This window comes from Callionymus lyra, chromosome 17 (genome assembly GCF_982586985.1).
Source record: "Callionymus lyra chromosome 17, fCalLyr1.hap1.1, whole genome shotgun sequence".
In the NCBI taxonomy this organism is placed as follows: domain Eukaryota; kingdom Metazoa; phylum Chordata; class Actinopteri; order Syngnathiformes; family Callionymidae; genus Callionymus; species Callionymus lyra.
In genome coordinates this window covers 20,357,536-20,842,535 of record NC_141834.1, presented here as the reverse complement: position 1 = coordinate 20,842,535, position 485,000 = coordinate 20,357,536, and the positions used below count along the sequence as shown (strand labels likewise).

Genomic DNA, 485,000 nt, shown 5'->3' with positions numbered 1-485,000 from the left:
ATATATATATATATATATATATATGTTTTTAAATTAAGAAAAGCTAATACTAAGCTAGATGTATGATTTATGTCATATTGTTTCATTATTACTAAAACATCTACGTAATAATGATTTATAAGATATTAAGTCACTTAAATTCAATTACCGATAACAATGCAGAAAATAAACAACTTTGCCATCTGTCAGAAACTTTTCTACGCTGGTGTAAATGTAAATATATCTCAGACACACAACAGATCGAATTTGCTGCTCAATTCACGGAGACCTGCTTCGGATCTTTGACGTGAAGATGTCAAAATAACATTTGAAACTGAGCGTCGACACCTGCTCGTCCATCGATCCACATCGTGAGCTGTAACCTTGTTACGGAGCGTCAGCGGCTTTTGTTTCATCTGGGATCTGTTACGGGTGAAAAGCACATCGGACTCACCTTCCCTGGAGAGCTGGGACAGCACATCTGGAACAGCGCTGTAGAAGATCCTGACAGTAACTCGTGCTGCTCAAAATTTCATCTCATCTTTTCTTATCTGAAGATTAGAGCGAGAGCTTCGATGGTCCTGCAAGAAAAATATATGTCAAGATGCATGTTTTACTTCACCTGGTTTCTGTTATTGAAGTTTAGCTGACATTTCTGCTCAGAAAACGTACGGATTTAATGAATTTAAAATAGATATTTGCATCAATTGCTTTATTCTTTACATACAAATAAATACAAGCAGCCCTTTAGCGAACTAGCTTGAATCTTATGTAGCATTTTGGAGGAAAAAACGAGTCCTGGGTCTGGTATAGTTTTGTGAGACCAAAAAAAAAAATTCACATAAAATTTCTGTTCTGTTGATAATTACTGTCTGAAAGGTGTTTTGTTTTTGTAAAAATATATTCTCATGAACCTAGCATTCTATAAAAGACTCTCTTGAGTATCTTTAATTAGTTTTGGACAAAGAATTCCAGCTGAAGAAGCTGCAAGATAATAATAATAATAATAGTAAATATTAGTCAGGAATTAAGTCAATTCACCAGAGAACAGATGCATCTCCACCAACCTCACAGTCCATCAGTCCAACAGTTTAGGCCTTAAAACCAGCTGTGATATTAACTCACAAGTCAACAGCAATAACCAGGTTGGACCTCATCATACTTCAGATCTTCAAAGTGTCTTCAGATGTATCTTGAAGGAGTCAGTAGATGATCAAACACAGATGTTTCTTGAAGGAGTCAGTAGATCATCAAACACAGATGTTTGTTGAAGGAGTCAGTAGATCATCAAACACAGATGTTTCTTGAAGGAGTCAGTAGATCATCAAACACAGATGTTTCTTGAAGGAGTCAGTAGATCATCAAACACAGATGTTTCTTGAAGGAGTCAGTAGATCATCAAACACAGATGTTTCTTGAAGGAGTCAGTAGATCATCAAACACAGGTGTTTCTTGAAGGAGTCAGTAGATCATCAAACACAGATGTTTCTTGAAGGAGTCAGTAGATCATCAAACACAGATGTTTCTTGAAGGAGTCAGTAGATCATCAAACACAGATGTTTCTTGAAGGAGTCAGTAGATCATCAAACACAGATGTTTCTTGAAGGAGTCAGTAGATCATCAAACACAGATGTTTCTTGAAGGAGTCAGTAGATCATCAAACACAGATGTTTCTTGAAGGAGTCAGTAGATCATCAAACACAGATGTTTCTTGAAGGAGTCAGTAGATCATCAAACACAGATGTTTCTTGAAGGAGTCAGTAGATCATCAAACACACATGTTTCTTGAAGGAGTCAGTAGATCATCAAACACACATGTTTCTTGAAGGAGTCAGTAGATCATCAAACACAGATGTTTCTTGAAGGAGTCAGTAGATCATCAAACACAGATGTTTCTTGAAGGAGTCAGTAGATCATCAAACACAGATGTTTCTTGAAGGAGTCAGTAGATCATCAAACACAGATGTTTCTTGAAGGAGTCTGTAGATCATCAAACACAGATGTTTCTTGAAGGAGTCAGTAGATCATCAAACACAGAGATGGTTCCAAAGCTTAGGAGCAACAGTCTGGAAGGATTTCTCTCCTCTGGTCCGGAAGTTCAGGAACCATCAGTAGATTCTGATCCACAGACCTCAGAGCATGAGCTGGGGTGTAAGTCTGGATCAGATCACTGATGGAAGGTCTGACCATGAATAGATCTGAAAGTAAGAACCAGAATTTTAAAATGATCCTGAAAGAAACTGGCAGCCAGTGAAGAGTTTGAAGGAGAAATGTGAGTTCTTCTACTAGAGCGGCTCAGAGTATGAACTGCAGGCGAGACACATCCTTCTTGTTTACACACAAAATAAACTGTTACAATAGTGTAAACAACACAAACACATGGATTATAAGATCCAGATCATGTTGTGACACCATTTTCTTCAGTTGAGAGAATAGAATATAGAATATTTTTACTTTATAGATCAAGAACAGCGACTCGAAGTGTGTTATAACTACTAAAGAATGGGTTACATCCCTGAATGAAGTGTGGTATGATAGGTGATGGGGTGTGGTGTGTGTTTGCTGTGACAACCCTTGATGGGAAATGACCGACGTGGAAGAAGGTTGCATGTCCAGGATACCTGGACATGAGTGATGAGAGCCAAACAACATCACGGGAATGTGTGGTTCTTATCGTGATCCTGCCTCCAGCTCAGCCTCGGCTGTAGCATATTCATGAAGCTCGACATATGCTGCCGCGCCAGAGCCAATATTTACAGATACCAGACACAAGAAAAGCAGCAAAAGAAACTCATTTATAGCCCTCGCCGCGCTCAAAAGCAGGACTTAAACCCCTCCCCCCGCGGAAATATGTCAAGAAGCTGAATACGCTTATCTAATTCTCCTCCATCTCTCATCCTTTATCCTCTTGTCATTTACTCCTGATCCCTTATTTCTCCTGTAAGCCGACTCAAGTTGGATAACCCCGAGTCGTTGCAGCTTAAATAAGGTCATTGTCCCGGCTTCATTACCAGCCGCCGTGTTTACATTGAATTAAGGAGAACAGAAGGATGATGGTGATGATGATGGTGTTGTTATGGCACACTTCGCCGGGAAATCCCTGGCGATAAACACCAAAACATCGCTCACGAGAAGATATTGTTTGGCGTCGAGCGAAACGTGAGAAGTATTGCAGTTTAACGGCTTTGAGATGAAATTCAAGGCCTTTAGGAAAGTATAGTCTGAAGAGACGGCGACTGTGAGACGATGTAATAACGGCACGAATAAAGAATTCTGATGTTGCGAGCGACGTCGAAGGGTTAGATTCGCAATTATTCACATCGAAGCTTCGTATACGATCCAGAGTTGAAACACTTCACACACTCAAGGGCAACAAAACACACATGAATGCCTTGATGAGGTGGAAACGAGAACGAAAACTATAGAAACTTCCCTTCGCGATGATGAAATATTACTAAAAATTACTCAAATTCTAATTTGTATCTTCTTTAATGGATTTTAATCTGTTTATTTCTGATGATTGTAAACAGTTTAAACACACATTAATGCCGTGATGAGGTGGAGAATGAAACCTTCAGAAACTTCTCTTTACGCTGATGATATTTTACTAAAATTACTAAAATTCTTATTTGTATTTCTTTAATAGATTTTAATCGGTTTATTTTTTATAAATCTAAACCGTTTAAACACACATTAATTCCTTGATGAGGTGGAAACGAGAACAAAACCTATGGAAACTTCTCTTTAGGCTGATATTATATTACTAAAATTACTTAAATTCTAATTTGTATCTTCTTTGATGGATTTCAATCTGTTCATTTATGATGATTGTAAACAGTTTAAACACAACTAAACATCAACAACATCTTCTTATTTGAATGTATATACTTAAATACGTATATACTTAAATAATCAAAATGATATGTTATTATATGTGCATTATATGTAGCAAAATAGTTTTTTTAGTTTGAAATACATACATATCAAAATCTCTATATACAGTAATCATGTTTTTTTTGGAAAAACATTTATTTAAAACTCATTAAATGCATTTATTTATTTCATTTATTATTTATTTAAGTATAAACGCTGAAACGCTAAAACACTTTGACTGTTAACAAAGCACTAAATTTATAATTTTCTCTTCATAATATTTTTAATGGTAATTATGGATTTATACGTTTAATTTGTCTATTGTATCATAGCTTGTGTTTATTGATTATTTGATGTTAAAAAAGGTAAAATGTGGCAAAACTCTGATTTTTCTTTGTACGACCAGCTTGTTGTTAATGATGATGTCATAGTTTTGCTCCTTCAAACGTTGGTATTTTACTCTGAAAGTCGTCTTTTCACAACAAAGTTCGACACAAATTGAAATATTTACATGAACAGTGTTGGATCAGTAAAATAACAAATGGCTCTTCTTTGTAGTTTCTTCCTCCTCGGAAATACTTCCTTCTTTCACAACTTTTACTATGACTACTGCGTTGTGTTCATTTTTATGATTATTTTTTGGGGAAAAAAGTGAACTTTAAGGCCAAAAAGTATAATTAATCGTTGAACAAACTCCATCAATGATGTGTTACTTGAGGTTGAAAAACATATTTTTGCTTTATAATCGTTTTTAAATTCAATAAAATCAAGTTCACTAAACTTTTATTCATTAAAAAAATGTAATTTAATAAAGCCAAACATTTTTTAATCGTAACACCAGACAGAAAAAAAATGTCCCTTCATCTCCGGAGAATTTCATTTTCCGCACAGAAACTCTGACATATGGACCAAGAGACAACTAACCTGATAATCTGCGTCTTAATCCCTGCAAATCATCCCCCCTTCTTTTTTTTTTTTTAATAAACTAGGTCACAACAGGCAGAGCCAACGCAGAGGAAAAAATCTCCAGCAGCCAAAGAAGAAAACTGTGTTACAAACGAGAGAAAGAAATAAAAAACAAGAATATTAAAAAATCGAAATCAATCTCTCGTGTCTTTCATCTGATCTGGATCGTTTACAACTTTTCTTTCCTCGCTCGTTGCTAACAGATGGAAACGACTCGTGGGCCAAGAACACCATTGTCTTTCGAGTGAGGGATGAAAGAAGTCATGCCTAACACAGAATGTGAACCAACAAGCTTCTGTAATCCACCAAGACATGAGCTGCAGGATGCGACGGAAGCGCCAAAGACAAACGTGGAAACGCTTGAAAAACGGGGTGAAAGCGGCGGCAGATGGCGCTTCCTTCGCTCCGTGTGATGCTGCGAAGGATATTGTGATTTCTTTTCTTGAAGTCATTTGTTCTTTTCATCACGCGACGGATTCCGACTCGTTCTCTAATGACTCGCCGGGAACGCGGGTGTCTGTCAAACTGCCGGCCACCTTTTCTTCTGCGCTGTTCTCCCGGGGGCTGGTTTCCTGCACTTTGTCGCTGCAGGCCTGCAGGCTCGCCGCCTTCTCCTCCGGAGCTCAAAGCTTCGGCAGCACCTCGAGTGCGACTCTCCAGGGACAGGAAAGACAAAGAAAGAGCCTCGTGGAGGCAAAAAGAAGTCGTCGCGGAGAGCACAAGATGGGATGGGTGAGCTGGAAGTGAGTTGTGTTTTCGTGTTCTCTGCCTCTCCGTTTGATGTGCAGACCAAAACAACCGGCGGCCCACGGCAGCCCATCCCAGCGGCCGACATGACAGTCGGCTTGGCAGTCGCTCGGCACCGGCGGGACCCGACTCCACCTCTAACGTCCGCCCTGTCCTGCTGCGCTCGACTCCATCCTCGCCATCCTCCTCTGTCTTTACGTCGGCCCCCCAGATCTTCTCCCAGCACGGCCCACCGAAACCTGGTGCCAAAACACACTTGGCAACCCGAGCCGGCCCCCTTCATATCTGCCAACCGGTCTTGATGTGGTGCCAATGGTTTTTTGGAAGCAACGAGCACACCGTGGGTTTGGCGCGTCACAGGAGATGGAGGGACGGCTCACTTACGCTCACCTTTCTAATTAAAAATAACAGGCGAGGAAAATCCTCACGTGTGAAAATTCTTCATCGTATACGGCGAAGACATGACAACACGCTGTCGACCGCCCGATCGAGAGGTTCCTTAAAGTGATGTCACGCGTGTGCTACTCACCCTCATGTCGACCAATTATTTTCAGAGTAGTCTGTTCGTTATTGACAAAAATGTTTGTTCATTTTAATGTAGCGACTGGAGCTCAGTTGTTTTCGTCTTCATCCAAAAAAACTCAAAATACCTTCATACACCTTCTTGTGTTGAATCCTCAATGTGAGCAGAATTTTTCCTAAAAACTTTAATAAATCTATATTTTAAGCTTAAGTTTTGAACCCTTGTGTTATCTATGGGTCAAGGTGACCCGGAGGCTCGTGTTTCCAGAAATGCAGCAGTGGAGGTTGATCCCAGAGACCCTGAGACAACACATTAAACACTTATGTTTGTTTCAGACTCCGGGTCACCTTGACCCTGAGATACTAAATGGGTTAAGTGTCATTTTGGACGAAGAAAACTGAGCTCCAGTCGCTACATTAAAATTAACAAACGTTTTAGTCTATAACTCTAAAAAGAACAAATAAAATAATCCCAACCGTCGACATGAGGGTGAGTAGAAAATGAGTGAAGTTTGAATGTAAACAACACTAACCATGTAACAACCTCCACCAATAACACAACCTCTGCTACTACATGCTTGAAATAATAATCAAAAACATTATTAAAGCAGATTTATCAGTTAAATACAAGCTAAATTACTTTAAAATCAAAAGCACGTGGTTATGGTGGCGAGCCGCCTCTGGCAAAATATCACACCCTTGATGCACGTCCACCTCTGCACACAGACTCAAGTCCGGTATCTTTGTGATCATATCTTGAGCAGAACAGACTCTGATCTGGGCTTGAGTCCACACAATTAAACTCTCAGTCACACTTAATGAGCTGGTTTTCCATTACATTTATTCACGTATTCTTCTAAAGTAAATATCTTTAAATCTAAGATAGTACATTTTCACTTGTTATGACGATGCAGTCACTGACATGACACGGGAAAAGTAGTTCCACGGCACCTTTGGGATGTATTTCGAAATCAAAACACATGAAATGCACATCAAGAACATCACAAAACAAACTTTCGAGTAAAACGATTGCCTCGATGGAAACCCAGCGGGAGGTACTGACCACTGCGGAGCACTTGACAAGAGCATCGATTTCATCACTGTTCAGCTTATCTGTGTAAAACATCGTTCCACGAGCAAACAAACGGGAGTTTTCTCTTGTCGGGGAATTCAAAAAAATAAGAGCAATGCCAAATGAAAATAATTAGGACAAAGAAAAGAATACTAATTGGGCTATGGCTAATCAGGATATGCAAACATGGCCAACAGTGCTGTGATCATCCCTGTTATTGTTTCTCATTGTCTTTCATCTCTGTTAAGAGCCCATGAAAATCAATGGCGGGCGCTCCCCGCCGCTTGGCAACCGACGGAGCCGGTGATGGTTATAATGTTCCCTCAGAACCTACAGACTCCTGCACATGTGCTGCACGGACGCAGAAGTCTGTTGGCCGCGGACCGAGATCGCTATCAGCGTCGAGGCAGGCTTTTAATTGATCTTGGTCACAGTTTAATGTGAGGCGAGGATTAGCCGTTATCAGCTGAAGGGAAGAAGGCAAGGAGAGGGTTTTTTGGAGAGGCGATATCATAGTCCCTTATGCTAAAACCCCGCTGCCCTTGATGACAGGAATCCTGTGATGTGACCCACAAAGATGTGAGAGCTGCTGGGAAAGTGCTCGTGGAAATCTGGCCAGGAAAAGTCGGGCGACATCAAACTGAACTTAATCCCGATTTCCCTGTGATGCTTTGGTCCAAATCATTGCTATTTCCAGCCGTATGTAAAGCAAGTGTCACGGGTTTTGCTTTATTTTTAAAAATGCACGACTGGTTATTAGCATTAAACGCAGCATTCCGGACATCAGCGCTGGAAGAGTTAAGGGACTGATTTGCATGCTACTGATGTCCGGAGAAGGAAAATGTGCCGTCGATTCCATTCCCAGAGGTGCTATGAAGAGCCGATATACAGGTGAAACACGGAGGCGTGTCCTGGAGGATCCACACAACAGATTTAACTTCTAGTCGAGCAGCTCAGAGCGAGAGCCTGACTGGAGCCCGAATGCAACATGAAGACTGCGCAGTTGGTCAAGCTTCAAAGTGGATGAGGAAAACATCAGATGAATATTCATGCCGGCTTTGTTGTTTATCTCCTAAACATTGCACTTTCTGAGGGGAACACTGCGAAACAGCACAACAAGGCTTTCGGGCGCTGAGACACGAATCAGTAACGCCGTTTCAAATCCAGCAGAGAGGGGGGCTCGGATTCCTAAATTCCACAACTATATGACGTGAAGCTGAACTAGTTATTCTCTCCATTCTTGAAGAGCGTTTGCAACACAGTGGAGCCCTGAGCTCGGTGGAGGATAAACAAGCAGAGCCGCTGATTCCGGCCATGAATCTGCCGCTTCTTTCTCCTCCATTCTCTCCTCTTGGACACTTTTCTTTCTGAGCACTCTCCTCTGACAGTGGACTATAGTTCAAGAGCCTCTTAACAGTCTCCTGTACCCCACTCCACACCCATCTGCCTGCCTTCTCACAGCTCCCAAGACAACACTTAACCCAAAGGATGGATGAAAAATCAGAGGCAGCAGAATGTTCAATTTCTCCACAGAGGAGTCGGTAGACGAGGCGAGGGTTGAGGTGCATGAAATGCATCTTTAAGTTTATTGTGAAACCAGATGATCTGCTGCCAAAATACGAAACTGTTTTGTTCTTTTGTAATGTTTGCTTAAGGAAAGTGGGTTAATCTGGGAGAAGAAGGGAAAAGTACCGTATTTTCCGCACTATAAGGTGCACTTTAAAGGCTTTTATTTTCTCAAAAACTACTTATAAACTGGAGAACCTTATATATGAACATTACCTGGTGGGTGACTTGTTTACAAACACTTTCATGACTCTGCGCCGACTGAGCCGACACGCCATCACGGGGTGGGATTTATGACGCACGTCACATCATGGTGGATAGCTATGGAGTGACATTACTGCCACCGGTTTGAGCGAGTGTGTCTTGGTTGTTGTCTTGACTTCACTGCTGCTCACTCAACATTTGTCTTCTCACAACACCAGTCGCTGCTGGAAGCCTTTTAAACATCATTTGAACATCGTTACCATGGGAGTGAACGGAGTTGTCACAACGCTTAATTATTAAAGTTTGACTTTATCTGACTGTTTTGTTGACGTTCCCTTTAGCACAGCTTTATCTAGTGGATGCATAACACAACCCCAGCCAATTGTTTGACTGTATCTTTTATTCTATGTCCCTTATTATGCTTGCAAACTATTTATGAAAACAGTTCTAAAAAAGGCCATTCATTGAAGGTGCGCCTTATAGGTAAGTCAATTTAAAGGTTATAAGTCCGACCCCCGTCTTCAACTTCATAATTTATCCATATAATGAATCCCTGGATCAGACAAATAGACAAATTAAAATAGCTTAGTTAGAAGGATTGGACTGTATCTTGCACATGTGACTCATTTTTTATTAATTAATGAATTAAGATACATTTGCAATGGTCTTGGAAAACATGTTTTTTCCCAGAAGCCATTATTTCCTTTAAACCTAAAGAGTGTTTGAATAGTGCAATAATCTTTTCTAAAACTGTGTCGCAGAACTGTTGGGAGAGTGTTTTGTCCTCGCATGAATGGACATGAGTTGAACTTCAAATCAGCACCTTGCATAATCGAGAAAACCAGTGGTGTGGAAGGATGGCGTCGGAAAATTACCCAGCGATTGTTGCACTTTCATGCTTTTTTTGTTGTTGTTGCAAAGGCCAGTTCTGGAACCAGGAAGCTCAACAGAACTTTTGGCAGTAGTGGAGTACCGGTTGAAATTTGAGTCCAAGCAGAGAAATGTATTTAGTTGAGGCGCCTCGGACAAGGTCTAGTCCACCTGAACATGAATCTTTTTTTTCAGTCTGATATTTTTACCCAGCGTTTCTAATAAAGTTCTCGGGAAAGAGCCCTTCAGCATTAAAATGGGGAGCCATTATCACGCATTACTAAGACAGAAAACGGCGTTTTCCGATCCATCAACTCCCGTTTTCAAAAGTGTGCGCTACACAATTGTGGGCTAATGCTAATCTCAGCTCCATCAGTGATAGAAAGCTTGAGAACGAAGGGACAAATGGAGAAACACTTTCGTAGCTCACACTTACAAGCCAGATCTCCTTGTGTAAAGGACCCAAATGGACGGTGAAGAATGAGCTCGAGGGCCCGGTGATGGTTCGGCACAATGGAACGATGACTCACCGAGAGCATGCGAGTGCTAACTATGACCAAGAGACCTTGCTTGGACTCAAGGTCTTTGCCATTGAGTCCATGTTTTGTCCTGACAGATGAGGAATGTGACGAGCGAGTGACGTTATTGCAGTTATACTATGACCCGATGATGTCGGTGTAGCTGGGAGGAGAGGAATCTTTATTCCAGCGTGGCAAGGATGCGCGAGGAAACATGATAGTGTGAGCGATCAAGGCATTGTGCAGCACTCAACCCCTGATTTATGATTGAGAGCACTCTGGAGCTGCAGCGACGGACGTGGTATTGATTAGTATAGGATAATTCAATTACAAGTGTTTCACTCGCTGGCAGTGAGCATTAGTCTGTAGCGTGGAACACAAACACACACCTTTATGACCACCAAACATCTCTTGCCCTCCTCATTGGAAGCTATAAAAACATATTTATGAGAATCAGGCTATTGAGTCACAGCAATGTTTGCCATTTTCTCTTCCGCTGTGCGATTCCATCCGAGCGTCCAGATTGATTCCGAGCTCCCGCTGTGTCAACCTCCAGCCGGAATATGATTAATTCAATGACTTGTTTTTTTAAGAGAAAACCCTAAAAAAAGAGGACAGACACATGACGAGTGCTGCTTCTTATTCCCCTCGCCGGCCAGGGAACCTGCAAACACATGTCCCGAGATATTTGTCGTGTGAAGACAGTAACAGATTGTATTAGAGCACTGCCAGTTGAACGATCTCCAACACCAATCCTGTCTGGCTATTGTCAACCTGTCATAGCTAATGGCCTCACCGGGCCCGAGACACCGACCGGTCCAGTCTTGCTGAAAATACCACCACGTTGTGGTCGTTTGAGTGTGAAAGTGGGACTGAATTTAAAGATATATATATATATACACGTGATACAGATAGAGTGTTTCTATATTCCCAGTCCTGTCAAGCCTCTGAGCCACAATGGGCTCACTGGACTGCAGTCGCTACATCCACACTCTTGCACAACCAGATGGCAAAACAGATGATCCTCGCTCATCTCACTCATGACCGTCCATATTTATTTCATGGTTTTGGGCCCACAGACTCCCGCCTGCCCATCACTTTTCCATGAGTGCCTCGGCAGGGCGAGGTGCTGCCAACGCACACAAATGTTTTGGAAACAAAATGAACTTGAAAAAAAAAGGGAAGCGAGTGCGGAAAGACAACAAGTGAGAATGAAGGCATGAAGACGTGAAATTCAGAAAAACAGCGGGTCACGTCTGCGACCGGCTATCAAAGCTGTTAAATAAGTCCACATTGATCAGGGACAGCAGCAAATCCATGTGTTGTTGTGAGCAACTGTTCATGACGAGGACTGGTCGATGTCTGTTGACATGATTTATGCCACTTCTGAGAGGGCCGATAACTGAGAGGACTGATTGGCTCCTCGCTCAGCTCTTACTTATTGGGCAGAAAAACTGTAATGTACTAGTCTTTCCGGTTTATCTCAGAGTCAGGACGGAGCTGGACTCTTAGGGACCAGATTTCTCGTCTTTGTAGGGAAAAACTACCGCAAAATATCTTTACTACTGCAAATCAAAGACGATCTGCCCCATGACTTCCTGATGGTGGGAAAACATTAATGACAGATATCTGAACAAAATATTTTTAAAGATGCCAACCCACATGGCTTTTCTGTCTGTGAAGGTTCTCATTCATCCAGGTCATGGTTATCCATGAGCTCACAAAGAAAGAAAACACACTTTGAACTAAAAAGCCAGGGGCACAAACTGGCCTGCCAAGTAACTTGCAAGAGCCCGAAATATAGTTTGTCTATAGTAATTGAAGGGAACAAATATCTAGCAGTTGATATCATGGACCTAAAATTGATTGTAGACATCAATAATACAGCTTTATACTTTCATAGGATGTTTTTTTTCGTACCCTAAAGGGTGTTTTCTTAAAACTAGATGGTGTTGAAGGTGGTGCCACCAGAGGCTCGGACCACACTAACGCATAGTGATCGATATAAAACTGTCTGTCAAACTGTCTTCCATTAATCTTATAGATCTCTTGACCTTCACTCGTGTTCTCAAGGGCTCGTTCTCCACGATAAAGACTTATCAGCAGGTTTGAAAAATTATTTTTTTAAAAGATGCCAACCTACATGGCTTTTCAGTCCGTGAAGGATCTTATTAATCCAGGACATGGTATTCCAAGAGGTTCAAAAGCGAGTCAACGCGACTCTGTAGAGTTCTAGGAAGACGTTTCAGTCCTAATCCGAGAAGCTTCTTTTTTAATATTACCGTATTTTCCGCACTATTAGGCGCACCGGATTATAAGGCGCACCTTCAATGAAGGGCCTATTTCAGAAGGGTTTTCGTAAATAGTTTGCACCGGATTGTGAGAAGACAGTGAAGTTGAGCGTGTGTATGACAGCTAGAGTGCACACTGATTTTGAGTGTACAACTACCAAGACACACTCGCTCAACCGGTGGCAGTAATATCACTCCATAGTCAACTGCCATGATGTGACGTGCATCGTAAATCCCACCCCGTGATGACGCAATGACGTAATCCCACCCACTGTGTGTTGGCTCAGTCGGCACAGAGTCATGAAAGTGTTTGTAAACAAGTCACCCACCAGGTAATGTTCATATATAAGGCGCTCCGGATTATAAGGCGCACTGTCGTGTTTTGAGAAAATTAAAGGCTTTTAAGTTCGCCTTATCGTGCGGAACATACGGTACCTTCTTATCTTATTACCTTATTACCTTTCACCGGTTCCTGTTGACGTATTTACATGTTCTTCACGGTGTTACCAGAGCTGGCATCAGTCCCATACTATGGTTGATATCGGGGATAATCATAAGAAGTGACATAGACGTGTCCCCCCTGGGCGAGTGGCTGAGTGAGCAACTCAATTAAAAGGAAGCGCGTCAGACAGGGCCACCCATGTGGGGCTTGATCTCCTCGGGCCAGAGCGGGGTGGGCAGAAAAGATCTTAGCAAAGTCCTTCTTCGTGTTTCTTTACTCTCCTTAGGCAGAAGATGGATTCAGCACTGGCACTGACATGCCAGAGGGCAGAGTGACCGTGTGCTCCAGTTACTCTGTTGTAGATGATTCACCATAACTGAGGGGGAGACGGCGGGCGGGGGGTGTTTGAGCAGGACATGTGACACAGATGAGAGGACGGCAGCTTTGTTCCATTAGAAGTCAGCTATAGGAATCAGGGGACAGCGGGGGATGAACAGAATGAGCTCCAACCGTGAATCCAAACCCACCATTTCTCGAGGATTCCTTCTGCCTGAAGTTACCGTGGCTGGTCAGACTGTGGCGGGGAATATTGAAAAAGCCAAGAGGCCTTGACAGAATAAACTAGCTCTATCAAGGTTAGCATCGGGCCCTTGAGGAGAAGACTCATCGTCTCCTATGGCAACAGGGAGATAAGGCCGTTGGTGCCTATGGCGGAACTTTTCTACCGATTTGTTAACACCCAAGGACGGATGACAGGTGACAGAGACAGCTGCTTCCCAAGAAAGTACCAACTAGAAACATTATTTGCTTGACTCCAGCGCTAGAAAGAGTGAAATCATTCGTTTGTTTAGCCTCAGAAATGTAGCTTAGTTAAGCTGACTAGGGATTTCATACATTTATTTGCTTGTTTTAATCAAGACACTGTGTTTGTGTGTGCTCTCTTAACCGTATCTAAGTAAGTAATTTATATTTGTGCTTTTCTAGACCAGGGTCACAAAGCGCTTAAACAATCAAAACAATACCCAATAAAATATATACTTAAAAGGTCAAGATAACACTGAGACAAACACAGGAGTCTCAGAGAAGTAAAGAAAAAAACAATAAAAGTGTCTTAAGATCTAGTTAAAATCACAGCTGATGTTTGTTCCATGTTTACCTGCAATCGTCGCTATATTACCCTCAGAACATGGATTTAGATTATAAAACTACACAAAGTATCTTGCGATAGTTTTCGTCACGGGCGGAAGCAATTATCTATTAACCAAACTTTCTGTGACAGGAAGTGTGAGTCTGAGTGTGATATTGTCATTCTTGCAGACTTGATCTATTTTAAAATGTATCTGTGTTTGTTTTCCCATCAAATATATTTCCTTCACTGTCAGTTTTACTCTTATTGGTAGTGTCTCTACAATTGTTGACCTAAAAAACATACAGAATGATGCTTATCTTATCTTAAAGAGCAACTAATGCAAAGTTTATTTAAGTGACACAGTCAATTAAATAGATCTAAATAAATATATTGTAACATCAGTGTGTGTGTGTTGTTGTGATGTGTGACTCTATTGTATCATCAGTGTGTGTGTTGTTGTGATGTGTGACTCTATTATATCATCAGTGTGTGTGTGTGTTGTTGTGATGTGTGACTCTATTGTATCATCAGTGTGTGTGTTGTTGTGATGTGTAACTCTATTATATCATCAGTGCGTGTGTGTGTTGTTGTGATGTGTGACTCTATTGTATCATCAGTGTGTGTGTTGTTGTGATGTGTGACTCTATTATATCATCAGTGTGTGTGTGTGTGTGTTGTTGTGATGTGTGACTCTATTGTATCATCAGTGTGTATGTTGTTGTGATGTGTGACTCTATTGTATCATCAGTGTGTTTGTGTTGTTTTTGTGATGTGTGACTCTATTATATCATCAGTGTGTGTGTGTGTTGTTGTGATGTGTGACTCTATTGTATCATCAGTGTGTTTGTGTAGTTTTTGTGATGTGTGACTCTATTATATCATCAGTGTGTGTGTGTGTTGTTGTGATGTGTGACTCTATTGTATCATCAGTGTGTTTGTGTTGTTGTTGTGATGTGTGACTCTATTGTATCATCAGTGTGTGTTTATAAAAAACTCTTTTCATTGAAATATCGACGTTAGAAAATTATCTTAAGCTCCGCCCACTGAAAACACTGTTTTTCTGGAGATTAAATCTTGTTGACCATAAACACATCCACTCTGCTGTGATTGGTCAAGCATTTGTCAGCGTTCGTCATTAATCACTGGGGACTCGTTGTATAAACAAAGCGGGGCGTGATCACAGCTGAAGGAGGAGTGAAGCCATTATTACGTCATAATGGACTCTCGTAACCTCTCGTTCGTCCGTATTTAAACATTACAGGAGAGTTGGGGTTTCACATAAGTTGCTCTATAAACATCTCTGTAGCCCATATGAACATGACCATTGGATTTAAAGCAACCATCAAGCGTTTAACATACGATGACTCCAGATTTGACCATGAATGTAACTCACTGGTTCTATGAAGATCATGATCATCTATTGAACTTGTTTATTCGTGGTTATCGGGTGGTTTTAATCCTTGATTTGTTTATTCAGAATGTGTTTTTCCTTCTTGAGCTAAAAGTTTACCAGTAATCTCTTGTGTTTTCATCACGGAAGAATTAGAGGCCCTAACAAATAGGCGTAAAATAAGAAAACAATAAATAAAGCTGGTTAATAAGCTGTCAGTTTCTAATCAAATAATTGCGCAGTAGTCCAGTAACATCCACACCACCAGTTTTCAAAACAGTTCGGTTGCACAAGGCGAGATCCTCTGACCTGTAGTCTTTTTTAAAAGGGATAATGAGTCTTTTGGCTCCTGAAATGAATGGTGTGGGTGGGCCAAAGTTCAGCCTCTTCTCCATAATAACCTCTGTTGCCTTCCTCGAGAAGACAAGGTTTCCATTATTAATCCGAACTGTAAGCGATAAATATGGACATAAATCCCAGTTCAAATATGCAAAAGGCCCCGAAGCATAATCGTGCAACAACCCCTGCACTGAATAGTAAGAGTAAACAATAAGAAATGCAACACCAGCTGACATTTTGAGGTCAGCATCACTCTGCTCTTCATCTCTGACTCCTCAACGTTGCCCGATTAGCCGCGGTAGCTTTGAAGAGGCGAATTAAAGCTCCTCGTCCGCGCCGCTAATTGAGAGCGACGTCCGGAGAAACATATCAGCGACGTTGAATCTCCTTCCGAGACACTGAGCAGTGGAAACATGTCATTCCTTGGTCCTCGCGCTCGCCACCTCTGTAGCCCTGGGTGGTGGCGAGGAGGAGGAGGACGCAGGAGGTAGACAGCCCTGTGATTTCGGCCATCAAACACATGTCATATTCTTTGAGTGGGCAGGGAACAGAGGTGACCGAGGGGGGGTTGTCGCAGCAGACTATTGTGACAGGTGTGTGTGGCAGAGACCGAGGCAGGAAATAGAAAAAAGACTTGTGTTCCGTAGGGACTTACCGAGGGTGGAACTGTCAAACTGTGACAGACATACTGGACTCCTGGCTGCTATGACCCAATTCATGGACGATATTATCAATGAAGGCCACACACGCTTGTTTATGGAGCTAAAATGCCAGGGGCCAAACTGGCACCGCCAAGTAACTTGTGAGAGCCCGAAATATAGTTTGTCTATAGTAACTGAAAGGGAAACAAAATCTAGCAGTTGATATCATTCATTCATTTTCTACCGCTTTAGCCCTTACCAGGGTCGCGGGGAGACTGGAGCCTATCCCAGTATCATAGGCAGGGGACACCCTGGACAGGACGCCAGTCCTTCTCAGGGGACACAAAGACAGACAACCATTCACACACACACTCATACCTACGGACATTTTCCCCAAGTTCTCAATTAACCTCTGTATGTTTTTGGACTGTGGGAGGAAACCGGAGTACCGGGAATAAACCCACGCAACACAGGGAGAACATACAAACTCCACACATGAACAGGTTGGCTCGGCCTGGAATGGAACCAGCAACCTTCTTGCTGTGAGGCAAGTTGATATAGTGGATCTAAAATTGATTGTAAACATCGATAATAAATCTTTATACTTTCATAGGATGTTTTTTTGCCCTAAAGGGTGTTTCCTTAAAACTATATGGTGTTGAAGGTGGTGCCACCAGAGGCTCGGACCACACTGACCCATCGTGGTCGATATAAAAGTGTCTGTCAAACTGTCTTCCATTAATCTTATGGATCTCTTGACCTTCACTCGTGTTCTCAAGGGCTCGATCTCCGCGATAAAGACTTATCGGCGGGTTTCGAACCAAAGGTATTCATTGTTTGCACTTCTAACCTCCTAAAGGTCATGTCAGGCCAGCTGACCCCAGAGTCAGTACTGGCCATAAGACTGTGTGACTTTACAGGAAATACACATTTAAATCCTGCATTAAAACTCCGGGCAGGTTCCTGCGAAGACGAGGCAATATAAGAGCTAATACCAGTTTCATTACAGAGATAAGAACACCTGTGGAGCCGCCATTTCTATAACCTCCAGGATGCCCTCATGAATTCAAAACGTCTTCTTTTGTCAACCTTTTGTTGGCTAATTAGAAGCAGAAATGAATGTTACCGTGACCCAGTGAATACAGAACGGCGGCGGCGGCGGCGGACGCTTCCGTCCCCAGAGCAGCGAGGGATTGAGCGAGATCTCAGACGCTGCAGATTCTATAACGCTGTGATGGCTCTTGGCAAGATTGTATTAAGCCTGCGATGTGTTGCTAATAGTTGTTGACGGGTACGATGATAGCTCATACTGTGCCGCTTCACGAGACCAGAACCGAGACGATACAGCGACAGATCGAAACCAAACCTTCACCAGTTGTTGTTGTTTTTTTTTAACCAAGCACACTCCACGTCAGGTGCGCGGGCCGGATCCGGCCCATGAAGCCATCTAGAGCGGTCCATTCTCCGGTCAGTACACAATCCAGCATATCTCGACAATCCTGGAACGCACTGGCCCGTCTTTTGTCGCCGTGTTTTTATGGCAAACCGATTCCAACAGAAAGCTATGTTCTGAACTTTAGTTTCCGGTCACGATCTGGAAAACTAGCGAACCAGGTTGAGCATGTGCTGCACAGGATGTGATGCATTCAATGACATTATCTTTAGCCAGGATCGTATTCTCTTCAATTCTTAAAGCATCAATTGGATGAAAGATGAAGAGGCGACAGTTATAAGGTTTGTGAACATTTACTCTACCGTATTTTCCACACTATAGGGTGCACTTAAAATCCTTTAATTTTCTCAAAAACGACAGCGTGCCTTATATATGTGAACATTACCTGGTGGCTGACTGTTTTACAATAACTTTCATGACTCTGCACCGACTGAGCGGAAGACGCCGTGGGCGGGATTAAGTGAGATTAACAACGCACGTCACGTCATGGCGGACGGCTATGGAGTAAGATTACTGCCACCGTTTTGAGCGAATGTATCTTGGTTGTTGGGAGGGAAGTTGTCAGAACGCTTAATAAAGTTTGACTTTATCTGACTGTTTTGTTGACATTACCTTTAACACAGCTTTATCTAGTGGATGCATAACACAACCCCAGTCCAACGTTTGACTGTATCTTTTATTCTATGCGCCTTATAATCCGTTGTGCCTAATAGTGTGGAAAATACGGTTATACAAACAATGTTTTGTCATTTACTATGAAGAGTTAGTTAAAATATAAATGTAAATAAAGTAATATACCGTTGTAGAGGGAGGGTTGGCCAAAGAGACGAGGAGATCACAGAGTAAAGCAGGATAGCTTGGCTTTTATTGAAGAAGTCATAATTCTCCAGATCGTCAGGTTGTTAAGCAAGAACGAACGACATTTACTGTGTTGTCTTCCTGGCAAGCAAGTTCGTCACGCCTTTATTTTGAAAAGTATTTTATTTTGAAACGGCCCATCTTGTTTCGTGACGCTGAGCTTTACATCCGGTTTAATCGTTTTGACGCAGGTGTTGCATCTTCATTGAATTTCTTGCTCAACTTGTGAAAACCACAGAGGCAGAGTCGTGAGTGAATTATTTCATTGTTTGATGAATTAGTTCATGTTTAAAATAATGATTTGTGTCAAAATTATTTTGATGCTGTATGGAAACATTTTTATTTACATATGTTGAAGTATTTTGTTAGTTTGCAGTTTTCTCTCCGTCTATGTAAATGCAGGAGCTACAGTCAAGAGCCAAGAAACCTCAGTACGACTCACTCATCATCAGCACTGAAGACTTGAGCTCGTTGTGTATCTGCAGCGACGACATGTTTACACTTGGATCACATCTCTAAGAGGTCTCACATGATTGATGCTTAAAAAGCTTTTTATGTTGTTGTTGTTTGTTTTTACCAATGCCTGACACTAACTCTTAACTAACATGATGGACAACAAAAATCTTTCCCTTGAACGTCTCAATGGTTTTACTGGTTTTAAACACTAGATTTGATTTGATTCTTCATTTTTCTCTTCAAATCAATGCTTTGAGACTCAAAGAGCAATAATGTGAGTTTTTAAGTGCAACGTCGCAAACCGATAGCTGATCTCCCAGATCGTGTAACTTTACTCTCTTTGACCCCAAAATAATGTGTTATAAAAGCCGTTAAAACTGTAGTTTCACTGATCTGATGCACTTTGTCCGGTCGGCCGAGGAGCAGGTTTAGATAATGTAACGAAGCTTCTTAAAGCGACTTAAAGCAAAGACAAGGAACTCAAAGATTTAAAGGTGAATTGACTGAAAAACATCTGCACAAAGCAAATGCTCAAAGTGACAAGTAATTGTTTGTATTTTTGTGTATTTATTGTTAATCTGTTTGCATCCAACAGGAAAAAGTGGTTATAGGTTCAACGTGCTTAACTCTGACCTGCTCTAGTAGAAGAACTCACATTTCTCCTTCAAACTCTTCACTGGCTGCCAGTTTCTTTCAGGATCAATTTAAAATTCTGATTCTTACCTTCAGATCTATTCATGGTCAGACCTTCCATCAGTGATCTGATCCAGACTTACACCCCAGCTCGGGCTCTGAGGTCTGTGGATCAGAATCTACTGATGGTTCCTGAACTTCAGGACCAGAGGAGAGAAATCCTTCCAGACTGTTGCTCCTAAGCTTTGGAACCATCTCTGTGTTTGATGATCAACTGACTCCTTCAAGAAACATCTGTGTTTGATGATCTACTGACTCCTTCAAGAAACATCTGTGTTTGATGATCTACTGACTCCTTCAAGAAACATCTGTGTTTGATGATCTACTGACTCCTTCAAGAAACATCTGTGTTTGATGATCTACTGACTCCTTCAAGAAACATCTGTGTTTGATGATCTTCTGACTCCTTCAAGAAACATCTGTGTTTGATGATCTACTGACTCCTTCAAGAAACATCTCTGTGTTTGATGATCTACTGACTCCTTCAAGAAACATCTCTGTGTTTGATGATCTACTGACTCCTTCAAGAAACATCTCTGTGTTTGATGATCTACTGACTCCTTCAAGAAACATCTTTGTTTGATGATCTACTGACTCCTTCAAGAAACATCTCTGTGTTTGATGATCTACTGACTCCTTCAAGGAACATCTCTGTGTTTGATGATCTACTGACTCCTTCAAGAAACATCTGTGTTTGATGATCTACTGACTCCTTCAAGAAACATCTGTGTTTGATGATCTTCTGACTCCTTCAAGAAACATCTGTGTTTGATGATCTACTGACTCCTTCAAGAAACATCTCTGTGTTTGATGATCTACTGACTCCTTCAAGAAACATCTCTGTGTTTGATGATCTACTGACTCCTTCAAGAAACATCTTTGTTTGATGATCTACTGACTCCTTCAAGAAACATCTCTGTGTTTGATGATCTACTGACTCCTTCAAGAAACATCTCTGTGTTTGATGATCTACTGACTCCTTCAAGAAACATCTGTGTTTGATGATCTACTGACTCCTTCAAGAAACATCTGTGTTTGATGATCTTCTGACTCCTTCAAGAAACATCTGTGTTTAATGATCTACTGACTCCTTCAAGAAACATCTGTGTTTGATGATCTTCTGACTCCTTCAAGAAACATCTGTGTTTGATGATCTTCTGACTCCTTCAAGAAACATCTGTGTTTGATGATCTACTGACTCCTTCAAGAAACATCTGTGTTTGATGATCTTCTGACTCCTTCAAGAAACATCTGTGTTTGATGATCTACTGACTCCTTCAAGAAACATCTGTGTTTGATGATCTACTGACTCCTTCAACAAACATATGTGTTTGATGATCTACTGACTCCTTCAAGAAACATCTGTGTTTGATGATCTACTGACTCCTTCAAGAAACATCTGTGTTTGATGATCTTCTGACTCCTTCAAGAAACATCTGTTTGATGATCTACTGACTCCTTCAAGAAACATCTCTGTGTTTGATGATCTACTGACTCCTTCAAGAAACATCTCTGTGTTTGATGATCTACTGACTCCTTCAAGAAACATCTTTGTTTGATGATCTACTGACTCCTTCAAGAAACATCTCTGTGTTTGATGATCTACTGACTCCTTCAAGAAACATCTCTGTGTTTGATGATCTACTGACTCCTTCAAGAAACATCTGTGTTTGATGATCTACTGACTCCTTCAAGAAACATCTGTGTTTGATGATCTACTGACTCCTTCAAGAAACATCTGTGTTTGATGATCTTCTGACTCCTTCAAGAAACATCTGTGTTTGATGATCTACTGACTCCTTCAAGAAACATCTCTGTGTTTGATGATCTACTGACTCCTTCAAGAAACATCTCTGTGTTTGATGATCTACTGACTCCTTCAAGAAACATCTTTGTTTGATGATCTACTGACTCCTTCAAGAAACATCTCTGTGTTTGATGATCTACTGACTCCTTCAAGAAACATCTCTGTGTTTGATGATCTACTGACTCCTTCAAGAAACATCTGTGTTTGATGATCTACTGACTCCTTCAAGAAACATCTGTGTTTGATGATCTTCTGACTCCTTCAAGAAACATCTGTGTTTGATGATCTACTGACTCCTTCAAGAAACATCTGTGTTTGATGATCTTCTGACTCCTTCAAGAAACATCTGTGTTTGATGATCTTCTGACTCCTTCAAGAAACATCTGTGTTTGATGATCTACTGACTCCTTCAAGAAACATCTGTGTTTGATGATCTACTGACTCCTTCAACAAACATATGTGTTTGATGATCTACTGACTCCTTCAAGAAACATCTGTGTTTGATGATCTACTGACTCCTTCAAGAAACATCTGTGTTTGATGATCTACTGACTCCTTCAAGAAACATCTGTGTTTGATGATCTTCTGACTCCTTCAAGAAACATCTGTGTTTGATGATCTACTGACTCCTTCAAGAAACATCTGTGTTTGATGATCTACTGACTCCTTCAAGAAACATCTGTGTTTGATGATCTACTGACTCCTTCAAGAAACATCTGTGTTTGATGATCTACTGACTCCTTCAAGAAACATCTGTGTTTGATGATCTACTGACTCCTTCAAGAAACATCTGTGTTTGATGATCTTCTGACTCCTTCAAGAAACATCTGTGTTTGATGATCTACTGACTCCTTCAAGAAACATCTGTGTTTGATGATCTACTGACTCCTTCAAGAAACATCTGTGTTTGATGATCTTCTGACTCCTTCAAGAAACATCTGTGTTTGATGATCTACTGACTCCTTCAAGAAACATCTGTGTTTGATGATCTTCTGACTCCTTCAAGAAACATCTGTGTTTGATGATCTACTGACTCCTTCAAGAAACATCTGTGTTTGATGATCTTCTGACTCCTTCAAGAAACATCTGTGTTTGATGATCTACTGACTCCTTCAAGAAACATCTGTGTTTGATGATCTACTGACTCCTTCAAGAAACATCTGTGTTTGATGATCTACTGACTCCTTCAAGAAACATCTGTGTTTGATGATCTACTGACTCCTTCAAGAAACATCTGTGTTTGATGATCTACTGACTCCTTCAAGAAACATCTGTGTTTGATGATCTACTGACTCCTTCAAGAAACATCTGCGTTTGATGATCTACTGACTCCTTCAAGAAACATCTGTGTTTGATGATCTTCTGACTCCTTCAAGAAACATCTGTGTTTGATGATCTACTGACTCCTTCAAGAAACATCTGTGTTTGATGATCTACTGACTCCTTCAAGAAACATCTGCGTTTGATGATCTACTGACTCCTTCAAGAAACATCTGTGTTTGATGATCTACTGACTCCTTCAAGAAACATCTGTGTTTGATGATCTACTGACTCCTTCAAGAAACATCTGTGTTTGATGATCTACTGACTCCTTCAAGAAACATCTGTGTTTGATGATCTTCTGACTCCTTCAAGAAACATCCGGGTTCTCATGGAGCTCCGTGTCCTCTTGGCCAGATCTCGCACTCAAGCCATGTTTGCTTCGCGGCGCGTGAAGTGACGATAAAGAAGCCTCAGCATCCGTCAGCTCGCGTTAGCGAAGCCTGACATCGCGGCGCACGCATCCATACATCGCGACACGACTGCAATATGCGCGGCTTGTCAACGCAGCACTTTCTCACACGTCTTTCCATACCGTAGAAACAATCTTTGTTTATCCGCGGCTTCCTCGCGCCGGAGCCGCGGCCCCCAGGTTCAGCCAACCATAATATTTGCCATGTGGCCGTCACAACAGATCCGACTCCTCGTTCACCCAGGTCTGTGCACATCCAGTTAACAGGTCTCAGCTGCAGCGAGGGCACGTCAGCCCAGGAATGCGCTAATCAATCATATTTCACTTCAAGCACGCTCAGCTACACCACAGCCTACCATTATACGGCCTCTTCCTCCCACACTTCCCTTCTCTCGCCGGCCGATCCGTGGATCGGAGCGGCTGGAAACGCTTAATGAATGAAAGGAGACGCACACATGGAGGGTAATGAGCAGGTCCTGGTCGAGGGCGACCGCGACTCCGTGCTCAGTGCTGGAGCTCCTGTTACAGCGATAATGAAGCGGACCGCGGGGACGTCTGGCGAACGTAGCCGTAAACGTTCCCAAATGTGGAGGCGACGCTGGATTGCCGGGGATTATATTAGAACTTTTTGGTGGATTTGCGTGAGCTGGTTAGTGGTGTGGGGTTTGTTTGAATTGGGATCCTGATTGTCGTAAATCATTCGCAGGGCTCGGTCTGAGTAAACTGTCGACCACATTTGTACTTAGTCTGGAGTTCTGGCCAATTTTTGATATTCAGGCCTATGAGCTCGAACTAAATCATTTTGTGTGGTTTACAGGTTTTTAACTCTTTGTGTTGAAACATAAATATGCAGTAGTTTAAAGCATATATTTAAAGAGTGACGAATATATGTGTGTGTGTGTTGTTGTGATGTGTGACTCTATTGTATCATCAGTGTGTGTGTGTGTTGTTGTGATGTGTGACTCTATTGTATCATCAGTGTGTGTGTGTGTTGTTGTGATGTGTGACTCTATTGTATCTTCAGTGTGTGTGTTGTTGTGATGTGTGACTCTATTGTATCATCTGTGTGTGTGTGTGTTGTTGTGATGTGTGACTCTATTGTATCATCAGTGTGTGTGTGTGTTGTTGTGATGTGTGACTCTATTGTATCATCAGTGTGTGTGTGTGTTGTTGTGATGTGTGACTCTATTGTATCATCAGTGTGTGTGTGTTGTTGTGATGTGTGACTCTATTGTATCTTCAGTGTGTGTTGTTGTGATGTGTGACTCTATTGTATCATCAGTGTGTGTGTGTGTGTTGTTGTGATGTGTGACTCTATTGTATCATCAGTGTGTGTGTGTGTTGTTGTGATGTGTGACTCTATTGTATCATCAGTGTGTGTGTGTGTTGTTGTGATGTGTGACTCTATTGTATCATCAGTGTGTGTGTGTGTTGTTGTGATGTGTGACTCTATTGTATCATCAGTGTGTGTGTGTGTGTTGTGATGTGTGACTCTATTGTATCATCAGTGTGTGTTGTTGTGATGTGTGACTCTATTGTATAATCATTGTGTTGTTGTGATGTTTGACTCTATTGTATCATCATTGTTTTGTTGTGATGTTGGACTCTATTGTATCATCATTGTGTTGTTTTGATCTTGGACTCTATTATATAATTTCATTGAAACATTGACATTAGAAAATTATCTTAAGCTCCGCCCATTGAAAACACCGTTTTTCTGGAGATTAAATCTTGACCATACATTGTGATGTGTGACTCTATTGTATCATCAGTGTGTGTGTGTTGTTGTGATGTGTGACTCTATTGTATCATCAGTGTGTGTGTTGTTGTTGTGATGTGTGACTCTATTGTATCATCAGTGTGTGTGTTGTTGTTGTGATGTGTGACTCTATTGTATCATCAGTGTGTGTGTGTTGTTGTGATGTGTGACTATATTGTATCATCAGTGTGTGTGTGTGTGTTGTTGTGATGTGTGACTCTATTGTATCATCAGTGTGTGTGTGTGTTGTTGTGATGTGTGACTCTATTGTATCATCAGTGTGTGTGTGTTGTTGTGATGTGATGTGTGACTCTATTGTATCATCAGTGTGTGTGTGTTGTTGTGATGTGTGACTCTATTGTATCATCATTGTGTGTGTGTGTTGTGATGTGTGACTCTATTGTATCATCAGTGTGTGTTGTTGTGATGTGTGACTCTATTGTATCATCAGTGTGTGTGTGTGTGTTGTTGTGATGTGTGACTCTATTGTATCATCAGTGTGTGTGTGTGTGTTGTTGTGATGTGTGACTCTATTGTATCATCATCGTGTTGTTGTGATGTTGGACTCTATTGTATCATCATTGTGTTGTTGTGATCTTGAACTCTATTATATCATTTCATTGAAACATTGACATTAGAAAATGATCTTAAGCTCCGCCCACTGAAAACACTGTTTTTCTGGAGATTAAATCTTGATCATACCCACACCCACTCTGCTCTGATTGGTCAAGCATGAATGTTTGTCAGTGTGTCATCAATCGTTTCCACCTCCAAGGGACTTCTTGGATAAAGAAAGCTGGGCGTGATTACAGCTGGAGGAGGAGTGAAGCCATTATTACGTCACAATAGACTCTCGTAACCTCTTGTTCGTCCAGATTTCAGAGCAACTTTATAAAGTAATAAGTGGAAAACATGGTCATGAGGAGAAGTTACTGCGTCTTGAGAGAAGAACATTTAGAACATGTGAGTCAGGAGAGTTTTCACATTTATTGACCTTTAATATCCTAAAATAACGTGTTATAAACTTAACAACCTTTTTTAAAAGTGACTCTTGTTCATCTTTATTTGATTCCGAAGAGACATTTTGACAAGATTTCACAAAAAACAATGTTATAATATTTCCATGAAGAGAATTCCAGATGCTTCTGATCTGCATCCCGTGTTTCTCCCTGAACTCTAAACCCATGGTTTCCATCGAGGTAAACGTAAACACTGATAAGGAATGTGAAGCAGGAGTGTTCCAGGAGACGTATATCCACGGATAAGTAAATCCACTCCAGGGGCCCCGAGGACAACATCTCCACTGATAGGAATCAGCTTTCCTTCCACCGGTCACTTGTTCACGTCCCGGAGCTTTCAAGTGATCATGTATCAGCGAAACGGATCCATTTTCCTTTCAAAGGGCTTCGGTTTTTGCTTTTAATTCTCGGATCCACTTCATTCCAGCGCAGCCTGTTTTAATAGGAGGCGGATTATGTGGAACGTGGTCCCCTTCAGCTGTGTACTCTACCTGCCTCGCTCCTGCCTCCTCCTGCCTCCTCCTGCCTCGGCAAATGGGTTTCGCGATTTCACTGGGGATAAAAATCTGTGCCACGCTTAAAAAATCCAAACACTAATATTGAAGTAGCTTTTCTTTTTAACTGCGTGTCCTTCAGCGCTCACCGGGAGTAATGGATGCCGGGTTCGTTTGTAAAGTCAAACTGCTGGAGAAATCTCAGACGAAAAGACGACTCCACTAAAAGTGACTTTGCTCACATCAAGCGCCGCAGACTCGGATCTATTTGCCAAATGTCATCTCATCACTAGCAAATCATCAGGAGCCACGAGGACATGAGAAAACATTTGTGAGACGTTTGTCACCAAAAAAAAACTATAATAATTCAGTTGTGTTACATATTTTACTTGACTGTCTTATTTCTACATTACAAAGTAGAAAAATAGCTGCTGTGTGTGTGTTTGTGTGTGTTTTGTTGTGATGTGTGACTCTATTGTATCATCAGTGTGTGTGTTGTTGTGATGTGTGACTCTATTGTATCATCAGTGTGTGTGTGTGTGTTGTTGTGATGTGTGACTCTATTGTATCACATGTGCGTGTGTTGTTGTGATGTGTGACTCTATTGTATCATCAGTGTGTGTGTGTTGCTGTGATGTGTGACTCTATTGTATCATCAGTGTGTGTGTTGTTGTGATGTGTGACTCTATTGTATCATCAGTGTGTGTGTGTGTGTTGTTGTGATGTGTGACTCTTTTGTATCACATGTGCGTGTGTTGTTGTGATGTGTGACTCTATTGTATCATCAGTGTGTGTGTTGTTGTGATGTGTGACTCTATTGTATCACATGTGCGTGTGTTGTTGTGATGTGTGACTCTATTGTATCACATGTGTGTGTTGTTGTGATGTGTGACTCTATTGTATCACATGTGTGTGTTGTCGTTGTGATGTGTGACTCTATTGTATCATCAGTGTGTGTGTTGTTGTGATGTGTGACTCTATTGTATCATCAGTGTGTGTGTGTGTGTTGTTGTGATGTGTGACTCTATTGTATCACATGTGCGTGTGTTGTTGTGATGTGTGACTCTATTGTATCATCAGTGTGTGTGTTGTTGTTATGATGTGTGACTCTATTGTATCACCTGTGTGTGTGTGTTGTTGTGATGTGTGACTCTATTGTATCACCTGTGTGTGTGTGTTGTTGTGATGTGTGACTCTATTGTATCGTCAGTGTGTGTGTGTTGTTGTGATGTGTGACTCTATTGTGTCATCAGTGTGTGTGTGTTGTTTGTTATGTGTGACTCTATTGTATCACATGTGCGTGTGTTGTTGTGATGTGTGACTCTATTGTATCATCAGTGTGTGTTTGTACAAAACTCTTTTCATTGAAATATTGACATTAGAAAATGATCTTAAGCTCCGCCCACTGAATACCCTTTGTTTTTCTGGAGATGAAATCTTGTTGACCATAACCACACACACTCTGCTGTAATTGGTCATGCATGGAGGTCTGTCACCACGTGTCATTATTTCAGAAAGTCTTCACCTCCAAGGGACTCATTGTTTAAACAAAGCGGGCGTGATCACAGCTGGAGGAGGAGTGAAGCCATTATTACGTCATAATGGACTCTCGTAACCTCTCGTTCGCCCAGATTTCAGAGCAACTTTATAAAGTAATAACGTGTAGTAGGTGTTGCCAAAGTATTTGTCCAGAAAATGTTTAGTTTTTCAAACGTAGACGAGGTCTGAGAGACGCCACAACGACCGTTCGGCCGTACAAGAATACAAACCACTCTCGGATGCGGTTTGTAAAAAGCTGCAGTTTCAGGAACTACAAAAAGAAAAGTGGGGAATAAATGGCCTTCACTGGCAGATCCTAGCAGCATGTCTTTGTGCGGACAGGCCTTTAAATCAAAGTGACAAGTTGGCAACAGATGCCGGGCTCTGGCACGGCGTGTACCCCGATACTATAGTTCATTTTGGGAAGAAAATAAATGGACGTACTGATAAGGACGAAAAATGCAACCCTGGGAAATCTAACCAATGAGTGTTTTCTTTAAGAAATAAAGCTGATACAAAGCCAGTGGAAATCAAACAACACAACTTAAACACAGACATCTGTGACAACACAGTTGCTATTACACAATCTTTATGCCTGTTTGGAGACTGAGATTTTCCTATAAATATTTTTGGAGTCAGAAAAAAAAAAGGAAAAAAAGCAATCATATCCGGGCTGCCCATCCTCAAACACAATCTCCTCTGGAAATCATACTTTGTTATCTCCTCCACTCAGTGAGGTCGGGAGACTAACAGGAAGTCTATGCGGTGAATCACACCTCCCTCTTTTTTTTTTTTTTTGAATCAAAACAACCTTTCCCTCATCCTCAAACACAATCTGTTATGCTGCCCTGCCTCCCCTGATATTCCTGCGAGCAGATGTTTATCCCGAGCCTGTTGAGGGACGCGGGGATGAGATGGTTTCCAGCTCCATGTTAGTGCATCTTAAACACCCTGTTCGCTGAGAGATTGACTGGCAGATTCATCGAACGTCGACACAACGGGAGGCAATTTTTTTTTTTTTAGCTTAGATTGGAAAAGGATCTATTGACCCCCTCGGACAGCTGAGGTACACTAGCCATCTTTTCTCTCTTGGCCCGGTCTTTAGCCGCGAACACAAGGGACCTTTGTGTCGGTCGGCGCTGCTCCTGGCAGCTGTGGTGGAAGCACTCACCCACGGAGCTGCACATTTGTGATTTCAAGATAAAACAAGTCCATTATTTATCCTGCTGTTGCCTTTTTTACCGGACCGGTAGGAGGTCCATTAACCCGGCTCTATGTCTTTTGTTTTTGTTTGTGTATTTTTTTTGAGTTGGTTCTCTAGGAATCCTGTTTAATCCGCCAGCATTACTCGTCGGCGTCGTAATCGACCGGGATCTGATGGATTCACTTGACGTCACGCCGGTCTTACGCTAGCAGGCATGAGATTAACTGCAAAGTGCGAGTAATTATTATAATCACGGGAGAAGTCGGATACATATTTACGCTCGCGCTGACAGGACCGTGGTATCGATCTAGAGCAGGGGTGTCAAACTGGTCCAGAAAGGGGCCGAGACGGTGCAGGTTTTTGTTCCAACCACTCAAGCACACATGAGTTAACCAATCAGGTGTCGGCTTAAACAAGCAACACCTGACTGACAATCAATTGATTACTGTATCCAGACGCCTGATTGGTTCAACTCTATGTGCCTGAATGGTTGGATCCAAAACCTGCACCGTCTCGGCCCTTTTCTGGACCAGTTTGACACCTGTGATCTAGAGCATATGGGTATTAACTTACATTTTAGACTTAAGTAAAGGATATATATCTGCTGTGTTTACATCATGAAGGAGAATGTATAGGAGACGCCCGAGCTGTTCCAGATGTCGCGTCTGAAAATCACGTCGCATCCACTCAGCGTTACCCTCCAGGAACTCCATTTGGATTAAATGCCCTTTAAACACGGCGGTTTTGCCGGGTATTCGGTGGGATCAGCAGTCTTTGATCCACTCTCCTCCGTCGCCGAGCGCCGCCTCCCCTGACCTTCCGCAAACCCGATGTGACGTGCACCTCTTGAGCGCAGACAATTTGACAAATAAGTGATGACCGCTCACATTTTTAATTTAGAGGAGCGATGAAAAATTAAGCATGGCCAACTCCAGACCTTGATTTTTAAGCAGTCCCCCCCCCCCCACCCTCGCTGTAGTACCATCTATGGGGTTTACTTGCCAGCAGGGCCAACACTCGACTCCCCCGCCGTCCCTTCTGCCACTGATCTTCACCTCCATCCCCTCTCGCCTCTCCTCTCTGCCGGCCCTAGAACTAATCCTTAATATGCCTCTCACACAGACCCTGGCACTGGGCAGGTCCACGAGCTGATACGAGGGGGGGGGGGGAGGTTGTGAATTGTATCAGCCGGCGCTCCACAGATCTTGTTTTAATTCCTCATTTGGGACTTTTTCCATTATTGGACGCCGTCATCCCTCGCTCAGCATAATAACTTCTGAAAGGTAGATAACTATTAATAGCGTTCGTATGCGGTCGTATGGATCGCCTGCAGTGCTATGACTGGGTAATACTGATGCCTCCCGTGACACGTCGCCCTCAGCCGGACGTACAGGAATATAGCAGAGTTTGCCGTCTTTCTCCGGACATCTTGTCTATTGTATCATTAGTGTGTGTTGTTGTGATGTGTGACTCTATTGTTTCATCAGTGTGTGTGTTGTTGTGATGTGTGACTCTATTGTATCATCAGTGTGTGTGTTGTTGTGATGTGTGACTCTATTGTATCATCAGTGTGTGTGTTGTTGTGATGTGTGACTATTGTATCATCAGTGTGTGTGTTGTTGTGATGTGTGACTCTATTGTATCATCAGTGTGTGTTTTTTTTATGTGCGACTCTATTGTATCATCAGTGTGTGTGTTGTTGTGATGTGTGACTCTATTGTATCACCAGTGTGTGTGTGTGTTGTTGTGATGTGTTACTCTATTATATCATCAGTGTGTGTGTGTTGTTGTGATGTGCGACTATATTGTATCATCAGTGTGTGTTGTTGTGATGTGTGCCTCTATTGTATCATCAGTGTGTGTGTGTTGTTGTGATGTGTTACTCTTTTATATCATCAGTGTGTGTGTGTTGTTGTTATGTGTGACTCTATTGTATCATCAGTGTGTGTTTTTTTATGTGCGACTCTATTGTATCATCAGTGTGTGTGTTGTTGTGATGTGTGACTCTATTGTATCATCAGTGTGTGTTTTTTTATGTGCGACTCTATTGTATCATCAGTGTGTGTGTTGTTGTGATGTGTGACTCTATTATATCACCAGTGTGTGTGTGTGTTGTTGTGATGTGTTACTCTATTATATCATCAGTGTGTGTGTGTTGTTGTGATGTGCGACTCTATTGTATCATCAGTGTGTGTTGTTGTGATGTGTGCCTCTATTGTATCATCAGTGTGTGTGTGTTGTTGTGATGTGTGACTCTATTGTATCATCAGTGTGTGTGTTTTTTTATGTGCGACTCTATTGTATCATCAGTGTGTGTTGTTGTGATGTGTGCCTCTATTGTATCATCAGTGTATGTGTGTTGTTGTGATGTGTGACTCTATTGTATCGTCAGTGTGTGTGTTTTTTTATGTGCGACTCTATTGTTTCATCAGTGTGTGTGTGTGTTGTTGTGATGTGTGACTCTATTGTATCATCAGTGTGTGTTTTTTTTATGTGCGACTCTATTGTATCATCAGTGTTCGTTGTCGTGATATGTGACTCTATTGTATCATCAGTGTGTGTTTTTTTATGTGCGACTCTATTGTATCATCAGTGTGTGTTGTTGTGATGTGTGACTCTATTGTATCATCAGTGTGTGTTTGTACAAAACTCTCGTTTCATTGAAATATTGACATTAGAAAATGATCTTAAGCTCCGCCCACTGAAAACACTTTGGTTTTCTGGAGATGAATTTTGTTGACCATAACCACACCCACTCTCCTGTGATTGGTCAAACATGGAGGACTGTCACAGCCTGTCATCAATGGTCTTCACCTCCAAGGGACTCGTTGTATAAACAAAAGCTGAGCGTGATTGAAGCTGGAGGAGGAGGGAAGCCATTATTACGTCATAATGGACTCTCGTAACCTCTCGTTCGTCCAGATTTCACAGCAACTTGAAATACTTGTTTTCCGCGAGCGTCGATGCTATTACTCCATAGATGGGGAAAAGCTGCTGGATGTGTGGAAGATGACACACTGCTGGACGAGGCGGCCCGAGGCCTCGTGGCACATCGTTTACCAACAGGGAGCTTGGATCAATAAGGAAGTAAAAGCCTGTTTTATTCCTCGTCCTGGAAGTCGTAGCATTATTGCTCGACCCCGAAACTTGTGTTCGTCTATCACGCCTGAATCTCATCTCTCCCGTCCCTCCACCAGCCAGATGTTCTTCATTCATTTTTCCCAGACGCAGCTGCCGATGTAAATAATCCATGATTTCTTCTGCTGGATGCTGGATGGAGGCATATTGTGTATCTCCCCGTTGAACTCTCGGGTCTCGTCTGATGCAGGAAGATCTGCTTTCTTTTCCAAAACAAACTTGTGTCGATTGCGTCCACTGGCGACAGAATGTCTGCCTCAGTACGGTTGTAAGCTTTAAGCTTTTACAGAATAATATATGCCGTTACAACTTTCAACAATTAGGTGTGTCCCATAAAGGGAACTACACTCACACTCCTTCCTGTTTCCTGATCGACCTGCGCCTACCAGAACTAGCCATGGTTTTCACAGACTGTATAAGAGCATTTTGGGCTTGCAATCATACTGGGTTTTAGTAAGTAAGTAAGTAAGTAAGTCATTTATATTTGTAGAGAGCTTTTCTAGACCAGGGTCACAAAGCGCTTAAACAATCAAAACAATATTAAATAAAATATATACTTAAAAGATCAAGATAAAACTGATAACACAACAGGAGTTCCAGAAAATCAAGGAAAAGCCTGAACAAATAGAAACGTCTTAAGATGTTTCTTGAAGGAGTCAGTAGATCATCAAACACAGAGATGTTTCTTGAAGGAGTCAGTAGATCATCAAACACAGATGTTTCTTGAAGGAGTCAGTAGATCATCAAACACAGATGTTTCTTGAAGGAGTCAGTAGATCATCAAACACAGATGTTTCTTGAAGGAGTCAGTAGATCATCAAACACAGATGTTTCTTGAAGGAGTCAGTAGATCATCAAACACAGATGTTTCTTGAAGGAGTCAGTAGATCATCAAACACAGATGTTTCTTGAAGGAGTCAGTAGATCATCAAACACAGATGTTTCTTGAAGGAGTCAGTAGATCATCAAACACAGATGTTTCTTGAAGGAGTCAGTAGATCATCAAACACAGATGTTTCTTGAAGGAGTTAGTAGATCATCATACACACATGTTTCTTGAAGGAGTCAGTAGATCATCAAACACAGATGTTTCTTGAAGGAGTCAGTAGATCATCAAACACTGATGTTTCTTGAAGGAGTCAGTAGATCATCAAACACAGATGTTTCTTGAAGGAGTCAGTAGATCATCAGACACAGATGTTTCTTGAAGGAGTCAGTAGATCATCAAACACAGATGTTTCTTGAAGGAGTCAGTAGATCATCAAACACAGATGTTTCTTGAAGGAGTCAGTAGATCATCAAACACAGACAGAGAAGATGGTTCCAAAGCTTAGGAGCAACAGTCTGGAAGGATTTTTCTCCTCTGGTCCTGAACCGTGTGCGAGGAACCATCAGTAGATTCTGATCCACAGACCTCAGAGCCTGAGCTGGGGTGTAAGTCTGGATCAGATCACTGATGGAAGGTCTGACCATGAATAGATCTGAAAGTAAGAACCAGAATTTTTAAAATGATCCTGAAAGAAACTGGCAGCCAGTGAAGAGTTTTAAGGAGAAATGTGAGTTCTTCTACTAGAGCGGCTCAGAATTCCCTGCGGTGTGAATGCATGAGCCACTGATGACGCCAAAGAAAGCTAAGCTAATATGTCTTAATGCAACACCAGAATTACCTGCAGTTGTCAATGTTCATATCTTATTCTGTACAACATCCATTGACCAAAATAGATATTTGATATTCAAGTGATGCTGGATCATAAAGAGGATTGTGTTGCCTAAAATTCAACTAGTCGTTCCTGCTTTTGTGGCCAAAATCAAGAGTCGTTTACTGGAAAAACCTCTCTGACCTTCCCTGACAGCAGCTCGGTCCGTTCCGATGAGAGATTCAAAACACATTCACTTCACATTTCAACATTTTTCACTTTCATCTCCTCGCCTAAAACGCTTCAGTTATAAATATCTAGTTGTGTTTCTCCATATCTCTTGTAAACAAAACCAAAGCATTTTGAGTTCTGGACGACAAAACTCCCTTCGCTGAGTCAGCGTCACGTCTATTGTAGAATTGATTTGAAGATTTTCCTGATAACTTTTTAAACCTCGACTCCAGTAGTTGATTGACATACTGACCGTTAACAACTCTCTGACAGGACCTCATAGTGCCTTTAGAACTTTGACACAATTCTTTTAAAGAATGAAAAAAGGATAGTTTTTTAATTCACTACAGTCAAGAAAACACATTTTAATGATTTCAACTGAACATATAAATGCCTTAAATCAAAAGTATCAGTGGCTGAGCTTACGAATACTAGTTTAACTGGTTAAAGGTTGATCTAAAACTATTGATTCGACTATTAGTAACGTGACCCCAACTATTTTTCAAAGAGGGCCAATTGAAAAATGTATAAAAGTTCGGCACTTTTTTACTTTTTACCTTCAACAACAAACATTTTGTGCGAAAAGTTTCATTTAAATAACATTTTGTTTTCAAAAGAGAGTAACGAAACTTAAATTAAACACTCAAAGTATCATTAATAGTCATAAAGTGTAGTATTCTGGTCTAAAATAGAACTTCCATCAATATAAATGAGTATTTTTAATTTTAAAAAGAGGTTATTTACCAGTTTGCCCAACAATAACTCTTGGTTATTTACTGGCTACACAATAAAAAGGTTGTGTTCACAGGCTTCATCACCGTGGATTGCAACATGTGACTGAGGCCGCAAACCTTAAGTCCGTCTCTGTGCGAGCATGCATTGAAACTCTGGTCTGTGTCTCAGCTGAGGATCCACACATGAAAGCGTGGATCCTCAGCTCCTGCTTCAGCATCTCGTGCCCCTGAGCGAGCGTCGCTTCCTGCCCTCCCTCCGCAGCGACCGTCAACCACAGCGAGCCGCGGAAGGCTGACAGTGGAATGGCCGAGTAGGTGTCCAGGCAAGTCGAGCAGAACAATAACAAAACTGGAGTCAGAGGCAGCGAGGAGAAGAGGAGCGACCCTAATAATGGCCGGGCCACGACTTGACATGCTATGAAAAGTGACATTGGGCAAGTCATCCATTATTTATTGCCGAGCAGAGCTGGGCTATTTATTTTTTTCCCAGCAGCGCGAGCGGCGAAGGATCATGGCACAAAACAAGCAGCCAGTCGCAGCCTATCGCGCTGACTGTCAGCAGACGCTGGGACCGCGAGGAGGTGCGGAGAACACGGTATGCAGTGGTCGTACGGAAGAAAAATGCAACGTGGACGGGATTCACCTCGACTGACGCTGACGCGCCGTCCGACCGCTTGTCGTCTTCTTCGACTGTCACGGACAAGCAGGGTCAGTGTCAGTCTTCAGGTCCGGTCTCTGGGGCCCCCTCGCTCTTTGTGTCCCCGTTCAGTGATATGATGGGACTGGGATGGAAGGGAAGGTCCTCGTCGCATACTTGATAAACTGTACTGTCGCTGAATCAGGTTTTAAACCAGAACCTTTTTTACCTTTTGAAATATACTCAATGTATTTCCTCTGATTTGATAACAATATTAGTGGTTAGTGCTATAAAAGAAGATCTCAGGTACGATTCCTGGGGCGCCCGGTGTCCCCCACGCTGTCCAAAAATAGAAAGATTAATAGAATTATTTACGAGTCTTTACATGACCTGGTTTTCCATCTGGGTGTCCAGCCACTACCTGTCCGTGGGGTCCCCCCTGGCTATCTGAACCCATGTGCGACCCCACTGGAGGTTTAGATGAAACTATATTGGAAGGTGATTTTTAATATACAGTGGCGGCGCTGGGATAGCATCCATCCAGATTTGTTTAATATATATACGTATTTTTATCGTTATATTTTGATGTTTTCATGTTTGAATAGTATGTTTCATGTCATTCAAAAGTTTGAATTAAATAATTTTAAAAAAACTGACGTCCAAACAGGTGATCTTCAGTGCAGGATGAACCCATGACCTCAACGTATGTTAGCTTGTTTTTGACAATAGGTTTGGAAATATGGGCGTGTCTATAGCGTATATACCGATGCGACCACAATAAAATGCCCCCAAAATTCAAATTGAACTTTTGATCACCACAATTGTACCTGCAAAACAGAAAACCTCTGAACACTTTATTTTAAATATATATGAATCTTAAATATCTCATGGCAAATATGTTGCGAATTTTGTTTTATTTATTAAGGTTAAAGCTAGTAAAGCATCTTGAGGATTGTTCACGAGTGAAGGTAGCAAGAACACTGACTATTATGAACTGTTAATAATACATACCAAACTAGCAGGTTTACAATGTTTTGTCTTTAGACACATAAAGTTAAACATAAGACACATAAGGTGGTGGTATAAAGGTGAAGACCTAGAGACAAATCCTTTTTAAAGTAAGTAAATAACTCTACTTATAATGAGTTATTAGCTGAAAGTTTGCTCATTATATCTACGTACGAAGTGGCAATCATACGAAGTCATTAGCGAGAAATGTAACTTCTTATTTACCAATGGCCACAAATTGTTTCTAAATAAGGCACTTATTAATGAGCTGGCAGTCGTCGGACTCGGCTCACTTTGTATTTTACAGCGTTCACGCTAAATTATATAAGAAGCCGGAGCTGAATATTCATCAAACCCTTGCGAGGAGTCGCGCGAGCCAACAGCCGACTGACACATTCATCAGCCAGAGGCAGAAGTGCTGATCTAAGTGTGAGGTGGCAGCGGCTAATCTATACCTATGGATTAGCAGAAGTGTTCAATAGTTTTGTCCAGTCGACTGGATCAGTACGACTGCCCGGGATATTTATCTCCGCCATGAGCGGAGTCTGGACTGTGAGCGGCGGTGATCGGCACCGACGCCACCGGGGCATTTTTGGCAGTCGGAAATATGCATGACATCGGGAACAGATGTTGCACATGGCGAGAGCCATCAAGAGACAACAACTCTGCATCCGTGCATGAATATTTTAGACAGCTTACTGCTGTACTTATCAGCAAAGACACAGCCGGGCTGGCCAAGGACCTAGTCAATCTGCTTTTCAATTTGAGGGCACGCTATAATCAACACCAAAAGGAGAGTTCGGGAGGAAATAACAAAAATATGGACGTTTGAGTTACACACATTTCCTTGGAAATATCGATTTTGTTTGGAAATAAATGCAGCTTGTGTTTCAAATCTGTGATTGTAGCAACAGATTCACACAGTCCTGAGTCAACCCCAAACGCATTTAATATCTGTGTTTATCAGATTGTTATTTTCTGAAGAGGTAGAAACTGAACAAAGCTCGACTATCAACACAAACAACTTCCACCTTATCACAGGTCGTTTTGTAGAGTAACAAGTCCAAGTCTCGCTTTTGTGTCCAGTCGTGTCCAGTTTGTCTCCGATAGTTTCGAGTCAGGTTTGGTTAAAAATGTTTTCATCACTTAAATATATATATATTTAAACACTTAAATAAATAAGGTTCTTGTCAAAACTTTTATTTCACCACTTGGAATTAAAACACAGTGTATGGGGCTATTACTGTTGCTAAAGCTTTGTAAATGCATGAAAGGATAAGCAAATATATATGAGTATCTGAACAGAGATCAACTAATGCGTAACTCGATTTAAGAATGTGTTACTCAATTTGTAAATGTGTAATTCAGAATAAGTAAATGCTCAAATCTATGTCATGCATCACAAACGTCGCAGAAGTTCCTAAAAACGGACAAACCTGCTCTTTTTCAAATGTGACTTTTGAAACAGTCCTACTGCGGTTCATGATCGATTTGTAAATGTGTTATTCAGAATGCTTTTGTTTACAAATTCACATTTGGTTAGACATTCATGGATCCTGAACGGCGGCAGGACTGTTGCAAAAGTCTTGACTTGACTTGTCAGTTTTTATAGATTTGATCATTTACTTATTCTGAATTACACATTTACAAATTGAGTTACACATTCTTAAATAAAGGTACGCATTGCTGGATCTCTGTACAGATACAAGTATACATTTGCAAATCATCTTACAAAGCTTTGGTTACAGAAATAGCCCCATACATTTGAGACACTGGAAGACAAACGTTTTGTAGCAAAAACCTTTTACTTTCTCAAACCGAAATTTCACAGCTTAAGCTCCGTCAGTACCTCGGCCGATTTCTATTACACGGGTCACCAACCTTTGCAAGCGACTCCCGGGCCGCTGACCCGAAGGCCTGCCCACTTCAGGAGTGACGAACGTTGCATATTTTCAGAACGGACCCTCAGGCTAGTCCGATGGTCCCTGTGGTCACCGGGTCCACGTCGAGTCCTCTGCTCTTATGTCTTCGTCGATTTCGTTTCCTGTTCTAGGGTGACGGGGAATAGTGTCACGTCATCGCTCAACACATACTCGTGTCGTTCCAAATCTCGTGCACCCTGACGCCTTCTCCGGATGACGAGCGTATGGCGGCGTACGAGTGGCTACAAGAGCGGCTCTTACAAAACCACATGGAGAAAAATCCTTGAAAAAGAAGTTTATCTATGGACAAAGACTCAAGTGTTGTGTCCTGTTTCAAGGCTGGCAGAAGGAGGACAATAACCAGAAGATCTGCTCGTCAATGGTGTCAATCATGCGACTCGAAGATAAAAAGTTGTTTACCATCCAAGCGAGAGAGGAAAGGAAGACGGTAATAAATGCCCTTTGAGAAAGAAGCTCATTCCCTCTGGTCCCCTTTCCTGAATCCATTATCAGCCTCTGGAGCGACTCGTGTACAGTAAAGTCATGCAGATCGTCTGGACGTCTCTCACAGAAGAGTTCAATGGCTAACATTCCAGTAATCCACACCCTTTTTTTTTCAAACACAGCTTGAACTCCCGGAGCCTCAACCTCTCCTTGACCCCCTCAGGAAAATAATCCCACAACTCCATCCCCAGAGAGACTTTTATTACCGACAAAAACAGAACCCGCGGGTGGCCGGAGTCATATTCTCATATTAGGGCAGAGGACACAGATCTGATCCCGGTGTGGAAATATGTCTGTGCTCCACAGAGCGAGCCCTCGGGTCCGTGTCGGGCTTTAATGGCCGTCCTCCTGCTCATCAATCACATGGAAAGAAAAAATGCTTAATTGCAGATTTCTGGCCGGCGCAGCGGACTTACGTCATGCTATCGGAAAGGTGGGGGGGGGATCTGAGACAGGTTGGGAAATGCTGGCAGGTCTGGCAGATATACCACTGGCCACTAAAGGTTTACTTCCTGTTGAATTATGAGCTCATAGAGACACGAGAGTTATGGTTGACACAGATCAGCTCAACATTCAATATCACAATTACAGTAAAAGCCGGTGTAATGTTGCAGCAGCGTAAACTGTGGATCCCCCCGGACGAGCCCGGACTTCGCCGGATTGGACTCGTGCACGTCGGGCGATGAGCGTCGTCAATCTGGCCGCTAACGTAATTGTTGCGCGCGTGCAACAACGCAATCAAGGCGGTTCGTGGCGTCGTAAATGAAATTTACGGAAAAAACACTCCATGAAATATCATCCAGGCGTCGGCGCGATTTCCGAGATGAGATTGATAAGTGGTCCACGATCAGAACCGTTGTCAGAACCACGGCTCGGACTATTTCATCTCAGGCTTAGATAAAGGAAAATGTCACATTTCAAAATGCTACAAAATGCTAATTTGTACCGCTAACAACATCTCCAGACAGATATTGAGTTTCTTGAATCAGAGATTTTGGAGGCCATCCCAGCTACCCGGGGGGAGGCTTTGGGACACCCTGGACAGTTTGGTCAGCTTGAATACACCATGTTATCACGGGTCACTTTCGTAGAACTATTTAATCTCAGGCTCAAATAAAGGAAAATGTCCCAATTCAAAATGCTACAACGCTAATTTGTACCGCTAACAACATCTCCAGACAGATATTGAGTTTCTTGTATCAGAGATTTTGGAGGCAGTCCCAGCTACCCGGGGGGAGGCTTGGGGACACCCTGGACAGTTTGGTCAGCTTGAATACACCATGTTATCACGGGTGACTTTCGTAGGACTATTTCATCTCAGGCTTAGATAAAGGAAAATGTCACATTTCAAAATGCTTCAAAATGCTAATTTGTACTGCTAACAACATCTCCAGACAGATATTGAGTTTCTTGAATCAGAGATTTTGGAGGCCATCCCAGCTACCCGGGGGGAGGCTTGGGGACACCCTGGACAGTTTGATCAGCTTGAATACACCATGTTATCACCGGTCACTTTCGTAGGACTATTTAATCTCAGGCTCAAATAAAGGAAAATGTCCCAATTCAAAATGCTACAACGCTAATTTGTACCGCTAACAACATCTCCAGACATATATTGAGTTTCTTGTATCAGAGATTTTGGAGGCAGTCCCAGCTACCCGGGGGGAGGCTTGGGGACACCCTGGACAGTTTGGTCAGCTTGAATACACCATGTTATCACGGGTCACTTTCGTAGGATGATGGATGGTCCTTTTTTTTCCACTGGTTATATTGAGAGAGTCGTGTAGCGCCAGTAACTTTTTACTGCTGAAGGAACCGCGGTAACATGGCAGCTGTGGATGTCATTAACGTGTTCAAATCGACCGTTGGAGACGCAGCATGTTGTGCCAAGAGACCCAAGAGTGTTGCCTCCCTGGGATTCAAACCCTGAACCGCCAGCGTCTGACAACTACCTTTGTCCTTATATTACGAAATAAAAACTAGACTTTCCAAAACTAACCACCTTTATTCTGTTTTTAATAACAACCATAATATGACCAGAGTGACTAAAAGGGTATTTTGTTTTGGAAATAGAAGCAGGTGACGAACGGAACTATTACATTCATGTTTGTGATTTGTTTCAAGTGCACACTAGTTAGCACTTGATGCTATCAACTTGCGACATTATCCAAACTCAAGTCATTTTTGGTGGCTTTAAACACATTTCTAACGCTAGATTTAATCTAGAAGTCACGATACTATGTTGCTCTCATGGGAAAAGTCATTCAGTCGCCTCCTTTTTAAGGAAGTGAAAAAGTGTCTTGTCATGAAAAAGAGAATTATAGTAACTTATTTTCTCACTTTGAGCCTCAGACAGAACATGTTTCTTATTGTGACTCGATATATATTTGCCTCACAAAAACTTTTGAGAGTGAGTTGAGATTACAAAACGTAGGAAGCAAATGTATTCCAATAAATATAATGTTTTGAGCCTCTTCTCTGTTTGCATACTCTACTTTTGTGTCTTTGGGCATTTCACTGCAAATTTCATGGTAAAGTTTTTCGATATAAATATCTATAAAATTGATACAACTTGGTTCTCTCGCGGTCTTACATATGGTTCTCTCGGGCTCAGAAAGATGTCATGAACTTCTGTGTCTGATGATTTTTTTGAAATAGAAAAGAAAATAAAGAAAACGGTCAAGAAACATCAACTTCTTCCTTACTATTAGTGAATTATTTTCATAAGGATGGTTTTTAATTAAAATAAAGATCTGTAGCTTAATAAAAATAAAAAAAAGTTTCAGTCTTTTAATAGTTGAAAGTCCTGCCAAATTATTGTCCTTATTTTATCTCTTAGAAACTTCATAATTTCTTTCTTAACTGTCGTGTTCTGCCAAAAATGATTCTAGCACTCTTTTAAGTGAGTAGTAACTCTGTGAACGTTAGTTTCACTCACATTTTTTACGTAAAATATCGGTCACGGTTTTGTATCTAGTAAATATCCACAGGAAACTCCAGGCATTTGAGCTGGTAATTTAGTTTTTTTTAAGTTTTTTCACTGTATCCTTTTTCTTTGCGTTATATCCTTTGATCCTCGTTCTTTATACTTTGCACTTTGTTCTTGTTTTCATGAAACTTGCTGTACTGAACTGGAAACCCAATTTTCCAAAAGAGATCTCCAGAGGGATTAATAAAGTCCATCCATCCATCCATCCATCCATCCATCCATCCATCCATCCATCCATCCATCCATCCATCCATCCATCCATCTATACATCAATCCGTCAACCATCCATCCATCCATCCATCCATCCATCCATCCATCCATCCATCCATCCATCCATCCATCCATCCATGCATCCATCTATACATCAATCCGTCAACCATCCATCCATCCATCCATCCATCCATCCATCCATCCATCCATCCATCCATCCATCCATCCATCCATCCATCCATCCATCCATCCATCCATCCATCCATCCATCTATACATCAATCCGTCAACCATCCATCCATCCATCCATCCATCCATCCATCCATCCATCCATCCATCCATCCATCCATCCATGCATCCATCTATACATCAATCCGTCAACCATCCATCCATCCATCCATTTATCCATCCATCCATCCATCCATCCATCCATCCATCCATCCATCCATCCATCCATCCATCCATCCATCCATCCATCCAACCATCCATCCATCCATCCATCCATCCACTCGTCTACTGTTTTCTTTAGAAGACGGAAATTTTGGACCATCAAACCAAACACGATCCTTCTTCCGCGTCACTTCTAGATCTTCTCCGGTCGAGCTCCAATAGTCTCCACGAGCCGAGTCTCTCCATTTTTAATTGACCCCGGGTCAAATTGGGACTGGGATAATATTTAGTTAAATTATTCTCACTTCCTTCTGAATCGCATTTCCATTAATCTCCGATTCATGCTTTATTTATAAAGCGCGGAACAATTACCATGCAAAGCATGTCTTAACTGTCACCTCTTCCTCCCTGTGAACAGTTTAGTAAATATCAAACTATATTTATTATTAATAAAGCGCCGGCTGAAATGGGCCGCTTTCGTTCATCCATTATTGAGGAGCGAGCGCTAGGGTTGCCCCTCCGTGCGATGGATTCCAACATAATTAAGACCACTGGCTCAGGTCTGCGTCGGCGTTCATCTCAACTCCTGCTCTCCATCTGTGGGAGCTCCAGGAGATCCTCGGCTTCAATCACGGCGTCACGCCTGGTGACAGACTTAGCACAATGGTTGTTGATTTTATTATCACAGCACAACTGGTGGAGACCCCCCGCCGCTTTACTGCTGCACCCGAGCCCCCGCCGCCACTCATTGATAGTCGCACCCCCCCCCCATACACACACACACACACACTCCAAACACACAAATAAACATCTTTTGATTACGCTCAGGTTGCGGCGCTCGCTGATATCCTGGATGAGGCGGCGGCGGCGGCGGCGGCGGCGGCGCGTGTAGAAGTGAGCGCGTGCGTGCGACTGCAGACGTTTAGTAATTCGCCCGTGTGCTCGCTCACAGTAACCTGGTTTGGCTTCCCAGCTGTGCAAGCTGTTTCTCTCATCAACATGTGTTTACTGGCAGGGGACCCTTATGTTTGCATTAGAGGGAGGCAATAAAGAGGAAGGAGCGGCCCCAGGGTCTCGGAAAAAACTACCGTTCGGAATCCTCACCATCGTGTGGTCCGACCTTTTCGTTTGATTCCGCGGGAAACATCTGAGGCGACCACCGCAAACCAAACATCGCTTCAATTTCCGACTTCTGAGCCAATTAACACCAGATCCAGAGACACACACTTGCGTTACACCGAGGTGCGAAAAGAAAGATTAACCAGATGTCTACAAGGCCTGTTATTTTGGTTAATCAATAGAACCTTGAATGGCTAATGAACGACATCAAAGGAGGACGAGCGTTCGCTTCTAAACAGCCACAGGCGAGTGATGGACTGTTTTCATCTCTTAATAATAGCCGTAGCTTTTTGTTTAAATATGATAATGACGCTTCGCTCTTTGATTCACTTTAGCGCCGGCTGCCGTATGACAGCGAACAATAGACTCGTTTCAGATCAAACCGCGGCTCAAACAGTATATTTTAGGTCTTACTTCAAAGAGTGGAAATGCTAGAAAATGATCAATACTTCACCGGATCTGGACGAGCGCCGCATACTTCACTTTTAAGTCCCGCTTTATGAGTTTGATCTGGCACGAGGTACGGAGTTAAAAGGTTGGTTGGAACTTTATATCTTCCATGAAATATTGTCCACAAGGAATAGAAATGATGGATATCCAAGATATTCAATTAATTTATAGATTGTGAGGACAGTATGTTTTTGGTTGATCACGTTTTGTCTTTCGATGATGGGAAGAAACCCATGAAGAAGTAGGAAAAAGGCACAAAAAGGATAATGTACAAACTTTTATATGATTTCAAAAGTTGTCACGTAAACAATAAACTCCATAAGAACAACTTGATCTGTAAAACTTTGATTGATGTAGCTTCAAATTCATCTTGGATCCAGATGGAGACCAGGAAAACCACAAAAAATAATTTATTTTTTACCATATCCCACCTGCATTTTTTATAAAAACATTCCAGTTATTTTGCCAACAGAGTAGTTGGAGTCTAAACTTATTGGTAATGATGGTTAACCTTTTTTTATCAATATAAGACATTATAAAAAAGGTCAAAACCGTATCCTTAAATTGTTGTTTTTTTTAGCGCTTTTTGTTTGCTTTTTATTTATATCAAGTTAACTCAACAATTTGAGGAACACTTTCTGTAGAAGATTTTTTCATCAATAAAAACGGTATTTATTGAGCACTTTACCACTAAATTGACTTAACAACGCCATCTTTCAGAGACTAGGAGTAGAACATTGGCTGGTGAACAGGCTCAACATCTCAACTCTGACTCAAGCTCCGGCAAAATCTGTCGTCAAATTCAGTTCCCAGATCTTATTCCCAGTATGCCAGGGCTGCACCCTCCATGTCAGCCACTCGCCTACAACAACTATATCAAGGTAACGAAAATAGAAAGAAACTGGCAGCCAGTGAAGAGTTTTAAGGATCGTAGAAATGTGAGTTCTTCTACCAGAGCGGCTCAGAATTCTCGCTGCTAGAAAAGCGCTCTATAAATATAAATGACTTACTTCGTTACACCTGTTGAGGGTTACGAACGAACACTTATTAAATCTACGGTGAAAAAAACAAAACGACTTGTAAATAAAGTATTGTGGAAACACCAGACACGAGTTGGACTTTGATAGTGAATTATTCAACATGAGATTTGAGTTGAGTTTTAAGTGAATGTTTGTCGAAGAGCCAAAGGAAGTGAAGACTCACGTTCCATAGGGTTCCTTCACTTGAACCGTCATATCATCCTCTCGAGTCAGAAGCAGCTTTTCATCCAACTCAAGGTGAAAATATGAGGTTTCCCGACACAATGGCAAGAATCCTGCCTTTCATGCTTGTACGTCACGTTTTTTCACTTTATGTGTTTTTTAAACTCCATCACTCGCCGTCAACCTTGGCAGCGCCGTGGACCAGCGATTTCAGCGGGTTTGCCAGGAACCGCCAGTGAGCCGCTAATCGCTCAGAAGAACTTAAGAGTAGGTCAGAAAAAAAAAGTAACACTTTGTTAGCTAAAAACTTTCTTGGCTCGCCGCTCTCTGGGATCTTTGCCTTCTCCCTTCATCTTCGCCAAAGATGTGTTGAGCACAATAGATGCAACATGAAATGAAAAAACCCTTATTTGTTTTGTAAATGCGTGTCGCTCGGTGTAACGCTCTCCAAAGGCTTTTCTAATCACGTCTCTTCTCTGATGGATGTGAGAGCCAATCAGATGGCTGGAAAGGAGCCAGACGCTTCATAATTAATGGTCCGCTGATCCCCCCATTAGGGCCACCTTTGCATCTACGATCCCACTTTTGAAATACACGTCGCTCCATTACAAACGGCGGCGTGTCAACAGGAAGTCCCTCGCCGACGCCGCGGTCGCTCTCGTTAGCACGAGACCGTTTGACAGAAAGTGAAACTCTGAGGCGTCGTGACACGATTTTCAACCTACAATACGATTGAAAGGAAAAACACACCCGTGAAGACATCAAAGGAGTGTTTCAAGAGAAACGTCAACCTGATGACGACGGCGGGAAGAAGACGGCGACTCGTGACAGCGAAGAGCAACGTGGCTGGAAATAAATAGTGCGTTTAAATATCCGTGTTGAAAGTTTGTTTACTCGCGCAGTCGGAGGAGGGGAATCTGGGTTGAATCCCTGTAGAGCCCGTTGACTGAGGAAGAAAAGATGTCGTGACTTTCAACCACGTTCGGTCTCGACGTTCAACCTTTTGAATCCGTACATGGTCGCCACGATATAGTGATGTTATTATTTAAAAAGGTGAATATAATCAATAGCTGGTTAGCGCGGTCGCGTCATAACAAGAAGGTTGATGGTTCGCTTCCAGGCCGAGCCAACTTGTGACCTTTTCTGTGTGTAGTTAGTATGTTCTCCCCGTGTTACATGGGTTTACTCCGGACACTCCGGTTTCCTCCCACAGTCCAAAAACATACAGAGGTTGATTGAGAACTTTGGGGAAATTATCCATAGGTATGAGTGTGTGTGTGAATAGTTGTCTGTCTTTGTGTGTCCTGAGACAAACTGGCGTCCTGTCCAGGGTGTCCCCTGCCTCTCGCCCTGTGATACTGGGATAGACTCCAGTCTCCCCACGACCCCGGTAAGGGATAAAGCGAAAGTAAATGGATATAATCAATAGAAAATGTGAATTTTAGAAAAGTGGTCGTTTTAAACTTGACAAAATAAGTAAATAAGAAACACATAATAAACTGAAAGAATAATGAGTAACAATTTATTGACATATACTTGTTTGTTGTTTTTGTGTGTTTCAAGTCTTAAGTAAACTTTTATTGTGTGTGTGTGTGTGTGTGTTGTATAACAACAGACTATTAAATCTTAAAAATGTGTTAATGTTAAAAGCCAGAAAATGATTTCATAACTTTTTACAAACTGAAATATATGTCATTTATCACTTTATAAATGAGTTAGAAAGTTAGTAAAGAGATGGAAAAATACTGCAAGGTTCGTCCATCAATTGAAGTTGATCTCATAAAAAAGATAAAGACTTTTTTTTAATGCATTTTTTATGTTTGAATTGTTTAAATTGTTAGTTAAAATGACGTTGAATATTCATTTTGCAAAACCACATGACATGTTTTTATCTTTCTTTAAAAAACAATGTAACATTCTCCAGAGCTCATAAAAAACCCCGACACTGGTTCTATTGAACGACCCAAATAAAAAAAAAACCAACAGCCCCAGCTCTAAATGTCTTGAATTGAAAAGCTGTTTAGTGGACCCTCCCACTGATGCCCCTCCAGCCAATGGTGCGCACCCCGAGGCAGGGTGGAGGGGGTGGAGAGAGAGAGGGATGGAGGGATAGATGGAGGGGGTGATGCACTGCCCCCCTGAAGCAGAAGAGTTCTCTCCACTCAGCTCCTGCCAAATTCGGTGAACCCCTGCTACCAGTGTGACTGTCAATGCGCATTTCCCATTGGACCGAACGAGAGGACCATCCGGGGAAGACCGAGAGAGAGAGAGAGAGAGGGAGGGAGAAAGAGAGGGAGAGTGAGAGAGAGAGAGAGTGGACTGAGAGGAAACTTCATCACTGACGAGAAGGAGGAGAGAGCGCATCCGTGCGCAGCACGAACCCGAGGACTGGACTGTGGAACCCCCTCTGATCTTCACGCGTGGACTACCAGACGCAGAGGAAAGTTGCCAGAGATGGAGTGCTGACTTTTCCAGCCCTTTTTTTTTTTTTCTTTCTTCTTCTTCTTCCCCCTTTTTAAAGTGGATGCTATTGCGGAGGAGTCCCGGTGATATTCCTGCGGATCAACATGACTGCGATATACCTCATCTTCTGCCTTATGGTCACAGGTATGTTGGAAGTGGTGCTGGTTCTGGGGGGGTGAGGGGGGTGAGGATGGAGGGGTGAGGATGGATAGAGGGGTGAGGATGGAGGGGTGAGGATGGATGGAGGGTGAGGATGGAGGCGCTGCGGCAACAACCGAGTGTTGATGCTGCAGTGCAACAATCCGCGAGCGTGTGAAGGAAGTTTCTCAGAACCGATGCTCGAGAGGAGACGCGAGGCATCTCCGTGGAAAGAGTCTCTCGTGGGAGGAGAGGATGTTTCTCGAGGATGCCGCGCGCACGCGAACGGAAAGTTTCACTCGAACCCACCGGGAATATCCACGCGTGTGTAACGGCGTCAGGAGGAAACGTGTCTCGGTGTGAAACGGTCTTAGTTCACACCAGAGTTCCGTGGATTGGGTCACGTTGTTAAAACGGGTGTAAATCTGGGATCAAAACTTGCAATTTTGAGCGATTTTTATGGTGTTTCCATGAAGTCCGGGACGCATGTGGGACCAGAGCGCGCCGCGCGTAAGAGGATCCTGTGAAACCAAGACCGTGTTTGTTTGTTTATTAACAGGATAGATTTACGCAGGAAGCCTCACAATCTCATGGTTTAATTTTTTTTAAATCATCAAATATGACGCTTTATATACTGAACTTTATTTTATTAAGAACAAATATGTCTCTATATCTTTGCCTTAATCTTGATTTAAGCGAATTTTAACTGCAATTATTTGACGATAAATCTCTATATTCATCAGCAGCACGTGTTTTATTCTGTGGCAAAGCATCGCCTTCATAATGTGTTGCCTATAAATACATTAAACACTCTTTATAAACACCTGTGTCAAGCAGCAAAAGTTACCTTAATGTGCTGCCAACACCTTTGCAAGATCAACTAATGAATTGTTCAGCAAAAGAAGAAAAGCGTGAGTGTGGAACACTAACTGTCTGCAGCACATCTGCTACATTAACTCTCATTTGGCTCTCGCAACATTCACGCTCACAAACTGTTGGCTTCTCAGCACTTTCAGGGGTGTAACTAAAGCACCTTTAAAGATAGACCGGGATCTACAAACCCTTCAGGCGCTTCTGAAAAACCACCGTTTTGTTTCCTGACGATCACATGATCACATGATGCTGTTGAACTGATGCACAAGTCGGAGTGTTTTTTTTTTTATTACTTTCCACCACATTCTCGGGGTGAAGGGAGGAGGGGGGGGTGACCTGAACACCCTTTTTTTTGACTGACTGGCAACAGCTGGATGAGGAAGGGCGGTAGCCAGACAGTGGCATTACACCCCCCCCCCCCCCCCCCCCTCACACACACACACACACACACACACCAGTATAAACACACAAGCCGTCCTCACACACCATGAGAAACGGTAACAGCTGCACCAACCAGAACGTAACAGATCCCGGATCAGACTTATTGTACCCATCTCCCCCCCCCGACTCGCTCGCACACACTCGGATGTGCTTAAACGTATTTCCACGGAGCGTCGCCGCACTTTGATATTCCCCTGCATTTGCATGTATGCAGTCCTGCGCCACACTGACAATTTACTCTCCGCTCGGCTCCCGGAGGAATTGGATTCCACAGCGCATCAGTATTCCGAGTAATCTTCGCTGAGCTCTTCTTTGGAACCTTTGGCTCCGGGTCGCCCCGGCGTCTCATTGGGGCCCCGAGTTCAAAGGCTGCGAGCCCGAGATTACAAGTTTCTGCACCGCCGTCCTCTTAAGTTGTGTCGCCCGTATATATATATATATACGCAGGAATGTTGTGGAGGATTCCACCTCTTTTTCTTCCTTTCTGTGAGCGGGTCGTAGAGACCCTGGAGGGTCTCCGGCAGCTGGGCTGGTGTCGCTCAGGTGAACATGTGCTCGGAGCTAACAATGCGCCGCGTGCTCTGGAAATTGATCCGAATGTGAAGCTCTTAGTTCCGTAGGTGTGTCGCGACAAAGATGGAGGCGGAAGTGAAATGGATAGAATTTAACAGCAACAAATATTTTATATATCAGTAACAGGAAGTAAGATTGTGATTTTCTTTCAAAAAAGTAACCAGATAGCAGCTGAACCGTTAGCTATAGCAATAAAACTGAACCCTCAGGGAAATTCTTTGGTTTAGTCAGGCATATCCAACCTGGCCTGGGGGCCCCTTTACCGGCCCCTCATCAGATTTCATGCCACCCTTAAACAATACATGTTTTATTGGTTGTCAACAGAAAAGTGGATCAAAAGTATTTAAAGCTCTAATGAAAATTCCATGTTTGTTTAAGATAAGTTCTACTTCATCTGTAGATATAAGGTCAGAAAGGGCCACAAATTTGCACCTCATCCGTCCCCGCCGGCGCCGAGGAGCCCTCCGGGCTAATGAGGTTGTATTGGCTGAGAAAGAAAGTCTTGTACTTCAAGAACGAGCTTTTTTTCCTCTCATGATCGTCTCGGGCCTATTAGCAGACATTTTTCCTCGCGCCGCGCTGATATGTTTCCGGACACCGGGGCCCCAGAGGTTCTGAGAATCAGTGCATATTTCATGAGACGCCGTTTCTGAGGCGCTTGGAAATATTGTTTCAGCGATGGGGTCACGGATGAGATCCGGGGGACCGAGGACTCGGGGAATACTGTCTTCACAAGGACATGTGATGTTGAAAGGCTGGAAGCTGGATCCTGGTCTCTCTCCTCTGTCGCTCTCTCATCCCTTCTTCTCTTCCTCCTTTGGCTTCATCGCCTGATATTAGCAGATATTGAGGGAAGAAAGTGCCAGAAAACTTTTGTGGCCAAGAATCTTTTTTTTCTCGGCCCGAGAGCAGAGTTGTACGTATAGTGCCGACGCAGCAAAAAGTGAACAGCGCTGAGTCTCGAACAGAAGTGTCTTGAATTATTTAGAAGAGCAGTCATGGCGAAGATATAGATGATTCTTGGCCTACTTTGATTTCCTGTCCATGTGACCTCCGTTTAATGCTCGTGTTCCTGTCGTGTCGCCTGATGTGATTTGTTTTGTTTGTTGTTTCTCCACAAAAATGTAGGTAAACCAGCATAAAGAGTCATATTGTTTTTATCAAAACTGTTCCTCAGCTAGAATCATGACTTCTTATTCATCACAACAATAATAAACGTGTGAAACCAAACTAAAATCTATACTTCAGTTCTAAATACTAATTTATATCAACTTAAAACCAGATATTTTCTACTTGTGGGCAGCAAACAAACAATAGAAACACCATAAACACACACCACTCTTTTATAAAGTTGTGTTTTCTAGATGATAAAAAGTGAATTGATCATTAACTTAAGAGTTTGTCTACTCACAAGAAGACAGGTCTGAAGGTGCCTCTGGAGGGCAGGAGGAGAACTACAGGTAACAAAAAGAATATAAAACATAAAACAAAATGTTTATTTATTAGAGGTTTTATTTGCCTTTATATCTTCCATAAAGAGTAGAAAAAAACAAAAAACAACTTGTATTAATTGTGCTTTCAGTTAAATTAGCGAGGACTATGTAAAGAGAAATAAAATAGAAACAGCAATGAAAAAAGGTGCTCTGGTGCCCCTGGAGGACAGAAAGAGAACTACAGTATGAATAAAAAAATAAAACAACAACATAAAACAAATAGAAGCCACTGTGTATGTTTTATTTATTAGTTTTTATTTGCCTATATATCTGAAATAAAGGTAAAAAACAAAAACAACTTGTAGTCATTTTGCTTTTAGTTAAATAAGCGAAGATTTTGTCAAAAGAAAAAGCAGCAAAAACAAGAAAAGAAGCGGCAAAAAAGGTGCTCTGGTGCCTCTGGAGGACAGAAAGAGAACTACAGTATAAATAAAAAAAACAATAATAACATAAAACAAATAGAAGCCATTGTGTATGTTTTATTTATTAGTTTTTATTTGCCTATACATCTAGCACAAAGGTAAAAACAACTTGTAGTCATTTTGCTTTTAGTTGAATAAGCGAAGAATTTGTCAAAAGAAAAAGCAGCAAAAACAAAAAAAGAAGCGGCAAAAAAGGGGCTCTGGTGCCTCTGGAGGGCAGGAGTAGACACAAAACTCATAAAAAACAACTTTGTATGTTTTTATTTACCTCCTATATATCTTTAACAGGTTACAAACTAAGACAACTTGTTGTAATTTTGCTTTTATATTATGTCAAGCGAACTAGAAAGGGAAAAAAAGTTAAAAGAAAATGGTGCTTTGGTGCCTCTAGAGGGCATGAGGAGAACTACAGTAAAAAATAAAATCAAACAAAAACTTTGTATTTATGATACTGTATCTTTCAGTGGTTATTTCACTATCACTAGGTAACAAACAACTTGTTGAAATCATGCTTTTAGTAAAACTAGCAAAGATTATGACAAGTGAAGGAAAAAGCAGCAAAACTAAAGTTCAAAATGACGGTTAAGTATGAGCTGGAATCCTGGTGTAAATATATGAAAAGTCGAGGTGATTCTTTTTTTCCACTAATGTAAATGAACGCATCCGTAGTTGACTCAAAGCGCTAAAAGCCTGGAGTGTTTTATTGGTGGGCAGGAAGAGGCTGATGGATGTTCAAACAGTCGCCTGCTGTTCCTTCTCATCCTGAAGACCTCATGCACACATGCCACCGTCGTGATAAACAAAGATTCGCCGCCCGCCGCCCTCCCTCGTGGTCGCTTCGAGTCTGGAAGGAGAAGCTGGAATGAGACGGGGAACAATGGGATTCATAATGTTGCCTGTCTCTAATCAGCTCGCGGCGAGAAAAAAAAGCAGATAAAGGACTTGGCAGTGTGTCCGGGGGCATTGTTATCATCTGCCGGCAAATTAGCAGCAAACGCACTCTGCCACGGAAGGAAGTCAAAGTCGACAGGTAACAAACCGTCGCTGACACTTGACCTCTTTCGGCATTATTTTTAGTGCGAGACGCCTATCCTGGTTTTGTCTTTGCTTTCTCCTTGAGTCTGTCTCCTCACATCCTCACCTTGTCTTCCTCTGGGGCAGCGTCCGGGGAGGAAGTGACAAAGAGAAGGACAATGGAGCGCTCGTGTCAGCTTCCTGTCTTCGCCTGCGGTCTTTCTTCCTCCGCCCCTTCACCTCGGGGTGTATCATCAGCATCCAGTCTGCTGGAGACAAACTTGTTTACTCACTTGTTCTTCACGGCAAACACACTAACGGCGGCGAAAGCTTCGAGTGAGAAACTGAAATTAATTTCGTGCATGTCATTAAAACGTCACCTCGGGGGAAACAGTCATGTTCGTACAGTAGTGCCTTTTTTTTTTTTTGGAAAAGACTTGACTTGCAGTTTATCATCCGGTAACATAAAATTGTCTCTTCCTTCTTTGAAACCACTTCAAAGACCGACCCCCGACCAAGACTGGAGATTCTAAATTGAGTTTATCTTCAATAATTATGGATCTTGACCCTCTCCGGATCCTTTCAGATCTTAAATAACTCATGTACGTTATTGAAGTTAGACTTGGGTGGGTTAATTTTTTTTTGGGGGGGGGGGGCGTCGAGTGACTCACGGTGAGCCAACAAAAGCCGCACAAAAACACACACTAATGGAGGTCAAGGGTACACACTGGGGCGGACGATAAGTTGAGATGAGTGTTTGGCATCTTCGGGGCAATGTGCCCTTTCTGGAGTGATTAGTCAAAGTCCAACTGTCTAATTAATGATCCTCCCGCTCAGTCATCCCGTTCACTAGCAGTGGAATAACATTCAAAGAAACATGAAATCTTCCCAGACTGCTTCACTCTTTATCAGGAAAAAAAAAACCAGCGACATTGGATGCATCTCAGTTCTTGTGCATAGAAACGACTCAATGGTTTGAAAACCGAAAAGACCTTCTGAAGTTGAACAAAATGGAAAGATAAATAGAGTTGAAGCAGAAGTCTTTACACTTCGACAATATTGCGGTAATTCTCTTCATAGCAAAGCTTTTGAAAAATAATCAGCGGTATGTCAAGTTTATACAGGAAGCAGAATTATTCAGCTATAAGAGTGTCCTTCTACATGGAGGATAGTTTAAAAAAAACATGTGTTTCTCAAAGGTTTGTAGCTTTTCAATGGCCATCAGACCTTCTCCCACCTCTATAGCGTCTTCTTGAAGTTCACTTTACACGCTATTGTGTTCCCTCCTGTTCCTTAAACAGCCAGAACCGACATTGTATTAGTGACTCAAGCACAAATGGAAATAGCCGTGTGTGGATGCGGTTCACTCTCAACCTCCAGAGTACAGAAAAAGACTGCTGAAGGTGACAGGGTGAGCAGAAGAAAAATGTTTTTCCTCAGCAGAGATTTTTTCAAATAGAGCCGAGAAAGTATTATCAGGAGGTTACCGAGAGGTGTCGGCCAATTTGCCATCAGCTGAAGGCTGTCAATCAATCAAACCCAGGCAAAAAAATGTTAATGTTACGGAGTGTTTTTAAAGGCTCCACATTGTGGGTGGCCGTTGGATGTCAAGGAGGGGAAGGTGTCTATCCATCCTGCCGTTTATTTGGACAAAGAAGGCTGGTGTGGAAAAAAAAAAAAGTAGGTGCTCCGCCTGGGAATAAAATGAGAAGGCAGCAGGGTCAAAGGGATTTAGCTGCCAGGAGCCTCACGTTTCAGGTAATGGATACGCTTGTATTGGCGTAAACCAAACCTGCTGTTTTTCTTCCACTGAGGCTGAAGAGAAGGAAAAACAAAGGTGTAACTGACTGCAAGTCTTGGGGGGATTCATGGAAAGATGATATTTTAACACTCCGGGCTAAACATTTGATGTCAGGCGAGTGTGTAGCTGTGGAAAGTGTCCAGATCCTTAGAAAATAGGGCTATTTCGCCGCCGCCACATTCCAGTAAAGCTGCAACAAAAGCGTCCAAGAACACACAGATAAGTGCTTCCCAAGCTGGATGAGGTGAACACCCCTCCAGGAGGAAGCAGCCCAATCATTGTTCCAGCACATTGCACCCGTCTGACTGAGGCATCCTAGTGCTTGCGTGGATCCCAGGGGGTGGAAAGGAGGAGGAGGGTGAGGAGGAGGGCGAGGAGGAAGGAGAAGAGGTACTGATTGTTCCTCGTGCAGACAATCCACAGATGGGGCTGTGGCACGGGATGCTGGATGTTTGCTTTTGAAAGTCCCAGGCGTTTGCTTTGCAGCCGTGGTGTGTGGAACCCACCGGGGGATACAGAAGGAGAGAGTGCGAGCAGAGGAAACAGCAGGAAAAAAAAAAAAGAAAAAAGGGAAAGGGGAGAGGAGCAGAAGGAAGTAGGCATGGGTGTGAATATAGTGTCAGTGCCAGGGAGGGAAGACGGATGACACGAGCGCACAATGATAGGATAGTTGGGCAAGAGAGCGCTTAAGTCCTCCCCTGCACCCAAACACAGACGTATAAAGCTGTAGATAATGAAGAAGGGAGGAGAGCCCAAGGAAGAGCGAGGGAAACATAAAGGATGAGATTCAGGGAGCACCGTCTGCATCCATCATTCGCTTTGCTGCAGAAGCCATTTGTACCTATTGTTCTCTATAATTTGTTTTCTCAGAGCCAGGTGGAGTGGAGGGGATGACAAAGCTCACGGAGGCTTTTTGTTTGTTTTAAACAAGACAACATAATTAGACGTAGAGCCGACAAGAAAGGGAGATGAAAAACGTAGCAGGTAAAACGTATGAATTCTACGCCTTCTGGTTCAGATTCAGAGACAGGAAGGAACACATTAAAAGAAGTAAAGGGGATGGAAAGGGATAAAGGGAGAGGGAGAGGGTGTGAAGGTGGGGATAAAAGATGAGAGGGAAGGAGAGAAAAGCCCTCTTCACAGACTCTCTTTTGAGGTGCAGCCCAATGCTTTTCGGAGTCGTCGCCTCATTTAATACACCTGCCCAGCAGGAGAGGAGGAGAGAGGCGCGGAAGTGTTGTAGGGAGAAGGTGAAAACAGGGCAGCGAGATCCTCCTATCGCTGTCATATCTGTGATCAAAGGGAGAACCCGGCTTCAGAAGCTGTTTGTTGGGGAGGCGTCGTGTCTGCGTGAGGTCGGCAGTTGTTGCTCTGGCGAAAAGCATGTGTGGACAAACAATGAATTTAATGTCTCGTGTACTTAAAAAAACATTGTGTTGAAACAGCGACACACAGTTGAGCTTCTAGTTAAAAGTGCGACGGTCCGACCAGACGCAGTGGGAGAACCTATAGAACCATCTTTACCAAACTGTCTTCAAAAGGATCTCATTCCACTCAAATCAAAGTGTTCAAAATCTTCTGTTCTTAACCACTGCCATATCCACAGCTCACCATATCGACATTTATCCACTTGGTTTTTTTGAGCCAAGCATCCGACAGGCCACACAGTTTGAGAAACGTTCTTTTGATGAACCCTTCATTGAGCCCGAACACCCTCGACTCTCTTAACTGACACCACACAATGAGCAGAGAGTTCCTTAAAAGCCAATTCATACCCAGGCTATTGTTTAACTCCCCAAGAGCTCACATGGGGGGGCTTTAGTAGCGCCTCACTGTGTGTGTGAGTGTGTGTGTGTGGGGGGGGGGGGGCTCTATCTCTTTCAAGTTTTTGTGGGAGCAGCCACTGGGCATGTGACGCTTTGTTAAAAAAAAAACTGCCTGGCACAGACCAGTTATTTGATGAAAGAGGGTCCATGAGAGAAATCAATGCCCCCAATTCAAGCCATTACAGCCATGACTGCAGTGGTAATAGTGTGGAAATGGACAGTGGTCATGAGGATCCCTTTTGTACCTCCAGGCTTGGATTACAAGTGAAGCTCTCATTCATGTCCTTCCCGCTTGATTTCTGAAAAATTCGTTTGCCGATTTCAAAGACTCACATGATGATGACTAAGGGGTTCTGTCCATTTTTTCTTTCTGTTGGAAAAAAAAAGTGCTTTCTATCGGGAGGCACAAGGATGAGGCTGTATTATTCCTGGATCAATAGAGACCCTTCTTGTCCTCACTCCTTCCACCCTTCTCCTCTCTGATCTCAGGTAATGTGCTAACAAGCGGCGAGTTCAAGCACCGGCGCTAACAGAAAGCATGTGTGTGTTCACGGTGAGGTGTGAGAAAATGTGTTTGTTCAAGTGTGGATTTCAAGTGTGTCTTTTCACACCAATTAATTAATTGCTTTATATGTGTGCTTAGGTGACGATGGCTAGTCCGCGGAGCAGCTTTTTCTTTCTTATCTGTGTCGGCTTTAAGCCATTGTGGCCCCGGCCTCAGCAACCAAACCAACACATTAATGCAGGCGAACTAATTAGCTCTTGTGGTTCTGTATAGAAGACTTCACACCAGCGTGGATGCTAATCAGGTGCGGCTCAAAAGCGAGATTTGCACCAAGACATGGAGGAAAGCCAATTTGTGTGTATCCTGTAGATGTTATAGAGGGCCACATTTTTGTTTACCAGCCAAACCACGAAAAAATAAACTTTTCGCTGCTTCTTTTGTTGCACGAAATACTTTCGTACTTTAGTTAGCAAACAAGCTTTCAACGGTAAAATATATATTTTCTTTAAATGTTATACTTCAGTACAATGTTAGATGATAAAACATTACCTCCCTATAGGCGTATTGCGACCTAGTTGACGGAAGTGATAATGAGGGAAAATAGTTTTCGTACGAGCGGAAGTTTCCGTCTGTAACTTTCTCAGAACACTTAACATGCGCCTCTCTATCACTCCCGGCTGGTAATTAGAATCCAATAAGGTTGCCGCCTGTTGGTCATTGTTCCTGCCTTGTGTTTATCCTTTCCAGGGGCTCCTTTAGCTGCTTAATCTGCCGAGAAGCCGGATGTCAATAGGTCAGGACTCTGGAGTGTAGACGGAGGGAGATGCCCAGACAGTGTTTGTGGGAAGGAGACGGGATCAGGGGGATTGAGTCGGGAGGGTCACCTATCTCCTTAATATTTGTCTCTGCCGTCGCATGCTTCTTGTTGTTTCCCCTTTCCACTCTCTCCTCCTCTGCTCTTCTCTTCTTTTCTTCTCACTTCTAATCCGTCCTCTTGATTGTTCTAAGCTGCTTTCAAGCAGCCCCTGGGATGGAGGGGAAGGGGGCGGCGGAGGGTGGGCTGGAGACTGTTTTAATTAAGATTTAAAAGACGACTCTCAGGAAGAGAGATTTCACAGCCGAACAAAGTAAACTAGAAAAAGGTAAGAGAGTGAGCGGAAAGTTAAAAAGGTGTTTTCAACCTGCAGAGAAGTGCACGTCGCTCGCCCCCGCGTTCACATGAACACAGGCAAGACTCCGAGGCATCGGCGTGGCTAATCCTAATGGGATTTTTTTTCTTCTTCTTCCATTCGTAATCAAGCGATTCAATCTATATAGATTGATCTGGATCTTCCCGTGATTCATACCATATCCTGCGAGGTTGATACGGGATCAGTCGTTGCCAGCGGGCAAAGCTGAGGGAGTTATCTCCACGCTCGTCTCATGATCGATCATCTCGCCAGATGGGCTTTGGAGCCAGTAATGCACCACTTGTTTATCGAAGCTCCCAACTTCCAGCTCTGTGTGCGAATGTGACGGGCGAAGAAAGTCTCACACATGAGACGGATGTAATACACAGTGGACTCTGTCAATTGTGTTTATAAAGTTGGCTCCGTGTTTAAGTGTGGGCAGGCGTGGAGGTAGGAAAGAAAGCGCCTTGTCGAAGGGAAGGAATGTCACCAATGTAAGCATTCTGCTCGACGGATAATTAAAAAAGCTTTTCGCAGAAGGAGATTTCTGCGCTCAGTCTGGCAATGAAGATATAGACAGTGTTATCATGCAGTGGCCCTTCAGTGGCTCCGCACAAACATCTCTTTTGTGGAGTGTGAGTCACAGTGCAGCCCAGAAAAAAACGGCGGTGCCTGGAAGTTTGTTAACAGTCACGTCGCACACATCTGCCATGGCTGAGAACTATAGATTATTCATCCAAAGCCTGCAAACAAGCCCGTCACCCAGAAATAGACTGTGTAATTGTGTTTAAGCTCATGAAAACACAGACTTTTTTAACCACAGGAGCCAAGGTGTTAAAGGGCAAGCCAGGGTCAAGGAACCAACCCCTGGCACACATACATCCCAGCACACAGGGACCATATGTCCAAGGCTTCTTAGTCAATGAGCCAACACACCCAGCGTGACAAAGACCCATTCACAGCCGCTTAGACCAGTTGAATCCTGCGATGCCACGGTGAAAATCGGACTGAATGCAGCACTAGCTCACGCTAGTGGCCGTGTGAGGAAGAGAAAGAAGAACAATAGGTGAGAAGTTAACAGGGAATGAGGAGGGTTATCTTCCTCGGACTGGTGGACAAATAACTTCATAAAGCACTTTTAAGAGGATAAACGCCGGCATAATCTTGGCCTCGGCTTGCAGCAGCTCCAGCGCTTCCCTCCATCAAAGCCCCCGGAGACTCCACCAGCACACTCCGTCACTCACAGCCCCGTTAATAAGGCCAGCAGTAAACACCAGGAACAAGATGCTGGGATGAAAGATCCGTCTCTCATGTGCTGGCTTTGAGGATGCTTCTCTGCATCTGGGGGGACGTTGGTAGGAATGCATCTCACCGAAGTAATGCTGCCGCACTGCAAGAGAAACAATAAAGCCACCCTCTCGAAAATATATTTTGCGTCCCATATCTGTTATAATTCAGCTCTGGGGAATTTCAGCAGACAAAAACATATCTTCCATCTTAACTGGAGGTGTCGAGAAGGTCTGAGGAGCTCCTTAGGGAGGAATAAATTGCACATACTGTACTTTCCCACATAACGGCAATTAATATTGAGGGGAAAGGTCGAAGTAGACTTGTAAGAGTCAAGCTCATCACACCTACAATTGGTTTCTACATTTAGCAGATCAATCACAGAGGCACTGTCTCATCAGTAGGAAAGAAAGACATGAGCTGTTATCAGAGTCCACCTCGTAGAGGGGAAATGATATAATGATAATAATGAGGTGTTTACAGCTTACAGTTTTATTCTCATGCTTTTAACTATGGACATAACGTTGTTTCTTTCATCTTGTGAATCTTAATTTCTGAGCTCCCTGATGGGTTTCTATGACACTTACCAGGCCTCGAACCTTGATGGGTTTCTACGGATCCTCACCAGGCCTAGAACCCTGATGGGTTCATACCGATCCTCACCAGGCCTAGAACCCTGATGGGTTTCTACGGATCCTCAACATGCCTAGAACCCTGATGGGTTTCTACGGATCCTCAACATGCCTAGAACCCTGATGGGTTTCTACGGATCCTCAACATGCCTAGAACCCTGATGGGTTTCTACGGATCCTCACCAGGCCTAGATCCCTGATGGGTTTCTACAGATCCTTACCAGGTCTAGATCCCTGATGGGTTTCTACGGATCCTCACCAGGCCTAGATCCCTGATGGGTTTCTACGGATCCTTACCAGGTCTAGATCCCTGATGGGTTTCTACGGATCCTTACCAGGCCTAGAACCCTGATGGGTTTCTACGGATCCTCACCAGGCCTAGAACCCTGATGGGTTTCTACGGATCCTCGACATGCCTAGAACCCTGATGGGTTTCTACGGATCCTCAACATGCCTAGAACCCTGATGGGTATCTACGAACCTCACCAGGCCTAGAACCCTGATGGGTTTCTACGAATCCTCAACATGCCTAGAACCCTGATGGGTTTCTAAGGATCCTCACCAGGCCTATATCCCTGATGGGTTCCTTCAGATCCTTAACAGGTCTAGAATCCTGATGGGTTTCTAAGATGCTCACCAGACCTAGAAGCCTGATGGGTTCCTATGGATCCTCACCAGGCCTTGCTGATGGGTTTCAACCCACACACAGATCCTATCTCCTCCCTCCCTATAATTGTCTTCCCTGCATAAGCAGTATATATACTGGCTCCTCACGCTAGCTCACTTGGAACTGAAGAAACTTCTGGGGCATTAGGTGGCATTGCTGTAGAACCACTTGGATAACCATGACCTGGATGAATGAGAACCTACCTGGACAGATTTATCTATGACAATAAAAAATGAACCCAGACAGAACTTATACGTAGGAAAATTCAAATCCAGGTAGTTCGTACGGTTTCCATCATTCCTGCCCAAAACAGGCCGAACCCCGATCTACAGTTCCACCGTCATCACTCTAATTTCTTGCACAGAGCGCTTTCTTAATAATTAATCAATTAATTAGTTCACTCATTAATCATTTATTCATTAATCATGGCCTGATTTTCCAAGAGGAAGCGGTGCAATTTGAAAAAGCCTGACTTCACATTTCACTCTAATTATTCTAGTTTCACTAATCAACACTTAAGAAACGGAGATTCAGGAAATTAGTTTTCCCACATCCTTTTTTTTTTGTTCCCGACACAAAGCACGCGTATTGAGGTCGGCGAGTAGCCTTCTTCGCACCCGTCTGTACTCGGGAAGCTCTTACTCATCAGTAAATTGAAAAGACCGTAGAAAGTTCATTTTAATAGTTAAAGAATGTAACATTACTTTTTAAAGGCTTTAGTAAAAGGAACAGTAAAAGTGCGGCGGCAATAAAAGCGATGATTAATAAACGGCCATTTGAAAGTGGTTTGTAAGAACATAGCCGTGTTGGCATTGTAAATCATATACTTATTGTTTTCGCAAAGATCCATAGCTCCCCGGAGAGAGGAGGTAATTTGTTTAATCGCTAAGAGTTATGTTCTTGGACAGGAAGATCGGGCGGTTGAGAAATATCTTCTTTAATATAAAGTGAGTGTGAAAACATCTTCGGAGGTTTAATTAGAAGTGTTTTTGGATGCAAAATTCAATACACAGCTCAGTGGCTTCCTCTGAAGAGTCTCTTGTCAAGCGCTGACAAAAAAAAATTATGCATTAAATTAAAGCCAGCTCCAGCGAGATGGAGGCAAGTCAGGCATTAACCTCTAAGCTTTAAAAAGCACAAGTATTAAGAAACGCTAATGAGACACTCATTGAGCGTGGCATTGTGCTTTTCAAACACACAAATATAGCACGCCATCGCTGCCTCCGATTCCCTTCATCCCGGGCTCATAAACAAGGGTATAGATGGTCTGGATAATGAGATGCACACATTTAGAACATGACCAGCCTCATTATGGAAAAATAATATTAAAGGAAAAATATTAATTATGAAGCGTACTTCTTTCTTTCGTGGAGAGCCAAGGGGGTCTCCAATGGGCTCAATTAGGAAGAGTAGGCTGCAAATCCCTTGACTAAATTAATTGACACCCCAGGGCATTAGACCCTGAGTCCCGGCTCAGAATCAATGAGGATTCCTTTGTTTTTACTGTACTTGCCTTTTAGAAAAAGCAAGAAACCAGCGTACTAATGACAATATTTTATCATTGTATTAAACACAGTGTTACTTTTTTCTTAGCAGAATAACATTTTTAGCTTTCAAGGCTACTGCTAACAACATGTAATCTTATAGCTAACGTTAGCTTGTGTAGGCTTAGCCGTAGACAATACTAAAGTAAATACATTTCCAATGCTGCGATGTAGCTTTCATTATAAGCTGGATCTGGATCTGACGATAACATTTCCTTACACAATACGTGCCGAGACCCAGGGGCCGTCAACCCAAATAAAAGAAGAAAAACAACCATAACATAGCTCATATTATATAAATGAGATTGTAATTTTATGTTCACATTTATTTAAATATCCTTAATATTAATTAAAGACATTTAATTTCTAAATATATTTCAGTTTTAAACAAAATTATCAATACAATTTAACAGGTTATGTTTTGGTTTGAACTAGTACATACTATAATGTACTCAACTAAGTTGTAAGCTATTAGAAGAGATTAGTTTTATAGTGTAACACGTCCAGGCTGGATAGATATTTGTACTTCAGTATAGTAGCTTCATACAAATGCTCACCAAAAGTGAAATACTTAATTCACTGGAGATGCTTTCACAGCGAGCAGCTTTCGCAAACACAACTTCTGAGGGGGCCTCAGATGACTTACTGGAATGGTAGAGATTAAGAACACACAATTGAATTGTCATCAGTGGCAGAATTAAAAGAGTTTCTTATCATGAGCAACACATGTTGGCTCACAGTGTGAGGTGGGCTCAAGTTGCTTCATACATATGTATCCATCTCTTATTCAAGGAGTGTGTGAGGATGTTTCTCTTTGATTTGTTTTTACAACTCACTGCAGAGAAAAACATTTCCAAAACCGTCTGATGGCAAATCTCGCATATTAATCATCCATACATAAAGTTCTGCACTCCCATGTCAAATGTTATTTTCTTCTACTAAAGGCTGTCAAGCTGAAGCCGGAGCTTTTTCAAACGGCCCGACATTAATGATTTAAAAGCACAGTAAATTGCACTGAAAGGGTTTTCATCTAAACAGAAGCGGAGATTCGCATTTGAGAGGAAAAAAATATTGAAATTCAGAACGAGTAAATACGAGGGTGGGTGATCCGGGGGGGGGAACATTTGGGACGTAAGAAGAAACCGTGACACAGATCCAGACTCACTCAAACCACATCCAGTCGCCACTGCTGGCTGACGTGTGCAGACATCTTCATACCATGTCCACAGTTCCCACCCAGTTGTCTCGCTTCTGTCCATGGCTTCTTCCTCGCTGTCCTCCTGCCAGCCCAGCCAGTCACTTGCTATCTGTCGACATGGAGTCTTTGGCTCTTGGCTCTTTGGCTCTTGACTTGAGAGTGTGTGTGTGTGGGGGGGGGGGCTATTTAGAAGCTAGAATTATATGCAGAGAGAGATGCTTCTTCCCCAGCAGAGACCCTAAAGATATGGGACTGTGACAGCGAGAGTGTGTACAAAAATGAGTGTATTTATGGCACATTGTCAGGCACTGCGGTATGGTGACTGCGCAAACCATTCAAATGTGCTCACATACTGTCATATCAGCACTCTTGGTCTCTTCCCCCGGCCTCACCCCTTTTTTTCCCCCCGCACTTCTTCCCGTCCTTGTGTGCACACCACTCTATTACTCCAGCCATTGCATCTGTTGTGGAAGGTGCCCTGGGAGAGAGCGCTCCCGCATCTGCCTGCCCATGCGATCCCTCTCGCTGCCGCCCTGTTGTGTTCAGTGGCCTATTCCAGCAGAGTAATACCCCATGGTGACAGCCTCGGAGGCACTGATTACAGCTTTCCATCAATCCCCCCTCAGTCTCACTCCATTTCAATTGCAACCTGACAGCAGCCCACTTTTTCCATTTTTACCTCACCTTAGTTATTCCAGGCTTTATAACACGTAGTGACTTTTTTTTTTTTCTTCTTCCTCCTCTTCCTGCTTTCTTGGGAGTTGTGATGATAAACCGACACGTACTCCTTGTGATTTTCACACCAGGGATGCCGGGAGCGGGAGAAAAAAGTGAGGATGAGGGGAAGAGGAGAGGAAGCTAAAGTTCAAGATGGATGCTGGCAAGAGATGACAGTTGACATGGCGCACGAGAAAAACAGCGTGACTGTGGAAGGAGGAAATCCGCCACTAGTAACACGCAGTGAAAATAGTGGAAAAATATCCGACTGGAGAACTTCAAGGTGATCCTAAGATCATGGTCTTCACTTCTGAACTTACTAAATCTAACACGGGCGGAAAATGGAATCGATGCATTTCTGTTCTATTGATTATTACTTTCTGAAAGTTGCTATATTTTGAAAAAAGATGCCGTTTTCTTTGGAGTAACATTAGACTATTGACGCTGGTTTCCGTCAAGTGAACTAAACCCTTGAACAAGTACATATGAAAGAATCTTAATATGACTTATTTCTACTGTTTCTATCTGAAGGTCGGCCATGAATACCAACATTAAACTGGTCTGCGGTGCAAAAAAAAAAAGGTTGGGAACCGCTGCCCTGAGGACGTCCCATCACAGAGAATTTCACCCCAGAGTAATGCTGATGGAACCAAACACTAACCAAGTCTTTTACAATGTCGACAATACTGATATATTTTAGCCAAAAGCTATTTTTCTAAGAAAGTTGTCGGGCAAAGTGCACAAGTTTTAAAAAAAAATACTGGTCCGTGTCCCTGTTCACCAATAGACTCTTTTGGGTTTTGCATTCCAGAGTAACCAAGCAACTCAATAACAATAATAATAAGTAACACAAAAACACATTTTGTCACTAATAGTTGTATCAGTTTTCTTTGCTTGTTTACACTGAGAACATGAGCAGTTGTGGTCGGTAGCCGCACAAGTAAACCAAAAAAATCCAAACACGACAGTAAAATCACTCCTGTGAGCACAAACCAATATTGAAAACTTATTTTAGGGTTTCGCGCCAGCATACCGTCTCTTGGAGGTAACTAGAAGAAAAATAAACCATCAAGACATTTTTCGTGATGGAATAATGAATATAATAAAAAGGAAAGTGAGGGAAGACGGTGGAGATTTTCTTTGGGGGGGTGAAATACCCTTGGCTCAGGGGGTGGGGGGGCAGTGCACGGAGGGTAAGCCAGTCCACCCTTTAAAAAGGGGTCTAGTCCTGAGCCAAGATTTCCCACAATAGAATAAAAGCTGAAAGAGGTTGCTAGGAGGATTAAACTCCAGCGAAACTGCTCTTAAAAAGCGGTTAGACTGCAATTTGGGCAGAAAAAATGCAGAATAGGAAAAAAGGGAGTGGGTGAGAGGGCAGCTGGAATGCAACGTGGGAGAGAGCAGATTTAAGAGAGGTCAGTCAGTATTAAGGTATGAGAGAGAAGGCCATCTGGGAAAACATAAGCTAAAGCTGTTTGAAACGGCTCGTGTCAAAGGAAAACAGAGATGCTCACACATGCGGAGCGAGGAGTGGGTGCCGCGCTGCCAAGGGTTGGTGGGTGGTATGTGTTGTCGGTTCCCCTTCGAGCCTTCACAAGTTTGGGTAGGACTCCTAGTAATGAGCTTAGCAGCCAGATCAAACATGCGATGGGTGCTCGGGGTCCCCCTCCGGGACCCACTCTTCGGTCCGACTACTTCCACGCCACTTTCCGTCCGTACACAACGCACATGAGTACACACACATGCATGGGGAGACAAAAGAGGCTGACTGGAAACAAAGGGATAATAATTCCATACAGAGAGAAACGGAGCTCGTATTCCGCTGCCCGATTTAGAAGTCTTATCGAGACACGGCACAATAGATGGCATTTGGGGAGAGGGCTTGTTTATTCCAAGCATGACACTTTTTTTTGCCAATTGCCTTGTTTTTGTGCTGTGGTTTTTGTCTGTTTTTCTGTTCATTTTCTCCAATCATTCACGGAGGAAACTCACCAGCTGGGTGAAGCACTTGGCCACCGACATCGCTGGAAGAATGGCAAGAAGATATGAAGCTGTATTTTTTTTTTTAAGGTTTTGAATTATTACTGCACGGAGCAAATCGTCCCGTCAAAGTCGAGAGCGCTTGTATTTATAGAGCTTACGGGACTGAATAGTGAATCGGGAATGAGTGTTGGCCTCTTTGAGATACTCTACTTCCACATTGAAGCGTCAATCGCCAAAACCAGACCTGGCGTGGGCAAGGTGTTGTCTCGGGGGCCACATGTGGAGTCAAAGATAACATGTTCTTAACTTATCTAGTAATACGTTCCTTTTAGAGAAACAAGGATTTTTACCTGAAAAACGTCTGTATACAAGTCTGTATTTAAAGCTTGTTTTTAGCGGATGCTGCTAGGCTATTTGCTAAGCTAGCTGCTAGGGCATCAGCCTACACTGACAGGAAGTACTCTGGGTCTGTATATTAATGTGTATTTATCAGGAATGTTGGCCTAGCAGCTAGCCTAGCAAATAGCCTAGCATCATCTCCTAAAAACAAGCTTAAAAGACAGACTTGTTTAAGATTTTCCTGAACAATTCTTCTCGTCGAGGCATCAATACAAGATGGACGTTATGGACGATAAGTACTGTGGTATTTGGATGTTTTTAAGTGCGACATTGAGCTAGATTAACCCGAGCTGCTTTCGCTACATTAAAATGAATAAACATTTTTGCCTGTTGCTCAAAAACGGAACAGATTAATCTAAAAAATAATCGCTACCCTTGTCAGGCGAGTAGAAAATAAATGAAGTTTGAATTTTGAGTAAATTAACCCTTAAATATGATTTATTTGTTTTTATTTTATCTTGTTATTGTTTTAGTTTCCCCTTCCTATAGAGGTAATCTTCCATCGCCCTTTCTTTTAACCCTGAACGGAAAGATTATGGTAGATTATCTTTGCAGCGGCCGTGACTTGCGAGACTTTAGCTTCATGGCACACAAACACAAACGCAGAGAGTGACCGGCTCAATCTACTCCTATCAAGGCAGATGTCGAGCGGTGGATGGATCATTCCTGACATCTGTCCGTCTCCTGATCCCTTCCCGATGTGAGTGTATCTCTATCAGGCGAAGGAGGGAGAGCGCGGGCGACGCCGGGGTCACGGCAAAGCTCTTTAACCGGCCGCGGCCGAGCCTGAGAGGCTGCTTTGCATTAAACTGTGACGATGTGACAGAAACAGCAAAGTCACTGTGTCAAAAGGAACGGCTAAATGTGCCTCCCGGTGCCTATTAACGCTTCCCCACCCTCTTCACACGTTTACTCCCGTGCACAAGTATGACATAAACACACTGCGTCTGACAGCAAACACGTTTAAAGGAACACACGCAGACCAACTCAGCCTCGTGCACATCCCTGGGCGTGAAATCATATTCCACTTTGAGAAATCCGGATTAGAACGTTTCAGGCCAAATGTGTTCTGACCTTGTTACGGAGGGTTGAGACTTCACGCCGGGGAAGGTAAAGCAGAAATGTTGTTCTCTAAAGCCCTGTGTACACGCAAGAGTGCGACACTTTCACCGGTAAATATGAAAGTATTTCACGAATGAAAGAACTGCTTTTGCAGTTACTGCACATTTGCACATGTTTATCTAAGATATGTGTAGAAATAATGAACGAAAATGCCTGGAATACGATGGAAAAACTTAAAAACCAAATGTATGAAAGGGTCGTAATGACTTGAAATTACCAGAAATACAGTAATACACGATTTAAAGAATCAAATTGTGTATTACTTGTATGATGGACAAAACAGGAAGTAAATGCTAGAAAAAAAAACTACTAAAAAGGACAAATGTTATTAATATTATTGTGTTTTAGAGAAAAGTACATGACCTAGTTTTATTTTTTCACTAAATGTTGCCTAAATACAAATTGTAAACAAGGAAGGAGGTGAAAATACTAGTTGTTTTATTTAGAGAAAATCTTTTGACATATGTGACAGTGAACGATGAGTTAATTCTTGCCAAGAAAACTTTGCTCAAATCAAGACATTTTTCTCTTTCTCTGGAAATGAATCACTTCTCTCCTCCGCCGTTCTGCCTCCTCTTCCACCCTTTTGTCTCGCCCTCCTGCTCCCCCCTCATCAGAAATATATTCATGTAATTAAACTGCTAATACACCGTCAACGAATTGTCTAATTCAGCAAGGAGGAATTAAAGGAATCTGGCATGAGTCATTAGCCAGTTGAGATGTTCTGTTGAGCGTTTTCAAACAGGGATCCGGAGAGCAATGAATCACTGGTACGGCGCTAAGACGTTCGCTACGGCACATGCACTCTATATTTGTATCGCCGCATATGAATGTGTGTGAAGTTAATTGCAAATTGCCGGCATAAGAAATGGTGTGTGGGTGAGCGAGGGAAGAAATTCAATGTTGGTAATCCATCTAAACAATCAGGCAATGCTGTGAATTATTATGCATTGTAAACATTTAGATACTCGGGGCAAGATACTTAATTGCAATCAATGTTTGTTTTGTTGCGATTACGAGTGAAAAAATCTCTAACTGGCGCCGGATGCCGTCGACGGCCTATAAAAGAGACGGTTTGGAGGGGAGATAGACAGACGGCGCGATGGATTCTTTTGTGGCCGTCACTGCGAGTTGTCAGCCGCTGCTAAACGCTTAACAGCCGATCCCCGACTCAACTTGTGTATTTACGGCTTGTTTGGCGAGGGACGGGGTAACGGGACGGAGGACTCACGTTTATGACGAGCTCACTGTTTGGCAGCTTTAATTGTGCCGGTGGGTGTTAGCAGGGACTGGGGTACAGGGGGGGGTGTTCACCCTGAAATGAAGTAGATAATTGACTACGGAATAAACACTCAACTTTGTGAGCCTCTTTCAAACCGGAATGAAGTGCTGGGAAGAATGGAGGGGTTGAGGGGCTGAAAAGGGTGAGAGGGAGGAATCCCAGCGACCCTCCAGGGGTGAGGGCGGGGGGGTGGGGGGGGGGGGCTCCTATTGAAAAGCTATTAAACTTGCATTTAGCAGGATTGATTGGAAATGAAGAGGCCTATTAAAAAAGAGGGACAAGAGGACAATAGCGCGTCTCTGGTCGCCGTATGTTGCCCTCCTTTCAGCAGCTTTCTTTGCAAGAAGGGGGTGCGTGGGGGGGGGCAACCCAGTCTGTTTAAGCGCTCCCACCACGAGAAGCAGTTCAGGGGGGCTTAACACTGCCTGAATAGAACACTCTTTATCTTCCTCTGTCCCCCTTCCCTTCCATTCTCCACTCAGCAACAAAGAAAGAGAGACAGAGACTGAAAGAAGGTTTTTTTTTTTTTTCCTCTTTTTAAGTCCCGACTCACTCTGACACCCCACTTAGATAACCAACCAACTGCCTCTCTTCCCAAGGATTAGTTACCTCTGGAGTGTTGCCATCTTCGCTGCCAGTTGGGTGTGTAACGCCTAATCTTTACTATCCTCGCACACAAACACTGCAGATGTGTCGCGAGCCGAGCGTGAGCTCAGCGACGCCACGACACGGGATAGTGGCAGGTGTCCCGCGGGAACTTTAATGGAGTTGGGATTGTTTAACATCCTTTTTTCTTTTTTTTAAAAGGAGGGGAATAGTGTGCGGAGGGGGGGAAGTGGAAGATTCCTGTCCACAGATCGCTCCGTGCCAGCGAGCGTATAAGCATATGGTCTCGGGAAGGAGTTAAATAAGTGATGAAGTACAGCTTCCTCTTAGGAGCCACATTTATAGGGATGAAATAATGGCTGGCATGTCAGCCCCGTTCCATCCTCACTCAGCAAACGTCATCAAAAGAGTGAGAAGACCTGCTCCTGTAGCTCTGCCCTCTTTTACTTTCCCAAATCCCTGACAGTGCAATTTTCACTTTTTCCACTCCGCGCTGCCAGAGCTGCGGAACTTTAGTGCCAATTTCAGAAAATGCCATTAGCAATATTCTGCACACCTTCTTATTTTATGGCTTTTAATGAATTCTGTGTGAAATACTCCTTTGCAGAAGATTTCATTTTTTTTCCTTCTCTTGTCGTCTGTGTTGCAGCCGCCACCCAAGCCGCCTACTTCTCCCAGCAGCCCCAGGACCAGGTGGTCGTGTCGGGGCAGTCGGTGACTCTCCCCTGCGTCATCGTGGGCTACAGGGGGATGGTTCAGTGGACCAAAGATGGACTCGCGCTGGGAGGGGAGAGAGATCTACCAGGTACGACCCCTCTCTCGACCGCTGGGCGTGTCAGGAATCTTCAGTTGGTTCAGTTAAAATGGTAGAAAACAACATTTAATTCAACTTACTTTACAAAATCAAATACCAAATTTGGAAAAACTCTCCTAGAAAGTTGGTTATTTGAACCTAGTTTCTGAATAATCTATATTGTCTCAATCCATTATTTTTATTTTGACACATCCACACACATGAACCTCAACAGTCTTAGTAGCGACTGTGTTTTTGTTTCATAGTATATTTTGTTGTATTCAATATGGCACATTTACATTTTTAACACTTAATATAACTTCTGAAAAAGTTATATTTATGGGTCACTTGACTACACAGGTGCCATTTCCACTTTTAATAATACATTTCGGCATTTTAATGTTAAACAAAAATAATCTACAATAAGAATTTCTTTTTTAGGATTTTCCATAAAAATTTATAAAAAGAAAAGGGTTTTTTTTTAGCCATATTTTAACAGACAACATTAACTCAATTCGAGACATAAGTCATTCATTTTTTTCCACAATATTCATCGTTTCAAATCAAAATTCCTGTTAGTTCTATAAATATATATATATTTTTCTAATTGGCGATTATGGACTGAATGAATGGACAAAATGTTGATTCTAATCCTCCAAATATACGTTGGATACGAAGCGTAATATACCAGCTAGCTCTGTTTTTCGTTAGCAAATCAAAAGCTTTGGAACTTACTTGCCATGTCACCCAAAGAAACAGTGTCTTTGCAATAGACTAAAAGTGTTACAGGGTGGTTGTAAAACGAAATATTACTTCTAGGTAAAAACAATACATTGATAGTATCTGTAGTATTTGCTTCATGAACCTGAAGCGCTCACTCAAGTGTTGATGCAACTTTTGCTCTGGCTGTGTTTATTACTTTCTCGATCGATGCTCTTATTAGAAACCAAACGTCTTCCTGTCAGCGTTCAGTGTCTCTCCTCAGATGAAGGTTGAGTCGATGCACCGCGCAGAGACGCCGCCGCGCAAACGCCGGACTTTCATTCGGTCGCTCGGTATTTTAAATCCCGTCGGAACGGAAGCTAATCAATTGGCTTTTGTCCCCGTGACATTTAGGCGGGTGGCGGACGTGCGAGGAGGTGGTGGTTCTTGACCTTCCATCTTTGTATTGTGTCCGGCGTTCTCTCACGTGTTGAGCGCTGGAAAGAATCCTGGGCTAGCTCGACGGCTCAGCGACACGCCGGTCGCTTTCATTCCTCGTCTTAAAGAGCTTTGCCACGTTTTTGTGCTTTTGTTCGCGTCCGTTCGTTCTCACACGCCTTTCATTTTTCAGCCGAGGTTTTTGTTTGTGTCTCACTCTGTTCTCTCACACAGGCTGGACACGCTACTCCTTAATGGGCGACCCACTATCAGGCGAGCACAGCTTGCTGATCGACTCGGCCGACCTGGTGGACGACGCCGTGTACGAGTGTCAAGCCACGCAGGCGGGTCTGCGCTCGCACCGGGCCAAGCTCACCGTGCTAGGTAAGACCCCCCGACCCCACCCGACCCCCCCAGGAGTCCACCGGCCTCGGGGACAACGTCTCAATCACCCCCCCCCGACTGTGATCTTTTAACTAGTAGAATAGAAACATCCTCCTCGCGCTAGACTCTGCACAGTTCAGCACATTCCACAGTGAGCCACGACATTTGTCAACCGCGAGGCAGATTTTACATTAACGTGATGTGAGTGATCTACTTCCTCACGCAGAGGTGGAGGGAGAGGACGGCGGGGTCTCGTGGGAATGGGAATCAGAGAAGCACTGCTGGCATCTGGTGGCGCTCGAGAGAACGTCACTCTTTTAACGAGAGCTGTCAGTCATGCTTCCCCATCGGACGTGAATCTTTAACCGCAAAACTATTTTCTTCTAAATCCGTGCGATGCCACATATTTATTATGGGTGTTTTTGGGCTTTGGAATCCAATTTTATTTTTTTACAATAATTATTTTATGGTTAACAGTTCAATAAAGTGTTTGTAAAATTTTTTTTTTTTTTTTATTGACAATTTACATGCAAAATATTCACGGGGTTTGTTCATTTTGGTGCCGCAATTAAACTTATGGCCTCTAGATGGCAGCAATCATTACGTCCTCCGCAGCAAAAGGATTAATGAAATTTCTGTGAAATCCTGGCGATGACTGAGGACGAGAGGATACAGTGGACTCCAGCAGTTTTTAAAGCCAATGTCTGGACATATATTCGTTTTAAAACAGAGTTACAACTATTCCGTGTTCCTAGAGTGTCTAAATCGAATGTATTTTATCTTCGGGTTCGAAATCCTTCTGAATTCACAAAGTTTGCTGAGGAAGATCAGGAGAGAATTAGTTTAATGCGAGTCATTAGCCGAACAATGAGGGTGGCTCTCGTCCGCGGCCCTGTGTTTGTGGGCGCAGGGGCGACCGAAGCAATCCCGGCGCAGTCAAAGAAGTCAACAGCGTGAGTGCAGTCGGGGGAATCGGCGTGGAAATTAAAATCACCTAGCTCTCGGATTCCATTAGTGTCCGCGCCGCGGCGACGGAAGGACCTCTGACAATTCACATACACACAGTGAAATTGGTTGGCGGAGGAAGCGAGAAAAAAAAAAGGCCAAACACAACACCCCGTGTTTACGCCTTCCCTTATTGGTCGGGGAGATGGACGCCTTCATCAGGGGCGGCGGCACGCTCCACTTGCCACTGTCGCGTGCGAAACCATGCAAATAAATGAACAAATAAAGCAATTCCGTTCGAAAACACAGCGGCGACGGCGAGAGCAAATAGAACAATATTAATGCAAGGAAACCAACAAGAGTGTTTTCTATCACTTGTGTGTCTTGTTAAGAAGACGAGCGGCTGAAATACTCCGGTCTGTGCTCCAGCGCTGGTCGTTTTCTTGCCCCGAAGCTGAAGTTTGTTGTTTGGTCTGAATGGTTGTGTTTGTTCCGCAGTTCCTCCGTCCGACCCGGTGGTGGAGGGCGGTCCGGTGGTCCGTCTGAAGGCGCACGCTCTGCACAACCTCACCTGCAGAGCCTCGGGAGCCAAACCCGCCGCTGAGATCACTTGGTACCGAGACGGAGAAGTGATGGAGACGGCCATCTACGCCAAGGTACGCCGTAACCGTAGGGGTGCACGGTTCATCAGTCGGACTTTCACACGGAGACCCGGTCACTCAAAAAAAGTATCAAAATATATTGACATTTCACTTTTCAATGTCAACGTTATGAATAATTGAGACTTTCTGGTTCTTTTTTTTAAACGAAAACTGAAAATATCTCCTCGCTTCGAAGGTCTTAAAAAAAAAAAAGTACCTGATATAGTCATTCAAAACTCTTATCAAACTTTTCATGATCTTGAATAAAAAAGATATGCCTTTAATACTTTATTTTGTTAAAAAATAAAAGAATCGTTTCCCATATATAACACTTATAAGTTCTGGCTATTACAAAGACACAGTTTCTTTCAGGGGCGTCACTCAGGAGCCAAGGTCTCAAGCAAACAAACACCCACACGATTAAATGTATTGGCTGTTTTGAGTAGTTAGATATGGTTATTAAGATGAATCTTAACCACCCCACGACACGCTGGTCGACAGCAGTGATAGTTGTACTAGTTCCGTGTGTGACATTAACTAATGTTTCTTATATTCTTGAAGATTTAAGTCTGTGATCTCCTAAAAATACCAAAAACCTTTCATCTCCAACATCAAACTGAGGACATTTAAAGAAGTAAATCAAAGCGTTAACCCTCAAAATGAAGGGCTGCCTCGTCTGTCACGGGGTGGTACAAGTGATAACACAACATTTACGAGTTTGTGAAGATGGTGTAATTTGAAACAGACGATTTCCTCACGAGGTTTATCTCCTCTTTTATATTTTCTTCCCCCTCGGGTTTTCTTCCATCCATCACCGCCTTTTTCCCCTCCGAAAGATTTGTCACCCCCTCACTGCAGCACCGTCTCCCCCTCGCCGCCCCCCATTCTCACTCAAGCCTGACCCACACACACCTCCTCCCATGCAACCCCCCCACCCCGCCCGCCCCAATGCAGCGACACCACAGCATAACTGGAGCATGCCAAAGCTCAGACAGGCATGAGCGTTTCATACAGTAGAGTTTGTGCCGAGGAGAAATCTTCCACAACAATGCAGAAACACAATAAGGATGCGTCGGAGCGTGAGCCGAGCCACGGCTGGGAAAGTGTCACATCTTTCATGCTCCCTGACCACGCTAAACGACGCTAAACACCACATTTAAGGAGGCGAGAGCCAGCAGGGAGCGACGGAGGGGGTGGGCGAGGAGATAGCGGAGGAGAGGGAAAAAAAAAAAAAACACTCTTTGCTCCGGAAACAGGACTGGAAGTTGTCGGAGGTAGTGATTTGATGGAAGCGCGAGGATGATGTTCACGTCTTGTGACACCACCTCCTCCGTCAGGCGGCAGCCAAAATAAATGCATATTTTTCTTCTAAAAACAAGAGGCAGCATCTTCGCTCACTCAGGCGTATTGATTTCCTCGGCGCAGCGAAAACATTTCATAGATCAGAGCAAACAAGACGCGGCGATGTTGAGACAGCACAACGTCCTGTGCCAAGAAGTAAAAACATCAACTCTGGAATATGATACATGATTACATCAGCTTTACCACGATGACTCTCTGGTTTTGTGTCCAAAAGACTTTGATGTTATTTTACTTTTTATGTTCAAAATCAATCCTGTATGAAGTCACGGCGTGGACATCAGAGATGAAACAAACCTTTTATTGAGTATTTCGGTTGCAATTAATTAATTATTATTTATCTATCAGTTTTATTTGTTTTTTAACTCATTAACTCATTTATTTAATTTTTATATATTTGTTTTATTCACATTTCATTATTTTACTTTAATTGTTTTTATTGTTTTTACTTGTTTTTTTAAATTCTAAATGTATTTATTTCAGTATATTTATTTTATTTACATTTCTTTACTTTACTTAAATCATTTTTAATTTTTGTTTTTAAATGTAATTATTTTATTCCCTTTTTTATTTGACTTAAAGCGTTTTATTGTTTTTACTTATTTTTTATTTGTAATTGTAATTATTTTCTATATTTATTTAATTTTTATTTTATTATTTTTACTTGCATAGTTTTTATTGTATTCACTTATTTTTAATTCTAAATGTATTTATTTTATTCACCTTTTTTTTTTACTTAATTTGTTTTTATTGAATTTACTTTTTTATTTTATTTAAAATGTATTTATTTTTATATAATTATTCTATTCAAATTTGTTAGTTTACATAGTATTTACATATTTTTTTTAATACTTATTAAAATGATTTTTTCCTTGTATATTTATTTTATTCGCATTATTTGTGTTTTACTTTTCTTGTTTAATTGTATTTACTTATTTTTTTAATTCTAAATGTATTTCTTTTGTATAGTTGTTTTATTCACGTTTTTCATTTTACTTAAATCGTTTTGATTGTTTTTCCTTTTTTAAAATTTCTAAATGTATTTATTTTCTATATTTATTTTATGTCCGACACTGATTTCTGTTGACACTCACAGACTCCGATGGAGGACGGGAAGAGGGAGACGGCGGTCAGTATGCTCCCCATCGTCCCTGAAGACAGCGACTCGGGTCGCACCTACACCTGCAGGGTCCTCAACCCGGCGGCCCCTGCTGGGAGACAAACCTCCATCACCATCAACGTTCAGCGTGAGTAGAAAACACACATCGTCATGAAGATCTCAGATCTAACAACATGATACACGTTGAAACCACAAGATTAATCATGTAAAGCAACGAAGAATAGTCTGTTTATATTGATCATTTATTACTAGTTCTAAAATTATAGTTTTTTTTTCATTCTTTTTATTTGTTCTTTTATGAGTATTATTGTCTATAGTCTGTCATAAATTAATTGAATGATATAGGTTTTGTCCACAGTTATTTAACACAATAAATAAAACTAAAAATAATTTAATTAAATAAACAATAAAATCATTTTAACAAAGGCATTGGTTTATTGTTATCACATATTTATTATCGGTGTTTTTGGGAATTGAAATCCAATTAATTTTTTTAAATAGTTATTTTATGGTTTACAGTTCAATGAAGTGTTTTTAAAATATTTATTTTTTATTAACAATTAACATGCAAAAATATTCACGGCGTTTGTTAATTGTTGTGCTGCAATTAAACAATTAAGCCTCTAGATGGCAGCAGTCATTACGTCCTCCGCAGCAAAAAGGATAAATAAAATTTCTGTGAGATCCCGGCGATGACTGAGAGCGAGAGGATACAATGGACTCCAGCAGCTTTTAAATCCGATGCGACATATATCCGTTTTAAAACAAAAAGTTACAACTTCTTCCGTCTTCCTAGAGTGTCTAAATATAATATAGACAGATATATACATATAATACATTATTATTCCCTACTATTAACATAGGTTTTATCATATTATGGCCCTTTTTTTTTATTAAATTTGTCTTCTCAAACAAATCCTGTAAATAATGAGGCCCCTTCAGGAAATGATCAACAACAACATTTTGTTGTTTTCTCTCTAGACCCTCCGACCGTGACTCTGTCGGTCCAGCCTCAGACTGTAGCCGAAGGAGCCAAAGTCCTCTTCATCTGCGCCGCCTCGGCCAACCCAGAGATCACCGGATACAGGTATTTACCCACTAAAAACTTTTCCGTCCGATATTTACGGGAAAACGACGCTGGATCCGAAAAACTTCCTGATAATGTTGCGAGCATGAATAATTGAGGTTAATGGACACGTCGATGCTCTGGGCGTGAATCCTCTAATAGCCACTCGAGGAGAGAACGCTCACCCTGATGTCATGATCCGTCTCGCCCAGGTGGGCCAAGGGTGGCGTCCCCGTCTCCGAGGCCAACGGGGACAGTCTGGAGGTGACGGTGGACCACTCCTACTTCACCGACCCGGTCTCCTGCGAGGTCTCCAACTCTGTGGGCAGCACCAACGTCAGCACCCTGGTGGACGTGCAATGTAAGTTCATTGTTTACTGTACAAATATGCAAGAGATAGAAAACTAAACTGAAAAAATACAAGGAAAACAGAAGCAAATTTCCACCATTTTGCTAACGAGCTACGCTATCAACATGCTAACTGGTTAAACATTAACTAATAAATAATAGAGTGCTATATATCATCTATTTTAATTGTTTTATTGCTATATTAAAGTATTAAACTCAAAAGATGTTACCTAAGTAACTTGCATTGCTGGGATAAAAACCCAAAAGTGTATAATAGTGCTAATATAGTGAGGCTAGCCTGCTATGCTAGTTCCATATAAATAGTGTTGCTAAAGTAGAAAATTAGCTAACAGATAGTTAGCATTAAAAGTAAAGTAAAATCAATTAAACATGCTTGTTTAGTTAGTAATATCCATACATATCTGATCATTGTGACTGCTAGTAAACCATTTAGCATCACAACAGCTAGCTAGCTAAATTTAATTTAATTCAACATATTTTTCTAATATGTATTATTTAACTGTATTATTATTATTATTGTTAATAATATAATTATATTAGCTTTATTTTTACAAACACAAATACCTTGAACCAACTAAATTAACAAAATATAGTCCTGGGTTTTTATGTGTAATTTAATTCCATAGGGTATAAGTAAAGACTCTTAATAAATAACTAATAAATAATAAATAAATAATAATCAAAAATGACAAAAGTCCTAAAAATAAAATCCTATCCTCATGTTTAGAGACTAGTATTGATTATTTTGTTTCGACTAGATATTAACCAAAATACCTTTAACTAAATTAACAGAATACATCTGTGTTTTTTACATGTTTAATTGAATGAAATATGTTACAAGTAAAGATGTGTATTCAATTTTATCAATATTTATTATTTAACTGTATTATTGTTATTATTATTATTAATATTATTATATTAGCTTTATTTTTACAAACAAAAACCCTTTGAACCAACTAAATTAACAAAATATATTCCTGGGTTTTATGTTTAATTTAATTCAATAGGGTATAATTAAAGACTCAGATGTGGTTTAATTTTCTTTAAATCTGATATAAAGCACTTAAAGCACACATTTCTTATGTTCACTCCTTTTTTATGAGGCAATAAATACTGACAAAAATGACAAAAGTCCTAGAAATAAAATCCTATCCTCATATTTAGAGACTTGTATTGATTATTAACCAAGATATTTACCAAAATATATTAACCAAAATACATTTGTCGTTTTTACATGTTTAATTGAATGAAATATGTTACAAGTAAAGATGTGTTTCATGTAAAAGTGTTTCATCTTCTTGCAGTCGGTCCTCGGTTGCTGTCGGAGCCCAAACCCATGACGGTGGACACAGGGATGGACGCCGCCTTCACCTGTGCCTGGACCGGAAACCCTCCTCTCACCCTGGCCTGGACCAAACAAGGCTCGACTGTGGTGAGGAAACAAACAGTGGCAGCGAAGCTCGGTGATGGAGCCTCAGTACCCACACTCCACATCAGACCTCGGGGGAGAAACACTTGTTCGCAGCCTTGAGGCATGAATCCATCACACGTTCGCCTCACACATTCTCAGACTGATTCCTCGACACCTGCGCTCGCCATGTTCCCCCAGGGCTGAGTCGGCCTCTGGCAGAGAACTGTCTGTCCGCTGACAGATTCATCGCAGCATCATCGCAGCACATGACGGTCTGTCACAGCACTTAGGCAATCAATCAATCTCGGGGCGCAGGTGCGGGTCAGGGCGGTCGAGCGAGAACACACATCGCTAACTTCACACCCGCCGTCACGGGCGTCAAAAAAAAAAGGCTTTTTTGGGTTTCATCAATTTCTTCAAAGTACAATTTTTCCAGACGGAGAAGAAGTAGTTGTGAATTTAATTTCCTCAGGTGCCACATGTTAAACAGTGGCTGTTGTCAAGGCAACAATAAAGAATCAAATTGTATAAAATCAAGTCGTAAAGTCACGATTGTTTTTATTCTGATATAAAAGCACTTTTTTTAAGGGCAATAAATGACAAAAGTCCGTAAACAAAAACTCATATTTAGAGACAATTAATAATAAAACATATTAATAATATCCAAAATAACATTGTTAGTTTCTACTAGGGGTGCGAAAAAATATAGATTTACTTAAATCAAGAGACATGTTTTTCATAATACTTTATCCAATTATAAAACATACTGTATATATTTTATATAAAGTATGTGTAAGATAAAATTGTTATATTTTTTTTTAGCAATTAACATTCAATATTTTTGGCATTATTCATTTTTGTGTTGCAATTCAACTCCCAGCCGCCAGAGTCAAGTACTGGACAATACTACACATATATACTTGTTACTACACTATCACAACACCAGAGTCAAGTACTGGACAATACTACACATATATACTTGTTACTACACTATCACAACACCAGAGTCAAGTACTGGATAATACTACACATATATACTTGTTACTATACTATCACAACACCAGAGTCAAGTACTGGACAATACTACACATATATACTTGTTACTACACTATCACAACACCAGAGACAAGTACTGGACAATACTACACATATATCCTTGTTACTTAACTATCACAACACCAGAATCAAGTACTGGACAATACTACACATATATACTTGTTACTACACTATCACAACACCAGAATCAAGTACTGGACAATACTACACATATATACTTGTTACTACACTATCGTAACACCAGAGTCAAATACTGGACAATACTACACATATATACTTGTTACTACACTATCACAACACCAGAGTCAAATACTGGACAATACTACACATATATACTTGTTACTACACTATCGTAACACCAGAGTCAAATACTGGACAATACTACACATATATACTTGTTACTACACTATCACAACACCAGAGTCAAGTACTGGACAATACTACACATATATACTTGTTACTACACTATCACAACACCAGAGTCAAATACTGGACAATACTACACATATATATTTGTTACTACACTATCACAACACCAGAGTCAAATACTGGACAATACTACACATATATACTTGTTACTACACTATCGTAACACCAGAGTCAAGTACTGGACAATACTACACATATATCCTTGTTACTACAGTATCATGATATGTGGTATCGTTGACACTGTATCGTGATACGTATCGTATCTCCAAATTATTTCTAATACACACCCCTAGTTTATAATTGATCTTTGACCTCATTAGGGGCCACACAAACGCGGTGTGTAGTTCCTCAGGTACAGACCAGCGGAGACGGCATTAGCGACGGCGTCACCTCGACCCCCCCGCCCGCCCGCCCGCCGCCGTCGCTCACACATCCATGAGTAATGGACTAATTGGGTTTCTCTGTAAGTGCGGCGAAATAAAAAATTGAAGAGAACAAGCGGGGGAGTGTGGAGTGAGAGGGAGCAAGAAAGGAGGATGGAGTCGGGGTAAATGGATTAATCACAGCGTGATAGAACGACAGGATCAATGAGCTCAGGAGTGAGTGAGTGGAGCGGCTCCAAAGGCTAAGGCCCGCTCACACCACAGTCCCTACTGTTTAATTACAAGCGTCTCTCCGGCAGCACGCTCGCTCAGCGGTGGTTAGGGCATCTAATGCCGTGATTAAAGCTTCACGACCATTTCTAAGAACCCTTCTCTCGCTCTCTCTCTCCGACACCAGGTCCTCAGCAACGGCAACACTCTGCAGCTGAAGGCGGTGACGCAGGAGGACGCCGGCACCTACACCTGCAAGGCCATCGTGCCCCGGATCGGAGTCGCCGAGAGAGACGTGACTCTGACCGTCAACGGTGAGCGCCGCCCTCGCCGCCCCTCGCCGCCCCTCGCCAGGCTATTAGGACACAAATGAGGGCTGGAGTAAAACTTTCCTTTTTTTTCTCCCCGAACTCCAGGTCCTCCCATCATCACAGCGGACGCCACACAGCACGCCGTCAAGCACTCCAAGGGCAAGCTGGAGTGCCGGGTGGGCAGCAACCCTCCTCCTGACAAGATAGTGAGTCTGGCTCTAGAAACACATGAACCTCCTGGTGGTCATGTATGCGTGACCATGTTCTGAACCTTAAAATAAACCTTTGCGCTCATATAACTGCCATTATGGTAACTAACTGAGTTACATTCGCATCTTAGTACAGTTAAAATATATCAGTGCCAGAGAGTAGGTTATTAAATAGTTGGATTTATTTAACATTTTAAAGAATTTAATTATTTATTTCATTTTTAGATCAATTTGATTAAAACATATATATATATTTAAAATAATCAGTTTTGATTGAATAATTGAAATGAACAACTTGTTTATTGAAAGGTTGAATTAGTTGCTTGTTTGTTTTTTGATCATTTAATTAAAAAATGGGAATATTTTGAAAAAAAGGGATTGTTTCTTTATATAATTCCAATATTTAAGTATTTAAGTATAATATATAAGGTTTTCTAATCCGTAGTCTTTTAAAATTCAATATAAAATGTAGGTATTTTATTGCCACTAGACAATGCCGGTGCTTTGGAATCTGTTATGAAAAATTAACTTTACCTCGTCACCTGATCGTCCGTCACATGATTGGCTGAAAGTATTCCAACCATGTTACATGCTGATGGTACTGATATACCTTCATAAATAATATACTAAATAAAAAATCAGTGATCAAGTTCGTACGCATGATGATAAAAACACGTACAACTTCAATGATGAGTTCACTGAGAGGGAGTGAGATGAATAAGTTTTTGGAAAACCAATCCAGAGGGAGTTGGAGAGCATTTATTAAATCAAAAAGGGATTTTGACAAAAAGGACATTTTTTTGCTTCATATTTTGGTCACGACGCCCCTCACAACATCATGCATAAGAAATCTGTAGTGTAACTTTAAAAAAAAAATCTTTTAAACCAGCTAAAACAGCTGGAAAGTGACTTGTTAACAGGTAAAAACATTGAATAATAAACGGAAAAATTAGTAAAATGTGTTATTGCGATTAATAAATCAGGGTTCTTATGTCGGGAAGCTCAAAATCAAGCCTAGTCCTTTTCCCCCCATGTTCAAAAACTTAATTTAATGATGAAAAAATGTAGGTTATCTTGTAAAAAAGTGACAAAAGCAACACATTTAAAACAGTTCCATACAGCTGTAAAAGTCAGAATAAAAAGGCGACCGGATATAATGGAAGCAGCGTAAAAAAGGAAATATTAAAAGCTTTAATAAGATATTCTTTTGTTCGTCCTACATTGGGAACACTTGTGTTGCCATAGCAGCAAGTTCACAGTAGGACGATATTAAACATACAGTGCACTTGTAAATATTAATACAATGCTATGGTAATAAAACGGTATATATTGTGAATCGTGAAGTTTGTTGCGCGCGTAGACGTCGGACTTCCTGCAACACATCGACCCAGACGGCGCGGCCGAGGACGGTCAATGTGGTCACGCTCCGCTCTCGACACTTCCTCGCACACGGCGCACAACAACCGCACAGCTTAGCTTCAACCCCGACCTCACCTTCACACCTCCGGAGCGCGGCGCGGCTAATGCTAACAAATAATTATGGGCGAAGGGAGAGAGCGAGGCGAGCTGTGGGAGACGGACTTCCTGCGGGTTTCAGCCAAACTGCATTCAATTAGAGGCCCCGGAGGCATCGCTGGACTGACCCCCGTGAACCCAGCGAGCGAGCGCCGGGCCGAGGCAGGATAATTAGGGCGTGAGGAGGAGTGAGAGACAGGTGCCCTGCTGGCTTGACTTTATGCTACACTTCCCAAACCTCCTCCAGGCCTCACCTGCCGGGCGAACGTGGGAGGTCGCTTAGACGTGAGCCGGGGCGCCGGGCTCCTAAAGGTCGTCGCCCGACAGAAGGAGGAACTAGACTCAGAGATCTGGGGTTTAAACCGAGCTTCGCTTCGTCAAATAACCACCTTTTTTCTTTTTATTTCTCCCTCTCCTTAAGGTCTGGTCGTTCGGAGAGTTGACCCTCTCCTCCGGCACGTCCGGACGGTACTCGGTGCAGACGGTGACCAGCAACCACGGGGTGGTGTCCTCCCTGGTTCTGTCCGAGACGCAGGCCCAGGACTTCCAGCTGCGCTACAACTGCACCGCCTGGAACCGCTTCGGTTCCGGCACCGCCCTGGTCACGCTGAAGGAACAAGGTTAGCTACTTTTCTACTCTTTTATTTCAGTTTGCTTGAAAAGGTTTTTCATAAAAGTTCATAAACACAAGGACTTACTTAGCACTAACATGTCTTCAATTCAAAGTATTTAAAATATTTGACGCTCGTTTAAAGTCTACATCTATAATATTTATTCATTTATTTACAAGATTACAAGGCAACAGGGTTTGGTTTTTTTAATTTTTGGTTGATTTAGTTTTAAATGAAATTCCAAATGGTTTTAAAAAAGTCTTGAATTTAACTTGGCTTAAGCTGTAGCAAACATTCCACTGTCACCCGTTCACATTGATCCATCAGGCGCAATCAGGGGTTAACCCCCAAAAATAACAAGCAAGAAAAAGTCAGTGTTGAGTTACACGAGCTCTTTAAAGTTCTCTGCTCGTCGTGATTCTAATATTTTTCTTTGAAAACCCGACTTTTCCTTAAGCTGCGTGACCTTCATGTATGAAAGGGAGTTATTTTTTATTCAGAACTCTAGTTCTTCGAGAAGTTTTTTTTTCAAGTTTGACCCCTTTCTTTAAAAGTTTAGTCACCCCCGCTGAAGATGTGCTCAATTATTATTGTTACGAAAGTTCTGATCACCTTTGAAACCTGAGTTTCTGATTGAATCATGTTTTAAACCCTCTTGACATGGAATAAAAACACTTGTGTTTGTGCACATCCCAAGGTTTTTATCTGAAGATATAATAATAAAATATAAACAATATATGGATACGTTTGGACTAAACAAGAAGATGTACCAATAACAAATATAGAGGGTTTTGTCTTTGAACTGTATTCACCGGTGAAGAAGGAACTTTAAACAAAGTTTGATAAAGTCCATTTCAGGACAGAAACATCCAGAACCAGTGGCGCCCTTTCCCCGCCGCTTATCTTAATTATAGCCTCGCTAATCGATATCATTTAATCAGCCGATGGAACCTTTTAATGAATACGTTTGCCCTGTAACATGGATATCGATCGGGGGGCGGGGGGGGGGACAAAAGTCAATGGAGGGGAGTCGCGCATGTTTTCTGGGGTTCCGCTCACACTCTCCCTCTTTCATGTGCCGTTAAAAATTAGTTTGACGCCGGCTGTTGAAACCAAAAATAAGATCCTCGCCATTCATTTACATCAATGTAGCAGCGGGGTCTCCGGGGAACAAACGGGCCGTGGTATCTCTGTGAATCTCTAATTAGATTACTGTCTATTGCTTCATTGCATGTCAGGCCTTGTTACCCTTCCTCGCCGGAGATTACAGACAATAGCCCAGCAGTGGGATGTCGGATCGCCGGCGCCAACATACGTTAGCCGTGATCAATGCGCCGACGTTTAGAAGGATTAGCAAGAGAAGGAAAAAAAACTTTTTTTTTTATTCAAGTGGTTCTTAAATGCTTCTTCTTGTTCCAGAAGCCATGCCCGTCCTCATCATCGTGGGCGGCGCCGTCGGCGGCGGCTGTGTCTTGCTCATCTGCGTCATCGCCCTGGTCTCGTTCTGCTGCAGACACACTGGCAAAGGTGAGCTCAACGGTTAGTATGAGCCACCTGGACGTCGTCGGCTTTCAAAACAACCATCACCTCCTCGAGTCCGTCGTGTCTTTAACTTCCTGTTTTTTGTTTTTTTTTTGCAATGGCAGGTAAAAGATGCACTCGCCTCTCCAAGAGTGACATCAGAGTTCAGATCGTTCACAGCGACCACAACGCCTCGCGAGGCAACGACGACGAGGAAGACGTGAAAGAGCCCATGGTAAGTGACTTCATCCAGAACTTCCCCAGAGAGATGACGCTGAAAATCAGGATTTATCAGAACATTTCTACACTTGAAATGATCGTGTCGAATGCAAATCTAGACTCAAGTAGATGATGATCTACTGACTCCTTCAAGAAACATCTGTGTTTGATGATCTACTGACTCCTTCAAGAAACATCTGTGTTTGATGATCTACTGACTCCTTCAAGAAACATCTGTGTTTGATGATCTACTGACTCCTTCAAGAAACATCTGTGTTTGATGATCTACTGACTCCTTCAAGAAACATCTGTGTTTGATGATCTACTGACTCCTTCAAGAAACATGTGTGTTTGATGATCTACTGACTCCTTCAACAAACATCTGTGTTTGATGATCTACTGACTCCTTCAAGAAACATGTGTGTTTGATGATCTACTGACTCCTTCAAGAAACATCTGTGTTTGATGATCTACTGACTCCTTCAAGAAACATCTGTGTTTGATGATCTACTGACTCCTTCAAGAAAAATCTGTGTTTGATGATCTACTGACTCCTTCAAGAAACATGTGTGTTTGATGATCTACTGACTCCTTCAAGAAACATGTGTGTTTGATGATCTACTGACTCCTTCAAGAAACATCTGTGTTTGATGATCTACTGACTCCTTCAAGAAACATGTGTGTTTGATGATCTACTGACTCCTTCAAGAAACATCTGTGTTTGATGATCTACTGACTCCTTCAACAAACATCTGTGTTTGATGATCTACTGACTCCTTCAACAAACATCTGTGTTTGATGATCTACTGACTCCTTCAACAAACATCTGTGTTTGATGATCTACTGACTCCTTCAACAAACATCTGTGTTTGATGATCTACTGACTCCTTCAAGAAACATCTGTGTTTGATGATCTACTGACTCCTTCAAGAAACATCTGTGTTTGATGATCTACTGACTCCTTCAAGAAACATCTGTGTTTGATGATCTACTGACTCCTTCAAGAAACATCTGTGTTTGATGATCTACTGACTCCTTCAACAAACATCTGTGTTTGATGATCTACTGACTCCTTCAAGAAACATCTGTGTTTGATGATCTACTGACTCCTTCAAGAAACATCTGTGTTTGATGATCTACTGACTCCTTCAAGAAACATCTGTGTTTGATGATCTACTGACTCCTTCAAGAAACATCTGTGTTTGATGATCTACTGACTCCTTCAACAAACATGTGTGTTTGATGATCTACTGACTCCTTCAAGAAACATCTGTGTTTGATGATCTACTGACTCCTTCAAGAAACATCTGTGTTTGATGATCTACTGACTCCTTCAAGAAACATCTTAAGACGTTTCTATTTGTTCAGGCTTTTCCTTGATTTTCTGGAACTCCTGTTGTGTTCTCAGTTTTATCTTGATCTTTAAAGTATATACTTTATTGAATATTGTTTTGATTGTTTAAGCGCTTTGTGACCCTGGTCTGGAAAAGCTCTCTACAAATACAAATTACTTACTTACTTACTTTCATGAAATGTGCATTTGTTGTGAGTGTTTCAAGGGGATTTTAGGGAGTAAAGAGAAAAAAGAGTAACCCTAAAACAATGGTCTCGTCTTACCTTCAGGCTCCGAATAGCAGCGAGTCTCCCGGGACCTCCCGAACAGAACACAGTGACCTTCTGGAGGAGGAGGAGGACGAGCGATCGGACATCAAGGTAAAAAACTCGCCTCCACTTTCTCACAATAGAAACGTTTCGAAGGGATCGTTTTAAACTTCTCGTCCGTCGCAGGATCCCACGAACGGATATTACAACGTCCGCGGCCACGACGACCGCCACATCCGGGGCAGCGGCTTCTCGGAGTACGTGCCCAACGCCCGGCCGGTCTACACGCCGTCGCAGCTGCCCTCGCCGAGCCCCATGTACGGCCAGCACGGCACGCAGCCGCGCATCTACGACTTCTCGCACCGCTACGCCACCACCACGGCCACGCCCTCCTCCTACGAGCAGCAGCAGCAGCAGCAGCAGGGGGCGCAGCAGCAGGGGGCGGCGCAGCAGCAGCCCGCCACCCAGCCCGCCACCGTCTACCCCGCCGACCCGCTCTACAACAGCAACTCCGCCTACCTGCCCGCCACTTACGGGCGCGCGTTCACCAGCTACGTCAAGCCGGCGTCCTACGAGAAAGTGGACGCTTACGACCAGTCGGACCAGGCCAGCAAGGTGTCCGGATCCTCCCGCTTCTCTTACGCCTCCTCACAAGTGTCCTCGCAGCAGTCCGACTACGGCCGGCCGTCACAGCGCATGCAGACGCACGTCTGACCTGAAGACCGAAGACTCTTTTTTTTTCGTGGAGCTGTGATTCCAGCCGAAAGCCGCAGCCTCTGCCGCAGCGTGGCCCGGACTAACATTCTTAAACCTGGATGGACCTACTAGGACAGATTTGAGGGATTCATGTAATTACGGTCGTGGGATACTTTCAGATCCAGGACGATCAGAACTGCCGGTCAAGCGAGCAGGTTCTCCAGCCGACTCCAGGGGTTTCGACGGAGAACCTCAGGGGCCACATCGAGGTCCATCAAAAAGAGCAGAGACACTCAAACTTGGATTATGAAAAACATGTCGTCGTCTGTCATTCGGTGTTTTGTTGGCATGCAAAAGGAATTCTAAGCACATTTGTGTCTCTACCGTCGTCCGAGGACTGAGCTTTCCACAGAGAGACTATTCTGCACAACACGCTAGCTCCGCCCAACCAGACATGCTAGCACTGCACTATGTGAAGAGTTGAATCCGCTTTGGAAAACTTCAGTTTGTCGCCCGCGAAAAAAAGGAAGAGAATGTGTATCGTTGCCTCTTCGAGGACGACTCTTGGGGGGGAAAACGCCCCCGAAAAAACCCAAAGACGGTGATCGAAAAATCAAGAGGTCAAAGTTCGATATCTTTCCACCCCCCCTTTTTTTTTTTTTGATTGTGCAAGAGGTTTTTACAAGAACAATCAAGTCCGAAGAAGAGGCAATCTTAACTTTAGAGAAACTTGAATGCAGTGTCAACTCCGGTCGTAAAAGACGTGCCAGGCGGTCCCGGTCCCGGACCGCAACCACCATCCAGTTTTACAAGCCAATCAAACTGTCTCAATGTTTACAAGAGTTACAAGAGCTCCCCCCCCCCCCCGGAACATGAACTGTAAAGATGGCCGAGCCCATACTTCTCTCTCTCTGTTGCATGCAAACGATGTCTCGTGAAAAAAATCTTCCGCGTTTCTATTCATTTCCATTTCACGTGGGCCTGGTGGCGTTCCACGGATGCCTGGACCGCCATTGGTCCAAAACGACCCGGAGAGGAGAAGCAAACATCGTCGCTTTGTCTTTATTTTTATATTTTATACAAGCCTTAATGTACAGTGTGTGAGCTGCTCTCCTGTACAGTCTCTTTATAAACATAATCCTTTTTGTTTTTTAAGTTCTTACCAATCACTGCTTTTCCTTCTTTTTTCTTTGGACTAATTTTCATCCGTTTGTTCCTTATTTTAATAATGTATTCAGAATTTATTTGCTAAAAAAAAATGAGCTATTGTTGCTTGTACGTTTGTACACATATTTATATTTAATAAAACCATTTCAGATAAAAAAAAAAGTGAATTTTGGCGTGAGTTTGTCAATCGCTGGCGACAAAAGAATTTTGTTTGGAAGGTTTTTGCTTCAAAAAGTCATAATTACACATAAAAATATTCAATTTTTAAGACATTTTTAACACTTTAAAGTATTACACTTAAAGTAAAGTAGACTAATTCATATCCATCTGGCCTTAATTAAAAAATATATATATTTTGTTTTCTCAGTGGTAGGCGCTCGTAAACTCCTTACTAATGGTTCCCAGTGAACTCCCATGATGCCTTTCTACACACTGCTCCATTAAGTGATGCTGTTTTTCCAATTCTACGTCTATGTTGCCATGTTATTGGTTGGCTGGGCGGCAAAGCATTACGGGAGCTGCTCAGGTCGCCGTCACTAAGAGTGTCATTGAGATGTCGAGTTTAAAAGTTCAAAGGTCATTAAATGAATCTCATTCATTCACAAGTGAAACATTTAAAAGTTAAGCATTTAAAGGATGTTAATGGTTTCCAGAACGTAACCCCGTAATAGATGAGGAACCACAAGTTTTTCAAAATCACCATCATATTTGTTTTTAATCATAGCTTTTTTCATTTTTGTTTCATTTTTCGATAAAAAATAAAATAGTTAATATCTAATAGTTAATTTTAATATCAATTTAAAATTAAAATGTAAATATTCAGTGTTTGTTTATTTTTCTGTCGCAAGTAAACTTCCAGCCTCTAGATGGCAGCAGTCAATACATCCGCAGCTAAAGGAACAATAAAATCCTGTCAGATGACTGAGGACGAGAGGATACAGTGAGTCCAGCAGCCTTTAAAGCTGATATTTGGACATATTTTGGTTTGAAAACGAATGAAAGTAGTTACGACTTCGTCAAGAGTCATGTGGTCTGTAAATACTACAACACCAGAGTCAAGTACTGGACAATACTACACTACCAGAGTCAAGTACTGGACAATACTACACTACCAGAGTCAAGTACTGGACAATACTACACATATATACTTGTTACTACACTATCACAACACCACAGTTAAGTACTGGACAATACTACACATATATACTTGTTACTACACTATCACAACACCAGAGTCAAGTACTGGCCAATACTACACATATATACTTGTTACTACACTATCACAACACCAGAGTCAAGTACTGGCCAATACTACACATATATACTTGTTACTACACTATCACAACACCAGAGTCAAGTACTGGCCAATACTACACATATATACTTGTTACTACACTATCTCAACACCAGAGTCAAGTACTGGACAATACTACACATATATACTTGTTACTGCACTATCACAACACCACAGTTAAGTATTGGACAATACTACACATATATACTTGTTACTACACTATCACAACACCAGAGTCAAGTACTGGCCAATACTACACATATATACTTGTTACTACAGTATCACAACACCAGAGTCAAGTACTGGCCAATACTACACATATATACTTGTTACTACACTATCTCAACACCAGAGTCAAGTACTGGACAATACAACACATATATACTTGTTACTGCACTATCACAACACCAGAGTTAAGTATTGGACAATACTACACATATATACTTGTTACTACACTATCACAACACCAGAGTCAAGTACTGGCCAATACTACACATATATACTTGTTACTACAGTATCACAACACCAGAGTCAAGTACTGGACAATACTACACATATATACTTGTTACTACACTATCACAACACCAGAGTCAAGTACTCGACAATACTACACATATATCCTTGTTACTACACTATCACAACACCAGAGTCAAGTACTGGACAATACTACACATATATACTTGTTACTACACTATCACAACACCACAGTTAAGTATTGGACAATACTACACATATATACTTGTTACTACACTATCACAACACCAGAGTCAAGTACTGGCCAATACTACACATATATACTTGTTACTACAGTATCACAACACCAGAGTCAAGTACTGGCCAATACTACACATATATACTTGTTACTACACTATCACAACACCAGAGTCAAGTACTGGACAATACTACACATATATCCTTGTTACTACACTATCTCAACACCAGAGTCAAGTACTGGACAATACTACACATATATACTTGTTACTACACTATCACAACACCAGAGTCAAGTACTGGACAATACTACACATATATACTTGTTACTACACTATCACAACACCAGAGTCAAGTACTGGACAATACTACACATATATACTTGTTACTACACTATCACAACACCAGAGTCAAGTACTGGACAATACTACACATATATACTTGTTACTACACTATCACAACACCAGAGTCAAGTACTGGACAATACTAAACATATATATTTGTTACTACACTATCACAACACCAGAGTCAAGTACTGGACAATACCACACATATATACTTGTTACTACAGTATCACAACACCAGAGTCAAGTACTGGAAAATACTACACATACAGTACATACGTGTTCCTACACTATCACTGTATTCAGATCAAATAATTCTCAGTCATCACAGTCGAGTCGTCGCCGTGGTAATAATGAATCAATAAATGATCATCATGTTGACTGTGTTCTCCCAGTCGAAGCTGCTTTTAATGAAGACAGACGAGATGGTTGCCCCCCCACTGGATGAGCGCCCCCCACTGGATGAGCGCCCCCCCCCCCCCCCCCAGGAAGCCGGCGAGCGCGTCTGGATCCGTGACAAAGGCGGGTATTACTTGACAATACGAGTTTGTCTTGTCACCTCGGTTCCCCAGGTGGCGCCGGCGTCAGACGGGGCGGCGAAGAACACGCTTATTACAATATCACAGCAGATGAAACAAGCTCGGCGTGAGTGTGCGTCGCGACGACAACACGACACCAAACGCAATAAAAGTTCAGGGCGAGGACGACCAGAGATAAAAGCTTTTAATTACCACAAGTATTTCATATAAAACACATAAAAAAACACGTCACCACAATCTCTTCACACAGTTAAAATGAGCTTTTTGTTCGTGTCCGTTGAGGCTTCGTGGCGGGATTTGAACCCACATCCTTCTGGTTTAGACGCAATGTTAGGAAATAAGCGGCCATCTTTGGTTTGTCGTTGGATGGAGATTAAAAATGAGTTAAAATAAAGAATAATTTAAAGCTTCACTCACACGATGGACACACACAGGTCGAGATAGATTCAATACAACGTCGGCTTTTTGGTCAAAATCAGCGTCAAACTTTTGAGCGCGAGACGCCGAAGAAGGATTTTTTTGGCGCCGTCGTGACCCACGAGAGCGTCGTCAGGTCCGGTTGAAACGATCACGTCGATCCGTCGAGGACTCGAAGGCACTTACGCGTGAAAAATAAACGTTTTTTCTGTGTTATGACCTCATTCATGTTCCCCGGCACTTAAGACATTACGTTATTTTCGACAACACTCTTGGCCTCTCGCCAGAGCAGACAAGCTCTTAGATTGATGAGTTAACTTTCTTAATTACTCTGAGTGTGATGCAGAAGATTGTTGGAAGAAGTTTGGATTCCAGAGAAATTTAAAGGTGGATTCAGCAACAAATATATGTATTTTTTACTGTTTTTAAGATGATAAAAAACTAACTTTCCCTCTTTACGATGGTTTAAATTCAAATATTTTTCGTGGGTTATTTAAAATGGTTTCTTCACTGAACAACACAAAAGGTTTCATGTGCAGTTAGTGCAAGTGTGGAGAGGGTTTTTAAAAAAAAGGGGGTGTTCCAGTCCAGAAACCACCTTTCGGCGAGGCCCCGCCCCTCCCGGCGGATCAGATCCCCGTCGTGTCTTTGATCCACTTGTGCATCTTGGTGACCCGGGTGTAGATGCCGGGCTTGTTCCGGCGAGCGCAGCCCTCGCCCCAGCTCACGATCCCGGCCTGGAACCACTTGCCGCTCTCCTCGAAACACGACAGGGGACCCCCCGAGTCGCCCTGGAGACCAGGAGGTTAGTGGCAGTTATAGCAACACTAAAACGATGACGACACACTCATGGATGGCGCGGGAGTAGTATATAATATATATATATATACATTATATACTTATATATTATATACAAGCCCAGTATATAATATATATATATATATATATATTATATACACATAATATATAAATATAATATTTGAAACCAAAATATGTCCAAACAACAGCTGCTGGACTCACTGTATCCTCTCGTCCTCAGTCGTCACTGGGACCACAGGATTTTATTGTTGCTTTAGCTGGAGGTTGCAATTACTGCTGCCATCTAGTGGCCGCAAATTTAATTGAAACACAAAAATAAATAAATGCTGTGAATATTCGGATGTTATTGGTAAATAATAATACAAATAAATAAATAAAAAATATACATATATATATATTTTATTTGTGAATAAAGATCAAATTGTATAATCATAAATTGTAAATTGTAACACATGGATAAAAATGTTGAAATAAAGTAAATTAAAGTAATGAGTAAAAATGAATAAATAAATACATTTAAAAATAAACAGCAAAGTTCTTAAACAATAATAAAATCTGAAGTATTTTATTTTAACGTTTTTGTATTAATTCACACATTTGTTTTTTTCATTAACGTGTCATGAGTTGAAAACAGATTCAAATAGAATCAGGAAGTTGTTTATTTTAGGCTCCGATAGTCGCAGCAGTGCATTATGGGACATTTTAACTACCAGTCTTAAGAATTTAATTAAACGGTGAAAAATACTAAGAGACGCATGTTTGGCGCTCGACGGGACGTTTGTTTTCCTCACCTGACAAGCGTCGACTCCTCCCGCCAAGAACCCGCTGCAGAGCATCCTGGACGTGACCTGACCCTCGGTGACCACGTTACACACCGAGTCGTTGATGACCTTGACCATGGCCTTCTGCAGCACCTGAGCCTTCCGACCTGAAGGGGAGCAGCACAGGCGGGTCAGCACAGGCGGGTCAGCACAGGCGGGTCAGCACAGGCGGGTCAGCACAGGCGGGTCAGCACAGGCGGGTCAGCACAGGCGGGTCAGCACAGGCGGGTCAGCACAGGCGGGTCAGCACAGGCGGGTCAGCACAGGCGGGTCAGCACAGGCGGGTCAGCACAGGCGGGTGCAAGACCTCGGATCAGAAGGCGCTAATGTGCACGGATTAGCTTCGGCTAATGAAGGTTTAAGGCATCGTCCCGGGAGACGCCGCCGCCACGATGCGTGGATACGAGCGAAGATAATGGAAGGCAGCAGAAGATGAGAGAGAGGGAAAGAAAGAGTGTCATGATGGAGGATAAGGAAGAGACGTAGAAAACTGACCAGAAACTGTTTCCTTCAACTGAGAAAAATCTCTAAACTTAGGAAAATGTTGTCGGAACATGATCTGGATCTTGTAATCCATGCGTTTATGTCTTCTCGCCTGGACTATTGTAACAGTTTGTTTTCATGTCTAAACCAGAAGGATGTGTCTCGCCTGCAGTTCATACTAAACTCTGCTGCGAGAATTCTGAGCTGCTCTAGTAGAAGAACTCACATTTCTCCGATCCTTAAAACTCTTCACTGGCTTCCAGTTTCTTTCAGGATCATTTTAAAATTCTGGTTCTTACTTTCAGATCTATTCATGGTCAGACCTTCCATCAGTGATCTGATCCAGACTTACACCCCAGCTCGGGCTCTGAGGTCTGTGGATCAGAATCTACTGATGGTTCCTGAACTTCTGGACCAGAGGAGAGAAATCCTTCCAGACTGTTGCTCCTAAGCTTTGGAACCATCTCTGTGTTTGATGATCTACTGACTCCTTCAAGAAACATCTGTGTTTGATGATCTACTGACTCCTTCAAGAAACATCTGTGTTTGATGATCTACTGACTCCTTCATGAAACATCTGTGTTTGATGATCTACTGACTCCTTCATGAAACATCTGTGTTTGATGATCTACTGACTCCTTCAAGAAACATCTGTGTTTGATGATCTACTGACTCCTTCAAGAAACATCTGTGTTTGATGATCTACTGACTCCTTCAAGAAACATCTGTGTTTGATGATCTACTGACTCCTTCAAGAAACATCTGTGTTTGATGATCTACTGACTCCTTCAAGAAACATGTGTGTTTGATGATCTACTGACTCCTTCAAGAAACATCTGTGTTTGATGATCTACTGACTCCTTCAAGAAACATCTGTGTTTGATGATCTACTGACTCCTTCAAGAAACATCTGTGTTTGATGATCTACTGACTCCTTCAAGAAACATCTGTGTTTGATGATCTACTGACTCCTTCAAGAAACATCTGTGTTTGATGATCTACTGACTCCTTCAAGAAACATCTGTGTTTGATGATCTACTGACTCCTTCAAGAAACATCTGTGTTTGATGATCTACTGACTCCTTCAAGAAACATCTGTGTTTGATGATCTACTGACTCCTTCAAGAATCATCTGTGTTTGATGATCTACTGACTCCTCCAAGAAACGTCTGTGTTTGATGATCTACTGACTCCTTCAAGAAACATGTGTGTTTGATGATCTACTGACTCCTTCAAGAAACATCTGTGTTTGATGATCTACTGACTCCTTCAAGTAACATCTTTGTTTGATGATCTACTGACTCCTTCAAGAAACATCTTAAGACGTTTTTATTTGTTCAGGCTTTTCCTTGATTTTCTGGAACTCCTGTTGTGTTATCAGTGTTATCTTGATCTTTAAAGTATATACTTTATTGAATATTGTTTTGATTGTTTAAGCGCTTTGTGACCCTGGTCTAGAAAAGCGCTCTACAAATAAAAATTACTTACTTACTTACTTACATTAAAGGAAAGGAAGATGAAATCAGGAAAGACTTGAGGACGACGTCCTTTTTTAAGTTTTGAATAAAAAGATAGACCAGCACCTGCTTCCCGGAGCGCCCCCCAGCCCGTGACCCAGCAGGACATGCCGGGCGGGAAGACGTGGGAGGCGGACGGCAGGCAGATGGGCTGGATGGTGCTGGAGAACTGCAGCGGCTCGCTGAGCTCCAGCAGCGCGATGTCGTAGTCGTAGGTCATGGTGTTGTAGTTAGGATGGCTGACGATCCTCTTGAGCGAGCGCCGCTGCACGCCGTCCTGCTTGTACTGGTCCTGCATGCCGCTGTACGTCTGCCAGTTGGACGGCACGTGGTTCCTGCGCCGGAGCGTTCCACAGGGTTAGCGATAGCAACGCGCCGCACAGATCGTCGACCACTTTGATTAACGATTACTTTATTAACCCCTTATTGACCGACTCGCTGAGTTCAATGAGAGGGAGTGAGACGAGTTGGACTTTAGACAATCGTTCGACGGGCCACGTAAAAGTACTTTGGTTGGTTGGTCAGACCCTCGGCCCTCTAAGGTCATGGCGATGAGTTCAATGAGAGGGAGTGAGAATGTAATATAATAGAAACACAATTATCTTTTACATCTAAAAATGATGGGACGAACTATTTTCTTAAAAAAAGAAAAGAGCATTTCTTGTTAAAACTTGCTCGATTTAATTTGAACTCTATATTTTGAACGATGAGTTTAATGAGAGGGAGTGAGACAATGTAACAATGTAATATTATAGAAACACAATTATCTTTTACATCTAAAAATAATGGGACAAACAATTTTCTTAAAAATAATTCATTCATTTTTAAAAAGGAAAAAAGCATTTCTCATTAAAACTTACTCGATTTAATTTGAACTCGATATTTTGCACGATGAGTTCAATGAGAGGGAGTGAGACAATGTAACAATGTAATCCTAGAGATTATTTTTTACATCTAAAAATGATGGGACGAACAACTTTCTTATAAAAAAAGAAAAAAGCATTTCTTGATAAAACTTATTCGATTTAATTTGAACGATGAGTTCAATGAGAGGGAGTGAGACGTTAGAGGTTAGAGTCGTCAATAGATTTTCGTTTCATTTCAATCTACATTTGAGTCGACAATGTGGGGGGGGCATAAAATGGGAATTAAGTACAAGTACAATTGACTGGGGAGACAAAATTGATTTAATTCAAAGCAAATACTTTGAATCATGAGTTTAATGAGAGGGAGTGAGAGGAGTTGAACACGATTTATCGGATTCTAATTGATTCAGTTAGCACGCTAATTGGACGGTCAATAAAGGGTTAATAATGTGGGTAATAAAGTAATACAGTACTGAAAAAAAAAAACAATGGCTCGGCGTCTCTGCCCAATTTCAGTGACTCATCCGCAGCGATGAGTTCAATGAGAGGGAGTGAGACGATTTTGATTTAATTTAGTTATCATGCTGATTAGAAGGTGCTGTTTCAGAACAATGTCCATAAACCAATATAATTTCTAAGTTCTACTAAACCAGCAAAAAACTTCAGTAAGCACAGGGCAATCGTAAAAAAAAAGTTGATGAATTAATTATTTTATTATTATTATTTTATTATTATTTTTCAACCTTTTGTTTTGAGTCGCCGTTAATTTGAAAAAAGTCAAACAAGGATTAAAAATACATTACAATATGTTGAACGTGGAGAAAGGAACCATCTGGATCCAGGAACTTTGTAGAGTCGGTCTTTAACTCTAGAGAGCGTAGCTAGATTCTGGACGGTTAACATATGTTGCCATAATAAAACAATAAAACAATAATACATCCGCATGACCATTCACTACAGATTGTTTTAGGGTTACAACTTTGCCGGAAAAGAGCTGCTTGCCAGAGGTCTGCACTCGCTGGGTGAATTTCTAAATATAATTATTAATAAATTTGTATCTGCAAATCAATATTATTCTGATAATTCAAATGTGATCTGAAAATGTGACTTTATGTTTGTGTTTTCTATTTGATAAAAGTACATTTTATTTTATGTAAAAAATCTGTGCCTTAAGTAAACAACTAAGATGTTTTTTGTTTTTTAAATCATCTGAAATCTGGATTTTAAACGTTATTTTTCAAAATAAACAAGAAGCTCTTGTTCAAGACAAGTCAGCCATTATTACGCCGAGATTAAATAATCTCTTCTTTCAGAATCAGCTGCAACTGAGAACAATTTCCTCTCAATCACAATAGAAGACGCGACTAGTGCTCCCCCTACAGGCGAGCGGCGTCACTGCGCCAGAGAAATGTACACGCGGGGCCCCTTAAGGTTCCCCGGAATTAAAGACATTATCAAGAGAATCTCTTGAGAAAAAACTGTATCAAAGCTTCTGCATAACGAGGCCCGGATTAAAAGTAACGGACGTGACGAAGGAGTGAAAAAAGGTTCGACTCACTCCTGGCTGGGCGTCACGAAGCAGTGCGCCGCCGACAGCAGCCATCTTTCGGAGATGATGGAGGCGCCGCACACGTGCCCGTTGGTCAGCAAGTGGAGGCTGACCTGCCACGGCCACTCGCCCACGTCGGCGTTCTGACCGCCGACGATCCGGTTCAGCTTGTAGGGTCTGGTCCCGCAATCTTTGAGAATTTAAAAACAAAAAAACTTCATCAAGACTTCAAAAAGCGAGAGCGACGACTCGGAATCTTAATCAGGCGTGTTGACATTTTAAAGGTGATCAAAAAGGAGGGGAAAAAAAATACACACCCCGAGGCGTGATGAAGGGAGGATGAAAAAGAAGGGAAAAGTTGAGAGATGACAGCTCTCAATGCAGAATGAAATAAATAAGCGAGCGCAGCCTCGGGCTCCGTCTCCACCATCAAGCGGCGAACATCGGCTCAGGCAGGCTTCGCTGTAATCTCGCTGAGTGACGTGAGGCCGCCGAGACGCTCCAGACGAGAAGAGAAGAAGAAGAAGAAGAAGAAAGTATCTTTACCGCACGACTCTTCGTCCGACAGGTCGCCGCAGTCGTCCACGCGGTCGCACTCGGCGTTGACCTTGTTGACGCAGACGCCGCTCCGGCACTTGAAGCTGAAGTCGGAGCAGATCCCTGGTGCTGGACGGAGACAGACGACCATCAATGGGTTGAAGGTGTGACGGTCGGTGGAGGCGTCGACGCAGCAGACGCGGGTTTGATTCCAGAATAATCAACAATTACGACCAAAAGTATTTGGATGTTGGAGGAAAAACTTTGTCGGTTCATAGTCTTGCAAATGTTGTTTTTTTTAACTCCTATGCTGTGTCTCAAATCGCATACTAGCGTACTAAAAGTTAGTATTTTTAGTGCGTTAGTGCGTCTCAATTCTTAGTATGCGAAATTTAGTGCGCCATGCATACTAAATTGGCGTACTAACACGCCCACAAAACTAGCATGGTTCGATGGACACTAACCACACTAAACAACCGCCATTTTAGTGACGTTTTAAACGGAAGTTACGTCATATATAAATGCATATATATGCATATACTTAAATGTGTATTTTCAGCAGCAGTAGGAGGATAAACACGTCTTCGCTGCTGATACCAGCTTAAATATCTCGCGATTATTTAGATTCTCATATTTTTTCTTTATTTCTTTTTCCAAACTTGCAATACGTGCTGCCAGCAGGTGGCGATAGCGTTCAAACAGCTGCTTGAAACATCGTTAAATAGAAGTAGAAGAAGAAGCTGTCATGTGATTTCCGGTTAGTGTGTAGCAGCAGTGTTTGATTTGAGACACGCTATCTGCGGAGAATTTGCGTACTAGTTAGTATGCATACTAAACTGATGCATACTAACTTCTAGCATACTAAGATAAGTATGCGATTTGAGACACAGCACTATTGTATCTGGGTCAAGGTGACCAGAAGGCCCAAAAAACAAATGTGTTTGTCGTATCCCTTTTGTTTTATCTGGATCAAGGTAAACCGAACGCCCAAAAAATGAACGTGTTTGTGGTATCCCTTGTGTTGTCTTAGGGTCAAGGTAATCCGAAGGGCCTGAAAGCAAACTTTTTTGTGGTATCCCTTTTGTTTTATCTGGGTCAAAGTGACCTGAACGCCAAATACAAATGTGTTTGCGGTATCCCTTTTGTTTTATCTGGGTCAAAGTGACCTGAACGCCAAATACAAATGTGTTTGCGGTATCCCTTTTGTTTGATCTGGGTCAAAGTGACCTGAACGCCAAATACAAATGTGTTTGCGGTATCCCTTTTGTTTTATCTGGGTCAAAGTGACCTGAACGCCAAATACAAATGTGTTTGCGGTATCCCTTTTGTTTTATCTGGGTCAAAGTGACCTGAACGCCCAAATACAAATGTGTTAGGCGTATCCCTTGTGTTGTATCTGGGTCAAGGTGACCCGAAGGACCGAAAACAAACGTATTTGTAGTATCCCTTGTGTTGTCTCTGGGTCTTGAAAAAATCCTGTGTTGATGGAACCAGAGTTCGAAATCTGTCACGTAGGATAAAAAAAACAAAAAACAATCCTCTTGACCCAGAGACGACACAAGGAATACCACAAACACATTTGTTTCCGGGCCTTTCGGTCACACAATGTGTTCCGATGATGCAAAGTAGGGGGGTGTCCCAAAATACGTCACTGACGACGCGTCTTCGGAGCAGATACCGACGTAAATGTTTCGAGAAAACACTCATTTTAACACAAAACAACAATAGTAACACAACTTGATAACTTGTTTCAATGACTCGTTTCCCGACGTGTGTCGTTGACGTTCATCACGAGTCACACTCACATGTCTCGCACGAGGCTTCGTCGCTTCCGTCCTCGCAGTCGGTCTTGGCGTCGCACACGACCTCCTGAGGCAAACACTCGCCGTCGCCGCAGCGCCACTCGTTCTCCTCGCAGCCTGAGAGCGACACACCATGCAGTCAACGTTCCATCGGCTCTGAGTCCTGAACTCCATGATCCTCGACATTCTTTTATTCGATATCCTCACTTCTCACTTCCATGTCAGACATTCATGGAACGAGTCACTTCCTCTAAAAGCAGAAATCGATCAACTTACTTTTAGCCATTAACCGAAGTTTATTAGTCGTTTATTAGTCTTTACTTTACTTTATTGTACTTCTACTAAAATAAAAGTTGTTCCATGAAAAAAAAATGTGATAGTAAAAGTACATTGAAAAAATATAGACTTAAGCAATTTTATGCTAATTTTTATATGTGTTTCTATTGTGTTTTTGGATCGGATTATTTTGCTCCGGAATAAGAATTTTTAGCCTTAATTGTATTTTCAGAATCTGGCTGAAAAACCGCTGAAACGGTTGACGCAGTAAAAAAAAAATTATATATATATATAGGTGGATTTGACCCTTGTGTCTTGAGTTGGGAAAAAAAAACTTTTTGTATCAAGTTAAATAAAATACTTAATGCCAAAAGTTACCAAATTATAATGTTAATTTTATGTAGTAATTTAATGTAACAAAATATGGAGGTGGAGGCGTGTGACCTATTAAAGCAACATTTTATTTGACGATATTATTATTATTTTTTTATTTAAAAATACATCGTTCGAGCGGACGTAGTGAAAAGGGAAAATTATGTGACAAAAGCCGTTTTCTAACCAAATGTACACACGAGAAATTGGCAATGATTAAAAAAAAAGATTGAAATGACATGTAGTTACACCGTTTCGTCACCAGGGGTAGCCAGAAACAATATTTTTAATGTTATGTATTGGGGCTTTTCTGCTTAGCTGTAGTGAATTTTTTACACGGTTATCTAGTTTGATCTGCTATGGTAGGACTCAGTATTCAACGTTGTATTTCTACACGTATTCAACAGAATTTTGAACGAGTGTTTCAAAAAAATGTTAAAAAAATTATAATAATAATAATAGGAAAAAACACTTTCCTAAAAAAATAAAAATAATTTTCCGACTTGATAAATAAATATTGTGTTCCGAACACTGTTCATGTCACTCCCTCTCAGAGAACTCATCACTGCAGTCGAGTGCATTCAGCAGATTTTAAATTCTCACGGAAATATATTTTTAAGTAACGATCAGAGGTTCAAACTTCCATAAGAAAAAACAAAGTTTCAAACACGACAAAGGAAGTACGAGCCGAGATGTCGCCGTGACGACGACGACAAAAACGCTCACTTACTGCACTGTTTCTCGTCGCTGCTGTCGCCGCAGTCGTTCACGCGATCGCAAACCCACATGCGGGGTTTACAGAGTCCGTTGGAGCAAGAGAACTGTTCCTGGTCGCACTCTGGAGGGAAAGCAGTCGGAAAATGTATCAATAAAATGCAGCAAACCATATTTTTAAGCTTTAAAAAACAGAAAACTGCATCAATCAGCAAAACTTATTTAAGCTACTTAGGCCCAGATGTGTCTTCTTAGTTACTCAGTTAAATGTATCTACTTGTACGAACTATACTTTATCGAACTACAATGAGTTTAAATACTTTTATTGCGAATGGAAATATTGTTATCGCCCAAATACAAATGTGTTTGCGGTATCCCTTGTGCTGTATCTGGGTCAAAGTGACCCGAACGCCCGAATATAAATGTGTTTGTGGTATCCCTTGTATTTTATCTGGGTCAAAGAGACCCGAACGGCCAAAAAACGAATGTGTTTGCGGTATCCCTTGTGCTGTATCTGGGTCAAAGTGACCCGAACGCCCGAATATAAATGTGTTTGTGGTATCCCTTGTATTTTATCTGGGTCAAGGTGACCCGAAGGCCTGAAAACACAGAAAACTTATTTAAGCTACTTAGGCCCAGATGTGTCTTCTTAGTTACTCAGTTAAATGTATCTACTTGTACAAACTATACTTTATCAAACTACAATGAGTTTAAATACTTTTATTGCTAATGGAAATATTCTTATCGCCCAAATACAAATGTGTTTGCGGTATCCCTTTTGTTTTATCTGGGTCACAGAGACCCGAACGGCCAAAAAACGAATGTGTTTGCGGTATCCCTTGTGCTGTATCTGGGTCAAAGTGACCCGAACGCCCGAATATAAATGTGTTTGTGGTATCCCTTGTATTTTATCTGGGTCAAGGTGACCCGAAGGCCTGAAAACACAGAAAACGTATTTAAGCTACTTAGGCCCAGATGTGTCTTCTTAGTTACTCAGTTAAATGTATCTACTTGTACAAACTATACTTTATCAAACTACAATGAGTTTAAATACTTTTATTGCGAATGGAAATATTCTTATCGCCCAAATACAAATGTGTTTGCGGTATCCCTTTTGTTTTATCTGGGTCAAAGAGACCCGAACGGCCAAAAAACGAATGTGTTTGCGGTATCCCTTGTGCTGTATCTGGGTCAAAGTGACCCGAACGCCCGAATATAAATGTGTTTGTGGTATCCCTTGTATTTTATCTGGGTCAAGGTGATCCGAAGGCCTGAAAACACGGAAAACTTATTTAAGGTACTTAGGCCCAGATGTGTCTTCTTAGTTACTCAGTTAAATGTATCTACTTGTACGAACTATACTTTATCGAACTACAATGAGTTTAAATACTTTTATTGCGAATGGAAATATTTTTATCGCCCAAATACAAATGTGTTTGCGGTATCCCTTTTGTTTTATCTGGGTCAAAGAGACCCGAACGGCCAAAAAACGAATGTGTTTGCTGTATCCCTTGTGCTGTATATGGGTCAAAGTGACCCGAACGCCCGAATATAAATGTGTTTGTGGTATCCCTTGTATTTTATCTGGGTCAAGGTGACCCGAAGGCCTGAAAACACAGAAAACTTATTTAAGCTACTTAGGCCCAGATGTGTCTTCTTAGTTACTCAGTTAAATGTATCTACTTGTACAAACTATACTTTATCGAACTACAATGAGTTTAAATACTTTTATTGCGAATGGAAATATTCTTATCGCCCAAATACAAATGTGTTTGCGGTATCCCTTTTGTTTTATCTGGGTCAAAGAGACCCGAACGGCCAAAAAACGAATGTGTTTGCGGTATCCCTTGTGCTGTATCTGGGTCAAAGTGACCCGAACGCCCGAATATAAATGTGTTTGTGGTATCCCTTGTATTTTATCTGGGTCAAGGTGATCCGAAGGCCTGAAAACACGGAAAACTTATTTAAGGTACTTAGGCCCAGATGTGTCTTCTTAGTTACTCAGTTAAATGTATCTACTTGTACAAACTATACTTTATCGAACTACAATGAGTTTAAATACTTTTATTGCGAATGGAAATATTCTTATCGCCCAAATACAAATGTGTTTGCGGTATCCCTTTTGTTTTATCTGGGTCACAGAGACCCGAACGGCCAAAAAACGAATGTGTTTGCGGTATCCCTTGTGCTGTATCTGGGTCAAAGTGACCCGAACGCCCGAATATAAATGTTTTTGTGGTATCCCTTGTATCTTATCTGGGTCAAGGTGATCCGAAGGCCTGAAAACACGGAAAACTTATTTAAGGTACTTAGGCCCAGATGTGTCTTCTTAGTTACTCAGTTACAGTAAATGTATCTACTTGTACGAACTATACTTTATCGAACTACAATGAGTTTAAATACTTTTTTTGCGAATGGAAATATTCTTATCGCCCAAATACAAATGTGTTTGCGGTATCCCTTTTGTTTTATCTGGGTCAAAGAGACCCGAACGGCCAAAAAACGAATGTGTTTGCGGTATCCCTTGTGCTGTATCTGGGTCAAAGTGACCCGAACGCCCGAATATAAATGTGTTTGTGGTATCCCTTGTATTTTATCTGGGTCAAGGTGATCCGAAGGCCTGAAAACACGGAAAACTTATTTAAGGTACTTAGGCCCAGATGTGTCTTCTTAGTTACTCAGTTAAATGTATCTACTTGTACGAACTATACTTTATCGAACTACAATGAGTTTAAATACTTTTATTGTGATGTTATCTGTGACGAATTATTATTATCGTTTTTAATAATGCTGCCGAGGTGGTTTCGTGATCGAACACTTCGTAACAGAAAATCAGGTTTAAAAGATAATTTCATGGAAATATTGATCATTAAAAAGTAATGGATGATTTAAAAAATGAAATAAGATCAAAATAAATCAACGTGTATGATGTATGCAAAATAAAAATGTATAAGATTGTTTATAATCTTGAATATTTACTGAAAATAATGCAAATAAAAAAGTTGTTTTCTTGCTCTCGCCACTGTGCAGGTTGTAAAAGGGAGTTCAGGCTCACTACTGCCATCTGTTGACCATCAACGACATTATGATATATGGATCAAACACTCATTTTAAACCAGCACTTCTTGAGTGGAAATGAGGAGTTTTTTTCTGGTCTAAAGTGACGGGCGGGTTGGTGGTGGTGTCAAGACTGCAGACTGTGTGGGTTCTTATGTTTATTGGGAGACGTGGAAAACTCACTGCACTTCATCTCGTCGCTCATGTCTCCGCAGTCGTTCCAGCCGTCGCACTTCAGGTCTTTGGCGATGCAGATTCCCGACATGCAGGCGAACATGTCCGGACACGCTGCGAGAGAAAAGGTGGTGACAATCCTGCGACAGCCTCGTCTCTGCTGATCGCAGCAATTACGGATCCACTCCGACGGAGTCCGGGTGACAACATAACGAGCGCCGGGGCCTCCGGAGCGAGGCGCTCCCGAGTGACGGCGCTAAATAAAACGGACACAATAAACAAGCCGACGACGATCCTCACTTCCCGTCACTTAACGGCTCCATTTGACCGTCACTCAGACACCTCGCCGGCGCCGGCGAAATTGCCGGCTACGAGAGTCTGCGCTCTCGCCGTGAAGAGCAAAGCCATCATGTCGAGTGCTCTCGCTATTGAGACTCACGGTTCTTGGGGTCGTAGGTGCTGTACTCGGCGCTGAAGCCCTTGTCCGTGAACGACTCGTCCGAGTGGAACATCACGTTGAGGACGTTGGTGTCGCTGGTGAAAGCCAGAGACGTCAACTCGCCGCAGTACCTGCGTCCAAGGAAAGCTTTTAGTGGGGAAAAAATGTCAACAAATATAATCAAGTCGTCTGCGTACAACACCGAGTCATCTTCGTAAAACACTAAGTCATCCGCGTACAACACTAAGTCATCCACATACAACACCGAGTCATCTGCGTGCAACACTAACTCATCTTCATACAACACCAAGTCATCTGTGTACAACACTAAGTTATCTTCGTACAACACTGAGTCATCTGCGTACAACACCGAGTCATCTGCGTACAACACCGAGTCATCTGCGTACAACACCGAGTCATCTGCGTACAACACCGAGTCATCTGCGTACAAAACTAAGTAATCTGCATACAAAACTAACTTATCCGCATAAAAAACGAAGTCATCTTTGTACAACACTAAGTCATCCGCGTACAACACCAAGTGATCTGCGTACAACACCAAGTGATCTGCGTACAACATTAAGTCATCTGCGTACAACACTAAGTCATCTGCGTACAACACTAAGTCATCTGCGTACAACACTAAGTCATCTGCGTACAACACTAAGTCATCTGCGTACAACACTAAGTCATCTGCGTACAACACTAAGTCATCTTCGTACAACACTAAGTCATCTTCGTACAACACTAAGTCATCTGCGTACAACACTAAGTCATCTGCGTACAACACTAACTCATCTTCGTACAACACCAAGTCATCTTCGTACAACACCAAGTCATCTTCGTACAACACCAAGTCATCTTCGTACAACACCAAGTCATCTTCGTACAACACCAAGTCATCTTCGTACAACACCAAGTCATCTTCGTACAACACCAAGTCATCTTCGTACAACACCAAGTCATCTGCGTACAACATCAAGTGATCTGCGTACAACTTTAAGTCATCTTCGTACAACACCAAGTCATCTTCGTACAACACCAAGTCATCTTCGTACAACACCAAGTCATCTGCGTACAACACCAAGTCATCTTCGTACAACACCAAGTCATCTGCGTACAACACCAAGTCATCTTCGTACAACACCAAGTCATCTTCGTACAACACCAAGTCATCTTCGTACAACACCAAGTCATCTGCGTACAACATCAAGTCATCTTCGTACAACATCAACTCATCTTCGTACAACACCAAGTCATCTTCGTACAACACCAAGTCATCTTCGTACAACACCAAGTCATCTGCGTACAACATCAAGTCATCTGCGTACAACACCAAGTCATCTTCATACAACACCAAGTCATCTTCGTACAACACCAAGTCATCTGCGTACAACACCAAGTCATCTTCGTACAACACCAAGTCATCTTCGTACAACACCAAGTCATCTGCGTACAACACCAAGTCATCTGCGTACAACACCAAGTCATCTGCGTACAACACCAAGTCATCTGCGTACAACACCGAGTCATACTCGTACAACACCAAGTGATCTGCATAAAAAACACCAAGTCATCTTCGTACAACACCAAGTCATCTTCGTACAACACCAAGTCATCTTCGTACAACACCAAGTCATCTTCGTACAACACCAAGTCATCTTCGTACAACACCGAGTCATACTCGTACAACACCAAGTGATCTGCATAAAAAACACCAAGTCATCTGCGTACAACACCAAGTCATCTGCGTACAACATCAAGTCATCTGCGTACAACACCAAGTCATCTGCGTACAACACCAAGTCATCTGCGTACAACACCGAGTCATACTCGTACAACACCAAGTGATCTGCATAAAAAACACCAAGTCATCTTCGTACAACACCAAGTCATCTTCGTACAACACCAAGTCATCTTCGTACAACACCAAGTCATCTTCGTACAACACCGAGTCATACTCGTACAACACCAAGTCATCTGCATAAAAAACACCAAGTCATCTTTGTACAACACTAAGTCATCCGCGTACAACACCAAGTGATCTGCGTACAACACCAAGTGATCTGCGTACAACATTAAGTCATCTTCGTACAACACCAAGTCATCTTCGTACAACACCAAGTCATCTGCGTACAACACCAAGTCATCTGCGTACAACACCAAGTCATCTGCGTACAACACCAAGTGATCTGCGTACAACACCAAGTGATCTGCGTACAACACCAAGTGATCTGCGTACAACATTAAGTCATCTTCGTACAACACCAAGTCATCTTCGTACAACACCAAGTCATCTTCGTACAACACCAAGTCATCTGCGTACAACATCAAGTGATCTGCGTACAACTTTAAGTCATCTTCGTACAACACCAAGTCATCTTCGTACAACACCAAGTCATCTGCGTACAACACCAAGTCATCTTCGTACAACACCAAGTCATCTGCGTACAACACCAAGTCATCTTCGTACAACACCAAGTCATCTTCGTACAACACCAAGTCATCTTCGTACAACACCAAGTCATCTGCGTACAACATCAAGTCATCTTCGTACAACATCAAGTCATCTTCGTACAACATCAAGTCATCTTCGTACAACACCAAGTCATCTTCGTACAACACCAAGTCATCTTCGTACAACACCAAGTCATCTGCGTACAACATCAAGTCATCTGCGTACAACACCAAGTCATCTTCATACAACACCAAGTCATCTTCGTACAACACCAAGTCATCTGCGTACAACACCAAGTCATCTTCGTACAACACCAAGTCATCTTCGTACAACACCAAGTCATCTGCGTACAACACCAAGTCATCTGCGTACAACACCAAGTCATCTGCGTACAACACCAAGTCATCTGCGTACAACACCGAGTCATACTCGTACAACACCAAGTGATCTGCATAAAAAACACCAAGTCATCTTCGTACAACACCAAGTCATCTTCGTACAACACCAAGTCATCTTCGTACAACACCAAGTCATCTTCGTACAACACCAAGTCATCTTCGTACAACACCGAGTCATACTCGTACAACACCAAGTGATCTGCATAAAAAACACCAAGTCATCTGCGTACAACACCAAGTCATCTGCGTACAACATCAAGTCATCTGCGTACAACACCAAGTCATCTGCGTACAACACCAAGTCATCTGCGTACAACACCAAGTCATCTTCGTACAACACCAAGTCATCTTCGTACAAAACCAAGTCATCTTCGTACAACACCGAGTCATACTCGTACAACACCAAGTCATCTGCATAAAAAACACCAAGTCATCTTTGTACAACACTAAGTCATCCGCGTACAACACCAAGTGATCTGCGTACAACACCAAGTGATCTGCGTACAACATTAAGTCATCTTCGTACAACACCAAGTCATCTTCGTACAACACCAAGTCATCTGCGTACAACACCAAGTCATCTGAGTACAACACCAAGTCATCTGCGTACAACACCAAGTCATCTGCGTACAACACCAAGTGATCTGCGTACAACACCAAGTGATCTGCGTACAACATTAAGTCATCTTCGTACAACACCAAGTCATCTTCGTACAACACCAAGTCATCTTCGTACAACACCAAGTCATCTGCGTACAACACCAAGTCATCTTTGTACAACATCAAGTCATCTGCGTACAACATCAAGTCATCTGCGTACAACACCAAGTCATCTGCGTACAACATCAAGTCATCTGCGTACAACACCAAGTCATCTTCGTACAACACCAAGTCATCTTCGTACAACACCAAGTCATCTGCGTACAACACCAAGTCATCTTCGTACAACACCAAGTCATCTTCGTACAACACCAAGTCATCTGCGTACAACACCAAGTCATCTGCGTACAACACCAAGTCATCTGCGTACAACACCAAGTCATCTGCGTACAACACCGAGTCATACTCGTACAACACCAAGTGATCTGCATAAAAAACACCAAGTCATCTTCGTACAACACCAAGTCATCTTCGTACAACACCAAGTCATCTTCGTACAACACCAAGTCATCTTCGTACAACACCAAGTCATCTTCGTACAACACCGAGTCATACTCGTACAACACCAAGTGATCTGCATAAAAAACACCAAGTCATCTGCGTACAACACCAAGTCATCTGCGTACAACATCAAGTCATCTGCGTACAACACCAAGTCATCTGCGTACAACACCAAGTCATCTGCGTACAACACCGAGTCATACTCGTACAACACCAAGTGATCTGCATAAAAAACACCAAGTCATCTTCGTACAACACCAAGTCATCTTCGTACAACACCAAGTCATCTTCGTACAACACCAAGTCATCTTCGTACAACACCGAGTCATACTCGTACAACACCAAGTCATCTGCATAAAAAACACCAAGTCATCTTTGTACAACACTAAGTCATCCGCGTACAACACCAAGTGATCTGCGTACAACACCAAGTGATCTGCGTACAACATTAAGTCATCTTCGTACAACACCAAGTCATCTTCGTACAACACCAAGTCATCTGCATACAACACCAAGTCATCTGCGTACAACACCAAGTCATCTGCGTACAACACCAAGTGATCTGCGTACAACACCAAGTGATCTGCGTACAACACCAAGTGATCTGCGTACAACATTAAGTCATCTTCGTACAACACCAAGTCATCTTCGTACAACACCAAGTCATCTTCGTACAACACCAAGTCATCTGCATACAACACCAAGTCATCTGCGTACAACACCAAGTCATCTGCGTACAACACCAAGTGATCTGCGTACAACACCAAGTGATCTGCGTACAACACCAAGTGATCTGCGTACAACATTAAGTCATCTTCGTACAACACCAAGTCATCTTCGTACAACACCAAGTCATCTTCGTACAACACCAAGTCATCTGCGTACAACACCAAGTCATCTTCGTACAACATCAAGTCATCTGCGTACAACATCAAGTCATCTGCGTACAACATCAAGTCATCTGCGTACAACATCAAGTCATCTGCGTACAACACCAAGTCATCTGCGTACAACACCAAGTCATCTGCGTACAACACCAAGTGATCTGCGTACAACATTAAGTCATCTTCGTACAACACCAAGTCATCTTCGTACAACACCAAGTCATCTTCGTACAACACCAAGTCATCTGCGTACAACATCAAGTCATCTGCATACAACATCAAGTCATCTGCGTACAACATCAAGTCATCTGCGTACAACATCAAGTCATCTGCGTACAACATCAAGTCATCTGCGTACAACATCAAGTCATCTGCATACAACACCTAATTATCTGCGTTTTCAGAAGACAAAACTTCTGGCAGTTTGTGGCTCTAGACTAATTACACACTGTACACAATACTGACATTTTGATATATACATGTATTTGGCATGTATCATCTTAGGTTTATTACAGTTTTAGGATATATATTGTTTTCTTTTTGCTAATTTTTTCCTCCGTTTTGTTCATTCACGACTAAGTTGTACAAAAATGTTGTCATTTTTGGAGGAAAAATGTAAATCAAGTATTTATACTTCTAGGTCTACTATTTTTAGAAGTATTACATTTGCTCTTGACTTTGAATATACTCTCTTCTGAATATATATATATTTTTATTTTGTACACAATGATGTGTGTAGGTTATTGCCTTCCGTTTCCATTTTCGTTTCACAGGAAAATAATGGTTGTTGTACAAGGTTGTGTATTTGTACCTACACTTGAAAAGCTACACATCTTTAAATGTCGTTCACGTGTCTTTGAAAAGTCACTGGACCTGAAAGTAAAGTCGTGACGAACCGAGCAGCGTTTTCTACGTTAAAGCTGGTTTTGCTCTGATTACCTCCCAGTGTGTGCGTCTGCGTGTGCGTCTGCGTGTGCGTCTGTGTGTGCGTCCGTGTGTGGAAGTGCGACTGTTACAAAGGCCATTAGCCGAAGACAAATATGTGGAAATAGAAGCCATTACTTCCAAGAGCGTTTACAGTTTAACCTGCAGAGACGCCAGCTCTCGTAAATAACTAGCGAAGAGCTCCCATGATGCCTTGCGTCTTACTTGTTGCCCATAACCTCCAGGTAGTCTTTGTGGCAGGCGCGGGTGTCCACGCCGGGCTCCTTCATCCGGAACATGCTGAACTTCACCTGCACTTTTTTCCCATCAGGCACCTGCGGCAGAGACGGTCAACCACGTGAGACGCCGACACGAAGGAAGCGGCGAAAAAAAAACACTGCGGCGCCGACTGACAGATGAAGACGGAGGAGCTGCTCGTAGAAACGCCGCCTCAGCGTTTCTCCGGCGGTGAGTTAAGGGGGGGGGGGGGGGCCGTAACAAACCTTAATGGTCCACTTGCAGTCGGTGGCGGGGGGGTAGAAGACGGGGTACAGCGGGGACGTGAAGACTCCCTTCTTGTCGGACAGGACGCCGCCGCACTTGATCACTGAGAGAGAAGCGTTACGAGGGTGAATCGGACGCGTGGGTCACGAGCGCCCCTACCTTGACTCTTGGGCAGCGCCTTGTACTCGGCCGTGAACCCGGGGTGCTGGTCCTGGCCGTCCGAGATCATGTTGACCAGCATGATGTTGCCGGACGAGACCACCTGGAGGGGGTTGGAGGGCGGGCGCTGACCACACTTCCTGTTAGCGTGACACATGGTTTAGTATGTTTAGAGGCTCGAAGTTCACTGACCTCATACATGCTCGTCCCTCTACTCCCATTTAAATATTGCAACTTTTGACTGAAATTATTTTTTTTATAACTGATTTTTAAAATATATCTTTAATGTTAAACATATTGTTTTTTGAATACATAATTAAAAAGATTTATAATTCATAAAGATTCCATTTCTCAAGTTTGGCACGTGAGCAGCAGCGGTGAGCAGCCATACAAGTGAAACAACCCAAGCATGACTTCTTAGTTGACTGAGGGTTAGTCAGGAAAAACATTTAGAAGAAATGAAAGGAATACAATAAGAAGTGAAGAAACTAACAAAATAAACCTTTTTTTTTTTTTTTTAAAGAAAAAATATATAAATATGATTGAAAGAATAAAAAAATGTATATATATTTTTTTTCTTTTTTGTGGTTTAACGTTAGGGTAAGTAAATGTAATCACTTTTTTTTTTATTAATTCATAAAAAAAAATGTTTTAAATAAAATCAATGTTTAAATAAAAATGAATGTAATGTTTAAATGATTTATTTTTCTATCTACTATTGTTAGGATGTAATAACAAATCTATTTAAGGAAATTTAATTAATTATCAAAAATAAACATATTTTTTTAAATATTAAAAGTAATTAAATATGTTTAAAGAGTATTTTTTTTTTAATTTGCCATTTATAATAAATAAAAAAATGTTTTTTTTTAATAATTTAACATTTTTTTATAAATGTTTTTTTTATACAAAGTTATCAAATATTTTTAAAGATTGTTTTCCTTTTTTGTGGTTCATGGTTAGAATGTAACAACAAATATCAAAAATAAACAGAATTATTTTTATATAAAAAGTCATAAAATATGTTTAAAGATTTATTTTAGTTTTTGCCGTTAATATTTGATAAAAAAAAGTTTTTTTTAATAATTTAACATTTTTTTATAAATGTTTTTTTTATACAAAGTTATCAAATATTTGTAAAGATTGTTTTTCTTTTTTTGTGGTTCATGGTTAGGAAGAGAAAATGTATATAAATGTTTTTCATTTAAAATAATAGAAGTTTTTCAAATAAAACATTTTTAATTATGTTTCCATGCATTTTTATCCTTTTTAAAAAGCTCACATCTCAATAAAGCTCACGTCACCTCGGATGAAGCAGAAGCTCAAAAGCCCTAAAATGTTTTTTCCTTCGGTCTCGCATCCCTCGGTAAAGCATATTTGTTTGGCAAGGCTCGGCGAGATTGAATTGCCTGCAGCTACAAGTGATGTTGCTTTTAAGAGCCGCTCGCTCCGTAATCACACTCTGGCTTCCCTGCGCAGACAGAGTGCAATTACACAGTAATGGCAGCATCCAGGTTGGCACTCAGCGCAGATTTAAAACGGAAGGTCTTTCCGAGCCAATTCAATCTCGCTGAGGTCGCGGGAGTTAAGCGTAAAAAAAAGGGGCGTGAGCGGCGACGGGTTCAACCGGCACAGGAATGTCTTGTTGTTGTTATTGTTGTGGATGCATCCATAGAGTTTAAAAGCCTCGTGCTGTTAAATTGTACAATTCTGAGGGCAGGAGTGGAGTAAAAGTATCTGGATGTTCTGTTCTATGTTAGTCTTTGTATCCTTTTGTCTTTGTTTTTTTTCTTCTTTATCTTTAGATTGGATTGTATCATCTTGTTCTTTCTCTTTACTTTTCTTTGTTCTTATTTTATATTTATTTATTTTTTATGAGAAATTGCTGTATTGCTGTGGCTAATTGGAAAAAAAAAACAATTTCCCGAAAGAGGGATCAATAAAGTTCTACTTAAACTAACATGTGATCAGTTCAAATATGTCGTAAGAAAACCCTTTGTGTCCAGAATGTTTCACGTTTAAATAAGTCAAAAATGTTCATGGAAATGTTAAAAAAAATAAAAAATAGAAAAAACTGATGTTCACGAAAAATAATATACATTTATTTGGTTTCATTAGAACATCTTTTTATATAAAAAGTTATCAAATATGTTTAAGGATTTATTTTCGTAGATTGTTTTTCTTTTTTTGCGGTTCATGGTTAGGAAGAGAAAATGCAATAAAAGTGTATAAATGTTATTAATTAAAAGAAAATTAACAGATGTTTTTCAAATAAAAGTTATTTATAATGTTTGAATTTTTTTTCCCCCTTTTAAAAACTTTGGTTGTTGTTGTTGTTGTTGTTGTTGCATCCATAGAGTTTAAAAGCCTCGTGCTGTAAAATTGTACAATTCTGAGGGCAGGAGTGGAGTAAAAGTATCTGGATGTTCTGTTCTATGTTAGTCTTTGTATCCTTTTGTCTTTGTTTTTTTTCTTCTTTATCTTTAGATTGGATTGTATCATCTTGTTCTTTCTCTTTACTTTTCTTTGTTCTTATTTTATTTTTATTTATTTTTTATGAGAAATTGCTGTATTGCTGTGGCTAATTGGAAAAAAAAAACAATTTCCCGAAGGAGGGATCAATAAAGTTCTACTTAACCTAACATGTGATCAGTTTAAATATGTCGTAAGAAAACCTTTTGTGTCCAGAATGTTTCACGTTTAAATAAGTCAAAGATTTTCATGGAAATATAAAAAAAAATTAAAAATTGATGTCAGAAATCGACATGTTCACGAAAAATAATATACATTTATTTGGTTTCATTAGAACATCTTTTTATATAAAAAGTTATCAAATATGTTTAAGGATTTATTTTCGTAGATTGTTTTTCTTTATTTGCGGTTCATGGTTAGGAAGAGAAAATGCAATAAAAGTGTATAAATGTTATTAATTAAAAGAAAATTAACAGATGTTTTTCAAATACAAGTTATTTATAATGTTTGAATTTTTTTTCCCCCTTTTAAAAACTTTGTTTTTGGTCAGGATTACAAATAAATAATTACAAATAATCAGCGAGGTTTCAACAGACGCAGTAATGTCTTGATGTTGTTGTTGTTGTTGTTGTTGTTGTTGTTGTTGACGCATCCATAGATTTTAAACTGTTTAAACATGTGATTGGTTCAAATAAGACTAAAAATATATTGTACGAAACAAATTACATTTTTATGTCAGAAATCGACATGTTCACAAAAAATAATATACATTTACTTGGTTTCATTATAACAATTAAGTATTTTAAATGATATTAGATATAATTATTGTATCATTATTTGTATAGAACTATTGATTTAACAAAACGTTTACATTTAATCCCCAGAGCCGGAGCCAAGGTCTCAAGCACACCAGCTCCTCCACGTGATTTATTTTCTCTTTTTGATATTTGGATGGTGTTTGTTAAGCTTCATAAATAAATAAATATATAGTTTATATATAATTTGAAAAATTTAAATTAAATGATCAAAAATGTACAATTAAAAACATTTAAAGTAAATATTAATGGTTTGGAAATCACTTAAAAAAACCTATGAAATTGTATAATCTTGTAATTACCTTTTTTTTTCAATATTTTAAACACTTACAACATAAATAATGGTTTTCTAAATTTTCTGGCAATGATTGACACCTGGACCTCAAATTTAAGAACATATTTATAATCATAGTAATTATTATATAATTAGTAATTATGTTATTACTAACAGGTCAAATTATTATTTTGTTCGTGCAGTCAGTGACTCAGGATAAACTTTTCTAAACCTTTTGTGTTTTTCTACATTTACTTTTCGGTCGATCACAAACAGGAAGTTGTATTTGGCAGCTTCACAAAGTGTCATCAAGACAGTCAAACGTCATGTGACCGGACGCTGCTCTTGGATTGGTCGAAGGGATTTAAACACGACATCGTTGGAAATGATCAAAAAGAACCAAAACGAAAGCTCGGATGATGCGATGTGGTTCCGCGGTTTAGACTTGAATCAGAAAACAGGGTCGCGGGTGCGAATCCCGGAACTCACTCGGTGATGGCCTGAGAGTCGTCGGGACTCAAGGAGTCGTAGATGGAGACGAAGTCGTCGGAGCAGTCGTCCTCGATGCTGAAGAACGGGAAGTTGAGGAAGATGACGTGGTTCTCCGTGGCCCGGATCTGCCACTGGCAGCGGGACTTCGGGGGGTAGCCGGTCGGGTACCCCGGGGACGAGAACTTGGCGGCGGTGGCCGTGGCCTCCAGACGGAAGAAGCACTCCTCTACGAGGAACAGAAGACTTTCATTATTCACGCCTTAAACTCAGATATGCCTTTTCTTGAAAGATTGAAAAGCTCCGGCGGTTGAAGATCTTGTTTTATCTCCTTGTTCTCGACCATCGTCTTCGCTGTGAATCAATCCTTTTGATTCCTTCTTTGATGTCGACTCTGGTACCAGAAGGACTCGACTCATCAGAGTCGCCCTCAAAGATCTTTGTGTCACGGAGAGACGGAGGAAGATCTTCCGTCTTCTCTACTCATTCCACTCATCAGGCTCTGGCGGGAGAACAAAGCTCGTGCATACCTCCCCCGAGGAGCCTATTCCACATGTTTATGTCATGAAACGACTCAATGGAACTTAATGAGAATTGTCGGCTCGCACAAAAAAAGGGGCTTTGATGAATCGGGAAGCTAGCTTGATAGCCGCTACGCTACCAGTGACGCTAAGCTAACTGCATTACGTGAGTCAAGGTGACAGTAAAACAATCAACAGCAAAACATTTACAGCAACATGGTGTGTTTATCGTATGAGCTTAGTTTTGAGTTTAGAAGCTGTTTAGAGGATGGATGGATGGATGGATGGATGGATGGATGGATGGATGGATGGATGGATGGATGGATGGATGGATGGATGGATGGATGGATGGATGGATGGATGGATGGATGGATGGATGGATGGATGGATGGATGGATGGATGGATGGATGGATGGATGGATGGATGGATGGATGGATGGATGGATGGATGGATGGATGGATGGATGGATGGATGGATGGATGGATGGATGGATGGATGGATGGATGGATGGATGGATGGATGGATGGATGGATGGATGGATGGATGGATGGATGGATGGATGGATGGATGGATGGATGGATGGATGGATGGATGGATGGATGGATGGATGGATGGATGGATGGATGGATGGATGGATGGATGGATGGATGGATGGATGGATGGATGGATGGATGGATGGATGGATGGATGGATGGATGGATGGATGGATGGATGGATGGATGGATGGATGGATGGATGGATGGATGGATGGATGGATGGATGGATGGATGGATGGATGGATGGATGGATGGATGGATGGATGGATGGATGGATGGATGGATGGATGGATGGATGGATGGATGGATGGATGGATGGATGGATGGATGGATGGATGGATGGATGGATGGATGGATGGATGGATGGATGGATGGATGGATGGATGGATGGATGGATGGATGGATGGATGGATGGATGGATGGATGGATGGATGGATGGATGGATGGATGGATGGATGGATGGATGGATGGATGGATGGATGGATGGATGGATGGATGGATGGATGGATGGATGGATGGATGGATGGATGGATGGATGGATGGATGGATGGATGGATGGATGGATGGATGGATGGATGGATGGATGGATGGATGGATGGATGGATGGATGGATGGATGGATGGATGGATGGATGGATGGATGGATGGATGGATGGATGGATGGATGGATGGATGGATGGATGGATGGATGGATGGATGGATGGATGGATGGATGGATGGATGGATGGATGGATGGATGGATGGATGGATGGATGGATGGATGGATGGATGGATGGATGGATGGATGGATGGATGGATGGATGGATGGATGGATGGATGGATGGATGGATGGATGGATGGATGGATGGATGGATGGATGGATGGATGGATGGATGGATGGATGGATGGATGGATGGATGGATGGATGGATGGATGGATGGATGGATGGATGGATGGATGGATGGATGGATGGATGGATGGATGGATGGATGGATGGATGGATGGATGGATGGATGGATGGATGGATGGATGGATGGATGGATGGATGGATGGATGGATGGATGGATGGATGGATGGATGGATGGATGGATGGATGGATGGATGGATGGATGGATGGATGGATGGATGGATGGATGGATGGATGGATGGATGGATGGATGGATGGATGGATGGATGGATGGATGGATGGATGGATGGATGGATGGATGGATGGATGGATGGATGGATGGATGGATGGATGGATGGATGGATGGATGGATGGATGGATGGATGGATGGATGGATGGATGGATGGATGGATGGATGGATGGATGGATGGATGGATGGATGGATGGATGGATGGATGGATGGATGGATGGATGGATGGATGGATGGATGGATGGATGGATGGATGGATGGATGGATGGATGGATGGATGGATGGATGGATGGATGGATGGATGGATGGATGGATGGATGGATGGATGGATGGATGGATGGATGGATGGATGGATGGATGGATGGATGGATGGATGGATGGATGGATGGAGCTGAACAATTAATTTCTCCTCAGAGGATCAATAAAGTATCCATCCATCCATCCATCCATGAGGTTATCTTTTCAAAACATAAGGTGTGTTGCTAACGCTAAAGCTAGCTAATACCTACTGGAAAATGTTCAATTATCATTTTTGATCATTTTGAAAATTGTTGAAAATTCTCAACTTGTTAGTAAAGTTTAAATCCTTTTTGTGTCAAATTTACAGGATTTTTTTGTTTGTTTTTGGCGTAATTTCTTGTAAACAACTGGTGATTTTTCACTCGTCCTGTTTTTCCCATATCATCCCATCAAATCTTCTGGTTATTACAAAGACACCGTTTCTTTAAGCGTCATCCAAAGATAACTTAAAATCCACAGCGGGAGCCAGGGTCTTAAGCAGACCACTTCACTAACGTAAAAATAAAAAACAAGATGTTTTTTTTTAGGTAAAGATCTACGAGTGTTTCTGAGAAGGATGATCGCGTCCATGATGGCGTCGGATGAGACGGTCACTAGTGGGGAAAAAAAAGTTCTGGACTCACTGGCTCTGGGGTTCCGGGCCATACGAGGGTCCGTGTCTGAGAAAACAAAAGACAACGTTTGAGATAAAAATCTTCAACAAAACTTTGATACAAAACAATACTCGCAAATATCCCTCGACATTCGAGTTTAAAAACCAGCTAGCCGGGGGCCCCCGCCTCCTCACCCCGGACCATCCGTCTCCCCCTAAGTGTCCTGGACGGCGACATGGAATCATACGCACAGAAATCATTTTAAAGAGATCTGGAAGCTGGCGAGTCACGGAGGCCGGGCCTGGACGGCGGCCCAGATGTTGACGAATGCAAGGCGAGCGCTGAGCCGACGAAAAAGAAGAGAAATGGTCGTCTGGGGGCCACGCCAGCGCCGGCTAATATCATTAGAGCGCCGGAGTGCGTGCAAATGTGCGGACGAGAGGGTCTTTCTTATCCGTCTGGATCTTATCGGCCAGAGATTCCCATCACGGCGCGAGAGGAACGTCAATAACCATCTGGAGCGACTCGAATCGAAGCTTCTGGTTAAATGTCACGTATTAAGAAATATGTACTTCGACGACTGTTTTCAAGAGAAATGTCAAGAGTGTTTGTTTTGTCAAAAGATGTTTTTAAATGTCGTTTTAATCCGAGAACAAACCGTTTGTTTTGATATTTAAACTGAAGAATAGTTTCATCTTTCGGTCGAGAAAAATATCGAGTTTTATTTGAATTTAAATGATTTTATTTGATGCAACAATGATCCAAGTCAAGAAAACTAACTAAATATGCCTGAAATATTTGTTTAAAGTTAAAACATTCTTACAGTGAAGTAGAATTATTTAATTGTAAATGTTTCCACAAACATTAAAGGCATCTTAAAAATCTAATAAAACAGTTTTTTGTTTTTTTTTCTACTAGACAAGTTACATTTTCAGTGTAGTTTTTAGTGCAAAATTTTAAACGACGTTTAAAAAAACCATCAAAATGGCGGGAAAAACATTTGTTTAATTTTAAATGTTTAAAACGGTTCACACTGAACTATTTGAATTGTTTACAAATGTTTGTTTTGTCAAAAGATGTTTTTAAATGTCGTATTAATCCGAGAACAAACCGTTTGTTTTGATATTTAAACTGAAGAATAGTTTCATCTTTCAGTCGAGAAAAATATCGATTTTTATTTGAATTTAAATGATTTTATTTGACGCAACAATGATCCAAGTCAAGAAAAATTGAATTTTTTTAATATTTTGAGACAAAATACGCCTGAAATATTTGTTTAAAGTTAAAAAAAATCCTTACAGTGAAGTAGAAATATTTAATTGTGAAGTTTCCACAAACAACAAATCCATCTTAAAAATCTAATAAAACAGTTTTTGTTGTTTTGTTTTTCTCTACTAGATAAGTTACATTTTCAAGATAAAATATTAAAATTACTGTGAGTTTTTAGTGCAAAAATTAAAACGACAAAATCAAAATGGCGGGAAAAACATTTGTTTAATTTTAAATGTTTAAAACGGTTCACACTGAACTATTTGAATTGTTTACAAATGTTTGTTTTGTCAAAAGATGTTTTTAAATGTCGTATTAATCCGAGAACAAACCGTTTGTTTTGATATTTAAACTGAAGAATAGTTTCATCTTTCAGTCGAGAAAAATATCGAGTTTTATTTGAAGTTAAATGATTTTATTTGATGCAAAAATGATCCAAGTCCAGAAAACTAACTAAATATGCCTGAAATATTTGTTTAAAGTTAAAACATTCTTACAGTGAAGTATAAATATTTAATTGTAAATGTTTCCACAAACATTAAAGGCATCTTAAAAATCTAATAAAACAGTTTTTTTTTTTTTTTTCTACTAGATAAGTTACATTTTCAGTGGTTTTTAGTGCAAAATTTTAAACGACGTTTAAAAAAACGTATGAAAATGGCGGGAAAAACATTTGTTTAATTTTAAATGTTTAAAACGGTTCACACTGAACTATTTGAATTGTTTACAAAAGTTTGTTTTGTCAAAAGATGTTTTTAAATGTCGTTTTAATCCGAGAACAAACCGTTTGTTTTGATATTTAAACTGAAGAATAGTTTCATCTTTCAGTCGCGCTGAGAAAAATATAAAGTTTTATTTGAATTTAAATGATTTTATTTGATGCAACAATGATCCAAGTCAAGAAAACTGTCGTTTTTTTTAAATATTTGAGACAAAATACGCCTGAAATATTAGTTTAAAGTTAAAAAATCCTTACAGTGAAGTAGAAATATTTAATTGTAAATGTTTCCACAAACAACAAATCCATCTTAAAATTAGTTAAAAAAAAGTTTTTGTTGTTTTGTTGTTTTTATTCTCTACTAGATAAGTTACATTTACAAGATAAAATATTTAAATTACTGTGAGTTTTTAGTGCAAAAATTGCACTAAAAAACTGCAGAATAGTTTCATCTTTCAGTCGCGCTGAGAAAAATATAAAGTTTTATTTGAATTAAATTATTTTATTTGATGCAACAATGATCCAAGTCAAGAAAAATTGATTTTTTTTTAATATTTTGAGACAAAATACGCCTGAAATATTTGTTTAAAGTTAAAAAATCCTTACAGTGAAGTAGAAATATTTAATTGTGAAGTTTCTGCAAACAAAAACATCTTTTCAATCTAATAAAACAGTTTTTGTTGTTTTTTTTCTCTACTAGATAAGTTACATTTTAAAGATAAAATATCAAAATTACTGTGAGTTTTTAGTGCAAAAATTTAAACAACAAAAAAAAACAAAATGGACGGAAAAACTTTTTCTTTTTTAGTGTTTTAAACGGTTCACACTGAACTATTTGAATTGTTTACAAATGTTTGTTTTGTCAAAAGATGTTTTTTTAAATCTTGTTTTGATATTTAAACTGCAAATTATATTTTTCTCCGCGTGACTGAAAGATGAAACTAACGTTTTATTTGAATTTAAACAATTTTATTTGATGCAACAATGATCCAAGTCCAGAAAACTGTCATTTAAAAAAATATTTTGAGACTAAATACGCCTGAAATATTTGTTAAAAGATTTTAAAAAATCCTTACAGTGAAGTACAAATATTTAATTGTAAAGTTTCCACAAACAACAACAACGTCTTCAAAATCTAAAAGAAAATATTTTTTGTTTAAAAAAAAAATGACTTAAACTCTTGTTCTCTACTATATGTTTTAAAATGAGTTTTAAGTGTAAGAATTAAACGCCAAAAAAACAAAATGGCCGGAAAAAATTTTTTGTTTAATTTTAAATTTTTAAAACGGTTCACACTGAACTATTTGAATTGTTTAAAAATGACATATTTTGCCGATTGATTGTTCAGATGTTTTTGCTGCTTTGGTTGGACTTGATTTGAAACCAACTGGTTTTTAACTCAAACAAAATCACTGAACAACTCGATCAACATGTCAATCGCTAACAACCAGTCTTCGTCACACTCCCTCTCGGTGAACTCAGCGCCTAAGCTGCGTTCATTCAGTTTGTTCTGGAGACTAAACTTGACTTGAAATGCATCTTTTCTACGACTAACAGAAAGCGACCGGCGGTGGTTCTGGTACCGGCGGCCGTGATCTCGCTGATCTGGACGCTGGCGCCGCTCTTGCCGCCCCTCGGCTGCTGGGTCAGGGTCTCCAGAGACTCCAGCACCAGCTCCTCCGAGACCTCGGACTCCAGCTCCAGGTCCTCCACGGGGATGTCGAACTGACTCCAGAAGTAGGCGGTGACGCCCTCGCTGGGGACGTGTGAGTTTAAACATGTTTATTATTGGGTTTTTAGGCAATAAAACAGACATGAATTTAAAGTAAAGATACGTTTTTTACTAAATAAATGTCACTATGAATCATTAATTAAATATAAATTCAAATATTCAATTCAAATGTAACATTTAATTAGAGATAATCAGGTTTTAATGTTCTTGTTCATGTCATATATTTACTGCTTTTTGAAAAATGACAGAAATGAGTCAACAATATGTTTTTGTTGCAACGACATGTCAAACTTAGGGCCTGTGTGCCACATTTAGGCCGTGGCATAACTACATTCGGCCTTTGTTTAATTATTTTTTCAGTCATTAATGTCGCTCACAGTACCCATAATGCATTGCAGTTTCAATTACAAGCCATTGATTTTTGTTTTCTCGACTGCTATGGAGCTGGATTTCTTTCACTTTATAACAGGTTGCAAAGAAAATACAAATTAAAGACTTCAATCAAATAATAAAATTAATAAAAGGTAATTTCACTTTGATTAAAAAATAAATAAATACTTGATTGAAGCTTATTTTGGTATTTAATAGTTTAATCAAGGCTTGAAGGTCCTCAACATAATATGGCCAAAAAAAAAGAGAACTTTAATCAAAATAAATATTTTCAAACTGTTTTCTTTGATCGAAGTAAACTTTTTTTGGATTGAAAATTATTTGTTTTCATTGAAGTAAAACAATTTTAATTCAAACTCCTTTTTGATTGATTTAAATGTTCCATTGAAAACATATTTTTGATGCAATTGTTTTGTTTTTTTCAATGAACAAAGAAACAACTCGACCTCCATACACTTGTTATTACACAGAGCGTCCTCAGGGGGGCGCACGGATCACCATGGGAACCACGGATTTAACATTTATTTTTTATGAATTATTTTCTTTTTATTCGATTTTTTTTGTATGTAGTTTAATATTCAAGAGCAAAAGTTTGATTAGAAATAATGAGAAAATGTGATTGTTGATTGTGAATTAATACTTTTAATGTATTTAACAATTAATACTTTTAATGTATTTAACAATAAGAAGAACAATTAATACTTTTAATGTATTTAACAATTAATACTTTTAATGTATTTAACAATAAGATGAACAATTATTACTTTTAATGTATTTAACAATAAGATGAACAATTAATACTTTTAATGTATTTTACAATAAGATAAACAATTAATACTTTTAATGTATTCAACAATAAGATGAACAATTAATACTTTTAATGTATTTAACAATAAGATGAACAATTAATACTTTTAATGTATTCAACAATAAGATGAACAATTAATACTTTTAATGTATTTAACAATAAGATGAACAATTAATACTTTTAATGTATTTAACAATAAGATGAAAAATTAATACTTTTAATGTATTCAACAATAAGATGAACAATTAATACTTTTAATGTATTTAACAATAAGATGAACAATTATTACTTTTAATGTATTTAACAATAAGATGAAAAATTAGTACTTTTAATGTATTTAACAATAAGATGAACAATTAATACTTTTAATGTATTTAACAATAAGAAAAAAAAATACTTTTAATGTATTCAACAATAAGATGAAGAATTAATACTTTTAATGTATTTAACAATAAGATGAACAATTAATACTTTTAATGTATTTAACAATAAGATGAACAATTAATACTTTTAATGTATTTAACAATAAGATGAACAATTAATACTTTTAATGTATTTAACAATAAGAAAAAAAAATACTTTTAATGTATTCAACAATAAGATGAAGAATTAATACTTTTAATGTATTTAACAATAAGATGAACAATTAATACTTTTAATGTATTTAACAATAAGATGAAAAATTAATACTTTTAATGTATTTAACAATAAGATGAAAAATTAATACTTTTAATGTATTTAACAATAAGATGAACAATTAATACTTTGAATGTATTTAACAATAAGATAAACAATTATTATTTTTAATGTATTTAACAATAAGATGAACAATTAATACTTTTAATGTATTTAACAATAAGATGAACGATTAATACTTTTAATGTGTTTAACAATAAGATGAACAATTAATACTTTTAATGTATTTAACAATAAGATGAACAATTAATACTTGTAATGTATTTAACAATAAGATGAACAATGAATACTTTTAATGTATTTAACAATAAGATAAACAATTAATACTTTAAATGTATTTAACAATAAGATAAACAATTAATACTTTAAATGTATTTAACAATAAGATGAACAATAAATAATTTTTAATGTATTTAACAATGAATACTTTTAATGTATTTAACAATAAGATAAACAATTAATACTTTGAATGTATTTAACGATAAGACAAACCATTAAACAAAGCTTTATATTCTCAGGGGTTGAATGTAAACATTTGATCAGAAACTGTCATGAATGTCGTGAATCAAACAATCAAGGCGAGAAGCTCAAGAAAAAAAGAAGCATCTTCTACCTGAAGGCCGTGACCACAGACTTGGTGTAGTAGGTCTTCAGCAGTGGATCCAGCCTGTAGTTGTGGTCCAGCTGCAGAGAGACAAATGAGTTTGAGTCGTGCTGGCGACGGCGCCGCGGGTCCAGCAGACATTAGCATGTAAACACGAGGCTGGAGCTTCTGGCCTTCAGCGGCGACTGCTGGAGAAGCTGCTGCGAGGACGTGAAGCATCTCCAGCGCTGGACCTGCTGCAGGACACACTGAGCACCACAACAGATGAGGTGTCAGAGTGACAGAGTCCTGGCTCACGGGGTAAACAATATGATAAACCACCTGGAAACTAAGTACTAGGGGATACTTATGAGTGTTATGGCCGGAAAAACTACTTCTTTTTTTTTACATGTTGTACAACTATTGGTACAGATTTAACAAAAACTTCTGCAGGAAAAACAAAACTCTTTAACACAACGTGACCTTCTAACCTTCAACCAGATGATTGACAGGTCACATGACGGTTGTGTCAAAAGACTATTTTAAATTATGGATAATAAATATAAAATACTAATCATTTTACAAAAGATCTTTACAAAAAAAATGCATTTTGAAAATGTCTAAATAAGACATGATGTGTTTCCAAGGAAAATATATAATATTTATGTTTTGTAACATGAGGTCTTTGTGTGTAATTATGTGGTAATTATTTAGTTTCCTAGTAATTACATTTTGTGAATAAGGATGTGTATTTTCAAGAATCTGTTGATACGATACATATACAGGGTCAACAATACGATATATATAGTGATAGTGTAGTAACAAGTATATATGTGTAGTATTGTCGAGTACTTGACTCTGGTGTTGTGATAGTATAGTAACAAGTATATATGTGTAGTATTGTCCAGTACTTGACTCTGGTGTTGTGATAGTGTAGTAACAAGTATATATGTGTAGTATTGTCCAGTACTTGACTCTGGTGTTGTGATAGTGTAGTAACAAGTATATATGTGTAGTATTGTCCAGTACTTGACTCTGGTGTTGTGATAGTGTAGTAACAAGTATATATGTGTAGTATTGTCCAGTAGTTGACTCTAGTGTTGTGATAGTGTAGTAACAAGTATATATGTGTATTATTGTCCAGTACTTGACTCTGGTGTTGTGATAGTGTAGTAACAAGGATATATGTGTAGTATTGTCCAGTACTTGACTCTGGTGTTGTGATAGTGTAGTAACAAGTATATATGTGTAGTATTGTCCAGTACTTGACTCTGGTGTTGTGATAGTGTAGTAACAAGTATATACTGTATGTGTAGTATTGTCCAGTACTTGACTCTGGTGTTGTGATATTGTAGTAACAAGTATATATGTGTAGTATTGTCCAGTACTTGACTCTGGTGTTGTGATAGTGTAGTAACAAGTATATATGTGTAGTATTGTCCAGTACTTGACTCTGGTGTTGTGATAGTGTAGTAACAAGGATATATGTGTAGTATTGTCGAGTACTTGACTCTGGTGTTGTGATACTGTAGTAACAAGTATATATATATATATATATATATACTGTATTTCTATGTGATTCTATTGTATCATCAGTGTGTGTTTGTAAAAAACTCTCTTTTCATTGAAATATTGACATTAGAAAATGATCTTAAGCTCCGCCCACTGAAAAAACCGTTGTTGTTCTGGAGATTAAATCTTGTTGACCATAACCACACCCACTCTGCCGTGATTGGTCAAGCATGGAGATTTGTCATCGCGTGTCATCAATCCTGAAGTCTCCACCTCCAAGGGACTCATTGTATAAACAAAGCGGGGCGTGATTACAGCTGGAGGAGTGAATCCATTATTACGCCATAATGGACTTTCGTAACCTCTCGTTCGCTCAGATTTCAGATCAACTTTATAAAGTAATAAGTGTAAAACATGTCAGGAGAGTTTCAAAGTAAAACCCGTTCTCACCGCCTCCTGCAGCTTGTCGGCCATGCTGCTGAAGGTCTTGCTGCTGGTGTCCTCCAGCGCCTGGTCGTAGGTGACGTGCGGCAGCTTCATGTGTCCACTGAAGACCTTCACAGCAGGACCCTGGTGAGCGCTGAGCTTCGATGACTCGGCATCTTTGACTGACGGAGGGAAACAAAAAGCGAAACTTTTGATCAGGCAGACGAGACGAGGCGTCACTTTTTTTTTTCAAACGCGCTTTGAACGTTTAGTTTCCACGAGAAGTGAGAGATTTAAACCGAGATGACAGTCGAGGGTTCGGAGCAATTAAAGAGGATTTTTTCGGAGCTTCAGAAGGTCCGTCTGAGCGTGAAGACGCATGAAAGACGCCGAGACTTTACTTGTTAATAAAGACTTTCACGAGCTTCCGCGATCGACCTTCAGATGTTCTTCGCTCTAGACACGGTTCAAGGTCACGTACAGACGAACAGCCAGATGAGGAAGGCGGCGACGGCGGCGAGGACCAGGACCGCCAGCAGGACCCCGATCACGACGCCCAGCTTCCGCTTGGACGGCTTCTTCTCTTTGCTGGTGAGGAAGTCGATCCGCTCGTGGTTGGTTCCTCCGGGGCCCTGGAGGAGAAGAACCAGATGGTTACGGTTCAGACATCAAGTCGCGTTTGAAGGTTTTTTTTTCCACGTCACGTCTCCGCATCAAGGTGATCGACTGAAGGGTCCGCGGAGAACCGGAGGCTCATGAATATGCAAGACGTGGTGATTACTTTACCTGATCTGACTGGAACAACAAGTTCTCAGGGACCTGGACCGACTCAACATGGAGGAGCAGCTGCTCTACTCAGAGTCCATCACGGGTGACTCTGCTTCTCACAATAGGTCTACTGACCAGACCCTTTAAAGGGCACCTAATGTGAAAACTCTCGTGACTTATTCACATGTTGTAAATGTTAAAGTATTCAAAATGCAGTAGTTCATTCATCATGACTTTGCTCCGTTTTGAAGTTATTACTTAATAAAGTTCTCGTCTGAAATCTCTCCAAACGAGATTTCGGTTTAAATTATACATTCTGACATCACTCTGGTGCAGGTGTCCTCCCCTAGAAGCCAAAACAGCGCATTTAAGGGGGCGGGGCTTAAGAGTATTTTCTAATGTAAATATCTTTATTAAATGAAAGTTCTGTGCAAAAAGAAACTGATGAGTATAATCGAGACTATATATAATATATATAAACAATTCAAGACACACTTAAATCAGCACATTAGGTGCCCTTTAAGTTCCTCAGATACATCCAGACTGCTGTGAGGGACGAGCCAAATTATGAAGGAAAAAAACTTTAAAAAAAATTATGGACAATATATTTAGAAACCTTAGTAAAGAAAAATGTATTTAAAGGAATATAAAAAAGGGAAGAAGTTCTCCACACAAACTTAAGCAAGTTTTACTGGACTGGACAATACTACACATACTGTATATACTTGTTATTACACTATCGCAACACCAGAGTCAAGTACTGGACAATACTACACATACTGTATATACTTGTTATTACACTATCGCAACACCAGAGTCAAGTACTGGACAATACTACACATATATACTTGTTACTACACTATCACAACACCAGAGTCAAGTACTGGACAATACTACAAATATATACTTGTTACTACACTATCACAACACCAGAGTCAAGTACTGGACAATACTACACATATATACTTGTTACTACACTATCACAACACCAGAGCCAAGTACTGAACAATACTACACATATATTCTTGTTACTACACTATCACAACACCAGAGTCAAGTACTGGACAATACTACACATATATTCTTGTTACTACACTATCACAACACCAGAGTCAAGTACTGGACAATACTACACATATATACTTGTTACTACACTATCACAACACCAGAGTCAAGTACTGGACAATACTACACATATATTCTTGTTACTACACTATCACAACACCAGAGTCAAGTACTGGACAATACTACACATATATACTTGTTACTACACTATCAAAACACCAGAGTCAAGTACTGGACAATACTACACATATATTCTTGTTACTACACTATCACAACACCAGAGTCAAGTACTGGACAATACTACACATATATACTTGTTACTACACTATCACAACACCAGAGTCTAGTACTGGACAATACTACACATATATTCTTGTTACTACACTATCACAACACCAGAGTCTAGTACTGGACAATACTACACATATATACTTGTTACTACACTATCACAACACCAGAGTCTAGTACTGGACAATACTACACATATATTCTTGTTACTACACTATCACAACACCAGAGTCAAGTACTGGACAATACTACACATATATACTTGTTACTACACTATCACAACACCAGAGTCTAGTACTGGACAATACTACACATATATTCTTGTTACTACACTATCACAACACCAGAGTCAAGTACTGGACAATACTACACATATATACTTGTTACTACACTATCACAACACCAGAGTCAAGTACTGGACAATACTACACATATATACTTGTTACTACACTATCACAACACCAGAGTCAAGTACTGGACAATACTACACATATATACTTGTTACTACACTATCACAACACCAGAGTCAAGTACTGGACAATACTACACATATATACTTGTTACTACACTATCACAACACCAGAGTCAAGTACTGGACAATACTACACATATATACTTGTTACTACACTATCACAACACCAGAGTCAAGTACTGGACAATACTACACATATATACTTGTTACTACACTATCACAACACCAGAGTCAAGTACTGGACAATACTACACATATATTCTTGTTACTACACTATCACAACACCAGAGTCAAGTACTCAACAATACTACACATATATACTTGTTACTACACCATCACAACACCAGAGTCAAGTACTGGACAATACTACACATATATACTTGTTACTACACTATCACAACACCAGAGTCAAGTACTGGACAATACTACACATATATACTTGTTACTACACTATCACAACACCAGAGTCAAGTACTGGACAATACTACACATATATACTTGTTACTACACTATCACAACACCAGAGTCAAGTACTGGACAATACTACACATATATACTTGTTACTACACTATCACAACACCAGAGTCAAGTACTGGACAATACTACACATATATTCTTGTTACTACACTATCACAACACCAGAGTCAAGTACTCAACAATACTACACATATATACTTGTTACTACACCATCACAACACCAGAGTCAAGTACTGGACAATACTACACATATATCCTTGTTACTACACTATCACAACACCAGAGTCAAGTACTGGACAATACTACACATATATACTTGTTACTACACTATCACAACACCAGAGTCTAGTACTGGACAATACTACACATATATTCTTGTTACTACACTATCACAACACCAGAGTCAAGTACTGGACAATACTACACATATATCCTTGTTACTACACTATCACAACACCAGAGTCAAGTACTGGACAATACTACACATATATACTTGTTACTACACTATCACAACACCAGAGTCTAGTACTGGACAATACTACACATATATTCTTGTTACTACACTATCACAACACCAGAGTCAAGTACTGGACAATACTACACATACATCCTTTTTTTTTCTTCGCATTACTAAAAGTGATCTTTGACGAGAGAGTTGATGCTATTTTTAGTGCCTACTTTAAAATGACTCGTATTTAATACGTATAAAAACAAACAGAACGCGATGAAAGATTTCTTAAGATAAAACTAAAGTGTTTCAACACAGACGCGTGAGTAAAGTTAAGCAAACATGTGTAGAAATGAACCGCGACTCCAGGAAACACCCAAGTGTTCGTCCAACAAGCAGCTGCACGCGGGAGCCGAGCCGGACCGACCGGTCGGACCACATGATGAGTGGAGGAGCCACGGGATGCTGTGGGCGTCGGCTCGTGCACGAGACTCGATACTGGGTTCAGGTCCTGGACGGTTCAGGGGCCCCGGTTTAGTGATCGACACACGATGAACGGGAGCCCCGAGAGCGGAGCATTAGTAGCTGTAGAATCACTTCGGTATTACATCAATTTGTCAGACTCGCCGCCCCTCAAGATGGAGGCTCAATTACAGCGAGTCCAGATGATAACTCACGGCAATTAAGACCCGCGTCCCGCGGCCGGGCTTCAGCGCCAGTTGCTCGTAATTGGAATTCAGAAACGGCGATCTGGGCCCCGAGACGAGGGGGATCATTAGCGGCCGGGGTCAGCGAGTGCTGCGGGGTCTCCCCCCCCCTTTTTTTTCTCCCCCAAATCAATCAATCAATCAGCGCCTAATAAACCCATTACACACTCGTTCATCCCTCGTTCTTCACGCTCAGAGGAGAGAATTAACCCTTTTACTGGAAACTGTGTCGTCGTCTTCATTCGGGCTCAGAGTCCAGCGACGCTTGAGATCAGTGGATACACTTGATTCAACTCAGAGATAAACACTCACAATAATGTAATGACACGCAATAAATACACAAAAATACACTTTAAGTTTTCTTATTAAAGCTAAACACAGTCAATCTGTTGATCCAAGATATAAAAACAATCATAAAAACTTTATTTTAAGTATAAAGATTCAGGTAATCTAATAGAAAATGTAAGATTTTAGTCAAAAAGTGCAACAAAAAAAAAGAGAAGAGTTTGTTTTTTTTATCTTTACTGACACAAAGGAGGTCGAGGACATATGTCTTTTCGGTACATAACTTAATAATATTTCCATTTTTAAATGTTAAAAAAGTAAGTTAGTATTTTTTATTTATATAGCGCTTTTCCAGACCAGATCATATTATTGATATTTTGCAGTTTTAGTCATGTGGAACAGGCTCCTTGGCAGAGGTATGTGCCGTCTCGGTGTTTTTCTAGTTATAGTTATTTCTAGCTATAGCTTTTAAAAATTAAAAATAATTCAAAATTCAGTTTTCGCTCGTGACGATCATTTGTTTCAATGCAATTTTCCTTCAAACAATCCCAACTAAAAGGTATTTTTACAGTTTCAAATTTTTGTATATTTGCCTCAAGAAACAACAGGTTTTTTGGAGACGTGTGTAAATCAACTGAGGTCGACGCCCGATTAAGAGGGACATCTTTGAGTGCGACACAAGTCCGTCAACATACACGTCCAACATCCTGCAGCAACATTGGTTCCTTCAATTCAATTAAGATTAAAAATACTATCGTCTACTTATATTTTAATCAAATTATTAATCAGAGCTTAAACAAAACTCTATGTCAGCTCCATTTTAATTATTAGATTCTAATTTATCCTCGAAAAAAAAATACAAAAACGAATTCTGTTCGAGACAAAAAAAACAAGAAAACAAGCTAAAAAATTATAATTATTAATCAAAAGACACTTTCTTTAAACATTTAATCAATAAATTTAAGCACTTTTTTGGATTAATTTATGAGATTTGAAATTTATAAAACCAACCTGGTTAAAGTTATGGAATCACACGTCACGATTTAAACGTACAGAACCTCGTAAATCAACTACTTTTTGGTGAAATTTGACACGAAGATACGACGAACAACACATGCAGTACAAGGTTGATGAGATGTTGAGTACACAAGCTCGTCCACACTGAGCAGTGTGCGAACATGAAGTGTACTTCGCACCCTCAAACGGGTCTAAGTGCAGAAGTGCATGATTTTGGGACACACCCTTAATATTTTTGAGTGCACAAGTGTGTCCACATCGAGCAGTGTGTAAAAATGTAGTGCGTAATGAGCACTCAATTGGTGCACTCAGAAAATTAAGTGTGGATCGATGGACACTTTCCAACCTCTACGTCCGCCATCTTGGTGATGTAGATGAAGCTAAACTGAAGCTACCAACGAAGATACCGACGTAAATGTCTTGAGAAAACACTAGTTTTACCACAAAACAACAATAGTAACACAACGAAACACAACTTAAGAACTTGTTTCTATTGTTTAAAAGTGTCAGTGATAGTGTTTCAACTGGTTTCAATCAGTGTTAAATAGTAGTAGAAGAAGAAGCTGTCGAGTCATTTCCTGTTAGTGTGTAGCATCAGAGTTTGATTTGAGACAGTACTACATTTTGAAAATTTGAGTGCACTGTCTTGCAGTGTACTGTAAAGCAGTGCACATAGAGAAGTGCACGGTTTGAGACACAGCACTGGTTTGTTTTTCCTCACATTTAAACATAATTTTTTTTCCGCTAAAGTTCAGCTTCGACTCATCAATCAAGCGTCAAATCACCTGAAAAGTTTGTGTCAAAAAACCTAAAAACGCCAAAAACCCAAACACACTTCCCGGCCAGGATCCAGGAGGTGTTTTTGCCACTCGTGCCGCGAGTTTCAAGACGCTGTCAAGTATAAAAGCCGCCGCAGCCATTAGCGAGCGGCGCCGACTCCGCCGCGCTCCGGCGCCGCCGTCGCCTGTCAACGCTCCGGCGCTGAAGTAGGTTTTGATGAGTCTGAACACATTTTCATAATGTCGCGCGTGAAGCTTCCAGGAAAACATGCTTTCAAAGACTTGACGTCTGTTTACAAATAAATAGATATTCAGGACTGAAAACACCAGGAAAAGGTTTGAGACGAAATAAATAGTTTATTCGATGCTACTAGTAAAGCGCTCCGAGAGTGCAGACCTCTGCCAAGCAGCCAATTTACACACCTAGGACAGCAGGTGGCAGTAGTGTTCCAAAACTCACTCCATGCAACCACAAGAACAGTTATTCTGAGCCACAGAGAGTAACATAACCTTTTTTACCATACCTTATCGATATTTAACAGAACTGTATTGATATATATATTTTTTTTATTTATCCTTTGAATTTATTTATGTTTGCTTTAAATGGTATTTTATTTTTATAACAGTTATTTGATGGTTCGATTTTTGCGAGTTCCCGGCGATGACTGAGGACGAGAGGATACAGTGAGTCCAGCAGCTTTTAAAGATGATGTTTGGACATATTTTGGTTTGAAAACAAATGAAAGTAGTTACGACTTTGTCAAGAGTCATGCGGTCTGTAAATACTACAACACCAGAGTCAAGTACTGGACAATACTACATATATATACTTGTTACTACACTATCACAACACCAGAGTCAAGTACTGGACAATACTACACATATATACTTGTTACTACACTATCACAATGCCAGAGTCAAGTACTGGACAATACTACACATATATACTTGTTATTATAGTATCTCAACACCAGAGTCAAGTACTGGACAATACTACACATATATACTTGTTATTATAGTATCTCAACACCAGAGTCAAGTACTGGATAATACTACACATATATACTTGTTATTATAGTATCTCAACACCAGAGTCAAGTACTGGACAATACTACACATATATACTTGTTACCACAGTATCACAGCACCATAGTCAAGTACTGGACAATACTACACCTATATACTTGTTACTACACTATCACAACACCAGAGTCAAGTACTGAACAATACTACACATATATACTTGTTATTATAGTATCTCAACTCCAGGGTCAAGTACTGGACAATACTACACATATATACTTGTTATTATAGTATCTCAACACCAGAGTCAAGTACTGGACAATACTACACATATATATACTTGTTACTACACTATCACAGCACTATAGTCAAGTACTGGACAAAACTACAAATATACACTTGTTACTACAGTATCACAACACCAGAGTCAAGTACTGGACAATACTACAAACATATACTTGATACTATAGTATCACTATATATCATATCTCTTCCCTTGTATCGTGATGCATATGGTAACGCCAGATTCTTGCAGATACACACACCTATAGAGGACGTTGAATATTTTGTGTTTATTGACATACTATCACAACGCCAGATTCAAGTACTCGAAAATACTTAAAATCACTATACATCGTATTGTTGAAGTTCTATCACAAACCTCTTGCTAATCGACACATAATGAATGGTTGAGCAAACACGTGATCTCCTTGGCAGATGTAATAAGTTTGAGTAGAGAACTAAGAATAAATGTTTATATACTTTGTTTTTATATATAATTCTTGAATATATTTATTTAAACCTAATAATAAAAATAATTAAATGACTTTTCTTGGTTCTGTGTCTATAGTTTCTCAATCATAACCATCTTTAGGTGAAATAATGTTTGTATTAGTTTCAGTTTAAAGGCCTTGATTTAAGTCCATTAAGTAAAGCACTGAAGATAAGTTAAGTCATTAATCCTGAGTTGATTTCAACAAACAATCAAACATTTATAATATACTTCATGAAGTTAAGAGAGTCAAGGTGTTAAAGAGTCAAACAGTTGTTCATTCAAACATGTCGATCATGAGTCACTCGTTAATGTTTAAGAGACAAAAGTCAACAATTCAAAATGTGTCAAACATTCTCAGAGTCTCTCAGAACAACATCTCCTCCCTGAACGATCAGAACTGTCACTCACGTCATATCTCGCAGAGTACATCTTCAAACTCCCGCGGTTGCCCTGGAGACGCCGCGCGCGCACAAATCTCTTGGAAATGTGATCTCGATATTTTGATGTATTTACTCGAATAAACAAGTTTCCTTTAGCGTGGCAGAGCTGCAGAGACGAGAACACCTGAGTTACTTCCTGCTTTTACGCCTGGCGAGGCCACGCCCAGAATACCTGTGCAGGGGCGCGCGCGCGTCAGCTGTCGAGGGGGCGCGCCTACACGAGCACGAATGTTTGTTTTAAACATCATATTATATATTCCTCGTGTTTATCAACTGCGTGTCGTTATTTCAATGTTAAAATGTTTTATTTGATTAAGAAACTTTAGAGGTGTTACGTCACTTTGCGTTTTAGCCCCGCCCACTTCCTCCTGCAGTCACGTGACGATTCAAAAAGTCTAACATTTTTATACAATGTATTTTTTCCCTTTTAGATTAAAAACATTATATTTGCGGTTCAAAATATGTTGTTAAATGTATTATATAAGCGTTTTATTATCATTATTAATGGAAGACAGGAAGAAAATGACGAGAAAAACATTGAAGCGGGATATGATAGAAAAAAAGAAGAAATTTGAACATAAAATAATTAAAAAGTAATAAATCAAAGCATAAATTAAAACGCAAAAAGCATAGGATCCATGTATACATTTTGTTAATGTTATTATTAGGTATTAAAAGATATATATTTCAGCGTTTAAAATGTATTTTTATATTTATTTTTACACATTTTTTTCAACCAAACTGTATTAAATGTCATTAATAAAATTACCTTTTATAATTTCTGAAAATAAAATCAATGCTTTACGTACATCCTGCAGTTTCATTTTTAAATCACAACGATAAAGTGCATGCCGGAGCCAAGGTCTCAAACGGGCGAATTTCCATCATATGTTTTGTATCATTTACAATAAAACAACATACCTGTCATTTCTTATATTGTTATTTTCCTCAGGAGACGTGAATATGATCATCCTTTCTAAGGTCGTGGGGGCAGCAGCCAAAGTCAAGAGGCGCAGACTCTCAACGAAAAGGTCAAGAATGATTTTTTTCCAAGTAGACAAAACAATGGAGAATATTTTCCTACGACTCTGCTGAGACTGTTTATGAACGGTGTCAGAGAACATCACGATAGAGAACATCACGAAAGAGAACATCACGATATAGAACATTATGATACAGAACATCACGATAGGGAACATCCCGATAGAGAACATCACGAAAGAGAACATCACGATATAGAACATCATGATACAGAACATCCCGATAGGGAACATCCCGATATAGAACATCACGATAGAGAACATCACGATACAGAACATCAAGATAGAGAACATCATGATACAGAACATCACGATAGAGAACATCCCGATTTAGAACATCACGATAGAGAACATCAAGATAGAGAACATCACGATAGAGAACATCACGAAAGAGAACATCACGATATAGAACATCATGATACAGAACATCACGATAGGGAACATCCCGATATAGAACATCAGGATAGAGAACATCAAGATAGAGAACATCATGATACAGAACATCACGATAGAGAACATCATGATACACAACATCACAATAGAGAACATCCCGATATAGAACATCACGATAGAGAACATCAAGATAGAGAACATCATGATACAGAACATCACGATAGAGAACATCCCGATTTAGAACATCACGATAGAGAACATCAAGATAGAGAACATCACGATAGAGAACATCACGAAAGAGAACATCACGATATAGAACATCATGATACAGAACATCACGATAGGGAACATCCCGATATAGAACATCACGATAGAGAACATCACGATACAGAACATCAAGATAGAGAACATCACGATACAGAACATCAAGATAGAGAACATCATGATACAGATCATCACGATAGAGAACATCCCGATTTAGAACATCACGATAGAGAACATCAAGATAGAGAACATCACGATAGAGAACATCACGAAAGAGAACATCACGATATAGAACATCATGATACAGAACATCACGATAGGGAACATCCCGATATAGAACATCACGATAGAGAACATCACGATACAGAACATCAAGATAGAGAACATCATGATACAGAACATCACGATAGAGAACATCCCGATTTAGAACATCACGATAGAGAACATCAAGATAGAGAACATCACGATACAGAACATCAAGATAGAGAATATCATGATACAGAACATCACGATAGAGAACATCCCGATTTAGAACATCACGATAGAGAACATCAAGATAGAGAACATCACGATACAGAACATCAAGATATAGAACATCATGATACAGAACATCACGATAGAGAACATCCCGATTTAGAACATCACGATAGAGAACATCAAGATAGAGAACATCATGATAGAGAACATCAAGATAGAGAACATCCCGATATAGAACATCACTATAGAGAACATCACGATAGAGAACATCAAGATAGAGAACATCATGATAGATAACATCAAGATAGAGAACATCCCGATATAGAACATCACGATAGAGAACATCACGATACAGAACATCCCGATATGGAACATCACGATACAGAACATCACGATATAGAACATCACGATAGAGAACATCACGATACAGAACATCCCGATATAGAACATCAAGATAGAGAACATCATGATACAGAACATCACGATAGAGAACATCCCGATATAGAACATCATGATAGAGAACATCAAGATAGAGAACATCCCGATATAGAACATCACGATATAGAACATCACGATAGAGAACATCACGATACAGAACATCCCGATATAGAACATCAAGATAGAGAACATCATGATACAGAACATCACGATAGAGAACATCCCGATATAGAACATCATGATAGAGAACATCAAGATATAGAACATCCCGATATAGAACATCACGATACAGAACATCAAGATAGAGAACATCCCGATATAGAACATCACGATAGAGAACATCACGATAGAGAACATCAAGATAGAGAACATCATGATAGATAACATCAAGATAGAGAACATCCCGATATAGAACATCACGATAGAGAACATCACGATACAGAACATCCCGATATGGAACGTCACGATAGAGAACATCCCGATATAGAACATCACGATAGAGAACATCACGATACAGAACATCCCGATATAGAACATCAAGATAGAGAACATCATGATACAGAACATCACGATAGAGAACATCCCGATATAGAACATCACGATAGAGAACATCACGATACAGAACATCCCGATATAGAACATCATGATACAGAACATCACGATAGAGAACATCCCGATATAGAACATCACGATAGAGAACATCACGATACAGAACATCCCGATATAGAACATCACGATACAGAACATCAAGATATAGAACATCACGATATAGGACATCACGATACAGAACATCAAGATAGAGAACATCAAGATATAGAATATCACGATATAGAACATCACAATATAGAACATCACGACAGAGAACATCACGATACAGAACATCCCGATATAGAACATCAAGATAGAGAACATCATGATACAGAACATCACGATAGAGAACATCCCGATATAGAACATCATGATAGAGAACATCAAGATATAGAACATCACGATATAGGACATCACGATAGAGAACATCACGATAGAGAACATCAAGATAGAGAACATCATGATAGATAACATCAAGATAGAGAACATCCCGATATAGAACATCACGATAGAGAACATCACGATACAGAACATCCCGATATGGAACATCACGATAGAGAACATCCCGATATAGAACATCACGATAGAGAACATCACGATACAGAACATCCCGATATAGAACATCAAGATAGAGAACATCATGATACAGAACATCACGATAGAGAACATCCCGATATAGAACATCACGATAGAGAACATCACGATACGGAACATCCCGATATAGAACATCATGATACAGAACATCACGATAGAGAACATCCCGATATAGAACATCACGATAGAGAACATCACGATACAGAACATCCCGATATAGAACATCACGATAGAGAACATCACGATACAGAACATCCCGATATAGAACATCACGATACAGAACATCACGATACAGAACATCCCGATATAGAACATCACGATACAGAACATCAAGATATAGAACATCACGATATAGGACATCACGATACAGAACATCAAGATAGAGAACATCAAGATATAGAATATCACGGTATAGAACATCACAATATAGAACATCACGACAGAGAACATCACAAGGATTTATTCAAGAAATGTTCATCAGGAAAGTGCAGCTCGTCAAGGTTTCATCTTCACTATGAAACTATAAAGTTCATCTGAACAAATACTGTATTCATATTCGCGGAGGAAACTGTTGAGTTCGTCTCAATAGATCATCAAATCTGTTTGTCGTCGTATATTGGGGTCGATGGAGTGTAAAGAAGTTATTCTCTGAGCATCGATGAATATAGGTTACGTTTCTGTGTCGCACACAAACACACATTAATAATGGAGGCCAGAGTACAAAGTATCTCAGAGCCTTCGGAGGATTGATCAACATCACTCTCTGCAAATATTCATGACTTATTTACCCGAGTTGGAAAAGAATAACGATAAAGTCGTCGATTATCTGGAGCAGGTTGTCGGTTTGAAGCCACGAGTCACAGAACGACAATGTTTTTCCTAAAACGACCAAATTCTGTCAACATTGAAAGCATCATGAAAATCCGGTTTTGAAGCATTTTTTATTTAGTTCTTTAATTTATTAAATACATTTCAGTTCATGTAGTAACAGTTACAGTAGTTTTGGAAGTAGAAGACAGTAAACTAAACAAGTACGAAACATAGTGAAGTACTTTGTAGTCGTCATTATTGCAGTATTTTAAGTCATCTTCATGTTATTTAACAATAATACTCAATTGCAGATAGTAGTTGTAATATTAGTATCAGTAGTGTTCGTATTACGAGTAGCCCTCAGTAGAAGTAGAAATAAAAGGGCTAGTAGAGGCTGTAGTAGTAGTAGTAGTAGTAGTAGTAGTGGTACTACTATTATAAAGTGTAGCAGTAGCAGAAGTTGGACTAATACAATTATAAGTAGTCACAGTATGAGTAGAAGTAGTCGTTATGCCAGGAGTAGTGGAAGCACAAGGAGTGATAGTAGTAGTTTGTTTTTAATAGTAGTAGTAGTAGCAGCAGTAGAATTAGTAGAAGTGGTGATACAAGTATTACAGGTAGTAATAGTGGTAGAAGTGAAAGTAGTATTTTGTATTAATATTAGTAGTAGAAGTAGAAGTAGTGATAGAAGTAGTAGTTCGTTTTAATAGTGTAGCAGTCGTAGTAGAAATAGTGAGACTGGTAGTTTTTGTTATTAGTAGTGTTAGTAGAAGTAATCGTAGTAGTAGAAGTAGTGATAGTAATAGTAGTTAGATTTAATAGTAAGTCAGTTTTATTTGTAAAGCGCCTTTCAGTACTAGTTCCGTACTAGTAGTAGTGGTGGTGGTAGTGGTGGTAGTAGTAGTAGTAGTAGTAGTAGTAGTAGTAGTGGTGGTGTTAGTGGTAGTAGTAGTAGTAGTAGTGGTGGTTCAGCTGAATCTCATAATGTGTCAAAGAACTACATGTCCCAGAATGCACCAGCAGCAGCAAACCAGCTGCTTCAGTCATTAGCACTGATGTGCAGCAGCTGTGAACTTTGAACTCATGGAGGTTCTCAGTCAGTCAGAGAAGAAGCTCCAGGTTCACAGTGGTTTCAATCCTAAGACACAATGGTCGGTGAAATGTTTTATTTACTTTCATTGTGATTGAAATGTTTCTGAGATGTTCAAATATATTACTGCGGTAAATATTAGGAACACATTTCAGTATTTAATATATTGATTTTGTGATTTAAGGGTTTGATAAAATAATATTTCATTTGAGTTTGGAAAATTAAAGGTAAAAGATTATCATACAAAATTAAGTATCAAAACTTTACTAAAAAGGTTTTGGAAAATTCATGAAATTAGATTTAGTTCTTATTAATTCATTTAAAATATTTGATTAAGACTTTTAAATGAATTTAAAATAATCGAATGTTAAAATGAATTTAAAATGGTTAATTGTTTGAATGAATTCAAAATGTTTGAATGTTTAAGTTAATTTAAAATGAATTTAGAATGTTTAAATGTTTAAATTCAGGTTAAAGGTTTACAACCTAAATACTGAGAAGCCGAAAGAAAAAATAAGTAGTAGTATTGGTGATAGTATTAGTAGTAGTAGCTGTAGGGGTTGAAGGTAGTTTGAGGTAATGGAAAACTTCAATATAAATTAAACTAACAATTATAAAATACCATAAATATCAACTATTTGTTGAGTCGTTTTTATTTTTGCTTCATGATCAATAATCAAAAAATGCTCTTTAACGTTTAAAAACTGGATATGGTTGTAATCTATTAATTTACCACTAGAGGTCTCTGTTCTGCCCCTTTAGCATTATCTTTATACTCAACGAACAAAAGAATAGTCTTTCGTCTATCGAAATAACACTAAATAAAATACAATTAATAAATGGAAAAACGCTATAGTACTTCTCAGGTGCCACATTATGAAAGTATTTAACGGGTGTCATTTACACATCACTTTATTGGTAACTGATTAAAGTCTACAAGATGAAAAATATTGTACAAAATAAAACTTGCTATATACTCGTTGTATAGTTTATACCTGGAGTTGTAGATAAAAGAAAGGTTATATATTTTCTTCCTACAAATTAAAACGTTTTGATATTTTAATAATTGTATAATTATCACGACAAACACATGAAAATGAGCAAAACATTGAAGCAGGTTTGAATGAAAACAAGGAAAAAAAATAATCATAACGAATTGAAAAGTAAAATACAATAATTAAAGCAAAGACACATGAAAAATGAACGCATGTGAAAACGTGGATTATTTTTATTAAGGTCAACAAACTCCCTCTTTCATAAGAGAAGCTGCACTTCTCCTCCGCCGCCAGCAGAGGCCGCCCTCCACCCGTCCAGTCGCGGGCGCAGAGAAACACCCGCAGAAACTGGGCTTGGTTCCGTCGGCGATCCTGCTGACGCTCAGAGGAGACGCTGCTGGAGAGAACCAGGACGCAGACGCAGCTTCTGAGGACGGAGAGTCCATCACTGATGTGAGCAGACACCTGGAGTCTCCGAACCCCCTGATCGCAACATCCCCGCCATCATCATCATCATCATCATCTGAGGAGGAAGAACCAGGACGACATGGGTCACCCCGCGACGCTCGTGCTGCTGGCACTTTTGTCCTTCAGCGTCAGTGGAAATGTCGAGGTAGGATCACGATGTTCCTCATCCGAACGCCCGGTTTTTTTTGTTGTTCCTCCTGCTCCTGGAGCCGCTGAGTCAGGTCCTTGGCTCCAGGACGGGTTTGAGGTTCTGCGCAATAACAGCGTCATAACTGTGGGTTCTGAGGCCGCTGCGTCAAGTCCGGGCCTGCGGGTGACATGACTGATGGTACGTTAGAAATCGCACGGAAATCTCCCAGCATCCATTGCTGGCCTCGACAGAGGAGCAAACGACTTGTCCTTGTGCTGCAGCTGAAGATGAGGTCCATGCAGATTGAATTACTGTTGTGTTGTTGTTGTGTTGTTGTGTTGACGTGACAAATACCTACGAATGGTTCGCAGTAAAAAAGGGATGGATCAGTACAGTTTTTCCACGATTTTGTGTCAAATCTTGAATTTCAATATCATCAGCCCTTCCGAGGTCTGGGTACCAGATCTGGTCTGCCAGGTCTTTCTTGTGGTCCACCAGAAGAAGGTTGACGCTCCTGTGGATGTTGTGACCTGTAGAGATGTTTTGTTTATTCTTCGACTTGTTGTGGTGAATTTTGGGGGTTTTAATCCAAATGAATCTCCAAAATCCACTCCCTAAACTAGGCCCTTAGAAGTAGGAGGACTAGCTCAGTCATCCAGGAGAGACTCAGATTAAACCTGCTGAGAGTCCACATCAACAGAAGCCAGTTGAGGTGGATCAGGTATATTTTTAGTACTCCTTCCTGTAGTTGTACTTACGGAGTAAACAATTAGTCGGAGGCTTTAGGAACGTTATAGACTGTGTTTCGGACCATCTGAGCCGACACCAAGACACTACCAAGACCCAAGGGTATAGAGACCACGACCAAGACAATGACCATGGCCCAATTCCCAAGACCTAGACCCGGACCTGGAACATGACATTTACCAAGACCTAGACTTACATTAACAACTACACCTAGACCTAGCCCTAGATCTACACCTATATCAACAACTAGACTTATACTTAGACCTAGACCTATATCAACATCTACAACTAGACCTAGACCTTTATCAACATCTACACCTAGACCTATATCAACAACTACACTTGTACTTAGACCTAGACCTATATCAACACCTAGACCTGGACCTAGACCTATGACCATACCTAGACCAGGACCATGACTAAGGCCGTCCAAGCCATGTGCGTCAGGTCACCATAAATGTTTCTGTTGATACTGATCTGACACAAGCACAACTGTTCAGTAGGTTCTACTGGTTAAATAATGGATTACGCTGGTATTATAAAGTCCGCGGCACGGCTGGATCTTTCTTCCTCTGGGACCACTACGAACCAACACCCTTCACACCACTGAGACCAGTAGAAGACCAAAGACCGGGAAATGAAACATCTCAAACATCTACTAGTTTTAAACGTCTTCTCAACTCCTCACATCGGCTTCTGTTACCCGAGACCGTGACTCGCTGCACGAACCCCTACTTATCGATTTGTGTCAGGATGTTGATTAAAACAAGGAGGGTTCAAGCCGGTCCGTTCCGAAGTCACGGCGTCATTGTCGACAACGATCCCGCGGGAGGATTCCTTGACCTTGTGATCCCACCCGAGGACAATTAAAAATCCGATCGGTCACGGAGGAAACGGGTCCGATCAAACATCTTGTGTCCGACAGCTAGCTTGTGAGGCCGGATCTGGTCTGGACATGCTAGCTCGTGAGGCCGGATCTGCTCTGGACATGCTAGCTCGTGAGGCCGGATCTGGTCTGGACATGCTAGCTTGTGAGGCCGGATCTGGTCTGGACATGCTAGCTCGTGAGGCCGGATCTGCTCTGAACATGCTAGCTTGTGAGGCCGGATCTGGTGTGGACATGCTAGCTCGTGAGGCCGGATCTGGTGTGGACATGCTAGCTCGTGAGGCCGGATCTGGTGTGGACATGCTAGCTCGTGAGGCCGGATCTGGTCTGGACATGCTAGCTCGTGAGGCCGGATCTGGTGTGGACATGCTAGCTCGTGAGGCCGGATCTGGTCTGGACATGCTAGCTCGTGAGGCCGGATCTGGTGTGGACATGCTAGCTCGTGAGGCCGGATCTGCTCTGGACATGCTAGCTCGTGAGGCCGGATCTGGTCTGGACATGCTAGCTCGTGAGGCCGGATCTGGTCTGGACATGCTAGCTCATGAGGCCGGATCTGGACCCCCCTCCCCCCAGCTGAGTGTATGCTTTGTATCATTAGTAAGACGATCCTCGGATCAATAAGTGGCAGCATCGTCCAGGAGAGTCTGGAGCTCCTGGTCGACGGTAGATTCCAGATCCCTCGGGCCTGGGGGGCGCGGAGGAGGGTGTCGAGAGTGCACATGTGTAGGTGTGAGTGGGTGCGAGTGAGTCACGGCCCGGAGTCGCACATCGGGTCGAGTCCGTCCCGAGCTACAGCGACGCCAGCGCTGGTGAGATCGACGAGATCCTCGGTCGTCGTGCGTCTCCTAAGAGGATTTGTCAGATGTTTATTTATTAGCCCGGGCGGAGTCAGAAAACCTTTCATTCTTAAATAATGTCTGTAAGAGCCTTAGAGGGATTAGCAGCAGGCTGAGGAGCTCGCTACGAGAAGACCTGCTCATGAAGGTTTACGGGCGAGATTATTCCTGGAGAGCTGGATTACAATGAAGTATTAGGCTCCGTGGAACTGTCGGCTTCCCTTAATTTACTCGACACGTTTTCACTTACGATCCGCAGTCAATAAAAAAAACACTTTCTCTTGGTTTTTCTTTCGTACAATCTGGTCAAAGATACATTTTTAATCTCTTAATGATTCATTTATGAACAAACTTATCTTAAAAATATTGTCAGGTCTTTGACGAAGATGTTTTTCAGGTGTTTTGATGGTGAAATGGGTCCGAAATGACACAAAGGAAAGACTTCACTCGTGAAATCCTGACTTTACTTTAACATCTTTAACCAGGTTTTCATCTAAAGTGGAATGACTTTCAGGAACTAACTAAGTTAAGATAAAACATATTTCCAGGGACGAGCCAAACTTAATAGGAAGTATTTAATTTCGACGTTGATCGAGGCTAAACTTTAACCTGAAACCTTGAGCAGCACCGATGATAGTACATGTACCAAGAATAGTACTTGAACAATCAGATCCTTTGTCTCGGGACGGACAAAAGAAAATTGTTATCGCAGATAAGAGTCTATTGATCTGGAATTGAAGCGTTTATCTTGATTGGTTCACTTGTCTGTCCGTCATCGAAGGTTGTCTTAGAGGTCAGTCACTCAGACAGAGGCAAGGAGTCTGGACTATAGCTCCCCCTGTTGGCAGGTGTGAGCTCCTTCAACACGTGTAACTCTCTTTCAAATGACCCCCCAAAAAACACTTTGTTAGAAGTGAGTATTGTCAAGAATCTGTTGATACGTGTCACAATACAGAGTCAACGATACTATATATAGTGGTACTGTAGTAACAAGGATATACTTAAAGTATTGTCCAGTACTTGACTCTGGTGTTGTGATAATGTAGTAACAAGTATATATTTGTAGTATTGTCCAGTACTTGACTCTGGTGTTGTGATAGTGTAGTAACAAGTACATATGTGTAGTATTGTCCAGTACTTGATTCTGGTGTTGTGATAATGTAGTAACAAGTATATATGTGTAGTATTGTCCAGTACTTGACTCTGGTATTGTGATAGTGTAGTAACAAGTATATATGTGTAGTATTGTCCAGTACTTGACTCTGGTGTTGTGATAGTGTAGTAACAAGTACATATGTGTAGTATTGTCCAGTACTTGATTCTGGTGTTGTGATAATGTAGTAACAAGTATATATGTGTAGTATTGTCCAGTACTTGACTCTGGTATTGTGATAGTGTAGTAACAAGTATATATGTGTAGTATTGTCCAGTACTTGACTCTGGTGTTGTGATAGTGTAGTAACAAGTATATATGTGTAGTATTGTCCAGTACTTGACTCTGGTGTTGTGATAGTGTAGTAACAAGTATATATGTGTAGTATTGTCCAGTACTTGACTCTGGTGTTGTGATAATGTAGTAACAAGTATATATGTGTAGTATTGTTGAGTACTTGACTCTGGTGTTGTGATAGTGTAGTAACAAGGATATATGTGTAGTATTGTCCAGTACTTGACTCTGGTGTTGTGATAATGTAGTAACAAGTATATATGTGTAGTATTGTCCAGTACTTGACTCTGGTGTTGTGATAGTGTAGTAACAAGTATATATGTGTAGTATTGTCCAGTACTTGACTCTGGTGTTGTGATAGTGTAGTAACAAGTATATATATGTGTAGTATTGTCCAGTACTTGACTCTGGTGTTGTGATAGTGTAGTAACAAGTATATATGTGTAGTATTGTCCAGTACGTGACTCTGGTGTTGTAGTATTTACAGACCACATGACTCTTGATGAAGTCATAACTGCCTTCATTTGTTTTCAAACCAAAATATGTCCAAACATCAGCTTTCAAAGCTGCTGGACTCACTGTATCCTCTCGTCCTCAGTCATCGCTGGGAGCTTGCAAGATTGTACTCCTCCAGGATGTACTGACTGTTGGAAATCTAATTGCAACACAAAATTGATTTAGTTGTATACACACTTAAATATATATAATATGTCAACTGCTGGAGTCGAGTGTATCCTCTCGTCCTCAGTCATCGCCAGGATCTGGTACATGCATGTTAATCGTAAATGAGAAAATTTAATTATTTATTCTCAAACGCATGTTGTTGCAATAAAAACCGTGAAAAAAAAAGTCTGGTAAAAAATGTATTTGATTTGAAAACCAAACAAAGATACACAACAACAAAGAAAAAAGAACGACAACAGTCACGACATGGATGCGAGTCTGGGAATGTCTTGACGTCATCAGGACCAGCAGGAGTCTGGGTCTGCACCTGGTGGTCGGACGTCACCTCGCTGCTAGACCACGGCGCTAGTAGGAAGTGTAGTGACGCACCTGCATCGCACTCTCATAGTCAACACAATTGTTACACAACTGTCCAGACTGATGTGCGGGCGGGTCGGGGAAGACCCCCCCCCCCCCCCAGGACCATCACCAACATCTGCCCTGCAGTGCAATAACACAAGAGGATTTGTATGGAAAAAGGACTGAGGCAGTATTAGGATAAGTACATCTCTACACACACACACATGCACACACACACACACACACACATGCACTCACACTTAATTAATTTCCGAGCTGCAAGATAATCAGGTTCCTGCTAATGGATTCCTGTGTGTCGTCTCTTCTCCGCTCACATGTGCCACCGGGCGTAAAACATAGCATTTCATTGTAGAACATGTTCCGTCCGTGTTCCTCCGTCGAGCTTCCTTTTCCCCAAATCCTCTGCAGACGAGTCGGATTAAATCCTGCCGAGTCACTTAAATGGAGCGTCGCACTGTAGGTGTGTGTGTGTGTGTGCGTGTGCGTGTGCACAAATGAAGCACACAAATGTGAACACAAGGGGCCGTAGATTTGTGCAGGGTTTTTTTGGGAGATTTTCGGGCTTTTCTGTCTCAGAAAAAACACAAGTTTGTGTGTGATGAGTTCACTGAGAAGGTGTGAGTTCTTTTACATGATTGTCAAACACTAAATATTCAACGTCCTCTATAGTTGTGTGTATCTGCAAGAATCTGGTGATACCGTATGGATCACGATACACGGGCAGAGATATGATATATAGTGATACTATAGTATCAAGTATATGTTTGTAGATATATGGGTAGTATTGTCCATTACTTGACTCTGGTGTTGTGATAATGTAGTAACAAGTATATATGTGTAGTATTGTCCAGTACTTGACTCTGGTGTTGTGATAATGTAGTAACAAGTATATATGTGTAGTATTGTCCAGTACTTGATTATGGTGTTGTGACAAGTATATATGTGCAGTATTGTCCAGTACTTGACTCTGGTGTTGTGATAATGTAGTAACAAGTATATATGTGTAGTATTGTCCAGTACTTGACTCTGGTGTTGTGATAATGTAGTAACAAGTATATATGTGTAGTATTGTCCAGTACTTGATTATGGTGTTGTGATAGTGTAGTAACAAGGATATATGTGTAGTATTGTCCAGTACTTGACTCTGGTGTTGTGATAATGTAGTAACAAGTATATATGTGTAGTATTGTCCAGTACTTGATTATGGTGTTGTGACAAGTATATATGTGCAGTATTGTCCAGTACTTGACTCTGGTGTTGTGATAATGTAGTAACAAGTATATATGTGTAGTATTGTCCAGTACTTGATTATGGTGTTGTGATAGTATAGTAACAAGTATATATGCGTAGTATTGTCCAGTACTTGACGGTGTTGTAGTATTTACAGACCACATGACTCTTTACGAAGTCGTAACTTCTTTCATTTGTTTTCTAACCAAAATATGTCCAAACATCAGCTTTAAAAGCTGCTGCAGTCACTGTATCCTCTCGTCCTCAGTCATGGCGGGGAACTTGCGAGATTGTACTCCTCCTTCAGCTGCGGAGGACTAAAATGAAAATGATTTACTTTCATACACACTTAAATGTATATAATATGTCACCCCTCTCGTGGCCAAAAGTTGCAACACAAAAATGAACAAACACCATGATTATTGACCAGTTACGTAATACATAAATAAAAATCAATACAGTTATGTTAAATATCTATAAGGTATCGAAATAAAACATTTTAATTGTCTTAATATATTCTAAAACCACTAGTTTTAATAATAGTACAAGGAGCCTATTTTAAAAAAAAAACAAAGAAAAAAAAAAAAAACAGTCACTGTATCCTCTCGTCCTCAGTCATCGCTGAAATCTTTCTTTGGCCGTGGAGGAAGATAATGACTGTTGCTATCTAGTGGCTGGAAGTTCAATTGTTGCACAATAATGAACAAATGCTGTGGATAAATTAATTGTACATTTAAAAAACGTTTACAGTTGTTAATTATTAATAGAGTATCGTGAAAAAAAACATATTTAAGTGTATTCAAGTATTTTCTTGGGACATTGGGATTAAACAAAGTTTTGTGCGGATGAAAATATATCCGACACGACTCTAAGTGATTTGTTTGTGAAAGCTGAGCTAAAATCCTGCGAAGGACGAGTGAAGGACAACCATGTTGTTTCTGTCATTCCTTGTGTATCCTGTCGACAACAGATGAGTGAGTCTGGTCGTGAAGAAGCCGTTCTTTGCTGAGGGACATGTTCAGAGTGGACTGAGAAGATGTGGACTGAGAAGATGTGGACTGAGAAGATGTGGACTGAGAAGATGTGGACTGAGAAGATGTGGACTGAGAAGATGTGGACTGAGAAGATGTGGACTGAGAAGATGTGGACTGAGAAGATGTGGACTGAGAAGATGTGGATTGAGAAGATTTGGATTGAGAAGATGTGGACTGAGAACATGTGGACTGAGAACATGTGGACTGAGAACATGTGGACTGAGAACATGTGGATTGAGAAGATGTGGACTGAGAAGATGTGGACTGTGAACATGTGGACTGAGAAGATGTGGACTGAGAAGATGTGGACTGAGAAGATGTGGACTGAGAAGATGTGGACTGAGAAGATGTGGACTGAGAAGATGTGGACTGAGAAGATGTGGACTGAGAAGATGTGGACTGAGAAGATGTGGACTGAGAAGATGTGGATTGAGAAGATTTGGATTGAGAAGATGTGGACTGAGAACATGTGGACTGAGAACATGTGGACTGAGAACATGTGGACTGAGAACATGTGGATTGAGAAGATGTGGACTGAGAAGATGTGGACTGTGAACATGTGGACTGAGAAGATGTGGACTGAGAAGATGTGGACTGAGAAGATGTGGACTGAGAAGATGTGGACTGAGAAGATGTGGATTGAGAAGATGTGGATTGAGAAGATGTGGATTGAGAACATGTGGACTGAGAACATGTGGACTGAGAACATGTGGACTGAGAACATGTGGACTGAGAACATGTGGATTGAGAAGATGTGGACTGAGAAGATGTGGACTGTGAACATGTGGACTGAGAAGATGTGGACTGAGAAGATGTGGACTGAGAAGATGTGGACTGAGAAGATGTGGACTGAGAAGATGTGGATTGAGAAGATGTGGATTGAGAACATGTGGATTGAGAACATGTGGACTGAGAACATGTGGACTGAGAACATGTGGACTGAGAACATGTGGACTGAGAAGATGTGCAGAGCTACGATAAGACTCGTCCCCCGTGATCAGGAACGAAGTTGTCCAAGAGTTTTCAGTCAATCCCTCGTTCTTTCTTCGAAGTGAAGGAGAATCACGTCCTGCTGACAAACAATCCTCAAACATCGTTATCATAGCGACTTACTTCATAATCTACTTTTAAAAGCTGAAGTGAAAAAGTATAAAAACTGCTTAAAATGTATCTTTTCTCACAGCATGAACATCCAAAACTTCTTATTATGATATTCCTCACATCCAGAATAACATGTTTAGCTCTGTTGTTTATTAGCTGATGCTAGCTATGTTTGTTTATTAGCTGATGCTGGCTAGTGCTATGTTTGTTTGTTAGCTGAGGCTAGCTATGTTTGTTTAATAGCTGATGCGAGCTAGTGCTATGTTTGTTTATTAGCTAATGCTAGCTATGTTTATTAGCTGATGCTAGCTATGTTTATTAGCTGATGCTAGCTATATTTATTAGCTGATGCTAGCTATAGTTATTAGCTAATGCTAGCTATCTTTATTAGCTGATGCTAGCTATGTTTGTTTATTAGTTGATTTTAGCTATGTAAATTAGCTGAAGCTAGCTGTGTTTGTTTATTAGCTGATGCTAGCTAGCTCTGTGTTTGTTTATTAGTTGGTGCTAGCTAGCGCTGTTTGTTTGAGTTGATGCTAGCTAGTGCTATGTTTGTTTATGAGTTGATGCTAGCTACCGCTATGTTTGTTTATTAGCTGATGCTAGCTAGCGATATGTTTGTTTATGAGCTGATGCTAGCTAGTGCTATGTTTGTTTATGAGTTGATGCTAGCTAGTGCTATGTTTGTTTATGAGTTGATGCTAGCTAGTGCTATGTTTGTTTATGAGTTGATGCTAGCCACCGCTATGTTTGTTTATTAGCTGATGCTAGCTAGCGCTATGTTTGTTTATGAGCTATTTTTTAAGTAAATGGATTTAATCAATTTCAGTTTGTATCCGTTTATATCTGAATTTAGTTAGTACATGCAACATATTTTAGGGATTAACAATAATAATAATGTGTATATATATATATGTGTGTATATATATATATATATATATATATATATATATATATATGTGTATATATTGTATATTAATATGGATATATGCATAAATATTAAGTAAGTAATTTATATTTATATAGCGCTTTTCCAGGCCAGGGTCACAAAGTGCTTAAACAATCAAAACAATACTCAATAAAGTATAAACTTTAAACTATATCATGTTATATTGTGTAATATAGATTATACAAGGCGAGATATGTTATGTTGCTATGAATGTTTACAGTATATATTATTTCTCTATAAATTTCTCTGTGTAGAAATATTTGAAAAGTAATTTTGATTTTCCCTAATTCAAACTACAGTGTTTTGTTATGTTTTCTTTGTATTTGGCTTCATTTTTTATCTATGTATTTTGAAGTTAAAAATAATGACATATTTAATTCACATTGTTAAATCAAATTTATTCATGTATTCATGGCTCGACATCCTTCTCCCGCTGCACGTTCGACGTCCTTCATCATGAAATCCTGGAGCGTATATGGAGAGCGTATATATAAGCATATATAAAGCATATATAAACGTGTATACAAGAGGGTGGAGCAGCATCTTTGTTCCTGCGCTGAGATCCATCATGTCGTGGATGCTTGCACAGGTGCTCCGACACGAGGCAGCGAGAGCCTCCGGCCACAGAACTACTGAGGCTCACAGCGGCAACAAAAAAAAATCCAATTTCCTTAAGAGCCGCCGTCGTTGTGAGAAGCGAGGAGTCGAACCCAGAGCGACGATGAATGAGATGAAGGTCTGGATGCTGGAGCTGCTGTGTGGAGGCAAAGATGGCTGCAGCAGCATCAATAATTGAAGGTCTGGCCTCGTCATCACATCTTCTGACAGCAGCCATTTTGCTTCATCTGTTTTTTTTGTGTCCGTGCACGGATTCTCCTGCCGGTCCTGGTGTCGTGCACAAAGGAAGCCCCCCTTCATGCGGGCCCCCCTTCATGCGGGCCCCCCTTCATGCGGGCCCCCCTTCATGCGGGCCCCGGCCACTCCTCTGTGGCGTCCCTCAGGGCCTCACGTGCCTCTCGGCGCTCGCATCTTTCTTCTTCTTTGATTGTGTCTGAATAATTCATGCTCGCGGCTCACGTTACAGATTTGTGTTTTCGGATCAGAACCGGTTCTGTCTTTGTCGCTCGAATCTTAAACAATCAGCAGTTGTTGCTCAATTATGTGTATCTTTGTTCATCACATTTAGGGTGATTAATGACATTAAATAAAATAAATAATTTAAATAAAAATGAGCATTTTTTACCATAGAATAAATTAAAGAAAATGATGCTATCTTGGTTATGTTTGTTTATTAGTTGATACTAGCTAGTTTTGTTTTTATTTACTAATGTTAGAAAGCTTTCTATTTGTTTATTAGTTGACGCTAGCTAGTTTCGTCTTGTTTATTAGCTGATGCTAGCTAACTTTATTTTTATTTGCTAATGCTAGCTAGTTTTGTGTTGTTCATTAGCTGATGCTAGCTAGTGCCATGTTTGTTCGTAAGCTGATGCTAGCTAACTTTGTTATTATTTGCTAATGCTAGCTAACTTTCTGTTTGTTTATTAGTTGATGCTAGCTAGTTTTGTGTTGTTTATTAGCTGAAGCTATCTAGCGCTATGTTTGTTTATGAAATGATGCTAGCTATAACATTGTTTTTATTTGCTAATGCTAGCTAGCTTTCTGTTTGTTTATTACTTGATGCTAACTAGTTTTGCGTTTTTTATTAGCTGATGCTATCTAGCGCTATGTTTGTTTATTAACTGATGCTAGCTAACGCTGGTTTTTATTTGCTATTGCTAGCTAGCTTTTTGTTTGTTTATTAGTTGATAATAAAATAAAACAACTTAAGTACAAGCATGTCGTTTTATCATTTAAAAAAGCCAAAAATATGTTAATTATTTTTATTTTATTTGTGAAAGACAAATGGCAATAAATACGTTCAGAATTTCATCACAACTTTTTCCCTTTGATGTTTAAGTATATTTTTTGGTTCATCTTTCAAATGAAGGAGAATTTCTCGGCAGCTTTAAAAGACGACTCTCTTGCTAGCATTAACGTAGCATGTAATGGCTACTACAGATAAACCTAAATAAATACATTTAAAACAAAATGTGATCACAGTCCCTGGAATCTGTCTCATATCTTTGTTGAGTTTCATGTAAGTTTCAAAATAACATCTTAACTTTTCAGACAAAAAAAAACAACTCATGATGTCATCTTGCTTGGGTTGCTAAGCTAGGCTAATGTTTAGCTGCTAACGCTTCTTTCTGTGCATGTGTCGCTCCGTCGTCTTTGTTCGTGCGACTGGACCGAAGCCTCCGTTATTCTGGGAACATTTCTGAAATAAACGTCTCAAGAAATCTACTTGAAGAGATGATGTGACTCGTGGATCACAGTTGTTTTTATTTCCTGTGTCTGGAATATTCGCAATCCTGCCTCAGAAGTTATCAGTGTTTGTCAAGAACTGGCTGGAATTTCCTGGACGCGAGGGCGAAGTCTCCGGAGACGGAATGTTCCCACAGCAATTACGTTCCCTAAAAACATTTCTCGAGTCCGTTCGGATTATCCTGGCCGTGAATGAGCCGAAGACCAATAAGACTCATTAGAGCTGAGCTGAAGGACAAGGAGTTTCGCCGGAGAATCTTGTGGTTGCCGTGAAGACAACGTTATCAGTGCTCGATGGAGTCAGTAGTTCTTCTTCCTGACGGACGGTCGGAGGAGACTTGACGACCGAAGGAAATGAGATAATATTTAATCTTCATGATGATCCTGCAGCTCAGGCCGCCGGCGACACAGCTGCACGATTAAATAGATGAAACAAGGTGATGCTAACTTTGATTTTATCACAGGTTTTCATTTAAAAACTGCATTTTTAGGATTTTCTCACTTCTTTTATTGAAGTCTGTACCTAAAGGGGAGCTAGAGGAGCTTCAAAGTAGTGTGAGCATGAAGCATTTTGAGATTATTTCGAACAATTTAGAGTCGCTAATGTGTGTACGTGGATGGACTATGGGAGGAAACTAGAGTTCTTGGTAGAAAATGTCTTTTATTCTTTGCTCACATAGAAAAATGTTTAAAAAAATAAGAAGTTACGTAATCGCTTGATTAACTATTAGATGTGTGATAAAATATCAATACAGGAATACATTGCAATACTTTGATTTTTGATTTGATTTTTGATTTTTGATTTAAAAAAAAATAGCTGTATGTATTTGCTATTGGAAAAAAAACAATTTTTGTTTGTTTCAATAAAGTTTTACCTTACCTTACCTTTGATCTCAGGTATCAATATTAAATCTGTCAACAGTATTTGTTAAAAAAAAAGATAGTAAAATCCAAAATACATTTGATGGAAAATGTATTTTCAAATACTTTTAGTTTAATATAGTTTCTTTTGTTGGACTTTGTCGCGTATCTTGACCCACTTATCGAAAGGTTGCGCTATGTTTGTTTATTAGCTGATGCTAGCTAGGGCTATGTCGGTTTATTAGTTGATGCTAGCAAGTGCTATGTTTGTTTATTCGTTGATGCTAGCTAGCGCTATGTCTGTTTATTAGCTTATGCTAGCTAGTGGTATGTATATTTATTAGTTGATGCTAGCTAGTGCTATGTCTGTTTATTAGCTGATGCTAGCTAGCGCTATGTCTGTTTATTAGCTTATGCTAGCTAGTGGTATGTATATTTATTAGTTGATGCTAGCTAGTGCTATGTCTGTTTATTAGTTATGCTAGCTAGTGGTATGTCTATTTATTAGTTGATGCTAGCTAGTGCTATGTCTGTTTATTAGCTGATGCTAGCTAGTGCTATGTCTATTTATTAGCTGATGCTAGCTAGTGCTATGTCTGTTTATTAGTTATGCTAGCTAGTGGTATGTATATTTATTAGTTGATGCTAGCTAGTGCTATGTCTGTTTATTAGCTGATGCTAGCTAGTGCTATGTCTATTTATTAGTTGATGCTAGCTAGTGCTATGTCTGTTTATTAGTTATGCTAGCTAGTGGTATGTATATTTATTAGTTGATGCTAGCTAGTGCTATGTCTGTTTATTAGCTGATGCTAGCTAGTGCTATGTCTATTTATTAGTTGATGCTAGCTAGCGCTATGTCTGTTTATTAGTTATGCTATATAATGAAAAGATAAATTTAGTTTAATTTATCGTGTTATACAACGTCATTACATTCTCTTTATCTTTAACATTATTATTTAATTTATATAAAAACAGACATTACGTTAAAAAAGATCCTTTTTTTCCTCACTTTGTATACTTTGCGACTCCAAGTCAGAGGTAACGACCGTCTAATCCTCGGCGTGCGACGACTCTTTCATGTGTAAACAGCAAAGCTGGAGAAATGAGCGACACGCTGGAAAAATTCTCTGGAGAGCCGGTTGCTACGGTTACCGGGGAAGGTAGCCGTCTCCTGCGGGCGGTGTCGCCATAGCAACGCCACTCAGTGTCCAAGTGATGCTGAGCTGGAGAACGTGGAGGCTAAACATGTTTGTCTAGGATGGAGGTTGAGGGAAAGTTTGTCGGAGCTGGAGGGGCGTGAGCGAGGGAAGAGGGGGCGCCGATGAAGCTGCTCCCGGGTCGCCTTCTGGTTAATTAGGGAAGCACCTCATTAGCATGAGATGTTCTACTGAGACCGGGAACCCGTTCTTCTGTTTAAAGCCTCTTAGATTTCGGACGAGTCTTTCGTTAGCGCGCGACCTCGCGCCGACACCGCGGATGAGAAGCTGAACATCACGAGCGAGCGAGGGTTTGTTTGAACATCTTTGATAAACCCATGAATATTAAATCCAGTTCTGCACACGTGACTCCACATGTGACCCCACATGTGACTCCCCTCGACGTACACAACCTCAAAGCATGATCTGCATCAGACGCATCGACGTCTTCCCCGGGGGGACGATCATTACCAGCAGGACGCATGTGCGACGAGTTCATGAACCCACGTCAACTCTTTAATGTTGGACTTACTTAACTAGTCCAGATTAATGTGTGTGTGTGTGTGCATGTGTGTGTGTGTGTGTGTGTGCAGTTAAGCTTCGGTCAGAAGGTATTATCAGACTAATAGCTGTGCATATGCAAGCTCGTGCTAATGGGGTCAAAAGACCACCACGGGTCACTAATGATGTAAAGTACTTTATACTTTATAAAATATGCTGATTTTTGTACTTACAACTTTAAGCAGAAACCATTTTAGGGAACATGTTCCACCAAAATTCTAACTTCACTCTTTTTCTACTCACCCTTATGTCGACTAAATTGGGATTATTTTCAGAGTAATGTGTTCTTTTTAGGGTTATAGACAAAAATGTTTGTTCATTTTAATGTAGCGACTGGAGCTCAGTTGTCTTCGTCTTCATCTTCGTCCAAAAAGACACTTAAAAACATCTAAATACCTCCATACTGGTCGTCACTGACGTATAAGAAATAAGAAATACTTATAGCTTATGCTACAAACAAACCTAAAATAGAGATTTAAAAAAAAAAGAATTCAATTATTCTCATATTTAGACTTCAATTCAAGACGGACGTTCCAGACGAGCAGTATGAAGGTATTTGGATGTTAAGTGTGTTTTTGGACGAAGACGAAGACGACTACATTAAAATGAACAAACATTTTTGTCTACAACTCTAAAAAGAACACATTACTCTGAAAATAATACCAACATTAGTCGTCATGAGAGTGAGTAGAAAATGGATCATCTAATTGAAACCTGAGCCTACAAGTTTCTATGTTCTGGATGTTTTTAATGAACTTCTCAGGAAATGTAGCTAAAAGGAACAGGAAGCTGATGCACTAATGTTGGTGACGTTACGTTCTACTTCCATAGATTTCAACTACTTCCATGTCTGACCAAAAACCCAAAAAAGAGAATTGAAAACTGACGTAACGCATGAAATGGAATCACTTCATTGTTCAACGTTGTATTTTGGACGCTCGGTGACATCACAGCTTTGACAACAACGCTAACGTTGCTAGGCGACCAACCACCAGGTCGTGAATCATGAAAGTTGAATCTTCACGAACATGATCTTCACTATGACTGATGCTTATTGGACGAGGAGGAGGAACATCCAAGGACAGAATGCCGTCTTTTAGTTGAACCATGTTCTCAGGATCATCTACGGCCAAAAGATTTCAAGGCTGAACGAACGCAACTGTTAGCCACGCAGGTAGATAAGGTGGTGGACGTTGAAGACGATGCTCAGAATAGAACCAAAGATCCTCCATGTTGGGATCTTGGGCATCTTTTTAAACGAGGTATTCTAGTCATGTATGACCCAGAGAATGTCAGGGTACGAGAGATGATGTCCCTTAAGATGACCGACTGTTGTTCCTCGATCAGAGCTGAATAAGATTCCTGGACGATGGTCAGTGATTCGGCTTCTACCAGATCGTGGTCACTCTAAGAAACTTCTCCAATAACTAAACAGGTACTGTAAACTGTACTGGAGAATTCTCTACGAGACAATCTCTAATTCAGAAAAGAGAAATCCTTCTTTCTTTCTCAAGGCAGACTCGTGTTTTGGGAAAGCCAGTGAAAGAGACTCTGTCCTGAAGTGGATCAATTATCACAGTGGTCTTACCAAACATCCTCCGTGACACGAGCTTCTGCGTAAGCAATGACAGTCTGGCTCGAGACCTCGATCGAATCTGAAGATAAATTCTGGAATCACACGATCGATCGCCCCGGATGTTGGGGAATATTGGAGGGGCATCAAAGGGGCGGCAGGGACCCCCCGGGGAGGTTGTTGGTTCGTTCACGGGAGACAAGAATCATTTATTTGTTGCGAGATCATTAAGGTGGTCGGCCGAGTACACTTAGAATAAACCACCAAACAGTCGTCGTTTGTTCTTAGAAACTGGTCTCTAGGGGTTTACTTGTTGTGGCTGGTTGTGTGTTCGACCCGAAGAGATGTTTTTCTTCTGCTAGAAAGTGAAAAACCGCCGACCGAGCTCAGATCGACGCGTCGGTCGGATCGACGGCACTTAATCCTGTTTCTCAGCCAAACTTTTGCATGAAGTCTAAACCGTTGGAATCCTTCACGGCTCTTTAGATGTATTTAATGTACGACAGCAGATTTAGCGGCTTTTAAACATTGTGCGTCTCTCAATCTCCTTTTCCCCAAAATCCCCGATTCAGCAGCAATTGTGTTGACATCAGGAGGTTTTCGCGCGGACCTGCGGAGCCCAAATCTGTGCTAAGCCTTTGATTCCTTCAATCCCCCGGAGGTGGCTCTTCTGCTCCGGATCACATCTGCGGGTTCTCGGTCCGACGTCAGCGCTCGTGTCGAGTGTGAAGGACGTCTGACGCCGTTACACGAGCAACACAAGTTGTATTCTGGGCCAGCGTGACGTCACCGCCTTGCATGAGTCAAACCAGCATTTGTTCGGACGTGGGTGGAATCAGAGGCGGTCGTGAAGTTCTGGACCTAATCTGGGCTTCACAGGTTTTTAAAACAAAACCTCACCATCAGGCCATCATGGCCGCTCCCACCCGGGTGTGAACCTGGTGCTGAAAACCAGGACGAGTATAAAAATGATTTATAGTATTGAACAAAGAAAATTAAAAATAATTTCAAATACTTGATAAAACAGGTGGAACCTTCAGAACCACATCATACTAGCAGTACCAGGATCGCTCTGAACATCCTTCTAATAAACACCAAACGGCTCGAAGCCGCCACAGAATCTGTGTTTGCGTTTCAAGCTACGTTTTGAAATGAAATCAAAAGTGGTTGGTTTTGGCCTCGGAAGGGAGATGAACTCTTGTGATTATGGGACCATCTGCTCCCCGCGAGCTCAGCTGGAGGCTGGACCGCCGTAATCTGGACTGATGAAGTCTGACTGAGCCCAGACCCAGCGTCGCTAAAATGTCCCGAAACACCAGAGAACGTAGGAACGTGGTTCAGGATGTGAAATGATCATTTCTGATGATGCATTTTATAACATTTCTTTATCAGCAAATACGACTTTGTTAACAGCATCAAAGACGTTGGAGTCTTTAAGCGTCTGTTAGCAACACAACTAGAAAAAAAACTGAAGAATTCAATTTTAATTGAAGAAAATTAGATTAAAGAAAATATGTGTTGGTTCGTTTCCAAATGATCTCTGAAAGATTGAGTCAAAAGTTTCGAGGGACACAAAGTATTCTTTCTTAACTACTTTTTTCACGACACAGTTCCGGGCCCTCTCGGCCCAGATCGGCTCCACACTACTCTGTTGTGTTTCCACTGGCCCCGCCCCCTACTCGTGGTGGGCGGGGCCATCGTCACATAAGGGAACTTGGAGGCAATGTCGGACCGAACTTATTCTCACATTGTTTTTAAAACATTGGTTCTTGTGTTGGGAGTCGCGCTGCTGCCTCTTCGGTGACGATAGTCTCAGACCAATCAGTTTCCTGGAGTCGGTTCTATGTCACCTTCTTTTAGTCCCGGCTCGGCTCTGCTGGTACCAAAGCGGAGAAGGAGCTGAAAATAGTATCTGCTTAGAGGGCTTCGATGAACCGTTGAAAAGGACATTCATGTGCAGAGCGAAGGGAGTTCCGGAATAATTTGTTTAGAAATGTTGAGATTGTTAAACCAGCTGCAGAACTTATTCAGTCTTTTCTACCCGGTGTCGCCCGAGAGGTCCGAATGGATGGAAACGCTGTAAGCAAAGCTGTGTCTCAAATCAAATACTTGTACTTTAACTTAGTATTTTTAAAGCATAAGTGCATCTCAATTCTTAGTATGTGAAATGTAGTGCTCCATAAACACTAGATTTTCACTAAAACGCCCACAAAACTGAGTATGAATCGATGGACACTTTCTACACTAAACGACTCCATCTTAGTGACGTTGACGTTGTAAACAGAAGTTACGTCATGTATGTATATATGTATACATATATATATATATATATATACACACGTACTTACAGGTGTATATTCAGCAGCAGTAGGAGGATGACTCATCTTCGCTGTTGATACCTGCATAAATATTTCGCCAATATTTTTCATATTTCTTGAAACCAAACGTGCTGCCAGCAGGTGGCGATAGTGTTCCTACAGCTGGTTGAAATCATCGTTAAATAGTAGTAGAAGAAGAAGCTGTCGCGTCATTTCCTGTTAGTGCGTAGCAGCAGAGTTGGATTTGAGACATACTATCTGTGGAGAATTAGTTACTAGTTAGTACGTACACTATCCTGATGATACTAACCAGTGCACTGAGAGAAGTATGTGAGACATAATATCTGTGGAGAATTAGTTACTAGTTAGTAAGTACACTATCCTGATGCACACTAACCAGTGCACTGAGAGAAGTATTTGAGACATAATATCTGTGGAGAATTAGTTACTAGTTAGTAAGTACACTATCCTGATGATACTAACCAGTACACAAGAGAAGTATTTGAGACGTACTATCTGTGGAGAATTAGTTACTAGTTAGTTTGTACACTATCCTGATGATACTAACCAGTGCACAAGAGAAGTATTTGAGACATAATATCTGTGGAGGATTAGTTACTAGTTAGTAAGTACACTATCCTGATGATACTAACCAGTGCACTAAGAGAAGTATTTGAGACAAACTATCTGTGGAGGATTAGTTAGTACGTACACTATCCTGATGATACTAACCAGTGCACTAAGAGAAGTATTTGAGACATACTATCTGTGGAGGATTAGTTACTAGTTAGTAAGTACACTATCCTGATGCACACTAACCAGTGCACTAAGAGAAGTGTGTGATTTGAGACTCGGCTCCTCTGTTGCTCCGTCTGTGTGTCAATCAAAGCCTTTTAAAGAACAAGTTAAAGCAAAAAGATGTTCGAAATAAAGTGTTCCTTGAGTGACATGGTAACGGTTCGACCCTGGACTCGGTGCGACACCTGGACAAAGGAACTGGAGGAACCTTCGCTCCAGTTCCAGACGTGTTTCGCTCGGAGACGGAATGAAAGCCGGATGCAATAAAAGCCACTTTGACTGTAAGTCGTGCCTGAATATCAAGTGAAGCTTCAATTAGTCATTAGCGTTGGATGCATATTGATGACGGATGACGGATGACGGATGCGTCCCATCTGTAGCATGAGAGGCTGGCACGCTAATGTTACCCCCCCCCCCTCTAGTAACTACATGCCACACCAGGAAGAAACATGATGGAGGCCATGAATAATTAAGCAGGATCTCCATCATGAACGCCCAAATCTATCGGCCATTTAGCACCCGCTTCAGGAGGGACGGGGGTCTCATGGCCGGGACCGTGTCCAGGGTCAGGAGGAGCAGATTAGAGGCGGAGCTACAGAGCGTGAAGTTGTGAGCGATGACGCTTCACTGACTTGGTAAACAGGAAGAGTCTCGGGGCCACCAGACGCCGAAAAGCAGAAGTGAAATTTATTCAGAAGCTTGAGTCAGAAGACGCTGCTCGTCAGGGGCCACGACGAGCGAGGCGAGGAATCGTAGAAAGTCTGGATTGTGGTTGAAAACGTAGGAAGAATTTCTGTGATTAATTCTCTAAAGTGTTTTTTATCAAGAAGGATGAACGGCTCTAAGGGCCACATTTTACTGTCGAGCTGAACCACATATGACATGGTCCAGGGGCCAAATCTTTATGTGGCCCGCCAGATGGTTGGCTAAAAATGAACATAGATTATTGTAGTCAACATTCATGAAGACTTCCCAGAAAGAGCAAAATCGATGATAAAGGCATTTAGTGTTGTCTTGACCTTTTAAGTATATATTTTATTGAGTATTGTTCTGATTGGTTAAACGCTTTGTGACCCTGGTCTGCAAAACGCTCTATAAATATTACTTACTTATTATAAAGTATTTTCTGGGAATGTGAAGTGAATGAAATACTGAGATTATAAAGACAAAATCAGACTTTCTGTTGAAGAAAGAATGAAAAATATAGGTTGTGTTCGGCCAGTGACTCTGAAATTAACATGGTTTTATTGATTATTATTCAAATATATTCAGTATTGTTCATTTAAAAAATGGAAGTCAAAAACATAAAATGGCACAATTTATGTTTGATTGATTTGATCAAAAGACCAAAAAAAACATGATTTAAAAAAAAAGAAAGATCATCAAAAAGTTTGTTTGAACTTGTTTGTCAGGAACCTACTGAGGGCCACAGAAATACAGTCACATGTGGCCCTCGGGACATATTCAGCAAAGGTTTTTATCATCTCTGCTCCTTATCTTATCTTAAACACCGGCATCTTCACAGGTCATCATATCAACATGAACGTTCATCTCCTTTGATCTCCAGAAAACAAAATAACATATTTGGTCCCTAGACCTGAGTTTTTCCCACGTGTTGTACATCAGGGGTCGTCAACCTTTTTTTGTACCTAAGACAGGTTTAATTCTGGTGTTATTTTTGGGATTAGTTTAAAGATAAAAACAACACACAAAAAAACAGTCATTTTGACCTTAACGCTGAATCAGCAGAAGCTAAGATTGTCATTATAGAGTTTGTGTTTTACTGTTTTTATCTACTTCTTTTTTTGATAAACTTGAGAGTCAATCGTCTCTGGAGTTAACAGTTTGGTTCAACTGTTCTATATTATAAATGAACCGTGGCAGCTGGACTATGGATTTGGCTTGTGTTTGTAGAAATCTTTGATAAACTGCATTGATTCACGTTGTGTTGATGACCTTGGTTTGTGTCGTCGTATCCATCCATCTGGTGTCGCTTTTTGACGAAGACATCAGCGACGCCACGTTTCTGTCGCGGACGAAGCGTCGTCTCTGAATACGTCCTCGGGGGGGCGCTGGAGAGAGCGACCCTGGTGGTTGAAATACATAATGGAAATAAAACACACTTCATCAGTAGCTCGGTAAATAATCATTTGTAATTTTCAGTGTCTTTGTGTGTGTTTGTGGCGAGTGTGTAGAAAATATCTCTGATGTTCTGCTGTAGACGACGGGTTGTTAATGGTTTTCCTTTGTTTGTTTTTTTAATTAAATAGGAATATATAAATAAACATTGTTCATCGTCAACTGTCAAATTGTTGATTACCAGATGTTATTAATATGTTCTAAGTTTAGACTATTCTCGGCCGATTCCTTCAATGGTATAGGCAGGAGAATGTATTGGAAAATAGCGCCACCTACAATATTTTATAACGGCCGCCTGTGAAACCAAGTTAATCGGCAAACGATCAAACCAGCAAGAGAGAAATCATCAGTTTCCTAAAGCGTGATTTCTAGACCAGGGTCACAAAGCGCTTAAACAATCAAAAACAATACTCAATAAAATATATACTTTAAAGATCAAGACAACACTGAGAATAACACAGGAAGAAAATCAAGGAAAAGCCTGAACAAATAAAAGTGTCTTGAGATGTTTCTTGAAGGAGTCAGTAGATCATCAAACACAGATGTTTCTTGAAGGAGTCAGTAGATCATCAAACACAGATGTTTCTTGAAGGAGTCAGTAGATCATCAAACACAGATGTTTCTTGAAGGAGTCAGTAGATCATCAAACACACATGTTTCTTGAAGGAGTCAGTAGATCATCAAACACAGACGTTTCTTGAAGGAGTCAGTAGATCATCAAACACACATGTTTCTTGAAGGAGTCAGTAGATCATCAAACACAGATGTTTCTTGAAGGAGTCAGTAGATCATCAAACACAGAGATGTTTCTTGAAGGAGTCAGTAGATCATCAAACACACATGTTTCTTGAAGGAGTCAGTAGATCATCAAACACACATGTTTCTTGAAGGAGTCAGTAGATCATCAAACACAGATGTTTCTTGAAGGAGTCAGTAGATCATCAAACACAGATGGTTCTTGAAGGAGTCAGTAGATCATCAAACACAGATGTTTCTTGAAGGAGTCAGTAGATCATCAAACACAGATGGTTCTTGAAGGAGTCAGTAGATCATCAAACACAGATGTTTCTTGAAGGAGTCAGTAGATCATCAAACACAGAGATGTTTCTTGAAGGAGTCAGTAGATCATCAAACACAGATGTTTCTTGAAGGAGTCAGTAGATCATCAAACACAGATGTTTCTTGAAGGAGTCAGTAGATCATCAAACACAGAGATGTTTCTTGAAGGAGTCAGTAGATCATCAAACACAGATGTTTCTTGAAGGAGTCAGTAGATCATCAAACACAGATGTTTCTTGAAGGAGTCAGTAGATCATCAAACACAGATGTTTCTTGAAGGAGTCAGTAGATCATCAAACACAGATGTTTCTTGAAGGAGTCAGTAGATCATCAAACACAGATGTTTCTTGAAGGAGTCAGTAGATCATCAAACACAGATGTTTCTTGAAGGAGTCAGTAGATCATCAAACACAGAGATGGTTCCAAAGCTTAGGAGCAACAGTCTGGAAGGATTTCTCTCCTCTGGTTCCGAAGTTCAGGAACCATCAGTAGATTCTGATCCACAGACCTCAGAGCCCGAGCTGGGGTGTAAGTCTGGATCAGATCACTGATGGAAGGTCTGACCATGAATAGATCTGAAAGTAAGAACCAGAATTTTAAAATGATCCTGAAAGAAACTAGCAGCCAGTGAAGAGTTTTAAGGATCAGAGAAATGTGAGTTCTTCTACTAGAGCGGCTCAGAATTCTCGCTGCAGAGTTTTGTATGAACTGCAGGCGAGACGATCCTTCTTGTTTAGACATGAAAATAAACTGTTACAATAGTCCAGCAGACGAGAAGTCATTGAAGGAAAGAGGGTCAAACATGGCAGAAAAACTGCCTCTGAAACCTAAATTTCAAGGGCTTAGGTTCAGGGATGAAGCGAAGTACGAACCGTATGTCGCCACAAAACGACGACACGTTGACGTGACGGCGTGAGAAGCAGCTCCTGGTCTAATAACGGACACGAGTCACATGTGGAAGTGACAAACGCCGGGTTCGCCCGCCCATCCCCCCCTTCCTGCCCGCTCCGGAGATTGCATCATTACGGAGGATGAAGTCATCCTGCAACAGAGGGCGGAACAGGTGCTGAAAATTTCATTAGACGAGGCAGAAAGATGGAGACGCTCCGGCTCTGGACGTCTCCGTGGCACCGGTGGTTGTTTCAGGTGAAAAGAACCTGCTGTTCCGTCATCATCTGGACTCGCGAGCGCCGGGAACACTTAGCTTCTGCAGCGTGGAGTCTGGAGGACATGCAAGATTCAGCAGCTGCAGCCCAGAGAGCAGGAGATAAAGTGAAAGAACAAAGTGTCCTGCAGCTGATGTCTCGGCAGGAAGCAAGTCGTGAGCGTCGCCACCGAAACGACCTCACGATCCTTCGCCGTTTCATCAGCCGCACATGAAGCGTCGCTCGACAGACGCAGGATTGATGGACGAGCCGTGAAGCAAGAAGATTTGATCGTTTCCATCCGGAGCCAGAGGCACATGTTCTACACTGGAAGTGAATCGACTCCATTCAACGAGCCTTTTGTCACAAGAAGGTTTTAAAATAAATCAAAGGATGAGCAAATGTCAGTTTGCAGTGAGAGCAACTATTGATCCACAGAAGATAAAAATGTTTTACGAGTAAATGAGGTCGAGTGAAGCAACAACATGCAGTAGAAAACAACCCTTTTTTTTTATGAGTGATTAGAATCAAGTTCAGTTGGTTCTACTTTTATAAAACAAGTTTTTTTTATCTTTCTATTTATAATGTTTGAATAAACAAAGAAGTTGTTGTCGTTTAAGACTCTTAAAAAAATAGATAGAAACAAGAGTTTTAAAAAATAATAGATCAAGTTATAGTTCGTTTTATAGTAGTTTTTTATTTGAATTATTTAACTTTATTTAACTAAAAATTTTGAAATAAAAATTAAAAAGAATAATTTTGAAAAAAAGAGAGAAACCTAGCAAACAATAGGCGTGACTGAGTAATAATATCTTATTATTAAATACAATAATTTAGACGTATGTTTATTTAGTCATTTTGAAAAACAATAATTAAACATACAGTATATTTACCATATATTATTTTTAAATGTCAATATAATTTGGATTGAGACAAAAATGTCATTGTTTATTTTATTTTCCATTATATTTATTGAAAACATGTATATTAAACCTAAATAAACACGCTTTTTATTATTAAATCCTTAGTTCTGAACTTTATATTTAATATAGATTTTATCTCTGGTTGTTTGAACGTCTGCGCTCACAAATAGAAATAAAAATATACACTAAACAGTCTAAGAAGAGTCAGAGCTCGACTCTCTTCGATGATCAAAGGTATTTATCTCGTGTTGGAAAAGTACACGACGACAGAAAAAGTCTATTTGTGTTTTCAAATGAGTGGATCTATTGAGAGATTCTTGTGACTCACAGGATCAGATTAAAATGTTCCTATAACCAGAAGTTCTCTTCACACCCGGCGGCCCCTGGAGTCCTGCTTTGATCTCAGTCAAGCTCGGGCTTGTCTTCCTTCGGTCTCCGGGAACACACTCGCGCTTCCTCTCCAGGATATGACGGGAATTGACGGGAATTCCCGACGGCGAGGACCCGTCGGTTGGTACCGTGTGTGGCCTGCAGGGGGCGTGTGTGGCCTGCAGGGGGCGTGTGTGGCCTGCAGGGGGCGTGCTTCTCTCTCCAAACTGGGTCATGAACCAGCAGGAGGCTTTCATGGTCCAGAGGACGAACGGAGAGGTTTGAACGAGTGGGACGTATGGAGGTTCATCACGGAGGATCTGGGTTCAGGTGCAGGTTCTTACCCTCCAGACATTGATCCGATAGAGCGGCTCAGCATGGATTCCTGCAGCAGTGGCGAGCAGGCAGAACTGGAGACAGCACAGGAGCTGCCAGGTTATCGTCTCCAGTGTCCGGAAGTGTTTTTTCTCTCTCGTGGCACTGACCTTGCGAGGAGAAGGATCTGCTTGGACGTGAGCTCAGCAGCTTCTCCTGACAGATCCAGCAGCTTCAGCAGAGATTCTTGTCCTCCAGCAGCTACTTTAGCTAATGAATCGTTCGTCTTCTCTGTCGACTCCACGAGTCTCGCACAGACAATCATCGACTTTCTGTCCAGAGATGCTGTGACTTTATTAGGAACTCACTGATGTAACCTGAGCGATATCTCAGAGTCTCATCCCACAATCATCCTTCAATTCTCAATATTTTCTTTACCAAGATTTAGTAGTATTACTCCTCGAGGTTCCGTAGTATTACTCTGAAAGACATTATAATATTACGTCACAAGACATTCTAGTATTACTATGCAAGGCTCTCTAGTATTACTCCATGAGGTTAGGTAGTATTACTTCGCAAGACATTCTAGTATTACTACAAAAGACATTCTAGTATCACTCTGTGAGAGTTCCGTAGTATTACTTTGCAAGACATTCTAGTATTACTCAGTGATGTCCCTTAGTATTACTCCACAGGACATTCTAGTATTACTACGTGAGGTTCCGTAGTATTACTTCATAAGACATTCTAGTATTACTCCACAGGACATTCTAGTATTACTCCTTGAGATTCCGGATCCATCTATGACTTCCATCTATGCATCCATCCATGAATCTATGAATCCAACCATCTATCCATGAATCTATGAATCCATCCAACCATGAATCTATGAATCCATCCAACCATCCATCCATGAATCTATGAATCCATCCAACCATCCATCCATGAATCTATGAATCCATCCAACCATCCATCCATGAATCCATCCACCCATCCATCCATCCATGAATCCATCCAATAATCCATCCATCTATCCATGAATCTGTGAATCCATCAAACCATCCATCCATGAATCTATGAATCCATCCACCCATCCATCCATCCATCCATGAATCCATCCAATAATCCATCCATCTATCCATGAATCTGTGAATCCATCCAACCATCCATCCATGAATCTATGAATCCATCCACCCATCCATCCATCCATCCATGAATCTATGAATCCATCCACCCATCCATCCATCCATGAATCCATCCAATAATCCATCCATCTATCCATGAATCTGTGAATCCATCCAACCATCTATCCATGAATCTATGAATCCATCCACCCATCCATCCATGAATCTATGAATCCATCCACCCATCCATCCATCCATGAATCCATCCAATAATCCATCCATCTATCCATTAATCTGTGAATCCATCCATCCATCCATCCATGAATCCATCCATCCATCCATGAATCTGTGAATCCATCCATCCATCCATGAATCTATGAATCCATCCATCCATCCATCCATCCATCCATCCATGAATCCATCCATCCATCCATCCATCCATCCATATTTGTTTATATTCTCGCCACAGAACGACCCTGAACTTGTCAAACAATAGATCTTAAATAAAGAAATAAATCAAAGTCAACAACAGGCTCCAGCGAACGTTCCCTGAACACACGAGTGATTCATACATGTTCAGTAAAAGTACTTTTCTATGTATTTCCCCCTCAATGAAGTTCATTAGGACTTCAAAGCGTAGCTACAGTCAGCGACGCCTTTGATCAAACATCTCTTCGTCTCTTCGTCTCTTCAGGCGTCTTCTCTGCTGCCATCGTTCTGTCAGATCAAAGTTGTGTTCATAGGTTTTCACTCAAAACGTTCTCGTGTCGTATGTTGTGTACAAGTGTCTCCGTGTTGTTACTCATGTTCCTTTGTTAATGTAGTATCTGCTCCTGTCTTAACACCTGAGTCTCCCCCGGGTACTCCCCCAGTCCTCCCCCACAACATCCCCCATCAATAACATCCAGGCAGGAGGAGGAAGGTTGTCGGTTCCGTCTGAAGAATAGAAGCAATAACAGCTTCTTCTCCTCCTGGAAGACTCTCTCGTTCAATATTCTCCTCCTTCTCCGTTTGTTTATCATGTATTAAAGCTTTGGATTCTTTGTTGCTCTTCGTGTGTCTGACAACCATGGACCCAGAATCAGAGGAGGAGATAAAACACTACTAGATAAAAACCTAAATACTGAAACTAAAACCTAGTCAAATTAGTCGCGTCTGTAAGAACTTTTCTTTTCTCTGATCCTTTTCAAATGATATGAAAACATGTTTAATTATAGTTGAAAATTGTTGTATTATAGTTGAAAATTGTTTGATTATAGTTGAAAATTGTTTGATTATAGTTGAAAATTGTTTGATTATAGTTGAAAATTGATTGATTATAGTTGAAAATTGTTGGATTATAGTTGAAAATTGATTGATTTTAGTAGAAAATTGTTTGATTATAGTTGAAAATGGTTTGATTATAGTTTAAAAATGTTTGATTTTAGTTTAAAAATGTTTGATTTTCTTTCTAAATTGTTTGATTATAGTTGAAAATTGATTGATTATAGTTGAAAATTGATTGATTATAGTTGAAAATTGTTTGATGATAGTTGAAAATTGTTTGATTATAGTTGAAAATTGTTTGATTATAGTTGAACATTGTTTGATTATAGTTGAAAATTGATTGATTATAGTTGAAAATTGTTTGATTATAGTTGAAAATTGTGTGATAACAGTTGAAAATTGTTTGATTATAGTTAAAAATTGTTTGATTATAGTTAAAAATTGTTGGATTATAGTTGAAAATTGTTTGATTATAGTTGAAAATTGTTTGATTATAGTTAAAAATTGTTGGATTATAGTTGAAAATTGTGTGATTATAGTTGAACATTGTTTGATTATAGTTGAAAATTGTTTGATTATAGTTGAAAATTGTTTGATAACAGTTGAAAATTGTGTGATTATAGTTGAAAATTGTTGGATTATAGTTGAAAATTGTTTGATTATAGTTGAAAATTGTTGGATTATGGATCCAGATGGTAATCTGAAGTTCTCCTCTGTTCCTGCAGGCTCTGGTGGAAGTCAACGGGCCCGGCTCTCAGGTGGCCGAGCCACAGATCGCCATGTTCTGCGGCCGCAGGCTCCTGCACATGAACCCGAGGACGGGCCAGTGGGAACCGGACCCTCAGGGCCGCAAGGACTGCTTCAAAGAGTCCAGTGAGATCCTGTCCTACTGTCAGGAGGTACCAACGACTTCATGGACCACATCATTGTTACTATGTTTCAACTCTTTCTTCTGTCTCTGCAGTCCTGTTTCTCTATATATGCTTGAATATATAGAGTTGAACTACAGTGTCCTTCTGTGTTTCCCCTGAAGTACATCAAGAAATACATCAACAAATATACAAATACATAAATATCATATACATGGAAACTATAGCAACTCTTTAGTAAACATCACCAACATGTATCAAAGAAAACAAGTATTTACATCATTCTATATATTTTTACTGAGGAATATTTAAATATATTCAATAATGATTTGAGATACAAGAGGAATTAATAATAAAGTTCTTAAAACTGGATCAAGTGTAAAACTCCCTGAAGATCCAGTTCAATATAATTAATGTTGATGAACGAGAACAAAAACCTTTCCTGCATGATTTAACATTAAAGTGTGAAGCATGAATCTTTGACCGTTTCTCCCTTTGTTTGCCTCCCTCCTCCTCCTCCCTCCTTCCTCCTCCTTCCTCCTTCTTCTCCCTTCATCCTCATCTAACTCCTCCTCCACCTCCCTTCATCCTCTTCCAACTCCTCCTCCCTTCAACATCCTCCTCCTCCTCCCTTTATCCTCCTCCTCCTCCAACTCCTCCTCCACCTCCCTTCATCCTCTTCCAACTCCTCCTCCCTTCAACATCCTCCTCCTCCTCCCTTTATCCTCCTCCTCCTCCAACTCCTCCTCCACCTCCCTTCATCCTCCTCCTCCTCCCTTCATCCTCCTCCTCCTCCTCCCTACATCCTCCACTTCCCTTCATCCTCCTTCTCCTCCCTTTATCCTCCTCCTCCTGCCTTCATCCTCCTCCTCCTCCCTTTTTCCTCCTCCACCTCCCTTCATCCTCTTCCAACTCCTCCTCCCTTCAACATCCTCTTCCTCCTCCCTTCCTCCTCCCTTCATCCTCCTCCAATTCCTCCTCCACTTCCCTTCATCCTCCTCTCTTTATCCTCCTCCTCCAATTCCTCCTCCACCTCCCTTTATCCTCCTCCACTTCCCTTCATCCTCCTCCTCCTCCTCCTCCCTTCCTCCTCCTCCTCCAATTCCTCCTCCACCTCCCTTTATCCTCCTCCACTTCCCTTCATCCTCCTCCTCCTCCCTTTATCCTCCTCCTCCTGCCTTCGTCGTCCTCCTCCCTTTTTCCTCCTCCACCTCCCTTCCTCCTCCCTTTATCCTCCTCCTCCTCCCTACATCCTCCACTTCCCTTCATCCTCCTCCTCCTGCCTTCATCCTCCTCTACCTCTTTCATCCTCCTTTCCTCCTCCTCCTATTTCCCCAAACGTCCGTTCTATCCCTCCTGCCTCCTCATGGTGTCGGCATGATCGTCCAGATGTACCCAGCTCTTCAGATCTCTCACGTGGAGGAGGCCAAGAGTCCGGCCACCATCCCTTACTGGTGCAAGAAGGGTTGGGATCACTGTCAGACCAGCCCCCCCATAGTGGTTCCGTACCGCTGCCTGGGTGAGTCCAGCTCATCCAGTCTTTCACGTGTTTTTCTGTTGAAAAATACTTTTGGATTTCGTCTCATTTTGTCACGAGCTAATTGTTTGTGAGCAGATCCAGTGAAACACACTTTCAAGATCTGATGATGTTACTGTTAAATGAACACATGTTCACACACTGATCCAGATCAGTTTGTGTTGCGAGAAGAACCGACTGTCGATCTAGAATAAAAGCGAGTCATGACTCATCATGAATCACCGTCTCTTGAAGCCTAATGTTGATGTTGTTATTACAGAAATGATGTGTTTACCGTCTGGAAAATAGAAAAATGTTTCTTCATATCGAGCGACGCTGACCTTTGCAGTCGTCGTCTTGTTCTAGACTTTCATTCCCGCGTCTGTTTGCGCTTCAAAGACCTTCTATCCTGGTCTCACGTTCTATTCTCTCGTTCCTGCGACAGAAGGCGAGTACGTGAGCGAAGCTCTGCTGGTGCCGGATCGTTGTCGCTTCCTGCACCAGGAGCAGATGGACTCGTGTAAGAGTTACGTCAACTGGCACAGCGTCGCTAAAGAGGTGAGACGCACAACGTGACGCACAACACTGTTCATGGTACTCTGGAAAAAGTTGTGTAACTACGAGTCTCTATAGTATAACTCTGGAGGAGGAAAGGGTCTTTATCTGTGAGGCTCTGTAGTATTACTCTGCAAGTATCTATAGTATTACTCTGCAAGTATCCATAGTGTTACTCCGCAAGGGTCTGTAGTATACATGTGTGAGGCACAGTAGTATTACTCCGTTAAGCTCTGTAGTATTACTCCGCAAGTATCCATAGTATTACTCCGCAAGGGTCTTTAGTATATATATGTGTGAGGCACAGTAGTATTACTCCGTTACGATCTGTAGTATAACTCCCCAAGTATCTATAGTATTACTCTGCAAGTATCCATAATATTACTCCGCAAGCGTCTGTAGTATATATGCGTGAGGAACAGTAGTATTATTCCGTTTAGCTCTATAGTTTCACTCCGTATCCAAAGTATTACTCCGCAAGTATCCATAGTATTACTCCGCAAGTATCCATAGTATCACTCCGCAAGAATCCAAAGTATTAAACCGCAAGTATTCATAGTATTACTCCACAAGTATCCAAAGTATTACTCTGCAAATATCCATAGTATTACTCCGCAAGTATCCATAGTATTACTCCGCAAGTATCCATAGTATTACTCTGCAAGTATCCATTGTATTACTCCGCAAGTATTCATAGTATTACTCTGCAAGTATCCATAGTATTACTCTACAAGTATCAATAGATTACTCTACAAGTATCCATAGTATTACTCCACAAGTATCCATAGTATTACTCCACAAGTATCCATAGTATTACTCTTCAAGTATCAATAGATTACTCTACAAGTATACATAGTATTACTCTACAAGTATCAATAGATTACTCTACAAGTATCCATAGTATTACTCCACAAGTATCCATAGTATTACTCCACAAGTATCCATAGTATTACTCCGCAAGTATCCATAGTATTACTCCGCAGGTATCCATTGTATTACTCCGCAAGTATTCATAGTATTACTCTGCAAGTATCCATAGTATTACTCCACAAGTATCCATAGTATTACTCCGCAAGTATCCATTGTATTACTCCGCAAGTATTCATAGTATTACTCTACAAGTATCAATAGATTACTCTACAAGTATCCATAGTATTACTCCACAAGTATCCATAGTATTACTCCACAAGTATCCATAGTATTACTCCTCAACTTATTAATGTAGGGTATCATTCCCATAATGCACTGCAAAAGTGCAGCAGCAAGCCCTTTAAATATGGAGTTACACCTATAGATGGATAGATAAAGTTGTATCCATCTATCTATAGGTGAAGCTCCATATTTAAAGTCACGTTGATGTGCAGAATAAACTCAATTTTAAAGGAAACGACAGCCAGTAACACAAGTCGTCCTCCCGCTGCTGACTTCATGAATCTAATGATAATGATATAAATGTCTGTCCAGGCGTGTGCTGCAGACAGTCTGGAGCTGCACAGCTACGGGATGCTGCTGCCGTGCGGCGACAACTTCCGGGGCGTGGAGTACGTCTGCTGTCCGGGCCGCGGCTCCAGCGGCAAACTGGAGTCCGAGGACCGCGAGGTCACCAACGCCTTCACGGCCCAGACCAGCGGCGCCCTCAGATCCTCGTAAGACTCCGTCTCGGGATCCACCGGGTGAAGGTCCAGACCCTCCAACCGTCCGTTGTCTTGCAGCGCCAAAGTGGCGGCCCTGACCCCGGGACCCTCCTCCGACACCGACGTGGACGAGGCCGACATGGAGGAGGAAGACGACGAGGTGATGGAGGGAGAGGAGGAGGACGAGGACGAGGAGGACGAGGACGACGTGGACGAGGAGGAGGTGGACGAGGTGGACGACGACGAGGAGGAGGAGACCATCTCCATGAAGGACCCGGAGGAGTACGAGTTCCCCATCGACTCGGGTCCGTACCAGACGTCCGACTACGCCGACTCCTACTACGAGAAGAGCAACAAGCCCACGAGCTCCACGCCTCTGTCCAAGGGCGACAGCTGTGAGTGACAGACTCCTCGTCAGATAAACCCTCAGCCGTCAATCACCGCCTTCTTCTCGACCTTCCAGCCATGACCGCGCGGCCCACGGACGGCGTGGACGTGTACTTCGAGAAGCCCATCGAGGACACGGAGCACGCTAACTTCCTGCGAGCCAAGACGGACCTGGAGGACCGCCGCATGAAGAGCATCAACGAGGTGATCGCTTCTGGCCCGGATAAGAGGGAGGTGGATAATGAGGAGCAGGTCGCGCCTCCTCCTGTTCCCTCGTTTGAAAGGCAAATTAGTGGCGAGAGGAAATGAAAGAGTCTCGTCGTTTAGATTGTGGTGAAGAACTGCTGACGCGTCAGGTTAGACTGAGGGTTGGAAGGAAAACACGGAACACGTGCCAATGATTTTACACTTTAAAAAGATTTATAGAACCGTTTTAAATAATCTTGCGGCAAGTTTAAAAAGTGTCTTGACTACAAATGGTAGGAACGAGAAAACATCTCGAGAACGACCGTCACCATCTGGTGTCTCACAAGTTTTTTCGATTTATTCATTTAAATTTCCGATCATAATTGCACAGAAATGAGATAACAGTATCTCTGGGACTGTGACTTAAAAGCTTTACACGGTACTCCAAAATCTGAAGTTGTTTAACCAAGAGTCTCTAGTATTACTCTGAAAGGGTCTGTTGTATTTATCTGTGAGGCTCTGTAGTATTACTCTGTGAAGCTTGTAGTATTACTCCACTAGGCTCTGTATTATTACTCAGGAAGGATTCTTAGTATTACTCCGCAAGGGAATGTAGTATCTATGTTTGAGGCGCAGTAGTATCACTATTTTTTAGCTCGTAGTATTACTCCGCTAGGCTCCCTAGTGTTACTCCACCAGGATTTATAGTATCACTCTGCAAGGGTCTGTAGTATATATGTGTGAGGCACAGTAGTATTACTCTATTAAGATCGTAGTATTACTCCGCTAAGCTCTGTAGTATTACTCCGTTAAGCTCCATAGTATTACTCCACCAGGATTTATAGTATCACTCTGCAAGGGTCTGTAGTATATATGTGTGAGGCACAGTAGTATTACTCTATTAAGATCGTAGTATTACTCCGCTAAGCTCTGCAGTATTACTCGTTTAGCTCTGTAGTATTACTCCACTAAACTCTGTACTATTACTCCACCAGGATCCATAGTATCACTCTGCAAGGTACTGTAGTATCTATTCGTGAGGCACAGTAGTATTACTCTGTTAAGATCGTAGTATTACTCCGCTAAGCTCTGTAGTATTACTCTGTTAAGCTCTGTAGTATTACTCCACTAAACTCTGTACTATTACTCCACCAGGATCTATAGTATCACTCTACAAGGGTCTGTAGTATCAATGTGTGAGGCACAGTAGTATTACTCTGTTAAGCTCGTAGTATTACTCCACGTGGCTCTATATAATTACTCCGGAAGGATTCTTAGTATCAAGAGAAGTCACTGAAGCTTTACAAGGAGATACTACTTTGCCTCAAGGAGAGAAACGACAAACTCTGCAAAATGTGGCCCCTGAGGAAATGTGCCACTGCTGCAGTAGGTGGCGCTAGCATCCCAAAAAAAATCCAACTCATATCTTGTCGTCGTCAGATCATGAAGGAATGGGCTGAAGCCGACAACCAGTCGAAGAATCTTCCCAAATCTGAGCGACAGGCTCTGAACGAGGTAAAGATCTTGGTTGTAAAAGTTAAAGAGTCTGAGGGTCTGAGCCTCGTGGTCTCCTTCCTGGTCTCCTGCAGCACTTCCAGTCGGTGCTGCAGACCCTGGAGGAGCAGGTGGCCGGGCAGAGGCAGAGGCTGGTGGAGACTCACCTGGCCAGGGTGGAGGCCATCCTCAACAACAACCGCCGCATGGCCCTGGAGAACTACCTGACGGCGGTGCAGTCGGACCCCCCTCAGGTGAGCCGCGGTGCAGGAGGTTCTGACCGGGAGGTTCTGACCAGGTTCTGCCTCCTCAGCCGGAGCACGTGCTGCAGGCGCTCAAGCGCTACATGGCGGCGGAGCAGAAGGACCGCCGTCACACGCTGAGGCACTACCAGCACATCGTCGCCGTCGACCCGCAGAAGGCCGAGCAGATGAAGTTCCAGGTGCGTCTGAGACACACAGAAGATCTCTTGATGGGTTTTACAAGGTTATATATATATATATATGTTTAATATAATATGTTTAACGTGTTATTCTATGGATGGAAGTTTATCAGTGACTACAATATTGAATTTGACATTTTCTATTGAAATGTTGTTGCTTTTACATCATTGAATTTATATTTTTTATTAATTTAATTAAACAATGTATGTATTGAAAGGTAGCAAATACTTTTACAATTTGTATTTGTATTAAAAGTTTTAAAAAAAAATGTATAGCTGAATTAAAAATGAATGGGTTTGTTAGGTATTGATTGATTTTAAAGGCTATGAATGAGAAAATATTGAATTTAGTAAATTAATTTCTTCATTTTTGTTATTAGAATATATTTAAAAAAAAGTCATTTAGTTTTGATTAAATATCAAAACCAATTATTTAAATTATTAAAATTAAATTAAAAATGTACATTTCAATATAGACCGTATTAAGTTTAATTGTTAAGAAATAACGAAATGCTTATAAAACATTTCAATAAATAAGGTTTTAAACATTCTCTGGTTCGGTTCAAACACTCGCACATCTGGATGTTTACGGAGCTGAGTGTCGACCGAGCTTAACATGAACTGAAAGCACTAAACGCTCTCATCAGGACCAGCAGCATCTTCTCAGTGTCACAGTTACGATCCTAACATCAGGACCAGCAGCATCTTCTCAGTGTCACAGTTACGATTCTAACATCAGGACCAGCAGCATCTTCTCAGTGTCACAGTTACGATTCTAACATGAGGACCAGCAGCATCTTCTCAGTGTCACAGTTACGATTCTAACATGAGGACCAGCAGCATCTTCTCAGTGTCACAGTTACGATCCTAACATCAGGACCAGCAGCATCTTCTCAGTGTCACAGTTACGATTCTAACATCAGGACCAGCAGCATCTTCTCAGTGTCACAGTTACGATCCTAACATCAGGACCAGCAGCATCTTCTCAGTGTCACAGTTACGATTCTAACATCAGGACCAGCAGCATCTTCTCAGTGTCTCAGTTACGATTCTAACATCAGGACCAGCAGCATCTTCTCAGTGTCACAGTTACGATTCTAACATCAGGACCAGCAGCATCTTCTCAGTGTTACAGTTACAATTCCTACGTAAGGACCAGCAGCATCTTCTCAGGGTCACAGTTACGGTGACGATTCTAACATCAGGATCAGCAGCATCTTCTCAGTGTCACAGTTACGATTCTATCGTCAGGACCAGCAGCATCTTCTCAGTGTCACAGTTACGGTGACGATTCTAACATCAGGACCAGCAGCATCTTCTCAGTGTCACAGTTACGATTCTAACATCAGGACCAGCAGCATCTTCTCAGTGTCACAGTTACGATTCTATCGTCAGGACCAGCAGCATCTTCTCAGTGTCACAGTTACGATTCTAACATCAGGACCAGCAGCATCTTCTCAGTGTCACAGTTACGATTCTATCGTCAGGACCAGCAGCATCTTCTCAGTGTCACAGTTACGATTCTATCGTCAGGACTAGCAGCATCTTCTCAGTGTCACAGTTACGATTCTAACATCAGGACCAGCAGCATCTTCTCAGTGTTACAGTTACGATTCTAACGTCAGGACCAGCAGCATCTTCTCAGTCTCACAGTTACGATTCTAACATCAGGACCAGCAGCATCTTCTCAGTGTTACAGTTACGATTCTAACGTCAGGACCAGCAGCATCTTCTCAGTGTTACAGTTACGATTCTAACGTCAGGACCAGCAGCATCTTCTCAGTGTTACAGTTACGATTCTAACATCAGGACCAGCAGCATCTTCTCAGTGTTACAGTTACGATTCTAACGTCAGGACCAGCAGCATCTTCTCAGTGTTACAGTTACGATTCTAACGTCAGGACCAGCAGCATCTTCTCAGTGTTACAGTTACGATTCTAACATCAGGACCAGCAGCATCTTCTCAGTGTTACAGTTACGATTCTAACATCAGGACCAGCAGCATCTTCTCAGTGTTTCAGTTACGATTCTAACATGAGGACCAGCAGCATCTTCTCAGTGTTACAGTTACGATTCTAACATGAGGACCAGCAGCATCTTCTCAGTGTCACAGTTACGATTCTAACATGAGGACCAGCAGCATCTTCTCAGTGTCACAGTTACGATTCTAACATCAGGACCAGCAGCATCTTCTCAGTGTCACAGTTACGATTCTAACATCAGGACCAGCAGCATCTTCTCAGTGTCACAGTTACCATTCTAACATCAGGACCAGCAGCATCTTCTCAGTGTCACAGTTACGGTGACGATTCTAACATCAGGACCAGCAGCATCTTCTCAGTGTCACAGTTACGATTCTAACATCAGGACCAGCAGCATCTTCTCAGTGTCACAGTTACGATTCTAACGTCAGGACCAGCAGCATCTTCTCAGTGTCACAGTTACGATTCTAACATCAGGACCAGCAGCATCTTCTCAGTGTCACAGTTATGATTCTAACATCAGGACCAGCAGCATCTTCTCAGTGTTACAGTTACGATTCTAACATCAGGACCAGCAGCATCTTCTCAGTGTTACAGTTACGATTCTAACATCAGGACCAGCAGCATCTTCTCAGTGTCACAGTTACGATTCTAACATCAGGACCAGCAGCATCTTCTCAGTGTCACAGTAACGATTCTAACATCAGGACCAGCAGCATCTTCTCAGTGTTACAGTTACGGTGACGATTCTAACATCAGGACCAGCAGCATCTTCTCAGTGTTACAGTTACGGTGACGATTCTAACGTCAGGACCAGCAGCATCTTCTCAGTGTTTCAGTTACGATTCTAACATCAGGACCAACAGCATCTTCTCAGTGTCACAGTTACGATTCTAACATCAGGACCAGCAGCATCTTCTCAGTGTCACAGTTACGATTCTAACATCAGGACCAGCAGCATCTTCTCAGTGTCACAGTTACGATTCTAACGTCAGGACCAGCAGCATCTTCTCAGTGTCACAGTTAGGATTCTAACATGAGGACCAGCAGCATCTTCTCAGTGTCACAGTTACGAATCTAACATCAGGACCAGCAGCATCTTCTCAGTGTTACAGTTACGATTCTAACATCAGGACCAGCAGCATCTTCTCAGTGTCACAGTTACGATTCTAACATCAGGACCAGCAGCATCTTCTCAGTGTTACAGTTACGATTCTAACATCAGGACCAGCAGCATCTTCTCAGTGTCACAGTTACGGTGACGATTCTAACATCAGGACCAGCAGCATCTTCTCAGTGTTACAGTTACGGTGACGATTCTAACGTCAGGACCAGCAGCATCTTCTCAGTGTTTCAGTTACGATTCTAACATCAGGACCAACAGCATCTTCTCAGTGTCACAGTTACGATTCTAACATCAGGACCAGCAGCATCTTCTCAGTGTCACAGTTACGATTCTAACATCAGGACCAGCAGCATCTTCTCAGTGTTTCAGTTACGATTCTAACATCAGGACCAACAGCATCTTCTCAGTGTCACAGTTACGATTCTAACATCAGGACCAGCAGCATCTTCTCAGTGTCACAGTTACGATTCTAACATCAGGACCAGCAGCATCTTCTCAGTGTCACAGTTACGATTCTAACGTCAGGACCAGCAGCATCTTCTCAGTGTCACAGTTAGGATTCTAACATGAGGACCAGCAGCATCTTCTCAGTGTCACAGTTACGAATCTAACATCAGGACCAGCAGCATCTTCTCAGTGTTACAGTTACGATTCTAACATCAGGACCAGCAGCATCTTCTCAGTGTCACAGTTACGATTCTAACATCAGGACCAGCAGCATCTTCTCAGTGTTACAGTTACGATTCTAACATCAGGACCAGCAGCATCTTCTCAGTGTCACAGTTACGATTCTAACATCAGGACCAGCAGCATCTTCTCAGTGTCACAGTTAGGATTCTAACATCAGGACCAGCAGCACCTTCTCAGTCTCACAATTACGGTGACGATTCTAACATCAGGACCAGCAGCATCTTCTCAGTGTCTCAGTTACGATTCTAACATCAGGACCAGCAGCATCTTCTCAGTCTCACAGTTACGGTGACGATTCTAACATCAGGACCAGCAGCATCTTCTCAGTGTCACAGTTACGATTCTAACATCAGGACCAGCAGCATCTTCTCAGTGTCACACTCACAATTCTAACATCAGGACCAGCAGCATCTTCTCAGTGTCTCAGTTACGATTCTAACATCAGGACCAACAGCATCTTCTCAGTGTCACAGTTACGGTGAAGATTCTAACGTCAGGACCAGCAACATCTTCTCAGTGTCACAGTTAGGATTCTAACATGAGGACCAGCAGCATCTTCTCAGTGTCACAGTTACGATTCTAACATCAGGACCAGCAGCATCTTCTCAGTGTCACAGTTACGATTCTAACATCAGGACCAGCAGCATCTTCTCAGTGTTACAGTTACGATTCTAACATCAGGACCAGCAGCATCTTCTCAGTGTCTCAGTTACGAATCTAACATCAGGACCAGCAGCATCTTCTCAGTGTTACAGTTACGATTCTAACATCAGGACCAGCAGCATCTTCTCAGTGTTACAGTTACGATTCTAACATCAGGACCAGCAGCATCTTCTCAGTGTCACAGTTACGATTCTAACATCAGGACCAGCAGCATCTTCTCAGTGTTACAGTTACGATTCTAACATCAGGACCAGCAGCATCTTCTCAGTGTTACAGTTACGATTCTAACATCAGGACCAGCAGCATCTTCTCAGTGTCACAGTTACGATTCTAATATCAGGACCAGCAGCATCTTCTCAGTGTTACAGTTACGATTCTAACATCAGGACCAGCAGCATCTTCTCAGTGTCACAGTTACGATTCTAACATCAGGACCAGCAGCATCTTCTCAGTCTCATAGTTACGGTGACGATTCTAACATCAGGACCAGCAGCATCTTCTCAGTGTCTCAGTTACGATTCTAACATCAGGACCAGCAGCATCTTCTCAGTCTCACAGTTACGGTGACGATTCTAACATCAGGACCAGCAGCATCTTCTCAGTGTCACAGTTACGATTCTAACATCAGGACCAACAGCATCTTCTCAGTGTCTCAGTTACGATTCTAACATCAGGACCAACAGCATCTTCTCAGTGTCACAGTTACGATTCTAACATCAGGACCAACAGCATCTTCTCAGTGTCTCAGTTACGATTCTAACATCAGGACCAACAGCATCTTCTCAGTGTCACAGTTACGGTGAAGATTCTAACGTCAGGACCAGCAACATCTTCTCAGTGTCACAGTTAGGATTCTAACATGAGGACCAGCAGCATCTTCTCAGTGTCACAGTTACGATTCTAACATCAGGACCAGCAGCATCTTCTCAGTGTCACAGTTACGATTCTAACGTCAGGACCAGCAGCATCTTCTCAGTGTCACAGTTAGGATTCTAACATGAGGACCAGCAGCATCTTCTCAGTGTCACAGTTACGATTCTAACATGAGGACCAGCAGCATCTTCTCAGTGTCACAGTTACGATTCTAACATCAGGACCAGCAGCATCTTCTCAGTGTCACAGTTACGATTCTAACATCAGGACCAGCAGCATCTTCTCAGTGTCACAGTTACGATTCTAACATCAGGACCAGCAGCATCTTCTCAGTGTTACAGTTACGATTCTAACATCAGGACCAGCAGCATCTTCTCAGTGTCACAGTTACGGTGAAGATTCTAACGTCAGGACCAGCAGCATCTTCTCAGTGTTTCAGTTACAGTGAAGATTCTAACGTCAGGACCAGCAGAGAAATGTTCTATTTAACATCTTCTGAAGGTTTAAATAAACACATGACTCTGCTGTGAAACACATCGTCTGCTACCTCAGTATGATCCAGACACTTGAATACGATCAAACACAAAACATATACTGTTAAAACAAGATAAAGAGGGAAAACAAATCAGTTAAAATAAACGTACAAGAAAAAAGTGTCAACATAAATCTACATCTGGGATTTTCGACCACGATGCCCTCTAGCGGTAAACATGTAAAATTCTCGAAGAAGAATGTTCAGAATCAGAAAACGTAGAAATGATATAAATAGAAATTGAATGGAATTAGATGAATGAAATGCACTAAATAAAATGGAGTGGGTAAAAAAAAAGGTGGGTATATAAGAATTTAATAACGATTAATACATTTATTTTTAATCAATTAATTAAATAACTTGAAGGATATTTTTGTCAAAAGTTTAAATCCTCACACAGAACTTTCTTTTTACAATATTATACATGATTATTTAAATTGTGTTGCTATTTGTGTGCGTTTGTTGACCTTGTATACAAATAAATGCACCTCACGACCTAATAGTTTATATTTTTAGTTACTTAAAAAGCTCAGGTTTGGCCTCAAAAACCCTGCAATGTTCACCTGGTTGACCTTTTTAAAGACTTGAAACAGAAAGTTTGGCATTTCAAGAGTTTAAATGAGGATCAAAGAAGTCTTGGATGACTTCACTTCAAACGCCTTTCTGAAAAAAGAAGTCTCATCTGCTGCCTCCACACGAGCGCTGAAGGTGATTTCTCCGCACAGGTGTACACGCACCTGCACGTGATCGAGGAGAGGATGAACCAGAGTCTGGCGCTTCTCTACAAGGACCCCAACCTGGCGGAGGAACTTCACGGCGAGATCCGTAAGTGTGACGGCGCGACAGATAGAGAGTGATACGGGTGATAAGAAGAAGCTTCTCGTGCTGCAGAGGAGCTGGTGAAGGCCGAGCGAGGAGACATCAGCGAGCTGATGACCACCTCCTTCTCCGAGACACGCACCACCGAGGAGCTGCTGCCGGCCGAGAGCGAGGAGGAGAAGGACGACGAGGAGGAGGAGGAGCGAGTGTTCCAGAACAGACCGTATCCTCCCCGCGTCGGTGCGTGACTCCAGTCCACACATGGAAGCACCGCTTTATTTATCTCTAACTCGCTCTCAACATCTCTCTCCACAGACCTGCAGTCCAACAAGAAAGGTGAGCTTTCATCTCAGTTTCATTATAAAGATGCTGCACCAGATTTAGCACAAGGTTGCTTTGCATCTGTAGTCCTCAACAAAGATACCGTTTACATAATACATCACATACAAATAAATCAAAAACACAATCATATACAAAAACACAGTACAATCTAATAATGTCAATGATGGCCAAATACCCGTCTGGTACTATTATTATCTCTTTCAAACATGTGTTTCATTGAAGATGTGTATTGGCAAGAATCTGGCGAAACGATGCGTATCACAATACAAGAGTCAACGATATCATATATAGTGATACTGTAGTAACAAGTATATATGTGTAGTATTGTCGAGTACTTGACTCTGGTGTTGTGATAGTGTAGTAACAAGGATATATGTGTAGTATTGTCCAGTACTTGACTCTGGTGTTGTGATAGTGTAGTAACAAGTATATAAATGTGTAGTATTGTCAAGTACTTGACTCTGGTGTTGTGATAGTGTAGTAACAAGTATATAAATGTGTAGTATTGTCAAGTACTTGACTCTGGTGTTGTGATAGTGTAGTAACAAGTATATATATGTGTAGTATTGTCCAGTACTTGACTCTGGTGTTGTGATACTGTAGTAACAAGTGTATATTTGTAGTATTGTCCAGTACTTGACTCTGGTGTTGTGATACTGTAGTAACAAGTGTATATTTGTAGTATTGTCCAGTACTTGACTCTGGTGTTGTGATAGTGTAGTAACAAGTCTATATGTGTAGTATTGTCGAGTACTTGACTCTGGTGTTGTGATAGTGTAGTACAAGGATATATGTGTAGTATTGTCCAGTACTTGACTCTGGTGTTGTGATAGTGTAGTAACAAGTATATATATGTGTAGTATTGTCCAGTACTTGACTCTGGTGTTGGGATACTGTAGTAACAATTATGTATGTGTAGTATTGTCCAGTACTTGACTCTGGTGTTGTGATAGTGTAGTAACAAGTATATAAATGTGTAGTATTGTCCAGTACTTGACTCTGGTGTTGTGATAGTGTAGTAACAAGTATATATATGTGAAGTATTGTCCAGTACTTGACTCTGGTGTTGTGATAGTGTAGTAACAAGTATATATGTGTAGTATTGTCCAGTACTTGACTCTGGTGTTGTGATAGTGTAGTAACAAGTATATATATGTGTAGTATTGTCCAGTACTTGACTCTGGTGTTGTGATAGTGTAGTAACAAGTATATATATGTGTAGTATTGTCCAGTACTTGACTCTGGTGTTGTGATAGTGTAGTAACAAGTATATATATGTGTAGTATTGTCCAGTACTTGACTCTGGTGTTGTGATAGTGTAGTAAAAAGTATATATATGTGTAGTATTGTCCAGTACTTGACTCTGGTGTTGGGATACTGTAGTAACAAGTATGTATGTGTAGTATTGTCCAGTATTTGACTCTGGTGTTGTGATAGTGTAGTAACAAGTACATATATGTGTAGTATTGTCCAGTACTTGACTCTGGTGTTGGGATACTGTAGTAACAATTATGTATGTGTAGTATTGTCCAGTACTTGACTCTGGTGTTGTGATAGTGTAGTAACAAGTATATATATGTGTAGTATTGTCCAGTACTTGACTCTGGTGTTGAGATAGTGTAGTAACAAGTATGTATGTGTAGTATTGTCCAGTACTTGACTCTGGTGTTGTGATAGTGTAGTAACAAGTATATATATGTGTAGTATTGTCCAGTACTTGACTCTGGTGTTGTGATAGTGTAGTAACAAGTATATATATGTGTAGTATTGTCCAGTACTTGACTCTGGTGTTGTGATAGTGTAGTAACAAGTATATATATGTGTAGTATTGTCCAGTACTTGACTCTGGTGTTGTAGTATTTACAGACCACATGACTCTTAACGAAGTCGTAACTACTTTTTTTTTCTTTTTTTTTAAACCAAATATTTTCAAACATCAGCTTCAAAAGCTGCTGGAGTCGACTGTATCCTCTCATCCTCAGTTAATAGATACAAATGTATACAGTGTTGTTAATTATGAATACAATATAGTGAAAAAATATATTTTGACAACAAAAAAAAAAGATATGGATGATTTTCAACCTTTTTTTTATCTTTTGTTCTTTCCATCATTATTTAACTTTGTTCATAAAATACAAACCACGTCTAAAAATAATAATATAAGAATTCTGCACTATTTGTTAACCAGTAAAAAAAACCGTGTGTTTCACTAAAATTTTAATTAAATGCTGATAAGTTTATGTTTTTCTTAACATGAAGATTAGGTTTAATTGTTAATAGTGAATGAAAATCCAATTATTGTATTGAAATATAAACCATAAAAAAGACCATTATAATATAAAATATGACTTTTAAATTTTTTTTTTTTTTTTTGAATGAACGTGGAATTGAATTGAATATAAATAAGGTACAGTATATATATATATATATATATATATATATATATATAGTGATAATCAGTATTCATCGCTGATGTGTTTCAGTGCCTGTGGACGAGTACGACTACACCACGTCAGAGCGAGGACCCACCTACGAGTACGAGGAGAAGGTAAATAATAATAAATTAAATGATCGACTTTACGTTCACGTTTTTCTGTCTCCGCTCAGATCAACGCGTCCGCGGAGCTCAAGCAGGTCGTCTACAAGCCGGCGGAGATCGAACGAGACGAGCTGGTACGAGCGTGCAAAACACATTTTCAGATGCATGATGGTTAAACACCGAGGAAGCGACAGTTCATCGGGTGATATTCAACTCACGGGCGTCTCTTTGGCAGCAACCCGACGCCCTGGAGACATTCAACCGCGGCGCCATGGTGGGTCTGCTGGTGGTGGCCGTGGCCATCGCCATGGTGATGGTGATCAGTCTGCTGCTGGTGCGCAGAAAGCCCTACGGAACCATCAGCCACGGCATCGTGGAGGTACGGTCGCAAACACACAAGTTTGGCCTTTAAAAGTACTTTTTAACTTTAAAGGTACAATTAAGCTTGAACATATATTTGAGGTGCAATATGTTAAATCACCACCAGGTGTCCTCGATGTCCTAGGGTAGTATTCAGATTAGTGCAGTGAAGAAATAATATTTCGGACAATTCATTTCACATCTAAGTAATGTGTTTTCAAGATGATCTATTTATATTTACTAAATGTTAACAAGATCAGTCACAAACGGTCAACACACGCCTTAAATTATTGCAATATAACTGGCTAATGTGTACTTATTTGACACCAGTCAAACCTAATACATTCAACAGTACTTTCCCAGATGCTTGTGTCAAGTGTGGAACTGGAAAAGACATACTCTAGAAGTACAACTAAGTCTCGAAGGAATGTTGGGAATTAAATTAAATCTGGAACCTAAACTTTTCCTATTAGGTTTGTACCCTGTTGGTTGTCCAAAGAAACACAGAGTATTCATTGATAATAATTGTAATTTCCTTATTAATAAAGACATTTCTCACAGGATGGAAGTACCTGAGCAATAGGATAAGATAGCAAGAGGTATCTTGAGATAGTTCTAGTGGACAGCATTCATTTTCCTTTTTATGTTAATTGGGACAAAAGTTATGGATACATCCTATTCTGGGGCTTGAATCTATTCATGTAAATGTTATTTCACCCTCATTTTATTTTATTTTTAATATACGTTTTCTTTTATTTTTTGTAAATCTTTTGTTTTGTATTTTAATTTTTCGTTTGTGACTTTATTGTGAACCTTTATGTGTTTGTATGTTGTTGTTTGAAAAGAGTAAAAGAAATTGATGGAATTTTTTTTAACAAGATACACATTTAAACTTCATGTACATTTGTAATATTTCCAGTGAAAAATCATTTTTGACGAAAAAATAAATGAATTATAATGAAAATACTTTTAAAAACAGCAGCCATCGGAAGAGGATAAAAAAGTAGAAACGTTGGGAGAAAATTATTTAAATATAAAGATTATTACTAATTATTTTTTATTCCAAGACTTTAAGTGGATTTTGGTCGAGTGTTTAGTCCATAATGAATATATATATATATATATATATATATTTTTTTTTACTATTGAATTCCAAAAGATGAATAGATTATTAATTAAAAAAAACAACACATTAAACACAAAATATGTGTGGAAAGCGTCTATGGATGTAATAATATTTGCAGAGAAATGTAAAATAAATCAAATTAATTTAATTAATTTTATCTGCATTAAAATGATTCACATTGAGTTGAAGACTCAAATGTTTGACTCGTGATATTTTTAAATATAAATATACATTTTGCTACGTTCTATCTTTGGTCTTGTGTGTGTGTGTGTGTGTGTGTGTCACTAGTGTGTAATAACCACCGCCCTTGTGTGTCGCGCAGCAGGTCGACCCCATGCTGACGCCTGAAGAACGACAGCTCAACAAAATGCAGAACCACGGCTACGAGAACCCAACGTACAAATTCTTCGAGCAGATGAACTGAGACCAGTTACTTTCCCCCCCGACGAATGAATCCGAACCGCTAGTTTTCTTCCCTCCGAGTCGCGTATCGATCGATAACTGATCGAGTTCACCCCCCCCCCCCCCCCCTCCCACATTGTAAATGACCAACAACAAATTTAAGCAACACGAACAAACGACGCAAAAGTCCCTAAATATGTCGTAGGTAGAAACTCCAGGACTTTGGTGTTCCTGAACCCAGTGGCATGACCTATCGCATCTCATGAGAACCTGCGGCGCTTGGTAGTTTTTTGATTTCTGCACTTAGATGACGATTCTGTGTGAGACGAGCGAGTAGATAAGACGCTTTAATCGACCACATCAATCATGTGCTGGTGGTACCGACGAGAATCATTGGAATTCTTCAAAAATATACCAAATATTATCATTTATACAGCTACCAAAATAACTGTAAAACAGTATACCTAGCGAAAGCATGACATTTGGTGTATGAAACCGCTGTATTTATTTGTGTTGTTCCCGTCATGGCTTTCTTTGAGGTGTCACCGCCCCCCCCCCCCCCCCCCCCCTCGCCCTGCAGGACACTGTAAATAACCCGAGAGGTTCCTCTAGATGTAGACATTTCTATGATTAATTTGCATCCGTGGAATTAACACGTTTGAGAAAAAAAAAAGACAAAAAAATGTGCTGTAACGAGAGGGAGAAACATTTTTTCCTAACATGGCTGATTGAAAACGGACTGTTGTAAAAACCAGCACAAGAAAACGACACAGTAACTTCTTTCTGAATGTACTTAAGATAGACGTCGAGATTACATTTTCTTTTCTGTTGAGTCGGTGGCACATTGTTCCCCCTCGTAGCCTCGGTAGGAGTAGAGAACACATCCAGCAGCCATTCAATCCAACACACACACACACACACACACACACACACACACACACACACACACACACAGAGAGGCGTGACAGTTGTGAAACATCCTGTTGTAGACTGAACAATACTGAATGTGGGTACTTCATAGTTCCTGAGTTGTAGCTCATCACTGACTCACTGTAGTTTGTCATATCTACGATCAGCACCCCCCCCCGACCCGCGCCCCGCCCCCCCCCGGCCTGGGGTTGTCCTATTTATCTCGTGCTTCGTTTGATTTCCAAGCTTCAATTTAATCGACGAAATAGGGTCAGACGTGCTTTCTTTTTATAGAGCGACGAATCATCGTTTTTTTAGTTTCTACTCAACGATATCATTAGTCGAACCATCCCTCGGTTGCACAGTCGTCGTATAATTTGTACAGCCACGACGATGTATGTTCACTGTTCGATCCCGACATGATACTTCTAAAGACAAAAAAAACCCATAGATGAGAAAAAAAAAAGCTTGCCTGTGTTTTCCCAAAAAACCACTGAAGGTTTTTCCTACCAGCATCTAGCAGACGTAGAAAAAAAAAGGTCGTGAACCGTAGTTACTCACATTTGTACGTTCGTCCTCCGTTGAACTGAATTCTTTGTTGGTCCCTCCTCGAGCCCGGTTAAAAAATATATATACGATGTTTTTGAAGATTTTAATTGCTGCATTATTGCCTTTTACAATGCTGTGTTCTGGATGTAATTATTCTGTATTTTTTAATTTATACATGATAATCTGTTGGATCAAGGGTCATGCTGTTCACACTGGATGTAAGATCGTGTGAGTAACATGTCGCGGTAAAAAAAACGTTTAGAAATGTGAAGCGGCTGAATTGGTCAAGCGTTAAGCACAAGTAGATTCGACGCATTCGTGTACAGGTCGCTTGAAATTTACCGTAGTGTTACACAGAGAGCTGTCCTTTCTTTCCTTTGACCAAAAAGACATGCTCCGAAGAAAAAAAAATAGCTATTTCCGATTCGGCAAATTGTTCTCTGTTGTGTAAATGTGTTTGCAAGCGATTTGAGCAAAAACTGGTCCACCAATTAAAATGTGTAATAAAAACGAGTGACCCATTACTGACGTGTCTTCTCTCCTTTCAATAACAACTACAGTTACATTCTCATGTGCAGGGTTAAGAGAAAAACGATGTTTTCTACCTGACATTACTGAAGTATATCTCATTTTAAACCAGATTGTGACATTAAATAATGTGTGTACGAGAGCTAAGAATTCAAGATGAAATAGAAAAAGCACTGAGACTGTGCATAGCTCCTCCGAGGGGCTCATTTCACATGACTTTATGAAAAAGACAAATGTAAACAAATCAATATACAAAGTTTCATGATCCAGGAATTGTCTTCTTGGCTCATGGATACGACATATTTTGAACTTTAGAACAACAGTAGTAGTAGATCGATGGCAACGTTTCCATTGCGACGAGCAGCAGCAGTTAGAAGCCATACAAGTGATCCATGGTTCTTTTAAAACCTTCCCGAATCCACCGGCAAGTCCAGAACACAAACTCAAACTCAAGCATCATGTCCTCAAGGTCACAAGAACAGTGATCGACCCAAAACGTGAGACACCAGTAGCAGTACTGTTTCCTTGGACACACCAGAAGAACTTTCAGCAAAGTCACCTCACTTTGACAGTCTATAGCACCCATTGCAACTTTCTTTCCCACCTGGTGAGGCCCTTTCTGCACTTTGCCAAACCAATCCCCCCCAAAATACCTTAACAATTCCTATCAACTCGTACAGTCCAGGATACCTGACCAGAGTCTATTCCATCTACAATTAAAAAGGGAAAGCGTTGATAGACCGTGGATGAGCCCGGAATACCAGGCAGAACGTCGACGGGGAGTTTGTTCTCAAGCACTTGAAGAGGATTTAAGATGGACAGTTGTAACATGAACGGAATAACGATTGAATGAAGACCAATTCCAGAGGGAGTTTGAGGGAGTTTACCTAGAAAGGTGTGAGCTTAAGAGTGTGGGAAGATTTCCAATATCTCTGAAGGACTTTCATCCGGCTCCAGAGGGCTTTACGTGAACTTTCAGAAACCTCAGGTGATGGACTACTCTGGTAAATATCCACCATGTATCTCGACTGTAAATCTATCCACGTAGAACCGGGAGGTTCGTGAAGAAAGTCAAGATTTTAAGTCAAATGAAAAGCAAGTGTAATAAAAGCCATCACAAGTTCAAATATGATGCGGTCTGACGCTGGAGGGGTTAGATATTGCAGTGACACAGTTCCCAGACACACCGGCAGGACTGTAGTTTCATTTCACCCACAGATTTACAGAGAAGTGACGAGCCCCTGCTGTGAGCCATGCACCAGTTCTTCCAAACCACATGAGTGGCTCGTAGTCTTGAGAAGCCAGAACGACGTACGAAGAATGTGTCGGTGTACAGAGGTAGTTCATCACCACCTGCTGCAACGATCACTCATCCTGATAGTGTTTCCTCTGAATTTACCCCCCAAGATCCCCCCACTGTGGTCTTCATACTCCACCAGAAGAGTCACTGAGTCAGTGTTGGACAGGGTGTTGAACTGAAAGTAGCAGATCAGGTATGGTGGGGGGTGTAAGTCCTGATATTACTGGCAACGGATGACATTTAGGTTTTCCATAATAATTCAATGAGATTAAATTGTCAGATTCTATTGTCCCAGCATCCCAGGGTCAAACACACACCTTTGTCACATCCATCAATTAATGAACTCACAAAAGCAGCTCCTATTTTTCAAAGGTTCACAGGGCGACACAACCAACAACCACGTGACCACCAAACTGTTTTACAGTCAAGATGGGGGATTGCGTTCATTTCCATATGGCTAAAGTACTGAATCATTTCATGAAGTTTCCAGGAAGATAAAAAATAGAACCAAACAAGAGCCTTTCTCTCATCATATAAACAAATACATGAGCGATGACAGCGTTTTCTCAATAACACCAGTTCAGGGAGGGGGGCCAGGAACATGAATAGGTTCAATCATCCAGAGTGCTACTTTAAGGAATGGCATGTTTTATGTATTTACATGTATTTTTGCAATCAAAAAGGATGTTTAGAAACTTGAATGACAATTGTCCTTCGCAGACAATATTTTTTTTATACATTGGATAACTATTACTTCAGCAAGGATTTTGACCCGCTCCCGTAGAAGAACTCACATTTCTCCGATCCTTAAAACTCTTCACTGGCTGCCAGTTTCTTTCAGGATCATTTTAAAATGATGGTTCTTACTTTCAGATCTATTCATGGTCAGACCTTCCATCAGTGATCTGATCCAGACTTACACCCCAGCTCGGGCTCTGAGGTCTGTGGATCAGAATCTACTGATGGTTCCTGAACTTCCGGACCAGAGGAGAGAAATCCTTCCAGACTGTTGCTCCTAAGCTTTGGAACCATCTCTGTGTTTGATGATCTACTGACTCCTTCAAGAAACATCTGTGTTTGATGATCTACTGACTCCTTCAAGAAACATCTGTGTTTGATGATCTACTGACTCCTTCAAGAAACATCTGTGTTTGATGATCTACTGACTCCTTCAAGTAACATCTGTGTTTGATGATCTACTGACTCCTTCAAGAAACATCTGTGTTTGATGATCTACTGACTCCTTCAAGAAACATCTGTGTTTGATGATCTACTGACTCCTTCAAGTAACATCTGTGTTTGATGATCTACTGACTCCTTCACGAAACATCTCTGTGTTTGATGATCTACTGACTCCTTCAAGAAACATCTGTGTTTGATGATCTACTGACTCCTTCAAGAAACATCTGTGTTTGATGATCTACTGACTCCTTCAAGAAACATCTGTGTTTGATGATCTACTGACTCCTTCAAGTAACATCTGTGTTTGATGATCTACTGACTCCTTCAAGAAACATCTGTGTTTGATGATCTACTGACTCCTTCAAGAAACATCTGTGTTTGATGATCTACTGACTCCTTCAAGTAACATCTGTGTTTGATGATCTACTGACTCCTTCACGAAACATCTCTGTGTTTGATGATCTACTGACTCCTTCAAGAAACATCTGTGTTTGATGATCTACTGACTCCTTCAAGAAACATCTGTGTTTGATGATCTACTGACTCCTTCAAGAAACATCTGTGTTTGATGATCTACTGACTCCTTCAAGTTTCATTTCGTTTGTCAAATATGTCCTGATCTTTTAAAGTATATAGTTTAACTGTGTATTGTTTTGATTGTTAAAGCGCTTTGAGACCCTGGTCTAGAAAGGCGCTTTAGAAATAACCATAATAATAACCCAAATAATACATTAACCCAGATATTCCTGACCACAAGAGTGTCATAGAGTATCTTCATATTCCCGGTGAATGATGAGTCTTTTACGCCTACAATCCTGAATGTTTCTAATATGTTTTCGTATGTCACAGATTTAGAAACCACCTGAAACCGGTAACATTCACGATATCACTCCCGTGGGAGTCAAGAGAGCATCAAGACCAGATGGACGTGGAAGAGCAGACGCTCTTAATGTCTACATTTGTCTTTTCATCAGCTCAACAAGACAAAGCTTGTTGTCGACTACGTGCCGTGAAAAGAGTTTTCTAAACGAGCCCCTTTTCGCTCTTTTTCACACCGTCTTTTTTTCGGTGTGATCACAGTTTGCATGTGGTTAACACTAGCAAGGTGACAATTTGTCTGGTGGGTCTTCACACACGCAGGTGGGGGAACAATTCAGATGTTGAGGATGACATTTTGCATAATCTTTGTTACAGTTTTATATTTATTTGTATTAACAACACCTTTAAATAGTAGCCTTTGTTGATATGTATGTAAGTAAGTAAGTAAGTCATTTTTATTTATACAGCGCTTTTCCAGACCAGGGTCACAAAGCGCTTAAACAATCAAAACAATATTCAATAAAGTATATACTTTAAAGATCAAGATAATACTGATAACACAACAGGAGTTCCAGAAAATCAAGGAAAAGCCTGAACAAATAGAAACGTCTTAAGATTTTTTTTATTATTTATTATATTCCAAAACTGCATATTTCAACTAAAAGTCCTTTATATCAAGTTCTGGTCGTCAATGCGTAAGGTTAGTATATAGGTGAGGTAAAACTTTATTGATCTTGTTTAAATATATCGATCATATTCAAGGTTCACATGTTTAATTTGTTCTAATAATAAAGTTTGTCATAATTCTTCATCAACTGGAGATAAATGTTTCTCTTGTAAAGGACAACTTCAGTTCATCCAGATGTTTCAAGTAAGAAACAAAATGTACTAGATATTGGTACAGCGTTCTTGTACACGTTTCCTGTCACAGATAAATATCTTTGATGTGGTTTGTACAGAGAAAAGCAGCCTCAATAAAACTGACCAAAACACGATGGAAATAATGAACGAATGTGCAATTATTTCCTTTAAATCTCTGACATTTCTGTCAACGACGTACGGCCGATGAAGTGAATGAGAAAAACATGTTCCAGTGACTCTTGATGTCAATTTAAAGCGTAAAAGCAAACCTACACACCGGTGAAGTGACGATGAGGAGGAGGAGAGATCAAACCGACAGAGGAGGAAATTGCCTGATCTTCACTCAAATCACTTCAGCAGACAATGACGCCGCATCACCTTCAGTAGACAATATCAGAGGTGAGTTGATACTTGGACATATTGATCGATGAATAGATATCGATTAAGACGCACATCCTCGCATCTTAGACGAGCGCTTTTTAAGACGTTCAAATTACGCAGGACACAAAATTCTTAAATATTTCCCCAGAATATGAATTTTGTCCTTTTGTTTTGTGACCCAGTTGTATTTTTTTATAGAGCAGATTATTTCATCTTTACTACTAACACGTAATAAATATTTGTTTAAAAAAATTCACTGTCGTTTAAATTTTCCTCAGTTTTATATTATATTCATTTTTGTATTTGAGATTTGATGATCGATCGTTTAAAACGAAGCCAATATTATGTAATAACACTGTTACAAACTAGCTAACCTGGGAGGTTTACCATTCATGTTAACATTTGTGTAACTAAAAAGTACAAAATAAAATGAATAAATAATTATTTGAACTCTTTTACATCTTTTAAGTTAAGTTTAAACGCTGACAAAAATAAGAAAATGAATCGTATCAATCAACAGGTTTGAATTCTTCAAAGAGTTTGTTAAATTGTCGAGGAGGGAAAAAAAAACATTTTTACATTGTGGTCAAATTTGATAAATAAAACTTAAATGACTTTAACAATATGTATTTTTTCATGAATAATGACTTACCTTTGTATAACACTTTCAGATCGGAGGAGATTGAAATGTCATAATGATCCGTATAAGCAACGTCAACTACGGCCACTTCCTGGGTCAGGCCAGCCTCCTGCGTCGCGCCGGGTCCATGTGCGACGCCGTCATCTCGGTCAAAGGTCAGAAGTTCGAGGCCCACCGCCTGGTGCTGGCCTGTGCCAGCCGGGTGTTGGCCCGGCAGCTGGCCCTCGGCGACTCCGACCCCTTCCTGTGCTCCGTCGACTACGTCTCCTCCCGCACCTTCCAGCAAGTGCTGGACTTCGCCTACAGCCGGGAGGTGGAGGTGTCGCCGGCCGACCTGCGCCTGCTGCTGAGGGCCGCCCATCACCTGGAGATGCCGCAGCTGCTGGACCAGTGCTGCGGCCACCTGGACCTGCAGCGCCACGGACCTGAGGGGGACCAGAGGGAAGTCCATGACAGAGAAGAAGATGCCGGTCCAGACGATACATCCATGCAGGAAAAGACGAGACACGTATTCTCTTCGGAAAAACCGAAAGACTCGTCGCAAGAGAGAGTCGTGGCTCCGTCCTACTTCGGACCCGCCTGGACCTTGTCTCCAGGCACCTGGAACTCCATGAGCACCCTCAGGCAGATGACACAGAACTACTCCGGCTTGGTGGCCAGTTGTCCTCTGCCGACCCCCAACATGACCCCGGTGGTCCACCCCGTCACGCTCCCCTCGTCCTTCCACTTGCTCACCCCCTACTTCCGTCCGTCGGCTCAACAAGGCTCTAGATTCGGGTCGCATCACGCTCCGGACCCTCAGGGTACCCCCTCGACGGGCAGGTCCCTGAAGCAACGTCTACTGACGAGGGAGAGACCCAGGCGAGGATCGACGACCGGGACCGACCAGAACGATGAGCTCAGGTGAGACTCTCTTGAATATTGATCATGATATGGAAAATGACCATCTGGATCCGTGGATCATTTGAGGATGAGTCACTCTCAATAGCGCAGAATGAGCTCTTGTCAACGAAGCTATTTCCACCTGCTGTACCACTGAGATAATTCAATTCTTTTGAGAGAATTCACAAAGTACACCCTCAAGTACCTGTTTAACATTTTGTCATACCTTGTTTTTGGTTCCTCTTTGAGTCACAAGGAACATAAATGTTCCCCTGAAGCTCCTGACTCACTGCTGCTGGGGTGTTCGAGTGCGTCAACAGACCTTCACCTTGTTAACCATACGTCGCCCACGCTGGTCATTAGAGGTTCAGGTCCTCTGACTGAAGACTTTCACTGTAACAAGGACAGGAAGTGTTTTTAATAAATTACTATTTTGTTCTCACAATCTAACTTGGAAAAAAAAAAAACGAAGTTTGCCAAACGGTTTCCAAGAAAAATAAAGAAAAATGTTTTTAATTTTCAGAACTCTGGGTTCATCTAAGACAATAAAATAATAATAATAATAATTACTATAATAAGAAACATTTTATCATATATAATACTAAATAATTAATTAAACCTAGAATCAGCTAAATAGGTTCAGTAGAAAAAAATAATGAACATGAAAAAAACGCAAATAAAATGTTTAAGAGAAGAAAAAAAAACTACAATTACGACACTCTTAATTATTACAAGTATAATATTACTTTAATGGTAATAATAATGAACTTGAAGAAGCAGATTACAATTTTCTTTTAATTTTTATGGGGGTTTTTTTTGCGAGGAACTTTTGACAAGAACTGTCAAGGTGTTTAAAAGGTTAAAAGTAGCAAAAATTATACGTATAACGTATTCAACGTCTCATACAAAACAGAGAAAAACATGACATTTCAAAAACAACTAAAGACATTTTTATACTTGAAAGTTACTCCTGACAATACTAACGATAAAAAAAATTAAAAAAAATTAAATAATCAAATAATAATAAAATAATAATAATAATAATAAAATAATAAATAAATAATAAAAAATTAACAAGTACTTTTTCTTCCCCGATCAACACATCATGTTAAATGGGAATGAATTATGAAAATGAATGTTTTTTTTTTCAGTTTTCTGACTTTTTTTTCGTCGTTTTATACTTTTTTTTTTTCAAGGAAAGTCCGACAAGAACTTTCTCTCTCTGTCTGTTTTAAGGACAAAGAAATAAACAGATTAAATTCATGTCCTTACAATCTTATTTGAAAATACAATAGAAAATAATTATTTTATTTAAAAAAAAAAAACACATTTATAAAACTTACTACAATTATTGTTTGCTTTCAAACTAATATTTAAAATATAATAATGATTAAAAAATAACTTTTTTGTCAAGAACCTGATACAGGAACTTTGTCACTCTGAATAAAAATGTAATCGATGATTAAGTCGACAATACACCATAGAATACAAGTGTCAAGGGGACGCCCCTCGATCTCTCCTGCATCTTTTGTAAAAACCCCCAAACCCACGACAGTAGAGTCTCAAGTTCGTCTGCCAATCATGCTTCTTATGTCTTTAAAGCACTCACAGGGAGGAAGCCCAGCCTCGCAGGGGAGTCAAAGAGTGCCCTCGCTGTGGAGACCCTCCTTCTGCAGGGGCATCCTTCGCAGGTAACCACGGCGACGCTGCGTACGAGAGAAAACGTGAATCACTCGTCGTTTCCATTACCCGTGGAAAACACGATGGAAAGTGCTGAAGAGTCGAGGCATGAGATCAGGGTGCAGCAGGAGCAGCGATGCGGTCGATCCGTACACGTACTGTATGTGCTCGTGGTTTCACACGTGCACGCTCACATGCACGCTCCTTGTGTGAAAAACAACAAATCTGAAAAAAAAAGGAAACACTAGTTATTTGCTGTTGATCGTCATCGAAACAAAGGGCGATCTAGTGTGGATGGAAATATTTCGACAGGAAATCTGTCGACAGCAGGACAGGTGGTCGTGGGCTGAGCAGTGAATAAATTGTTGCGGTTCTTTTTTAAATTTCCTCCGTCTACAGTGTTCCTTCCTATATCAGCATCCTGTCTATACAGGCACTGCTTTCACATTTAAAAAAAAAAAGAAATGTACAACAGGAAGAGCTGTTGGGTTTGTGTAAGACAATCTACTGTCACGTTATTTTAAAATTATCAATTGAATTTCATTACAATCAAGCAAACCGATCAAATGAGATTTAATCCTAATATATTAATGTTTTTGTGTCGTTAACTTTTTATTATTTTCTAGCTTTTTTTTAACATGTTAATCAAAATTGTAAAACAACTATGACTCAATATTGTCAAAGAGGTTATTTTTTTCAAGATAAGATGAATCAAATTAAAAATAATAATAATAATCATAGACTTCTACATTATCGTTGACATATAAAAAGTAAATTATAAAGCCCTGGGTTTACTCCGGACACTCCGGTTTCCTCCCACGGTCCAAAAAAAACCATACAGAGGTTGATCGAGAACTTTGGGAAATTGCCCATAGGTATGAGTGTGTGTGTGAACGGTTGTCTGTCTTTGTGTTCCCCTGTGACAGACTGCTGTTCTGTCCAGGGTGTCCCCTACCCTCTCGCCCTGTGATACTGGGATCGACTCCAGTCTACCGCGACCCCGGTAAGGGATAAAGCGGTAGAAAATGAATGAATGAATGAATGAATGAATTAAAATATCAAACTTTATGTGTCATTCTGTCAATATTATAGCGACAATTTAATATATAAAAACTCATTCATTCATCATAAAATTCCATTTAAATTAATAAATGAAGTAATAAAAAACAAAATTGTACGGTAAGGGATAAAGCGGTAGAAAATGAATGAATATAATAACAAAATAACTGCAATATTCATGACAAGAATAGTACGGTTGGATCAGAGCATAATCCATATTATTTATTCCACCGATGAGTCTAAAGATCGCGATAAAACGTTGATATAATCCTCAGTAATATTTTGATTTAAGGGTTTAAATGGATATATATAAGATATGTTCCTCTCCCACAGGTGGAGGTTCACCTGAGTGCACCTTATGTCGAAGGATAAAACAGAGGCAGAGAAGAGCATCGGAGAAGCAACAACAAGATCCCAGTGGAGTGAAACCACACCAGTGTCAACACTGTCCCAAGACGTTCAGCCTCAAGCATCAACTGGACACACACCACCGCATTCACACAGGTGGGAATCATCATGGATTTATTCTTCTTCTTTATATTGTAAGTAAGTAAGTAAGTCATTTTTATTTATATAGCGCTTTTCCAGACCAGGGTCACAAAACGCTTAAACAATCAAAACAATATTCAATAAAGTATATACTTTAAAGGTCAAGATAAAACTGATAACACAACAGGAGTTCCAGAAACTCAAGGAAAAGCCTGAACAAATAAAAACGTCTTAAATATTGTGTTACTATTACTATTATACATATAACATATGTATGTATGTATGTATGTATTGTGTATTAATATTGTATTGTAAATTAATAATAAATGTTTTTTCTCCATCCAATATAGATATTATTTGAATATTAAAACACTTGTTTCCATCAAAACAACAACCAAAATACACCTTTATCTAATCTTTAGATTATAGAATTTATACTCATTAATCTAATTTCTTGAACATTTTAAGCAAAATAAATCGAAACACATTAACAGTTAATATATTTTTGAATTGTATGGATTATATATGTTGCTTGATAACTTTATTTAGTTTATATATAACTAAATTAAACCAATTAAACTGCTAGTTAATAGGTTTAGATAACAATTAATCTGCTGGTCAATAGGTCAATATTAAGGCTTTAAAGAATTGTTGCTAATTGTTAGCAAGTACAGCTAGCGAGTTTTTTGTGACCCTGCTAGTTAGCATTTTAGTTTTTATCGTTTTAATAACTTACTCCACGATTAACGAAACATTTTAGAAATAGTACAGCATCCAAATCTTAAAGCAAACGATCACTCACCGTCAATAAAACTTATACCATTTTTCGGGGGTGATTTTTAGCTTTTAGCTTTCGATGACAGTTAGCCTGTGTAGCTACTAGCTAGCGTCCGCTTGGAATCGTTGATGCTAACGGTTAGCGTCATCTTTTGCTAATGAACTTGAAATAATACATGAACTCTTTTTTTTCAGCTGTATTATTAATTTATATTAACTTTTGTTTAGTCCATTTTTGTTTTAAATAACGAGTTAAAATAATTTTCCATCATGATTATTATAATTAAAATTATTATTATAAATATTATAAAATTAAAATGTATTATATTATTTATATTATATTATATTATAAGTGTTAATATTAATTAGCTTATTTTAAACCACCACTGTTTAAGGGTTGATATTTGTGTCCACTTGCTTGAATTTACATTCATTATACTTTTTTTTAAGGTAAGGTAAGATAAAACTTCATTGATCCCTCAGGAGGTCTCCTTCGGGTAATTGTTTAAATATGTTTTACTCCATACGAGTTAAAAAATGATTGTACATTATAATTATTATAATTCAGTAAATATCTTTAAACCACCAACGTTTTAAGTGATTATATTTACCTTCATTTCTTTTGAAATGATCTTTTATTACAACTTTATGTTCCAAATAACGAAATGAGAAACAATTTTCCATTTGTATAATTATCCTTAAAACAATTTATTAATATTCAACTTATTTAAAACTACTTTTAAGTCTCTTTGGCTACAACTGACTTATCACAAGATGTTCCTGAGCCAGAGTGTACTAGGATATTACAAGAGAACCATAGAATTATTAATAGATAAGAAAAGGGTTAGTTTTCCTCTCTTTTTTTTACCCTTTTTCACACTTTTTAATAGTTTTTTTTGGTCATTTTGTAATGTCCTTTATAAGTTTGAACACTTTTCATTCATCAATATTTTCCACTTCTAAACCCACGTTCGATTCACCCTCCAGGGGAGAAACCCTTCCAGTGCCGTCTCTGCGGCCACCGGTCCCGGGACTACTCGGCCATGATCAAGCACCTGAGGACCCACGGAGGAGCGGCGCCGTATCGCTGCACGGCCTGCCTGGAGTTCTGCAGCAGCCTGGTGGCCATGCAGCGACACGTCAAGAGCCACGCCGTCCAGGACTTCCCCCCGGACTGGAGCATCAGCAGCACATATCTGTTCTCGTCCCACCACTGAGCCCTCAGATGCTTCCTCTTCACCCTCCTCTTGTCAATGCCACGACAAAACCAACCGGCGTTTTAGCGCCCCCTAGCGTCAAACCTGCACAGAACACCAGGAGAGATTGTGTTGAAACATCTGAACATCTTTATTAAGCAAATAACATTATAAATAAAAAAAGTGCATAGAAAAATTAAACAGGTTTAGAAATAAGTATACAAATATTTACAAACTCAGGGTTTATTTGTACATAGTAACAAAGACGTCATTTAAAGATCACATATTTTCTTATTTTTGACTTTTACATTTATTTTTAAAATAACCCTACTATATAATTATATATATACTTTTTTTTTTTGTATTTATAGATGTGTACATATCTTTTCGAACAAACTCTGGGAAAGATGGTTTTTGATAAGTTTAGGTTTTGACTAATGCTTTGCATTCTTCGTCAACGTAAAACGATACAAAAAAGACACGGAAACTCACGATCTTTGCACAACATTAAAACCAAAACGCTTAAATTATCAACCTCCGTTTGCATCAGTTTCCCCCAAAACAGCTGAGGTAGAATCCTTGGAGTTGCGAGTAACTCTGCTCTGTGTTTTTGCCAGTATGATTGAAACGCGTTATTTTCCGGGCACGATGATTGGACATGCAAAGAAATGGAAATACTATGATCAGTCTAAAAAAGCGTCGTAATCTAGGGGGGGGGGGGAGACAAATCAAGATGAGCTCACTCACTTTTACTCCTGCGCCAGATTCTACTGACTGTCATCTACCACGACAACATAAAATATATATAGTCATATATTTAAAACGTCTGGGAAACAACGTGTGTCATAGAGGCTTAAATGCACTACAAAACTCCCCCGAAAATGAATATTCAAGTACAATAGTGAAACAGAAGGACATCGATTGTAAACGGAAAAAACAAAAGACAACCGAGGGAGACGTCCAAATTCACTCCACCACCATTTACACACACAACCTTTTTTCTTTAAAAGTAGAATCCAAAACAAAAAAATAGAATAAATATAGCTTCAAATTTGAACAGTGTGATTCTTATAAGACCTCAACAATGACAACACTGTACATCAACTTAAACATTATTTTAAGGTGCCGTGTGTGGATTTTTTTTTTCTTGCCAGGTCTAATGCAGACTACAGTCTGAGCACTTTAAAAATGGTGTAGGAGCGACACACAAACACACACACACACACACACACTCAGTGGCAATGCTTTAAACCAGTGCACGTCAAGATTCAGGGAATAAAATGTAGCAGTTCGAGTGACAATAGATCTGTTGATTCAATTGTGGGGAATTATTGCCATAAATCTTGGTGACAAATAAAAGTGGACACGTTAAAAACCAAGACTCGTTTGGGTGACTTTGCTACATACTCTGCATCGATGCTTAAAGATGCGTTCGATGAAGTTATGAGAGGAACATAATCCAGGGTCAAGCAGGACAACGTTGTGGAAGCAGATCCACTTAAGATGAAGGGTCCTAGCGGGGCGAGCCCACAGCTAACAAGAGAGGTTAGCACCACGTTCGTCCGTCCGTTAAGAAGGAAAATGTTTGTCTAAAAAAAAAAAAACCCACAACATAAAAGTTGAACAAAAGGTTTGGATGAAAGTATGGCTCAAGAGAAGATGGATGATGCAAACATGATTTAAAACGAGTTTAAAGGCAGACAGTCCTTGTCCGGGGAGAGAAAAAGAAACGGGGATCAGGATCAGATAAGGCTCCACGCGTAAAGAAAGTGTTGCTTCTCACGAAGGTTCATGACACACAGGACCTCTTGACTGGCCGTCACCACGGTAGAGTAAGTGGCCCTTTTCCCTGCCGTGCCCATCGCGGCTCCATCCAGTGCCGGCTTAGGATTCATGGGGTTTCTGGAAGGAACCTTCTCTAGTTGAGGAACCTCCGACAGCGGCGCGCCCCACAGTTGCAGTTCAGCTTGTTGCTGGCGTCCTCGATGGGGAACTTGTAGTCGTAGGTGAGCTCCTCGCCGCGGTAGATCTTCCTCAGGGCGAAGATGACGATGTGCTTGCGGCCCTCCACGTTGATGACGCGCGAGTAGCAGTTGGGTTCGCACGAGTGGTTGATGAACCGGGCGGCGTTGCCGTGCATGGTGGCGTCCACCACGTCGAAGTCGTCGATGCGGAACATGTAGCAGCCGATGCCCTGTCGGACAGAAGAGACGCCGCGGTGAGGAAATGGATCGTTTGTAGGTGTATTAGAAGAGAATGATACACGTGAAAATATATATTATTTTTCCCTTTCACATCAATATAATGGTTTTTAATACAGTTAAATATGTTTTTAAAGCCATAATATGGATTATATTTTTAAAAAGTATGTAAAAAATAAAATATCTTTGTCAATTTATTTACAATAATGATGGAAATACATGTTCAGGTTGCAATTACACTTCCGGCCACTAGATGGCAGCGGTCTTTATATCCTCCGTAGCTAAGACGAAATCCCTTCATAGTTTATTTCACACAAAATATCTTAAAAAGAGTCAAAATATTTTTTCAGTTTTGTGGCCGATTCTGATTGGCAACTTTTTTTCTCAAAAACATTTTCAGTCTCAACAGGACGATACCGATTTCTTAATTTACTAGCAACGAAAACACTCAAAATATAATTAAAAAAAGGTGTTTTTTTCATGGGTTTGTGTTATGAATTCAAACACAAAAACTGTACAAACAACATTAACAGCACTTTAAATTTGGTAAATAACAAACAAAATAAATAACATGGAAGTGTTAACTAAAACATAAAGCTGAAAAAGAAAATGTTCAGACAACAGTGAACTGACCATGTCCTCTCCCCACTGTGGGATTAATAATCTTATCTTATCTTAACACACAAAATAGAATTTTCATTATATTCCATAAACGCCATGTTTTTTCTTCACAAATCATGCAAATGTAAGAAAGCCCTGTGTTTTCTGTGTGTTCTTTGATTTTTATTATTATTATTGTTCAGTTATAGTGTTTCACGTTTAATTATACAATATCAAACTCTCTTGAACGCACAGTAAAAATCCTGACATCATTGAAAGCATCATATCAGGCGTATATCTGTCAGACGTCAAAAAGTGTTCATATTGATCGATCGGTAAAGCCTAAAATGACAATAAAGGATTTTCATTTTTGATAAACAATCGAGACCAACCTTCCCATCGTAGTACTTCTCCCTCTTGTCAGTGAGGACGGAGCGAATGACGATGCCGGCGTATTCGATCACCATCTCTCCAGCTTCGATGTGACGTTTGCAGAAGAGGCCGCGGCCGTGGATGGCGGACCTGCAAGAGACGAAGCACACGGACGGTGTTAGGATGACGTCGCCATGACAACCATTCTCACGGCGTCTCGGTCAAGAGCTAACCTGTACACGCCGACAGCTTCTTTGGACGTCTTCTCCAGATGACGGAACCTCATGGCCATCGGCAGCTCCAGACTCGTGGCTCGTCTGAAAGGAAGGAAGTCGATCAATAATCAGCAACGTTTGACAAGTTACTATAGATAGACGTTCGTTTATTGATCCTTTGGAGAAATATCCGATACATTAGAATAGTGTAGAGTTGAAGTCAACATTTGAAAAGTAGACTTTTTAGATTTTATATTGAAAGATTATCGTTTTTAAAGCATTTCATTTCATTTTTAAAAAATACAATTTGTTTAATTAATTTCTATATCAAAGAGTCATGTGATCGTCTCTTTGTCTCATGATTGGCTGCAAAATTGAACAAGTAGCTCCGAACTCGCTTAATCGTCTGGTTGAAAAATAATACCAACATTTTTATAGTTATATGTTCGGAGGTTAGAAAATGTATTTTTTTTAATATTGGAATAGTATATGAAACTATGTAAAAAATATATAATATTCAAAACCTTTTGATATAATTATTAAATAATAAAACAAGACATTTAAATGTACAAATTATTAAGTTAGATTAATAAATTAATTAATACAAATCTAGCTTACAATAACAAAACTATTTAATTTAATAATTTAAAATAGAAAAGTAAAAAGACTAAAGGGCTGCTTCTGATGGCAATGATGTACTTGAATAATTAACCGAACATTATATCAGCTGTAAAGTTTACAATGATTTCTAAAATAATGGTTGATTACATTTGGAAAAAGCATTAAGAAATAAACAAAAGTACCGAGTTGACTTCAGCAGAACTTCATCCTCTTCGTCGTCGTAGGGTCCGATGTCAGGAAGCTGCCGATGCTGAGACGCCAGGAAGTTGAAGATGTCAAAGGTGGATTTCCTGTTGAGAAACGAGTGATTAACGACGTGCTCGTGGAAACGCCAACGAATCCTCGCTCTCGCACCTGAGGTAGAGCTCGGAGCGAGCGCACCCGGTCGGGTTCACCGGCAGATCCTCCTCCTGACTGAACTGTTTGAAGAAGCGGAAGGCGTGACGCTGGCAGCGATTGGCTCCCTCCAGCTGCTCCAGCAGGAAGATCAGGGCGTCGTGGACCAGGCCCAGCATGCGGGCGCCCGTCAGTCTCTGAAAGGTCAACGGCTTCAGCTTCGATATCGCCCTCGCCTCTTGAACTCCATCGATGACGGCTTTCCAGGCGACTGAAGAAAGAAACGAGGTTTAACAATTCTATATAAAACAAACAACTTACAACCGTATTTTCCGGACTATAAGTCGCATTTTTTTTTGTTTCATAGTTTGTCGGGGGGTGCGACTTATACTCTGGAGCGACTTATGTGTGAAATTATTAACACATTATTACCAGTATATCATTTAAACCGCAAGAGGGCGCTATAGGCCTTTGTTGATAATTTCGACGTAGAAGAGGAAGCGCCACATCTTCTACCTCTGGAGATAGCGGAGTTGTTTTTTTAGTGACAACGAGGATGAAGATTTCATTGGATTTGAGTTATTTGTAGTTACACGGATGGTTTGGTAAACTTCTTAGCATGTTATTTATGCTATAGTTCTCTGAATAACTCACAATATGTTATGTTAACATACCAGGCACGTTCTCAGTTTTATTTTAAATTGTCTTTCAAGATGACGTCTGTTCTTGGTGTTGGATTTTATCAAATCAATTTCCCCCAAAAATGCGACTTATACTCCAGTGCGACTTATATATGTTTCTTCCTTCTTTATTATACATTTTATGGCTGGAGCGACTTGTACTCCGGAGACACTTATAGTTCAGAAAATACGGTATACATATTTGCGCTTACCTTCAATAGTATCTGCCTCGGTGCTGAAACCATCTTCGCTCGTTATCTCGAAGCGCAGGTGAGGTAGATCCTTTGAACGCTCCCCCTCTTGCTGCTCCTCATCGGACGGCGACGGTTCATCATCAGAAGCCGACGCTGCGCCTAAAATGAAAAAAAAAAAAGATTAATATCATTATACAAATAAAAGGAAATGAACGTCATGCTCTTAGAAATATTAGTTTTGAAATATGTCAAAGAAGTTGAAAACCCACCAGAGTATTTCTTCCAGTCAGTCAACATGTTGTGTCCAATTTGTTCCCAACCTTGTTGCTTTCCTTGCTCGCCGACGGTCACGAAGTCAATAGGCTCCGACCTGGAGAAAATTATATGAAATAAGTACACGTTAATATTGCGATATTTTCATTCACAATACCACATCGATATTTTACAGACCTGTAGCGATATTAAAATAATATATATTATTACAGGGCTTTCAAATCATCTTATTTTTATCATCGTTCTTTTATGTTATGTATTGTTTACAATTATTATGAATAATTATTGGATATAATAATACATTTATAACAAAATTATTATTTACATTTTTGTGTTTAAATTAAACCACCTGCCACTAGATGGCAGCAGTCATTACGTAACATTGAACACGCACAAGTAACATTGAATTCCTGCGAGATCCTGGCAATGACTGAGAACAAGAGGATACAGTGACTCTGCAACACCAGAGTCAAGTACTCGACAATACTACTAATATATCCTTGTAACTACAGTATCTCAATATATCACAATATATTGCCGCTGTATCGTGATACGTATCGTACCGCCAGATTCACAATGAAAGTACATACTGTGATCAAAAGTAAACAAAACATTAAAATATAGTAAGAAAAACAACCGCTCACCCTATACTTGCTGTGTCGCTGAAATGTTCCTCCTTCAACTCGTCCAGGTTCAAAATTCCTTTCACAGTTGGAGTTTTGATGCGAACTCCAGAAGCCCGGCTCGAGACGCTGCGCCGCTCCTCCTCCACGATCGGGGGTTCTTCTGGGACGAAGTCCACCTTTGACTTTTTGGTGACGATGCGGTCTGAAAGGGAGGAGACCCTCTTCATCCTCACGTGAGTGCGGGGCCGGGACATCTGAGCGGGAGTTGGCGTCTGGGATTTCGTGGACGACTCGGAATCAACCAACAGGCCAGGAGGAAGAACGACGGATGAGGGGCTGAGGGATTGTAGTCCGGTCCACTTGGGGGTGTAGTTACTCGCCATTGCTTGGTTGATGATAGCTTGAGCACTTTCAGCAGGACTCATGGCATCCGTTGACTGCACGGGTTGAACGACAGCCTTTGATGATTTGGACTTCTTTGACGATTCTTTCTTTTTCTTTGGCTTTTTAACATCTGGAGCGTTTTCATCTTTTGGCGTTTTGAGGGGTTTTCTCGCATTCTTGGCGTTGGCCGCGGCTGCGGCGGCATTGCTGGTGTTGGTGAGCAGCTGCGTGATCGCGGATGGACTCTGAAATGCAGGGGTGACGGCTGGAGAGGCAGATGTCGTCATGTTGACCCCGGTGGCCGGAGCGGAGAAGGTCCCCGCCGCCGCCAGCGTGGCCGACAGTGCGTTGCTCTGCAGCAGACTGGCGATTTGAGTCACACAGTTATACGAGGGGGAGTTGGGAGTCGGCAGCTGAAACGTGTTACTCTCCGGGTTCTTCACGAAGATCTGGCCGAGGCGATTCACCAACAGAACGTGCGGGGTGGGATCCACGTTTGGCCCTCCGACCTCCTTCACCGTGAGAATAGCGTGGCCCGGCAGTGCTGGGTGGACGACCGGCTGTTGCGGCTCCAGAACTGGCCTGGGCGCAGTGAAGTTGATGGAGATGGTGTGACCAGAGGCGGCGTCTTTGTGAATGGACGAGGAGCTGTAGCCGTTCAAAATGAGGGGGGCCGAGGGGGCCTGGACCGAGAGAGGGGCAGGTGAGGCGGATGTTGAGGCGGATGAAGACACGATGGTGACTGCAGATGAAACCAAAGGCTGCGTTTGAGCAGAGAAAAAGGGTAGAGTGACAGTTGCACACGGTACTGGCTGCACGTTTGACCCTGGATCGTTTTGAGGAACAGCATTGAGGAGCGTCTGCGTAGCGTCGCCAACCAGGCCAACCACTGGGGTTGACGAAGATGCTACTGGCTGAAGGGTTGTATTAGCAGGTGGACATGAATTCACCTTCCCAGGGTTCTGCACATTGGAAGCAATAATTTTGGTGGTCTGAAGACATCCATCACTAGGATCTGCTGAAGAGGGTGCAACCACCACAGAGTCCAGGCTCGGTGGTGCACAGGCTCCGGGAATCACTGTAGTGTGGTCGCATCTTTCAAGCAGAAGTCCAGAACCTAGACTCTGGAGAAGATCGACACAATTTGATGTCTCAGGCACGTTTGTGATTGATTTCTGTTCTTGGGTAGGAAGCACTGTATCCAGATTTACAAAAGATGTGTTTGCTTTTTCCTCTGTTAATGAAGATAATCCAACAGTCTGTGAATGTTCCTTGTCGACCTTGGGCTCAAAGGATTTATCCACTGGATTGCCAGCAACAGTTGAAGAGGGAAATGATGACGATTCAGCAAGTTCTCTTGAGCTCTGAGGAGTTTCTGTTGCTTCCGGATTATTATTTATCCGAGTCTCGGATGAACCACTTTTCTGAGCGTCGTCGCTCGTGGATGTGCTCGCATCGCTATCTGAACCATCGTCGACACCATCCAGCTGAGCCATATTCCTGTGGGACGGGGAGGCTGGGGACTTGGAGCGGTCTTTAGATCCAGAGCAGCTGACTATTGTCCGTGAAAAGTCAAAATAGTGGTCCATGTCATCTTCAGAGGAGCTATTTCCCAAGTCGTCCCTGCTTGATGCAGCAGATCGAGGCAGGTTAGCGACAAGAGTTTTCTTCTTGTGACCGTCTTGGGCTCGTCCCCAGAACTCTTCCTGACCGTCGCCTTCGACCACTATTTGCCCCCCACAGTTGATTGCCACATCTTCGGTCAGCAGCGTCTCTTCTATCTCCATCTCCGTTCTCATCTCTGTGCCGAGACCCAGGCCTTCTTTGTGAAAGGAACCATAGGAGAATTCGTCCTCCTCCTTCTGTTCGTCCAGGTCTCCCTGAGGGGAAGTACCGTTTGCCGGAGAGACGTCCTCAGGCTCCGGTGACGCTAAGAAGTTGTGAGGAACCTCAACGGAATCCGACTGACTGAGATCGAATGACAAACGAGCTCGTGGCAGAGACAGAGACAGATTCTGAGAAGGAAACGGTCCCGCGCCCTCTTGCCATGAAGACTGGGGGAAGAAAGGCGACGTACAACGGGCATTTCCGGGGCATCTGGATGATGACGCACTTCGGGCGACAGCTGAACGAGTCAAGGAAGAAGTTATCACAGTGTCTGTGACAACAGCGGGGAAGTGGGGGGCATTTGGAAGAGAAGTCTTTCCTGAGCGCAGGGTAATTGGTCCAGCCAATGGGCTAAGAGGAGAGGAAGGCATGCTGCTGCGGTGGCCTGTGGTCTGCATGTGTGAGTTGCTGCGCCGGTGCCTTTGGGTTTCCTCAAAATCACTTATTGTGAGAATGTGGTGAGGCTTGGACTTGATCAGGCCTGAAGAAACAAAAATATAGGTGAGGAAATTAGAAGAAACTTAAACAGGTCGTTGATAGGAATGTCAACATTTGCAATTTCTTTTAAACATGCATTTTACGTAACCAGTAACACACAGTTGCGCTGTATAACCACTAGAGCGTTCTGTTTCCATTCAAACATCATCCAGTAGCTATCAAACACAAAACATTTTAAATTATAGCCACATAAGAGATAAATTCCATTACTTCTGACTGCAAGGGGCATTTCAATTTCTTTCACTTTCTCAAAAATCAACTGTGCACCTCAAAAGCCTTATTTATCAATTATAGCTGCACTTACTGAACTCTTGATTGTATGCGATACACAGCACTCAAAAATCTATCTTAAGGTTGGTAAATTACTAAGCCACACCACTACTTGCTAAGTAATACCACAAGGCTGCCAAGGGTTTATTCTGTAAACCCTGCATAAGAACAATAGACATTTATGAGAGAATCAAATTGTTGTCTAACCTTTTAAAAATATTTCTAAAATTTTGCGAGTCATTGCTGTATATAAACTTTTGATACTTAATAGTCTCCCATCAGGGTCCCAAATCAAACTACTAAAACACAACAATGGTCAACAGCACCTTGTAACGCATGTATATACTGTATTTGTGAGAAATTAACGCATAAATAACATTTAAACGGTTATTGTATTTTCTAAACTGTTATGATTCGTTATCTGTATAACAGTTAACACGCGTAGACACCCCAAGTATGCATTCAAAACGTACCAGGAGATGGCAGCGGCCGCGACAATCCTCCAGCTGGTCTTCGGGGGACCTTAGGTTTTGCTCCGGGTTCTAATTTAGTGGAGCAAACGTCTTCGGGTTGAGGTTGTGACTCCATCGTATCGGCCTTCAGCATTTTAGGCTCTGATGATGGACGAAGTGAAATTAAAAATACAACTCTGACGACTAAATGTAGGGCAGTCGAGGAAACACAGACCTGGTGGGGGACAAGGATTGTGGGCAATGGTCCGATTCTTTCCTTGGTCCAGCAGTTCCTCAACAGAATTCTCAGGAAGCAAAGGTCGCACTTCTCGGACTCTGCAGGTGTATTTGCACGGGCGCTGGGGATTAGTTGTGCTCCAGAACCAGCGAGAACACCTGAAATGGGACGATAAGCGTTAAGACGGCTCCACCATCAACTTAGTCAAATGTTTGTTAAAACTCACTGGAAGCCCACAGGGAACAGTTTTCCCTTGCTTGTCGACAGTTCTGACAGCACGCCCAGTTTCTCAATCTGGAGCGAACCTGAGGCGTAAACATCACCATCAGCAAAAGATTTCAAATTGAACACCAGAAAGACCGTAAGTAAAAGACACTCACCAATCATAACGTTAATCAACTCGGGTTCTATCCCAGTTAAGAACTTTCTACGCAAGCTGATCCCCTCAAAATCCACATACACTCTTCGCTTCACTTCAAATTCTTGGCCACTTATCACCTAAACAGAAGGAAAAACTGAATAAGAAAGAATCCAAAAAATATTAACACATTATCACTGAGAGACTCACCGAGCCACTGATAAGGTGTCTGTGTTTATGGCAATAGACTTTCTTGTCGTCCTGGAACACACAGTGACGGGATCTGGCACACATGAAGTGGTAGTTGCTCTGACAAGAGCCGAGGCAGCAGCCGACAGTCGCCCCCGTTTTGTTGCACCGCTCACACCGCTGTGGAGTTGAGATTCAAAGAGACACACGTTATTAGAGAACACGTTCATTGATGGAGAAAGATAAACAACAAACCATCAGACGTCCTCTCGCAACAGCACTGTGAACGTGTACTAAAGAGCCATTATCTTCCTCCAAGACCTCCGCCGACCACAGGCAGCAGTTGACATGTGCCCACTCGTTCTGGCCAAGGTACAGTAAACGACCAGCCTCCTACAACACAAATTGCACCCTGCATGAGCACTGAATCCAATTGTATACAAATAGTATTTCACACAAAGCCAACTCACGTTGGGCTTGAGGTCTCCATGTTTTTGGCACAAAGAGCACTGTCGAGCATCTTTAGACCATCCAGTGTCCAAATCTGCCTTAGACAGTCGACCTCTTTTCCCTGCAGGGTTTTAAAAAAAAGAATAAAGGAACTGCTAAGTGTAGCTCAGAAGATTAAACACACAATGACACAAGGAAATTAATTACCTTTTAAGTTGACCCCAATGGACCTGCTGTTCTTAAAATGGTTCAAGGTCGTGTTGTCATTAATCGGACAAAGGACGTCTTCTTTCTTTTCGTCAAAACTTTGCTCATGATGATCCGTCAGGTCCCCCTGAGATTGGCCCGTAAGCTCCTCCCTCTGCCGCCACTGAGCATACACATGCTCGGTTGTTGGCGGAATTACAGCTTTGGAAATAATTCCCCTGATCAAGATGAACCGAGAATCCAGTTAAAATCAAATGACATCTGAAGATGGTTCATCTGACGACGTATAAAATGAATCCGTCTTTACAAGCGATTCCAGTACTCACGCAGGCAAGTCTTTGGTACAACAGCTCCACACCTTCAGATCTTGGCTATTAAACCAATTGAACACCTCCTCCAAGAGCTTGAAAATAAATAAATAAAAAGATTAGCAACTCTTAATAATTAGATGCAATAACGTCATTACAAACTGAGTCTAGCATTCAGTTTAAAAAAACATTAATGAAAATGTAAAAAAAGATCTCTCTTTAATATCATTCAATCTCTTAATAATGACGTACCTTTAAATAGTAAGACCTAGCAAGGGCGGTTGGTCTTTGCTCTTCAGGCAGATGTTCTTCCTGCTCCAGCCTTTTCCTCACCAACTGAACCACATCTTCATGGAACATTTTCTGTAAACATAAGCAAACCATAAAGATCATATTTCCACTTAAATAATGTTTCAGTTAAAAAAAAAGAAAAGCATAAAGAAAGCAATAAGGAAAGTTAAATCAGATGTTGTTGACTCACCAGCGTCGTGTAAAGACCTTTATCAAACTTCTTGCCCACAGCTCGGAGGTCGCAGGCCGGATGCCCTTCGATCCCACTGTCTGAATCCACCGTCTTCTCACACTGAAGCAGAATATAGAGACGAATCCATTATGTTGCTCAGGAATGAAACGTATCAAAAAAAATGAGTTTCTTTTTTGTCTCACCTGTGAGCAGGTCACGAGGTGTTGGGTTAGAGTCGAGGAAAGCAGGCATGCCAGCACCTTCTCCACCCCTGACCTGAGTTCTATGTAGAGAAGCTCTCTCCAGGCACTGGGCCGCGTCACGCTGCAAGGCCGGCACGAGTACACCACACTCTCTGGCAGGCTGGACAAGATCTCGTACAGTTCATCTGCAATTTCAATCAAATACTTCCTTTTAGTAAAAGTGTCGTAAAAACAAATCGCCCAAAACAACAAAGAAGATGGAGAAAATAAAAGTTAGTAGAACAGATTTCTGTGACGTTACCTGTGAGATCCTCACACTTGGCGTGTACCCAGTGGTTGCAAGTTCCACATTGCATCATTTGACTATCATAATCATTGTCCTCATAGCACTTGAAGCAGATTGGACAGTAGTTACCTGACAAGCCAAATAAAAATATTATTATCCAACATCAGATATGAGATAAGTGATGTGATAAATTATCTTATAATTACAAACCCTGTTCATAGAGTTTTGAACAATCTGGACAAAGCCCTTTGTCGTGGTTCCAGTCAGTGTCTCCACTTTTCCCTGGTGTGACACTGCAGCTTTTACACCGGATGCAAGTCATACAAACCTGCAGAGAAGCAACGTTTAGGTCCCTGCATATGAATATCAGCAAAAAAAACAACATCTTAAATGAGTTCACTTACCCATGCTTTTCTCTTCTTATTATGTTTGGGATAGTTGGCTCCGAGACAGGAAGCATGATAACAGTTATGGCATCGTTCACACTCCAACAGAGGCTGAGGTGGGGAAAAAACATTCAATTAGAAAATGATCACACGGGTGAAAATTCCTTTTCTTAGTGAAAAACTAAGTCAGTACCTTGGCCTGCCTGGTTTTGCTTCCACACACGTGGCAGAATTTGCAGTGTCGACAGCACCAGTTCTCCTTGTTTTCATCTGATGGACGGTCCATTGGCTCAAGACAAAACAAATGAAAAGGTTCGCAGCATACTTGGCAGTGTATCATCTGCAAAAAAAACCAACGATTTAAACTTAGTTTTACAAAAAATAGCATCACCATCAATGAATGAAAAAGCAGTCACCTCGTGTTGTCCTTTGCTGGCACAGAGGAAGCAGACATAAGAGGGCATGACCCCTGCAGAGGTCAATATACTTAAACCACCCATATTCCAAACATTCTCGGGCGTGCAATCCTCCTGAAAGTGAGAAAAAGAAGAATTATATCAGGATTTAATCACGTTGTTCAAGTTTATGAAACCTAAATATGGAAAAACAAAGTTCTTTCTTCCCAATTTCCCCAATACATTTTCCCAAAGGGATCAATAAAGCTTCTTGTAAGACAGGCAAAATATAAAGCAGTAAGCTATAAAAGATACACAAGGACTTAAATGTCTTCTAACACTATTAAATGCCAAATAAAATTAAAAATATCCATTAAAGTCTGGGGTCTCAAACTCAACTGGCCAGGGGGTCACCAAAGGTAAATTATTTTAAAGGTTTATGAGGTGAGGTTTATTAAGTTGATTTTCACTGTGAATTCTGGATATATACAGGTATATATATATATATATATATATATATATATATGATAACATTTGATGTGACAATCTTACTTAATTCCTTCACCGTCTGATGTTGAACAAAAATAGCGGACCGAAAGTTCGAGACCCATGACTACATGTGAGATCTATAGGTGACCTACCTTGAAGTCAACCCTGATCTTGTGTTTGGGTTTAGAAGGTTGAACCGCTCTTTGCTCAAATCCATGAGCTAAAGCAGTGAGGACACTGGGAGGAGTCTGCTCCAGTACACTCTGTGATGAAAGACCCTGCAAGAAAAAAAAAACAAGCTTCACTATGCAGCACCTTTAAAGGCGGTTGGTGCAGGTGAATACACACGTTTAAAGGACCAATCACCATTAAACTGAGGCGTTTAATGTAAAAATAGCTTTGTTGCTAGGTGTTGCAATGGATTGTCTTTGCTAAAAATGAAAGTATTGATGTTTGGGTGCCACAATACAACAATTAAAATAGGAACTGCACTAGTAGAAACTAGAGTAGAAACTGTTAGGTCTGAGTGACACGAACTCTTCTCATTACACCACTTGTCAAAAAGAGAATTTACAGCAATGACTGACCTTTTCGGTTTTCCTGCGACCAGATGATAGTTTCTGTGATTTTCTCTGCTTGACTTCTTCATCAGAAATATCTCCCAAGAATCCATCCAGAGGTACAAAGTCTTTAAGGAAGGAAATGCAGAATTCCTGGTAAATTTTATGAAAGCAATTTTTCTAAACTAGCAGGAAGAGTTTCTTAGCATCGTATACAGTGACTTTCTCATAATCAATGAGGTTTGTGACGCGTACCTTCGTTGCCGCGGGATCCCTTCCTCCGTGCTGGCGAGGCAGAGCTCGAGAAAGTTTTCTCATCGAGATCCGATTCATAGTCTACGAGGTCAAAGTATACGCGTGGTTTCACGACCCGCTTTGGCTGCTTCCGCACCGAGGGACTATCGCTGTCGCCTTGAAGTCCTGAAGGAGAGTCTGCGCCACCGTCCAGGCCTTCGTCGTTACTTGAATACCCACCGCTGAGAGAAGACCGCCGTCGTTTCGAGGATCCTAACGCGGGATGGAAGGAAATTGTCAGTTGAAAACTAATAAAACATTTAAAAGGTGAAATGGGATCATCTTTTCCGATACCTTTGGGGGCTGTCCTTCCGCTGAGCCGCCGAGCTTTTCTTTCCTCGATTTGATCACATCTCTTATACCTTACAGTTGAAAAGTCAAAATAATTATTTTTTTGCTCCAACATCATCTTCTTAATTACAATGAAATTGTTGACTTACACGCAGCATTGCCGTTTAGTATTTGGACCTCCGAACTTGGGTTTGTCGAGGCAGTTGATGCACCTTCCGCAGTCGTCCTCGTGGTTGCATCCTTTGCATGTGCCGCACCTCCGAGAGCGATACCCAAATGGCCCGAGTCCTTTTCTCTTGGCAAAGCTGGATGACTTCTTCACCTTTGTGACCTTTTGGTCAGACTGCTCAGGGCTGTCGGACTCCGAGGGAGAGCCGATGTCTACGAGTGAAAATAATAAAGCTTTATTTATTAATTATCATTATTATTATTATTATTATTACAGTATTAAATTCAAGTTATACAATCGATTGCTAACTCAAATGTCTTGATGCAAACATCATTACCGACATGCTGGTGATTTTAAAACAAACCCTGACAGATCAAGCAACCACGTACCTTTCGAGACAGCAGAAGGGGATATTCCGGATCTTTCGTGAAGAGGCAAGGCACTGAGCCTGGGAATGTCATCCGGAACCAAAGCTCGGGGCTGCCCGAGCACCACTGACGCGGCGCGACAAACGTGCTTTATTCTCGGACCTCCTGCCTGACGGAACTCCTGGCACAGCGGAGAGAGTACCTGCGGCTGGACACGATGGAAAAGTTGGTCTTGAAACATTCTTGCAATGAATAAGGTGCCATTTGTCGGGAAACTTACTTGTCCCTGAGGTGGTTCCGTTTTGATAACCACTTCAGAACCTGGCATCTTTCTGCGGTTCTTCTTCTGCTTCTTTGAGGTTGTGTCTCTTGATCGGGCCAAACTGGGACCAGACAACAACTGAGAAGGCAAAAAGACATTATGACGACGTAGCTTAACATCAAGCCGTACAATAAATAAAGCACTGTGCTGTATATATTTGGAGTGTGTGGATCATTTTTACCTCACTCAGGGTTGTTAAATAGCTGCTCTGCTGTCTTCCCAATCACTTTTTTGTACACTTTCTGACTGTCCTTCCATAAATGCCGTCTGCACGACTTGTTTCCTCCTCCTTTCCTACATTCATCTTCAGTGCCTTCCTTCTCTTCCCTTCTGTTTTGCAAAGCCTTTCTCCCTGACCTCAACTTGATCCTTGTACACTCTTCAATTTAAGCCTGCATTCATTATTAAATACAGGGGAAGAAAAACATTTGGACCTTAAATTCTGACAGAGACAATTCTGCGACTCAACAAATACAACGAATGTCAAATTTAATTATTTAAGGTTTTACATGTAATACACCGGATAATTTTATTAATTTAGAATAGTTTATTTCTGGCTTATGACACATTTACAACACTAGTAACTACTGGTGTGAGAAAACAACAATAAAACGATAGAAAGCAATATTATTTTCACGATACTGTATCGAAATCTTACTTTATTTTTTAATCCGTATTTTATTGTTTATCATTCAATAGCTTTTTGGTTTCAAAACAAATGAAAGCAGTTACGACTTCATCAAGTCATGTGGTCTGTAAATACTACAACACCAGAGTCAAGTACTGGCCAATACTACACATATATACTTGTTACTACACTATCACAACACCAGAGTCAAGTACTGGACAATACTACACATATATACTTGTTACTACACTATCACAACACCAGAGTCAAGTACTGGACAATACTACACATATATCCTTGTTACTACACTATCACAACACCAGAGTCAAGTACTGGACAATACTACACATATATACTTGTTACTACACTATCACAACACCAGAGTCAAGTACTCGACAATACTACACATATATCCTTGTTACTACACTATCACAACACCAGAGTCAAGTACTCCACAATACTACACATATATACTTGTTACTACACTATCACAACACCAGAGTCAAGTACTGGACAATACTACACATATATACTTGTTACTACACTATCACAACACCAGAGTCAAGTACTCGACAATACTACACATATATACTTGTTAATACAGTATCACAACACCAGAGTCAAGTACTCGATAATACTACACATATATACTTGTTACTACACTATCACAACACCAGAGTCAAGTACTCGACAATACTACACATATATACTTGTTACTACACTATCACAACACCAGAGTCAAGTACTCGACAATACTACACATATATCCTTGTTACTACACTATCACAACACCAGAGTCAAGTACTCGACAATACTACACATATATACTTGTTACTACACTATCACAACACCAGAGTCAAGTACTCGACAATACTACACATATATACTTGTTAATACAGTATCACAACACCAGAGTCAAGTACTCGATAATACTACACATATATCCTTGTTACTACACTATCACAACACCAGAGTCAAGGACTCGACAATACTACACATATATATCCTTGTTACTACACTATCACAAAATATATCATATTGTTGACCCTGTCGCAACTAGATTCTTGCTAATACACGGCCCTACTAGCAACAGCATTTAAAAATAAGAGTTTCCCATAATGAGCCATTCCTTACCCCAGACGACTTGAGCTGTTTCTGCTGGTCAATTTTCATGAGCTGCACCTTGGCTTTCCTGAGCAGATTCAACATTCTTTTGTTTGCACCCGTAAGACGCAATCTTTGTGCGACTCCCTTCTCAGTCGCTTCTGCACAATCAGCGTCTTCAGAACTCGTCTTCTTCTTTGACTTAAGCTCTCCTGCGAATATAAAAATACATTAATAAGCCAACCATCTCAGAAAACGATTACATTTTTTTTTAAAAATCCAGACTCGTTTACCTGAGGCATGCTGAATGTCTTTTTCCTTGATGCTGTCTTTATCATCAATTGTGAGGGACTTGGGGGTTGTATTGCGAACAGACACAGAGACTTTTCTAACAACTCCAGGAGTGTTAAGGTCTTCTATTTTCAGCTTTGATTTATTTTTCTCTGCACTCGAGTTTCGGTGTCTGAGACTAATGCTCATCACTTCATCATCAAGTCCTTCGGCCAGATCAACCGGAGCTTGGAGAGGTTTGCTGGCGTTTTCCTTTTCCGTTTGGATTTTGCTTTTAAGGAGTCCTGCTTGCTGGGACTTCAAATTTTGATAGAAATGAATGCGAGTTGATCGGTTTACCTGGGGGGAAGTTTTCTTCTTGTGAGTATCAAGAAAGTCAGTAGACAAGCGTTCGGTTGGTTTATCGAGTGACGATAAAAACAGATCACATTTATCTTCAGGAGTTTTGTCCAGTGTAAACAATTCCTCACAAGAGTCGTCTGACAAAGTCCACTTGAAGGCCGAGTTCTGAAGGGAATTCTTGCTCATATCATCGTCATCGGTTTTCGTATCAGAAAAGATACTGTCGGCCAAATCCGTGCCATCGTCCAGGTCGTGAGCTGAAAATATGTCAACGTCCAGATCTGCCTCCCGCAACAATTCCTCCTCATCGATGGGCAAGATGGGAGAGATCGCTCGGTCCCAGGATGAATCCTCGTCGTCTGGTTTCTTACCCGGCCGGATAGGCAGACCAAAAGGCAGGCCTTTCTTTGGGGAGTTTCTCCGAGGTAAAACTGACATTCCAATATCATCCATAAATCTTTGAGGAGTTTTGATCACCCGCGATGATCTGGCGGTAACGACAGGCATGATGAAGTGTTTGATGTTTTTGACAAACTTGGATTTGCCGGGCTGTGCATCTGCGACTCTTGTTCCATCGACTAATGTATCCGTCTCTTCTTGCTTCAAACCTTCGTGCTCGAGTTCCAATTCCAGGAGTTTGGACATTATTTTAGATTGTTGTTTTGGCCTTTTAGATAAAATACCCAATTCCTTCTTCTTATACTTTTTACTGACTCCAACAAGACCTGAGTGTTGAGTAGCTTCTTCCTGGGTTGACATTATAAAGTCTTCCTCCATGTCTCCCGGACTTGATGCAGAATTAAGGGGAGCAAATTTTCCATCTCTACTACGATGCCTGTGTTTTTGACGTTGCCCAATTAACGTTTTGCGCTTTTTCCTTCCTTTTTTATGGGATTTCTTGTACGAGTACATGGCGTGAGGATCATTGTAATCACTTTCGGACCCCAACGTTTGGGTGTCGTCAATCAATTGCATATCTGGTTCCTCTTTTACCTGGGGAAGAATCTGCTCAGCAGAGTGTTGGAATTCTTTGACTGGGGAGTAGATTGGCATTTCCAGGGGATGAATAAGTTCTTCTGGGGGATGGATTGGTTCTTCTTGAGGATGGATTTGTTCTTCTTGAGGGTGGATTGGTTCTTCTGGGGGATGAATTGGTTCTTGATGAGGACGAATTGGTTCTTGATGAGGATGAATTGGTTCTTCTTGGGGATGAATTTCCTGATCTGGGGGGTGAACCGTCTGTTCTGGGAGGTGAATTTCCTGTTCTGGGGAGTGAACTGTCTGTTCAGGGGAAGGTACCTGCTCTGTCGGGATGTCAATCTGCTCTTTCAGTGGTTCCTCTATTATGGGCTGGATCTGCTCTTCATGGGTTTGCGTCTGCTTTTCTGGCACCGGTTCTGAGTCTTGTATCGTCTCGGGCAAGTTTAACTCACTTGGTGGGGACGGATTTGCTTCCATCACTACACTTTCCTCGTCTGGCCTTTGCACAGGTTCCGAAACAGTGGATTCGACCATGACTTTGGCAGACTTCTTACGTGAAAGTAACACTTTTTTCCTTTTGGCAGACTTCTTTTTTCTTAACTTAACGTTTCTTGCGATTTTAGGTTTAGATGTTGAAGGCACAGACATGTCTTTCACCTCTTCGTCCTGCAGTTTGACTTCATTGATCTCTTTTTCTGACATCACTTCAGTTGGCAGCATTGAGGAATCTTCAACTATCATTTCCAAACCTGCAGCAGGATGTTCTAAGGCTTCAGTAATGTTTGTCTCTGAGGAGGTCTCGGGGAGTGCAGTGGGGGCAGAATCGGTTAAAGTCTGAGCAGAATCATCAATTGATGCTTGTGAGATCTCAGCCTCTTGTGCAATTGGTTTTAATATCTGCTTCTTGGACGTCCTTCTCTTCCTGCTGACCAATTCATCTTGTGGTAAATCAACACTTGGAATTCTACTTCTCAACATCCTGATTGGTGGAGTGTTTGGAACCTTAGATGGTGACTTAACCCCTTTCTCTTTTTTAGATGGTGACTTTACTTCAATTTCTTCCTTACATGGCGACGTAACCTCCTTTTCGTCTCCTGCAACATCTATGGATTCCTCTTTCTTCTCAGGCACAGGCGTAACTTGTTGAACTAAAAAGGATGGTTTTGAGCTTTTGCGTTTGCGAGGAGATGACACTTTTTTGATTTGAAGAGGAGGTACTTTGTCGGAAACTTGAGGAGACGTTTCTCTTTTGTTTTCATCTTCTACTTGTAAAGAGGGCTCCATGTCAGCAGGATCTGTTTTGTCGGGTGCTTCTTTAGTGTCGTCACTTTTTTGTGTGGAATTTTCAATTGAATTTGGCAAACGTGTTTCTTTCCCATCATGCAAATCAGGGCTCAGCTCTTTATTTTCAGACTGCTCCGTTTGTTTTAAAGCACTTCTTTCATTCGGTGATTGGCTTAATTTAACTAATGTTAAAGCCCAAATCAATTTTTTCCTCTTTTTCTTCCGTGTGGATTTCTTTCCATTGGACTGTGCATCATACTTTGGGTTGGGAATCTTTTTCAACTTCAAACTTGGGACTTTCAATTCCTCATTTGAAGTCACACTGTTTTGTGGCACTGCTACTCCATCAGTCTCTGTCAATAATGGACGGTTGTTTTCTGGCACTGGAGCGTCCTTATTTAGTCGACTGCTTTGTCTTCTGTTTTCATTTCTCAACCAACGTTTACCCCGAACTGATTTTGCAGAAATCAAAGGCTTTGATCTGGGAACAGCAGACTCTGCTGCAGCACTTGGCAATGCTTGAGATCCAGGGCTGGTGTTTCTGCTTCTCCTACGGGTCACCTTTTGAGTCATGGCAGGACTTTGCTCTGTCACAGTTTGCTTGTGCTTTAATTGCTTTGTGGTGGCTTTTGACTCGACCGTCTCAATCTCTTTTAGGGCATCAATTTGACTTGACTTTCCCGCTTTCTTTTTTTGGTCATTAGCCCCAACTTTGGCGCTAGATTGGCAGTCAGGCTCTGTTGCTTTGGAAGCAGATCTTCCACGCCTCCTGGCAGGTACACTCCCCCCTCCCTTGTCATCGATGTCCTGTACGTCTCCGTGAGGTTCCGTTTTTAATTTAACGTGCACACTTGAGATCTGGTCACCCTGAACGTCCTCCGTTTTAAGTTGATCCTGAATTCCTGTTATTCTCAACTTCTTGGTGGTCTTTTGATGGGGTTCTTTAACAGTTTTTATTTTCTTCTTAGCCACCAATTTAATGGTAATCCTTGGTGCAGCCGGTGAGTCTATACTTTTGCTCAACTGTTGACTTGTGTTTTTGTCCTGTGATGCTTTCTTGAAATCCTGTTCCGACTCCTCTTGAAAAGGTAGCGCATCAATGTCCTTAATGGAATCAGTATCTTTCTCAGTCTCAGATGTACATATCGCTGCCTCTTCGGCTGGAGTGGCAAGCTGTAGCTTCTGATTCTGCTGTTTCGTCCTTTTGTTGACCGCAACACCTGAGAACATACACATTTTATCATCAAAATATACCAACGTACATAGACATCATCTTGGACATTGATCAGAAGGATTCAATGGAGATGCATTATATCATTATTACGTTTATATTACAATTTAGGTTAAATGGGAGAAGAAAAAGAAAGTTATTTTGAAAGGGTACCAGGGCACAAACATTAAGTCATTTACGGTTAAAAGAAATGTAGATACTGACAACTGAGGTTAAAAAGTTTAAATCATTGGATGTTGATACATACCTTTGGAAGTGTTTTGTCGAGGCATAATAGATCCTTTGGACCTTTTCCTCTCTGCTGAAAATCCTCTGAAGGAATCCCCCTGAAAATAGAAACAAAAATGTAAGCTCTAAGGCAGTTTCACAAAGTATAAACAAGCCAACATGAATATCAAGATTGCTTTGTGACCCTGGTCTCGAAAAGCGCTATATAAATAAATATTACTTACTTACTTACTTTCTCCAACTCTTGCCACAAAAACTTAAAGGGTAAGATAATGTATGCGAGAAGTTAAGACTGGCTACAAAAATCTAATTCAGGACAGAGTGTATCGAAGCTGGTCCCAAAGTGTGACGTTATTAAGTTAACAAGAGCCAGTGATGTGTCCCTTACTCTAGTGAATGCATCATTGTTCATAAAGGAAACGTTTTTAATGTTATTAAACTGCTTACTAAAATTTCCTGTTTCAAGTGTAATGCCAAGTTGATTACTTACGGGACGAATAATCTGACAGTCACCTCAATAAGATCACCAACTTAACAAGCAAGTTCAGGCACGGCAACGTTGTTACCATTTCCATTTCTGTGCATCCTCTCATTTATTCATCTTTTCTTTGGGTCTGACCACTACATCACAGTAATACTTAAGACTGTTGGCAGACTTTCACAACATCAGTTGACTGTGGTTGTTTTAAGGTCATGACTTAGTGGCATAAATGGATGAGATTTTAAAAGAACAAAAAACAATAGAGAAAATGGTCAATAGCCTGAAAATAACAAAAACCACCTGAAAACCTGATATTCAACATTAATTGTCAATTTCAAATTCATTCATTTAGTCGTTCATACAAAATTGATTTAAAGAACAGTTATAACTCAAGACTTGATTTAAGAGTCTATTTAACTTCCAACAGTGTTTTCAGCATTAGTATAGTATTTGCACCGTTTAGTTCGAAAACATGATCATGGACGTGACGACGAATCAATGAAGCAAAGAAGAAATAACAATTCAAATTCAACAAAAATAGTACTGCTTTCTTGTCATCTATTCCACATAAAGTAAAAAATTATGACAAAATCTTTAAGCAAACACATTTTGCAGCTTTAGCTAACTCTGTACAGTCCACAGAAGTTTCACTAAATAAATAAATCTAGACTAAAAGTGTATGTAACAAAAGATGCAATGTTGTGATAAAATATTGATCTAACTAATATTAAGAAAAAAATGCCAAAACAGTTCAAAAGTAGTAGCTGTGTCTGCAACATTGGTTTGATGACTTAACCCCGTTTACAAATGTTCGTAATCACTATATTAGCAATATTGACAATTACATGAATATTAACATCACCCTCAAGAAGCATTTTCAGACACGGCAGTGACATCACGCTGTTCATCAATGAGTCCAAAACTCTGTCTTCAGTTCCTTTTTTCAAATCTTTTGTCCGGGTCTAAATATTACATACAACTGCGATACACGAGACCTTTTGGCAGACTTTCACAACATCAGGTGAATGAGGTTCTGATAGGGTCATGACTTAGTGGCATATATGGAAATTATTTTAAAAGAAGCAAAAAACAATATAACTGATAGACAACAGCCTTAAGATACTAAACAAGATTTCTCTTTCTTTTTTATACATCAAATTAGATCATTTCCATCACATTCTTCCAGTCGTGTCATCCATACTATATTTGTTCAAATAATGGTTACAACCAAATGGTTTGTGGCATATATTAAACTTCCATCTGTTTATTAAGCATTACTCTAGCATTGGTTACCTTGGAAACAAAATCATGGCTGTGACGACGAATGGATGAATGAACGTAGTACATGCAAACTTCACAGCTTACTATCAAATCTTTTTTTAATAGAAAGAGTAACAAATCGACGTCAACAAAAGCATCACTTCTCTCTAGTTATACACAATGATCAATTCAAAATACAGTAAAAATGAATGACAAAACATTTTAGCAGCTTCGGTCAGTTTTTACACCAACTAAATAAAATGTAGCCACATTAAAAGTGAAAGCGACAATAACTACCAAATTGTGACAAGACGTGTTATTTCCCACTAAAAAATAAAGAGGGATAAAAGTGCAGAAACAGTTGCAGTGCTAGCTGCTGTGCACAAGCTAGCGCTCTTTGTGTCGGCTACACACTGGCCCGATGACTTAACCCTGTTTACAAATCGACTCGCAACTTTTAGTGAAACAAACTTATCGCAGCGACTCGTTAACGAGTTAAAAGTGTGAGCTGGCGGTCGCTAAGACGTCACGTCGCCCGTTAAACCAGTCCGCGTTGGACGTGTGTTTTGTGTCGGGACTTTAAATGTCACACAAAAATCTCAGTTAGCATGTAATGCTAGCTCCGTGGTCCCAGATGCTACATGCTAGCAGCGGGATGTTGACATTTCTCCTGCACGGAGCTCCAGCCGCACACGTCGCTCGCACACAAAAAATAAAAGAATGTTAAAATAAATAAAAGAAAGATACTCACTCCTTGCTCGGGTTGGCTCATCGCCTCTTCACTCGCACTGGAGCTATATCCCGCCTGACCGAGGACCTTGTGGCTCGCCTCTAGCCCGAGGAGGCGCAAGTGAGACGGGTCTTCGTGTAACGACAGCACCAGGCTCGGCGGCCTGGGCCCTCCGTTGCTCACATCGTCCGCTTCTAAGCCGGAGCGTCCGAGTTGCCACCGCTTCTCGGAGCGCAAACGAGTTCTCGACGACCAGGGTCGGCCGGGGAAACGACCTCGGGCCGCGGCGGTTCCGCCTTGGCCTCCCCCGGCAGCCGCGGTTGCTGATCCGCATCCCGCTGCCGCCATCATTGCTCGAACAACAACAGCGAAGGCTAACAGCAGCTCCAGCGAGGGAGACAAGAGGGAAGGCGCGGGATGGGAGGGGGAGCCGCAATGCACCACGGGAAAGTGAGTTTCCCTCCAAAGTGAGGCTGAGAGTAAAAGTAAGTCATTACTATTTGTGACTTTGGTAGACCAGGGTCACAAAGCGCTGAAACAATCAAAAACAATACACAGTTATCAGTGTTATCTTGTATCTATAAGTATATATTTTATTGAGTTTTGTTTTTGATTGATTAAATACTTACTTACATAGTTACTTGTTCATTAATTTGTTTTGTATTCGTTTTTTTTTTCTTTCATTTATTCCTTTATTTGTTTGTTTGTTTACTTGTCCATTTATTGGTACATTTTTTTGGATTATTTATCTATTTGTTTTTGTTTACTTGTCCATGTACTTGTTCATTAATATATATATATTTTTAATTTATTCCTTTATTTATTTGTTTGTTTACTTGTCCATTTATTGGTTCATTTATTTTATTTTTTCTTTATTTATCTATTTGTTTTTGTTTACTTGTCCATTTACTTGTTCATTAATTTGTTTTTTATTTGCTTTTTAATGTATTGCTTTATTTATATGTTTGTTTGTTTACTTGTCCATTTATTGGTTCATTTATTTGTTGTTTTTTTATTTATAAGGTAAGGTACAACTTTATTGATCCCTCAGGAGGTCTCCTTTGGGAAATTGTTTAAATTGTTTAATCTATTTGTTTTTGTTTACTAGTCCATTTACTTGTTCATTCATTTGTTTTTTAATGTATTCCTTTATTTATTTGTTTGTTTGTTTACTTGTCCATTTATTGGTTCATTTATTTGTTTTCTTATTTATTCCTTTATTTATCTATTTGTTTTTGTCTACTTGTCCATTTACTTACTTACTTCTTGTTCTTTCTCTTTATTTCTCTTTGTTCTTTTTTCAGTTTCAATATTTTTTATTGGAAAACGACAAATTAGATCATAGTTAGAATAATGAGTAATACTCCTAGCCACTCTCAGTCAGGCAAAACTATCTTTGTTCTTATTTTATTTTTATTATTTTTTGCTGTATTGCTGTGGCTAATTGGGGAAATAAAAAAAATAATTCCCGAACGTGACCTCCTGAGGGATCAATAAAGTTCTACCTACCTAACTACCTTACTTACTTACTTACTTAAAGTTAAAACACATACTTTAAAAAGTCATGGTGGATGTGGATCTGATGGAAGGTCTGACCATGAATAGATCTGAAAGTAAGAACCAGAATTTTTAAATTGACCGTGAAAGAAACTGGCAGCCAGAGAAGAGATTTAGGGTTTGGGAAATGTGAGTTCTTCTACTAGAGCAGCTCAGAATTCTCGCTGCAGGGATTTGTATGAACTGCAGGCGAGACAGTTTAGACACCAAAATAAACTGTGACAATAGTCTAAACCAGAAGACACAAACACATGGATTATAAAAGTGTTGTTCTTATTTATTTTTGCCTTGTGTCATCTTATTTTTTGTAAATAGTTTATTTTTACATATTCTAATATTGGTCTTTTTTAGTCTTCATCCTGCCTAATTTGCACAACTTGTATGCTTGCATTATTTTTGTTTTTCTGTAGCCGGTGCTGCTTAAATTGTACATTTCTCTACGGAGATAAATAAAGTATCAATCTATCCATTTTACTGAGTTTAGAGATTTTTTTCCCAGTTGAACGAAACTTGTTTCTGGTAAGTTTTCTGCAGCGTTGAACTAGAGAAATGTCTTCTCTAGTAACATATTGACCTCTAGTGGTGATAAGGAGAACATCACTTAATAGCGACCAAGCTGCAGCGTTTGTTTATTTATTTATTTATTTAACAAGCCATACATACATAAGCTACATCTGCAGGGACCTGAATAACAAAAAAGACCAAACTGCCAAACCACTAAAATATGTGAAACTTACTTATTTTTTATTATATCTTGGATTTTTAGTTGTATTATATTTATATTATCTTCGATATTCTATTTTCATTAGATTTTTACATTAGTATGTTTCCTAGGGGTGTTTTCTTTTTTATTCAACAGATCCTGCAACAATGTACATTTAAAAATATAGAAACAAATAACAATTAAATGCATTTTTTAATTTTGATTTGTGAATGTGATGTTTCCTTTAGGCAAGGTGATAAAAAACGTTTGTAAGATTAATCTTTTTTTTTATATCTGTGTGTTTATAAAACAATCATTCGTTTATTCATGTAAAATCAATAGCGCCATCGAGATTCATCCCAGTTAAATAATAAACAATCAAAACAATCAATTCATATATATATATATTTTATCACTTTTACAGAATTGACAATAAATGTTAATTGTAATTAATTTAGATATTTAAATATTAGGATCGGATACATGCTATGACTATATTGAATAGCGTTTTCATTTCTTCTCCTTCTTCTTCTTCTTCTTCTTCTTCTTCTTCTTCTTCTTCTTCTTCTTCTTCTTCTTCTTCTTCTTATTATTATTATCATTATCATCATCATCATTATCATTATCAATATCATTATCATTATCATGCTTTGTGACCCTGGTCTAGAAAGGCGCTATATAAATAGAGATTATTATTATTATTATTATTATCATTATCATTATCATTATCATTATCATTATCATTATCATTATCATTATCATTATCATTATCATTATCATTATCATTATAAGAGCAATGAATTCAACTACTGGTGTGGTAAGTGCAGACCGCAAGGGGGCGATGTCGGTCAGCTACACGTACAAAGAAGAAGAATCGAGTAAGCGGAAGTACTGAGGGGCAAATTGTTTTGTTTTGTTTAACTGAAAGGATCGCGCATCGAAAGGTAAACCGATACATTTAAAGAGTGTGCATTTAGTGAAGAAAATTCAATCCTGATCTTCTTCCTAATTCAAGTGTAAGAACAATATCCTTCGACTAGATTTGTTCCGATGCTAAATTGCTAGCTAGCTAGTCAGCTGACTTCTTTCTCTCGTGAGCCACACGCATCATAAATGATTTGAAACAAGTTCAAAGTATTTTCTTTACATAGAAGTTTTAAATTGTACCTTTTATGTTAAACTATAGATGAATGTTTTTGATTTTTTTTTTCACTTTTGTTCTGCTCCACAGGGGTTTAGACTGAACACAGACTGGAGAGATCATGAATCTGGAACGTCTGCCCAACGAGGAGAAACTGACTCTCTGCAGAAAATACTATTTAGGTAACTGTAGTGCAGGAATATTTTATTGTTAATTGTTAAGAATGGTGGTAGAAGACAGTCACCACAGCTACAGCAATGAAAAAATAAACAACATTTACTTGGCCTGTGTTGCAGATACTGTTTTGAAATGATTTAATATTGTTTTTTGTTTTTTCTTACTCAGGTGGATTTGCTTGTCTGCCATTTCTGTGGTTTGTCAATGTGGTGTGGTTTTTCAGAGAGGCCTTCGTAAAACCTGACTACACAGAGCAACTGCAGATAAAGACTTGTAAGTAATGTTTTAACAGGTGGATCTGAAAAACGTATATTTAATGAGTGTTGTTCAACTGAAATTAAATCTAAAGTGACTATAGTATATACTTTATTGAATATTGTTTTGATTGTTTAAGCGCTTTGTGACCCTGGTCTGGAAAAGCGCTCTTTACATACAAATTACTAACTTACTTATAGCAAATTTGGGGTTTTTATCTTAAATATGTGAATATAAGATGATTTTACTTTACAACTTTTTGGCTTTATTTGTCTGCCAAATCCAAAAAGGCTTCGAACTGCTCTCTTGTTATTACTACACTAGCATTAATAGACCGATAAAGTTCTGTAGCTCAAATATTAAGTAAGTTGCGAAATCCTGTGTGGTTCTCTGTGTTATCTTGACCTTTTAAGTTTATTTTTAATTAAGTATTGTTTTGATTGTTTAAGTGCTTTGTGACCCTGGTCTGGAAAAACACTCTATAACTATAAATTACTTACTTTTACGTCACATTTAAGTCACATGTTCTCCAACAGGATGGCCTCATTTTAGCTTTTAGTTGGAGAATGGCACCAGCAACCCTTTAACCCTTGTGTTATCTCAGGGTGAACATGACCCAAAGGCCCGGAAACAAATGTGTTTGTGGTATCCCTTGTGTTATCTCTGGGTCAATGTGAATGACCTCCCTGGCACCATAAATACTGTACATATGTAGTGGTGTAGAGACAACACAAGATTTATACCACAAACACGTTGGTTTTTTCGTTCCTCTGGGTCACCCTGACCCTGGGATGACACAGGGGTTGAGTCGTTGTAAATGTTGCCTTTTAATAGAGCAGGTAAAATGGACCTGAATGAGTTGAAGCTACTGATGTCTCCTCAACAATTGTAAATGAAAACAAAGCTGCGACCTTGACAGTTTGGTCACGGGAGGACGTTCTCTTGTGTATATTCAGTAACGACAAATAACGCTCCTGTCGGCGACAGTAATAAACTATTAATAACGGATGCTAACAACACAGCCTCAGCACCTGTGCTTGAATCACACGGCTATTAATACAAAAGCCTTCGGTTTCCTTGATCTAACTCTCGGAATCCTTCAAATGCCTCTGGTGCCAAATTCATGCCTCACACGATGGCGCCAATTACATAATTCACACACAAGCACAGGATGGACAACAAACATCCAGAAATGTCACGTGTTCACTTGAACAACAGTTGTGTCGTGTAAAGAATGGGTTGTTGAGGAAGTTATGAAGGCGCTCATGACTGAAGGATAATGATAATAAATCTTTTGAATGAGGGAATGCATGCATGTCAAACCCCTTCTGACCCTGGTCTACAAAGGCGCTATACAAATAGACATTATTATTATTATTCTGTAAATGGCTACTGCATATAGAGACTACTTGAATAACACTTCAGAGAAGCTGGTCACAAAAATGAAACCGCATTAAATCATTGGTCGTTGCTGTGGACACACCAGCCTTGTAAGGAGCTCGACTGAGCAGAAATTCTTGGATGAAAAACAAAAAGTGATGAGATGAAGACGACTGTTATATAATCAACTCTCTTCTAACTTTTATTACAGTCGAGTCAAAGATGATTTTGAAACATTTCCATTAAAGGTGTCTCAAGAATCTGCTGATGTATCACGATACAGGGTCAACGATACGATATATCGTGACACAAGTATATATATGTGAAGTATTGTCGAGTACTGGACTCTGGTGTTGTGATAGTGTAGTAACAAGTATATATGTGTAGTATTGTCCAGTACTTGACTCTGATGTTGTGATAGTGTAGTAACACTTTTATATGTGTAGTATTGTCCAGTACTTGACTCTGGTGTTGTGATAGTGTAGTAACAAGTATATATGTGTAGTATTGTCCAATACTTAACTCTGGTGTTGTGATAGTGTAGTAACAAGTATATATGTGTAGTATTGTCCAGTATTTGACTCTGGTGTTGTGATAGTGTAGTAACAAGTATATATGTGTAGTATTGTCCAGTATTTGACTCTGGTGTTGTGATAGTGTAGTAACAAGTATATATGTGTAGTATTGTCCAGTATTTGACTCTGGTGTTGTGATAGTGTAGTAACAAGTATATATGTGTAGTATTGTCCAGTATTTGACTCTGGTGTTGTGATAGTGTAGTAACAAGTATATATGTGTAGTATTGTCCAGTATTTGACTCTGGAGTTGTGATAGTGTAGTAACAAGTATATATGTGTAGTATTGTCCAGTACTTGACTCTGGGGTTGTGATAGTGTAGTAACAAGTATATATGTGTAGTATTGTCCAGTACTTGACTCTGGTGTTGTAGTATTTACAGACCACATGGCTCTTGACGAAGTCGTAACTACTTTCACTTGTTTTCAAACCAAAATATGTCCAAACATCAGCTTTAAAAAAGCTGCTGGACTCACTGTATCCTCTCGTCCTCAGTCATCGCAGGGATTTTAATTGTTCCTTTAGCTGCAGAGCATTTAATGACTGCTGCCATCTAGAGGCCGGAAGTTTGATTGCAAAAAAAAATGAACAAAAGCCGTAAATATTTACATATTTATGGAAAAAACTATTTTATTTCACACATACACATATAAACCATGAAATAACAATCATATAATTAAAATATGATTTAAAATTCCCCAAAAATGGAGCTTTTGAATATTGATAAACCAAGTTATCTCAATGTTTTTTTGGTAATGTCTCGCTTTCTTATAGCAATACCTTGACTTTTCTACTCTTCCCCCTGCAGACGTGAAGCGCTCGGCGCTGGGTCTGCTGCTATGGGTGGCAGTCCTCACCACGTGGATCACCATCTTCCAGACCTACAGGGCCGAGTGGGGAGCCGTCGGAGATTACCTCTCGTTTACTATTCCGAGGGGCGTTCCATGAAACCTTCCCATTCCAATGTTTGATATTTTGTTTTATCTTTTCTTTGATCGGAACCTTCTCTCACATCTTTTAAGTTTCTATGAAGCTAAACTTTAAACGGCTAGAAAGTGGTACATTTACATGTAATGTTATTTTTCGGAGGTTTTGATTGACTTTCCTCATTTGATTGGCACATCTCATCATGCTTTAAAGTGAGTTTGGAATTTGTTTTTGTCAAGAGTGAACGGACATTAAACACTTTTTAAGAGACTCTCTGTGGATAATAATGCGTCATGTTTATCGATGTAATTCATCTCGCCGTGGTTCTATTATCGCGCCGCTGTGACTCATCCACACGGCATGTTCTCTCCACATCGAGGCGTCCATCAGATCTCTTCTTAAGTCCGGACCTTCGCTGGCGCCTGTTGTGAAACCCGACACTTTGAAATCCCCTCGATTGTCCCGCCGTGCTCGGGTCACTCGACACGACTCGTAACACAATCACGGGGACATTTCTGGTGGCGTCGGTGGAGTGACGGGCCGAACATGGCTAACCAGGACAGCGTGTCGCTCCATCGGACCACACGTGCGAGAACATGGCAGTGACACCCGAGCCGGACGTCATGAACATCCTTCAGGAGGGTGAAATGTTACCGATGCATGTGGAGATACTATCAATATATTTGATTTTCAAAAGGGTTAGTGGACAATTTATAGATGGTAAGTTTGATACTGATAATACTCAATTTACCCTCATATACTTTGAATAGTACCTGATAAGTACTAAGTAAAATAACTTAATGACCCCTTGGTTTAGGATTTTGAACTTTGAAAAAAGAATGTTAAGAGCTATTCATTATTTCTATTCTATCTATTCTATCTATTCATATTTGCTATACATTTCTTCAGTTACTTGTTCAGGCTTTTCCTTGATTTTCTGGAACTCCTGTTGTGTTCTCAGTGTTATCTTGATCTTTAAAGTATGTACTTTATTGAATATTGTTTTGATTGTTTAAGCGCTTTGTGACCCTGGTCTGGAAAAGCGCTATATAAATAAATATTACTTACTTACTTACTTACTACTTATATACTGAGACTGTTATATGGAGGGAATTAAAAATTATTATTAGTAAATGAACAGAAAATAAGAAGAAAAAAAAGTCTCTTTGTAAATTGTTGCATTTTCTAAATTATCTTTATTTAAAGAATCTAAAGGGGGAAAACAGCATATTTCATTTATTTTACAATTTAAAATAATAATACATTAAATAAAATAAATATGCAATAGAATACATTTCGTAATAGTTAATCTTATTAAAAGGAAACATTTATATAAAATTAACGTAGAAAATGAATACAATAACCATAAAAAAGGAAAAATAAAAGAAGGAAAAGTTATATGTGGAGTTGAACTAGTGATAAAATTGTTCGATAGTCGTAGGAAAAAAATCTTAATAGTTACTTTTATAGAATTATGAGTCCAGGTGTGATGTTCTGGGTGAGATCAGGTCGTCACTGGATGTTCTGATCTATGAGTCACATCTGCTCGAGCCAGGAATAGATAATAACAACATCATGACAGTCTGGATGATCCTGTCATTAATCTTATTTTAAAAAATGACTGAAGATTATTTTATAAAATGACTTTAAGACAGACTCTGAACTCGTCTTAAGCGCGTGTGTGCGGCACGTGCCACTGTCCACCCGCACGACCGTCTTCTCCGTTTATTTTTAGAGCAACTCTTCTTGACAACAGATCCTAAAACTTCCTGCTCGTCCGGACCCTGAACGCACCATTCACAAAAGTCCACACGTCAGGCGGGACCAGATGCATAAATCGTCACGAGTAAGTCCAGCGACAGCTGCTCCTGGACACCCAAGGGTACCACTAAGTCCAGAACCAGCAGCGAAGGTGCCCCGCTGTGGACCCCCCACTCATGCGAGCCCACTATAAAGCAGGAGGAGGACCAGAGAGCAGCAGCAGATCCTGGACCTGGAGGCAGCAGCAACCGATCCACTCTTGACAAGAAGAAGAAGAAGGTAAGATCTCGTGGAAACATCTCGACATGAAGTCACTTCTCCTTCACTTTCCAGATGGACTTCATCCTGCCACCCACGCTCCCGGCGGGAGGCATCCCTTGGGAGAAGGTTCTTCCTCCTCTGATCCCTGGACTCAACGGGACCTACGGGGAGAACCAGTGGAACCACAAGACCCTCATCCCGGAGACGGAGACCAGCGTCTCTGCTGAGGTGAGCCTTGAAGTCAAGCTTTTAAACCTTTACTATTACAATGATTTAAAGATTAAAGTTCATTTTTTTATTTTATACAAACTCAAGATGAAGTTCAAGAATCTGCCTCTTTGATCGAGGGTGTTAGAAAATATGACGTAACGTTTTTCATTATTCGATATTTAAGTGCACTTCTTATTCTTATTCTTACTGTCAAGTTTAAAAGGAAAAAAAAGTGCCAAATCATGTTTGATTCTTATCGTAGTTCTTGTATGGTTTATATCTCAAGAAAGCGTGTTTATAATAAAATAATTTCTTTTTTTTCTTCTTTTTTTTAGTTAACGTGAAAATATTTACGTCCTTCTTTCCTTTTTGTGTTGCAATTAAACATCCGGTCGCTAGATGGCAGTGGCCATTACGTCCTCTGCAGATAAAGGAAAGATATAATTAGGCGAGATTCCGGTGATGACTGAGGACGAGAGGATACAGTGACTCCATCAGCTTTTAAAAGCTGATGTTTGGACATATTTTGGTTTGAAAACAAACGAAAGCAGTTACGACTTCGTTAAGAGTCATGTGGTCTGTAAATACTACAACACCAGAGTCAAGTACTGGACAATACTACACATATATACTTGTTACTACACTATCACAACACCAGAGTCAAGTACTGGACAATACTACACATATATACTTGTTACTACACTATCACAACACCAGAGTCAAGTACTGGACAATACTACACATACTGTATATACTTGTTACTACACTATCACAACACCAGAGTCAAGTACTGGACAATACTACACATATATACTTGTTACTACACTATCACAACACTAGAGTCAAGTACTGGACAATACTACACATATATACTTGTTACTACACTATCACAACACCAGAGTCAAGTACTGGACAATACTACACATTTATACTTGTTACTACACTATCACAACACCAGAGTCAAGTACTCGACAATACTACACATATATACTTGTTACTACACTATCACAACACCAGAGTCAAGTACTCGACAATACTACACATATATACTTGTTACTACACTATCACAACACCAGAGTCAAGTACTCGACAATACTACACATATATACTTGTTACTACACTATCACAACACCAGAGTCAAGTACTCGACAATACTACACATATATACTTGTTACTACACTATCACGATATATCGCATCATTTAGCCTGAATCGTATCGCCATATTATTGCAAACACCCCTTAACACCATTACTCCGGATGGATGGATGGATGGATGGATGGATGGATGGATGGATGGATGGATGGATGGATGGATGGATGGATGGATGGATGGATGGATGGATGGATGGATGGATGGATGGATGGATGGATGGATGGATGGATGGATGGATGGATGGATGGATGGATGGATGGATGGATGGATGGATGGATGGATGGATGGATGGATGGATGGATGGATGGATGGATGGATGGATGGATGGATGGATGGATGGATGGATGGATGGATGGATGGATGGATGGATGGATGGATGGATGGATGGATGGATGGATGGATGGATGGATGGATGGATGGATGGATGGATGGATGGATGGATGGATGGATGGATGGATGGATGGATGGATGGATGGATGACAGACGTCTTTAAAGAAGTAATTTAATGCTTCAGGTTTCCTGCGACGCTGGATTCACGGTCCACGTGGACGTGAAACACTTCAACCCTGAAGATCTGCAGGTCAAAGTGTCGGGAGATTTCGTGGAAGTCCAAGGAAAACACGAGGAGAAGAAGGTACGTTTGTTCCCCCGTCACCGTGGATGTCTCTCATGTCCGATGCGTCTGCTCAGAAGGACGGTCCTGGTCTCACCACCCGGCAGTTCAACCGGAGATATCGGATTCCCAGAGGCGTGGACTCCATGTCCCTGGAGTCGGCGGTTTCTCCCGACGGCGTCCTGATCATATTCGCACCGATGCTGCCGCCGAGTCTGACATGATTATGTCACAGAAGTACTTCTTAAATAACTTCAAGTGTCTCATAGATCCCACACAACCCGCTCCGAGGTCTGTATATACTGCTCTGACTGATCACGATGTATAAAGTCTCACAAACCTTTGTAAATATTGATTAAATGATGTTTCAATTGTGCATCTGGACTTTTTTCTATTGATTATAACTGTTTGAAATTAATTTCTTTGGTGTTTTCTCTGAAGTAACATTAGTACGAGACTCTTTCATTCGAGGTACTGGTGATACAAGTGAAACAAAAAAACCTCTATATGATGTACTTTCACTGCTTTCATCAAGTTTTTTTTGTGAATATATTGCAGACGATAAACTGGTCCGTGCTCCCAAAAAAAAGTTTAGAAACTCAAGGGGCCTTATGTGATAAGAAGTTCTACATCTTCTACTAAATAGGTCCAGAAACTGAAGTCCAGAAGATGACGCAGTACAATAATCTTCACGTTTATGAATCTGTGTGCGACAAGAATTTAGGCACTTTTCCTTCTACATCCCATTCAACGTAGAATTGAAGTTTTTCAAAGAGATCGATCGCGTGATCATATGGATTCACAAGCTGGTTTAATTCTGCAGCTTCACTTTGATCAAACGTTGTTTTGAAAAAATCTTCATGACTTTTGTTGACTTGAAGCATCAGAAGCGAATCATATCTTTGTTATATTATACAAACAAGCTCATAGAGTAAAATAGCGGATTCAAATATTAATTAAATAAATGATCAATGTTGTCATAATAAAGATCATCGATTTAGTGAATGAGAAAATATTAACAACTACTGTGTGTTAATTTATGATCAATATTGATTAGTGTAACTGACGTGAACATCTCAACGTGACTCGTGAGAATGAGATGCATCTGAGCAGCTGATCCGGGCGTACGTGACCTACAGACCTTAAATTACGAACTGTTTATCGCTCTTTCCAGTGTTGATACATATGGACTTTGATGTAAAAGGTGGCTTGGCACGTTTTTTGTGCGTAAAACCCCTCAGTTCATGAGGCCCCGGGTTTAAGATTGTTTAAAAATGGCTGAAACATAGATATTTTTCAAGTTTTAATCATTTTTACTAGAAGAAAATCTTTCAAAAGTGGCTTCAAATGGAGGTTCTCTGCTCCTCCGGCAGTTCTTCCAACATCAAATCCACTGCTCTGTTGAAAAACCAAACGATGACAATCTCAACGACTTCACGACCTCCAGTTTTTACCTGATCTGCTCCTTCAAACCCCGTCTTTGTCTTCGAAGGACTTGAAGCAAAGGATCGTCTTCGAACTCCTTCTCATCGGAATCTAAAACACAGATCGATAAAGTCCATCAAAATGTTTTAGGAAGGCAGAGATCTATGAATAGGTCAGAAGACTTTGTCCACAATTAACTCAGGGGGCAGAGTTTGAACCTCTTTACGAGCGACCTCTGACCTTCGGCCTCCTGCAGCAGCTGCCAGATGACCTGCACCGACTCCTGTGCGCCGTGGGGAGGATTCGTGGGCTTCGGTGGTGCTGGAGGAGCTGGAGGAGCTGGAGGAGCTGGAGGAGCTGGAGGAGCTGGAGGAGCTGGAGGAGCAGACGCTGGTTCGCTGGAGGTCACGGGTGCAGAAGACGACGCCTCGGCTGGAAATAAAACCTCGGAAACAACCTGTCAGGCAAAATGAAGACATCAGTCGCTAAGAAATACGACAATAAACTGCTTGAAAATGAAGGAACACGGAAGAAAATCATTGACAACAAAATATTGAAAGTTTGTATTTAACATTTAAAATTTAAACTTTAAATTTTTTATATATAGGTTTTAAAAAAGTAATTCCATTATTTCAGTAATGAAAGTACAATTTTGTTTTTATTATTGAATTTATTAATATAAATGGAATTTTATGATGAATTAATCGGTTTTTAATTTCAATTCCAATAGTTTGAAAATATATTTTCTAAAGTCTATATTTTTTAATTCTAGTCGGTTAAACTTAATATTAAGTTGTCGCTATAATATTGACAGAATGACACATAAAGTTTCATATTTTTAATTCTAATCATTTAAATTAGAATAAAAGTACCAACATTTTTATATTGCATTTAATAGGCTACGTAAAAAAGATAAAAAATTGTAAATGTTTAAATTGAATTTTGAAAAATATTTTTGATAGATTGAAAATGAAAGAATAAAAAAAAAAAAATCACATTTTAAAACTCAATTATTAATAAAGAAACCTTTACCTTTAAATGTTAAAGGTAAAGGTACTAAATTACTGTATTCAATGAAAACAACAATATATTTCAGAGTCATATTCACATCTTTAACTGATCAATATTTACTGTGATAAAGAACTACCTGTCCTAAAGCGCTGTGGATCGGCGACGGGGGTTTATCTCCCTCCCTCGGAGAGTCCTGGCGTCTCTCCTTTTCCGCTGACAACGTTGCCTTTTTGGGTCTTCTGTGCTGAGCGGACTGGATGTTGGTCTGGAGACCAGCGTGTTCGGCTCCTGCTGAACATCTGCCACAATAAAACCCAACAAAGCTTTACTTCCATCTCCGACTTCTGTAAATGATCGATATTACCTCGTGGATCTCCTCCGTCTTGTGTTTGTTTTGGTGTTTTTACTCTCGAAATGACTCTCTTTTATGAGCTCGTCTGGATTGAGCCGTCGCCCGGACGACGTCTCTACGGGTTTAGATCGAGCCACTGATGCTGCAGGAGTGTTTTCACGAGCAGGTTCCTCCGTTGTTTCAGAGGCCTTACATGGACAGGGAAGAGTCTGGACCCGTTGATGGACGGTTGTTTGCGAGGCTCTGACGGGACACGGTAGAACATCACACAGCAGATGCACGTGTGAAGGAACACGGGAGGTGGAATCTGGCTGAGAACCAGAGGAGACACAAGGACGGTGAATTGATTCTGTTGTTTCCAGGTGAGGAGTTTGGACATAAGCAGGTCTTTGAGGTCGTTCATCTCCTCGCTGGTCCTGGAAATGAGAATATAAATCACTGAACTCATGAAGAACCTGAGAATGACATGGAGGAAAACCAACTGTGTAGTCGAGTCCATTAGCAGGTGATTGATGTTGACCACGAGCAGAAGCATAGAAGCCCGAGTGTTGCTTGGACTGCTGGCTCGCTTGTTCCATCTTTCTTCTCAAACGCCACTGAGACAGGATGTCCACGTCTGGCCGGGCCGGGATGACACCCGAGTCCGACCCAAACATCGCTGCTGCTCAGGATGAAACATTCAAGTCAGGAAAAGTATGAAAACGAGGAACTAAACGTTGCTTAATTCTCATTGTGCAAGTTTTTACTCTTGTATAGTTTCGATAAGAACACGAGTTACTCACTTGTTTTTAAGAAACTTCCAGTTGAAAGTCTTTGAAGGGGATCATCTAAACCGGTGGGAGGAACATCTGTGCAGCCCAGACCTTCTGAGCCGACAGAGTCTTCATAAACACAACAGTCCACACTGGACAGAGTCATGAGAACCAAAGGTTAATTCGTGATTGTTTTCTCATCGTGTTCATCTCCACGTACTCTCTCTGCAGTAATCTGCCGGCCCGCTCTTGAAGCTGAAGTATTTCCAGATCATCGAGTTCACTCAGCGAGATGTCCGACAGAATCTGGAGGAAGGACAGAAGGAATGCTACCATTTATTGATAAATCCTTTTGCAGGAGCCAGAATATGGAAAACAAATAGATATGGTCCTAAATAGAAACATGTAATATTGTCATTATTTACACTATTATCATCTGTATTTATTTGCAATTTAACTTCTCCTCTTCACTCCATTGATCTCTTAAATGACTCCGGATGACCATTTCAGGAAATATAAAAATCGACTCACGCTTTGTGAGATCTCGCACGAGGATCCATCGTGCTGGTCCACGTCAAAAACATCTGGATTCGAGACTTCTTTTCAAAAGAAAATAAAAAAGTATCAAAGATCCTGAGACGAGCTTCCATAGATGCACGATTACAGATAAATATGGCTCTTGTTATACATCCTGTAAACTCATTTTGTGTCACTACCTTCTTGTCTGATCTTATTCGTCGCTGCAAAAGGAGGTGAAGACGAAGAAGAGGTCCACCAGAAGGGCGCTCTCTCTTGCCCGACAGACGGCGTCCGTCGCCGTTCTTCTCGACTCTGTGGTCGCCCGTGGCGAAAGCGTTCAATGTATCTGTTAAAGTCAAGTAAGATGCAATCAGAATGTACATATGAATGTATATGATATTTTTTTTTTATTATACCTTGATAAAACAGAGTCCTGCTGAGATCCTAGATCTGTGTCTGGTTCTGTTCTAGTGTAAGTTGGTGCTTTCGTGTCTTGGCTCGACGCCGCAATCCTGGTTATAAACAAATAAATAAAATCATTCAACATGTTACATTTTCTTTTCACCATCCTACCATTCATCCTTGGTGTTTTGTGCTTCTGTGTCTTTTGGATACTTGGAAATAACTGCCTGTGAAGATGAAACAAATGAATCAAACTGAGTAAAAAAAACAAAAGAAATCAAGTTGTAAAAGTACTTGTTTTGTATTTTTCTTTGACGTGTTACTGCAGGAGGTTTGTCCAACTTTAGCTGACGTTTGAGGAGGAATCTTTTTTCTGTAAAAGTGTAGGCACTTAAAACGAACTTACGATTCATTAGAAAAACGATTTTTATTCTTACCTTGGCTTCATATCATCTGTAATAATACATGGAAATTATATTTTCAGTTGTAAATCATAAAACCAAACCAGATGGTTAATGCAAATGTAGTTTAATTAAGTCAAATTAAATAGAAATAGTTTAACCATGTGTTTCGATCGGTTGTATAAATAGTATTAAACTTACAACAAAGTGTTTCTTTGACAGAGCGTGTAAAAGAACAAAACCAGAACTCTTCCTGTTTACGTTTCTCCCTTGAGTCACTGTTGGCCAATCAGAGAGGAGGGAATGTTTGACAGACATTTCCAATAACCAATCGGACGGCGAGCTTTTAAACTCACTCTACCAATCATCGACTGGAAACGCGTCAACGCGCGGAAGAGGAAAGTCTTGCTATTGCTACTTAGCAGCGGCTAAGCTAACGCACTTAGCTCGACTTATGAGCCAGAAAAATAGACATTTCTTCTTTTAAATGATTCCCGAAAAACTAGATTACTTCACTAGTAACATGAAGTGATGTTCTAGATGAGCTCGTCGCAGTTTTTAGGGTGAATAGATCGTCAGCAACTCTGTAAATCAAGTCCTTTTTGTCTACTTGTCATATTATTTGGAGAATATTCTCAATAAAAGGATTAAAAAAAACCACAATGCATCACGTTAAGGTGAAGTCTGAAAGATCAGGTAAGTAATAGATGTGTTATAATACAATAATGGCAGCTAAACCTGTATTGAAGGTTGATTTGTGTTTATTATTGGAATGAATGTAAATAAAACATAATAATAACGTGTCTTGTCATCAGTAGACTCCGAGTGCAGTGGAGCGAGGAGCAGACTTGACGCCGTGTTGAAAGGACTGGTGGAAAAGAGCAACAATGAAAGGCACGTGAAAGAATGAAGTTGTTTATTTGATTCAATAATCTGATAACTATTTAAACAGGGAGCAAAATGAGTCCGACACCGGAAAACTGTCAGCGGAGTCACTGAACAAGTAAGAATCATCTTCAAAAAGATTAGGATATTGATGGTTAATAATGGAGTCAATTTTCTTTCTTTTTTTGTTTTCAAGGGATCTCTCGCCGTCATCTGCTGCCAAAAGGTAAAACAGTGGTCAAGCTATCTTCTATCGATTAATTCTATCTGAAATGTGATTTGTTTTTGTTAAAAAGATGGTCAACATCAGCCGGTGACTCTTGACGCGTCAAGATGTTCGTTTCAGTCGAGTTTACTCACAAAATAACCTGTAAACGCGTGAAAATCAGTTAAAAATGTTTTAATTTTTACAGTTTAAATCCGAAGGTTGCGTCTGAAACTATAGTTCTGACATTAAATTGGTCCTCGGTGCGAAAAAAAGGTTGGATCGTCGTGCTGGAGAAGTTCAGTGAGGAACTCAAACTTTTACTCTTACTCCAGGCCATCGTCTCGATTCTCGCAGCACAGACGCAAGAAACGAAAAGAGATGGACGAAGGGATTCCGGAGAGCAATCCGCATAAACAAAGTGAGTCTTGTTAAAAAAAAAAGTTCTTGTCCAAAAGTGACCACCTCTGGTTCAAAACGTTCAGACGCCTACATCATCAAGCTGTTCGACCGCAGCGTGGACCTGGCTCAGTTCAACACCAGCACGCCTCTGTATCCCATCTGCCGGGCCTGGATGAGAAACAATCCCATGGTCCGGGAACCGGCGGTCGCTCCGTCAAGTCCTTCGCACAGCGTCCCCGAAGACGAGGTGAGCCTTGAGCGTCTCCATTCAAATGATTCGATTCATTGTGTGTCGCTCTCTGAACGTCAGGCGGCCGACATGATCAACGGAAAAGATCAGAACGTCTACAAACTTCCTCCTCCTCTCGCCGGGCCCTGCAGCTCGTCGGGGGATCCCATCAACCTCAGAATCCCTCACACCGAAAAACCAACGGTGACGAAGGTACGAGAATGAAAATGGCGGCGTTGCATGTTAACAGGTTTTGTTTATCAGTTCTAAGTGTCGTTTTTTCCCCTCACTGTAGCCGATACAATCTGCTGCTGCGTCAGGATCTCTTTTATGTGACCACATGGAGCGCTGGAAAAGAATCAGACAGAAGTAAGTGGAATAGAAATGTACATTAATATAAAAGTCATGTCTAAGCACGTGTGATTTAGACCACAAATTATTTCTACAAACTCTTTCTACCCCACTGCAATAAGAATCATGAACAGCTGAACACTGCACTGTTGTCACTTTAAATCCATCACATGTACAGTTCCCCTCCCTTTCTTATATTATTATTTTTTATTGTTATTTTATCTTGACTTTTTTTTGTTATGTATATTTATTTTTATTTTTTTGTTATGCCGATATTTGTGGAGGGACGGCAAAGAAAGAATTTCATTGCATAGGGAAACGTGTTTCTCGATGTATATGACAATAAACACTTTGAATTGAATTGAAATTATGGTTTTTAAGTGTAATAATCCTAATTTAAACATTTTCGCAACATGATTTTAAACTGAACACCCAAATCTGATTGTAGTCATATTTTAAATTGTCTTTTGAAGTGAAATGATGGCATTTTTGATCACGTTTTGACCGATTTCTGGCGTCTTGTCTTTAAATAAAGTCATTTGTCTCGTCAGATGGAAGGAGTGCTCCAACAGGAACCAGCTGAGATACAGCGAAAGCATCAAGATTCTCAAGGAAATGAAGGAACTCTATGACCATTAGCGGACGGAGGAAGTCATTTTTCAAACATGTTTGTATTAGTTTAAAATAAAACGCCGTTGTATGAAATAAATGTTTTGTGTTAAATCTTGCGATTCCTTTTTGGACATGAAAGATACTGAGTGAGCCTCAATAGTTGGTTCTTTTCACACGAGTGTGTTTGTTCACGGCGAGCAGGACACGATCATATCTCTGTAACAGATCAGCCGCACGAGATCGTGGTTCTCTATTGTTTCACGATCGTTATCTCATCTTTGCATATGGTTGTTTTCGACCTGAATGTCTGCACGCGATCATTGTGCGTCACATTTAAACGGCTCAGTATTTAACTGACAATGTTTTAAAAGAAATGTAACAGATTTTGAAACGTTTATAATTTCTGAGACTTGTATGCAAACTCGGAAACAATTAATCTTAATTTTTAAACAAATTTTTATTATTCAAGACAAACAGATTAGGATCTTTATACAAACCTACTTACTTTTAAAACGACTCAAATAACGGATTTATAATCCCTTGTACCACATTTACAAACTTCAAACACATTTACAAACTCTTGAAACACATTCAAACAACTGGAACAAATGTACTGAATCAAAAAATTGTTTTACAAACTTTTGAAAAACATTAATAAACTCGAGAAGAAGAAAAATGAGCTGTAAACAAAACATTTGAAAAGAAAATAAAGGCACGTACTCTGGAACAAATATACAAAATCATGATTTAAAAAAAACCCACAAACATTGATGTGGGAAGAATAACGGTATCATCAAAACTGCAGAAACTATAGTTAAAGACTTTGTATACAGTATTTTTTTTTGCCCTTTCCAGCCACGTATCGAAGCAAATTTACCCATTTTTTAATTTTAAATATGTTTCACTTTCTATTTTTTTTGCCACAGCAGATCCACCCAACCTACCTACCTACCTACCTACTTACCTACTTACCTACTTACCTACCTACCTACCTACCTACTTACCTACTTACCTACCTACCTACCTACTTACTTACCTACTTACCTACTTACCTACCTACCTACCTACTTACCTACCTACCTACCTACCTACCTACCTACCTACCTACCTACCTACCTACTTACCTACTTACCTACCTACCTACCTACTTACTTACCTACTTACCTACTTACCTACTTACCTACCTACCTACCTACTTACCTACCTACCTACCTACCTACTTACCTACTTACCTACCTACCTACTTACCTACCTACCTACCTACCTACCTACCTACCTACCTACCTACCTACCTACCTACCCACCCACCCACCCACCTACCCACCTACCTACCTACCTACCTACCTACCTACCTACCTAACCATCCATCCACCCACCCACCCACCTACCTACCTACCAACCTAACCATCCATCCACTTACCTACCTACCTACCTACCTACCTACCTACCTACCTACCTGACCACGCACCTACCCACCTACCTACCTACCTACCTACCTACCTAATCTTTGGTCCACCTTCTATTCGATCCTCACATTTCTTCAGATCAATTCATGTTAACATTGTTTCTGTAGCACCAGGAGATTCGCCTTCGGACACTTTCAGAGTGTTTTGCAGGCGTGATGAGTGCCTGCGAGATGACGTGAAGGACATGTGGTCTTCGGCCAGGGCGGTCTCCAGAACCAGACAAATGGACTCCTTGATCTTGCCCTGGAAGTCCTCACACATGAAGACGTAGAGAATGGGGTTGAGGCAGCTGTTCAGGGAGCTCAGACCATAAGCCAGGGCGCCAACCAAGTGCAGACTTTCGGAGGGCTCTTCGGTTATCTCGATCAACTGAACGATGTGTTGAGGAAACCAGCAGATGAAGAACGCCAGGATGACAGAGATGATGATCCGATTGCTTCTCCGCTTCCTGGTCCTCTGCATCTGTTGTAAACGACAATATATGGCGACGTAGGAGAAAAAGATAATGACGAACGGGATGAGGAAGCCGGCGGTGAAGCGAAACATTCCCAGGCTCCACGCAGGGTACTCATCGAAAGGAAAAACACAGATGAGATCCCCGTCATAATCCAAAACTTGTTTGTAGTAGGTGTACGGTGAGCTGCAGATCGTTGCTGCTATCCAGGTGAACAAACACACGAGCTTGGCTCTGCTCACGGTGCGTTTGTTCTTCGCCCAGACCACCACGCAGACGGACAGGAAGCGGTCCAGGCTGATGACCACCAGAAAGAAAACGCTAGCGAAGATGTTGAGTCCGACAACAAAGTTGTTGATCTTGCACATGATGTTTCCGAAGGGCCACACATGCCCCCGAGCGAGGGACACGGTCATGAGGACCAAGAAGAGAGTGTAGAGGAAGTCGGCGACGGCGAGGTTGAGAAACCAAAGGGAGTTGACCGTTCTCTTCATCCTGAAGCCCGTCACGTAGATGACCAGACCGTTGCCGACGGTGCCGACCAGGGTGATGACACAGTAGAGGACGATAGAGGTCACTCGCACATAGGTCTTGGTATTGTTCTCGGGTGGTTCTCCAGTCTCAGTGGTGTTGTCTGACCATAGAAAGAAGGAAATATGTTACCAATTATTTTTATCGTGTGTCCATCTTCCGTTTCATATCGAGGTACTATCTTATGCAACTTCCCGTTAAAATTTCGCTCGCTGAACTCTGTTGTAACAGTTTCACTGATCAGAAACAAGATTCCACGACACGGATGTTTTTCATTTCTTAGAGTCAGGAATCTGACTTTAAAGTGTAAACTACGAAAAGAAGAGACAACTAACGTGATTTCCTTTTGGCCAACTTTGTCCTGTTTCATGGGTAATAGATAATGTATGCTTTTGTAAAAAAAATGAAAAAAGTCCCACTCGAGAGTGAAGATGGGACATTCATAAGCGAAGGTTCTGTATTTGTAACCCTCTTAATTTATGAGGAAACCGTTGTGACTCAAATCTGACGTCTCTTCTCTTTTCTAAGTATACAGCTGTAAGTCAGATTCCAACAACAATGAGGTTCATCTGAGACACGAGGAGGATATATTTGTGATTCATCGGTAATTCGTTGTAAAAATATATATTTTATTATTTATTATTATATTATTCATTATTTATTTATGCATTTATATTTATTTATTAGTAGAAAGGCATCGTTCAAGTAAAAAACGTTTCACAGAAGAAAAACAAAAGAGCTTAACAATAATAAAGGAGGTTAAAATAAATAAGCAAATAATGCATTGTTGGTAAAAAATAAATAACATGGAAAAAATGATTTCCATGATATTTTGGAGTCTTTCTTTTGCTACTTGACGTTTGCTATCTTCTTCATATTACTCCCTCAGCCACGAAGCACATTTTGTACAACCAAGCCATTAAAAATGAAGGACAAAAAGCCAATCTGCTGCCATCACTGCAATATTCTTGAGGAGCATAAATGGCTCAGCTTTGAAAGCAACAGAGTCTCTGGAGGATCCATGAAGCACAACTGCCAGATCCCGCTGTGCAGGACTTCCTTTGGTCGGTCTGCCTTCTCGTATGGAAGTGCAAAGCTGTGGAACTCACTTCACGCTGAATTTAAGACCATATGTTCACCTCCAGGTTAAAGGTTGGAAACCAATCAAATATGCACCCATTTGTAAGAAGCACTGTGTATGTCAATGATTTTTGATTCGGCTGTAAATGTTTAACCATAGTTTTGTCCAATAGACTTTTATTGTGTATTTTTATATATTGTCAAAAAGGCAGGAATAGAAAATTAGTACAAGCTATAAATTCTTCATGCATCGCATCAACTGAAAACTTGTATTGTAACTATGTTGACAAATAAATAAATAAATAAATAATAAATACCATGCAATTATCACAAATCATCAAAAATGAAAATTAGAATCTATATATGCTGTTGATTTATTATTATTATTATACTGTATGTATGAAGGAATAGTGGCATTAATTTAGGATAAAACATCCAAAATCTATTTTCTATCATCAAAACATTTCTACTGCACAAAAAGTAGCGAATGACCTAAAAATATATGAGAAGAGTTTGCAAGATGCTGAAAAAGTCTTACCCATCCTTGTCTTATCTCTGCTGCTGTGCACGTCGCTCTGTTTTCTCCTCATATGATCTCTCACTCAAGTGTTGATCCACCACTTCCTCTTTCAAAATTCATGATCTCATCACAACTCTAACAGAAATTCAGTTAAGAAATATATGCCAGTTGTGCGTTGAATAATGATCCGTCTGATGAAAAAGTCGATAACAAACTCTAATTGTTTGGATTAAATTTCCCATCTAATACAACCAGTGCAGCCTCACCGGACACAGACACTATGACTGATACATACTTTTACTCCTTTCTACCAGTGAGTCCTCGACAGCTGTCCCAGGTTGTTTCCTCCTCAAAGTCCACAACATGTCTTCTCGATCCTATTCCCACATGGCTACTTAAAGAACTGTTCCCCTTACTTAGCACTTTCATACTTGACATTATTAACTTGTCAATAACATCCGGCTATGTGCCTCAGATTTTTAAAGTTGCAGTAATTAAACCTCTGCTTAAAAAACCCACTCTCGATCCAGAGGTCCTCACTAACTATAGGCCTATCTCTAATCTAGTATTCATTTCAAAACTTCTGGAGAAAGTGGTAACGAGTCAGCTCTGTGATTATCTCCAGGACAATGATCAATTTGAGGTGTTTCAGTCTCGTTTTAGGGAACACCACAGCACAGAGACCGCCCTGGTAAAAGTAAGTAACGACCTACTGATGGCCTCTGATCAGGGCCATGTTTCAGTTCTAGTTCTTCTAGATCTCAGTGCTGCATTTGACACTGTCGACCACCAAATCCTTCTACAGAGGCTAGAAAACCATTTAGGCATTCGTGGAACTGCTCTTAACTGGTTTAAATCTTACCTGTCGGATAGAACGCACTATGTACATGTCAACCACCTCTCATCGACACACACTAAGGTCAGCTATGGTGTCCCACAAGGTTCTGTTCTTGGTCCAATACTATTCACAATCTATATGCTCCCCCTAGGGGACTTGATTAGAAGACACTCTATACATTTTCACTGTTATGCTGATGACACCCAACTTTACTTGTCCATGAAGCCAGATGAAAGAAATCAGCTAACACAATTACAGTCCTGTATCACAGATATCAAGTCATGGATGACCAAAAACTTCCTCCTACTGAACTCGGAAAAGACTGAGGTTTTACTAGTTGGTCCGCAACATCTCAGACAATTATTAACTAATGATCTAGCTTTACAAAATGGACTTGCTCCTGCTACTAGCACCACTGTAAAGAATCTGGGTGTATGCTTTGACGAGGACTTATCATTTAACTCACACATAAAACAAATCTCACGGACTGCTTACGTCCACCTTCGTAACATTTCAAAAAATTAGGCACTTCCTTCCTTTAGATGCTGCTGAGAAGCTCATCCATGCTTTTGTAACCTCCAGGCTGGACTATTGTAACTCTCTTCTGTCAGGCTGTTCTAAAAAGTCTCTCAGAATTCTTCAGCTCATTCAGAACTCTGCAGCTTGTGTCCTGACTAAGACTAAGAGGCGCGAACACATTTCCCCTGTACTGTCTTCCCTACATTGGCTTCCTGTAGAATTTAGAATACAATTTTGGGGGGTTGCGCTGGGGGCGGTGCTGGGGCTGGGGGGTTGCTGGTCCCGCTGACGGGGTTGGCGGGTGAACCGTTAGGGGTGGGGCTGGGGCTGGCCGGGTGTTCTGGATGACCTTCCGGCCCCGATGGCTTCGCCTGGTCTGTGGTGGGGGGCCTGTCTTGGGGTGGGTGTCTGCTGCAGCGGTGGCTGTGGTCCTCTACCCGCCCTGTGTGGCATGTGCTGTGGTCGGGGAGTTTGTCGCCCTTGGTCCTGGGGGTTCGTGGCCGGGTTGGTCGGTCTTTCGGGGGCTTCCCGGGTGGGGGGGGGCCACACTGGGCGGGGCCACATTGGGGGGACGGCAGAGGCATTGGGCGGACCCATGTTACCGTAGAGACCATGTACCGCCCATGCAAGTGTTGCTGTCCCCCTGGGTGCTGCATGGTGGGTGGGGGCGGGGGCTGGGGGTCAGTACGTGTGATGGGCGGGGCCTCTGCACCTTAGAGACCGTGGACCGCCCATGGAATACTGCTGGCCCCCCAAACTTCCCTCATGACATGGGGGAGGTGGGCTGCGGCTGTTGGGGACGGTCTACAGTTCAAAGATTGGGGGCCGTTCCCGGACGGCTGCAGCCCCATTGCCCCCGCCCTGCCCGCACAACCGTGGCCCCCCTGTGACCTGGGGGACCTGGGCCGGTGCCTGGCCATTGCTCCCCCGGGCTCATGCGGTGGCACTCGACCTGGCTACTGGCCGTGTCCGCAGGGTATTGGGGGGGGGCTCCGCCGCCGCTGCTGTGGTGGATCCCTATCTCCTTGACTCTGTCCCCTGCTATGGACTTGGTGGCAGCCTGACGGTCTGGGGGTCTTCCGTGGCCCGGCCTGGCCCCGGGGCTCTATCCCCTGACTGGTTCTTCTGGCTGCCCCTCTGCCCCGGTGCCTGCGCCTGGTGCCTCCCCCTCTCTGCTTCCTTGGTCGTCCTCGCCTGTGCTTGCCCTCTCGCGCCCCAGGTGGTGGTCCGCCTTCTCGCTGGTGTTTGGGGTCGGCTTTGGTGGTTATCTCGCCTGCCGGGTCCTGGTCTCCCGCGGGTTCCTGCCGCGGCTTGGGCCCCTGTGTCTGGATCTGCTGTGCTAGGTATGTGCCCTCTGGCCTGGCTATTTCAACCCCCCCCCCCCCTCTCCCCTCTATATATCTTCACCCGTCACCGGAGTCTGTATACCTGTGTATTGTATACATTTGTTCCAAACCCACACCTTTTTATTTCTCTCCCGGAGCCCCAGGGATCCACCTCCAGAGCTGCTGCTGATCCAGGATCTTCACCACGTCATCAGATCCCGAGTTCTCTCCAGCACCCCCATGGACCCTCCTACACTCTCCTCTTTTCTCTCACTATATCCTGCCTCACTCCTCTCCTTATCCATCTGTCTACCCCCCCATCCTTCCTCCCAGCCGGTCAAAGCGGCAGGCCGTCAACAATGAGTCTGGTTCCGCTCGAGGTTTCTGCCTTCTAAAAGGAAGTTTTTCCTCGCCATTGCTCACTGTACAGCTCACTGTACAGTGTTTTGTTTCTTGCTCTTTGTTGAATTGCTGGGATCTATTTTTCCTTAATCAACTGTAGTCTTATTTCAACTGTATAGTGTCTTGAGATAACTTTGTTATGATAAGACACTTTAAATAAAATTGAATTGAATTGAATTGAATTAAAGCTGTTAACGAGACATTTCCAAGTAGTCATCGGAGCACACGTTTCCTTGAGCTGGTGGTACCATTAGAATGAAACCCATGTTTACTACTGATGTTTACTACCTCGAACCTTGTTCATCGTGACTATATTCTACCTTTAATAGCAATATTGTGTTCGCTCTGACGTACACATCAATTACTGATTATGAACAGAACATTAAGAATTCATCACAAATTAACTTTGGTGTAAACTTAGCTTAACCATTAGTCATTGACTTTCAATGATAACTATACAAATATTAATAGAATCCTAGTTATTAAAAAACAAGTGTTTTCTATTTTAAAGTGGCAACATGTTCATACTTAATCATGAATAATTACTTGAATTACTGTATACTTCCTTTATTTATTTAGAGTTGCGTTTTTTCTCTTCTTTGAAAGAGACATTATTATCGAAGTGAAATGTTTCCCTCATATTTTCACCAAAGTTACTCTTTAATTACGTCTTTCTTTCCCGTTAAAAATCAGTAATTTGGGCCTGAAATCCTTAAATTCATGCAAATAATGCAGGAATATATACATGAACAAGGTGTGACTTAATACTTTATTGTTATGGTCAATAATTGGCTTAATTTAAGTGTAACTTAATTATCTGTGTGTGTTGTTAAAGTCAATTTACAGTTTGAAATGAAATGTTTTTCCTTTTGACAAACAAACTAGGGATCAATGAAAAGAATCAAACGTTGACGAAGTGAATAAAAAAGCGAGTGAGTAGCAGAAGAAGAACTGAGTCGTAGCTTTATTTCCTCCAGTCAAAGACGAACCGAACGGAGGCAGGAAGTCGAGAAAACGCTTCAGAAATGGAAACGATCCTCCTCTTTAGTTGGAAGAAACCACCTGGTCGATCCACCTGCGCAGGTAGGCCACGCGGGCGTACACGGCCGGGGCGCGCACGTTGCAGTTGGAGGTTCCCCAGGACACGATTCCCACCTGAGACCAGACTCCGCCGGACTCGCACACCAGAGGACCACCGGAGTCTCCCTGACATCAGAAGAAGAACCATGTGTTCAGTGACACATTATTACTTAAACAATATCAATGATGGTTTGTTTTTACACATTTATTCTATTTATACTCAATAAACTGGAGTCTTTTATTAGGTTATTATTTCCATATGTATGAGTTAATTAAACTGACAATCTATAAACTGTACTTGATAGGAAATTAGATGATAATATATATCAGAATATATTGCTATAAACATGACTTATCTTGATCATATTAACTTTATTTACTCTCTTAACTGTGATTTATATTTAATGTTTAAAAAAAAAAAATTCTTTCAATGTATTTTTTGTCTTCTTGTGCTTGAGTTGTTGGGGGTAAAGAGGTCACACCTTGTTTTCTAGCACTTCTTATCGACCGGATGTTAGACTTTTATTTAGAGGAAATAACGGTTAAAATAACATTTAAGCAGAATGTAAAACTGCATCAGTTCAACTCAGGTTCATAACTAAAAAAACACTGTTTTGTCACATGTTATAATTATTAGAAATGTAGACAAAAATAACTTGAGTTGAGGTTTTTTTTTCAAGATAAGATTGATAAGCAGCTCTTTTTTCTTTTTTTTTTCAACTCTCTGCTGGAGATTAACATCTGTGTACGTTGGCACGTTCATCATCAAGACAGGAAGTGAGTAGTTTCGAGAGTTCCTCAGTTAATCGAAAACAGTTATCTGTGTGGGAAGGTCAAAAAACTTCTGACCCGAAAAAAGTGTATATTTTAACTCCCTTTTCTGATGAAATGTCAATGTTTATGATTTAAAAAAAAAGCTCACCTGGCAGGAGGAGACTCCAGAGGCTCCGGCACAGATCATGGCATCAGTGATCCTGTTGTAGCCCCAGTACTGCTTGCACTGGGCAGGGGTCAGCATGGGCAGGGCGGTCTGCTGCAGGATCCTAGGGCTCGCTGGAGAAACCAACCGGGGTCGTCACGTTCTTTTTAAAAAAAACCCGCCGAGGAAAATAAAGACACTCACAGGTCATGCCGGTCTTGCCCCATCCGGTGGTGACGCAGCGGGACCCGGAGGGGATGCTGGTGCTGGAGGTGGCCAGGCACACGGGGGACACGCGCTGGGTCACCTGGACCGGGGTCGACAGCTTGAGCAGCGTGATGTCATTGTTGAAGTTCTGGCTGTTGTAGTAGCTGTGAGTGAAGACCTGGGCGGAGAAGAAACATGACTTTTCCTCTGACGCACGCTTTGACGACTTTGCATGAGATGAATATTTAAAATGTCTATTAAAATGTTTAAAAAAAACCTAGTAATTGAAGGTATTTTTTCAATGTCACTGTCAATAAAAAAATCCACATTTTTGTCATTTGTCAGGACTTTCTGACATATAATCGACATCTCACGCAATAATAACAATTGGACAAATATTAGAAATGTATCTTTGATACTAAACTATACATTTCTATACATATAGTTCTCACTACTACAAAGACACTGTTACTTTAAGTCACAGCCAACAGATGACATCACTCAAACCCCTCCAGGAGCCGAGGTCTTTGCAAACATATTCCCACACAATAAAAGTGTATTTATTTTTTGGTAGTTAATTGTTGTTTGTTCAGCTGAACTAAACCATCCGTAACAAATATTAAACACAATACATTCAAATGGAAATAATGGGAAATAAACAATTTCCCAAAGGAGACCTCCTGAGGGATCAATAAAGTTTTACCTTAAATAAAAAGTATCTCACTTGGATCTTTGAACTAAACGTTAGCTAAAGCTGGTTATGCTAGCTTAGTGGATTAATAACAGTGTTAGCCATTCCAAGGTGAAATGTACTACCCCGTAACACATAATAGATAGGAAATAAGTTTAAATACTGTACTGTAACATTTTAGCTACATTTGGTTTTGTTAGCTTAGCTGTAGATAACATTGCTAGTGGCAGTCAATCAAACCTAAAATGTAGCACCCTGTAACACATAATGGATTTAAAAAGAAAAAAAGGACATTTTAACTAATCTGTTATGTTAAGTTAAGAAAATCTTTAAACTAAGTTCTAGCTTCATTTGGTTTAGCTAGCTTAGCGAATGGATAACAGTTCTAGCTGCAGTCATTCCATAGTAAAACTAAACACCCCGTAACACATAATAGATTCTTCAGAAGTTATGATAAAATTAATCTGTAATCTGAAGTTACGTAATCTTAGTTACATACATTAGTTAGATACATTTGGTTATGCTAGCTTAACTTGTAGATAACATTACTAGTTGCAGACTTCAACTAGCAACTTCTAGCCATTCTAGAAGTGATAGAGATTTAATCAAGAAATCAAAAGAGATGAAAAACTGAGGTTGGGGTTGCATTAAAAAAACAACAACACATCTTAAATTTGTTCTTTGACGTACCCGAGCAATGTTCTTGGTCTGAATCTGCTCAGCGTTGGAACCACGGTCGTGTTCTCCCAAGATGACGCGGTTGCGTGTCGTGCTGGTCACAAACCAAATGTAAACTTTATGTAAACACGACCAAATGACAGAAACACTTACACGCCGCAATGAGCAGCGGTGACCACCCAGTACTGGTTGATCAGGGAACCACCGCAGAAGTGGAATCCTCTGCTATCCTAAAGAAAGAAGAAGATCCCTCGTGTCTAAACGTCTGACTTTTTATCCGGTGATAAAAGGAAGGTACCTGAAGGGAAACCTGCCAGGGCCAAGATCCAGACACGGCATTCTCGCCGTTGACAATCTTGTTGTATCCACTGACTCTAGGTGGGATGGCGGGTCTACCACAACCTGGTGGTGACGCAGTAATCAGTGCGGATGTAACTTATTATTTAAGATACAAGTTTGACAGCAAGACTCACCCAGTGCGGAGGCCACCAGGGCAAAACAACAGAGGAGATTAAGCATGATGGCGACCGGGGTACGCTTCAAATCCCCGACCTTTCACTGTGCGAACTTTTATACCGAAGTTCTACACGGTCTGGTCGTGTTGGGCTGGGAACCAAACATCTGGAGATAAGCACCAAGAACATGTCTGTATTGCCATGTTGCATATTTGCTCAACTGGTGCAAACAGGACCACGACCTCATTAAATGAAGGTTTTTGTTACCAAAGAAAACTTTCAAAACGAACACAGTTGCACTTATGTTCTTTATTTCCTTGTTTTATTACATTTTGTTTAATTTTGATGGAAATACAGAGTTTTGGGAACTAAGATGCAGTTTAGTCGACCTCCTCAATGGTTGGACCGGATGAGGAGCCGGCTCCGGCTCCTCCAGGGAATCCGCCGGGCATTCCTCCTGGCATGCCTCCGGGCATCCCACCAGGAGTCCCCCCCTGGTACAGTTTGGAGATAATCGGGTTGCACACCTTCTCTAGTTCCTTCTGCTGGTGTTCATACTCGTCTTTCTCTGCCGTCTGCCAAACAGAAGTTAAGAAAAGACACTGATTAAAAACCAACTTACTACGACTACTACACAGTTCCAGCCCTAGTCGACACCGTTTTGTCGTAGTTCCACTAGCCCTGCTATCTACTACTAAAAAAGTGCTGCGAAACCCGGAGGAATTAGTGAACTTAGGGTTTTACAAGTGATGGTCAATAACGTTTCGAGACCGCAGGAAGTGACTTACCATATCTGCTCAATACTTTATCTCTCCGGAATCTTACCTGGTTTTTGTCCAGCCATGCGATGACATCATTGCACTTGTCCACAATGGTCTTTTTGTCCTCAGGGCTGATCTTGTCTTGGAGCTTCTCATCTTCCACAGTGCTCTTCATGTTGAAAGCCAGGGACTCCAGGGAGTTCTTGGCAGTGACCTTGTCCCTCTGAACGTCATCTTCAGCTTTGAACTGCTCGGCCTCCTGAACCATTCGCTCAATGTCTTCCTTGCTCAGTCGTCCTGTTGTAGGAAGATATGCCAAAAACTGTGTAAAGTCTTTAATCTGTGTAAGTATGTATTAACATTTCTGTACCTTTGTCATTGGTAATGGTGATTTTATTCTCCTTGCCAGTGCTTTTGTCCGCGGCGGAGACATTGAGAATTCCATTGGCATCGATATCAAATGTCACCTCAATCTGAGGGACACCTCTTGGAGCTGGTGGAATACCAGTCAGCTCAAACTTGCCCAGGATATTGTTGTCCTTAGTCATAGCTCTTTCACCTTCATACACCTTCAAAACACATTCATGTCACCTACAGTGTTGCCAAATAATACTTTTCTCTGAGATGTTACCTGGATCAGCACACCAGGCTGGTTGTCAGAGTAGGTGGTGAAGGTTTGAGTTTGCTTTGTGGGAATGGTGGTGTTTCTTTTGATAAGCACAGTCATGACTCCGCCAGCAGTCTCAATTCCCAGTGACAGAGGGGTAACATCAAGCAGGAGCAGGTCCTGGACATTCTCAGATTTATCCCCAGCCAAGATGGCTGCCTGCACAGCTGTTGGAAACAAAGAAGACATTGAGTCTGTGACTCTGACAATCCCTCAATACCACTGGTTTCTCCAATCCCACCTGCACCGTAGGCCACGGCTTCATCTGGGTTGATGCTCTTGTTTAAGTCACGGCCATTAAACAAGTCCTGCAGAAGCTTCTGAATCTTGGGAATACGAGTAGAGCCACCGACCAGGACAATGTCATGGATCTGGGCCTTGTCCATTTTGGCATCCCTGAGCGATTTCTCCACAGGCTCCAGGGTCCCACGGAATAGGTCCGCATTGAGCTCCTCGAAGCGTGCCCTAGTGATGGAGGTGTAGAAATCGATACCCTCAAAGAGGGAGTCAATCTCGATGCTGGCCTGGGTGCTGCTGGAGAGGGTGCGCTTGGCTCGTTCACAGGCGGTGCGAAGGCGACGAACTGCACGCTTGTTGTTGCTGATCTCCTTCTTGAATTTGCGCTTAAACTCAGCGATGAAGTGGTTTACCATTCTGTTGTCGAAGTCTTCGCCACCCAAGTGAGTGTCGCCGGCCGTTGACTTGACCTCAAAGATGCCGTCCTCGATGGTGAGAATGGATACATCAAAAGTGCCACCTCCAAGGTCAAAGATTAGCACGTTACGCTCCCCGCCAACCTGATGGAATTAATCATACATTAGGAAAACAGGAAATGTAAACATTACAAAGGAAACGTATGTATAGAAAAACTAATCAAAAGTTTGGTCATTCTCCAGCTTGTACCTTCTTGTCCAGACCGTAAGCGATGGCAGCGGCGGTGGGCTCATTGATAATACGAAGAACATTAAGCCCAGAAATGGTTCCAGCATCTTTTGTTGCCTGACGTTGAGAATCATTGAAGTAGGCAGGAACAGTAATGACTGCATTGTTCACCGGCTGTGACAACAAGTAAAGGATATTAATACACATTTTGGAGAATACAAATAATCAGCCAAAGGTTGTAGTATTACCTTGCCAAGATACGCCTCAGAGATCTCCTTCATCTTGGTAAGGACCATGGAGGAAATCTCCTCTGGGAAGAAGGTTTTGATCTCACCCTTGTACTCCACCTCCATCTTCGGCTTAGTTGAATCGTTCACAACATTGAAGGGCCAGTGCTTCATGTCCGACTGCACCACCGGGTCGTCAAACTTACGCCCAATCAGGCGCTTTGCATCTGAAAGTTACCAAAAATAATTGAGTAAAAGTTGAGAATTTCGAGGTTAGGAATTTATGGTGACATGCAGCCGTCCTCACCAAATACAGTGTTGGAAGGGTTCATGGCTACTTGGTTCTTGGCGGCATCTCCGATCAGACGCTCGGTGTCAGTGAAGGCCACATAACTGGGCGTGGTCCTGTTTCCTTGGTCATTGGCGATGATTTCCACTTTGCCATGCTGGAAGATGCCCACACAGGAGTATGTGGTTCCCAGATCAATGCCGACTGCTGGTCCTTTAGACATCCTGAAGATAAATTGGTAGAAATTATCATAACGATCATCACAATGTTGATGTAAGAAAGTATCTGGAGGTCTTCTTCAAGAGAAAGTGAAGGAGGAAGAGCGAGTTCAGCAAAAAATGTCCCTTGAAATCTTGACCGACTGGCCGGTCTACCTTCCTGTGCCCACAAGCTTTGATCAGTCCAAAGGGTTCAGAGTAGAACTCCAGCTTTAGGCCACAACTATACACGGAGTCGGTCATTTCTGCTCTATTCCTCTGTTTCTCTAACACAAAGTGGGCCGCAAAATCGTTTACAAAAAGGTGTCATTTTTTTTGTGGGAGGGAGGATGTAATTATATATTTAAAAAATACACATAAAAATGTTTAAAAGGATATTAAACATTTTCAAATATTCTTTTCATTATATTGTTTTTCCTCCGAGTATTATACATGTGACAAGGAAATGAAAACGCATTATAATGCCTTGGTATTTATGGGGTCGAAGGTGGAGGGCGCAATGGTTTTTTAGACTTCAAAGTGGGCCCTGAGTTAAAGACTATTGACTATATAACCCTAACCCTAACCCAATATACTTTACTACATTTTCTAAATAATGAGCAGCAAATAAAAGGAAAATAGTGACAATATACTCTTGGATGTACCACAGAGTTGAACATTTTTAACAGTATTTAACAAAATTATTAAAAAAAACTCCTATCCATCAGTCCTTGGCCACAGCCTTATTGTAACTCGTAATAAACTAAATAAAGTTAAATCTTTTTTTTGGTGTTGTAAGCATATTTTCTAATGTAAATATATTTATTAAATGAGAGTTTTGTGCAAAAAGAAAGATACTGATGAGTATAATAGAGTATAATGGAGGTCCTAGATCCATTTAAGACACACTTAAATCAGCACATTAGGAGCTTCAAGAGCTTTAAGTCTCACCATAAATCCGATTATTGCTAAACTTTTCACCAGAAACATTCTGTTCTTGACAAACAAAACCAATTCAATGCGAGAGGTTCGACATTTCCTGGTCGACGCGCGTGTTGTTTCCCGAGCGTTGACAGGCCTGGACTTTGTGTCGCGCCTTAACCACATTATGACGCCTCAAATTGAATGATCCTGTCACATAACCGCCTAATTCACTCTCTTCCCACTCCTGGAGCGTCTCGGATCAGCGCCGATCGCTGCGTCTATTTTCCGACAGCTGTCTCCGAATGCCTCGTGCACTCATCCACTATTTTAAGAACCTCTGTTTCTACATGCGGAGAAGAAGCAGCGAAGCCAACGCGTCCCTTTAAATTCAAAATGGTTACATTCTTTAATGGAAAGTGTTAAAGGTTCGTTTGACATTAGACGCTGGTTGCGTCATTGCTTGTTTTCAAGTTGCGTAACTAAAAGTGCTGACACTGCACTGTTGGCTCAGCAAACATCTGTCTCTATTTCACGCCTGCGTTGATTTTGAGGAAGAGTCCTGCAGCTCTGTGGGCACGCAATCCTCAGTCTAGTCCAACCGATCCTGCAGAAGTAACCAGCAGAGCCTGTGGCTCTCTTGACGTTACCTTGCTCTGACAGAAGTCTTGAGTTGACTGAATTTCTTTTGGATGTGATTCGTTGTCGGCCCGGCCTCCTTTCCAGCTCCTTCCCCCTTCGAGGTGTTCGGTCCAAGAGGACGAGAATAAGTCCTCCCGGGTGTATATAGAGCCCAGCGAAGGAAGACCCCGAGGCAGTGTCGGGTGACCCGTCTTCCAGAAAGTTCCCGAGACACGTGGGTGCCCTTTAACTGATGCACTTCCTGAACTAAATCTGGGTCCTCCTGATATCTGAGCTTAGACGTCGATATTAGACATCGACAGTAATGGAGTGTAATCTAAAGACAAACCCTTGACGACGAGAGTTCCCCTCACATCTCCTGGAGTCTTGACCAAGGGTTGGGGTTAGGGTTGGGGTTAGGGTTAGGGTTAGGGTTAGGGCTAGGGTTAGGGCTAGGGTTCGGGTTAGGGTTAGAGCTAGGGTTAGGGTTAGGGTTAGGGTAAGGGTAAGGGTTAGGGTTAGGGTTAGGGTTAGGGTTAGGGCTAGGGTTAGGGTTAGGGTTAGGTTTAGGGTTAGGTTTAGGGTTAGGGGTTAGGGTTGAAAAAACATGCAGGGAACAGTAGGAACCAAGTTTATCTGAGAGTCTATGTGAACGAAAAACCTGCGTCGACCTGCTGAAGATGACGAGACACAGTTTCGTTTTATGAGATCAGAATTTCAAAAGATTAAAGTCTATCAATGTTGTCTTGCTGTTTTCATCACAGGTGCAGTGGATCACAGAAGCGAGTCGTGCTGCTTCATCGTAGACCTTTGCCTTGTGTATTAAATTCCAAACATGTCTTGTTGGTCGTCTACGGTTTAACTAACTTTAACTAGGAATGGGTTTAAGAAAATATCGACAAAATGAAATATTACAATTTTCTTTAACAATACGATCGATAATCAACAGAATAATTCGATTTTGAAATGTATAATTAAAATGCAAATATTTACGGTTTGTTGATTTTTTTTGTTGTTGCAATTGAACTTCTGGCCGCTGGATGGCAGCAGTGATTATATCCTGCATGGTCAAAGGAAGAATATCTTTCAAGAATACTTTCATTCTAGTTAAAATATCAAGTATGTTACTTTTCTAGTCAAATAATGAATAATGATCATTCTGTATTAATATTTTAGCTTCTAATTTTGTACGAGAATTTATGCCCAAGAGACTTAAATTGTATATTTTATATATTTTATGTGTGTATTTAATATTGAAAAAGATTTGCGATACAATATCGATATTTAACAGCACTGTATTTTTTAATTATAAAACAAATTCATATTTGTGTTGAAAATTAAACTTCCGTCCTCTAGATGGCAGCAGTCATGACGTCCTCTGCAGCTAAAGTAAGTGAGTAATTTATATTTGTAAAGCACCTTTTCGCAGACCATGTTCACAAAGCTCTTGAACAACAAAACAATACACAGTTGAAAATGAACAATACCGGAGATGACTGAGGACGAGAGGATACAGTGAGTCCAGCAGTTTTTAAAGCTGATGTTTGGACATATTTTGGTTTGAAAACGAATGAAAGTAGTTACGACTTCGTCAAGAGTCATGTGGTCTGTAAATACTACAACACCAGAGTCAAGTACTGGACAATACTACACATATATACTTGTTACTACACTATCACAAAACCAGAGTCAAGTACTGGACAATACTACAAATATATCCTTGTTACTACACTATCACAACACCGGAGTCAAGTACTGGACAATACTACACATGTATACTTGTTACTACACTATCACAACACCGGAGTCAAGTACTGGACAATACTACACATATATACTTGTTACTACACAATCACAACACCAGAGTCAAGTACTGGACAATACTACACATATATACTTGTTACTACACTATCACAACACCAGAGTCAAGTACTGGACAATACTACACATATATCCTTGTTACTACACTATCACAACACCAGAGTCAAGTACTCGAAAATACTAAAAATATATCCTTGTTACTACACTATCACAACACCGGAGTCAAGTACTGGACAATACTACACATATATACTTGTTACTACACAATCACAACACCAGAGTCAAGTACTGGACAATACTACACATATATACTTGTTACTACACTATCACAACACCGGAGTCAAGTACTGGACAATACTACACATATATACTTGTTACTACACAATCACAAAACCAGAGTCAAGTACTGGACAATACTACACATATACTTGTTACTACAGTATATCACAACCACATTTTTTTTTTTTTCTAAAAAGTTTTCTTAACGCTACAGATGACAAACTAAACGATGAAAACAAAGACAGTATCATAAAAAGTTAAAAGTACTCTTCTTGACATTTACAACTCAAGGCTAACATGTGTGTTCTTCTCATAGCTCTGTGTTCTTGCTACGAGAGCGAAAAAACGCTTAATCTGGTTCCACAGAAGTTGTTGACACAGTCAACTGTCGTAAATATAACTTCATAGGTTGAGTCACAGCAGATCCTCACACATGAGGGGGGGGGGGGGGTCTTATTGCATAACCTTCACCGAGAGATTCAACGCTTGAAAACTAATATTTTGATGCTTGTAACTTGATTTTTGAGATCGAAAATGGAGAATATTAATGTAATACAATATCTCTCTTCTAGTCTAACAAGTGGTAGTAATATTATGGTAGTACATTCTTAAGAATAAACTCTCTGGTGTCGATAATGTGAGAATATGTCTGGTGTGGCTATGACGTTGCAGTTACACGGTTCTGACACTGGGGGGAGCCAGAAACAATCTTTTAAAACGTACGTTTTGCAGCTTTTTTTGTTTGTTTGTGTAAAACGTCTTTTTAATAAATAGTGTCAACGATACAGTACTGAAGGTAGCAGCAGTGATTCCAGCTCAAAGAGAAAATAACTTTTCATCATCAATAAATCCAGATTACTTTAAAAGGAATAAACTTCGCAGGAGATAAAAAAAGTCTTCTTCTTGACTCTTCTGTGATCCGCAGTGAACGCTCCAGTTGTCCCAGGCACAGCTTTTACAGTAGTTGTAGAAATGTTGCTCGGCTTTCTTCAGCGTGTCGTTCAGGTCCAGGGTTCCCTGCAGGCTGCAGCAGGGACGTGGTAAGAACATGAAGACCACCTTGAGACTCAGAGCAGGAACCGACCTGGAGGTGAACTGGATGAGCTGGACCTCGTCTCCACACTGGAGGAGATTCTCTCGGTTCTCCAGCAGGATCGCGGCGCAGATAAACAGCTCGAAGGTGAAGTCGACGTTGACGGCCTGGAGTTCTGGTTCTGACTCGTCATCTGCGACTTAGATGATGAAAACAACGTCAATCATGGGAACGGAAATCTTTAGAGGTAAAATTAAAATGTGTATTAATATAAAATGTGTGAGCACAAATAACATTAACGATTAAAATGTTTTCTTAATTTAGAAAAAAATATCTGAAGGTCAAAGTTGATGTTATCTTTTGTTTTCTATTGAATTATCTTCTTTAATAAAACATAAACAACAGTAAAACACTGTAAATGTTAGCGTTGCTAGTTTAGCTAGTGGCTAACACTGTAAATGTTACCGTTGCTAGTTTAGCTAGTGGCTTACACTGTAAACGTCACCGTTGCTAGTTTAGCTAGTGGCTAACACTGCAAATGTTACCGTTGCTAGTTTAGCTAGTGGCTTACACTGTAAACGTCACCGTTGCTAGTTTAGCTAGTGGCTAACACTGCAAATGTTACCGTTGCTAGTTTAGCTAGTGGCTTACACTGTAAACGTCACCGTTGCTAGTTTAGCTAGTGGCTAACACTGCAAATGTTACCGTTGCTAGTTTAGCCAGTGGCTAACACTGTAAACGTCACCTTTGCTAGTTTAGCTAGTGGCTAACACTGTAAGCGTTACCGTTGCTAGTTTAGCTAGTGGCTAACACTGTAAACTTTACCGTTCCTAGTTTAGCTAGTGGCTAACACTGTAAGTGTTACCTTTGCTAGTTTAGCTAGTGGCTTACACTGTAAACTTTACCGTTGCTAGTTTAGTTGGTTGCTTACACTGTAAATGTAAATTGCTAGTTTACTAGTGGCTAACACTGTAAACATTACCATTGCTAGTTTAGCCAGTGGCTAACACTGTTAACGTTACCGTTGCTAGTTTAGCTAGTGGCTAACACTGTAAGTGTTACCGTTGCTAGTTTAGCTAGTGGCTAACACTGTAAGCGTTACCGTTGCTAGTTTAGCTAGTGGCTAACACTGTAAACTTTACCGTTCCTAGTTTAGCTAGTGGCTAACACTGTAAGTGTTACCTTTGCTAGTTTAGCTAGTGGCTTACACTGTAAACTTTACCGTTGCTAGTTTAGTTGGTTGCTTACACTGTAAATGTAAATTGCTAGTTTACTAGTGGCTAACACTGTAAACATTACCATTGCTAGTTTAGCCAGTGGCTAACACTGTTAACGTTACCGTTGCTAGTTTAGCTAGTGGCTAACACTGTAAACATTACCATTGCTAGTTTAGCCAGTGGCTAACACTGTTAACGTTACCGTTGCTAGTTTAGCGAGTGGCTAACACTGTAAATGTTATTGTTGCTAGTTTAGCTAGTGGCTAACACTGTAAGTGTTACCGCTGCTAGTTTAGCTAGTTCGAAACTTTTAATATCACAAAAGAATTGTAGAAGGAGATAAAGTGGTCAAATACTGTATATTTAGGAATTATTTTTTTAAGAAATACTAATGAAAATATATCAAAACATAAATGAAAATCATATAAATTAAAAATACATAAGGACAATGTAATTTAAAAATAAAAGTATTTAACAATGGAGAAAAAAAAACAGAAGAATAAATTAAAAAGTCACTTAATCTTGTGATTATTAGTTCAAACAGATATTAGGTAATCAAAGAAATGAAAATAAATGAAAATATGAGTGCATGAGTTCAGGGTCGCACCGACGCAGTGCTGCTGAGCAAGACGCTCCTGGTACCGAGCTCGGTCCACTTGTTGAGAGATGAGCTCCAGGTGATCGCAGCTGAGGATCTCGAACAAGCGAAGCGCGTCGCTGTAGGCGAACTCTCTCTGGAAGCCCAGCAACAACCACCTGCAGGAACAAACACATGTTCACCGAAAACCTGCGACAACTTGAACTACACAAAGTACCTGTGGCAGAAGGTGAAGCTCTCCATGCTGTCAGTCACCAGATGATCATAGAGTTGCGGGTCCAACTCCTTCAACAGAGCAGCCTCCAGTTCTGACAAACAGGAACTACTTTTATCAACCCAGTTTATTTTTACTTTTGAAAAACAGATTCTTGTTGAAGTTCCAAGACTTCGCCACTAGATGTCGGTGTTTCTCACCTATTTTTCTGTGCAGACCGTCCGCTCGGAAGTCTTTGGAGAATTTCTCCATGTAGCAGGAAAAACTCCAGAAGGTGTCGACCTCAGAGTCCAGGACCTCCAGGAAGCGGCTGCACAGGTCATTCATTCCCTGAGCGTAGCTGACCTCTGACAACAAACATACGACGTCACAAGGTTATATGTGTAGTATTGTTGAGTACTTGACTCTGGTGTTGTGATAGTGTAGTAACAAGTATACATGTGTAGTATTGTCCAGTACTTGACTCTAGTGTTGTGATAGTGTAGTAACAAGTATATATGTGTAGTATTGTCGAGTTCTTGACTCTGGTGTTGTGATAGTGTAGTAACGAGTATATATGTGTAGTATTGTCGAGTACTTGACTCTGGTGTTGTGATAGTGTAGTAACAAGTATATATGTGTAGTATTGTCCAGTATGTGACTCTGGTGTTGTGATAGTGTAGTAACAAGGATATATGTGTAGTACTGTGGAGTACTTGATTCTGGTGTTGTGATACTGTAGTAACAAGTATATATGTTTAGTATTGTCCAGTACTTGACTCTGGTGTTGTGATAGTGTAGTAACAAGTATGTATGTGTAGTATTGTGGAGTACTTGACTCTGGTGTTGTGATAGTGTAGTAACAAGTATATATGTGTAGTATTGTTGAGTACTTGACTCTGGTGTTGTGATAGTGTAGTAACAAGTATATATGTGTAGTATTGTCCAGTACTTGACTCTGGTGTTGTGATTGTGTAGTAACAAGTATATATGTGTAGTATTGTTGAGTACTTGACTCTGGTGTTGTGATAGTGTAGTAACAAGGATATATGTGTAGTATTTTAGAGTACTTGACTCTGGTGTTGTGATTGTGTAGTAACAAGTATATATGTGTAGTATTGTCGAGTACTTGACTCTGGTGTTGTGATAGTGTAGTAACAAGTATATATGTGTAGTATTGTCCAGTACTTGACTCTGGTGTTGTGATAGTGCAGTAACAAGTATATATGTGTAGTATTGTCCAGTACTTGACTCTGGTGTTGTGATAGTGTAGTAACAAGTATATATGTGTATTATTGTCCAGTACTTGACTCTGGTGTTGTGATAGTGTAGTAACAAGTATATATGTGTAGTATTTTAGAGTACTTGACTCTGGTGTTGTGATTGTGTAGTAACAAGTATATATGTGTAGTATTTTAGAGTACTTGACTCTGGTGTTGTGATAGTGTAGTAACAAGTATATATGTGTATTATTGTCCAGTACTTGACTCTGGTGTTGTGATAGTGTAGTAACAAGTATATATGTGTAGTATTTTAGAGTACTTGACTCTGGTGTTGTGATAGTGTAGTAACAAGTATATATGTGTAGTATTTTAGAGTACTTGACTCTGGTGTTGTGATAGTGTAGTAACAAGGATATATGTGTAGTATTTTAGAGTACTTGACTCTGGTGTTGTGATTGTGTAGTAACAAGTATATATGTGTAGTATTTTAGAGTACTTGACTCTGGTGTTGTGATAGTGTAGTAACAAGTATATATGTGTAGTATTTTAGAGTACTTGACTCTGGTGTTGTGATAGTGTAGTAACAAGTATATATGTGTAGTATTTTAGAGTACTTGACTCTGGTGTTGTGATAGTGTAGTAACAAGGATATATGTGTAGTATTTTAGAGTACTTGACTCTGGTGTTGTGATTGTGTAGTAGGGTGGTAACATTACCATTGCTAGTTTAACTAAGGTAACTTTTAAAAAGTTACCGTTGCTAGTTGAGCTAGTGGCTAACACTGTAAACGTTACCATGGTTACCTGGATGAAAGGCAGCGTAAGTGATGAGGATGTCCCTCAACACCAACAGGTTCCCCAAACCTTCCTCCCTGGAGACAAACAATGAAATTAAAGTTATTTTTAAAGATTTTCTAATTTTCATTCTCTACACATGAAGAACACTTTTATTGCAGTATAACTTTTAGTATTTGTGATTTGAAATATCTACTAATATAGTCAGGCTATTTAATGACAAATACAACGTTTAATTAGAGTCTATGAATTATTCATCATTATTTTAATCATTTTCTCATTTTAATATTATTTTATTATCAGTTTTCTTTATTATTTGTATTTATTGTTAGTGTACTCTATCTATTTTAATGTAATGTTTATTTACGTTTCATCTACTACTATACAATTTAAATGTACTTTATGACAGAAGAATAAAAGCGTATTAAATAAAATGAAAGATAATCACCTAGTGGTGAAGACAAAAAACTTAATGTTTCGACTAAATTTTAATCTAAATTTGGTTAATTTATTAACTAGTGTTATTATCTTGATTTAGTAAACCTGTTTTATTTTAGTAAACCTGTCGAACAAGCGTTCTATATTGAGCGTTTGAGGAAACATTTGCATAACTGTCGCTCCCAGAGTCAACACACTCACTGGTAGAAGCTCAGGTCTCTGTTGGTCCTCGGGACGTCCTTGTCGATGATGCGAACGGCCTCCTGCAGCTCCGCCCTCTCGAACGTGACTCGCTCGAACACTATCTGTTGACGGGACGTTCAAATCACTTTCACAAACGAGCCACGTCTGTTGGACTCGCTCACATCCTGGTGAGTCAGCGCTGAACACACGCCGCCGCCAAACCAAACAAAGACAAAACCGAACGCAAACACCGGCTTTTATTTTGACGCCGCTGACCTGAGCCTGCAGCGTCAGGAAGCCCAGTCGGTCTCGGACCTCCTCGGTCTGGTCCTGCTGCTGAACCTCCGCCTGCCTCTGGTCGAAGTACCTCACGGCCGCCGCCAGCTCGGCTGCCGCAGGAAGTGAGAAAATAAGAGTCGGGACCGGAAACTAAAGGGTGGATTTGTCGCGTTCTTTACCGTCCGTGCCGTTGAGATGTAGGCGTACGGTGTTGGGCAGGAACTGCTGCCACTTCCTCTTCATGGCGTGGTAACGCACGGACATCTGCTCCTGCTGTAGGGGGCGCTCCAGAGCCGTGGAGCTGCAGGGGTACATCCCGAACAGGAAGCGCCACGCCAGCGCCCGTTCAGAGGGAGGAAGACCACCTGACGGACGAGAGGAGAAGAGGAAAAAGGAGTGAATACGGAGGAAACATAAAGCACGAGAGGAAGACCAAGCGAAAGAACACAAACGTTAACGTGGAAGAAAGAAAAGTGGAAGAAGAAGATGAACAAAAAAAAACGATAAACAGGAAGTAAAGAGAAGACAAAAAAGAACAATAACCAAAAAGAAAAAGGAAAACGAAACAAGAGATGAAGAAGAGATACAAGAGGAAGGATATGGACAAAAAGAGGAAAGAACTTGAACCAAAAGACGAAGAAAACAAAGAAGAACAAGAAACAACGAAACAAGAAGACGACTGACATGGACGAGAAGAAGACATGAAAACGAAAGATAAGAGTGAAAATACGGAGAAGAAGATGAAGACGAACAATAGAAATAAGACACGGACAAAAAGAGGAAAAAGGAAAGAAAGAACATAAACAAAAAGAAAAACACCAAGGAAAAAAAACACAAATAAGAACAACAACAAAAAAGAAAAGGAAGAAGAAACAAGAAGACCACTCACGAAAAGACGAGATCTACAAAAAGAAGAAGAAAACAAGAGATATAAGAGGAAGGATACAGAGGAAAAAATGAAAGGAACGTGAAGAAAAAGACAAACACGAAAGAAAAAAAACAAAGGAGAAGAAGAACAAGAAAAAATGACGGAACAAGAAGGATGTTAAGAAGATGAAGAAGAAGAATAGAAATAAGAAACAGACAAAAAGAGGAAAAGGAAGATGAGAGAAAGAACATACACAAAAAGAAAAACACAAAGAAGACAAACATAAAAGAAGAAAAAGACAAAACAAGAAAAACAGTGACAAGGTAAACAAAAGAAGGCAAAAGACATGAAGAAGAAAAGGAAGACCATGAAAAAATAGACGACAGAAACTGAGAAAAAGATGAAAGGAACATGAAGAGCAAGAACAGAAAGAGAACAGAATAAAAATGTAGACGGATGAAATGAACACAAAGAAGAAGAAACAGAACAAGAAGAGGACTGACATGGACAGAAAAAGAAGGATGAATACGAACAAAAAGAAAAAAACGAAGAAGAGGAAGACGGACAAGAAGAAGATGAACAGAAAGAAAACTACAAACACAAAGAACAAAGGTAGTAAAAGAAGACGACAAACTTTAGGAAGAAGAAGAAAAAGACGACAATAAAGAACAACAGCAAGAAGAAGATGAACACAAACTAAAAGACGACTATGAACAAGAAAAAGACGATAGACATGCACAAAAAGAAGAAAAACGTACAAAAAGAAGAGAAAGACAAAGAAGAGGAGGATGTTATTAGACTGACATGGAGAAAAAGAGAACAAAAAGAATAAAACGAAGAAGAAGATGAAGAAGAGAAATAAGAGGACGGACGAGGACAAAGGACAACAAATGAAAAAGAAAAAAGACAGACACAAACAAAGGGAAGATAAAGAAGAGAAACAAAAAGAAGAATACGAACACAAAAACAAACAAGAAGTCGATAGACATGAACAAAAAGACGATGAACGGGAAGTTCTTGTTCTTCCTCACGTCCACTAAGTGTGTTGTGCGAGCGAGTTCCTAAGACTCTCTAAATCAGACTCAGCAGACGGAGACCTAGCTAGAGTGACCTTTGACCTTCCCTCCGCCGGTCGTGTTGAGAAGAAAATCCATGATCTCGACGATGGAAGACAAACGTGGCAGGAATGTGAGGAAAGGTCGGAAGTTTCTGAGAACGTTTCTCTGAAGAAAAGGATTTATTTGCGATCGATCTCGTGACGCGTTGGATTTTTTTTAAAAACAAGTGGAGGTTTTGTTTCCGAGCTGTTGATGCTTTTGTGGGTTTTTTCTGTCTTGAGGCCTCGGGCCGACGAGCACATGAACGGTTCGAGGCTCAGACTGTGACCCTAACGTCACTCGACTGTTGCTCTCCTGGAATGTTGCAGGAGAAACATCGAAGGAATCCAGAGGATTTGTTTCTTGTGCCGACGCAGCTTTTTAGATCAATTATTTGAATAAATAATCACTGATTGTGTCAAGAGATGAACTTTGGTCTCATTTGTGGATTTCATTCAAATAACAACGAGTCTTATTTTCGTGTTAAATACACATTGAAGGGTTTGAGTTAACTTTTAAAATGTTGAAAATAGAAGAAGAAAAAGACAAAACAAGAAAACTACTGAGAAAGCAAACAATAGAAGGCAAAAGACTTGAAGAAGAAAAGGAAGACCATGAAAAAATAGACGGCAGACACTGAGAAAAAGATGAAAGGAACATGAAGAACGTGAACAAAAGGCTAAAACAAACAAAAAAAAAAACAAAGGAGAAGAACAAGAAAAAAGATGAAACAAGAAGACGACTGACATGCACGAAAAATAGACTTGAAAAGGAAGAATGAAAATAAAAATATGAAGAACAACAATATAAATAAGACACAGAAAGAAAGAGGAAAAGGAACATGAAAGAAGGAATAGAAAAAGAAAAAGACAAAACAAGAAAACAACTGACAAGGTAAACAAAAGAAGGCAAAAGACATGAAGAAGAAAAGGAAGACCATGAAAAAATAGACGGCAGACACTGAGAAAAAGATGAAAGGAACATGAAGAACGTGAACAAAAGGCTAAAACAAACTAAAAAAAAAAACAAAGGAGAAGAACAAGAAAAAAGATGAAACAAGAAGACGACTGACATGCACGAAAAATAGACTTGAAAAGGAAGAATGAAAATAAAAATATAAAGAACAACAATATAAATAAGACACAGAAAGAAAGAGGAAAAGGAACATGAAAGAAAGAATAGAAAAAGAAAAAGACAAAACAAGAAAACAACTGAGAAAGTAAACAATAGAAGGCAAAAGACTTGAAGAAGAAAAGGAAGACCATGAAAAAATAGACGGCAGACACTGAGAAAAAGATGAAAGGAACATGAAGAACGTGAACAAAAGGCTAAAACAAACTAAAAAAAAAAACAAAGGAGAAGAACAAGAAAAAACGATGAAACAAGAAGACGACTGACATGCACGAAAAATAGACTTGAAAAGGAAGAATGAAAATAAAAATATGAAGAACAACAATATAAATAAGACACAGAAAGAAAGAGGAAAAGGAACATGAAAGAAAGAATAGAAAAAGAAAAAGACAAAACAAGAAAACAACTGACAAGGTAAACAAAAGAAGGCAAAAGACATGAAGAAGAAAAGGAAGACCATGAAAAAATAGACGGCAGACACTGAGAAAAAGATGAAAGGAACATGAAGAACGTGAACAAAAGGCTAAAACAAACTAAAAAAAAAACAAAGGAGAAGAACAAGAAAAAACGATGAAACAAGAAGACGACTGACATGCACGAAAAATAGACTTGAAAAGGAAGAATGAAAATAAAAATATAAAGAACAACAATATAAATAAGACACAGAAAGAAAGAGGAAAAGGAACATGAAAGAAAGAATAGAAAAAGAAAAAGACAAAACAAGAAAACAACTGACAAGGTAAACAAAAGAAGGCAAAAGACATGAAGAAGAAAAGGAAGACCATGAAAAAATAGACGACAGACACTGAGAAAAAGATGAAAGGAACATGAAGAACAGAAAGAGAACAGAATAAAAATGGACACGAATGAAATGAACACAAAGAAGAAGAAAGACGGAACAAGAGGAGGACCGACATGGACACGAAAAAAAGAAGATGAATACGAACAAAAAACGAAGGAGAAGAGGAAGAAGAACAGGAGAAATAAGACGAGTGACATGGACAAAAGAAGACGACAAAAACAAAGAAGAGAAGGAAGAAGGACAAGAAGAAGATGAACAGAAAGAAAACTACAAACACAGAAAAAAGGTAGAAAAAACTACAAACATTAGGAAGAAGAAGAAAAGGAATCAAGAAAAAGAAGATGAATGAACAAGACTATGAACAAGAAAAATGACGATAGACACAAACAAAAAGAAGAAAAACATACAAAAAGAAGAGAAAGACAAAGAAGAGGAAGATGAAACAAGAAGACGACTGACATGGAGAAAAGATGAAAACCAACAAAAAATAAAACTACGAAGAAGAAGATAAATAAGACATAATTTGAATCATTTTTATTGTTTGTTTTGTTTTCAACCCAAAAATATTTAATTAAAAAAAATCCAATATTGTTGGTGAAATACATTTATTTAGAATTTAAAAGGTAATAAATAAAGAAAAAGAAAATATATTTTTGATTTATTGCATTTAAAAGATTTAGTTTAATTAGTTTAAATTTAGTTTAAAAATTATTAAATTGAATTATTCAGTGTAAACAACATTTAAATATAGAAACTAAACTGGCTAACACTAACTTTGTTAAAAATATTACATTTTTAATCCAATTGTTTAAAAATAAAAACAAATTCAACCTTTCAACGGATAAATAATTAAATGATTCAAACAACATTTAAATATAGAAACAATTTAATTACATTATTCAAAACATATTTAAATGCTTAAAAAATGCAAATTTGGATTTAATATTTTAATGCAATTGTTTAAAATCTAATAAACTTCCACCTTTTAATAGAACTATATTTTCTAATTAAAAAGTTTCCACAATCTTCTGACGACACTGATAAAACCACTTTTTATTTTAATACGTTTTGATTAAATAATTAAACTTTTCTATAATTTTAATACGTTTGTATTAAATAATTAAACCTTTCTATCATTTTAATACGTTTTCATTAAATACTTAAACCTTTCTAAAATAATGTTGTTTTAATCCTACAGCACAGAACATGTCATTATTGACTTTATTGTTACCAATTTGTTCCTAAATGTTGTCCAGAAATGTAGCTATACTTGACCTCCTGTGTAAACTGACATCAAATGAATGAAATGCGTCATAAAACCGTTAATAACGTTGAATATTTTTGTAACTTATCTATAGATTTTCAAACGTAGAATAAATGTGAAGCGAATCAACTTTTGGATTAATTTGTTACCGTTTTTAAAGACGTGCATCCGGAGCCGGGACTCGTCCACCCGGCCCTCCGAGTCCATGACCCCGGGCAGCGAGAGGCGAGCGTCCGCCTGAGCAGGACCGTTGACGGCCGCGACTCTCCTCTGGACCTCCCGCTGAGCGGCGCCCGGTCCCGGCTCCATCTCCCGTGCGCTCGCGGGGCCCGGAGACTCCATGTGCGGCTGCATGTCGTCGCGAATCCTCGGAACCTTTTTCAAGCGACTTCCATGAGCGCCGCGGACCCAGAACCAGTTCCGCCGAACCCTCGGAGAAAAACCACCATTTTCGTGTTGACTTTGGTGTTGTGACGTCACGGCTCGGTCATGTGACGTTACCTTCGGTTTTTTCGAGCTCGGCCCACATTCCAGGTTGAGTCCCGGACCCGGTGCCGAAGTCCAAAAACTCTTTACTGAGAGAGACCGTGTGGCGCCATCTAGTGGTTACATTCAAGCGGTGACACGAACGCAGCAAGAATAAAATGAAAAACATTGAATAATTTAAAACATTTTCAAACGTCATTTTTCTTGCATTTACTAAAATTGTTTTAAAAACCCTTTTTTATAATTAAATAATTGAATTCAATAATTTGTACATTAAAAGGTTCAATTGTTTTTAATTGAATAATTAAGAAAATCTGAATATTTTAAAGATTCTAAATTCATAGCGTTTTAAATGAAAATAATTACTGGAATTATAATATCAAAGTGTGTAAAAAAAAAAGAAGTATTCCAAAGGTATTCCAATTTTATTATTATTATTTTTTTAATGCAACTAAACTTAAATACAGAAATTATAGAATTTTATAGAATTTTTATTTTAAAGACATTTTCAATAAATAATTTAAAAGTTTCCGCATTTAAAATATTAAATTCAACCATTCAATATTATATTTTTACCTAACAATTATATTAGTACTATCAATTAAAATAGTCACGTTAAATTAATACTTTTGTTTTAATCTGATATAAAATCACCTTTTTTAAAAAAAAAAAAAATATTTAAATTTACATCACTTCAACCTTTATAAGGAGCAATAGTTACTCTCAGGATTAATAAAACAATATATATTTAGTCATGTGACCCCGGACCGCACTTTAACAAGGTCTGATTTGAAACAAATACAATTCAAATATTAAATTATTACAATAATTCTAACAGAAGAAATACTTTTTTTTTCTTTTTTTTATTCAACTTAGTTTAAAAAATATATATATACATAATTAATACACATCAATAAAGTTTTACCTTACCTTACCTTACCTTAATTATAATTTAATTTTAACAATGAAATATTAAAACGCTAAGATGGAAGTTCTTGTGGATTCAAAGATGCAATAAGTTTATGACGACGAGTCATTCTTGTTACTTTGTGTAACTTCCTTCTTTTCTTTAGAAATTAACACGTTCTCAAGCAACAGGAAACACACCCAAAGTTGGTGTCAAAGTGAGAAGAGAAGGTCTTGATATATATTTAAAAGAAATCCAAATGAGGTCCATCAGCCTGGCCCTGGCCCTGGTCCTGGTCCTGGTCTCAGGTTCAGAAGGTGAGTGCGGTGAAGTATCTGAGATGGTTGTAGGTTCTTAAAACGACGTGTGTTGACTCAGGCAGCTCCTGGTCCATCAACGTGACCCGGCGCCTCCAGGCCTCGCCGGGCTCCGACGTGATGGTCCCCTGCACCTTCACCTTCCCGCCCCTCAGCACCGACGTACGGGTTCTCTGGAAGAACTCCAAGAGAAGTGCGGTGAAGACGGGCGACAGTGATCTGAACGCTTTCGTGTTCCACCCGAACCAGTCCCTGGTGGTCGACAGGTACCGAGGGAGGACCAGCCTGCCGGGGAACCAGGCCAACAGGAACGACTGCTCGCTGAAGATCAGGAACATCTCGGAGAGTGAGCCTCGCATTTACCTACGAGTCCTCACCGCACAGAACTCCTTCAGCTTCTGGGATCAGTTCGTCACCATCTCCGTCTCAGGTGAGAATCCAGCGTCACGGACTCCTGAATTTAATGTAAATAAATGTTGTAAATTCAATATCTTCTAATTCAAAGTCTTTTTTAATTCATTATAAAATGTTGGTAGAATAGTGTCAGCAGACAATTATGACAAAAAATGTAACATTTAAATATATGAATAATTGAACAGGAAAATAATGCTTAAAACTATTTAATTTAAAATAAATATTCAAAGTTTCCACGTTTTAAATGTTGAATTCAACCATATGTTCTCGTGGTACTGATGTACTTCGCTAGTATATATCTGTGGTCGGTCTCACATCGATTGTACTTCAACAATAGTGACGTCTTTTAACTTTTTTAGAATCACTTCCTGATACTTGAATATACTTGAATATAAGATACTTGATACAGAAATGTATCTCGATGTCTTTGACTTATAAGATGAGCTTGTCGAGCAATATTTTACAGACTCTTGACAAAATCGTAACTTCTGTCATTGTTTTCAAACCAAAATATGTCCAAACATCAGCTTTAAAAGCTGCTGGACTCACTGTATCCTCTCGTCCTCAGTCGTAACTTCTGTCATTTGTTTTCAAGCCAAAATATGTCCAAACGTCAGCTTTAAAAGCTGCTGGACTCACTGTATCCTCTCGTCCTCAGTCGTAACTTCTGTCATTTGTTTTCAAGCCAAAATATGTCCAAATGTCAGCTTTAAAAGCTGCTGGACTCACTGTATCCTCTCGTCCTCAGTCGTAACTTCTGTCATTTGTTTTCAAGCCAAAATATGTCCAAACGTCAGCTTTAAAAGCTGCTGGACTCACTGTATCCTCTCGTCCTCAAAAATCCTAATTGAAATATATTAGTTCTTTTATGATTTAAAAAAATAATAAATAAAATCAACATCTAACAGTTGACTCTGAGTTTGTTCATTTTTGTGTTGCAATTCAACTTCTGTTCCAGTTGTTACGTCCTCAACAGTTGAAAGAACGATAAAATCCTGTGAATTCATGGCGATGACTATATATAAATATATATATATATATATATATATATATATATATATATATATTTATATATATATATATACATATTTCCGTATGCTGAGTGAAAAAAGGCAATATTTAAGTTTATCAATAACAACTAATTTCGTGTTAAAAATCGAAGGAAAACTTGAAAAAAAAAGGTCTAGAGTGAGAAGGTTAAAGGTTTAATATTGTGATATTTAAATTATGTTTGTAAGAAAAAACATAAAAAAACAAATACTATATTGTATATATATATATATATATATATACACACACACACGCATTTTTTTATTTCAATTATATTCTTTATTTTATAAATATATGTATATTTCTTGTAGTATATAATATATAAAAGTAAATAGGAAACTAGTTTGTGTCCAGATGCAGCAGAAGCAACAACAACAAAAAGCATCAATGATTGTGTTGTTTCTTCACAGGCGGTCCAGGACTCACACCAGCAACCACTGAAGGTATTTTCACCTTCAACCTCGACTTCTCTCTGATCCTGAGACTCGTTATCGTCTTCAGTTCCCAATTACGTCGTCATCTTGGTTCCACTTCTGGTGCTTCTGCTCCTCATCGCCGCCGCCGCCGCCTTCCTCGTCTGCTCCCGACGCAGAAGGTGATGTCAATAAAGTTTTCTTTATTTGTAGACTTGATCAAATGTCGTCGTCAGGTTCCCGCACCTCAGGGAGTCTTCAGGTCCTGACGGCAACAACACGAACATGGAGGTGAAGTAAGTATCGGGACCACGTTGATCATTGTACTTCAGCAACAGTGACGTCTTTTAACTTTTCTAGAATCATTCCTGATACTTTGTATCTTCATTAGCGATGCCAGAAATGTATCTTTGACTTATAAGATGAGCTTGTCGAGCAATATTTACAGACTCTTGATGAAGTCGTAACTTCTGTCATTTGTTTTCAAACCAAAATATGTCCAAACATCAGCTTTGAAAGCTGCTGGACTCACTGTATCCTCTCGTCCTCAGTCGTTACAGCTTTCATTTGTTTTCAAACCAAAATATGTCCAAACATCAGCTTTAAAAGCTGCTGGACTCACTGTATCCTCTCGTCCTCAGTCGTTACTGCTTTCATTTGTTTTCACACCAAAATATGTCCAAACATCAGCATTAAAAGCTGCTGGACTCACTGTATCCTCTCGTCCTCAGTTGTTACTATTTTCATTTGTTTTCAAACCAAAATATGTCCAAACATCAGCATTAAAAGCTGCTGGACTCACTGTATCCTCTCGTCCTCAGTCGTTACAGCTTTCATTTGTTTTCAAAGCAAAATATGTCCAAACGTCAGCTTTAAAAGCTGCTGGACTCACTGTATCCTCTCGTCCTCAGTCGTAACTGATTTAATTTGTTTTCAAACCAAAATATGTCCAAACATCAGCATTAAAAGCTGCTGGACTCACTGTATCCTCTCGTCCTCAGTCGTAACTGATTTAATTTGTTTTCAAACCAAAATATGTCCAAACATCAGCATTAAAAGCTGCTGGACTCACTGTATCCTCTCGTCCTCAGTTGTTACTACTTTCATTTGTTTTCAAACCAAAATATGTCCAAACGTCAGCTTTAAAAGCTGCTGGACTCACTGTATCCTCTCGTCCTCAGTCGTAACTGATTTCATTTGTTTTCAAACCAAAATATGTCCAAACATAAGCTTTAAAAGCTGCTGGACTCACTGTATCCTCTCGTCCTCAGTTGTTACTACTTTCATTTGTTTTCAAACCAAAATATGTCCAAACGTCAGCTTTAAAAGCTGCTGGACTCACTGTATCCTCTCGTCCTCAGTCGTAACTACTTTCATTTGTTTTCAAACCAAAATATGTCCAAACGTCAGCTTTAAAAGCTGCTGTACTCACTGTATCCTCTCGTCCTCAGTCACTCAAGTAAGTATCGGGACGATGTTGATCAAACGAGTTTAAAAAAAAAGAAAAGAAAAATATATAGTAAAATAAAATCCATATCTTGATCCATAAAAAGTTCGACCTTTAGAAATGAAGACCGTTAAGAAAATGTTTTTTTTTCATCATTTGTTTCTGTTTTCTGTTAGAAAACAATAAAATAAAATCACATTTTAACTAAAACTAAAGTTACGTATGTAACTACGATTCTATGAGTCCCTACTGACCGCCAGAGGCGGTGCTTCAAGCACTGAATTTATCCATCTTGCGCATGCGCAGTTCGAGTTTAATACCAACAAAGTCACCTGTGACCCCTGATGACCCCGGAAGGGGTATATCTTCCGGTGACATCAGAGGATCTGTTCCTGCAGAATCTTCTCGCGAAAACACAAGGATTCTGAGTGACAGAACGCTCTGGCGGTCATCCGGGACTCATAGAACCGTAGTTACATACGTAACTTTCGTTCTATTTCGTCCCTACTGACTGCCAGAGGCGGTGCTTCAAGCACTGGATGACCCATAACAACAAGGTCACAAAGAATCCCAGTACATACCTCATTGAGGGGAAGGAACCGAGTCGGGCAACAGGACCACACCTAATGGATGAGGAGTGGCGACGTTCACCCGATAGAACCTGAAAAAAGTGCTTGGTGAGGCCCATGATGCTGCCTCACAGATGTCCTCCAGGGGTACCCCGCGTAGGGCTGCCCATGACGTAGACATCGCTCTGGTAGAGTGGCACCTCACCCCGGATGGCAGGGGGTGACAACTTCCTTTATATGCGTGGGTAATAACATCCACAATCCAGTGAGACAGTCGCTGTTTGGAAAGAGCACAGCCTTTCCTAGGGCCACCATAGCAAATGAAGAGCTGGTCCGACCGTCTTATACTTGCGGTTGCAGCTACATAGGTTCTTAGAGCCCGCACAGGGCACAGCAGTCCCAACCTGTCTTCCCCTTCCGGGGGAATAAATTGTGCCACTTGAATGTGACGGTTGAGGTTCGATAATGACAGAACCTTTGGGAGAAAAGCCATATTTGGCCAGAGGGTAACCCCTGAGCCGCCTGAGCTCCACCGCAGACATGACTCACTCACAGACAGGGCATGTAGTTCCCCAACACGCTTCGCTGAAGCAATGGCAAGGAGAAAGACAGTCTTAGCAGAAACCCACTTCAGCTCTGCCTGAGCCAGGGGTTCAAAGGGAGGCAGACACAAAGCATCGAGCACCAGGTGCAAATCCCATGCTGGGGCACGCTGTGTGCGTGGGGGGCGTAATCGCCACGCGCCCTTTAGAAAGAGGGACACCAGTCTGTGGGACCCCACTGTGTTATCATCTACCGAACATGTGGAGAGGAAATGGCTGCCGCGTATACTCTCAGTGTAGCAGGAGACCGGCCACTGTCCAATAGTGACTGGAGGAACTCCAGAATATTTGGGACTGAACAGTGCACAGGGTCCTCACCCCTGTCTGAACACCATGCAGTAAACAGTTGCCACCTATTTGCATACTGCAGCCGTGTAGAAGGCGCCCTGGCGTTTAGTATAGTGTCGCAGACAGCATCTGAACACTGCGTCAGAAGCGGGTTGGGCCCTGCAGCGGCCAGATCCATAGTTGCAGGCGAAGAGGGTCGGGATGCCAAATCTGGCCCTCTAGCTGAGACAGGAGATCCTTCCTGTCGGGGAGGCGCCATGGTGAGCTGCGGCAGAGCCTGCGCAGCAGTGGAAACCATGTTCTTCCTGGCCAGAAGGGGGCTACCAACAGTAGCCTGTGACCCTGCTGGAGGACCCTCTGTAGTGTTAAGAATATCAGAGGGATTGGGGGAAAAGCATAGAGGAGACCTTCTGGCCAGTCGTGCGCAAGAGCATCCTGGCCCAGAGGACTGCTTTCCTCTTTCAGGGAGAACCAGAGGGGGCAATGGGTCGACTCCTTTGTGGCAAACAGATCTATCTCTGCTCTGCCGAAGGTGTCCCAGATATTGAGCACCACCTCTGGATGAAGCCGCCACTCCCCCGATGGGGGCTTGCACCGAGAGAGCAGGTCTGAAACCTGATTCCGGTCCCCGGGCAAATACATTGCTCTTAGGCTGGCCAGGCGTGGAGCCGCCCACAGCAGGAGGTCCCGGGATGCTTGCAACAGCTGTGCAGACCTGATGCCCCCCTGGTGGTTTATATGTGATACGGTCGACACATTGTCTGACCGCACAAGCACATGTCGCCCTCTCAGGAAGGGAAGAAAGTACTGCAGGGCCATATACACAGCTCGTAGCTCTAGAACATTGATGTGCTCCAAGCAGTCTCGAGCAGACCACAGCCCCTGGGCTGTACGGTTTTGCCACACTGCACCCCACCCTGAGAGGGAGGCGTCTGTTGTGATGGCCTCTCGGCGGAATGCAACCAAACCCATCTGCACACCTTGGAGGAGAAAACCTCTCTCTCTCCACGGAGCCAGAGCAAGGAGGCAACGGTGTGAGACCTTGAGTCTCCTGTGCCGGTGCCACCTGACATCCAAATGAAAGTTGTTCAGCCACCTCTGAAGGGGTCGTAGCGACAACAGCCCCAAAGGTACCACGGTGGCGGCAGCCGTCAGTTTGCCTAGGAGTCGTAGGAACTCCACGTAATGCAACCACGTGCCCCTGCAAAAGAGGGGAAGGAGGCGGAGGATGTCGTCCACCCGCTGTGGTGAAGGCCAGGCCTTCATTGAGACTGTATCGAGAGTCATCCCGAGAAAAATTGTGCTCTGTGAGGGAACTAGGCAACTCTTTGTAGAGTTCACCCTGAGACCAAGTCGAGACACATGGGAAAGGAGGCTTGTGGTGTCCAGGGTCGCCCGAGACCGGGACGACGCACAGATGAGCCAATCGTCTAGGTAGGGCAGGATCTTCATGCCCTGCGACTGCAGGGGCGAAAGGGCTGCCATCACAACCCTGGTAAATACCCGCGGCGAAAGGGAGAGGGAGCACCCTGAACTGAAAATGACGTCCCTGAAAGGCGAACCTCAGGAAATGTCTGTGGTGTTGTGCTATGGGCACATGAAAGTAAGCATCCTTCAGGTCTATTGAAGTAAACCACTCCTGCCTGGAGACAGTGCGCAGAACCTCTGCAGGGCTGAGCATGTGGAATCTCAAGACCTTCAGGAACTTGTTGAGTCCCCTCAAGTCGAGGATAGGGCGGAGTCCGCCATCTTTCTTTGTAACCAGAAAGTAAGTCGAGTAGACCCCTCCTGGTTGTAACAGGGGATCTATCTGCTCGATTGCACCCTTGTCCAGGAGGACGGACAACTCCTGGGTGAGGGTTTGGGCTTTTGCCGGGTCGCGTATGATGGTCATCTTGACCCGGCCAATGGTTGGGGGCCGGCGTCGGAACTGAAGTTTGTACCCGTTGGTCAAGGTGGAGAGCACCCAAGGGTCCCGGGTGGAAGCAGCCCAATAGCTGAGCTGCTGTTGGGAAAAACAGCCGACGGCCGACCCCAATGCCTCAGCGCCGGGTCCCCCAGCCTCGAAAGGCTCTGGGGGTACGACGGACAGTATGTGGGGCCTGAGGTTGCCTAGAGGGCAGCCGCTCAGGGGCTCGAAAAGGCTGCGCCGCCTGCTGAGCAGGCTGTGGACGTGGGCGCTGAGACCTGAGGTAGCCTCTGGGGTAAGCCTGTGGATGAGAGCGCTGGGGGGAAGCTGAAGATCTCCTAGGTCTGCCCGGAGGAGGCACACTCCTGCAAAGCCCGGACAGCTGCTGTTGAGTTTGTCTGGCTTGGACAGTTCGCTCAAGTGCCTCTAGCGCTGCAGGTCCAAACAGTTCCCCCAGTTCCACTGGAACACTGCGGAGGGTTCTCCTGCATGCCTCTGTCAGAGGTGATTGTGCCAGCCAAACCTGGCGGCGAGCCTGGACAAGAGTAGACATCAACCGCCCCAGCTCTCTAAACATCAGCGCGAATGCCTGCAGGGAAGCGTCGCTGAAATTATGGACGAAAGCATCCAGTGGGGTCTCCTGTATAGATGCTGATAAAGCAAGCATCAGGTGGGACATAGAATTACCTATGCGTCCCATGCGTGCCGCTGCGTCATGGGTTTTGGAGAGCAGGTCATCCGTCACCCGACACTGGGGACGAGGACACCTCACATCCGGTCTCAGAGCCTCATCAGGTGAAACAATTAACGCAGCTATTGCCGGCTCAACCGCTGGTATGCGGCCCAACCCAAACTTGGGTGCATCCTGCATGGCTGCCAGGGTCCGGGCGTCTAAGTTTGCACGAGAGAGGGCTCTAGAGTCCCTCCAGCATGCATGCAACTCCCTCAAATATTCGTTAGATGGAGGCACAGTAAAGTTGACGGGAGCTGATCCGCGTCTGAAAATTAGAATACCTTATTAGTCCCGCGAGGGGAAATTCGGTAGTGCTTTTTACAGCCATTCACACACACTGATGGGAGTAGGCTGCACACTTGCGCCAAGTCTACCATCAGGAGCAATCAGGGTAAAGTGTCTTGCTCAGGGACACAACGACACAAGCTTGTCTGGAGCTGGGATTGAACCTGCAACCTTTTGGACTGCAGGCAACCACTCTACCATCTGAGCTATGTCGCCCCCAACTGCAGGCGGGCCAGGGCCGTACGAATGATGGCCCCCATAGAGCCGTCTTCAGAACCAGCAGTAGAGCTGTGGGCTGGAGAACGGGAGCCCGCCGCAGAGGTGTGGGAGGCTACACCCTGTGGTACCACCTCCTCTCCATATTCGGCGAACTCCGTCGCTGAAGCTGCCATGGAGATTACATCTTCCTCCGGTTCCAAGATGGCTGGAGGAGGAGCAGGATCACCCAACTCTCTTTCACCAGTCCCAGACTTGAAGGCCAGGAAGAAGAATCTCATTTTATCAACTTCCTCCGTTAATTGGTCCACCTTGGAAGCAAGTCCGGCCTCTCTAACCTTCTTCCTAGAAGTGGGGCCTCTAGTCTCAGCGGCCCGCCGTTTAGATCGGCGGGATTGAGCTGGAGTCTGCCGCTGAGCTGAGGTTAACTGCTCAGGCAACGAAACAAGGCCCAACAGTTGCTCTACCTCAGCAAGACTGGCAGCCCTTATTCCCCGGGGCATGAAGCTGCAGTTCATACAGGGATCTTCTGAAAGACCTTCCCTCAGATGCTCGAGACCAAGGCATGAGGAACACATATCATGGCCATCTTCAGGCTGCAGAGAAGCCATACAGACTGAGCAGGAGTGGCCGCCAAGCATATTAGCAACGGGCGAAAGGCCACACAGAGAAAAAACAACAAACGCTGGGAGCAGGAGCGAAAGCACAGCCTTCACCAACGAGTGTTTACACATATGAGAGAAGTATTACAAACGCTGGGAGCGGGTGCGAAAACACAGCCTTCACCAACGAGTGTTTACACATATGAGAGAAGTTTTACAAACGCTGGGAGCGGGTGCGAAAACACAGCCTTCACCAACGAGTGTTTACACATATGAGAGAATTATTACAAACGCTGGGAGCGGGAGCGGAAACACAGCCTTCACCAACGAGTGTTACACATGCGATAGAAGTAGCACAAATGCTGGGAGAGGAAGCGAATACGCAGTCGTCACCAACAAATATAAAAGAATCCACTTCAGTAGCTGAAAAGGCAGCAGTACAAATGTTGGAAGAGGGAGCGAACACCGAGAAATTGGTACTGGCCAAACGAAGACGATCTCTCGGAAGTTTCCAAAGGCGAGCCGCTACAACTTCTCCGCGTCAAAAGTTTGTTGAAGTCTCTGGAGGGCGAATGTTTCGCAGCTCCGACAGAAGTCGCGTGACTACTAGCAACGAAAGAGCTAGTCCTTGAGCTAGCTCGGTGACATGCTACTTGTGCAGCGAGAAGATGAAAAGGAACAGATCCTCTGATGTCACCGGAAGATATACCCCTTCTGGGGTCATCAGGGGTCACAGGTGACTTTGTTGGTATTAAACTCGAACTGCGCATGCGCAAGATGGATACAGTCAGTGCTTGAAGCACCGCCTCTGGCGATCAGTAGGGACGAAATAGAAATGAAGATTATAAAATAGGTTACAACGTATCTATTTGCTATTTATTTGCAGTTTAAGACTTAAGACTGAAATAATTGATATTATTATTATTGATAAATGTTTATTTGACAATAAAAAAACTTGATCTTGTACATAATATCCAAAAATAGATATTTAAAAAAAAAAGAAGTTTTTACTCATCACGTCTGGAAAAAAACAACATATTTTAAGTCAGAAAAAAAACACAACAAAATAATTAATAGTCGTAAAAACAAAGATATTTTGAATCTAACCCCCCTAAAAACATTTTAGCAGAACAAAAACAAACATATTATTTGTTAGTATCTGGAAAAAACTGCTTTCTTTTTAAAATGTGACGTTTAAGCTTGAAACTGAATTTTTTTTTTCAAATTAAATTAAATAAAACGATATATATTAGTTCTTTTATGATATAAAAAAAATAAAATCAACGTCAGTAGACAGTTTGATCATATTTGTGTTGCAATTCAACGTCCGGCCGCTAGGTGGCAGCAGTTGTTACATACTCCACAGTTGAATGAACAATAAAATCCTGCGAAATCCTGGTGATTGTATATATATAGATATATCTATCTATCTATAAAATTAAAATAAACCCGTTTTGAATTCAGAAACACAAACAAATTGTAAGTTTAAAAAAAAAAAAAAAAGTATAGTAAAAAAAGAAAAAGGTTAAATCACATTGTTCTAAGAAAAGAGAATTGAACTAAAAGAAAAAAATGATTACAAACGAATTTGAGTCGGAAAACAACAATAAATACGTAATTGTGAAAATGTCGGAAATCGGGAAAGTATGAGTAAGTAAAAATAAAAGTTTGTTGTTGTTTTCTTTGTTGTTTATATGATGCGTTCAGTTCGAACAAATATGAAAAGTAAACCCTAAGAAAGTGGAGACAAGACTCTGCAGGTGAAGCCACAACAAAAAGAATTTGAACAGAAATATCACAAAGTAAAAGTTTGCGATCGTTCAACACGCCTGATGATGACGTGGATAACGAGTAACGGACAAAGACAGGAAGTAAACGACCAAAATAAAACAGGAAACCAACAATGCTGTGTCTCAAATCGCATACTAGCGTACTCAAAGTTAGTATTTTTAGTGCGTTAGTGCGTCTCAATTCTTAGTATGCGAAATTGAGTGCGCCATGCACACTAAATTGGCGTACTAACACGCCCACAAAACTGAGCATGGTTCGATGGACACTAAAGACACTAAACAGCCGCCATCTTAGTGACGTTTTAAACGGAAGTTACGTCATATATAAATGCATATACAGTATATTCATATACTTACAGGTGCATTTTCAGCAGCATTAGAACGATGACACGTCTTCACTGCTGATACCAGCTTAAATATCTCGCGATTATTTAGATTCTAATATTTTTTCTTTATTTCTTTTTCCAAACTTGCAAAACGTGCTGCCAGCAGGTGGCGATAGCGTTCAAACAGCTGCTTGAAACATCGTTAAATAGTAGTAGAAGAAAAAGCTGTCATGTGATTTCCTGTTAGTGTGTAGCAGCAGTGTTTGATTTGAGACATACTATCTGTGGAGAATTTGCGTACTAGTTAGTACGTACACTAAACTGATGCATACTAACTTCTAGCATACTAAGAGTAGTATGCGATTTGAGACACAGCAATACTATCTGTGGAGAATTTGCGTACTAGTTAGTACGTACACTAAACTGATGCATACTAACTTCTAGCATACTAAGAGTAGTATGCGATTTGAGACACAGCAATACTATCTGTGTAGAATTTGCGTACTAGTTAGTACGTACACTAAACTGATGCATACTAACTTCTAGTATACTAAGAGTAGTATGCGATTTGAGACACAGCAATACTATCTGTGGAGAATTTGCGTACTAGTTAGTACGTACACTAAACTGATGCATACTAACTTCTAGTATGCTAAAAGTAGTATGCGATTTGAGACACAGCAATACTATCTGTGGAGAATTTGCGTACTAGTTAGTACGTACACTAAACTGATGCATACTAACTTCTAGTATACTAAGAGTAGTATGCGATTTGAGACACAGCAATACTATCTGTGGAGAATTTGCGTACTAGTTAGTACGTACACTAAACTGATGCATACTAACTTCTAGTATACTAAAAGTAGTATGCGATTTGAGACACAGCAATACTATCTGTGGAGAATTTGCGTACTAGTTAGTACGTACACTAAACTGATGCATACTAACTTCTAGTATACTAAGAGTAGTATGCGATTTGAGACACAGCAATACTATGTGTGGAGAATTTGCGTACTAGCTAGTACGTACACTAAACTGATGCATACTAACTTCTAGTATACTAAGAGTAGTATGCGATTTGAGACACAGCAATACTATCTGTGTAGAATTTGCGTACTAGTTAGTACGTACACTAAACTGATGCATACTAATTTCTAGTATACTAAGAGTAGTATGCGATTTGAGACACAGCAATACTATCTGTGGAGAATTTGCGTACTAGTTAGTACGTACACTAAACTGATGCATACTAACTTCTAGTATACTAAAAGTAGTATGCGATTTGAGACACAGCAATACTATCTGTGGAGAATTTGCGTACTAGTTAGTACGTACACTAAACTGATGCATACTAACTTCTAGTATACTAAGAGTAGTATGCGATTTGAGACACAGCAATACTATGTGTGGAGAATTTGCGTACTAGCTAGTACGTACACTAAACTGATGCATACTAACTTCTAGTATACTAAGAGTAGTATGCGATTTGAGACACAGCACAACAGATTTGTGTCACATTTGTTTCGTGTCATATTTGTTTGTTAATTAAAAAAAAATGTTAGGTACAAATACAATCATATCATCTTTTATTTTTAGTCAAATAAAAGCTGTTTTTGTCGTTTGTAGAATCTCAACGTTGGATAAAGAAATGCCTGCAGTGAAGAAGTGTGAAGAACCGATTTACGTCAACTTTGGTGTAAAGTATCCACTTCGATCGAGTTTAAAAGATAATAATAACAACAATTTACTCGCTTTTCTTTCCAGATCGAGGCGAGTCACGTGACACACAGGGCGGAAGTCGCAGAAAACATTTACGCAAATGTGAATTATGTTTAATCCAGATACAATGTTTAATCATATTACATTTTTAATTACATTTAATTACAAGTTTGAAAAACATGTTGCTTTAATAACTGTTTAAGCGGAAGTTGTGATCATTGTGGTTTAATTGATCAACTTCTGAGAGAAGTGGCTTCTGCGGATGTTTTCTTCTGCTTTTAGTTGTTTTCTAGAGTCATCTTTATTTTGGATTTCAAAACAATATTATCTAACGAACCCTCTCTATTGGATCGTTTCGCCCCCTATCGTTCATTTCTTGGAACTACACTCAACCGCCTTAATCTGTATTCCTTCTATATTTATATTAAAAAAACATTTGTTTCCTTTATTTAAAAGTGCACTTTTATACATTGAATAAATTGAGTTTCTGCTATATACAACAAATACTAAATAAACGTTAATCTTTTTCATTTATGATGAGTTTTATTTCCAATATTCAATTTGTGAATTTATTGATCGATTAATATCAATTAATTAAACGTTTTTTGAATCAAATAATAATAATAATAAAACATTTTCGTTGCGTTCTTTTGTAGATCCATCGCCACTACATTCCTTCAAGATGTATTTCTTTACTTAAATAAAGTTACATTTCCTTGATTATATGATGATAATTTAAGGATTATAATTTCAAATGTAATCCGTGGCGCGACGTTTGCTGCCCTCTATTGATCATCCCCTGCAACTACACCTGTTCATACTATGATACACTAGTTTGAGATGAAATGAAAAATGACGTGAATCATTAATTTATGATGATAAAAAGTACTTATTCGTTACAGTGTGGGGTTAACTTGAGGTTTCAATTCCTCTCATCCGTGTCAGCATATTTCTCTTCCTGTTGACTAGATGGGAAAAAAAAGGGAGTAAAGTTTCAGTTCAACAATCCTTCGATTAAAGTTCGAGTTTCTATTTCCAGGAAATTCAACAAATAAATTTTTTTTATTGAAGCTTCAACAGTGACTTGAAAACGTGTTTTTGTTCGACACAAGATTTTAAGACACATTAGTGGATTTGATGCATAAAAAGCGGCATTAAAATAAAAATAAAATCATCAAAACTTTTATTAAACAATCGAAATAAAGGCTGTCAATCAAACAAAGGTCACGTCGTGTTGGACTCGACTCGTCACGATCCTCGTGGATCTTCTACACGTTGGCGTATATTCCATCATCTTCATCATCAGGTCTCGTCTGAACAGAACCAGAGTTTTGAGAAGATCCGACACAGATGATCAGAACCCGGTGATACCTGCTCCGTGTTCCCGTAGACGTGTTCGCTGCAGGCCCTCGGCTCGCAGGCGTCCTCGCCTTTGCTGCTGCTGCAAGAACGAGGGGATGGTTTTGAGCGTGACACACACACACACACACACACACACACACACACAGACACACACCTTGTTGAAGAACAGGCGGGGTCAAAGGTCGCCGGCTTCTGTGCCAGCAGGTCACTCAGCCGAGAGGGAGGCGTGTTCGCAGATCTCCTGAGACTGGAACAGAAAAGACACGAGTCGAACACAAACTGGACATTTTTTAAACTCTTTTCTTTTTAAATGTCAATCGTAGGTTCAGAGGAGTTTGTTAAAGTTTGACGTAGTAGTTTTTAAAACAAATTAATGGGCAAATTTACTATTTTACGTAGTAGTTTTTTTTTAAAGAAATTAATGGGCAAATTTACTATTATTTATTATTTATTATTTATTATTTATTATTTATTATTTATTAAAGAATCCCAAAAAGTAGATTTTAATTTAAAAAAAAAGAAAAAAACATTGATAAAAATTCATTTTAAATTTGAAAAAAAAAAAGTTAAAAATTCCTCAAAAAATATTGTTCACTCTGAGAAAAAGGTATCGAACAATCCAAAAATACACGCATTTGTTTCGAGTAAGAAAAAAAACTAACAACCATAGAATTATTTTGGGGGAAAAAATATTTAAATCTGGAAAAAACTAAAACATTTGGAATCTGAAAAACTGAAACTAAGGATTTAATTGAGAAAAAAAAGCTGAAAACCTGTTTTTAAATGAAAGAATAAATACATTTCTTGTGAAAAAACTTAATTTGAAATAAACACAGCTTTTTAATTAAAGTTGAATTAAGTTGAGGTTGAGAAATAACACATTAAAATGTAAAAAAAAAAAAAAGAAAGAAAAAAGTTAGGATCTGAAAAACAAAAAGGAATATAATAAAAACCGTTAGAATCTGAAAAAAATAAAATATCAGAAAAAAGAACCAAGCAATTAAATGTAAAAAAAGAACAAAGAAACGAACATGAGAAAAAACAAGACATTGATATTCAAAACAAAAAAGTTAGGATCTGAAAAAAGGAGAAACACATTAAAATGTGGGGAAAAAAAGGTCGAATCTAAAAAAAACAAAAGAAATATGAGATAAAAGAAAATAATTGAAAACTGAAAACAAAGATACGTTAAATAAATAAAAACAACTCACCAACTCCTCAGCAACACTGTGAAGACGACAACGAAGATGGCGGCGGCTGCGATGAAGCAGATGATGAACGTCGTCTTCATCTTTCCTGACGGTGAAAAGTTCATCAACCCTCACTCGTTGAAACTCACTCGCGTCTTCTTACTGTTCTCCAGCGGCCGCAGGTCCAGGGCGCTCCGACCCATCGCGTTCTCGGCCTGACAGGAAACGGAAACGGCCGATCCCAGAACCGTGTCCAGGGTCGCCATGGTGATGTCCCCGTGTCTCTGGACCACGCTGGGGACGCGTTCTCCGGACACGAGGAGGTGGACGGAGCTGGGCGGGCTGGACTCCACCACGCAGGTGCACGTCACCTTGCCTTGGTGGACGAAGCACGAGGACACGGGTTTGACGACCGGAGGATCTGTGGAAAAAAAAAAAAAAAAACCTTTTTGACCTTTTCGTTTTATCTCGTCTCTTCGCTCTTCGCCTACACGACACGTTGAGCTTCACGCTGCTGGAGTCCCGGCTCCCGAGGAAGTTGAAGGCCCTGCAGAAGAAGGCCCCGGCGTGACGGGAGGTGTTGGGCATCGTGAAGTTGCTGCCGCTGGACAGGAAGTGTCCGGCGCGGTCGTACCAGTGGAAGACGTCGGCCGGAGGGTTGGAGTCGCAGCTGCAGGTCATCGTCGCCGACTCTCCTTCCCTCACGCTCGACGGATGTTCCACCAACACCTTCACCGGAGCGTCTGGAAAACCAAAGATCTATGGTAACCCTTGAAACCTTGTTAATGATATTATTATATATATTATATCTGCAGCAGCTGGACAAACAGAAGGAGAGAAAAAAAAGAGGATTTGTGTTCTATTTCTGCTCTCAGTTCCTCATCCTGAGTCTTTATTGGAGGCAGAAGCTTTTGATTCCAGACCGTGACTCGACGTGACTCACTCGGTCGCCTGAGCATGAACGTTACAAGAACAATGCAGTATATTTAGCTTCAGCATCGACAGATCATGATAATAACAATATAACAAAAATTATAATAATGATAAAAACACACTAAAAAAATTTGATTTTCTTTTTTTTAAAGATGTTTTTATTGTTAAAGATTTGTCTTTTTAACATACTTTGCGTTAGAGAAACAATTTTTTTAATGTTTTTATTTATTACTCTTGTTGAATTATGGGTATTTAAAAAAAAACACTGATGCCAAAAGATATATTAAACATATAAACTTATACAATAACATTCATTATTTTTACAAATACAATAATAATATATTAAATTATAATAATGATACATTTTAAATGTTAAATGGCCGTATACAGTCATTATATAATGCAATTGTTTAAATATTATTTCAATATATTGTATAATTGATCATTTTTAGAAGATTTTTTTTTTTTTTTAAGTTTTTTTAGTTTTTATAATCACAAAATTTGTGTTCAAAGAAATGTTTAATAGAGAAACGATTATGATTTAACTTATTCTACTTGTTGAATTATGGGTATTTATTTTAAAACCATAAAAGACTTGACATGAGCTGGAGATCAAATTAGATCAAAATACGTTAATAGATGACATATACGTATATTTTTGACCTACATTTAACCTGAAGGAGTCTGGAAGCGTGCTGCTGCTGCCCTCCTCTGTACGTCACGGTGCACTGCAGCTGCTTCTTGTGCTCGGCGTGGGTGGGGTGAAAGGTCAACGTGGACGCTAATGTCCACTGACCGTTGTCCAGCTGGTGAGGGTACGAGCGCTGAAGTCCCGGGAGGCTCCAGTTGAAGACCGGCGGGAAGGAGGGACACGAGTGAGACACGGAACAGGAAGCCGCCATCGTTCTGTTGTCCACGTCTTCCAGGGTGAAGCTGATCGGGGTCAGTTGACCTTGAAGACATGTTTCATGAGATTAGACAGCGTTGTGTTCAGTTGCTTTCCTTGTGTGCGTCAGCAGTAGGATTACAGTGCGACTCTAGTGAAGCATCAGGAGGGCCGGAGACGGATCATCGTAGAACCCCAGACACTCTATCAGACACTATTCTAGAGAACCTTTACTTAACCAGGAAGAATCCCGTTGAGATTCAGAAGCTCTTCCACAAGTAGCAAACAGTGTCATCTGCATAACGTTACATTTGTGTCTGTTTTGACAAAAGATATTGATATGACTAGTAAATAAAATAGGACCCGATATGTACACTTGGGGGACACCATTTCGAGAGAAAAAGCGTGAAGGTTTAGGGTTCTGGGGTCCCTAAACCTTCCAGCACCAATGAGGCAAAAAGTAAAGTTATGCGAATAAAAAACCCCAATTCACTGCAACTCTTAATCTGTTGGAGACCTGGACTTGTTTTCTCTGAGATAGTCCCACAAAGTGTTTTTTTCAACACAAAGTTACTAGTTTGAAGGAAAACATTTTGAGCGGGGCCCAAGAAGAGCATCTAGACATTAGTCTTGAACGTTGACTCAACTAATGCTTTGGGACCAGTGACTGTGTTGTGTTTGGTTTCTCACTGTTCATCACATTCAAGTGTTCTATCCAGGTTTTTGACCATTTGAAACTCCCTAAGAAACTGGGTCAGGTCAATAAGGACATCCAGGGGCAGCGTGTCAGAGGCTACTCTGCGTTTGAGCCGTTTTGTTCTGAGAAGCATCGTTTCCCTAAAACATGTTTCTGAAGAAATGAAACCAAACGTTCAGCTGTGAATTCAATATCAAGTTGGGCAAGTTGGATATTTTTAGGGAATTATACTTAGCCAGTTGTTTTTTCAGATACCAGTAGTAGAAGTGATAGAGAAGTAAATACTGTTTCAACCTTGATATGTCCAGCTCATTGGGGAGATGATCCATGTCCATTAAAGACACAAGTACACAACATCAGTTGCCTTCATAAGGGTCAAAACTTCCACTTCCAACCCAAATGCTCCCTACTTGCATCTGTACCATTTGGCTAAACATTTTTTTTTTTTTAAGATATTTGTTTATTGGTTTTTTACATAAAACAATAAGTACAGCTCAACAGCTTAAATGGAATGATACATAGAAAATAGATAATAATAAAAGAAAATAAAAAATATGAAAGAAGAAAGAAGGGAAATAACATTTTTGCCGCTGTACAAATAAAAGTATACATATATATCCACACGCACTCAAACATATACAGTATATTCATAAAAATAAAATAAAAATGAAAAGATACATTCTTGTATAATTAACAGAAAAGGTAAGAAGAACTAAGACAAAATAAATAAATAAAAGGCAGCATAACAAAAGAAATAAAAAATAAAAAAAAAGTAAATAAAAATAAAATTAAAACAAAAATTAAAAAAAAAAATATATATATATATATATAAAAAGAAAAAAACACAAACAAAACAAAACATGCCTGGTCCGCACATACACACACCCCACCCCACATAGATAATAACATTATCAATCTAAACAAGCATTTAAAATAAACAAGAAATAAAAGGGAAGATGTTCATGAAGTGACAGTCAAGTGCATTGTCCTTGCATATACCAGAAAAGGTCCCCACATCCTTTTAAATTTGGTGCTGGACCCTCTTAAAGTGTGGCGTATTTTTTCCAATTTTAAGTTGCTGAGAACTTCTTTCAGCCACGATGTGTGTGATGGAGGTGCTGGTGATTTCCATCTCAACAAGATGAGGCGTCGGGCCAGTAATGTTGCAAAGGCTACTACATCTTTTTGGAGCTTGGTTAGAGGTAGATCAGAAATACCAAATAAAGCAGTTAAAGTGTTAGGTTCTATATTGGTCTCAGTGACCTCTGACAATGTCCTAAAGATGTTTTCCCAAAAGATGGCCAGAGAGGGACATGACCAAAACATGTGTAGATGGTTAGCCGTTCCATTATGACACTTCTCACAAACTGCATCAACGTGGTCGTATATTTTAGAGAGTTTCAGTTTAGTCCAGTGTGTGCGGTGAACAATCTTGCATTGGATCAGTCCATGTCTGGCACAAATACTTGAAGTATGAACACGCTTCAGAACTCCGTCCCATTGGTCCACAGAAATGATCTCCCCGATCTCCCGAAGTGAGATTTTGGATTCTATTATAGTTATGTGTTATTAAGCTCTTCATCACTGGAGTTTGTGAAAGAAATATATCCAACGGAGTTTTTTCAGGCAAATTTGGAAATTGATCAAATGTTTTTTGGACAAAAGTACGGATTTGTAAATATCTGAAGAAGTGTTGTTTAGGAAGAGAGTGTGATTCTGATAATTCTTCAAAGGTCGCAAATGTGTTGTCCTTGAATAGATCTTTAAACGTGTTGATCCCACATCTGGACCAGGTCAAGAATGCATCGTCTACTAATGAGGGGGCAAATATGTGGTTTCTAATTATGGGAGCAGTGATGGGGATTGACTGAAGATTGAAATGACGTTTAAACTGAGTCCAAATCTTTAAGGTGTTTTTGATTATAACATTCTTAATAGGAGCATAAGTGGGACAGTTAACAGAAGAATGAGCCAGGGCAGACAGTGAAACTGGTTTGGAAGATGCAGCTTCCATAGCTATCCAAGACGGGGGATTGTGAGACCCCTCAAAATTGATCCAGTACTCAACAATACGGATGTTTGTGGCCCAATAATAGTGTTTCAGATTGGGTAAAGCCAATCCTCCATGTGACTTTGACCTTTGCAACAGTTCTTTACGTATCCTTGGGTTCTTTTTATTCCAAATAAATTCCAAAATTGATGTGTCTATTTTTCGAAAAAAAAACCTGTGGGAGAAATACTGGTATGGATTGAAAGAGATATGAGAATTTGGGTAAAATGTTCATTTTAACAGAATTTACTCTTGCAGCAAGATTAAGAGGTAGTAGTGACCAGCGCTCAAAATCCTTTTGCATCCGTTCCAAGCAGGGCTGAAAGTTTGCCTTGAACAATCCTTGATATTTGCGTGTAATTGTAATTCCTAGATAAACAAAACTTTCATGTGCTACTTTAAAGGGTAAACTATGTAATTGATATTGAGTTGCTAAGGTGTTAACTGGAAATAATTCACTTTTATTTACATTTATCTTATAGCCTGATACAAAGCTGAATGTTTCAAGGACCCTGAGTGTTTCCGGCACCGTCGTGCATAAGTTAGAAATGTATAATAAGAGGTCATCTGCATAAAGTGAGACTTTGTGCTCCACGCCATTTCTTGTTATGCCAGTGATTTTAGGATTAGAACGTAGGGCTACAGCCAGAGGTTCAACTGCAATAGCAAACAGCAGTGGACTTAAAGGGCATCCTTGTCTGGTGGATCTGAAGAGCGAAAAGTGTTCTGAATTATTGTTGTTTGTACGTACAGAGGCTTGAGGTGAGGAGTACAACAATCTAATCCAGTTAATAAATCTCTTGCTGTATCCAAATCTGTCAAGAGTGTAAAAAAGGTATGGCCACTCTACCCGGTCAAAGGCTTTTTCTGCGTCAAGAGATATAACAGCTTCAGCAGTAATGTGACTGGATGAGGTATAGATTATGTTGACTAACCTTCTCAAGTTAAAAAAAGATTGTCTATTTTTAATGAAGCCTGTTTGATCAGGAGAAATAATTACCGGGAGTGACGATTCAAGACGTAAAGCTAGAAGTTTGGATAATAGTTTAAAGTCAACATTCAAGAGGCTGATGGGGCGGTAAGAAGCACATGACAGAGGGTCTCTGTTCTTTTTCAGAATGAGGGAAATAGAGGCCTGTGTAAGAGTTTGGGGTAGTTTAAGTGACTCGTATGATTCGTTAAACATGTCGACCAAGGTTGGAGCTAATTTGTGTAAAAATTTCTTATAAAATTCTAATGAGTAACCATCCGGTCCTGGGCATTTTCCACATTGCATGGAACTGGCTGCAGTGGAAAGCTCTTCTTTAGTGATGCTTGAGTCCATGTTTTTAACTAGTTCTGGGGGTACAAAAGGAATATCAAGTGATCTGAAAAAACTTTCAAAATCTGAAATGTCTGCCTTATTCTCTGACTTGTACAGATTTTTGTAGAAGTCTCTGAACTCATCGTTTATCTTTTTATGATCAGTTGCTATTCCAGAAGGTGTTTTAATTTGAGTTATTTGTCGTGAGGCTGAAATCTGTCGTAACTGATATGCTAATAATTTACTGGCCTTATCACCATGCTCGTAATAGTTGAATTTAGATTTTAATAACATCTCAGTCGCTTGGTCTGTGGATAATAGTTAAAATTCAGTTTTTAGGGAAAGGCTCCTTATAGAGGTCAGGTGACGGGGAGGATGCGTAGATCAAGTCAAGCTGACTGATGCGTTTCGTTAATTCTTTAATTTTAGTGTTTTTTAATCTTCTCTCGTAGTTAGTGTATGACATTATTTCACCTCTAATATAGGCCTTGAGAGTTTCCCATAGCAGTGAAGCTGACACTCCCGGGGTCTTGTTGACACTAAGAAAGAAATCTATTTGTTTTGATATAGAGTTAACAAAGTCGTCATTTGACAAAAGACGGTTGTTAAAGCGCCATGGAGTGCGGCTGTTATTCATATCTACAAAATTTACTGTCATAGTGACCGGAGCATGATCTGAAATAACAATTGCTTCATATGTGGTGGATTTTATCTCAGGCAGAAATCGGTTGTCAACAAGAAAATAATCTATACGGGTGAAAGTGTGGTGGACATTTGAGAAGAATGAATAGGCTTTAGCGGTGGGATTTTGATATCGCCAAGGGTCAATTACTGAAAATTGCTCCTTAAACATTTGGATAATTTTGGCCGAACGTGAGGGTAAACAACTTCGACTAGAAGAGCGATCAAGTTTTTGGTCTAGCCAGCAATTAAAGTCTCCTCCAAATATAGGGAGGTGCGAGGATATGTCTGGTAAATTAGAGAATAAGGATTTAAAGAAGCCCTCGTCATCCCAGTTTGGACCATACATTGATGAGCATGACTGGAGTGTGGCACAGTTTCCCAACAACAATGAGATAACGCCCATTTGGATCCGTTATTGTTCTTGTGCATTCAAAGGGGACTGATTTGTGCCACAGAATAGCCACTCCCCTGGACTTGCCGTGGAATGAAGACTGATAACTCTGACCAATCCAACTGCACTTCAGCTTTCTTTGGTCTGAATTTTTAAGATGAGTCTCTTGTAAATAGACAATTTGGGCTCCTAGATGTTTAAGATGGTGTAGCACCTTACTGCGCTTGATGGGATTGTTGAGGCCTTTGCAATTCCAGCTGCAAAATTTTAAATCACCCATAGTTTCCACTGTACTGTTAGATGCTATCATGTCTGAAGAAAGTTATGCATAATGCTTGAAAGACAGGAAATGCGTACTGATGGCGGACCAGGCATGGATCCCAAACACAGAACAAAAAAACAAAAAAAAAAAACAACAACAACAACAATCCCTTAAAACAACATAACCCAAAACCCCTGAGTTATCTATTATAACCTCAGGTTCTGCGAGTTGGTGCGAAGCCCTCCAACGGCTTCGCTATGGGTTTACCCCGAGGCACCGCCTCGTCTCTGAGAAAGCTTAATGAACTCGCCACCCAGCAGGGGGCAGTACCTTCCTATAAAGGCGGGCAGCACCCGCCGCACTTTCTCCAACTGAAAACTCAGCGAGAAGGGCGGCCGCTGGGCGACGAGGTTGGAGGGCTTCGCACCAACTCGCAGAACCTGAGGTTATAATAGATAACTCAGGGGTTCTGCTTCATTGGTGCTCCGCCCTCCAACGGCTTCGCTATGGGTTTACCCAAAAGGCGAAGCCTGACGGGATAAATGTACCCCCAGCTGGACGCCGCTCCTGGAGCAGCATCACTAGGGCCCCGCCGGCCCAGGGTCCAATCCCACTTGAGCCGTGGGCCCTGAGGGGGGCACAACAGCACTCAAGACAGTATGAGCTACTGATCCCGCCGTTACGTCGAGGAGATAGGCCTTAGCGAAGGTAGACGTGGACGCCCAAGAGGCAGCAGAGCAGATATCCTCTGCTGCCACACCCCGCAAAAGAGCCACTGAGGCTGCCACGCCACGGGTGGAATGTGCCCTCAGACCGCTAGGAGCGGATCCACCCGCTGCTCGGTAGGCACGGATAATGGCCGATCTCACCCAATGAGAGAACCTCTGGGGGGAGAGAGCCTCTCCCCGCCGGCATCTACCGTGGCAGACAAAAAGGGCATCAGAGCGCCTAAACTCGGCCACCCGCCGCAAGTAACAGGCCAACGCCCTCACTGGACACAACAGGTGGAGACGCTCCTGACCCGGGTCCGAGTGAGGCGGCGGGTGAAAGGCCCGCAGCGTGAAGGTCGTCGCCCGGAACAAGGAACTCAGAATCTTCGGGCGGAACGCTGGGTTAGGACGCAAAGACACCGAAGACTCCTCGACGCCAAAGGAAAGACACTCAGGGCTAATGGAGAGGGCACAAAGCTCACTTGCTCTCTTCGTGGTTGTTAGTGCCAGAAGGAGCGATACCTTGAAAGACAAGATATCCAATGGGACTTGGTCAAGAGGCTCGAAGGTCGGCCCTGTGAGAGAGTCCAGTACCAACTGGAGATCCCACTGAGGGCTGGAAGGCCTTGCAGGAGGTCGAAGCCTGCAGGCACCCCGCAGGAAACGCGCCACCAAAGGGTGGGCGCGAACCGAAGCACCCTCAAAACCGACATGCCTCGTCGCTATGGCTGATGCGAACACTCTCAGTGTCGCCACAGTCCGCCCGTTATCCAGCAAATGTTGCAGGAAAGACAGGATAGCGGAGACCAAACAAGAGCTGGGGTCCAAGGACCTGTCTGAACACCAGCGGGAGAATATCCCCCACTTTGAGGCATAAAGCCTACGTGTTGATGGGGCCCGGGCGTTCTCCAGCGTGTGGAGAACGTCCGGGTCCAGGGTCCCGATCAGCTCGTCCCGTGCAGGAGCCACACCTTGAGAGGCCGGCCCAGCACCGGGGGCGCTGTCAGTGTCCCCCCCGCCTGACACAGGGCAGCGGGGCCCCAAGGGATGGCCCACGGGGCCCCGACCGCCATGCGCACCAGCTCTGGGAACCAGAGCGCCCCCGGGGAGTCTGGTGCCACTAGAATTAACCTCAGCCCCCCCCGCCTCGTCCTCCGAATCAGGGGGAGAAGGAGCCGCGGAGGAGGGAAGGCGAACAGCAGACCGACCGGCCACCTCGAATGGGCTAAAGCGTCCACGCCTAGTGGGGGGCGGTCCGAAGCCCTGAGGGAGAAACAAAGAGGGCATTTGAAGTTCTCCTTGCTGGCGAAGAGGTCTGCAACCGGGTGACCGAATCGAGACCAGATCTCGCTTGCCACTGCCTCGGACAGACCCCATTCGTCCTGGACGGCCCCCCTCGACAGTCTGTCCGCTACTGCATTCAGCTCGCCCGGGACGTGCTGGGCTCTGAGCGAAAGCAGGTGACAGTCCGCCCACAGCCAAATCTTCCTTGCCACACACAGAAGGGCTGGGGATCTGACTCCACCTTGGCGATTTACGTACGCCATGGCGGTGGAGCTGTCTGAAAATACTAGGACGTTGGACTGTGACAGTTGGGGAGAGAGGTGAAGCAGGACATTGTGAATTGCCTTCAGCTCTAGCCAGTTTATGTGTCTGAGCACCGGACTGCTCCAGACCCCACTGGCATAGGCCTGACCCGAGGTGCCTCCCCAACCTGTCAGGGAAGCGTCTGTGAACACTTGAGTGTAACGAAGGACGCAACCCAATGGAACTCTCCGCCTGAGGTTGGCGTGAGAGTTCCAGAACTGGATGTCCTGCAAAACCCGAGCGGGAAGGCGCACTTTCCGACCTCTTTCCCGCTTGAGGTCTAGCTTGAGACGACCAAACCATCTCTGAAGCTCCCTCATGTGCAGCAAGCCCAGCCGAACAACCGTGTGGGCTGCGGCCATGAGCCCCAGGAGGGACATAACAGTGCCTGCTGTTGTCACGTGACACCGAGCTTCCAGCAACTGTGTTGTCAGTCGGAGAATGGGCTGGATACGCACGTCCGGGAGGCGCGCGTATCCTTCCTCCGAGTTCAACAGTACCCTCAGGTAAACTAACTGTTGAGCTGGAGTCAGAGCGCTCTTGCTGAGGTTCACTGTGAACCCCAGGGTGGCAATATGGCTCAACACCTTCTGTGTGTGAGCGTAACTTTCTGCCTCTGACCTGGCAAGGATCAACCAGTCGTCCAGATAGGTCAAGATCCTTACCCCACTCACTCTCAAAGGCTCCACTGCCGCTTCCACACACTTGGTGAAGGTCCTGGGTGCCAGAGAGTAGCCGAACGGAAGTCGAGTGTACTGAAACACCCGACCCTCGAGGGCGAAACGCAAGTACTTTCGATGTCTCTTGACTATCGGTATGTGAAAGTACGCGTCGGTCAGGTCGATAGATGTCATCCAATCTCCTGGACATACACCTGAAAGCAGTTTCTTGACCGTCAACATGCGAAACGGGCGGGTAGCTATGAACTTGTTCAAATAGCTGAGGTCCAGAATGGGCCTCCAACCCCCGGTCTTCTTCGCCACGAGGAAGTACCGGGAGTAAAACCCTGACATCATCTCGGCTGCAGGGACCAGTTCTACGACCTCCTTCTGCAGCAGAGTAGACACCTCGTTTCTCAGACAGGATAGTTTCTCCTGCTCCACCATACGCGTCCAGAGAATCCCTGAAAAACGCGGGGGTTGACGGGCAAACTGTAGCGCATAGCCCCGCCTGATTACTCCCCCCAGCCAAGTGGGTCCTAGAAGTAAAACCAGGCGACTCCAAGCCGAATAATGTTCTGTCAGAACCGCAGCCCTGGCGAACCTTGGGTAGTCCTCCGGCCCGCCCCCCATGGACGGGCCGTAGACGAAAGGGCATCACACAAGCCGCGTCTCTATCTCTTGAATCCACAGAGCATGTACTCGAGTTGGATTCACTAGAACCCCCACTCTCATACATAAAAGCCGGCTCTGTGGGAGAAGCGCGCAAGTGCGCGTGAGACACCTCAGATGCGCGTCGTGCGTGTTTCCTTCCCCCCCCGGAAGTCTTCCCAACTCCCTGAGCACTTCTTAGTGTCACCGGAGCTGACAAAACCCGCGATGTGGAGGAAAGCGCTGGAGAATTAACCCGGAGCTGAAGTGAGTTAGGTCGCGCGCGCGTCGGCACCGCATCACTCACCCGGTCCCGTACATTCTCCAGCCCCGCTGGCGGTCCCGATCTGTTCGTCACTCGTGAGATCCGACCGCCACGCACCTCTCCAGTTGATCGACCAGACGGGACGGAAGTTCCTCGCCCTCGCCTGGTCTCAGAACGGCGAAAAAACTCGCGCGTAAAAACACCAGGTTGCGTCAGTTCCATGGCGCTTCTCCGCCGCCAACGTGACGTCCTCCACGGTGCCAGTGTTTGTAGACAGCGCTGTGGGGAAAGGAACAACCTCCGGTTAACATAGACATGTCCGGACAAGTTCCACTCACCTCATCAGCTGTCACGCTCTGTCGGGCACGAGCGCTGGTCGACGCGGAAGTAAACACAGCTGATTCAGCCGGTCTCGCGGACCTCTGCTCGTCTGTAAACAAAACACATGTGGTTGGAGTCTGCCCCTCATTCGTGTGGACAGACTCCGTTATTGCAGTCTCGGTATGACCCGGACGAAGGGGTTTAAAACCTCCTTCGGACTGTGTTATGAGAGGAAAATCACGCCGTCTATGACCGGCGGAGCATGTTAGCTTAGCATTAGCGGCGAAAGTTTCTAATGACGCCTGTGAATACGTCACACTCACAGGCGGAAACACATGCACGCTACCAACATCTCTCTCAGAACGAACCACAGAAAACGTCATACGTTCTCTTGTTTTATTCCCGACACATTCCCTTGAATGAATAGGGTGGAGGAGCCCTCGGCCGTCGACTCTGCTGCGGCTGCTGGCTCCCCGGCTCGCGCTGCGGATCTTGGCGACGCTCACTCGTCGCACGCCGCCGCTGTTGCCGATGTTGTTGGTGCTGCTGGGGTGGCTGGTCTCTGGTGACGCTTCCCCCCAGCACCAGATGATGATGCCGACGAACGGGATCTCCGTCTCCGCGTATCCCCGTCGCGCATCGTCATCACGCCAAACGTGACGTCATCCATGACGTTTCTCCGCCAGACGTGACGTCATCCATGGCGCCGGGATTTTCTTGACAACGCTCATCGGCGGTCAAACCCCGTCAGCGCATGTCAACACGGAAGTAAACACAGCTGATCAAGCCGGTCTCGTGGACATTTGCTTATCAGGCCGACGAACGGGATCTTCTCCGCGTATCCTCGTCGCGCCTCGTCATCACGCCCATGCAGGTGATGGCGGAGCTGCGCCGCCTCCTGCCGGGCCATTCCTCTCAATGGTGCGTCCGTTCCATGGCGTTTCTCCGCCGAACGTGACGTCATCCATGACGTTTCTCCGCCAACGTGACGTCATCCATGACGTTTCTCCGCCAAACGTGACGTCATCCATGGCGCCGGGATTTTTTTGACAACGCTCATCGGCGGTCAAACCCCGTCAGCGCATGTCAACACGGAAGTGAAGTAAACACAGCTGATCAAGCCGGTCTCGTGGACATTTGCTTATCTGGAAACAAAGCACATGGTTGAGTCTGCCCTTCATTCGTGTGGACAGACTCCGTTATTACAGTCTCGGTATGACCCGGACGAAGGGGTTTAAAACCTCCTCCGAACTGTGTTCTGAGAGGAAACTCTCGCCGTCTATGAACGGCGGAGCATGTTAGCTTAGCATTAGCAGCGAAAGTCTCTAATGACGCCTGTGAATACGTCACACTCACAGGCGGAGCCACATGCACACTAATACCTCTCAAGTGAACCCGTCGAGTGCTGCAGGAGGGCCATGAGACCTGCAAGAGATACTCACCTGATCGCTCTCGCATACCCCATGGTCGACTCCATGCAGCGAGCCAGTCGTCCTCCTCGTCGACATCTGTTCATGACCGATGGACGACTCAGCTCGACTCATCAGGGCCCAACACGTTGGAACGTGAGCTTGTCGAGTGCAGCGCACAGGACTGCCGTGTTGTTTTCTTAAACAACACGGCAGTCCTGTGTTGATCATAATCATGATCTGAGGCGGCGTGGGTCGACAAGCCTCGAACGCTTCCCAACACTGTCAAAAGCCGTGGGAAGCGCTCGGAAGGCCACATAATCATCCCGTGTGATTTGGGCCTCTAGGCAAAACGAAGCAGACATGTGTGTCTCCTCTTCAGGGAGTCTTCGTGCACACATGGTTCACTTCAATATTCATTCGCCATCATTACATTCCACTGTCAGGAGCTTTCTCGCTGAGTTGAAAAAGGAGAAAGTGCGGCGGGTGCTGCCCGCCTTTATAGGAAGGTACTGCCCCCTGCTGGGTGGCGAGTTCATTAAGCTTTCTCAGAGACGAGGCGGTGCCTCGGGGTAAACCCATAGCGAAGCCGTTGGAGGGCGGAGCACCAATGAAGCAGAACCCACCCTCCTTGGCAGAAGTGACTCCCCAAACGAGACACGCCCAAACCCTAACAAACACACTCTCTTGGCAGCTTTCATACCCTCCACTACAAACTGCTGCTCCTAACTGGATTGTGACAATAACACAAATAAGTAAATATTAGTTGCACACCTCTTGAACAAACAAAACTTGACGCAAACATTAGTAAATATACATGTATATATGTATTTATGTAATAATGATAATCTATATAAACAAGATATATTTAACACAAAAACTTTGTAGACAAAAACTCACTCCGAGAACTTCTTGTTGTCAACATTTAAATCAGAATATTTGCTCACCCACAACGACTCAAGTATTTGGATCCACCACCTTTCTCAGGTGTTTCTTAACAAAGTCAGATGCAGCTGTGGGGTCCTGGAAACGATGCGTTATCCCATCAGAAGTTGTGATCCTGAGAACCGCCGGGAAGAACAGACCAAACTTGATGCCGGGGCAAGAGTGCAGCGCGCGCTTCACCTCCGTAAATGCTGCTCGTCTCCTAGCAACCGCGGGTGGATAGTCGGCGAAGATGAAAAATGGTTTGCCCCGGTAGAGAAGAGGAGAATGTTCCGCCGCTCGTCTCAGAATCTTGTTGCGAACTTTGAAATAGTGAACCCTCGCCAGGAATGATCGCGGTGCCGTCCCCTCCTTGTTCGCGGATGTCCGGTGAGCTCGGTCCAGCAGCGGCTCCGTGTCCAGGTGTAGAACGTCTTTCAGAAGTTGAGAAATAAACTCCGTGGGACGGGAACCCTCCACTCCATCGGCCAGTCCCACCAGTCGGATATTGTTCCTCCGCGAGCGTCCCTCCAGGTCCTCGCACCTGTCGTCCAGTCGCTTCACCTGCGAGGTCAGCGTGTTCACGGAGGCCTCGAGCTCCGCGATGCGGTCGCCATAATCCGAAGCAGCGTGTTCAAGATCCAGGAGGGTCTTTTCGTGTTTTCCGATCTTCTCTTTTAGCGGCTCAATGCACTCGCTCACTTCTCGTTGTACTGCTGCGATCTCAGAGCGAATAGTTGCCAGTGAAGAGTCAATTTTGACGAAGATATCGGCTTTTAGAGAGTCCATCATGGCTTGCAAAAGTTCGCTGCTAAGCGGGCTATGGATGTTAGCCTCCGGGGCTTTGTTGCGGCCTGCTCTCGGCGGTTCTGTTTTCTGACGAGTCGATGACATTGTGGATGAAAAAAAGTTTCAAAAATAAATTAGAAGAATCTGTTGAGGTCTTGTCGCTGTTTTCTGTGGTTATAGTTCGCAAAAATGGTGTATATTATATAAAATTAGTCACAGTTCCAGGAGCCGCAGAGAAACACGTCCTACATCCTCAGCCTTCGACCACGCCCCCCATAAATGACAAATTTGAGTGACGTTTTACATCAAGACTCCTGACAGTTACTCTTATAAGAAAAAAGGTCAACATTTAAAATAGGCAGAATACATTTGATAGAATCAACATACAAGTGTCATGCTTATATTGTTTTGTTTTATTTTGAAGGTGGTTTTCCGTTTTCATGTGTCCTGTGTTTTGAGTGACAGATGCTGGCAGGTGCGCGGCTGGGGATGATGGAGTGGCGGGTTCTTCCCATTGATAAGGAGCGTCTCTACCCGGAAGAACTCGCCAGAGTATTGCGTTTCCAGACCAGGTTGGCTGTCCTTTCGATCTCGCTCCTCGCCTTTGAATCAGAACTGGATAATCCTTTGGATACTCCTGACGTTGTCAGCACTTTTATTTACTCAAGTGAGTCCTTTTGTCTTTTTGTTTTAGTTGCTGTTGGGACCCCGATCTCCAGAAGTGCCCTGCCTTCGCCCCGAGTGCCTGTTTTGTTTTTTTGTTCCTATGACGGACCGCTCTGGATCTATATAAGACTTTTTTTTCTGAATTTTTCCTCCGTGGATTATTTAGAAGATAGCTGGGAAGGGCGACAGGTCTTGATACCTTCACTTAAACTTAGCGTTACATTTACCGATGTCAATAAAATGAAAAGAGACTTTAATAAACCACAACATGTACCTCTGCTCCTTCCAGCTGGACACTCAACATCCTTATCCTTCAACAGTGGACACTGTGACGTCACTCCTTCAACATCCTTATCCTTGAGAGAAAAGATCATTTAATATCAGATGATTTTTGAGAATCTATCAGTGATAGTTTCGTAGATTCTTCCGCGTCTGACCGTTATAAACCTCCTTGTAGGTGGACAACGCATGCGCAAATGCGTCGTTGATTTCCAACCTCGTGTACTGTACTGACACTAATAGAATGTTTTTCCATCATATTTGTCCATCATGATGAGTGCCATGGATCATACATGAACACACATGTTTAATGATAAATATTTGTTACCAGAGAACAATTGTTTCAACTGTAATGAAGCATACATGTTTGATATTTACCAATTAGTGTTAAATATTAGCTATATTGATGTTTGAGACAAAATGGGGACCCTTGAAATAAAAAGAAAGACCCACACTGTTAAGTCTTTCTGTAGGTTTGTTTATTGGACATAATAAATAGTTTTAGCAACACTAGAGGGCAGCAGAGAGTACAAGTTGCTTTGCGTGCAGGTGGAGAGACAGGACGAGCTAATGAGATCACCTGTGCAGGTGAAGCTTCTGTCTACAGAGCATGACTACAGCCAAGGTAATGTTAAACTCTTCTGTTAAATTGTTCTCATTTGGAGAGAATATCTAAGGATTATGGACATAAACTTGCAGTGTGACTGCAGTTCACACTTTTAATGATGTCGTCATTAAGTAGAAAAATGATTAATGACATACATGACCTTAATAATTAAGTCAGATCTACTGTATGTCCATGTGTTGTAAATCTAAAACGTACCGAGAAAGTAGAATTCTAGTGTTTCTGATCCCATCATGCAGGGAATAGCAGGTTTGATATAGATGTACATGAATTGATTCATTAAAGATATTATTACATTTGTCTCTTTTAACATTAAGACTTCATCACAAAGTATCATTTCTGGAGATGATTTGACTTCAATGTTGACAACAGTTTATACTGAGTGGATCTAGTATAACACTGACAGACCCGGCTGCAGAAAAACATTTAAGGGGGGGCATTACATTTTTTCAGGGGGGCAAACTTTTCAACCTAAAAACGTATTGGCTTCAGGCTGAACAATGGCTCTGGGACGACTCGCACAGTACAGAGAAATAATTCTCCCATTACTAAAAAGTGACGGTTGATCCCAAAATCTAAAAAAACAACTAACAACCAACAACAAAGTTTAGTGCTGTGTCCATGTATTAAACTAAAGCACCACAGCTTCACTTCTACTAAAACATATCTACGCACATTCTTCTTCTGAGAGTTGTAACACAGCGTCTCTTAACTGTTGAGCATGGTCCCGTCGTCTCGCACCAACGTCCATCTCCTCACTTTCGCTCTTCACTTTCCCGTAAATACCGGCGACGTTCATTAGCAAAGTTCGTTGCTAATAACCGTTAGCTTCGCCTCAGGAGCAGGTCCGAAAAAGTCGCTTCTGACACCAATGTAACGTTTGGTCCTCCACACATGACCAGACGGTTGTCTTGCACAGATATTGTTTCTTTGTTCGCTGTACTCACAGAGAGGTTATTGTTTCGGCCACAACCAACGCCGCTCGTTCTTCACACCACAAGTTGAACGCGAACTCTCTCTAACAACAACTGCGCATGCGCACAGACTCACCTTCTTAAAGTGCCCGCAACATTAATGAACAGAACAAACAGGATCGTTACAATATATATACAGTATATACACACACACACACACGTCTATACACATACACACATATACATATACACACACACACGTCTATACACATACACACATATATATACACACATATACACACACACACGTCTATACACATACACACATATACACACACACACACGTCTATACACATACACACATATACACACATATATATACACACACGTCTATACACATATACACACACACACGTCTATACACATACACACATATATAAACACACACACGTATATATATATACACACACACACACGTCTATACACATACACACATATACATATACACACACACGTCTATACACATACACACATATATATACACACACGTCTATACACATACACACATATACACACATATATATATACACACACGTCTATACACATACACACATATACACACACACGTCTATACACAAACACACATATACACACATATATATACACACACGTCTATACACATACACACATATACACACACACGTCTATACACATACACACATATACACACACACACGTCTATACACATATACACACACACGTCTATACACATATATAAACACACACACGTATATATATATATACACACACACACACACACACACACACGTCTATACACATACACACACATATATACACACACGTCTATACACATACACACATATATGTACACACATATAAACACACGTCTATACGCATTGACACACCCGCACGCATTGACGCACATTGACACACACACGTATTGACGCACATTGACACACACGTATTGACGCACATTGACACGCGTGCACGCATTGACGCACATTGACACGCGCGCACGCATTGACGCACATTGACACGCGCGCACGCATTGACGCACATTGACACGCACGGGTCACCCAGTATTATACAGAGCACCCCCCGACGTCGGATTCAAACGACCCGGGTTACATTTGACGCGTCGCCCATCTCTTCGTTGCCTTGGTAACGTGACGTGTCGCTGTTTCATTTGGCTACCGTAATTCTACAACTATGAAGCTCATTTGAAATGTTTAATGTCAACAGTGTGATTCTAATCCTGATTGTGCTTAACGACCTCAAACCACTTTAAGGAGGTACAGAGTGAATATAAATCGGTAAAAATGCTTAATTTTAATTTTTTGGAGCTTGGATTGTTTACGCATCGCGGAAGTCAAGAAGCTCTCGCGGATTAAAACATGCTTAAAAGGTCCTGTAAAAGTGACTATATTGTATATTTTTAGGTGTTTCAACTCCATAATGTTGACATTGTTTTATGAATGAGTAAAATAAAGTCTGTGCTATTTCGCTTGATCCTCTTTATAATCCGGTGCGCTTTTCTATGAAAATAGAAGCTTTCATTGAGATTGCGTTTATGGACATATGTTTTCTTTTTATTTAGCTGCGATTATGAGCGTCTACGTGACGTTTGTCAACATTAATCGCGATTCTGCAGGGGTGACGTCACACATGCTAATCAACTGATCCTGCAGCGGTGACGTCACACCACAGGAATACAATGAGATATTGTGCTTGTTTGTTTAAAAGCGCCATGAATACAATAGTAGATGCGTGCTTGTATAAAGACCGAGTTAAGTTTAGTTTAAATTTAGCGTCAGCTAAAAAGTTTTCAAATTGCCGCATACGCAACTTCCGGATGATGACGTCACACTTGTTGACAAAGATCGATCGCATTTTATCCTCACGTTTGTGCATAACTTGACGGAATCAGGTGCGCGTCACTCGTCTATTAAGGTAAGATATCATTATTGCTTTAAGACTCAGAAATAATGTTTCATTGCGTGTAATGTAACTTTCTGTGGTGCGTTAACACGAGAGCTAGTTCGCTAAAACTTAGCTTTTTAAATTATAATGTAACTCACACACGTATTTTGTTTGTTATTTTGAAGGACGAAAATATATTTATATTCCAATAAAAAGTTTGCTATATTGGTGGGTCATGGTAGGCGATTTATTTTATTAATATTCAAGATTCTTAGCTACGGCACCTTCAACACATTCAACGCTTGTTAACCATACAACAGCACGAACGTTTAATCGGCGTGTTAAATAACAGATGCGGTGAACTCTGAGCCGCTGAAGCATCTGAACACCACGCGATAACAAAATATAAAGTGCAACTTACTTTCAAAACAAAGTGAAACAGTACAATATAAAATACTATCGAAAATATACACTTGAATAAAGTTATAAAACAATGCTTCAAGTTTCACACAAAAACTTAAATAGCTGCTTCGACACAACATTCATTTACACACAGCAATATAAACAATAATATAAACGTATTGTTTAGGCTCACCTAGGAGTGATAAGCGAGTGTATTCAGTAAAATTGCAGGAGCGTTGGCACACACGTGTCTCAGTCTCTGAGCCGCTGAAGCATCTGAACACCACGCGTCTCATCCGTGGAACGCAAGTAAAAAACAATGGCCGTCTTAAAGCGACAGTGTCTTAATGCGATACATGCATTGAAAAGTAATAAAACATAAAACACGAAAATAACAACTGGGTTTAATTATATACTTCCAGTGAAAATAATTGAAACATAAAACAACAAATAAACGGCTGGGTTACATTACTTTGAGCGAGCACCATAAACCGAATATACACAATAATCCATAGTGGTATTGGTTACAAGTGTCTACACGTGGTGTTCACTGCGCAGGTTAACTGTACCGCATTACAAGTAATAGAATGTAACTTAATGTTGGTGAACCACATAGCAATTCATCTACATTAGAAGTCTAAAAAGCGAATGGTAGTACAGTCACGGTGAATACAATTGTATAAATCGTTTAATTCATTTAAATATAAGTCAGCAGATGGAGAGACTTACCACAGTCTTTACCAATGGAAACATGGCGGTGGTCCATGAGGTCCAATTACTCTAGAAACTTCTGGATCATTTGAAATGGGCGGAGCATATTAAGATATTAACACTGAATATTGTTAAATTGACCCTTGACAGTGTTCATTCACTTTTTACACTGAATAAATAACACCTGGGTTTTAACTCTGGATATTGACAACAGCACTGCAGGGTTCGGAGCCACGTTTTACACCTGTTGTTGTTGTGTTACATCTGGAAGAGTTAAACCAGTCTATGAAATAGTTAAAATACATTAACACTTCCTTTTTGACACTTGGAAATTTACTGTGCACGAACGCACACATTAAACAAATGCGCACACCCACATAAAACAAACGCGCACGCACACATAAAACACACGCATGCGTACACGGACATGCACTGACAAACGCACACACACACGCTGACATGCACACATAAAACACACGCACGCACGCACGCACACATAAAACAAACGCGGACGCACACATAAAAGAAACGCGCACGCACACCTAAAACACACGCATGCACACACAGACATGCACTGACACACGCACACACACACGGTGACATGCACACATAAACACACGCACGCACGCACACATAAAACAAACGCGGACGCACACAAAAGAAACGCGCACGCACACATTAAACACACGCATGCACACACAGACATGCACTGACACACGCACACACACACGGTGACATGCACACATAAAACACACACACGCACGCACACGCAGACACACACTGACACATGCGCACACACACCAGTGACATGCACACAAACGCATAACTACAGATCACAAACAAACCTATAAAATCCGCGTTTGTTTTATGTGTTCGTGCGTGCGTGTGTTTTATGTTTGCATGTCACCGTGTGTGTGTGCGTTTGTCAGTGCATGTCTATGTATGCATGCGTGTGTTTTATGTGTGCGTGCGCGTTTGTTTTGTGTGCGTCCGCGTTTGTTTTATGTGTGCATGTCACCGTGTGTGTGTGCGTGTGTCAGTGCATGTCTGTGTGTGCATGCGTGTGTTTTAGGTGTGCGTGCGCGTTTCTTTTATGTGTGCGTCCGCGTTTGTTTTATGTGTGCGTGCATGTGTTTTATGTGTGCATGTCACATGAAACAAATGCGCGCACGCACACATAAAACAAACGCGCACGCACACATAAAACAAATGCGCGCGCACAAAACACACGGATGCATACACAGACATGCACTGACACACGCACACACACATGGTGACATGCACACATAAAACACACACACGCACGCACACGCAGACACACACTGACACATGCGCACACACACCAGTGACATGCACACAAACGCATAACTACAGATCACAAACAAACCTATAAAATAAATAAAACAAACAAACCTATTTTGTTTTGTCAGTGCATGTCTGTGTATGCATGCGTGTGTTTTATGTGTGCGTGCGCGTTTGTTTATGTGGGTGTGCGCATTTGTTTTATGTGTGCGTGCGTGTGTTGTGTGCGTGTGCATTTGTTTTACGTGTGCATTTGTTTTATGTGTGCGCGCGCATTTGTTTTATGTGTGCTCGTGCGCATTTGTGGGACCGCCCATGAAATACTGCTGGCCCCCCAACTTCCCTCCCTTGACATGGGGGAGTGTGCGTGTGTCAGTGCATGTCTGTGTATGCATCCGTGTGTTTTGTGTGCGCGCGCGCGCATTTGTTTTATGTGTGTGTGCACGTTTGTTTTATGTGTGCGTGCGCGCATTTGTTTTATGTGTGCGTGCGCGCATTTGTTTTTTGTGCGTGCGCGCATTTGTTTTATGTGTGCATGCGCGCATTTGTTTTATGTGTGCGTGCGCGCATTTGTTTCATGTGACATGCACACATAAAACACACGCACACACGCACACATAAAACAAACGCGGACGCACACAAAACACACGCATGCACACACAGACATGCACTGACACACGCACACACACGGTGACATGCACACATAAAACACACACACGCACGCACACGCAGACACACACTGACACATGCGCACACACACCAATGACATGCACACAAACGCATAACTACAGATCACAAACAAACCTATAAAATCCGCGTTTGTTTTATGTGTGCGTGCGTGCGTGCGTGTGTTTTATGTTTGCATGTCACCGTGTGTGTGTGCGTTTGTCAGTGCATGTCTGTGTATGCATGCGTGTGTTTTATGTGTGCGTGCGCGTTTGTTTTATGTGGGTGTGCGCATTTGTTTAATGTGTGCCTGCGTGTGTTGTGTGCGTGTGCATTTGTTTTATCTGTGCGCGCGCATTTGTTTTGTGTGCTCTTGCGCATTTGTTTTGTGTGCGCGTGCGCATTTCTTTAATGTGTGCGTGCGCTCATTTGTTTTATGTGTGCGTGCGCGCATTTGTTTTATGTGACATGCGCGCATTTGTTTTATGTGTGCATGCGCGCATTTGTTTTATGTGTGCATGCGCGCATTTGTTTTATGTGTGCGTGCGCGCATTTGTTTTATGTGTGCGTGCGCGCATTTGTTTAATGTGTGCGTGCGCGCATTTGTTTTATGTGTGCATGCGCGCATTTGTTTTATGTGTGCGTGCGCGCATTTGTTTTATGTGTGCGTGCGCGCATTTGTTTTATGTGTGCATGCGCGCATTTGTTTTATGTGTGCGTGCGCGCATTTGTTTTATGTGACATGCGTGCATTTGTTTTATGTGTGCATGCGCGCATTTGTTTTATGTGTGCGTGCGCGTTTGTTTAATGTGGGTGTGCGCATTTGTTTAATGTGTGCGTGAGTGTGTTGTGTGCGTGTGCATTTGTTTTATCTGTGCGCGCGCATTTGTTTTGTGTGCTCTTGCGCATTTGTTTTGTGTGCGCGTGCGCATTTCTTTAATGTGTGCGTGCGCGCATTCGTTTAATGTGTGCGTGCGCGCATTTGTTTTATGTGTGCGTGCGCGCATTTGTTTTATGTGACATGCGCGCATTTGTTTTATGTGTGCGTGCGCGCATTTGTTTTATGTGTGCGTGCGCGAATTTGTTTTATGTGTGCATGCGCGCATTTGTTTTATGTGTGCATGCGCGCATTTGTTTTATGTGTGCGTGCGCGCATTTGTTTTATGTGTGCGTGCGCGCATTTGTTTTATGTGTGCATGCGCGCATTTGTTTTATGTGTGCATGTGCGCATTTGTTTTATGTGTGCGTGCGCGCATTTGTTTCATGTGACATGCACACATAAAACACACGCACGCACGCACACATAAAACAAACGCGGACGCACACAAAACACACGCATGCACACACAGACATGCACTGACACACGCACACACACGGTGACATGCACACATAAAACACACACACGCACGCACACGCAGACACACACTGACACATGCGCACACACACCAATGACATGCACACAAACAAACCTATAAAATCCGCGTTTGTTTTATGTGTGCGTGCGTGCGTGTGTTTTATGTTTGCATGTCACCGTGTGTGTGTGCGTTTGTCAGTGAACAGTAAAACAAACGCGCGAACGCACACAAATAAAACAAACGCGCACGCACACGCACGCACACACTGACAAATGCGCACACACACCGTGTGTGACATGCACACAAACGCATAACCACACACGCATTGACGCACATTGACACGCGCGCACGCATTGACGCACATTGACACGCACGCGCGCATTGACGCACATAGACACACACGCACGCATTGACGCACATTGACATGGCCGCGCGCATTGACGCACATTGACACGCGCGCAAGCATTGACGCACATTGACACACGCGCGCATTGACGCACATAAAACAAACGCGCACGCACACATAAAACAAATGCGCGCGCACAAAACACACGGATGCATACACAGACATGCACTGACACACGCACACACACATGGTGACATGCACACATAAAACACACACACGCACGCACACGCAGACACACACTGACACATGCGCACACACACCAGTGACATGCACACAAACGCATAACTACAGATCACAAACAAACCTATAAAATAAATAAAACAAACAAACCTATTTTGTTTTGTCAGTGCATGTCTGTGTATGCATGCGTGTGTTTTATGTGTGCGTGCGCGTTTGTTTATGTGGGTGTGCGCATTTGTTTTATGTGTGCGTGCGTGTGTTGTGTGCGTGTGCATTTGTTTTACGTGTGCATTTGTTTTATGTGTGCGCGCGCATTTGTTTTATGTGTGCTCGTGCGCATTTGTGGGACCGCCCATGAAATACTGCTGGCCCCCCAACTTCCCTCCCTTGACATGGGGGAGTGTGCGTGTGTCAGTGCATGTCTGTGTATGCATCCGTGTGTTTTGTGTGCGCGCGCGCGCATTTGTTTTATGTGTGTGTGCACGTTTGTTTTATGTGTGCGTGCGCGCATTTGTTTTATGTGTGCGTGCGCGCATTTGTTTTTTGTGCGTGCGCGCATTTGTTTTATGTGTGCATGCGCGCATTTGTTTTATGTGTGCGTGCGCGCATTTGTTTCATGTGACATGCACACATAAAACACACGCACACACGCACACATAAAACAAACGCGGACGCACACAAAACACACGCATGCACACACAGACATGCACTGACACACGCACACACACGGTGACATGCACACATAAAACACACACACGCACGCACACGCAGACACACACTGACACATGCGCACACACACCAATGACATGCACACAAACGCATAACTACAGATCACAAACAAACCTATAAAATCCGCGTTTGTTTTATGTGTGCGTGCGTGCGTGCGTGTGTTTTATGTTTGCATGTCACCGTGTGTGTGTGCGTTTGTCAGTGCATGTCTGTGTATGCATGCGTGTGTTTTATGTGTGCGTGCGCGTTTGTTTTATGTGGGTGTGCGCATTTGTTTAATGTGTGCCTGCGTGTGTTGTGTGCGTGTGCATTTGTTTTATCTGTGCGCGCGCATTTGTTTTGTGTGCTCTTGCGCATTTGTTTTGTGTGCGCGTGCGCATTTCTTTAATGTGTGCGTGCGCTCATTTGTTTTATGTGTGCGTGCGCGCATTTGTTTTATGTGACATGCGCGCATTTGTTTTATGTGTGCATGCGCGCATTTGTTTTATGTGTGCATGCGCGCATTTGTTTTATGTGTGCGTGCGCGCATTTGTTTTATGTGTGCGTGCGCGCATTTGTTTAATGTGTGCGTGCGCGCATTTGTTTTATGTGTGCATGCGCGCATTTGTTTTATGTGTGCGTGCGCGCATTTGTTTTATGTGTGCGTGCGCGCATTTGTTTTATGTGTGCATGCGCGCATTTGTTTTATGTGTGCGTGCGCGCATTTGTTTTATGTGACATGCGTGCATTTGTTTTATGTGTGCATGCGCGCATTTGTTTTATGTGTGCGTGCGCGTTTGTTTAATGTGGGTGTGCGCATTTGTTTAATGTGTGCGTGAGTGTGTTGTGTGCGTGTGCATTTGTTTTATCTGTGCGCGCGCATTTGTTTTGTGTGCTCTTGCGCATTTGTTTTGTGTGCGCGTGCGCATTTCTTTAATGTGTGCGTGCGCGCATTCGTTTAATGTGTGCGTGCGCGCATTTGTTTTATGTGTGCGTGCGCGCATTTGTTTTATGTGACATGCGCGCATTTGTTTTATGTGTGCGTGCGCGCATTTGTTTTATGTGTGCGTGCGCGAATTCGTTTTATGTGTGCATGCGCGCATTTGTTTTATGTGTGCATGCGCGCATTTGTTTTATGTGTGCGTGCGCGCATTTGTTTTATGTGTGCGTGCGCGCATTTGTTTTATGTGTGCATGCGCGCATTTGTTTTATGTGTGCATGTGCGCATTTGTTTTATGTGTGCGTGCGCGCATTTGTTTCATGTGACATGCACACATAAAACACACGCACGCACGCACACATAAAACAAACGCGGACGCACACAAAACACACGCATGCACACACAGACATGCACTGACACACGCACACACACGGTGACATGCACACATAAAACACACACACGCACGCACACGCAGACACACACTGACACATGCGCACACACACCAATGACATGCACACAAACAAACCTATAAAATCCGCGTTTGTTTTATGTGTGCGTGCGTGCGTGTGTTTTATGTTTGCATGTCACCGTGTGTGTGTGCGTTTGTCAGTGAACAGTAAAACAAACGCGCGAACGCACACAAATAAAACAAACGCGCACGCACACGCACGCACACACTGACAAATGCGCACACACACCGTGTGTGACATGCACACAAACGCATAACCACACACGCATTGACGCACATTGACACGCGCGCACGCATTGACGCACATTGACACGCACGCGCGCATTGACGCACATAGACACACACGCACGCATTGACGCACATTGACATGGCCGCGCGCATTGACGCACATTGACACGCGCGCAAGCATTGACGCACATTGACACACGCGCGCATTGACGCACATTGACACTCGCAAGCATTGACGCACGCACACGCATTGACACGCACGGGCGCATTGACGCACATTGACACGCACGTGCGCATTGACGCACATTGACACGCGCGCAAGCATTGACGCACATTGACACGCGCGCGCATATTGACACATGCACACGCATTGACACGCACGCGCATATTGACACATGCACACGCATTGACACGCACGCGCGCCTTGACGCACATTGACACGCGTGCAAGCATTGACGCACATTGACACACGCGCGCGCATTGACGCACATTGACACACGCGCACGCATTGACGCACATTGACACACGCGCACGCATTGACGCACATTGACACACACACGCACTAACTCTCGCCTTAAGAAGTGACACTTGTCAGGGTGCAGCTTCAAACCCGCAGCAGCCACTCTGCTCAGCACTAGTCGTAGGGAGTGTGTGTGCGTGCGCGTTTGTTTTATGTGTGCGTGCGTGTGTTGTGTGCGTGTGCATTTGTTTTATCGGTGGGCGCGCATTTGTTTTGTGTGCTCTTGTGCATTTGTTTTGTGTGTGCGTGCGCGCATTTGTTTAATGTGGGTGTACGCATTTGTTTAATGTGTGCGTGAGTGTGTTGTGTGCGTGTGCATTTATTTTATCTGTGCGCGCGCATTTGTTTTGTGTGCTCTTGCGCATTTGTTTTGTGTGCGCGTGCGCATTTCTTTAATGTGTGCGTGCGCGCAATTGTTTAATGTGTGCGTGCGCGCATTTGTTTAATGTGTGCGTGCGCGCATTTGTTTAATGTGTGCGTGCGCGCATTTGTTTAATGTGTGTGTGCGCGCATTTGTTTAATGTGTGCGTGCGCGCATTTGTTTTATGTGACATGGGCGCATTTGTTTTATGTGTGCGTGCGCGCATTTGTTTTATGTGTGCATGCGCGCATTTGTTTTATGTGTGCATGCGCGCATTTGTTTTATGTGTGCGTGCGCGCATTTGTTTTATGTGTGCATGCGCGCATTTGTTTTATGTGTGCATGCGCGCATTTGTTTTATGTGTGCGTGCGCGCATTTGTTTTATGTGTGCGTGCGCGCATTTGTTTTATGTGTGCGTGCGCGCATTTGTTTTATGTGTGCGTGCGCGCATTTGTTTTATGTGTGCATGCGCGCATTTGTTTTATGTGTGCGTGCGCGCATTTGTTTCATGTGACATGCACACATAAAACACACGCACGCACGCACACATAAAACAAACGCGGACACACACAAAACACACGCATGCACACACAGACATGCACTGACACACGCACACACACGGTGACATGCACACATAAAACACACACACGCACGCACACGCAGACACACACTGACACATGCGCACACACACCAGTGACATGCACACAAACGCATAACTACAGATGACAAACAAACCTATAAAATAAATAAAACAAACAAACCTATTTTGTTTTGTCAGTGCATGTTTGTGTATGCATGCGTGTGTTTTATGTGTGCGTGCGCGTTTGTTTATGTGGGTGTGTGCATTTGTTTTATGTGTGCGCGCGCATTTGTTTTATGTGTGCTCGTGCGCATTTGTGGGACCGCCCATGAAATACTGCTGGCCCCCCAACTTCCCTCATGACATGGGGGAGTGTGCGTGTGTCAGTGCATGTCTGTGTATGCATCCGTGTGTTTTGTGTGCGCGCGCGCGCATTTGTTTTATGTGTGCGTGCACGTTTGTTTTATGTGTGCATGCGCGCATTTGTTTTATGTGTGCGTGCGCGCATTTGTTTTTTGTGCGTGCGCGCATTTGTTTTATGTGTGCATGCGCGCATTTGTTTTATGTGTGCATGCGCGCATTTGTTTTATGTGTGCGCGCGCATTTGTTTTATGTGTGCTCGTGCGCATTTGTGGGACCGCCCATGAAATACTGCTGGCCCCCCAACTTCCCTCATGACATGGGGGAGTGTGCGTGTGTCAGTGCATGTCTGTGTATGCATCCGTGTGTTTTGTGTGCGTGCGCGCGCATTTGTTTTATGTGTGCGTGCACGTTTGTTTTATGTGTGCGTGCGCGCATTTGTTATATGTGTGCGTGCGCGCATTTGTTTTTTGTGCGTGCGCGCATTTGTTTTTTGTGCGTGCGCGCATTTGTTTTATGTGTGCATGCACGCATTTGTTTTATGTGTGCGTGCGCGCATTTGTTTTATGTGTGCGTGCGCGTATTTGTTTTATGTGTGCGTGCGCGCATTTGTTTTATGTGTGCATGCGCGCATTTGTTTTATGTGTGCGTGCGCGCATTTGTTTCATGTGACATGCACACACGTGCGTGCGTGTGTTGTGTGCATTTGTTTTACGTGTGCATTTGTTTTATGTGTGCGCGCGCATTTGTTTTATGTGTGCTCGTGCGCATTTGTGGGACCGCCCATGAAATACTGCTGGCCCCCCAACTTCCCTCATGACATGGGGGAGTGTGCGTGTGTCAGTGCATGTCTGTGTATGCATCCGTGTGTTTTGTGTGCGCGCGCGCGCATTTGTTTTATGTGTGCGTGCACGTTTGTTTTATGTGTGCGTGCGCGCATTTGTTTTATGTGTGCGTGCGCGCATTTGTTTTATGTGTGCGTGCGCGCATTTGTTTTTTGTGAGTGCGCGCATTTGTTTTATGTGTGTGTGCGCGCATTTGTTTCATGTGACATGCACACATAAAACACACGCACGCACTCACACATAAAACAAACGCGGACGCACACAAAACACACGCATGCACACACAGACATGCACTGACACACGCACACACACGGTGACATGCACACATAAAACACACACACGCACGCATACGCAGACACACACTGACACATGCGCACACACACCAATGACATGCACACAAACGCATAACTACAGATCACAAACAAACCTATAAAATCCGCGTTTGTTTTATGTGTGCGTGCGTGCGTGTGTTTTATGTTTGCATGTCACCGTGTGTGTGTGCGTTTGTCAGTGCATGTCTGTGTATGCATGCGTGTGTTTTATGTGTGCGTGCGCGTTTGTTTTATGTGGGTGTGCGCATTTGTTTAATGTGTGCGTGCGTGTGTTGTGTGCGTGTGCATTTGTTTTATGTGTGCGTGCGCGCATTTGTTTTGTGTGCTCTTGCGCGCATTTGTTTTATGTGTGCGTGCGCGCATTTGTTTTATGTGTGCGTGCGCGCATTTGTTTTATGTGTGCATGCGCGCATTTGTTTTATGTGTGCGTGCGCGCATTTGTTTCATGTGACATGCACACATAAAACACACGCACGCACGCACACATAAAACAAACGCGGACACACACAAAACACACGCATGCACACACAGACATGCACTGACACACGCACACACACGGTGACATGCACACATAAAACACACACACGCACGCACACGCAGACACACACTGACACATGCGCACACACACCAGTGACATGCACACAAACGCATAACTACAGATGACAAACAAACCTATAAAATAAATAAAACAAACAAACCTATTTTGTTTTGTCAGTGCATGTTTGTGTATGCATGCGTGTGTTTTATGTGTGCGTGCGCGTTTGTTTATGTGGGTGTGTGCATTTGTTTTATGTGTGCGCGCGCATTTGTTTTATGTGTGCTCGTGCGCATTTGTGGGACCGCCCATGAAATACTGCTGGCCCCCCAACTTCCCTCATGACATGGGGGAGTGTGCGTGTGTCAGTGCATGTCTGTGTATGCATCCGTGTGTTTTGTGTGCGCGCGCGCGCATTTGTTTTATGTGTGCGTGCACGTTTGTTTTATGTGTGCATGCGCGCATTTGTTTTATGTGTGCGTGCGCGCATTTGTTTTTTGTGCGTGCGCGCATTTGTTTTATGTGTGCATGCGCGCATTTGTTTTATGTGTGCATGCGCGCATTTGTTTTATGTGTGCGCGCGCATTTGTTTTATGTGTGCTCGTGCGCATTTGTGGGACCGCCCATGAAATACTGCTGGCCCCCCAACTTCCCTCATGACATGGGGGAGTGTGCGTGTGTCAGTGCATGTCTGTGTATGCATCCGTGTGTTTTGTGTGCGTGCGCGCGCATTTGTTTTATGTGTGCGTGCACGTTTGTTTTATGTGTGCGTGCGCGCATTTGTTTTATGTGTGCGTGCGCGCATTTGTTTTTTGTGCGTGCGCGCATTTGTTTTTTGTGCGTGCGAGCATTTGTTTTATGTGTGCATGCACGCATTTGTTTTATGTGTGCGTGCGCGCATTTGTTTTATGTGTGCGTGCGCGTATTTGTTTTATGTGTGCGTGCGCGCATTTGTTTTATGTGTGCATGCGCGCATTTGTTTTATGTGTGCGTGCGCGCATTTGTTTCATGTGACATGCACACACGTGCGTGCGTGTGTTGTGTGCATTTGTTTTACGTGTGCATTTGTTTTATGTGTGCGCGCGCATTTGTTTTATGTGTGCTCGTGCGCATTTGTGGGACCGCCCATGAAATACTGCTGGCCCCCCAACTTCCCTCATGACATGGGGGAGTGTGCGTGTGTCAGTGCATGTCTGTGTATGCATCCGTGTGTTTTGTGTGCGCGCGCGCGCATTTGTTTTATGTGTGCGTGCACGTTTGTTTTATGTGTGCGTGCGCGCATTTGTTTTATGTGTGCGTGCGCGCATTTGTTTTATGTGTGCGTGCGCGCATTTGTTTTTTGTGCGTGCGCGCATTTGTTTTATGTGTGTGTGCGCGCATTTGTTTCATGTGACATGCACACATAAAACACACGCACGCACTCACACATAAAACAAACGCGGACGCACACAAAACACACGCATGCACACACAGACATGCACTGACACACGCACACACACGGTGACATGCACACATAAAACACACACACGCACGCATACGCAGACACACACTGACACATGCGCACACACACCAATGACATGCACACAAACGCATAACTACAGATCACAAACAAACCTATAAAATCCGCGTTTGTTTTATGTGTGCGTGCGTGCGTGTGTTTTATGTTTGCATGTCACCGTGTGTGTGTGCGTTTGTCAGTGCATGTCTGTGTATGCATGCGTGTGTTTTATGTGTGCGTGCGCGTTTGTTTTATGTGGGTGTGCGCATTTGTTTAATGTGTGCGTGCGTGTGTTGTGTGCGTGTGCATTTGTTTTATCTGTGCGCGCGCATTTGTTTTGTGTGCTCTTGCGCATTTGTTTTGTGTGCGCGTGCGCGCATTTGTTTTATGTGTGCATGCGCGCATTTGTTTTATGTGTGCATGCACGCATTTGTTTTATGTGTGCGTGCGCGCATTTGTTTTAAGTGTGCGTGTCAGTGAACAGTAAAACAAACGCGCGCACGCACACAAATAAAACAAACGCGCACGCACACACTGACACATGCGCACACACACCGTGTGTGACATGCACACAAACGCATAACCACACACGCATTGACGCACATTGACACGCGCGCACGCATTGACGCACATTGACACGCACGCGCGCATTGACGCACATAGACACACACGCACGCATTGACGCACATTGACATGGCCGCGCGCATTGACGCACATTGACACGCGCGCAAGCATTGACGCACATTGACACACGCGCGCATTGACGCACATTGACACTCGCAAGCATTGACGCACGCACATGCATTGACACGCACGGGCGCATTGACGCACATTGACACGCACGTGCGCATTGACGCACATTGACACGCGCGCAAGCATTGACGCACATTGACACGCACGCGCATATTGACACATGCACACGCATTGACACGCACGGGCGCATTGACGCACATTGACACGCACGCGCGCATTGACGCACATTGACACGCGTGCAAGCATTGACGCACATTGACACACGCGCGCGCATTGACACACATTGACACGCACGCGCGCCTTGACGCACATTGACACGCGGGCAAGCATTGACGCACATTGACACACGCGCGCGCATTGACGCACATTGACACACGCGCACGCATTGACGCACATTGACACACACACGCACTAACTCTCGCCTTAAGAAGTGACACTTGTCAGGGTGCAGCTTCAAACCCGCAGCAGCCACTCTGCTCAGCACTAGTCGTAGGGAGTGTGTGTGCGTGCGCGTTTGTTTTATGTGTGCGTGCGTGTGTTGTGTGCGTGTGCATTTGTTTTATCGGTGGGCGCGCATTTGTTTTGTGTGCTCTTGTGCATTTGTTTTGTGTGTGCGTGCGCGCATTTGTTTAATGTGGGTGTACGCATTTGTTTAATGTGTGCGTGAGTGTGTTGTGTGCGTGTGCATTTATTTTATCTGTGCGCGCGCATTTGTTTTGTGTGCTCTTGCGCATTTGTTTTGTGTGCGCGTGCGCATTTCTTTAATGTGTGCGTGCGCGCAATTGTTTAATGTGTGCGTGCGCGCATTTGTTTAATGTGTGCGTGCGCGCATTTGTTTAATGTGTGCGTGCGCGCATTTGTTTAATGTGTGCGTGCGCGCATTTGTTTTATGTGACATGGGCGCATTTGTTTTATGTGTGCGTGCGCGCATTTGTTTTATGTGTGCATGCGCGCATTTGTTTTATGTGTGCATGCGCGCATTTGTTTTATGTGTGCGTGCGCACATTTGTTTTATGTGTGCATGCGCGCATTTGTTTTATGTGTGCGTGCGCGCATTTGTTTTATGTGTGCGTGCGCGCATTTGTTTTATGTGTGCGTGCGCGCATTTGTTTTATGTGTGCGTGCGTGCATTTGTTTTATGTGTGCGTGCGCGCATTTGTTTTATGTGTGCATGCGCGCATTTGTTTTATGTGTGCGTGCGCACATTTGTTTTTTGTGCGTGCGCGCATTTGTTTTTTGTGCGTGCGCGCATTTGTTTTGTGTCCGTGCGCGCATTTGTTTTATGTGTGCGTGCGCGCATTTGTTTTATGTGTGCGTGCGCGCATTTGTTTTATGTGTGCGTGCGCGCATTTGTTTTATGTGTGTATGCGTGCGGATTTGTGGGACCGCCCATGAAATACTGCTGGCCCCCCAACTTCCCTCATGACATGGGGGAGTGTGCGTGTGTCAGTGCATGTCTGTGTATGCATCCGTGTGTTTTGTGTGCGCGCGCGCATTTGTTTTATGTGTGCGTGCACGTTTGTTTTATGTGTGCGTGCGCGCATTTGTTTTATGTGTGCGTGCGCGCATTTGTTTTTTGTGCGTGCGCGCATTTGTTTTATGTGTGCATGCGCGCATTTGTTTTATGTGTGTGTGCGCGCATTTGTTTCATGTGACATGCACACATAAAACACACGCACGCACGCACACATAAAACAAACGCGGACGCACACAAAACACACGCATGCACACACAGACATGCACTGACACACGCACACACACGGTGACATGCACACATAAAACACACACACGCACGCACACGCAGACACACACTGACACATGCGCACACACACCAATGACATGCACACAAACGCATAACTACAGATCACAAACAAACCTATAAAATCCGCGTTTGTTTTATGTGTGCGTGCGTGCGTGTGTTTTATGTTTGCATGTCACCGTGTGTGTGTGCGTTTGTCAGTGCATGTCTGTGTATGCATGCGTGTGTTTTATGTGTGCGTGCGCGTTTGTTTTTTGTGCGTGCGCGCATTTGTTTTATGTGTGCGTGCGCGCATTTGTTTTATGTGTGCGTGCGCGCATTTGTTTTATGTGTGCGTGCGCGCATTTGTTTTATGTGTGCGTGCGCGCATTTGTTTTATGTGTGTATGCGTGCGGATTTGTGGGACCGCCCATGAAATACTGCTGGCCCCCCAACTTCCCTCATGACATGGGGGAGTGTGCGTGTGTCAGTGCATGTCTGTGTATGCATCCGTGTGTTTTGTGTGCGCGCGCGCGCATTTGTTTTATGTGTGCGTGCACGTTTGTTTTATGTGTGCGTGCGCGCATTTGTTTTATGTGTGCGTGCGCGCATTTGTTTTTTGTGCGTGCGCGCATTTGTTTTATGTGTGCATGCGCGCATTTGTTTTATGTGTGTGTGCGCGCATTTGTTTCATGTGACATGCACACATAAAACACACGCACGCACGCACACATAAAACAAACGCGGACGCACACAAAACACACGCATGCACACACAGACATGCACTGACACACGCACACACACGGTGACATGCACACATAAAACACACACACGCACGCACACGCAGACACACACTGACACATGCGCACACACACCAATGACATGCACACAAACGCATAACTACAGATCACAAACAAACCTATAAAATCCGCGTTTGTTTTATGTGTGCGTGCGTGCGTGTGTTTTATGTTTGCATGTCACCGTGTGTGTGTGCGTTTGTCAGTGCATGTCTGTGTATGCATGCGTGTGTTTTATGTGTGCGTGCGCGTTTGTTTTATGTGGGTGTGCGCATTTGTTTAATGTGTGCGTGCGTGTGTTGTGTGCGTGTGCATTTGTTTTATCTGTGCGCGCGCATTTGTTTTGTGTGCTCTTGCGCATTTGTTTTGTGTGCGCGTGCGCGCATTTGTTTTATGTGTGCGTGCGCGCATTTGTTTTATGTGTGCATGCGCGCATTTGTTTTGTGTGCGTGCGCGCATTTGTTTTTTGTGACATGCGTGCATTTGTTTTATGTGTGCATGCGCGCATTTGTTTTATGTGTGCGTGCGCGTTTGTTTAATGTGGGTGTGCGCATTTGTTTAATGTGTGCGTGAGTGTGTTGTGTGCGTGTGCATTTGTTTTATCTGTGCGCGCGCATTTGTTTTGTGTGCTCTTGCGCATTTCTTTAATGTGTGCGTGCGCGAATTTGTTTTATGTGTGCGTGCGCGCATTTGTTTAATGTGTGCGTGCGCGCATTTGTTTTATGTGTGCGTGCGCGCATTTGTTTTATGTGTGCATGCGCGCATTTGTTTTATGTGTGCGTGCGCGCATTTGTTTTATGTGTGCATGCGCGCATTTGTTTTATGTGTGCATGCGCGCATTTGTTTTATGTGTGCGTGCGCGCATTTGTTTTATGTGTGCGTGCGCGCATTTGTTTTATGTGTGCATGCGCGCATTTGTTTTATGTGTGCATGCGCGCATTTGTTTTATGTGTGCCTGCGCGCATTTGTTTCATGTGACATGCACACATAAAACACACGCACGCACGCACACATAAAACAAACGCTGACGCACACAAAACACACGCATGCACACACAGACATGCACTGACACACGCACACACACGGTGACATGCACACATAAAACACACACACGCACGCACACTCAGACACGCACTGACACATGCGCACACACACCAATGACATGCACACAAACGCATAACTACAGATCACAAACAAACCTATAAAATCCGCGTTTGTTTTATGTGTGCGTGCGTGCGTGTGTTTTATGTTTGCATGTCACCGTGTGTGTGTGCGTTTGTCAGTGCATGTCTGTGTATGCATGCGTGTGTTTTATGTATGCGTGCGCGTTTGTTTAATGTGGGTGTGCGCATTTGTTTAATGTGTGCGTGCGTGTGTTGTGTGCGTGTGCATTTGTTTTATCTGTGCGCGCGCATTTGTTTTGTGTGCTCTTGCGCATTTGTTTTGTGTGCGCGTGCGCATTTCTTTAATGTGTGCGTGCGCGCATTTTTTTTTATGTGTGCGTGCGCCGTGCATGTCTGTGTATTCATCCGTGTGTTTTGTGTGCGCGCGCATTTGTTTTATGTGTGCGCGCGCGCATTTGTTTTATTCATTTTATAGGTTTGTTTGTGATGTGTAGTTATGCGTTTGTGTGCATGTCACCGTGTGTGTGTGCGTGTTTCACTGACACACGCACACACACGGTGACATGCACACATAAAACACACACATGCACGCACACACACACTGACACATGCGCACACACACCAGTGGCATGCACACAAACGCATAACTACACATCACAAACAAACCTATAAAATAAATACGCACGCGCACACATAAAACAAATGCGCGCGCACACATAAAACAAACGCGCGCACGCACACACAAAACAAATGGGCACGCGCACAAATAAAACAAACGCGCACGCACACACGGTGACATGCACACATAAAACACACACGCACGCACACGCACGCACACACTGACACATGCGCACACACACCGTGTGTGACATGCACACAAACATAACCACACACGCATTGACGCACATTGACACGCGCGCACGCATTGACGCACACTGACACGCACGCGCGCATTGACGCACATAGACACACACGCACGCATTGACGCACATTGACATGCACGCGCGCATTGACGCACATTGACACGCGCGCGCGCATTGACGCACATTGACACACGCGCGCGCATTGACGCACATTGACACTCGCAAGCATTGACGCACGCACACGCATGTATGTGCTGTTGGGTTTTGTCCATCTGTGCTGGTCGGAATTTGGTGACCTCACAAAAAGGGCAGTGAAAGAACAAGCAACACTGACGGCTGTGGAGTGAAGTACATCCTCAAACCTGGCTGATGTTTAACTGATCAGCCATTTATGAGATTAATGAAAGCTTTGACAGAAACTGTTTTCTATATCACAGACTAAGCTACACACACAGGCAAATGAAAACAGCCAGAAATATGTTATGTTCACTGAACAGATCATTTATGAACCCATTTTTCATGTTGTATAAAACTGAAACATTCTATTGAATGACTGAACAATCTACTTTAATATCCTCGTGTCCAATTAGTTCATATTCAACGTCTGCTATCTCTGGTCTGTTTATCTGGATTCTTGTCACGGGGGCAGCAGCTTCAGCAGAGAGGTCCATACTTTCTTCTCCCCAGTTACATCGTCCAGCTCTTTCTGGAGGACCCCCCTGTGTTTCCAGCCCAGTGGAGGAACATGGTTCTTCAGTGTGTTCTGGGTCTTCCCCGGGTTCTACCATCAGTGGAACATGTTCGACTTCATCGGACTTATTCTCAGATGAATAAATTGATCTAAGACAAGAAAAAAATAAGTCAGTTTAGATGAAAAAAAAAGCTCAAACTAATTGAAATTCTCACGGATGCTCCGTTGAATCCATACATTCATTCATTTCCACTGCCACCTCCTAATAAGAAATAATGATCGTTTCTCTGATGCACAAATACTGCAGTGCTGAAGATATTAAACCAAAATTGACATTAATTTTAATTGTACAAGTGATGACATTTGCAAAATTAATCAACATTACATTTAAACATTAAATCACTTTGATAAATGACTAAAAAACGTTCTTACATACCTTCCTTCTTCTCTTGAACTCTTTTCGATCTGGTTAAGGAGAAAAATAATTCAAGGAAATGACTCCAGATAAACACAAATTAATATAATAATGTGATTTTTATGAATGCATTTGTTTTTTACCTCTTTTTCTTTTTTTATACCAATAAACTACAGAACATGTGATCAGTAGAACGATCACAGCAACAATAATTCCAGCCACTTCTCCTGGTGTCAAACCTTCTCGACATACAGAGTCAGAAGAAATAGTTCCTTCTCGTAGATATGTTGAACATCTACAAAGACAAGTGGAGACAGTTTAGAAGAAAACATCTGGAGCAAACATTTGTGAAGCTTCACTCACTGTTTGTGATCCTGACATGACGTGAACGTTCCATTTGAAAATGTTCCTTCACTGCAGGTTCCACACTCAGTGTCTGTGGAGGACGTTCCTGTGAAGAACATAGTGTGTGTCTTATAGTTTCTGCACTCTTGCATTTCACATGTTGGATGTGAAACTCGCCTGCTCTGATGATGAACTGTCCTGGTTCACATGTGGAGTGTTGCTGTGCTGCCACACATGTGTCCACTGAGCCGTCCACACAGAAAAAACCCTCCAGAGGTTCACACTTGGTGTTTGCTGTGAAGGTACAGGATCTGATCTCTCTCAGTCCTGTTAGTCAATAACAAATTCTACATCACATCTACATACTGACCAACTCATCATTCTAGTGAAGAACAAACTTTACCTTCAGTACAGACGAGACACTTGAAACCATGTTTCTCTCGGTTCAATTTGTCCATGTAAGTTCCATCATCACAGACAGTGCAGGACGGAGATGGAAATTCTGTGCAATGAACATTGACTCTGAATCCTGTGAGAGAAATAAATAAATGACAAATTTGAGTGACGTTTTACATCAAGACTCCTGACAGTTACTCTTATAAGAAAAAAGGTCAACATTTAAAATAGGCAGAATACATTTGATAGAATCAACATACAAGTGTCATGCTTATATTGTTTTGTTTTATTTTGAAGGTGGTTTTCCGTTTTTATGTGTCCTGTGTTTTGAGTGACAGACGCTGGCAGGTGCGCGGCTGGGGATGATGGAGTGGCGGGTTCTTCCCATTGATAAGGAGCGTCTCTACCCGGAAGAACTCGCCAGAGTATTGCGTTTCCAGACCAGGTTGGCTGTCCTTTCGATCTCGCTCCTCGCCTTTGAATCAGAACTGGATAATCCTTTGGATACTCCTGACGTTGTCAGCACTTTTATTTACTCAAGTGAGTCCTTTTGTTTTAGTTGCTGTTGGGACCCCGATCTCCAGAAGTGCCCTGCCTTCGCCCCGAGTGCCTGTTTTGTTTTTTTGTTCCTATGACGGACCGCTCTGGATCTATATAAGACTTTTTCTTAGCAGACCTTCACTTAAACTTAGCGTTACATTTACCGATGTCAATAAAATGAAAAGAGACTTTAATAAACCACAACATGTACCTCTGCTCCTTCCAGCTGGACACTCAACATCCTTATCCTTCAACAGTGGACACTGTGACGTCACTCCTTCAACATCCTTATCCTTGAGAGAAAAGATCATTTAATATCAGATGATTTTTGAGAATCTATCAGTGATAGTTTCGTAGATTCTTCCGCGTCTGACCGTTATAAACCTCCTTATAGGTGGACAACGCATGCGCAAATGCGTCGTTGATTTCCAACCTCGTGTACTGTACTGACACTAATAGAATGTTTTTCCATCATATTTGTCCATCATGATGAGTGCCATGGATCATACATGAACACACATGTTTAATGATAAATATTTGTTACCAGAGAACAATTGTTTCAACTGTAATGAAGCATACATGTTTGATATTTACCAATTAGTGTTAAATATTAGCTATATTGATGTTTGAGACAAAATGGGGACCCTTGAAATAAAAAGAAAGACCCACACTGTTAAGTCTTTCTGTAGGTTTGTTTATTGGACATAATAAATAGTTTTAGCAACACTAGAGGGCAGCAGAGAGTACAAGTTGCTTTGCGTGCAGGTGGAGAGACAGGACGAGCTAATGAGATCACCTGTGCAGGTGAAGCTTCTGTCTACAGAGCATGACTACAGCCAAGGTAATGTTAAACTCTTCTGTTAAATTGTTGTCATTTGGAGAGAATATCTAAGGATTATGGACATAAACTTGCAGTGTGACTGCAGTTCACACTTTTAATGATGTCGTCATTAAGTAGAAAAATGATTAATGACATACATGACCTTAATAATTAAGTCAGATCTACTGTATGTCCATGTGTTGTAAATCTAAAACGTACCGAGAAAGTAGAATTCTAGTGTTTCTGATCCCATCATGCAGGGAATAGCAGGTTTGATATAAATGTACATGAATTGATTCATTAAAGATATTATTACATTTGTCTCTTTTAACATTAAGACTTCATCACAAAGTATCATATCTGGAGATGATTTGACTTCAATGTTGACAACAGTTTATACTGAGTGGATCTAGTATAACACTGACAGACCCGGCTGCAGAAAAACATTTAAGGGGGGGCATTACATTTTTTCAGGGGGGCAAACTTTTCAACCTAAAAACGTATTGGCTTCAGGCTGAACAATGGCTCTGGGACGACTCGCACAGTACAGAGAAATAATTCTCCCATTACTAAAAAGTGACGGTTGATCCCAAAATCTAAAAAAACAACTAACAACCAACAACAAAGTTTAGTGCTGTGTCCATGTATTAAACTAAAGCACCACAGCTTCACTTCTACTAAAACATAAGCACTGAAGTCAACCTGAACACTGGATTGAACATCAAATAAGTTTTCATCTCATTGAACAAAATCATGGTAGGTGTGATGTGTGATCTGTTTGATACTTGATGAAGCCCAGTTGCTGCACATTGGCGCACGCATTGACGCACATTCTTCTTCTGAGAGTTGTAACACAGCGTCTCTTAACTGTTGAGCATGGTCCCGTCGTCTCGCACCAACGTCCATCTCCTCACTTTCGCTCTTCACTTTCCCGTACATACCGGCGACGTTCGTTAGCAAAGTTCGTTGCTAATAACCGTTAGCTTCGCCTCAGGAGCAGGTCCGAAAAAGTCGCTTCTGACACCAATGTAACGTTTGGTCCTCCACACATGACCAGACGGTTGTCTTGCACAGATATTGTTTCTTTGTTCGCTGTACTCACAGAGAGGTTATTGTTTCGGCCACAACCAACGCCGCTCGTTCTTCACACCACAAGTTGAACGCGAACTCTCTCTAACAACAACTGCGCATGCGCACAGACTCACCTTCTTAAAGTGCCCGCAACATTAATGAACAGAACAAACAGGATCGTTACAATATATATACAGTATATACACACACACACACACGTCTATACACATACACACATATACATATACACACACACGTCTATACACATACACACATATATATACACACACGTCTATACACATACACACATATACACACATATATATACACACACGTCTATACACATACACACATATACACACACACACACGTCTATACATATACACACATATATATACACACATGTCTATACACATATACACACACACACGTCTATACACATACACACATATATAAACACACACACGTATATATATATACACACACACACACGTCTATACACATACACACATATACATATACACACACACGTCTATACATATACACACATATATATACACACACGTCTATACACATACACACATATACACACATATATATATACACACACGTCTATACACATACACACATATACACACACACACGTCTATACACATACACACATATACACACATATATATACACACACGTCTATACACATACACACATATACACACACACGTCTATACACATACACACATATACACACACACACGTCTATACACATATACACACACACACGTCTATACACATATATAAACACACACACGTATATATATATATATACACACACACACACACACACACGTCTATACACATACACACATATATACACACACACGTCTATACACATACACACATATATGTACACACATATAAACACACGTCTATACGCATTGACACACCCGCACGCATTGACGCACATTGACACACACACACGTATTGACGCACATTGACACACACGTATTGACGCACATTGACACGCGCGCACGCATTGACGCACATTGACACGCACGGGCGCATTGACGCACATTGACACGCGCGCACGCATTGACGCACATTGACACGCACGGGTCACCCAGTATTATACAGAGCACCCCCCGACGTCGGATTCAAACGACCCGGGTTACATTTGACGCGTCGCCCATCTCTTCGTTGCCTTGGTAACGTGACGTGTCGCTGTTTCATTTGGCTACCGTAATTCTACAACTATGAAGCTCATTTGAAATGTTTAATGTCAACAGTGTGATTCTAATCCTGATTGTGCTTAACGACCTCAAACCACTTTAAGGAGGTACAGAGTGAATATAAATCGGTAAAAATGCTTAATTTTAATTTTTTGGAGCTTGGATTGTTTACGCATCGCGGAAGTCAAGAAGCTCTCGCGGATTAAAACATGCTTAAAAGGTCCTGTAAAAGTGACTATATTGTATATTTGTAGGTGTTTCAACTCCATAATGTTGACATTGTTTTATGAATGAGTAAAATAAAGTCTGTGCTATTTCGCTTGATCCTCTTTATAATCCGGTGCGCTTTTCTATGAAAATAGAAGCTTTCATTGAGATTGCGTTTATGGACATATGTTTTCTTTTTATTTAGCTGCGATTATGAGCGTCTACGTGACGTTTGTCAACATTAATCGCGATTCTGCAGGGGTGACGTCACACATGCTAATCAACTGATCCTGCAGCGGTGACGTCACACCACAGGAATACAATGAGATATTGTGCTTGTTTGTTTAAAAGCGCCATGAATACAATAGTAGATGCGTGCTTGTATAAAGACCGAGTTAAGTTTAGTTTAAATTTAGCGTCAGCTAAAAAGTTTTCAAATTGCCGCATACGCAACTTCCGGATGATGACGTCACACTTGTTGACAAAGATCGATCGCATTTTATCCTCACGTTTGTGCATAACTTGACGGAATGAGGTGCGCGTCACTCGTCTATTGAGGTAAGATATCATTATTGCTTTAAGACTCAGAAATAATGTTTCATTGCGTGTAATGTAACTTTCTGTGGTGCGTTAACACGAGAGCTAGTTCGCTAAAACTTAGCTTTTTAAATTATAATGTAACTCACACACGTATTTTGTTTGTTATTTTGAAGGACGAAAATATATTTATATTCCAATAAAAAGTTTGCTATATTGGTGGGTCATGGTAGGCGATTTATTTTATTAATATTCAAGATTCTTAGTTTCGGCACCTTCAACACATTCAACGCTTGTTAACCATACAACAGCACGAACGTTTAATCGGCGTGTTAAATAACAGATGCGGTGAACTCTGAGCCGCTGAAGCATCTGAACACCACGCGATAACAAAATATAAAGTGCAACTTACTTTCAAAACAAAGTGAAACAGTACAATATAAAATACTATCGAAAATATACACTTGAATAAAGTTATAAAACAATGCTTCAAGTTTCACACAAAAACTTAAATAGCTGCTTCGACACAACATTCATTTACATACAGCAATATAAACAATAATATAAACGTATTGTTTAGGCTCACCTAGGAGTGATAAGCGAGTGTATTCAGTAAAATTGCAGGAGCGTTGGCACACACGTGTCTCAGTCTCTGAGCCGCTGAAGCATCTGAACACCACGCGTCTCATCCGTGGAACGCAGGTAAAAAACAGCGGCCAGATCCATAGTTGCAGGCGAAGAGGGTCGGGATGCCAAATCTGGCCCTCTAGCTGAGACAGGAGATCCTTCCTGTCGGGGAGGCGCCATGGTGAGCTGCGGCAGAGCCTGCGCAGCAGTGGAAACCATGTTCTTCCTGGCCAGAAGGGGGCTACCAACAGTAGCCTGTGACCCTGCTGGAGGACCCTCTGTAGTGTTAAGAATATCAGAGGGATTGGGGGAAAAGCATAGAGGAGACCTTCTGGCCAGTCGTGTGCAAGAGCATCCTGGCCCAGAGGACTGCTTTCCTCTTTCAGGGAGAACCAGAGGGGGCAATGGGTCGACTCCTTTGTGGCAAACAGATCTATCTCTGCTCTGCCGAAGGTGTCCCAGATATTGAGCACCACCTCTGGATGAAGCCGCCACTCCCCTGATGGGGGCTTGCACCAAGAGAGCAGGTCTGCAACCTGATTCCGGTCCCCGGGCAAATACATTGCTCTTAGGCTGGCCAGGCGTGGAGCCGCCCACAGCAGGAGGTCCCGGGATGCTTGCAACAGCTGTGCAGACCTGATGCCCCCCTGGTGGTTTATATGTGATACGGTCGACACATTGTCTGACCGCACAAGCACATGTCGCCCTCTCAGGAAGGGAAGAAAGTACTGCAGGGCCATATACACAGCTTGTAGCTCTAGAACATTGATGTGCTCCGAGCAGTCTCGAGCAGACCACAGCCCCTGGGCTGTACGGTTTTGCCACACTGCACCCCACCCTGAGAGGGAGGCGTCTGTTGTGATGGCCTCTCGGCGGAATGCAACCAAACCCATCTGCACACCTTGGAGGAGAAAACCTCTCTCTCTCCACGGAGCCAGAGCAAGGAGGCAACGGTGTGAGACCTTGAGTCTCCTGTGCCGGTGCCACCTGACATCCAAATGAAAGTTGTTCAGCCACCTCTGAAGGGGTCGTAGCGACAACAGCCCCAAAGGTACCACGGTGGCGGCAGCCGTCAGTTTGCCTAGGAGTCGTAGGAACTCCACGTAATGCAACCACGTGCCCCTGCAAAAGAGGGGAAGGAGGCGGAGGATGTCGTCCACCCGCTGTGGTGAAGGCCAGGCCTTCATTGAGACTGTATCGAGAGTCATCCTGAGAAAAATTGTGCTCTGTGAGGGAACTAGGCAACTCTTTGTAGAGTTCACCCTGAGACCAAGTCGAGACACATGGGAAAGGAGGCTTGTGGTGTCCAGGGTCGCCCGAGACCGGGACGACGCACAGATGAGCCAATCGTCTAGGTAGGGCAGGATCTTCATGCCCTGCGACTGCAGGGGCGAAAGGGCTGCCATCACAACCCTGGTAAATACCCGCGGCGAAAGGGAGAGGGAGCACCCTGAACTGAAAATGACGTCCCTGAAAGGCGAACCTCAGGAACTGTCTGTGGTGTTGTGCTATGGGCACATGAAAGTAAGCATCCTTCAGGTCTATTGAAGTAAACCACTCCTGCCTGGAGACAGTGCGCAGAACCTCTGCAGGGCTGAGCATGTGGAATCTCAAGACCTTCAGGAACTTGTTGAGTCCCCTCAAGTCGAGGATAGGGCGGAGTCCGCCATCTTTCTTTGTAACCAGAAAGTAAGTCGAGTAGACCCCTCCTGGTTGTAACAGGGGATCTATCTGCTCGATTGCACCCTTGTCCAGGAGGACGGAAAACTCCTGGCTGAGGGTTTGGGCTTTTGCCGGGTCGCGTATGATGGTCATCTTGACCCGGCCAATGGTTGGGGGCCGGCGTCGGAACTGAAGTTTGTACCTGTTGGTCAAGGTGGAGAGCACCCAAGGGTCCCGGGTGGAAGCAGCCCAATAGCTGAGCTGCTGTTGGGAAAAACAGCCGACGGCCGACCCCAATGCCTCAGCGCCGATCCCCCGGCCTCGAAAGGCTCTGGGGGTACGACGGACAGTATGTGGGGCCTGAGGTTGCCTAGAGGGCAGCCGCTCAGGGGCTCGAAAAGTCTGCGCCGCCTGCTGAGCAGGCTGTGGACGTGGGCGCTGAGACCTGAGGTAGCCTCTGGGGTAAGACTGTGGATGAGAGCGCTGGGGGGAAGCTGAAGATCTCCTAGGTCTGCCCAGAGGAGGCACACTCCTGCAAAGCCCGGACAGCTGCTGTTGAGTTTGTCTGGCTTGGACAGTTCGCTCAAGTGCCTCTAGCGCTGCAGGTCCAAACAGTTCCCCCAGTTCCACTGGAACACTGCGGAGGGTTCTCCTGCATGCCTCTGTCAGAGGTGATTGTGCCAGCCAAACCTGGCGGCGAGCCTGGACAAGAGTAGGCATCAACCGCCCCAGCTCTCTAGACATCAGCGCGAATGCCTGCAGGGAAGCGTCGCTGAAATTATGGACGGAAGCATCCAGTGGGGTCTCCTGTATAGATGCTGATAAAGCAAGCATCAGGTGGGACATAGAATTACCTATGCGTCCCATGCGTGCCGCTGCGTCATGGGTTTTGGAGAGCAGGTCATCCGTCACCCGACACTGGGGACGAGGACACCTCACATCCGGTCTCAGAGCCTCATCAGGTGAGACAATTAACGCAGCTATTGCCGGCTCAACCGCTGGTATGCGGCCCAACCCAAACTTGGGTGCATCCTGCATGGCTGCCAGGGTCCGGGCGTCTAGGTTTGCACGAGAGAGGGCTCTAGAGTCCCTCCAGCATGCATGCAACTCCCTCAAATATCCGTTAGATGGAGGCACAGTAAAGTTGACGGGAGCTGATCCGCGTCTGAAAAAGGCACTGGCCGAAGCTGGCTGAGCCTGAGGTATTTTTATTTATTTATTTTTTTTAGAATTCCTTATTAGTCCCGCGAGGGGAAATTCGGTAGTGCTTTTTACAGCCATTCACACACACTGATGGGAGTAGGCTGCACACTTGCGCCAAGTCTACCATCAGGAACAATCAGGGTAAAGTGTCTTGCTCAGGGACACAACGACACAAGCTTGTCTGGAGCTGGGATTGAACCTACAACCTTTTGGACTGCAGGCAACCACTCTACCTGAGCTATGTCGCCCCCAACTGCAGGCGGGCCAGGGCCGTACGAATGATGGCCCCCATAGAGCCGTCTTCAGAACCAGCAGTAGAGCTGTGGGCTGAAGAACGGGAGCCCGCCGCAGAGGTGTGGGAGGCTACACGCTGTGGTACCACCTCCTCTCCATATTCGGCGAACTCCGTCGCTGAAGCTGCCATGGAGATTACATCTTCCTCCGGTTCCAAGATGGCTGGAGGAGGAGCAGGATCACCCAACTCTCTTTCACCAGTCCCAGACTTGAAGGCCAGGAAGAAGAATCTCATTTTATCAACTTCCTCCGTTAATTGGTCCACCTTGGAAGCAAGTCCGGCCTCTCTAACCTTCTTCATAGAAGTGGGGCCTCTAGTCTCAGCGGCCCGCCGTTTAGATTGGCGGGATTGAGCTGGAGTCTGCCGCTGAGCTGAGGTTAACTGCTCAGGCAACGAAACAAGGCCCAACAGTTGCTCTACCTCAGCAAGTCTGGCAGCCCTTATTCCCCGGGGCATGAAGCTGCAGTTCATACAGGGATCTTCTGAAAGACCTTCCCTCAGATGCTGGAGACCAAGGCATGAGGGACACATATCATGGCCATCTTCAGGCTGCAGAGAAGCCATACAGACTGAGCAGGAGTGGCCGCCAAGCATGTTAGCAACGGGCGAAAGGCCCCACAGAGAAAAAACAACAAACGCTGGGAGCGGGAGCGAAAGCACAGCCTTCACCAACCAGTGTTTACACATATGAGAGAAGTATTACAAACGCTGGGAGCGGGTGCGAAAACACAGCCTTCACCAACGAGTGTTTACACATATGAGAGAAGTTTTACAAACGCTGGGAGCGGGTGCGAAAACACAGCCTTCACCAACGAGTTTTTACACATATGAGAAAAGTATTACAAACGCTGGGAGCGGGAGCGAAAACACAGCCTTCACCAACGAGTGTTACACATGCGATAGAAGTAGCACAAATGCTGGGAGAGGAAGCGAATACGCAGTCGTCACCAACAAATATAAAAGAATCCACTTCAGTAGCTGAAAAGGCAGCAGTACAAATGTTGGAAGAGGGAGCGAACACCGCCGTGACCAACAAATGTCAAAATAACCAAGAGTGCAATAGGTTGCACCGGCACTCAAAGGTAGCTGTATGTCAGCGGTATAAATGTTGGGAGAGGGAGCGAAAAACACTTCCGTCACCAAAATAAATCAAAATACAACCAATGGCGAGTACAACAGGTTGTACTGATATTCAATGATATGTAAATAAAAATTACAATGTCGGGAGAGGGAGCGAACCCACTTCGTCACCGAAAGAAATCAAAATACAACCAATGGCGAGTACGACAGGTTGTACTGATATTCAATGAAAAGAAATTGGTACTTAGCCAAACGAAGACGATCTCTCGGAAGTTTCCACGGCGAGCCGCTACAACTTCTCCGCGTCAAAAGTTTGTTGAAGTCTCTGGAGGGCGAATGTTTCGCAGCTCCGACAGAAGTCGCGTGACTACTAGCAACGAAATAGCTAGTCCTTGAGCTAGCTCGGTGACATGCTACTTGCGCAGCGAGAAGATGAAAAGGAACAGATCCTCTGATGTCACCGGAAGATATACCCCTTCCGGGGTCATCAGGGGTCACAGGTGACTTTGTTGGTATTAAACTCGAACTGCGCATGCGCAAGATGGATACATTCAGTGCTTGAAGCACCGCCTCTGGCGGTCAGTAGGGACGAAATAGAAATGAAGATTATAAAATAGGTTACAACGTATCTATTTGCTATTTTTTGCAGTTTAAGACTTAAGACTGAAATAATTGATATTATTATTATTGATGCATGTTTATTTGACAATAAAAAAACTTGATCTTGTACATAATATCCAAAAATAGATATTTAAAAAAAAAAAGTTTTTACTCATCACGTCTGGAAAAAAACAACATATTTTAAGTCAGAAAAAAAACACAACAAAATAATTAATAGTCGTAAAAACAAAGATATTTTGAATCTAACCCCCCTAAAAACATTTTAAGCAGAACAAAAACAAAGATATTATTTGTTAGTATCTGGAAAAAACTGCTTTCTTTTTAAAATGTGACGTTTAAGCTTGAAACTGAAAAAAAAAATTCAAATTAAATTAAATAAAACATTTTTGAAGTAGGATCAAACGGAAAACGTGTATTGAAAGCAACCCCCGATATATATTAGTTCTTTTATGATATAAAAAAAATAAAATCAACGTCAGTAGACAGTTTGATCATATTTGTGTTGCAATTCAACGTCCGGCCGCTAGGTGCCAGCAGTTGTTACATCCTCCACAGTTGAATGAACAATAAAATCCTGCGAAATCCTGGTGATTGTATATATATAGATATATCTATCTATCTATAAAATGAAAATAAACCCGTTTTGAATTCAGAAACACAAACAAATTGTAAGTTTAACAAAAAAAAAAAAAAAGTATAGTAAAAAAAGAAAAAGGTTAAATCACATTGTTCTATGAAAAGAGAATTGAACTAAAAGAAAAAAATGATTACAAACGAATTTGAGTCGGAAAAAAACAATAAATACGTAATTGTGAAAATATAATTGGGAAAGTATGAGTAAGTAAAAATAAAAGTTTGTTGTTGTTTTCTTTGTTGTTTATATGATGCGTTCAGTTCGAACAAATATGAAAAGTAAACCCTAAGAAAGTGGAGACAAGACTCTGCAGGTGAAGCCACAACAAAAATAATTTGAACAGAAATATCACAAAGTAAAAGTTTGCGATCGTTCAACACGCCTGATGATGACGTGGATAACGAGCAACGGACAAAGACAGGAAGTAAACGACCAAAATAAAACAGGAAACCAACAATGCTGTGTCTCAAATCGCATACTAGCGTACTCAAAGTTACTATTTTTAGTGCGTTAGTGCGTCTCAATTCTTAGTATGCGAAATTGAGTGCGCCATGCACACTAAATTGGCGTACTAACACGCCCACAAAACTGAGCATGGTTCGATGGACCCTAAAAACACTAAACAGCCGCCATCTTAGTGACGTTTTAAACGGAAGTTACGTCATATATAAATGCATATACAGTATATTCATATACTTACAGGTGCATTTTCAGCAGCATTAGAACGATGACACGTCTTCACTGCTGATACCAGCTTAAATATCTCGCGATTATTTAGATTCTAATATTTTTTCTTTATTTCTTTTTCCAAACTTGCAAAACGTGCTGCCAGCAGGTGGCGATAGCGTTCAAACAGCTGCTTGAAACATCGTTAAATAGTAGTAGAAGAAGAAGCTGTCATGTGATTTCCTGTTAGTGTGTAGCAGCAGTGTTTGATTTGAGACATACTATCTGTGGAGAATTTGCGTACTAGTTAGTACGTACACTAAACTGATGCATACTAACTTCTAGCATACTAAGAGTGGTATGCGATTTGAGACACAGCAATACTATCTGTGTAGAATTTGCGTACTAGTTAGTACGTACACTAAACTGATGCATACTAACTTCTAGCATACTAAGAGTGGTATGCGATTTGAGACACAGCAATACTATCTGTGTAGAATTTGCGTACTAGTTAGTACGTACACTAAACTGATGCATACTAACTTCTAGTATACTAAGAGTAGTATGCGATTTGAGACACAGCAATACTATGTGTGGAGAATTTGCGTACTAGTTAGTACGTACACTAAACTGATGCATACTAACTTCTAGTATGCTAAGAGTAGTATGCGATTTGAGACACAGCAATACTATGTGTGGAGAATTTGCGTACTAGTTAGTACGTACACTAAACTGATGCATACTAACTTCTAGTATGCTAAGAGTAGTATGCGATTTGAGACACAGCAATACTATCTGTGGAGAATTTGCGTACTAGTTAGTACGTACACTAAACTGATGCATACTAACTTCTAGTATACTAAAAGTAGTATGCGATTTGAGACACAGCAATACTATCTGTGGAGAATTTGCGTACTAGTTAGTACGTACACTAAACTGATGCATACTAACTTCTAGTATACTAAGAGTAGTATGCGATTCGAGACACAGCACAACAGATTTGTGTCACATTTGTTTCGTGTCATATTTGTTTGTTAATTAAAAAAAAATGTTAGGTACAAATACAATCATATCATCTTTTATTTTTAGTCAAATAAATGCTGTTTTTGTCGTTTGTAGAATCTCAACGTTGGATAAAGAAATGCCTGCAGTGAAGAAGTGTGAAGAACCGATTTACGTCAACTTTGGTGTAAAGTATCCACTTCGATCGAGTTTAAAAGATAATAATAACAACAATTTACTCGCTTTTCTTTCCAGATCGAGGCGAGTCACGTGACACACAGGGCGGAAGTCGCAGAAAACATTTACGCAAATGTGAATTATGTTTAATCCAGATACAATGTTTAATCATATTACATTTTTAATTACATTTAATTACAAGTTTGAAAAACATGTTGCTTTAATAACTGTTTAAGCGGAAGTTGTGATCATTGTGGTTTAATTGATCAACTTCTGAGAGAAGTGGCTTCTGCGGATGTTTTCTTCTGCTTTTAGTTGTTTTCTAGAGTCATCTTTATTTTGGATTTCAAAACAATATTATCTAACGAACCCTCTCTATTGGATCGTTTCGCCCCCTATCGTTCATTTCTTGGAACTACACTCAACCGCCTTAATCTGTATTCCTTCTATATTTATATTAAAAAAGCATTTGTTTCCTTTATTTAAAAGTGCACTTTTATACATTGAATAAATTGAGTTTCTGCTATATACAACAAATACTAAATAAACGTTATTCTGTTTCATTTATGATGAGTTTTATTTCCAATATTCAATTTGTGAATTTATTGATCGATTAATATCAAACAAAAGAGTTTGTGGTAATTAAACGTTTTTTGAATCAAATAATAATAATAATAAAACATTTTCGTTGCCTTCTTTTGTAGATCCATCGCCACTACATTCCTTCAAGATGTATTTCTTTACTTAAATAAAGTTACATTTCCTTGATTATATGATTATAATTTAAGGATTATAATTTCAAATGTAATCCGTGGCGCGACGTTTGCTGCCCTCTATTGATCATCCCCTGCAACTACACCTGTTCATACTATGATACACTAGTTTGAGATGAAATGAAAAATGACGTGAATCATTAATTTATGATGATAAAAAGTACTTATTCGTTACAGTGTGTGGTTAACTTGAGGTTTCAATTCCTCTCATCCGTGTCAGCATATTTCTCTTCCTGTTGACTAGATGGGAAAAAAAAGGGAGTAAAGTTTCAGTTCAACAATCCTTCGATTAAAGTTCGAGTTTCTATTTCCAGGAAATTCAACAAATAAAAACTTCAATTTTTATTGAAGCTTCAACAGTGACTTGAAAACGTGTTTTTGTTTGACACAAGATTTTAAGACACATTAGTGGATTTGATGCATAAAAAGCGGCATTAAAACAAAAATAAAATCATCAAAACTTTTATTAAACAATCGAAATAAAGGCTGTCAATCAAACAAAGGTCACGTCGTGTTGGACTCGACTCGTCACGATCCTCGTGGATCGTCTACACGTTGGCGTATATTCCATCATCTTCATCATCAGGTCTCGTCTGAACAGAACCAGAGTTTTGAGAAGATCCGACACAGATGATCAGAACCCGGTGATACCTGCTCCGTGTTCCCGTAGACGTGTTCGCTGCAGGCCCTCGGCTCGCAGGCGTCCTCGCCTTTGCTGCTGCTGCAAGAACGAGGGGATGGTTTTGAGCGTGACACACACACACACACACACACACACACACACACACACACAGACACACACCTTGTTGAAGAACAGGCGGGGTCAAAGGTCGCCGGCTTCTGTGCCAGCAGGTCACTCAGCCGAGAGGGAGGCGTGTTCGCAGATCTCCTGAGACTGGAACAGAAAAGACACGAGTCGAACACAAACTGGACATTTTTTAAACTCTTTTCTTTTTAAATGTCAATCGTAGGTTCAGAGGAGTTTGTTAAAGTTTGACGTAGTATTTTTTAAAACAAATTAATGGGCAAATTTACTATTTTACGTAGTAGTTTTTTTAAAAGAAATTAATGGGCAAATTTAATATTTTATTATTATTTATTATTTATTATTTATTATTTATTATTTATTATTTATTAAAGAATCCAAACCGAACAACCATAGAATTATTTTGGGGGAAAAAATATTTAAATCTGGAAAAAACTAAAACATTTGGAATCTGAAAAACTGAAACTAAGGATTTAATTGAGAAAAAAAAGCTGAAAACCTGTTTTTAAATGAAAGAATAAATACATTTCTTGTGAAAAAACTTAATTTGAAATAAACACAGCTTTTTAATTAAAGTTGAATTAAGTTGAGGTTGAGAAATAACACATTAAAATGTAAAAAAAAAAAAAAGAAAGAAAAAAGTTAGGATCTGAAAAACAAAAAGGAATATAATAAAAACCGTTGGAATCTGAAAAAAATAAAATATCAGAAAAAAGAACCAAGCAATTAAATGTAAAAAAAGAACAAAGAAACGAACATGAGAAAAAACAAGACATTGATATTCAAAACAAAAAAGTTAGGATCTGAAAAAAGGAGAAACACATTAAAATGTGGGGAAAAAAAGGTAGAATCTAAAAAAAACAAAAGAAATATGAGAAAAAAGTAAATAATTGAAAACTGAAAACAAAGATACGTTAAATAAATAAAAACAACTCACCAACTCCTCAGCAACACTGTGAAGACGACAACGAAGATGGCGGCGGCTGCGATGAAGCAGATGATGAACGTCGTCTTCATCTTTCCTGACGGTGAAAAGTTCATCAACCCTCACTCGTTGAAACTCACTCGCGTCTTCTTACTGTTCTCCAGCGGCCGCAGGTCCAGGGCGCTCCGACCCATCGCGTTCTCGGCCTGACAGGAAACGGAAACGGCCGATCCCAGAACCGTGTCCAGGGTCGCCATGGTGATGTCCCCGTGTCTCTGGACCACGCTGGGGACGCGTTCTCCGGACACGAGGAGGTGGACGGAGCTGGGCGGGCTGGACTCCACCACGCAGGTGCACGTCACCTTGCCTTGGTGGACGAAGCACGAGGACACGGGTTTGACGACCGGAGGATCTGTGGAAAAAAAAAACAAAACAACCTTTTTGACCTTTTCGTTTTATCTCGTCTCTTCGCTCTTCGCCTACACGACACGTTGAGCTTCACGCTGCTGGAGTCCCGGCTCCCGAGGAAGTTGAAGGCCCTACAGAAGAAGGCCCCGGCGTGACGGGAGGTGTTGGGCATCGTGAAGTTGCTGCCGCTGGACAGGAAGTGTCCGGCGCGGTCGTACCAGTGGAAGACGTCGGCCGGAGGGTTGGAGTCGCAGCTGCAGGTCATCGTCGCCGACTCTCCTTCCCTCACGCTCGACGGATGTTCCACCAACACCTTCACCGGAGCGTCTGGAAAACCAAAGATCTATGGTAACCCTTGAAACCTTGTTAATGATATTATTATATATATTATATCTGCAGCAGCTGGACAAACAGAAGGAGAGAAAAAAAAGAGGATTTGTGTTCTATTTCTGCTCTCAGTTCCTCATCCTGAGTCTTTATTGGAGGCAGAAGCTTTTGATTCCAGACCGTGACTCGACGTGACTCACTCGGTCGCCTGAGCATGAACGTTACAAGAACAATGCAGTATATTTAGCTTCAGCATCGACAGATCATGATAATAACAATATAACAAAAATTATAATAATGATAAAAACACACTAAAAAAATTTGATTTTCTTTTTTTTAAAGATGTTTTTATTGTTAAAGATTTGTCTTTTTAACATACTTTGCGTTAGAGAAACAATTTTTTTAATGTTTTTATTTATTACTCTTGTTGAATTATGGGTATTTAAAAAAAAACACTGATGCCAAAAGATATATTAAACATATAAACTTATACAATAACATTCATTATTTTTACAAATACAATAATAATATATTAAATTATAATAATGATACATTTTAAATGTTAAATGGCCGTATACAGTCATTATATAATGCAATTGTTTAAATATTATTTCAATATATTGTATAATTGATCATTTTTAGAAGATTTTTTTTTTTTTTAAAGTTTTTTTAGTTTTTATAATCACAAAATTTGTGTTCAAAGAAATGTTTAATAGAGAAACGATTATGATTTAACTTATTCTACTTGTTGAATTATGGGTATTTATTTTAAAACCATAAAAGACTTGACATGAGCTGGAGATCAAATTAGATCAAAATACGTTAATAGATGACATATACGTATATTTTTGACCTACATTTAACCTGAAGGAGTCTGGAAGCGTGCTGCTGCTGCCCTCCTCTGTACGTCACGGTGCACTGCAGCTGCTTCTTGTGCTCGGCGTGGGTGGGGTGAAAGGTCAACGTGGACGCTAATGTCCACTGACCGTTGTCCAGCTGGTGAGGGTACGAGCGCTGAAGTCCCGGGAGGCTCCAGTTGAAGACCGGCGGGAAGGAGGGACACGAGTGCGACACGGAACAGGAAGCCGCCATCGTTCTGTTGTCCACGTCTTCCAGGGTGAAGCTGATCGGGGTCAGTTGACCTTGAAGACATGTTTCATGAGATTAGACAGCGTTGTGTTCAGTTGCTTTCCTTGTGTGCGTCAGCAGTAGGATTACAGTGCGACTCTAGTGAAGCATCAGGAGGGCCGGAGACGGATCATCGTAGAACCCCAGACACTCTATCAGACACTATTCTAGAGAACCTTTACTTAACCAGGAAGAATCCCGTTGAGATTCAGAAGCTCTTCCACAAGTAGCAAACAGTGTCATCTGCATAACGTTACATTTGTGTCTGTTTTGACAAAAGATATTGATATGACTAGTAAATAAAATAGGACCCGATATGTACACTTGGGGGACACCATTTCGAGAGAAAAAGCGTGAAGGTTTAGGGTTCTGGGGTCCCTAAACCTTCCAGCACCAATGAGGCAAAAAGTAAAGTTACGCGAATAAAAAACCCCAATTCACTGCAACTCTTAATCTGTTGGAGACCTGGACTTGTTTTCTCTGAGATAGTCCCACAAAGTGTTTTTTTCAACACAAAGTTACTAGTTTGAAGGAAAACATTTTGAGCGGGGCCCAAGAAGAGCATCTAGACATTAGTCTTGAACGTTGACTCAACTAATGCTTTGGGACCAGTGACTGTGTTGTGTTTGGTTTCTCACTGTTCATCACATTCAAGTGTTCTATCCAGGTTTTTGACCATTTGAAACTCCCTAAGAAACTGGGTCAGGTCAATAAGGACATCCAGGGGCAGCGTGTCAGAGGCTACTCTGCGTTTGAGCCGTTTTGTTCTGAGAAGCATCGTTTCCCTAAAACATGTTTCTGAAGAAATGAAACCAAACGTTCAGCTGTGAATTCAATATCAAGTTGGGCAAGTTGGATATTTTTAGGGAATTATACTTAGCCAGTTGTTTTTTCAGATACCAGTAGTAGAAGTGATAGAGAAGTAAATACTGTTTCAACCTTGATATGTCCAGCTCATTGGGGAGATGATCCATGTCCATTAAAGACACAAGTACACAACATCAGTTGCCTTCATAAGGGTCAAAACTTCCACTTCCAACCCAAATGCTCCCTACTTGCATCTGTACCATTTGGCTAAACATTTGACTTTAAAGGGAACCTTATGTGAAAACCCAACTCTCCTGACTTATGACTTAATAAAGTTCTCTTCCGTCTGAAATCTCGCCAAATGAGATGACGGTTTAAATTAAACATTCTGACATCACTCTGGTGCAGGTTTCCTCCCCTAGAAGCACCTAAATCAGTTAAGAACCTACATGTTAATCGTGAAACAAAATAAATATTAATGTAAACATGGTGAGAGTTACTTCTGCCTTTAGGTGTTTTTCTAATGTGTACTTTAAGCAGCAAACCTTATTTTTATTATTCATTTTTAATTTACAAAACGGGAGTTTTAGGGGTGAGTTTGAAATGTATGTAAGTCCTTGAATGCAACTCGTGTTTTTGTGACCAATCAGAGTAGAGTGGGCGTGGTTGCTCGAGACTTCTTCTCCAGCCAAAATGGCGCATTTTAAGTGGGCGGGGCTTAAGCGTATTTTCTAATGTAAATATCTTTATTAAATGAGAGTTTTGTGCAAAAAGAAACTGATTTGAGTATAATAGAGGTCCTAGAACATTTTAAGACACACTTAAATCAGCACAGTAGAAGCAAAAGCAACATTTTCACTTACTTATCATTTTAATGGTGACCTTGTAATTACTGTAGGAGAAACTGTTGTAGTTTCCCATTTCAATACGAAAGTAAAAGGGTCCCTGGTCACTCCATCTGAGGGGATCGATTTTCAGCGAGCAATTCTTCTGGCCGAGGTCGCCTGACAGTTCCGTCCGATCGCGGTACTCCACATGGGTTTTGGAGCGAACAGAGTGGAAGATTGTGTGACTGGTATCATTGGTCCAAATCCCAGTGAATTTCTGGATGGTGGTCGGTGGATCTGGGAAGTTGTAAGTGCAGGGGATGACCACGCAAGATCCAGGCAGACCCGTCACTGTAGATGGTGTCTTTATTGTCCAAGAAGACGCTTCAGTTCCAAAAACTAAAATCACAAAAGATTGATTTAAGTCTGGCGTTAAAACCTTTTCTTTAATGACCTCTGACGACTAGGTCCTTAGCCGGAAATTCCCCAACAATTCCATAAGATATATCCGCTCTTTAGGGTCATTGGTTTTAGGTACAGTTTAACCTTAGCACCCCGTAACATAGAGCAGACGAAAACTCGGTCAAATAAAGGCATTTCAAACTGACTGCTTTACCTGTACTTGCTAGCTTAGCTAGTAGATAACAAGCTAGCGTGTAATGTACCAACCCGTTTCTCTTTGTACTCTTTGTACGTTCCAAGATTTTCAAGATCAGAATCTAATTTCGGTAGATTTTCATTCCGACAACAAACATTCTAACATCAAATTGAAGACATTGGCAGCCATCTTGACTTGTTTACTAACCTGTAGAGAGGATTGACACATGAACCAGAAGCCAAGGTGATGCCTTCATTTTTATTTCTACTGATCTGAAAAAACAACAACAGTTAAACGAAAAATGTCGGTGCTTCAGTCGATCAATTGACATTCAAGCGAAAACATTTTCCAACGCTCCTCCTCATTGGCTCCACCTACTCCCGCTTAATATAGTCCTGTGCTGTGTCTCAAATCCCACACTTCTAAGTGCACTGCAGTACACTGTAAGACAGTGCACTAACTTGCACAGTGTGCAAATATGACAATGTAGTACTGTCTCAAAAACTGCTACACACTTACAGGAAATGACTCGACAGCTTCTTCTTCTACTACTTTTTAACACTGATTGAAACCAGTCATTGAAACACTATCACTGACACTTTTAAACAATTGAAACAAGTTATTAAGTTGTGTTTCATTGTGTTATTATTGTTGTTTTGTGGTAAAATAAGTGTTTTCTCGAGACATTTAAGTCGGTATCTGCTCCGAAGACGCGTCTTAGTGACGTAGCTTCAGTTTGGCTTCACCTACGTCACTAAGATGGAGGACGTTAAGGTTGGAAAGTGTTCATCGATCCACACTCAATTTTCTGGACGTTCATTGCTCCAATAAGTGCTCATTACTGTGCTCATATTAAGTGTAAGTGCAGAAGTGTGTGATTTGGGAAACAGTCGTAAGCTGTGTCTGAATTCACACACTGCACTGTGCACAGGTTAGTATGCATCAGGATAGTGTACGTACTAACTAGTAACTAATCCTCCACAGATAGTTTGTCTCAAATCAAACTCTGCTGCTACACACTAACAGGAAATTATGTGACAGCTTCTTCTTCTACTACTATTTAAGGATGATTTCAACCAGCTATAGGAACACTATCGCCACCTGCTGTATATATATATATATATGATGTAACTTCCATTTACAACATCAGCGTCACTATGGAGTCGTTTAGTGTATAAAGTGTCAATCGATCCATACTCAGTTTTGTGGGTGTTTTAGTAACAATTTAGTGTGTATGGAGCACTACATTTCACATACTAAGAATTGAGATGCACTTATGCACTAAAAATACTAAGTTTAAGTACACAAGTATGCGATTTGAGACACAGCTCTAGACATGATTTGAAGATGTAAAGAAAATGCATGAAAAATACATCACACCTTAACATTGATGGTCCCGTAAAGTTTTACTAGTAAACTAAGCAAACTTAACTGAAATAAATCGTCAAAATCGAAGAGGATTTTGAATACAATCCTGTTTAAAATAAATAAATAAAGCACCTTTCAGACTGTAATAATTAACAGAGAAATATAATAATGTATTTCTGTGCGACCTGGTATCAAATCCGCTACTGGTCCCTGGACCGGTTCTAGAGGAAGACGCCTACTATCTTAGAGTAACTATCGACATGTTAAAAGGAAGGCAGAGTGTAGGAAGCATGAAAATGAAAACATACAGTTTCTACTTTGGACAAGTGCTCTTGCCGTTAAAATGACTCGCTAAAACAACGGTCACATCTCAAACTCTTCATTCGACTCCTGATGCTGCTCGTCGTCTTCTCTGGTGTTTAGGAAGATTGTTCGAAGCTGAAACACACTTCTAAGATCCGCTGTGGAGTTTGCTGCCGACCTACGACGTCCCCGACAATCTACCGCTTCTTTGATAGAGGCAGTCGTACAGAGCGTTTAAAACTGGAGTGAAACGATGACACTATTTAGCAAACTTGAATCTTTTTAAAAACATCTTAACGTCTGAGAAGAAGCAACAATGTTGAGTTCATTCACTTCAATTCCTTTTAATTCCAGAAGATTCCTTTTTATTGAGAAACACATAAGTAGTTCAAAAGGTAAGTCACGTGAAGCCATGAAGCTCAATAGTCCCATTGAAAAAAAACTTTCTTGACAGATATGTCAAATAAATACAAATAAACACAAATGTTTGTACCTGGTAGAGGAAGCTTCTTTGGACAAAGATTCCTCAGCGGTGAAGTAAGATCCAATACTTGCTCGGGAAGCGTCTTTTGCGTCCGCGTCGTGAAAAGGGAACTGTGAAGTGTTTCCTTCCAAGAGTCAATCATATGTGTTGGTGTGAAAATAGCTTTCATTTCCTGTTGTTTCACACTTTGAGCTCGAGAAGCGATTCGTGTTCAAAAGTGTGAATTTCCCGTGTCAGAGGTGTCGATCGAGTTCATGGATCGGCAACAAAGTTGGCGTTCAGTTTCCCCCCGGGGTCCGAGGAGAACTCGTCTTGATCCTGGAGCGTGAGGTCGACGTAGCGGACGTTCCGATACACGCCGAGCTTCTTCACGCACGAGGTTCTTCTGGCCTTGATCCTCCACAGGTCCTCCTCGCGTTGCGCGATGCTGTCTCTGAGAGTCACCGTGTCGTCCGTCTTTCGCCCCCACGCCATTTTCCTGGGAGTTGAGGTGACGAAGCAGGTGGAGGCAGAGTTTCCCATGACGACGATGAAAACCTGTGGACGACACACAGTTAAAGCTGAACGTTAGGATTAAAGGTTGTGATTTAAAAATAAAATAATCCTGATATTTGAGCGGAAAACTTAAATAAAGTCACGAGAGAGGAATGAATCAGAATCAGAATCCCTTTATTATCCCGCGAGGGGAAATTATTTTTAACAAACAGCAAGAGCAATATACCAGAAGAAAAATAAAAACACCCAGAAATAAATATTAAAAAGAAAAGAAAGAATCTAAATAGAATAGAAAATAAATCTGCACTATATGATATACACATATTTACAAAAATAGCAAGAAAGGTGCAAGAATGTGTCGGAAAAACGTAAAAGGAAAGAAAGTTTGCAACTAAGACACGGAATTAAATTGTTACCCAGTAGTTGTGTTGATCGAAGGTGAATGAGGTCATAATAAAGATGAGAATGATCTCAAAAAGTAGGTGTTAGCTTAGGCTAAGTAGCAATGGATACGTTTGAAAATATTGCCCGTGGCTCCCCCAAGTGTCAGAGCAGTGTAACTGCAGTGACCTGTTTGATCCGTTGCTTCACTGCCACGAAAACTATTTGAAACTTGTTTAAAAAATAAGATAAAAGCCACAGTAGCTTATAAATGTTCATTTGAACGCATTGGTGCTTTAATGCAACTATAGACGGATTTAGCTACATGCAAAAAAAACGACAAAAAGGTTTGAAACAAAATATTAATTTCAGAAAGGGTTAAAAAGAACGTATAAATAAGTGAGTAAAATTATAAAAAGGCAATTCAAGAAAATCTGTTATGAGGTTATTTATAGAAAAACAATCTTAAAATAAACTCTTATGTGTCTTGTGAACGTGCTGCAAAATAATTAAAAAAATAAAATAAAAAGAGAGTCACTCACCAGATCCTGAGAAAAGTTGCCCTTCTGTGCTCCTGCTTCAACTTTAATGATTGAAAAAACTCCTCGTTTCCCATTTTAATAGCAGGAGAAGAGAGGATGAGATTAAACCCAAACTTTAGAGAGAAAACCTGCCGATGATTGGACCGTCAATCATCTGTTTATGTAAATCAATGAGACGATCAATCACTCACAGAGACCAAGAGAATGTATTGTTACTGTGATTCAATTGACACAACTGTTAATAATTAGAGCGACACAACACAGTTGTGCTCAAACCTTTTGTGTGTTCGCTGTGGTTTTCCTGTCGCGGCCCTCGGAAGCCACCGACAAACCTGCAGCGACAAAGCTTGACGTTCTCACTCAATCCTGTGAGACTCTCTCGTCTCCTCGCAGTGACAAACTCACGTTTCTTAAAAAGAAAAAGACACTTAAAAACAATACAAAGTATATTATCATAAAATATATTTCTAAATACCTGAATGGGTCTGGGATTTGAGGTCAAAGGTTAACTTTTTTTTTATTTTTTTATGGTAAACAATGTTCTAAATATTTAAAAAAAATAATGCTGCTCTTAATGTATTTGTGTTAATTGTTTACGCAGTGACGCCTAAATAATGCATATAATTACCTTTAATTGTGTATTTATTAAATATTAATGGTGTCTGAAAGAATAAACCTAAATACTAAGATACATTTTTTCATCAAACTATGATATTCAAAAGCACTGCATCGATTTTTCCCATTTAAACATGTTTTTTTTCTTCTTTAAAATATGAAAAATGATCATAATTCGTTTATGGTTCATATTGGAGAATTTTATTAAAGAGTGTGTACATTTACAGCCTCTAGATGGCAGCAGTCATTACGCCTTCCGCAGTTAAAGGATACAATGAGTCCAGCAGCTTTTAAAGCTGATGTTTGGACATATTTTGGTTTGAAAACAAATGAAAGTATCATGTGGTCTGTAAAAAAACTACAACACCAGAGTCAAGTACTGGACAATACTACACATATATCCTTGTTACTACACTATCACAACACCAGAGTCAATTACTGGACAATACTACACATATACTTGTTACTACACTATCACAACACCAGAGTCAATTACTGGACAATACTACACATATACTTGTTACTACACTATCACAACACCAGAGTCAATTACTGGACAATACTACACATATATACTTGTTACTACACTATCACAACACCAGAGTCAAGTACTGGACAATACTACACACATATACTTGTTACTACACTATCACAACACCAGAGTCAAGTACTGGACAATACTACACATATATCCTTGTTACTACACTATCACAACACCAGAGTCAATTACTGGACAATACTACACATATATACTTGTTACTACACTATCACAACACCAGAGTCAATTACTGGACAATACTACACACATATACTTGTTACTACACTATCACAACACCAGAGTCAAGTACTGGACAATACTACACATATACTTGTTACTACACTATCACAACACCAGAGTCAAGTACTGGACAATACTACACATATACTTGTTACTACACTATCACTTTTGAGTCTCAACCCACGAGTGAAAACTTCTCCATCATTGATGAACGTTGATCAGAAAATAATATGAGTGTGAACGTGACACGACAATGTTGTGTTGATGAAAAAAAAAATTGTCTTTTTTACATGCTCTCTCATCTCTTGAAAAAATACTCACACAAAGTTACAAAAAAATATAATGACAACAATTGTACACAATTTAAATGTATTTTTTTTTAATTTCAAAGCATTTTGCTGCTGGAAAAAGCTCGGAGTATCGCGCAGACAGCAGTTGTTTCCAGCTTGAGTTCGGCTTCATGGGCGAAGACGAGCAAGATGCAGGCGGGAGGCCCGTCAGAGGAACGCAGTGGTCAGCACCGGGGCCAGCAGGAGCAGAAGACTCATGCTCGTGCTCGTGGCGCCGTTGCACAAGTCACCCTGACAGCAGTGAGTGTAGCGCTTTTTAACCAGAGGAGACGCAGGAACCGAGTCACAGAGCTGCTTGGAGGTGCAGCCCTTTGAGAATACACGACCGCGCGAGTATGACAAACATGATTCGGTGCCGCAGTGATCCTCGTCGTCTTTGCATAGCACAATGCTATCGCAGGTGACACTACTATCACATCGATAGCATCGTTTACCGTTGAGTTTCCCTTTAATACCTAGAACAACAAATGAAAATACCATCATGAGTATAATTAACACGACAGAGCGATTCACATCCATAAGTCTACAATAAAACAAACAGTAACATTTAGTTGATGTAAAAAAAATGTATTCAACGACTACTAGAAGAAGTCATTCACTGGTCGTTTTTTCTTTAATTTCAGCGTTTAACGGAGCCTGCAGCGCCCTCTGTTGCCTGTTAAAAGCATTGTTCTTTATACGTTCCTTCAGCTGCCACATTGAAATATAATCCAGCAAATAGAAGGAAGGAAAGAAACCTAAAAATGAATAGAGAAAAAGTAGGGTACGACTTATAATAAATATACAATAAATAAAATATAAAATGTGTTACTAGGCAGTTTTTTCCGAACATCCCTTTAATTTACTTTTAAATTATTTTGAGTACTCGTAAAATGAAAGTAATTTAATACAAATGCTTTTAGCTATTACAGAAAATTTCCACATAATCCTACTTTGACCTCCCAAGGGCCAAGCAAATACACTCAAAGGGGCAGAGTTCAAGAAAATGTTTTTTTTTTGAATGATGAGTTCAAAGTCAACACGATTTATAAATGCATTTTGGTTTTCAAATGTCAAATGTCCAATTCTCATTGCAGGGACAAGAGTTAATCGAATTGAGGCGAGGAGTCCATTGGACACTGTGGACAGGTGAGGGTCGGGGCTGAGAAATCAAAATAAATCAAAGAGGTCAAGCTATCAACACTTTCACTGAACACAGAAGTTCTGAAGTCAAAACAAGAACAAGACTTGCCTGGTGAGAGGAGCCCGACCACGAAGATCAGCACAAGAAGATGCATGTTGAGATGAGACGGCAAGACACTGAACCAGAGCTCAGACGCAGTTATAAGCATAGTCGTGGGTGTGGCTGGGGTCTTTTTCTGCTTCCTACTTTGAATCATTTCAGGAAGTTTAAAAAAATGTAATTTTTACCAGTGGCGGGCCGTCAGGGCCAGCAAGACCTTCTCTTCTGGCCTAAACATAATCAGAAAATAAATGTATTTATATAAAAATAAAAAAGAAAGTTTAATTTTTCATGTATTGAATTATTCCTCGTAGTCTTTTCTCTTTATTTCAAAGCTTTTCCTCCTGTTCATGTTAGAGCTTCACACCACACAGACTGTAGTCGGAGTGATATTTTGATATCATTTATTGATGTTCATTTGATGATAAACGTCTTATTGACCTATAACAGTTCACGCTCAGATCCCTGTGGTGTATAAAGATCCTTAAAGTAGTAATTGAGAGGTGGATTCATTCAAACGTGCACCACTGAAGGCCTATGTGTGAAATGCATGACCCGCCACTAAATTTTACTGTATGTAAAGACATATTTACTGTATGTACACAGTTAAAATACATATTATAAAAGGTCAAGACAACTTAGAATCAAACACAGCAGCAACAAGAAAGTTAAGAAAAAGCACAAATAAAAATCTCTTAAGGAGAGGAAGATCGTACCAAAGCTTAGGAGCAACAGTCTGGAAGGATTTCTCTCCTCTGGTCCGGAAGCGTGTTCAGGAACCATCAGTAGATTCTGATCCACAGACCTCAGAGCCCGAGCTGGGGTGTAAGGCTGGATCAGATCACTGATGGAAGGTCTGACCATGAATAGATCTGAAAGTAAGAACCAGAATTTTAAACTTGATCCTGAAAGAAACTGGAAGCCAGTGAAGAGTTTTAAGGATCCGAGAAATGTGAGTTCTTCTACTAGAGCGGCTCAGAATTCTCGCTGCAGAGTTCTGTATCAACTGCAGGCGAGACACATCCTTCTTGTTTAAACATGAAAACAAACTGTTGCAATAGTCCAGGCGAGAAGAAACAAACGCATGGATTATAAGCTCCAGATCATGTTGTGAAAATTTTTTCCTAACTTTAGAGATTTTTCTCAGTTAAAGGAAACAGTTTCTGGTCAGTTTTCTTCAGTGATGAACAAGAGACATGTCTTTATCAAATACAACACCCAGGTTTCTCAGGCTCAGTTTGACAGACTGACCTAAGTCACCCAAGTACTGACTCAACCCTGGAACCTTATCATCAGGAGCAATCACCAGAGTTTCAGTTCCAGATTTAGCTGCAAAGTGTTTTCACTCATTGTTTGATTTCTAGTAAAACGGTCAAAACAGGAGTCCGATCCGGCCGCTCCAACATGCCGTCACTTCCGGTTCTTATTCTTCGCTTTGTGGAGAGAAATGGTCAATGCAGATTGTCACGGGTCGTCTATCGCCGCTTCAAGTCAAACAAAATACAAGCTTTATACGGCGACTTTACAGGTCAATAGCCCCGGGAGAAAAGGTCGCGAGCTGTTGAAACATCGCGATATTTATGGCAAATTTACCGTTCGGGAGGTCGTCTTTTCCGGGGCAAATGTTTCTTTCAAGTTGCCTGTATCTTGATCACCCGCAGAGCAAACTTCTTAATTTGCCCTCTTGCAATCTATGATTCAAATGTCCTCGGGTGGGGGCCTCCGTCTTCCAGCCCCCCCCCCCGGTAGGGCCCGCTTCGTTCTTAGATCCACGACCCTAGATGTGAAAAGGCAGGCAAACAGACGTTTTTTAAGCTTGAAACAGAAGTAGAGATTTATACCTTATATTTTGATTATCTTTTAGCATTAATTTATTGATGGTCCCGTAAAGTTTTACTAGTAAACTAAGCAAACTTGACTGAAACAAATCATCAAAATCGAACAGGATTTTGAATACAATCCTGTTTAAAAAAATAAATAAAGCACCTTTCAGACTGTAATAATTTACAGAGAAATATAATAATGTATTTCTGTGCGACCTGGTATCAAATCCGCTACTGGTCCCTGGACCGGTTCTAGAGGAAGACGCCTACTATCTTAGAGTAACTATCGACATGTTAAAAGGAAGGCAGAGTGTAGGAAGCATGAAAATGAAAACATACAGTTTCTACTTTGGACAAGTGCTCTTGCCGTTAAAATAATTCGCTAAAATAACGGTGACATCTCAAACTCTTCATTCGACTCCTGATGCTGCTCGTCGTCTTCTCTGGTGTTTAGGAAGATTGTTCGAAGCTGAAACACACTTCTAAGATCCGCTGTGGAGTTTGCTGCCGACCTACGACGTCCCCGACAATCTACCGCTTCTTTGATAGAGGCAGTCGTACAGAGCGTTTAAAACTGGAGTGAAACGATGACACTATTTAGCAAACTTGAATCTTTTTAAAAACATCTTAACGTCTGAGAAGAAGCAACAATGTTGAGTTCATTCACTTCAATTCCTTTTAATTCCAGAAGATTCCTTTTTATTGAGAAACACATAAGTAGTTCAAAAGGTAAGTCACGTGAAGCCATGAAGCTCAATAGTCCCATTGAAAAAAAACTTTCTTGACAGATATGTCAAATAAATACAAATAAACACAAATGTTTGTACCTGGTAGAGGAAGCTTCTTTGGACAAAGATTCCTCAGCGGTGAAGTAAGATCCAATACTTGCTCGGGAAGCGTCTTTTGCGTCCGCGTCGTGAAAAGGGAACTGTGAAGTGTTTCCTTCCAAGAGTCAATCATATGTGTTGGTGTGAAAATAGCTTTCATTTCCTGTTGTTTCACACTTTGAGCTCGAGAAGCGATTTGTGTTCAAAAGTGTGTATTTCCCATGTCAGAGGTGTCGATCGAGTTCATGGATCGGCAACAAAGTTGGCGTTCAGTTTCCCCCCGGAGTCCGAGGAGAACTCGTCTTGATCCTGGAGCGTGAGGTCAACGTAGCGGACGTTCCGATACACGCTGAGCTTCTTCACGCACGAGGTTCTTCTGGCCTTGATCCTCCACAGGTCCTCCTCGCGTTGCGCGATGCTGTCTCTGAGAGTCACCGTGTCGTCCGTCTTTCGCCCCCACGCCATTTTCCTGGGAGTTGAGGTGACGAAGCCGGTGGAGGCAGAGTTTCCCATGACGACGATGAAAACCTGTGGACGACACACAGTTAAAGCTGAACGTTAGGATTAAAGGTTGTGATTTAAAAATAAAATAATCCTGATATTTGAGCGGAAAACTTAAATAAAGTCAAGGGAGAGGAATGTGTCGGAAAAACGTAAAAGGAAAGAAAGTTTGCAACTAAGACACGGAATTAAAATGTTACCCAGTAGTTGTGTTGATCGAAGGAGAATCAGGTCATAATAAAGGTGAGAATGATCTCAAAAAGTAGGTGTTAGCTTAGGCTAAGTAGCAATGGATACGTTTGAAAATATTGCCCAAGTGTCAGAGCAGTGTTACTGCGCTTGATGGATCTACTGACTCCTTAAGGAACATCCGACGTTTATATTTGTTCAGGCTTTTCCTTGATTTTCTGGAACTCCTGTTGTGTTATCAGTTTTATCTTGACCTTTAAAGTATATACTTTATTGAATATTGTTTTGATTGTTTAAGCGCTTTGTGACCCTGGTCTGGAAAAGCGCTATATAAATAAGAATTACTTACTTACTGCACTGAACTGTTTGATCCGCTGCTTCACTGCCACGAAAACAATTTGAAACTTGTTTAAAAAATAAGATAAAAGCCACAGTAGCTTATAAATGTTCATTTGAACGCATTGGTGCTTTAATGCAACTATAGACGGATTTAGCTACATGCAAAAAAAACGACAAAAAGGTTTGAAACAAAATATTAATTTCAGAAAGGGTTAAAAAGAACTTATAAATAAGTGAGTAAAATTATAAAAAGGCAATTCATGAAAATCTGTTATGAGGTTATTTATAGAAAAACAATCTTAAAAGAAACGCTTATGTGTCTTGTGAACGTGCTGCAAAATAATTAAAAAAATAAAATAAAAAGAGAGTCACTCACCAGATCCTGAGAAAAGTTGCCCTTCTGTGCTCCTGCTTCAACTTTAATGATTGAAAAAACTCCTCGTTTCCCATTTTAATAGCAGGAGAAGAGAGGATGAGATTAAACCCAAACTTTAGAGAGAAAACCTGCCGATGATTGGACCGTCAATCATCCGTTTATGTAAATCAATGAGACGATCAATCACTCACAGAGACCAAGAGAATGTATTGTTACTGTGATTCAATTGACACAACTGTTAATAATTAGAGCGACACAACACAGTTGTGCTCAAACCTTTTGTGTGTTCGCTGTGGTTTTCCTGTCGCGGCCCTCGGAAGCCACCGACAAACCTGCAGCGACAAAGCTTGACGTTCTCACTCAATCCTGTGAGACTCTCTCGTCTCCTCGCAGTGACAAACTCACGTTTCTTAAAAAGAAAAAGACACTTAAAAACAATACAAAGTATATTATCATAAAATATATTTCTAAATACCTGAATGGGTCTGGGATTTGAGGTCAAAGGTTAACTTTATTTTTATTTTTTTTATGGTAAACAATATTCTAAATATTTAAAAAAAATAATGCTGCTCTTAATGTATTTGTGTTTATTGTTTACGCAGTGACGCCTAAATAATGCATATAATTACCTTTAATTGTGTATATATTATATATTAATGGTGTCTGAAAGAATAAACCTAAATACTAAGATACATTTTTTCATCAAACTATGATATTCAAAAGCACTGCATCGATTTTTCCCATTTAAACATGTTTTTTTTCTTCTTTAAAATATGAAAAATGATCATAATTCGTTTATGGTTCATATTGGAGAATTTTATTAAAGAGTGTGTACATTTACAGCCTCTAGATGGCAGCAGTCATTACGCCTCGCAGTTAAAGGATACAATGAGTCCAGCAGCTTTTAAAGCTGATGTTTGGACATATTTTGGTTTGAAAACAAATGAAAGTATCATGTGGTCTGTAAAAACTACAACACCAGAGTCAAGTACTGGACAATACTACACATATATACTTGTTACTACACTATCACAACACCAGAGTCAAGTACTGGACAATACTACACATATATACTTGTTACTACACTATCACAACACCAGAGTCAAGTACTGGACAATACTACACATATATACTTGTTACTACACTATCACAACACCAGAGTCAAGTACTGGACAATACTACACATGTATACTTGTTACTACATTATCACATCACAAGAGTCAAGTACTGGACAATACTACACATATATACTTGTTACTACACTATCACAACACCAGAGTCAATTACTGGACAATACTACACATATACTTGTTACTACACTATCACAACACCAGAGTCAATTACTGGACAATACTACACATATACTTGTTACTACACTATCACAACACCAGAGTCAATTACTGGACAATACTACACATATATACTTGTTACTACACTATCACAACACCAGAGTCAAGTACTGGACAATACTACACACATATACTTGTTACTACACTATCACAACACCAGAGTCAAGTACTGGACAATACTACACATATATCCTTGTTACTACACTATCACAACACCAGAGTCAATTACTGGACAATACTACACATATATACTTGTTACTACACTATCACAACACCAGAGTCAATTACTGGACAATACTACACACATATACTTGTTACTACACTATCACAACACCAGAGTCAAGTACTGGACAATACTACACATATACTTGTTACTACACTATCACAACACCAGAGTCAAGTACTGGACAATACTACACATATACTTGTTACTACACTATCACTTTTGAGTCTCAACCCACGAGTGAAAACTTCTCCATCATTGATGAACGTTGATCAGAAAATAATATGAGTGTGAACGTGACACGACAATGTTGTGTTGATGAAAAAAAAATTGTCTTTTTTACATGCTCTCTCATCTCTTGAAAAAATACTCACACAAAGTTACAAAAAAATATAATGACAACAATTGTACACAATTTAAATGTATTTTTTTTTTATTTCAAAGCATTTTGCTGCTGGAAAAAGCTCGGAGTATCGCGCAGACAGCAGTTGTTTCCAGCTTGAGTTCGGCTTCATGGGCGAAGACGAGCAAGATGCAGGCGGGAGGCCCGTCAGAGGAACGCAGTGGTCAGCACCGGGGCCAGCAGGAGCAGAAGACTCATGCTCGTGCTCGTGGCGCCGTTGCACAAGTCACCCTGACAGCAGTGAATTTTACCAAGAGGAGACGCAGGAACGAAGTCACACCTCTGCTTGGAGATGCAGCCCTTTGGGACCAAGCCTAACACTCTTGCTGCGGTGCCGCAGTGATCCTCGTCGTCTTCGCATTGCATAATGCTATCGCAGGTGACACTTATATCACATCGATAGCATCGTTTACCGTTGAGTTTCCCTTTAATACCTAGAACAACAAATGAAAATACCGTCATGAGTATAATTAACACGACAGAGCGATTCACATCCAAAAGTCTACAATAAAACAAACAGTAACATTTAGTTGATGTAAAAAAAATGTATTCAACGACTACTAGAAGTTTTTTCTTTAATTTCAGCGTTTAACGGAGCCTGCATCTCCCTCTGTTGCCTGTTAAAAGCATTGTTCTTTATACGTTCCTTCAGCTGCCACATTGAAATATAATCCAGCAAATAGAAGGAAGGAAAGAAACCTAAAAATGAATAAAGAAAAAGTAGGGTACGACTTATAATAAATATACAATAAATAAAATATAAAATGTGTTACTAGGCAGTTTTTTCCGAACATCCCTTTAATTTACTTTTAAATTATTTTGAGTACTCGTAAAAAAAAGAAAAAACATGTTACAGTGTGGGTATATGTTGGACTGATGAAAGTGATTTAATAAAAATGCTTTTAGCTATTACAGAAAATTTCCACATAATCCTACTTTGACCTCCCGAGGGCCAAGCAAATACACTCAAAGGGGCAGAGTTCAAGAAAATGTTTTTTTTTTTAATGATGAGTTCAAAGTCAACACGATTTATAAATGCATTTTGGTTTTCAAATGTCAAATGTCCAATTCTCATTGCAGGGACAAGAGTTAATCGAATTGAGGCGAGGAGTCCATTGGACACTGTGGACAGGTGAGGGTCGGGGCTGAGAAATCAAAATAAATCAAAGAGGTCAACCTATGACAAGCTATCAACACTTTCACTGAACACAGAAGTTCTGAAGTCAAAACAAGAACAAGACTTGCCTGGTGAGAGGAGCCCGACCACGAAGATCAGCACAAGAAGACGCATGTTGAGATGAGACGGCAAGACACTGAACCAGAGCTCAGACGCAGTTATAAGCATAGTCGTGGGTGTGGTGGGGTCTTTTTCTGCTTCCTACTTTGAATCATTTCAGGAAGTTTAAAAAAAATGTAATTTTACCAGTGGCGGGCCGTCAGGGCCAGCAAGACCTTCTCTTCTGGCCTAAACATAATCAGAAAATAAATGTATTTATATGAAAATAAAAAAGAAAGTTTAATTTTTCATGTATTCAATTATTCCTCGTAGTCTTTTCTCTTTATTTCAAAGCTTTTCCTCCTGTTCATGTTAGAGCTTCACACCACACAGACTGTAGTCGGAGTGATATTTTGATATCATTTATTGATGTTCATTTGATGATAAACGTCTTATTGACCTATAACAGTTCACGCTCAGATCCCTGTGGTGTATAAAGATCCTTAAAATAGTAATTGAGAGGTGGATTCATTCAAACGTGCACCACTGAAGGCCTATGTGTGAAATGCATGACCCGCCACTAAATTTTACTGTATGTAAAGACATATTTACTGTATGTACACAGTTAAAATACATATTATAAAAGGTCAAGACAACTTAGAATCAAACACAGCAGCAACAAGAAAGTTAAGAAAAAGCACAAATAAAAATCTCTTAAGGAGAGGAAGATCGTACCAAAGCTTAGGAGCAACAGCCTGGAAGGATTTCTCTCCTCTGGTCCGGAAGCGTGTTCAGGAACCATCAGTAGATTCTGATCCACAGACCTCAGAGCCCGAGCTGGGGTGTAAGGCTGGATCAGATCACTGATGGAAGGTCTGACCATGAATAGATCTGAAAGTAAGAACCAGAATTTTAAACTTGATCCTGAAAGAAACTGGAAGCCAGTGAAGAGTTTTAAGGATCCGAGAAATGTGAGTTCTTCTACTAGAGCGGCTCAGAATTCTCGCTGCAGAGTTCTGTATCAACTGCAGGCGAGACACATCCTTCTTGTTTAAACATGAAAACAAACTGTTGCAATAGTCCAGGCGAGAAGAAACAAACGCATGGATTATAAGATCCAGATCATGTTGTGAAAATTTTTTCCTAACTTTAGAGATTTTTCTCAGTTAAAGGAAACAGTTTCTGGTCAGTTTTCTGCAGTGTTGAACAAGAGACATGTCTTTATCAAATACAACACCCAGGTTTCTCAGGCTCAGTTTGACAGACTGACCTAAGTCACCCAAGTACTGACTCAACCCTGGAACCTTATCATCAGGAGCAATCACCAGAGTTTCAGTTCCAGATTTAGCTGCAAAGTGTTTTCACTCATTGTTTGATTTCTAGTAAAACGGTCAAAACAGGAGTCCGATCCGGCCGCTCCAACATGCCGTCACTTCCGGTTCTTATTCTTCGCTTTGTGGAGAGAAATGGTCAATGCAGATTGTCACGGGTCGTCTATCGCCGCTTCAAGTCAAACAAAATACAAGCTTTATACGGCGACTTTACAGGTCAATAGCCCCGGGAGAAAAGGTCGCGAGCTGTTGAAACATCGCGATATTTATGGCAAATTTACCGTTCGGGAGGTCGTCTTTTCCGGGGCAAATGTTTCTTTCAAGTTGCCTGTATCTTGATCACCCGCAGAGCAAACTTCTTAATTTGCCCTCTTGCAATCTATGATTCAAATGTCCTCGGGTGGGGGCCTCCGTCTTCCAGCCCCCCCCCCCCGGTAGGGCCCGCTTCGTTCTTAGATCCACGACCCTAGATGTGAAAAGGCAGGCAAACAGACGTTTTTTAAGCTTGAAACAGAAGTAGAGATTTATACCTTATATTTTGATTATCTTTTAGCATTAATTTATTGATGGTCCCGTAAAGTTTTACTAGTAAACTAAGCAAACTTGACTGAAACAAATCATCAAAATCGAACAGGATTTTGAATACAATCCTGTTTAAAAAAATAAATAAAGCACCTTTCAGACTGTAATAATTTACAGAGAAATATAATAATGTATTTCTGTGCGACCTGGTATCAAATCCGCTACTGGTCCCTGGACCGGTTCTAGAGGAAGACGCCTACTATCTTAGAGTAACTATCGACATGTTAAAAGGAAGGCAGAGTGTAGGAAGCATGAAAATGAAAACATACAGTTTCTACTTTGGACAAGTGCTCTTGCCGTTAAAATGACTCGCTAAAACAACGGTCACATCTCAAACTCTTCATTCGACTCCTGATGCTGCTCGTCGTCTTCTCTGGTGTTTAGGAAGATTGTTCGAAGCTGAAACACACTTCTAAGATCCGCTGTGGAGTTTGCTGCCGACCTACGACGTCCCCGACAATCTACCGCTTCTTTGATAGAGGCAGTCGTACAGAGCGTTTAAAACTGGAGTGAAACGATGACACTATTTAGCAAACTTGAATCTTTTTAAAAACATCTTAACGTCTGAGAAGAAGCAACAATGTCGAGTTCATTCACTTCAATTCATTTTAATTCCAGAAGATTCCTTTTTATTGAGAAACACATAAGTAGTTCAAAAGGTAAGTCACGTGAAGCCATGAAGCTCAATAGTCCCATTGAAAAAAAACTTTCTTGACAGATATGTCAAATAAATACAAATAAACACAAATGTTTGTACCTGGTAGAGGAAGCTTCTTTGGACAAAGATTCCTCAGCGGTGAAGTAAGATCCAATACTTGCTCGGGAAGCGTCTTTTGCGTCCGCGTCGTGAAAAGGGAACTGTGAAGTGTTTCCTTCCAAGAGTCAATCATATGTGTTGCTGTGAAAATAGCTTTCATTTCCTGTTGTTTCACACTTTGAGCTCGAGAAGCGATTCGTGTTCAAAAGTGTGTATTTCCCGTGTCAGAGGTGTCGATCGAGTTCATGGATCGGCAACAAAGTTGGCGTTCAGTTTCCCCCCGGAGTCCGAGGAGAACTCGTCTTGATCCTGGAGCGTGAGGTCGACGTAGCGGACGTTCCGATACACGCCGAGCTTCTTCACGCACGAGGTTCTTCTGGCCTTGATCCTCCACAGGTCCTCCTCGCGTTGCGCGATGCTGTCTCTGAGAGTCACCGTGTCGTCCGTCTTTCGCCCCCACGCCATTTTCCTGGGAGTTGAGGTGACGAAGCCGGTGGAGGCAGAGTTTCCCATGACGACGATGAAAACCTGTGGACGACACACAGTTAAAGCTGAACGTTAGGATTAAAGGTTGTGATTTAAAAATAAAATAATCCTGATATTTGAGCGGAAAACTTAAATAAAGTCAAGGGAGAGGAATGTGTCGGAAAAACGTAAAAGGAAAGAAAGTTTGCAACTAAGACACGGAATTAAAATGTTACCCAGTAGTTGTGTTGATCGAAGGTGAATCAGGTCATAATAAAGGTGAGAATGATCTCAAAAAGTAGGTGTTAGCTTAGGCTAAGTAGCAATGGATACGTTTGAAAATATTGCCCAAGTGTCAGAGCAGTGTTACTGCGCTTGATGGATCTACTGACTCCTTAAGGAACATCCGACGTTTATATTTGTTCAGGCTTTTCCTTGATTTTCTGGAACTCCTATTGTGTTCTCAGTTTTATCTTGACCTTTAAAGTATATACTTTATTGAATATTGTTTTGATTGTTTAAGCGCTTTGTGACCCTGGTCTGGAAAAGCGCTATATAAATAAGAATTACTTACTTTTCACTCACAGAGACCAAGAGAATGTATTGTTACTGTGATTCAATTGACAAAACTGTTAATAATTAGAGCGACACAACACAGTTGTGCTCAAACCTTTTGTGTGTTCGCTGTGGTTTTCCTGTCGCGGCCCTCGGAAGCCACCGACAAACCTGCAGCGACAAAGCTTGACGTTCTCACTCAATCCTGTGAGACTCTCTCGTCTCCTCGCAGTGACAAACTCACGTTTCTTAAAAAGAAAAAGACACTTAAAAACAATACAAAGTATATTATCATAAAATATATTTCTAAATACCTGAATGGGTCTGGGATTTGAGGTCAAAGGTTAACTTTATTTTTATTTTTTTTATGGTAAACAATATTCTAAATATTTAAAAAAAATAATGCTGCTCTTAATGTATTTGTGTTAATTGTTTACGCAGTGACGCCTAAATAATGCATATAATTACCTTTAATTGTGTATATATTAAATATTAATGGTGTCTGAAAGAATAAACCTAAATACTAAGATACATTTTTTCATCAAACTATGATATTCAAAAGCACTGCATCGATTTTTCCCATTTAAACATGTTTTTTTTCTTCTTTAAAATATGATCATAATTCGTTTATGGTTCATATTGGAGAATTTTATTAAAGAGTGTGTACATTTACAGCCTCTAGATGGCAGCAGTCATTACGCCTTCCGCAGTTAAAGGATACAATGAGTCCAGCAGCTTTTAAAGCTGATGTTTGGACATATTTTGGTTTGAAAACAAATGAAAGTATCATGTGGTCTGTAAAAACTACAACACCAGAGTCAAGTACTGGACAATACTACACATATATACTTGTTACTACACTATCACAACACCAGAGTCAAGTACTGGACAATACTACACATATATACTTGTTACTACACTATCACAACACCAGAGTCAAGTACTGGACAATACTACACATATATACTTGTTACTACACTATCACAACACCAGAGTCAAGTACTGGACAATACTACACATGTATACTTGTTACTAAATTATCACATCACAAGAGTCAAGTACTGGACAATACTACACATATATACTTGTTACTACACTATCACAACACCAGAGTCAATTACTGGACAATACTACACATATACTTGTTACTACACTATCACAACACCAGAGTCAATTACTGGACAATACTACACATATACTTGTTACTACACTATCACAACACCAGAGTCAATTACTGGACAATACTACACATATATACTTGTTACTACACTATCACAACACCAGAGTCAAGTACTGGACAATACTACACACATATACTTGTTACTACACTATCACAACACCAGAGTCAATTACTGGACAATACTACACATATACTTGTTACTACACTATCACAACACCAGAGTCAATTACTGGACAATACTACACATATATACTTGTTACTACACTATCACAACACCAGAGTCAAGTACTGGACAATACTACACATATATACTTGTTACTACACTATCACAACACCAGAGTCAAGTACTGGACAATACTACACATATAGAATAGAATAGAATAGAATAGAAAGGCTTTATTCATCCCCAGAGGGGAAACACACTTTCACAACAGCGCAGTTGGAAGAAAATAAAGTGCAAGGAGAAAGAAATAGTACAAGAGATAATACAAAATAAAATAAAAACGATCTTAAAAATATACAAATTATTTACAAAATTAGAAATTGACACTATTAACAAAATAAAATAGAAATAAAAAACGGGAAAAAAAATAAAATAAAAAGCACACAAGAAGAAAAAACACGCTACGGATTAGCATCAGGATATTTAAAGTAGAGAGTTAAATATCCTGACACCAGTTGGGATGAAGGACGTTCTATAACGCTCCGTCCTACACTGGGGGTGCCTGAGCCTGCCACTGAAGGAGCTGGCCAGCTCCTCCACGGTCAGGTGCAGTGGGTGGAGAGCGTTGTCCCTGATGGAGGAGAGTCTGGAGAGTGTCCTCCTCTCTCCCACCTCCTCCACCGAGTCCAGCGAGCGGCCCAGGACAGAGCCGGCCCTCGTGACCAGCCTGTTCAGTCTCTTCCTGTCCCGGTCCGTGCTGCCTGCTCCCCAGCAGACCACAGCGTAGTGGATAGCAGAGGCTACCACGGAGTCATAAAAGGTCCTTAAAAGTGGTCTGCACACTCCGAAGGACCTCAGTCTCCCCAGGAGGTGGAGGCGACTTCGGCCCTTCTTGTACACGGCGTTGATGTGTGTGGACCAGTTCAGTTTATTGTTGAGGTGAACACCCAGGTATTTGAAGCTGTCCACCAGCTCAATGTCCGAGCCCTGGATGCTCACCGGTTGATGTGGTGGGGACTTTTTCCTGAAGTCAATCACCATCTCCCTTGTCTTACCGGTGTTTAAGCAAAGGTAGTTGCTCTCACACCAGTCAACAAAGTCCTTGATGACTGACCTGTACTCCAGCTCGCCCCCCCCCAGACACGCAGCCCACAATGGCCGAGTCGTCAGAAAACTTCTGGAGGTGACAGCTGCTGGAGTCATAGGTAAAGTCCGCCGTGTAGAGGGAAAAAAGGAAAGGTGACAGCACTGTCCCTTGAGGCACCCCGGTGCTGCAGATGGTCACCTCAGACCTGCAGTCCTGCAGCCTCACATACTGCGGCCTGTTGGTGAGGTAGTCCATCGTCCATGCTGCCAGCTGTGTCCCAACTCCTGGGTCCTCCATCTTCTTCCTTAGCAGCGCCGGCTGGATGGTGTTGAAAGCACTTGAGAAGTCAAAAAACATGACTCTCACAGTGCTACCGGCGGCTTCCAGATGAGTCAGTGCCCGGTGCTGCAGGTAGATGACGGCGTCGTCCACCCCCATCTTTGGCCTGTAGGCGAACTGCAGCGGATCCAACGCAGAGCTCACCGTCGTGCGTAGCTCGCGGAGTACCAGCCTCTCCAAGGTCTTCATCAGATGGGAGGTCAGGGCGACTGGTCTGAAGTGGCTCGGCTCCTTCGCGTGTACCGCCTTGGGAACCGGAACCACACAGGAGGTCTTCCACTGGACCGGGACCTTCTCCAGTTTGAGGCTCAGGTTGAAGATGTGTGTGACCAACTCACAAAGTTGATCAGCACAATCCCTGAGCAGTCTGGGGCTGAGTCCATCTGGTCCAGCAGCTTTCCTGATCTTCAGTCGCCTTAATTCTCTCCTCACCTGTTCCGATGTAACAGAGAGAGGTGGCTGTGGGGGGTTGGGCAGCTGAGGCAGTAGGGCTTGTTGGGGTGGAGAAAGGTGAGAACAGTTGGGGGGAGGGGGAAAAACAGCTTTGTGAAGAGTGAGGGGCAGAGGTGGAGGGGGGAGGGGGGCCCTGATCAAACCGGTTGAAATACTGGTTCAGTTCTTTTTCAGTGGCCCATCTTTGGTCTCCCCCTGCTGTGGCTCTGGCTCCACTCTGGCCATGACCTGAGATGTTCTTCAGGCCTTTCCACACATCCCTAGTGTTGCCCTGCGCCAGTTGCTCCTCCAGTTTCCCCTTGTATTCGTCCTTGGCCATCCTGATCGCCTTCTTGAGTTCACGCTGGACCTCCTTAAGCTCCTCTCTGCTCCCTGAAGCAAACACCCTCTTCTTCTTGTTCAGCAGAACTTGAAGTTGAGGGGTCACCCATGGCTTGGTGTTGGCAAAGCACCGCACCTTGCGGGTCGGTGTGACGTTGCCCTCACAGAACTTTATATAATCTGTGGAATGGTCATTGAAGGTGTCGATGTCATCACCATGAGAGAACACGCTCCAGTCTGTAGACTCAAAGCAGTCTCTCAGCCTCTCCTTGGCTTCATCATTCCACATCTTAACAGTTCTTTTCTGTGCAGGCTGTCTCCTCACCATGGGAGTGTATTCAGGTCGCAGACGTATCAGGTTGTGATCAGAGCGGCCGAGGGGGGGCAGGGCGGTGGAGGTGTAGGCACCTTTCACATTTGCATATAAAAGGTCCAGAGTCTTGTCCTCCCGGGTGTGGCACTTCACGTATTGTGTGAAGGTGGGAAGAATGGAGGAAAGTGAGGCATGGTTGAAATCTCCGTTAATGAGCAGGAGAGAGTTCGGGTGTTTGAGCTGCAGGTCCGACACTGAGGCGCTCAGCCTCTCGCTCGCTGCGGCTGCGTCCGCAGAGGGAGGAATGTAAACAGTGAACACAATCACATGTGAGAACTCCCTCGGGATGTAATACGGGCGGATGCCCACCGCAACGAACTCTATGTCCTTAGTGCACACTTGTTCTTTAATGGAGACATGAGCGGGATCACTCCATCTCTCATTAATAAACACCGCCACTCCTCCTCCTCTCCTCTTCCCATCCATGTCCCGGTCCGCACGCACCATCTTGAACCCCTCCAGGGAAACAACAGAGTCTGGGATCTTCTCCGTCAGCCAGGTCTCCGTGAAACATAGAAGGCTGCTCTCCCGGAAGTCTCTCTGATGCCGGGTCAGCGCAGCAAGCTCGTCCGTTTTATTCACAATCGAACGTACATTTCCCATGATGATCGATGGAATAAAGGGACGGAACCTACGTTTCTTCTCTTGTTTCATCTGACCTGCTCTGCATCCGCGTCTTTTTCTCTTGATTTCCACGGGAATCGTCCATTCCGCGCTGAGAGAGAGAGCGGTGTTGCGCAACCCCAACAGCTGATCCCTTGTGTAAACAATATACCCGCTGAGCGTGTCTGCCGACGGAGTTCCCAAAAGTGACGAAAATAGCAGAAAACCGTATGCAAAAGTTGTAAAAGTGGTCTCGTTTTGTGCACAACGGCAACAAGATCCGACCACTCTAAAGAAAAAATTAAAAAGACGCCAAAAAAAAGGAAAAAGTGTAATAAAAAGTAAGAAGAAAGAGGGAGCTGTTGTAACCAGTTGCTGCTCGTGCTGCTAGTATCCTTGTTACTACACTATCACGACACCAGAGTCAATTACTGGACAATACTACACATATATACTTGTTACTACACTATCACAACACCAGAGTCAATTACTGGACAATACTACACACATATACTTGTTACTACACTATCACAACACCAGAGTCAAGTACTGGACAATACTACACATATATACTTGTTACTACACTATCACAACACCAGAGTCAAGTACTGGACAATACTACACATATATCCTTGTTACTACACTATCACAACACCAGAGTCAATTACTGGACAATACTACACATATATACTTGTTACTACACTATCACAACACCAGAGTCAATTACTGGACAATACTACACACATATACTTGTTACTACACTATCACAACACCAGAGTCAAGTACTGGACAATACTACACATATATACTTGTTACTACACTATCACAACACCAGAGTCAAGTACTGGACAATACTACACATATACTTGTTACTACACTATCACAACACCAGAGTCAAGTACTGGACAATACTACACATATACTTGTTACTACACTATCACAACACAAGAGTCAAGTACTGGACAATACTACACATATACTTGTTACTACACTATCACTTTTGAGTCTCAACCCACAAGTGAAAACTTCTCCATCATTGATGAACGTTGATCAGAAAATAATATGAGTGTGAACGTGACACGACAATGTTGTGTTGATGAAAAAAAAATTGTCTTTTTTACATGCTCTCTCATCTCTTGAAAAAATACTCACACAAAGTTACAAAAAAATATAATGACAACAATTGTACACAATTTAAATGTATTTTTTTTTTTTATTTCAAAGCATTTTGCTGCTGGAAAAAGCTCGGAGTATCGCGCAGACAGCAGTTGTTTCCAGCTTGAGTTCGGCTTCATGGGCGAAGACGAGCAAGATGCAGGCGGGAGGCCCGTCAGAGGAACGCAGTGGTCAGCACCGGGGCCAGCAGGAGCAGAAGACTCATGCTCGTGCTCGTGGCGCCGTTGCACAAGTCACCCTGACAGCAGCTAGCTTTACTCTGAAGAGTCGCAGGAACCAAGTCACACATCTGCTTGGAGATGCAGCGCTTTGGGACCAAGTCTAACACTCTTGCTGCGGTGAAGCAGTGATCCTCATCGTCTTCGCATAGCATAATGCTATCGCAGGTGACACCTATATCACATTTATAGCATCGTTTACCGTTGGGTTTCCCTTTAATACCTAGAACAACAAATGAAAATACCGTCATGAGTATAATTTACACGACAGAGCGATTCACATCCAAAAGTCTACAATAAAACAAACAGTAACATTTAGTTGATGTAAAAAAAATGTATTCAACGACTACTAGAAGAAGTCATTCACTGGTCGTTTTTTCTTTAATTTCAGCGTTTAACGGAGCCTGCAGCGCCCTCTGTTGCCTGTTAAAAGCATTGTTCTTTATACGTTCCTTCAGCTGCCACATTGAAATATAATCCAGCAAATAGAAGGAAGGAAAGAAACCTAAAAATGAATAAAGAAAAAGTAGGGTACGACTTATAATAAATATACAATAAATAAAATATAAAATGTGTTACTAGGCAGTTTTTTCCGAACATCCCTTTAATTTACTTTTAAATTATTTTGAGTACTCGTAAAAAAAAGAAAAAACATGTTACAGTGTGGGTATATGTTGGACTGATGAAAGTAATTTAATACAAATGCTTTTAGCTATTACAGAAAATTTCCACATAATCCTACTTTGACCTCCCGAGGGCCAAGCAAATACACTCAAAGGGGCAGAGTTCAAGAAAATGTTTTTTTTTTTAATGATGAGTTCAAAGTCAACACGATTTATAAATGCATTTTGGTTTTCAAATGTCAAATGTCCAATTCTCATTGCAGGGACAAGAGTTAATCGAATTGAGGCGAGGAGTCCATTGGACACTGTGGACAGGTGAGGGTCGGGGCTGAGAAATCAAAATAAATCAAAGAGGTCAACCTATGACAAGCTATCAACACTTTAACTGAACACAGAAGTTCTAAAGTCAAAACAAGAACAAGACTTGCCTGGTGAGAGGAGCCCGACCACGAAGATCAGCACAAGAAGACGCATGTTGAGATGAGACGGCAAGACACTGAACCAGAGCTCAGACGCAGTTATAAGCATAGTCGTGGGTGTGGCTGGGGTCTTTTTCTGCTTCCTACTTTGAATCATTTCAGGAAGTTTAAAAAAAATGTAATTTTTACCAGTGGCGGGCCGTCAGGGCCAGCAAGACCTTCTCTTCTGGCCTAAACATAATCAGAAAATAAATGTATTTATATGAAAATAAAAAAGAAAGTTTAATTTTTCATGTATTGAATTATTCCTCGTAGTCTTTTCTCTTTATTTCAAAGCTTTTCCTCCTGTTCATGTTAGAGCTTCACACCACACAGACTGTAGTCGGAGTGATATTTTGATATCATTTATTGATGTTCATTTGATGATAAACGTCTTATTGACCTATAACAGTTCACGCTCAGATCCCTGTGGTGTATAAAGATCCTTAAAGTAGTAATTGAGAGGTGGATTCATTCAAACGTGCACCACTGAAGGCCTATGTGTGAAATGCATGACCCGCCACTAAATTTTACTGTATGTAAAGACATATTTACTGTATGTACACAGTTAAAATACATATTATAAAAGGTCAAGACAACTTAGAATCAAACACAGCAGCAACAAGAAAGTTAAGAAAAAGCACAAATAAAAATCTCTTAAGGAGAGGAAGATCGTACCAAAGCTTAGGAGCAACAGTCTGGAAGGATTTCTCTCCTCTGGTCCGGAAGTTCAGGAACCATCAGTAGATTCTGATCCACAGACCTCAGAGCCCGAGCTGGGGTGTAAGGCTGGATCAGATCACTGATGGAAGGTCTGACCATGAATAGATCTGAAAGTAAGAACCAGAATTTTAAACTTGATCCTGAAAGAAACTGGAAGCCAGTGAAGAGTTTTAAGGATCGGAGAAATGTGAGTTCTTCTACTAGAGCGGCTCAGAATTCTCGCTGCAGATTTCTGAATCAACTGCAGGCGAGACACATCCTTCTTGTTTAAACATGAAAACAAACTGTTGCAATAGTCCAGGCGAGAAGAAACAAACGCATGGATTATAAGATCCAGATCATGTTGTGAAAAAATTTTCTTAACTTTAGAGATTTTTCTCAGTTAAAGGAAACAGTTTCTGGTCAGTTTTCTTCAGTGTTGAACAAGAGACATGTCTTTATCAAATACAACACCCAGGTTTCTCAGGCTCAGTTTGACAGACTGACCTAAGTCACCCAAGTACTGACTCAACCCTGGAACCTTATCATCAGGAGCAATCACCAGAGTTTCAGTTCCAGATTTAGCTGCAAAGTGTTTTCACTCATTGTTTGATTTCTAGTAAAACGGTCAAAACAGGAGTCCGATCCGGCCGCTCCAACATGCCGTCACTTCCGGTTCTTATTCTTCGCTTTGTGGAGAGAAATGGTCAATGCAGATTGTCACGGGTCGTCTATCGCCGCTTCAAGTCAAACAAAATACAAGCTTTATACGGCGACTTTACAGGTCAATAGCCCCGGGAGAAAAGGTCGCGAGCTGTTGAAACATCGCGATATTTATGGCAAATTTACCGTTCGGGAGGTCGTCTTTTCCGGGGCAAATGTTTCTTTCAAGTTGCCTGTGTCTTGATCACCCGCAGAGCAAACTTCTTAATTTGCCCTCTTGCAATCTATGATTCAAATGTCCTCGGGTGGGGGCCTCCGTCTTCCAGCCCCCCCCCCCGGTAGGGCCCGCTTCGTTCTTAGATCCACGACCCTAGATGTGAAAAGGCAGGCAAACAGACGTTTTTTAAGCTTGAAACAGAAGTAGATATTTATACCTTATATTTTGATTATCTTTTAGCATTAATTTATTGATGGTCCCGTAAAGTTTTACTAGTAAACTAAGCAAACTTGACTGAAACAAATCATCAAAATCGAACAGGATTTTGAATACAATCCTGTTTAAAAAAATAAATAAAGCACCTTTCAGACTGTAATAATTTACAGAGAAATATAATAATGTATTTCTGTGCGACCTGGTATCAAATCCGCTACTGGTCCCTGGACCGGTTCTAGAGGAAGACGCCTACTATCTTAGAGTAACTATCGACATGTTAAAAGGAAGGCAGAGTGTAGGAAGCATGAAAATGAAAACATACAGTTTCTACTTTGGACAAGTGCTCTTGCCGTTAAAATGACTCGCTAAAATAACGGTCACATCTCAAACTCTTCATTCGACTCCTGATGCTGCTCGTCGTCTTCTCTGGTGTTTAGGAAGATTGTTCGAAGCTGAAACACACTTCTAAGATCCGCTGTGGAGTTTGCTGCCGACCTACGACGTCCCCGACAATCTACCGCTTCTTTGATAGAGGCAGTCGTACAGAGCGTTTAAAACTGGAGTGAAACGATGACACTATTTAGCAAACTTGAATCTTTTTAAAAACATCTTAACGTCTGAGAAGAAGCAACAATGTCGAGTTCATTCACTTCAATTCCTTTTAATTCCAGAAGATTCCTTTTTATTGAGAAACACATAAGTAGTTCAAAAGGTAAGTCACGTGAAGCCATGAAGCTCAATAGTCCCATTGAAAAAAAACTTTCTTGACAGATATGTCAAATAAATACAAATAAACACAAATGTTTGTACCTGGTAGAGGAAGCTTCTTTGGACAAAGATTCCTCAGCGGTGAAGTAAGATCCAATACTTGCTCGGGAAGCGTCTTTTGCGTCCGCGTCGTGAAAAGGGAACTGTGAAGTGTTTCCTTCCAAGAGTCAATCATATGTGTTGCTGTGAAAATAGCTTTCATTTCCTGTTGTTTCACACTTTGAGCTCGAGAAGCGATTCGTGTTCAAAAGTGTGTATTTCCCGTGTCAGAGGTGTCGATCGAGTTCATGGATCGGCAACAAAGTTGGCGTTCAGTTTCCCCCCGGAGTCCGAGGAGAACTCGTCTTGATCCTGGAGCGTGAGGTCGACGTAGCGGACGTTCCGATACACGCCGAGCTTCTTCACGCACGAGGTTCTTCTGGCCTTGATCCTCCACAGGTCCTCCTCGCGTTGCGCGATGCTGTCTCTGAGAGTCACCGTGTCGTCCGTCTTTCGCCCCCACGCCATTTTCCTGGGAGTTGAGGTGACGAAGCCGGTGGAGGCAGAGTTTCCCATGACGACGATGAAAACCTGTGGACGACACACAGTTAAAGCTGAACGTTAGGATTAAAGGTTGTGATTTAAAAATAAAATAATCCTGATATTTGAGCGGAAAACTTAAATAAAGTCAAGGGAGAGGAATGTGTCGGAAAAACGTAAAAGGAAAGAAAGTTTGCAACTAAGACACGGAATTAAAATGTTACCCAGTAGTTGTGTTGATCGAAGGTGAATCAGGTCATAATAAAGGTGAGAATGATCTCAAAAAGTAGGTGTTAGCTTAGGCTAAGTAGCAATGGATACGTTTGAAAATATTGCCCAAGTGTCAGAGCAGTGTTACTGCGCTTGATGGATCTACTGACTCCTTAAGGAACATCCGACGTTTATATTTGTTCAGGCTTTTCCTTGATTTTCTGGAACTCCTATTGTGTTCTCAGTTTTATCTTGACCTTTAAAGTATATACTTTATTGAATATTGTTTTGATTGTTTAAGCGCTTTGTGACCCTGGTCTGGAAAAGCGCTATATAAATAAGAATTACTTACTTTTCACTCACAGAGACCAAGAGAATGTATTGTTACTGTGATTCAATTGACAAAACTGTTAATAATTAGAGCGACACAACACAGTTGTGCTCAAACCTTTTGTGTGTTCGCTGTGGTTTTCCTGTCGCGGCCCTCGGAAGCCACCGACAAACCTGCAGCGACAAAGCTTGACGTTCTCACTCAATCCTGTGAGACTCTCTCGTCTCCTCGCAGTGACAAACTCACGTTTCTTAAAAAGAAAAAGACACTTAAAAACAATACAAAGTATATTATCATAAAATATATTTCTAAATACCTGAATGGGTCTGGGATTTGAGGTCAAAGGTTAACTTTATTTTTATTTTTTTTATGGTAAACAATATTCTAAATATTTAAAAAAAATAATGCTGCTCTTAATGTATTTGTGTTAATTGTTTACGCAGTGACGCCTAAATAATGCATATAATTACCTTTAATTGTGTATATATTAAATATTAATGGTGTCTGAAAGAATAAACCTAAATACTAAGATACATTTTTTCATCAAACTATGATATTCAAAAGCACTGCATCGATTTTTCCCATTTAAACATGTTTTTTTTCTTCTTTAAAATATGATCATAATTCGTTTATGGTTCATATTGGAGAATTTTATTAAAGAGTGTGTACATTTACAGCCTCTAGATGGCAGCAGTCATTACGCCTTCCGCAGTTAAAGGATACAATGAGTCCAGCAGCTTTTAAAGCTGATGTTTGGACATATTTTGGTTTGAAAACAAATGAAAGTATCATGTGGTCTGTAAAAACTACAACACCAGAGTCAAGTACTGGACAATACTACACATATATACTTGTTACTACACTATCACAACACCAGAGTCAAGTACTGGACAATACTACACATATATACTTGTTACTACACTATCACAACACCAGAGTCAAGTACTGGACAATACTACACATATATACTTGTTACTACACTATCACAACACCAGAGTCAAGTACTGGACAATACTACACATGTATACTTGTTACTAAATTATCACATCACAAGAGTCAAGTACTGGACAATACTACACATATATACTTGTTACTACACTATCACAACACCAGAGTCAATTACTGGACAATACTACACATATACTTGTTACTACACTATCACAACACCAGAGTCAATTACTGGACAATACTACACATATACTTGTTACTACACTATCACAACACCAGAGTCAATTACTGGACAATACTACACATATATACTTGTTACTACACTATCACAACACCAGAGTCAAGTACTGGACAATACTACACACATATACTTGTTACTACACTATCACAACACCAGAGTCAATTACTGGACAATACTACACATATACTTGTTACTACACTATCACAACACCAGAGTCAATTACTGGACAATACTACACATATATACTTGTTACTACACTATCACAACACCAGAGTCAAGTACTGGACAATACTACACATATATACTTGTTACTACACTATCACAACACCAGAGTCAAGTACTGGACAATACTACACATATAGAATAGAATAGAATAGAATAGAAAGGCTTTATTCATCCCCAGAGGGGAAACACACTTTCACAACAGCGCAGTTGGAAGAAAATAAAGTGCAAGGAGAAAGAAATAGTACAAGAGATAATACAAAATAAAATAAAAACGATCTTAAAAATATACAAATTATTTACAAAATTAGAAATTGACACTATTAACAAAATAAAATAGAAATAAAAAACGGGAAAAAAAATAAAATAAAAAGCACACAAGAAGAAAAAACACGCTACGGATTAGCATCAGGATATTTAAAGTAGAGAGTTAAATATCCTGACACCAGTTGGGATGAAGGACGTTCTATAACGCTCCGTCCTACACTGGGGGTGCCTGAGCCTGCCACTGAAGGAGCTGGCCAGCTCCTCCACGGTCAGGTGCAGTGGGTGGAGAGCGTTGTCCCTGATGGAGGAGAGTCTGGAGAGTGTCCTCCTCTCTCCCACCTCCTCCACCGAGTCCAGCGAGCGGCCCAGGACAGAGCCGGCCCTCGTGACCAGCCTGTTCAGTCTCTTCCTGTCCCGGTCCGTGCTGCCTGCTCCCCAGCAGACCACAGCGTAGTGGATAGCAGAGGCTACCACGGAGTCATAAAAGGTCCTTAAAAGTGGTCTGCACACTCCGAAGGACCTCAGTCTCCCCAGGAGGTGGAGGCGACTTCGGCCCTTCTTGTACACGGCGTTGATGTGTGTGGACCAGTTCAGTTTATTGTTGAGGTGAACACCCAGGTATTTGAAGCTGTCCACCAGCTCAATGTCCGAGCCCTGGATGCTCACCGGTTGATGTGGTGGGGACTTTTTCCTGAAGTCAATCACCATCTCCCTTGTCTTACCGGTGTTTAAGCAAAGGTAGTTGCTCTCACACCAGTCAACAAAGTCCTTGATGACTGACCTGTACTCCAGCTCGCCCCCCCCAGACACGCAGCCCACAATGGCCGAGTCGTCAGAAAACTTCTGGAGGTGACAGCTGCTGGAGTCATAGGTAAAGTCCGCCGTGTAGAGGGAAAAAAGGAAAGGTGACAGCACTGTCCCTTGAGGCACCCCGGTGCTGCAGATGGTCACCTCAGACCTGCAGTCCTGCAGCCTCACATACTGCGGCCTGTTGGTGAGGTAGTCCATCGTCCATGCTGCCAGCTGTGTCCCAACTCCTGGGTCCTCCATCTTCTTCCTTAGCAGCGCCGGCTGGATGGTGTTGAAAGCACTTGAGAAGTCAAAAAACATGACTCTCACAGTGCTACCGGCGGCTTCCAGATGAGTCAGTGCCCGGTGCTGCAGGTAGATGACGGCGTCGTCCACCCCCATCTTTGGCCTGTAGGCGAACTGCAGCGGATCCAACGCAGAGCTCACCGTCGTGCGTAGCTCGCGGAGTACCAGCCTCTCCAAGGTCTTCATCAGATGGGAGGTCAGGGCGACTGGTCTGAAGTGGCTCGGCTCCTTCGCGTGTACCGCCTTGGGAACCGGAACCACACAGGAGGTCTTCCACTGGACCGGGACCTTCTCCAGTTTGAGGCTCAGGTTGAAGATGTGTGTGACCAACTCACAAAGTTGATCAGCACAATCCCTGAGCAGTCTGGGGCTGAGTCCATCTGGTCCAGCAGCTTTCCTGATCTTCAGTCGCCTTAATTCTCTCCTCACCTGTTCCGATGTAACAGAGAGAGGTGGCTGTGGGGGGTTGGGCAGCTGAGGCAGTAGGGCTTGTTGGGGTGGAGAAAGGTGGCTTGGAGGTGAGAACAGTTGGGGGGAGGGGGCTGAAGCAGGGGAAAAACAGCTTTGTGAAGAGTGAGGGGCAGAGGTGGAGGGGGGAGGGGGGCCCTGATCAAACCGGTTGAAATACTGGTTCAGTTCAGTGGCCCATCTTTGGTCTCCCCCTGCTGTGGCTCTGGCTCCACTCTGGCCATGACCTGAGATGTTCTTCAGGCCTTTCCACACATCCCTAGTGTTGCCCTGCGCCAGTTGCTCCTCCAGTTTCCCCTTGTATTCGTCCTTGGCCATCCTGATCGCCTTCTTGAGTTCACGCTGGACCTCCTTAAGCTCCTCTCTGCTCCCTGAAGCAAACACCCTCTTCTTCTTGTTCAGCAGAACTTGAAGTTGAGGGGTCACCCATGGCTTGGTGTTGGCAAAGCACCGCACCTTGCGGGTCGGTGTGACGTTGCCCTCACAGAACTTTATATAATCTGTGGAATGGTCATTGAAGGTGTCGATGTCATCACCATGAGAGAACACGCTCCAGTCTGTAGACTCAAAGCAGTCTCTCAGCCTCTCCTTGGCTTCATCATTCCACATCTTAACAGTTCTTTTCTGTGCAGGCTGTCTCCTCACCATGGGAGTGTATTCAGGTCGCAGACGTATCAGGTTGTGATCAGAGCGGCCGAGGGGGGGCAGGGCGGTGGAGGTGTAGGCACCTTTCACATTTGCATATAAAAGGTCCAGAGTCTTGTCCTCCCGGGTGTGGCACTTCACGTATTGTGTGAAGGTGGGAAGAATGGAGGAAAGTGAGGCATGGTTGAAATCTCCGTTAATGAGCAGGAGAGAGTTCGGGTGTTTGAGCTGCAGGTCCGACACTGAGGCGCTCAGCCTCTCGCTCGCTGCGGCTGCGTCCGCAGAGGGAGGAATGTAAACAGTGAACACAATCACATGTGAGAACTCCCTCGGGATGTAATACGGGCGGATGCCCACCGCAACGAACTCTATGTCCTTAGTGCACACTTGTTCTTTAATGGAGACATGAGCGGGATCACTCCATCTCTCATTAATAAACACCGCCACTCCTCCTCCTCTCCTCTTCCCATCCATGTCCCGGTCCGCACGCACCATCTTGAACCCCTCCAGGGAAACAACAGAGTCTGGGATCTTCTCCGTCAGCCAGGTCTCCGTGAAACATAGAAGGCTGCTCTCCCGGAAGTCTCTCTGATGCCGGGTCAGCGCAGCAAGCTCGTCCGTTTTATTCACAATCGAACGTACATTTCCCATGATGATCGATGGAATAAAGGGACGGAACCTACGTTTCTTCTCTTGTTTCATCTGACCTGCTCTGCATCCGCGTCTTTTTCTCTTGATTTCCACGGGAATCGTCCATTCCGCGCTGAGAGAGAGAGCGGTGTTGCGCAACCCCAACAGCTGATCCCTTGTGTAAACAATATACCCGCTGAGCGTGTCTGCCGACGGAGTTCCCAAAAGTGACGAAAATAGCAGAAAACCGTATGCAAAAGTTGTAAAAGTGGTCTCGTTTTGTGCACAACGGCAACAAGATCCGACCACTCTAAAGAAAAAATTAAAAAGACGCCAAAAAAAAGGAAAAAGTGTAATAAAAAGTAAGAAGAAAGAGGGAGCTGTTGTAACCAGTTGCTGCTCGTGCTGCTAGTATCCTTGTTACTACACTATCACAACACCAGAGTCAATTACTGGACAATACTACACATATATACTTGTTACTACACTATCACAACACCAGAGTCAATTACTGGACAATACTACACACATATACTTGTTACTACACTATCACAACACCAGAGTCAAGTACTGGACAATACTACACATATATACTTGTTACTACACTATCACAACACCAGAGTCAAGTACTGGACAATACTACACATATATCCTTGTTACTACACTATCACAACACCAGAGTCAATTACTGGACAATACTACACATATATACTTGTTACTACACTATCACAACACCAGAGTCAATTACTGGACAATACTACACACATATACTTGTTACTACACTATCACAACACCAGAGTCAAGTACTGGACAATACTACACATATATACTTGTTACTACACTATCACAACACCAGAGTCAAGTACTGGACAATACTACACATATACTTGTTACTACACTATCACAACACCAGAGTCAAGTACTGGACAATACTACACATATACTTGTTACTACACTATCACAACACAAGAGTCAAGTACTGGACAATACTACACATATACTTGTTACTACACTATCACTTTTGAGTCTCAACCCACAAGTGAAAACTTCTCCATCATTGATGAACGTTGATCAGAAAATAATATGAGTGTGAACGTGACACGACAATGTTGTGTTGATGAAAAAAAAATTGTCTTTTTTACATGCTCTCTCATCTCTTGAAAAAATACTCACACAAAGTTACAAAAAAATATAATGACAACAATTGTACACAATTTAAATGTATTTTTTTTTTTTATTTCAAAGCATTTTGCTGCTGGAAAAAGCTCGGAGTATCGCGCAGACAGCAGTTGTTTCCAGCTTGAGTTCGGCTTCATGGGCGAAGACGAGCAAGATGCAGGCGGGAGGCCCGTCAGAGGAACGCAGTGGTCAGCACCGGGGCCAGCAGGAGCAGAAGACTCATGCTCGTGCTCGTGGCGCCGTTGCACAAGTCACCCTGACAGCAGCTAGCTTTACTCTGAAGAGTCGCAGGAACCAAGTCACACATCTGCTTGGAGATGCAGCGCTTTGGGACCAAGTCTAACACTCTTGCTGCGGTGAAGCAGTGATCCTCATCGTCTTCGCATAGCATAATGCTATCGCAGGTGACACCTATATCACATTTATAGCATCGTTTACCGTTGGGTTTCCCTTTAATACCTAGAACAACAAATGAAAATACCGTCATGAGTATAATTTACACGACAGAGCGATTCACATCCAAAAGTCTACAATAAAACAAACAGTAACATTTAGTTGATGTAAAAAAAATGTATTCAACGACTACTAGAAGAAGTCATTCACTGGTCGTTTTTTCTTTAATTTCAGCGTTTAACGGAGCCTGCAGCGCCCTCTGTTGCCTGTTAAAAGCATTGTTCTTTATACGTTCCTTCAGCTGCCACATTGAAATATAATCCAGCAAATAGAAGGAAGGAAAGAAACCTAAAAATGAATAAAGAAAAAGTAGGGTACGACTTATAATAAATATACAATAAATAAAATATAAAATGTGTTACTAGGCAGTTTTTTCCGAACATCCCTTTAATTTACTTTTAAATTATTTTGAGTACTCGTAAAAAAAAGAAAAAACATGTTACAGTGTGGGTATATGTTGGACTGATGAAAGTAATTTAATACAAATGCTTTTAGCTATTACAGAAAATTTCCACATAATCCTACTTTGACCTCCCGAGGGCCAAGCAAATACACTCAAAGGGGCAGAGTTCAAGAAAATGTTTTTTTTTTTAATGATGAGTTCAAAGTCAACACGATTTATAAATGCATTTTGGTTTTCAAATGTCAAATGTCCAATTCTCATTGCAGGGACAAGAGTTAATCGAATTGAGGCGAGGAGTCCATTGGACACTGTGGACAGGTGAGGGTCGGGGCTGAGAAATCAAAATAAATCAAAGAGGTCAACCTATGACAAGCTATCAACACTTTAACTGAACACAGAAGTTCTAAAGTCAAAACAAGAACAAGACTTGCCTGGTGAGAGGAGCCCGACCACGAAGATCAGCACAAGAAGACGCATGTTGAGATGAGACGGCAAGACACTGAACCAGAGCTCAGACGCAGTTATAAGCATAGTCGTGGGTGTGGCTGGGGTCTTTTTCTGCTTCCTACTTTGAATCATTTCAGGAAGTTTAAAAAAATGTAATTTTACCAGTGGCGGGCCGTCAGGGCCAGCAAGACCTTCTCTTCTGGCCTAAACATAATCAGAAAATAAATGTATTTATATAAAAATAAAAAAGAAAGTTTAATTTTTCATGTATTCAATTATTCCTCGTAGTCTTTTCTCTTTATTTCAAAGCTTTTCCTCCTGTTCATGTTAGAGCTTCACACCACACAGACTGTAGTCGGAGTGATATTTTGATATCATTTATTGATGTTCATTTGATGATAAACGTCTTATTGACCTATAACAGTTCACGCTCAGATCCCTGTGGTGTATAAAGATCCTTAAAGTAGTAATTGAGAGGTGGATTCATTCAAACGTGCACCACTGAAGGCCTATGTGTGAAATGCATGACCCGCCACTAAATTTTACTGTATGTAAAGACATATTTACTGTATGTACACAGTTAAAATACATATTATAAAAGGTCAAGACAACTTAGAATCAAACACAGCAGCAACAAGAAAGTTAAGAAAAAGCACAAATAAAAATCTCTTAAGGAGAGGAAGATCGTACCAAAGCTTAGGAGCAACAGTCTGGAAGGATTTCTCTCCTCTGGTCCGGAAGTTCAGGAACCATCAGTAGATTCTGATCCACAGACCTCAGAGCCCGAGCTGGGGTGTAAGTCTGCTGGATCAGATCACTGATGGAAGGTCTGACCATGAATAGATCTGAAAGTAAGAACCAGAATTTTAAACTTGATCCTGAAAGAAACTGGAAGCCAGTGAAGAGTTTTAAGGATCCGAGAAATGTGAGTTCTTCTACTAGAGCGGCTCAGAATTCTCGCTGCAGATTTCTGAATCAACTGCAGGCGAGACACATCCTTCTTGTTTAAACATGAAAACAAACTGTTGCAATAGTCCAGGCGAGAAGAAACAAACGCATGGATTATAAGATCCAGATCATGTTGTGAAAAAAATTTCTTAACTTTAGAGATTTTTCTCAGTTAAAGGAAACAGTTTCTGGTCAGTTTTCTTCAGTGTTGAACAAGAGACATGTCTTTATCAAATACAACACCCAGGTTTCTCAGGCTCAGTTTGACAGACTGACCTAAGTCACCCAAGTACTGACTCAACCCTGGAACCTTATCATCAGGAGCAATCACCAGAGTTTCAGTTCCAGATTTAGCTGCAAAGTGTTTTCACTCATTGTTTGATTTCTAGTAAAACGGTCAAAACAGGAGTCCGATCCGGCCGCTCCAACATGCCGTCACTTCCGGTTCTTATTCTTCGCTTTGTGGAGAGAAATGGTCAATGCAGATTGTCACGGGTCGTCTGTTGAAACATCGCGATATTTATGGCAAATTTACCGTTCGGGAGGTCGTCTTTTCCGGGGCAAATGTTTCTTTCAAGTTGCCTGTATCTTGATCACCCGCAGAGCAAACTTCTTAATTTGCCCTCTTGCAATCTATGATTCAAATGTCCTCGGGTGGGGGCCTCCGTCTTCCAGCCGCCCCCCCCGGTAGGGCCCGCTTCGTTCTTAGATCCACGACCCTAGATGTGAAAAGGCAGGCAAACAGACGTTTTTTAAATAACCGGTGTCATGATTTATACCTTATATTTTGATTATCTTTTAGCATTAATTTATTGATGGTCCCGTAAAGTTTTACTAGTAAACTAAGCAAACTTGACTGAAACAAATCATCAAAATCGAACAGGATTTTGAATACAATCCTGTTTAAAAAAATAAATAAAGCACCTTTCAGACTGTAATAATTTACAGAGAAATATAATAATGTATTTCTGTGCGACCTGGTATCAAATCCGCTACTGGTCCCTGGACCGGTTCTAGAGGAAGACGCCTACTATCTTAGAGTAACTATCGACATGTTAAAAGGAAGGCAGAGTGTAGGAAGCATGAAAATGAAAACATACAGTTTCTACTTTGGACAAGTGCTCTTGCCGTTAAAATGACTCGCTAAAATAACGGTCACATCTCAAACTCTTCATTCGACTCCTGATGCTGCTCGTCTTCTTCTCTGGTGTTTAGGAAGATTGTTCGAAGCTGAAACACACTTCTAAGATCCGCTGTGGAGTTTGCTGCCGACCTACGACGTCCCCGACAATCTACCGCTTCTTTGATAGAGGCAGTCGTACAGAGCGTTTAAAACTGGAGTGAAACGATGACACTATTTAGCAAACTTGAATCTTTTTAAAAACATCTTAACGTCTGAGAAGAAGCAACAATGTTGAGTTCATTCACTTCAATTCATTTTAATTCCAGAAGATTCCTTTTTATTGAGAAACACATAAGTAGTTCAAAAGGTAAGTCACGTGAAGCCATGAAGCTCAATAGTCCCATTGAAAAAAAACTTTCTTGACAGATATGTCAAATAAATACAAATAAACACAAATGTTTGTACCTGGTAGAGGAAGCTTCTTTGGACAAAGATTCCTCAGCGGTGAAGTAAGATCCAATACTTGCTCGGGAAGCGTCTTTTGCGTCCGCGTCGTGAAAAGGGAACTGTGAAGTGTTTCCTTCCAAGAGTCAATCATATGTGTTGCTGTGAAAATAGCTTTCATTTCCTGTTGTTTCACACTTTGAGCTCGAGAAGCGATTCGTGTTCAAAAGTGTGAATTTCCCGTGTCAGAGGTGTCGATCGAGTTCATGGATCGGCAACAAAGTTGGCGTTCAGTTTCCCCCCGGAGTCCGAGGAGAACTCGTCTTGATCCTGGAGCGTGAGGTCGACGTAGCGGACGTTCCGATACACGCCGAGCTTCTTCACGCACGAGGTTCTTCTGGCCTTGATCCTCCACAGGTCCTCCTCGCGTTGCGCGATGCTGTCTCTGAGAGTCACCGTGTCGTCCGTCTTTCGCCCCCACGCCATTTTCCTGGGAGTTGAGGTGACGAAGCCGGTGGAGGCAGAGTTTCCCATGACGACGATGAAAACCTGTGGACGACACACAGTTAAAGCTGAACGTTAGGATTAAAGGTTGTGATTTAAAAATAAAATAATCCTGATATTTGAGCGGAAAACTTAAATAAAGTCACGGGAGAGGAATGTGTCGGAAAAACGTAAAAGGAAAGAAAGTTTGCAACTAAGACACGGAATTAAAATGTTACCCAGTAGTTGTGTTGATCGAAGGAGAATCAGGTCATAATAAAGGTGAGAATGATCTCAAAAAGTAGGTGTTAGCTTAGGCTAAGTAGCAATGGATACGTTTGAAAATATTGCCCAAGTGTCAGAGCAGTGTTACTGCGCTTGATGGATCTACTGACTCCTTAAGGAACATCCGACGTTTATATTTGTTCAGGCTTTTCCTTGATTTTCTGGAACTCCTGTTGTGTTATCAGTCTTATCTTGACCTTTAAAGTATATACTTTATTGAATATTGTTTTGATTGTTTAAGCGCTTTGTGACCCTGGTCTGGAAAAGCGATATATAAATAAGAATTACTTACTTACTGCACTGAACTGTTTGATCCGCTGCTTCACTGCCACAAAAACTATTTGAAACTTGTTTAAAAAATAAGATAAAAGCCACAGTAGCTTATAAATGTTCATTTGAACGCATTGGTGCTTTAATGCAACTATAGACGGATTTAGCTACATGCAAAAAAAACGACAAAAAGGTTTGAAACAAAATATTAATTTCAGAAAGGGTTAAAAAGAACGTATAAATAAGTGAGTAAAATTATAAAAAGGCAATTCATGAAAATCTGTTATGAGGTTATTTATAGAAAAACAATCTTAAAAGAAACGCTTATGTGTCTTGTGAACGTGCTGCAAAATAATTAAAAAAATAAAATAAAAAGAGAGTCACTCACCAGATCCTGAGAAAAGTTGCCCTTCTGTGCTCCTGCTTCAACTTTAATGATTGAAAAAACTCCTCGTTTCCCATTTTAATAGCAGGAGAAGAGAGGATGACATTAAACCCAAACTATAGAGAGAAAACCTGCCGATGATTGGACCGTCAATCATCCGTTTATGTAAATCAATGAGACGATCAATCACTCACAGAGACCAAGAGAATGTATTGTTACTGTGATTCAATTGACACAACTGTTAATAATTAGAGCGACACAACACAGTTGTGCTCAAACCTTTTGTGTGTTCGCTGTGGTTTTCCTGTCGCGGCCCTCGGAAGCCACCGACAAACCTGCAGCGACAAAGCTTGACGTTCTCACTCAATCCTGTGAGACTCTCTCGTCTCCTCGCAGTGACAAACTCACGTTTCTTAAAAAGAAAAAGACACTTAAAAACAATACAAAGTATATTATCATAAAATATATTTCTAAATACCTGAATGGGTCTGGGATTTGAGGTCAAAGGTTAACTTTATTTTTATTTTTTTTATGGTAAACAATATTCTAAATATTTAAAAAAAATAATGCTGCTCTTAATGTATTTGTGTTAATTGTTTACGCAGTGACGCCTAAATAATGCATATAATTACCTTTAATTGTGTATATATTAAATATTAATGGTGTCTGAAAGAATAAACCTAAATACTAAGATACATTTTTTCATCAAACTATGATATTCAAAAGCACTGCATCGATTTTTCCCATTTAAACATGTTTTTTTTCTTCTTTAAAATATGAAAAATGATCATAATTCGTTTATGGTTCATATTGGAGAATTTTATTAAAGAGTGTGTACATTTACAGCCTCTAGATGGCAGCAGTCATTACGCCTTCCGCAGTTAAAGGATACAATGAGTCCAGCAGCTTTTAAAGCTGATGTTTGGACATATTTTGGTTTGAAAACAAATGAAAGTATCATGTGGTCTGTAAAAACTACAACACCAGAGTCAAGTACTGGACAATACTACACATATATACTTGTTACTACACTATCACAACACCAGAGTCAAGTACTGGACAATACTACACATGTATACTTGTTACTACATTATCACATCACAAGAGTCAAGTACTGGACAATACTACACATATATACTTGTTACTACACTATCACAACACCAGAGTCAATTACTGGACAATACTACACATATACTTGTTACTACACTATCACAACACCAGAGTCAATTACTGGACAATACTACACATATACTTGTTACTACACTATCACAACACCAGAGTCAATTACTGGACAATACTACACATATATACTTGTTACTACACTATCACAACACCAGAGTCAATTACTGGACAATACTACACACATATACTTGTTACTACACTATCACAACACCAGAGTCAAGTACTGGACAATACTACACATATACTTGTTACTACACTATCACAACACCAGAGTCAAGTACTGGACAATACTACACATATATACTTGTTACTACACTATCACAACACCAGAGTCAAGTACTGGACAATACTACACATATACTTGTTACTACACTATCACAACACCAGAGTCAAGTACTGGACAATACTACACATATACTTGTTACTACACTATCACAACACAAGAGTCAAGTACTGGACAATACTACACATATACTTGTTACTACACTATCACAACACCAGAGTCAAGTACTGGACAATACTACACATATACTTGTTACTACACTATCACAACACAAGAGTCAAGTACTGGACAATACTACACATATACTTGTTACTACACTATCACAACACCAGAGTCAAGTACTGGACAATACTACACATATATACTTGTTACTACACTATCACAACACCAGAGTCAAGTACTGGACAATACTACACATATACTTGTTACTACACTATCACAACACCAGAGTCAAGTACTGGACAATACTACACATATACTTGTTACTACACTATCACAACACAAGAGTCAAGTACTGGACAATACTACACATATACTTGTTACTACACTATCACAACACCAGAGTCAAGTACTGGACAATACTACACATATACTTGTTACTACACTATCACAACACAAGAGTCAAGTACTGGACAATACTACACATATACTTGTTACTACACTATCACTTTTGAGTCTCAGCCCACAAGTGAAAACTTCTCCATCATTGATGAACGTTGATCAGAAAATAATATGAGTGTGAACGTGACACGACAATGTTGTGTTGATGAAAAAAAAATTGTCTTTTTTACATGCTCTCTCATCTCTTGAAAAAATACTCACACAAAGTTACAAAAAAATATAATGACAACAATTGTACACAATTTAAATGTATTTTTTTTTAATTTCAAAGCATTTTGCTGCTGGAAAAAGCTCGGAGTATCGCGCAGACAGCAGTTGTTTCCAGCTTGAGTTCGGCTTCATGGGCGAAGACGAGCAAGATGCAGGCGGGAGGCCCGTCAGAGGAACGCAGTGGTCAGCACCGGGGCCAGCAGGAGCAGAAGACTCATGCTCGTGCTCGTGGCGCCGTTGCACAAGTCACCCTGACAGCAGTGAATTTTACCAAGAGGAGACGCAGGAACCGAGTCACAGAGCTGCTTGGAGGTGCAGCCCTTTGAGACTTCAACAACAGGCGAGTCTGACACACTTGCTGAGGTGAAGCAGTGATCCTCGTCGTCTTTGCATTGCACAATGCTATCGCAGGTGCTACCAGTACAACTATAGCATCGTTTACCGTTGAGTTTCCCTTTAATACCTAGAACAACAAATGAAAATACCATCATGAGTATAATTAGTACGATAGAGCGATTCAGATCCATAAGTCTACAATAAAATAAACAGTAACATTTATTTGATGTAAAAAAAATGTATTCAATGACTACTAGAAGAAGTCATTTACTGGTCGTTTTTTCTTTAATTTCAGCGTTTAACGAAGCCTGCAGCGCCCTCTGTTGCCTGTTAAAAGCATTGTTCTTTATAAATTCCTTCAGCTGCCACATTGTCATGTAATCCAGCAAATAGAAAGAAGGAAAGAAACCTAAAAATGAATAAAGAAAAAGTAGGGTACGACTTATAATAAATATACAATAAATAAAATATAAAATGTGTTACTAGGCAGTTTTTTTCTGAACATCCCTTTAATTTACTTTTAAATTATTTTGAGTACTCGTAAAAAAAAAAAAACATGTTACAGTGTGGGTATATGTTGGACTGATGAAAATAATTTAATAAAAATGCTTTTAGCCATTAGAGAAAATTTCCACATAATCCTACTTTGACCTCCCAAGGGCCAAGCAAATACACTCAAAGGGGCAGAGTTCAAGAAAATGTTTGTTTTTTGAATGATGAGTTCAAAGTCAACACGATTTAAAAATGCATTTTGGTTTTCAAATGTCAAATGTCCAATTCTCATTGGAGGGGCAAGAGTTAATCGAATTGAGGCGAGGAGTCCATTGGACACTGTGGACAGGTGAGGGTCGGGGCTGAGAAATCAAAATAAATCAAAGAGGTCAACCTATGACAAGCTATCAACACTTTCACTGAACACAGAAGTTCTAAAGTCAAAACAAGAACAAGACTTGCCTGGTGAGAGGAGCCCGACCACGAAGATCAGCACAAGAAGACGCATGTTGAGATGAGACGGCAAGACACTGAACCAGAGCTCAGACGCAGTTATAAGCATAGTCGTGGGTGTGGCTGGGGTCTTTTTCTGCTTCCTACTTTGAATCATTTCAGGAAGTTTAAAAAAATGTAATTTTTACCAGTGGCGGGCCGTCAGGGCCAGCAAGACCTTCTCTTCTGGCCTAAACATAATCAGAAAATAAATGTATTAATTTAATAAAATAAAAAAGAAAGTTAAATATGTCATAAATATGTATTAAATTATTCCTCGTAGTCTTTTCTCTTCATTTCATAGCTTTTCCTCCTGCTTGCGCAAGTTGAGCACTGCTTCCAGGATTGTACGTTCATGTTAGAGCTTCATCCAAACATATTAGAGCAGCCGGTCATGTGTTACCCGAGGCCTTCAGTGGTTTCAGAAGTGGCTCTTGTCCATCCAAATCAACGGCAGCCGATGGATTGTGTCAACCAATCAGATTGGAGTTGGCGACGGTACATTAGCGCTTTGGAAGCTACGCTTGTCACAGCTTCCACAACACTACCACGTGACACGTCGATCTGGTCGCGGAGATACTTGCAAAGCCATTTTCAAGAAAAGCTGGACGTGGTTAAGAAAGTTTTCACAAGCTTCTAAAGATTAATTTATTCCCTCCATGAACTACGTCAGTAAATGCATTTTTTTCTAAATAATGTTGCGCTTTATGAGATCAATAGTGGTGCTTGTGTGTGTGTGTGTGTGTGTGTCGCTTCAGTGTGTAGTGTGTGTTTGTGTGTGTATGTGTGTGGGGGGGGGAGGGGGGGGGGCATGGAAACCACACAGACTGTAGTCGGAGTGATATTTTGATATAATGCATTGATGTTCATTGTGTGAATGCTGGGAAGCATTCACACAATTGAGTTCCTGTTTCTCTTTATTCTTCTTTTTCCTCTTACTTCTTCTGACCTAAACTTTTATCAATTCAGCTCGATCCCATCATTCAGGCTGGCAGTTCAAAATTCTTACAGATAACAGTCAAGGTTAGGGTGCATACCATAGTCATCTGCCCCCTCCCGACTCGTTTCTTGTTTTTCACTTGCCCTTTAGTTGACCCACTCATGAGATACATCTTGTGAGTAGTTTCAAACACATAGGTATTGTGATAAAGCAGTAAGCAGTTTAAAACACATTAGTATTGTAAAAAGCAATATTTCTTTCACAGGATGTCATCAGCAAAAATGTGATAAGAAACATCAGGAAATCTCTGAATGATTTTATCGAGGGGAATCAAGTACAGCAAAAACAATAAAGGACAGAAGAGATCAGACGATTCAGACCTCATTTGATTGGCAGATACACTAAAACTGCGCCCAGAAAGATAAGATGAGAACCATTCTAACACAGACCCAGACAGTCCCACTTCATCCCTTAGTCTTCTCAGCAGGATCTGGTGATCAACTGTGTCAAAGGCTGACGACAGATCCAAGAGAACCAGAACAGTGTATTGACCCGTAGAGTGATGTTTATGGAAGCCAGACTGAAACTTCTCACGGATGTCGCTCTGATCCAGGAACGAAGACAGCTGTTTAGGCTGTACGTTTAGGCAGTCATCAATGGAAAGAGGGTCAAACATGGCAGAAAAATTGTCTGCAGTATCGGCTGAGATGACACGCCTCTGACACCTAACTTTCAAAGGCTTAGGTTCAGGAATGAAGTCCAGGTTAAACAGGACAAGAGAATGATCACTTAGATGGACATCATGTACAGATACATTAGAAATGTCCAGGCCAAGAGTACAAACTAAGTCTAAAGTGTGGCCTTTTTGATTAGTGGGTTCAGAGACATGTTGCTCAAAAGTTCTTTAATTGAGTAAGATGTGACGTCATCAACATGAAGATTAAGGTCTCCAAGAATAAGAACAGATTCCATTTGAATAATAAAAAAAAACATGAATAAAACGTTGTCTGGCAACTTTACCGTTAAATTATATGAATAGAAACGGCAGGCAGGCAACCGAACAAGCATTTAGTTTAAATGACATGTTTTCTGGATTAAACTTCACATGTGAAACTAAAAAATAATTAGAATGTGACTCTGTTCCTCTGAGTGTCTCTGTTGAATAAAGTGTGAGAGAAACAGTGGAAATAAAATGTCAAGTCACGTCCTGAGGAAGCGTTCGACTTCTCCATATTGGTCTAAAATCGACCTAATGTCCGTCTCACATTAGAGCTCAGCAATGATACGACGCAATTTATGCTTAAATGTGTTACTTCCTCTTTAATTAGGCTGTCAAAGTCAAATTTGTAAACGGGGTGGTGCAGGTACCTGGCATCAGGTTTACAAACAAAACATGTTTCACCTGAATGAAGGTGAGCACATACTCAATGTTGATATTGCGTTTCAAAACAACATAAAAATATCCATCAATCTAGTTATTTTAATGGAGAAGATCCATCGTATTCAACCCCTATAGTTCCCCAGTTGAATTGATCTTGATAACTTTAAGTCTTTATATTTGACTCTAATGACAGAAATAAAGTACAAGTATGTTCATTAAAAGAAACAGTAAATCGCGGTCTTAGAAAATAGAGGACAATTAATGATGTGATGACGATTTCACATCAAATGTTGAATTATTAATAATAAACCAAAAGCTGCGTAGAAAAAGCAGAAAAAAGTGTGTGTGAAGGAGTAAGAGCGTGTGTGTGCGCACGAGTGAGTATATGTGTGTGTATGCTGGAACAGCTCCAATCTAAACAAGAGGAGAAAAAGTGAGTGCGTAGGAATAAGAGTGTGTGTGTGCGCGAGTGAGTGTGTGTTAGGAGCTCTTACCTAAACAAGGGAATTCCAAATCCTCTCAACAGATCTGCATATAATCCATAAATAACCAAAATATTATAAGCAACGTATATAATCTGTCGTTACAAAAAATATTAAAAAGCAACATATATACTCGTTCATATATTTCAAAGTTGCCTGTACTGTTAATGTGTGTTAAATGTTGCACTGATGAAACGTTGTAACTTGATGTGAAACACAGCTGTTGAATAACTCAACGGAGCGTTGATAAGAAGAAAAATCTTGAGCCTGTCTGTAGAAAGAGGTCCAGAGAATCTGGAAAATTAGGAGTGTGTTGTCAGTGTGTTGAAAATATTGGTAGGAACTTGGAAAACATTGTGTTTGGACATTGTGACGCAGTTGGAATTGTATTAAGGCTTTGTCGGGGTTACAGGAGGATATAACCAACCCACTCCGATTACAGAGATTCTCCATTTTGAATTGAAAACGTCATTTTAAGTCAAGTTTATGCCATTTTGAATCAGTCATCATTTGTAGTCCAACAGAAGCCATTTTTGAAATTTAACAGAAACCATTTTGAAAAATAAGTAATTTCGTAGTCCAATAGAAGCCATTTTGAAAAATAAGTAATTTTTGTAGTCCAATAGAAGCCACTTTAAATAACAAATTATTTTGTAGTCCAACAGAAGCCATTTTGGATAGGTAACCATTTTGAAAAACAAGTAATTTTGAAAGGGAAGCCATTTTGAATTTAAGGCAAGACATTTTTAACATTTTTTCCATTTGGAAGTTTAAGTTAATTTTAATTTTAAAAACAAAATAACATAAGAGTAAACAAGTAATTTACTGATAAGTAAAGTAAATTAAACAACGTTAACAGAAATAAATAAGTAATTAAGTTATATAAACTTAAACAAATTAAGGATAATTTGAAAAAGTAACATTGACACAAGATGAATATAACACCTGTTGATATTGTGAGTGCGAAAAACCCTGAAAAGTTAAAAGTAATTCATAAACTATCAGAGAAATGGGAAAAAAGAACAAAGGATTTGGCCCAAATCTGGCGCTCCAACACAACGTCACGTCCGGTTCTTATACTTTGCTATATGGAGAAAAAAGGTCAATGCAGAGTGTATCGGGTCGTTTATTCGCCGCTTCCAGTCAAACAAAGATACAAGCTTTTACAATCGATCGGATGCGCTCTTTGCCGGCAGCTCTACAGGTCAATAGCTCCGGGAAAGACGGTCCCGAATGATAGAAGTATAGCTATATGTAAGGCAAATTTCCGGGCCGAGAGGTCCTCCCCCTATCGCCCTATTGGTTCCTTCAAACTCTCTGTGTCACGATCTCCTGTGGAGAGTTCTTCCTACATTGTTTCCTTTTCTAATGATTCAAATGTTCTTCGGTGGGAGTTCCTGTCTCCTAGTCCCCCCCTCACGGGTGTGTCCCTGCTTCGTTCTTTTGATCCACGACCCAAGGTGTGTCATGACTCTACGTCTGTTACAAGCTTGCCTTGAAAACAGTGTAAATCAGTCTGAGTGAAATGTTGATTGTGAATGTGTATTGAAACGTTTAAGCTCTTAGATGAAGCTAGTAATTTCTACTTTATATTTTGATGATCTTTTTAGCATTAATTTAAGTATGGCGTATACGTATGGTGTATAATCATTTTTAATCTAACACACTTCAAAGTGGTTTGAGGTTGGTAAGCACAATCGGGGGTAGAATCGCACTGACGACATTTAACCTTTCAAGTGCGCTTCATAGTTTTAGAATTACGGTAGCCAAATGACAAGTTGAGTTGGGCATGTGGTTTTTTATTTTTAAACGGGGTGGTGCAGGTAACTGGCATCAGGTGAACAAACAAAACATGTTTCACCTGAATGAAGGTGAGCACATACTCAATTTTCTCTCCTTAGTGGCCCTAAATGTTTTTAATTAAAAGAAACATGAAACACTATTTTTAATAAATATAGAAACAAAAGACTTTAAAACACCATCTTTGTTATTTCAGATTTGTTTTTGTTGTTTAGCGTAAGCATTGCGAGGATGATATTTTGTTTAAAAACAACATAAAAATATCCATTAATTTAGTTATTTTAATGGAGAAGATCTATCGTATTCAACCCCTAAAGTTCCCCAGTTGAATTGATCTTGATAACTTTAAGTCTTTATTTTTGACTCTAATGACAGAAATAAAGTACAAGTATGTTCATTAAAAGACAAACAGGGGGACGGAAGTGTTGTGATGCTGAGAGTGTTAAAGCCATAGTTGAGTCATCAGAGGAGCCACCAGGAGGAGGAGACCAGCAGTGACACTGACGGCACCGTTGCACAGATCACCCTGACAACACTTGGAAACTATGTTCTTTTCAAGGCTCTTGATGGTGTTCAACATCAGTGTTGATCTCGCTGAAGAGTCACACATCGCCTTGGAGGCACAGCCCTTCAAAGTTCGTGTTGTGCCTCCAGACGTCCCTGATAAAGACAGAAGATTTGTGTTTATTGACCCAGGCTGAGGTACCAGTTTACTACACACACAGGAAGAGTCGAGGATTTACCTGTGGAGGTGATGCAGTAGTCTTCAGTACCCAGACAGCTCAGAGTCTTTGAGCAGGAAACACCATCACATTGGTAGCACTTCTTACCATTTGGAGAGTTTTTGGAGGGTTCTTGAAAATAGAAACACATTTGAATGAATCGTGTGTGACAATAAAGAAACGCTGATTCTAAATACATCATTTTTGTTCTCTCTATTCTATCTATTCTTCTACAGCAGGATATTCAGACTAGCTTTGATTGTAATTCATTTCACCAGCATTATAAACAAATGTTTTTGAGAGTTGATGTTTCCAAGCATAAATGAAGCCAATAATTTGTATTTCATAATCATTGTATTCAACAGTGCAATCAATCTTAACAACTCGACAACAACTAAACAACTTAAACAGAGAAAGGAGAGTGTAAAGAAAACAACTTACTCGGTGCTGGTTCACTGTTACAACGGTCTGTATCACAACACTGCATGTTGGCAGCAACTCTGGATACTCCATAGTTGATAGAAAACTCGATTGAACACTCTTCAGGAACAGCACAACCTTTCATATGATGATCAGAAAACTGTGCACCATCTGGAATACAGAAAAATATTATGTAAATTCAAATGATCAATACAGTAGCAAACCTGGGAACATTTATTTTATCAACATACTCGCATATCCGATCATTCTCACGGCAACACATCTTCTTGGTGAGGGACACGTCACAGAAGAGCTGGTGCAGGTAGGTGGACTTCCTGCTGGGCACTGATAACAGGTGAGGGTCAGGACTGGAGGGAAACAAATCATATTAATTATCACAAGTGTTTGCACAACCATAGAAAAAAGTGAATTTTATAAGTATTTAATTCAACGATAACTTGCCTGGTGAGAGGAGTCCGACCCCGACGATCAACGCAAGAAGATACATGTTGAAAACTGAGACTCGAACACAGAGAAGCTCCAGCTTTAAACACTGAGGTTCAGAAGGACACGCCTTAAAGGGACCTTGACTATTACTGATGGCACAACAAAAATACTAGAGCCTGGAGAGATATGAAAAGAGGATGAAAGGTTGGATTAAGCGTATATTACGTATATGCCAAAGATTAGATTTACTGGTTAGATATGCCGCCCTGAATATATGCCCCTTCAATATATTGGCGTCCCTGTTGGTGAGGTACCTTGTTGGAGAGTGACAATAAAGCACTGACCAGGAGTCTGAATCACAACTAAGAGGTGAGTTATTCTCTTTTTGATTTCAAAAAGAGTTTTGCCTTGAAGAAGTGTGAAGGCTTGCTGATCTGTGTTTTGATTAGTCGTTTTAAACTCCTCACAAAAAACACGAAGCATTAAAGAGGTGGAAGAGTGAATTCCTGGGGTCAACGTAGAAAACAGGGCACAGTGAAACAGTCTGGGTGACCTTGTTTAGATCAAGCTTGGAGCCAATTGAAATAAAGGCCAGACCGTGGTTAGGGTAAAAAAAACGGTTTTAAACTGGTCGATACCTGCCAGAGACGTACAGAGTAAGTCCATGATAACTAAACTGAGGCTTCCAGGTGATTATTAATAGCTTAAGATAATCAGAGCCTGCTGATAAGTTTTGGGCTAAAATAGATAAAGGACAGTTTTGTTATTGTCTCTAGAAGGGTCATAGAAATCAAAGTAGCTAGTTGGATAAAAGTAATTAAACTAGTAAATCGCGGTCTTAGAAAATAGAGGACAATTAATGATGTGATGACGATTTCACATCAAATGTTGAATTATTAATAATTAACCAAAAGCTGTGTAGAAAAAGCAGAAAAAAGTGTGTGTGAAGGAGTAAGAGATCATTTCACTGGATCATTTTCAAGAGCTTTCATCAGTGTTGAGCTCGCTGAATGGCCACAGTAATACTTGGATGCACAGCCTTTCACTGTTTGTGATGCCAATCCAATCATCACTGAAAAAGACAGAAGATGTTTGTGTTCATTGAGATGTGTTTCTTCCTCTTTAATTTGGCTATCAAAGTCTTGATCGAAGTGGATTTGAATTCAGCTGTAACCTCTCCCATTTGTTTTGTTGTTTGTCATTTGTAAACGGGGTGGTGCAGGTAACTGGCATCAGGTGTACAATCAAAACATGTTTCACCTGAATGAAGGTGAGCACGTACTCAATTTTCTCTCCTTAGTGGCCCTGAATGTTTTTAATTAAAAGAAACATGAAACACTATTTTTAATAAATATAGAAACAAAAGACTTTAAAACACCATCTTTGTTATTTCAGATTTGTTTTTGTTGTTTAGCGTAAGCATTGCAAGGATGATATTGTGTTTCAAAACAACATAAAAATATCCATCAATCTAGTTATTTTAATGGAGAAGATCCATCGTATTCAACCCCTAAAGTTCCCCAGTTGAATTGATCTTGATAACTTTAAGTCTTTATATTTGACTCTAATGACAGAAATAAAGTACAAGTATTTTTATTAAAAGACAAACAGGGGGACGGAAGTGTTGTGATGCTGAGACTGTTAAAGTCAAAGTTGAGTCATCAGAGGAGCCAGTTTACTAGTTTACCTGTTCGAGGATTTACCTGTGGTAGTGATGCAGTAGTCTTCAGTACCCAGACAGCTCAGAGTCTTTGTGCAGGAATAACCTTCACATTGGTAGCACTTTCTACCATTTGGACTTTTGGTGGGTTCTGGTTCATAGAAAAAAACATTCGTATGAATCATGTGTTACAATAAAGAAGCTCTGATTCTTAATACACAAGCAAAAAAAAAATAATTCTACAGCAGGAAATTCAAATTATATTTCACCAGGATTATAAAAAAAAGTTGATTCCAAACAGAGATGAAGCCAATACTTTGTACATTAGTTATTTATTTAGTTGTGTAAACAAAGTAAAGAAGTTTCTACTCAATAATAGTGCAACAAATCTTTACAACTGATGAGTTGCTATCTAGACGACACATTTATAATGTGAACTATCGTACAACAACTTGATCAGAGTATGGAGTGTAAAGAAAACAACTCACTCGGTGCTGCTTGACTGTTACAACGGTCTGTATCACAACACTTATGGGTACCAGCAACTCTGACAAATCCATAGTTGAGAGAAAACTCTGATTCTGAACAGTCTTCAGGAACAGCACAACCTTTCGTATGATGATCTGAAATCTCTTCACCATCTGGAATACACAAAAATATTCTATCAATTCAAATGATCAATACAGTAGCAAACCTGGGAACATTTAGTTTATCAACATACTCTGATATACGATCATTCTTATGGCAGCACATCTTCTTGGTGAGGGACACGTCCCAGGAGAGCTGGTGCAGGTAGGTGGACTTCCTGCTGGGCACTGATAACAGGTGAGGGTCAGGACTGGAGGGAAACAAATCTTATTAATTATCACAAAAGTGTTTACACAACCAAAGAAAAGTGTGAATTTTATATGTATTTAATTCCGACTCCGACTCCGACGATCAACTCAAGAAGATACATGTTGAAAACTGAGACTCGAACACAGATCAGCTCCAGCTTTAAATAATGAAGGAAATGCCTTCAGATGACAATGCTGGGATATTTAATCCCAACAGGCTGAATCAAAAAAATTAACCCGTCACGTTGTCTGAAAACTACTCATATCTATTAGTTAGATCTACCAAAAAAGGAAAATAACCATTGCTATACAAATTTGTCATAAATATAGATGTGGCTACTTTTCTAATCCTTGAAACTCAAGAATAAATATTTCAAAGTTAATTTAATGGTTATGCAAATGTCAAAAGCAAAAACAGCGCAAATATGTTAGTCCATGTTAGCGTCAGGCGGAGAGAAAATAACCAAAAAAAACAGCGATAACAAGGATGCACGACCCCCCCCCCCACACCCCTCCTTCAGGGCCGACTACCAGTTGGAAAGAGAAAACAAGAACAAGACACAGAAAAACACTTAATGATGTGACAACCCCATAAAAGAAACCAGAACAAAAAACAAAACAAACATCTGGAACCAAGTTGGTCATGAGTGTTCTTCTGGATCATATCCCTGCCAGTCAATGAGGTACTGAATGCTGCGTCCTCGACGGCGAGCATCCAAGATCCTACGGACTGTGTAAACGGTCTCGCCATCGCTGATGCGGGGTGGAGGAGGTGGTCTGGAGGCTGGGATGAGGTGAGAGGTCTTGGCAGGCTTAAGACGGGAAACATGGAAGGTGGGATGGATGCGCATGGATAAAGGAAGTCATAGACAGACAAATACCGGGTCGATGACCTTAGAAAAGGACCAATGAACCGGGGAATAAGTTTACGGCAGGGGTGATGGAGTTGAGTGTATCTTGAAGATAACCACACACGTTGACCAGGGCTGTAGGAGTGTGCATCTATGTGACCTCAATCGGCTGCTCTCTTGAAGGTGGCACAAGTTGTCAGCAGCTTCTGCAGGGCACTGAGCCAGGCGAGGCGGCATCTCCGAACCAGGGCCATGGCGGAGGAAACCTGGACCTCTGGCTCCAAAGCTGGGAAGAGGGAAGGTTGGTGGCCATAAGCACAGTGGAATGGGAAAAGACCAGTGGAGCAGCAGATGAGCAAGTTGTAAGTGGATTCCACCATGGGGAGCTCCTTAGTCCAGGAGTTGGGGAACGGGAGACAAGGCAGTGGAGAGAGGTCTCAAGATCTTGGTTGACCAATTCTGTCTGGCCATTTGATTGTAGGGTGGTAGTCAGAGGAAAGGCTCGGTGTAGTTCCAAGCAGGTGGCAAAAACTCCTCCCAGAACCGGGATGTGAACTGTCGATCCCGGTCAGACACAATGTCTCTAGGACCAGGGTTGAGACAGCACAGGCAAGGGTTGAGGTTTATCTGGGGGTTGTATTGTGGAGGACTTGCTGGCGGCGCAGACTGGGAAGGTAGCAACATACTCCCGGACCTCCTTGTGCATGTTAGGCCACCAGAAACGTTGACCCACCAGCAAAGCTGTCCGTGTACCCCCTAGATGACAAGCCCACCTGGCAGAACGGCACCAGTGCAGCACCTGAGAGTGAAGATGACATGGCACAAACAGGTTAGTAGCAGGGCAGGATGCTGGAAAAGGGGCGTGACGAAGAGCTCCCACATGATGGCTCCAACCACTATGCGACCGGGGAGAAGAGGCTGCTGGGTATTGCTGCACTATGAGTCAGAATTCTCGCGAGATTAGGTGTAACTATAATTACAATTGTAATGTTGCTCATTGTGTGTTTGTTTTAGTGTATGAATACATGAATAAGGTTAAGTGGCAGAAGTCTTTCTTGTTTTTAAAGATCTTTAGTTCCTTTAAGTGTCAGTTCAGAGGAACATTGAAGTTAATTACTGTGATTTTAACAATGTGAGTGATTCCTGTGAATATGTTTAATAACACTACGAACCTAAGAAGAGCGAACATAGTGTCCGTGTGTTTATTTCAACATCATGGTTCTGCTAGTTTTTATTTTCCCAGCACTTTATTCATATGCTGCATAATCAACAGTGGTGGGCCGTCAGGGCCAGCAAGGCCTTCTCTGCTGGCCTAAACACTATCAGACAGAATCACTGACTTATGTTTTAATATTTTTTTTCATGAATATTATTGTATATAATATTATATAATTATATAATATTAATAGTATTCAATTATTTCCAATATTCTTTCTCTTCATTTCATAGCTTTTCTCTTGGTTGCGCTGCTTCCACTAGTGTATGTTTATTTTAGAGATTTTATCCAATCATATTTCAGCCATCATTTGTTGCCAGGGTCAAAAATCTGCCTCGACGCCTTCAGAATCGCGAGTGCTGGCAATGACGCTGCGCTTTAACCAATCAGATGTCTAGTTGGCAACAGGTAGGCCTTCTTGCAGGCGTCCTGTGACGTCAGCATTTTCACGTCCTTTGATTGGATGTTCAGAGAAATACTCGTCAGAGCAGCAAAGCATCTATAGCTAGCGGCACGAACTCAAATATCTTGCGGGTGGATTTTATAGCTTTTTGAACGACCCACGATGGCTGACGGAGGAGAAGAACTTGATTTGGTCGCACTTATGCTGACAAACCCATTTTCAAGAAGGACTTTTCCAGAAAAACTGGACATTGTGAAGAACGGTCGGCAGACTCCGAAGCTTGCAAGTCTGTCCCAGTCGGGAAAAGGGTCTGTCCGCCATTTTCAATTCAGCAACTACGAGCGGTACCCTTGGCTCACAGCCTCCGAGCATCACTGCAAATTGTATTGCCTGGAATGTCTGTTATTTGCAACTGATCGACTTGGTGTTTGGAGCTACCGTGGGTTTTCAAACTTGAGTTGTCTATCCAAGGCAGCAGGAAGACACGAAAGCACGGCCGGACACTTAAAAGCAACGGTGCTTTTGAAAACTTTTGGGGAAACCCGAGTGGATCTACAGCTCAACGAACAAGTGCGCAGAAAAATAGGGAAATCTTGAAAAGACTGATAGATTGTGTCATATTTTTGGGTAGACAGGAACTTTCATTTAGAGGACACGATGAAAGCGCGGGATCCACAAATAGAGGCAACTATTTGGAGCTTCTTTCTTTCCTTGCTGAAAACAACACGGACTTGCATTACCCCTTGACCACTAATAAAGTGTTTTGTGGGACGTCAGGCAAAATACAAAATGACCTGATTAGTGCTATTGATGAAGTGATGAGAGTAGAGATAAAAAGGGAGGTTAATCAAGCACCGTTTGTCGCTGTTATGGTGGACAGACGCGAGTAATGCAGCGCAGCTCGCACTGGTCCTGCGTTATGTGACGGACTCAGGTGTCAAGGAGCGGTTTGTCAGTTTTGAAGATGTAACTAGTGGCAAGCGGGCCGATGACATTGCTGCTCTCATTCTCGGTTTCCTGGAGGAATATGAATGTCTGGGTTAAGTTGTGGCACAGTGTTACGATGGCGCAGCGGTCATGTCATCTGGATTAAATGGGCTGCAGGATAAAGTTAAGGAGAGGGCTCCTATTGCCTTATTTATACACTGCCATGCACATCGACTGAATCTGGTACTGACTCAAGGGGCCTCAAAGCTGAAAGAATGCAAGATCTTTTTTGCCCACCTCAATGGCTTGGCTGCATTTTTCTCCAGATCCCCTAAGCGCACGCAACTACTGAATGATATTTGCCGGCGGTGTCTTCCTCGTGTGGCACCAACGCGCTGGCAATACACATCGAGAATGGACAGCACAGTGTTTGAGAAGAGAGATGCCCTAAAGGAGCTGTTTGACCACATACTGGAAAATCACGACGAGTACGACGAGGACTATTTGCGTTCTGCTGATGGATTTAATGCACGTCTGGATGATTTTGAGTTTTGTTTTTTGCTTCACACATTTAATGGCATTTTTGAGCATTCAGATGTGCTTTTTGCAATACTTCAGAGCAAAACATTGGATGTACAATTCTGTCTGGCAAGGGTGAAGGAGTTTTGTGACACCATTGAGCGAGAGAGGAGCCGGTTTGTTGAGATCTACGAGGCCACTGCGCGCATCTCAAGCGCTCTGAGCGCACGGAGGGCCCGGCAAAAGCAGACGTTCGCGCGCACTACCACCAACTCCACAGCAACGTTCTGGACAACATTATTTGCCAGATACGGAATAGATTTCAAGACCACGAACAATTGATGTTTCTTTCTCTCCTCGACCCCCAGCAGTCCAAGACATACCGGAAAGATTTTCCGCACACAGCCTTCTCCAGCTTAACGCAGAGTCACGGAACACTGTTCGATCTGTCCCGGCTGAAAACAGAACTGACTGTAATGTATGCCATGACTGATTTCGAAGGGAAAAGTCCCACTGATCTCCTTGATTTCCTTCAGAACAAAAATCTGGGTGAGAGCATGGCGCAGCTGTACACATTGGCATGTTTGGCGGTGACCATCCCGGTGTCCACTGTTTCTGTCGAGCGGACATTCTCCGCCCTGAAGCGAATAAAAACTTATTCCAGAAACACGACTGGACAGACTAGACTTTCAGCATTAGCCTCCATGGCGATAGAAAGGGACTTATTGTTGGAAATGAAACGCACAGATAAACTGTACAACAGAGCAATCAAACTCTTCTTGAGGAAAGAAAGGATGGACTTTGCTTACAAATAATCAGAAGTTTTGGTGAGTAATGCATTTTATTTAAACGTTTTAATATTTATGTCATTTAATGAGGTTAATATTGTTGTTTCTGCTAGAGATGATGTATGTATGGCAGCTGTGGCTACAGTGAAAAGACACTTGTTGAATCGTCCTTATTGGGTTTCTTGCTTTAGTTATGACATTCTTTCTTACATGAGATACCTTTCTGTGATGCAATGCCTGTTATACTGCATTTCTGTGGAATATTGATGGTTTCTATAGCCGTGGAGTCATAATGATGGCATTAAGAGTCGGATTAGTTAATGTTGGACACCAGTGAAGGCCTAGGTGTGAAATGCACGGCCTGCCACTGATAATCAATTACTTTGTGGCACATTAGACTACCTCGAGTAGTAAACTATTTTATAATACTCGACCAAAACCACAGTCTTTCAGTCAACTGTCCGTTTTCCTCCCGTCGAGCAGATGATTCTGGGATCCGGCTCGAAGGACCGATCAGGCTGGAATCTGACTTAAGGCTTTAAACAATGATGAGAAATCAGTTCTTGGTTCGAAGATAGACATTTTAATTGTAAAAAAAAAAATTAAATTTGATTTAACATACTTCGATTCAACGTCAGCCGTACTACTTAGATTTAAAGCAGACAGTTTGGAAAAACGTGTGAGTTTACGTTTGATATGCTACACTGACGTGTGTGATACTGGTATGACGAAAAAATATCTGATCCAGATGATCATATTAAATCGCTGACGTTCCCCAGTTGAATTGATCTTGATAACTTTAATTAAATCTTTATATTTGACGTTCATTTACCCTAAATGGATAATTGACTGTTAAAGCCAATTTAAGTAAGTAATTAATATTTCAGCGCTTTTCTAGACCAAAAGTAGAAACATTAGAGGAGCCACCACTAGGGGGAGCAGACCAGCACTGACACTGATGGCACCGTTGCACAGATCACCCTGACAACACTTGACAACTGGATCATTTTCAAGAGCTTTCATCAGTGTTGAGCTCGCTGAATGGCCACAGTAATACTCGGATGCACAGCCTTTTACTGTTTGTGTTGCGCCTCCAATCATCACTGAAAAAGACAGAAGATGTTTGTGTTTATTGACCCAGGCTGAGGTACCAGTTTACTACACACACAGGAAGAGTCGAGGATTTACTTGTGGAGGTGATGCAGTAGTCTTCAGTACCCAGACAGCTCAGAGTCTTTGAGCAGGAAACACCATCACATTGGTAGCACTTCTTATTATGGGGGGTAAAATTGCTGGGTTCTGGTTCATAGAAACACACTTGAATGTATGAAAAACAAACTATTCTATAGCAGGGAATTCAGAATATATTTGTATGAATTGAATAACAACTAAATGCATCAATCTGATGAGTTGTTATTATCTAGACGACACATTTATAAAGTGAACTATCGTACAACAACTTGAACAGAGGAAGGAGAGTGTAAAGAAAACAACTCACTCGGTGCTGCTTGACTGTTACAACGGTCTGTATCACAACACTTATGGGTACCAGCAACTCTGACAAATCCATAGTTCAGAGAAAACTCTGTTGAACACTCTTCAGGAACAACACAACCTTTCATATGATGATCTGATATATGTGCACCAACTGAAACACACAAAACGGTTTTAAATAAAATGATTAATACAGTAGCAAACCTAGTAACACGTCGTTTAACAGCACATACTAGAATATTCGATCATTCTGGTGGCACCGCAGAGATAGTTTTGTGAGAGACACTCTGTGGTCGAGCTGGTGCAGGTAGGTGGACTTCCTGGTGGGCACTGATAACAGGTGAAGGTCAGGACTGGAGGGAAACAAAACACATTCATTCATTTTGTACCACGGGCAAGAGGCGGGGGACACCCTGGACAGGACTCCAGTCTGTCTCAGGACACCATTCACACACACTCATACCCATGAAAAAATCTCAGAATCTCAATCAACCTCTGTATTTTTTTGGACTGTGGGAGGAAACCGGAGTGCCCGGAGTAAACCCACACAACTCGGGGCGATCGTACGAAGTCAACACAGAAAGGTCACAAGTTGGCGTCCCTGTGCGACCTTGCACCCAACAAAACACATATATAATAAAAAGTTCTCCACAGCAGTAGGAGAAAACAATAATGTTAATTTTATATGTATTTAATTCAACGATAACTTGCCTTGTGAGAGGAGTCCGACTCCAATGATCAACTCAAGAAGATACATGTTGAAAACTGAGACTCGAACACAGATCAGCTCCAGCTTTAAACACTGAGGTTCAGAAGGACACGCCTTAAAGGGACCGGGACTATTACTGATGGCACAACAAAAATACTAGAGCCTGGAGAGATATGAAAAGAGGATGAAAGGTTGGATTAAGCGTATATTACGTATATGCCAAAGATTAGATTTACTGGTTAGATATGCCGCCCTGAATATATGCCCCTTCAATATATTGGCGTCCCTGTTGGTAAGGGACCTTGTTGGAGAGTGACAATAAAGCACTGACCAGGAGTCTGAATCACAACTAAGAGGTGAGTTATTCTCTTTTTGATTTCAAAAAGAGTTTTGCCTCGAAGAAGTGTGAAGGCTTGCTGATCTGTGTTTTGATTAGTCGTTTTAAACTCCCCACAAAAAACACGAAGCATTAAAGAGGTGGAAGAGTGAATTCCTGGGGTCAACGTAGAAAACAGGGCACAGTGAAACAGTCTGGGTGACCTTGTTTAGATCAAGCTTGGAGCCAATTGAAATAAAGGCCAGACCGTGGTTAGGGTAAAAAAACGGTTTTAAACCGGTCGATACCTGCCAGAGGGGTACAGAGTAAGTCCATGATAACTTAACTGAGGCTGTCAGGTGATTATTAATAGCTTAAGATAATCAGAGCCTGCTGATAAGGTTTGGGCTAAAATAGATATAGGACAGTATTGTCTCTAGAAGGGTCATAGAAATCAAAGTAGCTAGTTGGATAAAAGTAATAAAACTTTTGGCAGCTGAGCGGCGTTGGTTGTGGTACCCGGAACAGTAAATCGCGGTCTTAGAAAATAGAGGACAATTAATGATGTGATGACGATTTCACATCAAATGTTGAATTATTAATAATAAACCAAAAGCTGCGTAGAAAAAGCAGAAAAAAGTGTGTGTGAAGGAGTAAGAGCGTGTGTGTGCGCACGAGTGAGTATATGTGTGTGTATGCTGGAACAGCTCCAATCTAAACAAGAGGAGAAAAAGTGAGTGCGTAGGAATAAGAGTGTGTGTGCGCGCGAGTGAGTGTGTGTTAGGAGCTCTTACCTAAACAAGGGAATTCCAAATCCTCTCAACAGATCTGCATATAATCCATAAATAACCAAAATATTATAACCAACGTATATAATCTGTCGTTACAAAAAATATTAAAAAGCAACATATATACTCGTTCATATATTTCAAAGTTGCCTGTACTGTTAATGTGTGTTAAATGTTGCACTGATGAAACGTTGTAACTTGATGTGAAACACAGCTGTTGAATAACTCAACGGAGCGTTGATAAGAAGAAAAATCTTGAGCCTGTCTGTAGAAAGAGGTCCAGAGAATCTGGAAAATTAGGAGTGTGTTGTCAGTGTGTTGAAAATATTGGTAGGAACTTGGAAAACATTGTGTTTGGACATTGTGACGCAGTTGGAATTGTATTAAGGCTTTGTCGGGGTTACAGGAGGATATAACCAACCCACTCCGATTACAGAGATTCTCCATTTTGAATTGAAAACGTCATTTTAAGTCAAGTTTATGCCATTTTGAATCAGTCATCATTTGTAGTCCAACAGAAGCCATTTTTGAAATTTAACAGAAACCATTTTGAAAAATAAGTAATTTCGTAGTCCAATAGAAGCCATTTTGAAAAATAAGTAATTTTTGTAGTCCAATAGAAGCCACTTTAAATAACAAATTATTTTGTAGTCCAACAGAAGCCATTTTGGATAGGTAACCATTTTGAAAAACAAGTAATTTTGAAAGGGAAGCCATTTTGAATTTAAGGCAAGACATTTTTAACATTTTTTCCATTTGGAAGTTTAAGTTAATTTTAATTTTAAAAACAAAATAACATAAGAGTAAAAAGTAATTTACTGATAAGTAAAGTAAATTAAACAACGTTAACAGAAATAAATAAGTAATTAAGTTATATAAACTTAAACAAATTAAGGATAATTTGAAAAAGTAACATTGACACAAGATGAATATAACACCTGTTGATATTGTGAGTGCGAAAAACCCTGAAAAGTTAAAAGTAATTCATAAACTATCAGAGAAATGGGAAAAAAGAACAAAGGATTTGGCCCAAATCTGGCGCTCCAACACAACGTCACGTCCGGTTCTTATACTTTGCTATATGGAGAAAAAAGGTCAATGCAGAGTGTATCGGGTCGTTTATTCGCCGCTTCCAGTCAAACAAAGATACAAGCTTTTACAATCGATCGGATGCGCTCTTTGCCGGCAGCTCTACAGGTCAATAGCTCCGGGAAAGACGGTCCCGAATGATAGAAGTATAGCTATATGTAAGGCAAATTTCCGGGCCGAGAGGTCCTCCCCCTATCGCCCTATTGGTTCCTTCAAACTCTCTGTGTCACGATCTCCTGTGGAGAGTTCTTCCTACATTGTTTCCTTTTCTAATGATTCAAATGTTCTTCGGTGGGAGTTCCTGTCTCCTAGTCCCCCCCTCACGGGTGTGTCCCTGCTTCGTTCTTTTGATCCACGACCCAAGGTGTGTCATGACTCTACGTCTGTTACAAGCTTGCCTTGAAAACAGTGTAAATCAGTCTGAGTGAAATGTTGATTGTGAATGTGTATTGAAACGTTTAAGCTCTTAGATGAAGCTAGTAATTTCTACTTTATATTTTGATGATCTTTTTAGCATTAATTTAAGTATGGCGTATACGTATAGTGTATAATCATTTTTAATCTAACACACTTCAAAGTGGTTTGAGGTTGGTAAGCACAATCGGGGGTAGAATCGCACTGACGACATTTAACCTTTCAAGTGCGCTTCATAGTTTTAGAATTACGGTAGCCAAATGACAAGTTGAGTTGGGCATGTGGTTTTTTATTTTTAAACGGGGTGGTGCAGGTAACTGGCATCAGGTGAACAATCAAAACATGTTTCACCTGAATGAAGGTGAGCACATACTCAATTTTCTCTCCTTAGTGGCCCTAAATGTTTTTAATTAAAAGAAACATGAAACACTATTTTTAATAAATATAGAAACAAAAGACTTTAAAACACCATCTTTGTTATTTCAGATTTGTTTTTGTTGTTTAGCGTAAGCATTGCGAGGATGATATTTTGTTTAAAAACAACATAAAAATATCCATTAATGTAGTTATTTTAATGGAGAAGATCCATCGTATTCAACCCCTAAAGTTCCCCAGTTGAATTGATCTTGATAACTTTAAGTCTTTATTTTTGACTCTAATGACAGAAATAAAGTACAAGTATGTTCATTAAAAGACAAACAGGGGGACGGAAGTGTTGTGATGCTGAGACTGTTAAAGTCAAAGTTGAGTCATCAGAGGTGCCACCGTTGCACAGATCACCCTGACAACACTTGGAAACTATGTTCTTTTCAAGGCTCTTGATGGTGTTCAACATCAGTGTTGATCTCGCTGAAGAGTCACACATCGCCTTGGAGGCACAGCCCTTCAAAGTTCGTGTTGTGCCTCCAGACGTCCCTGATAAAGACAGAAGATTTGTGTTTATTGACCCAGGCTGAGGTACCAGTTTACTACACACACAGGAAGAGTCGGGGATTTACCTGTGGAGGTGACGCAGTAGTCTTCAGTACCCAGACAGCTCAGAGTCTTTGAGCAGGAAACACCATCACATTGGTAGCACTTCTTACCATTTGGAGAGTTTTTGGAGGGTTCTTGAAAATAGAAACACATTTGAATGAATCATGTGTGACAATAAAGAAACGCTGATTCTAAATACATCATTTTTGTTCTCTCTATTCTATCTATTCTTCTACAGCAGGATATTCAGACTAGCTTTGATTGTAATTCATTTCACCAGCATTATAAACAAATGTTTTTGAGAGTTGATGTTTCCAAGCATAAATGAAGCCAATAATTTGTATTTCATAATCATTGTATTCAACAGTGCAATCAATCTTAACAACTCGACAACAACTAAACAACTTAAACAGAGAAAGGAGAGTGTAAAGAAAACAACTTACTCGGTGCTGGTTCACTGTTACAACGGTCTGTATCACAACACTGCATGTTGGCAGCAGCTCTGGATACTCCATAGTTGATAGAAAACTCGATTGAACACTCTTCAGGAACAACACAACTTTTTATATGATGATCAGAAAACTCTTCACCATCTGGAATACAGAAAAATATTATGTAAATTCAAATGATCAATACAGTAGCAAACCTGGGAACATTTATTTTATCAACATACTCGCATATACGATCATTCTCACGGCACCACATCTAGTTGGTGAGGGACACGTCCCAGGAGAGCTGGTGCAGGTAGGTGGACTTCCTGCTGGGCACTGATAACAGGTGAGGGTCAGGACTGGAGGGAAACAAATCATATTAATTATCACAAAAGTGTTTGCACAACCATAGAAAAAACTGAATTTTATAAGTATTTAATTTAACTATAACTTGCCTGGTGAGAGGAGTCCGACTCCGACGATCAACTCAAGAAGATACATGTTGAAAACTGAGACTCGAACACAGATCAGCTCCAGCTTTAAACACTGAGGTTAAGAAGGACACGCCTTAAAAGGACCGGGACTATTACTGATGGCGCAACAAAAATATTAGATCCTGGAGAGATATGAAAAGAGGATGAAAGGTTGGATTAAGCGTATATTACGTATATGCCAAAGATTAGATTTACTGGTTAGATATGCCGCCCTGAATATATGCCCCTTCAATATATTGGCGTCCCTGTTGGTGAGGTACCTTGTTGGAGAGTGACAATAAAGCACTGACCAGGAGTCTGAATCACAACTAAGAGGTGAGTTATTCTCTTTTTGATTTCAAAAAGAGTTTTGCCTCGAAGAAGTGTGAAGGCTTGCTGATCTGTGTTTTGATTAGTCGTTTTAAACTCCCCACAAAAAACACGAAGCATTAAAGAGGTGGAAGAGTGAATTCCTGGGGTCAACGTAGAAAACAGGGCACAGTGAAACAGTCTGGGTGACCTTGTTTAGATCAAGCTTGGAGCCAATTGAAATAAAGGCCAGACCGTGGTTAGGGTAAAAAAAACGGTTTTAAACCGGTCGATACGTGCCAGAGACGTACAGAGTAAGTCCATGATAACTAAACTGAGGCTTCCAGGTGATTATTAATAGCTTAAGATAATCAGAGCCTGCTGATAAGGTTTGGGCTAAAATAGATAAAGGACAGTTTTGTTATTGTCTCTAGAAGGGTCATAGAAATCAAAGTAGCTAGTTGGATAAAAGTAATTAAACTAGTAAATCGCGGTCTTAGAAAATAGAGGACAATTAATGATGTGATGACGATTTCACATCAAATGTTGAATTATTAATAATTAACCAAAAGCTGCATAGAAAAAGCAGAAAAAAGTGTGTGTGAAGGAGTAAGAGATCATTTCACTGGATCATTTTCAAGAGCTTTCATCAGTGTTGAGCTCGCTGAATGGCCACAGTAATACTTGGATGCACAGCCTTTCACTGTTTGTGATGCCAATGCAATCATCACTGAAAAAGATAGAAGATGTTTGTGTTCATTGAGATGTGTTTCTTCCTCTTTAATTTGGCTAACAAAGTCTTGATCGAAGTGGATTTGAATTCAGCTGTAACCTCTCCTATTTGTTTTGTTGTTTGTCATTTGTAAACGGGGTGGTGCAGGTACCTGGCATCAGGTGTACAATCAAAACATGTTTCACCTGAATGAAGGTGAGCACGTACTCAATTTTCTCTCCTTAGTGACCCTAAATGTTTTTAATTAAAAGAAACATGAAACACTATTTTTAATAAATATAGAAACAAAAGACTTTAAAACACCATCTCTGTTATTTCAGATTTGTTTTTGTTGTTTAACTTAAGCATTGCAAGGATGATATTGTGTTTCAAAACAACATAAAAATATCCATCAATCTGGTTATTTTAATGGAGAAGATCCATCGTATTCAACCCCTAAAGTTCCCCAGTTGAATTGATCTTGATAACTTTAAGTCTTTATATTTGACTCTAATGACAGAAATAAAGTACAAGTATTTTTATTAAAAGACAAACAGGGGGACGGAAGTGTTGTGATGCTGAGACTGTTAAAGCCAAAGTTGAGTCATCAGAGGAGCCAGTTTACTAGTTTACCTGTTCGAGGATTTACCTGTGGTAGTGATGCAGTAGTCTTCAGTACCCAGACAGCTCAGAGTCTTTGTGCAGGAATAACCTTCACATTGGTAGCACTTTCTACCATTTGGACTTTTGGTGGGTTCTGGTTCATAGAAAAAAACATTCGTATGAATCATGTGTTACAATAAAGAAGCTCTGATTCTTAATACACAAAATTCTACAGCAGGAAATTCAAATTATATTTCACCAGGATTATAAAAAAAAGTTGATTCCAAACAGAGATGAAGCCAATACTTTGTACATTAGTTATTTATTTAGTTGTGGAAACAAAGTAAAGAAGTTTCTACTCAATAATAGTGCAACAAATCTTTACAACTGATGAGTTGTTACTATCTAGACGACACATTTATAATGTGAACTATCGTACAACAACTTGATCAGAGTATGGAGTGTAAAGAAAACAACTCACTCGGTGCTGCTTGACTGTTACAACGGTCTGTATCACAACACTTATGGGTACCAGCAAATCTGACAAATCCATAGTTGAGAGAAAACTCTGATTCTGAACAGTCTTCAGGAACAACACAACCTTTCGTATGCTCATCTGAAATCTCTTCACCATCTGGAATACACAAAAATATTCTATCAATTCAAATGATCAATACAGTAGCAAACCTGGGAACATTTAGTTTATCAACATACTCTGATATACGATCATTCTTATGGCACCACATCTTCTTGGTGAGGGACACGTCCCAGAAGAGCTGGTGCAGGTAGGTGGACTTCCTGCTGGGCACTTATAACAGGTGAGGGTCAGGACTGGAGGGAAACAAATCTTATTAATTATCACAAAAGTGTTTACACAACCAAAGAAAAAAGTGAATTTTATATGTATTTAATTCCGACTCCGACTCCGACGATCAACTCAAGAAGATACATGTTGAAAACTGAGACTCGAACACAGATCAGCTCCAGCTTTAAATAATGAAGGAAATGCCTTCAGATGACAATGCTGGGATATTTAATCCCAACAGGCTGAATCAAAAAAATTAACCCGTCACGTTGTCTGAAAACTACTCATATCTATTAGTTAGATCTACCAAAAAAGGAAAAGAACCATTGCTATACAAATTTGTCATAAATATAGATGTGGCTACTTTTCTAATCCTTGAAACTCAAGAATAAATATTTCAAAGTTAATTTAATGGTTATGCAAATGTCAAAAGCAAAAAGAGCGCAAATATGTTAGCCCATGTTAGCGTCAGGTGGAGAGAAAATAACCAAAAAAAACAGCGATAACAAGGATGCACGACCCCCCCCCACACCCCTCCTTCAGGGCCGACTACCAGTTGGAAAGAGAAAACAAGAACAAGACAGACAGACACTCAGAAAAACACTTAATGATGTGACAACCCCATAAAAGAAACCAGAACAAAAAACAAAACAAACATCTGGAACCAAGTTGGTCATGAGTGTTCTTCTGGATCATATCCCTGCCAGTCAATGAGGTACTGAATGCTGCGTCCTCGACGGCGAGCATCCAAGATCCTACGGACTGTGTAAACGGTCTCGCCATCGCTGATGCGGGGTGGAGGAGGTGGTCTGGAGGCTGGGATGAGGTGAGAGGTCTTGGCAGGCTTAAGACGGGAAACATGGAAGGTGGGATGGATGCGCATGGATAAAGGAAGTCATAGACAGACAAATACCGGGTCGATGACCTTAGAAAAGGACCAATGAACCGGGGAATAAGTTTACGGCAGGGGTGATGGAGTTGAGTGTATCTTGAAGATAACCACACACGTTGACCAGGGCTGTAGGAGTGTGCATCTATGTGACCTCAATCGGCTGCTCTCTTGAAGGTGGCACAAGTTGTCAGCAGCTTCTGCCGGGCACTGAGCCAGGCAAGGCGGCATCTCCGAACCAGGGCCATGGCGGAGGAAACCTGGACCTCTGGCTCCAAAGCTGGGAAGAGGGAAGGTTGGTGGCCATAAGCACAGTGGAATGGGAAAAGACCAGTGGAGCAGCAGATGAGCAAGTTGTTAGCGGATTCCACCATGGGGAGCTCCTTAGTCCAGGAGGGGGAACGGAAGACTAGGCAGTGGAGAGAGGTCTCAAGATCTTGCTTGACCAATTCTGTCTGGCCATTTGATTGTAGGGTGGTAGTCAGAGGAAAGGCTCGGTGTAGTTCCAAGCAGGTGGCAAAACTCCTCCCAGAACCGGGATGTGAACTGTCGATCCCGGTCAGACACAATGTCTCTAGGACCAGGGTTGAGACAGCACAGGCAAGGGTTGAGGTTTATCTGGGGGTTGTATTGTGGAGGACTTGCTGGCGGCGCAGACTGGGAAGGTAGCAACATACTCCCGGACCTCCTTGTGCATGTTAGGCCACCAGAAACGTTGACCCACCAGCAAAGCTGTCCGTGTACCCCCTAGATGACAAGCCCACCTGGCAGAACGGCACCAGTGCAGCACCTGAGAGTGAAGATGACATGGCACAAACAGGTTAGTAGCAGGGCAGGATGCTGGAAAAGGGGCGTGACGAAGAGCTCCCACATGATGGCTCCAACCACTATGCGACCGGGGAGAAGAGTCTGCTGGGTATTGCTGCACTATGAGATTAGGTGTAACTATAATTACAATTGTAATGTTGCTCATTGTGTGTTTGTTTTAGTGTATGAATACATGAATAAGGTTAAGTGGCAGAAGTCTTTCTTGTTTTTTAAGATCTTTAGTTCCTTTAAGTGTCAGTTCAGAGGAACATTGAAGTTAATTACTGTGATTTTAACAATGTGAGTGATTCCTGTGAATATGTTTAATAACACTACGAACCTAAGAAGAGCGAACATAGTGTCCGTGTGTTTATTTCAACATCATGGTTCTGCTAGTTTTTATTTTCCCAGCACTTTATTCATATGCTGCATAATCAACAGTGGTGGGCCGTCAGGGCCAGCAAGGCCTTCTCTGCTGGCCTAAACACTATCAGACAGAATCACTGACTTATGTTTTAATATTTCTTTCCATGAATATTATCCTTGTATATAATATTATATAATTATATAATATTAATAGTATTCAATTATTTCCAATATTCTTTCTCTTCATTTCATAGCTTTTCTCTTGGTTGCGCTGCTTCCACTAGTGTATGTTTATTTTAGAGATTTTATCCAATCATATTTCAGCCATCATTTGTTGCCAGGGTCAAAAATCTGCCTCGACGCCTTCAGAATCGCGAGTGCTGGCCTCTGTAGTTAAAAGTCAGTGGCAATGACGCTGCGCTTTAACCAATCAGATGTCTAGTTGGCAACAGGTAGGCCTTCTTGCAGGCGTCCTGTGACGTCAGCATTTTCACGTCCTTTGATTGGATGTTCAGAGAAATACTCGTCAGAGCAGCAAAGCATCTATAGCTAGCGGCACGAACTCAAATATCTTGCGGGTGGATTTTATAGCTTTTTGAACGACCCACGATGGCTGACGGAGGAGAAGAACTTGATTTGGTCGCACTTATGCTGACAAACCCATTTTCAAGAAGGACTTTTCCAGAAAAACTGGACATTGTGAAGAACGGTCGGCAGACTCCGAAGCTTGCAAGTCTGTCCCAGTCGGGAAAAGGGTTTGTCCGCCATTTTCAATTCAGCAACTACCAGTGGTACCCTTGGCTCACAGCCTCTGAGCATCACTGCAAATTGTATTGCCTGGAATGTCTGTTATTTGCAACTGATCGACTTGGTGTTTGGAGCTACCGTGGGTTTTCAAACTTGAGTTGTCTATCCAAGGCAGCAGGAAGACACGAAAGCACGGCCGGACACTTAAAAGCAACGGTGCTTTTGAAAACTTTTGGGGAAACCCGAGTGGATCTACAGCTCAACGAACAAGTGCGCAGAAAAATAGGGAAATCTTGAAAAGACTGATAGATTGTGTCATATTTTTGGGTAGACAGGAACTTTCATTTAGAGGACACGATGAAAGCGCGGGATCCACAAATAGAGGCAACTATTTGGAGCTTCTTTCTTTCCTTGCTGAAAACAACACGGACTTGCATTACCCCTTGACCACTAATAAAGTGTTTTGTGGGACGTCAGGCAAAATACAAAATGACCTGATTAGTGCTATTGATGAAGTGATGAGAGAAGAGATAAAAAAGGAGGTTAATCAAGCACCGTTTGTCGCTGTTATGGTGGACAGACGCGAGTAATGCAGCGCAGCTCGCACTGGTCCTGCGTTATGTGACGGACTCAGGTGTCAAGGAGCGGTTTGTCAGTTTTGAAGATGTAACTAGTGGCAAGCGGGCCGATGACATTGCTGCTCTCATTCTCGGTTTCCTGGAGGAATATGAATGTCTGGGTTAATTTGTGGCACAGTGTTACGATGGCGCAGCGGTCATGTCATCTGGATTAAATGGGGTGCAGGCTAAAGTTTAGGAGAGGGCTCCTATTGCCTTATTTATACACTGCCATGCACATCGACTGAATCTGGTACTGACTCAAGGGGCCTCAAAGCTGAAAGAATGCAAGATCTTTTTTGCCCACCTCAATGGCTTGGCTGCATTTTTCTCCAGATCCCCTAAGCGCACGCAACTACTGAATGATATTTGCCGGCGGCATCTTCCTCGTGTGGCACCAACGCGCTGGCAATACACATCGAGAATGGACAGCACAGTGTTTGAGAAGAGAGATGCCCTAAAGGAGCTGTTTGACCACATACTGGAAAATCACGACGAGTACGACGAGGACTATTTGCGTTCTGCTGATGGATTTAATGCACGTCTGGATGATTTTGAGTTTTGTTTTTTGCTTCACACATTTAATGGCATTTTTGAGCATTCAGATGTGCTTTTTGCAATACTTCAGAGCAAAACATTGGATGTACAATTCTGTCTGGCAAGGGTGAAGGAGTTTTGTGACACCATTGAGCGAGAGAGGAGCCGGTTTGTTGAGATCTACGAGGCCACTGCGCGCATCTCAAGCGCTCCGAGCGCACGGAGGGCCCGGCAAAAGCAGACGTTCGCGCGCACTACCACCAACTCCACAGCAACGTTCTGGACAACATTATTTGCCAGATACGGAATAGATTTCAAGACCACGAACAATTGATGTTTCTTTCTCTCCTCGACCCCCAGCAGTTCAAGACAGACCGGAAAAATTTTCCGCACACAGCCTTCTCCAGCTTAACGCAGAGTCACGGAACACTGTTCGATCTGTCCCGGCTGAAAACAGAACTGACTGTAATGTATGCCATGACTGATTTCGAAGGGAAAAGTCCCACTGATCTCCTTGATTTCCTTCAGAACAAAAATCTCGGTGAGAGCATGGCGCAGCTGTACACATTGGCATGTTTGGCGGTGACCATCCCGGTGTCCACTGTTTCTGTCGAGCGGACATTCTCCGCCCTGAAGCGAATAAAAACTTATTCCAGAAACACGACTGGACAGACTAGACTTTCAGCATTAGCCTCCATGGCGATAGAAAGGGACTTATTGTTGGAAATGAAACGCACAGATAAACTGTACAACAGAGCAATCAAACTCTTCTTGAGGAAAGAAAGGATGGACTTTGCTTACAAATAATCAGAAGTGTTGGTATGTAATGCATTTTATTTAAACGTTTTAATATTTATGTCATTTAATGAGGTTAATATTGTTGTTTCTGCTAGAGATGATGTATGTATGGCAGCTGTGGCTACAGTGAAAAGACACTTGTTGAATCGTCGTAATTGGGTTTCTTGCTTTAGTTATGACATTCTTTCTTACATGAGATACCTTTCTGTGATGCAACGCCTGTTATACTGCATTTCTGTGGAATATTGATGGTTTCTATAGCCGTGGAATCATAATGATGGCATTAAGAGTCGGATTAGTTAATGTTGGACACCAGTGAAGGCCTAGGTGTGAAATGCACGGCCTGCCACTGATAATCAATTACTTTGTGGCACATTAGACTACCTCGAGTAGTAAACTATTTTATAATACTCGACCAAAACCACAGTCTTTCAGTCAACTGTCCGTTTTCCTCCCGTCGAGCAGATGATTCTGGGATCCGGCTCGAAGGACCGATCAGGCTGGAATCTGACTTAAGGCTTTAAACAATGATGAGAAATCAGTTCTTGGTTCGAAGATAGACATTTTAATTGTAAAAAAAAATAATTAAATTTGATTTAACATACTTCGATTCAACGTCAGCCGTACTACTTAGATTTAAAGCAGACAGTTTGGAAAAACGTGTGAGTTTACGTTTGATATGCTACACTGACGTGTGTGATACTGATATGACGAAAAAATATCTGATCCAGATGATCATATTAAATCCCTGACGTTCCCCAGTTGAATTGATCTTGATAACTTTAATTAAATCTTTATATTTGACGTTCATTTACCCTAAATGGATAATTGACTGTTAAAGCCAATTTAAGTAAGTAATTAATATTTCAGCGCTTTTCTAGACCAAAAGTAGAAACATTAGAGGAGCCACCACTAGGGGGAGCAGACCAGCACTGACACTGATGGCACCGTTGCACAGATCACCCTGACAACACTTGACAACTGGATCATTTTCAAGAGCTTTCATCAGTGTTGAGCTCGCTGAATGGCCACAGTAATACTCGGATGCACAGCCTTTTACTGTTTGTGATGCGCCTCCAATCATCACTGAAAAAGACAGAAGATGTTTGTGTTTATTGACCCAGGCTGAGGTACAAGTTTACTACACACACAGGAAGAGTCGAGGATTTACTTGTGGAGGTGATGCAGTAGTCTTCAGTACCCAGACAGCTCAGAGTCTTTGAGCAGGAAACACCATCACATTGGTAGCACTTCTTATTATGGGGGGTAAAATTGCTGGGTTCTGGTTCATAGAAACACACTTGAATGTATGAAAAACAAACTATTCTATAGCAGGGAATTCAGAATATATTTGTATGAATTGAATAACAACTAAATGCATCAATCTGATGAGTTGTTACTATCTAGACGACACATTTATAAAGTGAACTATCGTACAACAACTTGAACGGAGGAAGGAGAGTGTAAAGAAAACAACTCACTCGGTGCTGCTTGACTGTTACAACGGTCTGTATCACAACACTTATGGGTACCAGCAACTCTGACAAATCCATAGTTGAGAGAAAACTCTGTTGAACACTCTTCAGGAACAACACAACCTTTCATATGATGATCTGAAATATGTGCACCAACTGAAACACACAAAACGGTTTTAAATAAAATGATTAATACAGTAGCAAACCTAGTAACACGTCGTTTAACAGCACATACTAGAATATTCGATCATTCTGGTGGCACCGCAGAGATAGTTTTGTGAGAGACACTCTGTGGTCGAGCTGGTGCAGGTGGGTGGACTTCCTGGTGGGCACTGATAACAGGTGAAGGTCAGGACTGGAGGGAAACAAAACACATTCATTCATTTTGTACCACTTAAGCTAAGCTTAAGTCTGTGGGCAAGAGGCGGGGGACACCCTGGACAGGACTCCAGTCTGTCTCAGGACACCATTCACACACACTCATACCTATGAAAAAATCTCCGAATCTCAATCAACCTCTGTATTTTTTTGGACTGTGGGAGGAAACTGGAGTGCCCGGAGTAAACCCACACAACTCGGGGCGATCGTATGAAGTCAACACAGAAAGGTCACAAGTTGGCGTCCTCCCTGTGCGACCTTGCACCCAACAAAACACATATATAATGTTCTCCACAGCAGTAGGAGAAAACAATAATGTTAATTTTATATGTATTTAATTCAACGATAACTTGCCTTGTGAGAGGAGTCCGACTCCAATGATCAACTCAAGAAGATACATGTTGAAAACTGAGACTCGAACACAGATCAGCTCCAGCTTTTAACACTGAGGTTCAGAGAGAGACACACCTTCAGGTGACATTAAATATTACTGTAATCACAAGTTTGTTACCTCAATAAAGATAATAATTACGACGTATGAAGACATGTTGACACAAAAGATAATCATCGATTAACGAGACAAGAGGCTTTTCCTCTATTTCTTGCTTTATTAAAATGAACTTACATGACTTCCTGGTGGGCACTGATAACATGTGACAATATTTGTTTTCTTCTTCTGAAAATAAATGAAACTTGAAGAAGAAACATATCAGCACATTTCCAAGTCCAACATTGATTCAGTAAAGATGATACAAAAGATTATTCTAATGTTTGGTTTTAAGTTCTTGGTGTCATGAGACTCTTGGTGGCTGAGTTGTAGGAAGTGCCTTGTTTTCAGTTCAGAGAGGAAATGGGGATACATGTGCTTGAAAAGGGTGAGAAGAATTTCACATCCTCGTCAGTCGGGAAAGCAACAATACTTTAAAAGACCAGAGGTTGAAAAGTCTTTATTTTCGTTTTTTCAAATGTCAGGTTATCATATTTACAATTTTTTGGTTCACGACTCGCATTACTAAACAAAATACTCCTTTAAATCAACGTTAAACATGCAAAACAAACTTTTTAATTATAATATTACATATTCATGACTGAAGTTATTTTAATGGAGATGATCAAGGAGAAGGAGGAGATGATGGTTCCATCATATTAAAGCCCAAACGCTCTCCAGCTGAATTGATCTTGATCATGTTAGATTGGAAATTATTCTACACTATACGTATACGCCATAAGTTAAATTAATGCTAAAAAGATGATCAAAATATAGAGTATAAAATACTAGCCTCATCTAAGAGCTTAAACGTTTAAATACACATTCACAACCAACATTTCACTTTCATACTGATATACACTGTGTCAAGGGTAGCTTGAAACAGACTAGAGATTATTCAGCGATTTAATGAAGGACTGTCTGTCTGCTCGGTTCACACCTGTGGACGTGAAACAAAAGGGCAACACGGAACACACCCAAAAGAGGGGGGCTGGAAGACAAAGGAACTTGCCCACACAACAGGCAAGGAAGGAAGTTACTCTCCAGGTGACTCGAAACAGGAGTTAACATAAAAGAACCACTGCCCCGGAACAGACGCCCCCTGGACAGGAAACTTTCCCTTAAATGTAGAGACAACCCATAACCAGAGACCGTCTTTCCCGGAGCTATTGACCTGTACAGCTGCCGGCAAAGAGCGAGTTCCGATCGATCGTAAAAGTTTCTATGTTTGTTTGTTTTGAAGCGGTGAATAAACGACCGTACACTCTGAATTGATCCTTTTTTCTCCATAAAGCAAAGTATTAAGACCCGGAGGTGACGTCGTGTTGGAGCGACGGTAACGGACTCCGGTTTTATCCGTTTTAATCACTTTAGGTCTTTATATTCGACTTTAATGACAGAAATAACAAAGTACAAGTACGTTCATTCATCTTAAATTGATCAAACGTACAGAGGGACAGCAGTGTTGTGATGCTGAGAGTGTTAAAGCCAAAGTTGAGTCATCAGAGGAGCCACCAGGAGGAGGAGACCAGCACTGACACTGACGGCACCGTTGCACAGATCACCCTGACAACACTTGTAAACTGTGTTCTTCTCAAGGCTCTTGATGGTGTTCAACATCAGTGTTGATCTCGCTGAAGAGTCACACATCGCCTTGGAGGCACAGCCCTTCAAAGTTTGTGTTGCGCCTCCAGACGTCGCTGATAAAGACAGAAGATGTTTGTGTTTATTGACCCAGGCTGAGGTACCAGTTTACTACACACACAGGAAGAGTCGAGGATTTACCTGTGGAGGTGATGCAGTAGTCTTCAGTACCCAGACAGCTCAGAGTCTTTGAGCAGGAAACACCATCACATTGGTAGCACTTCTTACCATTTGGAGAGTTTTTGGAGGGTTCTTGAAAATAGAAACACATTTGAATGAATCATGTGTGACAATAAACAACCGCTGATTCTAAATACATCATTTTTGTTCACTCTATTCTATCTATTCTTCTACAGCAGGATATTCAGAATAGATTTGATTGGAATTAATTTCACAAGGATTATAAACAAATGTTTTTGAGAGTTGATGTTTCCAAGCATAAATGAAGCCAATAATTTGTATTTCATTTTATCAATTTATTTATTTGTGTCAACAAAATTAAAAAAACGTTTTACTCAAAAATAGTGCAATTAATCTGAATAACTTGACAACAACTAAACAACTTAAACAGAGAAAGGAGAGTGTAAAGAAAACAACTTACTCGGTGCTGGTTCACTGTTACAACGGTCTGTATTACAACACTGCATGTAGGCAGCAACTCTGGATACTCCATAGTTGATAGACAACTCTGTTGAACACTCTTCAGGAACAGCATTACCTTTTACATGCTCATCTGATTTCTCTACACCATCTGGAATACAGAAAAAATATTACGTAAATTCAAATGATCAATACAGTAGCAAACCTGGGAACATTTAGTTTATCAACATACTCGCATATAAGATCATTCTCATGGCACCACATCTAGTTGGTGAGGGACACGTCCCAGAAGAGCTGGTGCAGGTAGGTGGACTTCCTGCTGGGCACTGATAACAGGTGAGGGTCAGGACTGGAGGGAAACAAATCGTATTAATTATCATAAAATTGCACAACCAAAGAAAAAAGTGAATTTTATATGTATTTAATTCAATATTAACTTGCCTGGTGAGAGGAGTCCGACTCCGACGATCAACTCAAGAAGATACATGTTGAAAACTGAGACTCGAACACAGATCAGCTCCAGCTTTAAACACTGAGGTTCAGAAGGACACGCCTTAAAGGGACCGGGACTATTACTGATGGCACAACAAAAATACTAGAGCCTGGAGAGATATGAAAAGAGGATGAAAGGTTGGATTAAGCGTATATTACGTATATGCCAAAGATTAGATTTACTGGTTAGATATGCCGCCCTGAATATATGCCCCTTCAATATAATGGCGTCCCTGTTGGTGAGGTACCTTGTTGGAGAGTGACAATAAAGCACTGACCAGGAGTCTGAATCACAACTAAGAGGTGAGTTATTCTCTTTTTGATTTCAAAAAGAGTTTTGCCTCGAAGAAGTGTGAAGGCTTGCTGATCTGTGTTTTGATTAGTCGTTTTAAACTCCCCACAAAAAACACGAAGCATTAAAGAGGTAGAAGATTGAATTCCTGGGGTCAATGTAGAAAACAGGGCACAGTGAAACAGTCTGGGTGACCTTGTTTAGATCAAGCTTGGAGCCAATTGAAATAAAGGCCAGACCGTGGTTAGGGTAAAAAAAACGGTTTTAAACCTTTATTCTAATGTTTGGTTTTAAGTTCTTGGTGTCATGAAACTCTTGGTGGCTGAGTTGTAGGAAGTGTCTTGTTTTCAGTTCAGAGAGGAAATGGGGATACATGTGCTTGAAAAGGGTGAGAAGAATTTCACATCCTCGTCAGTCGGGAAAGCAACAATACTTTAAAAGACCAGAGGTTGAAAAGTCTTTATTTTCGTTTTTTCAAATGTCAGGTTATCATATTTACAATTTTTTGGTTCACGACTCGCATTATTAAACAAAATACTCCTTTAAATCAACGTTAAACATGCAAAACAAACTTTTTAATTATAATATTATATATTTAATTGAGATGATCAAGGAGAAGGAGGAGATGATGGTTCCATCATATTAAAGCCCAAACGCTCTCCAGCTGAATTGATCTTGATCACTTTAGGTCTTTATATTCAACTTTAATGACAGAAATAACAAAGTACAAGTACGTTCATTCATCTTAAATTGATCAAACGTACAGAGGGACAGCAGTGTTGTGATGCTGAGAGTGTTAAAGCCAAAGTTGAGTCATCAGAGGAGCCACCAGGAGGAGGAGACCAGCACTGACACTGACGGCACCGTTGCACAGATCACCCTGACAACACTTGGAAACTGTGTTCTTCTCAAGGCTCTTGATGGTGTTCAACATCAGTGTTGAGCTCGCTGAGTCACACATCACCTTGGAGGCACAACCCTTCAAAGTTTGTGTTGCGCCTCCAGCCGTCGCTGATAAAGACAGAAGATGTTTGTGTTTATTGACCCAGGCTGAGGTACCAGTTTACTACACACACAGGAAGAGTCGAGGATTTACCTGTGGAGGTGATGCAGTAGTCTTCAGTACCCAGACAGCTCAGAGTCTTTGAGCAGGAAACACCATCACATTGGTAGCACTTCTTACCATTTGGAGAGTTTTTTGAGGGACCTTGAAAAATAAAAACACATTAGAATGAATCATGTGTGACAATAAAGAAACGCTGATTCTAAATACATCATTTTTGTTCTCTCTATTCTATCTATTCTTCTACGGCAGGATATTCAGAATAGATTTGATTGGAATTGGAAATGTTTTTGAGAGTTGTTGTTTCCAAGCATAAATGAAGCCAATAAGTTGTATTTCATTATCATTGTATTCAATAGTGCAATAAATATTAACAACTCGACAACAACTAAACATCTTGAACGGAGAAAGGAGAGTGTAAAGAAAACAACTTACCTGGTGCTGGTTGACTGTTACAAAGGTCTGTATCACAACACTGCATGACGGCAGCAACTCTGGATACTCCATAGTTGATGGAAAACTCTGTTGAACACTCTTCAGGAACAGCACAACCTTTTACATGCTCATCTGAAATCTGAGCACCATCTGGAATACAGAAAAATATTATGTAAATTCAAATGATCAATACAGTAGCAAACCTGGGAACATTTAGTTTATCAACATACTCGCATATCCGATCATTCTCATGGCACCACATCTAGTTGATGAGGGACACGTCAGAGGATTGCTGGTGCAGGTAGGTGGACTTCCTGCTGGGCACTGATAACAGGTGAGGGTCAGGACTGGAGGGAAACAAATCGTATTAATTATCATAAAAGTGTTAACGAAACCAAAGAAAAAAGTGAAGTATTTAATTCAACGATAACTTGCCTGGTGAGAGGAGTCCGACTCCGAAGATCAACGCAAGAAGATACATGTTGAAAACTGAGACTCGAACACAGATCAGCTCCAGCTTTAAACACTGAGGTTCAGAAGGACACGCCTTAAAGGGACCTTGACTAATACTGATGGCACATGTTGATAATTTTAATAACCCGGTTAATATTTTACAACAAAAATATTAAATCCTGGCGAGATATGAAAAGAGGATGAAAGGTTGGATTAAGCGTATATTACATAAATGCCAAAGATTAGATTTACTGGTTAGATATGCCGCCCTGAACCTCCTGTTGACCCCATATTTGCCTCACTCAACAAGACCCCGATATACTTCAACTCCTCCACTTGGGGCAGGATCTCATTCCTAACCCAGAAAAGGCCCCCAACATTGTTCCGACTGAGGAAGATGGATTTCAAGGTGCCGATTATCATCCGTCTAATTTCATCCGTTTCATCTTAAAGGTCACTGTCCTTTCACTGTCTATCCACAAAATGCGGTGACCCAATACTAAGCCCACGAAACTGGATCCACCTAATACCATGGCTAGGTCTAAACAATTGTCCCAAAAAGTTATGAAAATAATCAGTGACAAATGGCATCCCTGGGCAAAGTCCACCCTCACTTGAAACGAGTCTAACTTAATACCGGCTACGCTACCAAGCTCTGACTCTGTTTGTACAGCAAACAGTCAGCCCTTGTCAGGGTGTCTAGTACCCCGTATTCCCGGAGCTACCCCGACAGGACTCCCTGAGGGACATGTTCCAATGCCTTATCCTTATCCCCAACACACATGTGGACCGGTTGGTCAAACTCCCATGCACCCTCAATGGTCCTGCGAAGGAGGTAGAACTGATCAACATTTCCACCTGTTGGAACTTTCCCCTCTTGAATCTGAGCTTCGACTATCCGACTGACCCTCCATTCCAGGAGCCCGGAATAGAGCTTGCCAGTGAGGCTGAGAAGTGTAAACTCCTTATAGTTGGAACACACCCTTCCATACTCCTTCCTAAAAAAGAGGAACCACCACCACAGGCTGTCAATCCAGATATATCCTGTTGACCATGCAATGTTGCAGAGGCGTGTCAGCCATAACAACCCCACAACGCCCAAGCCCATTAGAAACTGGGTGCCTCTCGGCCAACCCAGGGGTCTACCCACAAGGAGCTTTTTAACCACTGGCAACCTCGATCCTAGGGTTAGAGGAGCAAAGTCAAAGTCCCCTAACCCTGCTTTCTTCTCGAAAAGGAATGTGTTATTTGTGTACCTTGTAAGGTCTTGAAAGCATTCTTTCCACTGATTAACAATGTCCCAAGAATAGGTCAGCAACCCACCATTGATACTGCAGACAGTGTCGACGGTGCACTGCTTTCCCTTCCTGAGACGTCTGATGGTTGTACAGAACCTCTTCGTAACCTCTCGGCTTGACGGCATCTTTGACCGGCGAGTTTTATCCTACTGATGATGTGTTGACGCAATAGTTATTGTGCTTTTTTCTTGGTCCTTCTCCCTGGACTTATTTGCCTTTGCTAACCCCTTTGTTGTATTGTGGGGCCTTTGAAGCCCCCGAGAACCAAATGTAGATCTTGGGATCATTGGGTTACACAAACCCCTTTAACTACAGAAAGGTTGTAGCTTGAGGAGGGAAATATTCAAATTAATTATTAATAATTGATTATTATAATTAGATAATCATTAGTTGCCTAATAACTATTATAACATTCAGGACGAGCAAGTCTCAGACAAATCGTCCCTCAACCATGAATATTTTTGTCTTGTATTGTTTTTTTAAATCGGTTCAATGTAGTTCTTTGTAACTCTTCGCCCAGCCCTTTCTATAGACTCACACCAACCACAGATACACAGACCTTTGTTTTTCAATGAACATGTTTACTTCTCTTAAGTGATAACCTTCCTCCCTTTCACGAAACATTTTCTGAGTTGGATCTTCCTTGAAACATAGTTTTTCGGTCTATAGCCGACATCGTGTACTATTCTGATGCACAATTCTATTCTGCCCTTTTTTTGTGGTCATAATATTGGTTGTGTCAGAAACCCAAGCACTCCTAACCCTCCTAACCAGTGGACTACGCCCACTTCCTGGGAGGTCTCCTATAAAAATGGCCGTTGCTACTGACCTTTAATCTTCGGCCCTTGGTTCCAACCGAGTTGATACTTTGATTGATGTGATAACAATATTTTATATTGTTAATTATATTATTTAATCTTATTCTGTTTTTGTTAAGAACCATGCCTGACACTGTTGGAACTCAACTTTGAAAACTAGTTATTACTACTTAACATTTCCTGGTGGTGTGTGGCTTTAAACACACTTTTAAAAGTTGGACATTCTTTATATTAATTGTTTAAATGTCAGATAACAATGTTATTGAGGGTTTTTTGGTACAGTGACGGACATTATCGTACAAAATGCTCCTTTAAATCGATATTAAACATGCAACAAACAGTTTTATTAGCTTCAGCATTGTGATATTGAGCGTTTCAAAACAACATAAAAATATTCATGACTGAAGTTATGTAAAGGAGATGATCCATCATATTAAACCCTAAAGTTCATCAGTTGAGTTGATCTTCATAACTTTTAATTAAGTCTTTGTGTTTGACTTAAATGACAGAAATAACAAAGTACAAATATGTTCATTGAAGGACAAACTGTCAGGGTGCAGAACGGAGAAACCCACGCGCAGAGTTCGGTTTGTAGAAACTTGGTTTTAATTCCAAGGGGGAAGGTAAAGATGTAATCCAACAAGAAAACAGGCAGGAAAGAGGTACAAGTACTTATCGAGTTCATACGAGTCCGATACGAACGTGACAGAAAGTGGGGGTTTAAATAAACAGGTGAGCAATCAGCAACAGCAGGGGGCGGGACTAACAAGACACAGCTGGGAACAATTACAACTCAGACATGGGGGAAGTAAGACTAGCACAGACACAGAAGGGAGCTGATTTCACAATAAAACCGGAAACACAAGGAGGAACAAGTAGACTCATGACACAAACAGAGTCATCAGAGGAGCCACCAGGAGGAGGAGACCAGCACTGACGGCAGCGTTGCACAGATCACCCTGACAACACTTGATAACTGTCTTTTTTACAAGGCTCTTCGTCAGTGTTGAGCTCGCTGAAGAGTCACACAGCACCTTGGAGGCACAGCCCTTCAAAGCAGGGGTGGGCAATTACAATTCTTCAAGGGCCACATTCAATTATGTGAATGTTGTTAGGGGCCGTCAAGCAAAAAGAAAGACGAAAAAATCCCAAAAAATAAAGGACATGCGTCATTAGGCCATGACATTTATTAAGCTAAATAAGCTGCAAATCTATTCTTGTATAGATGAGTTTTTTTCAAAACATTTCTTAATTAACTTAAACGTTTTTTTTGAGGGATTAACATATACTCGAAAAATTACACACAAAAAGGAGGGAAGTGTTATGTGAAAATGTAAATTAATAGTAAATACAAAATACATCTGTTAATGCATTAGAACCATTTATACATAATCATACTTTGACATTATGAGGGCCGCATGAATACAGTCAAAGGGCTGCACTTCGCCCAGGTCTGCTTTAAAGTTTGCGTTGGGCCTGATAAAGACAGAAGTTGATTGTGTTTATTGACCCAGGCTGAGGTACCAGTTTACTACACACACAGGAAGAGTCGAGGATTTACCTGTGGTAGTGATGCAGTAGTCTTCAGTACCCAGACAGCTCAGAGTCTTTGAGCAGGAAACACCATCACTTTGGTAGCACTTCTTACCATTTGGGGTATTTTTGGAGGGTTCATGAAAAATAGAAACACATTTGAATGAATCATGAAAAATCTTTGAACGTCAATTTGGATGAATAAAATTTGTCTGAGATCATTTGTTTCCAATCATTTGGAATGGATTTTATTAAATGATCTAATAAATATAATAAAATGAGTCAAGCAGCATTTTTAACGTTAAAAAAAAAATTAATGTTGTGTCATTTCATTATCAGTGCTTGATAAGAAACTCTTCTGACTTGCTCTGTTGAAGTCTTTCTTCTCCATGAAGGAGTAAGCCTCTTATCATGAACATATTTTTAACTTATTTCTTTATAAAGATGCTCTGAAATCTGGGCGAATGAGAGGTTACGGGAGCCGAGTCCAATATGACGTAATAATGGCTTCACTCCTCCTCCGGCCAGCTGAAATCACGCCGGCTTTGTTTATACAACGAGTCCCTTGGAGAGATCACTTGACACTAAACCAGTGTGAGGAGAGTGTAAAGAGAACAACTCACTCGGTGCTGGTTACAACGGTCTGAGGAGGTCAGCAGCACTCTACACAGTGTCCACGGTGCACTGCCTCCCCCCCTGAGATGTCTAATGGTTGTTCAGAATCTCTTTGAAGCCGTACAGAAGTCGTTCTCCGTGGCCTCAACAAACTTCTTCCACTCCTAGGTTTTTGCCTCAGCTACAGCTGAAGATGCAGCCCGTCTGGCCTTCCGGTAACTATGAGTTGCATCAAGAGACCCACAGGCCAAAAACCCCTGATACGTCTCTTTATTCAGACTGACGGCATCCTTCAATGTTGGGGTCCACCAACGGGGTCTGTGATTGCTCCCACAACTCGCAGCGGCCACCTGATCTCCAGGACTCCGCCTGCATCACCTGGACTTCCCCAGCAGCAAGAACCACAATGAGTGAATTAAGGACTTGTTTATTGGTCATTGGTCTGCAACCGAGTCCTCTGCCTCATCACAGTACACTGATGAACACAAATCCATTATTTTGGACTTAATAATAACCTTCTTATGACACTCCTCTTAATGTGCAAATTTGGAAAATTCAATGAAACCAGTCAAGGAAAAGAATAAAGTATATGATGACAAATATTTATTCAAAGACAGAGGGACAGCAGTGTTGTGATGCTGAGAGTGTTAAAGCCAAAGTTGAGTCATCAGAGGAGCCACCAGGAGGAGGAGACCAGCACTGACACTGACGGCACCGTTGCACAGATCACCCTGACAACACTTGGAAACTGTGTTCTTCTCAAGGCTCTTGATGGTGTTCAACATCAGTGTTGAGCTCGCTGAAGAGTCACACATCACCTTGGAGGCACAACCCTTCAAAGTTTGTGTTGCGCCTCCAGCCGTCGCTGATAAAGACAGAAGATGTTTGTGTTTATTGACCCAGGCTGAGGTACCAGTTTACTACACACACAGGAAGAGTCGAGGATTTACCTGTGGAGGTGATGCAGTAGTCTTCAGTACCCAGACAGCTCAGAGTCTTTGAGCAGGAAACACCATCACATTGGTAGCACTTCTTACCATTTGGAGAGTTTTTGGAGGGTTCTTGAAAATAGAAACACATTAGAATGAATCATGTGTGACAATAAACAACCGCTGATTCTAAATACATCATTTTTGTTCTCTCTATTCTATATATTCTTCTACAGCAGGATATTCAGAATAGATTTGATTGGAATTAATTTCACAAGGATTATAAACAAATGTTTTTGAGAGTTGATGTTTCCAAGCATAAATGAAGCCAATAATTTGTATTTCATTTTATCAATTTATTTATTTGTGTCAACAAAATTAAAAAAACGTTTTACTCAAAAATAGTGCAATTAATCTGAATAACTTGACAACAACTAAACAACTTAAACAGAGAAAGGAGAGTGTAAAGAAAACAACTTACTCGGTGCTGGTTCACTGTTACAACGGTCTGTATCACAACACTGCATGTTGGCAGCAACTCTGGATACTCCATAGTTGATGGAAAACTCTGTTGAACACTCTTGAGGAACAGCACAACCTTTTTCATGCTCATCTGAAATCTGAGCACCATCTGGAATACAGAAAAATATTATGTAAATTCAAATGATCAATACAGTAGCAAACCTGGGAACATTTAGTTTATCAACATACTCGCATATACGATCATTCTCATGGCACCACATCTAGTTGGTGAGGGACACGTCCCAGGATTGCTGGTGCAGGTAGGTGGACTTCCTGCTGGGCACTGATAACAGGTGAGGGTCAGGACTGGAGGGAAACAAATCGTATTAATTATCACAAAAGTGTTTGCTCAACCATAGAAAAAAGTGAATTTTATAAGTATTTAATTCAACGATAACTTGCCTGGTGAGAGGAGTCCGACTCCGACGATCAACGCAAGAAGATACATGTTGAAAACTGAGACTCGAACACAGAGCAGCTCCAGCTTTAAACACTGAGGTTCCGAGGGATACGCCTTCTACATCAGGTGACCTTCAATTTAACTTTTTTTTTCTGTAATCACATGCTTGTTCCCTCAATAAAGATATAAGTAAGTGTAATTTCAGTGGAGAAAATATGAAACCAATTAAGAGTTAGTCTTGTGTGTTTTTTTTTTATTCTGGTAGATTTTATTATCACAGTAAAACTAGTTATTCTTTTATGATACTTTATTTTTTATTACCTTTATTGAGTGAATGTGGAGTTTCTTTTGCTGACATACCGCTTCCTCCTCCCTTCTTTTTCCACGTATCCGGGTTGGAGTCGCAGGAGCAGCAGCATCAGCAGGGAGGCCCATACTTTCCTCCCCCTTAGCTACATCGTCTAGCTCTTCCCGGCAGACACCGACGCCTTCCCAGACCAGTCGAATGACATAGTCTCTCCAGTTTGTCTTAAGTCGACCCTGCGGTCTCCTAACTGTAGGGCATGCCCTGAACACCTCAGATGGGAAACGTCCTGGAGGCATCATAAATAGATGGCCAAGCCACCTTAACTGACTCATCTCCGGATGACCTTGCTTCTCACTCCATCTCTAAGAGAGAGCCCAGCCACCCATACAGATAGAACTAATTTTGGCCGCCTGCACCCACAACCTTGTTCTTTCAGTCACTACTCGTTGGTAGTTGATAGTTGCGAACATGTCCAGGGAAAGCTGAAGGTCCCGGTCTGAAGTCCGACTTAATAGCGGCTCTGCAGACCAAGCTTAGGAAACAGACAGTCGAGGGAAGCTGAGGACTGAGATCCACCTATAGTTGGAACACTTCAACAAAGTTTACCAATCCATAGGTACTTCCCACAACGACCATGCGATGTTTCAGAGACATGTCTGCCGTGACAGCCCCCCAATATCCAAGGCTTTGAGAAACTCAATAGATCTCATCTACCCCCGGGGCCTTGCCACTGAGGAGCTTTTTAACCACCTCAGAAACCCCTACCCTAGAGATAGAGTAGCCCATATCAGTCCTCTGACTCTGCTTCCTCCTCGGAAGGCATAACGGTGGGATTAAGGAGGTCTTCGAAGTATTCTTTCTAACGATTAACAAGATCCAGAGAGGAGGTCAGCAGCACTCTACACAGTGTCCACGGTGCACTGCCTCCCCCCCTGAGATGTCTAATGGTTGTTCAGAATCTCTTTGAAGCCATACAGAAGTCGTTCTCCGTGGCCTCAACAAACTTCTTCCACTCCTAGGTTTTTGCCTCAGCTACAGCTGAAGATGCAGCCCGTCTGGCCGTCCCGTAACTATGAGTTGCATCAAGAGACCCACAGGCCATAAACCCCTGATACGTCTCTTTATTCAGACTGACGGCATCCTTCAATGTTGGGGTCCACCAACGGGGTCTGTGATTGCTCCCACAACTCGCAGCGGCCACCTGATCTCCAGGACACCGCCTGCATCACCTGGACTTCCCCAGCAGCAAGAACCACAATGAGTGAATTAAGGACTTGTTTATTGGTCATTGGTCTGCAACCGAGTCCTCTGCCTCATCACAGTACACTGATGAACACAAATCCATTATTTTGGACTTAATAATAACCTTCTTATGACACTCCTCTTAATGTGCAAATTTGGAAAATGCAATGAAACCAGTCAAGGAAAAGAATAAAGTATATGATGACAAATATTTATTCAAAGACAGAGGGACAGCAGTCTTGTGATGCTGAGAGTGTTAAAGCCATAGTTGAGTCATCAGAGGAGCCACCAGGAGGAGGAGACCAGCACTGACACTGACGGCACCGTTGCACAGATCACCCTGACAACACTTGGAAACTGTGTTCTTCTCAAGGCTCTTGATGTTGCTCAACATCAGTGTTGATCTCGCTGAGTCACACACCACCTTGGAGGCACAACCCTTCAAAGTTTGTGTTGTGCCTCCAGACGTCGCTGATAAAGACAGAAGATGTTTGTGTTTATTGACCCAGGCTGAGGTACCAGTTTACTACACACACAGGAAGAGTCGAGGATTTACCTGTGGAGGTGACGCAGTAGTCTTCAGTACCCAGACAGCTCAGAGTCTTTGAGCAGGAAACACCATCACATTGGTAGCACTTCTTACCATTTGGAGAGTTTGCAGTGGGTTCTTGAAAAATAGAAACACATTTGAATGAATCATGTTTGACGATTAGGAAATTTCTGATTCTTTCAGTTGGAAACAAGAAAAGGAACTGAGGAACCAACAATTGAAATTGAATTTGAAAATTGTGACAAACACATCAACAATCAAAAAAAAACAAAAGCAAAAAGCCTTGAGGAAAATGTAAAAAAAAAGGCTTTCTCTTTAACTTTTCCATCTCCCAAATAAAAGCAAGATTTTTACCAGAAACAGTTGATCAATTGAATATTGAGCACAGATTTGTGTAAAATGACTAAATGATATTTAAATAAACATTGTTGCCTCTTTTACTGAAGCCTTTTCCACATTCGGTGATGGATCCTTCCAAGAGTCTTGGATCCGGATGGTTATCACGAAATCTACCGTCATTTTTTAATGATTTTGCCAGCAGATAGTAAGTAAGTAAGTAAGTAATAGTTATTTCTAAAGTGCCTTCATAGACCAGGTTCACAAAGTGCTTGAACAATCAAAAGCAATACACAGATCATCAAACACAGATGTTTCTTGAAGGAGTTAGTAGATCATCAAACACAGATGTTTCTTGAAGGAGTCAGTAGATCATCAAACACAGATGTTTCTTGAAGGAGTTAGTAGATCATCAAACACAGATGTTTCTTGAAGGAGTCAGTAGATCATCAAACACAGATGTTTCTTGAAGGAGTCAGTAGATCATCAAACACAGATGTTTCTTGAAGGAGTCAGTAGATCATCAAACACAGATGTTTCTTGAAGGAGTCAGTAGATCATCAAACACAGATGTTTCTTGAAGGAGTCAGTAGATCATCAAACACAGATGTTTCTTGAAGGAGTCAGTAGATCATCAAACACAGATGTTTCTTGAAGGAGTCAGTAGATCATCAAACACAGAGATGTTTCTTGAAGGAGTCAGTAGACACCATCAGTAAATTCTGATCCACAGGCCTCAGAGCCCGAGCTGGGGTGTAAGTCTGGATCAGATCACTGATGGAAGGTCTGACCATGAATAGTTCTGAAAGTAAGAACCAGAATTTTAAAATGATCCTGAAAGAATATGGAAGCCAGTGAAGAGTTTTAAGGATCAGAGAAATGTGAGTTCTTCTACTAGAGCAGCTCAGAATTCTGGCTGCAGAGTTTTGTATGAACTGCAGGCGAGACACATCCTTCTTGTTTAGTCACCAAAATAAAAATTTAAAATCATCTATACGAAAAGACACAAAAGCATGGATTATAAACTCCAGATCAACAACTTACTCGGTGCTGGTTGGCTGTTACAACGATCTGTGGTACAACACTCTATGTTGATGGTGCTTCTGGATACTCCATAGTTGATGGAACTCTCTCTGCATTCTTCAGGCAAAGAGCAGTCCTTTGAATGTAGGTCTAAATCCTCAGTAGCACCTGATGTACAAAAAAGTCATGTCTCGTGTCTGTTGAAGTCAACAAGTGGAAAAGATTATCAACGTACCAACATATACAACTATTCTCAATGCACCACAGCGGTAGCGCGGCGAGGGGCACACCTGGGGGGTGCTGGTGCAGTTTGTCGTAATTCCTGCTGGGCACCGATTACAGGTGAGCGTCAGGACTGGAGAGAAACAACACATTCTTGAACATAATGACTCTTATGTATCTTTCCTCGTCCTCAAGAGTCAAATATACGTTTTTTTTAGATTTGGCCCCAACTTGCCTGGTGTGAGGAGCCCGACCCCGAAGAGAATCCCAAGAAAATACATCTTGAAGTCTGAGACTCAAACACAGACCCAGCAATAAGTAGCAAGGTTGAGAGGGAGGGGTTTCCAGGCCAGAAGAGACCAAGAGAGGTGGTCTCTCACTCACTATCTTTCTCTCTATCGCTCTCTCTCTCTCTCACTATCTCTCTCTCTCTCTCTCTGTCTCTCTCTCTCTCTCTCTCTGGCCTGTCCATGAACTCTGGGTTATAGAAGAAATATTCATGAGCTAGAGAAAAAAATTCAAATACAGGCTTTAATTTGAGATAATAACAGAAACAGAAGCTTAAAATAAACATATCGACAAACAAAAACAATTCTACTGATAAATCATCTTCTTTAGACATTAATAATAATAATAATAATAATAATGATGATTATGATAATAATAATAATAATAATAATAATACAAATAATTATTATTATGATGATGATGACGATTATGATAATAATAATAATAATAATAATAATAATAATAATAATAATAATAATAATAATAATAATAATAACAATGATAATAATAATGATAATACGAACTTTTAGTTTTCTTTTAGTTTTCTTAAGAGTACATGGAGCAGAACGAGACATTAATGATAATAATATGAATAATTATAAAAAAGTAGAGGAAAAGGAAAGATATCCAGTGATGTGTCTTCTTCTGAGGACCTTCTTTTTGGAACAGAATGAGACGTTAATATTAATAATTGTTATTGTTATTGAGGTCTGTGGATCAGAATCTACTTATGGTTCCACGCACACGGCTCAGGACCAGAGGAGAGAAATCTTTTCAGGCTGTTGCTCCTAAGCTTTGGAACGATCTTCTCTCTCTTTGCTCTTGATGATCTACTGACTCCTTTAAGAAACATCTTAAGTCGTTTCTATTTGTTCAGGCTTTTCCTTGATTTTCTGGAACTCCTGTGTTGTTCTCAGTATTATCTTGATCTTTAAAGTATGTACTTTTTTGAGTATTGTTTTGATTGTTTAAGCGCTTTGTGACCCTGGTCTGGAAAAGCGCAATACAATAAAAATGACTTACTTACTTACTTACTTATTATCATAATGACAATGACAGGAGACTCTAGTAAAAGTCAAGAAAAGATACATATCCACTGATGTATTTGAGAGTACATTTGTTCACATGTTTGTATGTGTCAGCAAATACGCGCCTCGAATGTTCTTCATGGTCATCAGCTTCATCAGCCCAGGTTGGAAAACAGGGTTGGGCGACAGAACAAAAGTAAACAGTCCAAGGGAGTGTTGGTCAATGATTCATCTCCAACTGCTTTTCATTCATTTAAAATGTATTTTAAACACTCTTACCACGTGGATAACACTTATTTTTAACTAATTTAAAGTGTATTTGAAACACTCTTACCACGTGGATAACACTCATCGCAGACCAAGGGAGGCGAAGAGGAGAGTGCAGGCAGGGTGGAACGAAGAGACGTTCCAGGTGAGTGAGTGGGAGTGAAATTAAAGTTTATAGGACAGTTATAATGTCCGGATTAGAGACAGAGGACACGTAATTGGGTCAGAAATGAGCACATCACGAGCTAAACTCGTGTGGGGGAGTTGGGTCGGAGGTTACAATGTCAATCATTCACTCCTGAGTCATTGTTTTTGGGTAATCTAACCATTTGATATCTTGGTTTAGTCATGAGCAATGTTTTTATTTCGTTCTTTACTGCCCTTTATAAAAAAGACCCTTTTTGAGCGAGAAGGAAGAAGGAATTTGGCGGTGTAAGTACTGACAACAATAATCCAGACGCCCAGTTCTGAAGAATATTTCCAGGCCATCATTAACAGAGTTTTTCTAAATATTGGGAAAAATTTAAAAATCACTATATAAAGAAATGTATTCTGTACAAACACTAACATTTTTACAACTGCAAAACTGCATTTTGGTATATATTTCTTAAAGAACTTTCAATATATTATTATATATGATTTATTTTCCTTAAATACACTCACCACATTATTGGTTCTTCAACTGCTGATGGGGCAACGATAAAAGCGACACAAAATCAAAGATCATTATTTGGTTATCATACATGGAATGCACGTCGTAAAACAAACTTAAATATTGTCTTGTGTTACTCGTTCGTGAATTTTAAAATCTGTTTTCACCACAACGTCACACCGCAGTATGTGAAGTGCTTTGTCACATGATTCTCTGTTTGAACGACACAAGTTTTATACACAGGGTTTTTACTCAAAGAATCTAAAAACTTGTTCAATATAGATTTGTTTTTTTAAACCATCTGCCCAATGCAGTGTTTACTTTTCGATTAGCCAGAAAACAAAGCCTTGCTCAGCATCCAAGGTCCATCTTAAACGATGACAGACCATCATAAACCAGTGATAAATTACTGTACAAACACCTATCAAGTGTGTGTTTCTGCTTGATATCGTTAGAAGCTCAGAGCCCGCGATAATATTAATACCACACCTGTTCCTTATCTTATGACCGAACCAAACTCATTCCAGCGATTTTATTGTGTTGATTTTATTCATAGGATTGATCTTATATCTGTTTCACTACTCGTTTGGAAGAGTTTTGAGTTTTGAAATACACTTTTAATGTGTTTTTCAAAATGATTGATATTATCAAATAGTCCAGGGGCCTCATGTACTAAGAAGTTCGTAGAGCTTCTACTAAATATGTCCGTAAGGTGAAATCCAGAAGATGACGCAGTACAAAAATATTCAGATGCACGAATCTGTGAGCGACAAGAATTTAGGCACTTTTTCCTTCTAAATCTCATTCAACGTAGAATTAAATCGCAGACTTGTTCATCCCTTTCCACACCCTCATTTACATGTGCAAATCATATTTAAATGAAGCAGAGTCAGTGAGTTTTCTCTCCTCGATCAGAACAAACAAATGAAAACAAGAATTTAAACCGGATTTACAGTTTATATTCATTCATTTAAACATGTCTGACATGATCACATACTTACATTTAAATAGAGCAGACGAGCTCCGGTGTAAATGTTTATATTTTATATACAGTTATTAACGCAAATACTTTATTTATCGATCATTTAACAATCAGGTTTAACAAGAATAAAAGTGTAAACAAGTAACTTAAAGTGCTGAGTATTGATGATTAAGTTATATTATAAAAACAAGCTCATAATTCCTTTTTTTTTTTAATAGCATTAAGCATTATTCATTATAAAATGATCGATGTTTTCTAAATAAATACGGATCATTAATTTGGTGAATGAGAACATATTAATAAGTTTAATAAGTTAACTACTGTGTGTTAATTTATGATCAATATTGATCATTAATGTAACTCTGATGTGAACATCTCAACAATGGTGGAACCAGCTGATCCGGGCGTACGCCACCTACACACCTTGCGGGAATTATGAACGTTGTACCGCTCTTTTCAGTGTTTATACATATGGACTTTGACGTGGAAAGGTTGCTAAGCAATTGTTTGCGCGTAAAACCCCTTAGTACATCAGGCCCCAGGATATATTTTTTAAGCGAGCTCTAATCTTGAGCTAAAAATAAATTAACATGTTTGACATATACTGGGTTAGTCCTGCAGCCTCAAAGCAAGAAGGTTCTACGTCATTTGGTGCTCCGCCCTCTAACCGCTTCGCAATTGGTTTATCCTCGAGGCCCCACACTTCCTCCTTTACAACTTGTAAGCAGAAAGCTCCTGACAGTGGAATGTAATGATGGCGAATGGATATTGAAATGAACAAAGGTGTGTGCATGAAGTGCTAAGCCTCCCTGAAGAGGGGAGAAACACATGTACGTTTGCCTAGGCCCAAATCACATGATGTGGGGCGTCATAGCTCAGATGGTAGAGTGGTTGCCTGCTTGTGTCGTTGTGTCCCCTGAGCAAGACACTTTACCCTGATTGCTCCTGATGGCAGATTCGGCGCCATGTGTTGCAGCCTACTCCCATCAGAATGTGTGAATGGCTGTCAAAGCGCTTTGTGACCCTGGTCTAGAAAGGCGCTATATAAATAGACATTATTATTATGATGACTGATTGTGTGGCCGAGCACTTCTCACTCTTGACAGTGACGGGAAGCTTTCGAGGCTTGTCGACCAACGCCGCATCAACGATCATGATTATGATCAAAACAGGTTAATAAAAATAGAAAAAAAAATAGAAAAAGCTTTATTCATCCCCAGAGGGGAAACACACTATACAATGTTGTTTAAGAAAAACAAACAACATGGCAGTCCTGTGAGGTACAGTCGACAAGCTCACGATCCAACGTGATGAGAAGAAAAAGATTGTTCATCCCTGATGGTGAACAGACCGAAACGAGGAAGACGACTGGCTCACTGCATTGAGTTGGCCATGGGTAATGTGAGAGCGATCCAAGTCTCTCTTGCAGACAACATGGCCCTCCTGCAGTGCACTCGACGGGCTCACTTATACAGTGTACTGCAGATGAGGTATAGGAGAACCACAGAAGCTGCCCTCCTCAGGATGAAGCGTGCATATGCTCTCCTGGAGGAGGTTCCGGGACTCATAGTTTGTTCATATTTTTCCTGAGATTTCAGGAATATCCCCAGAGGTCCCGTGTGGGAGTTTTCCCATGAGGAGCTGGACCTCTTGGACACAGACGTTGGAAGTGATCGCTCAGCAGGTGTCAGTTCAGCTCAGTGTTTAGACGCCCGGACATCAGATGCCCTGTCACCGATCATGCAGCAGCTGTGGGTGAGTGATCTCCTTCTTCTATAAAATACACTTTATGGCCATAGAGGACATGAAACGGATGATTTTTCTGTGGTTGATTATGAGGGTGTTACTGGCAGAGTGAGCAACTTCAAGCCTGTGACAGGAAGTTACTCGCATATTTTGAAGTCTTCACTGCTAATGCTAAGCTATCATGTTCCGCTGCTCAGAGCTGGCGAGGTTTTTACTCTCACCACATGACTTAAAGTGTTGTCTAACCTTAGTCCGTTCTTTCATAGTCGGGTCTGTCCACACAGATGAGGAACAGAACCCGATCACTGTCTTGTATTGCCCTTTAAGATACAGATGTCCGCAAGACCGGCTCGATCAGCTGTGTTTACCTTCATTTCCTCGGGACATTTGAGATGCCGGCCCAATGGTGGTGACATGTTTGAAGACCTGGTTTCGAGATCAGGATCTCCAGTGAGCCGGTTCACCTATAAGCAGATGTACACGAGACCGGCTTAATCAGCTGTGTTTACTTCACCTCCGTGTTGACATGCACTGGTCTGACGGGGTTTGACAGCTGATGAGGTAAGTGAAAATAGACCGGACATGTCTATGTTGACCGAAGGTTGTTCCTTCCCTCACAGCGTTGTCAAGAAATCACGGCACCATGGATGAAGTCACGTTTGGCTGAACGAGCTGAGTGGGACTCTGGACCCGGACATTCTCCACACGCTGGAGAATGCGCGGGCCCCCCGTATACATGTAGGCTTATGCATCCAAATGAGGGATGTTCTCTCACTGGTGTGCAGACAGGCCCCTGGACCACAGCTCCTGATTGGTCTCTTTCCTTCCTGTTTTTTTCCTGCAGCATTGCGGACGGACTGTGGCGACACTGAGTGTTCGCATCAGCCATAGCAACAAGCCACGTCGGGTGCTTCGGCGCGTACCCACCCTCTGGTGGTGCGTTTCTTACTGGGGGCCTACAGGCTTCGACCTCCTGTGAGGCCTTCCAGCCCTCGGCGGGATCTCCAGCTGGTGCTGGATTCTCTCGCAGACCTGACATTTGAGCCTCTTGACCAAGTCCCACTGGACATTTTGTTTGAGGTCTCGCTCCTTCTGGTACAGACATCCACGAAGAGAGCAAGCGAGCCTTGTGCTCTCTCCATTAGTCCGGTTGACAACACAGTTTTGGAAGCTTGACGTCATGTGACGTCAGCAGGCGCTGTGTGTGTCCCCCCCCTGGGGCTCACAGCAGCTCACAGGCGGCTTGGCTTGCTGCAAATGAGTGACATTTTGTCTTTTAAGGTTTCACTCCTTCTGGTTCTGACATCCACGAAGAGAACGAGTGAGCTTGTGCTCTCCCCATTAGCCCTGAGTGTCTTCCTTTGAGTCAAGGAGTCATCAGTGTCATTGCGTCCGATCCCAGCGTTCCGTCGTCCGAAGGTTCACAACTCCTCCTTTGAGCAACAACTCTCACGCTGTGGGCCTTCCAACTGCCGCCCCGCTTGGACCCGGGTCAAGATCGTCTTCACCTGTTGTCCTGTGCGGGTTTTGTTTTGAGGCGCCTGGCCTCATTCGGCCGCTCTGATGCCTTATTCATTTGCCACGGTAGATGTTGGTCTGGTAAGCCGGTCTTTCCTCAGAGGTCTCACATTGGGTGAGATCGGCCATTATCCAGGCCTAACAGGCAGCGGGTGGATCTGCTCCTAGCGAATTAGGGGCACATTTCACCCGTGGTGTGGCAGCTTCAGTGGCTCTTTCTTTTGAAAGTGTTTTTTGGGAGCCTCTTGGGCGTCCACCTCAGCCTTCGCTAGAGCCTATCTCCTCGACATGGCGACAGAATCAGTAGCTCCCACTGTTTTGGAGCGATTCCATGCCCACGAGGCCTGCGGCCCCAATGGATTTGGATCCTGGGACGGCGGTGCCCTAGTGATGCTGCTGTCAGGAGCGGCGTCTAGCTGGGGGTACATTAATCCCGTAGGGCTTCGTCTTGGGTTTAAACCAATAGAGAAGCGGTTAGAGGGCTTAGCACCAATTCGTAGAACCTGAGATTATGATGATAACTCAGGGGTTCTACTTCATGATGCGAGGCTCTCCAGCCAGGCTTCGCATTTACTCGTAGAACCATGGTTACGTTAGGTATCCGGGGTTTCTAGGTTCGAGTTTTTTTTTTATTGTTCACGGTGTGACGAGCCTCTGTTTATTGTCGACACTGACAGAGTTTGACCTTTTTAAATCATAGGTTCATTCCGACTGTTCAAGTAACATCCCAGAGTGGAAAGATGTTAACGGGACGGAGTCGATACAGTAACCGAGACATGGAGCAGATTCACCTGCGTCAAGAGCGAGGCGGTCGACTCCTAAACTCACGCTGCGATTGAAAAAAGACTCGTGGAAGCAAAAAAGTATGTGTTTGACGTGATGCTAGAAAACAATTACTCAAACATTTCACTCATCATTTTTACAGAGTTCAGGAACCATCTCAAGTCTCACTCCAACAGCTCAAAATTCAACATCTTAGTTATTTTTCATGTTTGCGATTCAAATTGTTGTAACAGTCAAATTAATGTCGAATAACAGCAGATATCGTAAATGCTCTACACCTCTACTTTGAAAGAGGGAGATTAAACGACAGATCCACGGACTAATCTTGAGACAAAAACAGTAAAAATGAAATCGAAGAGTTTGGTCTTTACTCATTTTCACTAGTTTACAGGTTAATTTTTGTTAAGTTTCTTGGCCAGTCCAGAGTCACAGACTAATAAGAAAATCCATCGTTTGTAAAAAAAAAAAGGGCACTGTTGACGAGTTACTTCTTTAATCGGTGAAGAGTTTAAACACAAGTGAACACATTAACAGATCTGTCAGCAGAGCAGTCGGCTGTACTCGGAGAGAGCCGACGACTTCTTCACTCCGTCCCAGATTCGAGCTGCGTAGTGGAACCTGAAGTTCGTGAGACAGAAAAAAAAAGGCTTGTTTTCGTTCTGTGACAAGAGATTGAAAGTCAAGAACACGAACCAGTTCTTCTCGGTCAGGATGGTGTGCGACAGCTGACAGCGCGGCATAGCCAGGATCTGGCTGCGGAGTTTGAAGACCATGGTGGAGAAGGCAGGGTGGCCCCTGTACCCAGGCAGCAGAGAGAACAGCGGGTATGTTCCCGACCCTGAGTATAAATGGAGGTGGCCTGAGCTCGCTGGAGAGGGACTCGCGACGTCATCGTGTCTCACCTGCTTTCGTCAGCTGGTCCTCGCCGTCGTTCTCTTGCACGGGCAGCAGGAACATGTTGACCTCGCTTGTTAGATAGTCCTGCCCGAGTCCAGGGAAGATGTTACAGTCCAGCATCGACAAGGAACCTGATATAAGAAACAAACATGTTTGTAACCAAACAATTAAATTCATAATAAAAAGTATTTATAATAATTAAGGTTTTGCGAAGATTTTGGTTAAAGCAGCAATATGTAACTTTTTGACATAAACCTATTTTTTGGACAATAAGGAGCTCTTGGATCCTGTAACTTCCGCAAGGATTCACAGTGTGTCTTGTAAGACTTATTTATTAATTCAGGTTGAATTGTTTTAATTTTTTATCTGTCAAAACATGCCAGTAAGACTTTGCTTAGCAACGAAGCCCCCCATGAGGCTCTGTGGTATTACTCCTCGAGGCTCCATTGTAATACTAACTGTGTATTGTTTTTGATTGTTAAAGCACTTTGGGACCCTGGTCTAGAAAGGCACTTTAGAGATAACCATTTCTTACTTACTTACTTCTCAACAATCCATAGTATTACACCTAGAGGCTCTGTGGTATTACTCCTAGAGGCTCCGCAGTATTACTCCTAGAGGCTCCGCAGTACTACTCCTAGAGGCTCCGCAGTACTACTCCTAGAGGCTCCTTTGTATTATTCCTAGAGGCTCCATATTATTACTCATGGAGGCTCCTTTGTATTACTCATAGAGGCTCCGCAGTGTTACTCCTAGAAGCTCTGTGGTATTACTCCTAGAGGCTCCGCGGTATTACTCCTAGAGGCTCTGCTGTATTACTCCTAGAGGCTCTGCAGTATTACTCCTAGAGGCTCCGATGTATTACTCCTAGAGGCTCCGCAGTATTACTCCTAAAGGCTCCGATGTATTACTCCTAAAGGTTCCGCATTATTATTCCTAGAGGCTCCTTCGTATTACTCCAAGAGGCTCCACAGTATTACTTCTAAAGGCTCCATTGAATTACTCCTAGAAGCTCTGTGGTATTACTCCTCGAAGCTTCCGGGATTTCCCCATTGGGCTTCAGGGTATTACTTCTCGTGGCTCTGGTATAAGTCTTTGGACCCTTGTCTAAAAAGGCGCTTTACAAATAACTATTACTTACATTATCTGGTGTTGCAGTAGCACTGTTTGGACACACGGGGGAGCCAGAAACAATCATTTCAAACTTAAATAATGTTCCTTTAAAACGGACGAGGGAAATAAATTAAATAAAAAAATAATAATAATCGGTCCAACCTGAATGAAAAAGGGTCTTTTATAAAAAAAACATCCCGCAAAGGACGCTCAACGTCGTGAAGATGACCAAATGTATTAAGTAGTTTCACCTTTGTACTTGAGGTGCGAGTGAGCCATCAGTTTATCCACAGCCACGTGCATGTTCTTGAAATTCCGAGGGCAGAAGTCCTCCCTCCTCGTCTTGTTCTGTAGGAACACTGAACAAAATGACATCACAAGTGTGTCCCTGACGCGTGAATCCTCCTGACAAATACTCACCGATATGTGGATAATACTCGGCGCCGTCATCGTTGCCAGAGGAGCCGGTGCTGTCGCTGCTCGCGGACGGAGTCGAGGGTTTCAGCATTTCGGCGGTTTGAAGGAACCTGGAGCATTTTTAATACATTTTATTAGAATAATAATGTTGTAATGTCACTAATCCAGGTAGAAGTCTCAGATTTAGTTAAGCTAAGGAAGTCAATCAGTGCCATAAGATTGTTGTACACTGGAATTTAACGTTTTAAATGTTGAAACTTTGATTCTCTTTCTTTGAAATGTTTTTGCATCAATTATTTTTTAATGATTTTATTAATAAACTTCTATAGTAATATATTGTTTTTTTTAGCAGTTGAACAGAAAATTTCGACAACTTTGAGCGTAACTTTCAGCCAATCTTGCGACCAATCGAGGATCACGTGACAACGTCGAAGCACATGATCAAGCAGCTCAGTACTCTTTTGGAATTCTCAATTTAAAAGGTTATGAATTTAAAAATAATTTATTAAAAAAAAAAAACGAACATTTGTTTAATAATGTATTTTTGAATCACCAAAATCAAATTATACGTGAAAATTCAACCATTCATTCATTCATTCATTCATTTTCTACCTCTTTATCCCTTACCGGGTTCAGGAGAGACTGGAGCCTATCCCAGTATCATAGGGCGAGAGGCAGGGGACACCCTGGACAGGACGCCAGTCGGTCTCAGGGCAGACAAAGACAGACAACCATTCACACACACACTCATACCTACAGACAATTTCCCAAAATTATACTCATTCACATCAACCTCTGTATGTTTTTGGACTGTGGGAGGAAACCGGAGTGCCCGGAGTAAACCACGCAACACTGGGAAAACATACAAACTCAACACAAACTTTGTGAGGCGACCGCACGAACCACTGCGCCACCGTGCGCCCCTTCGACCTTTCGATATAGGAATGATTAAATCAACAGCCTTTCGAGAGAGTCGTAGCTTTAGTAGAACCGTGGTTATAACGATAACTTCACCACATTTGTGTTTAAATCAGATGAATGTCAAGCAGGGATTGACCTGTAGAGGTTGAGGTCAGTGAACCAGTCCTGCACCACGATGACGACGTGACACACCGTGAACAGGAAGGCTGCGATCTGAAGAGACTGAGAAGAAAACAACAATCACAGATATATTGATTATTATTCCTCAGAGCAACAAACAATATTTTACTACAAACTCTGCGATCATTAGCCTTGATGGACTGGCCTTTAAGGTTTAAAGAAACAGCGCCCCCTGCAGGACCAAATACAAACCTGCATCTCCACGTATGTCGAAGGAAGGTTGTATTCTGGTGGAAGCTTCCGATCGTTGTTGATGAGATGATCGAGGCTGGACGGGCTCAAGATAGGCTGAAGATAAAAACAGTTTAGATTTGAATAAATAACCAAAACATAAAAACTGTCTCAGAATAATGAAAAAATGTCCAACCTGTGTATCCAGGAAAATGACTCTTTCTTGGGTGATGAAGAAATCAATGCCAGTGCTCTGGTTTCCTGCTCTTTCCTTAATCTCCTGTGTCTGGGCTCGGAATACATAACCCCTGTGGAGGTCAGGCATGGACTTAGACATTTATTCAGTTGCTTTTAAAATGTTAAGATGGTTTAAAAAACAAATAAAAAAAAATCACTGGATTTGTTTGGAAAGATGTTTTATAGGATGTAGAAAAATATTTATGGCCTTAAATATTGCTACTTAATTATATTCCCGATACTGTATCCATTTTATTTTGCTTTCAAATCAATTGTTTTAATTATCAGAGTGTTGTTATGGTTTATGTTTCAAAGAAATGTGTAAAAAATAGAATTAACTAATTTCTTTTGAAGAATATTTACATGGCGGCTGTTCATGTTTGTGTTGTAATTAAACTTATGGCAGCAGCCATGACGTCCTCTTCAGCTAAGGGAAAAATTAGTTCCCGCATGATCCTGGCGATGACTGAGGACAAGAGGATACAGTGACATGTATATGGTTTGAAAACAAATGAAAGCAGTTACGACTTCGTCAAGAGTCTGTAAATACTACAACACCAGAGTCAAGTACTGGACAATACTACACATATATACTTGTTACTACACTATCACAACACCAGAGTCAAGTACTGGACAATACTACACATGTATACTTGTTACTACACTATCACAACACCAGAGTCAAGTACTGGACAATACTACACATATATACTTGTTACTACACTATCACAACACCAGAGTCAAGTACTGGACAATACTACACATATATACTTGTTACTACACTATCACAACACCAGAGTCAAGTACTGGACAATACTACACATATATACTTGTTACTACACTATCACAACACCAGAGTCAAGTACTGGACAATACTACACATATATACTTGTTACTAAACTATCACAACACCAGAGTCAAGTACTGGACAATACTACACATATATACTTGTTACTACACTATAACAACACCAGAGTCAAGTACTGGACAATACTATACATATAATCTTGTCACTACACTATCACAACACCAGAGTCAAGTACTGGACAATACTACACATATATACTTGTTACTAAACTATCACAACACCAGAGTCAAGTACTGGACAATACTACACATATATCCTTGTTACTACACTATCACAACACCAGAGTCAAGTACTCGAAAATACTTAAAATATATCCTTGTTACTACACTATCACAACACCAGAGTCAAGTACTCGAAAATACTAAAAATATATCCTTGTTACTACACTATCACAACACCAGAGTCAAGTACTGGACAATACTACACATATATACTTGTTACTACACTATCACAACACCAGAGTCAAGTACTGGACAATACTACACATATATACTTGTTACTAAACTATCACAACACCAGAGTCAAGTACTGGACAATACTACACATATATCCTTGTTACTACACTATCACAACACCAGAGTCAAGTACTCGAAAATACTAAAAATATATCCTTGTTACTACACTATCACAACACCAGAGTCAAGTACTGGACAACACTATACAAATAATCTTGTTACTACACTATCAAAACACCAGACTCAAGTCCTGGACAATACTACACATATATCCTCGTTACTACACTATCACAACACCAGAGTTAAGTACTCAACAATACTACACGTGTCACTACAGTTTCACTATATATTACGATTTATATTATTGCTGACCCTGTATCATGATATGTATCGTGTCACCATATTCTTGCCAATAAACACCTTTAATGTTTCACGAAGATCTTGTGATGACAACTACACACCTTTGGTCTTCTTCAGGTGTGTTTGCCGACAACAGCGACATGACCGTGGATTTCCCGGTTCCTTGCAGGCCGATGACGCCCACGACCAACATGTCCGTCTGGTCTCGCAAATACTGAAAAATATTTTTGAAAGGTTTAAAAAAATACTGAAAATATAAAAAAAAAAGCTGTCTTTGTGGTTTATTTGTGGCATCAGTTCTGTCTCTCTTTGTGGAACAATTTAGGGTTTCATTCAGTAGATTTCATTTTCAAAACAAACTCACCTCCATGGCACTGTCGCACCAATTCATCTGATCATCCACAAGCTTTATGCTGTGCTTCATCTTTTCAGGAGGGAGAAGCTTCGCCTGTCCAACCATCGCTAGAAGAAATATGATGACGTCAACCATCTATTCCATCCCTGCCTCAAATCCATGGTGACTCACGGTCCACGGCACTGCTTGATCCTGAAGAACCCATTCCTCGATTTTGGATCTGGTACACGGGCTGGGTTGGACGCTGCCCTTCCCTCTCCATCTTAGACGGACCACTTCCCGTTGGCTGTGCTGCGGCCTCTGGAGGCGTCCCTGGTTTTGCACCATCGTCTCTGGCTTTCATGAGCATGATCGGCTTCTCGATGACTGGGACGGCGCTCGTCGGAGCACTTTGGGACGTCTTTGCCTTGGAAATACAAAACAGAGCAGAGAGATTTTACTTGATTTATTTCAATCTCATCTCGTTTTTTTTGTTGTTTTTTTAAATCAGTTTAATTATATTCTTATTTCTATACAATCTTACACTAAATCAAACACAATTTTTGTTTTATATACATTCATTTATATCAGCCGCTTATTGATCCTTTTTTCATTTCATTTAACTAAATATTTATTTTATACTGTAATTTATGTTCGTTGATCTATTATTGATGTTACACGACACTGACTTGATTTCCTTTTTACCATTTATCTCTTGACAAGCTAACATTTAGTCATTTAATCATTTATGTTTGTCATGTGGACAATATTTTTGTCACGTGAAAATGACGGTTTGTCAGCTGGAAAATTTTGTGTGTCATGTAATTAAGTAAGTAAGTAATTTTTATTTATATAGAGCTTTTCCAGACCAGGGTCACAAAGCGCTTAAACAATCAAAACAATATTCAATAAAGTATATACTTTAAAGGGCAAGATAAAACTGAGAACACAACAGAAACTTTTTTGTTTGGCTCTTCTTTAGTTAAAAAACAATAACCATCATTGTTAGTGTTAGAGCTCGAAGACACTCACCCTTTCACTTGGGGGCTTTGCGAGGATGATGGGGGTCTTCTGAATAAGAGGTCCAGGTGGATCTTCGCTGCCGTCCTGAACGACAACATCATCAAGGTGGTCATGACGTCATCTCGTCACATCCACGACATGAATGAAATCTCACCCTCCGCTCTCTGGGCTGATACTCCCGGTCACGACTCGGGCCGGAGAGGTTTTGTCCTGGTTGTCCGATGTCCCGCTCGCCCCTCCGTCTCCTCCTCCGGCGGCCCTGGCCGTACATCCCGGGCTGACTGTGGCCGGACTCGGACATCACTCACCGATTGACTGACGACGTTAACACGAATGCTCTCCAAATAGAATCGTTAAGAGGACGTTTAAGGCGAAACAAAACTCCATTCTAGCAAAAAGATACTTCTGTGTATAAATGGTGAATGACTTCCATTTAATTAACGCATGTATTTAAGTAATAAAGCAAGAAAAATCAGATTCTGTCCAGATAAAGGTCCATGTAAACAAAATTGAACGCCGCTAGTCTCGGGTGCGTTCCCTTTGCTTATCCGTTTAAGCCGCTGGTCTCTTCACGGCTTCCAAATATCAGCGACCAAGTAACTCCGCCCGCCGTTCATGTAACAGGACATGTAATCTAACACCAGTACTAGTCCACCTTCTAAATGCATCCGATAGAAAACGTTTAAGTAAAGTAGTTCCGAGTTGGTCATTCCGGTCCGGGGGTTACATTGTAATAAGTCTGTTATTTAAACACATGCCTAGTTTAAGTAAGTAATTAAGTAAGTATTTTTTATTTGTATAGCGCTTTTCTAGACCAGGGTCACAAAGCATTTATAATAGTATTTTTTTTACAATGAAGTACGGTTGTATACGAGACCTGATACATTAATTGTAAACGACGTAGTACAACTCATTGAGAAATCCTTAAACAAAATGATTAAATGTTTTAAAATAATATGTTTGACATGAATCATTTATATTTTTAATTTTTATTTGTTTATTTTCCAACTTTTAGTCACCAAAATCATATTGAAATACAGCCAAAAAATATATATAATTACAGAATACTTAATGAAATTAATGTAGAAATGAGGGTAAAGATAATATGTGCAGAAATAAAAACAAAAAAAAGCGACGATTTTCGTCTCGTATTCGGGAAACTGTGTTGCAGTTACACGCCTCTGGGCGCTAGGTGGCGGTGTGCGCCTCGTGATGAACATCAAGCCGACATAAAACCCCAGAAGAAGAAGATGGAGCGGTTGTGTTCCGGGCCGCTCGGTGTGTGGACGCAGTGAAAAAATGCCTAAATGTAAGCAATTCTCGCCTTAATTCAACACTTTTTATAGTTTCATGTTGATATTCGTTTCATAATCCGTGGATTGGCGTAAATCTGGGATCTCCTGAATGACGTTAGCATGTGTTGTAGTTGAGTTCCGGTTGTCAATGTGTCATTCGTGTGTCGACTGTTGATGATCGTTATTATGGATTATTAGACACAAATAAACTGCTGTAAGTGACGCTCGACTCGATCCTGAGTTGATGTTTTTAAACGCCTTTTATATTTTAATCCACCGAACACGATGTCATTGAATATGACAACAAGTATTTATATCGCGCCTTATGATGCGTCACTAACGCATAACAATATTAAATATATATTTAATACATCCGTCCTATTGTGAGTATTATTGTTATTTGTTTTTACACCTTTTAAATCGGAGTTTTAACGAGCGGAAAGTTACTGAATGGTAAAGTAATTGAATCTTCCTTTATAGTTTTCAATCCACAAAACTGGTCAAATAAAGATGGAGATTATTTACTTGGCTTTTTGTTTCTGAATTTTTCCGTTCGACAAGAAGATGACCTACATAAATCTCTTTCTGTTCTATCCTTTGTTCCCTGCTAAAGATCTGTGCACTCTTTGTTCCTATGCACTTTGTTCTTCTGTTGGCTGCTGTGTTGTGACTGGAACCCTGATCTTCCAAAGAACATTTCCTAAAGGGTCAATAAAGTTATTTCTATTTGGTAAAATAAAAACATAACGTAATAACAATGAAGATTTCAAAATCAATGCCAAGCTCGTTTTACTCACTATTACAATCGATTACATACCAAAATGAACATTTAACCGACTTCATCTGTTCTGTAAACAATTACAAATATTATTATTATTATTATATGGATTTGTTTAATATTACTAACAAAAACGGAAAAAGTTAGAACATTTATTTATAACTGATTTTACATTTAACATTAAATATTTATTGATAACTCCCCCAAAAAACTAAATATAATCAGGTGTTGTTTGTACAGAAAATGAAAATACTTTTTAATCACTGAACTATTTTTGTGAATATTTGAATTCATTGGTGCCAGTATTGAAATGATTAATTTGTTATGAATACTTGAATCCAATCATTTGTATATTGAAAGGTTTAAATAATTGTTGGGTTTTTAAATAATTAAATTAAAAAGGTTTTTTTTGACACATTGAGTTTAATACTTAAAAAATTATCAATTTTTCGACTTGTAGCCTTTTTAGTTAGATGCAAAAATGTTTCCAGTATTATACTAACCTAACAAATACTGTTTTTTAATATAGAAATGATTAAGTACAGGACAAGTATCAGCATCAGTACAACAATGACACTGATTCCATACACATGATCGAGGACAGTTGACAGGTTGTTGTTGTTGACGTTGACCTCACGAAGGCCAGATAGTCATGAAACTGGTGACTTTAAAAATAAACGGTCACTTTCTAGAACTTCTCCGATCCTTCAAACTCTTCACTGGCTGCCAGTTTCTTTCAGGATCATTTTAAAAATTCTGGTTCTTACTTTCTGACCCATTCATGGTCAGACCTTCCATCAGTGATCTGATCCAGACTTACACCCCAGCTCGGGCTCTGAGGTCTGTGGATCAGAATCTACTGATGGTTCCTGAACTTCCGGACCAGAGGAGAGAAATCCTTCCAGACTGTTGCTCCTAAGCTTTGGAACCATCTCTGTGTTTGATCTACTGACTCCTTCAAGAAACATCTGTGTTTGATGATCTACTGACTCCTGCAAGAAACATCTGTGTTTGATGATCTACTGACTCCTTCAAGAAACATCTGTGTTTGATGATCTACTGACTCCTTCAAGAAACATCTGTGTTTGATGATCTACTGACTCCTTCAAGAAACATGTGTGTTTGATGATCTACTGACTCCTTCAAGAAACATCTCTGTGTTTGATGATCTACTGACTCCTTCAAGAAACATCTGTGTTTGATGATCTACTGACTCCTTCAAGAAACATCTCTGTGTTTGATGATCTACTGACTCCTTCAAGAACCATCTCTGTGTTTGATGATCTACTGACTCCTTCAAGAAACATCTCTGTGTTTGATGATCTACTGACTCCTTCAAGAAACATCTGTGTTTGATGATCTACTGACTCCTTCAAGAAACATCTGTGTTTGATGATCTACTGACTCCTTCAAGAAACATCTCTGTGTTTGATGATCTACTGACTCCTTCAAGAAACATCTGTGTTTGATGATCTACTGACTCCTTCAAGAAACATCTCTGTGTTTGATGATCTACTGACTCCTTCAAGAACCATCTCTGTGTTTGATGATCTACTGACTCCTTCAAGAAACATCTGTGTTTGATGATCTACTGACTCCTTCAAGAAACATCTGTGTTTGATGATCTACTGACTCCTTCAAGAAACATCTGTGTTTGATGATCTACTGACTCCTCCAAGAAACATCTGTGTTTGATGATCTACTGACTCCTTCAAGAAACGTCTGTGTTTGATGATCTACTGACTCCTTCAAGAAACATCTGTGTTTGATGATCTACTGACTCCTTCAAGAAACATCTGTGTTTGATGATCTACTGACTCCTTCAAGAAACATCTGTGTTTGATGATCTACTGACTCCTTCAAGAAACATCTGTGTTTGATGATCTACTGACTCCTTCAAGAAACATCTGTGTTTGATGATCTACTGACTCCTTCAAGAAACATCTGTGTTTGATGATCTACTGACTCCTTCAAGAAACATCTGTGTTTGATGATCTACTGACTCCTTCAAGAAACATCTGTGTTTGATGATCTACTGACTCCTTCAAGAAACATCTGTGTTTGATGATCTACTGACTCCTTCAAGAAACATCTCAAGACACTTTTATGCGTGCAGGCTTTTGCTTCATTATCTGAGACTTGTAGTTGTTCTCAGTATTATCTTGACCTTTTAAGCATATATTTTATTGAGTATTGTTTTGGTTGTTTAAGTGCTTTGTGACACTGGTCTGGAAAAGCGCTCTATAAATACGAATTACTTACTTACTGTGTTTGTATGTTTCCCTTCTTGATGATTTCGATGTTTCGTTTCAGGGTCATCTGAACACTCGTGAGAAGCCGGCTGGTGATTGTGTGAACCTCTCTGTCACATGGATCTAGGAGGAGGTCGGGAGAAATGCTTGGTATGTGGCGAAACCTTCGACAGCGATGCATTATTGGAGAGGCATTACAAAAGCCACGTCGAAAACCACGCTTGCCAGATCAACAACGTGACCTCGGAGTCCCAGGACTCGGGTGTTCGTGCGCCGTCTTCTGTGAGCGGCTTCAACAACCACTCTGAGGTGGTGGTGAAAGTCGAGCCCGTGCAGGAGAAGATACAGAACGATGGCTTCACGAATAACTCGCTGTCGTTGCAAACGGCTGCCTGTAGTTTGGACTTTGTGGTCAAGGAAGAAGAAAAGGACTTGATGGGCTCTCCTCCGGTCAAACAGGAGGACCAGGAGTCCGACAACGACTCCGACTCCAGTTCCACCGACAACTCCAGCGACTCGTCCAAGAGCTTACCTTCTATAAAGAGAAGATCCACCGTCTTCAGTAACTCATTTTGCAAAGTGTGTGGCAAAGGGCCGTTCAAATATGTCAAGCTCCATCGGCGACACTGCACCGGGGTCAAGGTCGAACATAGATGTGTGCTCTGCAAAGCTCGGTTTCAGACTTCCCAGGCGCTCAATGAACACTACATCCCTTTGTACTCCTGCGAGATCTGCGGTCAGACTTTCTCCCATCAAGCCTCGTACCAACACCACAAATGTCCCAAAAGCAGCGGCTCGGGGCGTGTCCTGTTCTGCTCGGAGGTGATGCCGATCGCCTGCAAGATCTGCAAATGCTTCTTCACCAGCGAGGCGCACCTGTCGAACCACATCACGGCGGTGCACTCGTCCCTGGTGCGCACCAAGGTGTGCATCATCAAGAGTCCGTCCGGACACAACGACAAGAGTATCCTTCTGGCTCCTCATCAGCTCCCCTCCAGGAACGACTTCACTCCCGTCCAGGTCAACAACGGGACTTGTACTGTCGACAAAAGGAACGCCAAACCTTTGACGGTTTACAACGGGAGCTCCTTCCTGCCTTCGTGCACGTCAGTCAAAGGGGCGGGTAAAACCCCCGAGTCCGCGGCTCCCCACCCCGACGCCCCCCCCGCCATCCTGGCCATCTTCGAGCACGACGCCGAGGACGCCGCTCCGCGTCGGCGCTCCGCCGCGGACTGGCGCTTCAAGCCGTCGTACCGCTGCCGCGAGTGCGGCGCCACGGTCCGACAGCGCTCCTTCATCATCGTCCACCGCTACCTCCACCGAGGCAAGCGCCTGCACCACTGCCACTGCGGCCGCAGGTTCAAGCGCCGGCTGCACCTGCTGCGTCACTGCGTCCAGCACGCCGAGGCCGTGGACTACATCTGCGCCAGCTGCGGGAAGACTTTCACCGGCTCCAAGCTCATAGCCAGACATTTACGGTCCCGGAAGGACCCCAAGTCGAACGGACGTAAGAGGAGGTGCGAGATGAAGTTCACGTGCGACTGTGGGTTGTCGTTTTTGAGACCGTCGGCCTATATTTGGCATCATATTCAGAAACACATGGACACCAGACACCGGAGGAAGCGCCTAAAATAACCCTTTCAGAAGCTCCACAGGCGAATTCTTTGACTCTGTTACAGAAGTGGATCGTTCTACCGTCTCATGTTTTCTTACGTTAAAATCCCCAAGAAGCTCATTTCGGTTATTCCTTGCATGATCCTCTAAAAAGCATGAATGGTTGTGTTGCTGTTTGTGCGTAGCCCTGCGTGAGTGAATACAAAACATCCTTGATTATTAAAAAAAAAAAAACGTTTTTTAATTCTCAACATTGTCCATAGATCATTTTAGACGATCGGTTTCAAAGAAGAATCGAGTTCCAGTTCTGCTCATCGTAACAATGGTCCATCGCTCACCATCTTATTTACATCCTACTTCGGTGAACGTTGGATCAAAGCGTTTGTCCAGTAGATGGCGCTGTTCTCAATGAAACCAATTTTCTTTTCTTTTTTTTAAATGTAAAAATCAAATCCCTGTTTTCTCTTTTTAATTGTATGTTTATTAGCACTTGTTTCTGCAAAATAAAGTCACACTTTTTCCACAGTGGTTTTGTTCCTTGACTTCGGATTATATTTACAGTCTGTTAAGAACTACTTAAAGTGAAAGTAAACCCGAAAATGAAAGTTCACTCGTTTTGTACTCACCGACTCGGAGTAATATGTTCTTTTTAGAGTTCTAGACAAAAATGTTTGTTTATTTTAATGTAGCGACTGCAGCTCGGTTGTCTTCATCTTCGTCCAAAAAGAAACTTAAAAACATCCAAATACCTCCAAACTGCTCGTCTGTAACGCCCATCTGAGATTGAAGCCTCAAAATGTAACATTGTTCTCGAAAAACTTAAATAAAATCATTTTTTAAGTTTTATTTTCAGTGGAAGATCCTAGTCTCTCAGAAGTGTGTCTTTATGGCCAAAGACAACAGTCGCTACATTAAAATGAACAAATATTTTTGCCTCTAAAAAGAACCGATTACTCTGAAAATATAACATAAATCGAGTGGAGAACAAATTGAGATTATGATGAACTATCACTTTAAGTGAGTATCCTTGATCTTTTAAAAAAAAAAGGGATTTAATTCTCATCGTCGTCTGAAGGGATCAACAGGTCATTTTAGAAAATGGGTTCCAGGAAAGATTTAAGTTCCAGTTCTACTCATTGTAATAAAGGTACATCCTCACAATCTCATTTAGATCCAGCTTTGATGAACATTAGAACAGTTCCTCAGACGGTTTCGCCACTAGATGGCGTCGTTTTCCCAACAACTAACTTTTCAATCCATGCTTCACGTGTTTACTTTTGAACTGTACATTTGTTAGCACTTGTTTTTATAACAAACAAACAAAACTGTTTGCTTCCTTTTACTTGTATAAATATTCCAGTGTGTCTTCGTGTTTCTTATTCCACAGGAATACGCTTTAGTATGGAAGCAAACAGAGAGACGCACTGTTCCAGATGTTGCATATAAACATCCCTAACGTAAGGTTGACCCATGGATGACTCCGGATCAGCTGAGCAAAGTTCCCGTCTTATCGTCGTGACCTCGGATGACTCCCTCGACCCAAACTCGTCACCTGCAAGAACGACATTCTCGCTGAGTCAGCGTGTCCTCCATGGGCTCGCCGGGGTCGTCGTGGTCGTTCACCTGATCTCGGGGTTCTGGCGAAGCAGGACGTGCGAGAGAAGCTCCGACGTCTGCCGCAGACAGCGACTCAACTCCTCCAGCTTCTGCTCCATGGAGATGATTCTCTGCTCCAGCCCACGGTACGAGGTGTTCCAGTTGGCGCTCAGGTCGCACATGATCATCTGCATCTGGGGTCGCGTTCACCAGGACGAGGAACATCAGAGAAATGTGAACGTTTCGTTCAAAAGTGTTGATGGAAATGGAAAGTTTGTTACAATTTGGAAAACTATTAGTTAAACGTGTATTTCTGCATCAGCGGCCGCTTCAAAACTTGCGACTTTACTGTACGAATCAATAAAGTAAAGGAAAATAAATGAAATGCCATCAAAAGTGTTAAAGTTCACCTAATATGAAAACCCAACTCTCCTGACTTATTACTCAATAAAGTGCAGGTGTCCTCCCCTAGAAACCCTAAATCAGTTAAGAACCTACATGTTAATTAACGAAATAAATATTTATGTAAACATGGTGAGAGTTACTTCTGCCTTTAGGTGTTTTTCTAATGTGTACTTTAAGCAGCAAACCTTATTTTTATTATTCATTTTTAATGTACAAAACGGGAGTTTTAGGAGTTTGAAATGTACGTGAGTCCTTGAATGCAACTCGTGTTTTTGTGACCAATCAGAGCAGAGTGGGCGTGGTTGCTTGGACAAGACTTTTCTTCTCAGCCATAACGGCAAATGTTAAGTGGGCGGGGCTTAAGCGTCATTTCTAATGTAAATATCTTTATCAAATGAGAGTTTTGTGCAAAAAGAAACTGATGAGTATAATAGAGTATAATCGAGTATAATAGAAATCCTAGAACCATTTAAGACACACTTAAATCAGCACATTAGGTGACCTTTAAACTTTATTCTTGTCTCTGGCGTGACTTCCTAACTACCAGGTCATCTACATTAACAACCCACGACTTGTTTTATTACCAACGGTTCAGATGTTTCTCGAAGCTACGAACGGCTGAGACGACAGAGATGTGAGAACCACGGACTTGTTGTTTAAACAAGGTCAGCGTTGACACGGATGTTGAACGTTTGTGTCTTTAAAACATGTGTTGAACGTTTGTGTCTTTAAAACATGTGTTGAACGTTTGTGTCTTTAAAACATGTGTCGAATGTTTGTGTCTTTAAAACATGTGTTGAACGTTTGTGTCTTTAAAACATGTGTTGAACGTTTGTGTCTTTAAAACATGTGTCGAACGTTTGTGTCTTTAAAACATGTGTTGAACGTTTGTGTCCTCAAAACATGTGTTGAACGTTTGTGTCTTTAAAACATGTGTTGAACGTTTGTGTCCTCAAAACATGTGTTGAACGTTTGTGTCTTTAAAACATGTGTTGAACGTTTGTGTCTTTAAAACATGTGTTGAACGTTTGTGTCTTTAAAACATGTGTTGAACGTTTGTGTCTTTAAAACATGTGTTGAACGTTTGTGTCCTCAAAACATGTGTTGAACGTTTGTGTCCTCAAAACATGTGTTGAACGTTTGTCTTTAAAACATGTGTTGAACGTTTGTGTCCTCAAAACATGTGTTGAACGTTTGTGTCTTTAAAACATGTGTCGAACGTTTGTGTCTTTAAAACATGTGTCGAACGTTTGTGTCTTTAAAACATGTGTTGAACGTTTGTGTCTTTAAAACATGTGTTGAACGTTTGTGTCTTTAAAACATGTGTTGAACGTTTGTGTCCTCAAAACATGTGTTGAACGTTTGTGTCTTTAAAACATGTGTTGAACGTTTGTGTCCTCAAAACATGTGTTGAACGTTTGTGTCTTTAAAACATGTGTTGAATGTTTGTGTCCTCAAAACATGTGTTGAACGTTTGTGTCTTTAAAACATGTGTTGAACAATTGTGTCTTTAAAACATGTGTTGAACGTTTGTGTCTTTAAAACATGTGTCGAACGTTTGTGTCTTTAAAACATGTGTCGAACGTTTGTGTCTTTAAAACATGTGTTGAACGTTTGTGTCTTTAAAACATGTGTTGAACGTTTGTGTCTTTAAAACATGTGTTGAACGTTTGTGTCTTTATAACATGTGTTGAATGTTTGTGTCCTCAAAACATGTGTTGAACGTTTGTGTCTTTAAAACATGTGTTGAACAATTGTGTCTTTAAAACATGTGTTGAACGTTTGTGTCTTTAAAACATGTGTTGAACGTTTGTGTCTTTAAAACATGTGTTGACCCGCTCGTGTTGTGTTGTCTCTCACCTTCGGCAGGTCCACCATCTCGCTCACGTAATCTCGCAGTTTTCTCTGTTTCAGGCGTAGATGTCGGAACCTGTCGAGGAAACGAACGTTTGTGTTCATTCTTTTAACGACGAGAGAATCTCTTCCTCCATGCGAGCGACAGGACGTCACGTCTGACACCAACATGTCTGACTCGTGTTCTTCGCAAATCAAAACAATATGAGCCGAGTTTTTATGAAGTTGAATCATTAACACACTTGAACACCGTCTGCATTCCCTCGAGTGTGTGTTTCTGTGGGTGTGCGTTTAAGGGGTGTGTGTGTGTGTTTAAGTGTTATATTGTGTGTGTGAGGTGTGGGTGTCTATGTGTGTCTAAGTGTGATTGTGTGCGTGTGTGAGGGGTGTGTGTGTGTCTAAGTATGATATTGTGTGTGTGTGAGGAGTGTGTGTATCTGTGTCTAAGTGTGATATCGTGTGTGTTTGTGTGCGTGTTTGAGGGGTGTGTGAATGTGTGGGTGTCTAAGTGTGATATTGTGTGTGTTTGTGTGCGTGTGTAAGCTCTGGGTATGTGTGCATGTGTGTGAATGTGAGGGTTGTATGTGAATGTGTGTCTGTTGTGAGTCTGAATGTGTGTGTGTCTAAGTGTGATATTGTATGTGTTTCTGTGCATGTGTGAGGGGTGTGTACGTGTCTTATTGTGATATTGTGTGTGAGGGGTGTGGGTGTGAGTGTGTGAGCAGTGTGAGTGTGTCTAAGTGTGATATTGGATGTGAGGGGTGTGTGTGTGTGTTGTGTGTCGGAGTGTGTGTATGTGTGGCTAAGTGTGATATTGGGTGTGTTTGTGTGCGTGTGAGAGGGATGTGTGTGAGTTGTGAGTCGGAGTGTGATATTGTGTGTTTTTGCGTGCATGAGGGGTGTGTGTCTAAGTGTGATAGTGTGTGTGTGTGTGTGTGTGTGTGTGTGTGTGTGTGTGTGTGTGTGTGTGTGTGTGTGTGTGTGTGTGTGTGTGTGTGTGTGTGTGTGTGTGTGTGTGTGTAGTCCTGGAGCTAATGAAATCATTGAGAGCACAAGTGTTCAGACATTCTTGGCCCACATGAACTCGCGAACCAGCGCCGGCGACTGAGAGGTTGGTCATGTTGACACTTAGTTAACGAGCCGTGAAGCGTTCGACTCACACTCTGATGGCTTCCAGGAGGCAGCGCTGGTGTCGCCGGTGCTCCCCGCGGCTCCCCTTCACCAGGTGAGCCCGGTGTAGCAGCCAGCACTCCCTCAGGACGTTGGCAGCCGCGTGGCGGATCTGGAGACCGAGACGTGATAAAAAAAAGAAGGAGATAGTGCTGATGAAAACTAGGGCTGTAAGAACATATCGATACACAACATTTTATTTTTAACAACAGCACTGTGTTGATTCCTTTTTCTGGTTTATCTATTTATATACATTTCATTGTTGATCATTTTTTAAATGTACAATTCACGTGAAAAGGATCGTGGCATTTCTTTATTTTTGTGTCGCAATTAAACCCCCTGGCCAGTAGATGGCAGCACTGATTACGTCCTACGCAGCTAAAGGATGAACGAGATCCCCGTTTATGACTGAGGACGAGAGGATACAGTGGACTCCAGAAGCAATGAGTCTCAGTTTAATTTCAGTTTATTTATTAAAGCTGATGTTTGGATGTAGTTTGGTTTTAAAACAAAATGAAAGCAGTTACGGCTTTGTTATCATGGTATCGTGATACGTATCGTGATACTTATCGTGATACTTATCGTATCGTCAGATTCTTGCCAGGACACACCCCTCAAGAAAACCCAATGACCAGACTCTGGCTGACATTATGCTCATTAGACGTAAAAACAATCGTTACTTTGGGTTCACGTTCATATGAATTTCAACGGTTTCTTGTGTATGTTTTCCTTTCCTGGAGCTCTCGGAGCGTCGGTTCCATCACGTGGGTCGCACTCTACTCTTTGATTCTATTCACGTCTGTTTGTCTTCCTGTACGTGTCCTGTGATGATGATGTCACGGCGCTCTCTGTCCAGAGGGTTATTAATAGACCGCCTCGGTGTCCAGATGTCTTCCTTGTTCCCGTCGGTGTTACTCCGGCGCAGGAACACGCACGGACACGCACACGCTCGAGCGAAAACGATATTATTGACAGGATGCAGCCGAGGAGGAAACGCCCGTATCCTCCGACGCACGATGTGAACACGACGAGAAAACTTTCGCAATCAGGGTTTCTTTTAAAAATAGAAAGTGATTTTTTTTCCGAAATCCGAGAACCCGCAGAAGACAGTTGCATCCTCGCATCTGTTTCCTGTCCCGAGATGACGCGTTACTTTCCTGAGGTGCGATTACTTCCAATTTCATGCTTTTGTTCCACCGCGTTTCCCGCACGATCTCGTCGTCCGGTGGATTATTTTGGGGAAAAAAAACGGTTATAAAAGGAAACAAAACATTGAAAGGTCGGAGAAAGTTGTGACGTCTTGTTTCCCGCTTTAAGAACCGAAAAAACAAAGATGAAGGTCATTTGAGAATCTTAAAAAGTGGCAACTTATTTTAATTGTGATGTTTATTCGTGTTTTGGAGGGAATTCTTAAGATACGTCTAAAAAACACATATATAAGTTATTTTTTTTAGAAACACGAATAAACATCACAATCAAAAGAAATTGATACTTTTTAAGATTCTCAAATGATATTCACAAAATTCTAATTTCTCATTTTGTGGACTAATGTTGGATTATTTAAATTTTTTAAAGTTGTAGACAAAAATGTTTGTTCATTAGCGAGTTGTCTTCGTCCAAAAAGACACTTAAAAACATCCAAATACCTTCATACTGCTCGTCTGTAACGTCCATTTTGTGTTGAAGCCTCGACATGAAGAATTGCTCTCGAAAAAATGTAAACAAGTCTATATTTCAAGCTTGTTTGTAGCAGAAGCTAACGGGCTAACATGCTACATACACAGTAAACACTCCTTCCCGGGCAGACACTGGCAGTTCTCACGATATTTAACCTGCAAGTGTGTTTTTATGGAGGAAACTTGGGTGAACTGTAACTTTTTAAAAATCTTTTAATGTAGCATAGGCTAGCTGCTAGCTAAACGTGTCGTGCGCGAACGTAACGGAGCACTACTGCCTCCTGGTGTCCGACTAAGCTCACTGCGATCAAGGATATTTCAAACGCTTTAAAAAGGTAACGAATGAGATGAAGTGTACGGCAAAAACATTTGGGTGAACAATAAAAAGAACGGTTACCCCTTTAGAGATCTGGATGTCCAACATGAAGAAGTGAACGTGTTTCTCTCCTTTGTTCAGCGCTAGCTTCTTCGTGACGACCGCGACCAACATGGCCGTGCACGCCACGCCCTGCAACACAACACACACCAGTGTCGTCATTGAAAGTCTCTTGAACACTTTCTTTGTGCTTGAATGATTAGTTGTCGACACCTCGATATGTTCTGATGCCGTGATGTGACGACAAATGTTTGGAAAGCCACACATGGATTTCTCCAGATGTAAGAGCACGAAACGTACCTGGTTCGCTCTTGTTGTTGGCGTCGGGCAGCACGGGAGGAAGAAAAGAGTTAGTTTGAACCAGATCGAAAGATTCATTCACCGGCTGTCGTGAGATGTTCTAATTTCGAGGGCTTAAAAAAATGGATATAATATCTTCAGCTGGTCCAGGGTCTGCCCTTGGCTTCCACCTAGTGGGTTGAAACTTCTCACTAGGAAGTCAATCAGGATTTATCTTGATCTACTACGATCGCCATTCTTTCCTTCAGACAACGACTGTGCAACCAAGTAGTTGATCTGAAGATATAACGTCCAAAAGCATCTGAGAGGTTTGGTTAATTATTCATTAGATCGTGGATACTCTTAAAAAACACAATACATTGAAGAAAACGTCAATATATCCATAACTGTAAAAGTTTCCTCACTTTCCTGTGAAGTTTGAAACACCTACAATCCACCTGGTCCCCTGTTTTAATGCATGGACATGGAGTCAAAGGTCAAAAAAAGCAAAACTCCAAATCTCCTGACAGGTAGTGAATGTTCTTCTCTCAATACACAGTAAGTTCCTCCTCATGACCATGTTTTACACTTATTACTTTATAAAGTTGCTCTGAAATCTGGGCGAACAAGGGGTTACAAGAGTCCATTATGATGTAATAATGGCTTCACTCCTCCAGCTGTAATCACGCTTTGTTTATACAATGAGTCCTTGGGGGGTGGATTACGCGCTGTGACAAAACTCCATGCTTGACCAATCACAGCAGAGTGGATGTGGTTATGGTCAACAAGATTTTATCTCCAGAAAAACAAAATCTGTGTCTCAAATCTCACACTTCTCTTAGTGCACTGGTTAGTATCATCAGGATAGTGTACGTACTAACTAGTAACTAATTCTCCACAGATAGTTTGTCTCAAATCAAACTCTGCTGCTACACACTAACAGGAAATGACGCGACAGCTTCTTCTTATACTACTATTTAACGATGATTTCAACCAGCTGTAGGAACACTAGCGACACCTGCTGGCAGCACGTTTGGTTTCAAGAAATATGAGAAATATTGGCGAAATATTTACGCCGGTATCAGCAGCGAAGACGTGTCATCCTCATACTGCTGCTGAATATACACCTGTAAGTATATGAATATATAAAGTGTCCATCGATCCATACTCAGTTTTGTGGGGGTTTAAGTGACAATTAAGTGTGTATGGAGCACTACATTTCACATACTAAGAATTGAGACGCACTTATGCACTAAAAATAGTTTGAGTGTGTGATTTGAGACACAGCTGAAGTGTTTTCAGTGGGCGGAGTTTAAGATCATTTTCTAATGTCAATATTTCAATGAAAAGAGAGTTTTGTACAAACACACACTGATGGTACAATAGAGTCACATATCACAACAACAACACACACACTGATGATACAATAGAGTCACACATCACAACAACACACACACTGATGATACAATAGAGTCACACATCACAACAACACACACACTGATGATACAATAGAGTCACACATCACAACAACACACACACTGATGATACAATAGAGTCACACATCACAACAACACACACACACTGATGATACAATAGTCACACATCACAACAACACACACACACTGATGATACAATAGAGTCACACATCACAACAACACACACACACTGATGATACAATAGAGTCACACATCACAACAACACACACACACTGATGATACAATAGTCACACATCACAACAACACACACACACTGATGATACAATAGTCACACATCACAACAACACACACACACTGATGATACAATAGTCACACATCACAACAACACACACACACTGATGATACAATAGAGTCACACATCACAACAACACACACACACTGATGATACAATAGAGTCACACATCACAACAACACACACACACTGATGATACAATAGTCACACATCACAACAACACACACACACTGATGATACAATAGAGTCACACATCACAACAACACACACTGATGATACAACAGAGTCGCACATCACAACAAAACACACACATATATACCCACTTTAACACACACACACACACATACATCACTTTTGCCTCAGTGACAAATGTTATAGTGAGGATGGATGATTTGCTTCATGATCAGTGTGTACGTCGCTGCTAAATTACATTTTAAATCACGTAAACGTAACAGAAGTGACGTAGGATCTGAAGCACTCTGTGAAATACTGACGAGAAACGAGACCAAGAACGACCCAGAAACGTCCTTGAAGACGTCGTCTCGAGCGACGGAAACAGTTTGTATTTCTTCTAATCGAAGCCGATAAGCTTCGGCAGGAGTCGACGGTGACACAACAATCTCGATGCAAAACTCTGTTGTCGTTACCATGACTCCGGCGAAGAGACACACCGTCTTGCCACAGCTGGTCTGCGGCGCCACGTCCCCGTAACCCACCGTCAGGAAGGTGATGGCGATGAGCCAGAGCGCCGTCTCCATGCTGCCCGTCGACACCGGGATCTGTCTTCAGGAGGAGGACGAGAGACTCGTTGTTATTGTTCGAGCGACGTTTCAACACAATAATACATTTTAAACATTTATTTGTTCAGGCTTTTCCTTGATTTACTGAGACTCCTGTGTTGTTCTCAGTATTATCTTGATCTTTAAAGTTTATATTTTATTGAATATTGTTTTGATTTGAAGCGCTTTGTGACCCTGGTCTGGAAAAGCGCTATATAAATATAACTTACTTACTTACATTTAAAACATGATGGACTAGTGGCGTCTATCGGTATTACACTTTTAAATCATGAAGGATAAATAGAAAAACGCAAATATAAAAGTGACGGAAAGAAAAAACATTGTATGCGCAACAATAATTGTGTTTATTGTCAGGTATTTTTTTGCCTTTTTTTAAATTAATTTGCAAATAAATGCATTAATTTAACATTTTAATTGAACATTATTTGTTCCTAAGGATACTGAGTCCAAAATGCTACGTCATGTTTTGATAAAAAGTGAAAAAAGAGGCGAAACATCTGAAAAAGTTAATCTATTAAAATATTTAACTTAGGTTGATGAACACGATCTGGATCTTGTAATCCATGTGTTTGTGTCGTTTAGTTTATTTTAGTGTCTAAACTAGAAGGATGTGTCTCGCCTGCAGTTCATACAAAACTCAGAAAACTGCAGCCAGAATTCTGAGCCGCTCTAGTAGAAGAACTCACATTTCTCCGATCCTTAAAAACTCTTCACTGGCTACCAGTTTCTTTCAGGATCATTTTAAAATTCTGGTTCTTACTTTCAGATCTATTCATGGTCAGACCTTCCATCAGTGATCTGATCCAGACTTACACCCCAGCTCGGGCTCTGAGGTCTGTGGATCAGAATCTACTGATGGTTCCTGAACTTCTGGACCAGAGGAGAGAAATCCTTCCAGACTGTTGCTCCTAAGATTTGGAACCATCTCTGTGTTTGATGATCTACTGACTCCTTCAAGAAACATCTGTGTTTGATGATCTACTGACTCCTTCAAGAAACATCTGTGTTTGATGATCTACTGACTCCTTCAAGAAACATCTGTGTTTGATGATCTACTGACTCCTTCAAGAAACATCTGTGTTTGATGATCTACTGACTCCTTCAAGAAACATCTGTGTTTGATGATCTACTGACTCCTTCAAGAAACATCTCTGTGTTTGATGATCTACTGACTCCTTCAAGAAACATCTGTGTTTGATGATCTACTGACTCCTTCTATAAACATCTGTGTTTGATGATCTACTGACTCCTTCTATAAACATCTGTGTTTGATGATCTACTGACTCCTTCAAGAAACATCTGTGTTTGATGATCTACTGACTCCTTCAAGAAACATCTGTGTTTGATGATCTACTGACTCATTCAAGAAACATCTGTGTTTGATGATCTACTGACTCCTTCAAGAAACATCTGTGTTTGATGATCTACTGACTCCTTCAAGAAACATCTGTGTTTGATGATCTACTGACTCCTTCAAGAAACATCTGTGTTTGATGATCTACTGACTCCTTCAAGAAACATCTGTGTTTGATGATCTACTGACTCCTTCAAGAAACATCTGTGTTTGATGATCTACTGACTCCTTCAAGAAACATCTGTGTTTGATGATCTACTGACTCCTTCAAGAAACATCTGTGTTTGATGATCTACTGACTCCTTCAAGAAACATCTCTGTGTTTGATGATCTACTGACTCCTTCAAGAAACATCTGTGTTTTATGATCTACTGACTCCTTCTATAAACATCTGTGTTTGATGATCTACTGACTCCTTCTATAAACATCTGTGTTTGATGATCTACTGACTCCTTCAAGAAACATCTGTGTTTGATGATCTACTGACTCCTTCAAGAAACATCTGTGTTTGATGATCTACTGACTCCTTCAAGAAACATCTGTGTTTGATGATATACTGACTCCTTCAAGAAACATCTGTGTTTGATGATCTACTGACTCCTTCAAGAAACATCTGTGTTTGATGATCTACTGACTCCTTCAAGAAACATCTGTGTTTGATGATCTACTGACTCCTTCAAGAAACATCTGTGTTTGATGATCTACTGACTCCTTCAAGAAACATCTGTGTTTGATGATCTACTGACTCCTTCAAGAAACATCTGTGTTTGATGATCTACTGACTCCTTCAAGAAACATCTGTGTTTGATGATCTACTGACTCCTTCAAGAAACATCTGTGTTTGATGATATACTGACTCCTTCAAGAAACATCTGTGTTTGATGATCTACTGACTCCTTCAAGAAACATCTGTGTTTGATGATCTACTGACTCCTTCAAGAAACATCTGTGTTTGATGATCTACTGACTCCTTCAAGAAACATCTGTGTTTGATGATCTACTGACTCCTTCAAGAAACATCTGTGTTTGATGATCTACTGACTCCTTCAAGAAACATCTGTGTTTGATGATCTACTGACTCCTTCAAGAAACATCTGTGTTTGATGATCTACTGACTCCTTCAAGAAACATCTCTGTGTTTGATGATCTACTGACTCCTTCAAGAAACATCTGTGTTTGATGATCTACTGACTCCTTCAAGAAACATCTGTGTTTGATGATCTACTGACTCCTTCAAGAAACATCTGTGTTTGATGATCTACTGACTCCTTCAAGAAACATCTGTGTTTGATGATCTACTGACTCCTTCAAGAAACATCTCTGTGTTTGATGATCTACTGACTCCTTCAAGAAACATCTGTGTTTTATGATCTACTGACTCCTTCTATAAACATCTGTGTTTGATGATCTACTGACTCCTTCTATAAACATCTGTGTTTGATGATCTACTGACTCCTTCAAGAAACATCTGTGTTTGATGATCTACTGACTCCTTCAAGAAACATCTGTGTTTGATGATCTACTGACTCCTTCAAGAAACATCTGTGTTTGATGATATACTGACTCCTTCAAGAAACATCTGTGTTTGATGATCTACTGACTCCTTCAAGAAACATCTGTGTTTGATGATCTACTGACTCCTTCAAGAAACATCTGTGTTTGATGATCTACTGACTCCTTCAAGAAACATCTGTGTTTGATGATCTACTGACTCCTTCAAGAAACATCTGTGTTTGATGATCTACTGACTCCTTCAAGAAACATCTGTGTTTGATGATCTACTGACTCCTTCAAGAAACATCTGTGTTTGATGATCTACTGACTCCTTCAAGAAACATCTGTGTTTGATGATATACTGACTCCTTCAAGAAACGTCTGTGTTTGATGATCTACTGACTCCTTCAAGAAACATCTGTGTTTGATGATCTACTGACTCCTTCAAGAAACATCTGTGTTTGATGATCTACTGACTCCTTCAAGAAACATCTGTGTTTGATGATCTACTGACTCCTTCAAGAAACATCTGTGTTTGATGATCTACTGACTCCTTCAAGAAACATCTGTGTTTGATGATCTACTGACTCCTTCAAGAAACATCTGTGTTTGATGATCTACTGTCTCCTTCAAGAAACATCTCTGTGTTTGATGATCTACTGACTCCTTCAAGAAACATCTGTGTTTGATGATCTACTGACTCCTTCTATAAACATCTGTGTTTGATGATCTACTGACTCCTTCTATAAACATCTGTGTTTGATGATCTACTGACTCCTTCAAGAAACATCTGTGTTTGATGATCTACTGACTCCTTCAAGAAACATCTGTGTTTGATGATCTACTGACTCATTCAAGAAACATCTGTGTTTGATGATCTACTGACTCCTTCAAGAAACATCTGTGTTTGATGATCTACTGACTCCTTCAAGAAACATCTGTGTTTGATGATCTACTGACTCCTTCAAGAAACATCTGTGTTTGATGATCTACTGACTCCTTCAAGAAACATCTGTGTTTGATGATCTACTGACTCCTTCAAGAAACATCTGTGTTTGATGATCTACTGACTCCTTCAAGAAACATCTGTGTTTGATGATCTACTGACTCCTTCAAGAAACATCTCTGTGTTTGATGATCTACTGACTCCTTCAAGAAACATCTGTGTTTTATGATCTACTGACTCCTTCTATAAACATCTGTGTTTGATGATCTACTGACTCCTTCTATAAACATCTGTGTTTGATGATCTACTGACTCCTTCAAGAAACATCTGTGTTTGATGATCTACTGACTCCTTCAAGAAACATCTGTGTTTGATGATCTACTGACTCCTTCAAGAAACATCTGTGTTTGATGATATACTGACTCCTTCAAGAAACATCTGTGTTTGATGATCTACTGACTCCTTCAAGAAACATCTGTGTTTGATGATCTACTGACTCCTTCAAGAAACATCTGTGTTTGATGATCTACTGACTCCTTCAAGAAACATCTGTGTTTGATGATCTACTGACTCCTTCAAGAAACATCTGTGTTTGATGATCTACTGACTCCTTCAAGAAACATCTCTGTGTTTGATGATCTACTGACTCCTTCAAGAAACATCTGTGTTTTATGATCTACTGACTCCTTCTATAAACATCTGTGTTTGATGATCTACTGACTCCTTCTATAAACATCTGTGTTTGATGATCTACTGACTCCTTCAAGAAACATCTGTGTTTGATGATCTACTGACTCCTTCAAGAAACATCTGTGTTTGATGATCTACTGACTCCTTCAAGAAACATCTGTGTTTGATGATATACTGACTCCTTCAAGAAACATCTGTGTTTGATGATCTACTGACTCCTTCAAGAAACATCTGTGTTTGATGATCTACTGACTCCTTCAAGAAACATCTGTGTTTGATGATCTACTGACTCCTTCAAGAAACATCTGTGTTTGATGATCTACTGACTCCTTCAAGAAACATCTGTGTTTGATGATCTACTGACTCCTTCAAGAAACATCTGTGTTTGATGATCTACTGACTCCTTCAAGAAACATCTGTGTTTGATGATCTACTGACTCCTTCAAGAAACATCTGTGTTTGATGATCTACTGACTCCTTCAAGAAACATCTGTGTTTGATGATCTACTGACTCCTCCAAGAAACATCTCTGTGTTTGATGATCTACTGACTCCTTCAAGAAACATCTCTGTGTTTGATGATCTACTGACTCCTTCAAGAAACATCTGTGTTTGATGATCTACTGACTCCTTCAAGAAACATCTGTGTTTGATGATCTACTGACTCCTTCAAGAAACATCTGTGTTTGATGATCTACTGACTCCTTCAAGAAACATCTCTGTGTTTGATGATCTACTGACTCCTTCAAGAAACATCTGTGTTTGATTATCTACTGACTCCTTCTATAAACATCTGTGTTTGATGATCTACTGACTCCTTCTATAAACATCTGTGTTTGATGATCTACTGACTCCTTCAAGAAACATCTGTGTTTGATGATCTACTGACTCCTTCAAGAAACATCTGTGTTTGATGATCTACTGACTCCTTCAAGAAACATCTGTGTTTGATGATCTACTGACTCCTTCAAGAAACATCTGTGTTTGATGATCTACTGACTCCTTCAAGAAACATCTGTGTTTGATGATCTACTGACTCCTTCAAGAAACATCTGTGTTTGATGATCTACTGACTCCTTCAAGAAACATCTGTGTTTGATGATCTACTGACTCCTTCAAGAAACATCTGTGTTTGATGATCTACTGACTCCTTCAAGAAACATCTGTGTTTGATGATCTACTGACTCCTTCAAGAAACATCTCTGTGTTTGATGATCTACTGACTCCTTCAAGAAACATCTGTGTTTGATGATCTACTGACTCCTTCTATAAACATCTGTGTTTGATGATCTACTGACTCCTTCTATAAACATCTGTGTTTGATGATCTACTGACTCCTTCAAGAAACATCTGTGTTTGATGATCTACTGACTCCTTCAAGAAACATCTGTGTTTGATGATCTACTGACTCCTTCAAGAAACATCTGTGTTTGATGATCTACTGACTCCTTCAAGAAACATCTGTGTTTGATGATCTACTGACTCCTTCAAGAAACATCTGTGTTTGATGATCTACTGACTCCTTCAAGAAACATCTGTGTTTGATGATCTACTGACTCCTTCAAGAAACATCTGTGTTTGATGATCTACTGACTCCTTCAAGAAACATCTGTGTTTGATGATCTACTGACTCCTTCAAGAAACATCTGTGTTTGATGATCTACTGACTCCTTCAAGAAACATCTGTGTTTGATGATCTACTGACTCCTCCAAGAAACATCTCTGTGTTTGATGATCTACTGACTCCTTCAAGAAACATCTCTGTGTTTGATGATCTACTGACTCCTTCAAGAAACATCTGTGTTTGATGATCTACTGACTCCTTCAAGAAACATCTCTGTGTTTGATGATCTACTGACTCCTTCAAGAAACATCTGTGTTTGATGATCTACTGACTCCTTCAAGAAACATCTGTGTTTGATGATCTACTGACTCCTTCTATAAACATCTGTGTTTGATGATCTACTGACTCCTTCAAGAAACATCTGTGTTTGATGATCTACTGACTCCTTCAAGAAACATCTGTGTTTGATGATCTACTGACTCCTTCAAGAAACATCTCTGTGTTTGATGATCTACTGACTCCTTCAAGAAACATCTGTGTTTGATGATCTACTGACTCCTTCAAGAAACATCTGTGTTTGATGATCTACTGACTCCTTCAAGAAACATCTGTGTTTGATGATCTACTGACTCCTTCAAGAAACATCTGTGTTTGATGATCTACTGACTCCTTCAAGAAACATCTGTGTTTGATGATCTACTGACTCCTTCAAGAAACATCTGTGTTTGATGATCTACTGACTCCTTCAAGAAACATCTCTGTGTTTGATGATCTACTGACTCCTTCAAGAAACATCTGTGTTTGATGATCTACTGACTCCTTCAAGAAACATCTCTGTGTTTGATGATCTACTGACTCCTTCAAGAAACATCTGTGCTTGATGATCTACTGACTCCTTCAAGAAACATCTGTGTTTGATGATCTACTGACTCCTTCAAGAAACATCTGTGTTTGATGATCTACTGACTCCTTCTAGAAACATCTCAAGACACTTTTATTTGAGCTTTTTCTGAACTGTCTTGTTGCCGCTGATCATCTGCTCTTATCTTGATCTTTTGAAGTATATATTTTAACTGTGTATTGTTTTTGATTGTTAAAGTACTTTGTGACCCTGGTCTAGAATCATCTTCACAAATAACCGTTACTTTACTTAACTTTTAAGTGAAAACACTTTTCAAAATGTGAGGACATGTCTTGACAGGAAAGAGTGAGAGATAAACAAAGTGTGTTTTCCTTCCTGTGGAGATAATGTCGTTGATACCTTGAACACTTTTACTCGTGCAGTACTTTACAGCAGTTTGACTCTAATCAGCCCGAAGAGAAACAAACACGAAACTCTCAACAGTTTGTTGAATAACTTATTCAAATCATGAGTTTTTAAATATATGAATATACTCTATTTGTCTATGACTCATATTTACTCTCATGTCATGACATACAGATACTAAAAGATTTTAGTGTATATTTATTCAAGGTCACAAGTGTTTTTGTATCTGAGGTTTGTTTGTTGTTGTGAGTCACGTCCAGAGTTGATTACTGTCATGTCCTTCAAATGACATGTTTACTGGACACGACTTCATCCGTGACTGTGATGTCAGTGAAACCATGACTTGTGAGTCGATGACTAAACACACAACACTAACACGAGTGTGAAAAACAAAGTATTCGCTGAAATATTGCAAAATATCTCTTCACGATACTGTATCGATATTTTATTAGTTATTTATTTTTGCTTTAAAATCTTATATTATTTGTAATCGTAGGTATTTTATTGTTTACATTTCAATACATTTTGTATAAAATACCCTTTTATTATTTAACACTGTTTGTTCATTTTTGTGTTGCAAATAAACGTCCAGCCACTAGATGGCAGCAGTCATTACGTCCTTCGCTCCTAAAGGAACAATAAGATACTGTTGACGATACTGTATCGATATTTAAAATCATTTACAGAGTTAAGTACTGGACAATACTACACATATATACTTGATACTAGAGTATCACTATATATTGTTTACCCTTTATCGAGATACTTAGGGTATAGACAGATTCTTGACAAAATACAGACTTGTGTGTGTAGGTGAGTGTGTGTGTGAGTGTGTGTGTTTGTGTAGGTGAGTGTGTGTGTGAGTTTGTGTGCGTTTGTGTGTGTAGGTGAGTGTGTAGGTGACTGTATGTGTGAGTGTGTGTGCGTTTGTGTGAGTGTGTGCATGTGTGTAGGTTAGTGTGTGTGTGTAGGTGAGTGTGTGCGTTTGTGTGCGTGTAGGTGAGTGTGGTTGTGTGTGTTTCTAGGTGAGTGTGTGTCAGCGTTTTTGTGAGTGTGTGCGTGTATGTAGGTGAGTTTGTGTGTGTGTGTGTGTGTGTGTAGGTGAGTGTGTGTGTGCGTTTGTGTGAGTGTGTGTGTGCGTGTGTGTAGTTGAGTCTGGATGTGTGTGTGTAGGTGAGTGTGAGTGTGTGTGTAGGTGAGTGTGTATGTGTGCGTGTAGGTGAGTGTGTGTGTGTAGCTGTGTGTGTGTGTGTGTGTCTGTGTGTGTGTGTGTGTGTGTGTGTGTGTGTGTGTGTGTGTGTGTGTGTGTGTGTGTGTGTGTGTGTGTGTGTGTACCTCTCACACAGTGTGAGCATCCAGGACGTGGTGAGCCAGAAGAACAGTATGAAGCCCAGTAAGGTTCTGGTCGGATACTTGTTCATCAGAACCTTGAGGACGAAGCGGAAAGTGAAGTTGATGTTGTTGAGCGAACCGATGCTCCTGTAGGAGGCGCTCAGGAGCACTTTGCTGTGCAGCAGCACGGCCCGGTGCACCAGGTACAGACGCAGGAACATCAGCACCGAGGACAGCAGCTCCAGGTCGGCCAGGATCCCGGCGCCGCGCTCCGGGTCGCACAGCGGCGCCGCCGAAGACGAGTTGGCGTGAAGCTGCAGGTACGAACCCACGGGGTGAACGGAGCAGACCGTCAGCTCCAGAGCGATGACCAGGATCCTGGGGCTGCTCATGGCGATACGCCAGTCCACCTGGTGGTGGTCCACGACGAAGAGCTGGTAGAAGATGATACATGATGTCACTTCCTTTTATTCATTAATTCATAATAAATGTTACAGTTTACACTTTTATTCATTAATTCATAATAAATGTTACAGTTTACACTTTTATTCATTATTCATAATAAATGTTACAGTTTACACTTTTATTCATTATTCATAATAAATGTTACAGTTTACACTTTTATTCATTAATTCATAATAAATGTTACAGTTTACACTTTTATTCATTATTCATAATAAATGTTACAGTTTACACTTTTATTCATTATTCATAATAAATGTTACAGTTTACACTTTTATTCATTAATTCATAATAAAGGTTACAGTTTACACTTTTATTCATTAATTCATAATAAAGGTTACAGTTTACACTTTTATTCATTAATTCATAATAAAGGTTACAGTTTACACTTTTATTCATTCATTTATAATAAAGGTTACAGTTTACACTTTTATTCATTCATTTATAATAAAGGTTACAGTTTACACTTTTATTCATTAATTCATGATAAATGTTAAAGTTTACACTTTTATTCATTAATTTATAATAAATGTAACAGTTTACACTTTTATTCATTCATTTATAATAAATGTTACAGTTTACACTTTTATTTATTCATTTATAATAAATGTTACAGTTTACACTTTTATTCATTCATTCATAATAAATGTTAAAGTTTACACTTTTATTCATTCATTTATAATAAATGTTAAAGTTTACACTTTTATTCATTCATTCATAATAAATGTTAAAGTTTACACTTTTATTCATTCATTTATAATAAATGTTAAAGTTTACACTTTTATTCATTAATTTATAATAAATGTTACAGTTTACACTTTTATTCATTCATTTATAATAAATGTTACAGTTTACACTTTTATTCATTCATTTATAATAAATGTTAAAGTTTACACTTTTATTCATTAATTTATAATAAATGTTACAGTTTACACTTTTATTCATTCATTTATAATAAATGTTACAGTTTACACTTTTATTCATTCATTTATAATAAATGTTAAAGTTTACACTTTTATTCATTCATTCATAATAAATGTTAAAGTTTACACTTTTATTCATTCATTCATAATAAATGTTAAAGTTTACACTTTTATTCATTCATTCATAATAAATGTTATAGTTTACACTTTTATTCATTCATTCATAATAAATGTTACAGTTTACACTTTTATTCATTCATTTATAATAAATGTTAAAGTTTACACTTTTATTCATTCATTCATAATAAATGTTACAGTTTACACTTTTATTCATTCATTTATAATAAATGTATAATAATTGTTCAATTCTATATTAAAAAAATGTTTTTGGTTTGGGTTTCTTTTGTATCATTTATTAGAAAAAAATGTTTTTTTATTTTAAATATTTTTTTGTACACGTAGAGTTTACTATAACAATTAAATCTTAATGAAAAATGTAATATTAGTACCAAAAATACATTGATTTTGAAAATGTTCCAGCTTTTTAATTCAATTGTTAAAAACACAATTTCTATGTTGAAAAGTTTAATTGTTTTTTAGATTTTCTTAATAATTTATTTTCAAAGTTTTTTAATTGATGTGTTTTTTTATACACATAGAGTTTACTTTACTTATTCCAGTTATTCAAAAATAACAATTATAATCTCAATATTTTTTAATGCATAGCCTTTAAATTTGATAAAAATCAAAATATCAAAAATATATTTTTTTCCACATAGAGATTGATAATATATATATATATATATATATATATATATATATATATATATATATATATATATATATATATATATATATATAATCCAATTATTTAAAAACAAATGTTATAAATCCACAATTTTTACATTTGCAGCTTTTGAATTCAATATCAAAATGTAACCTTAACCCTTTGTGTTATCTCAGGGTCAATGTGACCCAAAGACCCGAAAACAAACGTGTTTGTGGTATCCCTTGTGTTACCTCAGGGTCAATGTGACCCAAAGACCCGAAAACAAATGTGTTTGTGGTATCCCTTGTATTATCTCAGGGTCAATGTGACCCAAATACCCGAAAACAAATGTGTTTGTGGTATCCCTTGTATTATCTCAGGGTCAATGTGACCTAAATACCCGAAAACAAATGTGTTTGTGGTATCCCTTGCGTTATCGCAGAGTCAGTGTGACCCAAAGACCCGAAAAAAACGTGTTTGTGGTATCCCTTGTGTTACCTCAGGGTCAATTTGACCATAAGACCCGAAAACAAGTGTGTTTGTGGTATCCCTTGCGTTATCTCAGAGTCAGTGTGACCCAAAGACCCGAAAACAAACGTGTTTGTGGTATCCCTTGTGTTACCTCAGGGTCAATGTGACCATAAGACCCGAAAACAAGTGTGTTTGTGGTATCCCTTGCGTTATTTCAGAGTCAGTGTGACCCAAAGACCCGAAAACAAACGCGTTTGTGGTATCCCTTGTGTTACCTCAGGGTCAATGTGACCATAAGACCCGAAAACAAATGTGTTTGTGGTATCCCTTGTGTTATCTCAGGATCAATTTGAGTCAAAGACCCGATAACAAATGTGTTTGTTGTATCCCTTGTGTTATCTCAATGTGACTTTAAGACCCAAAAAAATGTGTTTGTGGTATCTCTTGTGTTATCTCAGGGTCAATGTGACCTCAAGACCCGAAAACAAATGTGTTTGAAATAGCCCTTGTATTATCTCAGGGTCAATGTGACCCAAAGACCCGAAAACAAATATGTTGACCTATTTATGGAAGCCAGGGAGGTCGTTGACCTTGACCCTGAGACAACACAAGGGATAAAAATATTGTTTTCATTCCTTGGACACAACTTTTGACAGAATTTTTTATTTTTTATTCATATAATGACGAAAAATATGTTTGACTTTAATAACTGAGCTACAGTGACATTAAGATAAATGATACTTTGAAAATATGGAAATATTTTTTAAAAACTGTTCTTAATAAAGTAAATGTTTCCGATTGAGTTTCATGACAAACAACGTGATGATATTTTTTTGTTCGATGAGTTGAAGTTTGTTTACGATGATGCGTCACAGAAATAAAAGACGGAAACTCTGAGATGTTTAACTCGATATTCAACGTTTACCGCGTTCGTCTGGAATGAAGCCTGGAAGGTATTTTTCATGCTTCAATCAATCGAATAAAAACACTAATATTAAAGAAAACAACCTCAAATGTTTGCTCTGAGCCAAGAAACGACTGTGTCTCTGCGGAACAATCACCGCGCCCTCGTCCGCTCGCTATCTCTTCGCTGCACTCGCACACTTCAGTGTCTGCAGTACGAACCCCTGACAACCGACTAGCTTGTGTAGTACACATGAGTGTCCACCAGGTTGAAATAAAAGCAGATATGAGCTCAAGGTCATCATCCCAGGAGATGATACTGGTTATTTTTTCATGTCAAAAGTCAGTTTGCAGCTGAAGACCAGACAGTGATGGAGATCCTTCACCATCAGACTTGTTTCTGTGTTAGAAAAAAGTTGATTTAACTTTGTATTTATTGTGGTTTTAACCCTAAATATGTTGTTGTGTTGTTTTTCAAGATTGTTTTCACAATTTCTTGCTTCTGAGAGTCATTTAATCTTTTTCTTAACGCCAAGGAGGTCGTTGACCTTGACTCCGAGACAACACAAGGGATACCACAAACACATTTGTTCTCGGGCTTTTGGGTCGCATTGACCCTGAGACAACACAGGGGATACCTCAAACACATTTGTTCTCGGACCTTCGGGTCACATTGACCCTGAAACAACACAAGGGATACCTCAAACACATTTGTTATCAGACCTTCAGGTCACCTTGACCCAGAGACAACACAAAGGATACCTCAAACACATTTTTTTCTCGGGCCTTCGGGTTGCACTGACCCTGAGAAAACAGAAGGGATACCTCAAACACATTTGTTCTCGGACCTTCAGGTCACATTGACCCTGAGACAACACAAGGGATACCTCAAACACATTTGTTATCAGACCTTCAGGTCACCTTGACCTCGAGACAACACAAAGGATACCTCAAACACATTTTTTCTCGGGCCTTCGGGTCGCACTGACCCTGAGACAACACAAGGGATACCTCAAACACATTTGTTCTCGGACCTTCGGGTCACATTGACCCTTAGACAACACAAGGGATACCACAAACACATTTGTTCTCGGACCTTCAGGTCACATTGACCCTGAGACAACACAAGGGATACCTCAAACACATTTGTTATCAGACCTTCAGGTCACCTTGACCCAGAGACAACACAAAGGATACCTCAAACACATTTGTTCTCGGACCTTCGGGTCACATTGACCCTTAGACAACACAAGGGATACCACAAACACATTTGTTCTCGAGCTTTTGGGTCGCATTGACCCTGAGACAACACAAGGGATACCTCAAACGCATTTGTTCTCGGGCTTTTGGGTCGCATTGACCCTGAGACAACGCCAGGATCATCGTCTTGACCAGATGATCCTGTAGAAGATCCTCACGGTTGACTTGTGAATTGGATGTCAGTTTGTGATGTTCATCTGAGCATGTGACCTTGAGAAGAGGTGACCTTGAGAAGAACTCACCCTGACGTCCTTGTAATGATAGGCAGTGACGAGCAGCAGCAAACAGCCGGTGGACAGACTGATGCAGCAGTTGATGACCACACTGGAGAGCTGTGGACGTGAGAACAAGGGATTAGAATCGAGCGTGAAGCTCCACCATCACCACACAGAAACGCTCCAGGAGTAGAAATATTAACATCTAATCATGAGAGAAGAAGAAAAACGTCTTCAGAAAAGTCTCCTGAAGGAAGTCTGAGGCTGAAGGTCGTGACCTCTGGAGATAATGAAAGTATGATCTTCTTGTTTCCTTCAGGCTCAAAACCTTCAAAGATCCAGAAGCACAGAGAGAGAAAATTCACTTCAAATGTGGGGGAAAAAAACTCCATAAATATTGTTTTTTAAATGCAACTGTATGACGAAAATCTTGATTTAAAATGTTTTACCAATTAAACCTAATTAACTTATACTGAGTTATTGAGTTATATATATACAGTATATACTGTATATATATATACTGTATATATATATATATATATATATACAGTATATACTGTATATATATATACTGTATATATATATACTGTATATATATATATAGGGTTGTGTATGAGCAAGAACATGAAAAAACAATATGTGTCACGATACCATAATATCACGATATATCAAAATATTGTACTTTTAAATACTATAAAAACAAAAATCAAATTATATATAGGGGTGTTGGGTGCCTTCGGGTCACATTGACCCTGAGACAACACAAGGGATACCTCAAACACATTTGTTCTCGTGCCAAAAGAAACATGTTAATTAAAACAAAAAATAAATGCTGTCATTGACATTTATGCCCCTAATATTTTTTTATTTTTTTAAAATGAAAGCATGATTTATTTTTTTAATATTCTAAGTTCAAGCTCATCCCACAGTTGAAAATGCCACCCCGTAACACTTGGCTATCACAAAGACACTGTTTCTTTAGATGACATCACAAACAGCACTAATATATTCATCAATATGGCTGGAGTGATGTGATTTAACATCTCTTTTTTTGGTCTGTTAAGATAAACCACCACACATGATAGACACAGTTTGGGAATGATCCCCCCGTAACACTCTCTGGCTATCACAAAGACACTGTTTCTTTAGATGACATCACAAACAGCACTAATATATTCATGAATATGGCTCTAGTAATGTGATTTAACATCTCTTTTTTTGGTCTGTTAAGATAAACCACCACACATGATAGACACAATAGGGAAATAACCACCCCATTACGCTTTCTGGCTATCACAAAGACACTGTTTCTTTAGGTGACATCACAAATAGCACTAATATATTCATCAATATGGCTGGAGTAATGTGATTTAACATCTCTTTTTTTGGTCTGTTAAGATAAACAACCATACACGATAGACACAGTAGGGAAATAACCACCCCGTTACACTTTCTGGCTATCACAAAGACACTGTTTCTTTAGATGACATCACAAACAGCACTAATATATACATCAATATGGCTGGAGTGATGGATGTGATTTAACATCTCTTTTTATGGCTGTTAAGATAAACCACCACACATGATGGATACAGTGGGGAAATAAACACCCCGTAACACTTTCTGGCTATCACAAAGACACTGTTTCTTTAGATGACATCACAAACAGCACTAATATATACATCAATATGGCTGGAGTGATGGATGTGATTCAACATCTCTTTTTATGGCTGTTAAGATAAACCACCACACATGATGGATACAGTGGGGAAATAACCACCCCGTTACACTTTCTGGCTATCACAAAGACACTGTTTCTTTAGGTGACATCAAAAACTGCACTAATTTATACATCAATATGGATGGAGTGATGTGATTTAACATCTATTTTTTTGGTCTGTTAAGATAAACCACCACACATGATAGACACAGTAGGTAAATGACCACCCCGTAACACATCCTGGGTCATCACAAAGACACTGTTTCTTATGATGACATCACAGCACTAATACATACATCAATATGTCTGGAGTTCTCAAGATGACTCATAAATAAATGTCATTTATCTTATCTTTTTGCTCTGTTAGGCTAAACCACCCCGCAACACATGAAGGATACAGTAGGGACAGACCACCCCGTAACACTTTGAATATTAAGGTATCATTTATAAACTCCTATTCATAGAGTTCCTCAGAAAATGTTTTCCTATATCAATAGTTTTCGGAGCATCGTCAGTTCCACAGTGGAGTTGCTAATCCCAGCGTTCCTTCCCTCGGGGTCTAATTTCGTGGGAATATCAGGTTCATTATTGACGGCAGTATTTCCATGGATTCTCCACGGATCGCAGTCGCTTACACATGCGAGTCTTTGCTGGCGCTGTAATCAATGGCGGCGTACGATAAAGGGGGTCGGATGCGTGCTCCGGAGCTTTTTTCCACGGGGGTCGGGGAGGGTTGTTGGGGGGGTTAATGATTGTGGGGCCCGGGGTTGTTATCGTGGAGGGATCTGTGCGTACGCACTCACTAATCAGGAGGTCGGGAAGGTTCAGGGCGCAGGTGTGGAGGCGACTCCCGATGCTGGAGGAAACTTTTCCGAGTCCGAATTCTCACGCCTCGGCAGCACCAGACAGACTCCAGAGCTTCCAGGGTTAACGAAGAAAACATCAAGTATTGGCAGCGCTTTGTGTCTGAAAAACTCACTCGTCAAGAAGGTTCAAGGACCAGGAGCAGGTTTTTCCAGGACCGGTTTCCCGATCTGGGAACGATCCCAGATCAAATTGACTTTATAATCGCACACAGAAGAAACTTTTGTCCAGGATTAATGGATGAAAAAAGTTGTGTGTTTTTAATGCTACACACTCCTACACAACCGTGATTAACGACTGAGACGTGTGAGCTTTGATTCTTACCTTTTATATCAGAAAGTTTCTTAAGCTTTTATGTTCTTTAGTTTAACGTCAGAATTATAATCAGAGACGGATAATCCATCCATCTATCATCCATCCATCCATCCATCCATCCATCCATATATCCATCCATCCATCCATCCATCCATCCATCCATCCATCCATCCATCCATCCATCCATATATCCATCCATCCATCCATCCATCCATCCATCCATCCATCCATCCATCCATCCATCCATCCATCCATCCATCCATCATCCATCCATCCATCCATCCATCCATCCATCCATCCATCCATCCATCTATCATCCATCCATCCATCCATCCATCCAACCATCAATCCATGTATCTATCCATCCATCCATCCATCCATCCATCCATCCATCCATCCAACCATCCATCCATGTATCTATCCATCCATCCATCCATCCATCCATCCATCCATCCATCCATCCATCCATCATCCATCCATCCATCCATCCATCCATCCATCCATCTTTCCAGCCATCCATCCATCCATCCATCCATCCATCCATCCATCCATCCATCCATCCATCCATCTTTCCAGCCATCCATCCATCCATCCATCCATCCATATGTTACCATGTCCAAGTGTACATTCACCTACTTTATGACCATCAATCAATCAATGTTTAACTGTGAGAATAAAATATAAAACCTTTATTTTCTCGATCACTTTAATTTCACTTAACTAGAGTTAACATGGAATATTTTTAGATAATTAATGTTTCAATAAACAAAGTATATCTGATCAAACACGAGCTGGTAACGATTGTTTTTATGTGTCTTACGAAATGTCTTTAAAATGCCTGTTTCTACATTTATTTTTAAATAAAAAAGTAGCAAATGAGTCACAGATGACTGTTGTTAACTGAACATCAGATTAAAAGATCAATCGTTTGTTCCTCGGAACACTGGAGCGCTAACGTACCGTGTGAACGTACGGACAGATCTCCGCGTGCACGACCATGAGCAGGATCCCCAGCAGCGCGGCGCCCAGAGCCAGCGCGCACAGACGCTTCTTGTCCTCCAGCAGAACCTTCCGGTCCCGCAGCCGGTACAAGTCTTCTCCCTCCATCGGAACCAGCCGCCTCCCGGGCAGCGACAGCGGCACCGACACCTGCGTGGAGTCTGCGCCGCGGATCTCACGGCTGACGCACTTCATCCTGCGCGTCCTCGCTGCGCCCCAGACCCGCTGGACTCACGGTCTGGACTCACGGTCTGGACTCATGGTCTGGACTCATGGTCCGACTCGGATCCCGTCCAGAGCTCGAGTCCCAGCAACCGCCTCTGCGCGTTTTTACGCACGCGGGATCCGTGAGCGCGAGCGCGTGCGCGTGCCTCACTTTTGCGCGTCTCATCGTTAGAATCTTGAACAAATAGAATCGGAACCGGTGGATTTTTTTGTGACGAACAAGTGAAAATGATCCACAAGATAATAGAATAAAACGATCACTGGAGCGTCTGGAAGGGAAGCGTCAGCTCAGCAGCGACACCTGCCGACCAAGAGAAACATTACAACCATAACAAAAGAACTTTTATTTATTGTCTATAAAGCGAGTTCTTTAGCACTTTGACACGTCCTTGGAAAATACTAATTATAACGAGACGTTATTTATCAATTAAATTATAACAATCATTTAAAATCAATATAAGAAATGTTATTGTTAAATATAGAAGATAAATGTATCTTTATCACCCAGTGTTGTTATAATACACGTTTATCATTCATTGAGATGTGTCAGCAGTTGAAAAAAAACATGATTAAACATACATTATATTACGACACATACAAATAACGAAAACAACTATAATAAAATGATAATTAAACCAAAATGATGAAGTTTAATTACCAAATTAATAAATAAAATAATGTTAAATATATCAACAACAATAAACATTAGTACAAGACATTTTGATGGGAATTAAATTGATCTAAATCTTTTATTTTATATAATTGATTGATCATAATTGAAGTATATTGTTTATATGGTAACAAGGATCATACCAAATTATGTGGGAACCTACATACTTGAAACCTTGGCTCCTGCAAGGACTTAAATGACCACGTCTGATGAGTGTGATGTCGCATAAAGAAACAGTGTCTTTGTAACTACAACATAATATGAGGTGATGGTTTGTAAAACTGCAGGACAAATCATAGTTTTTATAAAATAGATATTTATTTTAACATGAAACATCAAAGGCACAATTATATATTATGTTCTTCAATTAAGAAGATCTGTCGGAAAATGTTGACAATAATATTTGTGTAAATGCTGAAGACAAACTCTGATCAAATATTGCTCGTTCACAAAATGCAGCTGTTTCATTCATCTACTCACACCTAGAAACTTCATTCAACTTTAAAAACACTTTTGTCTACTTCTACCACTAATACTACTTGTTTTACTACTTATTATTATACTTTTACTACTAACTCCACTATTACTAATTCTACTACTAATCCTACTAATGATTTTACTAATTCTACTTCTACTGCTTCTTCTACAAGGTACGACTACTTCTACTATTTATTCTACTTCTACTTTTACTACTCATTCGACTACTAATCCTACTAATGCTTTTACCAATTATACTTCTACTAGGTACTTCTACTAGTACTTCTACTACTTCTTCTACTAGGTAAGACTACTTATACTACTTCTATTACTACTTCTACTGATTTTTCTACTGCTACTTATTCTAATTCTACTCCTAAATCTACTACTTCTACTCCCACTACTACTTCTACTACTTCTACGACTATTTATACTACTAATTATTCTACTTCTACTTCTTCTACTCCCACTACTAATTTTACTACTTATTCTACTTCTACTACTAATTCTACTTCTACTGCTTCTTCTACAAGGTACGACTACTTCTACTATTTATTCTACTTCTACTTTTACTACTCATTCTACTACTAATCCTACTAATGCTTTTACCAATTATACTTCTACTAGGTACTTCTACTAGTACTTCTACTACTTCTTCTACTAGGTAAGACTACTTATACTACTTATACTACTTCTACTACTACTTCTACTGATTTTTCTACTGCTACTTATTCTAATTCTACTCCTAAATCTACTACTTCTACTCCCACTACTACTTCTACTACTTCTACGACTATTTCTACTACTAATTATTCTACTTCTACTTCTTCTACTCCCACTACTAATTTTACTACTTATTCTACTTCTACTACTAATTCTACTTCTACTGCTTCTTCTACAAGGTACGACTACTTCTACTATTTATTCTACTTCTACTTTTACTACTCATTCTACTACTAATCCTACTAATGCTTTTACCAATTATACTTCTACTAGGTACTTCTACTAGTACTTCTACTACTTCTACTAGGTAAGACTACTTATACTACTTATACTACTTATACTACTCCCACTACTACTTCTACGACTATTTCTACTACTAATTATTCTACTTCTACTTCTTCTACTCCCACTACTAATTTTACTACTTATTCTACTTCTACTACTAATTCTACTACTACTGCTTCTTCTACAA

General features: G+C 41.0%; 26 protein-coding genes and 7 long non-coding RNA genes across 54 annotated transcripts in view; 11 read left to right on the top strand and 22 right to left on the bottom strand.

Moving 5' to 3' along the window:
* Positions 1 to 48,064: 48,064 nt before the first annotated feature.
* On the top strand, positions 48,065 to 89,198 carry kirrel2 (kirre like nephrin family adhesion molecule 2). 2 transcript variants are annotated; one of them, XM_087812967.1, is made up of 15 exons: positions 48,065 to 48,340; positions 70,538 to 70,693; positions 72,056 to 72,205; positions 73,649 to 73,806; positions 76,247 to 76,397; positions 77,252 to 77,357; positions 77,549 to 77,697; positions 79,010 to 79,137; positions 81,382 to 81,508; positions 81,611 to 81,711; positions 83,651 to 83,849; positions 85,260 to 85,367; positions 85,487 to 85,596; positions 87,204 to 87,293; positions 87,369 to 89,198. In XM_087812967.1, the coding sequence occupies exons 1-15, from the start codon at positions 48,301 to 48,303 to the stop codon at positions 87,894 to 87,896; spliced, it is 2,301 nt and encodes a 766-aa protein (XP_087669093.1). In that variant the 5' UTR covers positions 48,065 to 48,300; the 3' UTR covers positions 87,897 to 89,198. The 2 variants fall into 2 exon arrangements, with proteins under 2 accessions (XP_087669093.1, XP_087669092.1); XM_087812966.1 differs by having other exon boundaries at positions 85,260 to 85,379.
* A 2,904-nt stretch (positions 89,199 to 92,102) lies between these two features.
* Positions 92,103 to 136,191, bottom strand: st14 (ST14 transmembrane serine protease matriptase). The gene is made up of 19 exons (XM_087812965.1): positions 136,026 to 136,191; positions 127,995 to 128,145; positions 127,538 to 127,695; positions 125,606 to 125,676; positions 122,950 to 123,122; positions 119,410 to 119,445; positions 116,315 to 116,543; positions 112,265 to 112,404; positions 112,105 to 112,208; positions 111,827 to 111,936; positions 105,777 to 105,907; positions 105,347 to 105,451; positions 102,123 to 102,230; positions 100,748 to 100,861; positions 98,952 to 99,071; positions 98,415 to 98,595; positions 96,057 to 96,325; positions 93,961 to 94,097; positions 92,103 to 93,141 (listed from the first exon to the last, which is right to left on the bottom strand). The coding sequence occupies exons 1-19, from the start codon at positions 136,044 to 136,046 to the stop codon at positions 92,980 to 92,982; spliced, it is 2,520 nt and encodes an 839-aa protein (XP_087669091.1). The 5' UTR covers positions 136,047 to 136,191; the 3' UTR covers positions 92,103 to 92,979.
* Positions 98,927 to 237,654, top strand: hspb6 (heat shock protein family B (small) member 6). 3 transcript variants are annotated; one of them, XM_087813025.1, is made up of 4 exons: positions 98,927 to 98,941; positions 235,374 to 235,529; positions 237,180 to 237,299; positions 237,356 to 237,654. In XM_087813025.1, exons 2-4 carry the CDS (start codon positions 235,374 to 235,376, stop codon positions 237,500 to 237,502), a joined length of 423 nt encoding a protein of 140 aa, XP_087669151.1. In that variant the 5' UTR covers positions 98,927 to 98,941; the 3' UTR covers positions 237,503 to 237,654. The 3 variants fall into 3 exon arrangements, with proteins under 3 accessions (XP_087669151.1, XP_087669152.1, XP_087669150.1); XM_087813026.1 differs by lacking the exon at positions 98,927 to 98,941 and adding an exon at positions 235,083 to 235,319 and having other exon boundaries at positions 237,359 to 237,654; XM_087813024.1 differs by lacking the exon at positions 98,927 to 98,941 and adding an exon at positions 235,088 to 235,319.
* aplp1 (amyloid beta precursor like protein 1) lies at positions 143,124 to 191,148 on the top strand. Of its 2 annotated transcripts, none has more exons than XM_087812970.1 (17): positions 143,124 to 143,359; positions 171,355 to 171,528; positions 172,888 to 173,017; positions 173,460 to 173,572; positions 175,034 to 175,215; positions 175,282 to 175,598; positions 175,667 to 175,794; positions 177,217 to 177,291; positions 177,366 to 177,524; positions 177,584 to 177,712; positions 184,304 to 184,403; positions 184,470 to 184,637; positions 184,713 to 184,733; positions 187,223 to 187,287; positions 187,347 to 187,412; positions 187,514 to 187,657; positions 189,090 to 191,148. In XM_087812970.1, the coding sequence occupies exons 1-17, from the start codon at positions 143,294 to 143,296 to the stop codon at positions 189,186 to 189,188; spliced, it is 2,136 nt and encodes a 711-aa protein (XP_087669096.1). In that variant the 5' UTR covers positions 143,124 to 143,293; the 3' UTR covers positions 189,189 to 191,148. The 2 variants fall into 2 exon arrangements, with proteins under 2 accessions (XP_087669096.1, XP_087669095.1); XM_087812969.1 differs by having other exon boundaries at positions 189,087 to 191,148.
* zbtb32 (zinc finger and BTB domain containing 32) lies at positions 195,674 to 202,439 on the top strand. Its single transcript, XM_087812986.1, has 5 exons — positions 195,674 to 195,713; positions 196,367 to 197,238; positions 198,820 to 198,908; positions 200,290 to 200,460; positions 202,210 to 202,439. The coding sequence occupies exons 2-5, from the start codon at positions 196,391 to 196,393 to the stop codon at positions 202,437 to 202,439; spliced, it is 1,338 nt and encodes a 445-aa protein (XP_087669112.1). The 5' UTR covers positions 195,674 to 195,713; positions 196,367 to 196,390.
* kmt2bb (lysine (K)-specific methyltransferase 2Bb) lies at positions 202,546 to 226,976 on the bottom strand. Its single transcript, XM_087812952.1, has 36 exons — positions 226,585 to 226,976; positions 224,112 to 224,190; positions 220,029 to 223,853; positions 219,766 to 219,947; positions 217,962 to 218,081; positions 217,703 to 217,889; positions 217,294 to 217,525; positions 217,148 to 217,215; positions 216,815 to 217,066; positions 216,587 to 216,687; positions 216,152 to 216,277; positions 215,532 to 215,645; positions 215,309 to 215,455; positions 215,134 to 215,226; positions 214,940 to 215,057; positions 214,745 to 214,858; positions 214,444 to 214,628; positions 214,259 to 214,360; positions 214,030 to 214,140; positions 213,796 to 213,872; positions 213,470 to 213,687; positions 213,283 to 213,383; positions 213,068 to 213,205; positions 212,834 to 212,992; positions 212,646 to 212,763; positions 212,492 to 212,570; positions 212,263 to 212,423; positions 212,049 to 212,189; positions 208,555 to 211,288; positions 207,907 to 208,007; positions 207,656 to 207,796; positions 206,782 to 207,034; positions 206,610 to 206,717; positions 205,825 to 205,908; positions 205,612 to 205,741; positions 202,546 to 204,612 (listed from the first exon to the last, which is right to left on the bottom strand). The coding sequence occupies exons 1-36, from the start codon at positions 226,912 to 226,914 to the stop codon at positions 204,337 to 204,339; spliced, it is 11,505 nt and encodes a 3,834-aa protein (XP_087669078.1). The 5' UTR covers positions 226,915 to 226,976; the 3' UTR covers positions 202,546 to 204,336.
* On the top strand, positions 229,675 to 233,550 carry psenen (presenilin enhancer, gamma-secretase subunit). The gene is made up of 4 exons (XM_087813031.1): positions 229,675 to 229,767; positions 230,055 to 230,146; positions 230,310 to 230,414; positions 233,161 to 233,550. Exons 2-4 carry the CDS (start codon positions 230,086 to 230,088, stop codon positions 233,298 to 233,300), a joined length of 306 nt encoding a protein of 101 aa, XP_087669157.1. The 5' UTR covers positions 229,675 to 229,767; positions 230,055 to 230,085; the 3' UTR covers positions 233,301 to 233,550.
* Positions 237,655 to 238,568: 914 nt separating the features above from the next.
* Positions 238,569 to 242,390, bottom strand: proser3 (proline and serine rich 3). Of its 2 annotated transcripts, none has more exons than XM_087812974.1 (14): positions 242,177 to 242,390; positions 242,034 to 242,112; positions 241,911 to 241,966; positions 241,754 to 241,849; positions 241,535 to 241,683; positions 241,350 to 241,417; positions 241,039 to 241,124; positions 240,849 to 240,970; positions 240,549 to 240,727; positions 240,079 to 240,482; positions 239,851 to 240,013; positions 238,944 to 239,160; positions 238,733 to 238,814; positions 238,569 to 238,676 (listed from the first exon to the last, which is right to left on the bottom strand). In XM_087812974.1, exons 1-14 carry the CDS (start codon positions 242,185 to 242,187, stop codon positions 238,622 to 238,624), a joined length of 1,767 nt encoding a protein of 588 aa, XP_087669100.1. In that variant the 5' UTR covers positions 242,188 to 242,390; the 3' UTR covers positions 238,569 to 238,621. The 2 variants fall into 2 exon arrangements, with proteins under 2 accessions (XP_087669100.1, XP_087669101.1); XM_087812975.1 differs by having other exon boundaries at positions 241,350 to 241,414.
* A 134-nt stretch (positions 242,391 to 242,524) lies between these two features.
* Positions 242,525 to 244,935, top strand: lin37 (lin-37 DREAM MuvB core complex component). Of its 4 annotated transcripts, none has more exons than XM_087813016.1 (9): positions 242,525 to 242,836; positions 242,959 to 243,038; positions 243,097 to 243,143; positions 243,222 to 243,251; positions 243,566 to 243,651; positions 243,716 to 243,879; positions 243,943 to 244,074; positions 244,157 to 244,230; positions 244,764 to 244,935. In XM_087813016.1, the coding sequence occupies exons 1-9, from the start codon at positions 242,803 to 242,805 to the stop codon at positions 244,849 to 244,851; spliced, it is 735 nt and encodes a 244-aa protein (XP_087669142.1). In that variant the 5' UTR covers positions 242,525 to 242,802; the 3' UTR covers positions 244,852 to 244,935. The 4 variants fall into 4 exon arrangements, with proteins under 4 accessions (XP_087669142.1, XP_087669139.1, XP_087669140.1 ...); XM_087813013.1 differs by having other exon boundaries at positions 242,956 to 243,034; positions 243,093 to 243,143; XM_087813014.1 differs by having other exon boundaries at positions 242,956 to 243,038.
* Positions 244,936 to 246,291: 1,356 nt separating this feature from the next.
* LOC148062973 (C3a anaphylatoxin chemotactic receptor-like) lies at positions 246,292 to 248,930 on the bottom strand. Its single transcript, XM_087812999.1, has 2 exons — positions 248,894 to 248,930; positions 246,292 to 247,378 (listed from the first exon to the last, which is right to left on the bottom strand). The coding sequence occupies exons 1-2, from the start codon at positions 248,895 to 248,897 to the stop codon at positions 246,375 to 246,377; spliced, it is 1,008 nt and encodes a 335-aa protein (XP_087669125.1). The 5' UTR covers positions 248,898 to 248,930; the 3' UTR covers positions 246,292 to 246,374.
* A 3,966-nt stretch (positions 248,931 to 252,896) lies between these two features.
* On the bottom strand, positions 252,897 to 256,080 carry LOC148062972 (chymotrypsinogen A-like). The gene is made up of 7 exons (XM_087813005.1): positions 256,008 to 256,080; positions 255,833 to 255,936; positions 255,688 to 255,764; positions 255,547 to 255,628; positions 254,163 to 254,343; positions 253,962 to 254,092; positions 252,897 to 253,165 (listed from the first exon to the last, which is right to left on the bottom strand). Exons 1-7 carry the CDS (start codon positions 256,051 to 256,053, stop codon positions 253,004 to 253,006), a joined length of 783 nt encoding a protein of 260 aa, XP_087669131.1. The 5' UTR covers positions 256,054 to 256,080; the 3' UTR covers positions 252,897 to 253,003.
* Positions 256,081 to 256,331: 251 nt separating this feature from the next.
* Positions 256,332 to 260,716, bottom strand: hsc70 (heat shock cognate 70). The gene is made up of 9 exons (XM_087812972.1): positions 260,584 to 260,716; positions 258,834 to 259,039; positions 258,548 to 258,753; positions 258,321 to 258,473; positions 257,659 to 258,214; positions 257,382 to 257,584; positions 257,121 to 257,319; positions 256,815 to 257,047; positions 256,332 to 256,564 (listed from the first exon to the last, which is right to left on the bottom strand). Exons 2-9 carry the CDS (start codon positions 259,036 to 259,038, stop codon positions 256,370 to 256,372), a joined length of 1,950 nt encoding a protein of 649 aa, XP_087669098.1. The 5' UTR covers position 259,039; positions 260,584 to 260,716; the 3' UTR covers positions 256,332 to 256,369.
* A 2,662-nt stretch (positions 260,717 to 263,378) lies between these two features.
* LOC148062970 (TBC1 domain family member 15) lies at positions 263,379 to 274,222 on the bottom strand. Of its 2 annotated transcripts, none has more exons than XM_087812983.1 (10): positions 273,924 to 274,222; positions 268,792 to 268,977; positions 268,610 to 268,722; positions 268,352 to 268,455; positions 267,722 to 267,789; positions 265,917 to 266,063; positions 265,720 to 265,810; positions 265,512 to 265,660; positions 263,739 to 263,886; positions 263,379 to 263,678 (listed from the first exon to the last, which is right to left on the bottom strand). In XM_087812983.1, the coding sequence occupies exons 1-10, from the start codon at positions 274,126 to 274,128 to the stop codon at positions 263,510 to 263,512; spliced, it is 1,380 nt and encodes a 459-aa protein (XP_087669109.1). In that variant the 5' UTR covers positions 274,129 to 274,222; the 3' UTR covers positions 263,379 to 263,509. The 2 variants fall into 2 exon arrangements, with proteins under 2 accessions (XP_087669109.1, XP_087669110.1); XM_087812984.1 differs by having other exon boundaries at positions 263,739 to 263,880.
* A 1,139-nt stretch (positions 274,223 to 275,361) lies between these two features.
* Positions 275,362 to 288,295, top strand: LOC148062969 (uncharacterized). Of its 2 annotated transcripts, XM_087813007.1 has the most exons (8): positions 275,362 to 275,484; positions 275,546 to 275,646; positions 275,734 to 275,914; positions 277,359 to 277,391; positions 277,450 to 277,543; positions 277,598 to 277,657; positions 287,755 to 287,824; positions 287,893 to 288,295. In XM_087813007.1, the coding sequence occupies exons 1-8, from the start codon at positions 275,427 to 275,429 to the stop codon at positions 287,962 to 287,964; spliced, it is 669 nt and encodes a 222-aa protein (XP_087669133.1). In that variant the 5' UTR covers positions 275,362 to 275,426; the 3' UTR covers positions 287,965 to 288,295. The 2 variants fall into 2 exon arrangements, with proteins under 2 accessions (XP_087669133.1, XP_087669132.1); XM_087813006.1 differs by having other exon boundaries at positions 275,546 to 275,914.
* Positions 288,296 to 288,890: 595 nt separating this feature from the next.
* On the bottom strand, positions 288,891 to 310,015 carry LOC148062967 (Schwann cell myelin protein-like). 3 transcript variants are annotated; one of them, XM_087812992.1, is made up of 9 exons: positions 309,941 to 310,015; positions 305,861 to 305,942; positions 292,000 to 292,284; positions 290,891 to 291,142; positions 290,563 to 290,820; positions 290,421 to 290,505; positions 289,364 to 289,456; positions 289,219 to 289,288; positions 288,891 to 289,160 (listed from the first exon to the last, which is right to left on the bottom strand). In XM_087812992.1, the coding sequence occupies exons 3-9, from the start codon at positions 292,232 to 292,234 to the stop codon at positions 289,116 to 289,118; spliced, it is 1,038 nt and encodes a 345-aa protein (XP_087669118.1). In that variant the 5' UTR covers positions 292,235 to 292,284; positions 305,861 to 305,942; positions 309,941 to 310,015; the 3' UTR covers positions 288,891 to 289,115. The 3 variants fall into 3 exon arrangements, with proteins under 3 accessions (XP_087669118.1, XP_087669116.1, XP_087669117.1); XM_087812990.1 differs by lacking the exon at positions 309,941 to 310,015 and having other exon boundaries at positions 305,861 to 306,704; XM_087812991.1 differs by lacking the exons at positions 305,861 to 305,942; positions 309,941 to 310,015 and adding an exon at positions 301,520 to 302,492.
* Positions 305,242 to 305,853, top strand: LOC148062968 (uncharacterized). The gene is made up of 2 exons (XR_015713636.1): positions 305,242 to 305,492; positions 305,615 to 305,853. It is a non-coding gene; the product is annotated as an uncharacterized LOC148062968 (long non-coding RNA).
* LOC148062966 (uncharacterized) lies at positions 309,234 to 329,559 on the top strand. The gene is made up of 3 exons (XR_015713637.1): positions 309,234 to 309,375; positions 329,204 to 329,310; positions 329,425 to 329,559. It is a non-coding gene; the product is annotated as an uncharacterized LOC148062966 (long non-coding RNA).
* On the bottom strand, positions 327,413 to 331,454 carry LOC148062965 (uncharacterized). 4 transcript variants are annotated; one of them, XR_015713629.1, is made up of 9 exons: positions 331,094 to 331,454; positions 329,617 to 329,698; positions 328,873 to 328,998; positions 328,647 to 328,796; positions 328,488 to 328,575; positions 328,268 to 328,419; positions 328,146 to 328,174; positions 327,925 to 327,971; positions 327,414 to 327,858 (listed from the first exon to the last, which is right to left on the bottom strand). It is a non-coding gene; the product is annotated as an uncharacterized LOC148062965 (long non-coding RNA). The 4 variants fall into 4 exon arrangements; XR_015713630.1 differs by having other exon boundaries at positions 327,413 to 327,971; positions 331,328 to 331,454; XR_015713627.1 differs by having other exon boundaries at positions 327,414 to 327,971.
* Positions 331,455 to 341,173: 9,719 nt separating this feature from the next.
* On the top strand, positions 341,174 to 341,798 carry LOC148062964 (uncharacterized). The gene is made up of 2 exons (XR_015713638.1): positions 341,174 to 341,243; positions 341,312 to 341,798. It is a non-coding gene; the product is annotated as an uncharacterized LOC148062964 (long non-coding RNA).
* Positions 341,799 to 342,400: 602 nt separating this feature from the next.
* On the bottom strand, positions 342,401 to 350,094 carry LOC148062963 (sialic acid-binding Ig-like lectin 14). 2 transcript variants are annotated; one of them, XM_087812981.1, is made up of 11 exons: positions 349,957 to 350,094; positions 348,000 to 348,064; positions 347,231 to 347,593; positions 345,290 to 345,574; positions 344,324 to 344,432; positions 344,181 to 344,236; positions 343,852 to 344,109; positions 343,710 to 343,794; positions 342,809 to 342,901; positions 342,658 to 342,727; positions 342,401 to 342,599 (listed from the first exon to the last, which is right to left on the bottom strand). In XM_087812981.1, the coding sequence occupies exons 2-11, from the start codon at positions 348,046 to 348,048 to the stop codon at positions 342,555 to 342,557; spliced, it is 1,413 nt and encodes a 470-aa protein (XP_087669107.1). In that variant the 5' UTR covers positions 348,049 to 348,064; positions 349,957 to 350,094; the 3' UTR covers positions 342,401 to 342,554. The 2 variants fall into 2 exon arrangements, with proteins under 2 accessions (XP_087669107.1, XP_087669106.1); XM_087812980.1 differs by having other exon boundaries at positions 342,402 to 342,599; positions 344,181 to 344,432; positions 349,957 to 350,093.
* A 3,329-nt stretch (positions 350,095 to 353,423) lies between these two features.
* LOC148062962 (uncharacterized) lies at positions 353,424 to 357,077 on the bottom strand. Of its 3 annotated transcripts, none has more exons than XR_015713625.1 (5): positions 356,981 to 357,077; positions 355,924 to 356,107; positions 355,047 to 355,202; positions 354,340 to 354,560; positions 353,424 to 353,563 (listed from the first exon to the last, which is right to left on the bottom strand). It is a non-coding gene; the product is annotated as an uncharacterized LOC148062962 (long non-coding RNA). The 3 variants fall into 3 exon arrangements; XR_015713626.1 differs by having other exon boundaries at positions 354,340 to 354,473; XR_015713624.1 differs by having other exon boundaries at positions 354,340 to 355,202.
* A 13,901-nt stretch (positions 357,078 to 370,978) lies between these two features.
* LOC148062961 (uncharacterized) lies at positions 370,979 to 375,118 on the bottom strand. Of its 3 annotated transcripts, none has more exons than XR_015713634.1 (5): positions 374,869 to 375,114; positions 373,812 to 373,995; positions 372,939 to 373,090; positions 372,231 to 372,452; positions 370,979 to 371,402 (listed from the first exon to the last, which is right to left on the bottom strand). It is a non-coding gene; the product is annotated as an uncharacterized LOC148062961 (long non-coding RNA). The 3 variants fall into 3 exon arrangements; XR_015713635.1 differs by having other exon boundaries at positions 372,231 to 372,364; positions 374,869 to 375,112; XR_015713633.1 differs by having other exon boundaries at positions 372,231 to 373,090; positions 374,869 to 375,118.
* Positions 375,119 to 381,900: 6,782 nt separating this feature from the next.
* Positions 381,901 to 385,876, bottom strand: LOC148062960 (uncharacterized). 2 transcript variants are annotated; one of them, XR_015713632.1, is made up of 5 exons: positions 385,421 to 385,875; positions 384,368 to 384,551; positions 383,575 to 383,729; positions 382,869 to 383,088; positions 381,901 to 382,040 (listed from the first exon to the last, which is right to left on the bottom strand). It is a non-coding gene; the product is annotated as an uncharacterized LOC148062960 (long non-coding RNA). The 2 variants fall into 2 exon arrangements; XR_015713631.1 differs by having other exon boundaries at positions 382,869 to 383,729; positions 385,421 to 385,876.
* A 9,396-nt stretch (positions 385,877 to 395,272) lies between these two features.
* Positions 395,273 to 396,570, bottom strand: LOC148062959 (urokinase plasminogen activator surface receptor-like). The gene is made up of 4 exons (XM_087813020.1): positions 396,435 to 396,570; positions 396,205 to 396,354; positions 395,785 to 395,895; positions 395,273 to 395,701 (listed from the first exon to the last, which is right to left on the bottom strand). The coding sequence occupies exons 1-4, from the start codon at positions 396,568 to 396,570 to the stop codon at positions 395,484 to 395,486; spliced, it is 615 nt and encodes a 204-aa protein (XP_087669146.1). The 3' UTR covers positions 395,273 to 395,483.
* Positions 396,571 to 400,466: 3,896 nt separating this feature from the next.
* On the bottom strand, positions 400,467 to 410,547 carry LOC148062958 (uncharacterized). The gene is made up of 7 exons (XM_087812391.1): positions 410,502 to 410,547; positions 410,289 to 410,405; positions 410,059 to 410,157; positions 409,639 to 409,749; positions 409,406 to 409,555; positions 400,711 to 400,776; positions 400,467 to 400,630 (listed from the first exon to the last, which is right to left on the bottom strand). The coding sequence occupies exons 1-7, from the start codon at positions 410,545 to 410,547 to the stop codon at positions 400,467 to 400,469; spliced, it is 753 nt and encodes a 250-aa protein (XP_087668517.1).
* Positions 410,548 to 421,260: 10,713 nt separating this feature from the next.
* Positions 421,261 to 422,673, bottom strand: LOC148062957 (uncharacterized). The gene is made up of 4 exons (XM_087812390.1): positions 422,526 to 422,673; positions 422,295 to 422,444; positions 421,835 to 421,945; positions 421,261 to 421,749 (listed from the first exon to the last, which is right to left on the bottom strand). Exons 1-4 carry the CDS (start codon positions 422,671 to 422,673, stop codon positions 421,532 to 421,534), a joined length of 627 nt encoding a protein of 208 aa, XP_087668516.1. The 3' UTR covers positions 421,261 to 421,531.
* An 848-nt stretch (positions 422,674 to 423,521) lies between these two features.
* LOC148062956 (uncharacterized) lies at positions 423,522 to 425,070 on the bottom strand. Its single transcript, XM_087813017.1, has 5 exons — positions 425,011 to 425,070; positions 424,806 to 424,922; positions 424,576 to 424,725; positions 424,174 to 424,284; positions 423,522 to 424,088 (listed from the first exon to the last, which is right to left on the bottom strand). The coding sequence occupies exons 1-5, from the start codon at positions 425,054 to 425,056 to the stop codon at positions 423,874 to 423,876; spliced, it is 639 nt and encodes a 212-aa protein (XP_087669143.1). The 5' UTR covers positions 425,057 to 425,070; the 3' UTR covers positions 423,522 to 423,873.
* Positions 425,071 to 429,930: 4,860 nt separating this feature from the next.
* Positions 429,931 to 432,739, bottom strand: LOC148062955 (uncharacterized). The gene is made up of 5 exons (XM_087812389.1): positions 432,586 to 432,739; positions 430,933 to 431,091; positions 430,703 to 430,852; positions 430,243 to 430,353; positions 429,931 to 430,157 (listed from the first exon to the last, which is right to left on the bottom strand). Exons 1-5 carry the CDS (start codon positions 432,737 to 432,739, stop codon positions 429,940 to 429,942), a joined length of 792 nt encoding a protein of 263 aa, XP_087668515.1. The 3' UTR covers positions 429,931 to 429,939.
* Positions 432,740 to 432,944: 205 nt separating this feature from the next.
* Positions 432,945 to 440,176, bottom strand: LOC148062954 (uncharacterized). Its single transcript, XM_087813022.1, has 5 exons — positions 440,155 to 440,176; positions 434,837 to 434,956; positions 434,623 to 434,769; positions 433,249 to 433,359; positions 432,945 to 433,163 (listed from the first exon to the last, which is right to left on the bottom strand). The coding sequence occupies exons 1-5, from the start codon at positions 440,171 to 440,173 to the stop codon at positions 432,949 to 432,951; spliced, it is 612 nt and encodes a 203-aa protein (XP_087669148.1). The 5' UTR covers positions 440,174 to 440,176; the 3' UTR covers positions 432,945 to 432,948.
* Positions 440,177 to 442,561: 2,385 nt separating this feature from the next.
* Positions 442,562 to 449,595, bottom strand: smg9 (SMG9 nonsense mediated mRNA decay factor). Its single transcript, XM_087812977.1, has 13 exons — positions 449,218 to 449,595; positions 449,073 to 449,147; positions 448,233 to 448,467; positions 448,071 to 448,168; positions 447,808 to 447,920; positions 445,983 to 446,094; positions 445,808 to 445,903; positions 445,572 to 445,657; positions 444,518 to 444,624; positions 444,349 to 444,456; positions 442,990 to 443,115; positions 442,781 to 442,925; positions 442,562 to 442,705 (listed from the first exon to the last, which is right to left on the bottom strand). Exons 1-13 carry the CDS (start codon positions 449,362 to 449,364, stop codon positions 442,627 to 442,629), a joined length of 1,527 nt encoding a protein of 508 aa, XP_087669103.1. The 5' UTR covers positions 449,365 to 449,595; the 3' UTR covers positions 442,562 to 442,626.
* A 713-nt stretch (positions 449,596 to 450,308) lies between these two features.
* LOC148062952 (uncharacterized) lies at positions 450,309 to 455,527 on the top strand. The gene is made up of 2 exons (XM_087812978.1): positions 450,309 to 450,372; positions 453,450 to 455,527. Exon 2 carries the CDS (start codon positions 453,506 to 453,508, stop codon positions 455,021 to 455,023), a length of 1,518 nt encoding a protein of 505 aa, XP_087669104.1. The 5' UTR covers positions 450,309 to 450,372; positions 453,450 to 453,505; the 3' UTR covers positions 455,024 to 455,527.
* An 801-nt stretch (positions 455,528 to 456,328) lies between these two features.
* Positions 456,329 to 482,737, bottom strand: LOC148062951 (intermediate conductance calcium-activated potassium channel protein 4-like). Its single transcript, XM_087812985.1, has 9 exons — positions 482,395 to 482,737; positions 478,563 to 478,652; positions 473,536 to 473,966; positions 464,734 to 464,869; positions 462,101 to 462,211; positions 460,018 to 460,139; positions 458,864 to 458,933; positions 456,626 to 456,792; positions 456,329 to 456,554 (listed from the first exon to the last, which is right to left on the bottom strand). The coding sequence occupies exons 1-9, from the start codon at positions 482,626 to 482,628 to the stop codon at positions 456,551 to 456,553; spliced, it is 1,365 nt and encodes a 454-aa protein (XP_087669111.1). The 5' UTR covers positions 482,629 to 482,737; the 3' UTR covers positions 456,329 to 456,550.
* A 209-nt stretch (positions 482,738 to 482,946) lies between these two features.
* LOC148062950 (intermediate conductance calcium-activated potassium channel protein 4-like) overlaps positions 482,947 to 485,000 on the bottom strand; it is a 17,133-nt gene continuing 15,079 nt past the window's right edge. The window contains exon 4 of the mRNA XM_087812388.1: positions 482,947 to 482,959. Within this exon, the coding sequence (XP_087668514.1) occupies positions 482,947 to 482,959 (13 nt within the window). The remainder of the gene's footprint in view (positions 482,960 to 485,000) is intronic.

Bases quoted from the DNA above. Each gene is read 5' to 3' on its own strand.
- kirrel2 (XM_087812966.1), top strand. From the start codon at position 48,301: ATGACTGCGATATACCTCATCTTCTGCCTTATGGTCACAG. The intron at 72,206-73,648 runs GTAAGACCCCCC...TTTGTTCCGCAG, and splicing joins GGCCAAGCTCACCGTGCTAG to TTCCTCCGTCCGACCCGGTG. The intron at 81,712-83,650 runs GTGAGTCTGGCT...CCTCTCCTTAAG, and splicing joins ACCCTCCTCCTGACAAGATA to GTCTGGTCGTTCGGAGAGTT.
- st14 (XM_087812965.1), bottom strand. From the start codon at position 136,046: ATGTACTCTGCGAGATATGAC. The intron at 119,446-122,949 runs GTACCAGAACCA...TTGTTTTCTCAG, and splicing joins CAGCGAGATCACGGCCGCCG to ACACGGACCCTCGTATGGCC. The intron at 96,326-98,414 runs GTGAGTCGAACC...GCTCCGGCGCAG, and splicing joins TTCGTGACGCCCAGCCAGGA to GAACCACGTGCCGTCCAACT.
- aplp1 (XM_087812969.1), top strand. From the start codon at position 143,294: ATGGGTCACCCCGCGACGCTCGTGCTGCTGGCACTTTTGTCCTTCAGC. The intron at 171,529-172,887 runs GTACCAACGACT...ATGATCGTCCAG, and splicing joins TCCTGTCCTACTGTCAGGAG to ATGTACCCAGCTCTTCAGAT. The intron at 187,413-187,513 runs GTACGAGCGTGC...TCTCTTTGGCAG, and splicing joins AGATCGAACGAGACGAGCTG to CAACCCGACGCCCTGGAGAC.
- zbtb32 (XM_087812986.1), top strand. From the start codon at position 196,391: ATGATCCGTATAAGCAACGTCAACTACGGCCACTTCCTGGGTCAGGCC. The intron at 197,239-198,819 runs GTGAGACTCTCT...ATGTCTTTAAAG, and splicing joins GACCAGAACGATGAGCTCAG to CACTCACAGGGAGGAAGCCC. The intron at 200,461-202,209 runs GTGGGAATCATC...TTCACCCTCCAG, and splicing joins ACACCACCGCATTCACACAG to GGGAGAAACCCTTCCAGTGC.
- kmt2bb (XM_087812952.1), bottom strand. From the start codon at position 226,914: ATGATGGCGGCAGCGGGATGCGGATCAGCAACCGCGGCTGCCGGGGGA. The intron at 213,873-214,029 runs GTACGTCATTAT...TTTATTTTCAAG, and splicing joins CTAGGTCTTACTATTTAAAG to CTCTTGGAGGAGGTGTTCAA. The intron at 212,764-212,833 runs GTGAGTCTCTCA...CCTTCTGTTTAG, and splicing joins GACACCTTATCAGTGGCTCG to GTGATAAGTGGCCAAGAATT.
- psenen (XM_087813031.1), top strand. From the start codon at position 230,086: ATGAATCTGGAACGTCTGCCCAACGAGGAGAAACTGACTCTCTGCAGA. The intron at 230,147-230,309 runs GTAACTGTAGTG...TTTCTTACTCAG, and splicing joins CTGCAGAAAATACTATTTAG to GTGGATTTGCTTGTCTGCCA. The intron at 230,415-233,160 runs GTAAGTAATGTT...TTCCCCCTGCAG, and splicing joins GCAACTGCAGATAAAGACTT to ACGTGAAGCGCTCGGCGCTG.
- hspb6 (XM_087813025.1), top strand. From the start codon at position 235,374: ATGGACTTCATCCTGCCACCCACGCTCCCGGCGGGAGGCATCCCTTGG. The intron at 235,530-237,179 runs GTGAGCCTTGAA...TTAATGCTTCAG, and splicing joins AGACCAGCGTCTCTGCTGAG to GTTTCCTGCGACGCTGGATT. The intron at 237,300-237,355 runs GTACGTTTGTTC...GCGTCTGCTCAG, and splicing joins GAAAACACGAGGAGAAGAAG to AAGGACGGTCCTGGTCTCAC.
- proser3 (XM_087812974.1), bottom strand. The intron at 240,971-241,038 runs GTACGTGGAGAT...GACTCTGTCCAG, and splicing joins GGCAGATTACTGCAGAGAGA to TGTGGACTGTTGTGTTTATG. The intron at 239,161-239,850 runs GTAGTTCTTTAT...TTTGCCTGACAG, and splicing joins TCCACAGCGCTTTAGGACAG to GTTGTTTCCGAGGTTTTATT.
- lin37 (XM_087813013.1), top strand. From the start codon at position 242,803: ATGCATCACGTTAAGGTGAAGTCTGAAAGATCAG. The intron at 242,837-242,955 runs GTAAGTAATAGA...TCTTGTCATCAG, and splicing joins GGTGAAGTCTGAAAGATCAG to TAGACTCCGAGTGCAGTGGA. The intron at 243,880-243,942 runs GTGAGCCTTGAG...TCTGAACGTCAG, and splicing joins ACAGCGTCCCCGAAGACGAG to GCGGCCGACATGATCAACGG.
- LOC148062972 (XM_087813005.1), bottom strand. From the start codon at position 256,053: ATGCTTAATCTCCTCTGTTGTTTTGCCCTGGTGGCCTCCGCACTGG. The intron at 255,765-255,832 runs GTACCTTCCTTT...TTCTTTCTTTAG, and splicing joins CCTGGCAGGTTTCCCTTCAG to GATAGCAGAGGATTCCACTT. The intron at 254,093-254,162 runs GTGAGTGTCTTT...TGGTTTCTCCAG, and splicing joins GGGCAAGACCGGCATGACCT to CGAGCCCTAGGATCCTGCAG.
- hsc70 (XM_087812972.1), bottom strand. From the start codon at position 259,038: ATGTCTAAAGGACCAGCAGTCGGCATTGATCTGGGAACCACATACTCC. The intron at 258,474-258,547 runs GTAATACTACAA...TTGTTGTCACAG, and splicing joins CTGAGGCGTATCTTGGCAAG to CCGGTGAACAATGCAGTCAT. The intron at 257,585-257,658 runs GTGGGATTGGAG...TGTTTCCAACAG, and splicing joins AGCCGTGGCCTACGGTGCAG to CTGTGCAGGCAGCCATCTTG.
- LOC148062970 (XM_087812983.1), bottom strand. From the start codon at position 274,128: ATGCAGCCGCACATGGAGTCTCCGGGCCCCGCGAGCGCACGGGAGATG. The intron at 266,064-267,721 runs GTAACCATGGTA...GTTTGTTGTCAG, and splicing joins TTACGCTGCCTTTCATCCAG to AGGTCAGCTACGCTCAGGGA. The intron at 265,811-265,916 runs GTGAGAAACACC...CCTGTTTGTCAG, and splicing joins CGGTCTGCACAGAAAAATAG to AACTGGAGGCTGCTCTGTTG.
- LOC148062969 (XM_087813006.1), top strand. From the start codon at position 275,427: ATGAGGTCCATCAGCCTGGCCCTGGCCCTGGTCCTGGTCCTGGTCTCA. The intron at 277,658-287,754 runs GTAAGTATCGGG...TGTCGTTTGTAG, and splicing joins AACACGAACATGGAGGTGAA to AATCTCAACGTTGGATAAAG. The intron at 287,825-287,892 runs GTAAAGTATCCA...TTTTCTTTCCAG, and splicing joins CGATTTACGTCAACTTTGGT to ATCGAGGCGAGTCACGTGAC.
- LOC148062967 (XM_087812990.1), bottom strand. From the start codon at position 305,960: ATGATCTTTTCTCTCAAGGATAAGGATGTTGAAGGAGTGACGTCACAG. The intron at 289,457-290,420 runs GTGAGTTGTTTT...TTTCTGTTCCAG, and splicing joins ACAGTGTTGCTGAGGAGTTG to TCTCAGGAGATCTGCGAACA. The intron at 289,161-289,218 runs GTATCACCGGGT...GGTTCTGTTCAG, and splicing joins TCTACGGGAACACGGAGCAG to ACGAGACCTGATGATGAAGA.
- LOC148062963 (XM_087812980.1), bottom strand. From the start codon at position 348,048: ATGAAGGCATCACCTTGGCTTCTGGTTCATGTGTCAATCCTCTCTACA. The intron at 347,594-347,999 runs GTTAGTAAACAA...TTGTGATTTTAG, and splicing joins TGTGTCAATCCTCTCTACAG to TTTTTGGAACTGAAGCGTCT. The intron at 342,728-342,808 runs GTGTGTGTCTGT...TCGTTCTTGCAG, and splicing joins CCCGCCTGTTCTTCAACAAG to CAGCAGCAAAGGCGAGGACG.
- LOC148062959 (XM_087813020.1), bottom strand. From the start codon at position 396,570: ATGATTTGTTTCCCTCCAGTCCTGACCCTCACCTGTTATCAGTGCCCA. The intron at 396,355-396,434 runs GTATGTTGATAA...TCTGTATTCCAG, and splicing joins GAGAATGATCGGATATGCGA to ATGGTGCACAGTTTTCTGAT. The intron at 395,702-395,784 runs GTAAATCCTCGA...TGTCTTTATCAG, and splicing joins CTACTGCATCACCTCCACAG to GGACGTCTGGAGGCACAACA.
- LOC148062958 (XM_087812391.1), bottom strand. From the start codon at position 410,547: ATGTATCTTCTTGAGTTGATCGTCGGAGTCGGACTCCTCTCACCAG. The intron at 410,406-410,501 runs GCAAGTTATAGT...GTTTCCCTCCAG, and splicing joins AGTCGGACTCCTCTCACCAG to TCCTGACCCTCACCTGTTAT. The intron at 410,158-410,288 runs GTATGTTGATAA...TTGTTCCTGAAG, and splicing joins GAGAATGATCGTATATGCGA to AGTGTTCAATCGAGTTTTCT.
- LOC148062957 (XM_087812390.1), bottom strand. From the start codon at position 422,673: ATGATAATTAATACGATTTGTTTCCCTCCAGTCCTGACCCTCACCTGT. The intron at 422,445-422,525 runs GTATGTTGATAA...TCTGTATTCCAG, and splicing joins GAGAATGATCTTATATGCGA to ATGGTGTAGAGAAATCAGAT. The intron at 421,946-422,294 runs GTAAGTTGTTTT...TCTATTTTCAAG, and splicing joins TAACAGTGAACCAGCACCGA to AACCCTCCAAAAACTCTCCA.
- LOC148062956 (XM_087813017.1), bottom strand. From the start codon at position 425,056: ATGTATCTTCTTGCGTTGATCTTCGGAGTCGGACTCCTCTCACCAG. The intron at 424,285-424,575 runs GTAAGTTGTTTT...TTATTTTTCAAG, and splicing joins TAACAGTCAACCAGCACCAG to GTCCCTCAAAAAACTCTCCA. The intron at 424,089-424,173 runs GTAAATCCTCGA...TGTCTTTATCAG, and splicing joins CTACTGCATCACCTCCACAG to CGACGGCTGGAGGCGCAACA.
- LOC148062955 (XM_087812389.1), bottom strand. From the start codon at position 432,739: ATGACCAATAAACAAGTCCTTAATTCACTCATTGTGGTTCTTGCTGCT. The intron at 430,354-430,702 runs GTAAGTTGTTTT...TCTATTTTCAAG, and splicing joins TAACAGTGAACCAGCACCGA to AACCCTCCAAAAACTCTCCA. The intron at 430,158-430,242 runs GTAAATCCTCGA...TGTCTTTATCAG, and splicing joins CTACTGCATCACCTCCACAG to CGACGGCTGGAGGCGCAACA.
- LOC148062954 (XM_087813022.1), bottom strand. The intron at 433,360-434,622 runs GTAAGTTGTTGA...CTATTTTTCAAG, and splicing joins TAACAGCCAACCAGCACCGA to AACCCACTGCAAACTCTCCA. The intron at 433,164-433,248 runs GTAAATCCTCGA...TGTCTTTATCAG, and splicing joins CTACTGCGTCACCTCCACAG to CGACGTCTGGAGGCACAACA.
- smg9 (XM_087812977.1), bottom strand. From the start codon at position 449,364: ATGTCCGAGTCCGGCCACAGTCAGCCCGGGATGTACGGCCAGGGCCGC. The intron at 448,169-448,232 runs GTGAGTCACCAT...TATTTCTTCTAG, and splicing joins ATCAAGCAGTGCCGTGGACC to CGATGGTTGGACAGGCGAAG. The intron at 444,457-444,517 runs GTGAGTATTTGT...CATTTTGTTCAG, and splicing joins CGAGTATTATCCACATATCG to TGTTCCTACAGAACAAGACG.
- LOC148062952 (XM_087812978.1), top strand. From the start codon at position 453,506: ATGGATCTAGGAGGAGGTCGGGAGAAATGCTTGGTATGTGGCGAAACC.
- LOC148062951 (XM_087812985.1), bottom strand. From the start codon at position 482,628: ATGAAGTGCGTCAGCCGTGAGATCCGCGGCGCAGACTCCACGCAGGTG. The intron at 464,870-473,535 runs GTACACACACAC...CTCCTCCTGAAG, and splicing joins ATGCTCACACTGTGTGAGAG to ACAGATCCCGGTGTCGACGG. The intron at 456,793-458,863 runs GTGAGAGACAAC...ACGCGACCCCAG, and splicing joins AGATGGTGGACCTGCCGAAG to ATGCAGATGATCATGTGCGA.